The sequence below is a fragment of the Lepidochelys kempii genome, chromosome 1, assembly GCF_965140265.1.
Source record: "Lepidochelys kempii isolate rLepKem1 chromosome 1, rLepKem1.hap2, whole genome shotgun sequence".
NCBI lineage: Eukaryota > Metazoa > Chordata > Testudines > Cheloniidae > Lepidochelys > Lepidochelys kempii.
The window spans coordinates 136,712,149-137,288,864 of record NC_133256.1 but is presented as its reverse complement, the minus strand read 5'-3'; the positions used below and the strand labels follow the sequence as shown (position 1 = coordinate 137,288,864).

The window sequence follows — 576,716 nt, the reverse complement described above, 5'->3', positions numbered from 1 at the left end:
CAACCTGGTAAGTTGAAGAAAAAAGGGTCTTCAGCTTTTTCCCCCTCTTCCCCCTCATTCTTTCACTAATAAATATTTTCCATAGTGGAAGGATATGTTTTTTCCCCCTTTTTCTTTTACAAGTATGTTAAAAACATTAATTTAAATTTGGGGAGCCAAACTAGAATCACATTAAGGCTCCCCAGAATATCATAGAAACATAAAAATTAATGAATGGAAGAATCATCTAAATCCATCCTGTTGTCAATGCATAATTGCTCCCTACAGTATATTCACAAGTTCTTAGTGCCTTGGCTTTATTCCTCACACACACCAGAGACATATTTGTGGGCTAATAAAGCATCCCTTGTCACTCCTTAATGCTGTAAGAATTTATTTGCAACTCATCACTAATTATTTCTTCTTTTTAAACCCCATTCTTTGGATAGCAGTGAAGTTAAGCAATACAAATCACAGTAGCCAAGATATGGAAATAATCCATTAGTCCATCTAATCTCTCTCTCTGCCAATGAAAGACTGTTCCTCAAATACATATTGGATAGTGATTTGTCCAGTCTGATTTTTATTGTCTCAAGTGATGGGGCACCCAGCACTTTCTTACAGTCTTATAGGAGAATTCACCGCTAGGTTGAATGAGAGAAAACACTGTGGTTAATTTACTTATTTGCTTATCATTTCATCCCATTACTCCTGCTTATGCACCCTCAAGACCACCTTAATACAATTATTCTTCCTTACTGGTGTTTATACTATTCACATTCTTAAAAGTTAAAACTGGTTTCATTTAGTTTACTTTGTGGCAAGGTGAACTTTTGCAAAGTAAGGGTGAGGTCCTGTCTCCACTGCGGTCAACAGCGCCAGGATTTCACTCTAAACTTTTCAATAGTATCTCTCTGTGACAGGGTGCTAAGCAGAAAACTGCTTAGCCAACCCTCTGTCACTCCAGCTCCAATTAAGAGAGGTGAATTGGAGCTGGGTAGATCACCTGGCCCTGATTGGGAAAGCTGGAACAGCTGCTGTCTCATCAGGCTGGGGCTGGAAGCCGGGGAGGAGCTGGACGGGCTGTAAGCTGCACTAGAGGAAAGGCAGTGAGCAGAAGCAGAGAGAGATAGATTGTCCCCTCTCTCCTGCTGGTGGACTGTAAGAAGGGGACTATGTGTATGGTGGAAAGGTGGTGGGAACACAACCTGTAAATAAAAGAACCAGGTGAGCACTGCTTCAAGGTCTGTGCGACTTTCTCAGCCCAGCGGGCAGCAGGAGCCAGGAGGGCCCTGCAGGGACCCTGTTATACTCTGTCTCTCACACATACACATGCTGCTTGGCGTATGTGTTTGCAAATTAAATACTCAAACATCAGCCATTTCAACACACCATCTTTCCATGCCAAAAGTTTCTCTTTTCATACCATCTGTACAAATGACATCCTCAACAAAACAAGTAGCAAGACAATCTGAAACTATTGTAGCTTTTTATTTTAACATAGCACCCAGTTTCATACCATATACATTTTCCAAAATTGGATGTGCATAGTGTAGAATGTTATATATCTTGCAATCTACCACACTAACATTTCTGTAGCTGTGAAAACAAGTCTTCTGGAATATGGTTATCAACTACACTGTATAAGTAAATATACAAATATATAGTAACCTGAGGGGAACTTTTTTTTAAATTTTAGATTAACAATAAGGTTCCCAATACCAATTTTATATCAAATGATCAATAGCAGACAAAGATGTAATACATAGTTTCATGAAGATAATTGAATAAAGAAAAGCTTCAAAATATATATTTCTTCTCATTTGGGATAGTCATATCTTGAAAAAATAATTTTTCACTCTAGTTGCTAAAATATGTGGGTTTATTATCCCTCTTTCCCATCCTGACTTTTAGAACAACAACTACTTCTTGTCAGTTAAGGTGTTTATGTGCTGAAGGCTAAAGGACTGGCAGTGCTGGAGAAGTGAAGCTCCTCCCTTTCAGACTGGAAGCTTTCACAAACTCTCTTTGTCATGAAATGGGATTTAAACTTGGCAGAAGCAGCTTCTAAAACAGGGAGAGATAATTGCCATATTAAGCTTATCCTAAAGCTTCTTGTGAAGAGTTCCAAATCACAACCACCCCACAGGGTAGTTCAGTAATGCAAATAGTTGTCCTCCAAGTCTGGGTAGGTATGAAGTAAGGTTTGAGATATGGAAAACTCAGTCGCTAACCTCCCTCATTGCTTTCTCAAGATTATTTCTAATTTTAGGCCAGACCAGGCCAGGCCACCACCTAAATAAAATTGTCTAACCTGCTTGCATGCGCAAGCGCAGTATGTGAAATGACAAGATATGCTCTGAGACCCTGAGTACAATATGAAGCTTGAAATATTTAGAAGAAAGCTGAAAAAGTTCCTCTCGCTGAAGTGACCATCTCCCATCCTATAAAACTGTACTTGGAAATAACGTTTCAAGTTAAAACTGACATTTCTGAACCTAATAGGGCTGAACTTGCTAATGATTGATATTTTTTAATCCAGCAATATGGGAGCCATAAAAAAAAGATATTATATAAATGTCCATGGTGTCCTAATACTAGTTTAATAACCAGAACAGTAATCTTTAATATTTAATATCTTTAAACAATGTTCCGTGATTGTCTAGTTTGACTGTTCTATCTTTAAACAGGTCCCCACAACTTGTTCATAGTGTCTGATGTTGAGCCATTATATACATTTAGAATGGAAATAAAATGGCCTGATTTTCAAACAGTTCTTAGCACTTCGTTCCCATTGACTTCAATGGGATTTATGGATGTTCAGCACTTCTGAAAATCAGGCCATTACAAGTGCTTAATTTTAGGCACCCATGTTTGAAAAGTTTAGCCTAAGTCTACAATTTTGAAATTGCCTATGTGACATAGGAGCCAAAATCACATTTTCAAAAGTGACTTAGGAGCTTGGGAGCCTATGTCTCATTGAAAGTCCTAAGTCACTTAAGCACTTTTGACATTTTTTCCTTATGTCTCATTGAAAGTTAATGGGACTTATGCTTCTAAAGGCCTAGGTTACTTTTGAAAATGGCACTTAGGCACTTCTGAAAATGTTAGCCATATGCACCTAAATAAATGGCCTGATTTTCAAAGGGGCTGAGCACCTGTAACTCCCATTACAATTTTTTTTTTAACCAAATAACAGCAGGAGCAGATTTTACATCTTCTGTAGGCTATGAGAACTGTTGAAGTACTAGGAAGATACTCCAGGTAACTTACTTCCTGACTTTGTGCTTCAGAGATAAAACATGTCTTAACTCTTCCCTTGCTATTTTGCTTTCCACACTGTGTAAAGTGGTATACCATCATCAATAATATAATAAACTACACATAAAATGTCTGAATTAGGATGGCCCCTTGAGCTCAGTAGAACATTGGAATGCACCTCTAAAAGCTCAGCATCAGAAATGGTATAAACCCTTTTATGTCTTAACCCCTATGATTCAGGATGACTAAGGGCCTGTCTGCACTTAAAAGGCTGCAGAGGCACAGCTACACCGATGCAGCTGTGCTGCTGTAGCACTTCAGTAAAGACACTACCTATCCTGACAGGAGGCCTTCTCCCATCAGCGTAGGTACTCCATCTCCCCAGAAGGTGGCAGCTATGCTGACAGGAGAAGCCCTCCCATCAACATAAGGTTGTCTACACCAGGAGTTAGGTCAGAATAACTGCCTTGCTCAGGGTAGTGGACTTTCCATACCCCTGAGCGACATAATTATATCAACATAAGTTGCTAGTGTAGACCAAGCCCAAGTAACATGTTCCATTGATGGTCATCCAGGTATCCTGATTCATAGTATAAGAAATAATTATAATAGTACTTTGCATGACAGATCTTTGAAAAAGCCCTATGGACTACTTTCCTCCACCCTTACTCACCCAAAGAGCTTAATAAAACATTTGTACATTTCTTAAGAATTGAAAAGCTTCTTCCAAACATTCTGGATCACAAATATGGAAAGTGCCACCCAACTCTGTCCTTTAAAATTGTCATTTTGTTACTTAATAAAACGACAAAACAAGAATTAAAAAAAATTAAACTCACTCAAATCTAACAATTCAATTTTATAAATGAAAAGAATGACTCGTGTATGCAGTGTTGGTCCCAGGATATTAGAGAGACAAGGTGGATGAGGTAATGTCTTTTATTGGAACAACTTCCGCTGGTGACAGAGACAAACTTTTGAGCTACAAAACTTGTCCTCTCACCAACAGAAGTAGGTCCAATAACGGATATTACCTCATCCGCCTTATCTCTCTAAGAACGACTGGTGTAAGTTCTGAACATTGTCACTAATAGGGAAGATGATGGCAGATTTCTTCTGCAGCTCACTAGGAGAAGCTGTGATTCTAACTTCATTTAGTCACAAGCCATGGTCATTTCTCTGATTCCAACTGCAGAGCATTAACACAGAAGAAGTCAGAAAACCAAAAATTCAGTTCGTTGTCATAGACACAAACAGTGGTTAGCTAGCTAAGGAGTGACGTATTACCAAACAAACTTTCAGTTAATATAGTTTTACAAATGTGAGGACTGCCCTCCCAACACTGGAGTAATGTTTTATAAACTCTGAATCCATCTAAACTTCAGCCAAGGGAGTCTGTGCAGTCACCATGTCAACTTTAAACATTTACATATATGTCATTCTTGTTTTACATCTCGATAAAACTTCTGGCTACTCTGCTATTCCGCTGCAGCTTTTTCACATTTATCCATTTTGCACTGTATCCTGACAGGAGACTGGCTAGTTATTTCTAATCCACCCTTGGGGAGCATTCCAAAACAAGATGGATAAAACATCAAAAATAATAGAAGAAAATGTATGCAGAGCTTTTGCAAACTTAATGCAGATGCTTAGTTTACATCACTGAACAATGGACTATACAATGCATCTCATGTGGGGCTGCGAGGGGGGAAGGAAAGAAAGAGGACAGCATGCATGCTATGTTTTCATCAATGCGGCATACGTCAAAGGGGACAGGCTGATTTCATTACTTCTAAAACTACCTGTTATATGAGGATTGGCCCAAAAACTAAAAGGTTCATTAGAAAGAAGACTTAATCCAATGCCCATTGACTTCAACTGGCCCTAGATCAGACCCAGATAGAGTACTATAGCCTTTGACTCTCCCTTTAGAGAAGGGAAAGGTCCTGGGAGCCTCATTCTGTAAGGAGCATCTCCTGTGTGATATTAAGGCCACTCAACAGACAACCCCATGTAGGATTCATTTCTTCACACCATAGTCATTAAAAATCCTACCTAGAGCATATACATACATTTATTTCATTTGGAATCAAACATCGAGTTCAGGTCCTTTAAAAAACGCAATAGCTAGTTTAACAGGAATGCTGACCAATGCACACAAACATGAAATAAAACCCATGTCTCCAAAGACAAGCACAATATATGCTTCATTTTAACTTCCATTGGTAAAATTACAATGCTGTTGTTTTAACAAGCACACATTAATTACATACAGAGAAACATGCCCATTTCTAACTTTCCCTGTGGGGTATAGCTTTAAAAAAAAGTTTCTAAAAATCAGCACGTTTCAACACTTTTTAGTTCTCAGAACTCCATTTTCACATGATTTAACTTATAAAACACAAACCCTGAAATATTTATAAGACATAAATGACCAATAATCATAAATGGCACTAAAAAGACAATGAAGTGACGTGATTGTGAATATAGACTATCTGTACAATTATTTTTATTCTCTTTTGTGTTTTAAAACCACAGACACTACCCCCAGTATAAACCTATGTGAAATCAGAAACGTAGAAGAAACCACCTTAGAATAGAAACTTTAAATATAAAGAAGAATTTTGAATGCATGTAACTTTTAATAATTGGCTTTCAAGAAAGTACATAAATCAGGAATTCTTTAAATAAATAAACCACTAATAATTTCAGAGTTATATGGCTGATTTTGGTGGTTAACTGCATTTTGTAATATCCTGAAGGACAAGTAGGAAACAACTTTCGTTTCTTAGACGTAACCTATGGTTTGACATTTATCTCATCTACCCTCTTCATCCACAAGAGAAAATGTGGACAGTGGTGCGCAAAAAAACAACCACCCCAACTCACATTCCACTTTCCCAGTGCCATTGCCTCAGTGAAAACTTTACATAGATTTTACATTGCTGTGCTAACCGAGTCAAAAAGTCTTGGCACAAATGTCCATTTATTGCCATTGAATAATGTACTGAAGGTCACAAGACAGTTACAGGACGAAGCTGTTCCAACTGAGTCTCCAATGCAATTCGCTCTTTGTGAACTTCCTGGAGCACAGAGAAAAAAGAAATGCTATAACTTTTCTGGTACCCACACATACAAAGCTGCATTATTAAAGAGTAGTCTAGTAACAGCTGGCATTTACAGATCTCAAGTTCATACCACTTACATCACACTTTATAGTTTCAAGGCACCATACAAACGTTAGGTAATTAACCCTCACAACAACCTACTGAGATAAGTTGAATTATTCCCTTTTTACAGATGGGGAAACAAGCACAGAGAGGCCAGGGACTTGCCCAACCTGGCCGATGAGAGGAAGGATGACCCAGTGGTGAGTGCACAGACTTGAGACACCCGGGTTCAATTCCCTGCTCCAAAACAGACTTTGTGTGTGACCCTGGCCTGCCACTGTCTCTCTCTGTTCCCTGCCTGTGAACTGGGGATAATAGCACGGCCTGACCTCACTGGAGTCTACATTAAAGATTGTAAGGTGCTCAGGTGTGAAAATGGGAGGCATATAAATACCAGAGAGAGAGAGAGAGACTACAAAAAGGTAATGGTGACAGAGTGTTTGCTATTAAAACTTACAAGTGTGACATCCTTCCCCAAGGTCAGTCCACTGGGCCATACTGCCTTTTTACCTTGCTATTAAAGGCCGCATGCTCAGCCCTGGCAGGGAGAGTCTGCCTTGCACTGTTCCTGAGAGCTCTTTCTAGACAATTCAGGAATAGTGGTAATGATAAGTTCCTATGTGGAATCATACGTCAGTCCGGATCCAAGGAAGGTGGTTGTAACACCGGATGTTGAGTGAGCGGGGTGGGATGTGAAGCTAGGAAAAATATAGCATGGGGATTTCTCAGGACTCTGACAGAGCTGCAGAGGAATGCTAAAGGAGGAAAGAAGGTCAGGCAGGCCAACTCAGGGGCAGCCCACTGTGCTACTAGGTAGGACATCAGGGTTCAGATTCTGGTCCTGGTCTCACATTTCCAGACCAGTAAAGAGCTGGAAGTGCTGCAGAAGGTGGCACTTTCAACCCGCGAGGGAAGAGCAACAGTAGTCTCCTCTGACTGACGGGCAACCAGTGTTGATGGTCTCTGAAAGGATTCCTAGTATGTTCAGACCTTCTTACGTAGAAGTATGATAGTCTATGTAAGTGACATGAAGCTTCAGCAGAAGAAAAATTTAGGAATATATTGACTTCATGATTGGACAATTAAAAAGAAAAGAATTTATTTTGATCAGGAACTTACCAATTTAAATGCTCCAAAAAGTTCTCAAATACAAGCTAATGGATAGTGTTTTACAATCACTCTTAGAGGCTCATCTAAGGCAACAGTTCAGCCAATACTTTGTATACTGAATGTCTGAACGTAAGAAGTTAAATAACTGATCAGGACAAAGAAAGCTGTGTCTGAGTTCCTCTCATGCCTGAGGAGACAGCATTAAATGCTCTAGAAGCATTCAAAACACAAGAATCATCATTTAAACTCAATTCAATCGACACCACAACCCTTTGCATTTAGGTTTCACATTTTCTTATATAGGCCACTCACCCTAAAGGTACAACGTAGCCACTCTTTCAAGAGAGAGTCTGGAAACAAAGCAGTAGGTTTCATCTATAAAGAGGAACTAGATCCTTCGCCAGTGGTGAAAAACAACCGATTGCATCAAGCCTTGTAACTGTGATATTCAAGGTGTTCCTTACCTTCAGTTGCTGCTGGAGTTCGCTATTCAACCTGGCTAGCACCGCATTGGCTTCTTTGTTTTTACGAATAGCAGTCTGAATAGCCCTCTTCTGCTTGGAAGACTGTCTGCTGGAGATAAATACAAAACATTTCAATGAAAAGAGCCTCAACAGTGACTGTCCCCAGGAGACCAGACATCCCCTTTATGTACTTGTGTACTGAACCTTGATCAAAAGAAAAAGATACCAATTTACAAGAAAAGGTAGTAAATAAGTGTTGATGACTGAATCAGATGGGTGATTCAAAAGCAAAATGGTCTCATTTGTTAATCTGAACCATCAACCTATTTTAGGCCCATTTCAACTATTTTATTTTCAATATATTTGTATTTACTGCAATATCCTTGCCAGTATTGTTTTCAAACACTTAATGGGGTTTAAAATCTCACTAATGCCTAATGGAAAATGTACAGAACATTCTACTTAGAAACAATTTTACTTATTTTTAGTATCTTTTAATTATTTATTATTAAGGACATCTGCATGAAAATAAAATCTTTGCTTTTTCAAGAATTTAGCTGCTTCTGCTGTTTCTTTCTACACTTGAAATACTTATCTTCCATTTTTATACCAGTCATTTCCACCACATCTGACTGTGATGTCACACACAGAAATGGAACTTCAGATAGATGAATTATGGACATTATTCATCTGCTCATGACTCTTAAACAAAGATTTGTTTAAATGCAAATGTTGCTAGTAATAACAAAACAACAAGGAAAGGGAAATATGATAAATATAGGTTAGATAAGCAGAACTGTTTCTAAATAGGCATTTTAAAGTTGTACATGAGGCATCAGCAGCTCTTTAATGACAACGTACTCTAAGACAGATGCATATTTAAACAGAGCGCATAGTGGCAAGCAGTTGGAAAAAGCCCAAGTTAGCTCTTTCTCTGAACAGAAAGAAAAGGAGTACTTGTGGCACCTTAGAGACTAACCAATTTATTTGAGCATGAGCTTTCGTGAGCTACAGCTCACTTCTGTGATTTTTGCAATAGAACCTGTGCCTGTTTCTTATAATAGGTGGTCCTTTTGCTATTGTTTTTCACCTTTCCACCAACCTGTTTATCTACATTTTTCCCTCTAATCAATCTTTATAATAAAATGTAAAAAGAAAAGAAAAGAAATCAAAGCGTACACGTATCACTATGTGGTCATTTAAATGTTCTGGAGAAAATACAAACATCTGCATCAGATAGGGCTGATTAGGGATGTTAGCAGGTGTTGCAATTTTCCTATATAACTGGGGCTCCAAAAGCATGTACTAGCATTCTCAGGCCATCTCAGGAGCACTATTTTCTCTTTTAATCTTCCAGGTTATGTAGCACTAGGGATGTAAATATTGTTTAAAAAGTTAACCAGTTAAACAATTAAAATTATATTGTTTAACTGAGGCAGCCGGGGCTGGGTTCCCTCCGAGTGCAGGGCCACCAGGGCTGGGGCTGCTCTGGCCGGCAAGCAGAGGATTAATGGTTAAGGTTGGTTAACAGTAAACCTAATGCTTACTGGTTAACCTTTTACATCCCTATGTAGCACAGATTCAGGCCCTCAACAGCTTGATTGTATACTTATTGTGAAGAACTGATTGGATGACTCAGCTGGCCTGGTTTTGGCTCAGATTACCTGATCCAGAATCATAGGGTTAGAAGGGACCAAGGGTCATCTAATCTACTCCTCTGCCAAGATGCAGAATTTGTTGTGTCTAACCATCAAGACAGATGGTTAGCCAGCCTTCTTTTGAAAAGCTCCAGTGAAGGAGCTTCCACAACATCCCTAGACAATCTGCTGATGAGACATGGAGGATTTGGGCTAAGCACAGCCTTGGTTTTTGCATACAACTTCAGCTGCAGGAGATGTGCAAACCCAAAGAAAGATTCAACTGCACTCACCTTGCATATGAATCCTGGGATAAAATAAATTAGACTGAATACAGCCCTTTTCCCACCCCATCACCTGCGCCTGCATTCCTGTTATTGGACTTGTTATTGGAGTCACTAAGACTCTCTGGTCTCGGTGATTTCAATATCTATGCTTTCAATATGCACACTGGTAATAGCTGTAGCATGCTGACTCTAGATCCCATAGCCATCATGGCAATCTAAGATTATCTCAAGTGGTTTGTGGCTCAACTCACACTGGTGTGATACTCTTTTCTTTGGGATGGATCTAGAAATAAGCATTAAACATGTACTGTAATCATTTTCTGATCAACATCTCCCCTAGGCTGAGGGCAAAGCCTTTCTTGACTCCTGTCAGCTTGGTCGACTTGTTTCTACAGTTCATGCTCCGAAACTGTTGGACCCAATGAGGTTCCAGAATAGATGGGGGGAAGTATTGCTTTTCAGTGTTTAGGCCTCTCTTTGATGGAGTGGAACGTTACAACTATCTATTGCTCAACATCAGTGAAGACACTTGGACACCTTCTACCCTCAAGTTAAGTCGTAGCAAAGGCGGTGTCTTAGAATGCTTGGGACTGAAGAGAAGCGCTTAGTCTGACCAGTTGTGTCAGAGAATTTTGGCACTCCTACACTATGGCTGAAGTGGTGGTGAAACCAGTGTTGCTCTCCTCAGTCACAGCATTTGCAAACACCTGACCATAGGGTTGTTCAGTGTTGTGAATGCCCATGTAACTGAGACTGTATTGAAGTTTAGTTCCTTGCTGTGGAGAACCGTCATCTTATTATGATGACAAGATTGAAGGGATTTGGAGCCGTTCCCCGCATGCTCATCTCCTGGTTGGTTAACAAGCCACAACTGCCAGAATGAGTGAGGACAACTTCAGCAGCATTATGCAGGCTTCAAACACCTGCTAACAGGGTCAGCACAAGATCCCTGCCACCTTGTTACAGGGGGTAGTTGAGTGGTAGCTTTTGTGATGTAGACACATATTTGTTGACTGAAACCATCAAGTGCATTTCAAAGAGGCCATTGTTCAGCTATCACATGTTAACAATTTTTGGTCACTATGACCTGGCCTGCATTTGAACTGGCAATCAAGAGTTGAGGTCTGTATCTCATTACCAATGCCCTGAGTCATTCAATCATTAAATATGAGAATGAGGCAAAAAAACCAAACACAGTCAAGTCATAGCTCATGGTGCAGCTTGGTGTAGTTTTTAGGTGTGTGTTTTACTTTTGGGCAGGAAGATGGGGTTTGGCTGCAGGCAAAGAAGAGGTCACACTGCTAGTGGGAGTAAGCTCCTGGTTTTCCAACATCTGATTTTCGGAGCGGAATTTCCTACGGATTGGTTTGGATGGTGGCTGAGTAAGCAGAATCTCCTTTGGAGGACAAAAAAACAAAGATTAAGTTAGTCCTTAAATAAGTCAGCATCCAAAGACATGCTACAATGATGACATGGTGAAAGAAAAGACTATGATGAGTGAATGCTTTTGACACACAAACTGCTGAAGTATGGCCTAAGGTTTGTGCTGTTTCAATTTTAATTAAATTCAGTAATAACCTGCTTTTTAAAAACTGCATTCTGTCATTTTAATATTAATTTTCTATATTTGCAGGTTGGCTATTTTTGTTGGTGTGTCTTGCCCTCCCTCCCTTCAATTGTCTTGCATGAACGACTTCTGTCTTATCTGAATTTGGACTGTATGCTGTTCAGGGCATACACGCGTGTGTACATGCATATGTGTACATGTAGCACACTGGGGCTTCTGGACATTACCGGAATATAATTAAAAAATTATGCTCTGTGTAATATGAGGATTTTGCCTGCATATGCTGCCATCATGATCAACCCAGGACATTTCCCAGGAGTGACCAATATCGATTGCCAGTTAAGGATTATAAAGTATCTATCCATTATATGGCCTCAACTCATTCCCATAGAATCTGAGTGCCTCACAAACATATGAATTTATCCTCATGACACCTCTGAGAGGTAGAGAACTACCACCAACCTCACAGTACAGCTGAGGTACAGTGTCTGAGAGAGACTGATTTGCCCAAGGTCACACAGAAAAGCTGTGGTACAGCTAGAAATTGAACCAGATCTCCTGTGTCCCAGGCAAATGCTTCAAACACAAGACAGGCTTCCTCTATCCTACGATGTCGGTCCCAGAAATACTTTCCCTTTTAGAGGCAGCTCGGAAACTGGCTTACAAAGACATACATGTAAACTATCATTGCAGAATGAGTGCACGTAAGGCTAATGATTTGTCATGGAGAAGTACATGAAAAGACGTGGGCAGGCTCAGGTAGAAAACACAAAATACATTATTTTTTAATAAAAAATGCCAGAAGTGCTTTCATTATTTTAATTAAAATATCCTCTATTTTGCCCAAAACTTTACCACCACTGCAGTATCAGGCTGTTATAATAATAATGTATTATTATAATAAAGCTTAGCTTTCATAGCACATTTCATCTGTAGATCTCAAAGTGCTTTAACAAAGAGAGGCCAGTAGTATCATCATCCTCATTTCACAAAGCAAGAAGCTGAGGCGAAAAACAGTAAAGTGACTTGCCAAAGGTTACACAGTGAAATAGTGGCAGAGCCAGGACTAGAACCCAGCTTTCATTATACGATCTAGTGGTGTATTCACTGGACCAGGCTACCTTCCTTTCTATGTCTGAGGAACCAAGTAATACAATATAAATAAATTAAACAAAGTAATACACCTTTAAATGACCCAGTGAAGTGCCCAAAAGGCTGCAATATGTAATCTGAGTCAGCAGAGGGCTATTGTGGGTGTTTTGCAATAAAAAGTAATTTAAGGCCAGGAAGAGAGTTAGCGTTATGAGGAGGTAGAGTCTCTAACATTCCAAAATCCCACAGGGTTCCATGACTACTTTAAAAATATTTAAAAGAACCAACCCAAAAAAAAAAACCAAACAAACAAACAAAAAACCAGGATCTGTTGCACACAACCCAACATGGAAAGCCACTTGCGTTAAATATGTGGAATACCACACTCAAAATAAACACATGGCAAAGTATAATTAATGTATTTGCTTACTGCTTTTTAAAAAAAATGTATACCCAGGCTGAGAGAGATTACATCTACGTACCAGATTTTCACAAGATATTTGTTGCTGAAAACAGCAGACATTTTCAGACTATACACTGTTCTGCTTGTTTTCACAATGGAGATGTAGTGTTTGTTAATTAAAGTGAGTGAATGAGGTCCTTATGTAAGTTGCTGGTTTAATAGTCTTAGTGGCAGAGTCCCCCACTTACACAGAGAATGGCTGCAGTGTGAGTCATTGCAATGTAAGCTCCCCTACCCTGTCTCATCAGCATGCCCAAATCTAGAAAGGGTAGGACCACCACTTGGGGCAGAGGATAGTTCAGCCTCTATCCGTATTCAGTCCTGGGCCTCCTATGTGGCTGCCAATAGTGATGCTGGTTTTATGAATGTGGACACCAGGCTGCTAGAATATGAAATGAGACCAAGAGTTCATTTCCAGGACTTCATTGAACAGCCATCAAATGGTAATACCTGTCCGTCACTATTGCTGGCGTGAGCTGGATTTCCACCACTGACCTTTAGGAGAAAGGCTCAGAATCTCATTTCCAAAACTCAGTCCTCTGGTTCCCCTTTGGTTTTTTTTAAATAATTGAATAGTATCTATGTTTACTACTTAATTGAATAGGGTAGCAGAAGAGTGTAACTATTGTATGGTTATAGATCTGGGGTAAGATTGTGCTTTGTGGCCTCACGCTTGGCAAGGTTGAATAACTCTCTCTGAAAATGTCATGCGAGACGACTAGGGAACTTGTATGTGATTTCTACATGCTTGAATGGGTGAGAGCTGGGGAAATGCAAAATACACAATCTCTGTTTATATTAGTATTGCAAAAAACAGCCAAACCTGGAGGTCAAAAAGCCCCATTTTCCTGAGTGCTATTTGAGGGGCTGGTACATTGCTAAAGCCAGACAAACAGAAAACACAGAGAACCTTACTTGGCAGGATAATAGGGAAGTCAGTCCTTTTGAGAACAAAAGAAATTTGAGTTGCACAAACTGACCTGAAAGCAGTTCTACATCCTGTAGTTTGTTTTGGGCTGAGACAATACCACTAGTGCTAACTGAACTTGGAAACTAACCTATGAGACGATTGTTGGTTAAAGACAGACACACTGAGCCTGCCAGAAGATGCCAGGCAGAGAAGTTGTTAGCATCTGGTTAAAAACGCAGTTGGGTAAGACATCTTAAAATGCTAGCTTTGTCATCAGTGTGAGTTAGATGGACTTTTCAGCTAAGAATCCTAGACAACATCCCATAATTGTAATTCAGCTTCTCGCCCTCCTACTGACTAGGGGGAAGAGTCTCAGGGGTCTCTCTCAAACTGCTGGTTCTCTTTATTGTGTTTTTCTAATAAATTTGCTTTCACTTAAAAACTATCAGCATGTAGTTTGGGGAAACTGTTGTGCTGGTTTGGAGAAAGATGAGCACTGCTGGTTGTTCTAGGAGAAAGGAAGCTGTCTTCTGAGCAGTAGTCACTGGTGCTCAGTGCAAGTGATACATTTGTTAGTGCCAGAGTCCCTTATTCAGTACATTTGTCCCTTCCTCAGTAAAAAAGCAACACCCAAAGGGAGTTCAAAGGAAGGGTGTGTGTGTGGAGAGAGGATGTGGGGGAACCTGAGTGAAGCATCAGGAAGATGCACATGGGAGAGGGTCCAACCCCATAAAAAAGTTGGGGAATGAGGAAGAAAATTAAAGAGATTCATTCCCTGGTAAATTCTGGAAGAGCAGCTGTAAGTTCCTGCATTTTAGGAGATGATGACATTTCAAAACAAGCGTTTTATGCTCTAGAAGTCAGCTTTTTTATATGGAATGCTCTGTTATAAAAAACTTCCTAATGACAAGTTAAGTTCTATTGATAAAATAGTTCCTGAACCAGACAAGTCAACGCACCATAACCACTGGGCTCTCCTCAAACTTACAGTTCCCAGAGGCTCACTTTGCCCTGCTGCCCCCCTACTCCCATCCGAAACTCTCGCCATCTGTGCCTTGCGGGGTGAAGGAGGGCTGAAGTTCTGCAGAACAACTCTGATAGATACTCCTGCCTCCTCTTTCATTGTATTGAGGAGGCGGCTCTTCAGGCCACTGCTGCAGATCTCCTGCAGGCCTGTGCCCTGGGCATACACTCCAGGAAGCTGGGGTGGGTGGGGATAGTGGCTATTTAAGGCTGCCAGTTTCAGGTGCCCAGCATCATGTGGTCAGCTCTATAGTGGGCTGGGCTGGCTATAGCTATCCTCTCTCTGGCTTCTTCTCTGCAAAGCTGCCTCTGGTGGCTAGCGGTCATATGGGTGACTGAACAGCAGGAGCAGCTGCAGCATATGGCACAGGAGCTACCAGCCAAACAAACAGGTCGTGGTGCTCATTTGGGGAAGAAACATCACTGGGCAGGGAGAGGCAGGGAGTACAGAAGGAAATCAGAAGAAAGCCCACTTTATCACCTGTGGGGGTGTTTTAACAGTTCCTTCTCCCACCAGACATCACCCAAACTCTCCCGACTCTTCTACAGGCCACGTGTGCAGACTCTCACCTCCACCCAGGCATCATCACATCCCTTTCTCATGGGCAGAGCAGGTCCGTCCCTTTCAAGAACACCCCTCTGTGGCAGCATCTGGCACCACACTGTGCCGTACATCAGTACTAAATAGACACTACGGAATGTCTGCGCTGCATTAGTACCTGGTGGAGTATCATTGGAGATCCTAGGTCTCTAACTGCTAATTAACAACTGCCCCTGCTACTGATCTTAGACGGAAAAGACAGAAGTGGCATCCAGACAAAGCAAGGGCACAAAGGGTTATTACCCCAAAAGGCACTAGGAGGAAAATGACATAAGCTGGTCCTTTGGAGTTACAGCATATCTATTTTATATGCCTGCAAGCATATAAAACCTGTAATTCATGTTTTAAACAAATTCCTGAAATCCTATGCATATTATAGAAGAGATCCTGAGCTCTAATAAACTGGTGTACTTATGTTGGATCCTTAATATCAGATTTTTAAAATGTTTCATGTTGGAAGGGCTGGAAGGAAATGAGGACCAGACACCATTGATCTCTTTCTCCCCACTTCTTTAAGGGCCCGTGTGTTTATACTGTAAACAAATGGCAAGTTGTTTTTCTTAATGCACATGTACTGACGTGTGGATTGAAAACTTTCTTAATGATTTATCTGAGCTGATGGTGAATGTCACGTGAGTCCAATTCCCCCTGGTGTCCTGACCTCCAGAAAAAGTAAACATGTAAAAATGTAATCCTAAACCTCAGTTTAATTGCTTTAAAACTTAAAACAACTAAGGTCAGTTGATGAAGGCAAAAAGATAAAGGCAGATCATTCAACAACAGCATTAGACATATTGGCCTTACCTTTCTCGTTGGGCTGCTTTCTTCTGTCTGTGATGGGGCTCTATTCATCTGAGGATGTAATTCAATCTCAGATACTTGTTCTGTCTGTAACAACAAATCAGTCACCGCTACACCCAGAAAATGTCTAGCAATCATGTACAATAAAGACAATGAAAGCAAACACTAGACACAAAAGAAAAGTTACTTTAGCAATTTAACTCTGAGGGGGAAGTTATGGTGACAGCTAAGTGAATGACACACATCTTTTGTATATTTTTAATTAAACCATTTCCCCCCTTTATTGTGATAAGAAAACAAGAGAAAACTTTTTGTGAAAAGCTAGAAATGGTAACTTCTCTGAACATAAATGGCCTGCTACCCAGGAGTCTTTTCTAGGGTTTGGTTCCTACAATATAACACACAGAGCTCTTCCATTATGAGAAAAGAAAAGCCACAGCAACAACTACCAAGGTCAGGGGTGCAAACTGTCACTGGATCCTGAAGACTCCAGTTGAAAAACTGAATAGTAATATGAATATATAATGAGATCAAATGATATTCAGTGGGAGGGAGGGGTTTACAGGGGAGCCTCTGACTGTGGGTGCTAAGGCCTAGAACAAGAAAATGGGAACTACTGCAAAAGTTGTGATGATGTCACTTTATATACAAGGTATAGAAGGAGACAAATCTACCACCTTCCTGCCCTAATCCAGCTCCAAATAGAAAATAATTGCAACAGCCAAAGCACTTCCAAAGAAAAGTCCTTAAATGTATCAGGCTAAAAATTCTAAAAATTCAAACCGGGGGTTACTGTACTACAGCATGCTCACTTCTCCAAAACAGTTAGTTTCTGTGAGGTTAAATTTAAAGGGTTAAGTCCTGGCTCCTCAGGCGTCAATGGCAAAACTCCCACTAACTTCAGTGGTGCCAGGATTTCACCTAAAGCCTCATACCAATAATTTATCAAGTACGGAATAACCTATTCTGCTATTGCTGACAGACTCTTGCTGAGAGACTTTGGAAGCAATAACAGTCCCTGCATTATCACGATCTAGTGCAGTCAAAGTTACTTCAATGCCTCTGGTTCAGCACAACCCATAAATCAAACAATGTCAGAATTATATATAGATTATAAAGTATTTGAAGAGGGACTTCATCATACCACTTCTACTCCCTTCACAACAGAAGCACGATGGAAGCTCTGTCAGGTTTGCTAGTGCTTTACAACTGTAAGGGGTAGAACTAATGCTAGGAGAGGGATTTGTGATCCTCCTTTAAATGCATATGTAATTCCTCAAGACAGAAGGGAAAATAAATGCCATGGCTGACAAGATTTCCCTTTTCCTCCTTCAAGTATGGTACATTTGAACAGCAAAGCAATGCTAAAAAGAATTTGCCAGGGGGCCAATATTTGGTACTACCATTTTGACTCAGAAAACCTTCCAGGTATTGCTAGGCTGAGATTTTAACTGAAGGCTCCTGACATACAGAGGAATGAAAGGGGGAAAGGCCACTCTTTGCTGAATCACTAAAATAAACGATTTAATTATTTTTTTAATACAACATGTCTCTTTGTTATCCAGTGAAACAAACAATCGATTCCCTACTTTCCAGAACCATTTCTTATGTAACTGAAAGAAATTCAGAACCAAAACACAGACTTCAGTGGCTTGGCAACAGCATATCGGGCAGGCACTTCAGGCATATAAATTCTAATGAATGATCTTGGGACAGCAGAGCTCAAATGCATCACGGAAGCAATGAATTTGGACACTGGTGAAATGAAAATCTCCGCCCTCACCCACATTCCTTTGATAAAGGGTTGATTCACAGAGAAAAACCAATGATGATGGCCCCAGAGGGAACTATGTGGTATGTCCTCCTGCTCAGAAGAAATGTACAGAAGGGGACCACATGTAACTGAGTGAGAAAGGAAGCAGGAAAACAGAGTAAAAGATGCTCGGAGGATCGTTTGAGATAGAAGGAAGAGATAACCAGAGAAGCACCATTTGGCTCTGTCTACCGATTAGATTTTGGCAGGTGCAAAAAGGATCATACTTCAGTTGCAAAGCTACAGAGCTTTATTCTCCTCATCCCCCTGCCACTGACTGCCTTCAAATACGAACACACACACACACACAGGTTGGGATCTGCAAAAGTGCTCAGCTCCCAATGAAGTCTCACTGAAGTTAATAATGGGAGTAGAGTTAGACTTCCTTTGAGCATCGCAACCTACAACTAAACTGATCAAAACAGAAAGACCTCACAGCAGAACAATGTTACTTAAAATAAAATTTGTAAAAAGAAAGAAAAAAGTACCAGGTTTGGACACCATCAGATGCAGATATCAAATCAAGTGTTGATGCCAATACTAAAGGATAAGATTTCAGGATGTCCTGCCAATCTGATGCCACAGCATTTTTTATGTTTATTGGCTATTTGAGTGCCTTGGGCATAGGGCACCCATTAAAACAACAGCTTCAGTGATTGCAGGGCTACATTTCTATTGTACTATTCGCTGCTGTCAAAAGCCATCGGTGTTGGTACTGCCCTGCCTATTCATTTGTGATCATGACGATCATACCCCAGTGTGGAATGCGAATCTGACAATATAACTGGGCACGACTAACTAGAGAGGTCAGATGGTTAAATACACAGATTTTATAAAAGAAAGGAATCAGTTCTGGTACAGGAGCTGATGTAAAATGAATACAAACCACTGGCTGTCATGTCCTTAAAGTGCCACCTAGTGGCATTTAGAACAGGTCATTACTGTGTTTCTCAGATCACAGGACGCACAAGAGATGCATGCATATTCATTGGCTTGGGACTGATCTGGTGGTTCTGAATTCATTCACAAGGCAGGCAGATAACAGGCTACACTGGAGACAGCATGTATGAACTCTTCTGAACTTTCCATTTCCTCTTATAAAAAGGAAGCCTAGTCTATACCTAAATGTTTTCCTAACGTAGCTACATTAGGTGTATGAAAAAAAAATCAGCCCCCTAACCAACATAGCTATGCCAGCAAAAGACCTAGGATAGAAGCAGTTATACCAGTAATAAAGTCCTTTTACCAGTATTGCTTATTTTGTTCGGAGAACTGGTATAAGCTACAGCAGCAAAAGCATTCCCCCTCACTAGTCCCACTCAGATTTTAAAGGAATAGTCGTACAGCCAACGGGTGTGTTACTTTTTCATGAGCTGCCTCTGTTGGGGATTTCTCCTTTGAGGAAGATCCAGAGAAGAGGTACCAGTCAGGAGGGCCTGGGCAACACCAGAGACACAATGTACCTCAGGGGATTCATGGGATTTAGGAGCCAGACCTCTTTCCTCATGGAGGGGCAATCTCTCTCTCCCCAGTAAAAGAATGCAGAGGATACTCCGCAAGAAGCAGCTACAGGTATTCGTCCATGGGCATGACCTGGTCTAAAGCTATTTCAGAAACGGTGTGCCATTTATAATGGCAACTTTTTTCTTTTGGCTGGGGATTTTCCCCCCATTCATTTCAGTGCCTTCACCTTTGGGCCCTACATACCAGCACCTGTCCTGCTTCCTGTGGGCTGAGTGCAAGTTGCTCCAGAATATGCCACAACGCCACTCTGAGCAGCTGCTACAGAGTATGGGGAGAAGGTGATCACTGACGAGCAATGTGAGGTGTGCTCCCTCTATTCTATTCCATTCTCTAGCTCTTTTATCAAGCTCATCAGGAAATACCTGGGCACCCCTCCTTCTTCATTCCGGAGCTGAGCAACACGCTGTGATTTTACAACTCTATGGTATGAGGAATTCTTCCTTGGTGCTAAAGACTTCACTCTTTTACTGTGGAGTCTGAAAGTCTTCAGCATGTAAGCACCACCGTACAACTTAAATGCAAAGCCTTGTTTACACATGAAAGTAGCATCACTTTAACGACATTGGTATAATTAAAGCACTGCAACCTACTGAATGCGGATGCAATTAGACCAGGGGCGGGCAAACATTTTGGCCTGAGGGCCACATCGAGTTTCAGAGATGGTATGGAGGGCAGGCTGTGCCTCCCCAAACAGCCAGGCGTGGCCCAGGACCCCCCCCCCGCACTTCTCACCCCCTGACACCCCACCCCCCGGGACCCCTACCCCATCCAACCACCCCTTCTCCCTGTCTGCCCCCGGTGCCCCATCCACCCCCCCCGACTGGCCCCCCAGGACCCCTACCCCCATTCAACCCCCCTGTTCCCCACCCTCTGACTGCCCTGCCCCCTATCCACACCCCCGCCCTCTGACCACCACCCTGAACTCCCCTGCCCTCTGTCCAACACCCCCCTGTTCCCTGCCCCTTATCGTGTTGCCTGGAGCACCGGTGGCTGGCTGCACCGCCGCGCAGCACAGAGCACCGGGTCAGGCCAGGCCCTGCAACGGCGCTGCCCCAGGAGCTCGCAGCCCCACGGCCCAGAGCACTGTGCCGGCGGCGCAGTGAGCGGAGGCTGCACGGGAAGGGGGACAGCAGGGGAGGGGCCAGTAGCGAGCCTCCTGGGCCAGGAGCTCAGGGGCTGGGCAGGAGGGTCCCACGGGTCAGTTTGCCCACCTCTGAGTCAGACGGATAGATAAGCTATACTTGTATAAGGCATCTTTAGACTGTTATAATTGCGTCCACACAAGGGGTTGTACCAGTATAGCTATTTTGGTTTAAAAAAAAAAAATCACATCCCTAACTGACACAGTTATAATGGTTCAAAACCTGTGTGTATACCAGGCCTAAGACTATACTGTTTTGGGAAAGAGCAACAAAAGACTAAACAAAAGACTAACAGCACCGTACTCTTCTATTTCAAAATTCTTCAGAAGCCTCACTGCTCACACAGACCAATGTACAGCAGTTCATATTCCAAAGAGATATTCCTCCTATGTTCCTCAGCTGCACATCATATTCATATTTTCTGGGGATACTCTTACCCTCAAAGCAGGGGTTTAAATCTGACTAAGAAGCTTCCATTCTAGAGGAATGTACTAGCAAGGCTCAGATCTCAATCTCCTACTGAGCAATCATACTTGTAGCTCAGCACCTAATAATAAGTTTTCCCTAATGGACAGAGAAGAGGACAGTGTCAAGGCCCCTGCTTTTTATTCAGACATTCTGTGACCCTGGGCCAGTCAGCCATAACCTCTCTATTGTTATCAGTAACAACATCTATCTGATGGGTTGTTGGAAGGCTTGCTTAATTGTTTAGTACTTTGAAGTCCTCAGATGGCAGGTTTAGATAAATGCAAAAATTACATTATTTTACATTTCATTTTTGTTTTTAGGTTCCGGTCCTCACTCCTCAAGCAAAGCAGGATTATACACAGATTCCACCCTCACTTTGCTAGAAGGAAGTGCATGATTGACCTTCCAGAGCAAAACAGATAACACACTTCATATTTCTGTTATATTGAAACATTTCTGCTGGAGAGAAATACATATGGAGGGCCTGATCTTGCCAACACTTACAGGAGTGCTGGAACAATTTGTATAGTGAGTGTGCTGAGAGCTATTGAACCAAACTATAAACCCTGTATATGATGGAAACCACTTCAAGCCAAGGGGTGTGGCAGCACCCCTCATTCCAGCACCTATTAACACTTATGCACAAGAGAAACTTTGCACATATTAACAGGTTTCAGAGCAACAGCCGTGTTTGTCTGTATTCGCAAAAAGAAAAGGAGGACTTGTGGCACCTTAGAGACTAACACATTTATTTGAGCATAAGTTTTCGTGAGCTACAGCTCACTTATGCTCAGATAAATTGGTTAGTCTTTAAGGTGCCACAAGTCTTCCTTTTTTTTTTTGCGAATACAGACTAACACGGTTGCTACTCTGAAACACTATGCATCCGATGAAGGGAGCTGTAGCTCACGAAAGCTTATGCGCTAATCAACTGGTTAGTCTCTAAGGTGCCACAAGTCCTCCTGTTCTTTTTGCACATATTAGTAGCCCAACTGAAGTCAACAGGACTATTCAAGTGAAAAAAGCTACCCATATGTGCAAAAGTGTTCACAGGATCACCAGATGCTTATCACCTGTAGTGCCACTTCTTTAATTTACAAAGAGGAGAGCGCAGAAGAGCTTATCTGTAAGGTGAAGTGGACTCTTAAACATGCATTATACTCTATCGGATACTAATTATACCTTCTGTCAATTATAAGTAGGTTAATTTTGAGGGACAGCTTTTTCTCCTTTCTATATGTTCACATTTTTGTGTTTCAAATCAATTTTTCTGTTTAAAGGCTATTCCCAAAAAACCCAAGCCTTGTCCCTTCAGTTTCGGTGACCCTGGTATATACCACATTGAACTGTCAATTCTTTCTACAGCTTGTTACAAAAACTGTAAGCAATAAGGCAGAAATAAAACAGATAGGGATGCAAATGCAACAAGTTGCCAAGATCTTAGAGTGCTGACGGCTTTCTCAGCACTGTGCAATCCTGAAATTTTGAAAAGCGCTTTTTTAAAAAAGCTATCTGAGAGTTGGTGATAAGGTTTGGGGAAAAGGCAGTAAATATACACAAAGTTGCCACAATGTTCAACCAACTGCAATAATGCATGGGCCCAGATGGAAACATTAACAATCTGCTTTAATACTCCACTTTCACAGAACCATATTAATGTAAGCTGGAAGGGGGCATTTGCGCTCTGTTAGAGACACAGGCATATGATTCTCATTTTTAAAAAACTTCAGCAAAATACAAAATTGGTTTTTTTTTAATAATTTAAGATATTTGTCTCCCTATGGTAACCACTTTAGAAAAGGTTTCACTGCATTTGTCACTGAACCCCAAAATAACTTATTAGATGTGCTGGTCACTATCATTTTAAACCCTTTTTATTTTTTTTGGTCTGGCTATTCTGGATTTAAGATATAATTTTCCCTGATAGAGGAGGATAATCCACTTGTATTGTATTCAAAGTGACAGATGGCAGAATATTTCATACTACAGACGATTTATAGTTTTATTATAGTCACAGCCTTCTTTAGCATCTAACACATTGATTATACACCATATGTTAATCCACAGCACATAGGGTGGACTATATCAATCCTTTATAAAACAATTACTTTTTTCTCATACAATGTTTGTATATACAGGCTAAAAAGGGGTTTACCATGACTTAATAACGTAAGAAAAGATTGGCTCTACCTGTACCACTCTGTATGCAGGTACTAGGTTGCCATAACCTCAATACATCCTTTTGATTTCTAAAACAAAATTGTACCCGTCTAGCGCTCTAGATGTCCTGCCAGCACTTACAATCACATTCACAAATGTCAGCAAGGTTCAACACAAAAAAGCACACCAATTAGTCTAATGTTTAAACAAAAATACAGCCACAATAGAATAATAGAAACAAATCAACATATTCTGTCCCATTCACTCAATACCTTTACTTTCCCTGAATGCCTGAGCAAACAGATAGGTCATGCTAGGTGCCCTAAAGGTCAGCAGACTTGGACTATTTGGAACCAAAGGGGTGGGAGGAGAGAATTCCACATTCAAGGGACCCTCACAGAGATTATCCTGTTGACAGCTCTTTTTTAAATTCTGGTAATATTAAAATGGAATGAATTTTTTTATTCATCACACATGAAGGAGCCTGGTTCCAAAGACCATTACCTTCAGCAGAATGACTTATTGATTTCAATGGTAATTGGATAGTTGATTAATAATTATTTAGACTCTGATTCAAGGATAGGGTTAGATAGCAGATATCATTGCTAACATTTAAAAAAGGAATAGTGTGAAAACTTTAAGGCATTATCCAGTACCAGATTACATTTTCAGATCTAAACATACTAACAGTTGTAAAAATAATAATGTCTCAATTTTCAAATGAAATAATTGCAAATCTATTTTTTTTTTTTTTTTACTGACTGTTCCTGACAAGCCTTTTGTTCAGGATTCATTTTTGCACTACAACAGCTGATGTTATCACAGCTACTGAGAAAAGATCTGCACGGATTTAGGGTTTGTAATGTTATGAGCAGTTCCAACAGATACCTGGCATCCTGATCTCAGCAGTAAAATTAGAAAGAAATATCTTTTCAACTATTTTGCTTTTAAAAATTACAAATACAAGATTGTACGCTCTCTTTGTCTATGTCGGGGTGGGCAAACTATGGCCCAGGGGCCACATTCGGCCCTCCAGACATTTTAATCTGGCTCTCGAGCTCCCACTGGGGAGCAGAGTCCAGAGCTTACCCCACTCCAGCCGGGGAGCGGGGGTGGGGGCTTGCCCCTCTCTGCACAGCTCCTGGAAGCAGCAGCATGTCCCTCCTCCAGCTCCTATGCATAGGGGCAGCCGGGGGCTCTGCCTGCCAGCCCCGCAGCTCCCATTGGCTGGGAACCATTTTGCTTAGTTGATTTTTAATTTCATCCCTACTCTCCATTATTATTAGCATGGATCCCTGCTGCCACTAAATAACATGTATTTTGTTTGTATACACTGGCCAGATTGTCTCCCTAACCTTCTGTTATTATTAACTGTTTGTATTATTGTAGCGCCTAAGAGCCCTAGTCCTGGACCTGGACATCATTGTACTTGGAACTGTACAAACACAGAACAAAGAGATAGTCCCAGGCCCAAAGAGCATAGAGCAGCAGGTACTGGACAGTCTAGTTAGACTGATTCTATCCCTCCTTAATAACTGATCCTTTGAGCTACCAGTTATAGACACAAGAAGGAGGAAAATTTGCAAAACACGTTTATTCCTATATCTAAGAAAATAGTGCAGGAGGAGTATGTACAAAAACCACCACTGGATTTTATACAAGATAGCAGTGGAACTACATATACCCAATATTAGAAGGAAACACACTAGATCTGTAGATGGAAAATACTTCAAAATAATTTATTAGCCAAAACAGAAGACTAGCCTTTGTCTAAATCTGAAAAAGTCTTTCCAGCAAACTTTCACAGTGACTTGGGAAAACCTGGATTGCCTTTAAAAAATACAGAAACACAATATTAGTGAATGAAGGTAATGCAGCTGATGTAATATATTTGGATTTTAATAAAGCATTTGATACGGTGTTTCACAAAATCTTACAGGAAAAATTAATTCAAATTGGCTTACAGAGGAAAAAGGAGATGTGGACTGTAAACTGGATAAAGAGACCATAAACAATAGCTTAGATACCTCTCTATGCTACAGTATCTAAGCACTGATGAAAGGCAAATTTATTTATTGCAGTTACCACAGGAACACTGAGATTAATTTCATAGCATTAGGAAAATTTTTCGTGAAAACTATATTGAAACAGGGGTCCATTGTGTGAACTGGTACAGATGAGGATTTGGACTCAGTGCAGACTGTGACAACAGATAAGATCACAGAGGATATGGGTTACAGTAGTTCCTCAGGGAATGTCAAGAAGAAGTAAATGCATGGTTAATCAACCAAATCCTCAAGTTCTATAGATAGATGACAAGGATGCATGCACACCCACAAATGTATCTATGGGGCTACGAGTCCGGAGGAACAAACCCAGCTGCCATTTCCCCCATTACTGGCTCACCCGAAGACAACATTCCCAACTCCTTAGGCCCAGGAGAGGGCCTGGGAAACAGAGCCGGTTTAAGGCAATCCAGTGCCCTAAACGACAGCTCTGGGAAGCACCTCCAGAGCTCTGCCCCCATGGCTCTGTGCCCAGCCACACCCCTCCCCATATGAAGTGATGATAACAGAAACCTCTTTCCCCTCCCAGGCAGCGACAGTGGTATGATGATCCTTTCTACACCACAGGAGAAGCAAGATGGGCCCCCCTGCCTCCTAAGAGGCAGGAGTGGCAGCTGACCCCCTCCCCCACCACTGATATTTACCCCAATAACCAGGATATATCTGCTTTGGTTGGTGGGCAAGGCCTGCTGCATTCTTCTCCTTCTGCTACATGCAGAGTCCTCTGCTGGGTTGGCCTTGTCGGGGGCACACAGAGCAGCAAGCCTTGGAGTCAACAGCCTATTTTGATGCATGGGACAGTGCACATCACTTAGAGCTGTTGTTTCAAGCTGTCTGCAGATTCAGGCAAACATCTCTGTATCGGTTACATTTGGGGGGCATACAATTTCAAAATTTTCTTCCCAACTATGAAAGCAACTTTCCTTTTTAAAAAAGATAAGAACTGAGATTCAGATGTAATCACAAGACTCCAGGGGCAGAGGTCTTTGGCATAGGCCTATGGTGCCTTTGTAGGGTGGCCAACTTTCTAATTTGTGAAAACTGGACACTGAGTGCCGGAACTTCCCCTGCCCCCTGCTCCGCCTCTTCCCCCGAGGCCCCGCCCCCCAGTCCTCTTTCCATCCGACCATCACTCGCTGCTCTCTCCATCACCCTCTCCCTGCCAGCTGAGCAGGGCTCTAGGGGTAGAAGTGTGACTGGGGCAGGACATTGGAGAGAAAGCCGGGCTCTGGGGGTGAGTAACTGGGCAAGATGGGGGAGGCAGAGCCAGGCTCTGGAGGTGGCGGGGTGACTGGGGCAGGGTGGGGGAAGGAAAGGCATGATCTTGGGGTGGAGGAGTGAGTGGGGCAGGATGGGACAGGGAGAGCAACTCTCGGGGCAGGACCAGGGAGCCGCCAGTACCTCTCTCTGTGGGAGCTGTTGCTAAGTGCTCCTCCAGGCTCCAGCGGCAGTAGCTGCTCTTCCCCCCGCCCCCAGTGGCGGAGGCAATTACTACAAGTAACTGGACTTTTAGTGTCCGGTCAGCACTGCTGACTGAACACTGCCAGGTTCCCTTTTCGACCGGACTTTCTGGTCGAAAACTGGGCACTTGGCAACCCTATGCCTAAATCCAGCCATGATGGGTTTCATTTAATAGGAAACAGGGTACTTTGCCTGGAAAGCAGGACCAGGGTTGAGGATACCTGTGTCAGCCACACATTTTATTAAGTGTACTATAACCGACCAATGGCCCAATCCTGCTTATCCACCATTTAGCTAAGGTGAACTATAAGTCAATAAATAACGTGGTGGGTTGGATGTGGGCAGAGTGTGATGAATTTGTGACATAACTAGAAGTGTTTAGTGCTATAAATTACTGTGTTGTTTCAATAATATAGTGAGGTTGACTGCCTAGGAAGTACTGGCAGGAAGAGGGAAGTCTAACAAAAAAGCTGAAACAATTTCTGAAAACTACAAAAGTATGGGACAAAAGTTAAAGCTCCATTTCTACATTGTTATTGATTACTCTCACACAGGAGCTTCTTTCCAATTAAAATATAATTACTAAACTTCTATCCTACCATAACTTGCTGATACACAACAGTGCCTGGAGTCCAGTGAACCCCTTAATTTCATTCTATTAGTATGTCTTAACTGCACAGTTAAACTGGGCTCTTACTAGGCTTTAGCCCACACTCCCCTACCATCTACACAGGAAAACCTCTGACCCAGTCTGGAGAGTCTTTAAGTCTGGGCTAGTTTACACAACTGTGAGGTGGATTAGAACTTGAGCTCCACTTTCACTTGGGTTGGAACCCTCTCACTTTGCAGTGAGAATACCAGCTAACTCACTCAAGTACTGATAGTCCTCAAACCTTTTCTACAATTCCCCCTGAAGGTCAAAGTTCTCCCACGACTGACTGGGAAAGAATCCTAGAAAGTCTCAACACAAGGAACCATGGACTATGCCCCCAGAGCCACATGGGTGAATGCAGAAACAGCGAGGATGCAGTAACGCGGATTGGGTTTTCCTGTGAGGACTCTCACCCTGGACTAGGCTAAGGTGGGTGCCAATCACCCAGGTTAACTGTGCAGGGAACACATACCCTAAACACCTAACCAATCCTAGCTACCTCCCAGTCATCCATGGAAAACTCCAGTTTCAGAATAAATTGTTTCCATCTTCCTACACTCCAATTGATTTCCAAAATAATGTCAAAATAATCACACCATAAGTATGCACAAGTAGTGCAGGGCAGCCTAAAAAATACTTGGGATATTTCATTCCCAAGCTACATCTGTGAATCAGGGTACTTAGCTATATATGGATATTGAAATGTTAAGGCAATAAAAAGGATTTCCAATAACACTGTAGAAAATTAGTTGAAACAGAAATTTAAGAAGAGCAAGATAAGTCCTAAAACAGGTAAAAGCTGAATATGTCACGCTGGTTTCAATGTTTTACTTCAGTTCTTCCTGATCCTGCCTCTATTTTGAAAACAGATTGGCTTCGCTTGAATTTATTCATGCTCTTTAAGTCAAGGGCCCCATTTGGGTAATGTAATCCATATGTTTGTTATAGCTGTACTTGCAATGATTAAGGATCAGAGAAGTTGAATTATGAACCCCATCCTCTATATACAATCTTGACCATTTAAAGGCACATTTTGATGACTAGGCACAGAAGATGTGAGCAAGGATGCAACTGACATGGTCTAAAATATTATTAAAATTATTTTTCAATTCAAAGTCAAAACAACAGTATTCTGAGAAGGCAGAAATATCTTTTTTAAAAAATCCTGCTGTAACGCCTTCCCACCCCTGATAATTTTTACAAGTGTCAGATGTTTCTCCAACACTACATATTTTGCAAGGAATAGCATATTGTACTGGGAGAGAAGAAAGCATCAGGAACTTTACATTGGAATCACTGTTTACAATTTTAGAGCGTACCTGTTCTTTTAGTCTGAACTCTGCATAGCTGGATTTGGCCTGTGCAACAGGCTCGGTATTTGTGACATGGTGAGGACCCTGCTGGATATGGAAATACATATATGAGTGGCTCCCCGTTGCATGGTCAGAGAGAATAAAATCTATCACATGCTGAAAAAATAAGCAATTAGCAAAAGTATTACCTGTAGCACTGGTTTGATCCTCAAGAAAAGGGTTCTGTTTTGCTCATTTGTTTATTTTCCAGACGGGGTGACAGTAAGACTTTTGAGTGTGAAAGGGTACAGTGGAGATGGAGATGCAGCTGATGATGGAAGTGATATGAGGGAGGCAGGAAGCAATAATTCAGAGTAGAAGGGGGTGCGATGAATAGACACTACTTACAGGATATTAGGCAAAGCAAAGCTTTGATGGATGCACTAAGGTGCACGGCTAAGGTTGTAGTTGGATCAAAGAAGGCCTAAGGAAGCAATCTATATAATCCTCCAAACAAAGGATTTAGCAAACTCCAAAGATAATTTAGAGGAGAAGGGGATGGAGAGAGAATTGTTGTTTATGACCCAGCAAGTGGAAACCTTCCCTTTACAGAATAAATGCCCCCAGCCTACCATTAGGGGGCACTATGCTGCTGGAGATTCTGACTTTTATTTGAGACCTAAAACTGAAGTCCTGACTGCTGATGGTCGACTCAAAGATGCCAATGCACTTTTTATGTGGAGTAGGAATGTTAGCTCTACAGTGGTCAGGGACTCAGTTCTACATCTCAGCTGAAAGATTAACATATAAAATAAATTGCCATGTAAGGCCAACTGGAGCCAATGGTATAAATGAATAAAACAGATAGACATTTTTATAGAAGAGGATTCAGAGAGGTAACAAACAAGGAAGTGAGGAAGCAATCACTATGATGGGTCTTGTTGAGCTAAATGGCCTTTCCTTATCCATCATTCCTTATGAACTAAAGAACCTACACATAGTACATTCCTTGGGATGACTGCTCATGATTAGATCCATTTGCTTTACACAATGGTTGTGTGACATTGATGAACCAAAAGTAAGTAAATCACAGCATGCCACTAAATAATGTAGCTAATGTGGGAGTTATTTCTTTTTAGCATGACTTTTCACACTGATATGTAATATATCATAATGTGATATGCATTTGCTCCCTGCACTGCCGCCTTGACAGCGTTTGCACCTTGAAAAGCAAGAAATAGGCTAGGAATCAAACCTGTGCCTTCCAGATAGCAAACACTACCATCAGACTAGCCTTATGGCACAGCTTGTAAATTACAATGTTTTCTACTGGACATACACAGCTCCACAATGATGAGCTGGAAGGAGTCCATAGTACGACATCATGGCATACTGGATAGACAGACCAAACAAAGATAACATTATCCATACACAAAAAGCCTGACATTGCAAAGCATTCTACAGATGAGTATTAGCTTTATAATGAGAATGGTTAGATATCCAAGCTTGCATGTATTTATTACCACAGTATAAAAACAACCACCATCACCCACCACTGTACACCAATTATCCACATACTGAAATTCTGTACATACCTGTGATACAAAAGGCCTAGGGGGCAGGGCAGGTGGTGGTGGTAACCAACCTGACTTCACAGCTGAAATGAGAGAGAAACAAATAAAATTAACTAATAAAACTAAAAACTAGACCAGTGGTTTGCAAACTTTTTGAACTGAGCCCCTTCTTTGAGTTACAATTTTTGGATGCACCCCCAAGCCAGACAAAAATAGACACATGCAAAAGTATGCTTGATAGCCTACTCGTAAACCTAACAGAGACCTTGACACAACTTTAATTAAATTACCTACACCTGTAAGTTTCAAATACACAGACACTTACCAATTGCACAGCCAAGGCTTCCTCAGCAGCAGGCTGCTTATACCTTGCAGCCAGGCTGCACCAGTAGGGCAGAGCCGATACCTGTCTCTCTGCCCCTCCCCACCGGGTTTTCCAGGTGTGGGAAAGCATGTGCCACTGTGTCTCAGGGTGGAGCCAGCGCTGGGCACAGAAATCAGCATGGTCGCAGCAAATGTTTACACTGACCCATAGTCTGGGTAGCCTGCTGAGGTAAGTCAGGAGGGGCCCCTGTGAGAGCTGGCCTGGGCCCCACCATGTGGTGCTGGCATGAGCCACCTGGCATCGCCGCTCACCCCCCAACCCTGAACATTCCTCCATTCTCTGTGGCATGCCTCCCTGACAATTTGAAAACCTCAGAACTAGACTATTTTCTCTGATGACTGTCAGCGAACAGGTGGTTTTCCACATTTTTAATGATGAAAATCAAACTGGGTCTCAACTGAACACAAATCTTTGCAAACACTGTTTGAAACCTCTTCCTGCTACAGCACACCCTCTGAAAAAGACCAGAGATTTAAATGCTATAAAAAGCTTACTGTTAAAGTAAAAGGTAAAGATATATTCAGTCAGCCACAAAGATATATACAGTCAGCTGAATGCAGCTAAAACAATTTGACTGTAGTTAAAGTATAGAGCTGGGGTGAAAGTCTACTTATTCTTAGGACTCTGTTCTTTGTCATTAACATTATTGCCTTTTTAAAGAACTAATGCAGTGTACTAATGTAGACATTAGGGTTTGCTCGAGACAAAATACACTGACAAGTCACAACGCCCAGTCAGAGAAGAAAATATCCCCCATGGAATTAGAATGGGTGCTTAAACGAAGCATACAGAGATCAGTTTTAGCTTTGATTTGGTTTCTTTATTTTGGGGGGGGGGGGGCTTTGAGAGGAAAAAAGGATTTTAACAGTCAATTTTGGGCCCCTTTGGTAATGTAACAAAGCAACATCGTGCAATCTTTCATTCTGAGCCAGTGAACGGAGTTGGTAAGAACTATGCGGGCCATCCATTGTAATTCTCAATCTGGCTCTCGTTAAATCCCTAAAACCCATCTCAGGGCAGAACTGCAGGGAATATGAGGCTTTGTAAAGGCAGCTGTGATGAGAAGGACTAGATTAACCCATAGATATCAAGCGAGTTTCATCAAAGTCTTGAGTGATTTTCCCTTCTTGAGGCCCCTATGTTGTGTAGCCTTCCCACCACTTGCCTTTGAAAAAATACGAGTCAGCCTATCTCAGATTTGTGTTTATTTGTAAAGCCTAAAATGTAGCACTAAACCAACAATAAAAATAAAACAGCCCTTTTACTATAATAGTGCTAAACAAGGGGTTATATATATACACACACATCTATTTTTAGTTTTATCCATATTCTAAAAGACTACACAGACCATTACAAGTTACAGCATAGCCATTTAACTTATTAAAATGTATTCCATCTAAAATTTTCCAGAAGTTTTCCCTAATGCAAACCTGTTCATTTCCTTAAAAAAAAACAAAAAAACAAAGATCTGAAGCACTAAGGCCCAGATTTTTAAAGTTATTTAGGCGTTGTTACACTCAGTGTCGCAATAATGGGACCTACACTCCTAAGTGCCTAAATCCCTTTTGAAAATGAGATTTAAGTCCCTAAATCAGTTAGGTATTGCAATGCTGAGTGCAGCGACGCCACAGTCGCTTTAAAATCTGGACCCAAGTACACAGAGATGTTAGTGTAAAAATGCAAGGGTAAAACATTGAATACAGTTGTATTGGCTAACTACAGCTCAAAAGAGGTGTGTGACACACAAGATGGAAAAAACAAAGAAGTGCCAAACAGGGATGCAGAACTATTGAATCCTAATTTAGGTTACCTATGGAAAATGCTTATATACTGAAGGTATAAAAGACTAACCAAAGTCACAAAGTATCCAAACAGGCAGAGATTAAGTTACTAGGACCCTTCACCCCATTTAGTCAGCTACCCCACCTCCCCACCCCAGCGTCTCCCACCCGCTGGCGGCCCTGCCAATCAACTCCTCCCCCTACCTCCCAGCACCTCCTGCCCACCGCAATTAGCTGTTCCACGGCGTGCAGGAGGCACTGGGAGGAGAGGGAGGAGTGGGAATGGGGGGCACTTGGGGGAGGGGACACAACTGGGCAGGAAGAAGTGGGGCAGAGGCAGGGCCTTGGGGAAAAGGGTGGAGTGGGGACAGGGCGTGGGGCTGAGCAGGGGTTGAGCACCCCCAGGGAAAGGAGGAAGCCAGCACCTGTGCTGTCTTTAACCTCAACATTGCTCCAGAGAATACAGCATCTAATATATATTCTGTATCGCCCAACACCCATCACTCTATCCCAGTGATACGCTTGATCCTCAGAGAAATGATGATATTCTATACCAAGGAAATTAGTTTGCCTAACAGGGAAAGCATGTTCTGAAGTTGCTCCCAAGCTCAGAACTTGTACTTGGTACCCCACAACACTGCCAGAATGGTCCACACAACCTTCCTTATTAAAATTACTTCACACTGAAGTGGTCAAGTAGAGCACAGAGCATCTTATTTCAGCTTTTAAAATATGCCACATTTGAGAGTTTAGTATTTTAAGCTAGTGAGATACTTAACCATGCGAATTTGACCCAGTTTCCTCTTTTTTTAATCCTACAAATTCTAACTTAAGCTATTCATGAAATATTCATAAAATCCCTGCTGTTTCAGAACATCTATGGCCTGTCGTTAGAAGGAAATCATGCTTATGTTAGCACAATTGCCAGAGAAGATTTGGAGTCAGCTGACTTTTGAAAAGTAATAACTTCTTATAAAAAACATGCATTGTTTTTTCCCAAAGAGGCAATGAAAAGTGTGTTAATGACACACTTAGGTGTCATTCCCCTAAAAAACGAGCATGCTATAAAACAAATACATTTTTGCACATTTCAGCAGCTGTCCCGTAATTGTAGATGACTCTGGAAGGACAGCCTTTCTTGGAAACCAGTCTACACAGGGTTTGTCAGTGTTGGGTTCTGTCTGTTAAAGATGGAATTGTTGTGTGTTCTTTGGAAGTATCAGCTAGCACAGCAAACAGTTCTTTCCAAGGTGAACACAAATATCAGGCTTCTTTCATAGAAAACGGCAGCAAGTAACTGGAAAAGAAGAGGTTACTTACCATAACTGGATGTTCTTTGAGCTATGTGATCCCTATCTGTATTCCACTGGGGTTACAGATGCGCATCATATGCCCTGAGAAGGAGAATTTGAAAGTAGTGTCCACTGATTCATACATGCACCCTGACTCACCTTGTGCTTCCGTCTGAGGCGACAAAGGGTGAGGCGAATTGACCACGTCTCCAGTTCCTTTTCCACAGTGAATCTGACAGATCCAAAGCAGAGGAGAAGGAGGGCGGGAAGTGGAATACAGATAGGGACCACACATCTCAAAGACCCTCAGTTACAGATAAGTACCTCCTCTTCTTCTTTGAGTGATCCTCCCTATGATATTCCACTGGGGGTGACTGACAAGCAGGACCTAAGTTGGAGGAGGGTGCAAGGATGGGGATGGAAGGGTCATGCGGAGAACCACCGTGCCAAAGGAGACATGCACTGCTGAGTCCTGTAACAAGGCATACTGTGTTGCAGATGTATGGACAGAACTCCATGGGGCTGCTCTATGTATGTCTATGAGAGGAACATGCCGTGGTCATTGCTTCAGGTCTAGTGGAGTGAAGCTGTACCCCTGTGGTGGGAGGTATGTTCGACAGCTGGTAGCAGAGTTTAATGCAGCCAGAAATCCATTTGGAGATTCTCCAGGTGGATATGGCCTGTCCCAATTCTCTCTGCTACCACAACAAACAGTCTAGGGGACTTCCTGATTGTTTGTGTTCTCTGCAGGTAAAAGGCCTGACCTCATCGGACATTGAGGGAATGGAGTCTACATTCTTCTGCAGACACATGCAGTTTCTGGAAGAAAACAGTAAGTGAATGGATTGGTTAATATGAAACTGGGAGATCACCTTTGGTAAAATTTTGGGTGTAAGCATAAAAAGACCTTATCCTCGTGAAATACTGTAAATGGCATGTCCACCATTAGAGCTCTGAGTTCCCCAACTCTTCTCACTGAAGTGATAGCAACAAAAAAGGCAACCTTCATGGAGAGGAGGGACATGGATCAAGACATCATTGGTTCAAAAGGGGAGGTTGTTAATCCCAATCCTTGTTGTAATAAGGCGTTCAGTTCTTGGGTGAAAAAACTGTCATGAGAGTGGTCCCCAAAAGGGGATGGGGCAAAGGGTCTTGGAGCATTACAAACTCAATCATATCTCCAAGGCGGATGATATTCAGCACTCATTTGTCCCTTGTTATTGCACTCCAAGTGTGAAAAAAAAGTGCTAAATAACCCCCGAAAGGAGTCAAAGGGTCGTGAGGTGTTAGGCTCACGTGGTTGGCAGCTCTTGAGCTCACATCAAGAAGTTACATCAAAAATACCTCTTGGTTTGGGTTGGGTTTGAGACTGAAGCCTGAGGGAGGTCCCAGAGAAACGAGACCTTTGGACCTTTTGTCGCTTGCATGGAGGTTCATAGGGTCTATGTTGGTAAAACTGTGGAGACCTGTACCTCTGTGTGGATGACAGGCAGTGGGACTTTCATTTCGAGGCAGAAGTGTAGATGTCCAATGAGCAAAGAGTAGCCTTAGAGTCTTTTAGTGTATGCAAACACTCATTTGTCTTCTGGTTAAAGAGATGGGATTCATCAAAAGGGAGATCCTCTATTGTGTTCTGGACCTCCCTAGAAAAACCAAAAGCAAGAAGCCAAGACTCGACACAACACGATGGTTGTAGCCATGGCCCTGGAAGAAGCATCAGCTGCATCCACTGTGGATTGTAGGGCAGTTCTGGCTATGAGTTTCCCTTCCTTGCCAAGGGCCTGAAAACGGGCATGGTCTTAGCAAATTCCTCTAATTTAGCATAATTCAGGAAGTCATACTGAGCCAACGCCGCTTGATAATTGGCTGTCCTGAATTGTAAACTGGAGGAAAAGATTACTTTTCTCCCCAGTAGATCCAGACACTTCCCTTCCTTGTCCGCAGGTGTGGATTGAGTGTGTTTGTTGTTTAGCCATTTCTGCAGTAGCCTGAACTACCAGTGAGTTTGGAGCTGGGTGGGAGAAGAGGAATTCTGAGCCTTTGGCCAGGACATAGTAGCATCTCTCTATTCCTTTAAGGGTGGTGGTACATGTGTCAGAAGTGTGTCAGACTGTCCTGGCTGGCTCCAGTATGGCTCCATTGATTGGTAGTGCTAATCTTGTCAGTCCCAAAGCGTGAAGAACGTCCAGAAGCTTATGCTGAGTGCCTTGGATCTCTTCCAGAGGAATGTGGAGTTCCCCCCACAATACCCTGTAAAAGATTTTGAAATTGAAGTCATCCAGTAGGGAAAGGGATGATGTAGTCACAGCTTCGTTCAGCGATGAGGATGGGAATCTAGCTGGCTCCAGCAGAACTGCCAGAATTGGGGTATAAAATTCTTCCCCTGTTATTGGATCCATGGGCATGCCTGATGGATCCCTCAGAGGAGGGGTGGGGGAGAAACAGGTGGCGACTCTTGAAGACTGGGTGGGCTCCAAAGGAGGATACTGTGCTCAGGGTCGCCAATAAGGAGGATCAACAGGAGGTTGCAGGAGTCCTCATGGCGTGGGGCACCAGTGGCTTCTGGGAAGGTGAGGAGGTAGTTGCTCCCATGGATGTCAGTCTACGTGATGGAGTGGTGTGGTAGAGACGGTTCTTCCCCCAGTTCCAATTCATCAGAAGAGGAAAAGGCGGACTCCGGTACCAATAGCAGTACCATTGGTCAAAGAGCGCATGACACATGTGAGGAGGCCATACCGTAGGCATATCCAGTGGCAGGGACTTGAGTTCTCTGTAAGTGGGAGGACCAAATGGAGGAAGAGACTCTGGATCCAGTAAGGTGAAGCCATCTTGGGGTGCAGTCACATCGGGATCTCCCTAGTTTAGCGGGCACTCTCTCTTTTCCAGTTGCCAGTAGCAGCGCTGAAGTCTTTCCTCGTGCAGGAGGGTCTCACGTTGTGTGAAGTGCCAGAGATGGCAGTATGACAGTTCACCGCCCGGAACCCGCGGATCCCATTGTTCATGGGTCTTCATCTCATGCCTGTGGGACTCGGAACATGCTGTGTTCCCTTGGGCTGAGCTGGTGGAGGGAATGTCCAGTTTCTCTGATTTGGAGGAAGACCTAGTTCCATGCTTATTGGAGTGCTTCCTAATCTCCCGACTAGGCTCTGCCATTGGGCCTTTGGGGGTGGGTCCATCAGCACCGGAGTCAGACATAACAGCAGGAGGCACACTCCTTGCTGAATCAAGCTAAATGTACAGGGGGGGTTCCCCGACTTGGGTCTGAATGTGGTCTCATGGCCACCTCCATTTGATGCCTCCAGAGACAAAGTGCTTAGCCTTCTTGGGTGCAGCTGGGAAAGGACTGGTAAATACCGCACATAGCCGCGGTGTGAGCTTCTCCCAGGAAGTAGAGGCAGCATTGGTGTTTGTCAGTTACAGAGAAGGATTGCGGGCAAGAAGCACAGAGTTTGAAGCCCGGAGTTCTGCAGGGGGCAGGGGCAGGTAAATCCCCCAAGTCTGCTCTAGTCTAACTGTTAAAACTAGTAACTACTAAAACTAGGAAAGAAATAAACCCACTAAAACTACAGCTAAAACTGATAAAACTATTTGTAACTGTAATTATTAAAATTGCGTCAGAGACCATTACACTGAAGGCTCCGACCCGGACCATGTGGCGCTGAGAAAGAGCTGGAGATATGGTCAGTCCGCCCCGTCCTTTTTTCCCTCAGACAGAAGCACGCAGCGAGTCAGGGCGCATATGTGGACCAACGGACACTACTTTCAAATTCTCCAACTCCAGGCACGTGGTGCGCATGACTAACGCGCAGTGGAATGCAATATGGACCATTTCTCGAAGAAGCAGTAATCCTTCCCTCAGGCTGCTCAATCACACCTTAAGGGTGCAGCAGCCCCCAAGACTGCTGCACTCTCTTCTCCCCATTCCACAGGTTGTGGTGAGGTAGAAATGGCCACTGGATCCATTAGTCCTATCCTAACCCACCTACCTTCTAGCCCACTCCCATGTCCTCCTTCCTCCTCACGCCAGAAAAGCCTCTGTACATTAAAGCACAGTGAGCTAATATGGAGCACAATTATGAGGTATGCGAGAGATGCAGAGCGATCCTGGAATTATGCCTGACGAGTTCTGCTGCATCCAGAGCTGCTGGAGTCCACAGATTTTCTTCACACAGGAAGGAGGAGTAAATTCTGGAGGATTGGGGCCTTGGTGTCCAAGTCCTAAAAAGCTATTTCTACCACAGTTTGCATAGAGTTTGCCTCACTATTCAGTGACTTCGCAACATTGATATTAGAATGAGCAGCATACTTTAAATCTTAAAAAAAAAAATATATCATGGTCAAAGTAGCTTGTGTGTACCAGTGAAAGAAGCTATTAAGGATCTACAACCTATCCTAAAGGATGACCCAACACTCTCACAAATCTTGGGAGACAGGCCAGTCCTTGCCTACAGACAGCCCCGCAACCTGAAGCAAATACTCACCAACAACCACATACCACACAACAGAACCACTAACCCAGGAACTTATCCTTGCAACAAAGCCCGTTGCCAACTGTGCCCACATATCTATTCAGGGGACACCATCACAGGGCCTAATAACATCAGCCACACTATCAGAGGCTCGTTCACCTGCACATCCACCAATGTGATATATGCCATCATGTGCCAGCAATGCCCCTCTGCCATGTACATTGGTCAAACTGGACAGTCTCTACGTAAAAGAATAAATGGACACAAATCAGATGTCAAGAATTATAACATTCATAAACCAGTCGGAGAACACTTCAATCTCTCTGGTCACGCGATCACAGACATGAAGGTCGCTATCTTAAAACAAAAAAACTTCAAATCCAGACTCCAGCGAGAAACTGCTGAATTGGAATTCATTTGCAAATTGGATACTATTAATTTAGGCTTAAATAGAGACTTGGAGTGGCTAAGTCATTATGCAAGGTAGCCTGTTTCCTCTTGTTTTTTCCTACCCCCCCCCCCAGATGTTCTGGTTTAACTTGGATTTTAACTTGAAGAGTGGTCAGTTTGGATGAGCTATTACCAGCAGGAGAGTGAGTCTGTGTGTGTATGGGGGTGGGGGGGATGTGAGAACCAGGATTTATGCAGGAAATAGCCCAGCTTGATTGTCATGCACATTGTGTAAAGAGTTGTCACTTTGGATGGGCTATCACCAGCAGGAGAGTGAATTTGTGTGGGGGGATGGAGGGTGAGAAAACCTGGATTTGTGCTGGAAATCACTTTAGATAAGCTATTACCAGCAGGACAGTGGGGTGGGAATAGGTATTGTTTCATATTCTCTGTGTATATATAAAGCCTGCTGCAGTTTCCACGATATGCATCTGAGGAAGTGAGCTGTAGCTCACGAAAGCTTATGCTCTAATAAATTGGTTAGTCTCTAAGGTGCCACAAGTACTCCTTTTCTTTTTGCGAATACAGACTAACACGGCTGTTACTCTGAAACCTGTCCTTAAGTGCATCAAGTATCTATATAAAATACTATATTCAGGGTGAATGTATTTTCCCACACAGAGAACGATAGTGCTTTCACTACTAAAATCATCACTCTGCACTTAGCATATCTGTACTTCATGGTGAACTATCAGCATGGCAGGTGTCCAGGCCATTTCTCAGCCTTATTCTGGCAATCAGAAAGGTCTATTAATCCCAACAGGACATTAAGTGAGATAAAACAGGTTCTCCAACCTGAAAACTAGATTAAGGCTTAAAAATAAACTTCAGAATTTAATTCTACATCCTGAGACTTGGCCACTACATAAGTACTGTATGGGCTCTTATCTCTCTGGCCTTCCCAGGGATAACACTATACCACATAACAGAGGGAATTCAAAATTATGCAATCACAGCACTTTCATTACTCGCAGCCAAAACCAACACACACAAATCCCATCCCTGATTTTATTTTCCACTTGTCAACAAGTAATCAGGGCACTCATTCTGACATTTCCTACTCAGAGATTGTTTTCCATGTCATCATTTCTATGTTAACAACTATGGTAGCGAACCAACAGGCTCACCAGAGGCATTCTCCCGGATCCGGATGGACGCAAAGTTATTCAGTAGGATGATAAGGGAATAAGATGCAAAGGTCCAGGCCAATCACAACTGACAGCCCAAGACCCAGCTCTCTTACTTGGCTTGTCTGGTCTAAGAGAAGTGGCAAGGAGTCCAGAGGAGGAGGTGGCTACCACTGTAGCCTCATCTAACCCAGGAAAATTGGGGCCCTTAGTTCTCCACCAATCCTAGCAACAGCGGAAGCTGGAGTGTAGATGGGGCTGGTTTTACCAGATTCTGGGAGACTAGAGGAAAACAGAGATTGTGGCCCAGGTTATTTTTAAGCATTATAAAGATTCATCCAATGAAGTGAGCTGTAGCTCACGAAAGCTTAAGCTCAAATAAATTGGTTAGTCTCTAAGGTGCCACAAGTACTCCTTTTCTTTTTGCGAATACGAACTAACATGGCTGTTACTCTGAAACTTATCGCTACCAGTATCTCATCTAAGAATCGTACCCCAAAGCTTCATATTGCAAAGCTAACAGATATAGACAAAGCAACATGGCATGAACCACTGTATTTTCTAACTGACAAAAAAACTGTAACTGAAACTTCCAGTAACCTAAGCGGGAGATGCATGCTAAAACCCCACTTAATTATTTTTAAAATGTAGAAGTAAAAGTCCTATCTCACTTTGGCACATAAGTCTAAACCACTATAACTATGAAAGAAAAAACACTTATCTTGATTTTTCACACCACTCCCAAAAATGTGTACACACACACAGCTCAAAACATTTTGTAGTACTGCACCAGGTCAGTCACAGAGTACTCCTTTATTCCCAGATACATGGGGATATAGCAATTTTACACAGCAGACCTGAGGAAATAACTAATTTAAAATAAATCATTTAAAAGCTTTCATTAACAACAGCTCCCTTTTTCAAATTTAAATAAAATTACTTAAGACAAAAATCATAAGGAAAATGGGAGTAGGACAGGAGTTCTCAAACTGGGGGTCTGGAGGTTATTACATGGGGGGTTGTGAGCTGTCAACCTCTACCCCAAACCCCACTTTGCTTCCAGCATTTATAATGGTGTTAAATATATAAAAAACTGTTTTTAATTTATAAGGGGGGGGTCACACTCAGAGGGGGTCACCAGTAAAAAAGTTTGAGAGCCACTGGAGTAGGGGGGAAAGGTGAATATAATCATTATCCCAAATTATTTCTACAATAAAGTCTGCTTTAATTTTATTTGTACTGTGTCAAGGAATCAAGCCAGCATAAACTTTTACATTCAGAAGGATGGAACAGAGTAAGATGATATCCTAGATATCATTCATGGCGAAGAGTTGAAATGCCTAAGTAGGGATGGGGTGGGAGGGGTCTTCTTTTTAAAAGAATTGTGATATTTAAAATCAGAATGGAGGTTGCACTACTGTAGACAACAAATGTTGATAAATGAAAAGTAATGCTCATTGGAAAACAATCCCAACTATATAAAACAATTGGTATTAAATTAGCTGTTACCACTCAAAAAAGAGTTCTTGGATTCATTGTGGATAGTTCTCTGAAAAACTTCTGCTCAAAAAAGCTAACAGAATGTTAGGAACTATTAAGAAAGGAATAGATAAAAGACAGAAAATACCATAATGCCATTATACAAAGCTATGGCATGCCCACACCTTTAATACTGCATGCAGTTCCAGTCACCCCTTCTCAATACAGTTATATCAGAATTGGAAAAGATACAGAGAAGGGCAAGAAAAATTAATAGGGGTATGGAACTGCTCCCGTATGAGGGATTAAAAAAGACTAGGACTCTTCAGCTTGGAAAAGAGATGACAAAGGGGGGATATGATAGAGGTCTATAAAATCATGACTGGTGTGGGGAAAGTGAATAAAGTAGTATTATTTACTCCTTCAGGTAACACAAGAACCAGGAATCACCCAATTAAATTAATAGGCAGCAGTTTTAAAACAAACAAAAGGAAGTACTTCTTCACACAACACACAGTCAAACTGTGGAACTCATTGGCAGGGGATGTTATGAAGGCCAAAACTATAACAGGTTTCAAAAAAGAACCAGGCAAGTTCACAGAGGATAGATCCATCAACATCAATGGCTGTTAGCCAGGACGAGCAGGGATGCAACCCCATGCTCTTGGGTGTCCCTAGCCTCTGATTGCCAGAAGCTGGGTGTGGACGACAGGGGATGGCTCACTTGATGACTGCCTGTTCTGTTCATTCTCTCTGAAGCACCTGGCATTGGCCACTGCTGGAAGACAGGCTATTGAGCTAGATGGACCATTGGTACGTAAGTACAGATTTGCGTAAGTCAGGTCTTGCGTAACCCGGGGAGCGTCTGTAGGATGAAATTCAATACACACAAATGCAAAGTACTCCACTAAGGAAGGAACATTCAGTTGCACACATACAAAATGGGAAATGACTGCCTAGGAAGGAGTACTGCAGAAAGGGATCTGGGGGTCATGGTGGATCACAAACTAAATATGAGTCAACAGTGTAATGCTGTTGCAAAAAAAGCAATCATCATTCTGGGATGTATTAGCAGGGGTGTTGTTAGCAAGACACAAGATGTAATTCTTCCGCTCTACTCCACACTGATTAGGCCTCAACTGGAGTACTGTGTCCCGTTCTGGGCACTACCTTCCAGGAAAGATGTGGATAAATTGGGGAACAGCAACACAAACGATTAAAGGTCTAGAAAACATGACCTATGAGGGAAGATGGAAAAAACTGGGTTTGTTTTGTCTGGAGAAGAGAAAACGGAGGGAGCCATGATAACAGTTTTCAAGTACCTAAAAGGTTGTTACAAGGAGGAAGGAGAAAAATTGTTCTTCTTAACATCTGAGGACAGGACAAGAAGAAATGGGCTTAAATTGCAGCAAGGGCGGTTTAGGTTGGATATTAGGAAGAACTTCCTAACTGTCAGGGTGGTTAAGCACTGGAATAAATTGCCTGGGGAAGTTGTGAAATCTCCATCATTACAGATTTTTAATCTGTAATTTTTTTACAGTATTATCTAGACCAGTGGTTCTCAAACTAGGGCTGCCGCTTGTTCAGGGAAAGCCCCTGGCAGGCCAGGCTGGTTTGTTTGCCTGCCGTGTCCGCAAGTTCGGCCAATCGCGGCTCCCAGTGGCCACGGTTCGCTGCTCCAGGCCAACAGGGGCTGCAGGAAGGGCAGTCAGCACATCCCTTGGCCCGTGCCACTTCCCACAGCCCACATTGGCCTGGAGTGGTGAACCGCGGCCAGTGGGAGCCGCGATTGGCCGAACCTGCGGACATGGCAGGTAAACAAACTGGCCCAGCCTGCCAGGGGCTTTCCCTGAACAAGCGGCGGCCCTAGTTTGAGAACCACTGGTCTAGATAATACTTAGTCCTGCCATGAGTGCAGGGGACTGGACTAGATGTCCTCTAAAGTCCCTTTCAGTCCTACGATTCTGTGATTATTGCCCTGGCTTGTTTTATATTAAGCTTCATCCTTTATCCCCCCACATGGAGGCACACTCCCTCCACCTTGCAGCATGGCTCTTACAGCATTCCCAAGCTGCTGGTGGCACCCAGAGTTTCACAGTATGAATCATAGAATCATAGAATATCAAGGTTGGAAGGGACCCCAGAAGGTCATCTAGTCCAACCCCCTGCTCAAAGCAGGACCAATTCCCAGTTAAATCATCCCAGCCAGGGCTTTGTCAAGCCTGACCTTAAAAACCTCTAAGGAAGGAGATTCTACCACCTCCCTAGGTAACGCATTCCAGTGTTTCACCACCCTCTTAGTGAAAATTTTTTTCCTAATATCCAATCTAAACCTCCCCCACTGCAACTTGAGACCATTACTCCTCGTTCTGTCATCTGCTACCATTGAGAACAGTCTAGCCATCCTCTTTGGAACCCCCTTTCAGGTAGTTGAAAGCAGCTATCAAATCCCCCCTCATTCTTCTCTTCTGCAGGCTAAACAATCCCAGCTCCCTCAGCCTCTCCTCATAACTCATGTGTTCCAGTCCCCTAATCATTTTTGTTGCCCTTCGCTGGACTCTCTCCAATTTATCCACATCCTTCTTGAAGTGTGGGGCCCAAAACTGGACACAGTACTCCAGATGAGGCCTCACCAATGTCGAATAGTGGGGAACGATCACGTCCCTCGATCTGCTCGCTATGCCCCTACTTATACATCCCAAAATGCCATTGGCCTTCTTGGCAACAAGGGCACACTGCTGACTCATATCCAGCTTCTCATCCACTGTCACCCCTAGGTCCTTTTCCACAGAACTGCTGCCTAGCCATTCGGTCCCTAGTCTGTAGCTGTGCATTGGGTTCTTCTGTCCTAAGTGCAGGACCCTGCACTTATCCTTATTGAACCTCATCAGATTTCTTTTGGCCCAATCCTCCAAATTGTCTAGGTCTTTCTGTATCCTATCCCTCCCCTCCAGCGTATCTACCACTCCTCCCAGTTTAGTATCATCCGCAAATTTGCTGAGAGTGCAATCCACACCATCCTCCAGATCATTTATGAAGATATTGAACAAAACTGGCCCCAGGACCGACCCTTGGGGTACTCCACTTGATACCAGCTGCCAACTAGATATGGAGCCATTGATCACTACCCGTTGAGCCCGACAATCTAGCCAGCTTTCTACCCACCTTGTAGTGCATTCATCCAGCCCATACTTCCTTAACTTGCTGACAAGAATACTGTGGGAGACTGTGTCAAAAGCTTTGCTAAAGTCAAGAAACAATACATCCACTGCTTTCCCTTCATCCACAGAACCAGTAATCTCATCATAAAAGGCGATTAGATTAGTCAGGCATGACCTTCCCTTGGTGAATCCATGCTGGCTGTTCCTGATCACTTTCCTCTCATGCAAGTGCTTCAGGATTGATTCTTTGAGGACCTGCTCCATGATTTTTCCAGGGACTGAAGTGAGGCTGACTGGCCTGTAGTTCCCAGGATCCTCCTTCTTCCCTTTTTTAAAGATTGGCACTACATTAGCCTTTTTCCAGTCATCCGGGAGTTTCCCCCGTTCGCCATGAGTTTTCAAAGATAATGGCCAATGGCTCTGCAATCACAGCCGCCAATTCCTTCAGCACTCTCGGATGCAACTCGTCCGGCCCCATGGACTTGTGCACGTCCAGCTTTTCTAAATAGTCCCTAACCACCTCTATCTCCACAGAGGGCTGGCCATCTCTTCCCCATTTTGTGATGCCCAGCGCAGCAGTCTGGGAGCTGACCTTGTTAGTGAAAACAGAGGCAAAAAAAGCATTGAGTACATTAGCTTTTTCCACATCCTCTGTCACTAGGTTGCCTCCCTCATTCAGTAAGGGGCCCACACATTCCTTGGCTTTCTTCTTGTTGCCAACATACCTGAAGAAACCCTTCTTGTTACTCTTGACATCTCTGGCTAGCTGCAGCTCCAGGTGCGATTTGGCCCTCCTGATAACATTCCTACATGCCCGAGCAATATTTTTATACTCTTCCCTGGTCATATGTCCAAACTTCCACTTCTTGTAAGCTTCTTTTTTATGTTTAAGATCTGCTAGGATTTCACCATTAAGCCAAGCTGGTCGCCTGCCATATTTACTATTCTTTCGACTCATCGGGATGGTTTGTCCCTGTAACCTCAACAGGAATTCCTTGAAATACAGCCAGCTCTCCTGGACTCCTTTCCCCTTCAAGTTAGTCCCCCAGGGGATCCTGGCCATCCGTTCCCTGAGGGAGTCGAAGTCTGCTTTCCTGAAGTCCAGGGTCCGTATGGATGGTGGTAAATCTCAAATCCACAGAAATGTGGCAAATACATTTTCTGGTTGTATTAGTTTTCTGTGAGGAACTCTTAAGGGCATGCTGGTGCGGGGGAACAAAGAGCAACCCCATGTACGTCCCTGCTCTTGCCCCAATCATACTCCCCCAGCCCTAGCCACTGCCCATCTCTTCCTTTCCGTGGATTGCCAGAGCCTCAGAAGTCTCTGCAGAAAGCCACTGACCCTCTTTTCCATATGGGGAAGGGAAGATCCATGCTTAAAGGGTCTCCTCCACAAAAGAATTATTTTACTTAGATTGTACACTGTTTGGAGGAGACAACATTTCATTGTGTGTGCCTAGAGCCTAGCAAGATGGAGCCCCAAGATATTACTGCAATCGAAGGAGGATGTCAATAACACATACAGAAGTTATTACAGAAGTGGTGGGAGAGGTTCTGTGGCTTGCGATGTGAAGGTGGTCAGCTAAATGATCATGAGGCTCCCTTCTGGCCTTAAAGTCTACGAGTAATTAGAATTGGTCAAGAATTTTTGAAATTTGAACATTTTCATGGAATAAGGGGACATTTTTTGCAAACACTTTCATGAAAATTTTTTCCATTTTTTGCCCAGCAATAATAAAATAAATAGTAGGTTGTGATCTGGCCCTCAAACCTACATAAGCTAAGATAAAATAATAAAATAAAAATAAAAGCTAAAAAACCTTGACCAATTCTTACTAAGAAAACATGGTATTTAATTTACACAGACTGAGGTAGAGCAACCAAAATGCTGGCCCTGAGTTACTGACTACTATGGCTGAAACCAACATCCAATAGTAGTTTTGGAAGAAGTGAGTCCACTGACTGTTTGCTTACACACCCATGAAAGAAATGGTGCCTGCTTTCCACGTATCTTGTACCGCAAGAATATTCTCAGTGGGACTTGAGTTCCAAAAGCAAATCAGCAACGAAGCTGCCAGTCACAAATTCATTTGTAAATACTTATGTGGCTGTTTTGATAGATGATACAACATACATTTAATCTGTAATTATATTTTCTCCTGCTTCCACCTACTCAGGAATCTTATTGATGATTGCAACTACAGTACTTGGCCAAAGCTGCTTGTCTTCCCAAAACAAATAAACTTTATGTCACACAGGCATTAATTAAAGAACTGTAATGAAGAATTGAAATTAAACAGCGAATAAAATGCATTCCAGACTATACTATACAAAAGCACTACATTTCAAAGATAACTGCATTGCTGTAACATGGACTCCGATCATTGCCAAAAACACAGAAGTTAGCCCAGACTGCAGTCCAGAAGAAAACTCTTCAATGGATTTGACAGGCAGAAAATGTTGTGAGCAGCTGGACAGCAGATAGCCAATGCAGACTGTTTTTAAAGCCACAACACCTGCCAAAATTCAGAGGAATACTTCACCCATTGCTGGCCCGTGCTATTCTCCATATATTATTTCCAAATTCAAGTCCACAGGAAGAATCTGAAGGCAGACTCCCAACACATGCAATGACACAAGAGGGAAAGCACATTGTACCCACAGAGAACACTCACCAACACCATCAGCTGTATGCCTCCTGTGGCTTGTTTCAGGAGCCCAAACAGCAGTGTGTCAGAGACTTTTGAAAGTGTGAGGTCAATCCTGGTGAATGACACATTTTTCAAACCCATTCCTTTCCCAGCTTTCCCCAAACAGGGACTGTTGCTGCTTCAGGATGCAACCATTAACAGGAACACCAACATTCCTCACTGCACCATCACCTAGCCTGCAAAACTGCTCTTTTTATCAGTGATCAGAAAGCAGGAAAATCTCTCATTCAGAGCCTCTTACCCAAACTGGGAAATGAAGGCCACTACAAAAAGAGTCCAAAAATAGCCCAAAGGCAAGAATATCCCTTCCATGATGTTCCCCCCCTCCACGTGACAGAGCAACAGGTCACCCCTGGAACACCCTTTCTCCAGGACCATATTATGTACAGCCTTGGAGAAAAAATGGGCATGTTTCTTATCTAAGTGAGGCCATAAAGAAGAGAGAAAGATGTTGCCAATTCATGTAAGTATTTAAGTGACATTTTTGCTTGTACTTGAAACATACCATGATGTTTCCAGGAATGAATAAAGCTCAACAATACATATAAGTGGGCACACGTAAACCAACATGCTGTGTGCCAAGGGCAGCAAAAATAATACACGGTGAACCTAGCAAAGAGGATTAATTTTGTCAGGTTGCTAAACCAAAGACAATGTGGTAAGAAAGGAGCTAGTAATCTCATTTAAAAAAAACCCCAAGTCTTATATTGGTATTATTGAACCAAAGCAAGATCCTTTTATGTACAAACCTATGCGGAAATGCACCTATTTTCCCCTGAGTAAATATACTAATGGCCTGTACAACTGATGTTGGGCAGAAAACCGTACCTAAGGATATCTTGCTCAATCAGTTTTGGAAAACTTCTGCTTCAAGACACTAAAGCTGTTCCAGCTGCTTTCTTTCATTGCAAAAACTGCTGGGCTATGTTTGAAAAATGTGTTATCTTGAAAGCTTAGTCATCAGTGAACAGTTTTATAAGAAGAAAAGATCAGATTGTATGCACCAGCATTGTATAATTTTACTACTTGCTGACACCAATACTAAACTTTTTGTGTTGTTTAATAACATTAAATAATGTTGTGCTACCATACATGTTTTCTAACAACAATATTTTAGCTATTAAACTATGTGCTTAAGTGCCTCCTATTTAGGAAAAGCACTTAAGGATGTGCTTAAATCCCATTTGCTTCCATGGGACTTTCTGCTTTCCCGAAAAGAAATCCTTTCCTGAATCATAGCCTCAGTGAACAACAAAGAAAAAAAATTATCTATCTATAGAGATATATATAAAGATAATAGTCTCAACATCTGACGCATATCTCTCTCTCTCTCTCTGTGTGTATATATATATATATATATCTCATCTGATGCAGAAATATATTGATAACATTAACAGTTGTGTATGTAAATATTTATTAAAGATAGCTAGCTATTTAGAATAGATGTATTTCTGAAGCACCTATCACAGTACTACCTGAGTGATAAGCAATAAGAATGTTTACCTTGTGTGTTTTGCTGGAAGATTTTATTTAGGTCCAAGGAAGAGGCTCTGGAATGTGATTTCTGGGGCCTTGGTGGAGGTGTAGGGGGCTCTTCCCCTTTTTTCATTGTATCTTCAATAGATGTGCTAGAATAGGACCTAAAGGAAAATATAAGAATCTCAAAGGAAAATAAAATCAACTGATATTTTTAGACTATTCATTTATACAAATGTAGTGAATATTGACTGGAGTTGAGCTTTACAGTGGAAAATCATTGCCTCATGGATTGAAAGGGCAGCTGATGGCGGTGGGATATAATATTAGATGGCACAGACAGAGGGTATTATTGCTCTTAAGAGAGGGAGGGTTACTTTTCAAGCCACAGAATTAGTACAAGTGTTAAAAATGCCTTTTAGCCTCAATGTTTTAGTTTTATAGTTTCAGGCTCCACTCCTTTAACTTGGAGGGTCATGTGACCTCAGCCAACAGCAGAATAATTGTAGTAACTATCTTGAATACACCTGAGTGAAAATTTCTTTCCTTTCTACTGACTTTCTTCCTCTCCTTCTCCATAAACTTTAATTTGAACTCTCAACATGTTGGGCTCTGGCTGCCACTAGGAGTATATTAAAAGTGCTAACTTGCTTCTGAAGCATTTTTGCTATGATATTTATTTCCTACAATATGGCTGAATTCTGAAAAGCACAAAAATAAAGAAATGTAGCCAAAATGTTGCATTTAACTGTAACATAAGTTATAGTACTTCAAACAACAAGGTATCCTGGCAGGAGACCACTTGCAGCCTGCAGTTTTGATGGATTCTGCCAGCATAACCCACCAGGGCACAGGGCTGCTGGCAATGCAAAATCCCCCTGAGAGGATCTGTAACAGTGCAATATGCCTACACCCCATCTCCTTTCCAGGGTCTGCAGCTGAGCAGGATGGCCAAAACGGGGCCCAGTCTTATTCAGTTCACCCTCACAGCACCTGTTTATGGGGTTCCAACAGACCATTGGGGAAATTAAAAAGCTGTCCTCCTCTAATGGAATTCCTGGGGGAGGGCAGTATTAGAAACACTGCCTGCCCTCACTGGCTCAGGGAGGAGAAATCTGTACCTCCTTGAGCAAGCAGCCTAGACAAGCTCAGGTTTTTTTTGCCCTAAATGTGTTGCAGCAGAGACAATCTGAACTGTCTGGTTCAGGTCACATGAGTGTCCTTCAGCCCATGAGCTAGCTAGTTGGTAATTTGGGGGTCTAAACTAATAATTAAGTGGTAGGACAACAGGGCAAAACTATCTGCACTCACATTACCATGCCTTAAACTGGAATGTGACTGTCTATTCTTAGGAGCAATGATCCATTTTCGTGATACTGTCTGTGCACTATCCAATGTATTTTCTAAACACTTGTAACAAGTTTCATTATCTTGAGTGGAGCCCAATATTTTTCTGCTGTTGGAGTCACAAGTTTTCTCTGCAAGGCTGCAGACTTTACTCAAATCAGGACTGACAACATGAAGTGTTATACTTACTGTAACACATTATGCATGGCAGGCAAGACAAAAAAACAGTTGTCTACAACCAGCAAAAACTCCAACCAACGGGTAAAGGGATCAGCAGCTTTTGCCAAATCGGCAGCAGTTAGTAGACAATTCTTTGTTAACAGGTTGGACGCCGGCAACTTCAATCTTATATTTTTGATGAAACCAATAAACATATGAGGTAAAACCCAACTTGTTTCAGAGTTCACATGCAACACGTTGCCTTTGCTTCCACTGCATTTTTCAGCCCAGGGTTTAGAATCCTCCAACCCTACTCCTTTAAAACCTGATCCAAAATCCATTAAAGCCAGAGGGCTTTGGATTAGGCCCTTAAAATATTGTACTTCAAATATATACAATAAACAATGGAAGGGGAGATATATTGGGGGGGGGGGATAGGCAGCTTTATACTTTATCATTCATGCAGTAAAGAACTGTAAAGTAGTACCTAGGAGACAAAAATGCATCTGGCCTTGCAGAGTTAATACAATGCTACAGTACTTGAAGGCCACCATATTGACTGACACCAGGGATTGAACCGGGGACCTCCAGAACTAAAAGCATGAATCTCTATAGATTGAACTAGGCTAAGAGTTAGAACTCCTATCTAGAGTTGGTCTTATAAACTTCAAGGGAACCATATTCTGTCACAATATGAAGTTCTATCAAAATCGAAATACAGTCTATTTTGCAGGAATTTTAGTTTTAAAATAGTCAATATCCTCTTGCAACATTATTTGAATGAAACATTTCCATTTTTCGTTTCCAAATTTTTTACATTTGTTGTAATAGAATACAAAATCAAAAAGGAGGGGAGGGAAATTTTTGAATTTTCATCTGCAGAGAATTTCAAAATGTTCAGGTTTTGTTCCTAATTGAAACAGCCAAATTCTGAAACCTCGAAATCCTTTGCAAAATGGAACTTCTGTCCTTTACACAGCTTTACTCATATCCTCTGTGGATCAGGCACAGTGGGGAACATGCAAACACATACAGGCCTGTGGGTTTTATGCAATACATGCTAGACAGGGGTTCTGAGGTTAAAAATGAACTTACTTCATACTTTTGAAGTATTCCATTGAAGACCCTTAGTCACGTGATTTTCTTTTCAAAGTAATTTAAGATTTTTTTCCCATTTTATGATTTTAAAACACAATTAAGTGAATTTTAAGACAATAAAAGCTCCAGTTTGAGTTAGGCACAAAGCGTGCAGGTGTTGTGCAATCTTCCTGGACACAGACTCTGCCAGCCATGTCTCTCAACCCTCCCCTGCCATTCTATTCCAATGTACAACTCATGACCAAAAAACTCTCTCTGTGTCTAGTTACATGGTGGTTCTGCCATGTGCTAAACAGCTAGTAGGGACTGAGAACACACACACACACACACACGAAATCACATTTTCTTATGCAAGGTAAACTCAGCTCTCCAGAAGTAAAAATTTCCTTATCACATCACATCAACCTTGCGTTCCTCTTCTCCGACTAATTCATTTCCAGTTTTTGCGTACCCATCCCAAGTGCATTTTTCCTTGTTTTAATTTTCTACTACTCACTTTACTATCTGATTAGACATAAATTCATATTCTTCCCCTCTCAATACTTTTTTCCAACCCTGAAGTATATCAAACTTCTGCTCTGCAAATACTATCTGTCTGCAGCACCAGTGTACTGCTTTGCTGTAGTAGACCAGTCAAATTCCTTTCCCTCCCTCCCCTCAGTTTACTGTCATTTTGGGAGCAAAAATACATCTGCTGCAGAGAAGTCTGCTTAGTACTTCTACAACTTCTGGCGTAAGAGGCTACATCTACAACCCTTGAAACAAACTCTAAACAGTCAAGCATATAATTTTGTTCTCTACAGTCTTTAGTTTAATTTCAAAGCGTTTATTTCTTTTAGTTTCTCCTACTCTTTGGTATATCCTCCTCCTCTGCCAGGCTACTTTTTTCTCCTCCTCCTCCTCCTTTTTGTTCAATTAATTATAAGCTTTATGAGGAAGAGACTCATGATTACACATTCAATACATTAGAGAAAGAAATGAAGCACTAAAGTACTTAATCTCACCGACTGAAATAGACAACCTAAAGTAGAATATAAGATGTGGGCATACCAGAATGTTGATCAGCCAAAAACAATGCTTAACCCAGTTATTGTATTTTTGGATTACACAATATTTTCAGACATGAGTTGCCTTTTTCATTCCCTGCAAGTAACCAACATTAGCAGCTTTCATTTTTAATCCACATTCTTATATGAACCATACACTATGTTCTTCTACACACCAACCGGTTACTGTTAGATGTGATAGTACACAATTCAAAAGACAGGACACAGTCAGCCGCATCAGATGCTGCCATTATTGGTGCTCTCTAGATTGTCCAATGTTGCTATCCATATGTAGCATGCAACTTTTAATTAGATGAAGTCTTGAGACTGTTCCTGAAATGGGATGATGACCGATCTCCCTACATGACATTAGGCTGGCGTCTATTTCCACCACAGTTAATAAAATGCAACACCAACACCTTCATTCCTAAACAGTTTGATGTTTAAATAATACACTGTTGAAGGTCTCTTCAGATGGGAATATTTCTTTGACAGAAATAGAAACAAGTACCTGGATCTTGGTCTTGCCTTGAGTGTGTTCGATTCCTGAACAACTGAAACCAACAGATTACTTGTTAAAAACATTTTTTTTTTAAAAAAGAAGAGGTTTCTTTATCTGCAGAATGATAGATAGTTAGAATTAATTACAAACAAATGGAGGATGTCAGAGTGATGTTTATCCCTGCATAATAATGAGGATTCAATTGTTTTCACACCTCACTCCCCATCTGTAAAAGTGGATGTTCTCATTACCCACATAAATCCTCTAGTTCTTTTTTTAGTCCCATTGAGACTGGCTATTCCAACTCTTGGCTTCAGTTATATCTTGCAGCAATAAGTTCCACAGTTTCAGAGTTGTTTAAAAAGTATTTCCTTTATTGATTTTAAATTTGTTGCCTTTAGTCAGTTTTACTTTTCTTGTTTTATGAGACATGAAAAACAGCAGTGAATGATTTACCTTCTTGGAACCATTCCCTATATATGTACATCCCTTTCTATTAGTCTCCTCTCTAAACAAAAAGTAATTTTGAGAAATGTCACTTTGTGCTTGCTTTCAAATCTACTTCCCCAAAAGAAAGATTCTTGGGGTATTACACCAGTGTAAACAATTTTAAAAGTCTAAGATAGGTAAGTTCCTTTTTTAAAAAAATTGTTATACTAGATAGAATGCTAAAGAGAACCCAGAGGGATGGTACTAGGGAGAAACTTTCAGTGCTATTTGTTACCTTCAGAAAAATCAGTATTTTGCAGACAATTACCACACTCCAATATCTATCTGATTTTACCATAGATTTTCCTACACAGGCTCTATCTGTGGTAGCAGTTGGCAAATGTTGACTTTTTAATGGCTTGTATTATTCTTTTGTATGCACATACCAATTGGGGGGTTTACAGACATGCAGAACAAATAAGATAGCAGGCAACATAATGTAGATCCACAAACATGCACTTTTTCCTCACAAGAGAAGTTGTTTGAATGGCTTGTACACTATTGACTGAGGCTCTGCGTGGAGGATATACAGATGCAACTGGTAGTGATTAATGCTCAATAAGAAAACCACTTATGAACGAATCTCTCAGTAGATTAATGTCATCAACAAACTGACTCAGTGTAACCAACTCTTACTAGCAACTAAAAGAAGAGAGGAGAAGGAATTACCATTAACAATGAACAATAATGAATATCTTTTTTTAGGTTTGAAACACCCATAGAATACAATTTTAGCAACAGATTTCTACAATCATATGACCCAATTTTAACAGTATTAATGATAACTATTGAATTATATGTATAATTTTTGAAAGATTTGCCTTCTCATTTTATATCCTTCAAGGTGAACCATATTTTTAGAATATTTATATTTTCTTCAGATCCCCCCCACAAAACTTTATGGAAGGTTGACATCAGAGTCCTCAAATGATGTTTTGTTGAGGTGAACATGAGGACATAGAGAGAAGACAGAATCCTATTTTGAACTGATTATTTATTGTATTAAATAAAGAACTACATCAATGCAGTGTTATGGTCGAGGCCTTTTTTTAAGCAAGTGAAAGTCGGGAAATTCAAGACTAAGATTCCATGACACCCAGCCTGGAGAGAGAGGGGGGAGAACTATTTGGGTTTTTTCTCCTAAATAAGAAAAACAGTTTATTTGTATGTGCAATCATTAGTTGCACAGATACCTCCAGAAAACGTAACACTGCCTCAATGCACATAAGCCTGCATCTCACATGAAAAACACAAAAGAAAGGTCAGGGACACTAGCAATTCCCAATTCCATTTTTTTTTTTTTTTTTTTGGAACCTTAGAATGCAGATTCTGGACCTTTGGCCTGTAACCTAATGTCTTGGAGTTTGTTCAGTTTTGGAAAATTAACGAGTGTGGTCTGCTTTAGAGGCTGAAGACTGAACTGAAAGCCATGCAGTAAATGGAGCTAATATGTTAAAGTGGTTGAAAAGAGAAAGGAAGAAACAAGTATTTCTTGACAGGTTTCAGAGTAGCAGCCGTGTTAGTCTGTATTCGCAAAAAGAAAAGGAGTACTAGTGGCACCTTAGAGACTAACACATTTATTTGAGCATAAGCTTTCGTGAGCTATAGCTCACTTCATCGGATGCATTCAGTGGAAAATACAGTGAGGAGATTTATATACACACAGAACATGAAAAAATGGGTGTTATCGTACCCACTATAAGGAGAGTGATCACAGAATGCCACTAGCCATCACCTTCAGCCCCCAACTAAAACCTCTCCAACGCATCATCAAGGATCTACAACCTATTCTGAAGGACAACCCATCACTCTCACAAATCTTGGGAGACAGGCCAGTCCTTGCCTACAGACAGCCCCGCAACCTGAAGCAAATACTCACTGGCAACCACACACCACACAACAGAACCACTAACCCAGGAACCTATCCTTGCAACAAAGCCCGTTGCCAACTGTGTCTACATATCTATTCAGGGGACACCATCATAGGGCCTAATCACATCAGCCACACTATCAGAGGCTCGTTCACCTGCACATCTACCAATGTGATATATGCCATCATGTGCCCGCAATGCCCCTCTGCCATGTACATTGGTCAAACTGGACAGCCTCTACATAAAAGAATAAATGGACACAAATCAGATGTCAAGAATTATAACATTCAAAAACCAGTCGGAGAACACTTCAATCTCTCTGGTCACTCGATTTCAGACCTAAAGGTTGCAATATTAGAACAAAAAGACTTCAAAAACAGACTCCAATGAGATACTGCTGAATTGGAATTAATTTGCAAACTGGATACAAATAACTTAGGCTTGAATAGAGACTGGGAGTGGATGTGTCATTACATAAAGTAAAACTATTTCCCCGTGTTTATTTCCCCCACCCACCACTGCTCCTCAGACGTTCCTGTTAACTGCTGGAAATGGCCAACCTTGATTATCGCTACAAAAGGTTTTCTCCCCCCGCCTCTCCTGCTGGTAATAGCTCATCTTAAGTGATCACTCTCCTTACAGTGTGTATAACACCCATTTTTTCATGTTCTGTGTGTATATAAATCTCCTCACTGTATTTTCCACTGAATGCATCCGATGAAGTGAGCGGTAGCTCACGAAAGCTTATGCTCAAATAAATTGGTTAGTCTCTAAGGTGCCACTAGTACTCCTTTTCTTTTTGCAAGTATTTCTTGACTATCCTAAAACACTCGTACACAGTCTGCAACACACTGAGCTGCTTCTTGCTTGGCTTAAGCAACAAGAGCAGAATTTAAACTGTCATTTGGAAATGATTAAAGACCAAATTTTTTAAAGGTGGGTGCCCACATTCAATAATGTAATTTCACAGGGGCACCTAAATAAGTGGCCCGATTTGCAAAGGTGCTGAATCAAACAGTTTGCATTGGCTTCAAATTACTAATCTTTATGATGGTGAAGAAAACCTTCCAAATGTGAACCAATGAAATGCTGTCCTTCCTGAGTTTATAACACAGGCAGACAGCCTGAATCAACAACTCCAAGAGAGAACTGAACTTTCCCTATTTATCTCAATTAGAGCCCTGCACGCAGGGCCGGTGTAACCACTAGGTGAACCAGGCGGCCGCCTAGGGCGCCAAGATTTGGGGGCACCAAAAAGCTGTGCCCCAATTTTTTTTTTTTACACTATTGCTTGGGGCAGGTACCTGTCAGTCTCTAGCGCTCAGGCAGCGCCAGGGCCAGCAGCCTCTTCATCTCTGAGTCGCCCCTCTTAGGTTCCTGGCCGCTGCCACCGCGGCCACCCTTGAGGACGTGGGCGGGGGGCGCCACCGCGGAGGAGATGCAAGGGGCTGGGCTTGGCTGGGGCCCCGCACCTGCTGGCCAAGAGCAGCAGGAACCGGGTGCCACTCGGGGGGAGCTGGGTGGCCCGAGCCCAAGGCAGCGGCAGCCTCTGTAGCCGGGAAGCCTAAGAGGGGCGACTCAGAGATGAAGAGGCTGCTGGCCCTGGTGTGGCCCGAGTGCTGGAGACTGACAGGTACCTGCCCCTAAGCAATAGCTGTATTGCCAGGAGTCCTGCTAAAATGAAATTCAGAAATCCCTGCGGGAGTACAAAGAGAGAAAGATGAACATTCTGCCACTAACTCTTCCTCCCTAGAGGGAAGTATGTATGCAGGAGACCAAGCAATCAGTCAAGAACATGAGCTCAAGATAGGAAATCTGGCAGTTACCAAGTGTTTGGGAAGGAGCCAGGAAAACAGAGTCGGAAATGAGGCACGCAGCTATTGAGGGGCCATTAATAAACTTGAATTTTAAGGCACAACTGCTAAGACAGGCCCTTGGGGTCAGTTTGCTTAATCAAGGATATCTTCATGATTAAAAGGATGAGAAACTTCAATTTTTTTTAAAAGGGCAAACCCAGATTTGCACTAATACCTAAATGGTTAACCACTGAGATTTATAAGCTCTACTGAGACCTGATAAAGTTTTCAAATATTCAGAGTTCTGCAAGGAATAGTTTTAGGAAGGCTGGGTGGTTAATTTTAAAGGCACCAGTTCTCACTGAGGTTAAATGAAATGAAGTTTCTGGACCAAGCAAGCGATTTTTGACATATGCCATTCCAGAAATAAAACTTTCTCAGATGATAGGGGTGGGAAAGAGAAGGAAGCTACTGGAAAGGAAAGCTACTTCCAGCCTGAACTGTGGAGCCAGTCCTATAGCATCATAATTCCTGTCACAAGGTCTAGTTTTCAAAATTGCTGAGCACTCATTGACTTCTCTGAGCATTATGGGTACTCAGCTCTTGTGAAAATGAAGACTGTTCAGAATCATTACCGGCAAGATATAATGTTTACTTTGAGTTTGGGAAGGATTTCCATCAACAGTTATATTATTACCAACTTCTACCAATCTAATGTACAGAAAAAAATAGAACTTTACAATATGCTATATTACAGAATGTCCTTTGTGCTTAAGAAATTAATAAAAGATTTTTTAATTCTATTAAAAAATAAAAATCAGAAGAAAGGTACAGTAGATGAACCTTTTTGACAAGTTCAAATCCTAATTTGGATGAATTTTGCAAATAATGGTCATTAACCCATGCGATCATTTTTTAAAAGTAATTTTATTATAAAAAATTATCACTAGAGTGAAAGGAACATTACCAGTGAAATGAAATAATAAAACAAATTTAGGCTTATTTTGGTAAGAAAATTGTTTAGCTGACAAGTTCTTTAAAAAATATATATATACATATATATATAATTTTAATTTTTTTATAAAACATGAAAATTTTCTCCTCTTACCTGTTTTGACAGACAAGTGTTGAGATGGTTTAAAATCCTTTGGTATTGTTTTGGCAGTAGTGCTTATGTTCAGAGCTTAATTAAAAATAAATTGAAAGTTATTTTAAATTAATTATGTACTTGAAAACAAAAGTCAATAGCTCTCAACATTGATGAAGGCCCTATTAATAATATTTCATACATGCTGAAAAGAAATGTACACACATTAGGTAAATTATTCCTCAAACCAACAGTGTGAAGTCACTATTATCTTTATTTAATTATGATGATGATAATAATAATAATAATAAATAATAATAATAAAAAAGTGAGGCATAGAGAGCTCTAGGCCCAAGCTGCCAACCGATCACAAATTTTCGGTGCCTCAGCTTTTGGGTGTTTAACTTGAGAGACCGAGTACACAATTTTCAAAGGTGCTGAGCACTTGCAACTCCAGTTAATGGAACTGAGCATGTTCAGTGGTCAGTAACTCTGAAAGTTAGGACCTAAGCATCTCATGCTAGAAACCTAAAAACTGAGGCATTCAAAATCTTTTGATAACTTGGGTCTAAGTGACTTGCCCAAAGGCACACAGTGAGTCAGCAACCAAGCCAGGATCAGAACCCAGGAGCTCCCGGTCCTCTGGGCTTACTCCTCTAGCAAAGGTTTAGATCACAATATCCCTTTTCCACCAACACCTAAAACATCCCACATCAAGGACGTGAGCAAAACAAAAACCAACCAAAAAAGCTGTACTCGTTTTGCTGAGAACTGTATTATACGGGATCACTATGGATGAAACTCACTTCATTGCAATATGTCCTGAGTAAAAGGAATTTATGTGGACGTAGTCTGCTACCTCATTCCCATCTCTATTTCTACTACTATATACGTTTAAATATACAATTAAGTGACAATGCAGAATTGATTTATCTGTGAGATGATGGAAATGAATGAGAATTTGTTTCGCTTAAAACATCCTGAGCTACAGAATTCTGACTCCTCAAAGTAAAGCTAAGCAAATAATTGATTTTTCAGTTCAGAGGCCAAACCGAAAAATTTCGGGGGGGGGGGGGGGGGGAGGGGGATCTGTTTCCATTTTAACAAAACATTGCGTTAGACCTCAACAAAATGCAAAACTGAAAAAAAAAAAACCCCACTTTTTCAGCTTTTCATTTTGTTCCGGTTGAACAAAATGTTTAGTTTACCAAAATGAATTTTTTGTTCCGAATCATTTTGGGGTGTTTTAAAATAACAATCTCAAAATGAAATGCCATTTCAAAATGAAAAATCAAAACATTTCAAAACCAAAAAGCAGAAATAAAACATTTTAATTTTCCCCCTTGAAACAGTTAGGCAAATTCGCAAAAAGTTTCAGTGCCTCAAAAGTGCATTTTTGGCAAATTTACTATTTGACAAAAAAATCATCCGGTTCTATCTGGGAGTTCTCCTTCCGGGCAGCACCCTGAAGGAATATTCCCTTTTCTTTTGAATCCCATTTATAGTAATAACTTAAAGAATAAGACCAAGTGTACCTTCCATGCCTGCAACTGTGCCTTGGCTAAGAAAAAGAGGTAGATTTCCATAATCATATAGAAAACAATTTGTAAATATGCATAAAGCAAAACTTCATCCTTATGGGACCATTACATACCTAAAGGCTTTCCTTGTTACCTAAGTATGTCAGCTACAGAGAATGAGGCAGATCTGAGGCAGGCCTAAAAGAAATCATCATTTGTCGTTTTATTACCTTTAAGGTCGAGATCCTGCACTCTTTACTCAAGCAAAATTCTTGTTGAAGTCTTAGGCAAAAAGTATGACATTAGGCCCATTTGGACCAACATACATTTAGAAGGTATATTTGGGTTTTAAAGGTTATGCAAATATGAGGGGTTCATTTTAAAATAACTGACCATCATTTTGTTTTTCTTCAGCTCTGTTGCTGTCAGTACGTCCTCTCTTTGGTTACTGTTACAAACCTTTCTTTCAGATTTACATAAATGCATAACTGACTGAGAAGCTAGATTTGCACAGATTCTGTTAGCAAAGGGAATTGTATAAAGCGCTTATTTACACCTAAAACCTAATGAATGAAGCAAAAAGACAAGACACTTTGCTCTCATACCTTGACTGTCACCACTATCTGCATCTTGTGTCAGGGCAGATTTATCAGGCATCTCCTCAACCGATGTCTTCTCACAGAAGAAAAAAAGATTGATTTATTATACAGATTGCTGTATCAAATATGCACAAACACTTCCATAGTCAAATGTTTAAGCACGCGGACTAACAGAAATACAGCCCAATATTCTCTCCTGCACCAGATACACTCGAAGAAGTGGGGAGGGTCATTATGAAGACAATTATAGCCTCCTGCTTCTCAAGCTGCCTCAGTTGCAGTCCTGACATTAGAAAGGGCAGCCTGGGGCAGCTATAACTTGCAACAGCTGGCTATAGTGCCTAAGGGACCGTAAGCCAGCTGAGAATTCTCATATTGGAGCAGAATTCTGCTCTGTCCTCTTCTTTCTGATGATGTGCCCCCTGTGCAAGGTGTGGGGAGCCAGCTCTATCAGCTTTACACTAGTTGAAAATTCCCCTCCACCAGAAACAGTACAATGATCAGAATAGCCTCTTTAGTCAAAGTTGGGGCCAGACTTCTCTGTCCTGTGCCTCTTGTGCGTGAGGAAATCTTCCTGATGAGTTAACTGACCTCTGGCCTACTCTTTCCTCTCACTGAATACTTCTGAAGTGGGGAAAGCTGGGGTCCATAGGGCACAACTTCCATGATCCCAATTCAGGCCTCCGTGGCAGAGACCAGGAACTTTAACCCAGTTCTGACAAATGAGGTCAACTTCTTTGATTACAGTAATACCCCATAATGTGGACATTTGCTACTCCTATAATCTCTGCTCGTTACCTCACCAAAAAGGGAGCTGTTCTGCTACTTATCTCAGTAACAGCAGTACTTGGGATTCAGTGGGCAAGGCAATGCCAGAACCCAAAATTCTTCACATGCTTACTGATGCTGTCATAGGTGCCGACTTCTGCTCCCACCAGTGGGTGCTCGACCCCTCTCTGCCCCCAGCCCTGCCCCCAATCCACCTCTTCCCCCAAGTCCCCACCCCTGCTCTACCTCCACTCCGCCGCCATTCCACCCCGCCTCTTTCCCGCCTCCTCCCTTGAGTGCGCTGTGCCCCCGCTCCTCCCCCTCCCTACCGGAGAGCCGGCAAACAGCTGTTTGACAGCAGGCAGAAGTGCTGGGAGGGAGAGGGAGGAGCAGGAACGCGGTGCAATCAAGGGAGGAGGCGGGGGGAGCTTGGCTGCCGGTGGGTGTGGAGCACCTGCTAATTTTTCCCTGTGGGTGCTCCAGCCTTGCAGCATCCACGCAGTCGACGCCTGTGGATGCTGTTATTGACAGCCAGGCCCATGAGACCAGGTTTCAATCCATTAGGCCCATAACAGTGGGTACAGAAATGTGGACTGAATTCATGGTTAGGAATTAGAGATCTATTTTATGAAGTAGCATGTGGATTTTTCGCAGCACAGTTCCTGTAGATTTCAGTGGAAGTAACATGCAAATCCATTGTGTAGGTGCTTTGAAAAAATATGGACAAATGTCAATCTCTATATTAACCATGATTGTGACTATAATACTTTCTAGTGCACATAGACAATAATATGGTAGAATAAAAAAAAAAATTGGTCACCGACTGGCTCAACAATAGAGATCGCCACATCAAAGAGAATCAACGGCTCTGAGTTGGTTGGACCTTCATGGACAGTTTAAAGTTGATTTTTTTTTTTTCAAAGGCGAAAACATTGGGGAGGAAAAGAGAAAAATCTATTACAGTTCAATAGCTTCAGTTTTCACCATCATCAAAATCTACAATGAATTTCAGATTCATGTTGGGATGCTAGAGATAAATGTTTTGAGAGCCTAAATATCCAACCATAGTGGTCTAGCTGCAATGTACTAGAGGCCCAAACTCCAGATTGGCTTTTCCCCCACCTTCTGAGTCAAGAAATCATAAAGGTTGAGGAAAAGGCTAAGGACCTGAAGCAATGCCCATTGAAGTGAATGGAAACACTTCCGTTGATTTCAATGGACTTTGGGTCAGGTGCTGTTTCAAAGAGGAGCTTAAAGCAACTGCTGGCAGTTTCATCGACCTCATGAGAAATCTGTCTTGTCTCCCAAGCTATTTGCTGCAAGGAAGTAGCACTGATGTGTGTGGAGGAGAGGGGATACAAAGGGAGAAAGTATGTAAGAGGAAAATATAGCAGACCAGAAAGAAAGTGCTGAGAGTCTCAGAAAACCAAAGAGAGAAAATATGGGCAGATAGTACTTCTTAATGTTAAAAATGAAAATGAATTGCTCCTTTACAAAACATACCGAAACTGTTAATTGATATTTCAAGTTTATTAAAACTCTCTGCCTTTGAAAGAGTCTGTTATCCACATGACCCATCTCCTGTCATAACCCTCTTCATACATAAATCCAAGAAATCATTTCTGTTGTACTGTATTTCAGCAATTACAAATAAGGATGCTCTTTAAACTACCTGAATTTATCATGGATGGAAAGGGAAGACGACAGGAAGAAAACACATAATTGATTGCATTGGTAATAAAATATGTTCAGTCTCTTGTGATCACATGTATGAACTCTATTTCCTGAATAGCTGAACCACAAATTAAATTATGAAAGTGAATCACTGCACTCCCCAGAGACAATGATGAATTACTCTCTTTCTGAATCACATTTACACAGTGTATTATTTTTCAAAATAAAAACATCAGTCAGGAAAAAATCAGAACACTTCAGTCAAAATCATTTCGAGTCAGTTTTGAGGCAAGGTTTTACAATTCATTAATCATGGATAATTGGGCACATCTAAGCCTAGAGAGCACTGGCTGCTACAGCTCAACAGAAATACTGTAGGTCACAGATTGGCGGGTGGGGGGTGGGAAGGTGGGAGAGATAGAGACAAGAAGAAAAGAGCTGATCCTGTTGATTGTCAAATGGTCTAATCAACTGCAATATGGTCAGATGACACTATCTCACCCAATAGCTAGACCTCCATAAATTCAATTTTTTTTTCAAATGAACCAGCTAATAGAGAAAAAGTATTTCTTGGCACGTTTCCAGGCAGCACTGTACACCCTCACACCAGAGAAATGAGGAAGAGAGAAGCAGAATACCCAGCTCCTCGTGAATGTGGGACCTAATTACCAAAGAAACAGCTCATAGGTTGGGGAGAGTGGAGTTATTTGGTGGTTATGTTAAGCAGGTTGTTTTACAGGGCAAGACAGAGCCTGGTGAGTTACAGACAGGGGTGCTCAAAAGCTTATCTTGAAAATTAAATTAAAAATTAACTTACAATATGGCATTTTGAAAATCTTCTGCTGTATCCCCCACTGCTAACAACTGCCCAGTGGAGGATTTCATCTTACCACTAGATAACAGATATTTTATCACTACTATTCTACTCTTAGTATTACTGCTGTGATGCTGGCAGACCCAGTCAGATCAGGGCAACAGACCAATAGACTTTTGTATTAGTATAGATCAAAATGAGTGTAAATGTATGAGTGTACTCAGGTGTTTGAACTTCATGAAAATTAGAGGAATGTTACTTGTATTATTTTCATTCATTTGTTCCTGTTCTAATGTAATAGCAAACATTTTCATTGTGTACACCCCTGTAACTAAATAGCCCAACAAAGAAATCTTGTGAAATGCCAGTGAAGGACTTAAACAGAAAATGTTAATTTCAAAGCAAGTGGCCATTATGTATGATGGCTCTTCACTCCCTGTCATCAAAAGAAAAGCCACTGTGGGTAGAGAGACTGTCAGCTTGCTCTCGGAGTGAAGAAACTACAAATATGGACTCATGGAAAGATCCTTCATCTCTGGACTGTTTGGACTTTTACAGGGAACTGTACCAGATGCAAAGCAGAGATCCCCAGAGACAATCTGGGTACCCTAAAAAGACTTTTGGGAGACTGGCAGTTTATTACATCACTGCCACCACTTAGAATTACAAACAGTGACTCACCTGTTATATTTTACCTGCTTTTAGCTCTCAATTACTCTCATTTCCTTTTCTTAGCTAATAAACCTACAGTTAGTTTACTACAGAATTGGCTGCCAGCATTGTCTTTGGTGTAACCTCTGCAGTACCAACTGATCTGGGGTAAGCAGTTGATCACTTGGGATTGGGAGCAACCTGATGTGGTGTGATTTTTGGTTTAAGTGACCGTTTCATCACAAAGTCCAGTCTGTGACTACATGGTAGAGTGGTAGAGTGATTCGGGAGTTCACATTTGTTACTGGCTTGGTGAAATCTAGTTATAGAACATACCACCAGCTTGGGATATATGCCCTGTTTTTTGACACTCTGCCCCGAGGTAGGCACTTAGGGTTATGAGCCACTGCAGACAGTGTGACAACGACTACCGCTTCTACTATACTAGGAATTTCTAAAAACATGCGATTTCATTGTACAGCAAATCTACTCATTAGAACATGGGTCTCAAAGTCCCGGCCTGCGGGCCATCTGTGGCCCGAGAACCTCCCCACTGCGGCCCGTGGAGGAGAGATGCAGGCAGACACGCTGCTGGCAATGTCTGCTGCAGGCCCAGCCCCCCGGAGTTCCCATTGGCTGGGGGAAAGGGACCATGACTAGTCGCTGCGCAGAGTCATCATCATTAGTTGCTGGGCAGAGTCAGCCATGGAGGCAGCATCACTCTTTTCCACAATGAATATAAACAAGTCAAAATATTGAACACAACCATCTGATGCCCACCTTGCTGCAATCCTGAAGGTTTCAACCGCTCAGTCACTGAGGTCAAACATCAACAGACTGACAGAACTGAAGCATTGCCAGGTGTCTGGCAAACACTAAAAACTCTGGCTGGCGAAGAACTATATAAAGTTGTAGGACAGTTTTATTATTTCTAAGAAATTTGAAATAAAAAAAATACAATATAAACGTTTTCTTTTCTGAAAACCATCTTCAGTGACATTATTGGCCCGCTGGGAGAAGTTGAGGACTGGCACTGGCCCTAAGGTAAATTGAGTTTGAGACCCCTGCTTATAGGTTTACTCCTTTATTGTGTAAACATTCAAATCCACAAACATAAATGTCACTTTCTATGGATCAGCTAAATTGGCTTATGGAATTTTATTGAGTCAGGTTATTAGGATAATATTTTTAATATTAGGAAATTTAAGAAGAATATGAAAGGAGAAACCCTGAGCTTTCTGAAGTATAAAATGAATATCTATATATGTCCCAGCATTTACACTAGCAGGGAGCAAATTTCATCACCACTCTGCAGAATTAGGAGAAGTTGCTTTGGACATCTGGGTAATAATTTGTGAAGTTAATACCTTAAAAATAATAATCTCACAGAAATGAAGGCGGATCCTGAAATCAAAGAGTTATATGAGCTAGAGCTTTTTTTTTTTTTTTTGGGGTGAGAGTTAAAATGTGTCAGCTGGGAGATATGGGGACAAACAGGGGACCTGCCCACTGACAAAACTGGTGCATCAGAATGGACCAATCATCAGGCTAGTCTGGTAGCCTGCCTCCTACTGCAACTAGCATCACAGTTATACATAATATGCATAATTGTACAGTTGTGAAAGGAAGCTTCGCCTGACCCCAGCTGCTGATTAGCTTTATACCCTGAAGCATAAGGGCTAATAACCTTCCTTTTGTTTTTCTAGCTAGTTTAATTGCAGTATTGCCCTTCATAAAAATCTAATCTTTTATTTTTATGTGAACACTTACTAAGCTATTTGCCTCAGTAAATCAATGCAGCAGCAAGTTCCACATGATCCTGGATGATAAAAGTACTGTAGAGTAAGGGCTCATCCAAAGCTCACTGAAGTCAGTGGAAAGACTCCCACTGACTTCAGTGGGACTGGATGAGGCATTACACCCTCCTAGAAATATAATAAGCCTACTGTAAGTAGAAGCTCACAGCATGCTCTGAATAAAGTGTGCGCATATTAAATACAGTCCAAACTTACAATAAAACAAACCGCAGAAAGGGGGTAAGTTAACCATAAAGACACACGCATCTCTGCCTAAACTTTTTCCTCAAGTATGGTTCTTGCTAAGGCTTTTCCCTGCATGACCTCCCCTGTCCCAGCCTCTACTTCCCTCTGCATCAGAATAAGACACTCAAATCCCTCTTATATCCTGTCTGGAGTTAAAGTGATCCATCTGCTAGCAGAAGCCAGCAATAGTTACATCTTCATATAGGGTTCTAGCACCTGAGTTTAGGGGGAATTTAGCATAATTCAGCATTCCTGTGCAGTGCCTTAGAAAGTGACACCTTGTCTCACACATATATACATTTTGAAAAAAAAAATATTTACGAGATAGTTTTTATCTTCAAAAAGCACTATACAAACATTAATCGACAACAACCCTGTGTGGCAGGGAAGCAATAGTATCCTCAGTTTATAGACCCGGAGACTAAGGGTATGTCCACACTGGCAGAGTTACAGCACCGGCTGTTACAGTGCTGCTCAGAAGGCACTGAAGGGAAACCGCTGTTGTGTATTCACACTGCCAGCTGACTGCACAATAGCGTGTTCACACTTGCGGCACTTGCAGTGGTATTCGGAGTGGTGCACTCTGGGCAGCTATCCCACAGAACGTCTCTTCCTCTTCTGCCATTAAGAGTTGTGGGAAGGCGGAGGGAGTTGCAGGGCTTCCTGGGTCCTGTCTCAATGCCCCGTGATACATTGCTTCGCATCCCAGCAATCCCTGTGCTTCCGTCCACATTTGGCACCATCTGCGCGCCCTGCCTCTTCGATCTGCAGAAATGGATCCCGCACTGTTGACCAATATGTTGCTCGCTCTCACTAACACATCACGAGTGGCAGTGGAGTTATTTCTTAAACTAAACTACAAAAGCAAGAGGAGTTTCACATCGATCTCGTCACGCGTAATAGCTACGACACGAGATTGCTTGTGGCATTCACGGAGATGCTGACCACAGTGGAACGCCACTTCTGGGGGTCAGTGAAACAACCACTGAGTGGTGGGATCGCATTGTCATGCATGTCTGAGATGACGAGCAGAGGCTGCAGAACTTTCGGATGACGAAAACCACACTCATGGGACTGTGTGATGAGCTCGCCCCAGCCCTGCGGCGTAAAGACATGAGAATGAGAGCTGCTCTGTTGCTGGAGAAGTGTGTGGTGATTGCACTGTGGAAGCGGGCTACTCCAGACTGCTACCGATCGGTTGCTAACTGGTTTGGAGTGGGAAAGTCGACCATTGGACGAGTGTTGACAGAAGTGTGCAGGACCTCTAATTGCATCCTGCTCCAAAAGACCCTGACTCTGGGCAACATGCGTGACATTGTGGATGACTTTGCACAAATGGGCTTCCCTAACTGCGGAGTCGACAGATGGCATGCATATTCCAATTCTGGTACCAGACCACCTAGCCTCCAAGTACATTAATCAGAAGGGGCATTTCTCTAGGGTTCTCCTGGCGCTTGTGGATCACTGTGGGCGTTTCACAGACATTAACGCAGGCTGGTCTGGAAAGGTGCATCATGCACGCATCTTTTGGAACACTGGCCTGTTCAGGAAGCTGCAAGCAGGGGCTTTCTTTTCAGACCAGAAAATCACTGTAGGGCAAATCAAAATGCCCATTGCGATCCTGGGAGACCCTGGCTACCCCTTAATGCTGTGGCTTATGAAGCCATACATGGGGCACCTTGACAGCAGCAAGGAGCTGTTCAATGATAGGCTGAGCAAGTGCAGAATGACTTTTGAGTGTGCTTTTGGCCATTTAAAGGCCCACTGGTGCTGCCTACATGGGAGGCTGGACCTGTCCGATAACAATATTCCTATGCCTACAGCTGCATGCTGTACACTCCATAATATTTGTGAAGGGAAGGGAGAAAGCTTAACTCAAGGCTGGACTGCTGAGGCTCAGCGCCTGGAGGCTGAATTTGAACAGGCAGAGACTAGGGCTATTAGAGGGGCGCAGAGAAGGGCCAAAAGGATCAGGGATGCCTTGAGGCAGCAATTTTATGCTGAAAGCCACTAATATTTGTTGCTATGCTCAGGAGTGCAGTGCTTGTAATGCTAGGAGGTGATTGTGATTGATGCAGACGATGCACTATGAAGGTTTAAGAAAATTGCCTGTTACTTTGCAGGGCTCTGTTTGCTTTCAATTAATGGAATAAAGATTGCTTTCAAACCAACACAATTCTTTTATTAAAAACAACAACTGGAAGAGAGAGACTGTCAGGGTTCCTTCCCCACTCTGAACTCTAGGGTACAGATGTGGGGACCCACATGAAAGACCCCCTACACTTATTTTTAATCAGCTTAGGTTAAAAACTTTCCCAAGGCACAAATTTCGCCTTGTCCTTGAACAGTATGCTGCCACCACCAAGTGATTTAGACAAAGAACAGGGAAAGGACCACTTGGAGTTCCTATTTCCCCAAAATATCCCCCCAAGCTCTTACACCCCTTTTCCTGGGGAGGCTTGAGAATAAACAAGATGAGCACAATCCAGCCTTGGATTTTTAAGACCCAAAAAACCCAATCAGATTCTTAAAAAACAGATCTTTATTAGGAGAACAAAAAAAAGATAAGAGAACAACTCTGTAAGATCAGAATGGAAGATAATCTTACAGGCAGTCAGATTCAAAACACAGAGAATCCCTCTAGGCAAAACCTTAAGCTACAAAAAGACACAAAAACAGGAATACACATATTCTCCAGCACAGCGAATATCACAAGCCAAAACATTTCTAGCTAGATTATTTACTAACTTTACAGGAGTTGGAGGGCTTGTATCCTTGATCTGTTCCTGGCAAAGGTATCACACAGACAGACAGAAGCCTTTTCCCTCCCCCTCCAGATTTGAAAGTATCTTGTCTTCTCATTGGTCATTTTGGGTCAGGTGCCAGCCAGGTTACCTGAGCTTCTTAACTCTTTACAGGCAAAAGGACTTTGCCTCTGGCCAGGAGGGATTTTATAGCACTATATACAGAAAGGTGGTTACCCTTCCCTTTATACTTATGACAGAGACAAACAAAAAAACCACATCAATACTGTGGGGGATGGGGGAATGGAGGGTCCCAGGAGGAGGTGCGGCCCCAGGATGGTTAAAGATTTGTGTATGTCCAGGTATCACATGGAACCTTCTCCTTTGGAGTACAGTGCAGCGGGTACTGTACTTCAGCAGGGCTAAACTGCAGAGAGATGGGTGTTGAGTGCAGTGGGTACTGGGAGTCCGCAGGGCTGGACTGTGACGGGGCAGGCATGGAATACCATGGGTACAGACTGGAGCCAGGAGGTTAATAAGAGTGTGTTGGTGGTGTCTGGGGGGGCGCATGGGAAAGAGTTTTGTGACAGCAGCTGCAGGACAGGGCAGGCACGGAGCTGCTCTGTTTGCAGTGGCAGTAGCGCCTGGAGATTGTCCGCTTGGTGCTCCATAACTTTTAAGAGTCGCTTCGTGGCTTCATTCTGGCACACTGCGTTCTCCTTTCGGTCCCTATTCTCGTTATTCCGGCACTCCTTCGATTCTTGTTTTTCGACAGCGGAGTGCATCATAATCTCACGCCGAAAGTCCTCCTTACTTCTTCTTGGCCGCTTTCTAATTCTGTGCAGCCGTTCAGCCGGCGATAACAAAGAGGGAGGGCTGGACTCCCAAGGTCATATCTGTGAAGTCGAAATGCCACAGTTTACAGAAGCAGTATTGTTTGCAACACACAACACTGATTCAGTGACTTAAAACACAGACACTATTCACATACCTGTCATTAACTGGCTGACCGAGGCAAGCACACATGAGCCACAAGACCCCCAAAGTGGTGAGTAACTGCAGAGGCAGGGGAAATCAGTGTTCCAGGACCATAATACTGTACACTGGGAACGTGGCTCTTGGGACAGCCAGCACTGTAGGGGGGGCCTGGTAATCATTCCTGTCCCCACATTTTCCACAGGCTGTGTTCATTATGGAAGATATCTCGCTTTTGATGGTGAGCAGGGAATCAAGGGAGGATCTTCTCCAAGACTGCTGCTTCTGCCCTGGCCCTTATGTGGCACATCTGTGGAGAGCAATGGTGTGTCCCCCCAGTGACACCAGAGTAGTGCAGGAAAGTTACCCTTAATGGGGCAAGAAACAAAGCAGCTCTGCCAAAGAATCTGCGGCAGAAGATTGCCCAGTATCTCCATGAGAGTTTCCTGGAGATCTCCGAGGCAGATTCCTGTGTTGTGAGGGAGTCAATCAAGAACCTGTTCTGCTGCTCAGATTAGGCATGTGGTGGTATCATACAGACACAAACCTGCTTTCTGCAACCCTCCTGCCCCCAACAACTCGCCTCAGCGATTCCCAAAATCAAAGCCACTTGCCAGGGGCCTCCTATCCTGTTTGTTCTTCGCCAAGTTCTGACAACTGTGACTGGCTAGCCTCCTCCGGGGCAAAGAAGAGCTCCTGGTTGCATGCATCTCTGACCTCTGAGTCATCCTCTGTCTCTGGGTCACCCTCCCGTGCCACATCCTCGTCCAATATTTCCTCCTCCTGGCTCGGTCCACCCTCGACTGGCAGGCAAGCCACAGAAGTATCCACAGCGGCCTTTGCTGTGGAGGTGGGGTCATCACAGAGTATCGCGTCCAGCTCTTCATAGAACTGGCAGCTCACGGGCACAGCTCCGGAGCAGCCGTTTGCCTTCCACGCCTTGTGGTAGGCGTTCTGTAGATCCGTCACTTTGACCCTGCACTGCAGTGTGTCCCGGTCTTGGCCCCTTTCTGTCATGCATCATGAAATCTGTCCGTAGATATCATAATTCCTATGTCTGGAGCACAGCTGGAACTGGACAGTCTCCTCTCCCCAAATGCTGATGAGGTCCAGCAGCTCAGCGTTGCTCCAAGCAGGGGATCGCCTGGTGCATGGAGCAAGCATGGCCACCTGGAAAGATGTGCTGAGACCACTGCACGCATCACTGAGCAAACAGGAAGGGGACTTTCAAAATTCCCACACAATTTAAAGGGTGGGGCTCACGGTTGGTCACCTGAGGGCAGGGCAGTAGAGTTCAAACCGATGACCAGAGAGGTGAGAAAAGGCATTGTGGGACACCGCCCGGAGGCCAATCGCAGTGCTGTAATCGACCAGGGTGCCTACACTGTGCAGGAAATGGCCCAACTTTATTATCATGCACATTGTGTAAAGAGTTGTCACTTTGGATGGGCTATCACCAGCAGGAGAGTGAATTTGTGTGGGGGCGTGGAGGGTGAGAAAACCTGGATTTGTGCTGGAAATGGCCCACCTGATGATCACTTTAGATAAGTTATTACCAGCAGGACAGTGGGGTGGGAGGAGGTATTTTTTCATATTCTCTGTGTATAAATAAAGTCTGCTGCAGTTTCCACGGCATGCATCCGATGAAGTGAGCTGTAGCTCACGAAAGCTCATGCTCAAATAAATTGGTTAGTCTCTAAGGTGCCACAAGTACTCCTTTTCTTTTTACACTGTCACTGCAGCACTGTACCCCCAGTGCAGAAAACTGGGTGATTTTTTTTTACAGTGCTGCAACTGTGCAGTTTCTGCTCACTAAGTGACTTGTCAGCCTGTACACCTCGGGAGTTACTGCGCAGGGAGCTGCTTTACTGTGCAGAAACTTGCCAGTGTAGACAAGGCCTGAGGTAAAAAAGTTGAACTGCCTGAGGACACATAGGAATTAAGTGGCAGGGCCAGAAAAAGAGCTCAGAAGTTCCTGACTCCAGCTGCTGTGCTTATTCCTTTTGGCCAAACTGTTTCATCTCTCATATGAGCAAAACCAGAGATGGTGGGAGCAAAGAAAAGTCACACACACAATTGGTCACAAAAATTATAATTGTCTAGATAAATCTATAAAGATCAATGTGGAAAATCATACAAAATACTTTAGTAAATAAAAGCAAAGACAAAAAATACTCTGTGGCAAAGAAGATTTTAAATGTATTGTGCTGATACAGTACTAATATGCAGTTAATATTTTATTAAACTCTGGTAGAGGAGCAGCAAGTATGTGTTTTCAGCATGACTTCTGCTTAAGCTGCAAATTAATAAACATATATGCTAATAAGTCAAACTGTCAAGGGACTGATTAGTTTTCCAACACTAAAACACAGTGAAAAAGTTCTAGTGAAGTGTTGGTCTGTGGCAGAATCTGGCACCCCACTGTTAATCAACCTCACAGCATGTGAACATATTAATAGGACCAGAAATCTGTGCTTCAGTAAAAGACCTACCTGCACTTCTAAAATAAAAGCACCATTTTCAAAAACCGATAGCAATGCTATTCTGAATCAAGCTGATGTACCCAGAACATTGCCCTGTGAGCAGAAAGGGCACTGGTAAGATCATATATAAGTAGTCCCACGAGATAAACATGATGATCACACCATGCAAAGTGAGACTAAAACTCAGCAATATTATGAAACATTGCCTATTGCCTGATGGTGATATTGCACAGTTGCATTTGCTAAGAGAAGAGCTGTGTTTTGACCATGGAGTTTTCCCCATAACAAGGGGGAGGATGAAGTGACTGGAGAACAGCCTTACACCAGCCCTGGGACTGAGCTGGTATAACGTACCATTATTATTTTATTTGGATGCAGAGTTTGAAGGGACTTCCGCAACAGCAATGCATGCCAATTTTCAGAGGCCTAACAATTCTGAGCCATAGCCCTGTCCACAAATTGTCACTTGATTCACTACCCTAACAAGCTAAGACCTTCAAATGCCACAGCTTACAAACTCTGAATTGACATACCCAGGTGCAATGGGATGGCAACAACCATGAGGCGGGTAAGGTTATTCCAGGTTTTAGGCCTTTAAACCTCTCAAGTTTACAAATTTCATGAGATTACTTACTTTTCTAAAGTTCTTCTGACTGAATTATTGTCCCCTTAACTCAGTTATTTGGCCTGTACTTATATTGATATAAAAATACCACTCTCTTTTTAGGCAGTCCATCAGGCCTGGATTAGTCCAGGGCTGGGTCCTGAACCTAGGGAGGTGCCAGGATCATTCAAAAGTTAGATGTGCTGATCCACTACTGGTACCTAGATAGACTGTGGCATTATGACCGGCAGTGGAGGCAGGTAGCATGGACTGGGGTGCAGCGGCCCACCACCTCACAGCCGACTGGGTGGCGATATCTCCATTGGTGGCACTAGCAGGACCATGGATGAGATATATTTCACAGGGAAGCCAGAAGGAACTTGGGACCAAGATTTTTGGAAGCACTCTGTACCCAGCAGCTCCCATTGCTCTCTTCTTCTCCATGGGAGCTGCTAGGTGTGGAGAAATTTTCAAGTGCTGCCCGCTTCATTTAGATACCTGAATGGGGGCTGAGCGTTTTTAAAAATCTGTCCACTGAAGTGAAAAAGGGCAGAGCATCAATTCCCGCTGTTCCAGGTCACGACAGAACAAAGTCAAGCAGGGGAAGGAGGATGCAGCAGGCAGCACATGCTTACTTAGACCTGTAGACCCAAACTGTTGCTACATATTGCACCAAATCTGGGGTCTCCAGAGACTGGGGGGGGCAAAGACCAGAACAGCTGAGAAAGGTACATTTTATTCCCTTTCAAAGGGATTTCTGGGGACAAAATGGGAGTTGGGGCTCTGAAATAGGAAGAAAGCATCTTTGAGGAGGAGTGTGCTGCCAAGGTGACAAGGCAGAAGGGTTTGTAAGGAGATCCTGACTAGAACTAAGCTTGTCCCTGACAAAGGCCAACATTTTGGCCAATACAATCCCCAATAGCATTAATATACCCCAGTCTATCTGGAGTCCTCTGATCAATTGCCTTCCACAGCAGCACAGATCTTCTTTCCCATTGTTTGTTCCAACCTCAGCAAGGCAAGAGCTTGAGAAGAAAAGAATATGCAACTTTCTCCCTGCATTTGACCCACAGACTTCCAACTTGTCACAGCATAGAGTCCTCAGGAGGAGGATGTAGACTGTGTCGCTCAGGCACACCTGTTGAAAGGAGGCCGGTCTACCCCCTCCAGTCACTGAATGAATTGCTGAAAGAAGAACAGTAAGATGGACAAAAGGCAATCTTAAAAACAGATAGCCCACTTGAAAATTCCACAGATATGTATGATGTAATAATTGCTAGGTGGTCTACTAATGTAAATTCCTTAATGTAACTATAGTCCTCGGGTAATTTTCTTACCTCAGTTCGATTAAAGTCCCTGGTCTGTTGACTAACTGGCAATGAGTCAGAATAAGAATCCAATAATGCGCAGTCACGTTTAGGCTTAAGGGAAGCTGGAGGGAAAGCAAAGATACATGTCTTTGTTTAATAACACACATATTTTACATGTATTAGATTATTATTTTTCTTCCCCACCCCTTCATACTGCATCTGATCTGGATAACAAGGTGATAAGTACTGTACAGAAAATCATTTTCTCTTGTATTATTTTTAAGTAACAGCATGTAGTGATGTATAAGTCTAATACATTGTAGAAACAATTGGGTGAAATTGAGGACAGATTTTGATACTATTCAGCCACCCAAAAACAACGGTGACTGAAGTTTTATTTGTGCCTTTTCTTCAACTGATCTAGAGTCAATACAGTTGGCATTACAGACTGGAGTGTTAGAACTATAAAACCTATTTGACAGGCCTGCAACTTCCTGTTTGTGTTATCTAGAATGGAAAATGTATTAGAACCCACACTACGCAATATAACTAAATGTCAGCGAAAAGCACGAAGACTAATCACAACACTTGCTTCAGTCTGTATCATCTTTAATAGTTTTCAATCAGGTAAATACTGGGAGCAGGAGAAACCTTAACAAATTGCAGGGTTGTAACATTTGCAACACCCATGTTTTTGTTCTATATACACAGGCCCTTCTGCTAACACTCCTCATGGATTAGTCCCTTTAAACCATGAAGCATCTTGGTAGCTAGAAAACTATTTTTCTTAAGATTAATATGTTGAGTAGCAGAATAACCAATTCACAAGTCCAGTTTCTGATTAGCATCTGGTCCCTCCAAACAAACTAAGCTTTTACAAATCTGTATTAATTTAAAATACAGTTAGGTTACTAGACAGGGCAATCAGCTTTATGTTTTTTTATTTTAATTCAAGAAAAGCTTTCAAAGCAAAACACAGTGGGTCAAGTTCTTAATGGGAGTTACCCCAGCACAGAATTTAGCCCTGAACTTGTAGTTCACAAAACAAGCCATGTAAGTAGCAAAATTCATTCATCCTTAAATGCTTCTTTTGCAAGTCATTTTTTTATTTTAAACTTTTAACATTTCGATCAAATGCAGAAAATTCTGCTTGAGCCATATGAGTAAAGGACTCAGTCTACCCCATACTGGACTTAATACAACAGGCTAATGAGAACTGCTATCAAATAGACTTACATTCCTAAATGGCCAAGCAAAACCTTGATTTCATAGACATTAAACTATGGTACAGGACTTCTCCCATAAAAAATGTTTCATACCGAGTTGTCATAAATTCTAGCGTTGTACTTGGAAGTGGGTATAAAAAGGGTCCATAACATATATGGGGAAGCACACCCTACTGCTTTATTTATTTATTTATATTTGTATTCCAAAAGTTGTTGGTTCAGAAGCCTGTACTGAGTGTGATTCACTGTGCAAGGTTTTTTTTTTTCTATACACACTTCTCCTTTCAAAAATCTCTATCTTTATCTGTGAATCTTGTCTAAGTAGAGCTGTATTAGCTAAATGTCAAATCCCTCAACTACTCTGCCAATATCACTGCTAGAATTAATGGTTAGCCCTTGAAAAGCTTTGCTGCTTAAAAGAAACAAAACAGAGCTCATTTAGGAAGATAGAAGGCCACAGTGCAAACAGGGGAGCTCAGAACAAAAACTAGGTGCAAAGAAGAGGAAAAAATATATGGGAAAAAACCTCCCAGGCAACTGTCTGCCCTACTTTTTAAAATGTAATGTTTGGAGTTACATAGAAGATGCTTACAGAGGCATGCTGATTTCAGTTATTATTAATTGTATGTATTATAGTACTGCCTGGAAGCCAGCACCCCATTGTTCTAGGCACTGTACAAATATGTAATAATGGGACAGTCCCTGCCACAAAGAGCTTACAATCTAAATATATAAGACTATAGACAACAGGTGGCTACAACAAGCAGATCAGGAAGCACAAGGACACAGCGAGACACCATCGGCCAGGACGATAAGCAGCCATGATCTTCTCCCTTTTTTTCTCCTCATGTATTTTTTTTCATTAAAATTAAGTAGATATTAGAAGTGCCAAACTGACATAATGAAAACTGAGGTCCTCTATCAACAGATCAGATATTAGATGGACAGCAACAATGCAAGCTTCCCCCCACCATCCTGCCAAAGGGTCTCAACTATGACCTGGAGGAAACGCCTCAAAGGGTAGAGAAACGCAGACACACTATCCGTGCTCATTCAGTCCTTGCTCTGTGCTCAAACTGTCAGTAAAAGGTGCTAACTAGTGCAAACTGTGGTGATGACTTTTCTTTTTAATATTGGAACCTTTCTTCTAGCCAGGAACGAGACAGAGACAACCAAATACGCTTCATGTAGGTCACCAGACTACTCTCAGGCCAGGTCTACACTACAGACCTAGAGCGACATAATTATACCGCTAAAGGTGGTGAAAAATTCACCCCTCTGAGCGACATAGTTATACCGACCTAACCCCCCATATAGACAGTGCTATGTCAGCAGGAAAGCTTCTCCTGCTGACATAGCTACCCCCTCTCAGAGAGGTGGATTAACTACGCTGACAGAAGAAGCTCTCCTGGCAGCATAGGAGTGTCTTCACTAAAGTGCTACAGTGAAAAAGGGCAGCTGAAGACAAACCCTCGGTCATTAGCAGCACAAACTAGCTTCTAGCTAGTGACCTAGACGTGTCAGACGTATTCCAGTATTGTCTTCCTGAGCTATCCATTTTCAGTTGTCCCTTCTAGAAAAGTCCCAAACTATGTAATAGGGACAAAACCATTAGTCTCCACTGAAATTTTCTACTGAAAAGATTCTAAAACCCTTTAATTTTACAGAAAATTGTACTAACTCTAGAGGATTTTGATATTTTTAAACTATCCTATAAAGTTCTCTTGTAAGGATATGTAATTGCCTATTAAATTCTGTGAGATGGCTTAAAGAGCCTAGAGAAAAGTTATCTATTAAATACTATAATACTTTTTGATAAGATTTTTTAAATATTCTTTATTCGTAGGATGACAAACATTCTGCAATAGCTAGAAACAAACCTGTTTGCAATTTAGCCTTTTGTTCTCAAATTTGCAGTGGAAATGCCTTTAGTTAATAAAAGCTTGGTGGATATTTATGAACAGCTGGATGCACTTCAAGTATTTGGTTTTAATTCAAGACAATAGGAGGAAGCCAAGAGAAAAACTGAAGACATGGAGATGAGGAAGGCTAGCTTAGAAAACACACAACCTGATTCATGCCAAGTGAGAGGTTCACAGTGCGGTCAGAGAAATGCCCTATTACTACTACTAATTCTTTCTATTACAGTAGCACCCAGAGGCCCTAATCATGACATGCTCAAGGTTCCACAGTGAAAGGCACTGTATAGAAAGACAAGATCCCTGTCTTGAACAGCTTACAGTCTAATTTAAAATGAGACTAGAAGCGAGCATAACAAACAGGAAGGAGATCCTGAGGGACAGAAGATGGAGGCAATAGTGATAATGACACACGATTATGCAGACTAATCATGAGAATATCTTGAAGGCTGATGTTTCATAAACAGTTTATACCACGGGTGGCCAACCTGTGGCTCTGGAGTCACATGCAGCTCTTCAGAGGTTAATATGCGGCTCCTTGCGTAGGTGCTGACTCCGGGGCTGGAGCTACAGACGCTAACTTTCCAATGTGCCGGGGGGTGCTCAATGCTCAACCCCCTGCTCTGTCCCAGGCTCTGCCCCCACTCCACCCCTTCCCCCAAGGCCTCTGCCCCTTCCCCCAAGCTTGCCATGCCCTTGCTCACCCCCCCCCCGAGACTCCTGCGCACCGCAAAACAGCTGATCACAGCAGATGGGAGGCGTGGGGAAGGAGGGGGAGGCACCGATTGGTAGGGCTGTCGGCTGGAGCTGGGGAAGCTTATGGGGGCCTGCTGACGTATTACTGTGGCTCTTTGGCAATGTACATTGGTAAATTCTGGCTCCTTCTAAGGCTCAGGTTGGCCACCTCTGGTTTATACCCGTGGATATGAAGATGGTGGATTGTAGAGAACAGGAATCTGACAGAAATTACTTCAGTGAATTGATACATGGGGGACATTTAGTTTTTTTAACTACAACTTGATTTGCTCTTTTCCTCTCCTTTAATAGTGCCAGCAAATTTAATGGAGATTTTATTAGCTCTTATATATTATCCCTTAGCACTGTAACTATTATCAGTAATTAATCCTCCTCACCCGAGAAAGCTGTGCACATTTTTTAATGGAAGGGTATGCACTTCAGTGTTAATGTGTAATGAAAATTGACAACATATGTCAATATCGCTCAACTGTACCTCAGTAGTGAGGTATACTACACATTGTAGACTCATTTATCCCCATCCCACACAAACTGGTGAAATCTCACTGTTAATTATAAAATATTAACAATAGGAATGGCAGATCAGGAAAATGAGTTATAGAAAAATTTGAGCTCTGCTAAAACCAGTAAACATATACAGCATTCAAGATAACCTGTAAAGCAGGTCAGTAATATTCCATCATTTCAAACATGCCTCCAAGAGTCATTAGGGCAAGACAACACATAAGCTAAAAGTCACCTACTTCATATGTGAAGTCTTGTGACATCCAGATTTGCCACAGATCTACTGACATCTGCCACTCCTAGCTATGCCTCAGGTTAGTAGAATCTAGACAGTAGAATTCTAGTAGACTCTAGTATTTCAACAGAACATGGAGACAGCCTATAGGGAACAGAGACTTTGGGGGTGGAGGGGGTCCCCTCAAGTTCCCTTCAGACCCCACTTCAAATCCTCGTACTGTCTTTCTCTCCCCTCAGCCGATGCCCAAGGGGATCTTGGAGCAAACAAACAAACGAAGAAAAGTCCTCTCCCCTCTTTCTTCCCTTATAGGGGAGAGGAGACTATAGAAAATTGAAAAGACACAAGGGTGACCTGGAACTTAGGCAGTCTTCCTGGGTCAGCCCTTAGATCTTAATCTACCCGAGGTCCACCTCCAGCCCCTCCTCAAAAGGTGTGCTGCTCTGAGGCTGGGCCGTGCAGCTTCAGAGAAGTGAGACTTATTGCTGTTTCCCTTTGGGCAGCATGACAAAGTTCCTCCTCTACCTTGGTGGGTCTTGCGCTTATTGGCGGATTTGCTTGCCTTGGAGCTTCACGGCAGCCCTCAGCTTGGCCATTTTTCTGAACCCACAGTCCAGTTCGACGACTCCTGTGTCTGACCACGAGTTGGGAGGTTTGTGGGGAATCCGAGCCCGCCCTCTACTCCGGGTTCCAGCCCAGGGCCCTGTGGAATGCAGCTATCTAGAGTGGTCCTGGAATAGGCTGTGCAAAAGCTACAACTCCCTGGGCTACTTCCCCATGGCCTCCTCCCAACACCTTCTTTATTTTCACCATAGGACCTTCCTCCTGGTGTCTGATAATGCTTGTACTCCTCAGTCCTCCAACAGTCCGCATTCTCACTCTCAGCTTCTAGTGCCTCTTGCTCCCAGCTCCTCTCACGTGCACCACAAACTGAAGTGAGCTCCTTTTTAAACTCAGGTGCCCTGATTAGCCTGCCTTAATTGATTCTAGCAGCTTCTTGATTGGCTGCAGGTGTTCTAATCAGCCTGTCTGTCTCAATTGTCTCCAGAAGGTTCCTGATTGTTCTGGAACCTTCCCTGTTACCTTACCCAGGGAAAAGGGACCTACTTAACCTGGGGTTAACATATCTGCCTTCTATTACTCTCCTGTAGCCATCCGGCCCAACCCTGTCACAGCAGGCTTGTCTCAGCTGTCTGGGCCGGGGCAACCTTCTCCCTGTTCACATCCCCCGCCCTCTTTCCTGTGGCAGGTTTTTCCTTTTGAACATCCACGCCCCCAATCAGCTCCAGAACAAGCCTTGCAGGTGTGCCTCATTGGTGCTGAACAGGCCCAGAGGAGCTTATTACTCCCCTCTTTGTCAGTGTACAGGTGTGCTCCTTCACAGAGATATGCTGCTGCTCCTTTTTTAAAAAAAAAAATTATTTTTTGGTTCTTCTTTAGCATTTTCCCTTTAAGCATAACTAAAAATGAATATTTTATCAAGCTACATTGAGAGGTACTACTCAGCTTCTAGCTAAATCTTTGTCTCTTACTAAAAAAGGCTGTTCTGGGTGACTGATGAGTTTCTGAAATGGTACAGGAATATCACAGCCTCACCTGGGTGAAGGTAATCTGGCAGTAAGGTCTCCGGCAGCGTATCTGGCAATGGATAACCATTCTTCCTAGCAACAATGAGGTGAAATGCAGCACAGAATTCTGGCAGCGTCAGCGCTCCATCACAGTCTACATCACTCAGCTCCCTGTGAACATGGTATTCACATTTTTTGAGCCACTGCAGGAATGAAGCATATACATACACACACACACAGTATATCCTTTATGTAAAAAGGTAACAATTCCCAAGTAAGTGGAATTTTTTTTAAAAATACTGTTTATTTTTTTTAAACATTTCCCTTTGAGAAGTGGAACAACCTGACTTTCCAATACTAGGAAGATTTTATATGGGAAAAAAGTGCTTTCTCTTTATGCCACATCATCCAATATTTTCTATCTGGTATTTCAAAAGCTGAAATTTGTCAAGAAATTACATTTGAGTATCCAAATTCAATCTCTCTTTCCGAAATGGTGTTGACAACAGTTCGGTTGGTCTATGCTAGCACTTAAACCCTATTCGGTAATGTTTCAGGCAGACCGATCAATGCAAACAGTTTTCAGAAAGTGCTTAATTACCAGGTGTAGACTGGCCTTAAAAGCTGCACAGCCGGATTGACTAATGCTGGTGGCAGTTTGGAATGTTAGCATTAAACAGCCCGTTAGCATTGCTGTCAGTTTAGTTTTAGGGCATGGCTACACTTGCAGATGTAGAGCGCTTCGAGTTAAACCAGCCTTCAGAGAGCGCAGTACGGAAAGCGCTGCAGTCTGTCCACACGGACAGCTTCAAGCGCGCTGGCGTGGGCACATTTGCAGCACTTGCAGCGACATTGGGAGCGGTGCATTATGGGCAGCTATCCCAGCATGCAAGTGACTGCAACATGCTTTTCAAATGGGGGGGGTGGAGTGTGACAGGGAGTGTGTTGTGTGTATGTGGGGGGAGAGAGACTGGGTTTTTGGGGGGCTGAGAGCATGTCAGTATGCTGTCTTGTAAGTTCAGACAGCAGCAGACCTCCCCCCTCCCCCCCCCTCTCTCTCTCTCACACACAGCATTCCACACTAATGGCTTGGTTTGTCTCGAAGCAGATAAGCAAGCCAGCTGTCAGAAATGGAGCTTTCAAAGGGCATATCCGCATTCCTGCAGCAATTCAAAAATAATGACAAGACTGGCCACTTGACTTAAGGGAATTATGGGACATGTAGAACTGATCAGTGAAATTGTTTTTAATTGTTCACTTTATTACTGTAACTTCTTAAGCAAAGTTTTATGAATGAAACAACAACTCGCTAATTGAGTTTCACCCTTTAATCCAATTGCTGCTTAAATCACTGAAATTTGCACTGTTTCAACCTTGTAACTTCTGCTCACTGTTTGCCATTCCTTACACTTGTCCATATTATAACTCAAACTCCATTTTAAAATGCTCACTCCATTTTTGCAAAACCCTGCTGTAATCTGATTAGTTTAGTTTAGACGTGTGAATGAGGTATGTATGGATGATGGAATCAACCTCCAGCCCCAGCCTGTCCTAATGAAATAAAGTGTAAACACCCAACAGCTGAAGATGCAGACAACAGCCCTGACAAAGTAGGAGGAGTCCACCCTCAAAAGAAAAGAACAAAAGTACAATTGAAGAAACATCAAAGCCAGGTCCTAGGCTGAAAGTCATGTCTGCAATTGATGGGTAATCAATCACACCGAACCCAGAGGCAGTGTGACACAGCAAGACCTATAGACTCTGGATTCAAACTAAAGCCTACATAAAGGATGGATGAGATGAAAGACTTTGGAGGGTAACATTCTGCTGCCAACATGGAAGGGCATCGGTGCATGCCCAACAGAGACCCAGCTCTTCCTTGTGCCCAGCTTTCCTGACCAGTTAGCCGCCACAAGCTACAAACCCAAGCCACGAACTCAAGCTACATTCAGGACTGGTAACTATACAGCAGCTGCAGAACATGAGGGTGGGGGGGGTGTATACACATCGGTATTGGATATTAGTTAGTGGTCATAAATCAAATTGTGTTGTAATAAGCATGACATCTTGTCTTGTCCCCTGAAACAATCCTGTGTAGTTTTGTCTGCATAACAGACGTTTTCAGAGGCTGATCAGAACGCAGTAATGCAACACCTCGTTCACACTGGTGGCGCAGCGCTCCAGCGGGGCCGCAGCAAACGTTAGTCCACTCGCCAAGGTGGAGTACCAGCAGCGCTGTAGCCGCGGAGTCAGAGCCATTATGTGCCTTGCCAGTGAGCTAATGTGCCCGGGGGCTCCTTCATTGCGCTGTAACTCGCAACTGTAACCAAGCCCTTAGTTTAAGCGTCAAACAACAGCAGAGGAATTCAGAAGCACAGGAATACAGTTTCATAGCATACACCTTCTGGAAAATATTAGAATTCATTTAGTATTACTATAATGACTAAAATAGAGCAATAGTTACTTCATCACTGTTTGAAAGTGAAGGGACAATGTTTCAAGCAGTCAAGGTTACAGTGAATAAGATTGAAATGCTTCTCAATTTTAGCAAAGGAGTTTTTGCCTGATGAATTATATCATGCAAGATTTCAAATTGCTCCTAGAAAGGAACATTTTATTTTGTTATGCTATACAGAGCACAATTAATGTTAGTAACATAAATAAAATGTTTTTGGTTATCATAGTGGGTTAACCAGTTTTTCTTAAATAACTTTTAAATTAAATTCCAGTGCTTATTCTTCTCCAGAGAATGTTTCTTTAGCCCTTTTTTTTTTCATGATTCACAACTAGCTTTGAAACTATTCCAGGCAAATTCTCTGAACCCAACAGATGTTTGGGCTCTTGCAAGCTTTTCTTAAAATCTGTCTTCATAAAAGTATATAGATAAAGTGAAATAAAAGTTCTCTTTATCAGCATTTTTGGTGAATGTTTAGAAAAGTTTGTTCCTCATGTCAAGATAGGATGACGATACAAGAACCATTATGCTTATGGAAATACAACAAGATCCTTATAAACTGTATTGTATACAATGCCATCTGCAATGGTCTCTAAACAAACTCATTAAAAGCAAGAGTGCTGGCTTGTTAATAAAGCACTGATGAATTATGCAGATGTATTATTAAAAATTAGGTATTAATTAGGCCTCATCTGACAAATCACAGCCAGATACATAAAGCTAACTGAACACATCTAAAATATTCCAAATATGTTTTTCTTCTAAAGCATTTCATGAAATATGTCTGTTCATTGAGCTAATGATGTTTCTTATAACATTCTTAAGAACAGCTATCATTTATATTGCTATTGAAATATCTGCAGTCCTGCTGAGTAGAAGAGTAGCTCTAAAAAGGTAACAAGCATGCCAGGAGGATCAACACACACCCCGCTGCTTGGACCTGAAAGTGATTTTGATAAGAGCAATAATTATAATTACTCAAAGCTTACGCTCTAATAAATTTGTTAGTCTCTAAAGTGTCACAAGTACTCCTGTTTGGGGGTTTTTTTGGGGTGGGTTTTTTTTTTGGAATTACTCTAAAGACACTATTTTAATCTAACAAGAACTCTTGAGCTAAAATGTCTTTTAAAACCAGCATCTATATTCTCAGTTACACTACAGTACTCACCATATGTGAGAAAGCTCTGGGATGGGAAGCTTCGATTTTGTGAAGAAATTCTTAGCCACGGAACCTGTCAAGAACAGTGAAACAGGCATTTGAAAGGTTTCAGAGGGGTAGCCGTGTTAGTCCATATAAGCAAAAACAATTAAAAGAATGGAAACCTTGTGGAACCTTAGAGACTAACAAATTTATTTGGGTATAAGCTTCCGTGGGCCCACAAAAGTTTATGCCCAAATAAATTTTTTAGTCTCTAAGGTGCCACAAGGATTGCTTGGCATTTGATATTCATCTTCCAATCTGATTTTGCTTGTGTTTCTATAAAGCTGCAACAGCATCAGCAGCTGGTTATTTCACATTCAACAGACACTTTGATTGTTGGGAATGAGTATAGCTGCTTGGCCATTTGTCTCTTGGTGAGTAACTAACATGGGACAGGCCAGGCAGAGCGGTTGACCTCATTTCTCCACTTCTCTCCATGTGGGAAAAATATTAATGGATGAAAACATGCCTCAGTATTACCATTATCATCATCAGTATGCCATTATGAATACAAAGAAAGGAAAATGGAGATAAATGGCTTCCTTTCCAGAGAAAAGGATGCTTCTAATCACATGCCAAGTATATGGCAGCAAATGGCCCTCTGCCATCTGTGCTACTCCCACAGTGACTTTCTCTGCTTTCAGGCCTGCTGCAGCCCTACCATCATGAAAGAAAAATAAGAGGAACCAGCTAAGCATCCTGCTACAATATTCACTACCAGTTGTGAACATCCTCCATAGCCCTCCCATAATAAGCAATCTGATTTCCCTCCCAGCCAACAAACCCCTGCTGAGCCCTTTGCAGTGATAAGAAGTTCACTACACATCCCACACAGCCAGCTGCCCAACACTGTCTCATGCAAATAGGCTACAGGGGTAGCAAAAGTCTGCCGTAGATCCTTGCACATTTTACTTCACATAAGCCTGAAAAACGTAAGGCCAACCCCATTCAGAGCCATTATATACAGATCTATAATTCTGCCTCCCACTACAGTTAATAGTAAATCTGGGTGTGCATGAAATGCAATGTCTGGCCCTATGAGGCTCTCTCTCGGAATAGATAGAGCAAACATCTTGCATATTTTAAAGACTGCATTCTATTATAAACAAAGTTGACTATATGCAGCTTTGTGGGAAATCCTCTATGTGTTGAACTTCCATTTTCTTTTCCCTTCTACTAGGAAGATCAGTTGGAGAAGATTTAACCAAGGGGAAAAAAACTGATGAAGTGCTAATTTCTGCCAAGATCAAGCAATTATTTTAAAACTTTTGTCTGGGGTCAGAATTCCTGAATCCCAAAGTACTGAATTGCAATAATATAACCTCAGAGGACATAGTCAAAATGCCTGTAGTTAAAATCTGTGTTTTTTCCTTGCCAGACTAACTGTCAGTACCTAGAATAACTCCTCTCACAAGCAGTCTGGCCAGAATGAAAATCTGATTTTTAAGATCAGTTACAACACTGTTACCATGTGTGTGCTATGCAGGGTTTACATTTAACCGCTTAAGGGCCAACAACTCAATCTTACATAGTGCTGAGCATCCTGATATGATCCTGTAGAACAGTTAAACAGATACTTAACTTTAAGCACCTAAGCAGTCCCACTGACTTTAATAGGAAAGTAGTTAAGTATATTCTTGTGTTTTTATGGATCAGGCCAGAGCTTCGCACTTTGCAGGACTGAGCCCCAAATACTGTCTTCAGATTCAAACAATTTATTTTAACTTTTTGTCCTGTAACTGCAGATGCTTTCCTGAAGTTCACACTGAATTTTTAAACTGTGTGTTTCAACTCTGAAAAATTAGTGTGCAAAACTCACACATTCTTCCTCAAAAGATCTACTCCCAGTGTGTGTTTAGAATCATATCAATTAATTTTAGTGACAAATATATATTTCTTTTATTTTTGTATTTCTCTTAGCCCTGCAGCCACCACAGCTGAGAGAAATAGTTGGACTCTAGTCCTCCTTGTGCATCATAAAAAGATTTTTTTGTTGTTGCTAAATTCCAATCAACGACACTTGTATAAACTCTCTGAAGACAGTTGGGTTGCAAAGTTGTAAGTGAGGACAGCATTTGTCCTGCAGAACATTTATTTCTGATGATGACACACAAGAAAGAATTAACTCAGCTTGGCTCTCAGATCCCAGGGTGAGTTTGCAGGGCTAGCAATTAAGAAAAAATATTTTACCTGTAAACAGAGAGCATGTGGTATTAAAATACACATATAACCTGTAACCCATTTTAGAGTCATCTTTAACAGTAGAACCACGAATTTTTAAAAATTCTTCAAAGAAACTATTTGTTACCCACTGTATTATTTTAATGCTTTAATTCAGTGATTCAGTGGGTCACAGGAAGATTGTAGATGGGTTGCGGGCCTAGGGTTGCAGGCCCTGGGAGAGAGAAAGAGGATTTGGAGGGCGAGACAGTTTGAGTATATGGCGTTGTGACCTGGGTTAGGGTTGCAGTGCTGGGTGAGCGGGTGCTGGATGCAGGTAGTTACTGCCCCCTCAGTGGGGCAAGGAGAAGGCAGCAGAGGAGAAGAGGGTTGCTGGCCTATATTTTTGGGCACCCCCAAGAATTTGAACACTGGGTGGGTAGCAAAAAAGAGACAAAATGCAGTGGGTAGGATGGTAATTTTTAAAAAAGTTTCAGAGGAACAGCCGTGTTAGTCTGTATTCGCAAAAAGAAAAGGAGTACTTGTGGCACCTTAGAGACTAACCAATTTATTTGAGCATGAGCTTTCGTGAGCTACAGCTCACTTCATCAGATGTTTACCGTGGAAACTGCAGCAGACTTTATATACACACAGAAATCATGAAACAATACCTCCTCCCACCCCACTGTCCTGCTGGTAATAGCTTATCTAAAGTGATCAACAGGTGGGCCATTTCCAGCACAAATCCAGGTTTTCTCACCCTCCACCCCCCCACACAAATTCACTCTCCTGCTGGTGCTAGCCCATCCAAAGTGACAACTCTTTACATAATCAAGTCGGGCTATTTCCTGCATAGATCAAGGTTTTCTCACATCCCCCCCACCCCCATACACACACAAACTCACTCTCCTGCTGGTAATAGCTCATCTAAACTGACCATTCTCCAGGTTTAAATCCAAGTTAAACCAGAACATCTGGGGGGGGGGGGTAGGAAAAAACAAGAGGAAACAGGCTACCTTGCATAATGACTTAGCCACTCCCAGTCTCTATTTAAGCCTAAATTAATAGTATCCAATTTGCAAATGAATTCCAATTCAGCAGTTTCTCGCTGGAGTCTGGATTTGAAGTTTTTTTGTTTTAAGATAGCGACCTTCATGTCTGTGATTGCGTGACCAGAGAGATTGAAGTGTTCTCCGACTGGTTTATGAATGTTATAATTCTTGACATCTGATTTTTGTCCATTTATTCTTTTACGTAGAGACTGTCCAGTTTGACCAATGTACATGGCAGAGGGGCATTGCTGCAAATTGGATACTATTAATTTAGGCTTAAATAGAGACTGGGAGTGGCTAAGTCATTATGCAAGGTAGCCTGTTTCCTCTTGTTTTTTCCTACCCCCCCCCCCCCCCCAGATGTTCTGGTTTAACTTGGATTTAAACCTGGAGAATGGTCAGTTTAGATGAGCTATTACCAGCAGGAGAGTGAGTTTGTGTGTGTATGGGGGTGGGGGGGATGTGAGAAAACCTTGATCTATGCAGGAAATAGCCCGACTTGATTATGTAAAGAGTTGTCACTTTGGATGGGCTAGCACCAGCAGGAGAGTGAATTTGTGTGGGGGGGTGGAGGGTGAGAAAACCTGGATTTGTGCTGGAAATGGCCCACCTGTTGATCACTTTAGATAAGCTATTACCAGCAGGACAGTGGGGTGGGAGGAGGTATTGTTTCATGATTTCTGTGTGTATATAAAGTCTGCTGCAGTTTCCACGGTAAACATCTGATGAAGTGAGCTGTAGCTCACGAAAGCTCATGCTCAAATAAATTGGTTAGTCTCTAAGGTGCCACAAGTACTCCTTTTCTTTTTAAAAAAGTTGTTACTCTAAAAAACAAATAAATAAATAAATAAATAAATCGACCCTGTCTGGAGCACAAACCTGATCTAAAGATAACTCAAGAAGCTCTCCCTTTATCTACTGTACTTTGCTTTAATTTTCAGGCCTTTCATCCTGGTTGTTTTGCTGCACATATATATTATTTAGTAAATGTTACCTGAAATGAAAGAGTTCAGATCAGACTGTAGGGATTTGAACTGGTTGATGTAATATTCTCGCTGTTCCTCAGTTATCCTCCAGGGGTCATCTGGGCAATTACTGCTGTCCTGTGGCTCCCTCTCTACTGAAAGAGACTTCAAAGACAGGGAAAAAAGTCACTTGCAAAACTGCGTGAAAAAGCAGCATACACAGACATTTTAAGAAGTAAGGGTCAGTCTGCACATCTAGCAGGCCCATTTTTTAAAGAAATGGGAGCAGAAAGGCTCAAGTTGATTAATAGCTCTTATAGTTAGGGCTTATTATACATGTCCATTTGCTCAGAGAACTACAGGAAGTTTCACATGAATGAAGCTAAAATAAAAAACAAACCCAACTACTGTTGAAGGCAGAAAGATCACTCCATCTAGTCATGCATTAAGATCTATCGCCTCATATTGGTGTTTTATATTGCACCCATCACCAAAGCATCTGAATGCCTTCCACATAAAATAGATAGCAACAGTGAAGTCCCGAGTGAACTCAATTTGGTCACTGGAATGTCTCCATTGGGGGGACACTGATTAGATAAGTTTTTTTTTTTAAACTGTATTTATTTACTTTTTTTTAAGATTGATTTGTATAAGGTTGTGTTTGTTTGTTTGCATTGAATGTTGTGAGCATCACTCTTATGGTGGAAAGAAGCAAACATTTAAAATGCGTTGACTTGCGTGTCAAAATATTTTAGCGACAGAATGTAGGAAAGAATAAGCTACATGCTCCAGCAAAGTTTAAAACCACTCCTCTGGCCAGACTGTCAACGTGCTCAAACTCAAATATGTGACTTTGTTTTAAAAATGTGTTAAAAGATCCTCAAAACAGGAAATATCACAAAATAGTACTTTGTGCTGGTTTGAAATTATGTGAGATTTATTGGTTTAAAAGACATGATGTTTTAGATACATGTTTCCCATGAATCAGCTGAGGTTTTCCTATGTCAAAAAAAAAAGTTAACCATTGATTTTAAAAAAATTAAATTCCTGAGGTTATATTATTTCAAGCCAAAGTCTACAGTTCAATAAACATTTTAAAACTGTTTAATATTAACGAGACCATAGTTTAGAACAGCTTAAAAACCTAGGTTTCAAAGTAGCAGCCGTGTTAGTCTGTATTCGCAACAAGAAAAGGAGTACTTGCGGCACCTTAGAGGCTAACAAATTTTATTTTTTTTACTCCATACGGCTAATTTGTTAGTCTCTAAGGTGCCGCAAGTACTCCTTTTCTTTTTAAAAACCTAGGTCACTCTTCCATAGAGCAAAGTTTGTAAAAATTCATGGAGAAGTTTTGCTCTGTAGTAGACGGACACGGGGAACAAAAAAACGTGACTGGTGATTAAAAAGCAACCCTAATAGTCATGTGGCTTTATTCTCATTTGTACTAAGATCCTTTTACAAAGTGCTGATGTGTAAACGTGTAATTCATACCCACTGTGAGGCACCTTTACACTCCAGAGCAGTGTAACAGGGCCTTGGTATAAATGAGAATCAGGCTCATAGTCTTATTCATGAAACCAGTGGCAATTCACAATGGCTTTGTCTACACTAGGCTTTTTTTTCCTTAAAATTATTATCCACCATTGCTGCCATTGGTGAGGTAGTATGGACAGGCCACTGGTAACATTTGGCATTTCAACCACCATGTCATCTAGATTTGCTCTTAGCACGATTAGACAACTCGGTGACTAAAAATGCCAGTGGTCAATCTGGCCTATACAAATTCCCCCACAGTTGGTTCTACTGGTGAAGCTGCACCATTGGTTACCATGGTGAGAAATCTGAAGAAATATATCTAATGTATATCTTACGCAGCCAACAAGATAAACAGAGTGTGCAAAATCCAACTAAAAAAATACTCAGAAGAACCTGGACTCTGGGCTTGTAACTCAAGTATGCGGTATCTTATCAAAAACATTTTTGTGGTCATGAAATTTTCATCAAAGTTGGACTCAACATTCAGTACACTATTTGGATTCTTGAGAAGCTTGAAGTATTTTTTATCAAAAAGCCTCTTTTTTTTTTTAAATCAAAAAGCCATTTTGCATTGAAGAGTTTTGATTAAAAACATTTGACTAGATCTAGTAATTAATCTTCCTAAAGCTCTTTAAGATCCAACATGGAAAGACTTTAGAAAAATATCATCATCATCAAGGCCGATGACAGGCCACAAAGTTATTTTACTTTACTCCTACACGTTTGGCCTGAATTCTCCATACACACCAGGCAGGATTTCCTTATGGTGTGCTGCTTCCTTTTTTATTTTCTGCAGCAGCTGAGTTGTGGAAAAAGGGTAATTGCCTTAAACTGAAGCAGAGCAACCGGTCGAACAAAGGAGGCAGAGGAGGAAGAGAAGCTGATAGGTCAAAGGCCAACCCCGTCTGTCTTCATTAGTGTCTTTGATCCCCATAATGCTACATTCTACAATTCTCCCATGCATACTACTTTAGTTGAACAGCTATGTTATTTTGTGTAATTTCTACATAATCCTAGAAAAAATGGTGTCAGTACTGAAACAATGAAAATTATTGACCTTATTCAAACCAGCTGATCAAGCAATCATAGTCCCAGTTCTTCAAGGCAGTTTAAAATAGAATGCAAGTAGCAGAACAAAGAAGAAATAGAATATTACAGGTCAACCTACTCTGCTCCAGTTTAGAGTGCATTGTTTTCATAACTTCTGTCTACAAAAATATAGATATAGTTGGCAAGCTTTAAACAAAAGGAAGCATTCAAAATTATCCCTGGCTACTATGTGATGGAGCTCTAGATAGCCTTGTAGAATTCTTTTGGTGCAGAATTATTGAAATGCATAAATGGAACACTGACAAATAGGTTTTACAGTGCACCATATTTGCCTGTACAGGTAAAAAACATGAATACAACCTAATCAATATGGCAAGATATAAAAGATGAATAATTCTTGTAGGAGCTGCAGTCCATTGCGTACTAAGTAGACATGGGCTGGAGGGAGGGGGAAACTGACTCTGCTCGAAAAACTCGTTCCATCCCAAATCATCTATCCATGCCTCATGTTGTTCTTATGTTATGGGGTAGAGGGAGTGAGAGCACAGCCAAAAAATGGCCACTTACATTTAAAAGCAGTTCTGCTAGTAAGCATGGCAATATTTTACCTAAGGCCAAAAATCTGTGGCCGTAATAGGGAATTTACAATAGACAAATTAGAAAGTTTGCAGAGTTACGGTTTTGAAGCCAACAGGGAAACACTGGACCAGTTTAAGTAAAGCAAACAAAACATCCCACCTAAACTTCTTTATCAGGATTGGGATGATTGAGACAGTAAACTGGGTTTACAAATTTGAATGATTTCCTACAGAGAAGCTGGATATCAGGTCATGGCAGTGTGAGGGTGTCAGGGATAACGCACTAGATCAAGACAAAAAAAATCTCAATTAAATTCATATATATTAAAGATGTTTTTCTTGCATTATTAATAACTTACAATTCTTTCACTTCTGATCTAAGAATCTCAGTCTAATTTTCCAATATTTATGTTGTTTGCTTACATTTGAATTTCACTCAGCTTAAACAATGAAAATGAACTAGTCATTTTCAATTTGCTTTCCAGTCAGTTTTGCTTTATATTTCTCCTACACTAGAAGGATGCACCAATCAATGAGCTGCAAATACCAGAGGGGAGTGTTGTTATTTAAACAAACAAAACAAAAAAATCCAATGGAAGAATTTTTGTATTTAAATTTCTGAAAACATTTGTATTCATGTTAAACTTTGTAAAATATAGTTTTTACAAAACCTAAATTTGGGCTTAGCTGAACCCCCCAGTCTTCCTTTCTGTTCTTACTTGCAAAATAAAGACCATATTTGCCTGGCAGTAGAGACTAGGAGGAAACCTTTGCAGAAGAGAAACAAAATGAAGATTATATAAAGTGAAAATAACGAAGAATACTTTACTCAACTAAAACTGCAGGGAGATTTTGGTCCAGGTTTATTCAAAATGGAACCTGTCTAGGTTACTGGGACTAATATCCCCACTTATTTCAAAAAGCACCACTATTAGGTGACAAGAACTAGAACTTCATGCATTTCTTTTTTTTGTTTTATTCATTTATTTAATCACCATGCAATTCATTACCCGACTAAGAGAGGAATGTACAAGTGCAGATTTGGATGCATAATTTCCCGTTGCTGGTCCATCTTGTTGTTGTGTAGAATGTCTAGCTTCATAAGGAACTATGAAAGTTTAAAGAAATATATATATATGTATTATCAGACGAATCAATAAGGTTCCACAAGTTCAAACTGGAAATTAAGCATTACAACACAGAGGTTCATTAAGCTTAATACTATTGTACTACAGGCCATTCTGTCCCCTTACCCAAAGCCCTAACTACATGCTCTACTCCTATATCATAGTTTCTCTTCTTTAATATTTAGGCATTAACAATAGAAGTTGTCATTTCATCCTACCAGACTGGCATTAATTGCTTTAACGGTTGTTGAAATGCATATTTGCATGACAACCTGCAGCAGCCCTAAAATAAACTATTACAGTAAATCAGCTAACTAATGAATATAGTGAATTCTCAACTGTCATTTTCAAGAGATTTAGGTTTTTCAACTTTTTTATTTAAATCTAATTTGTTTAAAGAGGACATTGTCAAGGAAGAGCATTAGACATTGATTTGATCTGTACAAAACTGTTGATTTGACTGTGGAAAATTCTCTGGATCCTAAATACCTGGGTTTTATGGTTGTTGATCATTCAATTGCCAGAACACTGAAAACAAAAACAATAAGCTTCCTACTTTTAGACCCCTTTAAACCCCAAAGTTTTTTGCTTCCTACCCTGTATATAGCAATCACACCCTTTTCTAGGAGATGTGCTGACATCAATAATGATTTTCTTATTCAAAAACAGATGCTTTCCAGAGAAAAGTTACTACAGGCCAAAGTTACTTTTTAACAAAATAGTCCCATACATTTCAAGTAAATTCAGCATTTCCGGAGTGGAAACAGAAAAGGGCTCTAATGGGCGATATTTCCAGGGTCCTAAGTATGTACTGCAAATACAGATAAGAAAATAATAGTTAAACTGAGCTATAAAAATTATGCACTTGTCAATGTCTAAATGTTCCACCCTTTAGCTTTGTCTTGTGCACATTAAGAGGCAGAAGAGTAACTAGAATGCAAATACAGCAACAGTATAATATGACAAACAACTGAAATGGCTGGTATTAGAACTGTTAATTTCCTCAGAAACACACACACACACACACACACACACAATCATCACTTCTTGATTTGAGACATATCTGATTGACAAGCAAATTCCAAACCTGATTTTTTTTGCAGGTCATCAATAGGCCACTAACCTTGAATATATCTTTTATTTTTAAAACCCAAATTTACATTTCAAAACAGAGAAGGCCTGATCCTGATGGGGTTGCAGGTGCTCAGCACTGCTCAGAATCTGGACTAGAGTTAGCAAAGAAAAGCAACAATAATTTCAATTTTCCTAAGGTGAGAAGACTTCCATTCCATCTGCATAATTTAAGAACAATCCTGTTTTTAATAAAGATAAATAACTAGACATAGAAGCAGGGCACATTGGAGCTCTCTTTCAAATCGTTCTTTTGAAATCCAACTTCTTCTGCTGGAGTGTTCAAACTGTAGCACTGTCCTAATGCTATTCAGCATCATTTACACAAAATTTTAGAGTCTCCTGAAAAATGAAAATCAAGAAAACTCAAAATCTTACTATCGTTACAAAGCAGCTTGCTTTTTAAAGTTATGTTTCTAACTCCGATTGTTATCTATTCTTGTCCTGTGCTGGTATCTAGTTTTTTCCCTTACAAATGTGTTTCAATGTCAGAAAGAAGACAGGAAGGAAGTTGTGAAATATACTGCAGTACTTGGAGGCTGAGTATGGGGTTCTGTTGCTATGTGGTTACCAGCAACAGAACTTTCAAAAGCTAGCAAGAAAATAAAATGCATGAATGCCCAGCTAAAGTTCTACTTTAGAGGGGTGGGCAAAAATTGAATGTTCAATGACCCTGGATTACTACTTTCTGAACACCACATAGAGTATAAACAGTACAAAAAAAAGGTTAACACCACACACGCATACACAAACCCAATGCTCTGTAGGCCCCTCCAGAATGGTATTCAGTGTCCTCAGTGCAATGGTTTCAATGAAACTGGAATGTTAACAGATTTTTTTTTTTCTAGGCCAGAATGGACCAATTATTCATCTAGTCTGACATCCTGCATAACCCGGGCCATAGAATTTTATCTACTCACCCTTGTATTGAGACCAATAACTTGTGTTTGACTAAAGCATACCTTCCAGAAAGGCAACCAGTCTTGATCTGAAGACATTAAGAGTCTTCACATTCAGACTGGATGCCTTTCTGGAGGCCATGTTTTAGTGCTCAGTGGGCTCACGGCCTCACAGGATTTTATCATCTTAACGTTTAGCTGCTTGTATTAATTTTCAGAAGAATGACACTCATGTTAGCCTTGATTCTACAACCCTTGCTCACTTTGAATAGCACCTTGCTGGAAGTATAAACTGGAGTATAAACTACTGTTCAAAGCAAGGTAAGCCAATAGAATGTGGGACATTCAGCACTCATTACAAGAACCTGTGATCTGACTGGGGCAGGAGGGTAAGGGGGGAGTACGTGAATATAATGGATTGTGCCATAGAAAACAGAATCACTATTTCTCGTAATCTTACAGTTCCTGCTAACATTAATTCCTAGTGCACTGCATTATAATTGCAATCCAGGATGTGTCCTTCCTGTCCTGTGGCTGATAGATTTGGACAGGGCACGTGTCGGTACAGTGGAAGGGAATTCCACCTGCAGTGCTTATTCTGAACATCAGAAATCACTGCTTTGTTAGGACTTACATGTGGATAACTAACATATCAATGTGGATGACAGTCTACTTTCTAACAAGTGACTATCAGTCAGTACTAACATGAACCTTTAACTAGAAGTCCATTTGATTGTGTTAGACCACTGATATTTACCACCAGCACAAAATTTTACTTAATTAAAAAATTTTGTAAGAGCTCAGTTTAGTCAGTCACTTATAACTGAGGACAACAGCTGAAGAACCAAGACATCCCATTCATCATTCACAGAGAGCATGTTAACTCATGGTACCGACACTTAAGAGTTGGATGAGAAATGGTTTTCCTGTCCCACAAACATTTCCAAGATTTAGAAAATTCTCCCATTTCATATCAGGACTAAACCAAGATTTTTAATTTTTTTTTTTAATGAAAATGAGAAAATGAGAAAGGGAGCCACCCACCCACCCCAGAAATGCCAAATGGTTAAGGGACTATCCTGGGGCGCGAGCGAGCCTGCCTGATTCGGAGCAGACACGTGAATGTGCGTCTGCCACATCACAGGAGAATGACGTGGCTACTGGTCTATTGGCTATTTTGGGATGGGTCTCGCTCAATCTCTTCTGTTGGAGAGATTATTATTAAATAGCCACTGGGCCAGTGACAGAGACTGACTCTAGAGCCTGTTTAGTAGGGCACTCATCGAGGATGTGGCAGACCCTGATTCAAGTTCCTACCCTGAAACAGCCAGAGCAGCAACTTGAACCTGGGTCATCCACATTGCAGGTGAGTGCCCCAACCAACTGGGTCTTCTGGGGTGGGTAGCATTCTCTTTGCTTTTGTTCCGAAATTCTATCCTGGACCTCATAAATCTTTTTAGCCTAACTGGATACCCATCCAATGTTTCAGTTTCAACAAACTGGAATTTTCCAACAAAAAATAGTTTTGGCGGAAGATTCCCAACCAGCTCTACCCACATCAGCTGTCCAGTCCCTTTGATGAAATGATGAAAGATTTTATGCTTTATCTGTGAGAGAGCGTCTATTGGACACTCACCATCATTCTTAATTATCATTTTATATTACAACAGTTGTTACAAGCCCCAGTCAAGTCTGGCACCCTATTCTGTTATAACCTGTTAAAACCTATATCCTCCAAGTACACCTCTACCCAGATATAATGCAGTCCTCAGGAGCCAAAAAATCTTACCACGTTATAGGTGAAACCACGTTATATTGAACTTGCTTTGGCCTCAAGCATTTCCATTATTAATAGTCACTTCCCACCCCCTGACTGACCCGTCAGAACCACCAACCCATCCAACACCCCTCCCACTCCCTGTCCCCTGACTTCCCCAACCCCTATCCACACCCCTGCCCCCTGACAGGCCCCCCCATCATTCCCACACCCTATCCCAACACCCCTGTTCCCCGTCCTCTGACTGCCCCGCCCCCAGAATCTCCAACCCATCCAACCCCCCCCGCTGCCTGTCCTCTGACTGTCCCAACCCCTATCCACACTCCTGCCCCCCTGATGGGCCCCCCATGACTCCCACGCCCTATCCAACACCCCTGTTCCCTGTCCCCTGACCGCCCCCAGAACCTCCAAACCATCCAACCCCCCCCCCCCCCGTTCCCTGTCCCCTGACCGCACCCCCAAGACCCTCTGACCCTTATCCAACCCCTCAACACTGGCCCGGCCCCCTTAACATGAGCAGTGTGTCGGAGCCAGACATGCTGACGCGCTGATCCACCGGAACGCACAGCCCCCCCCCCCCCCCCCCAGAGCACTGCTTTACCGCGTTATATCCGAATTCGTGTTATATCAGGTCACGTTATATCGGGGTAGAGGTGTACTCAGATCAATGAGAGTTATGCTACTGACTTTAATGGCAGCATGATCAACCCCAAAGCATCTAAATTGTGGTGATTTGTTTTCTTCTGGGTTCCCATTACACTGGGTTTTTACATTTACACCTTACTGTTATTTTTGTTATGTAACCAGGAAGACCATTGTTCTTCCTTGCAAACAAATCCCCACTGTAAATCTGAAAACTAGTACAGCAGTTATTGAAATCAGGAATGTTTTTTTTTCTTAATATTAAAAAACATGCTTATGCACTGAAACATTCACAGTACTCAATCACTAACATATACTGCACATAGGCTTGCCAAAAATGTGGTAATCAGCATTAATTTGTGAACAGTTGCACACAAATCTACACATGATCATTAATTTACTGGAAAGAAAATAGGAAGAGAGGACTAAATCAGAAAGCAGAGCTTCTGCATAAAATAAAAAAAGATGGTCAGATCATTTACTAAAAGACAGAGGTAATTAAGTCCAGGCATTATTAGGCTGATTCCTTAATTGCATTTGAGATTTGAAGGCACTGAACGGAAAAAAACAACAGTGTATGACTTGTGCATCCCAGATTTTATCCTACCTCCGTGTGGCTGTTCAAGCCCACTCCTTGACCTGCCATAGCCATAACTCAAGGGTATTCTCTGGTAATTAGATGGAGAAGCAGGAGGTGAACACATCGGTGACATGGGGGGAGACTTGGTTTCCTGCTTCAGAAACAACAAAATGGAATTCTGAGGTGACTACAGAAATAGGTGGAGTAATTCTGCATACCAGTTCAATCACATACAGCATGATGTGCAAGGCATAGTAATAACTGACAGATTCTCATGCCCCTATTTCCAAAAGAATTGTGACTATAAATGGAAGATGGCAAAGTGATGCTTTGATGTTGAGCCTTGTTCTGGGGGTAAAATACAAGAGTCATCCCAAGGGGTTAGAATGAACTCTAAGACATTTTACTTGCACGTGTGTCTGGATCAATATTTTTGTTAAATCTTATTATTACTGGGTATCTTTGGATTTACATATTGTATTTAGGTGCTTGAATGCATTCTCCATTTAAGAAAATACTTTTAATTTCAGAAGAAGGCAAAAAATGAAAAATAACTAAAAGCACCAATTCAAAGATTTATTTTAAATATTCTGGGAACTGCCTTTGTGAGAAGCAGATTTGTAGATATTGTCAGATCTAACTTGGAGTTTGTTTCCTTTTTCCTTGAGGATTGAGCTTTGGTAGAGGACACGGTCCTGAAATAAATTTACTATATAAACAGAAAAAATATTACTTCACAGTGCAACACCACGGCAATAAAAGTCACCTAGGAAGAGTTATAGGTTTGGTGGCAATGCTCTACTAGAATGAAATTATTTAGAGAAAACAGATATTTGCAACCTTATTTCCAATTTCATTATTCTACATGTGCATACCCTATTGACTCATTAATAATGGTTAGTCTCAGGCAAAGTTTGTTATTCATAGAATCATAGAATCTCAGGGTTGGAAGGGACCTCAGGAGGTCATCTAGTCCAACCCTCTGCTCAAAGCAGGACCGATCCCCAACTAAATCATCCTAAAACATCCCACATCTGATCATCCCCAACTAAATCATCCCGTGTGTGCATGTGCTCTACAGATAATATACACTGCCTGCCCCAAGTAGCTTACTGCACAAAACATGATACAAGATGAGAAGATGTCAGGCAAGGGAAAGGGTCATGCAAACAACAGAAGCTGTGAGATTGCTTGGTTTTATAAACATGTAAGCATCACACATTCTCAGTTTTTATAGATTCAGACAATATGGATCTCTTTATGATACAGCTATTTTTAATTAGGAATTCAGAAGGCCAGAGTGGCAGCAGGATTTGTTACTGGAAGAATATTTCACTGAGGGTGAATTTCCAGAACACTAGCCTGGTATCACCTCAAAGGAGATTAGAGGGGAAAAAATATGGTAGGTTTCCTCAGTCCAAAAACAAGGAGTTGTGATGATAGCAGACCAGTTGCCAGCTCATGCCAAAGCCCTAGGCCTCAACTGGAGGCTGACAAATACGTAACTGGAACCGGTCTGGCTCATCCATGTGTTAGTATTGTTAAAATAGGTAGTAGAGTTATAAATATGTGGTTTGTGTTTAGACTTCACAGAACACTTGTAAACTGCTGCATCCATTAATCTCACTTGTTATATCTGTATCCAATGTCATAAGGTAATATTTAACTGTAAATCACCAGTCACAGTACACGGGAGAGAAGCATTACCAAGTGTGAAATACTACAGGTGGTGTTATCTCCTGCCAACAAAAGAAGGCTCATAATCACCAAACTAACCATAGGAAACGTCAGAAGACAAAAGATTTTGTTGATTGCTCCCCTCCCCACATGAATAGTAGCTATGCAACTGAATTCCTCCAAGCTGAACTTGGAACTTGACAGGCTAAGGAATAAAAGGCCCTAACAAGGAGAAACTGTGGGTATGTCTACACTATGAAATTAGGTCGAATTTATAGAAGTCGATTTTTTAGGAAGCGATTTTATACAGTCGATTGTGTGTGTCCCCACTAAGCGCATTAAGTCGGTGGAGTACATCCACAGTATCGAGGCTAGCTTCGACTTTTGGAGCGTTGCACTGTGGGTAGCTATCCCACAGTTCCCGCAGTCTCCGCCACCCATTGGAATTCTGGGTTGAGCTCTCAATGCCTGATGGGGCAAAAACATTGTCACGGATGGTTTTGGGTACATGTCGTCAGTTGCCCATCAGTCCATGAGAGCAACGGCAGACAATCGTTTCGCACCTTTTTCCCCGCGCAGACGCCATACCACGGCAAGCGTGCAGCCCACTCAGCTTAGCCGCTGCCGTTGTGTCCTGGGTGCTACTGGCAGCAGACGGTGCAGTAGGGCAGCAAACCATTGTCATGGAACCACCAAACGACCGCTTCCGCAGCCACTCTGCTCTCCTGCAGACTCCATACCACGGCAAGCATGGAACCTGCTCAGATCACCGCAGCAGTTATGAGCGCTGTAAACTCCTCACACATTATCCTGCAGTATATGCAGAACCAGAAACTGCAGAAGCAGGTGAGGAGGTACAGCAGCATGGTGACGAGAGTGATGAGGACATGGACACAGACTTCTGTCAAAGCACAGGCCCCGGCAATTTGGGCATCATGGTGGTAATGGGGCAGGTTCATGCCATTGAACACCGATTCTGGGCCAGAGAAACAAGCACAGACTGGTGGGACCGCATAGTGTTGCAGGTCTGGGATGATTCCCAGTGGCTGCGAAACTTTCGCATGTGTAAGAGCACTTTCATGGAACTTTGTGACTTGCTTTCCCCTGCCCTGAAGAGCAAGAATACCAAGATGAGAGCAGCCCTCATGGTTCACAAGCGAGTGGTGATAGCCCTGTGGAAGCTTGCAACGCCAGACAGCTACTGGTCAGTTGGGAATCAATTTGGAGTGGGCAAATCTACTATGGGGGCTGCTGTGATCCAAGTAGTCAACGCAATCACTGAGCTGCTGCTATCAAGGGTAGTGACTCTGGGAAATGTGCAGGTCATAGTGGATGGCTTTGCTGCAATGGGATTCCCTAACTGTGGTGGAGTGATAAACCGAACACATATCCCTATCTTGGGACCGGAGCACTAAGGCAGCCAGTACATAAACCACAAGGGGTACTTTTCAGTGGTGCTGCAAGCACTGGTGGATCACAAGGGACGTTTCACCAACATCAACGTGGGATGGCTGGGAAAGGTACATGACGCTCGCATCTTCAGGAACTCTGGTCTGTCTGAACGGCTGCAGCAAGGGACTTACTTTCCAGACCAGAAAATAACCATTGGGGATGTTGAAATGCCTATAGTTATCCTTGGGGACCCAGCCTACCCCTTAATGCCATGGTTCATGAAGCCATACGCAGGCACCCTGGACAGTAGTCAGGAGCTGTTCAACTATAGATTCATAGATATTAAGGTCAGAAGGGACCATTATGATCATCTAATCTGACCTCCTTCACAATGCAGGCCACCAAATCTCACCCACCCACTCCCGCAATAAACCTCTCACCTATGTCTGAGCTATTGAAGTCCTCAAATCATCGTTTAAAGACCTCAAGGTGCAGAGAATCCTCCAGCAAGTGACCCGGGCCCCATGTTGCAGAGGAAGGCAAAAAAAACCCAGGGCCTCTTCCAATCTGCCCCAGAGGAAAATTCCTACCTGACACCAAATATGGCTAGCAGCTGAACCCTGAGCATGTGGGCAAGATTCACCATCCAGATACCTAGGAAAGAATTCTCTGTAGTAACTCAGATCCCACCCCATCTAACATTCCATCACAGGCAATTGGGCTTATTTACCATGAATATTTAAAGATCAATTAATTGCCAAAATCATGTTATCCCATCATACCTTCTCCTCTATAAACTTACTGAGTTTAATCTTGAAGCCAGATAGATCTTTTGCCCCCCACTGCTTCCCTTGGAAGGCTGTTCCAGAACTTCACTCCTCTGATGGTTAGAAACCTTCGTCTAATTTCAAGTCTAAACTTCCTGATGGCCAGTTTATATCCATTTGTTCTTGTGTCCACATTGGTACTGTGCTTAAATAATTCCTCTCCCTCTGTAGTATTTATTCCTCCGATATATTTATAGAGAGCAATTATATCTCCCCTCAGCCTTCTTTTGGTTAGACTAAACAAGCCAAGCTCCACTATAGGCTGAGCAAGTGCAGAATGGTGGTAGAGTTGTGCATTTGGACATTTAAAAGCGCGCTGGCGCAGTTTACTGACTCGGTTAGACCTCAGCAAAACCAATATTCCCACTGTTATTACTGCTTGCTGTGTGCTCCTCAATATCTGTGAGAGTAAGGGGGAGACGTTTATGGCGGGGTGGGAGGTTAAGGCAAATCGCCTGGCTGCTGATTACGTGCAGCCCGACACCAGGGCAGTTAGAAGAGTACAGCAGGGCGCACTGCACACCAGAGAAGCTTTGAAAACCAGTCTCATGACTGGCCAGGCTACAGTGTGAAAGTTCTGTTTGTTTCTCCTTGATGAAAACCCACCCCCTTGGTTCACTCTACTTCCCTGTAAGCCAATGGCCCTCCCCCTACCCCCTTCGATCACCGCTTGCAGAGGCAATAAAGTCATTGTTGTTTCAAATTCATGCATTCTTTATTAATTTGTCACACAAATAGGGGGATAACTGCCAAGGTAGCCCGGGAGGGGTGCGGAAGGAGGGAAGCACCGGGTGCGGTGGGGGAGGAGAAAAGGACGAGGACGCACTGCTCTTCAAAACTTATTGAATGCCAGCCTTCTGTTGCTTGGGCAGTCCTCTGGGGGGGAGTGGTTGGGTGCCCGGAACCCCCTCCGCCACCCGCGTTCTTGGGCGTCTGGGTGAGCAGGCTATGGAACTTGGGGAGGAGGGCGGTTAGTTACACAGGGGCTGCAGTGGCGGTCTGTGCTCCTGCTGCCTTCCCTGCACCTCAACCATACGCCGGAGCATATCAGTTTGATCCTCCAGTAGCCTCAACATTGCTTCCTGCCTCCTCTCATCGTGCTGCCGCCACCTCTCATCTTGCTCCTGCCACCTCTCATCTCGCTCGTCCCTTCTGTCCTCACGTTCATTTTCTGCTTTCCTGTACTCTGATATTGTTTGCCTCCATGCATTCTGCTGAGCTCTTTCAGTGCGGGAGGACTGCATGAGCTCAGAGAACATTTCATCGCGAGTGCTGTTTTTTCGCCTTCTTATCTGCGCTAGCCTCTGGGACGGAGATGATAGGAGGAGTGTTGAAACATTTGCAGCTGCAGGAGGAAAAAAAGGGAGAGTAGTATTTAAAAAGACACATTTTAGAGAACAATGGGTAGACTCTTTCACGGTGAACCAAGCTGTTAACATTACATAGCACATGTGCTTTCTTTACAAGGTCACATTTTTCCTCTTATATTGAGGGCCTGCCGGTTTGGTCTGAGAGACCACACACGCAGGGCTGGGCGCCAGACTTCGGCTTGCAGGCAGCCATGGTAAGCCACCATGTTAACCTTCATAACATGTGGGAATGGTTTCAAACAGCAGTGCCCTCATTTCCCATACCAACCAACCGCTGGGTTGGCCATTTAAAATGGGTTGGCCATTAAAAAAGAGGGGCTGCGGTTTTCGGGTTAACATGCAGCACAAACCCAACTAACCCCCCCCCACAGCCAATTCTCTGGGATGATCGCTTCACCACTCCCCTCACCGTGTGGCTAACAGTGGGGATGATTTCTTTTCAGCCACAGGCAAACAGCCCAGCAGGAATGGCCACCTCTGAATATCCCCTTAATAAAATTCCCCTATTTCAATCAGGTGACCACGAATGATATCACTCTCCTGAGGATAACAGAGAGATAAAGAACGGATGTTGCTTGAATGCCAGCAAACACCGGGATCATACGTTGCCACGCTTTCTTATGCAATGATTCCAGACTACATGTCACTGGCCTGGCATGGTAAACTGTCCTACCATGGAGGATGCAATAAGGCTGCCCTCCCCAGAAACCTTTTGCAAAGGCTTTAGGAGTACCTCCAGGACAGCTTCATGCAGATGTCCCTGGAGGATTTCCGCTCCATCCCCAAACACGTTAACAGACTTTTCCTGTAGCTGTACTGGCCACAAGTGCATCCCAAGTCTTCAGGGCAAATTAATAATTAAACATGCTTGCTTTTAAACTATGTATTATATTTACAATGATACACTCACCAGAGGTGCCTTCTCCGCCTTCAAGGTCCGGGAGCTCGGGTTGGGAGGGTATTGTCCCCAGGGTGATAAACAGTTCCTGGTTGTTGGGAAGAACGGTTTCTCCACTTGCCTGCTGTGTGCTATCTTCAACCTCCCCCTCCTGGTCCCCCAAATCTTCATCCCTATTGCGTGAGACTCCCTTGCAGGAGTCCATGTACAGGGGTGGGGCGGTTGTAGGGGCACCCCCTAGAATTGCATGCAGCTCATCATAGAAGCAGCATGTCTGGGGGTCTGACCCGAAGCGGCCATCTGACTCTTTGGTAGGCTTGCCTGAGCTCCTTAAGTTTCATGCGGCACTGCTGCGGGTCCCTGTTATAGCCTCTGTCCTTCATGTCCTTGGAGATTTTTTCAAATATTTTGCCATTTAGTCTTTTGGAACAGAGTTCTGATAACACGGATTCATCTCCCCATACAGCGATCAGATCCAGTACCTCCCGTTCGGTCCATGCCAGAGCTCTTTTGCAATTCTGGGACTCCATGGTCACCTGTGCTGATCAGCTTGCCACACTGGCCAAACAGGAAATGAAATTCAAAAGTTCGCAGGGATTTTCTTGTCTACCTGGCCAGGGCATATGAGCTGAGAGTGCTGTCCAGAGCAGTCACAATGGAGCTATCTGGGATAGCTCTCGGAGGCCAATACCGTCGAATTGCTCTCACACTACCCCCAAATTCGACCCGGCGATGTTGATTTTAGCGCTAATCCCCTCATCGGGGAGGAGTACAGAAATCAATTTTAAGAGCCCTTTAAGTTGACATAAATGGCTTCGTCGGGTGGACGGGTGCAGGGTTAAATCGATCTAATGCTGCAAAATTCGACTTAAACTCGTAGTGTAGAACAGGGCTGTATCTCTATGTTGCTAGGAATTTAGGAGGGCAAGATTTCCAAGCATATGTCAGGGATCCCAGTTGCTTAGCCTGGGTTAGCCCTAAAGGACATACAGAGTTTGTACATTACAGCAGCTTCTATCACCTTTTGGAACCTAAGACTGTATGTTTATCTGATGTTAACCTTGTAAATAACTCTTATTTCCTTTTCCCAGTTAATGATTCTTTAGATAGTTGATCATAGGATTGGCTAAAAGCATTGCCATTGGTGTGAGATCTAAGGTGCAATTGACCAAGGGTAAGCAACTGGTCCTTTGGAAAGGGAACTAATTTGAATAGTGCTGTGATCTTTGGTGTTAGGGACCATCTATCACTATCTGGGTAGCCAGATTATCGGAGTATCCAAGGGGACTGTCTAACTCCATGTTAAGGCTGTTATAGTGCCTAAGGAGTTCACACTTGATAATTAGTTGTTGAAATCTAAATATAGAACTCACAACCAATCTAGGGGCCATGAATAAGCATTCACCTCACATTTCCCATCAGCACGCATACCGGGACAGGGAAGCTAATGATCCAACCAATGGACCAATTTCAGGGATGAATTCTGGTCATGTGCCACCTGGAGCACGTTGCACATACACGAAGAACACAACCAATCTGGGGTTTGTATCCTGCTTAACAGTCTGCCCTGATGTTGGTACTCACGCTCTTGAGCCACTCCAGACAGCTTGACAGGAGTCATGAAGGGCTGTCTGTTCTCTTAGCCTTCCAGCATCACTCTTTTCATTAATTATGTCATCACTAGGGATTGTGCTTATGATAGAGACTCATTAGTTTGGTTGTTTTTTAAACCAAGGCAGTTTTCTACTTTGCCTCTCTGCATCCTTCTCTCCCCTCCCTAAAAAACAACAATCTTGAACTACATAAGCAAAGTCTCTGAAAAACAACATTCGAACAGGAACCTTTGCAAAGAATATTACAGCTCTAACAAAAGATGACCCACAGGAATGACTTTATGGTAAATATGGGTGGGGGGAGAAAGAATATGTGCATTTTGCTGGGTGTAACGAAGTGGGGGATTTTCTTAGTGTTTTGCATGAATACTCTGTGGGTCTCAGTTTCCTTGTGCGCTGTGCATTTAACGAGGTGGTGGAAGAGGGTTTGTTGTTACAGAGGACCAGGTGTGACCTCGCCTAGCAGCCAGGACCCCAGACAACTGCCTGGAGATGGGGGACCCTAGCGACCGGTGACCTGGTGACCAGGAGGTCCACCCCAGCTTAGCTGTCAACCAGTTCTGGGCAGTGGGAGGACAAAGGGCTGGGGAGAGAGTACCCCAGTGACCTGACCAGCCGGTTCCAGACAGTGGGGAACAAAGGATGGAAGAAAGAGGGCCCAAGCAACCTGTTTACTGGGACCAAAGATAAAAGGACGGGGAGGAGCTGTTGGGGGAGATGATATTGGACGATCAGCTGGAAGGAGGGGACTTCTAGGCTGGGGAGGGGGAGCAGCAGAGCCCATCTGGATGCAGGAGAGACCTAGATGTACTGTGCTGAGGGTTGCTAGGCCCAAGGGCCCAGAAAGTTTTCTGTGCTGGGTTCAGATGCTCAATAAACCCTCCTGTTTTATGCTGGCTGAGAGTCACTGCAATCTAGAAATCAGGGTTGCACTATTCCCTCTGGGAGTGGAGGTCCCTGGGGTCCACACCGAGTGGACTCCCTGAAGGGGTCCAGGGGGAGACAGGCGTGCTGAAGCCTCAGAGAAGTGAGGTTCCAGGATGTGGAGGGGCCTATGGCTTAACCCCAGAGAGAGAGTAAACCACCGAGAAGGGCTGTCATACTGAAGGGGGTTCCTCCCAGGGACCATACAGAGCCGAGAGAGAGCACGAGTCCTCTGAGTTTGTGACACAGGGCAAGTTGTGTTGATTTGTGCGTGAGCTGAACTGCAACACTTGAACCAAGTGATCTATCATCTGTACAGTCTCCCTCACACAACCAATAAAACTGTTGCATGCAAATTTGCTGTAGAGTAAGGGTAGTGATTGATTGAGTTACTTCTGATATCACAATGGTCTAGGATTCTTGGCATGACAGACACATGCCTTACTATAGCTGAAAACCTGTGTCACAATTAATGTAATTTGTTAAAATGGCTGAGAATTTAAAAACTGGATGGTAACATACCCTGAATCCCAGTGATGATTGAACCTGGTGATATTCTAAACAAAAAGAGCTCTTGAACATGCTTGTAGCCATTTCCATCACATTACACTGATTTTACAGACATGTTACGCTTCAGATTGACAGACAGAGTTACAATCCTGGAATTTTATAGATAGATAATAGGCATATACATAATTCTATAAAATACATAATTCTATAAAAGTTCTTGCAAACAAAATCCTCTTGGGATACAGTTGGTACAAGAGAATATCAAAATAAGAGCAAAATCCTGCCAATAATTATTCACATATATAGAGTTAACCTTGCATGAAGTCCCACTGAACTAATGGAATAAGCATGCGTGAGTGTAACTATTTGCAGGATGGGACCTTAAAGTTGCGCTATTCACTAATATATTTGCCTTAAATAGAGCCTTGTTACCTTTTTATCCCCTTCATCTGATCTTTTGAAGGAATTTTTTTCTAAGGTTGCATGTGGAATCTGAAATTTAACTCCATGTATTTCTGCTGCATTTCCATATCTCATTTCAATGTCATTTTTCAGTGCCATAAACCGAGGAAGAGGCAATTCTTTATTAAAAGAAAGAAAGAGAAGTTCAAATGAGACTACAGCATATTAAAATTCTTTGAAGCAGTACCGCAGTGCAAACCCAATTAAAAGTTAAACTATAAAATAAGAAATAGCACTAAGAATTTTAAAAAAACCACCTATGGAACTTCTGGAATTACTTTTGTGTCTTAATAGCAAATATTATGATGATCCAAAGGTATATTCACTAGATATTTTATTACTGTAAAAAGAGAGAGGTGCCTCATTCACAGTACGAAGCCAAGTCTCAAACTCATTTCTGGTCTGAACCCTAGCCAGCACCATTACATATGTTGTTCATTGTTGTTTACAAGTAGTTTCCAGAAGAAATTATGGGAGCAATCAATTTATTAGGGCAAGATCACTGTATGCTCCATGCTGTCACTAGAACAGAAAAAAAGCGCACCAAGTTAAACAGACTGATTCAAAGCCTAGTAAGACTGTGGTATCAGAAATGCTACCATTTACCATAGCTCAGAAGAACTGAAGAGTGACACTTATAACCTCATGCATCATCCAATAATCAAATACTGTTCTAAGGAAATTTATCATCCTATTGTTGCAAACTTCCACTTCTCCACATAGTAAGTTATAAGATCAATACAACAAAACAAACAGAATAAAGGCTCCTGGAATCAAGTAAAACACAATAGCATCTTTACAATCACTTATACATACAGCTGTTGCTATGAAATCAATCTACTTTTGCTGTACATCACTCATCCATTCCAACAGCTCTACTGTGTTTCTGAGGACAATGTAGTTAGTGCTTTTGAAACCTGGAAACATTTCAGCAAGTCAGTGGGATATCAATCCAAAGACCGTTGTTCATTCAAATCTATGCAGTATTTGTGAAACATACACATTGAATCTCACTTGATTCAGATTGCCGAAGTAGCCAATTTCTCCTCAAATTAACCTTATTGTCCGAAAAAGATGCTTAGGATAGACAGAGCAGGAATCTGACCGAAAGTCACCCCAAAATTTCTATTTAATAATGTCCCCTTGACAGATTTATGGTTTACTTGTTGGTTTGGATTTTTTTGTTGTTTGTTCTTTTTTTAAATGTAACCTTCAAAACAAAGGCAGAAGTAATGTGAAAATCCCAGCTCTCAGGCTTGATGATCAAACAACATATTTAGGAGCCTAGTCTTAGAAGTTCTTTAGATAAGATTCTTGACCATTTAATTTTCACTCCCCTGCTGGCTCACAATGATGCAATAGCAAAGATAGCAGGAAGAATAGGGTCCAATATGCATAGACACAACAGCAGTCTCAACAAATGCAGTGGTCTGGATTTACTGGTGGAAGATCACAAAGGCTTGGAACTGGAATCTCTATCAAACGCAGTTTTGAAGGTATAATGGCAAATTAAAACACACACCCACACATGGGGATAGTTTTAAAAAATTAAAGTTTCAATTGGAAGTAAAAAAGGCATCAAAATCTGTGATCCTGCTACAAAGCACACACAGTAAGGTTTTCAAATATGGCACTGCCATGTTGTATGTTTCCTAGGCTAAAGCTTATTTCTGCAAGATCAATATAAATACCTTGATAACTCTAGTTCAACTGAAAACCTATCCTAATTAATAATGCCTTGATTCTGATTGACACCCAAGTGAGTTCTTTTCAAGGATTTCAAGAATAATATTTCAGTCAAAGAGAAAGATCAAGAATGACAAAATGGCACAAGATAGCTATGGAAGTGAGAGCTTGGAATTCCTATTCTACCTGAAGCAGTTTACATTTTAGTACTAAAATCACTTCATTACATCAGATGCCTTTGGATGGATCCCTAGTTAGTGGGAGTTCAGCAAAAGCTGTGCTAAACTGGATTGTCACTACATAGTTTCTATGTCAAACAGACATAACAGGCCCAGAAGAGGATCAAAATTTGAGGCGCCCACTTTAAAGTTTAAATCCTTTGCTTCTGGGCTGGCAGTGCAGGTGGCACCATGGATCTAATTATTTCCATTTTTTAGGATCTCACCAGTAAAAATGTTCTTCCAGCCTATCCACTTGGGATTTTTAAAAAGTTTCTTTTAAAAAATATTTTTTTTGCAGACAGGGTGTACTTAACATCAAGTTACAATAGAATCTGAACAGAAAATATGTTTGAAATAATCTCCAATGGACACTCTTACACCGTGGTTCTCAAACTGTGGGTCGGGACCCCAAAGTGGGTCGCCACCCTATATTACTGGGGTCGCCAGGGCTGGCATTAGACTTGCTGGAGTCTGGGGCAAAAGCTAAAGCCCAAGCCCCACCACTCAGGGCCAAAGCCAAAACCAAAACCCCACGGCTTCAGCCCTGGGTGGCAGGGCCCCCTGACTGGGGCTGAAGATCTTGGGCTTTGGCTTTCCTTCCCCTCCCCCCACCCCACCCCACCCCACCCAGGGTGGTGGGGCGCAGGCCGGCTCAGGTTTTGGTCCCCGGTCCTGGAGTAATTTTTGTTGTCAGAAGGGGGTTATAGTGCAGTTAAGTTTGAGAACTCCTGATGTAACATTTACTGACAAAGGGAGTGATTTTGCTACCTGTACCCATTCATTTCAACAGGTCTACTTGCAAAGAACGGCCCCATTCTGGCAAGGTGTTCTGCACAGACAGACCTCTGACTTCCCAAGGAGCCCCAACTTCAATAGACTCCATGTAGTTGCAGAGATCAGCCGGAGCAGAACTTTTAAGTCTAAAGTACCACACAGCATGAGTGAGGGTGGCAAAAATGGACCCACAATGATGACTGTCAACTGTCCTGTTATTTCTATAATGCTTTTATGGATGCAGAAGCAATTTGTACTTTTCTATCCATGTAACAACTCTGCACATAGAACCCAAGAATTTCATTGTAAATTTCTACCCATAACTGATGGATTATAAAACTACCTTCACCTCTTCCCTTCCTCCCCCTAAAATATTATTATATATTATATATTTATAACATAAATAGGATTTTGCTTTACAAACAGGTTGGAAGAAAAACTAACTGAAGCAAATAATGTACAATGAATGTTAAAGAAATTAAAGAACAAGTTCATAGCTCACTAAGCAAAGTGAGCTACTTACCACTCTTAATGCTCTCTATCCGTACTGGAAGGCCAGACTGCGCTGCAGCAATTAGTTTCAAAGCAACATAAAACTGAGCCGGACCAAAATAACCCACACGTTTTGCCCCACAAAGTTCTGTGACCTAAAGGAGAAAAAATACACACTTTGTAAAATACTTCTCGCTCTTTCCTCTTAGGAAACTTGCATTGCGTATTGAAGTAGAGAAGTCTTCTAGAACTAAAAACTCACAAGTCTGTTTGCAGCGCTTTATTAAAAGTGAGCAATTCAGTTCAGGTCACTCTGTATACCTGAATACTGCTGAATTTAAAATAGAATCATAGAATATCAGGGTTGGAAGGGACCTCAGGAGGTCATCTAGTCCAACCCCCTGCTCAAAGCAGGACCAATCCCCAATTTTTGCCCCAGATCCCTAAATGGCCCCCTCAAGGATTGAACTCACAACCCTGGGTTTAGCAGGCCAACGCTCAAACCACTGAGCTATCCCTCCCCCCCAAATAGATAAGTAGTTATTTATTACTCCTTCAAAAAACACTGCAGTGTAGCTTTGCTGCTATAAAATAGTTAACATGTTTCCACCCAAGAGGTGACTACATTTCATTAGTAGGTGAAACGATCCCTGTGAGCATACAGTCTATGAAAGCTTTTTGGGGTGAAAGCTGCACTATAAATAGGAGGTATTAATTATCACTATCTCTGTCCAACAATAATTCAGATAATCATTCTAACTACAAAATAAAAAGCATAAATACCCTAAAACTATTGCAGCAAAATATTTTTGTGAAACATTAGACAGGCTTGAAATTAAACTCCTCTCTCAAACACATGCACAAGTTAGCAACTATTTGTGCAAATTCACCTACTCTGTTTATTAGACCTCAACATCCTTGTCTACGGAGAAGACAAATTTACTTTTTGTTCATTCAGTTCACCTGGCCTTCAGGTAAATAAACATTCTCTATGGGCAAGTTTGAAATGCAGACCAAAACTAAGCGTATGTCCACCCAGCAAAACAAAACAAAAAACAACCCCACAGCAGCAAGTCTCAGAGCCTGGACTGATTGACTCAGGCTCATGCTGTGGGGATAAACATAGCAGTGTTGATCTTCGGGCCCCCCACAGTGCTGGCTCCAAGAGTCACGGGCCCCGTGTACAGTATGGTCCTGGAACTTTGATTTCCCCAGCCCCAGGGGTAACTCACCATTTTGGGGGTCTTGTGGCTCATGTGTGCTTGCCTGGGTCAGTCAGTTAGCGACAGATATGTGACTAGTGGCTGTGTTTTAAATCACTGAATCAGTGGTCTGTGTGTTGCAAATAATACTGCTTCTGTAAAATGTTGCATTTTGGCTTCACAGATATAATCTTGGGAGCCCAGACTCCCTCTTGGTTATCGTCAGCTGAACAGCTGTGCAGAATTAGAAAGTGGCCACGAAGAACTAAAGAGGACTTTCTGTGTGAGGTCATGATGCACTCCATGGCCAAAAAACAAGAGGAGTGGTGGGACAGTGAAAAAGAGGAAACGAAAGGAGAACACAGTGCGCCAGAATGAAGCCACGGAGCGGCTCTTAAACATTATAGAGCGGACACGCGCCAGGTGATACTAGCACTGCAAACTGAGCAGCTCTGCACCCGCCCTCCCCTGCAGCCGCTGTTGCAAGACTCTTTCCCATGCGCCCCCAGACACCGCCAACACACTCTTATCAACCTCCTGGCTCCAGTCTATACCCATGGCATTCCACTCCTCCCCTGTCACAGTCCAGCCCTGTGGACTCCCAGTACTCAACACCCGTCTCTCTGCAGTTTAGCCCTGCTGAAGTACAGTACACGCCGCAGTAAATACTCCAAAGGAGAAGGCTGCATATGATACTTGGACATATACAAATCTTTAACCGTCTCGGGATCCCACCTCCTCCTGGGATCCTCCCTTCTCCCTTCCCCCATAGTGCTGATGTGTTTTTTGTTTGTCTCTCTCCTCTGGTGGTTGTTTTTTAATCAAATAATTGTGTTGGTTTGAAAGCAATCTTTATCCTATTAATTGAAAGCAAACACAGCTCTGCAAAGCAACAGGCAATTTTTTAAAACTTCAGAAATAATCATCTGCACCAATCACAATAATCTCCTAGCATTACAAGCACTGCACTCCCAAGCATAGCAACAAATATTAGTGGCTTTCAGCTTCAAATTTCTGCTTCAAGGCATCCCTAATCCTTATGGCCCCACACTGTGCCCCTCTAATAGCCCTGGTCTCTGCCTGTTCAAATTCAGCCTCCAGGCACTGAGCCTCAACAGTCCAGCTCTGAATGAAGCTTTCACCCTTCCCTTCACAAATATTATGGAGTGTACAGCATGTGGCTATAGGCATAGGAATATTGTTATCGGACAGGTCCAGCCTCCCAAAGAGGCAGCACCAGCGGGCCTTTAAATGGCCAAAAGCACACTCAAAAGTCATTCTGCACTTGCTCAGCCTATTGTTGAACAGCTCCTTGCTGCTGTCAAAGTGCCCCGTGTATGGCTTCATAAGCCACGGCATTAAGGGGTAGCCAGGGTCTCCCAGGATCGCAATGGGCATTTTGACTTCCCCTACAGTGATCTTCTGGTCTGAGAAGAAAGCCCCTGCTTGCAGCTTCCTGAACAGGCCAGTGTTCCAAAAGATGCGTGCATGATGCACCTTTCCAGACCAGCCTGCGTTAATGTCTGTGAAACGCCCACAGTGATCCACAAGCGCCTGGAGAACCATAGAGAAATACCCCTTCTGATTAATGTACTTGGTGGCTAGGTGGTCTGGTACCAGAATTGGAATATGCATGCCATCTATTACCCCTCCGCAGTGAGGGAAGCCCATTTGTACAAAGCCATCCACAATGTCACGCACGTTGCCCAGAGTCAGGGTCTTTTGGAGCAGGATGCAATTAGTGGCCCTGCACACTTCCATCAACATGAGTTCAATGGTCGACTTTCCCACTCCAAACTGGTTAGCGACCGATTGGTAGCAGTCTGGAGTAACCAGCTTCCACAGTGCAATCGCCACACGTTTCTCCAACGACAGGGCAGCTCTCATTCTCGTGTCCTTACGCTGCAGGGCTGGGGCCAGCTCATCACACAGTCCCATGAGTGTGGCTTTCCTCATCTGAAAGTTCCGCAGCCTCTGCTCGTCATCCCAGACGTGCATCCCACCACTCAGTGCTGGTTTCCCAACTCCAAAAGCGGCGGTCCATTGTGATCAGCACCTCCATGAATGCCACAAGCAATCTCATGTCAGAGCTACTACGTGTGGTGAGATCAATGTTGCACTCCTCTTGCCTTTGTAGTTTAAGGAACAACTCCACTGCCACTTGTGATGTGTTAGTCAGAGTGAGCAGCGTATTGATCCACAACAGCGGTTTCCCTTCAGCGCTCTCTGAATGGCGCTGTAACTCTGCCAGTATAGACATACCCTGAGGCTTGTTTCCTAGAAGGAGAGCAGCAGGTGAAAGTGCAGGAGCAGGTGGAATCAGAGATATTTATTGAATGGCATTGGGTTGACTGGCTGGGCAGAGAACTGATGAGAGAGTCACCATTTGGACTTTCACTGGTTAAGCAAGTAGGAAGCTGTGGTTTCTCCTGTTTTGCTCTACTCTATTCATTTTGTTGTCTCATACTCCCACATCCAGCTTGTCTGTTTTGCCCACCTGTCACCTACCTCAAACTCACTGAAACAGGCTCACCTTACCTGATCACTCTCGTTACAGTGTGTATGGTAACACCTATTGTTTCATGTTCCCTGTGTATATAAAATCTCCCCACTGGATTTTCCACTGCATGCATTCGATGAAGTGAGCTGTAGCTCATGAAAGCTTATGCTCAGATAAATTTGTTAGTCTCTAAGGTGCCACAAGTACTCCTGTTCTTTTTGTGGATACAGACTAATACGGCTGCTACTCTGAAACCTCCTTTACTTTGCCCACCACAATGGAGCCCAGACTGGGATTCCTAGTTGCTAATGTAATACACATAATTAATGAGTGGCAACAGCTTTGTTGTACATGGGTACTGTGCTATATAATTGGTTATGTTTTGGCTATATACAGTATACATTTTATAGGAACCTTAAATAGCTTAAAACAAATGGCAAAATAGAAAAACATAGAGGATGATGTTATAACATAGGTAAGGAATTGCATTTGGTGTGCACAAAATAAAGCACAACCCCCTCACTGGCAACCCATGATGCAACAGTGGAGGCTTGGGCCCTGGCAGAGGGTTCAGATTAATTTTATTAACAAATTGCCAAAAAGTAAAAAAGAATTTCAGTGCTTGTTAGTAATAATTAATTCCTTTTCAAAATGGGTAAAAGTATTTCCCACTAAAACTAACAGCACCAATAACAGATCCCGATAATGGTCGGGGGGGGGAGGGGCCTTTGCGGAAAAAGTTTTTGCATCAATGTTACAAGCTTTAGGAATTAAACAAAAATTCCATATATCACACCCAGCTCCCCGCTGCAACCAATCTGGCTAGCCACTAAATTAATCCAGACTCTAAACTGGTAACTATAAACATCAACTAGCAAAACTGTGTGCATAGTATATATGTATGTAACTAAAAAGCATATGCTAATTGCTGTATTCTGAATAACTGTGGCGTGTTGCCTTTTCCCCTATAAAAAAAAAATTGTGTGCTCTGTTTAAGCATAACAGCTGTTTTGTCTTTACATTAGAAGGTGAACTAACCCATTTTGAAAAGTTAAGAGACAGAAAACATCCACTTGTTCTCAGGTCAAATTAATATTTTCTATCTTCCCCATCCATCTGAATACACCTTGGTGGGGGTGATTAACTTTAGTACAGGTTTGCCCTTGCCCAGCAGGCCATCAGATGAAAGAAAAACAAATCATTTGCTTTAGAAATCGTCACATCAGCCCACATCATTATTTTAATAAAGTTTTTGCATAACATTTAAATGGATTTCTAAAAAGCTCTGGAGTTTTATTTGTAAGGATGGAAATGGGGGGGGAGGAGGAATGGTGGTGTGTGAGTGAGAGAGATGTTAAGACTTTAGCTAGTTATTCAGCTGCCTCCAGGGGACCCAGTGGAAGGATGGAGATAAACCATCTCGAAAGTCTGGTTTTTCTGGTTCCATTTTTGACTGAGGTTAACTGTATGGTATACAGCAGCACAACACTATGTGCATTGCTGTCAATGCACTGGGTGCACAAAAGTATCCATTGCCTAAATCATCTAAAAATGGCTAAAATTCAGGAATAACTGAAATTTATCAAGCATAGGTATTTCATTACAAAAGAGGGAGTGTGAAATGTTCTCCCAGTTCAAAAAATTACTCCCGAGTTTAGGGATCATGTTAGACAGTTCCTGCCATCTCCAGGATACAGACATGAAAATAAAAAAAAAGTGTAACAGCACACTATTACTGACAAATTGCTTACTTTCTCAATTTTACCATATAATCATAAAATAAATTGATTGGAATATAAATATTATACTTAAATTTCAGTGTATAATATACAGAGCAGTATACACAAGTCATTGCTAGTATGAAATTTTAGTTTGTACTGACTTCACTAGTGCTTTTATATAGCTTATTGTAAAACTAAAACATCTAGATGAGTTGATGTACCCCCAGAAGATCTCTATGTACCCCTGGTTGAGAACCACTGGTTTATACAATTCCTTCTGAACTGTAGAACACCCACCAGTAAAAAGGCATGAGAAACCAGTCCTTTCATTAAGTCAAAACCAATCTCCTACTAAAAGTGATCATAGCACAGGTAAGAATTTTTTCATAATATTCTCTAGTGTAGACATGACCTGAGAATGAGGGTCATGTATAAATGAGGCTGCTTCACATCACCTCTATGTCTCAGGAAGAAAAGTACTCCTCCACAATCTTATTTTATCGTTTTGTGGCCAAATGAGTACAACTGCTTTATTTTTTAAAAAGTTCAAAAAGTTCTGAACAGTGTAAAAAGATGCCAATACTGAATATTATTACATCTGCAATTTAACATATCCCAGAAAGGATCTCACATATTTATGAAGGTTTTCAAGGATTTTTTTAAAAGAATATTGTAGAGTTAGATTTAAAAGAAGAAGGAAATATTGTGCATACTGTAGTTTCATAGATACAATCTCTGAACATAGGCAGAACACTGTTAGCAATAAACAGACAATGAAAAGATTCTTACAGCTGGGGTAACAGAAAACAGATTGTGCAAAAATATTATAAAAAGAAGTTACAAAGAATGGTAAGTTAGGATGTGTGGCTAGGGTGACCAGATGTCCTGATTTTATAGGGACAGTCACGATTTTTGGGTCTTTTTCTTATATAGGCTCCTATTACCCCCCACCCCCGTCCTGATTTTTCACATTTGCTGTCTGGTCACCCTACGTGTGGCCAGCATGGTTAGACAAAAGATTTCAAATATTTTGAGCCAGGGCTGGTTATGAACATTACATTGATTTACACTAATGAATTAGTGACGGAAGAACTTGCAAGATTGCAGATACACTTGCTATATTTAAAACGGTTTTCACAGAGCTATGTTGGTGAAAAGAATCCAGTTCCTCTGTGCTTAGCCCTTCCTATTTCAGATAGGACAACTGTACAAACAAATCCCCTATCTTCCCTCTCTGCATGTTTTGCTGAAGACGTGACTGGATCATCCAATGAGAAGCACGTTGGAAAATTCAGAAGGCCTCTGTCCTGAAAGATATTCAAAAGTCTCTAAACACAGGCAACAGGAAATTGTTTTCAGGAAAACAGGGGTTCCACATTTCTGATGGCTCCTAACAACTCAATTTGTTGATGTTTGATTCTACCTTTCCTTTAAAAAGGAAACCCAAGTGTCTTCACTAAACTAAATTTTCTAACACGTATTTAAGATAGTGTAATAAGTCCTTGCAGATAAAAGAGAGGAAGCTGTAATATATTTTGAAACCTCCTTCCATTCTTTTTCTTCCTATTTGGCCAATGACCTGACAAAAAACATTCATCAATTTGGAATTATTTGAGGTATTTCTTTCTCACATGAACTAGTTTGTATCAAATTTATACAAAAACGGTCAATTCAACTTGTGTGAGCAAATACAGCATTAGGTAGTGAGATTTTAATACACAGGTATAGCTCATTAGACTGGGAATGTAGCAATAAAAAGCATGTCAACATTTTTACCCTTAATTTAAAAGGCTTCCTAAAAAGCTATATTTGAAAATTAACATCCTTTATAAATCCATTGTTTTCTTATCTGCTTAACTGCTTCATATATTTTCCCAGAGTATCAGCTCACCTGCATTTGGATATTAAGACTTGTCACCCTCTGAAACACAGCTGTACATGGGCCATCCTAATTTTATTATTCAGGTGCCTAATCTGATTGAAATCAATAGAATTAAAGTACCTGATTGAGACAAGCAGGACTTAGTCCACAATGTTATTTATTTTTTTCCACTTTTGCCTCTTAGGACTAGTCTACACTAGAAGCACTACATTGGTGCAGCTGTGCCGCTGTAGCACATCTGGTGAAAACACTTTATGCTAACAGGAAAGAGCTCTCCCATTGGCATAATAAATCCACCTCCACAGGAGGTGATAGCTATGATGGCAGGAACAGATCTCCCACCAACATAGCCCTGTCCACTCAGGCGCTTAGGTTCTGCAACTTATGTCACTCCAGAGAGTGGTGTATTCACACCCCTGAGCGATGTAAGTTATACCAAAGTGGTAGTGTAGACCTGGCCCTACAGTCAAGCAAATGAGAAAACATATCAACTTCTCAAGTAACATGAGGTTCACCTAGCACTCAAAGGCAGTCATGTGTGTCTGTCAGTCTTCCCACACAAGTGTGGGAAAGCTTCCACAGAGTCTGTCTTCTGTTTGGTGCAAATCAGTATCTTGGTAATAATATCAATTTAATGAACATTAGGATTCCTTTTTTTTTTTTTAATATATTTCTTTTTCAAAAGTCACGTTTCTTTAAATGCATTAAATATCAATCTAAATATCTCTGCTCATTTGTCCATTATCTTCTACTTTCAACATATCTATGAAAAATTTTAGAAAATGTCTGTGGCATAGCTGTCAGTATAACCCAGATGCTCTGACCCTCAGTTTTGTATCGAGCCACTACAATATCCTTCCTTTCCAATATGCAATTGAAATTAAAAGAAGAGTTTTATATAGACAGAACATAATTATCCAAGTTGGAATCTGGCGAGGACTCTGAGATCAGATCAACTCAAGTATTCATCCACTTGTAAAAGTCTAATTTTCTAGAGGTTGAACTGAAAAGAGAATATAAATCTTTGTAGTACTGACAGTTAATTGAGATTTCTGCTTTAGCTCAAGTGCTAAAGCCATGTGTTTTGCAGCAGCACAGAAGTTGGAGTGTTCTATCTCTATTGTATGCAGCCATGCACTGTTACCTTAGTTCAGTAGGTTACAATATTTGTATCATGGAGACCAAAAACTGCAGATTGATAGGCAGCAGAACTGTTAAAAAGTGTGGACAAAAATATATTAACTCTCATTAAATCTCAGTGAATCAGGCAAGGCACATGACATTAAATGCCCCAATTCACCTATAGCCTCTCTTGATGGTACACAACAGGGGAAAGGTTTTCCTGTAACAGAAATTGCAAGTGTATCTGAATCTTTCTGTGTCAGAGCCAACACATACTCTGAAAATCAAAACTGAAGGTGGAGCATATCAACTATAATGTATTATGTTATTAAAGAAATTATTAATCTTTTATTATACAAAATGTTTTTAAATGTTGGTTATCCCAATATAGATTAGTATTTTAATACAGTTCAGAAATGGATTTGCACTTACTTTCATTAAACCTTCCCTCCTAACTTTTTACACCAAAATAAAATATGTAATAGGTAGTAAAATTATGTGGATCCTGGCTACAATAAAATGGTTCTGCTGCATAAAAAACACAATAAATTTATATGAACCATGGCTCTTGTGACAAAGTCTCCCTTAACTCTATGTAAATGCACAATCATCCAAGCATGAACTTTTAGTGTCCAGAGTTTAAAAAGACAATAAAATATTTATCAAAATTAATCTCAGCTGCTTACATGACAAACTAAATTCTGGAAATTAAAAGCAACAAGTAATATGATAGAATAAATTTATTCTAATTTCCAGGAGGGAAAGACTTGAAGATCCCCACTACTGATTAATTTTAAATTTTATTAGAATTTTGTGCTCATTTAAAATGGCTACAGATCTTTGCAAGCCTGGTAACTCTAAGCTGAGGTTCTAACAACAAGTTTCACTTGACCCAGCATCCCCTCACTTTGTCCATACTGTGCTACTATGGCTCTAGGGACAGTTTTGAGTTGAGTGGATGGGGTTAAGGTGCATGCTGGAAAGGAAAAACTCTCTAGAGTTCCCAGCTCTTTCACAGACGATGTCCTCCACCTGGCACATGTCATTTAGCCTTTCTTAGCTTCAGCTTCTCTATCTTTAAAATGAGGGTGGTTATAACTTCCCACCTCAGGGGCTAAATTTATAGTGAGAAAGTGCTTTGAGATTCTTGGATTGAAACCATTATAGAAGTACGTTTATTATAACAAATCTCTATGTAGACTGTGGAGTCTTTGAGCCTTATGAGGAGGATAAAGGGAATAGAAACTATTAGATTTCTAGTCATTACACAGAGGGTGAGTAAAACTGATGGCTAAGATTTTCAAAGCAGAGTAGGGCAAGTAGCCTCACAACTTCCATTCAAATTACAGAGGTATCTGTCTCAATCAGCTTTGAAAATCTTGACTAATGTTCTCTGATTCAAGCACGGAACAGCAGACAGGGAAGGATACCGTACAGGGATTTGGGGAAAGATGCTTCTGTATTTCACTGTGAACAGCTTGGTGAACCAAAGGAGGGTCCCATGGCTGATATGAGATGGGTGTTTTTAGCTCTGTATGTGCACTATGGCAGGGAGGATTGCGGGAAATGTAGGTGAGTTGTGCTGTTTGATAGCGCGGGGAGGGGTGGGGGGAGTCATAAGATGACCTGGGTCAACATTTCTCTATTTTTGAACAATGTCATTGATTTTTTTTAAAAGGAAAATTTTCCAACAAATTATTTTTTAAAAACCCAGCTGTAATCACAAGGGAGGTGCTTTTTCCTATCAAGATCAATAAATACAGAATCACTTTGCTTTTTTACCTTAGTCAAATGATGGCCATTCTGTTTCCACTTTAGGATTCCATAAGCAAAATAATTTAAGAATATTATAGTAATCTTCTGTGATACATGTTCCATTTTACAGCAAAATACCTACGCAAATGCTTAACTTTAACCCCTAGTTAGTCCTACTGAAATAAATGGAACTCCCATGGGTTTAAAGTCACACAAGCTTAGATACTTTGCTGACTCAGGGCCATAAAGTTGTATTTGTCTTAGGAGGACTATAGTCTGGTACTCTTTATGAAAAACTTGCCATGACATGGATAATATTTACTATCAGCTTCAATAGCCACATAAAAACAAATGTTCCACACTGTTCCATCACCAAGGCAAAGAGCTCAGCAAAGCACACAAAAGGTTCCACTCACTGCTACTTCTTACAGAGAGAGTCCTGTAGAACAGGCCAAAACAAGCCATCATATAAAAACATGTTATCAAGGTTCCTCCCCCACTCTGAACTCTAGGGTACAGATGTGGGGACCTGCATGAAAAACCTCCTAAGCTTATCTTTACCAGCTTAGGTCAAAACTTCCCCAAGGTACAAAATATTACACCTGTTATCCTTGGACTGGCCGCTACCACCACCAAACTAATACTGGTTACTGGGGAAGAGCTGTTTGGACGCGTCCTTCCCCCCCAAAATACTTCCCAAAACCTTGCACCCCACTTCCTGGACAAGGTTTGGTAAAAAGCCTCACCAATTTGCCTAGGTGACTACAGACCCAGACCCTTGGATCTTAAGAACAATGAACAATCCTCCCAATACTTGCACCCCCCCTTTCCTGGGAAATGTTGGATAAAAAGCCTCACCAATTTGCATAGGTGACCACAGACCCAAACCCTTGGATCTGAGAACAATGAAAAAGCATTCAGTGTTTTACAAGAAGACTTTTAATAAAAAATAGAAGTAAATAGAAATAAAGAAATCCCCCCTGTAAAATCAGGATGGTAGATATCTTACAGGGTAATTAGATTCAAAAACATAGAGAACCCCTCTAGGCAAAACCTTAAGTTACAAAAAAGATACACAGACAGAAATAGTTATTCTATTCAGCACAATTCTTTTCTCAGCCATTTAAAGAAATCATAATCTAACACATACCTAGCTAGATTACTTACTAAAAGTTCTAAGGCTCCATTCCTGGTCTATCCCTGGCAGAAACCAGCATACAGACAGACACAGACCCTTTGTTTCTCTCCCTCCTCCCAGCTTTTGAAAGTATCTTGTCTCCTCATTGGTCATTTTGGTCAGGTGCCAGCGAGGTTACCTTTAGCTTCTTAACCCTTTACAGGTGAGAGGAGCTTTCCCCTGGCCAGGAGGGATTTCAAAGGGGTTTACCCTTCCCTTTATATTTATGACACATGTCAATGCTGAACCTTGTATGTGCAGGTGGAGCTCAGGAAACATTTTCTAAGGCCTGGTCTACACTAAAAAGTTAGGTCAAAGAAAGCCGCCTTAAGTCAACTTGTTAATGTATGTGTCTACACTACCAGGTCCTTTACTCCAACCTAAGTTGCCTCTAACGTCAACTTCTGTAATCCACCTCTGCGAGAGGTGTAGCACTTAATTCCATTTAAATGGGTCAACTGTGAGGTAGTGCAGACACAGCATTGTGTAATTAGACTTAATTGGCCTTCAGGGTGGTGTCCCACAATGCTCATCTGTGATCGCTCTGGAGATCATTCTCAACTCTGCTGCACTGTACCCAGGTACACAGGAAACAGCCCCTCCCCTGATAAAGCCCTGGGAATTTTTGATTTCCCATTTCCCGTTTGATCAGCACTGGGAGCATGCCAGCTTGAGCACAGCTGATCATGGAGACTACATGCTCCAAACACGCTCAAGCCTGGTCTGCACAGGAGTTAGTGGATCTCATCGCTGTGTGGGAAGAAGAGTCTGTGCAGACAGAGCTCCAATCCAGCAGAAGAAACGCTGACATCTATGCAAAGAACACTCGTGGAATGGGGGAGAAGGGCTACACGAGGGACACACAGCAGTGCCATGTGAAAATAAAAGAATTTCACCAAACGTAGCAGAAGGCAAGGAAGGCAAGCAGTTGTTCTGGTGCTGAACCCCACACATGCCAGTTCTACAACAAGCTGCATGCGATTCTCCGGGGTGATCCTACCAGCACCCCCACAAGCAACAGGTGTGAGAGTCTAGGGACAACAAGAAGGATGATATGGTGGATGCAGAAGAGGAGAATGGGAGACAGGCGAGCAGTGGATCCATTCAGCCTGAGAGCCAGGAAATATTTTTAACCCTGGAGCCCTGTGGGTCGCAGGACATCACAGTGGCCAGCCGTGATACTGGGGAAGACACCTCTGGTGAGTATACAGTTACAATCAAAGTCCAGTTAAACTTTAGCGGGCGCACACATTTGGCGGTATTGAATGTTTACTGTGAAGAACAAGTGAGGTGCTGTGGTTCTCTGCTTACAAGAGGCTGCTCCAGTTATGCAGAGAGTGACCCTCGGAAAAGACTGTTTACGTGGACTGGGATAGCCCGGGAATCCTCCATTGATATCTCTAGGAAACTTTCATGGATGTACTCTGCGATCCTTTGTAGAAGGTTTCTGGGCAGGGCAGTCTTATTTCTTCCACCATGGTAGCACACTTTCCCATGCAACTCCTGAATCAATTCTGCTGGCATCATTGCGGTACACAACATAACAGCAGAAGGACCAGGTCTATACCCAGACGCTTGCAGCGTCTCCTTCCTTTCCGTCACTGTTATCCCCAGGAGATGGACATCACATAGGGTCACTTAGGGGAAATGGGGGAAGTTCTCATTAAAAGTGCTCCTACAAGAAAAAAATAAAAGAGGGCATGTAGACCCCCCCCAAACACACATTCCGGATCGCCAAACCATGCAGCCATTAATCTGCCTTTACTGTGCTCGGCATTGGTTGGCAAGTAGTTTAAAGTAGCTGATAGGGGACTGGGGCCCCACATGAGAGCATCCACAATTTGGGAGTGAAAACGGCTTCCCGTGGTGCTATGGGGAAGGGCCATTGTTCGACTAGCTATCTCTTTTCCCAACATGAGCCTGCCATAAACTTCATTAAAAGTGCGGTCACCCATGACCGGGGTGGGGGGGGCACATTCACCATGGCTGGAACAGCAAAATGGCACAGTGAACAGTTACAGATTCTGATTATGTTATGGCTTGCACCTAGTGTAATAAGGGTTTGGGGTTTTTTATGAAAATGGCCTTGCTATGGAAACATTTTATTCATGTACAATGGCTCCTTTATTTTTTCCCATGACTGACAGCTGGAAATGTGTCCTTCAGCATGTCATCAATACCTGAAAGCAGACTTTCACTGATTAGGAGGAGGAGAAAGAGAACGCAGGAGGACATGTTCACTGAGATAATGAACACCTCCTAGACAGCTGACACAGAGCTGAGAGCATGGAGGATTTCACTGTCTGAGAAGTTCAGACATGGACATGGAGAACAGGTAAGTCTCCAATAAGGAAGAATGTGCAGCAGAGGATGAGATGCTTTGGATTATGAGGGACAAAGCAGACATGTTGAGGTGTCTGGTTGAACTGCAGGAACAAAAGCAGGCGGGTAAAGTCCCTCTGAAGATCCTGGTGGACAGCCAGCCAGCATCACCTGGTTCAGAGTCACCCTCCTCCAAGCGTTCCATGAGGCATGGGCGAAACGTCCATTATCCCTTTCACTTAACTCAGGGGGAGGGTACAAGGAACAGAAGGCTCCCATTCACAGATCTTTGATGGTCTGGAATGCGGTGTTATGTTACACAGCTGAAAATGTTTCTCCCATTCCAACTTTACAACCCCTTTTCCCCCACAATTACCTTTTTTTTCCCTGTTCTCCCTCGTTACTTATGTTTGTTAAATAAAGTAAATGGATTCGAGAAATAAACTTTATTGAGTAGAAGCAGTGGGCTTGGGTGGGGGGGTTGGCTTTAAAGGGACAGTGATACATAGCAGGTGAAGGTTTGGAAAAGCACAATGCAGACAAGCAGCTCATTATTGAAACGGCTTTTCAAAGCCTCGCAGATATGCAGCACCCTTTGCTGTGCTCTTCTTATTCCCCTAGTGTCTGGCTGTTCAAAAATGGCTGCCATGCGATCTGTCTCAACTGCTCACCCCTGTGAAAAATTCCCCCTGTTTTTTTCCCCACAGACATTATGGAGCACACAGCAGGTAGCTATAGCCATAGGGATGTTCTCTTCACTAAGGTCCAACCTTGTTAGTAAACTTCTCCAGCGCCCTTTCAAATGACCAAAAGGGCATTCAACCACCATTCTGCACTTGCTGAGCCTGTAGTTGAACCGTTCCTTACTGCTGTCCAGACAACTGGTGTATGGCTTCATGAGCCATGGGACGAAGGGGTAGGCTGGGTCCCCCAGGATAACTATAGGCATTTCAATGTCATCAATGTTCATTTTGTGGTCTGGAAAGAAAGTCCCCAAGTTCAGCTTTTTGAACAGACCAGAGTTTCTAAAGATGTGCGCGTCATGAGCCTTTCCTGACCATCCTACGCTGATGTTGGTGAAATGCTCCCTGTGATCCACCAGTGCTTGCAACACCATTGACAATTATATCTCTTTTGGTTTATGTATTCTTTGGCAAGAAGGTCTGGTGCCAGGATGGGGATGTGTGTGACATCTAGCGCCCCACTGCAATTAGGAAACCCCATCACGGCAAAACCATCCACTACGTCCTGCACATTTCCCAGCCTCACTACCCTTCGTAGCAGAAACTGATTAATGGCCCTGCACAGTTGGAGCACAGCAGCTCCCACGGTTGATTTACCTACTCCAAATTGATTCCCCACTGACCTGTAACTATCTGGTGTTGCAAGCTTCCAAATAGCGATCACCACTCGCTTCTCCATTGTCAAAGGAGCTCTCATTTTTGTGTTGCTGAACTACAGGGCATGGGAAAGTTCTGCACAAAGTTCCTGGAAGGTGGCCTTCCACATTTGAAAGTTCTGCAGCCACTGCTCGTCATCCCATACCTGCAAAACGATGCAGTCCCACCAGTCAGCGCTTGTTTCACAGGACCAGAAACGGCACTCAATAGAGTGCAGCTCCTCTGTGACTGCCAGCAGCAACTGTGAATTGTTTTTTTCAATGGCTTGCAGCAGGGCTGCTTGCAGGACATGACTATGTTCTGCAAGGCGGACCCTACTTCGGATATGGAAATACTGCAGGAGAAGGAGCAAGGCGTTTGAGATGCTCACAGCAAGAGTGCACAACTGAGCAGGCTCCATGCTTCTGGGGTTATGGCGTATGTGCGGCGGTTTTAAGGCGCGAAAACCACTGGGTTGTTTGCCGTTGAGCACAGTGCATCATTGGATACTGACACAATGTTACCATTCTCCCCTGTGACAATGTTTTGGTCCCAGGAGGCATTGCACAAAACTTCCCAAAACACACTGCAGCAAACTGCACTTTGGGATAGTGTAGCAAGGCGAGACTCATAGTGCGGTGCCTCCTGCTGGTTATCCTGGGAATTATCTCATTTTCAGCCCAGATCGCCCTTTCCAGGCTGGTGGATCACCTGCCTCAAGCCCCGTGTCCCGCCCGGATCCTGGGACAAAGTGTAAAAGCAGGTAGGGTATTTTAAAACTGTATGTGAAGTTTATTAGTCCTTTTAATAGTGACAACTTTCAGGAATAAAACAGATGGGCTAAAAACCCAACAAGAGACATTTGTATATGTTGTTATAAATAATATAAATAAACAAGGTACATAGAGACTAGCAGCTTTTCCTGTTCTGTAATGAATTTTGCATTGAAACAAAAAAAATGAATTTGATTTTTAACATTACACTCACACACTTGAACAGATGAATGATTGCTATGTAGTTCATTAACCATTTTTCTTTTCCCTCAATTTTTTTTCTTATTTTTTAACTTTAGTGAACCTTGACTTTTAAACAACAATCACTAGGACACTTGGATGACAGGTCACTAAGAATCTAGAGACAATGGATGCTGGATATTAAGCATGGAAACAATTAATAGGTACATTTTCTGAATGAAACTAAGACCACTAATCCTATCATATAGATATATATTTTATATAAAAACATTTTTTTCCTAACTTTGCTGTCGTATGAAAACTCTGTTCAACCTCTGAATGTTTAAGACCTAGTATCCTGACTACATAAATTGCTCTATATTCTCAAAAACATTCAGTAAAAATACCAGTCAAGAAGTGTAATAGTTCAGGACAGTCAAAATTATGTTTGGAAACACCCACAGTCAAAGCACTGGCATCTCCTCAACTATGTCAGAGTTTGTGCCAGAGATCATAGTGACGTGCTTCTCACAAGAGCAACGACAAGTGCTGATGACTGTTGGACTGACCATCGCCTTATTCGATCCACAATGAAAATTAAGATCGCTCCCAAATGGAGGCTGCAAAAGAAGCAGGTCAGGCGCAAGCTGAAGGTTCAAGATTTGAAGGACCCTATTAAGCGTGACCATTTCCAAGCAGTCTTAGAAGAAAAGCTCCCAACAGAGTTTCCGGAAGAAACTAAGGAACATTGGAGCCAGTTGAAAACAGTAATCATCAATGCCTGTGAGGCAACCATAGGCTACCAAACCAGAAAACATCAGGACTGTTTTGACAAGAATGATGCTGAAATTGAGCAACTCACCAATGAGAAGAGAATGGCATTTCATGCTTGGCAGAACAACATAAAGTGTAATATAAAGAGAGAAGCCCATGCCAAGGCGAGGGCGGAAGTCCAACATAAAACCAGAGAACTCAAGAACAAATGGAGGACTGATAAAACGCAAGAACTCCAACATTTCACAGATATCCACAATACATGTGGTTTCTTTAGTGCCACCAAGGCTATTTATGAGCCTATTTGCCACGGTATGGACCCTCTTCACTCTAGGGATGGAACCACACTTCTGAAGGACAACGAAGCCATTAATTCTCACTGGAAAGGAAATTTTAAAGACCTCCTTAACTGTAATTCTATGGTTGCAGATGAAGTCCTTGAGCAAATCCCTCAACGACCATTTATGGATGAGCTCAGAGACCCTCCCAATCTGTATGAGGTACACAATGCCACCAAACAGATGAACAACAAGGTAGCAGATGGGATCCCCGCTGAAATCTTTAAAGACGGTGGACCAGAGCTAATTTGGCAGCTTTACCTGCTTATCCTTAAAATCTGGATGAAGGAGGAGATATCCAGTGAAATGAGGAATTCCCTGATTATCTCCTTTCTTGAAGAGGTGACAAAGTGGACTGTGGAAATTATGATGGTATCTCCCTCCTAGCCATTGAAGGCAAAGTTCTGGCGTGGATCCTTGCAATCTGCCTTCTCCCCCTGTCAGAAGAAATTATATGGGAATCACAGAGTGGTGTCCGACCATGTCGTGGAACTGTGGATATGATCTTCACAGCATGGCAGCTGCAACAAAAGTGTCAGGAGCAAAACCGACCACTGTACATGGCTTTTATTGATCTAACTAAAGCCTTTGATTCAGTGAATTGCTGTGCCCTCTGGACTATATGTTCTAAGACTGTTGTATTTATCAGGACATCCAGTGTCCTAAAATTGCTTCATGATAACATGAAAGCGACTATTCTGAGCAACACTGGCTCCCAAAGCGAACCTTTCAAAGTACAAACAGGAGTCAAACAGGGCTGTATCATCGCTCCAGCCACGTTTGCATTTTTTATTGCAGTCATTCTTTACCTAATTGCTAGAAAGTTTACAGCTGGGGTTGAAATCATTTACAGAATGGACGGAAAGCTGTTCAGACTTAGCAGGCTGAAAGCCAAGAGTAAGATCTCCACAACATCTATTGTGGAACTTCAGTATGCTGGTGACAATGCAATCTTTGCCCACTCTGAGAAAGATCTTCAAACTATCTTGAATGTGTTTGTCAATGCTTACGCACGTCTTAGAGCACTTTAGTCTTCTTGATATTAAGAGTGAAACCATAAGCCCTCTCCAAATATGGTATTACCTGCTCCGTCTATCAAAATCAATGGACTGGCACAGGAAAATGTCGATCATTTCCTCTACCTTGGAAGTCATCTTTCATCCAAGGCAGATATTGATGCAGAAATTCAACACTGCCTGAACTGTGCCAGTGTAGCTTTTTCTCGTTTGCAGCACAGGGTTTTTGAAGATCAAAACATTCGAACAGACACCAAGCTTCTTGTTTATCAAGCCATTATTCTCCCAGCACTATGGTACAGGTCCGAAACTTGGACAACCTATAAACACCACTTGAAAGTCCTTGGGAGGCACCATCAATGCTGCCTTCATAAGATTCTGAAGATCAAGTGGGAAGACAGGTGCACCAATATTAGTGTTCTGGAAGAGGCAAAGACCACCAGTATCGAGGCAACGATCATCCATCAGCAATTCCACTGGACTGGTCACGTTGTCCAGATGCCAGACCATGGCCTCCCAAAACAGATCCTGTTCTCTCAGCTGAAAGAAGGGCACCATAACATGGGTGGACAACAGAAGTGTTATAAGGACTTGCTGAAGGACAACCTAAAAATGTGTAATATTGACATTGACATTTGGGAGAAACTTGCCCAGGATCACTTAAAATGGAGTGAAGTCCTACGTGATGGTCGGCAGCATTTTGAACTTGCTCACAGACAAGCTGAAGAGGACAAGAGGCGCAGGAGGAAGGAGAGACTGGCTTCCAGTCATGGTCAACAGCCTCCTGCTGAGCCTGAAAACATCTGCCCTCATTGTAATAGAATTTGTGATTCAAGGATTGGCCTTATTAGCCACCTGAGGACCCATAACTCCCATGGAAGATGATCATACTCGGTAACGAGTGATCACCCATCATCACGTTTGGGGTATATTCGCTCCTTGATACACACATGCTTCTACACATGTGGTTAGGATGCTTTTCCATATCATTACCTGATTACAACCTATCATATTTTGTTTGAGTCTCTGCACTGTAATTATTTTATTAACATGAAGAGAGTTATGTGACATCCTTGATTAAGGTATAATTATAAAAAAGATAATGCTACATGTATAGTGATTTCCCACTGATGTGTATACAAAACCAGGATTGTTTTAGTTCTACCAAACCAAAGTAAAGTTTGTTTCCATTTTCTGTGGAAAATATTCCTCTGAGGAATATGGAAATTATTATTTGCTTGTAGCTTCCTAGGGAAATAGGCCTGGAAATAGTTGCGACAATTATAAACATTCCCCTGAGGAGCAAAACATGCAAAATTCCACAAAATAATACAGAAGAGCTTGATACCAAAAATGACTTGTCAGAAAATGTTTCATGAATCCCAAAATAACTTTGTAAAAATTTGAAGTCATTGGTTTATTTATGGTCTCATTATTGCTCAATTAAGTAACTGAAGAAACACCTTAGGTCTAAAACGAACAAGTGAAGGATATCCAAAATAAATAAATACAATTTTTAATAGAAGATACTTGTATTTTCCACCCCCTTTACAATCTCTGTCATAATCTCTCCAATATTTGGGCACCGTATTTCAGCTCCTAATTATTTTTAAATCGCTTATGATTGCTTTCATAACAATATGTCTCGCAACACTCAATCCTTGGCTCCATCAGATATGGATAATGTCAAGAGAAAGTAATTAAAATAAAGGAATTCATACATTCCCCCCCCTCACATTTTTACAGAAAATAAAATAGTAATGAGATACTACACTCATGATGATTATAGGTCAGTAGTACAAGAACAATTAATAATTTGTATTGCATAACAATACAAGACTTTTTAACCGGTTAAATAAATTGGGAGTATATCCAGATAGTACTGACCTCAGAAATCTTAACACCGTGCAGAGGAAGTTCATTTTCTACAAGAGCTATGAAAAGGATTAGACTCAGATTTAGGCCAGAATGAGATTTACATTCCATATGGACCCAAATCTATAATATGACACACAGATGGGAGCACAGAGTATACAAAAGCTTATTCAAAAAACTGGAGGACAGAGTAAAATCAAGTTTTCATAGGAACAGACTGGAAAATAACAAAGCAAAACATTTAAGATTTTAACAAGTTTCTGTTTAAAAAAAAGTCTATTAAACATTGCATAACAAAACCATTTTCACAGTAATTGTCTGTCTTCCATAGTATAAATCTGGATAGGCATGAAAAACAGTAATCGTCTAAATTATTTTTCCCCCAATAAGTTTTAGCTTGTGGCTCATTTTTCAAAGAGTGCCCAAGAGGGCTGCAGTTCAACAATGGATGAAAATTTATTATTACTTCACTCAATGAAAGAAAAGCTAGCTTTGCAAAATAGTGTCAACATTTTCAGCCATAATCCTTTGAAAGTTGGCCTGTGATAAAGTCAAGTATATTTGCCCTGGATTGTAACCAAGGTTAGTTTTAGGGGCAAACAGCATATGTGACTACATGAGAGAAACTGTCAGAAACTGATGTAATCCTTTATTTTTTTTTAACTGGAATAAAAAAAATACAATCTGGCAAAATTTACCAGATGTTCCATTGTTTTACCAGATTTGTGTGACCTACAAGTTAAAATCTGCATATGTGGAAATTAAAAGGCTTTCATGAACACAAGATCAGCCCTTTTTGATCAAAGACATAGGCTCAATTCTGCAAAGACTTATGCACATGCTTATCTTTATACACAGTGGATGAAATCCTCGCTTAGTTGATGTCAACAGCAAAACTCCCATTGACTTCAATGGTGCCAGAATTTCACTCACAATGTTTAAAGCTGTGCATAAGCTTTTGCAGGATCCTGGTCATAGTTTGTAGGATTCGAGTGTGATGTTTCATAAATTGAAACCAGGATAATTTCTTACCCACAAATGCAATTTCATGTTTCTTGTAAGCAAGATTCTCTTTTAAATTACTTTAGTAAGATTCATTGCCAAAATAACCAAAAATGTAGGACATGAACTGACAGGTCCCAACATTAACATCAGTGAAAAGCAGACAATGTGCTTCAAATGCTCCATAAATGAGAGACTAATTTTAATGCCTCTCTTGAAACACACTCCATGTTGCATTGAATAGGAAAGCATTTTTCTTCAAAATAACTTTAGCTGTACCACTGAAAAACACACACACACACCCCACAAAATCCTTGCCTACCTTACTAGCTTTGTTGTAAACAAATAATGTGATGGCACATATGTACCAGTTTATTCACTATTTAATACTGAGACCACATTGGAGGGGAAGTTTGAGATGGAAGGGGCAATTTCTGATCTAATTACTGCACAATTCAGAAAATAAGGCACAAAAGCCATTCAAGATTCCAGTGCTACTTTAACGTCTTCCATATCCTTACATATTGTAAACACAAGCAATAGCTTAACTTCCATTGTTCAAAAAGCAGTTCTGGCCACACCAAATAAACTGACATATTTTATCAGTTATTAAACACTATGAACATTCAAGGCACCAACATATCAAACACTGATGGAGTGTGGATCAGAGAAGGAAGAGGATTACAAAAAGAGCTAGTCAATTTCATTTGTTCCTAAGGGAGTATCTTCACTGCAGAGTTAACTTGAGTGCTGCCTCTAACTTAAGTCCCATCCACACACAAAATCCCTTAACTACAGCGTGGTGCTGCTTTGAACTCAAGTTGGCTTGTCTGTCAGGAGGCATAGGCCATAGCTTGAATTAGCTAACACAACCACTCTGTGCAGTTTGAGTGTTACTTCTCAGTGTGGCTGTTCTCACCCCAGCTAGGCTAACCTGAGCATAAATAACTGAGTTAACTGCAGCCAATGGGCGCTGCGGGGGTGGGGCCTGCAGGCACAGGCAGTGCAGAGCCCCCTGGCCCCTATGCCACCTAGGAGCTGCAGGGCCATGCCGGGGAGTCCCCCACCCCAAGGTAAACCCCCCCCCACATGCCCCAACCCCATGCCCCTAGCCCTGAGCCCCCTCCCACACACTCAAACTGCTGCTGCTGGCCCAGGGCAGCCCAGCTCAGGCAGCCCCTGAGCCAGAACCAGCCTCTGTACAAGTCACGGAGGTCACAGAAAATCACGGAATCCGTGACCTCTGTGACAGACTAGCAGTCTTAACTATGACTGGGGCACAAAGGATATCTGCTACCACAAGTTAAAAACAAATAAATACATCAGTGTATTTCCCACTCCCCTAAAAGTCATTTTTCTCAGTAAAAATTGTTTCTTTCTTCACTATTTACCCTCATGGCATTTCCAAGTTGTGAACTCTAGATCTCAAATATTCCCTACATCCATCCTATTTATCATATTTGGCTTATTTCCTACAATTAGTTTCCTAATAGTCTCCTTGTATGGCAGGTTGCTGTTCAACAAAGTATTTATGAAAGCAATCCAGCAATGCCTCTAATATATTTGCCTCCTTCAGTTTTGCATGGTTATCTTAATCAATATCCAAGTAATTAAAGTCTCCTTTGTTGAGAGTTCTGGATTTCCTTCCAGACTGAAGGAGCTGTCAAAATGTTTCTTAAATGAAAACAAGCAGTTCCAATGCAATAACTTTATTTCACACAGATTTGTGCAGGAGATACTTAGCTTTTCCCCTTCCTTGACCTTCTACAGTATTAGCGTTGGTTTTAACCAATATATTACCTTGAGAAGCAGCTCTCTCCTAAATTCTTCTCTTCCCCATCACTAAACTAAAATCCAGCAATGTCATTTTCATATCACCCAATCTATTTGCTCTTGTTGTGTGGAAATGCATCCCTTTGACATCCAAACAGTGGTTCCATTGACTAAAGAAATCATTTATTCACTCTAAACCCCTCTTATGAAAAACATGACTTAAGGCAAAAACCTAAGAAAGAATAATACTTTGACTCAATTTCCATTCAAGGAATATGATTCTTTTATACTATATCTAATAGCCCATCTAGAATGTGTCTTTACCTAATCACTTATTGATAGATGAAGGTGACTGAATACTATGCTTTGATAGCAATATTAATTACAAGGACCATGACAAATATTCTTCTCAAGGCAAGAGATAATGTAATGTATTTAGAACTGATCAAAAAGGGGGGAAATTCTGTCAAAAGTCTGTCAAAGTTTTTCCTCCATTTATCAAGTTTAAAATTATAAACATTTCTAGCAGCTCTAAACATGTTATTCTAAATTGGGGTGAACTGGTGATTGTTTCTGTTAACCTATGTCATACTTTATATCCACATTCCTGCCTTAAGTTACGTATAAACTTGATTTTACAGAACCAACATCATGAATATAATCTTCTTCACCAGAAAAGCCAAAGATTCAATGAAAACTAAACTAATATCTCCAAAAGTGTTCACTCTATATCAGCTTTGAGGCAAATTACAGGGGTAGTACGGAGAGCTTACATTGCCATTTCCTATATGGAACATTTCCTGAGGATAGATACATTATTTCAGTCTCAAAGACTGTCAATTTAGCACCTTTCAAAGAAGTCAAGTAATATGTCTGTAAACAAGTAAGTAATGTATTAAAAGTTAAATGAAACCAATAGCTGGGGCTCATTAGATAAGAAAACTTTTTTTCCCTCTAGTAAATGTTTTCTGTGGCGGAATGAGATTAGAGAAAGAGATTTTCATAGAACTGAATCTGAAGGGTTTATTACGACACAAGTGATTTGAGACTCATCATTTACAGCCTGTCCCTATAAACATTTTTGACGTAGTGCAGAGCTTAGAATCATGACTAGTCATAGTAGTAAGCCCTGCATCTGGTAGCGTTTGCAAGACTAGGTCCTTACCATTACCTGAAGGAGAAGACAACCACCTAAGTCACACAGATCATAGGATGATATAAAATGAAAACTCAAGAGTTACTGGAAACAGAAATAGTAAGGAAAGGATATTTTCAGTGAATAAGTTTGTTCCTGTGGCCTATTCAGAAAGAGGAGATTGTTCATGGAAGTGAGGAAGCTGTGGAGATAGCGAATAAAGAGACTTAAGTAGGTGACTGAATAATGTGCTATGACAGCCACATAATTTACAACGTCAAAGCTCTCAAGACGGATGTTTTTCTGAAGACAGCAGTTATGGTATTATTTTAAATTGGAATTGAACTTGCTGCAGTTGTGTTTGCTAGCTTCTATGAAATAGGAACAATAATGAGTACATCAACCAGTTACACACTGTCCACTTACCAGCCATGAAATAACTTAATTAGTACTAAACTGGACTCAAGCTGGACCAGCAACACCAAGCTAAAAGGATTCATCTCCCTTTGCCTGTCTCTGAGCCATTTAGTCTCTGGTCAGACTAACCTAAACACAATCGTCGTCTTTTTTTAATTACCCAGTAGCTGACTAGTAGTGTATGTGGGCCAAGGCAAATCTTATTAAAACATTTTCCAGTTTCATTCTAGAACACAACACAACACTCATGCTACAGCCAAGAGCATGGCAAGATGCTTCACAATAAGAAGTTAAGGTTAAAATAATTGGAGCAAGCATGCTGAGGACTCATAGACCTAAATGAGATAATGCATCCACAGCATTTCGCCATACTACCACAGTAAAATATTTCCTATGTTATTTGCCAAATATTTCACTTAGTAAAGTATAAAACAAATTCATGGATAAAGAACAGGTCTTTACTTTTGTTCTTTATCACAAATCCAATTTGTCCAATCTTTTGCAAATAAATTCTTTGCATGTAGTTAATCCTTTGTGCTCAGCTCACATCATCAAATTGTACACATTCCCTCTCATGGGTCTTTATGGACTAAATGCACCTAGCAGACTGAACTTTTACACACATCATCTCCCTTAGGAAACAGGCTATGAGCAGCTTTAATATGAACACCACTGATCAAACCAGAGAATAGTTTTAGAATAATTATACACAAAAGTGTTTGCATGGCATTGTACACAAACACAGAGTTGTTTGCACAATTACATACTGAATACACTAGATTTATCTAAATATAACTAGGACAAGAACACTCATAATGAAAAAGGTTACAGAAATACTTCGCTCTCCTAAATCATGCTAGAGCCCCCTCTCGAAGAATCTGAGTTGCTCCCTGTCCAAAATGAAAAGGGACGGGTAAACCCCTTTAAAATCCCTCCTGCCCAGAGGAAAAATCCTCTCACCTGTAAAGGGTTAAGAAGCTAAAGGTAACCTCGCTGGCACCTGACCAAAATGACCAATGAGGAGACAAGATACTTTCAAAAGCTGGGAGGAGGGAGAGAAACAAAGGGTCTGTGTCTGTCTGTTGGTATGCTGCTTTGCTGGGGATAGAACAGGAATGAGTCTTAGAACTTTAAGTAATCTAGCTAGGTATGCGTTAGATTAGGATTTCTTTAAATGGCTGAGAAAAGAATTGTGCTGAATAGAATGACTATTTCTGTCTGTCTGTCTTTTTTTGTAACTTAAGGTTTTGCCTAGAGGGGTTCTCTATGTTTTGAATCTAATTACCCTCTAAGGTACCTACCATCCTGATTTTACAGGGGTGATTCCTTTACTCCTATTTACTTCTATTTCTATTAAAAGTCTTCTTGTAAGAAAACTGAATGCTTTTACATTGTTCTCGGATCCAAGGGTTTGGGTCTGTGGTCACCTATGCAAATTGGTGACGATTTTTACCAAACCTTTCCCAGGAAGTGGGGTGCAAGGGTTGGGAGGATTTTGGGGGGAAAGACGTGTCCAAACTATGTTTCCCAGTAAACCCAGTTAGAGTTTGGTGGTGGCAGTGGTTATTCCAAGGATAAAGGATAAAATTAATTTGTACCTTGGGGAAGTTTTAACCTAAGCTGATAAAAGTAAGCTTAGGAGGTTTTCATGCAGGTCCCCACATCTGTACCCTAGAGTTCAGAGTGGGGGAGGAACCTTGACACTCCCTTATGCACATCCCAATGGATCTGTGCCTCTCTCTTGCTCAAGTAGCTATTTAAATCCCTGACATCCCCCCAACCAGGAAAGGAAAGCCAGTAGGAAGTGGTTGGCCTGATTATGCCAATTCTCACTGCCATTTATGGAAATACATTGGCCTAATTTTTAAAGTGACTAGTGGTTTTGGATACTTCAATTTTGGGGTACCCAACTTGAGACACCATCAAGGAGCCAGAGTTTTTAGAGAGTGGATGCTTACCAATTTCTGCAAATCAATTCCCTTTAAGTTATCTCATATTGGTTACCCAAAAACTGCGGTACCCAAAACCACTAGTCCCTTTTGAAAGCATAGGCCCTATGTCTATGTTAGTTTAAGATGCACTAAAGCCTTTCAATTACCATTTATATAGTACACCTCATGAAACTTGCTCTAATTAGTTTAAATTAAATTTTTAGAGTTCAGATATATAATTTCCTTGGATCTATATTTGCATCTCCTTCTGTTTGTACAAAGCAAAGCACACTGCTGATGAACAAATAGCAATAATAACGTAATTTTTCCTCAAATATACTAATGTCTGCCTTCCTTAATTGCTCTTTCGACCCTATGTCGTTCTGATATTTAAAAAGGCCAGAATGACATCAGTTAGGTCTATCCATACATTAAATGGATAGTAGACCTCTACTTCCTATGCACAAAATATCTCACTTGTTTTATGAGAAAGACAATGGTAATATCTTTTATTGGACCAACTTCTGTTGCTGAAGGAGACAAGCTTCCAAGTTTACACAAAGGTTGTCTCTTTCACAAATAGAAGGTGATTCAATAAAAAGATATTACTTCACCTATCTTGTCTCTCTCATGTCCTGAACCAATACAGCTACAACAACACTGCAAGCAATCATTTGTTTTATGACAAACAGGATGCTTACTTTACACAGGCACATAAAACTAACAGATTTCTCATGACAAATATCTCTCCTCCAAATTATAGGCATCTGCTTCCTGCAGACAGAGCCAGGCAGGTCCCCGCATCACAACATGCACATTGTTAGAGTCCAACATTTACTCCAAGCCAGTTAACTAAGTTATATTTTCAAGACCAAGAAAACTTTAGAGCTAAATTCTGTTCATCGATGCACACATTTAGCTCATGCTTAAGTAATTGGGCAAAACTTAGCACTAAGAGAGAGATGCATTTATCTGTTTAAGAGAAATGGTAAGCCGTGACTTTCCCCAGTCAGAAATCTCATAATCCTTACATTCTTGCTGCCTCAACTCTCATTCTTCTGTATCTTGGGAAGTTGCCTTAAGACTGACATTCATTCCACTCTTCCCACTTAACTGTTGTTCGGCAGAGCTCGAACACTTGTCTCTTTCACAAACAGAAGTTCGTCCAATAAACGATATTACCTCACCCACCTTATCTCTCTACTTAACAGTTCTGCAGTTTAAATTTAAGAACCAACTAAATTACTGCCATTTTTTCCACCCAGAATGTCAGACTTAGAGATTTTTTTTTAATCTATTTATACTTCTGTTTTTAACACAACACCACTGTGGTCGAACAACTCATGGTAACCATAGTAACACGTCACCATAAAGATAGATTAACCTACTAGGCATGTAAAAGAAAAGCAATATAATTTGTCTGAATACTTTGTTTACACAGAAATACAAGGACAGTTCCGGCTTAGAAATGCAGTATTTGTGCAGCTACAGTACCATCATACAACTAGTGTTTGTAATCTGTGGAGCTCAAAATAATACAGGTTGTTGATTCAAAAGTTGAAAGAATGCACTTTTCTTTATAAAATATTAGCTATGTGCTTGTAAACTATTTTAAGTGAGCTGTAGCTCATGAAAGCTTATGCTCAAATAAATTGGTTAGTCTCTAAGGTGCCATTAGTACTCCTTTTCTTTTTATTTTAAGTCTGTAACCCTAAAATCACTCATACATTTACAAAGGTTTAGTTTACAAATAAGGTTTCCTGTACATCATAACGATTTAGCAGAAATAAAATATAAAGTGAAAATTACAGTATGGTGTAAGACTAAAGCATATCATGTAGCTAGTATGTCTGTATTGTGAATCTTACTAGCTATTCTGAGTAGCTATAGCCGTGTCAGTCCCATCTCTCTAGCTACTCTGAGTCACACATTACAGAAATTACAAATCTTACAAACATTTGATTCCTATCTTCCTGTCCCCCAGATTCTCTGCTCAATCAATGTCTTCAATAAAACAGATTAATACTGATTATTAAAGCTAGCCAAAACACACCTTCTCATTGTGAAACACAGAGTAATACTTCGTAAAATACACCATCCAAATACAAATTCTGTTAGTACTTTATTTGTCCAACTAAATGAATTTCTCATCGTGCAGTGGTACAGCAGTTGCTGTATTCACTGCTTGCTTGCAATGCTTCTAAAAAATAGGTCACACTTGACTGTCTAGAAAGAAAGAAATGCTGCAGAACAGTCATAACAGCCACCTGTTACACAGCAATTAATATGTGTAGTATCAATATTTCAATACACTCAGGAAGCATAAACCTGATGAAATATCACTGACACTTTGGTACATCCACTGCTTATGTCTACACCTTCAGAAAACTACACCATTCAACTTTTCTGGAAAGGGTAACTGTCTTTCCAAATCAGAATAGCAGTCTATCTAATCTAGTCTCCTGTTTCCAATGGTGCCCAGAACCAGCTACGTCAGAGGAAGGTGCAAGAAACCCCATTGTGGACAATGATGGAATATTCTACACATAAAGTAACTATCTTCCAAACAATTATCAATTAGTGGTTGGCTTTTGCCCTCAAACTGCAGAAATGGTCTGAAGTAAGTAAGATGAAATTCAATAAGGAAAAATGCAAAGTACTCCACTTACGAAGTAACAATCAGTTGCACACATACAAAATGGGAAATAACTACCGATGAAGGAATACTGAGGAAAGGGATGTGGGGGTCATAGTGGAACACATGCTAAATATGAGTCAACAGTGTAATACTGTTGCAAAAAAAGAAAACATCATTCTGGGATGTAGTAGCAGCATAAGTTTGTGTGCAAGACACAAGAGGCAATTCTTCCACTCTAATCCATGCTGATTAGGCCTCAACTGGAGTATTGTGTCCAGCTCTAGGAGCCACATTTCAGGAAAGATGTGGACAAATTGGAGAAAGTCCAAAGAAGAGCAACAAAAATTATTAGAAATCTAGAAAACATGACTTATGAATGAAGATTGATAAAATTGGATTTGTTTAGTCTGGAGAAGAGAAAACTGAGGGGAACACGGTAACAGTTTTCAAGTACATAAAAGGTTGTTACAAGGAGGAGGGAGAAAAATTGTTCTTCTTAACCTCTGAGGATAGGACAAGAAGCAATGGGCTTAAATTGCAGCAAGAGCGGTTTAAGTTGGACATTAGGAAAAACTTCCTGTCAGGATGGTTAACCACTGAAATAAATTGCCTAGGAAGGTAGTAGAATCTCCATCTTTTTAAGAGCAGGTTAGACAAACACCTGTCAGAGATGGTCTAGATAATACTTAGTCCTGCCTTGAGTGCAGGGGACTGGACTAGAAGACCTCTCAAGGTCCCTTCCAGTCCTGCACTTCTATGAAGCATAAGGATTTTTCTCTCAATCCCTCCCCCTTTCAAAAAAATTTTTTTTCTGATAATAGATATTCTCAATATCCTTATAAATGGCAAGCCTTCTTTAATTATACTAAGCACTTGGCCTGATTGATATCTTGTGGCAATGAGTTCCACAATTAATAATTACCTGTTGCATAACAATTTACTTTTATCAGGTTTAAATTTACTGCCTTTCAGTTTCATTTATATCCCTTTGGTTTTGTATTATGAGAAATGACAAGTAGGAGAACCGAGATAAGTTACCATTCATTATTTTGTATAACCCTCTCTCTTCTCTATGTTAAGCTGTTCCAGTTTTTTCAATTTCTCCTCATACAGGAGTGTGTCTCTGCCTCGCTAGAGACCTTCTATTTCTTTTTTTGAGACAGGATGATCAGAAATGAACACAGCGTTCAATCCTAACAGTTTTCAGAGTAACAGCCGTGTTACTAACAGTCTATTTGCTTTTTTGGACCTACACATTGAGCAAATGTTTTCAGGGAGTTACACACAATATTTCCCCAAGTGGTTACAATTAAATTAGAGCTCAGTAATGTGCATGTGTAGCACTAACTATTCCTTCCAGTGTACATTACTTTGTATTTGTAAACACTGAATTTCTTCCATGTGGCCACTGTGTTGCCAAATCACTTCGCTTTGTTAGATTTGTCTGATGATGTTCAGTTTCCTCTACTCCTGATTAACCTAAATAAATTCTGTCACTTCACTGTCCTCTTCCTTTTCCAGATAACTAACAAACAGACAGGACACTGGTCCTAGTACAAACCTTAGGGGCACCAGACATTTTACAACGTTACCTTAAGAGCCTCCTGGGAGGGATTTTATCTAAGGCTTTTTGAAACTCTAAATAAATAACATCAATAATCTCCTTTATGCAAATGTTGCAGTCACATTCAAGGATTTCTAGTAAACGAGAGAGGCATGAGCAGATAGAAACCAGAATGGTAAACTCCCTTTTATATCCTGTTCATCTAGGTGATTTATAATTCTATTTTAATCCTCATTTCAACCACTTTTCTACTACTGAAGTGAGGCTTACTATTATAATTCACAAAACTGCCTCTAACACCATTTAAAAAAAATGCAACAATTTCCCCAGACTGTAGCGGATTTTAATGAGACTGCATGTTTGTTAGCAATTCACTTTTTCCCCACCATTTCCTCTTTTAGCATTTCACTCTCCGATAATATCAATTTACCTCATCAACATTACCTGATGGATTCCTGTGGCCAACATCCCTGTATGCATCCGATGAAGTGAGCTGTAGCTCACGAAAGCTCATGCTCAAATAAATTGGTTAGTCTCTAAGGTGCCACAAGTACTCCTTTTCTTTTTGCGAATACAGACTAACACGGCTGTTCCTCTGAAACCTTTTTTTCTCCTGTTATACAAGCCATAGCACTACAGGCAAGAAAGGAGGGAAGAGACTTCCCTTCAAGCTCATAATGTTATGCTGTGATCCACCAGAAAAGTAATGGCTGTATAAAGGCATCTTTCAGAGGCTCGTTCACCTGCACATCCACCAATGTGATATACGCCATCATGTGCCAGCAATGCCCCTCTGCCATATACGTTGGTCAAACTGGACAGTCTCTACGTAAAAGAATAAATGGACACAAATCAGATGTCAAGAATTATAACATTCATAAACCAGTCGGAGAACACTTCAATCTCTCTGGTCACGCAATCACAGACATGAAGGTCGCTATCTTAAAACAAAAAAACTTCAAATCCAGACTCCAGCGAGAAACTGCTGAATTGGAATTCATTTGCAAATTGGATACTATTAATTTAGGCTTAAATAGAGACTGGGAGTGGCTAAGTCATTATGCAAGGTAGCCTGTTTCCTCTTGTTTTTTCCTACCCCCCCCCCCCGATGTTCTGGTTTAACTTGGATTTAAACTTGAAGAGTGGTCAGTTTGGATGAGCTATTACCAGCAGGAGAGTGAGTTTGTGTGTGTATGGGGGGGGGGGGGGGGATGTGAGAAAACCTGGATTTGTGCAGGAAATAGCCCAACTTGATTGTCATGTTTCCACGGTAAACATCTGATGAAGTGAGCTGTAGCTCACGAAAGCTCATGCTCAAATAAATTGGTTAGTCTCTAAGGTGCCACAAGTACTCCTTTTCTTTTTGTGAATACAGACTAACACGGCTGTTCCTCTGAAACCTGTGTAAAGAGTTGTCACTTTGGATGGGCTATCACCAGCAGGAGAGTGAATTTGTGTGGGGGGGTGGAGGGTGAGAAAACCTGGATTTGTGCTGGAAATGGCCCACCTGATGATCACTTTAGATAAGCTATTACCAGCAGGACAGTGGGGTGGGAGTAGGTATTGTTTCATATTCTTTGTGTATATATAAAGCCTGCTGCAGTTTCCATGATATGCATCTGAGGAAGTGAGCTGTAGCTCACGAAAGCTTATGCTCTAATAAATTGGTTAGTCTCTAAGGTGCCACAAGTACTCCTTTTCTTTTTGCAAATACAGACTAACAGGGCTGTTACTCTGAAACCTTCAAAGGATTATCACACCTTTTCCACAACTACAAACCCTGGAAAGCCAGCAATTTAGAGACAAGAGATTAGAGCACAGGTTCTAGCCTCTGCTGTGGCCCCTGTATGCCAGCTCTACAGGCAAAAGAAACCACAACACCATTTTAAAACAAACCCCATTGAATATACCTCCAGCATAAGGAAGATTTCTAAGTGGCATAGAATTATCAAAATGGCCCTAATGCTGAGTCTCTCCACAGTCCACACAGCACAGTGGCCTTCTGAGAGGAGGGAGAAGGAAGCAGACCAGGATATATTGCCTTCTAGCTGTTAAGAACTACCTGATGCTTCCTGAGGTTGCCATAGCAGTACAATATAAATTAGAGCAATCCCTATGGCTACTCTAGCTCAAGCTGGGGACTTCTCCATTCCCTATCTGTAGAGCCCTGAGAAATTCTTTTATTTATTATAATGTATTATTAAATTTTGTTTTATCATAGGAGGCCCAGGGGACCGGGGGTGGGGAGGGGTCAGGTCCTGCCCTTGGGGAAGGGGAGGAGACCTGGAGAAGGGGAGCAGTTGCACAGTGAGCCCATCCCGTACTCACTCTGCAACAACAGCTCCTGTCCCACAGGGCTGGGCCCCTAGCTCCATGCTTCAAGTGATGCAACAGGATGCGGGGTGGAGGGGTGTCAAATTTGAGAGAGTGATGCTGCAAACCCATGCTCCAGGGTTTGCCACTCACTCAGATTTGGCCTGGCTGCCCCCCCCCCAGTCATGACAAAGGGTTGGATGGGCCAAATTAGAGCACGGAGCCAGGCCCAGGCCCACAGGACAGGAGCCGCTGCTGCAGAGTACATTTCCCCCCATTTTATCTTATCAATTGTTTTTCGTTTTAATTTTGTGTTACTTCACATTTGTGAAAAACATGGGGCTCTACTGAGCTTTCTACAGAGTCTGAGGATCGCAAACATTACATAAAGTACCTTCCCCTTCTGGCCTGTGCAGAGCTCAGTTCAACTGCAATCCAGACTGGTGCATTGGATTCCAATCTATGTCTCCTACATGGCAACGACCACCAGTACCACTAACTCCATGAGGCAGCATAAAAGCTTGCATACTAAGCACGAAAACTTCCTTTAAATAAAAAAAAAGTAAAAGTCCCGTTGTCAAACAACTATTTCTAAACGAGTTATCTATTAACACAAGCTAGCCACTTCTTCCTAAAATGGCTGCAACCTTTATCAGTGGCAACCACATATTATACACCGCTGCTTTATTTTATGTTTCCAGCATTGTACTCTCTGTGGATAAAAACTGATCAGATTGTTTTTTATCATTCTTAAAGCATGCAAAGTGAAAAATAATTCAGAAAACCAACTATAAATTTTTTCTTGCAACAATTTTCCAAAGTTTTTCTTTGTTAGATTATTTTTTCTGCAGTTTCAACATGTTAGCTAATACTTTTGATGGGGGTGGTTGCTAGCATGACCAACAGAGAGAATTCAGAGTAAGATTAGAGGACTGAAGTAGTATTCTGTGTACAGAAGTTTAAGAATCTGAACTTGAGAATTTCTTTATTTTCATTAACTGTAAATAAAACCTGAGGACAAAAATCTCTGAGAAACTAGATTTTAAAACATGATAAACTATAGTTAAGCTTTGAACTATAGCCAATTAAGAAGTTCAGTGCTGTGAAAAGACTTACAAAACTGTAATTTGGGGCTGATCATATTTTGATTTTGTGAATTAATGAAGATGGTCTTGTTACTACTCATGATATAGAAAGACAGAATATTTGACTTAACTAATTATTTTTATCTGAATGTGACACAGAAAGCAATTTTACTTTTTCAGTTCTCTTTTTTATGAAGTTCTTGGTTATTGGGTTTTTTTTTAAATCCATCTTCATAAACTCCCCAGAAAGTCCATTTCTATGGAAAACTTTGGAACACTTTTACAAAGCCTGTAGTTATAACAGTCTGCTAATTTAGGGTTTCATCCTACAAGCACAAAGGGCAGATCCTGCTACTGGACCCATTCAGGCACAAGGATTCACTTGCATAGATGCCTCACTGAAGTCACTGGAGCAGAGCACGTGTGCAGGGGTTCACTTGTGTGGAACCAGTTGCAGGATGCAAGTTTATTCACACACGTAGTACTACTGAAGTCAATTATAAACCAGTTTATGAATAAGCCTCTCTGTACATCATAAGAACCTGGAAGGAATTCTAAAATAAACAAGTAAAAATCACAAACCGTTGCCAGCTGAAGTCACATCCCAGAGCAAGAAAATGCACACAATACTATAATAAATCACACTCAAATGATACAGTACTAATATACTATGCTAAAATAAGAGCCATGGAATAAAACCATATTAAGAAAAATCACTAATAGATTTGATTTATATAAGTAACTTCAAGATTATCAATTCAGTTTTTTCTTTTAAAAATAAGTTCCTTAAGCCTTCTTTCTCGTTTTAAATTATTTTTCCTCTTTCCCAAATGTTAGTAAATTTAAGGTCCGAACTCTGCAATTAGATCCAGGTGGGTGAATTCCTGCAAGGATTCATAAGGAGCCCCACCAACTCATGGCAGATCCAAACACACTTTGTCCTTGTCTACACTGGTAGCAGTGTGTAGGATACTTGTAGCTACACACTGCAGCAAAACGCAAGCTGCGTGCATGCTGCGGTGCGTAGCTACACATAGCAGTAAAAGGCTCTGGCAGTGGAGAAAGTTCCGGCAGTGGAAAGGCAGCAGGAGGCAATGCTGCTAAAAAAATATCCGTGCAGATTGGGGGGCACTGCTTGGATGCACAGAGAGCCATGTAGGGTATGCACCTACAGTTCTGGTGTGTCTGTCCTCTCCTCACCTAAGCAGAGCCTCACCCTCTACACTTTTCAGAGTAACAGCCGTGTTAGTCTGTATTCGCAAAAAGAAAAGGAGGACTTGTGGCACCTTAGAGACTAACCAATTTATTAGAGCATAAGCTTTTGTGAGCTACAGCTCACTTCCTCAGATGCATATCGTGGAAACTGCAGCAGGCTTTATATATACACAGAGAATATGAAACAATACCTATTCCCACCCCACTGTCCTGCTGGTAATAGCTTATCTAAAGTGATTTCCAGCACAAATCCAGGTTTTCTCACCCTCCACCCCCCCACACAAATTCACTCTCCTGCTGGTGATAGCCCATCCAAAGTGACAACTCTTTACACAATGTGCATGACAATCAAGCTGGGCTATTTCCTGCACAAATCCAGGTTCTCACATCCCCCCACCCCCATACACACACAAACTCACTCTCCTGCTGGTAATAGCTCATCCAAACTGACCACTCTTCAAGTTTAAATCCAAGTTAAACCAGAACATCTGGGGGGGGGGGGGGGGTTAGGAAAAAACAAGAGGAAACAGGCTACCTTGCATAATGACTTAGCCACTCCAAGTCTCTATTTAAGCCTAAATTAATAGTATCCAATTTGCAAATGAATTCCAATTCAGCAGTTTCTCGCTGGAGTCTGGATTTGAAGTTTTTTTGTTTTAAGATAGCGACCTTCATGTCTGTGATCGCGTGACCAGAGAGATTGAAGTGTTCTCCGACTGGTTTATGAATGTTATAATTCTTGACATCTGATTTGTGTCCATTTATTCTTTTACGTAGAGACTGTCCAGTTTGACCAATGTACATGGCAGAGGGGCATTGCTGGCACATGATGGCATATATCACATTGGTGGATGTGCAGGTGAACGAGCCTCTGATAGTGTGGCTGATGTTATTAGGCCCTGTGATGGTGTCCCCTGAATAGATATGTGGGCACAGTTGGCAACGGGCTTTGTTGCAAGGATAAGTTCCTGGGTTAGTGGTTCTGTTGTGTGGTATGTGGTTGTTGGTGAGTATTTGCTTCAGGTTGCGGGGCTGTCTGTAGGCAAGGACTGGCCTGTCTCCCAAGATTTGTGAGAGTGTTGGGTCATCCTTTAGGATAGGTTGTAGATCCTTAATAATGCGTTGGAGGGGTTTTAGTTGGGGGCTGAAGGTGACGGCTAGTGGCGTTCTGTTATTTTCTTTGTTAGGCCTGTCCTGTAGTAGGTAACTTCTGGGAACTCTTCTGGCTCTATCAATCTGTTTCTTTACTTCTGCAGGTGGGTATTGTAGTTGTAAGAAAGCTTGACAGAGATCTTGTAGGTGTTTGTCTCTGTCTGAGGGGTTGGAGCAAATGCGGTTGTATCGCAGAGCTTGGCTGTAGACGATGGATCGTGTGGTGTGGTCAGGGTGAAAGCTGGAGGCATGCAGGTAGGAATAGCGGTCAGTAGGTTTCCGGTATAGGGTGGTGTTTATGTGACCATTGTTTATTAGCACTGTAGTGTCCAGGAAGTGGATCTCTTGTGTGGACTGGACCAGGCTGAGGTTGGTGGTGGGATGGAAATTGTTGAAATCATGGTGGAATTCCTCAAGGGCTTCTTTTCCATGGGTCCAGATGATGAAGATGTCATCAATATAGCGCAAGTAGAGTAGGGGCTTTAGGGGACGAGAGCTGAGGAAGCGTTGTTCTAAATCAGCCATAAAAATGTTGGCATACTGTGGGGCCATGCGGGTACCCATAGCAGTGCCGCTGATCTGACCCTCTACACTGCTGTTTATACCCATGCCAGAGGGGCATGCAATGTATGTACTCTACACACCACTGTGAGTGTGCAGTGTAGACGTACCCTTTGACTTCCAACAGTGGTACTGGCAACATTTTTTCCTCTGGATATTATTAAGTAAGCAGCACCTGGAACAGTGGAGGGCATCTGGTCATGGAAGTAACTTCTCCTATTGTACTTCAGCATATCCTGGACATTATGTAAATCCAAATCAAATGCTCATTAAGAGAAGGCCTGACTGTTTCCAGGGAAACGACACAGTTTAGTCCCTGCAGGCCATGGCCAGTTATACCTGTTAGTCAACTTAGTCTAGACATTCCTTGTTAAATATCAAACAGAAACAAATATTTCTGAACAACAGCATTTCTTAAACTCCTGACAACAAAATACAAGTTTGGTGTTTTTCTTCCTATGTTTAGTTTATTACTAACCAGAATGTGCTACTGGACTGAGTTAATCAAATTACTATTCCACAGGAGGAAGAGAAGAATTAAGACCTGCTTAGTATACATAAGGTAATTTCATCATTTGTAAGCATACGTAATATAATTGTCTACTCTTTGTATTTACATACATTTTAAATGTTGTATTGTTAAGATTTTTTGTGACAATCCCAGAATAAAATATACTGAGTATGATTCATAAACCTGGGAATACACAACATTATTATATATTTATTTTGGTAATCAAAGCTGATCTAGGAATGTGTCTAATGAAATTTATGATAATACTTAGTTTAAAGTCACAGTCTATGTAAAAAAAAAAATATGCATATATACCCCGAAAGGATAACAAATAATCTTGCATTCATCCCAAGGGATCCCGAATGACTGTTCATGTACACTGATGCGCAAATCACCCACTACTAATATGTAAACACCTAGAGCATGAAACAACAGATACTGAACAATTATTGCAATATTACAAGATAGTTTAGGGCAGATTTAAAAAAAAAGTTAGGATTACATATTTGTGTTCCCAAAAACATTTCAAATACAAAGCTGTCTCAAAAAACACTACGTACAATTGGGATAGTACAAAGTTTACTGCTACAATATTTTTAGAGCTGGTAGCAGAGAATTATATAGCAAACAATAAACAGTCTTCAGCTGAATATATACCTTCAACAGTTAGAGGTATACTCATTTGTTTCAGACTCTCTAGACTATTGAAAGAGTAAAGGAAGAGGGGCTAAACTAGCTAAAGTTGCCAAATACTCCATTCCAGTTCAAAATCTCTGAATCCTAATACTAATAATAAATATTCAGAATACTTAGCACTTACAATGCATTAAACATTAGCTGGTTAAAGAGCACATATGGATTCAATGGAATACAATACTCTGAGTAGTGTTTAACTTTCCTGGATAGCTAAATTCAGAACTTAAACATTTTTAAAAGCAATAACACACCGCATATAGTCTTACCAACAATACTCATCAAAAACTTAAACCCTCTTTTCCTTCTTTTTTTTTTTTTTAAAAAAAACCATTGGATCACGACCAGAAAAAAAAAAGTTTGTTTTTTCGTCACACAACTATAATCCCAAATCCAGCACTCCGGGCAGTTTCACCGTGTGATAGGATTTTAATGCATAGCACAGGGAAGTTCTACACATATTTTTTCAACTTTCTTGAGAGGTGTCACTTGTCTGCTTAAACCCACGGGCTTATCTGTTTCGTATTAAAACACAGTATCACTAGGGGGCCGCGGGGGGTCGAGGGAGAGAAGACAGAGGAGCGTGTGAGTGACAACAGACAAACAAGAACAAAAGGCAGAGGAAACTTTCTCCTCAAGGTGCAGCTCACCCCCCCCCCCGCATTCCCCCTACCCCGAGCAGGCTGAGCCAGGGCAGGAGAATCAGCTGAGAGGGAAATACGTCCTCCCACTCCCGCCAACCCTTCCCCTTTAGTGGGGCACAAGTGCCCCCCACCCCCCGTGGGGCAGAAGCAGTGCAAGCCAGCCGAGCGCCCCCGCCCTCCGGCTCACCCACCTGGTGCAGCGTGTCCGCAGGGAGCTGCGACGCCCTGAACAAGTCGCCCACTTTGCTCCCCCCGGCGGCTGGGGCCGGCGCCGAGCCCCCCTCGGGCGCGGGCGAGCAGCAGAGCGAGAAGAGCTCGGCGTAGCGCTGCTGCTCCGCGTCGCTGAGGGGCAGAAGCAGCCCCGCTCCCCCCGCGGCTGCCCCGCCGGCTCCCTGCTCCATGGGCGCCGCGGCGGAGACGAGGGGCAGCGGGAGCGGCAGGGAGGAGGAGGAGGCGGCGGCGCCGCCAAGGGAGAAGGCGCCGTCCCCGTCCCCCCGCCTCCGCGGTGCAGCTCTGCAGTGCTCCGGCTGCCGGCCGGCCGGCGAGCCGCTCGCTCAGCACCTTTCCCCCCAGCCCCGCCCGTCGCAGGCGGCAGCCAGACAGCGGCCCCCGCAGGAGCAGAGCGGGACGTGCCCAGCCGGCCCGCCGCGGAGCCCGCAGTGCCACGGCCGGGGCTGGCCAGCGGGAACGCGGCGCGGGGAAGGGGAAGGGGGCGCCGGATGCGGCACCCCCGAGCGGGGCAGCGCGGCCGCGGCGGTGCCGGGAAGCGCGCAGCGGCCCCAGGGGCGGCGGCGGAGGGGAAGGAACTGCAGCCACCCGCGCTGGGATGGGACGGGACGGGAAGGGGGGGGAAGAGAGAGGCGACCCCCAGAGGGAAAAGGCTCTGCCGGCCTGGAGAGGTTTGGGGAGCTTTGCACAAGCCCTTCCGGTCACTCGGGAAAGACCGGGGTCAGTGAAGGGTTCCCGGGTCAGAGCTAAAGGGGCAGCCTTTTGTGTATGATACAGGCTGTAACCACCTGATCCTAGGCCAGTCCCCAAACCTCCCTCTCTCCTCCCTATAGTCTTAGCTATTCCAATTGCATTGTCAAAAATGTTCAGGATCGCTTTCGTGACTGAGGGCCTAGCTGTGGACTGCTGACATGGCCCCCTTTGATGGAGTGGCTGAAGGCCTGCCAGGCTTCAGTGTGTTTATCCTCACAACACTCCTGTTAGATAGGGAAGTGCCATTATCCCCACTGTACAGCTGGGGAACCCAGGCACAGAGAGGCCAGGTTACAGAGGAAGTTTGTGGCAAAGCAGGGAACTGAAAACAGACCTCCCAAGGTAACACCATAACCATAATGCATCCAATGAAGTGAGCTGTAGCTCACCAAAGCTTATGCTCAAATAAATTGGTTAGTCTCTAAGGTGCCACAAGTCCTCCTTTTCTTTTTGCGAATACAGACTAACACGGCTGCTACTCTGAAACCATAACCACAAGACTATCTTTGCTCATTTTCTGAGGTACTAGACACCCACACAACCTGTCGGCTTCACTGGAAGATGGGGCGGGATGTTCAGCATTGCTGAAAATCAAACTAGGCTAGCTTAACTTAGTTAACAATTTGACTTGTCACACTCCCACTGCTGCCACTCTAATGCTGGCAGTGGTTTTGTGTGTGCATTTGGCTGCAGTGCTTCAGCCAGCCACCCTTACCAGAGCTGCCCACCTTCCCTATGAAGTCAAACCAAGGGGAGTTCCTGATAAAAAAAGCTAATATGCATTCTCTGTATATTATTTCTGGTTTGGAGACAGCATTCATATGTTTCTATTTTAGTTGTTTTTTTTAAGACAGTTTCTTTTATTGGATATGTGTTACAGTCAAAATCCTTTTTAAATAGTACCACCCATTGTCAAAAATGCCACTTGAGTGCTGTGTATAAGATCATTCAATAAACTAAAATAAGGCTTAATGAACCAACAGTGAATGGTTAGTAGAAAAACAGTCCACAGTGTGGTGTTTTGTGTAGGTAACACAGGTAAAAGGCCCCATTCATTCTGCACTCTTCATTCAGACAAAATTCCGACTATTTCAACAGGGATCTAGAGCAAGCAATATGGGGTCTTCCCTAAGGGGCCTGGTTGTGCAAATATTTATGCATGTGCTTAACTTTGTTTCCTACCATGAGTAGTCCCAGTAACACTTGCAGTAATAAAGTTAAGCATGTGCATGTTTGCAGAATCAGGGCCTTAATTAGAAGTATGGGACTGAACCCAACAGAGACGATATTTTTAGACCTTAGACTTTTTTAAGTCAGCAACCATGAATTGTATTTTCTTTTCAGCCAGCAATACATTCTTCTTAGGTGCAATTTAAGGGATGAGGCAATTAACTATGAAACTAATTTAGCTATCAGTTTAGGTGTCCTCAGCAGCTTCTGGTGAGGGTACAATGTCTGGCCCAAGACAATTCTGGACACCTGGTATCCACCTCCACTTACTTACAGTACAAATACTAGGCAGGAGGCTGTTGCTAGTCATTCCACCCACTCACCCCCAACGTATAAGTAGTTTAGGTAGAGAGATGCGAGAGATGGATGGGGGTTTTCTTGGTATTCTGGCAAAAGCATAACATTTAAATTTAATTAATTTCCATCAAACAAAATATATTGTTGAAAAAATATTAAGGTTGCTCAAGTACATCTGCCACCAAAAAACTCATAAAAAGCTAGAACATCATCAGTTAATCACTCACCCAACTCTTGCAACCAACAACCATCATTTTATTTCCAAACTGCCCTACTTACCCCACATCATATATAACTACTCCCTCCACCTTTGCACAAAACATACAACCTTTAACTCCTATAATATACAGTGGATGTTTTCTAAATGTTTGGAATGTTGAATTAGAATTGAAATGGTTGGTTGGTGGGTATGGGGTAGGTTTTTAGTTAATGGTTATATTTAAGTGGATAGCATTGGATGACTATTAATGGAGGGAAATCTTTGTTCAATAAGGAAAGAGGTTTGCAGTGGCATTTATCAGTTTTAGAATTTATTGTTTAAAGCTCAGCTCAAAAAGTCTGAAAACTGCTCAGGGTGCAGGGAGGGGGCAGCTAGGAGCTGTGCGCTGAAAGGGTGTAGCTCAGGATGCAGGGAGGGAGGGTCTGTGTGTGGATGGCAGGCAGCTCAGGGGGCAGGCACGTAGTAGCTAGGGGCTGTGTGTAGGCAGGGGGTAGCTCAGGGTGCAAGGAGGGGGTAGCTAGGGGCTTTGTGCAGGCAGGGGGTAGCTCAGAATGCAAGCAGGGATGTAGGTCAGGGTGCAGTGTGCTGGGAGGGTTGCTGCTCCCTGAGTGCTGTGCCAGCCCCGGAGCCAGGTCCCCCTGCCCAGGCAGTTCTTACCAGCTGCATGACCAGTCAAAGGGTGCTGGGAGCTGAGGAGCAGCCGCAGCCCCGAGCACCAGCAGCAGGAGGAGGAGACTGGATGGGAGTGGGGGAATGCCACAGCAGCTGCCCACTCCCTGGCACCAGCCAGAGCAGCAGCAGCTGCTCTGCACTGCCCTGCTCTGGCTTCCTGACTCCGACCTGGCCAGGGAGGGGGACCTCAGGGGTAAGGGAGAGGAGGAGGTGGGGAATGTGAGTGGAGCTAACCAGAATGGGGCAATCCCAAGGGCAAGGCACTGCAGTTGGGGAAGGGGTGTTTGGCAACACCTCCCCTGTGTCTCCCCCCCCCCCAACTCCACCCATATGGGACACTGGGTTTGTAAACCCCCTGAAACTGGCTCATGGCCCCCTGGTTGAGAACCGCTGGGCTAGGAAACACCATCCCATCTGATGAATGATTACTTGGCCTCTGTTATTCATGCCTCACCATCTCTTAGCTGCATTACTACAGTTATGCAATATTCCTGGGAAAGAAACCTTCAATGTTTAGGAAACCCTAACTAGTTTACTTGGTCCTGCCTCAGCACAGGAGGCTGGACTTGATGACTTCTCAAAGTCCCTCTCAGCTCTACATTTCTACGATTCTAGTACAGAACTCTCAGTGCATCTACTCAGTCATACTGGCTACCACCATGAGCACACCAGACTTGTCCTCCACACTCTATACTGGCTTTCCATACGCATAGAATATCAAATCCAAGTTCAAGGTCTCGGCCCTTATCTTCAAGGCACTCAATGGCCTTGGGCTGAGGGTATCTAAAAGCTCAACTAAAGCTATGGAATGAAGTCCCTGGCCAACATTTTTGCTTCTCTGCCACATGGAACTTTCTACAGTAAGTAAAGCTCACCTGGGCAGGAGACAGCACTTTCTCAGAGGCTGGTCCAAGACTGTGGAATGAATTCCCATAGGAACCATGGATTATCACAAACTTCACCACCTTCTGTTCCAAGGGCAAGGCACATTCTTTGACCTTGCCTTCTCTCACACAAATATCTAGAAATGTATGCGCACATGCACATGTGCATAACATTTAAAACAAAACACTTCACTACCCACACCTCTGCCCTGGGGAGATGATAAGAGAAGAAACACATGACATATATTAGTCATATCACTTAATGCACTACTGGAAGCTGATCAGATACAGTGCTGATTAGCATAGTATAAGAACCTATATAGAAAAGAAGGTTGCATGTTTTACGCAGAGGTAGAGGGAGGAGACCTGTGTGGTATGGATGGGGAATGTGGGTGTGGAGGGAATATGTTGTAGAAGATGAAATCATAGTTATAGGTTGCAAGGGTTGTGTGAGGAGTTAACTAGTGATTTCCTGGCTCTGTTGGTGGAATATGCACTTGAGCAAACTTAACAGGTTTTTATTAAAGATTTGTTTTGTTTAGTGGAATTTCCCGTTTTTTAAAGATGTCTATATGAACATTGAAAGCGATTATGCCTTGGATAGCTATCAAAGCTGATATATAATACCATCTCAAAGACCTGTTGTAGACTTATACTTCGACATTCCTCTTACATTGCTCCCATGTTCCTTCTGCCCTCACCCCCAGTCCTGATTCCCTTTATGTTCCCTCCACTCACATGTTTGATACCCACCATGTCCCAATATGCCCCTACCAAATTCACCTTTTAAACACTGGTTAACATTTAAAAGCTGAATGTGGGGTGAACTAGGAGTGTGGAGGGAAAGGGGGGAGAAGCATGATGTGAAATAGGGCTGTCGGGTGGGGCTGAGTCAATACATATGTGGGTAAAGAGAGGGAGGCGATACTTTGTGGAATGGCAGATAATGATGGAAACAGGTCAGTTATACATAAGCCCTTTCATTTTCAGTTTTAACCGATTTTTATAGAAAAAATCTCAGGTTTTACAAAAAGTATGATTTTTTCCCCAATTTTTATCCTACTTTTGTATCATTCAAATATATAAAAAAATTGTTTTATTAGGAAAATATAATAGATTTCATGAGATATATGTATTATATATAATACATTAGCCTGTGTGTATATGCAAAGCTCCCTGATGAAGTAAGGCTATTTATTAATCTAGAACAGTGGGAGCCACGATCAGCCAAACCTGCGGATGCGGCAGGTAAACAAAGTGGCCCAGCCCCGCACGGGCTTTCCCCACACAAGCGGTGGAACAAGTTTGGGAACCACTGGTATAGAAGATACACACTATAAACAAACAGGCACTCATGCAAGCTCTGAAGTGTGTGTGCATCTAAACGTACTGATGAATCTCATGCCCACCGCATATACCTTTCAAGCTGTTAGCAGATAACAGTTTAAAGATCTGACACACTAAAATGGGAAGAAAACGAAAATCTGTATGAGAATACATTTCAGAACACAAAGAAATATTCAAAAGTTTTAAAAACAAACAAACAGGAGAAAAGGATGAAGTTGAGTCTGTGCACTTAGATGGTGTGGCACAATTATTAAAGGTAAATATTTATAAGCTAATAGTTCTAAGTCTGCAACAGTAAACTGTTTATTCAAATGAAAAGTTTTATTTGGGGATTATTTGGGGATTAGAGATATATTGTTTTCTTAAACTTAGAGGTGGCATTGTGTTCTCTTTTAGTTCTGCAACAAACTACATTGAATTTAACTGGGAATTGGTCCTGCTTCGAGCAGGGGGTTGGACTAGATGACCTTCTGGGGTCCCTTCCAACCCTGATATTCTATGATTCTATGAATTCTATTAATCAAAGTTTTAATCTACTGAATACTTTTCCCCCCATCCTTCCGTCCACCAAAATAAACCCCGATATTTACCCAGAAAAATTAATAGTTTTTTCCACCAATTTTCACCTCTTTTTGTTCTTGTAGTAATAAACACCGATACAATCCTGGGGAAAATTAAATAAAGTAAAAACTGAAAACGAAGTGCCCTAGTTATACAGAACAACGGGGATTGTTTGGTAATGTGGAGTCATGTAAACAGCATGTGTTTTAACAGCGCCAAATACCAGGTCATAAACCTAGGAACAAAGAACATAAGTCATACTTCTAAGGAGAGGAACTGTGTCGTGGGGCAGGGAAAGGGTTGGTGTCCATGCCTGGCAGTACCACCTAGTACCAATACTCTGGCTGTGTCACCAGTGGCGGGAGTCTGCAGCTGCATCACCCGGAGATAGGTTCCAACCCAGGACCCAATAAAACAATAATTCAAAATATAGAGCCTGTGGGTGGGCACCCCAAGCCTGCTCCCTGGGCCACTTCTTAGTCTGGCTTCAGTTCCTCTGCTCATGCCTCTGGTTTCCTTGTGAGTTCCCCTGGAATCCTCTCAGAGAGTCTTCCTTTTTCAGTCGGGGTTCATTGTTGCTGTCCTCTGCAGTTGAAGGGCCTGCAGCAGCTTAGCGGTGTGGCCTGGTGGCAGAAGCCTGCACCACATATCTGCTCTCCTGCTCAGTCCATGTAAACTGAGCCAAGCTGCTCCCTTTTGAGTTCGGCCTCTATTGTGAGCATTCCCAAAACAGAAGTTGTATATAGACAACTGTACACCTATAAGTCAAAATGGTGTTTAGTATTCTATTGTTCCCTTTTTCTGATTAAAATAATATTAATTAGGTAAGTAGGCCTAAAATGTAACCTATCAAAGCTCCTTTAATATGTGTCTACCTCCCTTGTTCCCAAAAATAAAGAATTCAATGCCTTCTTCTAAAAACAAACAAAAAGTGCTAACAGCTGCCCTCCAAATCCATGTATGATTAAGGGGGAAAAGCATCAGTAAAAAACAGATTCTGTTTCACAGGAACAATAATAACATGATTGAATGTATCTATATATTTTTTGCTTTTTAGTTTTAAAAATTGTCGGTATAGAAATAATTCACTTTGCAGCAGAACTTAATGGTTCCTAAAGAATATTCCTTTACTTTTGTACAGTACAGTCTAATCAATAAAACTTTTCCATTTTTTAAACAATCTACCTGTGTTTTTATATGGGCCTCGTAGCATGGCTGTTCTAGCACTAAAAACATATAAGACCAACATAGATTTAAAGAAAAGGAGGACTTGTGGCACCTTAGAGACTAACCAATTTATTAGAGCATAAGCTTTCGTGAGCTACAGCTCACTTCCTCAGATGCATATCGTGGAAACTGCAGCAGGCTTTATATATACACAGAGAATATGAAACAATACCTATTCCCACCCCACTGTCCTGCTGGTAATAGCTTATCTAAAGTGATTTCCAGCACAAATCCAGGTTTTCTCACCCTCCACCCCCCACACAAATTCACTCTCCTGCTGGTGATAGCCCATCCAAAGTGACAACTCTTTACACAATGTGCATGACAATCAAGCTGGGCTATTTCCTGCACAAATCCAGGTTCTCACATCCCCCCCACCCCCATACACACACAAACTCACTCTCCTGCTGGTAATAGCTCATCCAAACTGACCACTCTTCAAGTTAAAATCCAAGTTAAACCAGAACATCTGGGGGGGGGGGGTAGGAAAAAACAAGAGGAAACAGGCTACCTTGCATAATGACTTAGCCACTCCAAGTCTCTATTTAAGCCTAAATTAATAGTATCCAATTTGCAAATGAATTCCAATTCAGCAGTTTCTCGCTGGAGTCTGGATTTGAAGTTTTTTTGTTTTAAGATAGCGACCTTCATGTCTGTGATCGCGTGACCAGAGAGATTGAAGTGTTCTCCGACTGGTCCTAAAGGATGACCCAACACTCTCACAAATCTTGGGAGACAGGCCAGTCCTTGCCTACAGACAGCCCCGCAACCTGAAGCAAATACTCACCAACAACCACATACCACACAACAGAACCACTAACCCAGGAACTTATCCTTGCAACAAAGCCCGTTGCCAACTGTGCCCACATATCTATTCAGGGGACACCATCACAGGGCCTAATAACATCAGCCACACTATCAGAGGCTCGTTCACCTGCACATCCACCAATGTGATATATGCCATCATGTGCCAGCAATGCCCCTCTGCCATGTACATTGGTCAAACTGGACAGTCTCTACGTAAAAGAATAAATGGACACAAATCAGATGTCAAGAATTATAACATTCATAAACCAGTCGGAGAACACTTCAATCTCTCTGGTCACGCGATCACAGACATGAAGGTCGCTATCTTAAAACAAAAAAACTTCAAAGCCAGACTCCAGCGAGAAACTGCTGAATTGGAATTCATTTGCAAATTGGATACTATTAATTTAGGCTTAAATAGAGACTTGGAGTGGCTAAGTCATTATGCAAGGTAGCCTGTTTCCTCTTGTTTTTTCCTACCCCCCCCCCCCCAGATGTTCTGGTTTAACTTGGATTTTAACTTGAAGAGTGGTCAGTTTGGATGAGCTATTACCAGCAGGAGAGTGAGTTTGTGTGTGTATGGGGGTGGGGGGGATGTGAGAACCTGGATTTGTGCAGGAAATAGCCCAGCTTGATTGTCATGCACATTGTGTAAAGAGTTGTCACTTTGGATGGGCTATCACCAGCAGGAGAGTGAATTTGTGTGGGGGGTGGAGGGTGAGAAAACCTGGATTTGTGCTGGAAATCACTTTAGATAAGCTATTACCAGCAGGACAGTGGGGTGGGAATAGGTATTGTTTCATATTCTCTGTGTATATATAAAGCCTGCTGCAGTTTCCACGATATGCATCTGAGGAAGTGAGCTGTAGCTCACGAAAGCTTATGCTCTAATAAATTGGTTAGTTTCTAAGGTGCCACAAGTCCTCCTTTTCTTTTTATAGATTTAAAGCAGTGCAGGCTAGGGCAGGAGTACTAAAAAACTGTTTTTCCATGGCAGAAAATCCCAAGTGAAGGTGGTCATGAAAACACCACCTTTCCTACTCCTGGGTGTATCCTCTGAGGGGCAAGGGAATTAACTGGGGAAATGTAATTTACATCTTGCACCACTTTGAGTGAATCTGGCCCATTGTTCATAATGATAGCTCTTCTATCTGCTTTCTTATGCTGAAGAAAAGAAGACAGTCATGAGAGAATTAAGCAGATGAACAAGCTTTATATCCATTATATCAGGCATGCTTGGAATGTAATTGACAAGCTTGTTGCTTTACATATTAATTCAGTGAGTCAACACTTCATACAGGGTGTAACAGATCCTTTATTAGTCTTTTCATTGTTTCGTATTTTGAGATGTTTCAGTTTTAAACAAAACATGGAAAATGTTAATGAGCTATAGAATTAGGTTCCCAGCTTGCTTGTTAAATACAACTAAAACATGAAAAATGCCTAAAAACAAGCTATTTTCCAACACTGACTTTTTCCTTGTCTTGAAAAATTAGGTAACAAATTATGAAAAATCCCTCTTTTGAAGGGACCAAGGAAAATGTAGTTAATGTCAGTTTCCCTGTGAGTAAACATTTTCATTTGTCACTCTCCAGTATGTAGCAACATAAAATTAATACTGCATGTTCTCATATTTGACAAATTTTGATTTATGTGGTACATTTTTTCTAGCTCTATGCAAACTAAGGTCCTGATCCTGCAAAGACTTATTAATGTGCTTAATTTTACACATTGAGTGTATATCTACATGAAAGTTTGCTTGTGTATGTCTCCACAAGCTACAATCACACCTGTGTGTAGACATACTGTGTGGGCAGTGAATAGGACTATTCACAGTGCAAACAGTTAAGCACATGCTTACTTCTTTGCAGCATCAGGCCTGAGATATTGTCATGATTTTGATAACCTTCTGTGGGTTAGACTTCCAGGAAAGTATGTCCTCATCTGTGTACTGTCATTATTTTCCCCAAGGCCTGTGAGTTTATTCTTTTACAATAGTTTTATAGGAGATTCAAAGAACAACATGTTTAGTGTTTTGTTTTAAATTCTGAAATATTATTTACTTATATTTACTTTTTCCATGTAGACAAAAAAGTCAATCGCTTAATAGCCTAAGCGACTCAGACAGATGCTTCTGTGGTACCACTGCTTATAGCACATGAAACTGCACAGAACCCTATTCCCTTCTCCCAACCCACGCAGCCTGCAGGCTGGGAGAAAAGATGGACCTTGCAACATGTGTGGAAAGTTAATAAATTGCATTCTGGTGGACCAAGGGGGAAGTAATTCCAGACCAAAGGGGCCTTTATAGAGAACTCCCTGCCAGCAACTCCTTCTCATTTATGATTTGATTATAATGGAGTTAAATTTCTCAGTGAGATGAACAGACTAATGTTCTATAGCTTGTTCCTTGTAATGGGCAATTAGTAACAACAAAACAGTTAATTACAAAATAATCACACACAAATGCAGATGCATTAATCATTACAATGAAGGCATTAAAGCAAAGTAGAACACACATTTTCCATTAAAAGCAATAACAGCTCAAACACAAAGCACTGCATGTTCACTCTGCTATACCTTGTACAGCTGGCTTGCCCCTCAAATTTTTTCTTTCAGACTTTAAAATATTCTGTAGTATTATTCAGCACTGAGATATATACAAATCAGAAGGGGGGTCATCTAGAAAGACAATGAATTCTAATAGCTTTACTTAATTTTGTCAATATTAAATTCGCTGGTTCCATACATAAGTAATGACTTTTCGTAGGAGATTGGCAATCCTTAAAAATAACATAGATAGTTCTCACATTTCACACACAGTTTTGCAACAAGTGAGTTCCTCTAAGGCAGAGGTGGCCAACCTTAGCCTGAAAAGGAGCCAGAATTTACCAATGAACATTGCCAAAGAGCCACAGTAATATATCAGCATCCCCCTATCCGCTACCCCCCTCCAGTCCCCAGCACCTCCTGTTCACCAGCAGCCCCGCCAGTCAGCACCTCTTCACACCTCCCGCCCACCGCAATCAGCTGTTTTGAAGTGCGTAGGAGGCTCTGGTGGGGAGGGGGGAGGAGCGAGGGCATGGCAGGCTCAGGGGAAAGGGCAGGGGTCTTGGGGGAAGGGGTGGAGTGGTGGCAGGACCTGGGGCAGAGCAGGGGGTTGAGCAGTGAGCACCCCACAGCATTTTGGAAAGTTATCATCTGTAGCTCCAGCCTCAGAGTCAGCGGCTATGGAAGGAGCCGCATAGTAACCTCTGAAGAGCCGCATGTGGCTCCGGAGCCTCAGGTTGGCCACCCCTGCTCTAAGGAAAATACCGTGCATCTATGCCATTTCTAGATTTGTATTCATTAACCTGAGCAAAATCCTCAGTCTGTCCCACATTGATTTTTGGATTCATTTACAGCGTGTCTAATTTAGCAAATTGCACCATACTATAACTTCTACTGTTGCTACCACCAGTGGTGAATCACAGGCCTGAATTTTATCAGCAATTGAATTAGTGCTGGCAACACTTGTGTGTAGCTGCACTTTTGTGTGTGAACATGAAGTGTATTTCGAGTATGGTAGACCCTTCTAATGGTGCTTGCAACAAGATCCACTAATATAGTCCGAACTTAAGAGTGAATGCATTGTGATATTGGACTCTGCATATACAAAGTTAAAGAACTAAACGATGTATTAGAGAAAACTGTCAATTTGTAGTGTACTGATGCAAGAGCTGCTATGACTATCCTGTGCATACTGCATTTGAAACCACACTAGCAATAATTATGTTCAGACACGGTTATTGTTAGCAAGGTTCTAGCATGGTTTCCCTGAGCAGTGTAGGCAAAGGGCTTCCTTTTCCCTCTCTCTGTAATGGAGCTACACTACCAGGAATACCCCTGCCCTGAGCATGGCTGCACTTTACATCACAGGGAGGAGGTGCCACAGAAAAAAAATTACAGACTGAGATTGAAATTTAATCTCTGTGAGGATGGAGAGGTTACACCTCATCTAATACCACCTCTAGCCCACCCATTCCCCCTCCCATCCACCGAGTCCTTTACCTCCTGACCTCTGTACTGACACTTGGGCCCACAGGGAGGCCTCTCCAGAGTTCAGTGATGGGGAGGAGATGATGCCACAGAGGTTGCTGAGGACAGTATTCCACACAGAATTGGAGAGATCCAAACACAAAGGGTTCCTGCAAGTATCTACAGAGCATGATCAGGGCCAGAGTAGTGCCAGGGCACAAAATACTGGTGTCCATACAAGCTATTACTCCAGGGAGGCTACTCTTACATTTATGGTCAAGATGACTTTCCAATGGCCCTGTTCAAGCCTTAAGAAGACACTTGTCTCTCCTGCTAATAGAATACAGGGAGGAATATAACTAGCACATTAAAAAGTAGTGTGGGCCTGATTCACCTCTAATATACCAGCTTTATACATCAGTGTAACAACATTAAGTTGCTGAAATTGCTCCTGATTTACACTAGTGAAGTTGGAAGAGAATCATAGGACTGGATGGGACCTCGAAAGGTCACCTGGTCCAGTCCCCTGCACTCATGGCAGGGCTAAGTATTATCTAGACCATCCCTGACAGGTGTTTGTCTAACCTGCTCTTAAGAATCTCTAATGCTGGAGATTCCACAACCTCCCTAGACAATTTATTCCAGTGCTTAACCACCCATGACAGTTAGGAAGTTTTTCCTAATGTCCAACCTAAACTGCCCTTGTTGCAATTTAAGCCCATTGCTTCTTCTCCTATCATCAGAGGTTAAGAACAACAATTTTTCTCCCTCCTCCTTGCAACAACCTTTTATGTACTTGAAAACTGTTATCATGTCCCCCCTCAGTCTTCTCTTCTCCAGACTAAACAAACCCAATTTTTTCAATCTTCCCTCATAGGTCATGTTTTCTAGACCTTTAATCATTTTTCTTGCTCTTCTCTGGACTTTCTCCAGTTTGTCCACATCTTTCCTGAAATGTGGCTCCCAGAACTGGATACAATACTCCAGCTGAGGTCTAATCAGCACAGAGTACAGCGGAAGAATAACTTCTCGTGTCTTACTTACAACACTCCTGCTAATACATCCCAGAAGGATGTTTGCTTTTTTTGCAACAGTGTTCTACGGTTGATTCATATTTAGCTTGTAGTCCTCTGGGACCCCCAGATCTCTTTCCACAGTACTCCTTCCTAGGCAGTCATTTCCCATTTTGTATGTGTGCAACTGATTGTTACTTCATAAGTGGAGTACTTTGCATTTGTCCTTATTGAATTTCATCCTATTTACTTCAGACCATTTCTCCAGTTTGTCCAGATCATTTTGAACTTTAATCCTATCCTCCAAAGCACTTGCAACCCCTCCCAGCTTGGTATCATCTACAAATTTTATAAGTGTACTCTCTATGCCATTATCTAAATCATTGATGAAGATATTGAACAGAACCAGACCCAGAACTGATCCCTGTAGGACCCCACTTGTTATGCCATTCCAGCATGACTGTGAACCATTGATAACTACTCTCTGGGAACAGTTTTCCAACCAATTATGCACCCACCTTATAGTAGCTCCATCTAGGTTGTATTTCCCTAGTTTGTTTATGAGACGGTCATGCGAGACAATATCAAAAACCTTACTAAAGTCAAGATATACCACATCTACAACTTCCCCTTACCCAGAAGGCTTGTTACCCTGTCAAAGAAAGTTATCAGGTTGGTTTGACATGATTTGTGCTTCACAAATCCATCCTGACGGTTACTTATCACCTTATTATCTTCTAGATGTTTGTAAATTGATTGCTTAATTATTTGCTCCATAATCTTTCTGGGTGTAGAAGTTAAGATGACTGGTCTGTAATTCCCCAAGTTGTTCTTATTTCCCTTTTTATAGATTGGTATTGTATTTGCCCTTTTCCAGTCTTATGGAATCTCTCCCATCTTCCATGACTTTTCAAGGATAATGACTAATGGCTCGGATATCTCCTCAGTCAGCTCCTTGAGTATTCTAGGATGTATTTCATCAGGCCCTGGGGATTTGAAGACCTCTAACTTGTCTAAGTAATTTTTAACTTGTTTTTTCCCCTATTTTAGCCTCTGAATCAGCGCCTATATTTCAGATAACTTTCCAATGCCTTTCTTTCCTCTGTTTACATGTTGAACCTCCTTTATATTTTTATTTCCATTCAGGATACATAACATCAGCATTTAAAGCAGGAATATGATCTGTCCAAAATTTTGAATAGGTGCTTGTATTTGTAGTTATAAATTTTAGATTAAGGGATCAATATCAGATTGAAAAATTATTTACTTGTATTATTAATATCACTCATATTACTAATATCACTAAAGGTTTACAAACTCTCAATTTACTTGTCACTATTTATATTGCTAGTTTTTCTGTCTGAGGTGAGAATTTGTGGAAGCTGACAGAAAAGCAGCATTATTATATCCAGTAGAGTTTAGCTATTAAAGCTCACTGTGGTAGGGAAGGAAGTTTCTGACAGTACATATGAGAAAGATGATCTTGTGGCTAAGGCACTTGACTAGGAAATGTAGGTTGAATTCCCAGATTTGCTATACTTCCTGTGTGACCTTACATAAATCACTTAATCTGTGCTTCAGTTCTTTTTCGGTAAAATGAAGATAATATTGCCCTGCCTCACAGGGGTCTTGTGATACTTAGCAAATATTTGTCAGTGCTCAAATCCTATGGCGATAGGGTTCAAATAAATACATTCAGTGCAGGCTGTGGAGTTAGGAGATATAGATTTTATTCTTGACATTGATTTCCTGTGAACTTGAATACAGGATTAATAATGACTAAGAGGAAATTTGTTGGTGAAATCTTTTTCTACGGAATTATACCAATTTAATGTAATTTGGTTGCTCTTTGTTGCTCTTATAGGAGCAATGTGGAGCCACTCCACCCTGCAGAGGAGCTCTTAGAGGGACTACATTATACTTTTTAGAATGAGATAGCACCTTCTTTTAGTGCACCTTTGCTCAGTTCAGCTATACTTTGCATTCACCATCAGCAGGTGACTAGATTTGCAACACTGGAGGTTAGCTGGGGACCTGACTCAGTCTGCAGTTGTCTCTCTCACTCATTACTACAGAACAAGGGCAGTAGATGCCACACTCTGTTTGCCTTTCAAGGTGTGCTGAAACATCCCACCCCAGATATTAGGAAAACAACAACAATTAGTCCACTCCATTTGCAACAGACTTCTTTACAAACATTTCCTACAACAGAGCCCCAGCTCTAGTTATCAGTAATTTTGTACCTCAAATCTTCCTGGTGCAAGTGCACTATAATAAAACTCACTATTATTCTGCACAGAGTCTGGCCATAGACAGGTTTACATAATATTTCCATCCCAAATTAAGAATCCTAGGAAGCTGTGGTGTTTTACTTCCATATATCAATTATTTTAGGAATCCTCAACTTCCATATCTTATAATCTTGTGGGAAAGAAAATAAAATATTGTGGAACTAAATCAAAAGTGAGGCTGTCATTATTGGCATTCCATGGTTCATAGTTATAGTAGTATTTTTAGTTTGCTGATAGGTATTTTTGAACAACGAACATTGTTGTGCTTTCACTATAATTTAAATAGTACAGACAGACTCTATATATTTGGCAAGTTTTCCTTTCTTGAAGGCTGTAGATGGATTACAAACAAGGATACTTAGTGTATCAGTTATAGTTTAATGGACCTTTAATAAAAGTAAACTGATTTGAAAGAATATATTAGCTTGTTTTGGTTTGGCTGAGTTTTTCTTTTTTAGGGGGGTTTTTTTGTTTGTTTTTGTTTGTTTTTTTTACTCTGGAGTATTCAAGGTATGCAAGAAAATCCTTTCCAAAGGCTGTTCAATAATGCTGCTGCAAAAGTGTCAATGTATTTCTCATATATACTATACTGCAGTTTAGGTCAATATGACATTTTACTGGTAAATAATAATAATGAGAAAATAAGATGTAGAAGTTTGTTAACCATGAAGATACACGGTGTAGCTGAAAATGGAGCAGAGTTCTATTGTGTAGGTTTTCATTTTTGTGATTGATTATTTATTTAGCTTAGCCCGGATACACAAAGACAATCCTTGCACTCCAAAGCCCTAATCCTGCAAACACTTATGCACATGCTTAATTTTACTACCATGAGTAGTGCCATTAATTTCATTGGAACTACTCATAGTTTGTGCATGTATTTTGCAGGATTAGGGTTTAAGAATTTACAATCAAATGTAAAGTAGATAACAGTTCAGATTTATAATCCTCCATTGCACCAGATAAGAACCTCTCCCAGAATTATGCAGCTTCCCTTTTTAAAAATAGAATTTCCTTATTTAATGGATGATCATAGAAAGCTTGATAGAAAAAGTGCATGTTGAGTAGGGATGAGGATGAATTAAGAGTAGTGCATTACTCCCCTAGGAAAAGGGAGCTTTTCCAGGTACAAGGAGTGCTATGGAAAAGAGTTCAAATACAAGGACAAGAGAAAGCTACAAAGAAAGCCGTTAAGAGGGATGCTCAGTTGTGAGGACTGCTAAATCCATCAAGATTTTTTTTAAAAAGTGTATCTTTTGGATGTGATTTATATATATTTCTTCTAATTTATCTATATAGGAAAAATCTTGCTCCAGAAAACATAAAAGTAAAAGTGCTGGATAGCAAAGTTTAGACAACTGAAACCTGCAACAAAAACCAATTCCTTTCTGACATAGTGAAAGGCAACATAGAGGTAAGCCACTAGCTGGAGTACTTATAAAATAATGACCATAGCAGAAATGGTGGTGATGGTGTGCTTAGGGAAGATTAAGTTATAATATCTTTTTTAGACCTTTTTAATATCAACTATGTTAAGTCTTGATGTGGCACTGGATCCTACAGACATGGGAGGAACTTATTAAATTATCAACAAATACACAGGTGAAAAATGTAAACAGTCCTAACTGAAGAGACTATTGCCTGCACAATCAAAGGCATCAGGTCTGATTTATCACTACTTTGTACCTTATGCAGTTATTTACTCCTGTGCTAAGTGGATGTAAAACTCTACCAAGTCTGAATTCTCCACTAACTCTGGAAGAAGCATCACTTTGCATGCATTCACTTTGCCCAGGGTATTACCCAAGGTACTAGCAGTGCCTTGGAGAATCAAGTCCATTGACTGAAAATGTAATTATCAACTCTCCCCCTCCCATAGAGAAGTTCTGCCATGCAATATAGGCAAAAAGACTTTGCACAACTTAAGAAACCATATTTCTGATGTCTCTATTTGACATCCACTGAACCTTAAAACCACACGTAACTGGAAAAACACACATTTACTAGGATCAGTCAGCATAGCAGCTGGTAGTCAAATCCCATGTTGTTAGTCACATTAAAAGTGGGGAACAAATTTCTTGACGGTCATCAGCAAAAAGAAAACTAGCTTCCAGTTTGCAAGAGACATTTGAGGCCAGATACTGATCTCGACTGCATCAGTATAATTAGGAGTAACTCCAGTCTAGTCTTGGCTCTAAGATATTAGGTTTTGTCATTACATATTTTCTTATCTTCATGTTTGACCCTTTCAGAAGATACAACCATTTGAAAATATTAGTTAAGCTTGATAACTGAAATTAATGTTTGTATGAATACTGTTGTTTTCTGAATATTCCTGGAGCAGCCAGTCTGTCTGTGTTTCTCCTGCATCTGGAGTGGTCCAGGAGCATCAGTGAGATTGCGTACATATAGTGCAGTCTAACTTCTCATGAATGTTGACTTTTTGAACTGCAGAGATTGTTTATTTGTAACTGACTTTTTAAAAATGTAAACAGGTGATAGAACATATATGATCATAATCATTGTCATAATTATAAAGGGAAGGGTAACCACCTTTCTGCATACAGTGCTATAAAATCCCTCCTGGCCAAAGGCAAAGTCCTTTTACCTGTAAAGGGTTAAGAAGCTAAGATAACCTCGCTGGCACCTGACCAAAATGATCAATGAGGAGACAAGATACTTTAAAATCTGGAGGTGGGGGGAAACAAAGGGTGGGTCTGTGTGTGTGATCCTTTTGCCGGGAACAGAAAAGGAATGGAGTCTTAGAACTTAGTAAGTAATCTAGCTAGATATGCGATAGATTTCCGTTTTGTTTAAATGGCTGGTAAATAACTTGTGCGGAATGGGATGTATATTCCTGTTTTTGTGTCTTTTTGTAACTTAAGGTTTTGCCTAGAGGGAATCTCTATGTTTTGAATCTAAATTACCCTGTAAGGTATTCACCATCCTGATTACAGAGATGATTCTTTTACCTTTTCTTTAAATTAAAATTCTTCTGTTAAGAACCTGATTGATTTTTCATCGTTCTTAAGATCCAAGGGTTTGGGTCTGTGTTCACCTATACAAATTGGTAAGGATTTTTAATCAAGCTTTCCCCAGGAAAGGGGGTGTAGGGCTTGGGGGGGGGAAGATGTTTCCAAGTGGGCTCTCTCCCTGTTCTTTGTGTAACACTTTGGTGGTGGCAGCATAAGGTCCAAGGACAAACGGTAAAAGTTTGTACCTTGGGGAAGTTTTAACCTAAGCTGGTAAAGATAAGCTTAGGCAGTCTTTCATGCAGGTCCCCACATCTATACCCTAGAGTTCAGAGTGGGGAAGGAACCTTGACAATCATAAATCAGTTCTGATATGGTAGTATTTGACAACCACTTTGCTCAGGCTTATAAATGACTGTAAAAGGCAGAAGGCAGTGCAGAATCATATACATGGTCCCTGACATGAAGAATGATACCCTAAGGCCCCCCATCCTGCACCTGGATCTGTGTAGATATGCCCCTGTGGCCACGTGGGTCTGAGGTTATAACATTCCAGAGTGCAATCCAGATTAGAGTGGGGTTGTGTCACCACATGCCCTGCAACCTCGGATGCCTCACAATGATTGTTGCTGCAGCTCCCAACCTGGGCCACTCACAACCAGCCAAACAGCATGCAGGTCACACCCTGAGTGTCTGTGTATAACTGCAGCCTGCCAGCTATACACAGCCACACTATAGCTTCCAGCAGCCTTGATTACTACTTGCAGGGTGACCCCAACCCACTCCCAGATTTTCCGGTGTTGTGCACTTATCCAGCCCTCTCCTGGACAGTGTGGATATTTTAAATCAGTTTGCTACTTTAATTGGAGTTACCACACACCCCAGTTTAACCACAACACTGGATTAGTTTTGATTAAAGAATAAAAGGAGTTTATTTAACTATAGAGATGTAGATTTTAGGCAAGTACAAGCACAATGCATTAAAGTCAGAAATAGTTACAAGAGAAATAACGATAAAACACTTCCTAGTAGCCGAGACTTAAACTAGACTTGATTCAAAGTAAAATCCCCCACCACAGGTTCCAGCCACATTGCTAACCAAATTCTCAAGTCAGGATATGACCTCAACGTCCAAAAGGCTGGTTCCTTTGTCGTCTTAGGGCTTGGCTACACTTGCGAGTTACAGCGCATTAAAGGAGCCCCGGGCGCACTAGCTCACTTACTGTCCACACTGGCAAGGCACATAGAGCGCTGTGACTCCGCAGCTGGTCCGCTTCCACCTCAGCAAGCGGAATAACGTTTTGTTCGCCCCTGCTGGAGCGGTGCAGCGCCAGTGTGGACGCCCTGGTCTGTTAGTGCACTCTGGCCACCAGAAGTGTCCCACAATGCCTGTTCTAGCCACTCTGGTCATCGCTTTGAACTTACTGCCCTGCCCTCAGGTGACCAACCATCAGACCCGCCCTTTAAATTCTCTGGAAATTTTGAAAATCCCCTTCCTGTTTGCTCAGCCAGGCGTGGAGTATTCGCAGCGAATCTTTCCAGGTGACCATGCCTCTGCGCACCAGGCGAGCCCCAGTATGGAGCGATGGCAAGGTGTTGGACCTCATCAGTGTTTGGGGGGAGGAAGCTGTCCAGTCCCATCTGTGCTCCAGCCATAGGAATTACGATACCTTTGGGCAGATATCAAGGGAAATGATGTAAAGGGGCCATGACCAGGACGCACTGCAGTGCAGGATTAAAGTGAAGGAGCTGCAGAACGCCGACCGCAAAGCCCGTCAGGCAAACAGCCACTCCAGTGCTGCCCCTGAGACCTGCCATTTCTGCAAAGAGCTGGATGCAATACTTGGGGGCGACCCCACCTCCACTCTGAGTACCACAGTGGACACTTCAGAGCCCAGTTCAACAAGGCAGGAAGAGGAGGAGCAGCAGCGAAGCAGGAGCAAGGGTGCCTAGGCAGATGAAGACACCCCAGAATCCCTAGATGCATGCAGCCAGGAGCTGTTCTCAAGCTAGGAGGAAGGTAACCAGTTGCGGCAGCTGGTGCTTGGGGAAGGATGAACACCAGAGGAGGTTCCCAGTAAGCGGCTTTTATTTTGGGAAGGAAGTTATTCGGTTCAGGCTCTTTGGGTGAGGAGGGTTAGGGCTGTATGCATGCCTAGATGCGGAATAGGGCATTGATGTGCTCTCTCACATTGTGGTTATCGGCCTCAGTGATCTCTTCAAAGGTCTCATCCAGAACTTGGGCAATGTGCTTGTGCAGGTTTCTCGGGAGAGCCACTGTGTTCTTTGTCCCAGTAAGGCTAACTTGTCCATGCCACTATGCCATGAGGGGCGGGGGGACTACTGCTGCACACAGGCAAGTTGCCTATGGACCAGGCCAGAATCCGCATTGCAGTAGAAGACCCTCCCTTGCTTCCCAGCTCACCCTCAGCAGCAAGATATCATCCAGGATGAACTCCTGTGGAAAATGTGGGGACAGAGTTCAGTATAGGGGCCCGCTGCCACTGTTGGCTCTCCCCAAGGCACAGAAACCCAGAAGACAGTACAGCTGTGAAACAATCAGTCATGCTTGACCCTGTGCTTACTCACCATTTTGGGGCTCCCATGGGTTATGTGCGCTCGCTTTGGGACGGGCAACTTATGCTATTGGGTAGACTGTGCTTGCCCTTAAGTACGGGGGAATCATTGCTCTGTCTGGTGTGAACAATGCTGCCTCTGTTAAGTGTTGCATTTTACCTTTACAGATGCAACCTTGAGATCTCAGCCGTCCGTATTATCACTGGCCGAAAGACTCCAAAGAATCAGAAAGAGGCCACGTAGAAGCAAGGAAGATATGTTGCATGAAGTAATGCAGCATTCAAGTAATTAAAATCGAAAAGTGCAGGAGTGGTGGGACAGTGAAAGGTGGATCTGCCAGGAGAATGAGAAGCACCGGCACAAAAGCGCAGTGCTCCGGAAGCAAAGCATGGATTGGCTGATAAGCATAATGGAGCGCCAAGAGGACTCGATCCAGGTGCTCATAGCCATGCAAGCGGAGCACTACCATGCCCAACCCGCCTGCCACAGCCCTTGTCCCAAAACTCGTTCCCTTGTGCCCCCATGTCACCTCCAACCCACTTTCCCCAACATCCGGGTTCTTACCACCACCAGCTGCCTCCAATACCTGTGGCTTCACCACCCAGCCCTGAAAACTACAACCCTTACCCACTGCACTCACCCCCCATCACCATGCAGTATAGCCATCCTGAAGTGCAGCACTCATTGCACAGCACTCCAGACAGGAAGGCTGAGTATGATAACAGGACATATGCAAATCTGTGATTGTACTGTTTCCCACCCCACCCCGTTGCCCCTTCTGTGTCCCAAGCAGTTGTGTTTCTTTTCAATAAATGAATTTTTTGGTGAAAGCATTCTTTATTATTGCATAAAGTAAAATATACCTTAGCCTAGGAAAGAAACAGGCACTGCAAGTCAGCGTAGCAAACACAGATTCCTACTAGCATTGGAACCGCTGCACTTCACTCCCATGCAGGGCACCAGACATTACTGGTGGCTTTCAGCCTCAAATTGCTCCCTCAAGGCATCCCTAATCCTTGCAGCCCCACGCTGAGCCCCTCTAATAGCCCTGCTCCTGGCTGTTCAAATTCAGCCTCCAGGTGTTGAGCCTCCAAGTTCCATGCCTGAGTGAATCATTCACCCTTCCCTTCACAAATGTTATGAAGGGTACAGCACGTGGATATAACTGTGGGGATGCGGTCATCAGCCAGGTCCAGCTTCCCATACAGAGAGTGCCATCGGCCCTTTAAATGGCCAAAAGCACACTCCAGTCATTCAGCACCAGCTCAGCCTGTTGTTGAACCGCTCCTTCTTGCGATCAAGGCTCCCTGTGTAGGGTTTCATGAGCCAAAGCATTAAAGGGTAAGCAGGGTCTCCAAGGATCACAATCCCCTTCCGATTAATGTACTCGGAGGTTAGGTGAGCTGGTGCCAGAATTGTAATAGCTGTGCCATCTATCGCCCCTCTGCAATTAGGGAAACCCATTTGTGCAAAGCCATCCACAAGGTCACACACATTACCCAGAGTAACAGTTCTTCTGAGCAGGATGTGATTAATGGCCCTGCAAACTTGCATCAACACGATTCCAACAGTCGACTTTCCCACTCCAAACTGGTTAGTGACCTATCGCTAGCTGTCTGGAGTTGCCAGCTTCCAGATTGCAATAGCCACCCGCTTCTCCACCATCAGGGCATCTCTCAATCTCATGCCCTTGCGCCACAGGGTGCGGGCGAGCTCCTCACACAGTCCCATGAAAGTGGCTTTTCTCATCCGAAAGTTCTGCAGCCACTGTTCGCCATCCCAGACTTGCATGACGATGTGATCCCACCGCTCAGTGCTCGTTTCCCGAGCCCAAAAGCAGCGTTCCACGGTGGCGAGCATGTCCGTGAGTGCCACAAGCAAACTTGTGTCATATGCGTTACTTGAGTCGATATCATCGTCTGAGCCCTCACTGTCACTTTGGATCATAAGGAATAACTCGACTGCCAAACGTGACGTGCTGGCGAGACTCGTCAGCATACTCCTCAGCAGTTCAGGCTCCATTCCCACAGACCGAAAGGGAAGACAGAGCTCGCAGTACAAAAACGTTGAAAGATGGCACCAAATGTGGACGGAAGCATAGGGATTGCTGGGATGCGAACCCATGCATCACAGGGCATTGGGACAGGACCCAGAATGCCCCGTACCCCCCACCCCCTTCCCACAAGCCATAGCACCAGAATGGGAAGAGGTGCTCTGTGGGATAGTTGCCCATAATGCACCGCTCCCAATGCCGCTGCAAGTGCTGCAAATGTGGCCACACGAGCGCGCTTGTTCCTGTCAGCGTGGACAGACTGCAGCACTTTCCCTACTGCGCTCTCTGAAGGCTGGTTTAACTCAAAGCACTCTACATCTGCAAGTGTAGCCATGCCCTTAGATGAAAGGGCAAGTGATTGGGAGAAAGATGAAAGAGACTTTAGGTATTTCTGCCCCTTATTTTCTAGTCCAATCCATCCTTTGAGATGCATTTTCCCAATGGTTACCCCTAGATAAAGTTCCTTCCCACTTCTTGGAGCAATAGAGATTAAAATGCAAATCAATCTGTTCCTGCCCCCTGTAGCAGGGTGGTCACCCACTTCTGCCTTAAAAGGCTTAAAACAGCCTGGGGAGAGGGCTGTGGCAGGGAAGGAAAAGCGGGGCTGATTGGGAGAAGCAGCCGGGGTCCACGCCCCAATCAGGGCTTGGCTTAATCAGGGCTCAGCTGGCCCTTATAAGAGGGCAGTGGGCCAGGAGTACACAGAGTCTCCTCTAGCTGTGGAGGGAGATGGGCCTGGCTGCTGGGGAGTATACCAGGGTACCTGAGGTGAAGCAGGGCTGGGGAAGGCCAGATGAGCTGGGAGGCTCCAGAGTGGAAAAGCCTCAGGCTGCAGGCCTGGCAGATGGCCTAAGATAGGGTACTGGGGTTGCAACAGGCTGGCCCATGGGTAGGCAGAGGCTGCAGGTCCAAACCCCCCTTGCCTATGGTGACTGGCTTATACAGACTGCAGTCAGCCTCAGTGAAAGGGAGCTAGATGGTGATAGGCTGAGGCAAGGTGGGGATAGAAAGTGGGGGGTTCCCCAGGGAGGGGAGACCAGATCTGTGGGGTATTGCCTGGAGGGGCAGCACCCCAGGTAAAAGGGCACTAGAGTCCAGGAGGGACACTGGGGCCAGCAACAGTGAGACACCGGCAAAGGGTGCTCCAGAGCTGGTAAAAAGAGTTAATTCCCAGACAGCCAGCAGGAGGTGCCGCTGGCTGAGTCTATGCCCTGTTACACCCCCCTTCACTGCCAAAGAATGGCTACTTGACCAGTGATTGCCAATTAATTTTGATGACACCTGGTTAGAGGCATCAGCTTGTCCTTTGATTTTGAGGAACAGGTTTATCCACTCCCCAGACTTGGCTGGTAAACACATTCTGGTCATAATTTCAGTTTGCATTGCTCCATATATTTAACCAGGATATTGTTGAATAGGGAGTTATGAGTTTTCAAATGATACCCCACAAGGCATATTTTGTACAAAGATTACAATAGCACATATGGTGTGAATACAGGGGGCATTCAGTCACAAAGGTCCAGTCCTCTAATTGGATTCATGTATGTGGACCTTTGGCATATTGATTTTCACACAGTATTGTATATCAGACTTTGTAATATGAAAAGCAGACTTACCTGTTTCTCACTAATGAGAAGTATCTAATCACTACGCTGCATTGTTGTTTTGCAGTTGCTACAGCTAGTGACTGCCAGCAGTAGTTGAGGATGTTATTCTCTTGTAATGTTATTTGGCAAACAGATGCTTTTCAAAGCAACAGCTGCATTTTAATAAAAGAATTACATTTTGTTTTTACCATTTTCAATGAGATAAAAGCAGCTGGTACCACTTGAGAGAAAGGGGCTCATGAATTATGCACTTCATACTGAAGTACTGGTTTCTTCATTAAATACAACTGCCTCCTGTCAGGGGCTGAGAGAACCCTCAAGGAGGAAAACAATATCACTTCTGCTCACAGCACTAGAAGATGACAGTTAGTGGCATGAAAGAAATTAATGCACCATGACTGAATTTATGGCACATCAGCCTCACTCTTGCCATTGCACCAATATGAAGGATGCAGGTTAATGTCATCTTGCAACTTTTTATTACTACCCTTTGGTTATTTTAAAATATGAAGAGCATTTGGGTTCAATACAGTGGGGAGAAATACTAACTCAAGGACTCGTCATTTTTACTGATTTCAGTAAGGCTCAGAGGTACACCCATGTGGAGCAGCTTGCAGGACCAGGACCATAGTTACATCCCAACCACACCAGTGCCGCAATTGTAATCTAAAAGATTTCATAACAAGGCAGCAAAGTGAAGTATACATGGCATCTTCACCTGTATTAGTACTTACCTGTTGTGATGATTGATTACCTACTGTTTGCACCTGAAAGATAAAAATAGTTACATAAGTGCAAAGAAGAGCAGGGGAAATAGTGAGAAATTATTCAGGTACCTTTCATCAAGTTCTAAATACATTTTTGCATTCATTCGAGCCAAGTTTTATTTGTATGCATATTTAATAAAAGTGAGTTTCAGGTGTCTAAAGAAAACTTGGATGATATTACACTTGAAAAATCATATGACTATCACCTTCTATGGATGCATTTATTACATAGTTAAGGCTGTGTTTGTGATCTTAGATTTCATATTTGCCGACTTGAGTACTTTTGTAGCCTTAACATCCTTTAAACATAGCTTTCTGTTTGCGATGGTGATTTGCAGTAACATCTAAGCCTAGCTGCAGAGTTATGTTATGAATATTCATTAGCGCCACATAACGTATAATAGGTACAGTTTCTGCTAAGCCAACTTATTTTATAATAAAACAAATAAGCACACCTTTACTCAAGCTGAAAATTAACAGCTGCAAATAATTCTTTCCGCATATATCTGGCACGGTGATGCAAGATGTGCCGCATGCACATCTAGAAGGTGATTTCACCCCCACCACTGAAACACACATTGGTAACAGAGTTTTTCTTGTCTGTGTTTGAAGCAAGTATAGTTTACTAAGATTACCTATGATTCAAGTGATTGTGCTTCACAAATTTAAAATCAGTTTAAAATTCATCTGCTACAGTGAAATCAGATGCCAAATTCATACACTACATGATGAACAATGGCCTTGTATAATTATTTGTTACGTAAATCTGGGAATCAAAGGATATGTTTAACTTGTGGCCACAGATATAACCACACTGAATTGTAAATAGCCTGCCATACTGTAGTATGCTGCCCCTCTTAGCATTCTTAAATAACTGTACTGTTCAAAAATAAGATGTCATATTTTCATTATAGCAGGATTGCCAAGGCAAGGACAGTAGAGATACTTTGGATTTACACCTAAATTCCTTCTAAACTGTGCAGCCGCGCAGCAGCCTATTAAGCACCGCGCAGGCAGGTCAGGCCAGGGCCAGATTAACTCTCCTGTGGTCCTGGGGCTATTAGATTTTGAGTGGCCCCTGTATACAAGTTTTTTTCCTAATTTAAAACAAAAAATGATCACAATTGTGGCAACGAGGCTATTAATGCTATACTAAACTTGCCTTTTAATTCACAGAATGGTTTTATGTTGTTACATTTCAGTCTTAAAACATATAGAATATAGTTAAGTTAATTCAAACTAGCCTACTTCTTACCTTACAACAGCTGTTATATCAGTTTCTTTCTGGGAGGGAGTTTGGGTGCAGGAGAGGGCTCCAGGCTGGGGCAGAGTGTTGGAGTGCAGAAGAGGGTGAGGGTAGGAGGGGATTCTGACCTGGGAAGGGGGTGCGAGGTACAGGAGGGGGTGCGAGGTGCAGGCTCCAGCCTCGAGGTGCTTACCAAAGGCGGCTGTCAGCCAGTGGCGCAGCAGGGCTCAGGCAGGCTGCCTGCCTGCCTCCCTAGCTTTCAGAAGCAGCTGGCTGCTCTCTGTGTGCCCTTGTCCCAATGTCTCCAGCCAATGGGAGCTGCGAGGATGGTGCTGGGAGTGAGGGCGGCTCACTGAGCCACCTCCCCCACCACCTGGGGCCACAGAGACATGCCAGAAGCTGTCTTCTTCTGGGAGCGGTGTGGGGCCACAGCATGCAGGCAGCCTGCCTAAGCCCTGCTGCATTGCCAGACTTTTAGCATCCCAGAGATCACAATCAACTGGCAGAGGCTCCAGGATCGACCAGTTGATCGCTATCAACGGGTTGGTGACCACTGAATTGTGTATAATTATGGATTTATTTTTGTGGGTCCCCCCCTTAGCCTGAGGCCCTGAGCTGCAGTCCCTAAAGCCCCTGCGTTAATCTAGCCCTGGGCGGGGCGAGATGCCTAACGTCTGGCACTGGACCTGCCATGGCAGGAAAAGGCCCCCCTCCCATGGCCCCAATCCAGGTCCGGCCTGGACCTGCTGTGGCTAGGGGAGAGGCGCCCCTCCTGCGGCCCCAGTCCCAGCGCTGCCTTGGTGGGGAGAGGTGCCTCTTCTCACCCCCTGCCCAGGTGCTGCTGCGGGGAGAGAGAGCTGTGGGAAGTCCTCTCTCCCCACCGTAGCCCTGGGGCAGCCTGCACCCCAAACCTCTCCTCCCTGGCCCCCACCCCTCTTCCCCAACCCACACCCCCAACCAGAGCTTTCACCCCCCCTGCACCCCAACCCCAAACCGCTTGTCCCCACCCTCGCCACGTGAATATTGCTATGTGCACCAATATAGAGGTCATGTATCACACATCACCTCCATATTGGTGCACATAATAATTCCACAAATGTATGGGAAAAATTAGAGGGAATACTGATTTACACTGGTGTACTTAAATGTATTTGACAGCAGAATTTATCTGTGCAAGTGAATACAAGTATAACTTGGCAGAAGGGAAGAGAATGGAATTGCACAGGCATCACTTGGGGTGTAATTTGATCCAGAATTGTAAGGAATGGCAGAATTTGGCCTGCAAAAGTGTTCTTACTAATAATGCTTGAGCCAGTAAGAACCCAGGTTGACTCTGAAGTTGAGTTTGCAAGACTAGCATTTAGGGTGAACAATCCAACTTTTAATTTATAAATTAGGCAAGCTTTGTAGGACATCACTGAGAGACAACAAAACAGAATCTCACAATGCCAATTTTAGCCATTTCAGAAATAAACTGCACTTAAATAATCACATCTCAGATAAGCAATCTGGAAAAAAAAAATCTGCTCCTACATACAGTAAAATGGTGCATCCAGCTTTCCTCACACCCATACCCTGCCCCCATACACAACTGTTCACATATGACTTGATTCTGCACGGGGCCCTTGACTTGACCTTAATGGGAGTTGAGGGAGCTCACAATTTTCTGGCAAGTGCTCAGCACTTTGTACGATCAGGCCTATATTTGGCAGCTGCAGGCATCTACACAACTAATAAATGCCATAGTTGGAAAATAGAGTGGGAAAATGTATCACGATCAAGGCCCCATGTATGTCGTAGCAAGCTTTACTTAAATTCTGTGATAAGACCCCTGCATTTAGTGCACTCCAGTGTAGCGGACTAGATAGTACACAACTTATAAAAAAATTTAAAACAGAAGGCTTTATTGAATTAAGTATGAAATGCATAATTTTAGTTTCTAATTTCTTCAGCGGTAGGGGAGAATAAAAATACTTATTGGCTTCTTCACCATAACAATTTTATCTTTCAACACCACAGCCAATATTGCAATGTTCACTACAGAGGATTTCCCCTCTCAAAAGCTGGCTGCCTACCCCTCCTGGCCTGTCTTTCTCCTTGGCAGGGCTGGATTAACCTTTTGGGGGCCCAGTGCCAAACACATTTGTGGGACAGCCCCTAGAGGGAACAATTGTAAAAGATAGGGAGCTCAGTTCCCAGAATGAGGCAGGGGCCAGGGTCAAGCACAGCAGGGGTGATGGACAGGCTTCCCGCACTCCCCAAGGGCAGCACAGAGCCGGTACCTACTTCTCTCCGGAGAGGAATCCTTGGGTCTCTCTCTCCAGCTGAACTGCAGCGTCTCCAGGCAGCAACAGCTGCTGCTGTTCCCACCCTCCTGCTGGGGAGACTAACTGCTGTTACTCCTGTAACCGGACTTTGTGTCCAATCAGCACTGGTCCACTTTTCAACCAGACTTTCCAGTACCTGGAGTTTCCAGTCAAAAACCGGATACCTGGAACTGGGGGAGAGGGGTTGGGGGGAGGGAGGAGAGGGGCAGGTGGGCCATTGCCCCATCCTTTTTTTTCCTGCCTTAAGAGTGAGTTGGGGGGGAGGAAAGAGGGCAGAGACGAGCGAGCAGCAAGAGGCAGAGCGGGGGCGGGAAGGGGTGGAGCAAGGGCAGGGTTGGGGGTGGGGGGAAGAGACCGAGCAGAGACTCCTCAAGATGGAGCGGGGGGAGCATGGTCCAGATGCCAGTGGCCCTCCCACTTCTAGGGAGCTTCCAGTGCTCCTGCCTAGCAACCATAATGGGGCCCTTTTGAACATGGGCCCAGTGCGATGGCACCATTGGCGCCATTGTAAAACCCGGTACTGCTTCTTGGTTCCCATACTACAACTTTTGGTAGCTTCTAGTTGCCTCTGTGCCTTCCCTCTCCTCACCCCCCGCCTCTCCTGGTATGGGCTCCAGTCTGCTGAACCACAGAAAGTCCATTAGATAGCGAATCTAGAATCCAGAGCAAGTTCCGGTTCTCAGACAATTTGGCTGCACATCCCCCTCTCCCCTCTAACCTTGTCCTAGCCCCAATTCTAGCAAGGATTAAGCAACATCACTACAGACTTAGGGCAGGTCTACACTTAAAATGCTGCAGCAGCACTTCAGTGAAGATGCTACCTATGCCGACAGGAGGGCTTCTCCCACTGATATAGGTACTACTCCACCTTTGTGAGAGGCAGTAACTATGTCAACAGGAGAAGCCCTCCCATCAATATAGTACTGTCTACACTGGATTTTTCACACCCCTGAGAGACATCGTTTATAGTGCAGACCTGGCCTTAATTTAGCCATCACTCAAACCTCCTGTGAGGCTCAGTTTGATGAATCTTAGCAAGCTGGTGACTCTTATTGCTCAAACTTAGCAAGTTTCAGTGAGGCACTGGAGCAAGAACTGTTCTGAGAAAGTGTCATGTGATCAGAAAACCAATGAAATTCAGAGACTGGTACTGAGAAATGTCCAATACGAGGCAGAATAATCCTCTGATCTGTCAGGAGCATTCCATTAGTCTATCATCATGTCCGTCCTAGATGTCTTTGTTTGCATTATTATGTTAATGAATGCCATCAATTACTGACTTGGTTAAAGCTGATCAATGTTCAGTTCTGGGAAACAGGACTTTGTACATTCTTTGTAAATAAACAAGGTAGCACCAAAGAAATCCTGACTCTTTTAATCAATTTCTCCTCCTAATGAAAACAGCCCAGCATGGCCCCAAATATCAGCTAACTGCTCAGGCCAAAAAGGGGCAATAATATATTTTATTTACTGGCTACGTTAGCCTGTGGTGGTTATAATTTATTTGGTTAGTGTTAGGTTTCATTTGCATTGATTTTTTAAAAAAAGTAAGATACAACAATAACTACAGGAGTCAATGAATGTTACTGACCGTGCTATCTGACAGGGGCATATTATACTTTTTGTAAACCTGACCCATATCATGTAACTGGGGCCAAGGAATGAAGTTCAGACTTTTACTAACATTCCTGTGTGACAGCTTTATTACTCTAACACACCATTCCAACAGTTATTTCAGTGCAGGAAAACTGATATTTTCCAATACCTCTGTTGGAAAATGTTAACTTTTTAACAGTGACCACTCTAATCTTTTACCAGTTTCCATACTTGAAAAGTGGGTCTAATATTTATTTTTGGAAAGTAATTTTGAGCTTACTGATTGCTGCATACATGCAAAGCATTATTTCTTTTTGTCAAACAAAAGGTGGTTTCAACTGCAGAGAAACTGTCCAACTGAATTTTGATCTCCCAGGACTCTGCTTCAGTCCCAAAGCCAAAATGTTTCATTTTCTACAAACATTATATTGGAGACAGCCCACATCAGCACGGGCTATAGTGGGATGAAAAAGAGACAAGTTATTCCCCTTCATACTGTGCATCTTTCACAAGTAATTGAGAAGAGAATTCTCCTTACTTCTTTGATCCTCTTAGGTGCTGCTCGGGCTGTCTCATCAGTGCCAGAGTGCTACCACCTACAGGCCAGAGTCCTAAATTGCACAAGATTGCAGTCCTTCCCTCTACATCTCCCATCCCCCTTTCCCTTTTTGTTGCCAGTCCTACTACACTTTCTCAATTTAATTAACTCAGTTTAGTAACACTTATAGCATGCTAATATCTATTTCTCATTCCGTGAGAGATTACTAAACAGCATGTTGCTCTGCTATCTTTTTCCTCTCTCCAAGCTTTTCCTCATGACTTTTTAAATGGGAAATCTAGTACTATTTCTGATCATTGGAGGGAATATCTTTCTTGCATTTCCTTGTGTTTTGGACATTGCTGTAGGAAGTATCCTTTTGTTTTAATTTATCCTGTAATTGATGATATAGTTCCTCCTCTCTGTGTTTACACTGAGATCTACAGCTGAAAAGGGCTATATAAGAGTTAGATATTATTATATTACTTTTGGATTTTTTCTACTTTGAGTTGATGGTTGACAATTCTGTATTTGTTAAGTTTGCCTTATATCTGTGCATTTTACTAATGTGATGATTTTACACAGGGATCTATAACACTGTAATTTGTTGTTTTTCCCCTCTGTCCTTCTAAGTGACTAGAACAGTTTTTGGGGTAGTTGTGTATTCCAGTAGTATGTACATTTGACATAGTAGAGGCACAATCCAGACTAGTGGGGGGCTGTGTCACCCCAGCTCTGCAACCTTGGGGGTCTTACAATGCCTTGCTGTGTTAGCTCCCACCCTGGGCCAGTCAAACAGCTTTCCAGCATACAAGCCACACCCTGAGTGCCTGTGTATAACTGCAGCCTGCCACCTGTACCTGAACTTTCACCAGCCTTTGTAATACTGCAGGGTGACCCCAACACACACACCCATCCCAGATCTTCCCCCAGAAATGTATGTCTTGTACTGCCCAGCCCTCTCCTAGGCAGAGCAAATATATTAAGTCCATTATTCCTTTAAGGGAATAATATGCCAGTTTATAACCTAATTTAAACATACTGGATTAAGTAAAACAAATTTGTTAACTACAAACAGATAATTTTAAGGTATACAAGTAATAAGCCATGAAAGTCAGAAATGGTTACAAGAAGAATAAAACACTTACTAACATTTAAGAACTTATCTTAGTTGCAAAGCAAACTATCTCACCACATACTCCAACAGGTTACTGATCACACTCTCAGGTCAGAACCCCTCCCCTATGGTCCAATGACTGTTCCTTTTATCTTCTCAGGTACAAAGATTGAGGTGGGCAGGGAGAGAGGAGGAGGCTCCTTTGGGGTGTTTGCCCCTCCTATTTATAGTTTCAGTCCCCCTCTTGTCCCCCACATTTCGAACTGAAACCTAGGAGACAAAGAGTCTCTGTATAAGGATAGTCTCTGCTGGGTTTTTTCCCACCTGTTTGAACTTCGTTTTCTCTCCTACTTGATGACTCTGTTTACTGCTTAAATGCAAATTAAAGCAAGCAGAGATTCCTTCCTTTGTTTAGAACAGATCTGATTTCTGCCTAGGCAGAGCTGTAGGGTTTGGAACATGTGTTAAAAATATCATAAAGAGGAACTGTGTAACTTCTCATGCAATGTTACCACACATATTTTACCAGGAAAATACTAACCAGCAAATTATGAGTTTTCAAATGATAACTTATGAGACATACTTTGTACAAAGATTATTACAGTAGTGTGTATGATGTGGATGTAGGGTTATATTCCATTATAGAAAATTAGTATAATTAATATCTGGGGAAAATGTTATATGTGAGTGGATGTGTTTTGGAACTGTGCCTGGAACTTGTAGACAGTGTAGTGTTTGAGAACTGTAGCCGTATACATTCCTGTTGGTGCTTTGTCTAATTGGAGTAGCGGATTATTAAAACAGGACCCTAGATTTTGCTTATATTGTAGAATGATTTGAACTATACTGGCTTCTTTGTAGCAGAAAAGAGGAGGTTTTTTTGCCAAACTTAAAATTCCTGATAAACGTATGAGGACGCTCACATCTCTCCATTTTAGAGAATGTTCAGTGGGTGTCGCTGAGATATGAATCAAGCTGGTTTTACTTGTTGCAGGCCCTGTCTGAACAACCCTGAGTGCTGGTATTGGCAGGCTGACCTGTAATGCTGATATACACCGTTGCCAACTCTCCCTGAATGCATCCGCTGAAGTGAGCTGTAGCTCAGGAAAGCTCATGCTCAAATAAATTGGTTAGTCTCTAAGGTGCCACAAGGACTCCTGTTCTTTTTGCGGATACAGACTAACACGGCTGCTATTGTGAAACCTCTCCCTAAAACTAGTGAGTCTCACCCCTGTGGTTCACTGGCAGCCCCCCTGGGCAGAGTCTTTGAGGCTCTTTGCGCTCTGGGCTTGAGTGCCTGGTTTGAAAGAGACGTTTCTCTTTCAGGGCGGGGATAAAAACCTTTATCGGCCAGGCCTGAAGAGTCACAAACCAGGGAGTCAAGCAAAATACGCCCCCCCCAGCCCCCCTTGTCTCTGTTTAAGGAAACGGATGATTTTTACGCCAACCTCCCGCTCTGCGGGGGGCGGGGCGCTGGCCCATGAGCACGTGGCATGGGGAACGGCTACTGCGGGGGGAGGGGGGGAAGCAGCCGCCTGGGCATTCCGGCCTCACAGCCGCCCTGGGACCCGAAGAGCGCTGACGTCACTGCTAATGGCCTGGGTGGGGGCACGTGGTTTATTTTGTCGCGTCAGGCGGGGGGAGGGGCTTGCTGGGCCGCTTGGCACCGCCCCACCCGTCCTTTGCCCCGCCCCCCGCTGTTCGGCGCTCTCCTCCTGCGCATGCGCTCATCTGCCCGGCTGCCTGAGCGAGCCCCGGAAGAGGTGGTGGCCGGGGGCCGGGCTTGTTGAGCTGCGGCCCGCCTCAGCCTCGCCGCCCCCGTTCATTGGGCGCTGCCTCGGGGTCGTGGCGGTCTGGCCCGGGAGCGCAGCCGGGTCGCTGCGCACGCGCTCTGGCGGCGGCGCGGGTTGGCGAGTCTCTCGGAGTCCAAGCCAACGGTTTGAAGGGAGAACGAGGCCGTCTGGAACCCCCAGGGCCGGCGCGCGAGCGGCCGCTTCATCCGCGGCGGAGACGGCGGCGCCAGCTCCGCCGGGGGGAGGGGAGCGCAGCGCGGGAGGGAGCCCCACGCACAAAATGGCGAATAAAGAGAGTAAGAGACGGCGGGGCCCGGCCGGTGCCTGTTCGGGCTGGAGGGTCGGGGGTCGGCGGGTTTCTTCTCCCTGGGCAAGGCGAGGTGGGGGCGTCTCTCGGCTCCGGGTCTCTCGGGGCGGGCGGCGGGGCGGGGCGATCCCGGTGCCGCGGGGCTGAGCGGCCCGCAGCTCGCGAGGAGGGGAGCGCGTGGCCGGGCGGAGCCGCCGCTGGGTCTCGCCGCGAGCGGGCGTCGGCTTAGGGGGGGGGAAAATAAACCGCGAGGCCGCGGGTGTTTCCGCCTCCCCCACCCGCCCCGGCTCCTGGGAGCCGCCCGCCTAGCGCGCCTCTGCCTGTCTGTCTGTCCGCCCGCCCGTCCGTGCAGTGTTCGAGGACACGGTGGAGGAGCGTGTCATCAACGAAGAGTACAAAATCTGGAAGAAGAACACCCCGTTCCTGTATGACCTGGTGATGACCCACGCCCTCGAGTGGCCCAGCCTCACGGTGCAGTGGCTGCCTGATGTGACGAGGTGAGACTGCTGCCTGCACTCCCATTACCTGCGTAAACCCTCCTGTGCCGTGTTGGGGATAAACTTTTAGGGTGCCAGTAAAAGTAGAAGCTGGCAAGAGGGACATAATCTCTATTTAAGCAGTCAGTCCTGTCTTCAGTATCTGAACTATTCCTCTTGCTTCACCGCAGAATAAAGAGCTCACTGCTTGGAGTACCAAAACTGGAAAATCTGTTCAATGTCAAAAGCCTTTACCTCCATTAACATGGGTTTACCATAGCAGGGGCTGATGTCAAAATGCCTCCACTTAAAGTATGTGCGCATAGAAGTCTTATTTATACTATTCAAGCAATAGTGACAAACGCTCTAAAAGACGGATGTCAGTTTTGTTAAAGATGTTCTTGTCAGATTTACTGATGTCAAGAACACCTGGAGTTCAACTTGTAAACATATATGTTGATATGCCTAATATGGTAGGGAAAAGTGTTTTCCCCAATTAATCTGTAGTCTCCCATAGAAACTGGGATGATAGAGAAGAACTTTGCCTCTAAAAAATATTTACAAGTATAGTATAACTGTGTTCAACTTTTTGTAACACCGTCTGTTTTATTGAACAGGCCTGAAGGAAAGGATTATGCCCTTCATTGGCTAGTGTTGGGAACACATACCTCCGATGAACAAAACCATTTGGTTGTTGCAAGGGTCCAGATTCCTAATGATGATGCTCAGTTTGATGCTTCTCACTATGATAGTGAGAAGGGAGGTGAGTATTGCAGGGATTTTTAGATTGTGGTGTTCTAGCAGCAGTGTTAAACAGTACATATCTTGTTCAATTGCGTTCTAACTTTAACTTTAAAAATATTTTTCTTAAGAGTCTATTTGTATACTAAACTTGTTTATTGTATATAACAGTGACTCTCAACCTTTCCAGACTACTGTATGCCTTTCAGGAGACTGATTTGTCTTGCATAACCCAAATTTCACCTCCCTTAAAAGACTACTTGCTTACAAAATCAGACGTAAAAATACAAAAGTATCACAGAACACTGTAACTGAAAAATTGATTATTTTCTTATCTTTACCATATAATTTATAAAGTAAATCTATTGGAGTATAAATATTTTACTTACCTTTCCGTCTCTAGTATATAGAGCGGTATACACAAGTCAATGTCTGTATTTTAGTTTGTACTAACCTCGCTAGTGCATTTTATGTAGCCTGTTATAAAACTAGGCAAATATCTAGATGAGTTGATGTACCCCCTGGAAGACCTCTGCATACCCCCATGGATACGAGTGCCACTGGTAGTTCTAGAGCTGGGGTGCACACACCCCCTAAGGGGTGTGTGATTCCCTTTCTGGGGGTGTGAGACATGCCAGCTTTTTTTAGAAGGTAAATCGTCGAAAACACAAATTAAGCACAGGCACATAAGTACAACTACTTTGTTTCATCAAATCTATGTATTTATTAACAGCATACGTTTTTTAACCGTTACTGTAATATACAAACAACAAATATGTCTAGGTTTAAAGAACTGACCTACTTCAACGATTTTTGATAAGGGGTGCAAGGACATATTTTGAGAACCAAAGGGGTGCAGACTGCAGTAAAAGTTAAGAACCACTATTCTAGAGCCTTAATATATTTTACACTGACCCTTTTTAAAAAAATCTGAAAGCTGATAACAATTCACGTTAAGTCAGTATTGGAGAACCTCCTGCAAAAGTCTTCTATGGTAACTCCTCACTTAACATTGTAGTTATCTTCCTGAAAAAAAGCAATTTTAAGTGAAACGACGTTAAATGAATCCAATTTCCCCATAAGATTAAATGTAAATGTGGGGGGGTTAGGTTCCAAGGACATTTTTGGGGGGCAGACAAAAGGCATTATGTACTGTACCGTACTGTGGTTGGGAGGTGCCCCTGGCTTACCCACTCAGGCACATCCCGCTGCTGGCGAGGACACTAGGAAGTACCTTGCACAGCAACAGCGACAGCTTTCCCCCAGAAGAACAGGTGCCGACTTTGCCAGGGGATGCTCCAGGCCTGCCTCTTCCCACCCCCACTCCACCTCCTCTCTGGAGCATGCCACGTCCCTGCTCCTCCCCCTCTTTCCCAGCACTTCCCTGCCACCAAACAGCTGTTTGACTGCGCTTAGGACTTTCTTGGAGGGAGAGGGAGGAGGTGGAGAAGAGGAACTTGTTCAATGCTCCCTTGCAAAGTCGCTGCTCTTTGACAGAATCTTACAAGCAGTGGACAGAGCAGGCAGCCAAGTGATGTTCTAAGGGAGCATTGCACAACTTTAAACAAGCATGTTCCCTAATGGAGCAGTGACGTAACTTCGAAACAACATTAAGCGGGAGGACGTTAAGTGAAGAGTTACTGTATTGGACATAAATGTTGACTTCATTAGCTCTTTCATTTGTGACACTAAAGCAAACTGGTAGACTAGCTTGAGCAAGAGATGTACCCCTCTGAGGGTGTTACGGCTGGTCACTACTTATTGTGATGACCTGTTCAGTTTAAGAATACTTCGCTGCTATCAAGATAAGATCACTTTTAAGATTTTATATTAAAGGGGTGTAATGTATTTAATCTTCCATGTGACTTGTATTACTACATTAAACAACTTGCGATTATGAAAAGCCTGAGAACACTGGCTTAACACACTTGAAATAGTTCACTTGATTTTAACCAAAAACTTTTTTTTATATGTATTTAAAAAAAAATCTAGAATTTGGTGGCTTTGGATCTGTAACTGGTAAAATTGAAACTGAAATTAAAATTAACCATGAAGGTGAAGTAAATCGTGCTCGCTACATGCCCCAGAACCCGTGCATCATTGCTACAAAAACACCTTCCTCTGATGTGCTGGTTTTTGATTACACCAAACATCCATCTAAACCAGGTGGGTCAAACTGCTTGAATTTGTATACAGTATCTTCTCTAGTATAACACATGTAGTCTAGAAACAAAGTGTAATAACATGAGTCTGACAGTAGTCTGGTTTATTGTATTGTGATGCAAAAGCACTACGTGTCTGAAGGTACCTTAACTCCCGTGCTAGTTAAAAACCATTTGGATTAGTTAGAATATGCTTGGGGTAATTAAGCTCAGGAATTTTGTCTAGGTATTTCAGACTTGAGGTGATAGAGCAGGAGGACCCTCTGTGGCTATCTTTGGCTATCATCAAGTGTCTTGTAACCTACTCTGAACACGAAATTGAAAAGCAAATCCTGTTTCTCCTTGTAGTAAGCATATGCAGACAATTTTGCAGTTTTATTTTATTTTGCAATGCAAAAAATAAAAATTCGATCAATTATAATCCATCATATTCATATTGTTTAAAGGAGCTCTAAGAGCTAAACAATGGTTTGGTTCTTTTTCAGACCCAAGTGGAGAATGTAATCCTGACCTTAGGCTAAGAGGACACCAAAAAGAAGGCTACGGTTTATCATGGAATTCCAATTTGAGTGGACACCTTCTCAGTGCATCTGATGATCATGTAAGAAACTAACTTCCTCCTTTGTTAATACAAAACAAAAGGAAGAGTTGCTGATTCACATGGCCTAATAGTATTTTTCTCCATAAAATCTCTTCCACTGGTCTTCTCCATCCAGCGTGCATCAAAATGTCTTCATATTTTAAATTGTAGATGTTCATGTTTCTGTCCTTTATACCCTGAAAGCCCGCTTACCATGACACATCATCCTTAACAGAAGGAGGTTGCGACACCTCTACAGCTAGTTAATGCCTATCCTGTAATAGCTACTCCTGGGGGAATGCTTCACACACAAAAATTTAAAAATTCTGCTTTTAAAAATTCTGCATATTTTATCTATCAAAATAGTGTAATATAATCACACCAGTTTCAATTGTTTTGGTAATTTATTTAAACTACAATACAGAAAAAAGTCACTAAACTATTCAGCATTTCCTAAAACATGAAAGTTGCAAACACTGTAGCTAATACCCTGCATTCCAGTTAAATTACATTACAGAACACCAAACAGCCAAAAAAAAAAAAAAAAGTAGCATTTCATTTTAAATTGCTCAGATTTTCACACACAAGTCATACAGTTTTGCTAATCATTGTCCTGGACCTGGCTGGGTACTTTGGGAAGTGCTTGGTTCTGATTGTGCTGACATTTTATTGACTGCTTGGTAAATGTTTTATTTGCCCTCAGTCTTTTTTTAATGGGTAAGTCAAATAAATCCTGAGCTGTAATCTAACTCTATTGTGCCACTTTGGCACAGGAAAAAAAATAAGAAAGTACATAGATCTTCTTAGCTGATTCCCTGACTGTCATTTATAAGGCTTTACATCATTCCGGCAATGTAGGGGCCTTAAAACTTTTACAGGTTTTATGCTCCTGGGGGAATTGACTGAGAATGTTAATGTTCCTATTGTTAGTTAACTGTTCCCAATGTGTGTTGGTTTTTGTGGTTTGTTTTTTTAATACTGGAAAAATACACCAAGCCTTTAATTTCAGAGTAATCTTACAGAAGAAAGGAAGGAAGAAAAAGCAAATAATTATGTGAGGGTGTTATTCTTGGGATTAGACACTTGCATCAAGATACTCCACAGCCATGGTTGCATATATGCCAATTCTCACAGATGACTTAAAAGCTGAAGCGGCATTCCAGACCTTGACTTTCACTCGGAGACTTGCAGAAAAGTAGCTCGCTCCTGTAGCTTTGGTAAAGGGATGTACCTGGTGGGGCTATGAAATATTCCTCAGCTGTTTCTCTGGCATTTCGCAGAAGCTCCTCAGTGCAATTGCCTTCTGTGATGTTATCTTCTCTGAGATACAGACATCTGTCCTCTAGCACTGAATCCATTGGTTCTACCCCTTCTGTGTTAACAGCATGAAGTTGATAGTTACTAGGAAGGCAGGCTGCTGCTACGTTGCTGCCTCAGAGAATGAGATCAATTTAACCATCAACAGCAACATTAACAATGGTTGCTTTTTCTTTTAATTTAAGTCTTTATTTTCAAAAATTGTTATGCTTTAAACCGTTAAATTACTCCATTTAAAAACAGTGTACTATCTCATTTGCTTAGCTGTGCGATCTTCTGATGAAAGAACAATAGTGGGAAGTAAATTTGAAGGATTTTGGTTTGAGTAGAATCTTACACAGCTCCATGCAAATACAGTGACAGAAACTTCTTGAATGTGTCGGGTCAATATCCATATATTCCAGGACGAAACTTGACAACTCTCTTCCTGATTATTGAAAGATACTGGATGTAGTCATACATGTACTGATCAGAATCAATCCAGATGAAGTTTTTAAAACTATCACTAGAGGCGAAGTCTGTTTTATTTAACTGGAACACCATGAACTGGGAAATACAGCCCTCTGTACTACTACTGGGTGCTCTAAAACTTTGGGATCATCCCCATACAGAATCTTGGCCTTTTTCTAGGCAGGCAGGCTGCTACATTTCTGCCGCAGGGACAGAGCCTGCCTTGTGCATAATAAAAAGCCCTACCCCTCCACACCGGTCTCTTGCTTGTTGGCATGAACGCACATCCAACCCTGCCCCCTGACAGTGATCAATGTCTCCCACACAGGCACGCACGCCAGCCCTCCTCCCCCTGCAGTGTTTTGTGTCTCTGAGGCTGGTCAAAGTATTTGGTGGACTACAAAAACTACATTCTAATAAAGTCTGGGCAGAGACCCCAGTAGGAATATCATAGACTTCTTTTGGCTTCAGTAAGTTTTCTTTTTATAGGCAGTTATGATGGTGGTGTTTAAGGGTATAACTTCATTAAATGAGGCTTTTTAAAAGACAAGAATGATGGTCTCAAGTTACAGAAAACACATGAATGCCAGCAGTGTGGCATAACTATGATAACAGTTCTAAAACCTCTGAATATTGAACTTGTATTCTGATATCAGACAACATAATTGGAATACAACTAAATTACTATCCATGTACTGAAGGATTTACACCAGGAAAGCAAGTCTGAACAATAAATTACATTGTATTAAAATGTGACTTTTGTCTGCAGACTGTTTGTCTGTGGGATATAAGTGGAGGACCAAAAGAAGGCAAAGTTGTTGATGCTAAAGCAATCTTTACGGGACATTCTGCAGTAGTAGAAGATGTGGCATGGCATCTGCTTCATGAATCTTTATTTGGATCAGTTGCTGATGATCAGAAGCTTATGATGTAAGTTTGGGAGGAGAGTTGGGGGTGGGGAGAAGCTGAGCAGTTCTCTGGAACTTATAATTATTTGCCTGCTTGTCAATGCAACAGTCTAGACAAGCACTGCACACTGCCTAATTAAAGAAAGATATCTATTCAGGCTATGAGGTGGCCTGCAATCCTAAAATACTCTAGCCTTCTGTTGCATTAAAGTGAAGTTAAATAACCTAGATTTTACAGCATTACTTGTATTTCTAGGAATCTGGATAGGAATAATCCTAAATGTGCATTTCGTTCTATTTGTCTTACTGTTCAATGTTACTATATGTTCCATTCTGTGCATTCGATGAAGTGGGCTGTAGCCCACAAAAGCTTATGCTCAAATACATTTGTTCATCTCCAAGGTGCCACAAATACTCCTGTTCTTTTTGTGGATACAGACTAAGATGGCTGCTGCTCTGAAACCTGTTCAGTGTTGTTTTTCTTACTAAGACTACATTGTAAATCTAGATCTGTGGTTAAACAAATGGTGAATGGGAATCCTGATTCTACAGTTTCTCTTGTGACCTACAGATTTTGGGTTCTTTTATGGTCCCATCGTTGTAGGTGCAAAGCCATGTTGCTGTGATCCATAGAACCCCTGCTCAGCTGCCATGTAATCTTGTGGGTGTCTAAAATCACTAGATGCCTAAATTTCTGCTGTAAAAAGTTCTTTAGCACCTAAGTTTCTACCTCCAAATATGTGCATTGCTGCCTTAGGTAGGCATCCGGACACCTAAGCCCCAGTGCAATTCTCAAACCAGGTGAAGATCTGTGTTGCCCTCCCTATCTCTCCTGTGGGCCGGATCTGGCACATGTGTGATCTGAACACAAAACAGCCACTTGGTTATGGCATATACTGAGGGGTAGGGAGAGAGTGTTTCTCAGTCGCGCCTGTTGAAGCTGTTCCACTTTAGTCCAATGAATGTTTGTCATATAGAGACAGTGAGGATGACTCTGTAGTCCAGTGATAGGGCACTTGCTTGAGAATTGGGAAACCCTGCTCAAATCCATTCTCCATAATCATGCGGAAGGAGGAATTTAACCTGGGTCTTCCATATTCCAGGTGAGTAACCTAACCAACAGAGGCTAAAAGTTATAAGGGAGGCTGTCACTGCTGTTCCCTCCTCAAATCCTTTTGTTTAGCTAAGGCTATGTGCCTCAATCTTAATGTATTTATCCTCACAATACCCAGGAATTACAGTAGAAGGGGCACAGAGGGGCTAAGTAACTTAACGAAGGTCACACATGGAGTCTGCAGTGGAGCAGAAAATTGAACCTAGGCCTCACCAAGTCTTATGCTAGTGCCCTAACCCCTGGATCACCCTTCCCCTTGATTGACCTGATAATTCTATTTAAAAGCAAGCTGCAAATACCATCAGGTCAGGTGGACTGACTAAATATTAATCTAGTTGCTCTGAACTTTTTCAGAGATGTGAGGAATCCAATCATAACTGTTTACTCTAACAAATTACTTGACAGACTAATCATTCCCCTTGGTAAAAGGGAAAACTCTTGAGGTTGTACAGTGAATGCTTTGTTTTTACCAAAAAGTGAAATACCTGACTGCTATAAATCTTCTAACTGATTAGTATGTTATAAAGCAGATGGGATTGTACCAGTATGGAATGACAAATGACTCTCGATCCCCACCCCCGCTTTTTTTTTTTTTTTTTTTTTTAAATGTTGAAACTTGTATACCAGGCTTTTCAGCCTGGAAGGAATGTTTTAGTCCCAGAGTAACGTTTGTTAACTTTGTACAGATATTTAATGTGTACGGTTTTTATGTAGTATGAAATGAGTGCTAACTTTGTGACCAGTGTTCATTCCACTATGGCCTGTTTAGATGAAGAGTTAGTGCGCAGCATACTAGTGTGCTGTAGATCCACACACCCTAGCTTGCTGGATGCAAACTGTTCATTTAGGCAAGTCTTCAGACTGGGTTGTTTCAAGAACAGAACTCTTGCTGCAAAAGTCAGTGCTGAACAGGGTTTAGTGTGTGAGAACTGGTTCTCCCTTCTAGCACCTTTGACTGGCATATTTTTTTTTTTGTGTTCTTCCTTTTTCCCACCCCTTCATCCAAAAAAGTTGGGACACGAGGTCCAATACTACATCCAAGCCAAGTCATTCTGTAGATGCCCATACAGCCGAGGTCAACTGCCTGTCCTTCAATCCCTACAGCGAGTTCATTCTAGCAACTGGTTCTGCTGACAAGGTGTTTTACTTATGTATATTTTTAACATGCTATACAAATTGAATGTATATGCTCCTAAAAGTGTGCTTAGACACTATTCACAAATGCCAATAAAACAAGTGCAAAGGGTAGCTAAAATGTATTAATTGAAAATTGTGTAACTTCAGAGGCTTTTGGAGTAAAAGTATCTTTTTTTTCCCCCCCTTTCCCTCACAGACTGTGGCTTTGTGGGATCTGCGAAACCTTAAATTAAAACTTCATTCTTTTGAGTCTCATAAGGATGAAATCTTTCAGGTGGGCACAAGAAAAATGGATAACTTGAAGGTTTTAGAATAAGGTTGTGCATATTGCTGAGAGCTCCGGATCAGGTGGGAATATGGTTTGGTTTGGAATTCTGATATTGTGATCAATTGAAATATATCTGATCACTGAGATCTGTTTCAAGAACTAATAGCTGAACTAATGCCACTATTAAGCCTTAGTTTAAGCAACATAGGTAATGTGAGTAGACTTTTTTCCTCTTCTCTCCCAAAGTATATTCACAAGTCTGCCGGCTTTCTAACTTGCTGCTTTAACAGCAGCACACAAACTGGCGTTTTATGGGAAATGCTTCATTAGATGCTCTCTCACTAGGGTTAAAATAAAATTTATAGGGCAAGTATAAAAGCCCAGCAGCTTTTTCTCAGTAGAATTTAAAATAATTCTTGTCTATGTATCTGTGCCTCCCCCAAATCCTTCAGTGTGCCCTGAAAGATAACAGATTTGGGCTATTTCAGATGGGTAAAGAATAGATTCTGAAGTTGAGGACCCCTCTCAAAGAAATCCTGGGCACCAGTTTCCTCTCAGAGGGTTCTCCAGCTTTGAGCACTCTGCACTAGTTGTAGCACGACATGCGGGGAGAGATGGTTGTTAACAGTAGCAGATCACAAGCCATTTATGGATTTATAGATGACAGTCAGCTCTCCAAAACCAACTGGTAACTAATCAGCCAGTGTAGATCCAGAAGATTGCTTTCATGTGCACCTGAGAAGATATGCATAGGGAAGCTGTCTTTTTGTTTGAGTCAAAAAAATCTCCTAAGATATGTATGATAGAGGTCTGGAGTATAAGACTTAGCTTGACCCAGACTCATGTTCCTAAAATATGTATTTCCAAAAAAAAATTCACAAACAGAAGGCAATTCTAATTCCAAATATTCCCTTAAAGCTGTGAGACTTTATTCAATTACTATTCATTTTATGTATGATTAGGCAGGTTTAAAAGTGACTTGCGGACACACTTGACCATTGTAGAAAATGGAATAAATAATACTGACCCTTTATGGTAGTATAACAGTTTTTAATGGTATATTTCTTGTGGTTGGATTTCTTCCATGAGGAAACTTAAGATCCTCTGAATTGAAAGAAAGCCTTGATACTGAGGTACATGAAGTGAGAAGTAGTCTATATATTTTTGAGTCTAACTTCTCTAAACTTTGTCCTTTTTTATTAAAAATGTCGGTCAGTTATGGCCGTAGCAGTTCAAGCACTGATAGTTAAAATTGGCAATGTTGGTCACATCTAAAGTTACTAGTTCAGAATACATGCAAAGTCAGTAACTTCATACTCCTATTTTTGAGAGATGTTCTCTTCTTACAGGTTCACTGGTCTCCTCATAATGAAACCATTCTTGCTTCAAGTGGTACTGATCGTCGGCTAAACGTATGGGATCTAAGGTAAAGAGTGATTCTATTCCTTTATTTAAAACCTATGTGTAGGTAGCAGACAAGTATCCAATATATGCAGTAGACTTTGCATTTGTACTTAAATTGTAGGCTTAATTATTTTTAGGGATAAGCTTTTTTTCTATTTAAAAACTAGCAAACTTCAGTGTAGGAATACTATGCTGTCTTTTTACTGATCTTTGCCAGTTATGTTGGGTGGGGGGGGGGAGAAGGTGGGGGGGGAAAAGCTTCTGAACAACTCTGCATGTCTTTCCCCCTCATCTTTTTAGTAATAAGTGATCTCTGCCCCAAGGGTCCTTTATTGATCTAATCTGCAGAATCTGATTTTTTCAGCAACCAGTTGTGATGACCCATGTTTGAGGATTAAAACTTCTGGTGAAGAATAAGCAGCAAGAGTAGGAATTGAAAACAAAGATATTTTCTCAGCGCGAGTGCCCCTGATAGGAGAAGGGCATAACCCTCCATTAGCTATTACTTTTTTTTTAAACCTTAATTCACAAATTGGCTTCTTGCCTGCTTCAGTGAGATTAACTACTTCAAGATTAAGGGTTTAAATCTACTTCCTTTAAACAGCATTGTTTTCTTTACAGTAAAATTGGAGAAGAGCAATCTGCAGAGGATGCAGAAGATGGGCCTCCTGAACTTTTGGTACGTATTTGCTGTCTTTAACTTGAAGACCTGTTGATGCCTCATAAGAACTTATATCTTTATTCTTATACTAAAGAACTGCAATAGCAGACCAGACCAATAATCTGTCTAATCCAGGATTTTACTTCAGGCAAATTCTTCAACGCCCCACTATCTCTCGGTACTTGATTGTGGCTCTCAACTGCTAAGTGAGTTTTAAGGCAGTGGTTCTTAATGCTCCTTTGTATAAGTGGTACGCAGAGTGCCATTGCTGCAGTAGGTCTGCAATGTTGCCTATATCCAAGGTCAGGTAGCGTCTAGAAAACACAGCTGTAGGTTATACTTTTAACTATGTAGAAACCAAAACTAAACTACTACCTCAAGTTATCATTGAAACAAAGTATAGTGTTTAATGTTTCCTAGGTAGATAGTCATTTAGAGGTCTTGGCAACTTAATGCTGCTATAAATGGCTGTGTTGCTAATAGCAACCTTACAGGAGGAAAGGAAATACTGTGAAATAGCTTCTTTAGTTCATGTAAGGCTCTCCATCAAATGATTTACAAGCACACTATATTTTGTGTGCAACTATGTGGGAAAACAGTTGCTATTGGTTAACTTCCACATCCAGTAAGAACTCTTCATCTTGCTTCTGAGTAAAATAACCTAATATAGAGCTTTATGAAAAGGCAGGAGGGTGCTGTGCCAAGTAACACAGGTAGCAACTATGCTTTTTAAAATGGTGTTTCCTGCCTTCTCCTCAACAGTCCTGATCAGAAGTGTGTGTGTGTGGGCGGCATTTACATGTTGTTTGTGGAGTATGTGTTAAGGCAGCTTCTTTAAAACTGCACCTCAGATCTCCACTTACAGTAGAACCTCAGAGTTATGAACACCAGAGTTAAGAACTGACTAGTCAGCCCCACACACCTCATTTGGTATAGGCAGCAGCAGAGACACGGGGGAGGGGGGAGAAAGGCAAATACAGGACAGTACCATGTTAAACGTAAACTACTAAATAATAAAGGGAAAGCAGCATTTTTCTACTGCATAGTAAAGTTTCAAAGCTGTATTAAGTCAGTGTTCAGTTGTAAATTTTTGAAAGAACAACCATAACGTTTTGTTCAGAGTTTCAAACAACCTCCATTCCCTAGGTGTTTGTAACTCTGAGGTTCTACTGTACATAGTAAAACCTTCGTTTTACTTTGTTAGCTAATGAGAATAGTAAATTAAAATATTCCACTACTTCAGTAATTGTCTAGAGATGTCTTGGGTCATTAAATTTGATCTTCTTAACAGTTTATTCATGGAGGACACACTGCAAAGATTTCAGATTTTAGTTGGAACCCTAACGAACCCTGGGTAATCTGCTCTGTATCTGAGGACAACATAATGCAAATATGGCAAATGGTGAGTGTCAAACTTAATTTCTGTATTGCTTTCTGCTTCATTATATAAATGAAAAAGGAGGTTATCCTTCTCTTAAAAAAATCTGTAAAAAAGACAGACCATGTCTCATGTAGGCAATCTTTTTCTTCTAACTAAATGGATTTAACTTATGACCTGAACATTAAGACTAATATTCATACAAAAAAAGTTATCTGTTATGACTTGTATATCATTTTGAATTTTATTAAGAATATGTTGAACTAGAAATGGCTAATTTCTAATATATACCAAAAATATCCATTTCAACAGATGAGTTAACTGGAGCTAAGTTGATATTTTAATATCTTCAAAAGAAGGAAAAATAGATCTTCAGAGTGAGTTTGCAGATATTGCAGGTTTATGTTATGCTGTGCTATCCAGAATCTAAGCTTTTGTTTTACAAATGGCTTCTAGAACTCCTAATTGCAAAGTTAACTGCATTTTTAAGACTTCTGGGAGTCATGTTGGCAGTCGTTAATCCTAGTTAGTTATAGGATCTTAGTATTAAAAGAGGAAGCCCTACATTATGATAGAAATTGACACCACATGAGTTTAGCCAGAAAACCACAGCTACTTAAATAACATCAACTAAATGTATATACAGATGTACCTCCCCTTCTATCAACTTGAGTTTTTTCCTTGTAAATTGAAGGATGTGTGTTTTTTGGAAGCAAATTACTACTGGGATAGTAGTTTTAAAGTAAGACTGAAACTGGATATGAGATAGGGACAAAATGTTTTGGGTAAAGAGCTAAATGGATTACGATTAGCCTAAAGTGCATCAATTTCAAATATCGTATACATACTTTTAATATTAGTGTTGATTAGTCTAGCCATTTTACGTAATCTTAAAACTGACTTCCCTCTTTAAAGTCAGGGAAAGGGATACTTCTTTGAGAGCAGGATTATTTTCTCAGTGTCTATTCCTCAGTTCTGCAATCATATGACATCTAAGATTTGAAAAAATACTGTTAATCAAATGTGCCTACCACTTTTTGATACTTGTAATACAATAACTTGTGTCTCTAGGCTGAAAACATTTACAATGATGAAGAACCAGATATAGCAGCATCAGAACTGGAGGGTCAAGGAACATAACTTTCTCCTTAGGAATAGGAAGACAAGAATGTTGGGTGTTTGTGAAGTGGCTGACATTCATATAAATTATGTTATTGTTGGTTTTTGGTTGTTTTTTTTTTTGACTACTATATACATTCAAAATATTCTCAGTTGAATGTAATGCTTATACCAATGCTTGATTTTTATCAAGCACAAAGCTTGTATAGTTGAATTTAATGGGATATCCCTGATTTATTTGTTTTTTTTGGGGTGGGGGGGGCACCTTGAAGTGAGCTATAGCAAACTGTACAGCATTTAGATATTGGGAAAAATAAGTGATTGAATACCAATGTCTATTTTTAAAACAAGCTTGCAGATTCCTGTAAATGATTAGACAACTCAAAATCCTCACTTTTCCTAGACTAAATGCATAAATGTTTTTATCATATGTAAAATGAGCTTTTCACTTTTACAGAACGCTTCCTTATTGGCTTTGCATAAATAAATTTTTTTGAAGAAAATGTTTGGTGTATTAATTGAAGAAGAAAATCTTAACTACTGCCTAGTGGCAGTGCTCTCCAAAGAATAGGGTGGGTACCTTTCCATGTTTGTCTGCATAGATGTAGAAGGTTGTGTGGAGGGGCATGGGAGTTACCTGCTGCCTGATGTTAAAGCTTAATACTTAAACAGCTGTCCCCATTGTTCCCTCTCTTAGTATTTCTAATGATATTTAGTTATAGGGCTAAAGTATAAATGAGATCTGGATGGAGAGACAGATTCTGATCACAGAGGCACTTTAATGAAAGTCAAAACAAGTTACCTGTAGATATCTTCTTGGAAAAAGACACCTTTTCTTGTACTTGAACTTTATAAAGGACATCTTGCTCTGTGGCTAGATGGTCAACTTTCATATCCTTGTGTAAGTCTTCAGCAATGCTGTCTGTGAGGTTACTTTAAACCCAAAATCTTCATATTAAAAACAGTTGGTATTTAGGTATCATGGGCGAGGCCCCATACAAATATTATAAACTGCTATGTAGGAAGACCTCATTATTATAATAATCATTCACATACTTGTGGCCACAGTGCATGCTATATTATCTGGCTAGTGAAATACCTTTTTGTAGGATCCTCACTTTGTGGAGTGAAATACAAAAATAGACCTAGGAAAGGAGAGCAAATGATTCACTCAGCATGTATCTGAAATGGCATCTAACTGTTGGAGTAAACAATGTATTTTAGCTAACTAAATTGGATACAGCATACATCTAGACACTTCTATTGAATTTGGCTGCATCAGCCTTTGAGGCAAGTGTCTCCTTAGCTATAGAGGAGTTACATAATCTAGTCCTGTCTTTTAAATTAGAGTTACCTGCAAGCTCTTTAATTTCACTGTTCTAATAGAGAAAAGATACCTATCCTCACTGCATGTATGAGTTCCTGTGAAGAGAAAGGATCTCTGCTTTTGGTGGGCCCATATCTCACACACAAGAATGACCACACTGAGTCAGACTAGTGGTCCATCTAGACCAGGGTCCTGTTTTCTGATAGTGGCCGATGCCAGATGCTTCAGAGGGAATGAACAGAATAAGGCAATTGAGTGATCAATCCCCTATCATCCAGTCCCAGTATCTGGCAGTCAGTTGCATCCCTGACCATCTTGGCCAATAGCCTTGATGGCCCTATCCTCCATGAACTTACCTAATTCTTTTTTGAACCCAGTTATGCTTTTGGCCTTCACAACATCCCTGGGCAATGAACTCCATAGGATGATTGCACTATGTGAAGTACTTGCTTTTGTTTGTTTTAAACCTGCTGCCTATTAATTTTGTTAGGTGACCCCCTGCTTTTTGTGTTTGTGAAGGGGTAAATAACACTTCCTCCACACTATTCATGATTTTATAAACCTCTGTCATATAGCCCATCAGTCTTCTCTTTTCCGAGATGAACAGTCCCACTCTTTTTAATCTCTCCTCCTGTGGAACTTATTCAATTTCCCTAATCATTTTTGTTGCCCTTCTCTGTACCTTTTCCAATTCTAAGTATTGAGAGATGGCAACTAGAACCACATGCAGTATTCAAGATGTGGATGTGCTGTGGATTTATATAGTGGCATTTTAATACTTACTATCCCTTTCCTACTGGTTCCTAACAGTGTTAGCTTTTTTGACTGCTGCTGTACACTGAGTGGATGGTTTCAGAGAACTGTCCATGACTCCAAGATCTTTCTTCAGTTGTAATAGCTAATTTAGACCCTGTCATTTTGTATATATATATTTCAGATTGTTTTCCAGTGTGCATTACTTTGCATTTATCAATATTGAATTTCATCTACTGTATTCTTGTCCAGTCACCCAGGGTGGCACTTTTTGGACCCCTTTACTAATTTCTTTTAACATGGCGTATACATTTTATTTGAACCTCTATTGTGTTTTTAAAAAGTTAGCTTGCAGGCATTTCACTCTTGACTGTTCCTTTTAATTTCTATTTAACTAGTTTCCTCATTTTTTGTGTAGTTCCCCTTTTTGAAGTAAAATGCTCCTGTGGTGGGCTTCTTTGTTATTAGCTACATCATGGTCACCGTTAACAAGTGGTTCGGCCACATTCACTTCTTGGACTAGAGCTTGTGTGCCACTTAAGACTAAATCAAGAATTACCTCTTGTGGGTACTAGATGTAACTGCTTCAAGAAGCAGTCATTCATGGTGTCTAGAAATTTTATCTCGTCGTCATGTCCTGAGGTGACATGTATCCAGTCACTATGGGAATAATTGAAATCACCTCCTATGAGTTTTCTGTTTTTATAAAAAGAACAGGAGTACTTGTGGCACCTTAGAGACTAACCAATTTATTTGAGCATAAGCTTTCGTGAGCTACAGCTCACGAAAGCTTATGCTCAAATTGGTTAGTCTCTAAGGTGCCACTAGTACTCCTTTTCTTTTTGCGAATTCAGACTAACATGGCTGTTACTCTGAAACCTGTTTTTGTAGCCTCTCTAATCACCAAGTATTTAACATCTCACAAATGTTAAACCCAGTTGATGCACCATAACTCTCACATCTTCCTCTTGTAGCCCAATGCTAATCCTAAATACTATGAAATATTCTTCTTTACTGTTTATTAATAAACATAGTTGTTACACATTGCCTCTTGAGGGTCAGGAGAGGCAGCAGTAGCTATGGAATTGACCCTCTGAGAAGTTGTAATATGTGAGCTTAGTGGTCATGCACCATAATGTTTTCTTACATTAAAGATTTTTTTCCCCACTAATGGTTGAAAGTCTTACATTCATCAAGTAAAAATCTAAAACCATGTGATATTAAAAACTAATTTTTCCATTTGAAGACATTTTAATAAACAGTAAAGTCTGAAATATTTTTGGTTCCATAGTTCCAATATTTCACTTCCCATCAGTGGAGTGTAATGTGCCCTTCCTCTGTGTGTGTGTGTGTGTGTGTGTGTGTGTGTTTTTGTTTGTTTTTATTTATTTATTAAAGCAGTATTGTTGGGGACTGCATGTGCATTAGAGCCAGTAATGGGTGTGGGCCCAACCATCATTCAGTTCCTCCTCCTCTCTACATTTAAGAGAACTGCTTAGTGTCTGTCTCAATACAGTCTTTCTACAGTCCTTGTGTAAAACTTGTGTCTATACTGGTACCGTTTAGACAGAATAGTTTGCCCACAGGTAAGTTTTTGGTAGTTTACCTTAAATTTTTTTTTCATTGGTCAAGAACTGCCTGCTGGTACCAGGTCTTAGGGATATCCCATACTAAATCATAAATTTTAGGCATTGCCACTCCTGTAATAATCCTCCAATAATCAGGAAACAATACTGATTAACAATGGTATTTTAATACCACTTTTTGTCTTGGGAAGCTCCTTTCCTTGATACATACTCCGTGTACAAGTCCTTTCCCTTTGAAGGGAAGGAAGCTATGTCCTTAATGTCTTTATAGGACTGCTCCACGCAGTTCGCTGGCCACTGCTCTGCACAAGGCAGATTCCCCCCAGTTACTTTCACCTTAGCCTCAGACTTCCAGATCCATTAGCTCTCAGGCTCTATCTTCAAAGATTCAGAACCTCAGAGAAAAGAAGCATCTCTCCTCTGAGAAGAGCAGGGGCAAATGCCCACTGGGAATTCCTAGTTAAAAGTGGTCCTGATTCAAGAAGACTCCAAAGCCTGATCTGTCTACTGCTGAAGCCCTGAGGGAGCATGGTCTTAAACCTTTGCACTGTCTTAGCAATCAGAATCAGTTGCCTCTAGTACAGAGACCTGAGTATGGGCAGCTGCTATTTCACTCCCCATCTTTGGTCCTTTTTCAGCACAGTGTGGCAGCAAGGTGGGCAAGAGCTTTTATGATCTCAGATGTGTAGCTGATTCCCTCAATATACCCTGGAGGAGGTACAAAAGACCTCATGAGCTCTTGGATATTCTTCCTGCCTCTGTGCCTGGCCATTTAGCATTTCCCACCTACAAATACGGAGATTTGCCTAAATATATGGCAAACACCAGTGATGGTAATTTCAACCTTATAAAACAGATAAGAGCTATCAGCTGCCTTCCACTGGAGCAAAGTATACATGCAGCCGGTACCTGGACTGCTAGTGGCTGTGGTAGCTAATGGAAAGAGCACAAAGCAGCCACAGATGACTCAATCTAAGTGGCTCAGTTTATTTGGATGGTTGAGTTATCCATCTATAAGCTCACAATTCTAGATTGCAAATTATCAGGCATTAGGGGTAGAATATGACTTTAAATTACAATAAATATTTTGGACATGGACAAATTCCCACAAGAGAACAGAGGAGTTTTAAATCTTTGCTATTAACTCTCCATCAAATCAAAGATGTCCATCCAGGCAGCTCCAGCTGTTGCCTCTTGACCCATAGTAAAGGCCATTGTTTTAAGGAGAGTATCCTGACTCCACAGTTCTGGAATCCTGCGAGAGGTGCAGCCAATGACCATGGAGGATCTTCCTTTTGAGGGCCTGGACTTCTAGTTCAAAAAACAGTCAAGGCTGTTTACTTATTGAAGGACTCCAGGGCTACACTTTACGAAACAACTGGAAAGACCACACACATGTATGTTAAAGACCAGCACCTGGTACCTTATTCCACCAGAATGCTTCAGAGCTTCTAAGAAAAAGACCTTTCATTTCTGCTACAACTTTATCATTTATTTAACTTTATTTTGTATCTCAAGTTATGCCTACATTTCAAGCTGGGAGTGTGATTCCCAGTATGCAGAGACTTACCTGCACTCACTCGGATTGAGCTAGCACACTAAAAATAGTTTAGTCACAGCAGAGTGAGTGGTAGGAGGGGCTAGCCTCCCAAAGTACATTCCTGTCCAAGATGCTAGGAGCATACTCAAGGTGACACGCCTGTCCCCAGTAATGAGCTGCCAAAATCTTAACAACTGGTTCCCTCCTCACCCCACAAAGGGGTCCTAGCCTGCCCCCGCCTCCCAGGACTCCTGCCCCATCCAACTCCCAACGTTCCTTGATGCCCGCCCTGGGACCTCTGCCCCATCCACCCCCTCCCCTGTCCCCTGACTGCCTTGGAACCGGGCAGGAGGGTCTCGTGGGCCACCATAGTGGGTGTCCATCCCACCCCTAAGAGCCAGAGGGACCTGCTGGGGGACGAGGTGGGGAGTCCCGGGTGTGCTTACCTGGGGCAGCTCCCAGGAAGCATCCGGCAGGTCCCTCTGGCTCCTAGGGGCGGGGGAGCAGCTGCTCCCCCCACTGATCACATCAAAAGCGTCGCCTTAGGCACTAACTCCATGGGTGCTCCGGGGCTGGAGCACCTATGGGGAAAATTTGGTGGGTGCAGAGCACCCACCGGCAGCTCCCCACCCGCACCCAGCCCCAGCTCACCTCACCTCCGCCCCTGAACGCCCCGCTCTGCTTCGCCGCCCCTGCCCCAGCTTCCCATGAATCAGCTGTTTGGCGGGAAGCCTGGGAGGGCTGAGAAGCAGGCGGCGGCTTCGCGCTCAGGCCCCAGGAGGCAGAGGCGAGCTGGGGCCGGGAGCGGTTCCTCTGGACTGCCCGCCCCTCCTCCCCTCACAGGTTACCTGCTGTGTCATGGGCGGCCCTCCTCGCGCCCCACCCCCCCGCCCCAGCTCACCTCCACTCCCCCTCTGCTTCCCTGAGCCTGAGCGCGAAGCCACCGCTTGCGTCTCAACCCTCCCAGGCTTCCTGTGCAATCAGCTGATTCGCAGGAAGCCGGGGGGGGGGGGGCGGAGAAGCAAAGCAGGGCGGAGCATAACTCAAGGGCGGGGGCGGAGGCAGAGCGGTAGTGAACTGGGGCCAGGGGCGGGGAGGGGAGCTGCTGGTGGGTGCTCCTGCCCTGGAGCACCCACAGTGTTGGTGCCTAAAGTGCCACTTTTGGCTGGTTGGTTGTTAAATTTTTAGAAGCCCTTTTAGAACCGGTTGTCCCAACTGGTTCTAAAAGAGCTTCTAAATTTAACAACCGGTTCCAGCCCCGGCTCAAGACTGCCTGTCCCACCACTCACACTGCCATGGCTAGGCTATTTTAGCACACTAGCTCCATCTCCATGAGCTAGGAATTACACCTGCAGATCAAAGTATAGATCATAGAATCATAGAATATCAGAGTTGGAAGGGACCTCTGGAGGCCATCTAGTCCAACCCCCTGCCCAGAGCAGGACCAATCCCAACTAAATCATCCCAGCCAGGGCTTTGTCAAGCCTGAACTTAAAAACTTCTAAGGAAGAGGATTCCACCACCTCCCTAGGTAACGCATTCCAGTGTTACACCACCCTCCTAGTGAAAAAGTTTTTCCTAATATCCAACCTAAACCTCCCCCACTGCAACTTGAGACCATTACTCCTTGTCCTGTCATCTGCTATCACTGAGAATAGTCTAGATCCATCCTCTTTGGATCCACCTTTCAGGTAGTTAAAAGCAGCTATCAAATCCCCCCTCATTCTTTTCTTCCGTAGACTAAACAATCCCAGTTCCCTCAGCCTCTCCTCATCAGTCATGTGTTCCAGTCCCCTAATCATTTTTGTTGCCTTTCGCTGGACTCTCTCCAATTTCTCCACATCCTTCTTGTAGTGTGGGGCCCAAAACTGGACACAGTACTCCAGATGAGGCCTTACCAATGTCGAATAGAGGGGGATGATCATGTCCCTCGATCTGCTGGCAATGCCCCTACTTATACATCCCAAAATGCCATTGGCCTTCTTGGCAACAAGGGCACACTGTTGACTCCTTTCCAGCTTCTCATCCACTGTAACCCCTAGGTCCTTCTCTGCAGAACTGCTGCCGAGCCATTCGGTCCCTAGTCTGTAGCAGTGCATTGGATTCTTCCGTCCTAAGTGCAGGACTCTGCACTTCTCCTTGTTGAACCTCATCAGATTTCTTTTGGCCCAATCCTCCAATTTGTCTAGGTCCCTCTGTATCCTATCCCTACCATCCAGCGTAATTACCTCTCCTCCCAGTTTAGTGTCATCTGCAAACTTGCTGAGGGTGCAATCCACACCATCCTCCAGATCATTAATGTACCATGTATCATCATTCTGAAAGGGTGATCAAGAGTTGCTCTGTTGTCAGTTTGCTGGATATATACCCTTCCTCCCCACCAATTGGGAATGGCATTTAATTTTTCCAGGAATCATAGAATATGACGGGTGGCCTACCTGTGCCTGAGAAAGAGCCAAAATTTACCTATGGACATTGCCAAAGAGCCACAGTAATACGTCAGTAGCCCCCACATCAGCTCCCCCCTGCCTGCCAGCAGCCCTGCTGATCCGCGTCTCCCCCTCCTTTCCCATGCCTCCTGCGCCATGCAGGAGGCTCTGGTGGGAGGAGCGAGGGCATGGCAGGCTCAGGAAGGAGTGGGGGCCTTGGGGAAAGGGGTGAAGTAGGGGGAGGGCCTGTGGCAGAGCAGCGAGCACCCCCCAGCACATTGGAAAGTTGGCACCTGTAGCTCCAACCCCGGACTTGGTGCCTATACAAGGAGCCGCATATTAACTTCTAAAGAGCTGCCTGCAGCTCTGGAGCCACAGGTTAGCCATCCCTGGAATATGATATCAGACTGCTGGGTCCTAGAGTCTGTCAGATACTCTCTAGTATTCTGTACTATGCCTCACCCCCTATTCCCATCCCTTTTCCCTGTTGCATCAGGAGGTGAAGTCCCTTCTGTCTCCCGGAGCTATAGAAGGGGCTGTGTGGGGGTTGGTTTGTTTTACTTCATTTATTTCCTAATACCAAATCAAAAGCGAGTAAGGATGGTGCCAGTTTCTGGATTTGAGGGGACTCCGCACTTTCGTTTGCTTCTTCAAATTCAGAATGGTAACCGTTGCCTGCATAATTCTGTTGCTGGATCCACAAGATTGGTTTGCGACTCTTGACCTGCATGATGCCTACCTTTCACATCTCCCTGTATCCCGGGACGCAGGAAGTATAAAATTTCATGGGGGACAGAATCATTATTAGTTCTGGGTACTGTCCTTCCATCTCTCTCCAGTGCCAAGGGTGTTTATCAAAGTTTTAGGAGGTGTTGCTGCCCACCTTGGAAGACATGTTTATCTACATGAGTGGCTCCAAGGGAAATCTCAACAAGTGGAAAGGTCCATTAATTAGATTCTTCAACTTTTTCTTTCCCTCAGCTTGAAGATCAACAGAGAAGTTCCTATTAATACCTATACAGAGGAAAGCATTCATAGGGGCAGCCTTAGACTTAACAGCCAGAGCTTATCTGCTCCAAGACAGATTCAAAGCCATGTCTACCCCCATCATTCGTCTTCTAAACATCCTCATACTATTGCACTTGTCTAAGTCTGCTCAGGCATGTGGTCTCCTTAGTGTTTGTCACAACAGCATACCAGACTGTCTCTACAAACTGTAGACAAAGTTGGCTAGAGTCAGTATATGTATCAAGCAGATACCATGCTGACATGCCTCTAATCCTTTGACATTTGTACATCACTAAATTGATGGAAAGAAACCAGCTATTCCAGTCCACCCAATAAGACTTTAATGATGGATGCATCCCTGTGAAAGACAGTTACGCAAAGATTAATTAGAGCTCAGAACAGTTCACAGAGCCTGCGTTGCATTTCTGCCAGGGATCTGCGGTCTGACAATTAAGTTCTGACTGACAACACAATGGCCACTTTATATATAAACAGCCAAGGGGGGGGGGTGATCATCTTACGTAAGGAAGCAGTTTGACTATGGAACTGGTATATTCAGCACTAAGTATCTCTCAGGGCAATACATCACACATGTCTACAGAATACACCTAAGTAGATAATTTTAATCAGCCCATGTTTAGGTCATCAAGCATTCTGTCATCCATTGCATTTTCCAGGATTGGGGTCATCCATCAATAGACCTGCTTGCAATACTCAAGAACAAAAAATGTCTCAGTTTCTGCTCCAAGGGAGATCTAAAGTCAGATCCCCACCATACACATTCCTTATGCAGTGATCCCCACAGGTGATGTGCTTACCCTCTGATTCCCAAGGTGCTCAGGAAAATTGGAGAAGATGCTGCAAGGTCCTGTCTGGCTGAGGAAGTTTTGGTACCCAAAGGTGATGCTTCTACCAGTATGTCTACCAAAACTATTACGTTCTTTACCAGACTTACTATCACAGAACAACAGGAACACCTTACTTCTTTGAGTTATTCCACATGTCCATTCTATGGTAGGTGTTTATGCACTTCAGTGCACAGTTGTCTGAGACTTTTTACCCTTTCCAGTACCTGTCAAGGTGGGTTGAATGCCCTCTGCTGTCTCACAGGGATAAAGGACCGAGCCACCTCAGATCCCCTCCCCTCTCAGTTTTTTCCTGCTGCCTGAGACAATTGGTGGAGCTCCCTGTCCTTGCTTCTGCAAGTCTCTCGTTATCAGTGTACAGTTTCCATGTAGAGTTTAAAAAAAGTTTTTTGTTTTGTCTGTATAGGTTCTGTCACCCAGTTTGGGTTACCAGCTCTGGTAATGGAGGTATGCTACACCATCCAGGTTTCAAGCCCTGTTGCTTTCATGGCAAGGCCATACCAAATAGCAACTCTCACCTCACCTGCCTTATGTGTTTGGGAAGGCTTGAGAGTGAGAAGTGAGGCATTTGTAAGGGCTTTAAGACTTGTTCAAAAAAAGACAAGGCAAACAGTTTAAAATATCTGCTCTTGGAGTCTGTCCTGCAGCCTCCATCTGAGCACTTCAGCATTGGTCAGTAGCACACCTCCAGCGGTACCTGGTCCCGAAGAAGAGGCATTGGAAAGTGGATCCAGTTCTGGGGCTGTCGAGGGATTAAAAGAGGATGGGCTGTGCTAGGGACACAGGAGAGCATTCTAAGAGAAAGCACTCCCCAGGGTACACATCTAAACTGGAGTTCGGTGACTCTGGAGGGCAGCGTTGGCCTGTCAAGACCAGCTCCCGAAGCATGTGCATTGACATCTCCTCGCACCACAGTACCAGAGTATCTTCCTGGTGCCTTACACTCCCGTGTTGTTTGAGTGTGCAAGAGAGTTGTTAAACCTCTTGGTTCAACAGTGGTTCAAGAGTCTCACCTGCCACCAGTATCTGGGGTACCGCCTCCGGCACCTTCACCTCTGCACCAAGCATGCACCTCCAGAGGTGGCCATCAGGGTATCTGTGAGGCTGGTGCCATCTAGGGGAAAGCCCCAGATTATATCCCCAGCTCCCCTTTCTTCAGAGTATGAGCCTTCTCTGGTACCAACAGGTACGGCACCATCTTGGTCTTAAGGAGCAGCAGCATCCTCCTCAGACTTGGAGGTGGGTTCCTACATATTCCAAAGTTTCTAAGATTCACTGTGGCTGGCTACCCATATCAGTGCAGTGTCTTTCCCTTTGGTCGCTCAGCTGCCCCTTGTGTTTTTACAAAGTGTGAATGTAATTTGTATGTGAAATAACATAAAAAAGGCCAAGGTTTTCTGATGTCTAAATCCATATTCAGATGCTAAGTGGTTTGATCTTTAAAAGGACCGTGAAGTCCCAGTACCTCCCACTGTAGGTGTACTGCGTTTAGTTTTAAATGAAGTTGATGTTATAACTGAAGGCAACACACAAACTATTGGACCTGCTGGTGCTCATCACTTTTAAAGATCCAACCGCTCATTGTTTAGGCTTCTCAGTAGGAATTCCAGACACTAACTTTAGATCCCTCCCCCCCTTTAAAAAAAGTAAAAACTGAATGGATTCAAACTTAGTCTTTCAGGATTTAAGTCAAACAAATAGCATTGGGTTCAAAACACCACATGCAACAAGGCATATTTAAATCAAGAGGTTTGTATATGCATTACGGCAGTGTTTTAGTGCAGTATAATTTAAAATGCATTTACACATTGGTTAGTAAATGTACCTGGTTAAATCAATTCTGCTACTCCTGCAGGTTACTACCCAAGGTGAAGACAGAGAAAAAGTGATACAGCTACCCATTCATTCCCTCTTATTTTCAAGGGAGCTGGGTGTAGAGTTTTTGGACCTCTCTCTCTGCTACATTAAACTATTTCCAGAAGAACCTCAGACACTCCTGGGGAGAGACGATAATAGTAATCAGCAGGCCTTTGAAATGGCAGATTTCAGAGTTGGGGTGATTTCCCCATTGGCCTGACATCGGTATTGATACCACATAAGGTTGCATGTTCAAATTTATAATTAGCTTAAGGGCTGAATTATGTTCATTGAAGTCTTATAGGAAGCCTGTACAATCCCTTGAGCTGCAGAAATGCACACCTGTAAACTGACAATGTAACACCACTTTGTTTTTTTAAACTGAAAGAAACAGCAGCAGGTAATTATGGATAAATTGGAGAAAAAAAAATTTAGCTATCTGAAAACTATATTTAAAACCTGCAGACCAGCCTTTCAAGAAAATTGAGAGAGCTCTGTGTAAGCGCAAAAGCTTCTCTCTCTCACCAACAGCATTTGGTCCAATATATTACCTTCCCCACCTTGTCTCCCTAATATCCTGGGACCAACATGGCTACACCACCACTGCATACAGTTCATGACCAGCCACACTGCCTAATTATGTTAATTGGATGCTTCAGGAACAATGGTCAGTAATTTACAAGGAGAGAAGACAGTGACTGTACATGCCTCCCCACTTGTGTGTCTCAACACCTTGCCTTGGGAGTTTAGCCTCCTTTTTGTGAATTGTTAGGATCAAAGCTTAAAAATTTACCTGATGCTTAAACCCAAGGATTAAGTCACTAGCCAAGAATCTAGGCGATCAAGCCCCCTGAAAATGTAAAGGAATAAGAAGTTGTGCACTGTATTTCAATTGAAACATTGTAACTGATGAAAATCTAGAGTGATGCAAGTGAATTATGTCATAGCTTTTCCTGCCTTGGCTTCATTCCCCTCTTTCCTGCGTGGATCATAATATATGTTGCCTTTAGGCATCTTTTCCTTTGCTTTGTCGGCTCCCTTATCTCCTTTCCCTATATTGTGTCAGTCTCCTCCTGTCCCCCACTCCAAAAAAATAAATCTATCAGTACTATCCTTCCTAATGTATCCCAGCTGTTGGAGTTCCCTCCAAGACCTTTTCCATTCAGCTTATCCAGAACACTTTGTTCAGTTCTGGGAGAACACTTCTTCCAGTTCTCTGGGATCCAAAACACTTCAGTTTGACTCTAGATTTCATCACGCAGGTTCTTTTATTTGGCATACAAGCAAAGCTACACTGTTGATCAGACTCAAGCACAGGGGGTGAGTATAAGGCATACCACACATCCAAAGTTACACAGACAACCTCTTCCTTTATATACATTTACACATTACATTGCATTTGCTATACATTACAACACACATTTTTTGGCTTGTCTTGCTTTGCAGGAATCAATACCTGTCTAGTATGCTTTGTCTATGTGCTGTTCAGTGGAACCTGATCTTTACATTCCAGGTTTATCTCGTCCATAGTCCCTACCATCAAGGTGTTGCTGCTTATCTTATCTAGCACAGACATCCTGACTCCAGAATACGTTTGTCCAGTCCCTATTTACAACTTAACCTTCCATTCACTTTCCCAATTACGCCCACTAAGAAATGAGGCAAGTTACTTATGTCAAACCAGGCCTACACCATCTGTCCCTCACAATAAAATGTAGAAATACCTAAAGCTAGAGGACTATTTAGCCAAAGACTGAAAAAACATGTCCAAAGGCAAAGTCCAGATAAGAAGCCAACCTCCCACCCCAGCTGCTGGAAGAAGGGACAGTGCTGGATTTCCTACCTCTTTGCTGTCCCTGAATCCTACTCAGGGACTGCATGTTTCATACAGACATTCAACTAGTAGAGGTCTAACGTTTGAATCCTCTCTCACCTTGCTCTGGCTGTGGAAAGGGCAGTTTCTTGACATTCCAGGCCTACAAGAAAGAGGGGTTTCCAGAAGCACAGACTTATAGCTGCTGAGAAATCCCATGAGCCTCTATTAATTTTTCTACTAACTTTTTCAAACGAGGAAAGTATCTGAAGAATCTTCTGAATGCTATGAGAGATCAAGTACTCTGAAGTCAAGACATTCCAAATCTTAAGGTGGTTTTGGCAATGTTAACCAAGATCCACACATTTACATTAGGCAAAAAACCCACAAAAATCTTAAAAAGTCTTAAGGTATAACTCACAAGGTTTGCAATGTGCCAGTTCACATAACAAATGGTTATTCATCTTGTGCAGTAACTGTGGTTCTTCGAGATATGTAGCCCTATGTGGCCTAAACTCTAGGTGTGTTATCACCCCGTGTCTTTGATTGGAGATTTCTCATAGCAACATCCATTCGGCCCCCCACGCGTGCTAGTCAGCCTCATGCCCCATGCTGTTATGTAGAACTGCATGGGTGAACCACGCTCAGTTCCTTGTCTATTGTGAAGCCCCATAGCAGAGAACACCAAACAGAGGGGAAGGAAGGTGGGTAGTGGAGTGTTGGATCATATTAAAGAAGTTCTGTAATAAAATCACAAATGAGTTTGACTCCCCATAGTTTAAGTTCCAGGGTATTACTAATTAAGAGGTCTCTTGGTTTTTGGTCTCTTGTTTTTACTATTTCTCTCCCTCTGTGCGAAACTTGCAAGCTGCTAATTGTGTTAGCACATCCTAAGACAGAGTCTATTCTCAAAGCAATACTTTGTAACAACTACTCACAGAGAGACTCAAAGTGATACTTTGTAACAACAAACAGCAGAGAGACTCCCCGCCCTTTTGTTGTATTTATCTCAATTTGTTAACAATTCTGATTAAAATAGATAGAGGATGTATGTGGATGGATGCTTGGTGTGGATAATAAATGAATGACCAGGAAGGTGCCAGCCTAAGAATCCAGGGTTGATCAGCCGAAGAAGGCATCAAGTGGAAACAACCAGAGGACCCCTGGAGGGCAGACTGGAATCCACCCAACAGCCTCAAGAATGGGAGAACCGAAGAACAAGATAACATCTAGCAGCACGGAGCCGTCAGGAATGTGCCATCTGCTGATTGATTCATTAACAGCATGATGAAGCAATTCCCATATAGACTGGCATAGGAATAAATTCCTATAAAAATGGGCTCTAGAAAGTGAGAACTTTGGGGTCTGATTCTGCAAACCAACTTCCAGGAGCATCAGATGAGCACCTGACAAGGCCCTGCTCCCTCCTTGTATCCAGGCCACTTGGCCAGTGGCTTGGCATGAGCAACTCTAAGGCTGGTAACTATGATAACCTTGCAGAACCTCTGTGTGTGAATATGAATGAATGTGTGAATAAATATGAAATTGAATGGAATGTTATAGCTATAACTAACTGCTTACTATGATTCTTTCTCTATTCACAATGAATGTGAAATTTTGCCTCTTCCCCTTTAATAAGATCCTGCTGGTTTTTATTTTATTGATATAACAGGAGCACCCAGAGGGACATACATCTCAAAGAACCACAGTTACTGCACAGGGTGAGTAATTATTTCTTCTAAGTAGTGTCCCTATGGGTCTAGGCAACTATCGAGCAGTACCCTCTAAGGTGGAGGGGGCTTCAGAGTAGAGTCCAGTATGAAAAAAAGTACAGCCATGCGGAACACAACATTGGAAGCACAGTCGTGAGCTATTGCATAGTGTTCAACGAATGCATGTACAGAAGCTTAAGTAGCAGCCTTACATATTTCAATAATGGGCATGTTTTTGAGAAATACCATAGAGGTGGAAATGGACCTTGTAGAGAGTATGTATGTCTGAAGCTGCTTGAATATTACAAGAGTCGTAGCAAGAATTAATGTACTCCGATATCCACTTGGAAAGTCTTCGATTAGAGATTGCAGATCCTTTTGATCTATCTGCGAGCAAGACAAACGCTTTGGGGATCTTTCTGAAGGGTTTAGTCCTATCCAGATAGAAAGCCAGGACTCTCCTGACAAGGGTGTGCAACAGTGCCTCTTGAGTATCTAGGTGAAATTCAGTGTGGAAGACTGGCAAGTGAATGGGTTGGCTAATACAAAACCCAGAAGAAGATTTAAGTACAAATTTGTGATGGAGTCACAACATGACCTTGTCCTTTAAAAATACTGTGAAAGGGGGGAATGCCATAAGGGCCACCATTTCCCCAACCCATCTTGCCAACATGACAGCTATGAGGACTTTTGTTTTCATTGATAAATGGAGCAGTGAGCAGGTAGCCACTGGTTCCAATGGTGGTCTTGTCAGGCATTTAGGAACCAGATTGAGGTCCCAAACAGGAGGACGATGCTTGATTGGTGGATAGACATTTCCAAATGCCCTGAGAAACTTCACTATCCTTTGGGTGGACAAAAATGGAATAATCCTCTAGTGGAGAATGGAAAGCCATGATGACTGCCAGGTGGACTGTAATGGAGCTCAGCGATAGCCCTGAACTTTACAGTGTTAGGATATAGTCCAGTATATCTGGCAGCAATGAGGTCATCAGTAGAATATGTCTGAGGTCACACCAACAGACAAATCTTGTCCATTTGAGAGTATGTGTAGTGAATATAACAGTATGCTCTTTACCTTCTCTGAGCTGGTTATCTTTAGTCCTGTGAACCATCCACCAACCATGCATTGAAACAAAGTACTGAGAGATTGGGGTGAAGGATCCTCCTGCCTTGCTGAGAAGTGAGGAGGTGTAATGGGGAGAGAGATTGGTGAGCAAATGACCAACTGTATTAGGTAAAGAAACTGCATTTGTCTGGGTCAGGTCAGAACTATTAGGATGACTGGCTTTGTCCTTTTTTATTTTGAGCTGAACTTTGGCTATTAGAGTCGGTGGGGAATACATCCAGTAGATCCAAAAACCAACGCAGGTGAAAGGCATCCCCAGGGATCAGTAACCCAGTCCCCCTCTGGAGCAAAACTGGGCAAACTTCTTGTATATCACTATGGAAAACAAGTCGATCTGGGGGGTGCCCGAGTGCTGGAATATGTGATGTAATATGCTGGAATCTGTTTCCCCACTCGTGGTCTTTGAAGAAGTGCCTTCTGACTGTATCCACGGTCACATTCTGAACCCCTGGAAGATAGTCATCACAGCAGCCTGATTGCGTATGCACCAATTCCAAAGCTCGTCTGTCTCAGCGCACAGTGAAGGGGAATCTTGCTTCTCCTTGCTGGTAGATATAAAGCATGCATGATATGTTGTCCATCATGACCTTTATGTGCTTGCCCCTGATTAATGATAGAAACTGGAGACACGAGTATCTGACTGCTCTGAGTTCCAGCAAGTTAATGTGTAGTGTGGTCTCTTGCGATGTCCACTTGCCCTGGGCCATGAGTTTCCAGATGTGCTGCCCACCCTAGCAGGGAAGCATCTCATTGTGACAACTGTTGGGGAAGGACATGCAAATGGGACTCCTGCACACATGTTGTGATAGTCTTTCCAGCTACTGAGGGATTGTTTTATGCAGGTTGGTATGGAAAGAAGCATATTTAAGCTGTGTCTGTTTGGTGAATAACCAGTACTGAGCCACCCTTGAAAGCAGCGCATTCAGAGTCTTGTCTGGTCTATGACAAAAGTACTGGCTGCCATGTGCCCCAATAACTGGAGTTTGAGGGCTGAGCTGCATTGTACTGGCTGTGTTGGAAAGGGCCACAAACTTGTGCAGAGGAAGGTAAGCTCTTGCTGTTACTGAATCGAAATGAGCTATGAATTCTAAGTTTTGCACAGGGGTCAAAGTGGGTTTTTGAATGTTTAATTGTAGACCCAAGCTGAAGAAGAGATTTATGGATTTGGAAGCTGCCCATGATATGAGTTCCAGGGAGTGACCTTTCAGCAGCCAATTGTCCAGTAAGGGAACACTAAAAACACCCTTCTTACTGAGTTGGGCTGCTACCACTGACATGACTTTTTAAAATATGCATCCTGAAGGTTGAGGGCTGAGAACCAATCTCCTTGATCTCATGAGGGAATTATCACTGCAAGTGTCACCATTTTGAATGTGGGTGCCTTCACATAAATGTTGAGTAGCCTCAAATCTAGGATGGGTCTCCCACTGCTATTCTTTTTTGGTGCCAGGAAATAGCTGGACTAAAACCCCTTTCTTCTGTGCTGCATGGGAACTGGTTCTATAGCACCAAGTGTAGGAGAGAGACTATTTCTTGATGAAGCAAGCTCTCTGAAGAGGAAGGAGGGTGGATGGCAGAAGAGAAGTAAAATGGATGGTGTTCCCTTTGGAGATAATCTCCAAAACCCATTTGTCTGTGGAGATAGACTCCCAAGCCCACCTGAAGTGGTAAAGGCAGTCACAGAAGGGAGGCAGGTGAATTGGTGCAGCTGGTAAGGATGAGGATGGTAATTCAGACTGTTGACTACCCCATCAAAATTGCTCCTTGGAGGTGGAAGGGTGCGAGGTTGACTGTTTCCTTCTCTGGAATTTCTCTCTTTTGATATGGTTCACATAGCCTCTGGGAGGTCAGGTATTGGGCAGGACAGGATCTCTGAGCCACCTGGGACTTGCTAAACATTCTCTTGTGTATAAATCCCAACAGAATGAAAAGTAGCCCTAGAGTCATTTAACGTGCACAGAGATTCATCTATGCTGTCGGCAAACAGTTTAGACCCATCAAAAGAAAGGTGTTCCATCATATTCTGGACCGCTGTTGGAAATCTGGAGACTTGGAGCCAGAAAGCCCTTCTCATAACTACTGCTGTAGAGATTGAACAAGCAGCACTATCAGCAGCGTTGAGGGAGGCTTGTAGATGTTCTGGCAAGTATCTGGCCCTCCACAATAATCGCCTGGAATTGATCGCTGTGCTCCTTTGGTAGGTGGTCAAAGAGAGAGTTCAGTTTTGTGCAAGTTACATGATTATATTTTGCCATAAATGCCTGTTGGCAATTCTAAATTGTAAGGCGGCTGATAAGATTTTCACTTACGATCTTTTTCATGGGGCGTGGATTTAGCGTGGTACTGCCTTCCACCTTCATTAATTGTTTCAACCAAAGAATTAGGAAAGGGATGAGAAAATAAAAACAAACAGTCTTTTGCTAGAACATATTTCTTATTCACTCTCTTGCATGTAGGTGGAATGGCAGCTGGAGTAGCTGACGATCTTCAGTTGGTCCAGAATGGCCTCATTGACCAGCAAAGCTATGCAGGCAGCTGAGGGTGAACGAAGGATATCAAGTAGCTTATGATGAGGTTCTTCGGGAGAGATCTGCAAGGACTCAGCAACTCTCTTGGCCAGATCCTTAAACTGCTTAAAATCACCCGCCAAGGATGGAGGAGGCGGCACAACAACTTCATCTGGAGATAAAGACGAGATGTTGGCTAGAGGAGAGACCACTTCATTGGCTCTAGCTTCCAGCTCAAAGGTTTCTTCTTGAGGATCAGTCTCCTAGAGATAGCAGGCAACCATCATTGCTTATCTCTGCAATGGGTGATGCTCAAAGCCCTAGAAAATAGCTGATGATAAGCTGCCAAAAGGTCCCAGTATAGCCAAGGAAGTGATGAATGAGGCATAGGAGGGGGCACACATAGGTGCTCATACCAGCAAGATGGTGGTTGCAACTTTGTGTCACAAGTGGTCAGACTCAGAGACTTCTAGAAAGGGGCCTCTATAGGGGTGAGGAGAGCCCTGGTACAATAATTGGGAAACGGAAGCAAATTCTTCATCAGAATCCCTTTACTCAAACTCACTATGGAACGGTGGCAGGCCTGGAGAAATTTGAGGTGAAACTTCTTGGTACCAGGTGAACTTCTGGCAATCTCAATGTCCTTGGTACTGAAAATATGTCAGAGCCAAGCAGCAGTGAATCAGCTGTCACAGATACAGCCAGGTCCCAGGGAAAATGAAACTCCCATGATTCTGAGCATGCTGTCAGTACCGAGTCCATGGTCTGCACCAAGGTAATAGTGGCTGAGGGCACTGAAGGGTACCAGAGTCTCATCTGCTCCAAGGGAAGTACAGTCACAGCCAGAGTGGGCTTCTTTGGTACTGAGGAAGGAAAGGATGAGCTCTTCTTGCTATCTCAGTCTGCTATTGATACCAATCATTTCTCCAAGTCCAAGACTTTGCAATCTTTCGGTCTAGCAGTACTCTCAGCGGGTACCTGATTGGAGAGTGGATGGTGCTGAAGTGGCTGAAAACACTGACAACCTTGGCTTTTTTGAGGTAGATTTCCTGCCTTGTGAGCATGGGGCACAGTCTTTTGGAGGACTGATGAGAGGAGTCGAGTCTTCCTCTTAGGTGGAGGAGTGCAGCTCAGATACAGTGGAGGCAGCAGAGACCAGCATACAGAGGGTCCCTTTGCCTGTGTCAGAAGCTGGGTGTAGGGAGATCTCCGTTCATTAGGAGATGAAGTTTGATCACCCTGTTTTTTTCTAGCTCTAGATTTCAGTGCCAGACAGAAGTTGCATATTACCCAGAAGTGAGATTCCCAAAAGTAACGGATGGACCAGGACTGCCTGTCGCTTACTGGGATTTCCTTCTGGCATGACAGATGACGTTTGAAACCAGAACTGGGCATAAACTCCCAGTGAACGCTATGTACTAATATCTAATGATTTAAATATATTTATTTTAAAACTAGGAAGCTAAAATTACTACTACGTACTATTTACACTTACAACTACCTACTACAATAAGAAACCAGGACACAGTTGAAGTAATCTCAACAGGGACAACTACCAGAGCTCTGCCTCAGGCCGAGGCAGTTGAGAAGGAACAGAGGACCGTTGCCCGCCCAATGCTGTATAGCAATAGAAGGGGACATGAGGCTAATTAGCATGTGTGGGCCGAACAGACACTACTATAAGTAATCTCTGATCAAAGGCACAGGGGGTGCTAGCACACCTAGAGTAAAGCACCCATAGGGACACTACTCAAAAAAACAGCTTTCATTTACAGAATTTCCTCCCTTAAATGCCACATCTAGCAATTTAACTTTGTAAAAACCCAATACATATATGTAATACTTTACAAACTCAAAGAATTCAGTGCTCTAAACTGATCCCTGATAAAGTCCTCAGTTGAAACATGGCATATGTACCAGTTCAGCAACAGTAGCATAAGCCTCCCTTCTAAATTGCCTCGTCAACATGCTGCAGCCCTCACCTGGTAATGATGACTAAGCTGAGTTCTTTCCACATCCAATCAATGTTCAGCTTTTAACTCCTTTACAAGAAAGGAGTAGCAACTTTGATCACCAACATAGACTAGATTTGAGCCAGCACCTTAAACACATAAGACCTTCTATCCTATTACTATACCTCACCCATAAAGCTCTGGATTTACACTGAAATATTTCTGAAGATGCAGGGACCAACAAAACAGAATTTTAAGGTAGCAGTTAATTTATAAAATAGTGGAGTTTAATTTTAAAGCTATATTATTCCTTAATCCATTTTGCATCCTAGGGAAACAGGTATTGACTTGATTCACACTATTTTGTTGTTGTGTGAGAGTGCCTGAGTACTGCTTGTCTGATCAAGAGAGCATTTTTGATACCACGTGACAGGATTGAATCAAATTGTTTCAGAACTTCACTAACTTCTCAGAGTAACAGCAGTGATCACTTTAGATAAGCTATTACCAGCAGGAGAGTGGGGTGGGGGGAGAAAACCTCTTGTAATGGTAAACACCCATTTTTTCATGGTTTGTATATATAAGAACATCTTCTGTATTTTCCACAGTATGCATCCGATGAAGTGAGCTGTAGCTCACGAAAGCTTATGCTCAAATAAATTGGTTAGTCTCTAAGGTGCCACAAGTACTCCTTTTCTTTTTACTAACACTTCTGTACCTTTTACAAGTTTCACCCAAATGTAGACATATCTGAAAAGTATTACCTGGTCCCTTTGCAAGCCTTTCCATAGAGACCCCAGTAGCCTAGCATGAGACTTCCTGAGTGTAGAGAGGTTGGGAATTTTGAAGGTACACTTCCTTGGATCCTCAAGAGTTAGCAGTCTTATTCGCACTAGAACAGTATCCAAGCAGCTTCTTGCTCCAGGAAAATCACTAAGCAAGACTTACACATTTTATTACACCATTCAGTTGGACACTGCACACTACTGTGTCTGGAAAGCATTACGGACACTTTGGGTGCTATTACAATGTAATAGTCTTATTGTGCAGGAACATTCCTCTATGTAGAGGTTGATTAAGTTTGCATAGCTTGTTATGAAAACAAACTGTTAAAAACACCACCCAATCTGGGGGGCCTAAAATCCTGTTTTCTTTTAGCTGGCACAAGGTGACAAGACACACAATCACGCCAACCCACTCCCACAAGCAACAGAATAGCATATAACTATGACCATTAAAAATAATGCAATTTAGCGAAGTAATGAAAAAGGTAACTGATGTTTGTAGTGAAGAGATTCAAAACCTCAAAAGTTCTCCACTTCACATTCCAAGCCTCTAATTTATTAGAAACTCAGCCCATTTGTGTTCAGTGTTGAACATAACTAAGATTTCCATCAAAGAAACAGCAATTCTGTGCTTTAAAAAGCTCAAACTTCAAGACTGCTGTTTGAAATTAGCAGTTGCCATTTAACCTGAATACATTTAGGACTGGTCTACACCTAAAACATAGGTCGACCTAGATACATCACTCAGGGCTGTGAAAAATTTAGCTCCCTGTTTGACAGAGTTAGGTCAACCTAACCTCCAACTGTAAATGCAGCTACTGCCTCTCAGAGAAGTGGATTATCTGCATCAGTGGAAACACCTGTTCTGTCAATGTAGGAAGAATTTATGTTACAACAGCATAGCTACAGTGCTGTTTGTGCCACTGTAGCATAGATATACCTTTAGTAATTTCAAACTTCACACCTCTAAATTCTCTCCTGAAGCTCCTAATAAGTGTAGCAAGAATGCCAGACAGCCCAAGTTAGGAATGAATATGTTCCAAGAATAAAAGAAAAACACAGAGTCTGATATATTAAGCATACATATTTACTTAATCTATACAGAATCGAGTAGATAAAATTTCAGATTCACATTAGTGAAAAATCCCTACAAAATGTTTTTGAAAAGCAAAACAAGACTGCCTGTTCATTTCTCAATTTTTTTTTTCTCATGAAAGCAGACATGGTTGTAAAAATAAAGCAGTGTGTTTAGCACAAACTAGATTTCTGCATCACTTTTTTCACAGTTATTTCCATCTACAGTCTGAAGAGGTAGATTTTCTGCAACACCTGAGAATTAAACTGTAATATAACCAGGTGTAAGTGGAATAAAGGAAGGACAAAACAGATTTGAGAGATACAGCCCTAACATAGTTGTGTACACTACTACACGTATTTGGGTCTTGCATCACACACAATTTAGCTTTTATTTTTTTGCACCCTAATCATGGGCCCAATTAACAAGTGTACACGTCAGAGGCTACATAAATTTACAGCCCAGATTAAACAGTTGTGGTAGTGGAAGATACACAATACAAGTTTCCATAAAAACCCTACTGGAACCAATTTGGCTGAACAGTGGCAGTGTAACAGCCTGCTGTATGGCAGATCAGTGAGAGCGCTGGGCTTATCCCTTGCACTCTTTATAGCAACACCCCTTTGGTCAGTGCATGGAATGACATTAACTGCTTTCAGAAAGCCACGTCCAGCCCACCTTTGCTAGAGGGAAGGTTGGTGTGATGTGGTTCAGGGTCACACAGAGATAGGAAGAAAATCCCAGATTCCTTAAAACCCTTTACTGGAGGCATTCCGCTTCATTTACACATGCAAGCCAGTAACTACGTATCATCTGCACTGCCCTTCCATTTGTCTCTCATATCTTTACAGCCCTTGCGGCAGGGACCAAAGTTCACTCCTGACTACACACAGAACACACATTATAAAAAGAAATGTGGTTATAGATACAGGAGAACAAATAATACATTTTAAAAAAAGAGAAAACTGCACTTTCCACTTCACTTGCAAAATGTGTACCTTTTGCCAAGGGTATGTTGTGCTGTAATTGATACATTAAGATCTTCACTTGCCCTCAGGAAAACGATTTCACGCTCACTTAATTTATTAGCTGAAGACCAGTTTTGGCAGAAATTTAAAAACTTACTTCCGTTAGTTTTTTGATTCCATGACAACACACAAAGTCAGACAAATCATTTGATGAAGCAACTTTGGAAGGATGTTTCTTCTTTCCAGTATTTTTGTTGCCATGCGGTTAACGTGATTAGTGTTTCAAAGCTGAGTCCAACCTCTCTGACTGCTCACCTCTACCTTCTCATTACTCACCATGCATGGACCACAAATACAAAACAGACTGTGCAAATTGAAGAGAAAAAACTGGCCAGTTCCCAATTTATGTCACTCATTTGCTACACAATTTAAGAAATGTCAGTTTGATACAGTTTTGTTCAGTGGTATGAGCTAAAACACATTTATCAGGCTTTATACAACCTTATTCTCTTTATAAGACATCTACATTATTTCAATGTACACCATTACATCAGGGAAGGGATCAAGAGCTCAGTGCAGCCTGAACATTCAAGTAATTTAGCCACTGAACTGCCAAAAAGAACAAAGGGGACGGGGAGGGAAGCTCATTGAAAGTTATGTGCTTGGTTCAGAAATCCCCCACTGAAGTTAAGTGCAAAGAACATTAAGTACCAGAAAAAGCTAACGTTTGTATCTCTTAAAATAAAAGTGATAACAACTGAAACTAGAAAGCGAAATATGTGGGCTAAAGTTAACAGTAGCTTGTTACTTAGCACATGACCTGCCTACATTACCTGCCTTGCTAAAAATAAATGTTGGTCCCAGCGAACAGTTCCCTTAAAAATTTGATATCCAAGTTTTCAAAGTGAAACACTGTAAGGCTCACAACTGCAGTCCATTACATTTTTTTAAATGTAATTTTTTCTTATTTATGGCATATTAGTTTAACATGAAACCTCTGAATTACCAATTTTACCAGGCAAGCAGTAGGTACCAGGAAGGCACTCTGTCTACTGATCAGTGTCTTTTCAGGTTAGGTGTGTGACAAGTTAAATGTTTTACTTTGGGAATATATTTGAATCCACATGATCAAATATTAACTGTGTTCTTTACAGATCCTTAAATATATTGCATACAGTGCTAAGTAAAGAACATCCAAACCAAAAATTGGTGTCTTAAGCACTGCATGCAGTAAGCATCTACAGTATCAACAAATCTACAAGAACTTGTTTGAAAATAACCAGATTATTTAATGCAACTTCTCTAATCAGAAATAATCATTTTATGAATTTTTGCAGTGCTGAGGCTTCATGTTAAGGGACATAACATGACTAACACTTCTGCAGTTGTGTATATTCCATTACAGATAACTTCACTCCATAAACACTCATTCCTGTATGCTTTCTTTGCAAGTTAAATTTAACACATTCACAGGGAGGGCAAATATAGTCTGTCTGTGAGTTAACCTTAGAGCACAACCCTGAGAAGTTTGCAAGAAAGTTGTACACCCTGTTTTACCAGCTGAAAATTAAAGTATGCATATTTGAAAGCTGTTTTTGTCATACCACAACTACACTAAAACCCTGTAAAATATTCTTGATCATATTCTGGACCCTTATTTTCATATATAATCAGGTGAGATAGTTGAAGTTTCTACTGGCCATTAGATGAATGGATGTAGAGAATTGACTGAAGAGTTTGGTAATTACATTAGTATACCAAACCTTACTTCAGTTAACAGAAGCAAAATGTTATTTTCAAACCAATGAAGTGACACTCCTGTCACTTTTCCCCATGAAATGTTAAATCTTTATACAAGTCTTAACTGATATGGTGAGATTTGTGTTTAGGGGAGAGGAAATGCACATGCATTCTTTATGGAAAAATATTTTTTTAAAATGAGGCAGATGTGCAACACAGTTGTGGAAAATGTACAGATTACACTATTCAAAGCTGCTATGCAGCTTCCTGTACCACATAAGTCCAGTAGTTCTAAGAAAATACATATATGGTAGAAAAAGTAAGAAAATTTTCACCACAAAACCAATAGTTACCACCAACAGAGAAAGTTATACACAAAATATATCTCTCAATACAGTGTTTACACTTCATTTTAGTCAACAGGAACAGGACTGGTGGAGACAGTCTTTTCAGAGCCATTTCCTTCATTTGCTGCATTTGATTCAGCATCTGATTGGATTCCTGGTTCTGTGTCAGTGGAAGTTCCCAGCTCCTCATGGGAATTGAGAGTGCATGACTGCAACACCTGCACTGCTAGATCCACATCTGCTTCTTTTACAGAAACCTGTTCCTTAAGGACTTCCACCTTCTCATTCAGCTCATTCCTCTCCGTCTGAAGAGCCCTGCACAGCTTCTCCAAACGCTCCAGTTTTATTTGAAAGCCTTTGTATTCTTTGTCTCTAACTGTTTTCTGTAAGGGATAAAAATAAACAGAGACTAACCCAATAAAGTGATCGGGGGGGGGGGGGGGGGAGAGCTGGGAATATTTATTTCTTTTAAAAAGGCACTACTTTGACAGGCAGAGAGATTAAAGTTGTCCCTTTAATCCCTCAAAAAGGCACAGCATATATAGCGTTGGTGCAAATTCTCAGGCTGCCTCCAATGTTCTAAACCAAAGGGTGACCACATATAAGAGGTTGACAGGCCAGTCTGCTGAGATGCAACACAGGGTACTACATACTGCCATCTGTGAACAAGTGTTTTCTAATGTGAACAAGAGCCCACTAGGAACTCACGGAGACTAAATCACACAAACCAAACAGCTTGTTACTGTTCAAGACTACAGTTATGGGGATATTACTTATGGAACTCAGCCAACTTTAGTGAATGGGTACCAAATATTTCTGATTTCAAGCAGTTTGTACACAAACATATATACCAGATTTCATGGCAGAAATGGAACAGAAAGAATACTAACAGACATGGCAGAACTACACTGACCCCTAGTTGTAGCTAAGTGAGTTTTACAACTCCAAGGATTCTGCAGGCTTCTCAATCTAGCACCTGTCCCAGCATTTAATAGACATAAATAGTTTGTACCATTTTGCCATAAGATCCTACCTAGTAAGCAATAGGTTAGGGACAGCAATTCCTATGCTATGCTTTTGACTGACTAGACATATGAAGATCAAATGTCATGGATAGCAATTACAAAAAACAAAATTCATTTTGTGCCTTGAGAAGGATGGTAAATTTACCTGGGAAAAGTTATTTAAAGAAGCAGCACAAACTGTTAGTAATTAAAAAACAAAAATTAGTTGTATAGTTTGAACAGCTACAGAGCATTTCTTGACAATCTCCAGCTATCTAGAAATGAAGGGCCATGTAGAGGCAAGCCCTGCTTGAATGTTACTACACAGTTCCTTAAACTATGAAGATTGTTACCCACCTCTTCAGCCATTTGCAAAAGAGCTTTGTTGTTGTTTTCCCATTTTGTACGCCACACTATTGTCTCTTTTTCCAGTTTTTTTATCTTCTTGGTCATCTAAAAATATAGTAAAGCTAGTTTTATGACTAGGATCAAAATAGAGGTAACCACATATTAAAATGTTTTAGTAAGTTGCTCGAACTGTAGTTTTCAAAGTAATCTTATAAAATAAATGTACAGGAAAGGGTTTCAAGTCAGTCCTATGAAAAATTATTAAAATCTTAAACATTTAAAAATATTACTTTTAAGATTATGGTGATTATAAAGATATTTCCATCCTCCCCCAAAAGCGTCTACAATCAACTTCTCCATTTACAAACAAAAGTAGTTCGTAACTGAAGTACTGCACATGACAATTTTTTTTTAAAAAGCTGTTTTCTGCTTTTAATATTAGCTTTTGGAATCAGAACTTGGCATGCAGTTATGCAAGTTTTCAGAAGAATGGATTGCATCATGTTCTTCCACAGCTATGCTGATTTTTTTCCTCTCTCAGTAATCAGACTGGAATCAGAGGGAGAACTAGTTCTAACGTGCCATTTTACAGTTTTTCCAGCTACAACTACTTTTAAAATTGCATTCAAGTCTATATCCTCTTCAGGGATTTTAAGGCCTAATAAGAAGCCAAATTTTTTTTCCCCTAATATTTTTTTCCCCTAATTTTCATTAAATTCTAACATAATTATATAAAAGTACCTTTTCCATTTCTTGTCTGAAGGTTGTAAAAAGTTCATTGCTCTTTGCCATGGTGGTCTGGAATTCTTCAAACTTATCCATGTAAAGAGAAAGCTTTGGGAAAAAAATAATTGGAAATATTTAATCTTTAAACTGTAGCGATATTATCACACGAGCAATCTTTATTAAGGTACTTCAGAAATTTCAGCTAGTAGTAATTCAACAAAGGTAAGAGAACAATATTTATGTTCCCCCTCTAATCTATCAGGTAAATTTTCACCTAAAGCATGTATACATGACTATAAAAATAGATGATTACTCAAATTGTGCATGGATGCTGAGCTAGGGTTATCTTTATAAAGCAACAGAATATATTCTAACAAAAGTTAGGCATTAAGACATGGTTGTTATCTCAGTTAAATGGAAGTTTGAAAGAGATGCATTTCTAACTATGTACAAATAAAGGTAACAGCTAAAATTTGAAAAATTAAGCACAAGTTTAGGTGTAAATATGTAATTTAAAAACTAATTAAGATACAAAATATTGAACAAGGGAAGGATTAAAACACCAAAGCAAATTAGGATCAGATGAATAATAAAAGTTGAAGTAGTCATAGGTGTGAGATTTAGTAACAAACTGCAAATTCTACATGTGTAACAGTGAGATTGGATTTGAAGTGACATCCTCCTCCGAGGCTCTCAACCACATAGTCTTGTTCCTAAAGATATGGTTAAGAAACAATGAAGGTTCTGATCCTACAAACATGAATCGAAGTGGGGACTTGTTTGGGGCTTAAGTTATCCTAACAAATTTTCACTATAAGTAGAAACTCCAAGGAAGTGAGATTGGATAGGGAATAAACAAGCCTTTTAATATCCTTGTTTACACATCTTATAAAAGACAAACTGGGCAAGGGAACTAACCATTATTTGGTAAGGACAATGAAGTAGCCTCATTCGTGGAATTTCTAGTAAATACAACATTCTATCCAGAGGACAGATTTTGAATCTGCTGTTATCGGAATAAGCAAATTAGGAGTCCCACAGCCATTATTAGCAGCTTCCCACGTAACCTGAAAAAACTTCAAAGCAGCAAATAGAACTCCCTCTCAGTTCTCTTGCAGTCAAATCTTATCACAGCTGGGGCATATTTTGCAAATTTTAGGTTGGTAGAGGCATGATCATATAATTTCAGCACAGGGACTGAATACACAAAACACTTTCCCTCTCCAATTTGGCAGAAGAGTCAATCAGGAATTCATCCAGATCAGCATTTCTTAACAGGTGAGCGGTCACCGGGAGGGAAAAATCACCCACAGGGAAAAAAAAAAAAAAAAAAGAGGTGTTGTGAAATAACCAGCGGGGTGGAAGCCACAGATAGGACAGGTCCTTAGAATATCTGAAAGTCTAGTCTTAGCACAATGGATGCAGTGTTCTTTTCAATTAATGAAACAATCTTAGCAGTTCAGCATCTACACTTTCCAGTAATGTGGAGGGAACTAGGAGCCCCAAATAGCAATTTAAAGAAAACCTTATTTTAAAAAAACAGTATCTCCAATGTACATATAGCGAGAAGTGTTCATTGAACAGACAATTGCTACCAATTTAAGTTTCCATAAAAATTCAATATTTCCATTAATGAAAGTTTAATTTGCAATTTTTTGTACTTCCTCAAAATGTCAGGTTTGAGTCAAAACCATAAGGATCTCTTGATATTTTCATTGTGGAGCATCTGTATTGAACAGTACATTTACAATTTTTATTAAGTTACCTGCTGTTTTAGTTGGGCTTCCTGCTGCTTCATCTGCTCACATTTGTGTCTGGACTCAGTAGCTTCTTTTAATAGCTAAAAAGTGGAGAAAATGGCACTGTATTATTGAACATTATATCGAAGGGCAAAATTTTAAGGATAATGTAAACGGGAATAAACAGTTACTCACCTTCTTGTAGCTGTTGTTCTTTGAGATGTGGTGCATATGTCTATTAAATTAGGGGTGTGTGCCTCGTGCATCAGTGCTGGAAAGTTTTCCCTAGTGGCACCCACAGGGATGGCCATGTCTGCACCCAGGCATCCCTTGAGCTGCAAGCACAAAGTACATAAACGGAAGAACTGCACCACCCACCCTTCAGTTTCTTTGTACCAGAATCTTGGATGATAGACTCCAATGCGTTGGAGAAGGAGGGTGGGTTGCATAAAGGACATATGCAGCACATCTCGAAGAAAAGTTACGAGAAGGTGATTAACCATTTCTTCTTTGAGTGATTGCACATGTCCATCACACTAGATGACTCCCAAGCTGTTTTCAATGGAAGTGTGGCTAGGAGTCTGATCAGAAGATGGACTACAAGACTCTTTTCCTCCCATTCACATATTTCCTTGATGCAACAGTAACTGTGTAATGTTTAGCAAATGAGTGGACTAAAGACAACTTTGTCCCTACTGTAGACATCTGCGAAGCGACAATTTCCCAGAAATGCAGTGTGCTTAGTGTGCTCTGGTTGAATGCACAGACAGCTTCTCTGGGGGCGTCCTGGGCAACGCAGCTGGTGATCCACTTAGAAAGCCACTGCACTGTTACAGAATGCCCTCTCATTTGTTCTTGATAGAAAACAAGCAGCTGGGAAACAGACCTGAAAGGGCTTCCTAGCAATTGGTACCATTTTATGACGTGGAGCCATTACCAGTGGTCTTGGAACAGACATTGAGAAAAACAATACAGGACCTGAAATCACAGGCATCACAACATACCCCAAAGTGTGCACCATGTTTGTTGGTTCTGGAAGGACACTGTCAAACTGGATGATCAGCGAGGGTGATACTGAGAGGGTCAACAGATCTCTTGCAAACTTCATATGCCTCTGAAGTGGTCTGTATTGAAAGCGGTCTTTGCCCCGCTGCAAGCAGGGGCAATGGTTCCACTACATGTGTCAATAAAGTAGCCAATATTGACAGTCCTGGACATGGTTCTACAGCTCTACTTTATAAGAGCCAAACACTGCAGTACTGGGGAGTGGTGGGCTGAAGGGCACGCTCTACCTACGGTACCAGAGTGGCTTAAACTTTGAAACTAAGGCGTTCTATATGGAGGATTTGACAAAGACAAAACAGTCCTCTTAGGATGCTCTGAGCACTTGTTTGAGGACAGCCAGGTGAGCAAGATTTTCTCTTGTCTCGGTCCACAGGTATGGCTGGGGGAGCACATGTGGAGAGAGTGGTCAAGGAACTCCCTCGGTCAGATTCTGATGCTGGGCAAAGAGCAGCCCCCATGAGGATGTATAAGAGAGAATCTTCTCTTTGCTTCATTGTTCTGGTCTTGAAGCCTTGGAAGACTATTTACCTGTCACCTAAACACTTCAAACAGCGAGAGTGAGGATCACTCACAGGAATTGGTGTGTGACACCCAGAGCAAGGCTTGAAGCCAGGGGACCTTAGCACAGTCTCCCCTGGTACCAAGCAGAGCCTGGAGCTGAATACTGACAATAAGGAAGAGAAAAAAGAAGAGGGGTTTCAAAGGACCAAAATGAGTATTACTGTTAACTACAGTTGGGAAACTATTAGCTATAAAGGGACGTTCCCAGGAGGAATGAGCTGTCAGCATGCTTCAACCATGGACAGTAAGTAGGAACAAAAGAACGGGCCGGGCAGCTCTGCCCTTTATACCCTCAGCTCAGAACATGAGGGACACCATAGAACTGGCATGGCTGCCCCTATGGGTAGGTACTGGTAGGGAAAACTCTCCAGCATCCATTCACAAGGCATGCATGCACCCTAGTGTAATAGATCTATGTAATCATTTGAAGAACCATGGCTTGATACAATGTAATATAAATGAGAAAGTTTGATTTACAGTGAAACTTCATACAGTTGAACATGTTCTTGCCTACTCTTGCATTAAATGGTTAAAAAGTTAATTTGTTAAAGAACAAAACAGGTAAAAATTGTGCCAGATTACTTAAGAAACCTAAACAACTCACGGTGTTCTCCTTTCTGTCACAAACTAATAGTACTCAGCTGATATTTTAAAACCGTTTATGGTATACTGGAATTGATTTTATTATATGGAAAAAAATCTTAACAGTTGGGAAAATTCAGTTTATGTCTGCATTCTGGTAAAATGCCTTAAGTATTAAATGATATGCAGAAGTACAATAAAAAGCTATTCTACTACAAAAATACATGAATGCCCAAGCATAGAAAAAAAATTATGTAGTACAATTAGCTTCACACTTGTGATGTTCTCCTGTCACCTATGTTAAAGAAGTTATTTGCAAAGACTGAACTGGACTACTTCGATGACTTGTCTTATATGAAACAAAACTATGCCAGTAACATTAACAACTCCTGTACGTAAAGCAGCAAGGCTGAGGAGAGAAAGCGTAGTGATGTCAAAGTGGGAGAGTTTGTGTCAGACTTAGCTAAAATTTAAACTTTTTAAAAATCTACTTTGTCTAATTTAAAATCAGGAGATTATCAGTATGTCTTAGCTTTTAGACAACAGAAGATTCAAATACTTACACACCTGTAAATCTAAGCAAGAATTCTTCACAAAAACAGCTTGGTATCCTCTATCTTTAAATCACAGTCTTCAAAGATTAGTCAACATGGCCAGAAGTTACTTGATTTTTGACCCCTCCATCCCAAATCACACAAGTACTCATTCTCAGTGAGGACTATATTCATGCCAATTTTGAAACTTCAAGTTTTTTTTCTATACCCTATCTATAAATACGTAATAAAAACAAATAGAAGACATAGGCCTCTCTCCAACACCTTCTAAGATTTTGTTCAAATTCTGGAAACAAAATCACTACTTTGGGTGGAGGGGGGTGAATATTTAGGGCCTGATCCAAAGACTCTAATGGACTTTAAAAAGGCTTTGGATCAGCCCTAAAATGTCTAAAGCCATTTCATCACCAGGAGGGCACGTTTTCAATTGAAGAGTTCAACTGAAGACTTCAGTCTTATGTAGTTTCCAGCCAAGCTGCTAAAATTCCTAGTTTTACACTCTCTCAAATGCTCAGAAAACACTGGGCACACACTTCCTGGTAACAGCAAGTGCTCTTAAAGGTGCTTACATTATTTCTGCTTTCACCCTCTTTCCACCTCACACTTCTTAGAGCATAGCTGACCAAATTCAGGCATCAGAAGAACAAGGAAGCGTGCCGCAAAAGCTGCACTATGTGGAATAATCTCCAAGCCTAACAGAAGTACCTAAATTGTGTTCGGAGAATGCATTTATATACACAAACACACACACACCCCTCAAACAGATAATGGTTCTTGCCAAAAAAACCTGCAGCTGCATGCACATTATTTGTTTGCACCTATATAGATGTATATTGCAGGTACAATTCAGGTTCCTTTTAATTTAAACCATTTGGATCTTAGTATCTTGTAGAAAAGGTATTTTAGCCCTAAATATGCTGCCCCTTCAGTTGCTGTGTTTTTTGTTTTTTAAAAGTAAGCTTAGAAGCAACTTACGAACTCCCTCTCTCTCTGATGTTTTTCCTCAGCTTCTTTTATAAGTTGTGTGGTTTGCTGAAGTTTGGCATCCACTAGTTGTTGTTGTAATTCTTTATGCTTGAACACTTTGTCAATATGCTAAGGAAAAAGTAAAACCTGACAGTGTAATATGAGCAGTACACAGTTAAGCCAACATAAAAGATTTTTCTTAATGAAAAAAAAAGTTTTGAACAGTTTTAGTATTCAGTCCTAGTGATCCAATGGTCAGGGTTGCCGGACCATTGGATCACAATATATGTGGTATTTTTCTTTAAGCTCCAGCCTCCAGAATCAAGTGATTACAGGAGAATTTGAACTTTTATTTAAAAAAGTTTCTGCCTCTCACAGTTGATGAGAGAAGCGTGAAAACATGACTCAAGTGCATCTTAAAAACCAGAAAGTAAATGCAAAGGTTTGCAAACCGTGGCCTAAAAACAGCTGACTGGTCACATCTCATTTCCAGCTGTTAAACAGCACTAAATTACATTAACTTCCTTGTATTACTTTTCCACATAAACAATTGCTCTGGTTGCCACAGGATGTGATCATGAATGAGAGGGGAGAGAAGTGGTTGATGACAACCTCAGTATTAGAAAGCAATCCACACTATGAAAAAAAAATATCAGAGAACACTTATTCTACAACTGCGTGCCTTAGCTGCTGGTTGGGAACCAAAGAAAGCTGTAGTACTCTATGAAAGTGAACTGATTTTAATCATTATCACTTCTCTTTAGAAAGCCACCACTTAAAGTAGTAAGGAAACTAATTTGAGTGCTTATGGAAGCATAAATTTAAATTACCTCTTCCCGTAAAGCATACTGTTCAATTAGTTTCTTCAGCTTCTCCCCCAATTCAATATTTTCTTGGCGGAGCTTGGCATTGTGTATATCATGCTGTTCCAGCTGGGCCTGAATTTCATTCAGTGTAATCTGGAAATGTGCAGTGGCTTCTTTACGTCTCTCCTCTTCTTCACGTGCTTGCTGCATGTTTTCTTCCTTTTATCCAAAAGGATTTGTTAATGGTGTGCAAGTCAAAAGTGACGTAATATGCCCGTATAATAATCTTTAAGATAGAGATGGGTCAAAATAAATACTTCAGGTCTGAATACTTCCACAACATTGGTGTGTTCAAAAACCAAAACCAAAGTTTTGCCCAAACTGACAATTAAATCCTTACCAATTCAGTGTGCTATCGGGATGCTTCTTTAGGGAAGCTGGTTCCTGGTCTTGCAACCACTCTGGCGTTAGCTGGGTGTTTTAATGTAGGTATTTTAATATACATTCAGCAGTCTATTACCATGCTCTATATATTTTGGTATTGGCAAGTGAAGCTCTAGCGTGTTTTGTTTTTACTTTTCAATTGATCTAAAATGGATATGGTTTATAATTGTATGCTTGAAGAGCATTCGTCTTTATGGCTTGAGAAAGAGTTTAACTGATGTTAGTATGGTTTGGTAAGGCCAGCAACGATTATCCAGGAGGCAAAAAAATCCTGCATTGATACATTTGAAATAGAAAACTGAATGGTGTGTGTTCACCTCCTCACCAAGGTTTTTGTACTTCAATTTAAAAGCTACCCTAAAGTTAATAAAACAGTTTTTTGGTGAAGCAATTCCCTACAATAACAACACAGGGAAATGAATGGAATCTCAACCCCCCTTTCCCTTACTCCTGCCAATTCAAGCTTTGTTTATATCTTGTCATTTTACGCTGTTTTGATTTCATTCATGTTATTTTACTAGCAGCCAACACCACAGCTCTCAGTAACTAGTACGGCAAGACTAGACACTACAGCAGTCTAAACTAAGTATGATTCATGGACCAGTTTGAGAAGGAAACTGACTAAAGTAAACACACCAATTCCCACAATCCCAATACTCAAAAGGGTTGTTATTCTCTATTGATCTGGGTATTGGACATGAAACAGTGCAAATACCAGCTAGCTAGCAGCAAGTATGAATTTTAAATAGCAATCAGAAATAGGGTTTACTTTAAAACAATTTACACAAATAAACTAACCTTTAAAGTCTTGTTATGACGCTGAAGCTCCCGGCACAGAGATTCCAGTTTGCTGCGTGCTAGAATGGCCTTGCTATGCTCACTCTGCAAATGGACTTTCTCTTTCACAACCTGTGCTTGTTTCTTCTGCAGTATCTTCATCTGCTTTTGAACATTCCGGCTCTCCTCCAACTAAAGTTAGAGAGCATAATTAAGAAAATGGAGATGAGTGTGCCATCTTTTTCAACCTAGTCAGAACAACTTAAACTAAGATTGAATGAACTTTAAGTAGCTTCAGAAGCGAATGGTGAAGGTCTATACATTTCACTAAGACCAGTGTAGACTACAACAACTGTTTGGGTTTGTTTTTTTTTTGGTCCCGGGGAAAAGTTAATCCCAAATGTGTGAATGGACAGTCTTGGAATATAAAGCTAAGAAAACCTATTCTGATTTACCAAAAATTTCCTCCGAGTTACAAGGTCTGTAGAACTGTTAACCAACAGCCTCTCAGCCTGCATGCAGCTACGCAAGCAGAACCAGACCTATCAATCACAGATATGTGAGGCACTCTGAAAAACCTACCAATTTAAACAGCTTTCACAGCTAAAGGTAACACCCCGTGGACTGAAACTTGTTAGTAAATTTCTATATGCTATAGTAATAAGTTGTGAATTTCTTCTGTAGAGCATCTCTCAAGAACCAACAAGGATTTTTAATCCTACACACCAAAGAAATTCTCCAAAGATGGGAGAATTGAATCAGTGTACCTTTTAACTCAGAAAAAGGAAGTTTTTGGTAATTCAGAATAAGTTTTCCTATTCTTTCATCTACAAGGTCCACAGATGCATTAACCCAGTGGTTCTTAACCTGGGGTGCACGCACTCCCTGGGGGTGCGAGATGCCCTTTCTGGGGGTGCGAAAGTTCCTTGTTTCTCGAACACCACTGAACAACAGCAACAACAGAAGAGTCACTGAGACGGTAAATTTAAGAAAGTGTAATTTTTCATGTATTCTTAATTTTACTGTGAAATTAAAATACATAATTCTCTTTCACATTCTGTAGTTATGATATATGTAGGTTTAAAGAACTGACCTACTTCAAAGATTTTTATAAGGGGTGCGTGAACATATTTTGAGAACCAAAGGGGTGCAGGCTGCAGTAAAGGTTAAGAACCACTGCATTAACCAATGGGATTGCAATAGGAATGTTAGGTTTAACAAGTTGATCTGACTGGTCAACTGACAGCCTACTATTTAACCATGGTCAAATATCATCTGATATTCCAGCAACAATGCGCAGATGTAGGTGGTGGCCTAGCTTTTTTATTGCAACACGGTGACATCTGTTAGCAAACTTACCGAAATGTCTTGATTACTCACTTTACTACATGCTAATGCCATCTGCTGGGGAAAAGGTGAACTAACTTAAAGTTGATCATCTTAATGGCTGTAATCTTCCAGAACAAACATTATACATATATCTATTTGTATTCCAGGCCATCATTGTTCATGGTGGTCTACAAAGCGCATCAAACAAGTTAAAAGACATGGTCCCTGGTCCTGGTCAATCTAAACTGCCAAGACAAACCTACAGAAATAAATTCAGAAGGGGGTGGAGACGGGAAAGGAGGGTTCAGTCATTAAACTTTCTCCCCGAACACAAAGACAAAAGATGCACAGCCATCAAACCTGCTCCCTATTAACACCACTATCCTTAACACAAACAACCTGTTATAGGCCTATGTAAATAAATCCCCACTTCTCTCCCTCAAACACCCCCTCCATCAATTCCCCCACACACTTATCCCCAACAAAACCTTCCTGAGAAATATGGAAAGTTCTATGTTAATGGGGGTTTGTGACATCACATCTTTGTAGAGCCCCTCCCGTTCCTGCTGCTTATGAGTCTGTGTGTTTGCTGTAGGAAGAAGGAGCGGCCTGCCCCCCTCTCCCTTCCTGTGATCTGGGAGTCTTTAAAGGTTCTGGGAGGGAGGGGACAATATGCCCAAAAACATTTTGACAGGATGGAATCTTCCAATCAGCAGCGCTTAGAAAGACTGAATAGCTACTGGTTGATTAAAATTCAACTGAGACAGAAATCCAGAAGTAGTGAGACATTAACAGTAACATAATAAATTATGCAGAGTTGAGGAAAGCCAAAATAATTTGTATGTTTTTTTTTTTTTAAACACTAGACATGAACATGGAAACACTGTTAAAGCTAAGTGCAAGTTATGTTCTCTTGAGTATGAGACAAAGGTAGATAGAAAGGAGAACGCTCACTTGAGGAATTCTTGTGATGTGTCCAGCTACTGTCAAAAGATTATTACAGGCAAACAGCAAAGAATAGTAAACTGGTCGACATCAAAATTTGTTTTCTTCTATGTACTCTTTTTCTACTTTGTCTTTGACAGTAGTATCATGAAGCCTAGTGTCTTTTGATGAATACAGGGATATAAGTGGCAATGAAAATGATGCTAATTCAATTTCTTCATCTTCAAATAAGAATTTTGTTACTTTATCTGCTTCGGCATCAAAAACTCCTACTCCTGAAAGTCTTCAGATGTTCATCAAATCATTATCAAGATTTGATGTGTGGACTTGCAAAAGGGTTTGGTGCGCTCCAAATAGAACGCCAGCGCTCTACGCACATCCAAGGTGTGCAAGCTGCGGTGACTCGGGACCGTATGAGGTTTCAGGAAGAACATTGGCAGACAAATGTCCTGGCCCAGATGGAATTGGGACATCACTTTAGGGAGGAACTTGGGGTGCGACCAGAGCTGCACCTTGTCCTTGTGAAATACTGTGTACGATGGCTTAGAGGTGAGGGCCCTCAGTTCGGAAACCCTTCTGGCTGAGTAACGGCAACCAGAAATGCCAGCTTCCTGGAAAGGGAGGAGGAGAGAACAGGTAGCGAGGGGCTCGAAAGGGGGTCCCATGAGTTTAGAAAGGACCAGGTTAAGGTTCCATGGAGGAACTGGGGGGCGGGAGTATGGGAACACCTGCTGAGGGAGTCCGCCAGCTCGTTCCGCACTCCCGGGAGATAGGACGCTTTGAGGTGAATCACATGGGCTATGCAAAGGTCCCAGAGGAGGAGAGTCGCGAGGAACGAGTCCCGCCCTGCTTGTTTCTATAAAACATGGCACTAGTGTTGTCTGTCAGAACTGTCACGCTGTGACCACTCAGAGTGGCATGAAAGGTCTGGCAGGCGAGACGAAGCGCCCTGAGCTGCTTCACTTAGATATGGAGCGACCGCTTTGCTCCGGACCACAAACCCTGCGTCATGAGGTCCCCTAGGTGAGCCTCCCATCTGTGGTCTGACGTGTCCGTCACCAGCATCAGGTGCGGAAGTGGGGCGGCAAAGGGGATGTCTTTGCTAACCACAGGCTGGGATTGCCACAACAGCAGGAAGTCCAGGGGGTCCCTGCCTGGGCGGTACACCCGAGCGAGCCACGCCTGCCAAGTCCCGAGTCTCAGTCTGGCATACCTGACCACGTGCATGCATGCTGCTATATGGCCCAGCAGCCACAGGCAGCACATGGCCATTGTTGGAAACTGGCGCAGGGAAGCCACTACTTGTTGGATAGCCCGGAATTGGGATACCGGAAGGCTTGCCCTGGCCTGCCCCGCATCCAGGACCGCCCCTATGAATTTCACTCTCTGCTTGGGTACGAGTGTGGACTTGGGGACGTTGACCGGGAGCCCCAGCTCGTGGAACAATCTCAGGACCACCTCCACATAGCCTCACACCTCTGCCTTGGATCGGCCCGCCAGGAGCCAGTCGTTGAGGTACGGGAGAACCGCAAACTGATAATGTTCTCGGCTCATGGTCAAGTGTAGGAACCGCCAATGTGCTGGGAAAATGGTGATATGAAAGTACTCATCCTTCATATTGAGGGCGGCGTACCAGTCCCCTGGATCCAGGGAAGGGATGATGGTGCCCAGAGAAACCATGCAGAACCGGGCCTTGACCAGAAACTTGTTGAGCCCGCGCAGGTCTAGGATTCGGCGAAGGCCCCCTTTGGCCTTGGGGATGAGAAAGTACCAGGAGTAGAACCCTTTTCCCCTTAGGCCGTGAGGCACCGCCTCTACTGCCCCCGCCTGTAGCAGCGAGCGGACTTCCTCCTCTAGGAGATACTTGTGAGATGGGTCCCTGAAGAGGGACAGGGAAGGGGGTTGGAAGGGAGGCGAACTGCAGCAAGCACCCGTTCCGCACTGTGCGTAAGACCCAATGGTCTGATGTAATGGTGGACCATGCATGGGAGAAACGGGACAGGCTCTTCAGAAAACAAAGGGACAGATCTGGTGGCTGGTCTGGTACGCTGTCCTCAAGCGAACCTTCAAAAGCCTGGCTTAGTGCCCGGCTAGGGTTTGTGCTGGCCTTGGCCCGGTGCATTATTGTTATTGTTGCGCCATCGCCTGTTATCCCTGCCTCGCCTATGGTAAGGCTCATGCCTATGGCGAGGCTGGCACTGGCGTTGCGGGGGAGGCTGCAACTTAAAGGGCTTCCTCTGGGTCTCCAGGATGTGCATACCCAGCGACTTGAGCGTAGCCCGCGAGTCCTTGAGGCCATGCAGCCTTGCGTCTGTCTGGTCTGAGAAGAGCCCAGACCCTTCGAAGGGGAGGTCCTGGAGCATATTCTGGACCTCAGGGGGGCAGGCCTGACTTTCCTGGAGCCACGCCGAGAGCCTCATGATCACCCCTGACATGATTGTTCTAGCTGCCGTGTCTGCTGAATCCATGGAGGCCTGGAGAGAGGTCTTGGCTACTACCTTGCCCTCGTCCACCAGGGCCGTGAACTCCTGTTGGGAACCTTGCGGGACGTTGTCCTTAAACTTCCCCACCGCTGCCCAGGAGTTGAAATTGTGCCTGTTCAGGATGGTTAGCAATCCTCAACTGAAGACCCCCAGATGAGTACACCTTTCTACCAAAAAGGTCCAGGCGTTTCGCCTCCTTGGCCTTAGGGGCCAGGGCCTGCTGTCCATGGCGTTCCCTTTCGTTCACTGCCGAAAGCACTAGGGAGCATGGACTCAGGTGGCAGAATAGGAACTCATAGCCCTTAGATGGGGCAAAGTATTTACACTCCACTCCTTTAGCCATTGGAGCGCTGGAGGCCGGGATCTGCCATAAAGTCTTATAGTTAGACTGAACAGTCTTAATGAGCGGGAGCGCTATTCTGGATGGCCCTTCAGGGCTCAAAATGTCCACCATGGGGTCCTCCTGCTCAACCGTCTCCTTGGCCTGCAACCCCGAATTTTGGGCAACTCTGCGCAGCAGTTCCTGGTGGGCTCTATGGTCTATTGATGGAGGGCCGGATACCTCTGTACCCGCCACCGGCTCATCGAGGGAAGACGAGGAGGTTAGCTGCTGCTTGACCCTCTCTGGTTGGTCCTCCTGCTCCCCATCTCCCGTGGTAAGGGCCCCCGGCTCAGGCCGGGGTGGGAGTCCATGGGACAGCACCGGGCTCGGTGCCGGACTCTCCGGTCTATGCTGGAGGACTGGATACTGTTGCCTCTGGCACCATCTGGCGTCGGTGCGGGGAGCGGGTCTGCTACACCGAGTAACTTGTCCTGGACAGGGCCCCTTGGTGCTCCTGATAGGCCCAGGGGGTCCAGAAGGGCCAATGGCCTGGTGTCCCCCATTGAGGTTGCCAGTTCCCCTGAGGGTCCCTGCTGTCCAGGCCCCAGTGCGGGTAGCTATAGTGGCCGGAGCCGGCACCAGACTGCAGCAGCGCTGATCGCGAAGGCCATGGCGGTGCCAACAATCTGCGCCGGCGGGAGAATGAGTGGCTCCTGGCTGAGCAGGACTGGGAACAGTACTGGTACCCCTGGGACCGGGACCTGGACCGGTGCTGGTGTTCCCTGGACCGGGACCGCCTGCGGGAGACCTCTGGTGAGGGCCGTCTCGACTCCCAGTGCCAGTCTCTGGGCGGTGCCGGAGAGTGGTGTGCCCTTTCTGGTGCTTCTTTGTGTTGACCTGCTGCTGGTGCTGCAACCTCCTTCTGGGCCACTGGCAAGTGCGAGTCTGCGGAGTTGGAGCTTGACCCGGACCAACTCCGGGAGTGGAGCTGGGATGGTGTCTTTGAGCGGCACAACATTGCTGGCTTACCCCTCAACGGTGCCCGAGGCATGGGTGCTCGAGAGTTCTCCCCATGTGGGAGGGGGCTCACTGCCGACAGCTCGATGGGGTCCTTTGCGACATCAAAGGTGTCAGGCATAGAAGGCTGATCTGTTATGCCCTTGAGCCCATCGTCCGCACTGAGTTCACTTAAATCTGGGCTCGGTGAAGCTTGTGCCGCTGGGACTGCCTGTGTCAGCACCGGTATCGTGGCCTTCCAGCTCTTGTCTGTGCCTTGGGAGGCGCCAGCCTCCTGTGTGGGGAATGACCAAGCCTTCCTTTAGGCTGCGCCGGGGACCGAACCAGGGAGGACGATTGGTGCTGGGGCCTAGCCTGGCGCTCCGGGGCTGACAGTTTACAGTGCTTTGCCGGTGCCGGGTCTCCCGATGGCTCTGGGGCATTATGCACCGATGAAGCCTGAGCCGGCGTTGGGTGCTCCGGGCCCAGTGGCTGCAATGCGGCCTCCATCAACAGTTGCTTTAGGCGAAAGTCTTTCCTTGTCCTTGGCTGGAACGCCTTGCAAATCCTACACCTTTCAGCTTGATGTCCGTCCCCCAGGCAACGTAGACACGAGTCGTGGGGGTCACTAACTGGCATAGGTTTGCGGCTCGCGGTGCAAACCTTGAAGCCATGGGCCTGCGGCATGCCCCGCGGCTGGTGCTGGAGGCCTCCAAGCACCTACTCACTTAAGTGTTCACAATCTATATGTAAGCAAACGAATAACAGCTACTCTAAAGGCTAAGGGACTGCTCTTCTATGAGAGAGAGAGAGAGAGAGAGAGAGAGAGAAAGGTTGTTCCAACGCCGCCACAGACTGTAAGAAGGAACTGGAGGGGGTTGGGCCGGCAGGGGTATATATGTGGGGCGCAGTGGTGCCACTCGGGGGGGCCTGCCGGGAGCTGCTAAGGGAAAAAGTTTCCGACGCTCGTGCACGCAGCGTGCACACATCTAATGTGGAATGGACGTGAACAAGCACTTGAAAAAGAAAATATAATTAGTGAATTGGGTCCACAGAAGATTATTTTGGTTGTGAACAACAACATGGCTAACATGAACACTACTTGGGGTTTTGCTGATGAGTATCCACAACTTCTGTGTTATGGATATGCTGCCCATATGTAGGGGCAAGGTTCCGGAAGATTGGCGAGGAGCTAAGTGGTGGACTGAGTATGTGACTGGATGTAAGCGGAGGACGCAGGCAGTTTCAATGAACTTTGTCCGACAGACCCTGCCAAAAGATATTGTAGCATAGCTCACCATATTTTTGCCTGTAAACGAGTTAGTTTATGTAATAAGCATAAATTATATATGTAAGAATGTAACCAGCTGTTGACCCCATGTATCCCCGAGATAAACGCAGAGAATATAGCGCTGCAGAGGATTTTCCCCCCGTGGAGTCCTGCCTGGTCAGCTGTCCCAAACAGCCAGAGTCCCCTGTAGGCCCTCCGCGCGTCCTAGGGGCTCCCCGCGTAGTTTACTATTCTTAGGCCTAAGTGTCCTCCTTTCGCTGGTATCTCCCACCCCAGCCCTTGCGGGCACACCATATTATGCAGTTTTTCCACTTGCGATGTTGAAGATCTGACAACTTTGCACCACCTGCTACAAGTGAAAAGCGCGGTCAAAATTTTCAAAAGCAACAAGTACCAGCAAACATTTTTCAGCATCAGTTAGTATAGCACTCAATTTCATTCACACTGAGTAGCCTAGTCTTACTTGATGGGCATCTTCTATTAAATGTCTCAAACTTCAAATATGCAAAAAGACTTCATACAGCTGCTCTTGAAGAAGAGGTGGCTGGGTGTGCTCTCTGAGTAGTCTGCACTAACATTTTTGATGATGATGTGTCAAGGTTCCTTCCCCACTCTGAACTCTAGGGTACAGATGGGGGGGACCTGCATGAAAAACCCCCTAAGCTTATTTTTACCAGCTTAGGGTAAAACTTCCAAGGTACAAACTATTTTACCTTTTGTCCCTGGACCTTATTGCTTCTACCACCAAGCGTCTAACAAATATAACAGGGAAAGAGCCCACTTGGAAACGTCTTTCCCCCCAAAATCCCAACAAGCCCTACACCCCCTTTCCTGGGGAAGGCTTGATAAAAAATCCTCACCAATTTGCATAGGTGAACACAGACCCAAACCCTTGGATCTTAAGAACAATGAAAAAGCAATCAGGTTCTTAAAAGAAGAATTTTAATTGAAGAAAAAGAATCACCTCCGTAAAATCATGATGGTAAATACCTTATAAGGTAATCAGATTCAAAACAGAGAATCCCTCTAGGCAAAACCTTAAGTTACAAAAAGACACAAAAACAGGAATATACATTCCATTCAGCACAACTTATTTTATCAGCCATTTAAACAAAACAGAATCTAACGCATATCTAATTAGATTGCTTATTAACCCTTACAGGAGTTCTGACCTGCATTCCTGCTCTGGTTCCGGCAAAAGACAACACAGACAGAGAGAACCCTTTGTTTTCCCCCCTCCAGCTTTGAAAGTATCTTGTCTCCTCAATGTTCATTTTGGTCAGGTGCCAGTGAGGTTGTCTTAGCTTCTTAACCCTTTACAGGTGAAAGGGTTTTTTCTCTGGCCAGGAGGGATTTAAAGAGGTTTACCCTTCCCTTTATATTTATGACATGATGTCTTTTGGATGTGAAAAGACAAATTCATTTAACTGCTTCATACTGTAGTTAAGTCAGACTATGAAAAATAATAGTTCTACACGGTCTGATGCCAAGAACGAGTTTCTCAATGTTAAGAAACCTGTAAGAATACTGAATACAGTCTATTTACAAAAGCAGAAAAGAAAGAGAAGATAATATCACAAAAAAAAAAAAAAAAAAAAAAATCAAGTGATCACTCTCGCACATGCTTCCAGGGCCAAAATCTGACCATGAATCTGATTCAGCTTGTGATCTCACAGTGACTGTTGTAAATTTTAAAGGAAGTACAAACAAACAAGCAATGATGATGGAGATAGCAAAATATAAGCAAAAAAAGAAGCCCAGTCAGTTGTAAAACAATGCAAAGTGCAGTCCCAGCAGCTGAACATAAAAACAACATGCTCCATCATGGTGGAAAGGGTTGTGTACTCCTCATGTTCTTGCTACAGTGGCAGATATTCTTTTAACACTTGTGCACTCTATTTCATGTGAGGAACAAAACTGGTTGGTTTGGGGAATCATCATTCAAGAAACAGAAATAGATTGAAGACCTCCACTGCTGGGAAGCTGGTGATCATGTATCAAAATATGATTAAAGAAAGGACAGATGAAAAGTTCATCTGAAGAATATTAAGTTAAGAGGGAGAACGAGTTACTGATGAATTTGATAAAGATATAGATGAAACAGTTGATCCTTAATGATGAAAAGATAATGAACAGCATGATTCTTGAAGAGCTAACCTGTTGCTAACCTAGCATAACTGCATTTAAAATTGACTTTTTCCTTTATAGTTGCCATGTTTGTTTTATTTCATTTTTCTTTTGCAATTATGAACCTTATTCAAGATTGAACATTTAAACATTAACCTAAGATTGCTAAAAAAGGTAATAAATTTTTTTTGGTGTGATATTCACCATTTCACATTTCTCTGAATTAAAATAACTAATTGTTTTTTGGACACAGGCATAAGTATCTAAGACTAAACCTACTGCAGACTATAACGTCTTACTCTTGTTCGGTATTGCTGTATTAACTAAGGTCCCAAAATTAGCAGTTGTTACTATTTAAGAATTGCCCAGGTATCAAAGCCTTTAAGAAAGACAGAACAGACAGCTAACAGAATAAAAACCCAAGGTCAAACAGCTAGATTTTTTTCATAATTAAGAAATTAGAGTTGCTGCATCCTTTCACAAAACTGAGACTTCCCTTTTTCCCTGTCTGTGAATAAGTAAATGAATTAAAATATTAATATCAAACACTGATATTATATGTGCCATATACAGTAGTTAAACAGTGTCAACTCCTGCTGTGAATGATAACTGAGCTGTAAGCTGAGCAAAGATCTTGTGATAAGTAATATACAGATTTTCTCCTAGGTGATTATCCAAATCAGTCAATTGACCAGTTCCTGAAACTCAGTAATTAGTAAAGAAAGTGCACATGCTTATGTGTATGTTTTAAAGACTGTCGGAGAGCTATAGTGTCTGTCCTTGTTTTGTAACATGTTTAAATCAAAGATTGCTGTAAAGTAGTTTTAAAACTGAACAAGTTACTGTTATTAACTGGTTTCAGAGTAGCAGCCGTGTTAGTCTGTATCCGCAAAAAGAAAAGGAGTACTTGTGGCACCTTAGAGACTAACCAATTTATTTGAACATAGGCTTTCGTGAGCTACAGCTCACTTCGTCGGATGCATTCAGTGGAAAATACAGTGGAGAGATTTATATACATAGAGAACATGAAACAATGGGTGTTACCATACACACTGTAACGAGAGTGATCACTTAAGGTGAGCTACTACCAGCAGGAGAGCGGTGGGAAAAAAACCATGATAGCTCACCTTAAGTGATCACTCTCTTGTTACAGTGTGTATGGTAACACCCATTGTTTCATGTTCTCCATGTATATAAATCTCCCCACTGTATTTTCCACTGAATGCATCCGACGAAGTGAGCTGTAGCTCACGAAAGCCTATGCTCAAATAAATTGGTTGGTCTCTAAGGTGCCACAAGTACTCTTTTTTTTTTATATTAACTAACATGACAGAGCACTGTATATGTCTATCACAGTATTTCATACTGCCTTTCAAGTTCTAGCTGTATGCAGACATAAAATGAGACCAAATGTGCAAGCTTTTCGAACTGCAGAGTCTGTCATAAATGTAGGAGTTTATGTTAGATAGTTAGTGATCCTAGGGCTAATTTCATTAATTGGAAAAACAGGTAATGTGGACTGGATAGCGTAGATCAGTGTTTCTCAAACAAGGAGTCCGCTGGTCCCACTGATCAACTCCCCCCGTTCCCTTCCAGTACCTCCTGCACACTGAGGAACAGCTGTTCAGCAGCGTGCTGGAGGCACTGGGAGGGCGGGGGAGGAGCGGGGACATGGCAGGCTTGGAGGAGGGTGTGGAATTATGTCTGGGTCCATCGGCCCCGCTGATCAACTCCTCTCCCTCCCTCCCAGTGCCTCCTGTGTGTTTCAGAAATGCCTTTTCACTGACTGCCCACCTTGGCAAGCACACTTATCTGACCACCCTCGTTGTGTGCAACTGCCCAACCAACTACACACTAGCACTCCTACCAGGAGCAGAGAGGAATTATTGGATCTCCTGGGCTCATGGGGAGAGGAGGTTGTGCAAACACAATTATGGACTAGATGTAGAAATATGAACATCTATGAGAAGATTACACAGGAGATGTATGCAGAGGGGTACGGCAGGGATCAGCAACAGTGCCATGTGATAGAGAGGGAATTTTGCCAGGAATACCACAAGGTCAGTGAGCGTAATAAGATCTGGTGCTGCCCCACAGACCTGCTGCTTTTACAACAAATTGCATGCCATACTTGGCAGAGACTCCCATGAACACCCTGCAGACCACTGTGGGTACCTCAGAGGAGCCTGTGACAGACACTCCTGATGTGAGCAGCCAATAGGAAGGAGGAGGAGCAGGTGGTGGGGGTTGTTATATGGGAAGGGACTCCAGCCATGCCACAAGCCAGGAGCTGTTTGAGATTCTGCTGCAGTCGAGCCAGTCCTGTCTGGTGAGCATAGATGAGCCTGATGTAGAGGGAGGAAGCTCAGCTAAGTGTGTGCACACACTTTTCCTTAGAATGTTTACATTTAAAAATGGCCCCTAGACCACCCCTAAGTTAAGACAAAGGTATAGACTTTTCACTGTTTACTTGCACAAAAAGAGATAAAAAGGTACAGAGGCAGAGTTGGAATCTGCTTTTCATTCTGCTGTTCGATTATGCAGCCGGGGCCATGCAGTGCACTTTGTTTATGTTAGTAGGGATGTCCCTTTTATTTTCCCGAGAGACCTCAATGAAACTTTCATGGAGATACTCTGCAATCCTCTCCCAAAGGTTTCTGGGGATTGCAGCACTTTTTCTTCTTCTGCTGTAGGACACTTTCCCATACCACTCAGTCATGAGTTTAGTTGGCACCACTGCAGCATATGGGCTACAGGCACAGGCAGCTTCAGGACTCCAGCAGCAGCTGTGTTCTCTGTGCCTTTGCGAACCTCAGGAGTGAGATATCAACTAAAACCACTGCTCCCTGTGGAAAACAGTGCCAGTAATCAGTCACTGCCCTATACTCATGGAACAGGGCCTGAAGTTTTATAGCTTCATGCAACAGAAAATCCTTCCTACCGCTCACCCTTTGCTCTGCCATACTTCCTGGGGCTGGAGAGCATTGCAGTGCTGAGGGAGTCCAAAGCTGAAGTGTCAATAAGCATTTCTTATTAAAAGTGTTTATGGGAATAAGGGAAGGGATATTTTAAAGTTATCTATCCCTTTCCATGGTGATTGTTAATTCAATGGTACATATGTCTGTTATTAATCAGCAGCTTCTGGCATGGCAAATTTGAGGGGTGCCCCATCCATGCCCGCAGAATGCCTCGCACTCATGAGGAGAAAGAAGAGGGCTGGAGAGGACACGTTCAGCAAAATTACACAAACTACTGCTGCACTGGACTGTGAACAAAGGGCTTGGAAGGCCGACATGACTGACAGCATGGAGAAAGAGGACAGGAAAAAGGCCCAGGAGTCCCAGCATGACAAGGGGATGGAAACGCACCTGCACATAATGGGTCTTCTCCAGCAGCAAACCAAATGCTGCAGACCATGGTTGACCTACAAGTCCCAAAATTCAAGAGTCCCCACCCTTTGCTGTCCTTGGAAAACTCTATGGTGGCCACTCCCTACACCTCCCCGTCCCACAACATACCATATCCCATCACAGGCGAATCCTTACCCCTACACCACTCTATGCCAGGGGACAGCAAGGAAAACCTCAACTTCACATAACCTGACCTGTGAGAACCACACAGTTGGTGTATGTCTAGCAACAATCAACTACATTTGTGCACTTAAATAGACAAATGTTTACTCCCTTTCTAATTTTAAATGTTCACCCTTTTAATCTAGGTTAACAGTTTGTATATCATTGCCACCCCCATATTGATTTTCTGCACCGTTTTTCCCCCCACTCAATGCAGTTCTAATTTTTGGAGAATTGAATTTTCTGTTGGTTCACAACAAATATTTCAGAGTGCCTAGCAGCAGACAAAGCAAACAGTATATGAAAGATACAAACCAAACACCACATAAAATTTATAGATTCAGGAAAAACCTGGACACTTATAAATGCACATCAAACACGACAATTCTTAGCAGCACCCAAAGCTCCAGGCCCAGTGAACACTCCAGCACAGAGTACTACTGTGACTAACTGTTGAAGTGCTCTTTCAAAGCCTTCCTCAAATGCATAGTTCCACGCTGGGCTCTTATAATAGCTTTGGCATCTAGCTGTTCAAGGCCAGGAGACATGCTCCACTTCCACCCGGGTGGCAGCTTTTCCTCCTTTACCTCACATATATTATGCAGGATGTGACAGACAGCTATAACCACAGCAATATTTTTCTCACTGAGATCCAATCTAGTGAGTAAACTCCACCAGTGTTCCTTCAATCTAGAAAAAGCACATTCAATGTCATTGTACACCTGTTGAGGTGGTAACTGAATCTTCCCTGGTGCTGTCAAGGTGGCCAGCGTATGGCTTCATGAGCTAGGGGAATAAGGGGTAAGCTGGTCTCCCAGAATCACTTCTGGCATTCCAATATTCGCAATGGTAATCCACCAGCTGGGAAAGAATGTTCCTGCTTGTAGCTTTCTGAAGAGTCCTGTGTTCTTAAAGATGCGAGGGTCATCCAGCTTCCCTGACCAAACCACATTGATAGGGAAGCAATATTGGTTATCCATCAAGACTTGCATAACCATAGAAAAGTAGCCCTTTCTGTTGATGTACTCCGTAGCAAGGCAAAATAGGGATATGCTTGCCATTTATTGTCCCATTGAGGTTTGGGAACCCCATTGCTGCAAATCCATCCATTATGTCCTTCTGCACGCTGCCGAGAGGCACAGTCCTACATAGCAGATGATTAATGGTCCTAAACACTTGCATAACAATGGCTCCTACTGTGAATTTTCTAACTCCAAAATTATTTTACACTGCCTAATGGCAATCTGGCATTGCAAGGCTAGAGTGCAAACTCACTCATTTCTCCACTGTCAATGCAGCTCTCGTTCTGGTGCCCCTGCACCGGGGGGCTACAGTGAGCTCAGCACACAGATCCAGGAATGCAGCCTCTCTCATCCCAAAGTTCTGCGGCTTCTGCTGGTTGTTCAAATCCTACATTACAATGCCATCTCGCCAATCAGTGCTCATTTCTCGTGCCCAGAACTGGAGCTCCATCTGAAGCTGCTCTGTGAATGCCACCCAACAAACTTGAATTTCCCTCAATCTGTTGGGGACATGATGATTTCTTCAACCTTTGCTGAGATACTCCTCTGGGTCTGCAAATGCAGCAAAATTGTGCATCCTGTATTTGCAATGTTCATTCATGAGATAATGCAGAGCTCCGCGGACTCCATGCTTCTGTCAAAGACAGCAGGCACCAAAAAGTGCCAAGCAGGCTGGTAAGATATTTTCTAAAAGGCACAAAAAAAATTGGTTTTGGATGGAGAAAGTTGCATGCTGGGACCTTGATCACTAGGTCCCAGAGATACCTGGGCTAGCCTTTGTATCCCACAAAACATGAAAATTTCCCGAAAGACAACACACAATATGGTGGTGTGACACACTGGTATACTTACTCTGACTGCACTGCACTTAACAACAACAAAAGCACTCATGGTGAGTATGTGTTACAACAATGCAAGCAGCCAAGTGTGCATGCGCCTGAGTGATTTATGTGGCTGTATGCCAACATAGCTTGCGTTGACCACAGTTTGTATTGCAGACATGGCCTTATTAAAAAAATCTAAAAAGAGTTATCTTCTCAAGATAGTAATTGAGTATAAATGTTATTTTCTATTGAGGTTATGTAATTTAATTCTGAAAACCTGAATGGCTAAAACTAGAAAATTTTTTATAACCAATTATAGTCCAAATACTATTTTTGTCTTCTCATACCTTCTATTATTATTTGCAGTTAAGGATAGTTAATAAAACTTTATAAAACTAAATTTAGCTTTCACGCCCCTTTTATATAGTTATGCAACTGAAACTAAAAACCTTAAGAGAGGTGGTACAGGTAATCAGTTACTTAAATAAGGTTAATTCTACATCTTATCTTTCTTACACTGTTCTAAAAAATTAGTGCTTTAAAATATACATGACTTTTTTCACATTTCACAGTATTTGACCAATGTTTGACTGTCATTTGACTATTACTGTAGTCAAATGTCCAACCCTAAAATGGTTTCCTGCCTTCAAGTCAGGTTCAAAGAGAACTATATACCCAGGGTTTTAAACTCACTCTCTACTACTGAAGACTAGTCTACACTAGAAGTGCTACAGAAGCTGCATCCCTGTGGTGGATCTGGTGAAGAAGCTGTAAGCCGACAAGAGAGCTTTTCTGCCAATTTAATTACTCCACCTCCATAAGAGGCGGCAGCTATGTCAGCAGGAGCAGCTGTCTGACCGACACAGCGCTGTCTACACCGGCGCAGGTCAGTGTTATTTACGTTGCTCAGGGGTAGAGAATATTCACACCTTTGAGCTACATAAATTATACCAAACTAAGTGGTAGTGTAGAGAAGCCCAAAGAGACCACCGTATGGCGCATGCTCCTATTGAAGGCAACATCAGCTGATGCCTGAATATCCAGCTTGTAAAGTTTTAAAAGATGTGAATAGATGTGACCAGATAGCTATTCTAGAGATCTTTTCATATGGTGTATAAAAATCGCTGTGCCCATGAGATTGCTACTGCCCTTTATGCTGGTTACGGGAAAAGGACTGACCTATAGGGCTGGGTGGATTGATTTAAATAAATTTTCATCTTGATTTGCATTTATACTTTTTAGTTTCCTAAAGAAAGGCAGACTCTCATTGGTTGGTAAACATGTTGATCTGTAGCTAAATAGATCCTTAAAACCTAATCTTGTACTACTATTTGCTAACTACGAGGATACATTATATCTATATACTACAGCTGTCAAGCGATTAAAACAATTAATCACAATTAATCGTGCAATTAAGAACATTAATAGTTAATTGCACTGTTAACAGAATACCATTTATTTAAATATTTTTGGATGTTTTCTACATTTTCAAATATATTGATGTCAATTATGATACAGAATAAAAAGTGTACACTGCTCACTTTATATTTCGGATTGCAAATATTTACACCGAAAAAACCAAAAATAGTATTTTTCAATTCCCCTAATACAAGTACTGTAGTGCAATCTCATGAAAGTTGAACTTATAAACGTAGAATTATGCACAAAAAGTAACTGCAGTCAAAAACAATTCAAAACATTAAAGCCTACAAGTCCACTCAGTCCTATTTCTTGTTCAGCCAATCGCTCAGACAAACAAGTTGTTTACATTTATGGGAGATAATGCTGCCCGCTTTTTGTTTACAATGTCACCAGAAAATGAGAACAGGCATTTGCATGGCACTGTTGTAGCTGGGGTAGCAAGATATCTACATGCCAGATGAGCTAAAGATTCATATGTCCCTTCACACTTCAACCACCATTCCAGAGGACACGCGTCCATCCTGATGACGGTTTCTGCTTGGCAACAATACAAAGCAGTGTGGACCGACACATGTTCATTTTCATCATTTGAGTCAGATGCCACCAGCAGAAGGTTGATTTTCTTTTTTGGTGGTTCGTGTTCTGTAGTTTCCGCATTGGAGTGTTGCTCTTTTAAGACTTCTGAAAGCATACTCCACACCTTATCCTTCTCAGTTTTTGGAAGGCACTTCAGATTCTTAAAGCTTGGATTGAGTGCTGTAGCTGTCTTTAGAAATCTCACATTGGTACCTTCTTTGAGTTTTGTCAAATATGCAGCGAAAGTGTTCTTAAACGAACATGTGCTGAGTCATCATCCGAGACTACTATAACATGAAATATTGGCAGAATGCAGGTAAAATAGAGCCGGAGACATACAATTCTCCCCCAAGGAGTTCAGTCACAAATTTAATTAATGCATTATTTTTTAACGAGCATCATCTGTATAAAAGCATATCCTCTAGAATGGTGGCCAAAGCATGAAGGTGCATTTGAATGTTTAGCATATCTGGCATGTAAACACTTTGCAATGCCAGCTACAAAAGTTCCATGAGAATGCCTGTTCTCACTTTCTGGTGACATTGTAAACAAGTGGGCACCACGATCTCCCGTAAATGTAAACAAACTTGTTTGTCTTAATGATTGGCTGAATGATAAATAGGACTGAGTGGATTTTTAGGCTTTAAAGTTTTGCAGTGTTTTGTTTTTGAGTGCAGTTATGCAACAAAAAAATAATTCTACATTTGTAAGTTCAACTTTCATGATAAAGAGATTGCACTACAGTACTTGTATGAGGTGAATTGAAAATACTGTTTCTTTTATCATTTTTACAGTGCATATATTTGTAATACAAAATATAAAGTGAGCAGTGTACACTTTAAAAAATATAGAAAAACCATCCAAAGTATTTAATAAATTTCAATTGGTATTCTATTGTTTAACAATGGGATTAAAACTGCGATCAACCAAGATTAATTTTTTTAATCACATCACGAGTTAACTGCAATTAACCGACAGTCCTACTATACACATTTATTTAAGCAATTATATATCTTAGCAGATTTATGCTGATTCTTAATTTTTACAGTTAGAAATAATGAATGATGCATTTCTTATTTACTAGATAAGGATTCATTTTTTACTCTTGATTTGTGTAAAGCTGCATTTGTATGAAAACTGGAATTCATTTAAAATGCACAGCATTTTAATTTTTATTAGTAAAATAAAACTACCTTACAGGTTTGGATACCTAAGAAAAAAGTAGGTTATCAAAACATGTTTTGCATTTAAAATGGATACATTAAACAAAGGAAGAATTATCTGTAGTTAGTGATTTGAACTGATTGTTTCTGGTCACTTGGTCCTTAAAGATTTTAAAACTAAGACCTTATTGTCTCACATTTTGTTTCTATTTGTATATTGGAAAAAAAATAAAACAAGTTCTTTTTGCTCAATTACCAATTGGATTCTCAAATTTGAATAAGCTAGTCATTGAATTGATGAAGAAACTGAAATAAAGAAAATATGCTCTTTGCACCTGCAGAAGAAGCTAGCGTTGTCAAAGTTGATCTACCACTACAACAAACTTTGATTTCAGATGTTTAATGCTCAACACCATTTCAATGGCGTAACTTTCTTTAAAATTTGACAGTAAATATATACCTCTTGAATGTTTCTTTTTAACTTACATGATATTAATATATTATAGTAAAAAGAAAATTAAATATGATTTTTATCCACCTTGCTTATAGGATTAATGGATGCACCATCTCAACAATCTTGAAATAGGAGATTTGACTTCTTTCCTTTCCCAATGGCAGAAAATAAATACAGCATTAGAACCGATGTGTGATGGAGACAGATACTCAGGGCTCTAAGAAGATCTAACCTTTACCAGAGCTCCTCTCTTGGGTGAGATGGTTTTAGACAAGTGGGGAGCATGATTTCGAGGGCTCTTAAAAACTGTGTTAATTTTTGGGATAAGGGTCAATTTGTTTGGGGAATAAAACCTTATTGTGGAATATGTAGTCCTGTTCTCAATATCAGAGCCCAAGCTCTGACACCCCTTGGGTGGAGGTGATGGTAGACAGGAAGGCCACCTTGATTGACAGGAAATACAAGGATAGCTTTCCGATGGATTCAGAGAGGTTCTAAGTCAGATTAACCAAACTGAGATCCCATAGCGGTGCTCGATGAATCCTAAGAGGATGATAGAGAAAATTTTCTCTGAGGAAATGCTTCATATTCCACTGTAAAGAGATCCTCTTTCTGCCTGTGGAAGAAAATATGCTAGAAAATGCAGCCACTTGATATTTTAACATTGAAGCTGTGAAGCTCTTTATTAGATCCTACTGGAAGAATTCGAAGGTCTGTGATATAGATGGTGACGGAGACATACTATGTTTCTTGCATCACAGCTTGAACTTCTGCCAGGTTCCAGAATTGAAAAAAATAGTGGAAACTTTTCTAGATACCAGCCGAGTGGAGACCATGTCTTCAAAGTAGCCTCTTGCTTTCATGTGTGACGGCTCAAAAGCCAGGCAGTTATTAGATACTTTGGCTCTGGGTTACAAAATCAGTCCCTGAGAAAACAGATCCTGTCTTAAAGGGTGGACAACAGGGATGGACTCCCCACTGGGATCAGAAACATTTGGCCTAACTCACCCAATACAGAGCCACTAATACTATCTGTGTTTATTCCCTCCTGATCTTCGCCTATTGCTCTTGGATATCACTTTTAAAGAAAAGGAGACACCTCACGGCTTGTTCACGATGCAAATAGATCTCTCTCTGGTACTCCAAATTTCCTCATTAGAAACTGAAAGATTTCTGGAAGGAGAAACAATTTTGCATGATCTAGCTGTTCCCTGCTTCGCCAGTTGGCTGTGATGTATTTCTTTCCTTGAATATGTAGAAATCTGCTGGATTGGAGATTTTGCTTCATTCAGGAAGCATCAGAACGTGGACTACCCTTTGCAAGAATGACCACCCCTTCCCACCCTCCTTATTGACGGAAGCCACTGAACTGGTGATTTCTGTCATGATTACAGGGAGTTGTTCACTCATAGGAGAAAGCCAAGTCAGAGCAAATTGCACAAATTCTAATCAATTTTTATCATTTCCTCTCCTGCAATATTCAAATTCCCTGTATTTAATTAATCTCTGCGTGAGCTCCCTATCCCCAGAGGCTGGCATCTATGTTGGTTTAGAAACTGTAAGAAAATCCCTTCTTGAAACAAGGTGTGCTGAGCCACCATCTTAGAGTGACTATTAGTCTAAGAAACTGGGCTCTCCAGATGGGACGAATTAAGATGTGAAGGAGATAGACTGGACCACTAATGGATCACATGTACAGACTAAAGGTTTTAAGATCCAGATCTGACCTAAAAAATGGGGTGTAAAGCATCTTTCTAGATTGCTTTTACAAAAACTGCAAAAATAATGATTTAAAACTAAAGCATTTTTACTTTATCTGCTCACTTTCCAGCCTCAGCTAACAAGTCATTTCCAGAGCTGTGCTGTCAATAATCCTGGTGCAGGAATAAAGTTGTTGTTACAGAATGTTATGACTAGGATTGGACGAAGATTTTTGAATAAGGCTGGTTACAAATGGATTAGCAAATTAATAATAAAAAAGTCTTGTTGATTTAAGGATATTTCCTTTGTATATTTTGACACTGGTGTATATATTTTGGTGTGGTTTGTGTTTTCCAGATTAACAAGATTTAGGTGGGAAGGCTATGACAGATACAGAGGCAGCAGTGGGAGTGACCCATGTAGTGGAAGACACAAGGAAGATGACTGGATGTGGAAGCTGCGGTATGTACATGATCATGGAGGGGGTACCTGGTAAGACTTTTGTCTGCACGAAATGCTGTCTGATTAGAGCTGATGGAGGAAAAGATCCGAGGTTTGGAGATGCAGGTGGAAAGTTTGGTTGAGTTTAGGAAGGGGTTCGAGCAGATTATGGAGCAAAGACATGAGGTATCTGAAGGGAAAAGCTCAGACTTGCAGATGGAAGCAGGACTGAGGAATTCTGAGCGGAGACTGGGTGAGAAAAGTAGTCGGTGGAAGCATGTGACTAAAAGAACCAGGCAGAGGAAAAGACGGGCTAGTGAAGGAAAAACAGAGCTCAAGAATAGGTTTGCAGAGTTGGAAAATGAAGAAGGGGCTCAGCAGGAAGTCACTGAAGGTGGAAGGGCAAGGAAGAAGAGAAGAGCGATTAGTCCTACAGGAAAAGGGGAAGAGTCAATGGAGACTACACCAAATATGAGCCCCAGGAGGATACAGGATGGGCTGAAGAGGATTACAAGGGAGAATAGGAATGGAAAGAACTTGCAGCCAGAGGGAACAGGGGATAGACTGGAGAATAGCACTGTTACCAAGAAAAGGCAGGTCTATGTGATCGGGGACTCTCTACTGAGAAGAATAGACAGGCCTGTAACCAGAGATGATCCAGAGAATAGAAGGGTGTGCTGTCTTCCAGGTGCTAAGATACGGGATGTAGACCTGAGGTTAAAAAGGATCCTAAAGGCAGCAGGAAAGAATCCCCTAATTAGCCTTCATGTGGGAACAAATTATACAGACAGATTCTCGTTGGAAAGTATTAAGGGAGACTATGCTAGGCTGGGGAAGATGCTTAAGGAAATCGAGGCTCCGGTGATCTTTAGTGGGATTCTGCCTTTTCCTAGAGAAGGGCAACAAAGGTGTGAGAAGATTATGACTATGAACAGATGGCTTAGGCAGTGGTGCTATAAGGAGGGCTTTGGGATGTATGGCCACTGGGAGGCATTCATGGACAGGGGACAGTTCTCTCGGGATGAACTTCATCTGAGTAGAGAAGGAAACAGACTTCTAGGATGGAGGCTGGCAAAACTGATTAAGAGAGCTTTAAACTAGGAATTTGGGAGAGAAGGTTGGGAGATGTCCAGGTAATCTCCATGCTGGATTTTAGCATTGAGGGGGAAGAAAACAAGTAAGAAAGGATACAGCCGTGGGTAGGAGAATGTATATAAGGAGGAAGGGCAGGGTGGATACCAGTCTAATAGGTTATACTGGCTGTAGAATGACTGTGCCTAATATGGTACAGAATGTGAGCGAGGCCAACCAGCAAAAATTAAGATGTTTGTACACCACTGTGAGGAGCCTAAATAACAAAATGGAGGAACTAGAGCTACTGGTGCAGGAAGTGAAACCAGATATTATAGGGATAACAGAAACATGGTGGAATAGTCGTCATGACTGGACTACAGGTATTGAAAGGTATGTGCTGCTTAGGAAAGACAGAAATAAAGGTAAAGGTGATGGAGTAGCACTGTATATCAATGATGAGGTAGAATGTAAAGAAATAAGAAGCGATGGAATGGATAAGACAGTCCGTCTGGGCAAAAATTACATTGGGGAAGAAAACTACTAGAGCCTCCCCTGGGACAGTGCTTGGGGTATGCTATAGATCACCGGGATCTAATTTGGATATGGATAGAGCCCTCTTTAATGAAGTAAATATTAATGGAAACTGCGTGATCATGGGAGACTAACTTCCCAGATATAGACTGGAGGATGAGTGCTAGTAATAATAATAGGGCTCAGATTTTCCTAGATGCGATAGCTGATGGATTCCTTCATCAAGCAGTTGCTGAACTGACTAGAGGGGATGCCATTTTAGATTTGGTTTTGGTGAGTAGTGAGGGCCTCATAGAAGAAATGGTTGTAGGGGACAATCTTGGTTCAAGTGATCATGAGCTAATTCAGTTCAAACTGAACGGAAGGATTAACAAAAATAAATCTGCAACTAAGGTTTTTGATTTCAAAAGGGCTGACTTTCAAAAATTAAGGAAATTAGTTAGGGAAGTGGATTGGACTGAAGAATTTATGGACCTAAAGGCAGAGGAGGCCTGAGATTACTTCAAGTCAAAGCTGCAGAAGCTATCGGAAGCCTGCATCCCAAGAAAGGGGAAAAAATGTATAGGCAGGAGTTGTAGACCAAGCTGGATGAGCAAGCATCTCAGAGAGGTGATTAAGAAAAAGCAGAAAGCATACAGAGAGTGGAAGATGGGAGGGATCAGTAAGGAAAGCTATCTTATTGAGGTCAGAACATGTAGGGATAAAGTGAGACAGGCTAAAAGTCAAATAGAATTGGACCTTACAAAGGGAATTAAAACCAATAGTAAAAGGTTCTATAGCCATATAAATAATAAGAAGACAAAGAAAGAAGAAGTGGGACCGCTAAACACTGAGGATGGAGTGGAGGTCAAGGATAATCTAGGCATGGCCCAATATCTAAACAAATACTTTGCCTCAGTCTTTAATAAGGCTAAAGAGGATCTTAGGGATAATGGTAGCATGACAAATGGGAATGAGGATATGGAGGTAAATATTACCATATCTGAGGTAGAAGCGAAACTCGAACAGCTTAATGGGACTAAATCGGGGGGCCCAGATAATCTTCATCCAAGAATATTAAAGGAATTGGCACCCGAAATTGCAAGTCCATTAGCAAGAATTTTTAATGAATCTGTAAACTCAGGGGTTGTACCGTATGATTGGAGAATTGCTAACATAGTTCCTATTTTTAAGAAAGGAAAAAAAAAAGTGATACGGGTAACTACAGGCCTGTTAGTTTGATATCTGTAGTATGCAAGATCTTGGAAAAACTTCTGAAGGAGAAAGTAGTTAAGGACATTGACGTCAATAGTACATGGGACAAAATACAACATGGTTTTACAAAAGGTAGATCGTGCCAAACCAACCTGATCTTCTTCTTTGAGAAAGTAACAGATTTTTTAGACAAAGGAAATGCAGTGGATCTAATTTACCTAGATTTCAGTAAGGCGTTTGATACCGTGCCACTTGGGGAATTATTAGTTAAATTGGAAAAGATGGGGCTCAATATGAAAATTGAAAGGTGGATAAGGAATTGGTTAACAGGGAGACTACAGCGGGTCCTACTGAAAGGTGAACTGTCAGGCTGGAGGGAGGTTATCAGTGGAGTTCCTCAGGAATCAGTTTTGGGACCAATCTTTTTATTACTGACCTCGACACAAAAAGTGGGAGTGTGCTAATAAAGTTTGCGGATGATACAAAGCTGGGAGGTATTGCCAATTTAGAGAAGGACCAGGAAATCATCCAGGAAGATTTGGATTACCTTGTAAACTGGAATAATACTAATAGAATGAAATTTAATAGTGAGAAGTGTAAAGTTATGCATTTAGGGATTAATAACAAGAATTTTAGTTATAAGCTGAGGACGCATCAATTAGAAGTAACGGAGGAGGAGGAGGAGGAGAAGGACCTTGGAGTATTGGTTGATCATAGGACGACTATGAGCCGCCAATGTGATATGGCCCTGAAAAAAGCTAATGCGGTCTTGGGATGCATCAGACGAGGTATTTCCAGTAGGGATAAGGAGGTTTTAGTACCGTTATACAAGGCACTGGTGAGACCTCACCTGGAATACTGTGTGCAGTTCTGGTCTCCCATGTTTAAGAAGGATGAATTCAAACTGGAACAGGTACAGAGAAGGGCTACTACGATGATCCGAGGAATGGAAAACTTGTCTTATGAAAGGAGACTCAAGGAGCTTAGCTTGTTTAGTCTAACGAAAAGAAGGTTGAGGGGAGATGATATTGCTCTCTATAAATATATCCGACGGATAAATACCGGAGAGGGAGAGGAATTATTTCAGCTCAGTACCAATGTGGACACAAGAACAAATGGATATAAACTGGTCATTGGGAAGTTTAGACTTGAAATTAGATGAAGGTTTCTAACCATCAGAGGAGTGAAGTTTTGGAATAGCCTTCCAAGGGAAGCAGTGCGGGCAAAAGACCTATCTGGCTTTAAGATTAAACTCGGTAAGTTTATGGAGGAGATGGTATGATGGGACAACATGATTTTGCATAATTAATTGATCTTTAACTATTCATGGTAAATAGGCCCAATGGCCTGTGATGGGATGTTAGATGGGGTGGAATATGAGTTACTGGCTGGTGAATCTTGCCCATATGATCAGGATTTAGCTGATCGCCATATTTGAGGTTGGGAAGGGCAGATAGGAAGAGGCCCTGGAGGTTTTTCGCCTTCCTCTGTAGCATGGAGCATGGGTCACCTGCTGGAGGATTCTCTGCTCCTTGAAGTCTTTAAACCACGATTTGAGGACTTCAATAGCTCAGACATAGGTGAGAGGTTTTTCGCAGGAGTGGGTGGGTGGCCTGCATTGTGCAGGAGGTCGGACTGGGTGATCATAATGATCCCTTCTGACCTTAATATCTATGAATGCAGTTTTATTTTGTACATAAATTCTACATCTGTAAGGTCAACTTTCATGATAAAGAGATTGCACTACAGTTCTCGTATCAGGTCAATTGAAAAATACTATTTTTTTGTTTTTTTACAGTGCAAATATTTGTAATCAGAAAAATATAAAATGAGCAGTGTACACTTTGTATTCTGTGTTGTAACTGAAATCAATATATTTGAAAATGTAGAAAACATCCGAGATTTAAATAATTGGCACTCTATTATTGTTTATTAGTGCGATTAATTGCACAATTAATTGCAATTAAGTTTTTTAATGGCTTGACAGGCCTTGTTGAAACTCATCCAAATAGAAACCTTGCTAGCCAGTTTTATTCCTTCTCTAAGTACCAAATTATGTCAGAATACATTGTTCTATAATAACAAATTTATTTGAGCATAAACTTTCGTGAGCTACAGCTCACTTCATCGGATGCATTCAGTGGAAAATACAGTGGGGAGATTTATAATACGATTTATAAATAATTTATAATAAGAATACTATACATTAGAATTTATTTATAATTGTAATTTATAAGATTTATAAATCTCCCTACTGTATTTTCCACTGAATGCATCTGATGAAGTGAGCTGTAGCTCACAAAAGCTTATGCTCAAATAAACTGGTTAGTCTCTAAGGTGCCACAAGTACTCCTTTTCTTTTTGCGAATACAGATTAACACGGCTGCTACTCTGAAACCTGTTCTATAATAAACACCTGTTCTCAATCACCAGTGTAGTATCCTCCCCAAATAAAAAACTATGATAGTGAACTGGCAACGTTTTCTTTTTTTGGGGCTGGTTCTGAAAAAAAGACCATATGCTTCCATTGCGATTTACAGTCATTAGAATAACAAACATTCACTTGAGGCAATGTTCTAAAACCAAGGAAGAAACTAAATCTTCAGAAGACATACTGGAGAAGAACAGAAGGTCCACCTACATTGTTCCCAATTTCCAAAAATTTTACTAGGTCGTCATTTTCTATCACTAATGGCTGAACTACATTGTATGGTCTTGGAAAGTTATAGTATGCTGAGCACATTAGAGCATGCTGCCTTGCCTCACATACAATCCAGACACTATTTTTGTGGGATTATTTTTGTGGAAAAGATTAATCATATTCACAACTAGCTGATGTGTTCAGCAATGGAAAGTTATAATCTTCCAGCATGAGACAAGTAGATATTGACAAGCTTATAAAAAATTAGAAATATTGCAGAATAGGGGCACAATGTTCTCTTAGCCCATTAGAAAAACTTTAATTACCACTGGACTACAGATGTTGATTTTATTGCTAGTAGCACTGAAATCTGTTCTATCATTGTATGTTGCAGTACTTCATTATCAGAATACTATTATAATGAAATTCTTCTTTAGATTTATAGAGCAGTTGTGGAGACATAGATAAAAGTGAAAATGACTTCCAGTGTTAAATTTTTATTTTGACTGCAACAATTTCCATCAGAAACCTGGATGTTGCAACCAATACATTCTGCTAATGCAAGGACATAGCTGAATCAGTTAAAAACATCTTTGAATTAAAATAAATAAATAAATCTGCTGTTCTTCCATAGTTAATATGTATTTTCACATTCTTAAGGAGATGAATAACTTTCTCCAAAACCATTTTACAAGAAATAGAAATTTAGATGTACTCTTGGTATCTGTTAACTATAGATAATACTTACAAGATCAGCATATTTCTTGCAGAGAGCTGCCAACTTTTCTTCTGGAGTAGAAAGTGTGTTCAAGGCTTGCATCAATAACAGTACTTCTTTTCCTATGGATGAAAAAAAATTAAATACTGAAAACATGCTATGAAAGCTTTTCCTCTGAAAAGAGTTCTGTATTAATGATGAGCTAGAATGTTTTTAATGGCATGCTAGTTTAATAGCTGTATATTGTTTTACTAGAGAATGACAACACAAGTCCCTACAAAACAATGAATTCATATAATTATCTTGCTGTTTGTAGAATTGTATAACATGTAGGGTGGAAGTATATTTAACCCAACTGCAGTATGCACAGAGCCTTAGACCACAAGAATGTTTTGACTTTCATAATTTCTCTTTCAGAAGATACAAACCAAGAAATACACTTTTGAAACCCGAGACCTAAAATTCAGATTTTGTTATGAAATACAGAAAAATATTCATGAGTAAAAAGTAAAAAAGTGGTCTGATATACAGTCATCTTCAGTGTATGTAACCCAAGTAATGCAGCATCATAATTTTTAAAAACCAGAAGTTAAACCGATTAGTCTATTTCCATTGATCATACTGAGTGAAATGCAAGAAGTAAAACAACTTGTGACAAGTGGATTAGATTTTAACATATTAACAGGTGAGGGACTTTTTAATATTAATTTTAACCAGTGACCTTTTAAAACATATCTTCCCACTTCCCCCAACACACATCATGATAAGGAGGACAAAATGCCATTTAGCAACAAAACTAAAGCTCCTGAGAATAACTCAGAGATTGCAAGGGTAAAATGTGAAGCCCATTTTTAAGGAAACATTAAAACTGCCATCTTTTTCAAAACATAAAACTTGCTGTAATTTAGAAGACAAACCCTAAAACAGTGCATACCTAAGGTTTTCTCTTTGTTTTTTTCAGTCTCCGGATCTTGTTCGCCATCAGGTGGCTCAGTACGGGCTTCTTCTCTCCCAGGAGTCTCCTCACGTGATTCTTGAGTACAGTCCATTGAATCCATAGGCTTTCTATTTTTTGAGATATAATTTTCATCTTCCAATGCAGCTGTACTTTCTATGCCATCACAATTGGACTGCAGATGTTGCAAAGTTGTGCCAGATTCAACGCATTTGCTGTTCATCAACTGATCCTGAGTATTCATTCCGATCTCACAAATTCCAGCTTCATCGGTTGTACCAATCATAAACTAGAAAAGGGGAAGAAGTAATTAGATCAGCTACCAAGACAAATTGACTTGAAAATTTCTCTACTCTATTTTCAGTATGCTTAAACAAGAATCCAAAAAGCTACTGTATCATTAAGTTGAACTGCAAACTATAGTCAATATTTTTAGAAAAACTAATATTGTGTATATGTATGTGTATACACACACACACAAGCAATTTTGCTTTTCACTGAAAGCAACATCTAAAGATGACCAACTTACCCCCAAATATTTAAGGAGTAATGCAGGCACTACACTTGACAATTTTCTCATAAGAAAGTAACCTGAAAAATGCAGGTACACAGGACTCCAGCTTTTTTTTTTTTTTTTTTTTTAAAACTCATGGAGCAGGTGAAGTAGTTACTACCTGGAGACACTCCCCAAACACACAGAGTATGCCACTGAAACATCACCGTGTTAAGAATGAATCAAGCTAAGAATTATCTTCCATGGCTTGTCATTCCAAAAGTGGAGTATTAGAAGAGTTACATACTAAAATTATATTTCCATGTTAACTTTTTATTTGTGAGAAAGCTATAGTGTTCTAGCAGCTTTGACTACAGTATTAAAATAAGGACACATTGGTCTAAGTATTTGGAATCAAATGAAAAACACTGTCAGACACAGGAAGCAGGAGTATTAAGTTAATTTTCAAGTAACAACACTCAAATATGACCCTCAAGAAATTTAATAAATCATGAACCAGCCTACACCCTATATTCAAAATGTGACACAATCTAAAGATTACTGAAAAATCAGAAAGCCACATATATTTAACAATTTCAAAAATATGTACACCCGCATTAAAAACACAGACTTTCTGACTTTTCAGAGTAACAGTCGTGTTAGTCTGTATTCGCAAAAAGAAAAGGAGTACTTGTGGCACCTTAGAGACTAACCAATTTATTTGAACATAAGCTTTCATGAGTTACAGCTCCAATGAAGTGAGCTGTAGCTCACAAAAGCTTATGCTCAAATAAATTGGTTAGTCTCTAAGGTGCCACAAGTCCTCCTTTTCTTTTTTCTGACCTTTGCATCCCCAGCGTCAGTTTGAGAAGCTGTTTTTCCTAATTTAGTAAAACAAATCACAATACATAGACTCAGATGCAAGATTGCTGAACCCACACCTAGATGGTCCTTGATTACAGGCGAGACTAAACTACAACACATGTCGACGCCATCCTGTATACTCCGCAGCACCAATAAATGCCAGCAGCAGAAATTTAATGAAGTCTGACAGCTACTTTATGACTCAATTTCAAAGATTAAAGATATTAACATTTCAAACAATAGTTCAAAAATGGAACAAGGACACTTACAGGAGGGAGAGGGGAAAGAGGAGGAAGAAACAGGACATTTTAATAATTTGAAGTGTTTAAAAATCCTCCTGGAAAATACATGGTGGAAAACGAATGTTTTGTTTTTTGCAAAATAAAAGTAATAGAGTTTGCAAGACACACTACTAAGCTGATTAAATTAAAAAGAAATTGATATTAAAACTTATGCTACAAAAAACAGTTAAAAATATGGAGAAGGAACAAGAGTATGTGCCATTTCATCTTCAGTCACATTTCACCTTTCTGAAAATATTACAGTAGCAAAAAAAAAAAATAAAAAAATCACTTATACCAATTGGCTCTGGGTTTAGAATATTAAGACACGTTATCTGTAATTCTGTGGGTAGACAATGACATCTTTGTAATATTCATAAAAATCTGCCTCAAACAGATATGAAGTCAGAAGAATGTCAGCACCTAACTGGAAGGTAAGCTGTAGTTCTCTCTGGTGACTGGTCTATGCTTAAATCCACACTTGTGGGACATAGTTCTCTTGGTGCCATACTGAAACCCACCGTGGACCTCTGGAATTGAACAGATGGTGGCCACAATTGTAAGTCTAAATGCAACTATTACCAGTGAATCCTCTCATCCATGAAAAAACCACACATAATCAGTCACTATAATCATTTAAGGATAGACAATATCAGAGCCTGAATATTCTAATCTGTATGCTTTAATCAAGAGCCAGGCCAATACCTCGGCAAATGAATAGCTGAGACAAAATTCCTGCTTTTCATGATCATGCCATTACAACATGTATAACATAATGGCTATTCAAGGGAATCATGATTGTAAAAGTAAATCTTCTTCCAAAAACCCTTTAAAACGTTTAAGTGAATTTTAGTGATGGAAAGCAAGAGTTTGACAGTAATGAAGTCTATTCTTCACAGCACAGGTACATCATGGGTAGTAGCAATACAAGTTTTCCCAAACTGTCTCAAACCTAACTTGACTACCAATTTTAGGGGTGAGAAATAAGCCATGGGGTACAATATGATACAGACTAACCAGCATGACATTTGCAAGGGTAAATGTATCTCCAAGTTATTATAAGGATATGTCTACATACAGTGTTGCACTGGTATAAACTTAAGGTGTGACTTTAAACCGATTTTAAAAGGTTTAGAAGTTGCAAAATGGGTTGTGTGCTACTCATTTTGGTTTTAAATCAGACTTATTCCAGACTAATTTGATAAGGAACAAGTTTTAAGACAAGTGTCTACACATGGGTTTGCACTGGTTTAAATTATCTGGTGCAAATTTTTCTGTAGAAAAGGCCATTTTCTTTTTTCACAAAAATGACTAGAGTTGTTCAAAGAAACATAAGCTATCATTAACAGTATGAGTCCACATATAATTCAACCTTTGCTTCCTCCTATGTCTTAAGAAAAAAATATAACCTTTGGTTTAATGATATAAATTCTGTCACTGTAATTTTATGGTAAAGAGCCCTGAAAATGCCTATAATAAAAAAAAAACTCCTCACAGGTCCAATCAGCTATAAAAACTAGTTAAACCTCAACCACACTTCTCATAGGCTGCATATAGGCATGTTTATTAATAGGATGCAGTATACCGTAATATAAACCCTTTAACAATTAAGAACATAGTTATCTCATCTATGCACAATAAACCAAATCAGTTTAATCCATTTCTCGTCTCAGGGTAAACAGACTGACAACGTCAGATCTACAAAATATCCTGTCAGTGGCACCTTTGACTTTGTAATGTCTAATACATTTCCGGACCACTATACAGCTCCTGTGTTCTCCGGGGCTGGGCCAGTGGCAGCTCTTGCGTCCCACAGGGCTGGGCTCAGCTCCCCACGCTGGGTGTTGTGACCTGGGCATCAGGGTTGCAATGCCACTCCAGTTTGGCCCTCCACACCGCTGACCATGATAGAGGGGTGGCTGGGCCAAACCTGAGTACCGCTGCAATCCAGCACACCTGGTCACATCTGTCTTGTCATCTTAGAACCAGGCTGTAAACCGAACTTCTATCTTGAATAGCTTTTAAAATATTTCTTGCCCAAAGAAATGGTGGGTGACAGACACTAGTCGAAATCAAGCCTGAAAAGGTGATGTATTTGGGGGAAGATCCGAGCCATAGTTTGAGCCCCAGGTCTGTGCAAAAACGTTAAAATAACATTTTGATGTCACATGACTTTTTTTTTTTTTTTTTTTTTTAAAAAAAGACCACTGCATCTTGGGGAATCCCTTGTTCAAATGGCCTCAAATTTTTGGACCACTAACCCTATCTAAGGCATAAGAAATCAAGACAATCAGAGTAAGTCTGTGGATTTCAGAACACTTAGAAAAATTAACTCATAAATGGTAATGTAGTCTCAGTCTTAATTGTAGTGATGCTTCTACCCCCCAATAATTGTAGACATTCACTGAGTGTGTTCTTCAACATGATCGAAGTAGTATAGACCACAGTGTGCACATATCAAACTGCAGGGCAGACACACAACTTGGGCAATTGTAAGTAAGGCTACAAATTTGTCATGGCGGGGGGAAAAGTCATGCATAACATGATTTTCCTTTTGCCCGCGGTTTACCCCACAGCAGCAGCAGCTCTTATCCTGAAGGGATGGGCCTGGATCTCCACTAAATCACATGCACACGTGCAGCAGGACTGGGATTCTATTGCAAGCCAGAGTATTTGCATGCAGCCTGATGTGTGAGTAAGAGGGTAATTCAACATGAAACGCTGTGACTGTTGACCTGCGCACCACCTATGCACTATAAATCTAAGTCCTGGCCTCAGCAGCTCTTTCCGAATATATGTTATGCACATTAATTGCTCTCTGCCTGCATTCTACAGGGGATCCTTTTTGAAGTTTTGCCTTGAAAGTGAGACTGAGTGTGATCAAAGAAAATAAGTAGTTGCAACTCTCATGAATACCAGCATGATCAAAGAGCATCAGGAAACACATCCAGAGACCCCCTATTCTAAGAACTGGCATTTGTTCATATGGATTTATCATGAAAGACAGTGAACAGTTTCAGCTTTCTATGTTTGTTCAATCTACATAAACCAAGCATCTACACTTTTATTCACCCCTCAAAGTGCTGCAATTTTTGTGAAGAAGGAAATCTCTTTTGCAGAAGCCTGCATGTGACTAGAAGGTGATGACCTTTTCATTCAGTAATCCATGCCTGTCTCAACTCGAGAATGGATTACTGAACAGTCTTCTACATGGGTATTCCCCAAAGGTGATTCGGAAATGTTCCTAAATGCAGAATATGGCAAATGAGCTGTTTATCTCACAGAAAACACATTATCCAGTTATTTACACTGGCTTTCCGAGGATGGCCCTGCAGATCTGAAGTCTTCCTCACTGTTGGTCCAACAGAGCCAGAATCCAAATACATTTAGGACATACTTCTTTCAAGTTTTATTATCCCAGTCTTCTGGGCGGGTGACAGATTAAGAAAGGGATGCAGAAGATATTTGTTAGCAAAATCTTAGATGAAGTTCACGATTAACCTGCAAGATCTGCAAAAGTTGTTGTTGTATGTTTGTCTATGTCATAAAAATAAAGGGGAGGGTAACCACCTGTCTGTATACAGTGCTATAAAATCTCTCCTGGCCAGAGGCAAAACCCTTTCACCTGTAAAGGGTTAAGAAGCTAAAGATAACCTCCCTGGCACCTGACCAAAATGACCAATGAGGAGACAAGATACTTTCAAAGTTTGGGGTGGGTGAGGAGGGAAAAAGGGTTCATCTGTCTGTGTGATGCTTTTGCTGGGAACAGATCAGGAATGCAGTCTCAGAACTTCTGTTAGTAAGTAATCTAGGTAGAAATGCGTTAGATTTCCTTTTGTTTAATGGCTGGTAAAATAAGCTGTGCTGGAGGGAATGTATATTCCTGTTTTTGTGTCTTTTTGTAATTTAAGGTTTTGCCTAGAGGGATTCTCTATGTTTTGAATCTGATTACCCTGTAAGGTATTCACCATCCTGATATTAAAGAGGTGATTCTTTTACCTTTTCTTTAATTAAAATTCTTCTTTTAAGAACCTGATTGATTTTTCATTGTTCTTAAGATCCAAGGGTTTGGGTTTGTGTTCACCTGTACTAATTGGTGAGGATTTTTATCAAGCCTTCCCCAGGAAAGGGGGTGTAGGGCTTGGGGGAAGATGTCTCCAAGTCGGCTCTTTCCCTGTTCTCTGTTTAACACGCTTGGTGGTGACAGCATACGGTTCAAGGACAAGGCAAAGTTTGTACCTTGGGGAAGTTTTTAACCTAAGCTGGTAAGAATAAGCTTAGGGGGTCTTTCATGCAGGTCCCCGCATCTGTACCCTAGAGTTCAGAGTGGGAAAGGAACCTTGACAGTCTAGAGCAATGACTACCCACCTATTTAAAAATAAAAATAAGTAAAAATGAAAAAGAGTGAAATTGGTTCGTTTGCTCAACAGCTTAGCACTCAAAGCAACAAAAAGTAAAAGAGTCCTTCATCTTAAAGTGCTTTGCAAGCTCTCTACACACAATCATTTCAGATACCTGATATGCAACATTTCCAACAGCATGTTGTCTAATAAATGCTAATTCAGTATTAAGGCAAAGTACCATCTACTGAAATCTCATCACCAGCTTCAAACTAGATTTGATGCTTCTAGGCTTAAGATCTGACATTTGTTCATATGGTGTAGTGTAGATGCCATGGTGGCATGTTTACATGGATTAAGAAAGTTTTCAATAAGAGAAGATACATAAAACGAATAGTAAGGAGAAGGCAAATCAGACACCTTTTTACTCTACCCCATAATACAAGAGCAAAAGGGAACTGATGAAGTTAAAAGTCAAAAGTTTAAGAAAGAATAGGAGGAAATCTGTTTCCACACTAAGCTGTGAAACTCACTACTGTCAAGACAAACAGCTTAGTGTTTAAAAAAACTGACTTTTTTTAAAATAAGACTTATCTCCAGGTTAATTGGCCAGGATAAAGAGATACAAAGTTCAAACGTTATGCTTAAAGACATATGATAATCACTGGTTGGAGTCAGAAAGCAACTTCCCTTCTGCTCACCCCAAAGCTTCCAGGCACAGTCTTTCACACTGCTCTCTGAACTTCTGAATTGACCAGGGAAAGGGTATGTATCAGATGATGAAAATTAGCCTTCAGAGTGCACTTCCCCACTTTCCTCAGAGTTATCATTTCAGGCTACCTACAAGCTTATGCTGGCATCACTGCTACTCACATTGTAAAAGGTTCTTAGAAAAGAGAAGGTTCAGAAACTTAAGATTCTCAAACACAACTTAATAGGCAATTAAGCAGGCATCTGTTCAGTGCCAGAGTCCAAAGGACTCTCCATGTAAGAAATTATACAGAAACCATATAGAACAGAAGGATGTCTGAAAGCTTAGGACTGATTACTGGACAGAATACAGTTTGCAGCAACTACATTGTTTATAGTCAAACTAAAATCTGATCTACCCTACAATGTAACACAAGTCACAGGACATGGCTATGATACTGCTTATCATCTGACGAGATTATAACGTACCTAAAAGTTATAGTTTAGTCAGGACCTACCTGTATCTTTGCACTTAGTTTAACATCACAGACTGCCCCAAAACACTGACACCCCAAAAAAAATCTCTTTACAGTCAAGAGCTTGTCAATTACCAATCCACTCTCAAATCAAGTCTTTTTGGGGAAGGAGACTGAAGTTGCACAGCACACAGACAACCTGGTCTTTGATAACCAACAGAGATTGATAGTTCCTCTGCAACTGCTCTCAAAACCCAGGAGACTAATTTATCAAAACTTGACAAATGCAGTCTCAACCCCAGAGGAAAGGCCAGAACCCATACTGGAACTTACTCAAGATGTCCATGTCCAAAAATGAGGCAGTGTCATATTTAGACAATAGCAGTCAGTGAGCTGTAATGGTTATAATTCATCATCACAGAAGAGTCTGAAGCATGTGCCAAAGACTGAACCTCTTGTATTGTTCAATGTATACAGAATCATTTCTGAATACCTTTATGCTGATACACCAGTCAAAAAGCAAGTGTACTATACTATTTCAGCCACTTTTTTGAAAGAATATTTCAATTATACTGCTCACTTGTCTTTAATCCTGCCACACATGCATTACTTTATGACTATACAAGAGCCTGGTCTTCATTAGGAAAAAAAGGTGTTTTTATCATGTGTCAGCCAATGCATTAAAATTCTAGACAGTTCAGTTTTCACACATTAGTTGGTTGAGGTAAACTCTTGGCATCCCTTGCCCCCCGACCCCACCATATTTACCTCATCCTGATAACATGTGAAAACTATGCTTTGTCCCAGGGGTGGGCAAACTGTGTGGAGGGCTGGGTAGGGAAGGCTGTATCCCCCAAACAGCCTGGCCCCTGCCCCTTTCCCGCCCCCCTCAGAACCCCTGCCCCATGTCCCCTGACTGCCCCTACTGGGACCCCCTGCCCCAAACCACCCCCTGGGACTCCACCCCCACCTTCAAGGCCTGCTTCTTGAGCTTTGTTCCGACAAGTATGTGCACTCACACATCTCTTGTGTTTAAGGATCCTACTATTCCCTCAAAAGCCTACTAAACAGCATGAGTTTTTTCTGTGATGTGCCCTGTAGTACGAAACTCAGCTGAAACTGAACATCTAATTTTTATTCACTCTCTTAAAAACACATCTTCAACAGGATTTGCAAAAAGGGGATGGGCTAAATTGCTTCTTTATGTTGCATAAAGAAGGCCTGAAAGGTGGTTCCTCCTACCCGCACCCCATTGTTCTCAGGGTTTTTACATTACAAATATCAGCAATATCAATTGTTCGCAGAAGATTTCTTTGGAGGACCCAGAGGGCTTCAACTGGAACTCTCTCAGACCTTAACTGAACTAAAGACAAAGTGTTGAATGTTTAACAAACCAATCTTCTAGCTGTTTAACTCAAAAGTCTGTGAGAGGTGTTAACAAAAAAGCTGAAACACTTTTAAACTGTGACTCACTTTCCCTCAATCAGGTTTCACGTCCTTAATGCCATAATCCTACTAGTTCTCCGGTCATCCACAGAATCTCTCTCGAAGACAGGGTACACAAGACTTGAGCTTCTAATGTAAAAAAGTAACAGCCTATGAAAAAACCCTTTAAGGCCTTCTTTACACAAAAAAGATCATATAAAGTTTTTCCCCAATTGCTTGTCACATTTGGAGTTTTGCTTTCCAACCGTTGTTTAAAACTACTGTTTGCCCAATATCTCTTGCTCTACCTTTCAGTTCTTTAATCAAATTTGACTCCTTTGTTTGGCTGTATGCTCTTATTTTAAGAGAAAGGAAATATTATGAAGCAAGTTGCTTTTTAAAATTGTTATTAAAATTCTGAATGCTTTGGTAACGGGCACTATATAAAAATAAAGTTAACCATAAGACACAGTGTTCACTGGGATAGTAAAAACTAGTATGCTGCAGAAAAGATAGCTTGTGATTCTGGGGAGGAACAGTTTCATGGCCTCTTGAGAACTTTCCACCGGATAAAACAGAAAACTTTGCACCTTGGAAAGTTACATTTCCTACTACAGGTAACATGACATGACAGCCACCAGAAAACCTATATGAGTATGACATGAGATACTGGAGCAGAAAAGAAGAAGTGATAATATACCTAGATCAACAGTTGTATTACACTCAATATGTATATACAAATAGCATCAGGACAGATTTTAAGACAGTACTCTATCTTTAGAGTACTCTGTCCTCAAACAAGTGTGTTTTTATAAGTCCATACAAGAGAAGCATTATGGTTTTCTTACAAGAAATTGAAAGAAGGAATACTGTAAATTCACTGGTTTCAGAGTAGCAGCCCTGTTAGTCTGTATTCGCAAAAAGAAAAGGAGTACTTGTGGCACCTTAGAGACTAACCAATTTATTTGAGCATAAGCTTTCGTGAGCTACAGCTCACTTCATCGGATGCATTTCGATGAAGTGAGCTGTAGCTCATGAAAGCTTATGCTCAAATAAATTGGTTAGTCTCTAAGGTGCCACAAGTACTCCTTTTCTTTCCTTTTCGTAAATTCACTGAGCTACAGTATCATTCTTAGTAAGATTTTATTAAGAATGTTGCCTTTTTTGCTTTAGAAGATGTGGAAAATTAAGCTAGTAGCATTCCCTTTGATTCATATTTTATATAAAAGTCTACTTTCCCTGGACAAACAGAAATAGGATCAGGAAACACAACCTTTGCTCATACACTTCAATGGGACTACTCACACAAGTTAGAAACACTTTATATTGGATCAATTCTACTACTATATTGAGAAACAATTAAAACAAATGGTACAAAAATGAGAAATGGGCAAAGTCCATCCTACCCGGTAACAGTTAACACGCACAAGTATTCTACAACTACAATACAGATCCCCCCACACCCACCCTCTGGCTGAAATGACCGCGTGACCCATTAGATGACAATACTGGCTCCTATTAAAGCTTGCCCAGCTATTCCCCGGGCCGGGGGCGGGCCTCCTTCCCACAGGAGAAAGTGCCAGGAACTAATGGGGCCGCCACGCGGATGAGTGACCAGCCTCAGCCGACAGGCCCACGGGCTCTCGGCGGTGCCGGGCGTGGAGCCCTACGAGCGGGACCCCAGTTGGGCAGCCGGCTCGGCAGGCCTGTATCGCGTGCGGAGCGGGCTCAGGGTCGTGCCGCAGCCCCCTAGGAGCCACTCCAGAGCCCGCCTCAGCCACCCAGCTGAGCCGGTCACACGCGCAGCTGCCGCGCTCGACCCTTCCCCACCGTGGGAGCCGGGCCCCCCAGAGGCTGTGCCCGGGGCCGGCCCCCCCCCCCCGTCTCTTACGCTTTGCGGCGCCACCGGCCCCACGCGGACCGGGCGGGCTCGAGCCGTAGACTGGGGGCAGTTGCCTCCCCCACCTCGAGAGCGGAGCCCATCGCCAGGCCGGGGCTGAGGCGCTGCCTCGCACACCGGAGCCGCCCGCACCAGCCGCTGTCCCGACGCGCGGACGCCGCGTGGGGCGGTGGACGCGCTCGCTGGTGGGGAGAGCCCGACGGCGCGCGCGGCCGGCCGTTACCTCAGGGCTGCCTCGCGCTGCCGCCGCCGCCGCCACCTCCTCCTCCTCCCCCCCCCGCTGCCCCGGACTATGGCGCCGGCTCCCTCTGGACCCTACAGGGCTGTTGTTACTGCCTCCTGCGCGCGCGGCTTGAGCTCCGCGCGTCGCCATGATGTGACGGCAGCATCCAAACAAGCAGCCAGCCGCCGCCGTCCGCACCAGAGACACCGGAAGCGCTTGTGCCGGCCCCGCCCGCAGCCAATCACCGCGCAGCTCTCCCGGCCACGTGATGTACACTCTCTCTCTCTCTCTCTCTCTCCCCCCCCACCCTGGGACCCGGGCGCCCTCAGCGCGGCTCCCGCCAGCCCAGAGAGGGGGACTGCTGTTCCCAGCATGCCGTGCGGCTCGCGGGTCCCATCAGGCTCTCTCACTTTGGACCACGCCAGAGCAGAGCATGCTGGGAGCTGTCGTGCAATTCCCCCGCCCCACCCGCGCGGGGCAGCGGGCGGTGGAGTCTCCGCGCGACTCTGGCGGGAGAACTTCCCGGCGCGCGGGATGCGGCCCCGCACGGGGCGACGGCGGGGTCCGCTGCGCTCTGGCAACGCCGCGACGCTGGAGGGCGGGGGGAGCGGCGGGCGCTCAGGCGGAGGCTCCGCGGGGCTCAGGCCCCTGTTACCGGCCCGCGAACCCGCAGCGCTGGAGGTGACTGGGCAGGGGGCGCTAGGGGACCTTACAGGCGCGGGTCGGCCGGCCCCCCTCCAGCGGCCGGGGACGGGGTGGGGGGGTCCTTGCCCGACGGCGTGTGTGAGGGCTGCGCCAAGCCGGCGACCGCCCTTGCGCCCAAGGCCAGAGCAGCGGCTGCGCCCAGGGTACGTGGCCGTCTGGCCCGAGCAGCAGCAGCAGCACTTCTCTTCTTTGTGCAAAGTGAGCGCTAGAAGGGGAGAGGAAGGCTGCAGCTGCCCGGACGGGCGGAGCCGAGAGGCGCCGTTGCCAGTGAAAACTGATATTTGTTCTTGAAGTAGAAACATGGGGCCGACCTGCAGCCGAAGCAGCAAAACTTTTAATTAAAAGTACAACGCAGGGATTTAGGCCAGAGGTGGATGATGCGGGCATAGCTATGGCGCCGTAACCCCCTCGTATAGAGACAACCGACAGCAGTTACAAACGTCTTTGGTGGAGGATCCCCGCCTCCCCCTGAACGATGGCCCCTACAGTGATCACACTTAACTAAACGTGTGACGTTGCGCTAATTTAAAGTGCTGCAACTTTTAGTAGGCACTTAAAAGTGATTTAAATTGAGTTTACAGCAGAGTGGACACAAGGACAAGCTAAACTGTTGTACGCTGATTTTAAACTGATGAAAGTTTCCACAGATAGGCTATGTCCACACTGTAGCTTTCTCATTTTTCCATATTATAAAGTAAATCAATTGGAATATAAATACTGTATTTGCATTTCAGTGTATACTATACAGAGCAGTACAAACAAGTCATGGTATGAAATTTTAGCTTATACTGACTTTGCTAGTGCTTTTTATGTAGCCTGTTGCAAAACTATGCAAATATCTAGTTGAATTGATGTACCCCCTGGAAGACTTCTACGTTCCTTAAGGGATACATGTAGCCCTGGTCGAGAATTATGGCTCTAAGCTGAGGGGAGAAAACTCTCCCATCAACTTAATTACACCAGCCCCTGCAAGCTGTAGGTATGTCAGCAGGAGAAGCTCTCCTGCTGACATAGTGCTGTCCACACAGGTGCTAAGGTCAGTGTAACTGACATCACGGGGTGTGTGTGTGTGTGGCTTATTTAAATTCCTGAGCAACATAACATATACTGACCTAAGCTACAGTGTGGACATAGCCTGTCTGTGGAAACTTTCATCAGTTTAAAATGAGCATACAGCAGTTTAGCTTGTCCTTGTGTCCACTCTGCTGTAAACCCAATTTAAATCACTTTTAAGTGCCCACTAAAAGTTGCAGCACTTTAAATTAGTGCAACGTCACACCTTTAGTTAAAGTAATACAACTTTACAAGTAGGACAAACGAGTGAAGGTAACAGGCCTCAGCTAAGAATGAATGTGTGACTTACCTTCTGCCTACAAGCAGACATTACTACTTGTTTAGGTGAGCTGTGGCTAACTGAGGATGCTACAATTCCTGCTCAGCAGAATGGCAATTCTAGTACTAATAGAGTACACTGGCCTAATAGATGCAGGAGTTTCAAGTAAGGTAGAAAATACTTCAGCAAGAAGCTCTCAAGAGCCAGCTCTATATAAAGATTTGATTATTGGTGGGAAATTATGCCCCATTCATATGCCCCCCCCCCCTTTTTTGCCCTGTTTGTATTTGTGTATATTAACTTTCTTTTAAGTATTTTATTTGCTCTTGCTCAAGAGCATCACTTTGAAAACTAAGACTAAGCTAACTCTGCTGTTTGGTTTGCAACACGTATGAAAAATATGTGGCAACACTTCTAAAAGTCACCACATCCCACTGCAATATTTGTGGTTAGAGTGACCTGATTTTCATAGAGAAAAAACTATGACATCTATCACAAGGATGAGGCTATGTAGGGCAATTTTTCTGGGAATGACACTTCAGTGTATTTGGCAAGATTAGAAGGCTGCTTTCATCTCAGTCAAACAATCCCCTTCTCTGCTGCTTTGTGCCCCATGATTAATCTAGCCCTCTTGTAAGTAGAGTTGAACTTAGAGATTAGTGGGAAGGAAGACTAATAAGTTGGATGAAGGAGGCAAACATGAATTCTTTGAAAGTCATCAATTTCACCACCTCAGGTGGCCAGTCTGGAGGGGGTTATAATTTATTTATTTTTTTTAACTGACAAATGCCTGCACAGGCCTTGAAAATATAAACATTGGTGTTTCACAAGGAAATATGCTCACCCTATTCATACTACACAAAATCATATGTTACTAAAGGACATAATGTCTAATACAGGGTGGCTGCTTATCTTTGTAGAAGTTATTTGTAGAGGGTAGCATCTACTTAGAAGCATGGGATAAAATCCTAAAAGGTATCTGAATGTGTTATAGGGACTCTGTTGTGGAGGGGAGAGAAAAAAGCATGCTCAGATCTCTGAGACAGTAAAGGGACAGAGGCTTCTGTGGTGTGATAGCAGCAGAGGTAAAGATACAAAACAAGTTCTCACTTGTGGCTAGGTGAGAAGGCCTGTGGGAGGCAGAAAGGATCCAAAAGATCCTGACCCTACACTGAAGAGGAGAGGACAGGCAACAGTTTTCCCTGCCACAGGAATGGAACACAGTTTGTATGTTAATTTTTACCAGTGTTTATATTACTACTATGCCCTTCTATAAAGCATCTCAATGCTTACAGCAATATATTAAACATCACTCCTTACCCATGGAATAGGGAAGTATTATCCCTGTTTAACACATGAGGAGACTCAAGTACAGAGAGGGTAAATAACTTCTACTACCAGAGCTAGGAAGAGAAATCCCACATCCAGTCAGGTGCTCTGGCCATCAGATTTTCTCTCCCCAGCTACTTTACACTTGTAAAGATGATCTATGCTGAGAGAAAGTAAGTGGGCTTTGAACTGCTTTCAGTAATGTTAAGGCTTGGGTCCATAAGAAAGCTATTTGTTAGCCTTAATGGCTAATTTAAAGGCTTTTAAAAACTGTTCTGGATAGTCATAAAAATCATAATCGTGACTTGACTTAATATCAACTTTCTTTCAGACAAAGGGGTCTAGTTCTTCTACCAGTGTATGCACAACTTAACAGTTGTACATTGATGGAAAAATAGGCCTCTTCCCCAGCTGGTTCTGAATTTCAATGCTCCAGGTGGGCTCATGCTGCCAGCCCTTCTCTGGAACAGGAAGTTCTCCCTCCATTTTCTGCTGCCACGTCAAGTGTGGGACAGAGCCATGGGGAACCCTCATTTTGTGGTGTGCCAGGGCCCTAGATTCCATTAATCTGGCCCTGGCACTATGTTAACAAATACACAACAATTAAGAATCGATCTTGCACTCTCCCCCCATACCATAATAAAAATGAACAGGTTCTTTCTGAAGGGGAGGGAATAACCAATCCAACTCTGAACTACGGGGCGGGGAGCCTTTTCCCCTATGGTTGGTTCTTTTATTTTTATTAAAGTAAAAGCTTAACCATGAGACCAATTGCATTGTGTTAGGGTGCCAGAAACAGATTAGTACTTACCAGTGCAGTAGGAGTCTGATGACGCCATTCTAGCAACAGAAACAGAATTTTCCTCAGGCAACAACATATTTAAAAATATATTTTAAACTGCATTGATTTTTACACTTCTGGCACTCTACTTTTTGCTAATGCCAGTGGTAAGGACCAGCAATAATTACTATAAATATTTCTTGGTAATAACTCATGCAAAAGATTAGTGCTTGTGAGGAAGGCTGAGGCAGGCATAATGAGAACAGGTACCATCAGTTTCCACAGTCAGTCATAGGCCTCGTGTGCAAAGGCCACCTACCTGCCATACCACATTTCACAGTTCTCTGAAGTGTACAAATTTGAACTAGGATGAGAAAACTACCATTAATATTTCACTTGAAATCATATCTCCAGCAGAAAAAGCTATTCTTTTACCTCCCATTCCACTCTCTTTTTGTAAGCTATTTTCCTTTAAAAATGAGTGTGCCTGCAAAGAGCCTTATTGACAGTACTGGAAACTGAAATGCCGTTTATGTGAGTAGGTCTGAGCACATGCAGTATAAATGCAAATTTGCATTTGAAAATTATACCTGAATGGTAATATGCAGTCACAAACTTCTGCTAAGGTGGCCTTTGGCTGATGGGTTATGTAACAATAGACTAGGAATAGTCAACTTGGCACTAGATAAACCACCATTTCACTTAACTTGGGTCTAAAAGGTGTTGGGAAGGAAAGAATGATGCGAGAACTTTCAGTCACTATCTATTCAATTCATATAACTGATTTAAAGGTGAAAGTCTCCATAACCTCTTGTGCATTTCTTAAGTTTACCTTATTTCTTTCTTTCAACCTACACCAGTTTCTCAGACACTTTTGCTTTCCACTGGTAAGAAGTGTCATGGAAAAAGAGCAAAGTTTGTCACAGATTAACAGAAATGCCGAACTGACCAAGTTAGTTAAAGCTTAATGACTTTCAAAGGTTACTGTTTCAGTGAAGAAAAAAAATGAACTAAATCTAAAACTAGATATTCTCGGCTGCAGCATTAGGTAGAGGTGTTCTCTGAAAACTTAGCTACTCTATGGAGTTGTGGAGCTCTCAGATCTAAGCCAAGTTCTGCAATGCGAAATTATAACAGGAATAGATAAAGATTGAATACTGGAGGAAGACAGTGGGGTGATGCCAGATGGAGCAGAAATCAATGGGAGTCTTGCTTCAAAATAAAGGGATGTTCTCTCTTGCAATGGTTTGTTTTAACTAGCATTGTATAATGTGCACTTTCTCATTCCTTTTGTGCATTCAAAGTCTGCTAAAATGTCTAGTGTGAGGTTTTAATTAGTAGAAACAATAGCCAATTTAAAAAAACGTATTTAAATCTTGATTTCCTAATTCCATATTTAGGCACCTAAATTAATGGTCTGATTTTCATTTGATACCCATCAAATCCCATGGAAATCATTACTTGATACCAGAAAAACAGCCCTGCACATCTTTTAAGAGCCACAAAGCGGAGAGAGTATTGGGGCTGGGATTCCTGCACAACTTGATGTAAATGGAGTTGCTTCAGTAAGTTTTCACACATCATTCAGAGTGCTACGGTTGTATTTAAAACAAGGTACGAAAAAATTCAAGACAACCACCATTTGAAAGCTATATAATATTTCTTTTACATATAACCACCTAATTGCAAGGCAGTCTGGAAATACTTAGTTAAGGCTTAACACAAATCTTAGTTTTGTCCTTTTGTGATCACCATCTCTGTCCTCGCTTTCATCTAAAAGCCACAGACATCCTTCATTCCAAAGAAAATGACATGTGACTCCTCCCCTAGCTGAAGATCAGACCCTTTTATTGTCCACAGGGCACAGACCAGAGATCATAACTTTTCATATATTACCTTCCACATATTGACCACTCAATTTATACTGCTCATGACACTTTACAGGGTTTTAAATTAACTGTATCAACTCAAGAAAGTGACCTGATGTCTTCATGGACAGTTCAATGAACACACCGGGAAGCTGCAATCAGAAAAGCAAACAAGATGTTAGAACACATAAGGAATGGGATGGAGGGATGGGATGCAGAACACACTATCTGATTATCTAAAGCAATTGTGTGGCCTCCCCCAGAGTACTGGCAGCAATATTGGTCATCCCGTATCAAAAAAGATATTGCAGAATTAGATGGAGTTTAGAGAAGGGTTATGAAAATGATTAGGGGCATGGGAAAACTCTCCTATGAAGAGTGAAGACTGGGACTGTTTAGCTTAGAAAGCTGATAAATTTGAGGGATATGATACAAGTGTATAAAATGATACAGAGAAGGCAGATTGGGAGCTTCTGGTTCCTTGTTTGATGATAACATAATTAAACTCTGAAACTCGTCAAAGGATGTCGTTGAGGTCACAAACAATATTCAAAAAGGGATTGAACATTTTTATGGACAAGAATATCCAGAATGATATGTTAATGCTAACAAATTTTGGAAGAACTGTTAAACCTCGTGCTTCAGGATCTAAACCAATCTAACTATTAGTGATTAGGGAGACACCTAATCTAGGAAGCAGATTATACCACATCTGCGTAATTTAAGATTTTTATTGCATCTTCTTCTGAAGAGTTGGCCACTGTTGGAGACAGGATGCTAGGCTAGATGGACCAGAAATCTGATCCAGTTCCAATATTATTAATGCTTTGCACCAGTGCTTCACCCCACTATATGACTGATAATCAGCTCTCTCTCATTCACTTTTCTAGTATTACCTAGACTCCACTTTCCAGCTACAGAGGTAAATCAATTTTTTCCACATCCACTCCAAATGTATATATAACAGGGTCTTCTCCCCCACTCCTAATAATAAATAATGCTCAACATCCACATCTATATTTGATGGACCTGAAAGTCTTGTTATACCTCATATAGGCTGGATGCCAGTTATGATTTTATAAAAAAAGACAAAACTGCTGTTTGAAATTTAAATGGTAGGTGTGTCAGTTATGAATTGACATGTGGCCCGCATAAGAAAACTCATCAGATGCAAGTTTCTAAACATTTCCAATGGATAAGAAGATAAAGAAGTGTTGGGTGGATAGGAATCAGTTCAGGTGAGGACAATCTTTTGCATTAAAAGAAAGGAAAAAATCTCAGATTTGTCTAACAGATGGAATGTTAAGTAAATTAGGCTCAGTTGCCCTTTTCAGGGAGCAAATAAAAGTCAAGATAGGAAACTTATCCAGCTGTAAAAACTGAGTTTGGGAGTAAGAGAACCCTGATTTAAGAATGCAGCTGGGGACAATGTATGACTACAGAGCTTTGGTTTGGAACATGCATCCAGACGCTCACACACAAGGTTGATTCTTAAACTAACTTATTTTAAGCTTACATCAAGATATTTCCTCTAATTTTGTATATAACCCGTTGATTAAACTATCTTTTTTCTGCTTCCCCCTCCTTTGTGAGGAATACTTTATCTAAAACAGAAATAAGATACTACTAAGGGGAAAGAGTTAAACATGGCTCCCCAAAATAAGTGCAAAGACTCATTGGGGAGATATTCCATGGTCCTGTGAAACCCCAAATTAGTAAATGTGAATGTTTAAAATCAGTTATTTTGGGAATAGGTAAAACAAGTTGTTTTTCCCTCTACTGAAAGATCTACTAAATTGCATCCTGCAGCCGGCTGTTCAGATAGTGATCATCAGAACAACGAAGACATTTTTCAGAGTAGCAGCCATGTTAGTCTGTATTCGCAAAAAGAAAAGGAGTACTTGTGGCACCTTAGAGACTAACCAATTTAGTTAGGAAGACATTCTTTCACATGGCTAGTAATAAATTTCTCCCACCTCTGAAGGCAACATAGAGGGGACAGAGTTAATGGCATAAAAAATGGTTACTTGCTTCTTATAACTGTTCTTCGAGATGTGGTGTTCATGTCCATTCCAATCAAGTGTGTGCACGCACATGAACAAGCACTCAAAGAACCACCATAATTATTTGCAAACTCTTTTGCACTTAGTAGTTGAAGGAAGTCTATTTTCCAGTGTTTGTTTTAAACTTTAATTAAATTTTCTTACTTCCATGGTTTATCTTTTGTACTAATTTTCTGTTAAATTAATATATTTATTTACAGCCTGTACTTTGGAAATTTAGTTTGTTTCAGTGCTGATGAATGCATGTACAGAAAACAGTTCACCTGTTTCTAATTTTCCTCTGCCTACCTCAGTATTGTTACAATCTTTTCAATAGCAATAACTTCATGAGATGAAGCAGGGAATTAATTTTTCCGAAGAGTTTCTATACATAATCTCTCTGAATTAAAAATGATGAATATATTTAAAGAGGATATTTTTCTTAGTTGCTCCTCCATTTGCAACAGTGTTCAGTTAAAGCTAACAATGAGCATGAATGATGATTTCTGTATATGAAAAGCAAAGACCAATAAATCTTGGGCTACACTGCAAAGATAAGCAGTTACATAGCACTCAGTTTTAATTTCCATTATTTTACAAAAATTGCATTAGTCTTACCTTCCGTGTAGTAATTTTTAAAGAAGTTACATGTATCTCAATCTTTTAATAAAATTCAAAGAAAATGTAGCAACAATTAGCTCATCATCTGGTGATAGCCTTATTTCAAAATCGCTTTATACATTTTTACCAGTTAGTTTAAAAAATGTGAACTTGTGTTTTATATCTTAAACAGGAAAGTCATTTGTGTTTAAAACTAAATGTTTCATGACCAAAATATCACCCACTACTGGGTAATCATTATTACTGTTCACTTACTGGGAGTACAGCTATTGTAGTACAGTTATCAGCCAGTCACTCCCCGTGCTATATATTGTAAAGATCAGTTCAGATAGTATACCTGTCTTCCCATTGAAGTTAAACCCAGGTCCAATTTTTGAAGCTCTTACATCTTATCCGTGTTTTTTTCCAGGTTGTAATTCTACAGCTGGAATCTAGATACTTGTATGAAATCAGGGTCTGCAGTTTTTGCATGCTCCGACTCCTACTGAAGTCCATTCACTTGTGCATAACAACTGTCATGAGGGAGAAGTCAACAACAGTTGAGGGCTCAACAGTTCAAGGATCCAGCACACAGTCAGACCATAGATGCTGGTACAATTTATGCAGTGTTATTCTGCGAGTCCATGGGGCTAAAGTTGTTATGCAGTGGTATTTTTACTACAAAAAAAAGCAGCTTTATGATCTTATGTAAGTGACAAAGCAAAGAAAAAAAAGATAGGCTAGCTTTCAGTCTGAGTTGTCAGTTAAAGACATTCTTACAGCTAAACTGTATGTGTTTAAATCTCCTATGCCTCTGAAGATAAATTTAGGGGAATATTTTGTTTGGAAAATTATTTTGTATTTAAAGCATTTGTAAACCCTTCCCCCCCAAGATTTAACACTAGATCAGGAGCACAGAACAGCTTTATTACTTAAATATAGTGTTTGGCTGTACAAAACGCATAGGGAAATTAAAATTTAATCAGAAAAATGTTAGTTTCACTGGACACCTTGTGCTAAAATAAATTATATGTAGGTAACTATATCCATACATTTCTCAAAGGTTAATGCCCAATGTAGCAACTTTAACTCCCTCTGAGAAAACTAGCAATTTTATATATTTTGGTTTCTTTTTCTTGATGGTTTTAGGTATCTTGGGTCTCCAGATTGCTGTCTATTGTATTTATATTCATTTCCAAATTTGTGTTGTTTTCTTACAGATGTTTGAATCCAGCAGTCTAAAAAAACCAAAGAAGTTGTAGGTAATTTAAGAATTAATGCCTACACACTTTTTTGTGCATATAAAATACAGTGCAGTACACTTTACATCTATATAATGAGTTAATGCTCAATGGAAGTTTAATTTCCAAGGCCCCCGTCCTGCAAAGGGTGGCCTGGAGGTAGACACTTGGGCCAACACAGTGCTCCACTGAAGTCAGTGAAGGTCTACATGAGTGGAGGTGTGTACTTACATACATTTGTTTACAAAATCAGAGCCTTAGTGCTTTTCCTCCTCCCAAACGTAACTAGCTAGATATGCTATACACTAGTGACTTGGCACGTTGATCCTTTTAAATGGAAGACATTGAATGTTCCATAAAAAAAACAGAGGAGCATCCGAAACAACTTTTGCTTCAGTCTTCCACGTTAAAATCAACTAAGCAGATTTTACAATATTACCAGATTTTTTTTTGCCAGTGGGCAAAGACCTTATATATCAGATTTCAGTCAGATAATGATCTTTGTTAGTTTATATACTCCCAGAAAATATGTTTTTTTAATTATAAAAACTACTTGTTGTACTTTATAGTGAGAAGCAGTAACTTTCCATGAGAGTTGGGCACCCAATTGGCATTTGAGCCCTTGGAAATCTCCCCCACTGTTATAGTCACATAGGAACAAACTGAATAATGGAAGTATGATGGCGCATTTTAGACAGAGTATTCATCTGTAAGCAGTTATATATTTGCCAAACAAATAGAATTTACATACATCAATACAAATATTAAGCCTTGACAAATTCACAAAAGCAATTAATTCAGATTTAAAGTTCCCTTTTTGCCCTTTAATTCATCCCTGCCTACAAAAGGTCTGTAAAGAATATCTTCCATGATACTACATGACCTCTGATATATCAGTAAAATAGAGGGGGAGCATGAATTATAGATTAAATGACCCTTAAAGATGAACCTGTAACATTAAAATTGAAGTTGTGCAAAAGGGAGAAAAATTGTGAGAGAAACAGTGCATACGGAAATACAGACCTTATCTAAATGTTAATTATTTTTATTTCTTAAAGGTATCACTTTAGTAGGTTTTAAAGTAACTTCTCTACTGAGTGAAAAATTCAGAGGGATAAGCTGTTTGATTTATGTCCCAGTTGCTAAATATAAAGTTTACTGGAAATTGTTGTCTTTGTGAAAAGAATGACGGTGCTTGTTCTGCTCATTTTTAATGTTGCTGATGGATGAGTGTTGAGTGGCTGGTTGTTGCTAGGATCTTTTCAATGTTATATCTGTAATATTTTTGGTTTGAACTTCCCCAAAATTGGTAACATAATGTCATGAAGATTTTTTCACCCAGACAAAGGCACCTCAAGCTTCCTCAAAAGTGGCCTTACATTCTGCATTTTTGGAGGGTCACAAGCTTATAGTCCTCTGTGGTATGCAAACACCAGATATTTTAAAATTTCTGGCTCAAGTGGGACCTTTCTTAGTTGACACTAGTGAATGATGACTTAATTTAAACCTGATTGGACCAAGCTGCATGGTTCCAAAACAAGCCTTACACCTGATTTGTCTGAAGGCCTTGGGGAGGGAGGCACTGCAAGGTGGAGTGAACGAAGCTTGCAAACCATAATCATTCAAGAGTAAGGCCTGAGAAGCTTTGCTTTTCTTGTCAACAAACTACCTGAGGGAAGACTAATATTCCAGTGTCCTTAAGACCGATCACCTGGGGAAAAGGAAGTCACATCAACAACAACTAGGGCATTCCACCCTTTGACCAGTCTCTCCCTGCACCTGAAGGAGGCCCACTAGCAAGAACTACTGTGCCAGTGGAACATCACTGTCTGGCTCTTTGCAGTTCCAGCTCCTGCCCTGCAAGAGCCCAGAACCTGATGAGAACTAAAGAGCACGCTGACCTACTGTTATCTTAAGTATCTTGTTTCCCCCTTTTTTTTATTTTTGTCCTTTGTTATCATTAGTCAAGAGACATGCCTGCCTTTTTATTCTGTAATTTTAGGGTGTGAAAGCATGGTGTATATGAAAACTTGTAGTGCAGGGATCAGCAACCTTTGGCACACGGCCCGTCAGGGAAATCCGCTGGCGGGCTGGGACAGTTTGTTTACTTGCAGCATCCGCAGGTTTGGCTGATCGCAGCTCCCAGTGGCCACAGTTCACTGTTCCAGGTCAATGGAGGCTGCAGGAAGTGGCGGCCAGCACATCCCTCAGCCCGTGCCGCTTCCCTCAGCCCCCATTGGCCTGGAGCGGTGAACTGCGGCCAGTGGGAGCTGCGATGGGCTGAACCTGCAGACGCTGCTGGTAAACAAACTGTCCCCAGCTCGCCAGCGGATTTCTGTGATGGGCCACATGCCAAAGGTTGCCGATCCCTGCTATAGTGTCTACATAGGGAAAGGGCTAGAAAGTAAGTTCCCCTGATGTAAACAGCAGTAAACATACACTCTCAAGTATACTCATTAAAGCGTACCATAAGTATTTAAAAGTCCTAAGTAACTTTAAGTCGTCAGTTGTAAACTGAAACATTTGATGTCCATGAATGTGAAAGCACCTGTATTTCTTCTTTATAGCCTCTTAAATGCAGCAATAGCTAAGAATCTAGGTGGGAAGCCACACACTGTACATTAATCAAGCTGCTGTAAATAGAAGCACCTGTGGTTACTGACACCAAAGGCACTAAGTGTTCAACCTTTATGAATCCACTTAATTTGAGCTTCACTCTAATACACTGAACAAACTGGTTTTGATGCATGATCACAAGGAAGTCATGCACTTTGTTCTTACAGATGTGGAGTTGCCAAGTGTAACTCGTGTAATGTTAGTCAATGGGTACATTTTATTGATAAATCTAACTCTGGCACACCAGGATTCTGAATTCTACCGAACTATGCAACTGATTTTCAGCTGTGAGAACTGACAAACAGCCAGGCAGGAATTCAAAACCAATGATTAAAGAAGGGGCTATCTGGTACAATAAATTCACTTTGTTCTATATTTTTCTATCTGTTCTTATGTTCCCCATTTCCATGGTATCTAAGCATCTACAAACACCAACAAATTTATCCTTCCAACATTCTTATATTATTCCCATTTTACACATGGGGAAATGACACACACACACTAACAAATGTTACAGTTGGGGATATAAAGCACAGAGATTTGGGGCCCCAAATCAGCAAGGCATTTAAGATCATGCTTAAGTGATTTTCTGAATCAGGTAAGCCAGTTAGGTCCTATGCAGAAAAAACAGAAGTATACAATAAGTATCTCTGTTCTGTACTTGGAAAGAGGCAGACTCATTTATTCCTACAGTCAGAAGGAAATATATTCTAATCCATAAGTAACCAGGAAGGATATTAAACAGCAATTATTAAAATTAAACAGCACCAGATAACTTGCACCGGAGTGTCATAAAATAATTGGCCAAGGAACTCTCTGAAATATTAGTGTCGATTTTTAATGAGTCTTAGAACAAAGAAAGTCATGGAATTAACATGACACTTGGTTGCCACCATCATCATTCACTCTGTGTGTTCTGTCCTTTTCCACCCTGTGTCTGTCCAGTCTATTTAGATTGTAAACTCTTTGCTTCTCTCTATTCATATGGTGCCTAGCACAATGAAGCCCCATTCTTGGTTGGTCCATGAAATAAACATGATTAACAACAAGAAAAAGAACAGGAAAAGTTTCAGAGAACTGCCAAAAAGCTAAGGTTATGCCACTATTTAAAAAGGGTAAATGGGATGACCCAGGTAACCGCAGGCCAGTTGATCCAATATCAATCCCAGGCAAAAACATGGTAAAGATGATATGTAACTCAGTCAGTAAAGCATTAAAGAATGGTAGCAGAATTAACGCCAGTCAACACTGTTTAATGGAAAATTGGTCTTGTAAAACAAACTGCTGCTTATCAGGGTGTTCTTTTAAAGCCCGTTTTATAATATCCGTTGGAGTAAGGCAAGGAAAGGATTAGCCACTACACAAGAACTGACTGAAATCTATGGAAGATTTGAAATTGGCTCTGAAGCTGTGGTTCATACTTTAGATAATAATTGTTTCAGTAGCAAAATCTTTAACCAGCTCCCAGTTATAGATTTGATTTGGGTAAAATTCTTTAAATTAGGGTTTATAAGTAAGGCATGGGTATTTTAATTAACAGTCACGGACAGGACGTGGGCAATGAACAATAAATCATGAATTTATTGAGAAGCCTGAGCCCTTCCACTGCCTGGGGCTGAAGCCTAAACTCTGATGCCAACCAGGGCTCAATTATTGGAATTTTTAAGAAGTCACAGAGGTCTTGTAAAATTACAGAATCTGTGACAGATTCATAGCCTTATTTATAAGAGATCTCCTGAGATCCCTTCTTAGAATGTATAAGGATAATTTGTTGTATTAATCTGATGATTTAATTTTAAAATGTAATTGCAATCCAGTATTGAGACTAATTTGTTGATTTATTGATCTGATAGTTGTATTGCTTTCCTCTTAATTTAGTTTAATATTAACAATATTCTGGCTTTGGTTGTATGTTTCCTTGATTTTGTTTAATAATTTTTTAGAACATTTATAAAACTGATATTAAAGCACATTTTTTTCAATAAGCAACATAGATCCAGAACATTTGAGGACCTAAAAGCCTGCCCATCTCTCCCGAATTAGCTGTTTGTTCTCTCACAGTCAACTTAATCCCATTTCTCACTGAAAAATTTTTATCTGTTACTGTTATTATTCTGTCTTAGAGCAAAAATATTCCTCTATTTTTTTTCTGTTTACTTTGTGCATTTGACAGCACTTTTTGCACAGTCAGTACTTTGTGTATTCACTATCTTCCTAGTAAACTTGCAGGCCCCAATCCTGCAAGGAGCAATCTACACAGGAAATGGGAGGCAGATAATTTTTTTCCCCATTAGCTGGTTTTTCTGCTAAAATAATCAGCATATAATTAATGCTGATATTTAAATTGTTTTTAGGACACAGAGGTAACATCCCATTGAGATGAATGGGCAGTTCACACCTCTGAGTTAATATTAGGACAAAAACACTATACCAATTTATGCTTTGCAAAAAAAAACCTTTGAAAATGTGAACACACAAGGACTAGAAACAATTTAAAAATGAATTATTAGATTTTGGAACAATTCTGCAGAGCAAGGAGTGGATTCCAGGATGTTGGAATATACTGGGGCCTGTTCATGTTACAGCCTGGTTAGTGAGTGCATTCAGTACATACTATATTTCTGGGCTCAACTCAGTTTTCATGTTAGATTTGTAATATACCCTTCTAGAAAAGTGTTTTCCTCTAGCGAGTTTGTTATGTTAATGCGGTTCTTTGTATTTAAGAGGTCATCGTCTTCCTTATTTTTTGAAATAACTTTTATCAAAGTTGTTAGTAATTTAGAAATTTAGGCCCCAGGCTGAAAACATTTATGGATGTGCATAACCCGACTGAAATCAGTCAGACTACTTACTCAGATGAAGAGCTGAGCAAATAATTAATATTTTAGTCATATTCCCAAAACTTTTTTTCAGTTTTTTTCCCAGCCAAAATGATTTGCTGAATTCAACCAAAATTCATGAATAGTTACCCAGTCCTGAAAATTTTGCTGAAAAAATTTCACCACTTCAACTCACATACATGTTTGAAGGAACAGAGCCTTGAAGTTTACATTTTGCAATCACATTTCTCCTTTTATACAACTTTTTAGGTTGGAATCTATGAAAATGCAAGCTTTTTGATGGCATTTTAGTTGTTATATTCCCATATATCAGCATGGTTCACCTATTTTTGTACAGCTCTGAAAGGCCATGTGACAGTTTTTACCTTCATAGATAAGAATATTAAATGTAATGAAATTATGTTAACTGTATTATGTAAATATAAAGAAAACATTAGAACTCGGACAGTAGAATTAAAACAATTTTTAAAAAAGGTACTGTTCATGCCCCATGAAATTTTGGCCATCTTCCATCCAAGTCCCTCTACTTCTTCTTTAAATCTAGCCTGCCACTTGCATTTTCTGATTTCCCTCAATCTGGATTTCACTCTGCATCTACTATTTACCACCTTGCAAACCCAAGGTCAGATCTACTTCACCCTCTATCTGGACCACAAAAAGCTCCCCATTTCTGATTCTGCAAATCTAGATTTCCACTGTCAACTTACCTCCCATTAACAGAAATATCTTTGGGGGAGCCGCTGAGAGTCAGATCTTCATAATTGCAGGACTGGAAAACACGGGTCATCAGGTCTTTTCTATAATCTGCAGGATCACCTGGGAAAGCAATGCTATCAACCGAAAAATAATGTGAGTCTGAACCCAGCATTCTGATAGCAGCAGCAGAATCTTAACAGGATGAGCCCAGGCCAGGTCCCCATTACTAGTGGTGTGATATTCTAGTCTCAGTCTTCCATTTGGGAAGGGCTCCATGAATCAAATCCCACACCCTACTCGACTTAAAAATTTAAAACTTAATGACAAAATGTAAGCTATCGGAGAATTCTGGAGTTACCCGTGGCATGAATGTTTAAGAAAAGGCAGCATAATACCACATTTTAAAAGACAAGACACCTTGTACAACAGTTACTTTCAAAGTAGGCAACAAATTGAATATTATTTTCTTATTTATGTAAACAGGATACTGGGTTTAAGAGAAAAACCATAATTGAGACACAAGTGCCTAGCAATAGGAAAGAATCTGGAACCTCAGTTCTTAAAAAGAAACTTCTTTCAGGGGGTCCTAATCATTAAATGCAATCAGCAAGAAAGTAAAGTACATTTTGGAAATCTGCAGAAGGTTTGAAGTATCCAACCATGATCAGTCATATTCCAATAGTCACGCTAAAAAAAAAGTAAATTTTATAAATATCTACAGTATTTAATAAAGTTGTCCAAATCAAGACACTTGTCTACATATTTAAGTTCAGCACTTAAAATAAAGAAAAAGTGAATAAGTACTGTACAAATATTTAATTTGTTCTCATCCAGAAAACAGAATTAAGTTCTTCTCTTTTAAAGTCTTTGCAATTCTCTCAGTGACATGAAATTTAGTTATCCATTGAAGACACAAGACTATCAAACCATTTCTGTCTGTGGGGAAAGGAGATACTGTAACACAATGGTTTAAAGAAACATGTTAGATCAAGGCAAGTAAGAATTATCTTCTTATTATTTAACCATTTAAATGTTAAGTGACTTGTACCCCATCACTATAAATTGGTGCTTCTTTTAGAGTCTGGATTAGTAAAGGTTTTTAAAAAACAAACTGGTATCAGGAAATTATTCTCATAAGATTTCCTGTAAATTCTTTGGCGCCATATGCTCTTAGGAAGTAAAGTATAAAGGAAAGCTAATGGTTACAAGTAACTTAATAAATGGTACACAGATAAATATCATACAGAGATTAAAAAGCAAACATGATGAAACGCAGTTACTTGCATGCATAAAGTTAGTCACAACATCCCATTTTTACCTCACCGTAGAAGACTGTAGACTAAAACTTCAGATTTTCTTAGATTTACAAGTATTCTACTACATCCTAGTAGCACTTCTTGGCCCTCTAAAGAAAGAGTACAAACTAAACGTATTAAAATAAAATAACATTGTCATATGAAATTACTGGTATCACTTTTGATTATTACATATCACCTGCAATCATATTTTAAGAAGAGTGATCACATTCATAAACTGTTCATACAAAGAACAGCAAGGCTGGCTGTACCATCCCTATATGGAATTTTAATGATTTTAAGTTAGTGTCTCTCGAAGATATTTTGGAAGCAAGTATGAAAGCAGATATTCATGTCAGTTTTCAGAAATTGTTTATGGGTTGCAGTGATTTCAGGAAAATGGTTAATTTTCTTCCTGCAGCATTTTCTCTATTTCCTTGTCCCAGTTATCATCACGTTTTTCTGATTCTGTCACCACTTCATACTCTTGAAGCTCTTGCTGTAATTCCTTCTCCCAATCAGCAGTCTCTTCTACAAGGAAGATAAATGATATGTAATACCTACTTTGACGGTACAGAATGTTGTTTATGTATAACTAGATTATTTTCATTGAGGCTACCTGTCTTGCATTCCAGAGTTCTGGAAGCTCAAGAATTTCATCTTTGGAACAACTGTGGATGAAAAACTAATATACAGAGGGGTGCCCCCAGTATATATTATTATAAAGTATTGATGTAATAACAATGGACAAATATTTATTATATTTGATGTTTTTTCCACCTCAGTGTAACCCAAAATGTCTACCTGTACCAAAGACAAGCTGATTTTTCAAACTATAAACAGTGTGAATTCAAGTCTCTCTCTCTGCTGTCAACCCCTCCCCACCTTTTCTTACAGAAAAAGAAATAAAAAGAGCTATGCTACATGAAAAATGCTACACACCTTACAGTTAATGATGATCCATTATCAAGTGTTACCAGCTTGTGGAATTCATTGGTTTCAAAGATAAAAATTCAATACTATGGGTAATTGAAGGAGGGATGGACAATTTTATTTCCACTAAGATACGTAGCTAGGCAAGCTAATATAATAAGGGATAAAAATAATGAACTTGCATACTTCAGGGCAAAAGAGGAGTCAGAAGGCATTTCTGTGTTGCCACCCTTCCTTCAAATTGACGAGGTCAGTAATGAGAAGGTGGCTGGGGTAGAGGCTGGCATTTGAAGGATTAGGTATTGGCCAAAGCTGGAGTCTTGATATCATAGGAGGTAATTCCATAGTCTCATCCAGTATTGTGAGTTAACAGTTCTGCTAAATACACTATATATTGACAGCTTTATTAAAACCACTCAGCAAGAATTTCAATCAATTCAGGAAAATGCATATGAGTGTATTTTTAAGGTTAAACCTACAAACTATTAAATTTGGGGTTGCAACATCTTGCAAATAACTGATTTCAGACTAATATTCTCAGCATCTGAACATCTGGACTACAATTCTACTCTAAAAAGTGATTATGTAAAAAATGTCAGATTATTTTATTGTGGTATATTCAGTCACATATACTAAGACTAAACTTTCTGCTTTTTTACTTCTGTTAACTCGACAGAGCCATGCTAAGACAATTGAATTATATTTCTTCTTGTTCATCGTCTTCAAAATTATTTAGTAATTTCTGATTTGTTAAATTTATGTAACTCCATTTAAGGTACAGGTATCACTGAAACCATAATCTGGATTGTAAAATCTTTACTGTTGATGATGATGTACAATAAGGAAAATGCAGCTTGACTTTCAGATCCCACATTGAGTTTGCAAGGATTGCAGTTACACAAAAAACCTTTTACTTACAATCAAGTATGTGAGATGGGAATTAAGAAAAAATGAGAATCCCTGTCATTTTCAGTCATTTTTTCATAGCAGAACTTCTTGTAAAGTTGATTGTTTCTTCAGAACATTTTTTTTTGTTACTAGTATTCCATGCAAGAGACTGCTTGAATAGTGATTAGTCCTTTCTGCAGTGAGGCATTCCAGAAATAGTCAAGCAAAACATGTAATCTTCTATGATGACATGATGATTTTTTGACTTGGTTGTCAAAAAGTTACTTGCTTAGTAAGAGTAGAATTTTACAAGGCTCAGTCAAATTATTCTGTTATTCCAAGTCTAGCAAACCCTTACTACTATCTTTTGAAATTCAGAAAACATTACAGTTTTTTTTTAAATTGCCGAGAATGAATGTAATCAAATGTATAAAAAGCTATTTACTTTATTAGCTTTAATTTTTGTTTTACCTTCTACTATGGAGGTCTCCTTTTCCTTTTTGCCAAGCACCAATTGTTCCATTTCCTTCCTTAGGTCTTCCTGATTCAGGTTACATTCATCAAAAGCATCACTAACAAATTCTGATACACCTGGACTAGTAGAAATCTCTTCCTCGTCCTTGAATAAAATAAATTTTGATCATTCGAAAAGGAAAACACACTTGACAATCATTACTCTATGTGAACTTCTCTTCCATAGCTTAATGTAGTCAAATACAAATAAAAAAAATCTATTTTGTCAGTTACCATATCTTCCTGTACAGAAAAAAACCATTTGATATACATTTTGAAGAAGGGACTAATTTCCATGTTACGTTTTTTTATTTTTCTACTAAGAATTGTAATTCAGTTTAGTAATCTCCAAAAACAGTGAAAAGATTAAAGTAATTTAATCGTAATAAGAATGTTTATATTAATTGTGGAGGCAGTTAAAAAATTAAACACTGTCCATAAGAGGATGAGAGTTATAGTAGGATTGATCTCTGGAAACCTCTCCCCTGGTTTTAGTTAACAGAATAGAATTCATTGGTCTCATTTCTCTAATGTTCTGTACTGCCATAAAGAAAAAGCTGTAGCTAGACTGCAGAATTAGATGTTGAACACTGAACTTTTTGGATATTCAGTTGTAAAGTAAGTTCTACTAGTATTAAGATATATGACAATATCGGCAAAACCACCAATCTACATTTAAAATAAGTATTACTCATGGTGTATTAAATGTTATTACTGCTTAGTAAATTTATAGCTCCAACTCTGTCTGAAAGAGTTTCCTGGCACCAATATTGCAATCCAAGATTAAGAATAATGTCTTTAGTTCTCTTTATGATTTCTGCAGTGGCAAGCAAAATTGTTTTCAGTGTCATAATGACATAATATTAAATCTTAGCAGAAGTCTCCAGAAATATCAATATTGTACAGATAAATATTTTATTATGAAGCAAACCTGCTATCTCTAAATATAACAAAAAACCTCAAACTCACAGTTTGTGTGATCATACATTAAATGTAAATTTCATACACTGAACTTCAGATGTAGTATACAACCACTGTTACCTCTTGAGGTTTTAGCTGAGATTTGATTCCAACCGGTGGTGTTTTGGGCCGTACTGTTTCTAGGAAGAGAAAAAACCAGAAATTTGATATATTTTACTATTCTTAAATATCTCCAGAACTAATTTAAACTATGTAAGTATTAACTATGCAAGGAAATTTTCTATTAAAGGAGATACATTATATTTAAAGGTTGAGTTATGGGTGAAATATTTATCAAATAAGAATGAATTAACCAGAGAATGTTTTTTTCTACATTGATTCTATTTTTAAAATGAAATTTAAGATAAAATTCTGTAAACAGTTGTACACTTATTATTTCAGACTAAGGGTAAGTCTACAGTAAGAACTTATTTCAAAATTATTCTTTTTATACATTCGGTCTTCTATGTCCCCACTAAAGAGCGTGAATTCAGCAGATTGCGTCCACAGTACCAAGGCGAGCATCGAATGTCGGAGCGGTGCACTGTGGGTAGTTATCCCACAGTTCCCGCTGCCCATTGGAATTCTGGATTAAGCTCCCAGTGCATGATGGGGCAAAAACATTCTCGCGGGTGTTTCTGGGTGTGTGTCGTCAGAAAGCTACGGCAGACAATCGTTTCGCACCTTCTTGGTGTGCAGATGCCATACTGCTTTAAGCAGACAGTGCACAGCTGCTCTCCTGCTACTATGAATCCACCCCCCCAACTCAACTCTGCTCGGCCATCGTGAACTGAGCAGCACAGTTTCCGCTTCCAACTCTGCTCTCCCACTATTGCCATGCTTCCAAGCTTCTCCATGTTGTCTGTCCCGGGCTCCCTCCTCCGTGAAAGCCACAGAAGACAACCATTTTCAGCCTTTGTTTGGCTACCGTGAACCAAACAGCACAGCTTCTGCTGCCACTCTGCTCTCCTACATTTCGCGCCCTTTTTCCAGGATTACCTGTGCAGGCGCCATAGCCATGGAGCCTGATCAGATCTCCGCTGTAGTTTTGACCATTGTAAATACCTCGCGCATTATCCAGCAGTATGTGGGGTACCTGCAAAACTGGGTGAGGAAGCGATGACAGCGCAATTACTATAGTGATGAGGACATGGACACAGACGGCACAGCATGTGGCAATTGGTAGATCATGGTGCTGTTGGGCCAGGTTCATGCTGTGGAACGCCGATTCTGGGCCCAGGAAACACGCACAGACTGGTGGGACCGCATAGTGTTGCGGGTATGGGATGATTCCCAGTGGCTGAGAAACTTTCGTATGCGTAGGGCCACTTTCATGGAACTTTGTGACTTGCTGTCCCCTGCCCTGAAGTGCAAAGACACCAAAATGAGAGCAGCCCTCACAGTTGAGAAGCGAGTGGCCATAGCCCTGTGGAAGCTTGCAATGCTCGACAGCTACCTGTCAGTTGGGAATCAGTTTGGAGTGGGGAAATCTACTATGGGGGCTGCTGTGCTGCAAGTAGCCAACGCAATCATTGACCAGCTGCTATCAAGGGTAGTGACTCTGGGAAACGTGCAGGTCATAGTGGATGGCTTTAATGCGCTGGGGTTCCCTAACTGCAGCGGGGAGATAGACGGAACACATATCCCTATCTTGGCCCCGAAACACTGGGGCGGCCAGTACATAAACCGCAAGGAGTACTTTTCCATGGTGCTGCAAGCACTGGTGGATCACAAGGGATGTTTCACCAACATCAGCGTGGGATGGCCGGGAAAGGTGCATGACGCTTGCATCTTCAGGAAGGAACTTACTTCCCAGACAAGCAAATTACTGTTGGGGATGTTGAAATGCCTATAGTTATCCTTGGGGACCCAGTCTACCCCTTAATGCCATGGCTCATGAAGCCATACACAGGCACCCTGGACAGTAGTAAGGAGCAGTTCAACTATAGGCTTAGCAAGTGCAGAATGGTGGTAGAATGTGCATTTGGATGTTTGAAAGTGCGCTGGCGCAGTTTACTGACTCAGTTAGATCTCAGCACAACCAATATTCCAATTGTAATTGCTATTTGTTGTGTGCTCAACAATATCTGTGAGAGTAAGGGGGAGACGTTTATGGCAGGGTGAGAGGTTGAGGCAACTCGCCTGGTGACCAGTTTCACACAGCCAGACAACAGGGCGATTAGAAGAGTGCAGCGGGGCGCACTGCACATCAGAGAAGCTTTGAAAGCCAGTTTCACGACTGGCCAGGGCGGTGTGAGAGTTGTGTTTGTTTCTCTTAAAGTTACCCGCCCCCTATATAAATATATATATATATTAAAGGAAATAAAGTCACAATTGTTTAGAAACCATTCTTTATTATTTGTTGCACAAAACACTGAGAGAAATCAGAAGCTAGATGGGAGTGGGAGGGGGATATTGGGTTATGGGGGTGGAGGAGGAGGGAAGGACAAGACCAGAAACCAAATCAAAATTTAGCATATGCCAGCTTTCTGCTGCTTGTGCAATCCTCTGGGGTTGACTTGTGTGGGTCCCCGTAGCCTACCTGCTGTGTTCTTGGGCGTCTGGGTGAGGAGGCTATGGAACTTGGGGAGGAGAGAGGGCAGTTGTTCAGGGGCTGCAGCGGCAGTCTGTGGTCTTGCTGCCTTTCCCGCATTAGATCCACCACACAGTGAAGCACGTCAATTTGCTGCCCCATGAGCTTAACCACAGCATCGCATGCGTCCCTCCTCTCTTCGTATTCATGTAACGCTTTACGCGACTCCACAATTGTTTGCCTCCACACATTCAACTGGGCCCTATCAGTGTGGGAGGACTGCACGAGCTCGGCAAACATGTAGTCCAGAGTTTGTTTTTTCCGCCTTCTAATCTGGACCAGCCTCTGGGACGGAGTAGATAGGGGCCACATTGAAACATTTTCACCTGCTGCAGGAGGAGAAAAAGGAAGGGTAGTATTTTAAAAGATACATTTTAGAGAACAAAGGGCACACTGTTTCTCAGTGAAACAGGCAATTCACAGTATACAGCACATGTTCTTTCTGTACAAGGTCTCATTTTGCCTCTTATACTGAAGTGCCTGCCACTTTGGTATGAGTAAGACATCACATGCGGCCAGGCAACAGAATTCAGCTTGCAGGCAGCGGCCAGGCAAAGAATTCAGCTTGGAGGCAGCCTGTGGGCTCTCTGGGATGATCACTTCACACAACATCCCATCCCCCACCACAAACACTGCAGGGCTCTGATGAGGCTCTGAGCAGGGATGAGCCCTTTAAACTAAACACGAACAGCCAAGCGTGGCTGGGTTTCCCCCACCCTCCCACTGCATTGCTCTGATCAAGCTCTCACTCACCAGAAGTGCCTTCTCCAGAGTCATGGTCCGGGAGCACGCTTTGGGAGTAGGGGGAGGCTATTGGCTTCAGCATTAAGAATAGTTCCTGGCTAGGGGGGAAAACAGATTCCCCACTTGCCGCCTGTGCACTGTCCTCCTCCTCCTCTTCGTCCTCCAAAAACTCATCCTCCTCGCTCCATGCTACTCCCCCCTTGCAGGTGTCCATGGACAGTGGTGGGGTAGTAGTGTCGTCACCCCCCAAAATTGCATGCAGCTCACGGTAGAAGCGGCATGTATGGGGCTGTGACCTAGAGCGCCTGTTCGCCTCCCTGGCTTTTTGGTACGCTTGCCCAAGCTCCTTGATTTTTGTACGACACTGTTTTGTGTCCCTTGAGTAGCCTCTTTCCGTCATGGCCCTGGAGACTTTAGCATACGTATTTGCGTTCTTTTTTTGGAACGTAGTTCTGCCATAACAGATTCGTCTCCCCAACATGCAATGAGATCCAGTACCTCCCGTTTGGAACATGCTGGAGCTCGTCTGTGAATCTGGGGCTGCGTGGTTGCCTGTGATGGTGGACTCTGCATGGTCGCCTGTGATAGTGGACTGTGCTGATGGTGACCAAACAAGAAATTCAAAAGTTCCCGGGGCTTTTACTGCCTACATGGCTAGTGCATCGGAGTTCAGAGTGTTGTCCAGAGCGGTCACAAGGGAGCATTCTGGGGTAGCTCCCGGAGGCCAATATCGTCAAATTGCATCCACAGTACCTGTAACCTGAAACTGCAGTCTCGATTTTAGCGCTACTCCACTTGCCGAGGTGGGGTACAGAAATCAGAGTAAAGAGCCCTTTAAATCGAAGAAACTGGTTTGGTCGTGTGGACGGAACCAGTTTTATTTCGAGGTAACTCAGCTAATTCCGAAATAACAGCTTACTGTAGACCAGGCCTAAGGAAACATTGGCTAAATCAAATTGAAAAAACTCCCTACCAAGAAATAAGTCAACTAAATAGATCAGTATCTGGGTGAGGCTTCCAGGCTTGTGATCTTCCTCACAAAGTCAATTAGAAGGTAAGATCCAAAATCTCCCTTTCTGAGAGGATTTTAGCAGTCTGGAATCTAGGCTATGCTAGAACTCCAGGTCAACCTCGGACAGGCTTACTGAAACAGAACGATTGGGAAGGGAAAAACATTTTGGATCACAGCCCTTAGTATTTTGCATTCCAAGTTGCATCCAATCATATCAGTTTGGTAATGTCAAGTAAAGATGTAGACTGGCCCCTGCAACCCAGTTATTGCCTAGCACGCCACCACCACAAAGGGAGACACTTTTAGCCCATGAAATGACCTAGTTTCTAAGGTAGGGGGCCCTCATGCTTAAAAGGCAAGGATACCCAACCATTGTGCGACATAAGGCTCTATTAATTCAGGTAAACAGCTTCTTTGTTATGAGCAAAATTTAATCTGAGAAAATCCTGGGTTCTGGACTAATAAAATATGAAGTGGTTTTGAGCCACAGCAGGTCCTAAGGAGAGAGAGAACAGATGGGGACAAAATGAGAGGCGATGCAGTGATCTCTATAAAAATGAGAGTTGACTTTGTGCAGAAACTTTTGCCTGTGAAATATCAGGAAGAGCGATTTACAAGAAAGTGCTACTAGTTATTCCAGCCTCCTAGTGCAGAAACAGCCTCAGAAAAGGTCAACTTAATTGAAAATCGAAATGGGAAAAGCAGACTCTGAAAACTCAAATTTATATTCCAACAAGCTGTGGTCTAGCAGCAATATTCTTAGCCATACTGAGAAACCTGGTTACTAGGACTGGGATCCAACTAGAAAACCCTCTGTGTAATACCTAATGTTCTCCAGAGTGTTGCCTGACCACTGAAAGGCCATTGAGCAGCCCCTTTATTTAACCTTAGCTAGAAGAACTCCAGCACATAGGAGACAGAGCAGAAGATGGCCCTCTCCACTTTGCTGAAAGGTAATGGGATATTCCTCCTGACCCCTCCCACTTGTGGTGTTATTTTGTTTGCAGAAGTCTTTTTAGATTTCAGCAAGTTGCAGAGTACCCTATCTCCTATAGCCTTGTGAATTAAGGATTCTCTTTCAAATGCAAATGTAAAAGCCTAGACTTAGAAAGTGGGCAGAACTCCTGCAACAATGTCATGAGAAGTTGCAGTGCAAATTTAGGAGTTAGGGTTCCTTACAGAACAAAATTTTACACTGATACAGAAGATCAAGATTTTAAATCAGCAATTACTATTTCTATTGCATACTTTGAGCCTCCAGTCAAGTGTGTTAAGCACTGAATGAACAAATAAACGACCCAGACACTCCACCAAAGAGCTTATGATCTAAGGCACTTTGTGTAAATTTGTTAAATGTCACAATTTCTTTCATTTCAGTTCCCAATTAATTAGCCATAACATTAGCAGTAACTCCTCATTTGCTGAAGCTAGCTTTATGAAGCAGCAGGATATAGAAACAAAAATTAAATTAGAGACTTTTAGTAGTAACACGAAAAGTGGAACCCAATAACCAGAGAATACATTTTTGCTGAACCAGGGAAACTTTAAAAATCCAAACTTTATACTATGTACAAGTTTAAAAAGTCAGTAGCAGGATTACAGTAGCATCTACAGTGGTAGGCAATATAAAAAACACACAAAACAGAAGACTCTCTCTGCTTCCAAAGAGTTCATAATATAATTTAAGACAAATTGTAACAGGTGAATGTAATGAACAGTCAGAAGGAAAAGGAAACAGAGAACAAGGGAAACAATAGAAAGAATGCATATTTACAGAGCCAGCAAGGTACGTAGCTAGATGTTTGAAATGTCTTAAAAATAAAATAACCTGAAAAAAAATCAACAAAATATTGGAAGTGTCTACCAGACTATCTTCCCAGCTGTTATCAGTTGGCAGTTTCTCACAGGCATGATGGCAGGAGGGAGACTTGAAGAGGGATATAAAGGAATACTGTAGCTTCACAGAGTAGTTCAAGGGCGTATGCCATGCATAAAAGGTACTGTGGAAGAACTCACAAAGGTTTTTGTGAGAGAAACAGATAACTGAGGTTAGTCTTCTTGGTGAAATGGAGAAGTGATGTGATAAGAGGTAAGAGCAAGTAAGCAGGGGGGCGCTTACACATAAAGGGTGTTAAAAGATAAAGAGAAAAATCATTTGATGTGGCGGTGATGGAGTTAGTGGAGGGACATGTTCAAAGAGATCAACCAGGAAGATGATTTTAGTAACTGCATCTGAATGGACCTGAAAGGAGTGAAGATGGGAGATGAAGAGGCCCTAAGATCTGGTCATGGCCTGGATGTATAGGGCTAGATGGAGGGGAGAGTCAGTAATACCACCCAGTTTACAAGTATTATTAACTGGGTAGATCATGATGTTGTTAGTAAAGGAGAAAAAAGGAAGTAGGGAGGAATGTGGTACACGGTTTTGGCCATGCTAAATTTAAGTTGATGACAAGACATCCAGCCTCATGCAGAGATACAGAACTGGATGGAGGGAGACAGGTTTGTATTGGAGAGGTAGATTTGTGAGTCATTGGCAGAGAAGACAGTTGAAACCATTTGAGAAGATGAGATCGCACTGAGAGTGAGCGTGGATGGACAAGAGGAGGAAGTCAAGGGCAGATCTCTCAGGACCACCATGAAAAGTGGAAGAGAAGAGAAGGACCCACTGAAAGAGACACCGAAGAAGTGGTCACACATCCGAGAGAAGAACAGAGCTGTGAAAGCCAAAAGAGGATGAAGTTTCAAGGAGGAAATCATCATAAATGATTTTAAAAAGTAGGTTGAGAGGTTAAGGAGGATGAGTATGGTGTATAGATCCTGAGAACTGGCCAAGAGGGGGCAGAGACCTTGGTGAGAGCAGTTTCAGCAAAGTGAAGAGGGTGGAAAACAGATTAGAGGGGATTCAAGGTTGGAGATGGAGGCGTTGAACTTCAGGCAATGGTTGTAGGTAGTGCACTCAGCGAATTCAGAGGTGAATGGGAGATGATGAGACAGTAGTTGGAGAAGAAGGTGGGGTCAAGGGTATCCTTTTTAAAGGATACATATCATATATAGAAAAATCAGCACCTATATTAGAAGTTTAGCTAAACTGAACGCAACATTCAAAACAGAAAACAAAAGCTGTTTTCAAAAACAAAGCTGAAGAGAAATTAAACATCTTAATCAAATTATCTGAAAACAAACAAAAACTAAAATACAAAAGTATTTCCTGAAAAAAAGCTATTAAAGGGATACTGCCAACTTAAAAAAACCCACTTGTCTGATTTAAAAAAAAACAACTTTACTTGTTACAGCCAAGATTACTGTGTTTATAAAACACCAAATTTAACAGAAGAACTAGGTGGAATGTGTAGTAATACCTCAAACTAACTTTTTTTTTTTAAATAAACTGAGTACATTTTAACGATGTATCTATACCTGAATCAACTTCAGCACTCTTTTGATGAAAACAGCCTCTCTTTAATTATACATAGAAAAGAGGGCAATATTTACAGTGAATCAGTAGATTAAAAAAACCAAAACCCTCTAAGTTTATCTTAAGAGGGATCTGTTTTTGAAACAACACTTTTTCAAGAAGCCTCCTGTATATGGTACAAGCAAGTTGCAAGCTAAAAAACGTATAGGTCATCTGATGCATATAGATACTAAGAAATGTGACAGAGTGGATTGTTCATAGTGAGCTGCTTATTCAAAACAAATACTTTCTGTACCTGTCAGCTGTATATCCTCTTTCCTGCCATTGTTCTCCTCCTTTCCTACAACTTGCTGTTGAGCAGCCAGTGCAGTGAGCTGTGCAGACTGTTTAATTAGGGAGACCCGGTAGAAATAATTTCTCCAAAACACCTCCTCCTTTACACTAAAGAAAAACACAAATATAGGTTTTTATGACTACATAGCTTTAACGATTACATTTGATTTGTGGAAAGTTTACAGTTCGTCGCAAGCAAGGTAGAAAAAACGGAGACACTGAAAGCTACTGTAGTCAAAGCTAGTGTCATGGCTTACAGGAGTAAGGGCAGAGTTTTGTTTCCACCTTCTCAAGTGTCTGGAGTACTCGGAAGTGTAACCAAAGCTTTGAATTCCCTGACATATGGATACACAGTTTAAAAAAACCACCACTACAAGAGTCTCCCGCCTCTTAAGTTACTGTTGCATATTTACCACTTAAAATGGAGTTAACAGTGTATTTTCTTAGGAAAAAAGATTAGCATAATAAACAAGCTGATGTACATTAATTATCTTCAAAAGACCATACTACCAACTCCTACTTTTCAGTGAGGCAAAACAAAACCACATGAATCCCAGCTCTAGTCTTGGCTTATCTCCCCTCTCCAAAGTCTCATCCCCTTTGATAAGGTACAACCACTTTGCCTGGGCTGGGCTACTAGTGGGATCAGAGCTCTACTAGCTTGGTGGAGAGCAGCAGATCTAGGATAAAAGGAGTACTATTTGCTCCCTCTGTACAGCACTGCTCTCTCATGGTGTTGCACCAACAGACATGGTGTCTTACATTTTTTTCTTGCTTGTTGAATTTATATTACAAAGTTTAAAACCGTTTTCAAGGTATGCTTTAGTTACACCTAAAGTAGCTGCAACATGCAATATTCTCTGTGCATCAGCTGCGTAAAGCAGTCCTTAACTAAAGGTCCAAACCTACATACATCACTAAAGTCAATGGAATGTCTCATAAAAAGCAAGCACTTACAAAATTGTGTCCCTATGATACTAAATGCCCTAGAGTGAGCTGGATGTAACCAATGTTCCCTCTAATTTTTTCCATCCATGTGCGGAATTAATTTTATGTGCACCAATATCAAGGTAATATGTGGATGTGCGCCACCAGTAGAAACAAAAAACCTAGATATAAAATCACCCTCACATATTATATAGTATAGTTTAACCCAACTGTATTTTTCATTAATGGTAAGGTAGCAATTTAAACAAGGGCCAAAGTTTGGGCTCCTCACTTAAGCAGAAAGCCCATGGGAGTTTTGGTTAACTAACAATGGCAGAATTTGGCCCTAGAAGAGTTGAATACTTTCAAAAATCTACAATCAGCAGCATATTTAAACCTGGAGTGTCACCTTCAAGTTCAACACATTTAAAAATTCAGTCCACCTGCTGTTTGGCAACATCAAATGTTCACTGTCAGTTTGAAAACAAAATATCTGGAGTATAATTGTGCAGTGAAGTATTGGTACACAGTATTCTATTAACGTGAAATCTGCAAACAAAATCCAAATCTTTATGTACAAGCTTCATAGCCGAGACTGCTAGAAAAGCATAAAATCTGAAAATTTGAATCACTTCTTTAAAGTGAAAAAGAAACCACGGAGTACTTAAGGCGCCACAAGTACTCCGCCTTTTAATTTTTTTTTTTTTTTTTTTGCTGATACAGACTAACACAGCTACTATTCTGAAACCTGTTCTTTAAAGTGAGTTACACACAGAGGCATATATTTGAAAGGAAATTACTCCAGTACTAACAGCAGAACATACACCGTTAAAGTGTTCTCCTCATATTAAAAAATACATAGTACATTTATATTCAAAAGGAGAAAATTACCTGATTCTAACACAGTGGATTGTGAAACTATATGGATCTTACAGAAATGCAGTATTGATTGTTACATTACCTCAGTGGGTTGCTATTTCTACACATTGAACTGATGGTCAGCATTTGCCAACTTATTCAGCACCTCAAAATTCATGGAAGTTTTTGCAACAGGAGTTAGCATACAATGAAGGATCAAAATAGATTAATAACAAATCCCTTTATTTAGGAAGTGTTTTCCGCAAAGTTTAAGGATTCAAAATCAAACAACGTACGTACCCACAAAGATCAGGCTTTCCCTGCAAAAATTCATAAGAAATCACTTTCTTTGGATTTCTTTTATCTAGACTCTTGAAGATTATCTACAGGTAGCCTTTAATTAGTTTCCAAGTAAAAACTTGCAACTGGGGCATCTTCAGTTTTTTTTTTCTTTTAATTCTTCATCTTTTTTTTTTTTTTTTAAAAAAACCCTAATTACATGATTTTAAAGAAGCACAGACTTGTGCCTCTAAAATCTACACAGAAAATAACTGCTGTTTTTTTGGAGACACAACAGTTGATTAATCATTTCTTTTTTACGCTATGTTGCAGCCAAACTCCTGATAGAGTGGTCTGATTGATTTATAGCAACATTTTTTTTAAAAGGACTGATAACAACTTGGATGTCTCGCTAAGGAATTGCATGAGCTTTCCAACAACAACAACAAAAAAAGGGAAGGAAGGGGGTTGAAGGAACAATGCAGTGTCCAGAGTTGAAGTGTAATTAAAATTTTGCTTTAAAAAAATCATCCCTAGGTATTTCAGCGCCCTCCCTCCACTTCTGCAGAGTGCATACAGCATCGGTAGCCCAGATTCAGACCCATGCCTTTGTGCCCAGAGAAGCTGCCCCTTCTCTCCCCAGCCCCAATATTCCTGAGCCCAGGTTTCACAGTGCGGATTCCCTCGTGTGCCAATCACACCCTTGCCTGGTGTGTTGAAACAGAACCAGAAGTTGCTGGTGCTACTCACTTGCGGTTGCAGCTGCACTAAGCACAGCCCAGGCAGCTCAGCTGCTTGTCTCCAGGGCCCTTGGTTACCGCCCTGAACTCCCAACCACTTCGCAGCCATTCACAACACCAAGCCTCTGCTCTTGTCGGTTCCTTCCGTGCGAGGGGTGGGGAGAGCAGGAGAGAAGATCATCCCCATCCTGGCAATGCAGCACTGCCCAGGGGAGCAGGATGGGGAGGGTGTTATGCAATAATCAGAGGGCAGGGTGCTGTGCAACGGCCCTGCAAGTACTGGGGCAGGGCGGGTATGGGTGCCCGCCTGGTACTGAGCCTACCTGCTGCAGGGAGAGGTGCGCCACCGCTGCTCCCTCCCCATCAGCCAGGGTGGCTGGCACTGCCCGGTTCCCCTCCAGCTGCCCGGCCCCGGCCACCCCCCACTCGACAGCAACCCCTGCCGCTGTTCTTCAGTCCTGCCCCGCTCCCTCCCTCCGTCACTGAGGATGTGCGCCCCTGCCCGGCACTTGATGGAGTGCTGCACGGCCACACAGCTTAGAGGGAACACAGGATGTAACACAATAATAGGCAAAGTATTCCACATGAGATGCTCCTTTAAAAAAAGGGAGGAGGAAGGGGAACTTGAGTGGGAAAAACAACTGAGAATGTTTGTGTATTATAGGCAAAGCTGGCTGCATTACGGATAAAATTGTCCAACACTACCCATTGTAAGACCCTGTTTCAATTACATATAACTTTGCCAAACTAACTGTTTCGACTGAAATTTTCCACTGAGAAGATTTCCACTGAGAAGCTCTAGAGTCCCCCATGTTTTGCAGCAGGGACTTAAAATATGGTAGGGGATGGCATTTGTGTCAGGGATGTGCCTTTTGCTGTTCCTCTAAAAATCCATCTGAATTTGGCAAAGTTACAAGCCTTTGAAAACTGTCATTTTGCACATGCTAAGTACAGACTTGTTAGCGCTTCAGAGCTAAAACCTTCAACCAATCCATCTGCATTGACCATGCTCCAGCTATGTGTGACCAGACTGGAAATGTGCTCTCCCCCACAGAGCAACTCAGTATACTCCAGCCCCGGGATGGAAGGGTTCAGCAAGACTTCCCTTGAAATTGTAGCTCTGGCTTCTGCATGCCATGCACTGGAATGGAGAGCAGGGAGATTCTCTCCTGTGTCTCAAGGACACCTCTCACCCCCACCCACAGCACTGAAGAGGAAGGTACCTGGCTTGAACGCAGAGAGGACAAGAGCCAGACAATGTGGGGTGGGGTGGAGTGGAGATAAGATTGGGACTTTTTAGGCATGGAGACTGGGAATTGGAGCCAGGGAGATAAATGGCGTACAGAGATTGGAAAAGGGAGCTGAAGAGACTGGAACTGATTGGGCAAGATTAGGACTGGGAACCAGTATGGTGTGGGAGAACAGGAAGATGGAGAACAGATCTGATGAGGAACTAGGGTGCCCTGGACAAGCAGCTAGGGGATGCGTGTGCTGAGGGGATAAGGGAGGGAAGGGGGGGCTGAAATTGGATCAGGAGCCTGAGAGCTGCGTGGGAGCTGAGCTGGGCTTGACAATAAGACTGGGAATATGGGTGGAGAGACTGGGACTCAGATGCAGAGTATCCAGTGGGAGACTTGCTGGGAAAGACAATCAGAACTGGGATGAAAAAAGTGTGAGGAGGAGACCGGAACAAGGAGCTGGGGTAGAAAAGAGACAGGACTGGAACAAGTTGGAGGGGATGGGACAGAAGGGGTTAAGCTTAGGGGAAACAAACCAAAGGGTCTGTAACCCCTAGAGGACATTCCCTCCTTCATTCCTCCAGGAATGAAATCCAAGATTTTAGAGTCTTGCTATTCTTCACACTCAGCAAATATCTGTGAAATCCACTGGCAAAGTGTCTCATCTCCAGGTAGTGCTGGTCCACATAGGGGATGACAACTTACTACTGCTATCAGTTACTTTGTTAACTCAAGTGGCAGAGGTCTGTGTGGTACATCTAAAGGTTCCAACCTGCTGATGAATCATTGGGATGTCAATATGGTGCCACTTCTATTTTTTCAGTTTGCTTTTATGAAAACTAAGAAATTACACACAATCCCTTCACCCCATGTTAAAAGAACATAAAGGTTACTAAATCAAGCCCTCAAAAATTAGGAAATGCCAGAATTAAAGTGCCTGTGAAACCTTAATTTGCCTCCCCTTGTGCATATAAAATGAGATACATTTTTCAATTACATGATCATATACTACTTTCCCCCACAGGAATTCTGCCTCAGTCAGTGGACAGGATGGATGGTGCTGTGTGGATAATCAGATTTGTGTAGTAAAGACAACTGTTGTCTGTAAGACCCCTGCCTCGTATATACCAGAAGTTGGAAAGTGTGTAGTGAATGAGGCAGGGAACTGCAGGAAGATAAAGTATGGTCTCACACTTAAGGAAGTTGAATGCTGCCCTGAAGAACTTGGATTCTATCTCTGCCTCCACCAAAGAGCTGAGCACTCAGAGCTGCAATTTAAGTAAATGGGAGCTGTGCTTTGAACATATTCAGTGCTAAGTAATACTAAGTATTCTGAAAAATCAGATCATAGATGTCTCAAATTGGGAACCCTGAATTAGTGGATACATTTGATGTTTATCTCTATGCCTCGGCCCTATTTTACAGATGGGGATAATAGGCACTAACCACATAGAGGTGTTGTGAAAAATAAATGAATTAATGTTTGTGAAACACTCTGATACTATAGTGAAGAGCACCATAGAAAAGTCTATCAGGAAATTAATAATTCTGTCATCAGAGCAGGGTTTGAATAGTGTGCAATAAATAAATCGTAAGACCATACCACTGAGGAGACAATGAGGAGAAAGCAAAATAATGAATAGCTAGCTGCTCATTAATTGAGCGTTGCTCATCCTGTGCACTGAATGATGCAGGGGTCTCTGTGGGGGAGGGAAATATAGTCTTTAATTACACGATCACAAACTATTGTAATGTATTCGTACAAGGGGGCTCTTCCCCGTGCTGATTAGGCCTCAACAGGAGTATTGTGTCCAGTTCTGAGCACCACATTTCAGGAAAGATGTGGACAAATTGGAGAAAGTCCAGAGAGGAGCAACAAAAATGATTAAAGATCTAGAAAACATAACCTACGAGCCAAGATTGAAAAAAAATGGGTTTAGTCTAGAAAAGAGAAGACTGACAGGGGACATAACAGTTTTCAAGTACATAAAAGGTTATTATAAGGAGGGGGGAGAAAAATTGTTCTTAATCGCTGAGGATAGGACAAGAAGCAATGGGCTTAAATTGCAGCAAGAGAGATTTAGGTTGGACATTAGGAAAAACTTCTTAACTGTTAGGCTGGTTAAGCACTGGAATAAATTGCCTAGGGAGGTTGTGAAATCTCCATCACTGGAGATTTTTAAGAGCAGGTTGGACAAACACCTGTCAGGGATGGTCTAGATAATACTTAGTCCTGCCATGACTGCAGGGGACTGGACTAGATGACCTCTCAAGGTCCCTTCCAGTCCGATGATTCTATAAATGTAGGTTGCACAAGCAACCTTAATTCTGGCATTTCCTATCTTTTGAGTCCTTGACTTTACAATCTTAATAATGTTATTTTAATGTACTTTGTGCATGTGTGTAATTATAAAGAATTCAAGCACAAGAACAAAACAAGCACAAGAACAATAACAAAAGTTTCCGCAATCTGGAATAACAAATCTTTCTATAAAATGAACTTTGGCTTTTGCTATTTTTATTAATTTTATTAATTTGGAGCTGGTCACATTCAAAGTAGTAAATTGATTGGAAGTTGTAGTAGAGCCTTAATCTGGTGTAACCAGGAAAAACTGGTGCTTAAATTGAGAGAAATAAGTATTTCACATTCTGCATGGTTCTAAGCAAACAATGTAAAACAAAGCTGGTTGTTAAAAAACAAAAGCAAACAATAAGACAACACATGGAATGAGAGAGAGAATACCAAGAGCTATTCTGAAAGAGCAAGGGAATCTTGACCACCTATACTTTAAAGGGCCTATGCCAAGTTATCTCACCTCTGTGGAAATAACTCAAAACATTAAGGAGAGTCAAGAGCCTAAAGCACCTAATAAATCAGGAAAAGAAGAACTACACAAAAGAGAACTTCTAACTATTTGTTTATAACAATCTATAACTGCGTGAGTATTTTTTATTCTCAAAGAAAAAAGTTTTGAACAATTCAAATTTTATACTAAAGTAATAAATAACAGTCTAAGATGATAAAAGCCAGAGATGGAAATGTAACGTGAAAGAGTCTCTCTCTTTAATATAGTAGGTGCTTAAATTGAAGAAATGGCTACAATTAAAAATACCTTGGTAAAAATAGGAATATTTGCATTGTATTGACTGGATATTTTCTTTAAAAAGTTTTAATACCAGTATTCCTTATTTATGGACCAACATAAAATGCATGCTTATATTTCATTCACAAAATTCCATGTATGCAAGACAAGCTATGTATAACTTATATTTATTAAAAACAACATGTGCAGCAAAAGGAATCAAAAGGGAAAGCTGAGGGAGGTGGAGAGGGAAGATGAATAATTTAGGGAAGTTAAGGTTAGAAATTAAAAGACAAATTAAGAGAGTGACAGTACACAAATATAATCAGAAATTGCTTACTGTTTAGGGACAAGATCAAATCTCATCCTGTTCAGGAGCTCATCTTCTTGTAGCATTACCATAGCGATGGGGTACATCTGGTCAAAGTCAAAGTTAAACTGAACACCTGCTGGTGGGTCACGCAGAAAGTTTCGCCTGTCCTTTGAAGAACATGCTACAGTTATTAACTGACATCAGAGGAACTATATCACATTTGACATACCAGACCATCTCACATTTCTTTAGCATCACAGCCATGTAACTTTCTGTTAAAGACAGACAAAAGTGTAAATAGGAGGATACATTTTTCCATCTCTGTTTTGGCCCAGAAGTTGCTTCAGGCATGTGACTGGTAACCAGACAAACATCATGCTGTATCTAAATTTTGTATGCATATACACAATGTAGTCTAATTTTTTGATAAGTGATGAAATTACTGAAGGTACAGTAACTCCTCGCTTAATGTTGTAGTTATGTTCCTGAAAAATGTGACTTTAAGTGAAATGATAATAAGCGAATTCAATTTCCCCATAAGAATTAATGTAAATGGGGGGGGTTAGGTTCCAGTGAAATTTTTTTTCACCAGACAAAAAAAACTATATATATATATAAAAATAAAATACACACACACAAAGTTTTAAACAAACAATTGAATACTGTACACAGCAATGATGATTGTGAAGCTTGGTTGAGGTGGTGAAGTTAGAGGGTGGAAGAGGGTGGGATATTTCCCAGGGAATGCCTTACTGCTAAATGATGAACTAGCATTCGGCTGAGCCCTCAAGGGTTAAACACATTGTTGTTAATGTAGCCTCACACTCTACAAGGCAGCACGAATGCAGGGAGGGGAGACAGCATGGCAGACAGACACACACACACACATACTGTGTGAGTGTGTGAGAGAGAGAGAGAGAGATGCGCATTGCCCTTCAAGTACACTGACACCACACTAAGTACATTGCCTTTAAAAAGAGTAGGACGTTGAGACAGCAGCTGCGGCCAGCTCTCTGTCCTGAGCCCTGTTGTGCCTCCTCCCTGTTCTATATGGAGAATGGGTAAGCAGGGAGCAGGAGTCGGGGGGAGGGGGACACCCTGACATTAGTCCCCCTCTTACTCCCTCCCCTGCACAGCAAGCAGGAGGCTCCCGGGAGCAGCTCCAAGGCAGAGGGCAGGAGCAGCACATGGCAGTGGGGGGAGGGACAGCTGTACTGCCAGCATTTGATAGCCTTCTGGGTGGCTGCTGCACAGGTAACTGAGGGGAGCGGGGAGCTGATGGGGGGCTGCAGGTCCACCCTGGTTCCAAGCCCCCACCAGCTAGCTGCAACGGGCTGCTCTTCCTGCAAGCAGTGGACAAAGCAAGCGGCTGCCAAACAATGTTATAAGGGAGCATTGCACAACTTTAAATGAGCATGTTCCCCAATTGATCAGCAATGTAACAACGAAACAACGTTAACTGGGACGACTTTAAGTGAGGAATTACTGAATATGTTTTAATCAAAATAAAAGACAGCTTTAACAACAAACAAGAAACTTACTGCTGATAAGGCCAAGATTTGTTGTTGAATTGTTTCTTCTTCATTGCTATCTACCCAAGGAGGCACTGCTGCTTCTGTCATTAAAGAGGAAAAAATAATTCAAGTTTTATTATATTTAAATACAAAAATATTTATACTAAGACAGAGCAACACACAATGCCAGAAAGATAGCTGAGCCCCTGGAGTCCCTGTGTTGCTGTCACCCAGCTGAAAAATTAAACGGAAACAGGACATCTTTAAAACAAATTGTTTCAGAACTGTTTCAGAGTAACAGCCGTGTTAGTCTGTATTCGCAAAAAGAAAAGGAGTACTTGTGGCACCTTAGAGACTAACCAATTTATTTGAGCATGAGCTTTCGTGAGCTACAGCTCACTGCAAAAAGAAAAGGAGTACTTGTGGCACCTTAGAGACTAACCAATTTATTTGAGCATGAGCTTTCGTGAGCTTTTTTTCGTGAGCTTTTTTTTTTTTTTCGTGAGCTTTTTTGCTCACGAAAGCTCATGCTCAAATAAATTGGTTAGTCTCTAAGGTGCCACAAGTACTCCTTTTCTTTTTGCAGTGAGCTGTAGCTCACGAAAGCTCATGCTCAAATAAATTGGTTAGTCTCTAAGGTGCCACAAGTACTCCTTTTCTTTTTTCAGAACTGTGCTCACTTTAGTATATTAGTTTAATTTCTGGTTTTTTTACAACAGATCTCAAGGTATAGCGGATGAGTTATGGGAATGAGTCTGCTTATTAGAGCTGGTCAAAAAAAGAAAACAATTCAGCAAGAATTATTTTCAATCAACATTTTATTACTTCTTCAAAAATGTTCTAGGCCAGGACTACTGCTAATAGCTCGATCAATATAGCACTGTGGTGCATAATTGGCTGAACTGTACAACAGTCCTTTTGATAAAGAATGCTTTCTGTCAGTTTCCCACTGGAAAAAAGTATATTGTACAACCTATTCTCTGTTGAAAATAATTGATGCACAATTATATGACAATATACATTGTAAAATACATGTTATAAGATTAATTTGACAAAAATATTTTAGAAGAGATTTAAAAGATTATAGTTAAAATAGAAATGGTTATGGTTAGCATTCATGAATACAAATTGTGCTGATATACTTTAACAATAGCCCATATTTCTGTTTTTGGAATAATACATAAATGAATCGATTTCCAAATGCCCAACCTTCACTTTTTTTGGGCACCGGGGGGGGAGTGGGGGTGGGCAGGGGAAGGAATACAAAAAAATTAGATTCACCAAAATAAGAGGGTGTATTTTATAATGCTTAATGCTAATTTATAGATTTACTTTAAAATGTTCAGAGAAGTTCAAAGGGTAGTCCAAAAGCGAGTGTAAGTTTGGGGAGGATACACTGTACTACTCATACATAAAGTAAAGATTAAATCTCTAGGTGTGAATATAAATGCATACTTAACATAGTATCTAATAATATACATTAATAACGGCAAACAGTATGACAAACTTCAGCATGATCCATTTGAAACCATCAACGTATTCAAGGTTAAAAAGAGATCTATGTCAAAATGCAATACACTTTTCTATCCAGCCTAACCAATGACCTAACCAATGCAGGGACAAATTCTGCCTGTCTTATTCGCATAAGCAGACCCAGTGATCTCACTCTTTAATAGGCAGCAGGTTTAAAATAAACATAAGGAAGTAATTCATACAATGCACAATCAATCTGTTGAACTTGTTGCCATGGAACATTGTAAACACCAAAAGCATAACCATGTCCAAAAAGAATTACAGAAGTTCATGAAAGACTTAGCCAAGATGGTCAGGGATGCAACCCCATGCTCTGGGTGTCCTTGAATCTCTGACTGACAGAAACTGTGACTGGCCGACAAGGGATGGCTCACTCAATAATAACACTGTTCTTTTTATTCCCTCTGAAGCATCTGGTACTGACCACTATTAGAAAACAGGATACTGGGCTAGATGGACCACTACTCTAACCCGATATGGCCATTCTTATCTAACCATACATAGATGCATAACCCAAGAAGGATTTGGATCACAGATAATTTACAAACCTTAGAGAAAGCAATTTTCCCCAGAACAATAAGTAGAGCACATCCCACAGAGAAACTAATGAAATGCTAGAGTGGCACCCACACCGTATGTTATTCATTCCATCTAGTAACGTGTTTCAGGGCTAGTAGAGAGCTCAAGTGACAGGCAATCAGAATGCCTGCCTCCTCACAAAATATAACAACCTGAGGTTCAAAATAAGTCATAAGAGATCAATCCCATTGATTTTCAATTATTATAGTTAAATATGTTTGCTGAATTTAGTAGAAAATGCTGGATTAGCTGTATAGTTAACTTGTTTTAGCTAAGTTTCAACTAGTGATCCCTTATCTCTTCCCAAAAATGCACTTACTGAAATCCTGATATACAACTATTGTGCATTATACAAAATTTCCATGGGTCATCTTTTTTTGTCACAAGGATTAGGTTTAATCCTACTGAGACTGAGCTGATCTATGTAGCTTTCATCAAAATTTAGTGAAACGTGTTAGTTATCTTTAGTCAAAGACCTACATTTAATAATAAATATTCAATACCTGACTTTTTTGTGTGCTTTTCTTGAACAAATTTCTCTTGTTCCTTCTGAAAGTCTCCAATAATTGTCTATAAGAAAAGGTAAATTCACTTAAAGAATGAAAAGAAATGGAATATGTTACAGAGTTGTCTAATAACATTCAGAGAGTAAATAATTTGAAATACATTTCAACTTAACATGACATTTTAGTTATACTTGAGGCCTTACTCTTTTGCAAGTTAGCTAAGCGAGAAGACATCATACTAATTGTTCAGTCTCTTACCCCTTAACTGCACCCAAAACTCAGTTTTCTCTTTAAGAGCTGAAACTCGTGTGTATGGTCCTCCAAAGCGATATGCATATTTTACCAACTTTGAAAAATAAATTTCATGAAAGTGTACTGTGCACATGCAATATGTTATTTTCTTATCCACTTAAGTATACACAATGCATAGATTCCCTGAACATCTGCATATTTAAATAAAATATTTTAAAGTGCTTTAAAAAGTATTACCCATTCAAACACACCCGGATCATATTTTAAAAGAAGAGAGGGGAAATTAAATGCAGGGAATAAAAAAATCAAACACAATGTTGCAGTTAAGATTTTACAAGTCACCAAATTCAAAACGTACGGTTCCCAAAGCAAACACTAGAATTTGGCAGAGAAACTGTGCTTACCTAATAGAGTCATACTTCCACTCTGTGACATTTAATAATTTTCAGTAATCAAGGAATTATTCAATGTCCTGCATTAAATCTAGATTATCAAGAATTTACTGTATTGTAAATTAATGTTAAAACTGAAAAAAAACCCTGAGAAGTCTCATAGTAGAGCTAGGAGCATGATTCATGCTCTGTGAAATGAACCTTACTATGAAAGTCTTAAGGATTTCAATCTATTTAATTTAGTCAAGAGAAAGTTAAGAGGCAACTTGATCACAGTCTAAGTACCAACACAGAGAGAAGATATCCAACCCTAGCAGGCTGTTTAAGTCTACCAGACAAAGGCATAAAAAGTTCTAATGTCAGGAAGCTGAAGTCAGAAAAATATGAACTGCTAATAAGATGCAAATTTTAATATTCAGGTTCTTAACTAATGGAACATATTACCAAGGGATGAGGTAATTTTTCCATCATTTGGAGTCTTTAAATCATGCCTTTCTAAAAGATATGTTCTTGCTCGTTCACCAATATTTGGGCTTGATGCAGATACCAATGGTAGAAATTCTATGGGCTGTGTTATATAGATGGATCACAATGGACCCTTCTGGCCTTAAAATCTATTGGTTTATGAATCTATTAACACCAGTAAATACATAGTACTTCATATGCTCAGTGGGCAAAGTTCTGGATACTGAGAACTATAACTGGATTTCCTGGTTTTTCTGTGTAAAATTTCAGCCATAATTGGGAATTAATGTAATTGATTTAATGTAGCCTCACAAGAGAATGGCATATTAGGCCTAAGAAACCAGCTTCTGAAACCATCTATGGATAGATAATTTTCTAGGAAAGTTACAATCTACAAAGTTCTGATTCTCAACTCCCAGTGGCATTTAAAAGGCAGGTTGGATAGCTGTTTTCCCTCTTCCCAGTCAATTAAGTTCAAGATTACAGTCAGGTCCCCAGACAGTGATTCTCAGCTAAATTCCCCAAAAGGCCTCCATCCCTCAAAACACTCCAGCCTTGGGGCCAGAGTGAATCTTGCTGACTGTTTGAGGCGTGACTCAATCTTTAAATTAAGGAAGCAAGTAACTTTAGTTGTTTTTAATCTTGAAATGTGAATGCAAAGAAGTATAAGGAGCAGGGAGGGTTATCATAAAAGATGTATGATTTCATTTTTACTGGCAGAGAAGAGGTCAGGGAATTTCATCCTTTAGTCATAACATCTTCAAGTGGGGTAAGAAAGAAATCTAAGGTTTTAAAGGGAAGATTTTTTTTTTCAGTGTAATTGTTATCAATAAACCCACCATTAATTACACTGCTTCTTGACGCCATCTCCCCCCAAAATGAAGTAATTCACTATTGTATTTCTCAGTCTCTCTCTTCATTTGTATTTTTAGAGTTTTTTCCTCTTCCTCCATCATTCCTTTATTTCTGTAGAATCTGTGTTTTTACTGAGAGGGTTACACAAGTTCTTTCTGCATCTCTTACTCTCAGTTATCCAGGCCCTGCACCGTATCATACCTCCTTGTGGGCCAGAGTTGGATGCTGCTCTATTAGTGAATCCAGTGGAGAAGCAAGGCATCAGGCTACAATGCGAGACCTTTCTTGCCAACCCAAAACACCACACAGACCAAAGTATGCACTGCTTCAAATCATTCAGAGCAGTACCTTCCTCCTTTTGCTAGTCTCTCCATTTTCCCATTTGAATGCATCTTTTCCCTTTCTAACACCCTTCTTCTCTTACTGCCCACTCCCCAACCCCATACATGCCTGTGCCATTCTTATATATCCTGCTTTCCAGATGATACTTCCAAATACAGTACACATTTTTTTCCTTTTTATTTGAAAAAGTTTTATGACTTTAAGTTCATGAATAGTAAACTATGTCCCAGACAGTTCTCCTGACATACCCAAGGCCTAGCTTAATAGTTACTTTTGCATGCAGTTCTACAGTTACTGAAATTTCCTTCATGGTATCTATGGTATCATCACAAAAGAGTGAATCAATATGTCCAGCATCATAGTGACAACATATTTTTCAAAGGACAGAAACTCACAAGAAGCCATTGGCAGACTACAATTAAAATAAAAACATTTCACAAAATAATTATGGAAGTTGTGTAAGAACACAATCAAGCTTACAGGTACAGTACTGTAAGAAATGCAAGAAAATGGTAGTATTCTCATTTACACTATAACAATACGTTACACAAATAAAATGACAGAAGCACTGAAATAAACAAGAGATATGAATGGAAGTCTGTACTTCTCATGCCCAGAAGACAAGATACAGCAATAGAAAACATATTATAAAATTCTCATCATAGACAGTAATAAATAACGAAAAACTCTAGTTAAAAATTTCAGAACAACCCTTGCATACACAGATCAGAGGATAATTTAAAAGAAAATCCTAAATCATATAAATGTCAGAAAACAGACACAGATATTCATGCCACCTGAAGTTTATGATCACAGAAAGGCTTGAAAAACAGATAAGAGATTATGGTGTATATTTTCCTATGTTGTAATCAGAGTCTATTTTCTTTGTTTCCTTCCATTGTTTTCTCCACCCTCTTCTATAGTTCCTGTCCCTTTGTTACTCTGTTACTACAAAGAGTTCACCACATACACCCACTTATATGCAACCATTCACAAAACTCAGTCTCACTTACCCTTTTTCCCAGGATTTGAAAAGTTTACCAGATGAATAATAATATAGGTTGGGCTGGTATCACAGCCTATTATTAAGGCTGCCCAATACTGTTTCAGTTGCTTATAATGTTGCCAAAATGTAGTCGTTCAGACTGTAATTTTCATGATGGGTGTCTATCCCAGATTCAATTTTTGTGGAAAATTTCAACCGATATGGTCTAGCCATTTCCAACAATAAGGCTAAGGAAAAATATATTGTTGTGCCCTTGTTAAAAAATTCTGACAACCTTTTCTTTGAAAAGTTCTAGGGTCTTCGTGCTTTGGAACAGGGACTTAAAATTGGGCATTGGGTGGCCGTTGTGTCAGGGATGTACCTTTCGCCATCCGTCCGAAAAGCTACTCAAATTTGGCCAACTTATAAACCTCTGAAAAATCTTAGTTTGCACATGCTCAAAAGAGATTTACATTATAGCTTCTTAATTCCCCAAAGATTCTATCTGCACTGAGCTGGACTTTTCCTGAAATTGCAGCTCTGAGCTGCTAAGGACCATGCCAGATCCAGGAACCTGAACTGAAAACAAGAAGTCCGTTTGTTCTGTGCTCTCAATGATACACACACATACATATACACACACACTGCCTAAGTAGTGTGGAGGAGGAAGCAGCCCAATTCAAATGCAGAGGGGACAAGAACCAGACATCCAGAGAAGGAAAAGGGAACAGATTGAGACAAGGAGTCTGGGGAAGCAGAGGGAAGACAGAAACTGAGATTGGGGGCAGTTGAAAGGAAGGATGAGGGGAGACAGCTCTGATGCAAAGCTGGGATGCAAGTGGAGAACTAGAATTGGCTGGACAAAGACAGGTACAAGGAGCTGGGACACAGACTGGATGAGAAGCCCAGGGAGGGAGATTGTAGCTGGGAGACAACTAGAGGGCGGGTTATGGGAGAAAGATTGGATGATGAGCTGGTAGGGGGTTGGAACTGGTTGGGCTAGGATACTGGCGACAAGGAGCCAGGAGGATGAGGCTAGGACTTGTTGGGCAAGAAGATTGGAATGAGAAACCTGAGGAGCAGAGACTGGGATTGGCTAGGTGAGGAGACTGGGATAGGGATGAAATGTCAAGGGTGGAGAAAAGACAGGACTGGAACACAAACAGGATGGAGGTGATGCGACAGTAGGTATCAGGGCTGCGGGAATGGGCAGAAGAGTGTGCCTCCTGAACCTGGAGCAGAACCCAAGATTTGAGTCTCACCATTCCCTCTGGAGACAGCAAATATCTATAAAACCCACTAGAAAAGTGTCCCATCCCATTCCCTTGTAATGCACAGAGAACAACACCTACTATTGCTATCAGCTACTCTGTTAGCTCAAATGGAAGAGGTCTATGTGGTGGATCTAGAGCAGGGGTTGGCAACCTTTCCGAAGTGGCGTGCTGAGTCTTCATTTATTCACTTTAATTTAAGGTTTCGCGTGCCAGTAATACATTTTTAACATTTTTCAGAAGGTCTCTCTCTCTATAAGTCTATAGATTATATAACTAAACTATTGTTGTATGTAAAGTAAACAAGGTTTTCAAAATGTTTAAGAAGTTTCATTTAAAATTAAATTAAAATGTTGATCTTACGCCGCTGGCCTGCTCAGCTGGCTGCCAGCCTGGGGTTCCGTTCACCTAAGTCGGCAGCAGGCTGAGCGGGGCCTGTGGCCAGGACCCTGGCTGGCAAGGGGCTGGCGGCCAGAAACCCAGACCGGCAGCAGGCTGAGCAGGACTGGCAGCCGGGACCCCAGACTGGCAGGGCGCTGAGCGGCTCAGCCCGCTGCCACTCAGCCCGCTGCCAGTCTGGGATCCCGGCCCTGCCCACATAGAGTGGGTACCTACCTTCTCCCTGGTTCTAGCCTATTCTCTTCCTCTCTCTCTGCACTGAGCTGAGGGTGGGATTGCACTGAGCACAGAGCTGGGGTGTAGGGTCTGGCCAGGAGCTAGAATGAGGGAGGGGGGCTCAGGGTTGGGGGTGGAGTGCTTACCTGGGCAGCTCCCATTTGGTGCAAGGGGTGCAGATGGGAATGTGGGGTGGTGGTGCAGGAGCTCCCGTTTGGTGCTCAGGGTGGGGGTGGGAATGTGGGTGGTGCAAGAGTCAGGACATGGGGTGTGTGAGGAGGGTGCAGGAGTCAGGGAAAGGGGTGTGGGGGGGCTGGGTATGCGTGGGGGTGCTGGAGTTAGGGCTGGGGTCATGGGGGGTGCAGGAGTCAGGGCAGAGGGCTGGGGTGTGTATGAGGGGGGGTGCAGGGGTCAGGGCAGAGGGCTGGGAGGGTATGTGGGGAGGTGCAGGGGTCAGGGCAGAGGCAGCAGGGAGGGGCAGGAACTCAGTATGCTGGGGGAAGAGGTGGGGGAGGAGGGAGCTTGTCTGCTTTGCAGCAGCAGCTGCCAGGACCAAGCTTCTTCACCCTGCGGGGGTGAGGGGGGGGGGGGAGGAGAGGGGAAGAAGAGCAGGCCGGGGCAGGCAGGAGTTTTAACGGCACGCTGCTGCCTGCCAGGGTCTTGGCCTGGGTTCGGCAGCAGGCTGAGCGGGGCCAGTGGCTGGGACTCGGCAGGTAGCTGCGTGCCATTAAAAATTGGCTCGTGTGCCATCTTTGGCAAGCGTGCCATAGGTTGCTGAGCCCGATCTAGAGGTTCCAACCCTGCTGGTGAACCATTAGATGGCAATATGATGCCACAGGATGGAATCTGTTTTTCAGTTTACTTTTTTAAAATAAAAATAAACTAGCTATATTAAAAGAATATTAAGATTGCAAAGTCCAGCACTCAAGAGTTAAGAAATGTCAGAATTAAAGTTGCTTGTGTGCAGTAAATAAAACCTAGGGCCACACACTGAACAATGAGGAGAAAACAAAAGATTGAGTAGCTGCTTATTAAGTGAGCATCACCCAATAATGTAACAGTGTTTTGTAATACTTATATAAATTAACCGGTCATGTTTATATTGTAATGCTTTGATAGTTAATACATAAATAAAAAATATTAAAACAATCTTACAGTTAAGATTGCTATAGTGATAACATTTTTGTGAGAGAGATTTTCATTAATAGCGTTCCTTGAAATGCCCATTCTGTATAAACACTTCAGTCAGATAAAACAAATTTTGTTTAGCTATTTATTCAAGAAATATATGAAATCAGCCCTAAAAATCTGCAATTTTAAAAACCAGTTTTGGGGGTTTGTCTAAGGCAGACCATTTTGCAGGCCCAGACACTCTATACAGATGCTTAGAATCATAGAATATCAGAGTTGGAAGGGACCTCAGGAGGTCATCTAGTCCAACCCCCTGCTCAAAGCAGGACCAATCCCCAATTTTTGGCCCAGATCCCTAAATGGCCCCCTCAAGGATTGAACTCACAACCCTGGGTTTAACAGGCCAATGCTCAAACCACTGAGCTATCCCTCTGATGAACAGTATTTGAAATAAAGCAGATACTAGGAGTACATTACAGATCAGTTTCACATAATGCAGAAAAAATACCTTATCAATGATGGTATCAATTTTCCCTTCTTCTACAGACTTCTTTATATTTTGTGCTGTTTCAGCAACCGATTCAGATATCTTTTTTGTAGCAGCAGTCGCAAAATTGAAGAGATAATCTTTCACAAATGAAGAGATTAGAGTTGTAAATATTTTGTTATATCGAATTCTTTAGTTATATTTTCTTCTTTGCTTGTACATTTTTAGACACCTAATCTGAAAGTCATGTTTATAACAAAAGTTCTAAAACAGAATTGCTTAAACTGGCTTCTTAGTACTCTAGAAGGCCTTTTTGCAGGTGAACTATATATTTCTATCCTTTTTTAAATTCTTCTCCCTTAGGGATGGAACTGTATGTTTGGCCAAAACTTTTTTTTTTTTAAAACTGATAAGCTATTACACATCTGAAGCTCTTTTTCATTTAATGAGACATTCATCTTGTTCTTTGGGCTTCTAGACACTACCACAATTTAAATAATATTCAGACAAACCATGAAGAAGCCACTAGCCTTTAAACGTGTGACAAACAACAACTTAATATCGAGGTATCTTGAAATGATGTGGGATTAGTTTATTTTTTCAGATACTATGTGTATGGTACCATGTAAATATCTAGAGACATAGATTTAGTAGGTGTAAAGTTTTCTGTAGTCTTCCTAGTGATTCAGTATATCTGATGCCAATAAATTGGTACAATTTAACACTGATAATACTCAGATTTTATGCAGAAGTCATTTTAAATCTAAGTTAAGTGGTGCATATCAAAAGAGGAATAATTGAGAATATGATTTAGAATCCAGGGGACATCAGAAGAGAGGAGTGAAACATTTCAATCATTCCAGGAAGGTCAAGCTGAAACTTTAAAAACTGTTGACTTTCAGAAACAACTGGCACTTCAGGTATTGCCACTCTTTCTGCCAAAAAGAATACCTAAGCTTTTTTTCCTTTCTAGAACTTCAGGTCTACAAGTCAATCTGAATTTCATGAATATTAACTTAATACTTTTTTTTTAAAAAGCTATAACTTTTATCCTCACTATCATATACAAAACAGTGGGTTGTTCTTCTTAACTTTTTGTGTCAGGGTAAACAGAACAGGAAGAGTGAGCTGGAATCGGAAACAGATGATACTGACTAACCCAGATGTTTGGCTCGACCACACATAAATTGCTAAAAGTTTTTAGGAATACTGTGAAACAGATCCTTGCCCTTTTTTGCTGGTGAAAACCACCAAAGACCGATGTCTGCTACTAATGGACATCATCAACTCCTTCTGAGAAATGACACTGCTAATGCTCCTGAAATATTCAATAGTCCATCCAATCTTTAAAAAAACACACTCAATGAAGATGACTTCTCCAAACACTTTCCTATGTCTAACCTCTATTCCTAAGAAAAGCCACCGAGAAAACAGCGACAACAAAGCTCTAGCACATGGTATCTGTTACCCTGGATGATTTACAATTAGGATTCAAACTGTGATGTGTACAGGAACAAAATGGGACTTTCCTCATGACAATGGATGTAAAAATAAACTCATGTGACAGTTGTTAATCATGTCATTTATGCATCCCAGGAAGGATGCTTAGATACCATGGCTATCAATGCAGTATAAGAGCCTAATTAGATAGGACATACGATTGCTATCTATTTAACATTATTGAACCTCTCCACAAGTTATGACGTAATCTATCAAAATGTACTACTGATCCACCACTTACATATGTAGCAACATCAAACAGGTGTCAACGCCTAGTGATAATCAACTAAAATTCATTTTGGCCAAGACAAATAATTCTAGTCAGAATTTATACACCAGAATTAGCTGGGTCACCGACCTCCCCTTTCCATCAAAGGCAACTGCCCCTCCAACTGTCAAAGTAGTACAAAACCTCAAGTTTTTTATAATAGCTGAGAAGGCCACACAGAATCAGATGAAAAATGTCTTTTATTCCACTTTCAGATTACTATGCAACATTGCTCTCAATGATCTGGTTTGCTCTCATTGAATTATTATATTCACTAAATCTGGGTCTAACGGTGGCAGCAGTAGAGAGGCTACAGCTCTTTTAGAAAATGTGATAATTCATTTCTGCAATAGGACAGGCCATCACAAGAACATCAGCCCATATTTGTCCTTCCACTGGCTACCAATTTTCTTCCATTGAAAATTCAAAGCCACCTATGCTTTAGGACCCAGCTATATCAGAACAACCAATCAAGACATCTACACTACTCTAGCACAATGCAGTTCACAAAGCCCACAGCAAAACATGAAATTTAGGAACAAATCATTCTTGTTAAATGGGGGTTGGCTGCAGAAATGGGTTCTGAAAGAGAGCAGACGAATTCCAAAGTTTCAGAGGATACTGTAAACCCTGCTCTTTGATAATGCTTCCCCACCACAACCAAGTTAATGGGGAATAGAGCCTTCTGTGTTTTATCCATTCAGAGTGTACAGGAAAGCAAACCTCCCAAATGTTATCTGATTATAGCTTTACTTATTCAGAGGAGACATCAATAAAATAAAATGCCATAGTTTGGTGTACTATACAAAACTTTTCATGCAAAAATTTTATTGCACTTCATAAACTACACTATATTATTTTCTATGCACACATCACTTCTCCCACCAACTGACACGAATACAACAGGTGTTTAAAGGAACACTATCAATCTAGCCACGCCTCTGTCTGATGAAAACAGCTTACTTAAAGCTCACTATAACTGAAAGATTAGCGAGAATACTTGAAAAAAATATTTTCAGTTTATTTTTACTTCAGAGAGCAGTTCATATAGTCAGTCTCTCATAGGAACAGTGGAAATAACCACACTGAAAAAGTAGAGAAATGTGCCACTGGAACTTTGGGGTAAGGTTCGTATCCAAAACTACTTTTTTTAAAAAAATTTGTGCCATGATTTCAAATTTTGTGGTGTCCCTTGAACAGTGCACAGTGACATTACAGAATTGTTAAGAACACCTCCATCCCATACATTCTATTGTTATTGTTTTGATAACTAAATTATTGACATCAGAAACACAGAAACTTGGAGCTGAGACAATAGAATGACACCTAATTTTCAGCTTCTAACTTTATTTGCATGAATGTCTCTTGAAAGTCCTGGTTAGGGTGAAAGAGATACAGAAGAGGTCCAAATTTGTAAAATGCAGAACAATACATGTCAACTGGGTACATATCATAAACCTATGCCACAATTATATCACAGAATGTAATTCATATATGATTTGCAAAGCCTAGGCAAGTGAAAGAGATGACTAGAGTCTCTCGAGAGGTAAAGCCTGAGGATTGAAGAGCTTTAGCCCTGTCTTCACTTGGGCAGGTGGGGAATGGGGAGATATTTTTAATTAAGTCAGCTAAGACGACCTGAAACACCACTCAGCAGCTAACATAGACAATGTGACACCTTTAAAATTGTTTGCTGGTGATATTGTAAACCATGCTCCTTCCTTAAACAATTATCAAACAGTGTCTACATTAGATGTTATGGTGTCTTGACTAGGAAAAAGATGTTTTTTCACCGGAGTTAACACAGAGAAGGCACTTCAACTGAACTGAAACCCCACTTAATGCCAATGTAGACACAATTTAACAGCTTTAGCTGATTTTAGCAGGTCAAGTTATAGGTCCCATTTACGCTATAACTTGACCTGCTAAAATCAAGTTAAAGGTATTAAACTGGGCCTACTTGGTGTTGAGTGGTTTTCAACAGCTACATTACCTGGATTTTAAAAAAGGGCACCTTTTCCTATAGTCTAACTAGAGCCTAAGGGATAACATGATTTTTAAGAAGCACCTTTTTGCCAGGCCTACACCCATGTATTGTACTGGTATAACTATTTCAGTTAAGGCAGTGGGTTTTTTTAACTGAATTAGTCATATTGGTAAAACTCACTTTAGTTATACTACTGAACAGGTGACTTACTGCTATAGCTTACTCTGCTTTCCAAATAGTAATAAGCTAGTCAAGAATAAGAGACCTTTATATCTGTATTACTGCATCAACACTTAGAGGGAATTGCATCACTTTAGTTAAAGTGAGACAATTTTTCTGTGCAGATAAACCCTAAGAGACACCGATCAGCTGACCGTATTTCTTTATTAAGATATTTCTATTTCCACAACCCCTGTAGGAAGTTCTCCCACCCTCAGTGTGTTATAATATGGTGTAAAGAGCATGTGTATTGTTTTCCCCAAGCTCCTTTTTAGAGCTTTAACCTGTGCTGTGAGGCTCTGGCTGAGACTCAGGGAGGGTGTGAAGGCAGGAGGGCAAGTCCCATGGGGATGAGTAATAAACTATGTGGTGGGGTGGGGATAGAGGGAGTCAGTGGGTGGGTGGAGAGGAGATAGGATTTCGCGTTGCAGGGCCAGATTAACGGGGCGGGGGGGGGGGAATAGATCAGCATCTGTGGGGAGAGCAGCTGTCAGAGCTGGTCAGTATGGGCGTGTGTGCGCGTGGGGGGGGGGAGAGGGCAGACAGGGATAAGGGGGCCTGTCAATGCGTGGGGGATGCAGACCGGGGTGTCGCACGGGATCTCTGGGGGGATGCAGCGTGAAGTCTGTGGGGGGACGGGAATGGGGGAGGGGAAGTGCCAGCAGCGGGGGAGTAAATGGGGACGAGAGGTCTGTTGGCTGGGGGCTGCCGGGCCGGGCTGTGCGCGGAGTCCCCGCAGAGCAGCAGCCCCGCGACCGGGGCAAGAGACGGCTCCCCCTGCCGGCCGCGGGCCGGACACTCACTGCCGAGTCCTTTGGCCTGGCTGAGGAGCGGATCCGGATCCACCTGCTCCTGGCTCCGCACGGCCGGGTCCCCGCCCGCCGCCGCCTCCCCCTCGGCGCCCCCGGCTTCGCTCCGCTCCCCGAGGCTGCCGCTCTCTTCGGGCGGCGGCTTCTGCTCCTCGCCCGCCCGCTCCAGCCCGAACCAGCTGCCCAGACCCCGCAGCATCCCGCAAGAGGCGGCCTCGGCCGCTCGCGGTGCCGGACTCCGGCGGTTCCTGGTCCCCGCCGCCGCTCCCAACGGCTCTAACGGAAGCGCCCACGGCCCGAGAGCGGCACAACGCTACCACCGGACGCCGGAGTCTCCCCTCCTCCGATCCGGGTTACGTCACTTCCGTAGGTCACGGGGCCGAGACGCTCCGTAGGTCCTTCTCTCTGTTCCTCCCCTGGGGAGGGGGGAAGGAAGAGGCGGGCGAGGGGCGGAGCGGTGGGCCGGGGGAAAGGGGGGCTAGCGATGGGGAAGTAAAGGAGAGGGGGCAGCCAGTGGGGTACGGGAGAGGTGGGGATTTGCGTGCAGGCGCTTCCTCCTCTCCCGCAAGTTCTCGCACGTTGGGATTGTTCATTGAAGTCAATGGCAAGTGCGTGTGCGAAAAGATTGCAGCCTCGCTGTTCCTGGAAGGCAAAGGCGGGGGGGGGGATCCACTATGTTCTCCCATCGCTGCCGAAGGCACGGTTTGGGGTTTTGTTTAGTTTTTACATACACACGCTATTTTGTACATAAATACATTTCCCCACCATGATGCAGCGCTTTTGTCACCTCAACCCACTGATCTTATACATGCAAACTTAGGCCCTGATCATGCATGCGTGTACTTAATTTTACATACTAATGAATAATCACATGAAGTCATATAGGACTTCCCACGTGTGTAAAATTCAGCATGTGGATAATCGGGACCATACATTGCATGCTGCTTTGGGCAGGGTGCTGTCATTTGTGTTTGTCCATAAAGCACTATGGCTCTGTAAAAATAAGTGTTAAACCCGACAATGCTTTTTTAAGATAATGTCTTCCAAGTTTTGGTGGCTTTCTCCCTATGGACATATTATAATGGAAGACCAAAAAATTCCAAAGTGTATGTATCAAGGAGTGCAGCTACACAACTGGTGATCATGTGGGTGCCAAAAGCTTCAGTGGTGCAATAAGATTGCTGGTGATGGAATATACAGCCAAACCACCTTAAGCATATAGCCAGAGATGATCCAGGTGGCCCTGAATCTGCAAGAAGGCTAGATCCCTTTAGGATTTGCCATGATGATGGTGTCTCTACGTAGTGGTCAAGTGAAGTTAGGAAAGGTGAAATAGGATGAGACCCTTTTGAGAATTGAGAGGTAAGCATAAAGGAAAGAGACACTCACAGAATCAGATGTGTATATAATGTCTTCTGCAGTTTCCACAGTATGCATCCGATGAAGTGAGCTGTAGTTCACGAAAGCTTATGCTCAAATAAATTGGTTAGTCTCTAAGGTGCCACAAGTACTCCTTTTCTTTTTGAGAATCAGATCAGTGAATGATGCAGGAGAATGTTTAAAATAAATCAAAAGCATCTCCATTATATATAAAATTACATTAACAAAATAAAACTACTGAACAATCAACAAAGCTGGAGAGAAATTTATCATGCTCTGTCTTTTAAAGCTCAATTCTGCATTGTGTTTGGAGCGCCCGTTTAAATCAATATGAGTTCTGTGTTCACAGTGGCTGCAAAATCAGCCCTGAAAGATGACCTTTAGAAAAAGTTTGCTTTCCCTTTCAGTAGTGAAATAAAGCATCTTCTTATCTGATCTCCATGTTGCTGTTGTAAGTCTCCATAATTCTGAAGTTACTTATAAATCTTGAGTCAATAGCTTGCACCAGAATATGTGACGGTAGCATTTGACCAAACATTTTATTTCCTATTTTCCAGTCCCTCAAACCAGGAACAGTTGCACCATGTCTCTAATAACTCTTCTTCTTAATCGCTTTTCACCCTTATATTTAAATTTCATTCCTTTTCAGAGTGAGATTCCAATCAATTAAGTCAACTGGACTCTGCACAGATGCAAGGGTTCAACTATGTGAATTTAACTGCATGATCAGGACCTAAATCCCGATGCAGAGAGATGGACTTTGTGTGCGAACATCATTTACATCCATTGTCTGCGTCACTCACATTCTTCAGCAGAAATTCCCAAGGGATTGGAAAAATCAAGAAAAAATAAGATCTATTAGTAATTTAAATATTGTGGAGACTTGAAAGCAGTAGCAGTAGTATGGTGAGAACAGTGGGCTATTCCAAGCTACACCCAGGGGAGATTTTCAAGGTCAATATTCAAAAAAATATAGCTAGTGGCCTCATCACAGAAAATGCTCATTCAAAAAAGTGCTCCATGGCTTTATAGGGAGATGAGATAAATGCATGTGCATGCCAAAAAGTGCCCCAGGCTGGGGCAGGCAGATCATTGTAAAAATGCCTGAGCAAAAGTGCCCGCGGGGCAGAGCGGGTAAGTTTGTATGGAGGGCACGGTTTGCACGGGGCATTCACCCAGGGACCTCAGGCCTCTCTGACTGCCTGCCCGGGTCCCTTCTCCTCCCCTCGAGAGCCCCCCTCCCACCTACGGGCCAGTTGGGGCCGGGCTCGGCGCTGGCTGCAGCGCGGGCTCCCCCTGGCGGCCGCCCGGAGACTCCCTCTCTGCCTCCCGCCTTCGGCACCTGGGCCCAGGGAGGAGGAACCTGCAACCGCCTCCGCCGCTACGACGCGGCGCGCGCCCAGGTAACTGCCGCCTGCCTGGCCTCTGTCGGCCCGCGCGCCCGCCGGCCTTGGGCAAGGGGGACCGGCCGCGGCCCCGGCCCCGGTTCCCCTCTCTCCCCGGGCCGGGCAAGTTCCCCCGCGGGGCGGCGCTGCTTCAGGCGCCCCGGTGACAGAGCAGCAGCAGCAGCGGCGGGTTTGGGCTCCTTCCCCCCCGCTGGCAGGGCCGTGCGGGCCCATAACCGCGCTCGGGCTCCCCCACTAGGTGGCCCTGGGCGGGCTGAAGCCCCGGAGTACTCTGGGGTTACAGGAAGGGGGGTTTAGCTCCTGCCCCCTCCAACCAAGCAGCACCACCGTGGTGCTTGCACACGTGGGTAGTCAGGGCCGTACACTGAGCCGTGCCAGTCACTGCCCCCCTCTTCTGTAAACACATAGGAGCCACACCAGCTCTGCCTGAGACAGGGTGACAGCCCGGGGCAAACACTTCACCATTTCCTAGTCCTTCCCCCCCGTGCATGTTAGGACACTAGGAAAATAACCCATTGCTGAAGCAGTTTAACTGGTAGTGTGGATGGAGGAGGAAGCTGATTCACCATCATGATTAAAAACATGATAGAGATAATGTTTCCCTATCTCTGATAGGGTTGAAAAGGATTTGAGTCCATCTACATGGGCAGGTGAACTCTTTTCAGCACTAATTGAAGCCAGGCAAGGTGTTGCTGTTAGCAACATGTATTTTCCTAGAGTAGATGGGGCCTTTATTCCTCCTTGCACTCTTCCTAATATTTTTTTCATATTTAGACATCTTTAAGTCATACACTAGAGCCTCTTCCTGTCTAATGATTGGATATATTACAATAATTGTAGAAATTATTTCTATTAATGGACTTCATCCTCATAGATTAGTTTTAGCAAATTTATCAACAAAAATGGGAGGCTTGTAGCTTTCCTGTGCAGAGATCCTCCTGCTTTCCTCCTGACACTCAGGTCACAGATCAAATCTTAGTGCCAAATAACTTTCTAGTCATGGACATGACTTATCTAGTATATGAGCCATTCTGCTGAGGGCTATTTGCAGTTCTCAACTCAATAACAATACCAACAGAAATGTGGAAAGTAAATAAAAAATTCACCAGTTATGCTAATTAATTTTCAATACAATGCTGCAGGTTTGAGGTACAATCCTGCAAACACTTAACCATGAAAATAACTTGTGTTAGTAGAAGCAATTAATCGTGTGAGTAAAGTTATTCACGTGTATTTGGATGAGTCTGCTCATTAAGAGCATATGGCAACCTAATACCCTTAGTGTTTTTTGTTTTGTTTCCCTTTCCTAGCTAACTTTGCCAGATTCTTTCTCTGCTCATCTACAAGTTATGGGATCTTTGGAAATAATACTTTCATTTATACAACTGAAACCATGACCTACTAAATGCTTCTAATTTGGCTTTTAAAAGTGAAAGTAAAAGACTGCTGTCCACAGAGCACTTCTTAGCCATGTCAACCATGCGAGTCAAAGGAGAAAATAGAAAAGGAGTACTTGTGGCACCTTAGAGACTAACCAATTTATTTGAGCATAAGCTTTCGTGAGCTACAGCTTACTTCATCGGATGCATTCAGTGGAAAATACAGTGGGGAGATTTATATACACAGAGAACATGAAACAATGGGTGTTATCATACACACTGTAAGGAGAGTGATCACTTAAGATAAGCTAATACGGGGGAGGGAGTGGGGAGAAAACCTTTTGTAGTGATAATCAAGGTGGGCCATTTTCAGCAGTTGTCAAGAGCGTCTGAGGGAGGGGGGAATAAACATGGGGAAATAGTTTTACTTTGTGTAATGATCCATCCACTCCCAGTCTCTATTCAAGCCTAAATTGATTGTATCCAGTTTGCAAATTAATTCCAATTCAGCAGTCTCTCGTTGGAGTCTGTTTTTGAAGTCCTTTTGTTGTAATATTGCGACTTTTAGGTCTGTAATCGAGTGACCAGAGAGATTGAAGTGTTCTGCGACTGGTTAATGAATGTTATAATTCTTGACATCTGATTTGTGTCTATTTGAGACTGCTTGAACAGCTCTCTAGAGAGGTTTGGCTGCCACTTTCAACAGCGTTTGTGGCCTGTCAGGCCCCTTTGAATTCTTTCATTCTATTGCAAAATAATGGGTTGTTTTTGTGAGCCCTTGCAACCTGAAGTCCCACTAAAGTTAATTTGAGTTTTTTTAATTGACTTCATTAGGAGAAGGATTAGTCCTAAGACCGTGACCCTGTAAATACTCAGGAAAGTGAGTAGTCCTGTTGAATTAAATAGGACTACTCATTTGTGTATTGTTATTGACGTGCATAAGTGTCTGTTTAACATTTCCAATTCAGTATTTTTTTTTCCCAGAAAGAGTGATGAAAATTGCTTGGTTGGACACAAAGTGCTGTTGACAACAGCAGTTGAGGAGAAGTCCAAAACACAAGTGGATGGGGCCAAAAATCTTAAAAATAAATAAAATAAACCCCCTCAAAGTAGCATAGAAAAGTTAGTTATTAATAACATGGATTATTTTCCCTTTCCTGTATGGAAAACTTATAAGTTCTACAAGTCTACTGAAAAAAAAAAAGAGAGAGAGAAAGGTTAAATAAAAGATTTGACAAGGTAAATAAACTGTTCTTGTTTCATTTAAATTAAGATGGTTAAAAACAGAATATTTCTTCTGCATAATAAAGTTTCAAAGCTGTATTAAGTCATTGTTCATTTGTAAACTTTTGAAAGAACAAGCATAACGTTTTGTTCAGTGTTACAAACATTTCAGAGTTACAAACAACTTCCGTTCCTGAGATGTTCGTAACTCTGAGGTACTACTATATTATTGTTGCCGGCACCCAGTGCCGAGAGGCTGAACAACAGCTTGAGTGGTTCGTTACCCGGTTTGCTACACCCAATAGTTACAACGGGGTGGAGAAGCAGAAAAGTTTATTTGAAGCTTTAAATAGGTACAGGGAGATTTGAATTTCATATTCTGTACACAGAGCAGGAAGTTACACAGGCTTTTATACATTTTTTTTTTTTAGCATACTTATTTAATAGCAAGCTGCCCCAAGTATCCATATAGCCAGCCAATCCAGTTTCCAGCTAGTTTTTTTTTTTTTTGTATTATTTATTAAACTATACATAAAGCTGCTTTATTTAGCATTGTTTTTTTATATTTGCCCTGCGTGGCCTTGCTTAGTTTTAGGCAGTTTGACTCTGCAACATATTGTTGCAGATTCTCAGCATAACTGCTGTGTGTGCCTCCAGGCGGGGGGGCAAGGACACTTGGGCCTAGTACGCAGAGCTGCTGCGAGTGCCTCCAGGCGGGAGCGGGGGCCAAGGACACCTGGGCCTAGTGAGAGGGGGCTTCATTGACACTTGTGGTCTTCCATTCCCTTGAGTTACCTAGTAGCCATGCCCCAGTGTCCCCAACATTATGAATAACGGAGTCCCCAGATTTGCTGGCAGGAATCCTAGCACCCTTCCTCTTCTCAGTTATAAGAGTGGCTTTACTGGCCAGGATGTTTTCCCTGCAGCTCACTGGTTGAGGGAGAATTTTGTGTCAGCCTCTGGCAGTAGGCGTCAGTTAATTTTTTCAAGCCCTTGTTTTAATATTGCTACAATAATGACATTTTATCTGATGGAGTGGCTTTTCTGGGCTTGTGCATAAACTTTGTGATCAGGTATACATCCCACTGTGTGTACTATATTTAAAGTATTCATAATGTTATAAAATATTATCTATATGTATATATTCACATAGGTTAAAATATGTAACATTCTTTTAAAATATTTTGTGCAATTTAAAATTGCCACATATGAGGCAGTTTTTGTGGTCTACATAACAGCCAGGTATTATTATTATTATTATTGATATTTATTTATTTACCTTGTTGCACTTTGTTGGTTGGCCATCTCTGAAACATTAGGAGGGACATTGCTTAGCAATAAACCTGTTCCCCTTGTGGTGATCAGCATCTGTGGAATGATGTATGTTTTGGCTAAGGGGGGAACCTAGGCAGAAGTAGAAGGACAAAGAGAAGGTGACCTGAAAAGAGAAGATTTATTTGAAGTCTGTCTGTCTGTCTAAAAATTAATGTATAAAGTAAAATTGATTTCACTTATTTTTCAAATGAGTGAAAATTTTGAAATTTAAGCCCCAGTCTTGCAATTTACTCTATTTTGATAGACCCTGAAGCAGTGAAGAATACTATTGATGTCAGCGGGGCTCTGAATGGAAGTAGAGGTCAGTTTTTGTGTACCACATTGCAGACTTAGAGCTTTGTTATTAGTACTATTTTAAAGTTTTACACTGTTTCTTTTGTATGCAGTACTGCAGTTGTGTACACCGCAAGTGAGATTGCCTCTAAGCCACTAAAAAGGAGATTTAAAAAAATGCAAATTGTTAAGAACCAGAGAATGACAATCACATAATGACTTCCCTTCTATGGTTCATACCAGTTTTATACACCTTTTGTAAGTATTTTCACCAGAGTTCCAATAAATAGTTCTGCCTATCAGCAGAACTGTTACTGGTACAAGCATTAGATTTGGTTTCTTGTGTGTCTTTCAGGCCAGTTTTTTTGTGGAATTATCTCAGAAAAACAGAACTGATACAAGAACCATGTAGAGCAATAAGAGTAGAAGTTTGCTTTTAATACTTTCTGAGTTCGCTTGGGTTGTATATTTTCATGTACTCCACTCTTCTAAATTTTTCATTTCTGTATTTGTCTTTTGTCCTTCTTGGCTTCTGTAGTTAACATTTTTGCTTAAAACAAATGTGAATGTAAAGGAACTCTTTTTTCCCCCCACTAGTGTTTGCTCTGTACCAAATCATTACCAGGCCTGCATTGATCCTGTGGGAACTTCTTTTTTTGCCCCACATGTGAGTCTGGGTTCAGAGCGATAAAGTGACAACCGGTTCTTCTTCCCATTCCTCAGCCAGAAGCTAAAATATCTTCAGCCAGAGGAGGAAGCTGGGAGAGGGTTTTGAATTTATCAGACATCCACAACTAACAGATCTATGGAACATCCAGCAGGATGAGCTCCCGCCACCCTGGTTCTTTCCAGCAGTGAAGCTGGGGATTAGGGTTGGAGTTAGTAGTCAGAGTAGTCAGGGTAGTTCTACTACAGGATGGTAAACTTTGCTGCTGGACTCCTCATTTCATTTTTTGTATCCACCCCTGGCTAGTAGGTATCTGGTAATATTTTAAACCGGGTTCTAATTACTAGATTTTTTTTAAAGCACTATTTGTTGTTAGGCTCTCTCTGATCAGAGTGGGCAGTATTTCCTTAATCTGCTGAATGCTTGCTGACTGTATAGCTTTATCTTGTGAACACACACTCCCTCCCAAAGTTTTAAGAGCATTAATAATTAGATGCAAAACTTTGACTTGTGTTAACGAGCGCTTTATACCTCTGTCTTTCCTGGGAACCATCTGAAAATGCATCTCACTGTTTTTTAAACAGCTTGTGCCTTGGACTTGGATAAATACTAGTGCCTGTTGTTGTCTATTTTGCAGGCCTATTTGTGACATTGTATAATGTTGGGAAGGTCTGCACTGCTTACAGCTGTACATGGAAGAAGGTAGAGTTCTGAAGATATTTTAGTTTCTTGTATATTTTTGATCACTATCTCATATTCTAATGTCTTTGGACTTATTTGATGTTTAATTTGGAAATATTACAAATACAGTAGTCTTCATCTTTTCACTGTAATATGTCCTCGAACTCTGTATTATTTTTATAGCTTAGAAGATAGGAGGTTTCTGAACACGACACATCTACCTACTGTGTAGCATGTGTTCTGAATGACAGTCTGGTACTTGTTAACTCAGGGGTGGCCAACCTGAGCCTGAGAAGGAGCTAGAATTTACCAATGGACATTGCCAAAGAGCCACAGTAATATGTCAGCAGCCCCCCATCAGCCCTCACCCCCCCTCCCAGCGCCTCCCACCCACCAGCAGCCCCGCTGATCAGCTGTTTCGTGGCGTGCAGGAGGCTCTGGGGGAGAGGGGGGAGGAGCGAGGAGTGAGGACAGGCTCAGGGGAGGGGGGCGGGAAGGGGTGGAGTGGGGACAGGGCCTGTGGCAGAGCCAGGAGTTGAGCAGTGAGCACCCTCTGGCACATTGGAAAGTTGGCGCCTGTAGCTCCAGCCCCGGACTTGGTGCCTATACAAGGAGCCGCATATTAACTTCTGAAGAGCCTCATGTGACTCCGGAGCCACAGGTTGGCTACCCTTGTGTTAACACATCTGTGACATCTTAATAAAAGGATGAATCCATTTCATTTGTGTCTTGTCCAGTACATTAGCCTTGTTGCACTTCCTGTGTCAAGTCTCCTGTGAAGTACTGGGCAGAGTAATCAAACCAGATCTTTGATTCTTAGACAGGAGAAGTAAAGAAAATGCACTGAAAATAATGTTTATTTTTTTAAACTTAAAACAAAGATACTTCAAAATTGTAAATTATAAAATCATATAAATTAGAGATGAAGTTGGAGAACTCCTGGGAGAAAGCAGGGAAGTCCTGGAAGCAGTGCAGAGACAGAGAGCCTTTATGCGTCGATCCCTCTGGCAAATGCAGACATTCACAGGTTTTTGAGTTTGGGCCGTCAGCCCCGTCTGTAGGAGCATGTGTCCCTGCTAGATGGAAGAAGGTTGAGGAGATTCTGAGTTCAGTCCCAAAAAGTTTCTTTGTCCTTATAGGGGAATAACCAACATAGCAGACAGTGTGGCCCATAGTTTTTAAGCTGACTGTCCTTTAAGACTTAACTTTGAATTGACTTTTCCTTAGCAACACAAAGTTTGTATATTGAATCTATAGTCACACTGTCATTCAAAGCAAAGGGCTCTGTTGGTCAATGTTTTTTGTATTTGTGCTTTTCTTCAGTTTAATGCAATTTCTCTGTGATCCTAAGTGTGTGTTGTTTGCACAGTATTAACAAATAAGAAGATTACTGTATGCATACTGATTTCTAGGCAGAGGGTTGACCAAGCTGTGTACTTGAGAGAAAATATAAATTATTTTATTGGGCACCTATCACTCATGGAATTCTAGGATTCTTATATAAAACAAAATAGCATTGCATTAAAAACAAAAATAACCCTTAGTAAATGTAATTTGATACAATAGATTTAAAGTGTAATATGTTAATTTAAGTACCAATCATGTGCCTAAAGATTTTTGCTGGTCACATCTAAATTCAAATAAAGAAAAAAAATGAAAATAATTTCATTTCAGTTTCAGATAAATGTCAGTACTGCTTATTTGGGGGAGGGATAGCTCAGTGGTTTGAGCATTGGCCTGCTAAACCCAGGGTTGTGAGTTCAATCCTTGAGGGTGCCATTTAGGGATCTGGGGCAAAAATTGGGGCTTGGTCCTGCTTTGAGCAGGGGGTTAGACTAGATGACCTCCTAAGGTCCCTTCCAACCCTGATATTCTATGATTGTTATGATAACAAAACCAAAAAATCTTAGCACTTATATAGCACTTTCACTTCATGAAAGTACTAAAGTTTAACACAACCTGTATTGATATAAAGAGCTGTAATGGTCTAAGTTAAGTCAAAGAAATAAAAAGCTAAGCCATGCAAGATGGTTTAATTGTGCTATATAGCGTTTCTTTGCTTTTGTTTCATAGAATCATAGAATTGTAGGACTGGAAGGGAACTTGAGGGTCATCTAGTCCAGTCCCGTGCACTCACGGCAGGACTAAATATTATCTAGATCATCCTTGACAGGTGTTTGTCTAACCTTCTCTTAAAAATCTCCAATGATGGAGATTCTGCAACTTCCTTAGGCAATTTATTCCAGTGCTTCACTACACTGACAGGAAGTTTTTCCTAATGTCCAACCTAAACTGCCCTTTCTGCAATTTAAGCCCATTGCTTCTTGTCCTATCCTGAGGGGTTGAGGAAAACAGTTTTTCTCCCTCCTCCTTATAACAACTTTTTATGTACTTGAAAAATGTTATCATGTTCCCTCTCAGTCTTCTCTTCTCCAGACTAAACAAACCCAATTTTTTCAATCTTCCCTCATAGGTCATGTTTTCTAGATCATTAATCATTTTTGTTGCTCTTCTCTGGACTTTCTCCAGTTTGTCCACATCTTTCCTGAAATGTGGTGCCTGGAACTGGACACAGTACTCCAGTTGAGGCCTAATCAGAGTGGAGTAGAGCGGAAGAATTACTTCTTGTGTCTTGCCTTACAACACTCCTGCTAATACATCCCAGAATGATGATTACTTTTTTTGCAACAGTGTTACACTGTTCACTCATATTTAGCTTGTTTGTTTATGTCTAAACTTTACTGTCATACAGCATTCAGTGTACGGTAATTTTAGCCCTATCAGTCCCAGGATAAGAGAGGGACAGGGTTGGTGAGGTAATATCTTTTATTGGACCAACCTCTGTTGGTGACAGAGGCAAGCTTTTGAACCCCACAGAGGTCTTCTTTTTTGAATTTGTTAGTTGATGGTGGTAGGGAGTTCTCTGAAAATGTAGCTAGGAAAGCTACTAATCAAAAAGCCTACTTTTCAAGAGGTAAGTTAAATAGGAATTAGGCTATGTCTACACTTAAAATGCTACAGCAGCACAGCTGAAGACTTCAGTGTAAGACATTCACTACAGTTGCCGGAGGGGCTCTCCCATCACAGTAGTTAATTCACCTCCCCTAGAGGCAGTAGATAGGTCAGTGGAAGAATTTTTACTTCGACCAAGTGCTATCTACACCGGGGGTTAGGTCAGCTTAACTACATCTCTCAGGAGTGTGGATTTTTCACACCCCTGAGTGACATAGCTGGGTCAATCTAACTTTTTAGTGAAGACCAGGCTTTAGATATGTATTGTTTATGAATCTCAATTATTGTGTATGCATGATGATACACTAGTCTCATGATGATTCACTAGTACTAAAATAAACTGTAGAAAACTCTTAAATGTGGGAGTCTACCTCTTCTACTAATCAAGATATGATCATCATAATAAGCATTTACCTGGCACATTAATTTTCAAAGTATGGTATAAATATAAATTAATTCTTTCAATGTCTTTTGAGAGAGAAATGTTTGTGTTATCCCCAGTTTTACTCATGGGGAAACTGAGACATGTTCAGGTTAAGGGTATATCTATACTGCAGAAAAAAACTGTGTAATTGAGTTTCAGAGCTTGGGTCAATTGACTTGAGCTCACGGGGCTAAAAATAGAAGAGTAGATGTTTCCACTCAGGCTGGAGCCTGGGCTCTGAGACCCACCCTGCTTGCTGGGTTTCAAAGCCTGGGCTCCAGCCTGAGCAGGAACATTTACACTGCTATTTATAGCCCCATAGCAAGAGCTCTGTGAGCCCAAGTCAGTTGACCCGGACTCTGAGATCTGCTACCATGGGGCTATTTTTTGCAGCGTAGACATGCCCTGTATGACTTGTTCAAGGCCATTAGTGTCAGAGTCAGTCAGGCTTAGAGCTCAAGTTCCTGGCTCTGAGCCCAATGCACAACCCACTAGACTATGCTATGTCTCGAGGTTGTGGCAGAATGCCAACCTAGACAAATGGGTGTCAGGACACTAAGGGTATGTCTGTACTACAGTGAAAGTCTGGACTCAGGCTTGAGCCCAACTCCCCCATCTATCTATACACAAACCTATCTGACTTGGGCCAGTAAGCCCTCAGGACCCACACCCAAAGAACCAGCTAGGGGGTTGGGTCGAGCCCAAAGTCTAACTGAGACATGAGTCCACAATACATCATTTCGCATTGTGGGCGCAGCTCTGGCCCCAGGTGCCCCAGACTCATGTTCTGAGAGTCTGCCATCGCTAGTCAACAGTCCCACGGGCCAGTGTTTCTATCCTTTGGCTAGTCTTGGGATAGAATCAACATCCAGGAAACTGAAGCAACCCCCTGATGCAAGTACAGTTGCCCAGCATTACATTATCATTATATTTATGATGTCGTTTTAAATCTGAGACTTTGCTTTTCCATCACTACACTGTCTTTTTACTTTGCAGCAGAATGGAAGTCTTCAAATTATTGATTTTCTGTTTTCTCTCATGCAGTATCTATTAATGGGGTAAACATGTAAGAAAAAGGTTCTGGGCTGGTGATCAGTGGTGCCATGCATTGTTCTGTGGAAGATCTGGTTCCATTTCCCTTTTTCAGTCTGTTGCTTCCTGGCTTAGCAGGGACAGCAAGCCCTCTGGAAGAATAGTGGCTACATGATAGGCTCTGGGGGCAGAAGGGGGAATGAAAAACAGCTGGAAAACAGGGCGACAGGATCCTTTGGTTTGGACAGTCCTTCAAAGGTTCAGTCTCTTCCTCTAAAGATAGAACTGTCAGACAAAGATAAAATTTATTGTGGTTAATGTAGTTGGAATGAAAAATCCTTGAACTAAAGTTAGCAGAATATGTATGAAGTGATTAAAAAACTTTAAATTTAAAAAGATTTAAAGTCCAAAATTGTGACTATATTTAATTTTGATATTTTGGTTTCTGAAGCTCATTTTGGGTTTCCTTTTCTGCATGCTGATTTAGTGTGATTTCTAAGGATAAATGTGTGTTTACCAAATGTGCTTTTTGTCACTGTTAGATTTCCAGCTCGAGACCTATGTGCTGCTACTCATTTTCCAATGAAGTACATCCTGGTAACTGGTGGTGTCATCTCAGGCATTGGCAAAGGAATCATTGCAAGCAGCATTGGCACCATACTGAAATCATGTGGTCTACGAGTCACTGCAATCAAAATTGATCCTTATATTAACATAGATGCTGGAACTTTCTCACCATATGAGCATGGTATGAAGGGTGATCCTTTTCTTTCTGCATGCATAAGTTCAATTACCTTTTGTTTTCATAAACAGAATTTAAGTGTATCATGTGAATGCATTATAGACTGCATCTAGTGAAAACTAGATAACAAAAGGAAATGACACGTAATATGGGGATATAGAGGTATGGACTGCTGAAGATATTGGTGTTAAATGAGGTTTTATTTAATGCCATCAGCAGTGAATGCTACATGGTAAGATAAAGCAACAATTAGTTCAGTTCAGGTTATACCTAATTCGAACATTGTGTGAACACTCGTAAAGACAGAGAAATAACACAAAGAGGTCTAAAGAGCCTGGAAATAACAACATGAGAATCAGCTTGGAAATACAAACTATGATACAATGAGAACAACAAATCTGAACATAGATATTTAGGGGGAGGGAACCACTTGGAAAGCAGTGATGCCATAAGCTCAGTTAGATATGATCGTATAATGCAGTATAGTGATGAAAAGTGGGTAATGGAATTTTGGGCTGCTCTGCCAGAGGCATCAAGTCATAGAGTTAATAAGGACTCTCTAACACAGGATAGATGAGATAGTATCTAGAATGTGAAATCAAAATCAGTGGGATTGCACAGATGTAACGGGTCAGAATTTGACCCACTGTGCCCAGGCACCTCCTCTGTCTCAGTGGGCTTAGCACTTCCCCCTCTGGCAGTGGCGGGGCCTGGAGTAAATCAGCCCCGCTCTGGATATAGTTTGTCTTCCCACACTGTGTTTATTTATCAATATTTTCAAGGTAGGCCTTGGGGCAGGCCCAAGGAGTGCTCCTTCACCAAACAAAAGAGATAAATTAACAAACACAAAATAAAGGGGGATACCTTTTTCTGCTGCCTCCCTCATTAGGGGCATTGGGGTGTTTTCCTTTTATTGGCCCTGGGATGTCAGTCCTTCCCCTAAACAGGCACTCATATTTGGTTGTTTCCCCTGTACCGGGGGGTTCTACCAATTTTGCCGTCCCAAGCAGTCACTGCTGAATTGCCGCCACCGCAACAGCGGCGGAGCTGCCACCCAAAAGCTGCCGCGGTGGGAAGAGCAGCGGAGCTGCCACCGAATTGCTGCCACAGGACACGGACTGCTGCCCCATTCTAAATGCCGCCCCAAGCACCTGCTTGGAAAGCTGGTGCCTGGAGCCAGCCCTGCCCCTGTAGGGAGGAGAACAGCCTCTCAACCTGGAGAAGCTTCTCTCCCTGTTGCCCCTAGCCTTGCAGCAGCTTGTCTCTCCTCCTCCTCCTCCTCTCTCACCACAGGAAGAGTTTTTAAAGGTCTCAGGTCTCAGGTAACCCCTTATCAGATTATAAGAAAAAGGGCCTTTATCATTCTAGGGCTAACATACCTGCCTTCCACCACTCTCTTGCAAATGTCCAGCCTGACTTTGTCAAGCCACTCATTTTGTTCTCAGCACCTCAGCACCAAATATCTGTCAACAAATTGGAAGGTATTCAAAGAGCAACATAAATAACTAAGGGGTCATAAGGCTTACAAGAAGAGATGTAAATAATTAAATATGTATAATTTGACTTTAATGACAAAGTTGGGTCTGTTGACATTTTAAATGCCAGTCCTGTGTAGAGAAGGACTGTCAGAAAGAGATTTGGGTTAAATGATGTCAATTGGATTGAAAACAAGGCAAAAAAGTTCGAACAAGGGCAAATGTGTATATTATTGGCTAGTGGCTTGGTAAAGACAGCATTATGGGATCTACCAACATGTCTTGGTCAAACTCTTAGACAAAACTCCCATATCCTTTTGATATCCTAAAACACCTAGGAGAGTGAGGTTGAACCTGACACCTCAGACTTTAATTAAATAATCCAAATTAGAATAGATTGGCTGGGACAAATTCATCTAGGTGTCAAAAGCATGTGGCTATGCTGCTAACGAGCCAGCTTTGGAAAACATCCCACAAGCCACTAGCATTAGTTGAAAGTGTACATTTTAGTCTCTCTCAGAAAACTGGAGTACTGTAAATGTTTAGGAGTTGAAGTTTTAAAGCTTGTTTGATTACATACAGTTCTCCATACTTGTTGTACGAAGTTGATCATGATGGCTGAAAAAAAATTGCTGATGAGTTATCCAAATCTTATGTGGTCATGGTCCAGATTTATAAAGGAAAACATTACTTGCATCCTCTGCCACATTATTGATTTGCTCATCACAAAATAAGTTGTGCACATCATTCAAACATGTACCTCCTGCCAATAGTAGTGTTTTAAATTATGTTTCTTAGGCAAATTCTGACTGTGGGTCTTTAGTCTACCCCGCAGCTTTTGGAGGCAGAGACAAACTTGTTGACTTTGGATGCAGGCGTAGCTTCTCCCATTGAAGCTAAGCTACTCCAGTTCTTTTTGTCTCCAGAGCTTCAAGGACTGAAAATGAACCCAAACTATTTAAATTGTATATGTTAAAACAGAGATGGGCAAACTACGGCCCGCAGGCCACATCTGGCCCACGGGCCCGTCCTGTCCAGCCCCTGAGCTCCTGGCCTGGGAGGCTAGCTCCCTGCCCCTCCCCTTCTGTTCCCACTCCCCTGCAGCCTCAGCTGACTGCACTGTTGGCGTAATACTCTGCGTGGTGGGGCTGCAGAGCCGCAGCCTGACCCGGTGCTCTGTGCTGCATGGTGGTGTGGATGTCTCCAGCCAGGCAGCATGGCTGCCTGTCCTGGTGCTCTGGGTGGCACTGCCAGCCACTGGTGCTCCAGGCAGCTCGGTAAGGGGGCAGGGAACAGAGGGGTTGGATAGAGGGCAGAGGAGTGGGGGTGTGGGTAGGGGTCGGGGCGGTCAGAGGGCGGGGAACAGGGGGGTTGAATGGGGTCAGGGATCCTGGGGGGGCAGTCAGGAAGGAGAGGAAGGGTTGGATGGGGTGGCGGGGGGCAGTCAGGGGTGGGGGATCTGGAGGTGGTCAGGGGACAGGGAGAGGTGGATGGGGCATGGGTTCTGGGGGGGCCATCAGGGGACAGGGAACGGGGGGGTTGGATGGGGCAGGAGTCCCGAGAGGGCCGTCAGGGGGCGAGAAGCCGGGGGGGTTAGATAGGTGAGGGCTGGGCCATACTTGGCTGTTTGGGGAGGCACAGCCTCCTCTAACTGGCCCTCCATACAATTTCGGAAACCCGATGTGGCGTTCAGGCCAAAAAGTTTACCCACCCCTGTGCTAAAACGTGATATGTTAATATGATCTACAAAACCTCGTTGCAAAGATTTTCCCCTTTTGCAGGCGAGTCACCCTTGCTATGGCAGAATAAATGCCAAAAGAGCCCAGAAGTAAAATGTGCCTCAATTGTTTCTCTTTGGTCCTAAAGTGAAGTGTTTGAGGGGGTGTAAAGAGGTGTATTTTTGTGTCAGAAAAGATGGCTCTATACTTGGGAGACAGATCTGAGGCCAGAAAAGACTCTTGAACTCCCTTCCTGACCAGCATCTGGTAAAAGGGAAATCTATGATGTAAAGAGATAAGGGTCACCTTGCTCCCAAAGTGAAGCAGGAGCAGTGCACCAAACAACCTCCTAAAAAACCAAATGTAGCCCACCCAAGGGACCTTAGGCCTCCAAAATGGCCACAATGGGTATGTCAGAGGAGAATGATAGAACTCTCCATCAGAATCATGGTCAGCTGCACAAGCAATGCTGGGTATGTCTACACTGCAGCTGGGAGTGTGTCTCCCATCCTGGCTAGACAGACAAACACTATCTCTGCTGGAGTTAGCACACTAAAACTAGCAGCATGGACGTTGTGACGTGGGCAGCGACATGGGCTAGGCATCTGAGTACAATCCCGCATGACCCCCCTGGGTCCATACTTGAGTGTCTAGCCTGTGCCATCACCTGAGCAGCAATGTTTACACTGCTATGTTTAGTGTGCTAGCTTAAGTAGAGCAGGCATGTATCTGTCTACCTAGGCTAGGAGGCATGCTTCCAGCTGCAGTGTAGACATACCCAGCATTGCTTGTGCAGCTGACCGTGGTCCTGATGGAGGGTGGTTCTCTGTGGCAGCAGAGGGAACAGAGCTTCTGCGAGGAGTCAGATTCATCAGAGACTGCATCCATTCCCTGAATCAGCCAATGTACAAAGAGGAGACATTTTCAAAGGGACCAAGGGGAGTTAGGTGACCAACTCCCATTGACAATCAGTAGGAAATGGGTACCTAACTCTCATTTGTGCCTTTGAAAAATCTTCCTCAAGGATTACACTAGCTCCTACAAGACCTCTAACCCCCTCATAGTCAGACTGTGCAAGTCTTTTGCAAAAATTGTAGAGTATGCCAAGAGCTAATGGAGTTCTCAGACACATCAGCCTTTGAGGATTCCATTAGCTGCTGGAAATCTTTAAAAATATTTGCTAAATGTCTGCATAGTTTCACACAGAGAGGGCTGTAGGTCCTGCATCTGATCTAGTTTTGAGTATCTTGGTTGATCAATACAAACTCTAGAATGAAATAACCAGACTTCCAGAAAATACTGAAAGTCATACTATTTCATTGTCTGGAAGATGGACTGGGTGATCTAATAGGCTTTTTTAATCGCTAACTTCTATGATACTATGAATAAATTTAATGTTACTAGGCCAACCTATATTTGAGATACAACATTTTTAAAAGATGATAGACCTTTCCAAGAGCTCATTTTTCAAAGAGTTTCCTATAAAGTTTTCTGGCAGGAGGCCACATATAATAAATTTCAGACAGAAAGGAGTCTTTCTGAGGAAGGTAGAAGTGAAGGTCAAAATTAGTTTTATAATGGAAAACTCGTTATAGTCTTAACTATAAAGTCACTTTCTCGGTTCCATGAAAAGTCAAATCTTTGGCAGTTTCATTCTTGTCAGTTTGACAGCTTCAGAAGTTATAGCCTGTGGTGTGAATGTCCTGTGGGTGGTTAGTGTAGTGGAGAACTGGAGAAAACCCCCTTGATTACTAAAATATTTCCAGCTGTGCTTGGAGTTGAAGTGTACTTTGGTATCTATTTAAAATGAAAAGGGGCTTATTCACCACAGGAATCAAATTCAGAACTGGGTCCTGTAATTTCAAGTCCAGAAGGCAGGTGCTTTGAAGAACTGAACTGTTGCTTTTCAAGTCAGAGGGAGATATGACTTACAGAGTAGCAGAGCAGCACTTGAAAGGGGTTAACTCAGATCTCGATGCTGAAGCAGCCTAGTCCAATACATAGGCACAGGACTGGGACTTAAGGAGAACTGGATTCTATTCCTGGCTCTGCCATTTGCCTTACTGGGTGACCTTAGGTATGTTGCCTTATCTACTGATTGTGTGTTCATTATATTGATCAATTAGAAATCCCAATAACATTCTGTGGGTTACGAGGGTCCTGGCTCCTGATGAGACCCAGAAGTATTAGAGTTATCACAGTGATGAGAACCCTGGTGTGCACAGCAGAGATGCTCATACTTAGGAAAGGCCTTCTGTCTTGGTAATATTTTTTAGCACGGTTAGCAATATCACAAACACTTCAACTCCGCAAAGAGGGTAGAAATAATATAAAACGAGTGTCTGAGCATCCATATACTTACACTATTTCTTGCAGAACAACCCAAAAGGTTAGTCATCATCTTCATTGTCATCCTTACTAGCAGTCATTGTCCTGGCCTCTTCCAAGGCATATTGGCCGAAATGCACTTTTACTGTGCCTAGCGCATAGTCAGTAGGGGTCTCAGCCCCTTTTCCTTGTCTGTATTTCCTCACCCTACTAAAGTTGGGGTGCTCTTCTCCCATAAGTTACTAGGCCTTTTACCTCAAGTTTATTAGCATATTCGTCAATTAGTGTCTATGGCATTCTTGTGGTTGGATATCTTCTGATGTTCCTAACTTAAAATATCTAAAGCTGGTATTAACTGACATCTTGTGGTTACCTGTCAGAAGTTGAGTCATACTCATTTATTAAAGCATTCTGTCTTGTGATATCTTATGATCTAGGGTTACTCCTGGTTATCTTATGAGGCCTTAGGCCTTGATTAGTTTAGCTAAACCAGTGGTTCTCACAAGACATTTTTTGGTGGTCTCAGTGTGTGGCCACCAACTCTTGCTGGTGGCTGCTCTGACAATTTTTCCTAAAATACTTAATTAACTTTAGAAAAAAAAACAAATAAATATGCACACATACATGTCCAAATCGTTGTCATTTATTTATGTAGTTGGAAGGCAGTAGGAAGTAGAGCTCTCCATTCAGTGCACCCAGACTTTGTTCCTATTCTAGTGCTTGGAGGGTGTCATAAAGTGGGAGCCCCTCACCCTGTTGGGAAGCTGCCAAGCCCTGAAGCAGCCCTGAGCCACTGAGCTACTGCGATAACTACAGCATCTGTAAACAGTGTGTGCGGCCCCAGGCAGGGGAAGCACTGACCAGTCTCTCTGTCCCTGCCTCCCATGGCCCTTCAGTGAGACCCCGCCCCAGGTAAGGTGGGTCAGGAACTCCCTGGCCACCTGGGGAGTCCTAGGCTCCGTGCCCAGATCGGGCGGGAGCAGGAGAGCGCCCCAGCAATCGAATGCTGCAGCCACCTCCACTGACAAGAGCCATCTCCAGTGCCATGTACACCAGCCCCATGTGTTTCCAGAGGCGCTGCCAAGCACTCATGAGGAGGAGGTTGCGTGGTGTAGGTCACCAGTCCCTGGTGGTGCATCTCACTGCCCTTGGTAACAGCTATTCTGGAGCAACAGCTGGGCGCTGCAGGGAGGGGCCACTGCGTTGTCTCCTCCAATTTCCACCCATGCTTTGGAGGCTGTTGTGGCTGCAAAAAATTCTACTGGTGGCTGCATGTGGCCATGGTGCCCGCATTTGAAAAATGCTGAGCTAAGCTATTGTCTTACAGGCCTTGAGGCTTTTAGGTGCATTGCATTACTGCCTTAGCTTATACCTATGTCTTACCTATCAATACCTATAGGCTACAGGTAAATTGTTTAGGCCATACTTTTCAAATATTGGTATCTCAAGTTAATCTGAACTTAAGTCACTATTTCTCATAAATGTCAAGTTGTGCTGCTTTTTTATATATAAAAAGAAAAGGAGTACTTGTGACACCTTAGAGACTGACACATTTATTTGAGCATAAGCTTTTGTGAGCTACAGCTCACTTAATCGGATGTGTAATTGGAAATTATCACTAGAGATATTCATTTAAATGAAAAAGTAAGTAAATAAGTGCATTTATTATAAAGGAAAAGAAAATGCTGTTTCAGATATAAAAAGCTATATCTAGAACAAGCAGTTTAGTGAAATTTTTACTAAAGGTGATAAAGCAAAGTTCCTTTGACTGCTGTATGCAAACTAGTATATTTTTAATAAATATTTAATTGTGTGCCTAAGTGCATACCAATCCTTTAACAATAGGTTATAATAGCTCATACTATCAAATAAAAGTTAACAAGTCTATTTATATACTTGTTGCTGATAATAATAATATAATAGCACTCATAATCTTCAAAATGCTTTTACAAATATTAATTAAACCTGTTTGCATTATTGAAACAGTTCTGGGAGCTATTGTAAATTTTTAGTAGGTAACTTTTTAAATCAGAGGGCCAAATTTTGCACTAGATTATGTTCATGTAATTCTGTGTTCTGCACTGAGGTTGTGCAGTTTAACTGAAGGCAGACTTTTGCCCTCATTTTTATAAAGATATAAATACTATTAGATTTTTATTCATTAATAATTTAAAAAGAATATCAGCAATTATTATTTTTATGGATCAATCTCTTGCCATATGTATTTTAAACCATATTAATATTTGAATTAAACAGATGACAGAAAGAATCCACATAAAATGAACTCCGTGATTTTTAAAAAACCTGTGAAATATAAAAGGATCTAATTAAAAAAGGAGAAAAGAAAAAGAAATAAAAAGGAAAAAATCCTGCTCCAGGGCTAAGCCTTTGTAGGCTATACTTTAGCCTGGCCTATGCCATGGAGCTGCCTGTCTCCACTCACTCCACTCATTCTCCTAAACCTTGGGACAGTGTCCATCAGGTTTGACTTCCTGCAACTCACATTAGTGAAGAAAATGGGGCGTTAAGTCAAAACTGGATGTAAAAAACAAGGTTTAAATCTATCTATATGTAAATAGAGAAAACAGTTACATAGCGTCTTGTTTCCCATCTTGTCTGTGTCCAGGTTAATTTAAGTATGGCATTTCAGTTGCAGTAAATGTTTAGACTTTTTCAGGTGATTGAAATATAGAAATCTGTCCTCTGCCCTTGCCCCAATATCATCTAATGGGAGACAGAACGTCATATTTTAGATCATATCATCAGTTATTTTTTATAATCCCAAAACATTTCCTCTTCTTTAAGGGTCTGATCCTGTGCCCATTGAAATCAATGGAAAAACTCTCACTGATTGACTGGGTATCAGGTCATGCTCTAAAAGAGTCGGCCGTGCAGTCTGAAAATATGCCAGCTTTCCCCCATTACTACAAAATACCAGGTTCTAAGTCTTCCTCAAAGTTTGCAAAGTACCCTTCTGTATCAATAGTCTTACAAGTAATCAATACAGCTCTGTGTGTAACACTCACGTTTGCTTGTCAGTAACCTCCTAGCAGACACCAGGCTGACTGGTCCCTTTGATCAAAATGCTACCAGCAATGTAACTTTAGCTAGCTGAACCCATAGTTCAGAGTTCCCAGGTTAATCTTTTCCTGATTTCAAATTAGCCAAAGTTTCCTCATTCTTTATTCTCAAGGAGCCTGCTCTTGAGAGGTGGTGGGTGTACTCAGCCCCCGTGACTTAAATGGGAAATTAATAGCACACTGGAGGAATGTAGCATCTCACAGATTGTAAATCATCTACCCTCTTGTGCAGTGCATTTTCTTTCATTATTTGTTTAAAGAGAGTGTGATATCCTGATGGACACATTTTTACATTGCAACTGTGTATTTACATATTCTAGAGCTTACCTTCGAAAGATTTTATCTTTGTTTGTATAATATGAATCCAGCAAATTATCTAGTCATTGATGCTTAAGAGCAGTACTTCTTGCTGAAGTACTTTTCAGTTCTCCAAAGCACTTTCCCATCTGATTTCATATGGAGCCATATTGGAGGCAACAGGTGTGGTTCCCTCACAGGCTGATGAAGGTCACTGTTTAAAAGAGGCATCTTTAGAGATCGAAAAAAGTCTCTGGGCTTGATCCAAAGCTCTTTGAAGTCAATGGAAAGATTTCACTGCCTTCAGTGGTCACTGGATAAGTCCCTAGCTGTGGGTATGACAAACCAGATATTTATGCTGAAACAACTGAATCAAAACTAGGGGTAACATTTTCAAAACTTGCTAAGTCACTCATGCAGATTTTATCCCAAATCTGAGCCTAAAATAATTAACATAATTGAAATAAAGCACTGCACTTCATTGCACTTATTTATACAGCACCTTTACTAAAATGTATTTATTATGTTTGCAGAATTCCTGCCATTTATTTAGTAATTTGTAATCATTACATTGTTTTCCTATGTGTTAATGTAGGAGGAAAACCCAGGGCAATTTATTTTGTACCTTTTCATTTTCTTTTTCAGGTGAAGTTTTTGTACTAAATGATGGTGGAGAAGTTGACTTAGACTTGGGAAATTATGAAAGATTCTTGGACATCAACCTATATAAAGATAATAACATCACCACTGGAAAGATCTATCAACATGTAATCAATAAAGAAAGACATGGAGATTACTTGGGAAAGACAGTTCAAGGTACTTTCCGTGATGGGTTCGGTCACAGAGACCCCCTTGGGACTGTCACCTGATGTGCTGTGACTACCTCTAAGCCGGTTTTCTCTGCCAGTTTGGGCCTACAGGACCCTAATTTGTTGAGCCAGACATGCCAGTCTGCTCCAACACAGACCCAGGGTCTGAACCACGCGCTCCAAAGCTGCAGACTTAAATGAAAACAGCTTAAGAAGTGCTCCTGTCTCTAGCACTCACACACCCAGCTCCCAATGGGATCAAACCCCAAATAAATCCGTTTTACTCTGTATAAAGCGTATACAGGGTAAACTAATAAACTGTCCACCCTCTATAACACTGATAGAGAGATATACATGGTGTTTGGTCCCCCAGGTATTAATTGCTTACTCCGGGTTAATTAATAAGCAAAAGTGATTTTGTTAAGTATAAAAAGTAGGATTTAAGTGGTTCCAAGTAATAATAGACAGAACAAAGTTAGTTATCAAGCAAAATAAAACAAAACACACAAGTATAAGCCTAATATATTAAGAACTGATTACAGATAAAATCTCACCCTGAGATGTTCCAATAAGCTTCTTTTACAGACTGGACTCCTTCCTAGTCTGGGCCCAGTCCTTTCCCCCGGTACAGTTCTTGTTAGCTCCAGCTCAGGTAGTAACTAGGGGATTTCTCATGATTGGAACCTCCTTTGTTCTGTTCCACCCCCTTATATAGCTTTGGCACAAGGCGGGAATCTTTTGCCTCTGTGGGTCCCCACCCCTCCTTCTAAATGGAAAAGCACCAGGTTTAAGATGGATTCCAGTACCAGGTGAAATGGTCACATGTCCTGTGAGACCCCAAGCCTTCATTCTTCCTGGCCTGACTCACAGGAAGGTTTGCAAGTAAACAGAGCCATTTACAACCAACTGTCCTAGTTGATGGGAGCCATCAAGATTCCAAACCACCATTAATGACCCACATGTTGCATAATTACAATAGGACCTCAGAGTTATAGTTCATATTTCTAGTTTCAGATACAAGAATGATACATGTATACAAATAGGATGATCACATTCAGTAGATTATAAGCTTTGTAATGATACCTTACAAGAGACCTTTTGCATGAATCATATTCCAGTTACATTATATTCACACTCATTAGCATATTTTCATAAAATCATATGGAGTGCAACGTCACACTTTCCATGTAGGTTAAAGTCATGCAGATTATTTGAGTTTCTAATAAAGACTGTTTAGAACAATTACTTGGGTAACTTTTATTTACTCAGAGGGATACTGACATATTTGCATTACTGGATTAATGTGAATGAAGTGCTCACTTCAAATACTTTCCTGGATTTATGCTAATTTTGTTGATAAATTGGGCAACTGAAATTGTAAGTTAATTTAGATCAAGGACAGTTTGAGTGCAGTAGGTAAGTGTGCTGAAGCTGCCTATTTTTCTAGTTGAGCACATTGCTCTGTCCTCCAGATGGTCCAGGAGGAGTTTGCTTCCCATGTGCATTCCAGTAATCAAGCTTTACTTGCATATATGTTTTCAAAGAGCAAATTTCAGTTGCATCTGTAAATATTCAGGAACATCCTTTTCAATTTGCATGCAGTCATTCACACCGGAAGTGCTGGCATGCTCATCCATTCGGGTTTCAGAGGGTGCATACTGCATAGAGCAGCTGCTCTTTGCTGCCTTGACTAAACCCTTCCTCCTTGCCAACAAGATTTGGCCATACTTCAGTCTTCTGGAGGGACTTCTGCAGGCTCAAAGAAAGGAGGAACATGCCATGGGGCTGCTGCTTCCCCCTTTCATCTTCCCAGCTCACTGTGTTTTTCTCTCCTCTCTAAGTGGGAAGCAATATGTGGTCCTACATTAGGAAGTGCTTCCTTTTCTCATTTGCCTTGCAGTTGTTCCACACATTACTGATGCTGTTCAAGAATGGGTGATGAATCAGGCAAAGGTTCCTGTGGACAGTGACAAGAAAGAGCCACAAATATGTGTCATTGAGGCAAGTATGAAACTTCCCATCTTGGCAGATGTAATCCATGGGGTTGGTTATGTGTGATGAATAAACAGAACTTTCGTTTCCTCCCTTGTTTTGTGCTGTGTATATATGTCAGGCTGAGTTGATATGGATAGCAACAACAAAGACACACAAATACTGTATGGCCCTTGGCGTTGATTCTGAGTATGTTATGTACAGATTCCTCCCTGTGACTTCCATTAATGTGATTAAATCCCCATGCAGAGCATTGAAACTTGCTGAAGAGTGGCTCCTTAGGTACTGATACTCTCTTAAAGCAGCCAGTCAGTGTAATTAAGTTCCGGTGTATTTATTTTCACAAGCCATATACAATGGATTCCAGCTACGTACACTGGGTTAACAATATTAAGGAGCAGGACTTAATTTCCTTGATGATCTCAGAAATCATGACATCATAGTCAGTAGAAGAACTCTTCAAATCATAGTTTGCAATCTTCAAACCAAGGATCCTTTCAGGTTGTTCATGATCATGCTTTCAAGAATGTATCTAAGAACTTATGGATTGAGGTCACATTTTAGCTATTTTATTTTTAAGGTCTTGCAAAACAGTATAGTCCCTCCTGTATAAAGCACTTTGAGATGTAAGGACAAAAAGCACTACGTAAGGGCTAGGTAGTACTATTTATTATCATTCAAGTTTCAATGAAATTTTTGAAGAAGACATGTCTGGGAATTCGAAGAAAGAGTATTTAATGGATTTTAAGGCCAGGAAGGACTATTATTATCATCTAGTCTGAACTCCAGCATAACGCAGGCCATAGACACTTATTTATTTCTGTATGAAGCTCATAGTTTCTTTTTGAACTATAGCATATCTTTTGGAAAAACAATCCAGCCTTGATTTTAGCCTCAGGTTTCGGCTTGATTAGAAAGATTCCACTATATTTATGAAGTGTACAATATAGATCCAACATTTCCTTTAAGCTTAGACAGAGCAATAAACAGAAAAGTGCACAGGAACTTCCTTATATTAGATAGGGGTGAGGCTGTCAGTGATTCTTTTTTCCAAATCAGGAAACTTTCTATAGAGACCAAGACACACTCAAATACGGTTTCAAGGCTTTCAGGATACAAATATAATTTATCAATTGCAAATTGTTGCAGTAAGTAGGTTTATTATATATGTCAAATACAGTGAAGTCTTTGTGTGTGTGTGTGTGTGTGTGTTTTAATTTTAGTTGAACAAAAATGTGCAATGATTCCAGAGACCACAAGAGGGCACATCAGACCACATTCTGAGATAATTTTGCTTTTAACGATCTTGTTGGAAGACTGCTTATGCAGCTCCAGTCTTTCTATCTGTTTATGCAGCTCCAATCTAGCTATTGACAGGTTTCAGAGTAACAGCCGTGTTAGTCTGTATTCGCAAAAAGAAAAGGAGTACTTGTGGCACCTTAGAGACTAACCAATTTATTTGAGCATGAGCTTTTGTGAGTTACATCCGATGAAGTGAGCTGTAGCTCACGAAAGCTCATGCTCAAATAAATTGGTTAGTCTCTAAGGTGCCACAAGTACTCCTTTTATTTTTGTGAATCTAGCTATTGCTGAATACCTTTCTTTATTAATTTAATTTATTCCTTACTTCTATCTTGTTCTGGCATAAAATGTTTCTAATTATTTCTGCTTTTACTAGGATGCCAAACTGGTGATGTGCAGTTTATCCCATTGTAGAGCTATGATAATAGCATTAGATGCCCTTTTCATATTTACCTCAGTTATTATTAATTCAGCAAACAGGAAACTAAAAAACATTTTCATTCTCAATTACCAAATTGCAGTTTACTGTATTGATAACTTGTTCCTTACTACTTGATTCAAGAATACAGATGTCTCTAAGATACTGAAAATTGTATATAAAGCATATAGTTTTCGGTGTTAACAGACTTATTCTTGTGAAAAACTGTGCCCTCAGCATTGAAAGTGAATAAAATCAGCATTGAAAATGAGTAAAGTTTTCCACATGAAGTAGCCCATGTAATGATGCAAAGGCTCCTTACAAGATGTGCCTTCAGAACCATACTTCATTCATTCTCACTCTTACAACATGCACAACTGAGATGAGCAATTGAAATTTTCAGGGCTGACAAAGTAGAAATTAATTTTTTTAATTGACAGAGCAGTAGTAAATTCTAAGCCTTCTTTTTCAGCTGGGTGGAACTATTGGAGACATTGAAGGAATGCCATTTGTTGAGGCATTCAGACAGTTCCAGTTTAAGGCAAAAAGAGAAAACTTCTGCAATATCCACGTTAGCCTTGTACCACAGGTAAGTTAGTAAGATAATATATTTTCATTTTCAGTTAAGTTTTTCCCTGTACTGCATTCTATATCATTTTTTAGGGGTTGTAGTGGAGGGAGTCAGTGTTTTAAAGCTTAAAGAGACAATGGGTGAAATCCTTGCTCCTCTGAAGCCAGTGGGAGTTTTGCCATTGTTTTTACTGTAGCCAGGATTTCACCCAATATTCTTTAATTGTCTCCCTTTTAGTATTCCAGGTAATGTAACTGAAGACTAATAAAACTAACTCATCTGTGAGTTTACATCTGCTTTATACTGGTGAAAATTTTTTGTTCTATCTAACCATGACTTTTATGCCAATAAATAGATTAAAAGTTTTTTTTTAAAGTTGTAAATATTTATAGGCAAGTTTTTGGAAAGTAGACGTGGGGGACTGACAATACCACCATATTTTCCAGAATTTCTTTTGGATTATCCATATAGATAAAAAGGAGCCTATTCTGTCCTGATTTATATTAATCCATTTACAATTAATTTCAATGGTAGTGGAATGTGTATATTTGAGGACAGAGTTGTGTACTAAATTCCAATCAGTTCCACTTGTGGAAGGTCACTGAAGGCATGGCACTGTTTTGTGGAGTTTCCGAGCTATTACAGAAGGTCCAGTTTTGGATGTTTCTCCTCCACAGTTCTGAGCCCTATACTCTCTATAGACTGGTCTAAAAGAGACAGTTGGCCTGAATTAGTGCTGTTAGGCTAGAAATTCCAAAGGGTTTCTAATGCATAAAATAATACAGTGTTAGTATTCTCCATGCTAACATATTGTGCTTTGCTTTGATGTAGACCTTTTTCTCTTTATCAATATCCTTACTTTCACTGACATTTCTTTGTTTTTAACTATTGTCCTGATACTATAACTGAGTTACTGTTTCAGCCTTTAAAATATGTTTCCAGCCTAATGCTACTGGAGAACAGAAAACAAAACCTACACAGAATAGTGTTCGAGCGCTGAGAGGCCTAGGTTTGTCTCCGGATCTGGTGAGTTCATAAGGCTATGATAAAATCTGTGTTTATCGGTCATCTAGATATATTGGTGCATGTAAATAATTCAAAGCATAAGACTGCAGTTCTTTCTACTCGGAAAGGGGATCTGTCTTAGGCCTGCTCTGCACTAGAAAATTAAGTTGATTTAATTGTGTCACGCAGGAGTATGAAAAACCCACATCCCTGAGCGCTGTAGTTCGCTGACCTAACCCCTAGAATAGGCAGTGCTATGTCAATGGAAGAATTCTTCTGTTGACCTAGCTACCACCTATAGGGGAGGTGGATTATCTATGCCAATGAGAGAATCCTTCCCATTGTCAGAGGTAGTGTCTAAATTGAAGTGCTATAGCAGCGCAGCTGCAGTCTTGCAGCTATGCTGCTGTAGTATTTCAAGTGTAGACAAGCCCTTATGAGGGAGGGGAAGAAAGCAACTTGGACCATACCAGTGTACTAAAAAACCAAAGAAATTAAACTACAAAAATGTACTGAATGTCAATACACTTTAATCCCTAAAATATCCCTAGCTGTGCACTTCCCCTTAAAGAGTCTTATAGCCAAATCTCCATACGTGGCTTTAAAAGTCTAGGGTTAAGGTTGAATCTATTCTGAGAGGAATTCTTGGGATGTGAGGCTGTATCATCAGTTTTACTAATGAGTTCAGAAAAATAATCCATCGTTTGAAAATGTGTGTCCAATTAAAATATTGATGTTCAGACCAACAATTTAATTATAAAATGTGTGAATGATGTGCAAAGGTGTCGCATTATTTCCTCAACCTGGCCTGTATCACAGGGGAAGCGGGGTGGGGGGGTGGGGGCGGGGGCAGAAAGCAGGCTCCAAAGAGCCACTGTGTCCTTCCTCATGCAGGAGAGGCCAGCACACTACCTAGCAAAGATATGCTTGTTCTCCGAATAAAATATGCTGGACTGTGTAGAAGCTTGTCATGGGGAACTTTGTCTTCGGAGCAGAGGGGAGACAGATTGCGATGATCTGAGCCAGAATCTGCTTCCTGGTCTGCTCTAGTAGCAGCCCTCTGCTTGGGTTCTGGGCAAAACCATAATAAAGTTCTAAGGGCTCAGCTCTGCAAGGTGTTGGGCATTCCCTTAATGTCCTGAGCTTCCTCCTGCTCCCACTGACTCTGTTGGGAGTTGAAGCTGCTTAGCACTTCATAGAAGTGTGTAGTATCTTACAATATCAAGCCTCTAGTAAGATACATAACTCTGCTGTTTGGTATAATTATGTTGTTATACAATGGCAACATACACAAGTAAAGATTGTGTTCTCCCTTTTTTTTGGTAAATTTTCTCTTTCCTGAACCTTTCCAAGAGAGAGAACTGTTTAGTTCATATGTTATTCTGGATAAATGTTACTGTTTCAGTCATAAAGTACATCCTCGTGTTTGGAATACCAATTAAGTGTAATTTGGTAGAACAAAGTTATTGAATTTTGTTCCTTTCACAGGTAAATCAATAATCTCAGTAATGAACACTGCAAAATTAATCAATCTGCCAGCACTTTGAAAGCCTGGCCCTTTGTGCCTTTCCCAGACAGAACTCCCATGGAGCGTTTGGGCTATCTACATTGTACTTGTGGCAGACTTGTTAAACTTTGCCAATTTTCTTTTCTAAAATCCAATAAATAAAAATGGACTTTCCGATTACCTTAATTTCTACAAATTGGAAGCCTCCTATCCAGCAGAGATCATAAAATAAATGAATATGTTTTTTATAACTCATTAAACTAAATATGTTTTTGTGGTTCATTATAAAAATGTTAATGTTTGTATGTGTGGGGGGAATGTTCCAGAATCAGTTGTCCATACTAACTATAACAAATTTTAAAATGATATCTCATAAATCACCTGAATGGTTTAAGTGTGGTAAGACGGAATACTGTTTGTTAAAGAACATTCAAATCCTGTCCGTTTATTTTCTGATACAAAGGAAGAAATGTAAGATGCAAAAAAACCCCCAAACAAACAAGCAAATACAAACCAAAGAAAACACACACTGGCAAATTCCAAAACTTAAAAGTAATCTTTAAAAACAACAGTTGAGATTGTTAAGTCACAGTGAATTCACCTCTTTGTATAATAAACAAACACATTAGTGTTATCAAGAATAAAAGAACTATTTAATTATCACCCAACAACCCTAATGCTTACTCAAAATAAATACTATTCTGTCATTAGGAAACTCGAAAAATAAACAGTATGATGCAGTTATGAAAAGGAAACAATTCTATATGTACACTTCAATGATCAATATCAATAAGCCTGTAATGCAAGACTACCTACTTAATTTTATCATACATTAATAACATTACATAATTTTCCTATTAAACTATGTACATATTACTATCAAGGAAAAACAATTATAGGCACTGTACCAGTTTTTTTACTGTTAATGGATAAATATATTAACCAATATTTCCCATTTAAAAATATCTATTTAAAGAAAATATTTAGCTATTGAAATCAAGCTAATAAAAAATACGTAAAGTCAAACAATCCATAGATTGGCATTAAGGTTGTTTCATTGTGATGCATTTTCTGTCATCTGATAATGATAATGTCTACAGTTATATGTAGGGTAGGTAAGATTTATTATCTTAGCTTCTCATTTCTTTGCTTTATTTCAGTTTTCACTGTTTAAAAAACAGTGCCTATATTTTCATTCTAGGCTGTCTTAACATCCATTAGAATACAGTTATCAAAATCCCTTAATCGTAACTGCAACATCATCAGTTTGGTAAAGGACATGATAGGTAACCACACTGTTGTTGAGACTAAATTTGTTAGTCTCTAAGGTGCCACAAGTCCTCCTTTTCTTTTTGCGGATGCAGACTAACACGGCTGCTACTCTGAAACCTGTTGTGACTTAGTAACTTTAACTGGTTTTGATGCAAAGTTTTCACTCATACCCAATATTTCAGGATTTAGGGCCTAAATTTCAAACTCTGTTGCATGCAATTAACTTCAGACACAAAATGGGCACCTGATTTCTGGAGATAGTTAAAGTAATTGCCTGTGCCTTATTGTGAAAATTAGACTTTTAAAAACTGTTAATTTTTGAGTGTGGAATGAAAGGAAAACAGATTAATGTAGTCACTTTCCCATATCCTGAATTCAGGCATAAGAACAATAATGTTCCTACTATCTGTAGCTGTTGACCACTAAAACAGAGTGGAGTAGTCTTCTTCTAAGCTAAAGAGCTTTGAAAATAGAGCACAATCTCTATACATCCAAGGGACTCCCTCATGACATCTTGAAAAATTATATCTTGTCTGGTTGCCAATGCTGCCTTCTTGAATTATATAATTCCTACTGTGAACCTGTATTTTATTGCTTTGGGAAATATAAACCAGCAGTTTTTTATTTCCTGCTATTGCTGATGCATTTAATTTTATGACTCCATTAGCAATAATTTTACCGCATCATGCAGACAACTCTTACCTCCTGGTGTCACCCTCTTGGAAGCTGTGTGTTAAGAATTGTAGACTTCTCTGTAATATCTTGAACACACATTGTCATGGTTGATAAAGCCTTTCTCCAAGACAGAAGTCAATTTTTAAGTGTAACTGAATATTCATCCACATTTAGGTAAAGGGAATTTAAAAATTACTTACATAATTCTTCTTTAACGATTAGAACTTGCACTAGTTCTTTCTTTATGGTTTGCATTACATTTTTCCATACTGGAGTACCTGTTTTAAGGGTAGGCAAAATAAAATTCAGTTGGCATGTATTTTACTTAGCAAAGTGATCAAGGAGTAAGAGCAAGTTTACTGAACAAAAAGGCTTTTTAAAAATATAATCAGCACTTGCACATAAACAAATCATAAATAGGGGAGAAAGGCATTCTGTGTTTATACAGTGCCTGACATCATGGGGACTAAGGCTCCTACATGCTATGGTAACATAAATAATAATTGAGAAATTAATCACTTAACATCTGTCCTGGGAAAAAAATTCCTTGTTGGTAAAAATTGCAAATATTTCCACAAATTCGCAAATGTCCTGCTTTCAGCACAAAGGATTCACAGATATAAATACATCAGAAAAAGGGAATTGGAAAGTTAGAAAAGAAAAGAAACTCCTCTCTTTGGTCTGTTGATCTTCTCTTTCAGGGACACAGAGCAGCTCCCAGGTCCACTGGGCAGCAGTCAGGTGAATTACAAACAAACCAAAATGTACTGTTAAGGTACTGGAAGGATAAAGAAAGTCATGTAAATAAACAAAGGATAACTGACAAAAACACAACAAACTTGGTGATAATGTATCACACTTTTGACTCTCCTTATTCTTTGCTATTTTGTGTGTTACTCAAATGATACCTGAAGAGTAAACTAGTAAAGCATGAAAGAATAAAGAGTAGGGTCAGGAAGAAGGGGAGAATTGAGGAGGATGATAGAGAGGTAGCGTTGGAAACAGAGGAAGCAATGGAAATATAAAAAGTAGAAAACAAGAAAGTAGGTGAATAAAGGTATGGATATGTTGGTGGAGATCTGATGTAGCTATCTCTTGTTAAATGGTATTTATGTGTGTTATGATATATTGTAGAACTAACAGAAAAAACTTATTTGTCCAGGCTGTTGTTTCTTGAGAGGTCAATCTTTTCCATATTTAATGTTGAGGAGCTTCCATTTACTTAGAGTCTTTTCCTATCTTATTTTTCCATGCCTCTTATTTATGATGTATTTTGACAGATAGTCTGCAGAAGTACAAAGCCTATAGAAATGGCGGTGAAGGAAAAGATTTCCATGTTTTGCCATGTGGAACCTGAACAGGTTTGTACTTTCAGACTTCCTTGGCCATCATCTTTCTTTTTCTCAAACTATACAATTATGATTTTTCTAGTTTTATACACCTTAAATATCTGAATATATTTCTGTTTTTAATCTCCAGGAAATACTTGTTTCAATAATCCACTGATTTTTAAATTGCAAGCAATTATATGATGAAATATAAAATAATCAATATATAAAATATAAACTACTCAAAAGTATTGGTTATTGTTTACATGTTAATTTTGGTATGTCAAATAGCCTTTAATAATTTTGTCACGCTTACTACAAAGGATCCAATTACAGATTGTTTATAAAGGGTTAAGAATTAGATTTTGAATACATGTTTAATCAGTTGTTATAAATTGTTAGAACAATACTTCAGAAGGTTGCTTGAAACCATGGTTTATAATAACCTATAACAGCTTTTACTGATGCATCTATAACCATATAGCATCCTATTTATGTCTTTAATGTGCATATAACATTTACATCAGTTATTAATCCTTTGTAAACTTTTTATAACATCACCATTAGCAGTGACTAAATTGTCAATGGCTCTTCAGTACCCCAAAATAAACATGCAAATACTATCCAATATTTCTGGAGTATTAAAGCTTTTACATGTTAACAAGCATAATAGATTCATACGTGGCTCGTGTAGACACTACAGTTCTTCTCTGAGTGTGTCAGTGTGGCTCCCATTGTAGGTGCACATGCACTTGATGCATATGAGACTGGAGTTTGTTTGAATAGCAGTGTTGGTCGGAGCCATGCATGCACCCAGTGCTGCCTCATGCTCCTGAATGAGAGCATAAGGGCCTGAATGGCCACAACCCTCCCTCAGTTCCTTCTTACCACCTATGGCCCAGACTTCTTCTCTAGAAGGGTGGGGGTCAGCCAAGGCTCATTACTAGACACCTTGATTCTTCAATGGCCTTGAGGACCTCTTTCTGCCTTTCTGCCGATTCTTCTGATTCCCAGGGGAATATCCACGATTAGATGTGACAAGGCTGCGATCATCCCGATAGCCTCTTACTGGATGAGACAGTTCTGGTGTCAGATCTATTGTAGGTGTCTGAGGTGGCCTCTTAGCCAGCTCCTAACCTGCCCACACATATCTTAGAGCAAAGGTCAGATACTGCACCCAGACTCACAAGTCATAGCACCTGATAGCTTGGTGGTCGGCTGATTGAACACTACTTGCAGAGACTGCTCCCTACAGATTCAAGAAATTCTCAGACAGAGCTAGAAACTTTCCACCAGGAAGACCTGTGTCCCGAAATGGAAAAGATTTTCTGTGTGGGAAGTCCAAAACAATAGGGACCCATTAGAGGACCTGGCACTGAAGATTCTCAACTACATGTTGCTCCTGAAGCATGCAGGACAAGCATTTTACATTCTCAGGATTCACCTTGCAGCAATATTGGTCTGCCATAATCTAGTACAGTCATACTATAACTTCTTTCATCTGACGGTATTGAAATTCCTCCAGGGCCTCCTTTATACTTAAACTCTGGTTAGACACCGACGACTATGTGGGACCTCAGCATTATTCGCCTAAAAACTCATGGAGCCTCCTTTTAAACTACTGTGGGATTGCTCATTATACCACCCACTGTCAAGATGGTGTCTCTGGTGGCCATCCCTCAGCACAGAGGATCAGTGAGTTCTAAGCCCTCATAGCTGGGCTGCCTTTCACATCCTTCCATAGCGATAAAGTGATGTTGAAATCACACCCCAGGTTCATCCCTAAAGGAGTCTTAGAATTTCACCTGAACCAGTCAGTCACCCTACCAGTCTTCTTCTCAAAGCTGCATTTGACTCTGGGATAAAAGAAGCTGTATACTAGGATGTATCCAGAGCTTTGCTCAATGATCTTAACAGGACCAAGCCTTTCAGGCTGAATCCAAACTTCTTTGTGGATATTTCTGGTCCATCAAAAGGCCAAGCCATCTTGTCACAGAGACTGTAAGTGGATCACAAAGTTCATTTTCCGCCTGCTATCAGATGGCTGATGAGTCTCTCCCTCCGAACTTCAAGACACACTTCACTGGGGCAAAGGCAGCAAGTGTCCAGTGCCTATTTCAGGAATGTTTCAGTCTTTGAGATCTTGCAGCCTGCAGCAACCCACTGACTTTTGTTTAAATATTATATCCTTGACATGGCAGCCAGATCCCAACTTTTGGAAAGGAGTGCTTCAATTGCTGTTTGACTGATGCAGCTGGAACTTCTCACTCCTATCATCCAGAGAGGTTACCGCTTGCCAGTCACCTACAGCAGGATCCACTCTGACACATAGTCGCAGGAGAAAGAATGGTTATTTACCTTACAGTAACAAGAACAGGAGTACTTGTGGCACCTTAGAGACTAACAAATTTATTAGAGCATAAGCTTTCGTGAGCTACAGCTCACTTCATCGGATGCATAGAATGGAACGTATAGTAAGATATGTGTATGTGTATATATATATATATATATATATATATATATATATATATATATATTGTGTATATATATACACATACAGATAAGTTGGAAGTTACCGTACAAACTATAAGAGGCTAGTTAGTTAAGATGAGCTATTATCAGCAGGAGAAAAAAAAACTTTTGTAGTGATTATCACAAAAGTTTTTTTTCTCCTGCTGATAATAGCTCATCTTAACTAATTTGCCTCTCACAGTTTGTATGGTAATATTTAACTTATCTGCATGTATATGTGTGTGTGTGTGTATATATCTATATCTATCTATATCTTACTATATGTTCCATTCTATGCATCCAATGAAGTGAGCTGTAGCTCACGAAAGCTTATGCTCAAATAAATTTGTTAGTCTCTAAGGTGCCACAAGTACTCCTGTTCTTTTTGTGAATACAGACTAACATGGCTGCTACTCTGAAACCTTACAGTAACAGTAGTTCTTTGAGATGTCATCAATGTGGATGCCACGACCTGTCCTCCATCCCTCCTTTTTGGAGTCCCTGGCTAACACGAGCTTTGAATTGTGAGGGAACTGAGGGAGGGTTGCAGTTACCCCAACCTTTGGGTCCTTCTATGGGTGCACTAGAGAGAACAGAGTGCAGGCGCAGCCCTAATAACACAGTTAGTCAAAAAACTCCGCTATTCCGTGCATGAGACACATGCCCACCTACAGTGGGATCTACACTGACTACAACATCTTGAAGAACTGCAGTTACTGTGGGGGTAACTAGCCATTCCAAGCAGATCTCCATACATGACATCAAGAGAGGGCATATAGATTCATACTTAGGACTTTAGATTCCACAATTTCCTGCAGGCTAAATATAGTGAGCTTAATTATTGACAATTTGGTCACACTTTATATTGAGGGTACATTTATAAATATATTTTTGAATTGGAACGTCTACCATTTGGCTGCATAATATAGTGTGGTTAAGAAAACCCTCCATTATTGAAAACACCATTAACTCTTTAGGCCCCAGTAGAGAGCTTTTCTTTGCAAATAGGAAGCAGGCTCCATTCATGTTCTTTCTTCAGGCAATAAATATACTGCAATGTATGTATGTTTGTTTGTTTATTTGTTAAAAAGGAAAACCAACTTGATCTCTAACTTTTTGTGGGGCCTCACATATAAACAGATCTTAGTATTAATATTTTAAAACACACTAGATATGTTTACATCTGGAACACACACTATGCATCCAGATTCTGCAAACACACGTGGGTAGCCAACATTGACCTCAATGGCGTTACTCGCATGTATGTTCATAGGACTGAGGCCTTTGTCACAGTGAAGCATTTTCTTCAGTGCCTAGCACAGTCCTGGTCCATGATTAGGTCTCCTAGGTGTTATGGTAATACAAATAATAATAATAATACATAGCTTGTCCACTACTTTGGTGGGGTAAAGAAGGGAAACGTTGAGGGAATCCTCATCTTTATACTTCAAATAGCTTTTCTTTACAGATAAGTGATTGAGAGGGACATTAAACATTGATTATGTTGCTTTATCTAATTTTAGTATATGGGCAAAGTATATGTATTGAATTACATTTGTTCTGTAGGTATGAATCTCCTTAGCTTTTATGTTTCGTATGCAAGTATTTAGAAGACCAATTTTCGTTTATAATCGCAATTTATTTACTAGGTGATATTTATCCATGATGTTTCTTCCACTTACCGAGTGCCGATCCTGTTGGAAGAACAAGGCATTATTAAATATTTTAAACAGAGATTAAACCTACCTATTGATGACCAACCAAGTGATCTTCTTTTCAAATGGAAGAAAATGGCAGGCAGGTATTGTAACTCTTATTACGTTTTCTCAAAGTTTTTAAATCATTATGAATATAAGACTCTGGGTCAGGTCCTGAATTGGCATAAAGTGATATAGTTCCACTGTAGTCAGTGTAGCAATGCTGACTTATGCCTGCTGAAGCTATGGCCTTCTAAGTTTAAAAATTTTTATGTTTTTTTAAAATGGGGTATTTTATGATCTTATTTATAGAAAAGAAACATTTGTTAGAATTAGGGCTGTCAAACAATTAAAAAATTAATCATGATTAAACGCATGATTCAAAAAATTAATTGTGATTAATCGCACTGTTAAACAATAATAGAATACCATTTATTTAAATATTTTGGATGCTTTCTACATTTTCAAATATATTGATTTCAATTACAACACAGAATACAAAGTATACAGTGCTCACTTTATATTTATTTTTGATTACAAGTATTTGCACTGTAAAACAACAAAAGAAATAGTATTTTTCGATTCACCTAATACAAGTACTGTAGAGGAATCTCTTTATCATGAAAGTTGAACTTACAAATGTAGAATCATGTAAAAAAAACCTGCATTAAAAAATAAAACAATGTTAAACTTTGCATGTCCTGCAAGTCCACTCAGTCCTAGTTCTTGTTCAGCCAATCGCTCAGACAAACAAGTTTGTTTAAATTTGCAGGAGATAATGCTACCTGCTTCTTGTTTACAATGTCACCTGAAAGTGAGAAAAGGTGTTCTCATAGTATTGTTGTAGCCGGCGTTGCAAGATATTTATAAGCCAGATGCGCTAAAGATTCATATGTCCCTTCATGTTTCAACCACCATTCCAGGGGACATGCATCCATGCTGATGATGGGTTCTGTTCAATAATGATCCAAAGCAGTGCGGACCAACGCATGTTCATTTTCATTATCTGAGTCAGATGCCACCAGCAGAAGGTTGATTTCCTTTTTTGGTGGTTCAGGTTCTGTAGTTTCTGCATTGGAGTGTTGCTCTTTGAAGACTTCTGACAGCATGCTCCACACCTCATCCCTCTCAAATTTTGGAAGGCACTTCAGATCCTTAAACCTTCGGTTGAGTGCTGTAGCTATCTTTAGAAATCTCACATTGGTGCCTTCTTTGTGTTTTGTCTAATCTGCAGTGAAAGTGTTCTTAAACTGAACAACATTTGCTGGGTCGTCATCTGAGACTGCTGTAACATGAAATACATGGCAGAATGCGGATAAAACACAGAGCCAGAGACATACAATTCTCTCCCAAGGAGTTTAGCCACAAATATAATTAACGCCTTATTTTTTTTAATGAGCGTCTTCAGCATGGAAGCATGTCCTCTGAAATGGTGGCTGAAGCATGAAGAGGCATACGAATGTTTAGCATATCTGACACGTAAGTACCTTGCAATTCTGGCTACAAAAGTGCCTTGCAAATGCTTGTTCTCACTTTCTGGTCACACTGTAAATAAAAATAGGGTAGCATTATCTCCCATAAATGTAAACAAACTTGCTTGTCTTAGCGGTTGGCTGAACAGGAAATAGGACTGAGTGGACTTGTAGGTTTTAAAATTTTATATTGTTTTATTTTTGAGTGCAGTTATGTAACAAAAAAAAATCTACATTTTTAAGTTGCACTTTCATGACAAAGAGATTGCACTACTTTGAGGTGAATTGAAAAATACTATTTCTTTTATCATTTTTACAGTGCAATATTTGTAATAAAAATAATATATGCTTTGATTTCAATTACAACATAGAATACAATATATATTACTCCTGAGGGCATTCTGCACCAAAAAAATTTAAAATTCTGCGCACAATATTTTAAAATTCTGCAAATTTTATTTGTCAAATAAATGTGGAGGCTCCAGCATGGCATTGGGGAGCACAGGCCACTGGCTGCACAGAGGTGGGAGATCACTGTGCAGCTCCCCCCTCCCAGAAAACAAACTCAGTGGTGAGGCTGCACCCAACCTTGACACAGTGCAAGGATCAGGCCTGCCCCAGAGACACCCCAGAGCCCTGCCCCTCCGTGCCAGGTGCACCAGGTGTGGGCAGGCAGGCTCAGCAAGGCAGATCCAAGTGTGGAGGAGCTTAGTGTGGGGAGAATCCAGGTGTGGGTTGACAGATTCTATGTGGGGCAATCTGGGTGCAGGTGGCTCAGTGGGGGATTGAGGTGCAGGCGGATCTGGATGCACAGGGGCTTGTTGGGGGGTTCTGGGTTCAATGGTACTGGGACTCTGCAGGAGGGTCCTGGTGAAGGTGGTTGGGGCTCAGCATGGGGGGTTTGAGTGTGGATGGGGATAGAGCTCAGTTGGGGGGTCTGGGTGTGGGGGGCTCAGTGGGGTTGGGATCCAGGTACAGCTGGTTGGGGCTTGGTAAATGGGGATCTGGGTGTGGGTTGCTCATTGTGGTGGGCCAGGTGCAGGGGGAGTGGGGCTCGTCAGGAGGGTTCTGGGTGCAGAGGGGGTGAGGCTCAGCAGGAGCGTCTGGGTATGGGAATGTCTGGATGCATGGGGGTTGTATGGATTGGGGAGAAGCTCCTTGTACAATGATCCCTTCCCCTGCAACTGAAGACTGATGGGTGCAGGAAGTGCGTGTGTGTGTGTGGGGGCGAGTTTGCAGAGCTTCCTATAGCCGAGGGAGAAATCTGGGAGTGGGTCTGACCCAGCCCTGAATGCCATGCAGGGAAAGAGGAAGTCCCGTCCTCCCCAGCCCAGCCAGGACTAGTAGCTGAGCCCGGCGCAGGGTAGGAGCCACCAGCCACATCTTCCCCAGTCCCACCCCCACCCCACAGTGATTTACCTCTCTGCCAGCTGTTTTGGTCACTCAAAACATACTGCTGGGAAGGGTCGCATGACCGCTTTTGTGGTTTCCCTTTGCTTCCCCATCAGAAAGTCATTTTTCTGCAGGGAAACAAAGAAATCTGCTGGGGACATAAATTCTGCGCAAGTGCAGTGGTGCATAATTCCCCCAGGAGTAAGATATGAAAATGTAGAAAAACATTCAAAATATATAATAAATTTCAATTGTTATTGTATTGTTTCACAGTGTGATAAAAATTGCAATTAATCACAACAATTAATTTTTTTGAGTTAATCACATGAGTTAACTGCGATTAATCAACTGCCTTAGTTAGAATGCATAATATGAGCATAATAATTAGAAACCTTGCTTTTGTCAGATATGAAAGGTTGCTGAAGATATGCTCCATAGCTCTGGTTGGCAAGTATACGAAACTAAGTGACTGCTACGCATCTGTTTTCAAGGCCTTGGAACATTCAGCTTTGGCAATTAATCACAAACTGAATTTAATGGTGAGGATCAATCTCTTTCAGTTTCAGGAATGCTTTAACATGTAATGGTTAGCTTCCATCACTTAGGCAAATGTAATATTAAAATGTATCTTAATTAGGACTTACAGGTGTACACAAAATGACTGGATTTGGGTTTTTAAGGAGTATGAAAGATTTCTTTTTTATTTTATTTTACACTAAATGTATCTGAAAGGGGCACTGCAATAATGGCCCTACTTGGATTTGCTTTACAAACAAAGGACATTAATCTGCAAGAGCTTTCTACCAAAGGAAGTGCTTGTTGATTTTAATAAGACTACATGCAGCATCAAGCATTACCCTTTGCAGTAAGCATTTGCAGAACGGAGCTCAAAAGTGGAAAAACATTATACTCTTTGAAAAAAAATAAAAATGACCTTGGCAAATTGGAGAATTAGCCTGAAACCAACAAAATGAAATTCAATAAAGACAAATGCAAAGTACTACATTTTAGAAAGGAAAAATCAAATGCACAAATAAAAAATGGGGATAACTACTGCTGAAAAGCATCTGGGGCTTATAGTGGATCACAAATTGAACATGAGCCAACAATGTTATGTAACTGCAAAAAAGGCTAATACTGACAGGAATTTCATATATAAGGCACGGATGGTAATTGTCCTGCTCAGGGACAATAACAATCTCATCCATCTGTTTTCTGATGTGATATCATCACCATGATATTAGAGCATCTTTCCAATAGTAAATAACAATAGTAGATGTCCCGATATAACAACCTCCACCTCTTAAAGTAAGTCTGCATTCCGCATCCAGTTTCCCATTTCAGGTAGATCCCTCCACTGTTTTCAGGAAGAATTCCCTTCTCACCAAGTTCCATAGATTCTAAGCCCAGAAGGGGCCACTGTAGTCATCTAGTTTGTCCTCCTCTATAAAACAGGCCCTAGGACTTCTCTGAATTAGTTCCTGTTTAAATGAGAGCATCTCTTAGAAAAACATCCAATCTTGATTTAAAAATTGCCTGTGATGGAGAATACATCACAATCCTTGGCAAATTATTTCAATGGTTAATTACCCTCCTATTAAAAATTTGCACCTTATTTCCTGTCTGAATTTGTCTAACTTCAGATTCCAGCCATTGGATTTTATTATAATCTTGTCCATGGTATGCCCACAACTTGAATACTGCGTGCAGATGTGGTCATTCCATCTTGAAGGAGATATATTGGAATTGGAAAACGTAAAGAAAAGGGCAACAAAAATGGTTAGGGGTATGGAACAGCTTCTATATGAGGAGAGACTGGGATTTTTCAGCTTGGAAAAGAGGCAACTGCGGGGTATGATAGAGGTCTATAAAATCATGATTTGTGTGGAGAAAGTAAATAAGGAAGTGTTATTTACTCCTTCTCATAACACAAGAACTAGGGGTCACCAAAAGAAATTAATCGGCAGCAGGTTTAAACAAACAAAAGGAAGTATTTCTTCACACAGCACACAGTCAACCTGGGGAACTCTTTGTCAGAGGATATTGTGAAGGCTAAAAGTATAACAGGGTTCAAAAAAGAACTGAATAAATTCATGGAGGATAGGTCCATCAATGGCTATTATCCAGGATGGGCAGGGATGGTGTCCCTAGCCTCTGTTTGCCAGAAACTGGGAATGGGCAACAGGGGATGGATCACTTGATAATTATCTGGTTCATTCCCTCTGGGGCACCTGGCATTGGCCATTGTCAGAAGACAGGTTATTGGGCTAGGTGGACCTTTGGTCTGACCCAGTATGGCTGTTCTTAATCTTCTCCTTGTTAAGGTAAATAAATTGAGCTCCTTAAGTCTATCACTACAAGGCACATCTCCTCCTTCCCAGAACATTGTTCGCCTTTCTCCTCACAACAGGCAGGACACCACTCTTAAATACTGATAATAATAATGCCCAGTTCTTTTCATCAGTAGGTCTCAAAGTGCTTGACAAAGAATGTGAGTATCATCATCCCCATTTTACAGACAGGGAAACTGAGGCACAGAGAGGTGAAATCACCCTAGGTCACTCAGCAGACTAATAGTAGACTCAGGAATGGAACCTATGTCTTCTGAGCTCTAGTCCAGTGCTCTGTCCACTAGGCTATGCTGATGAATTCAACTTCCTGGCACCTATTTGAGTACAATAAAAGTAGGGATTATGATGTAGTCTCTTCAAAGAGAAGGTGATCAGCAGATCTGTCAGAAATAAGAAAACTTTTTTTTTTAAATTATGCCCACCCAGGCAAAATACAGGCCATATACCACATGTTAGAACCAGGAACAGAACCGTGAACTCCTGACTTTAACTGCTCTAGCTCCCACACAGTGTTTTTGTAGGATACCAGGCATAATCAAACCAGCTGTTTTAGTACAAGAAGCCAGTAACTACTCTTGGTCAAAATTATAAGTGGGGCACTGTAATTTGCCTTAGATCTACATCTGTTTGTTATTTGCCCATCAGTGCTGTTCCTTGGCTGCCAGTCTAAGTCTTGCTGTGGTTTTGGAACCCCTGCTTGAAATACGAATTTGTTAATTATACAGTCGGGGGCATCAGAGCAATTGCACCATATAGACCCTTCATCTGGGAAGAGATGTAAATTGACAAGGAATGGTATATGGCATTAGGATTGAGGTACATTCATTGATATGCTCTGCCTTTATTTTCTCATTTTATTGAGTGGAGCACTACCACCCCAATAGTGGAGGCTCCCATGACTTGGTCTTATCGGACAGCAGTTGCCTTAAGACACCTCCCCGCTACCCCGCTCTTCAAATTAGTTTGGGAGAGGCTGAGCAAGCAGCCTTAGTGAGAGAGAACATTCTGATAGACACCACAGAGATAAGAAATTCCATCTCTGAAACAGACTGCACAGCTTGCTCTACTTTGGTTCCAAAGTTTTGCTGGAACAATGCAAGATTCATTTATCATTATTTAAGTGTTGTCATCATCATGCCAGATACAACTTTGCTGCCCAAGTTGTTTTCCTTCCTGGAAAGTTCTTCAGACTCTTTGTGTGCACTTGCTGTTCAGTTGCTGTGGGCACTGTCCCTTCTGCCAAAAGACCCTGAAAATGGTGGGGCAAATAATGTTAGAGCCCATTACGAACTGTGAAAGCACTGTCTTCTCAATGATAGGTGAAAGCTGAGACTTGAGTGAGTCTGTATAAATAAATTCTCTCCCAGTTGAGACACTGAGATTTGAATCCTATTTCATTTGCATTGAGAGAAATTCCTCCCCGCCCCCCATGTAAAGAGCCAGTGCAAGACCTACACACCATTTAAGTCCCACTTAATTCCTATTTTGATGGTTTAATTGGTGCTCTAAGTCTTGTACTGGCTTCCTGCATAGGGGTGAATGGTATTATCTATTATTTAAACAAGCCCTGTTCACCTTGAAAAAAGATGACTAAGACCCCAATCCTTCCAAACATGTTTAACTTTACATGCACAAGGAGGCTTACAGGGATTCAGTGGTGCTACTTGCATGTATAAAGTTAAGCATGCACGTAGGTAGGCCAAAGCATGCACCTAGGTTGCACAAGGTAGGCCAAAATCAGTGACAAAGCTTCCCCAGATCCAGTTCCACTTTCAGAGCTCTTGTGAAACACCTGAGTTCCAGCCTTTTTGCCAGCAGCTCCTCTGTCTAATCCTGTGTTCTGAAGCAGTTCTTTAATGTAACATAGTGATACCGAATTTATAACACATCATTTGAATATTTGAGTGATGAAACCTGTAATGTTTAAATAGTTATAAATGTGCTGACTAGGTGTGTTTGACAGTGAAAGCAGAACTAATTTTAAATGTACCATTAGCTAGCTTCCCTTTTCAATCATGTAAAACAATAAAGCATGCTATTTGTACATAATAAAAATATGCAGTTATATTCGCTATTGTATATTTTGGGAAAGAAGAAAATGTTGGATAGAAGGTAATTCTCACACCTTAAAACTACCATTCAAACAAACCTCAAACAATCTTGTCATTCACCAATGGTATGTTTTTCATAGATAAAGGGAAAACGCGTAATTTCAGAGTGGATGATTTTTATTTTAGATTAAAGAAAATGCCAAAGAACAAACAAAGAGTATGGACCAGATCGTCAGATGGTGTAAATTGGTGTATTATTTATTATTATTTGTATAAATAATTGAAATTGGGACCCCATGGTGCTAGGCACTATATATACATACAGAATGTACAATCTTTGCCCTGAAGAATTTAAAATAGAATTTTTTATAGAGCGGGAATTGAGACACAGTTTAGGTGACTTGCCCAAGGTCACAGAAGAAGTCTGTGGCAGAGCCAGGAACTGAACCAAGATCTTTTGAGTCCCAGTCCAATGCCATGACTGCCCCGCTATCCTTCTTTTCTTTTTCGACTTCGGTGGAGCCACACTCATTTACATCAGCTGAGGATCTGATCCAGAATCTCTGAGAGAGAACACTGTGTGACTCAATCCAGAATAGTTGCCATCTTGAACTAATTCAGAGGGAGGAAAGTATATAGAAGAAAGACTTACAGTTAGAAAACTACACACACCATAACAATAGACGCAACCCTACAAAGAATTCCTTATGGGCTGACCTCTGCAGCTAAACAGAGGTCCAGGGGTTCTGGAACAATTTTTATAGTGGGGGTGCTGATGATGGAAACCATGTATTTGGTGTTTGTTGTTACTAATTCAAGCCAGGGGGTGTGGCAGCACCCCTAGTTCCACCACCACTGCAGAGGTCCTTGCAGGATTGGATCTTTAGCTAGTATTTTTTATGTGCAGATTTATTGTGAGAATCATTGAAAAGTCCTGCAGGCTTTTTTTATGTTATAAATGTTTGTTTTACAGTATAACATTATAATGCTTTTTTGGTGGAATGAAATACTGTTTTGTCCTATATTTTTCTTTCTTAGTATATAGATTCAATAGAGCTTGAGCATTCTACAGAAGTTGAGAACCCAGTGAAATACCACCAGGCGTGGCAAAAATTATGCAAAGCAGAGTAAGTGCCATCAAGTATTCTATATACAAAGTAGAAGAGTTTAATGATTTGTTGTTTTGTTTAATGTACATTTTTTCCTAACTGATTTTTCCAGTGTCTCGTATAATTTCAGTATCCAATATCATCTTATCTTTTTTCTCCTTAACTCAGTACTTTGCAATGTAAAAGCTATCATGGAAAAGATTTTTGATTTTATGTAAAAATATCACACTAATTCTAACATACATCTCAAATGGCAAATCATATATTACTCAAAAGATTTTGAACCATTCACTATATGAAGTAGACTTGTTTAGGAATTTGGTTTGGTTGCTGACAGGAAGAAATAGCTTCATGATAGTTTATGACAAGAATGAGTTATACCGGAGGAAATAACACGTTAAAAAATATTGGGCCAGAATTCAGCCCCTGTTCTGGCCTCTTTGGGTGGGGTTTTTAAATGTGCCTGAGTGCTTAGGTACATTTGAAGAGTTGGGCATTTTCAAAAATTCTACCCTTTCTGATGTGACTAAAGGATCAATAGTTTATTTTTGTCATCAAACATCATAGTAAAAAGTGAATAAGTCAGTATTGTGCCCGGGCTACTAAATGTTTTTCATGACATTTTTGTAAGGCTGTTTTTATAAGCATCAATCTACTTGGCAAAATTATTAAACTGTGAGTGGCCCCATTGAAATCAACAGAAGTTTTGCGATGGATGGCACTGGGACCAGCAGTTCACCCTGTATAATTAAAGGGAACATTTTACTTCATCCACTACCATAAGGCATCTCTTTAGTATTACTCAGCAGTTATTGTCAAGGCACCAGAAGTACCATCCAACAGTGCAGTGTCAAGAAGTGAAGAAGAATTCTGTAGCTTGTTAAGGAAATAGGAATTTCACTGGAGAGGATGTAATTACTTTATTTGAATTTGGCTAGAACACTGATGCAGATGTTCCAAAACTTGAAATAAATCCAATGGATTTTTCATGTTGATGAGGTGTATTTCTCATTAAAGATCACAGAGAATTGGCATCTTGAAGTATACAAAATGTGGTGTCCCTTAACACCACGTTTATTTAATTTTAACCTGGCAAGTCTATCATTTAAGTGACACATGGAGACTTTTTTTTTTTATCCTTATTTTACATCCCAATCATTTTATGTATGGATTTTATTACAGTGGCATTTTGGTCCCAGGTGGGTTTGGATTTAGGGGAACAGAAGGCAAACTCCAAGCAATCTCTTGGGCAAGAAAAAAGAAAAAACCTTTTCTTGGTAAGATCTTTCAACTAACGAAATATCACTGAGTGTTGAAGATATGTAGAGAAAGGTGGTTAATTTTTTATAAAACTAAAGTAGTTGTTAAAATAGGACCTAAAATCTACCTGGCAAAGTTGCGTGGGCCTCATTAAAATGTAAAAAGAAAACAGAACCACTAACCCAGGAACCTATCCTTGCAACAAAACCCATTGTCAGCTGTGTCCACATATCCGGGGACACCATCATAGGGCCTAATCACATCAGCCACACTATCAGAGGCTCATTCACCTGCACATCTACCAATGTGATATATGCCATCATGTGCCAGCAGTGCCCCTCTGCCATGTACATTGGTCAAACTGGATAGTTTCTATGTAAAAGAATAAACGGACACAAATCAGACGTCAAGAATTATAACATTCAAAAACCAGTCGGAGAACACTTCAGTCTCTTTGGTCACTCGATTACAGACCTAAAAGTGGCAATTCTTCAACAAAAAAACTTCAGAAACAGACTCCAACGAGAGACTGCTGAATTGGAATTAATTTGCAAACTGGACACAATTAACTTGGGCTTGAATAAAGACTGGGAGTGGATGTGTCATTACACAAAGTAGAACTATTTCCCCATGTTTATTCCCTCCTTCACTCCCCCCCACTGTTCCTCAGACGTTCTTGTCAACTGCTGGAAATGGCCCACCTTGATTATCACTACAAAAGGGTCCCCCCCCACCCCGCTCTCCTGCTGGTAATAGCTCACCTTACCTGATCACTCTTGTTACCGTGCGTATGGTAACAGCCATTGTTTCATGTTCTCTGTGTATATAAATCTCCCCACTGTATTTTCCACTGCATGCATCTGATGAAGTGAGCTGTAGCTCACGAAAGCTTATGCTCAAATAAATTGGTTAGTCTCTAAGGTGCCACAAGTACTCCTTTTCTTTTTGTGGATACAGGCTAACATGGCTGCTACTCTGAAACCTATTAAAATGTAAGTGGTTTCTGACTCGAGTCAGCATTCAAGTTCTATGTGAGGGATGCTGACTCTGTTATTTGTTTTTGTTTTGTGATATCACATAAGAGCCCCAGTCATGGACCAGGACCCCATTGTGCTAGGTGCTGTATAAACACAGAACAAAAAGACAGTCCCTGCCTCAAAGACCTTAGAATCACTTTAGTTAGTTCAAAGATTTTACATTTGATTTGGAGTATCAGTCTTTTTCAGAGTAACAAATCCACAACATTATAATTTTAGCTCAATATATCTGAAGAAAATATCCCTTTCAACATGTTTGTTATGTCTGATCATTTCTGTATTGCTTACTCCTTTTAATTACACTTTTCTATTATAGTAGTGTCCAATTAGGATCTTGGCCAGGTGCTATGCAGACACTTAAGAAGATATGGTCCTTGCTTTGAGTTGCTTACAATCTAAGATGCATGATGAATTCTTTGACTAGATACTAGGGATGGGCCCAGCCAAAGTTTTGGGTCTGAACATACCCAAACTTTCAGCTGTAGCCTATCCCTACTAGGCACATAACATTTAAAATGAAAAAAGATTATTTAGTAGGACTCTAAGGACGTTGTTATTCTGAATAGTCTAGAGTGACCTTTACGTTTCTTGCCTACAATTAGTCAACCAGTCTTCAGGATTTCCAGAATGTATGGGTTTGTACATACAAACTGGGTAGCCAGAAATCAAAACTGTGGGTATTCTGATAGCTGACTTGAGACTACTTTCCAAATTCTACTTTCTATTGTGTGAAACTCGGTTCTCTTCTCTTCTTTGCAGGAGTTTGCTTGGGGATGCAGCTGGCAGCGGTGGAGTTTGCAAGAAACTGTTTAAACTGGAAAGGTAAGTTCAGTATCCTAGTATGGATTTGGTTCACTTAGAAGAAAGCTTATTCTTTATATGAACTTTATATTATTCAGATCATAGTATTATGTGTTTAGATCAATGTGAAAAAATTCGAAGAGCTAGATTGTGAATTGGATTATATGCCTATGAAAGGGAGTAAGAACTCTCTTTCTACCCCTGTGCAGGCTACTCAGATCTTGGTTTCAGGAGCATAGGAATACACTGGGCAGCTCACCTCTATAGTCTGTCCCTCAAGCAAGTGGGTAGGTAGTGGTGGGGAATGGGAGGAACGTTGGCTCCATCCCACTACTTATTGAGCAGAGTAGCCAAATAAGTGCAGGGTGGGTAGTAATTTAGTGCTGGTTTAGGCCAGCAGTAAATTGTTGCCCTCAGGAACAAGTCGGTAGTAGGGGAGGAAGTGAGACTCTGGTGAGTCTCTGTGAGTATGTCTGCACTTCAAGCTAGAGGTGTAATTCCCAGCTCGTGAAGATGTACCCACTCTAGCTCTGATCTCACTGGCACACTGAAAACAGAGTGTAGTTGCAAAAGTATGAGCAGGAAGAGGGGCTAGCCACACTGACTACATACCTGTCTGAGACACTGGTGCAGACACTACCCTGTCCCACTGCTCATGCTGCCGCAGCTACACTATTCTTAATGTGCTAGCTCAATCAGAGCTAGCACAGATGTTTCCTTGAGTTGGGAATCACACCCCCTTCTTGACGTTTCGACTTACCCGGAGGCATTGTGCTTCCTGATGCTGCTGCTGGGGTGTTGTACCTTACACACACACCTTTACGAGGCTGTGCCTAAGGGCACAATATAGTCCTACAAGCCAACAAAGATGATGATCTAGGATGATGAAAATGTATGGTGGTTATTCTGAATTTTTTGTGTTCCAGATGCAAATTCTACAGAATTTGACCCAAACACAAAATACCCTGTTGTAAGTACTGATTTGTTTCTTCTGTGTGTTTTCTTAATACCCCTTTTTTGCCTTGGTTAGATGAAAGGCTATGTATCTTTTTCATGTGTTGTGACATGAAGAGATGTCTGCTGTCCATATTCAGTATATTTATTGTTTAAATGGGAACTCAGCACTATAATGAAGATGTAAGAGTAATGAAGATATAATGTTGATTTTTATATCAGAGTAATTTGCATGGCCACAGATTGATATAAGCAGAGGATAAGGATTGTAACGAGGTTACCATAGAGTAAAACATAACAAGAAGCTATAAGGAAGGAAAGATCTCTTATCAAAACACAAATTTTTGCAATAAAATTGCAGGGAAAATAAAGAAAAGGACTGGTATAATTTTTTTTTATGTGATAGGTTTTTTTTTTCCAAATTTGTTCTAGTGTCACAAAGAGAAAGTCCTTCTTTAGGACAGTTTTCTATGCTGTATGTTTGATGGGACTGTCCCAAAGCAGAGGAAAATTGGTCAAGCACTTAAAAACATCATAGTGGATTTAATAAAAGTGAAAGTACAAATGGTTCCAATCATAGTGATTTTGGATCTTCCAGATAGAAAGTCCTCTTGACTCAGTAATATAAAGTTGCACTCACATCATCCATGTGTGCTCTGGCAAAATCTTGGAAGGGAGCCCCCTGATAATATCTCATAGTTGAGGAGAGGATGTAATATTCTCATAACAGGAAAGCTCACAGACTATCTGAAAAATGGAGATTTCTAGAATATGAAAAAGATAAGACAAGAGAAATGTTTTAGATATATATTGAATTAACAGACTGCTAAATGTTAAACTGCTGCTCCAGTGTCAGCTTGCTCCAGAAGTGTTAGGTTGTAATCTGAAATGTAAAAATGGATTTTTTGCTTAGTCTTCAAAAGACTGCATGCTTACAGACTGCATGCTTCTTTTGCATCTAAGAAAAATTGACCCCTGATGAATTCCATAAATCAATGTACTCTTGAAACCCTGAACATTATCAAGGTTATCTTAAGCCTGTTTGGTGGGCAGGAAGTTTAGATGCAGAAGGGCCGGGCTACAGGGAAGACTGATCTTAGGATGCACTGAATGCATGTCCTTGGGAAGGGGGCATCAGCAGAATTTCTTCCTATCATGCCGTTACAGTTTATTCCCTTTCCGGGTCTCACCTACTAAACCTTGTTGCAGGTGACATTTAGCCCCCTCAAAATGTTCTTGTCAGTAATCTCATTTTACTTATCCTGATGTTGCCATGTTTCTTTATTGTTAAGTAGATGGTCTTTGTAACATGCCATTGAAGTGCTATGGATTATTTGTATCCTTTGAAAATCCCTTAATCCTCACTAAAGATGGACCTGAACCAATACCCCAGGTCTGAATGTCCCACGCTTTGAGTTAATTTTGGTCTGGATCTGAATCAAGATTTAAACTTGTCAGCATGAGCTCATTGCTGGCTTTTACTTTACATGCTGTATTCTTTTATCAATTATTACAGAGAACTACTGTTTATTACAGTGTAATAGCAATCAGTCCACAGTACAATATTTTTTAGCCTGTTCAAATCCATACTTCAACTCTCACAGCAATTTTCTGTGTTAAAGTGCAATAATAGTACTAAATGTTAGAACAATAGCAAGTGGACATCTGTGTTGATGACCATGGTTTGAAGATAAACACGAAGAAACCTGAAGTTTTGCAAGTGAAGAGGGTGGAAAAAGAGCTGTTGATTGAAGCTTCAGAAGAGACACTCAAGGAGAAGAAAGAATCTGTGTACTTGGTGTGACAAAGCTCTGTCCTTGCCTCCGTGGGTCCCGTGTTTCCTGGCAGATTTCACTAGCCTCAGAGGCTCACTATAACCCTCCACGTAACCCTTCTTTCTCTCAAGAAAAGGGTCACAGTCTGCTGAGCCATTTTCATCATAAGCCAGCAAGGGAGGTGAAGAGAAGTTATCCTTTCTTGCACAGTCTCTGTTGTCTCCCAGTCTCAGTGATTAATCAAGGGGCAAAGGTGGGGGGGGAAGCCCGGTCCCACCCTCTACTCTGGGCTCCAGCCCAGGGACCCTAATAGTATCAGCTATGGTAGCTGACCATTTAGAAACATGACGTATACAATTCCCTGGGCTACTTCCCCCATAGCAGCACCCACTTCCTCAAGCTCCACTTCACCTTTACCTCAGGGCCTCCTTCCTTGTGCCTGATATGGTGTGTACTGCTCAGTCTCTCCAACAGCACAACTTCCTCCTACAGCTCCTGACATGCACACCCACCTGACTGACTGGGCAGCTTTTAACTACTTTCAGCCAGCCCCTGATTGGCTTCAGGTGTCCCAATCAACCTAGCCTTCTCCCTGCCTTCTGGAAAGTTCTTAATTGGCCCCAGGTGTCTTAATTGACCTGGAGCAGCTTCCATTTCACTTAACCTGGTACCAGGGATTTGTTTAGCCTGGAGCTAATATATCTATCGCCCACTACTTTTCTATAGCCATCTGGCCTTGCCCAGTCACATTGGGAAGTACACTGAAGGTATAAACTGCAGTTAAAAACATTCACCTGGCCCGTGCCAGCTGACTCACGGGGCTTGAGCTATGGGGCAGTTTAATTGTGGTTCAGACGAGCCCAAGCCCAGGGTCTAGGACCCCGCAAGAGGGGAGGATCCCAGAGCTCTGACTGCAACCCAAACCCGAATGTCTACGCCACAATTAAACAGCCGCTTATCCCGAGTCAGCTGGCACAGGCCGACTGCGGGTGTCTTTTTGGAGTGTAAACATACCCTTCGTGCTATCAGAGAGAGATCTGGAGAATTGAAAAGAAGAGCCCACTGTGCGTGAGTGACAGTGAAAAAGATAGAAGTACTGTAGGACCTCAGTTAAGTAACAAACTGACAGGAAAAGTATATGTTGCATGTGTTTTTCTCTGCCTGCTCTGTGGTTTAGAAATGGTGGGGTCTTTTGCACATGGAAGAAAAAAGTTTTTCTGTGGTTCTAAGATACAGGTAGTAGCACATAATATATTGAGAATGGCAGCCAAGTGGAGGGAAGACAGTGTGTGCATGGAAGAAATTAGGGGAAAGATGAATGTGGGACTCCCAGTAATAAATAGGCTGGAGAGTGCACATTTGAAGTGGGTGGACAAGTGATACTAATGAGAGAAGAATGATTTGCAAAGAAAGCATGGGAGGAAAAGGATAGCAAGAAAGGATGTGAAGACAGAAGATACGATGAAAAGACTGTCAAGAGAAGATTGAAGAGAAAAGGACTGGAACTCTAAGACCTATGAACCCCTGCAATGGACCAGAAGGAATAGCAAAGACTTGTGGGCACCTCTGACCCCATACAAAAGGGAAAAGGTGTTGAGAAGTGAATTGAAGCTCATATCTATGACAACATATTGCTGTTGTACAGAAATATCATGAATCATTGGGAGATCTGCAGCGTTTTGATAGTATTGAAGGAGAAGCAAGACATACATTCAAGTACAATTTATATGAAGAAAATAATGGAATAAATGTAAAATCTGAAAGTCACAAAAGATTAATGTAATGAATGGAGTTTAAACAGTTTGTGTGTGATGTGCATAACAGCTACTCTGCAAAGCTTGTTTCTGAATCTTAATCTGTATAGCGGAAATGCTGATATTTCACAGCTGAACTCTGAGTGAGGCAAAGAGAACCTTCAGTTGTTTCAACTGGGCATCTTACCATATTAATACCTGTAGCCCTAAAGGCTTCAGTTTAGCAGAGCCTGTATTGTATTAAAATATTTGGATATTGTTTATAGTAATGGACAGAAATAATTTAAGGGGTATCAGGTTAGTGAGGTTTGTGAATTATTGAGGCCATAGAGATGATTTCATGCAACGTGAGAGCTGATGAGGGAACACCACGTCATTCCCGTGGTAACACCCTCAGCAACTCAGTAAGGCTTGAATCAGAAGTAGAGCACTTACTGTACTACTCTTCCTTGTGTTGGCTACTCCTCCTCTGGAAGTTGCTCCTTGAGAATGGGAGTGGAGAAACACTGGTCCAGTAACAGTTGTGTTTTGCTTGTTTTGTTTTGTTTTTAAATAAAAAAAAATAGGACCATGTGATTGCTGAACCATGCCAATAAGCAAGGATTCTCAGGGGAAGGTGTAGAACTTAGAATTTCTTGTAACTCTTTTTAATTTACTACACATAGTATTGCCAACCTCAAGTGTTCATAAATCATGAGCTGAACCCCAGAAATCACGAGATTGGCTTAACACTCATGAGATTTCTAAAAATAATTAATAAATTTGGGGTTCTTTTTATTTGTCTTCTTGGATTTGAGCTTGTAAGAGTCTGTTTTACAGCTTTTCTCTGCAACCATGAAGGCTAGGAACTTATTTAAATAAAAACAAAAAATAAAAGCTAAGATTTTCACACAATCACCTGACTCAAGGAGCTGCAGCTAAGAAAAACAGCAAAATATCACAAGAATCATGATAAAAATCGCAAGAATTGGCAACACTATTAATTGACTGTGTCCTTGGAACTGTAATGGCCCAAGTGATACTGCTGTAATAGAATGCACAGAAACTGTTTTGATCAAAAGTTTTTAGCACTGTGAAGATTTTCTTTTTGAGATATTTGCTTCTCATTCTAAAGTTGAAGAGGTAAATGTTGTGACTTGACTTGTTTGAAGAATAACTAAGGCATACTTAAGCTGTAAGGGAGTTTCCTACCGTGTTGTTGATCTATATCAGCTCAACTATTATTCATCTATTTCATCTTGTTCCATGGTTCAGTATGATTACAAAAGCATTACTTGGCATTGATCTTGCTGACACACCCAGGAGAAACTTTATGCACATGAGTACTCCTGCTGAGCTTCATGGGTAGTCAGAGGGGCTACACGCAGGAGTTAAGCCAGTCTGTACGTGTTGGAGGACTGGAACCATAGTGTGCAGTTGATATTTCAGTGCTGAGAAACTATTTGATAGTTTCTGCATACAAAACACTGGTTTATGAGTTTCTTTTGTGACTTGCACATTATAAAGTTTATCTACAAAGTTTGTTTTAAACAAAATTTTACCATTTTTCCTTCCCACATGGTGAAAACCATTATAAAATGTGTCTAGAGGATTTAAATTAAAGTGGACATGTCTGAGTTTCCTGTTACAGTTATTAGCATTTATGCATTTATCCATCCTTGCTTTAGCTCTAGAAATAGTCTTGAACGAAAATCTTTTATCTGAATGTCACAAAATAATAATCAATAGTTCTTTTAATCTGTAGAACTCCAAGTACATTGCACAGATGGAAAGTTTCATCTATAGATGGGGGAAGCAGTAGCACAGAGAGGTGAAGTGACTTTCCCAAGGTCAACCAGTCCGTCAGTTGCAGAACCAGGCATAGAACCCAGCTTGTCTGACTCCCAGCCCAGTGCTGTATCCATCATATCGTGCATGTTAGAATTCCATATCCAGATTCTGAAGCTTGGGCCCAGCTCTGTTTAATATAGATTTGATTTCACAAAGGGAATGTCGGCTAGATGAATGATGGCTGGTCAGGCCCAGAAACTCATGCTATCTAATTCCAGCTGTGTTGATAACTTGCTGCATGTGTTCTATGGTAAGGCCTTTAATCTTTTTGCCTCTGTTTTCTGACCTGTAAAATTGGAATGATAATACCTACTGACCTTGCCTGGCTGTTGTGAGGATTAATGTACTTCATGTTTTTTCAACACTTTGAAATACTAATGCTCCAAGTTGTATTATTATTCTGTGGAATAATTTTATACTGCAAATAATACATTTAGGGATAAATTCTGCACTGTTTTCTTTGTACATTCCTTGCAGCCCTTTGCAGTAAATGTGTTTACACAGCGTGTTAGGGCAGAATTTGATCCAAATGGTCAAAGGCATTTTGTTTTTATTCCCCCTCTTTCCCCACAATATTAAATCAGGTTGTAATCTTTTCTGATGAGCTCTTGCGTTGTGGTCTCAGTCTTTTATCTGCTGATGCCTCTAATATAACTTTTGTAAAAATGGCTCTGTCAGTACTAGCCTTGAAAATGCTGATTTTATTTTTAAAACTTTATTTTCCATGATATTTCTGATATTACATATGGTACGAAGTGCTCCTGACATTTTGGAATAAGTAAAATGTAAGCATTTTTCATAACCCGGAGCCTTGGATTAGAAGTGGGCTTTGGGAGGAAGTGACACTTTTATAACACTATTTAATGTTTACTTCCCGTTGCCTGCTTTTCCTATAACTTACAAGAGGTGTTAGCAACACAGTCAAAGTCAGAAATTTCTCCTATTGTATAACAGAGATAAAAAGAAAAGAAATATAGATCCCAGACCTGCAAATGCTTACACACATGAGTAATCCCATTTAGTTCAGTGTGATTACTTGCATGCATAAAGTTGCTCACATACAGAAGTATTTGCAGGGTTGGGCTCATAGCCAAAATTGGAGTAAAAACAAGGTGTATGAAAATAGTTTATATTTGGCCAAAAATAGACTATTTGAAAAATAATTTTTCTCCAAGAAACACTAGCTACTTAAGGACTGAAGTGTACACAGTAGTCTATTTTAGGTACCTTATTTTATCTCACAATCTTTAATATTATCCTCTCAACACCCCTGTGAGGTAGGAAAGTGTTCTTATCCCTATTTTACAGATGGGGAACTGAGGTACAGAGAGGCTAAGTGACTTGCCCAAGGTTACAAAGGACATCTGTGGTAGAGCAGGGACTTGAACCCAAGTCTCCCAAGTTCTAAGCTAGTGGTCTATCCTCCTTCTTACAGGGATGCCTTATTTTTAATTTCATTTCCTTGTGTTTTATTAGTTTCTTCTCAATAAGGTAACTAATAATACCGATAGCAATTACTATGATGCTGGAATTTTCTGATGTAGGCTATGTGCTGAAAGGATTAAAAAGAGAATCTAAAAAAAATTGTAAATGTTTTAATGTGCAAAAATAACTTCATCTGATGTGGACCTGATCATACTCCTCCCAAAGATGACTAAATCTGTAGGGGACAATGGAGAGGACTGATGTTGCAAGGCTAATTGGGCTTGTGTTGAAAAGAGGAATGAATATGCTAAATATTTATTAAGAGATTGAATCCTACACTCCCGTGAAGTCAGTGTCTAAATTCCTATTCATTGAAAGAGGTTAAGTGTTATTTCTATGCATAAATTTTATTTTGTATTTATAACAAATACAAAAAAGCAAACTTCAGAAGTTGTTAATGTATAGTGTGACAGGGTCGGGCCAGATGGCTACAGGAGAGTGATAGAAGGCAGATATATTAGCCCCAGGTTAAGTAGGTCCCTATTCCCTGGGTAAGGTAACAGGGAAGGTTCCAGAACAATCAGGAATTTTCTGGAAACAATTAAGGCAGACAGGCTGATTAGAACACCTGCAGCTAATCAAGAAGCTGCTAGACTCAATTAAGGCAGGCTAATCAGGGCACCTGAGTTTAAAAAGGAGCTCACTTCAGTTTGTGGTGCGTGTGAGGAGCTGAGAGTGAAAAGGCGTACTACTGGAAGACTGAGAAGTATAAGCATTATCAGACATCAGGAGGAAGGTCCTGAGTTGAGCATAAAGAAGGTGTTGGGAGGAGGGCCATGGGGAAGTAGCCCAGGGAGTTGTAGCTGTCATGCAGCTGTTACGGGAGCCACTGTAGACAGCTGCAATCCACAGGGCCCTGGGCTGGAACCTGGAGTAGAGGGTGGGCCCGGGTTCCCCCCATCCCTCCATCCCCCCAACTCCCTACTTGATACCGGAGGAGTTGAACTGGACTGTGGGTTCCACCAGAGGGGAAGATCTCTGGCCTGTTCCCTGATCCACTAGGTGGATCAGCAGAGACTGCGGGGATTGTTCTTCTTCCTTTCCCCATGCTGGCCATTGATGAGGCTAACTGAGTGAACGGCAGATTTGAGCGACGAAAGTGGCCAAACTGAGGGCTGCTGTGAACCTCTGAGGAAGCAAATCCACCAATAAGCGCAGGACCCACCAAGGCAGAGGAGGAACTTTGTCACGATAGCCAAACCAGAAAAATGTCTTACCACTTTTGTGAAAGAGTGAAATCTCCCTTCCTTTAGAGTATTCCCACTCTGAATATTTTTCAGGGCCACCTCAAATCCATTAAAAAAAATGCATATAAGATGTCCCCTCTATGAGACTGACAGGAATTAGGATCTGAACCAATAGAAATATGTCTCATCTACTCTCTGCAGCTATGTAGCCATGTACTGTAAGTTGTTCCCAATTTAGGGCCTGATTCAGAAACATGTTTGGTGTTTCCTATGAAGTGCTGAGCACTTTCAACATCCCCTTTCTTCAGTGGGAGTTGAAGATACTTAGCACCTTTCAGGACTGGACCCTTAAAGGGTAAAGGGTCAGATCTCCCTTAAAGAACAGGTGTTTGGAAGTTTCATTGTAGCAAAGAGATCTGCTCTCGAATTGGAACAGCTAGCTGTATTGGTGAAAGGATTTTCACAATAATACAAACATCATCCCACCCAACTGCAATCCAGACCTGTCTCTCATAGTTGCGGTGAATGTTGCTTGCTATAAGGTTCCCAGAAGGAGCAAAACGTTACTTTAAAAATGTAAACAGTGAAGTATATTTTTGGAACATTTTTTCTTTGTACTGTCTGTCATAAGGCAGAACATGATGCCAGCAGAGAGAATGGTGGATGCTCTGCTTGTAGCCATGTACTGTAATGTACTGACCATCCGTCTAATTCATCATCAAATGTTTTTTTCTGGGTCCTGTGGAAAATAAATAGAACGTAATCATGAAATTAAATGCTGTACCATAATGCATATGCAGAAGCAGGACAAATGAAGGATGCATAAACAACTTTAATTCTGACATTTCCTAACTTTGTGTCCTTGACTTTCTAACCCTAATAATGTTTTTTTTAAATTAGTTCTTAACTGTAACTTAAAGTTGTTAAAGTAAACGAATATCAAAGATATTTTATTATTATATTGTCAATAGCAAGAATATGTGAAAGAAGGAATTGAAACCTTTAGTGTCAGAATGGTTTAATGAATATATCCTGTTAGAACATAGGCCATCAGAGCAGAGGTCACAGACACATTTGTGATACAGTAGAACCTCAAAGTTACGAACACCAGAGTTATGAACTGACTGGTCAACCACACACCACATTTGGAACTGGAAGTATGCAATCAGGCAGCAGCAGAGACCAAAAAAAAATTAAAAATGCAAATACTGTATAGTACTTTGTTGAACGTAAACTACTAAAAAAATAAAGGGAAAGTTAAAAGAAAAAGATTTGACAAGGTAAAGAAACTGTTTCTGTGCTCATTTTGTTCGGGTGGGGAGGGATAGCTCAGTGGTTTGAGCATTAGCCTGCTAAACCCAGGGTTGTGAGTTTAATCCTTGAGGGGGGGCTGTTTAGGGATCTGGGGCAAAAATTGGGGTTTGGTCCTACTTTGAGGAGGGGGTTGGACTAGATGACCTCCTGAGGTCCCTTCCAACCCTGTGATTTAAATTAAGATGATTAAAAGCAGCATTTTTCTTCTGCACAGTAAAGTTTCAAAGCTGTATTAAGTCAACGTTCAGTTGTGAACTTTTGAAAGAACAACCATAATGCTTTGTTCAGAGTTATGAACATTTCAGAGTTACAAACAGCCTCCGTTCCTGAGGTGTTTGTAACTCTCAGGTTCTACTGTAATATGCAGGCCATATTTGATCTTAGATTTTATATAATTAATTTTGTATGTATACAGTTATGATATTCCTTACAGATTTTTACTTGATTCACCTAAGTACAGCTATTTTTGTTAGGTATATTTTGTGCATGTTATTGAGGAAAATATTTTTTTTAAATAGTAAATAGAATATGGGTAAGTTTGTATTTAACATACAAATCTTAAATATATCTAATTCAGATATTTGACTATATTGAGATGTGTGTCCTGACTTAAATTGAATTGACTAGTATATACTGTAGTGAACAATCCTTGCTGGGAGTGATAGACCGACCTTAATGTATATGGCCATATATTCCTTCCAAAACCATGAATTTAAACTAGAGGTGGGCAAGCTATGGCCCACGGGCCACGTCTGGCCCGCAGGATCGTCCTGCCTGGCCCTTGAGCTCCCTGCCAGGGAGGCTCGCCCGCAGCCCCTCCCGCACAGCCTCAGCTCATGTGCCATCAGCGCTCTGGGCGGCACGGCTGTGAGTTCCTGCCGGGCCACGCGGCTGTGAGAGCCACTACCAGGTTAAATTGCTCCCCGTAGGAATGTGCTACTTTCAGAGCACCAGGACTGGCAGCCGTAAGTAGTACACTGTAAGTAGCACATTCCTACGGGGAGCAATTTAATATACTACACCTGGGTAGGAAAGGCTGTGCCTCCCAAAACAGCCTGGCTCCTGCCCCCTATCCACCACTTCCCGCCCCCTGACTGCCCCCTCAGACCTATCCAACCCCCCCTGCTCCTTGTCCCCTGACTGCCCCCTCCCGGGACCCCCCGCCTCTAGCCCCCCCCATCCCCCAGAACCCCAGCCCCTATCCAATCCTCCCTGTCCCCGACTGCCCTGACCCCTATCCACACCCCACCCCCTGACAGGCTCTCCAGGACTCCCACATCTATCCAACCACCCCCTGCTCCCTGTCCCCTTACTGCCCGCCGGGACCTCCTGCCCCTTATCCAACCCCCCCACTCCTCGCCCCCTTACCAGGCCGCTCAGAGCACCAGCAGCCGTAAGTAGTACACCGTAAGTAGCACATTCCTATGAGGAGCAATTTAGTACACTACACCCAGCCCTCCATACAGTTTTGGAACCCTGATGTGGCCCTTGGGCCAAAAAGTTTGCCCACCCCGATTTAAACTGTACCATGTGTCAAAGTACTACCCCCACATAAAGCTGGAGCTATATAAAGGCCATTTCCTCACATCATGTTTTTGTAGCATGAAATAAAAATGTTAATTCTAAAATAACTGGGAAGTGGACCTGCTTAGTGTGTGTTGATAACCAGTATATAGGAAATACAGTACAAGGAGACCAATCCTTTTACAATAAAGAACATCTTTATTATCTGCTGATAATGTTATCACAATAAGTAAATCTGTAAATACATATATATAATATATACTTTTTATGAATGCCAAGTTTTTTCTCTCTTCTTTTGCCAGTGGTAGTGGTCCTCCTTTTGTCTTACTGGCCTGTGCCAGTTACACGTTTTATAATGGACACAAATTCTTCAAAGCTGACTTTCCCATCATTATTTTTGTCCAACGATTTAATTATGTTATCGAGAGAGAATGCACCCTGTTTTTATGGAAAAATAATTTAACTAGTTAAGTAAAAAAATTAATGGTCACAGATCCTTCCTGATAAGAAACATAGCCCATAAAGTAGGCTAACTATCAATGTTACTATGGAGGTGTTGCTACTACTATGGGATCTATCAGTAAGTACATGTCGTGTGTGTGTGTGTGAGATTGTTATATTGACTAACCAAGAAATGCAATGTCCACAGTCTGCTAAAGTTGTTATCAATGATGTACCAGTCCTCTGAACAGTGTGAGCAATCATCTGCCGTTCACTATAGAAGAGCATTCCTAAGAAATAGTTAAAATTCTCACAGACTATCAAGAAATCAAAATGTCCCCATGTGCAAGAGCCAGTGGACTCAGTGCAACCAAACACGCCAGAGGTTCTTGAACAAATCTCTACAGCAAGGCTTCATTATGACTAGGCTTTCATTCTGATGTAGGTAAATTGAGTTCAGACTATATAACAAAGATGGGGAAAGAATGATAGGAGCAGTAGCATAGACTCACTGAGCTACAGTGGCCACCATTAAAAGTCAACATCTACCACACAGTGCTATCTCAGGGTCTAACCCAGAGCCCACTTACATCAGTTGAAAGAATCCCATTGACTTCACTGGACTTTGGATCAGGCCCTGAGACAGGACTGTTCCCCCCGTATTTAGAATACTCTGTATTGTATTAGCAAAATTGTTCAAATGTGGAAAATCTAGCTAAGAGCATCAACTGCTTTTAGTCCAGTCCGTATTATGAAAGTGCACATGACATTCTGGTGCCGTGAATTTTCTGAAAACATTCTTGTTAATAAGTCAAATTTATAAAGCGGGATAAACCTAATTTTGATTGTGATTTAAGCTGCTTTTTTTTGTTGTGTCATACTTTATATCTATTTCAGTGTCAAACAAGTTGCACATTTCTTCAAAAAGGGAAAATGCTACAAAAATCTACTATCCAAATTGCAAATAGAAATCATTGATAAGACAGGTGAAATGTGAGTGTTCAGTCAAATCTGGATTTATTTTCCTCCAAGGCTGAACCAGCTATGACTGATATAAAAAAGTTTTAGTAAGAAAGCACCTGAGCAGACTTACAGGTTTGTTTCCAATTAACTAAATTATGACTATAAATTATGATAATTGTTTGATAAGGAAGCACTTTTTTATACTTTATGGTTTTTCCACTAGGCTTAATTGCATATACTGGATCATGTAACAGATTTTTCTCCATCCAACAAATTGTAGCAAAATGAATAAAGTGGATTTTTGTTATTTACAAAATTCTGGAATTTCCACTGAGTTCAGGCCTTTGACAAAATGTACCAACATTGATTCAACACACCCACATTTAACATCTAAATGTCCACTCCAGCAAAGGAAACTGTTTGGAGTCCTACTGAAGTCAGAATCCAACTCCAGTTAATCTTCCAAAATCTGATCATTCTTGAAACCCCCAAATGGTGTCATATGGACATTTCTGCAGATCAAGTGGTGGTGGTGATTTTTTGCCTTTGCACTTTTCTTGAAATCACAGAGAATTATTATCTCCATTTCCATTACAGCAGGATCTTCAACTATTTACCAGCTTCTTCAGACTTCTCACCTAAGTTCTGATACTTCTGTTTTCAGAATTGAATAATTACCAGTCAAAGTCTACCTAGTATTAAAAGTCTAAAGATCCTCTGAGATTAATCAAGATACAGTTGGGATGACCAGATGTCCTGATTTTATAGGGATCAGTCCCGATTTTTGGGCCTTTTTCTTATATAGGCGCCTATAACCGCCACCCCGTGTCCTGATTTTTCACACTTGCTGTCTGGTCACCCTAGATACAGTATATAGACTGTGGGGAATCTTTTATATGATCCAGTTGGTGCAACTTTGCCTTCAGAACACCTTATAAAATACATTAAAAGTATTTCTTTCATAGTGCCAAGTTGTGAACTCCGTACTCACATAGTTGTCCATTGTGAGTAACTGCTCACTAAGGCGAGTGGTGGATTCACATACTGACCCTTTGACAATGATCATTAAAGTCAATGGGGGCATAAGGCTCTGCCTTGCAGGATCAGGGCCTATATTTACATTTTTCCACCCATTCCACAGAGTACAATTGATGCTGCTTGGGCTACACTTACCTGCAGATATTGTGCAAATTGATTTTGAAGCAGGTTTTTCAGTCCATCAATGGACAGCGCGCTGGTACTACCCTCCATCAACGCATATTGGGTGAAATATTTTAAAAGGTTACCATCAAGTAAATTTTCCATATTTCTGTTTATATTCTTGAAGAATAACTGTGAAAACAAAACCAAAACCCGACATTTGAATGTTTAAAGAGAAGGAAAAAATCAGTGATGGATTTCATTCCAGGTAGCATGTGTCTGTTTTGGATGAAGAGGGCAAGTAGTTAGTATAAGCAACAATTGTTTATTATAAGTGCAGTTTTTGGATTGGAAATGATTATGTTAACCAAGCAGTTATCAACAGGTGAAAATGTAAATCTCCTCTAATATATTGAAACTATCGACTAGGTATACAGGTTTGTTTGATTTTTTTTTCCTATTGGGCCAATAATTCTCTTCCCACTAACATCTCAGCAGTGAATATGTTATCCTTAACTGTTAACCCACAGGTACAGTGGGCTTTTTCTTCAATATGATGGGTTCAACCCACTTCCAAAAGAAAACGGCAAATTAATATAAGAGATTTTAAACGTGTAATAAATTCAGATCGTACTTACCTGACTCACGAAACCCAGAACAACTAACAGAATTCAGCAGGAGTGAGAATTGTGGGGTTGGGACAGCCTTTATAGTCTGTATGCTTTCACTCCACCCTGATTATGAAATTTTTCTTTTGTCATTAAAAACAGTACACTAATTTTAATCCTATAGCTCCAATGATCAAAGGTTTTGCATACTTTAGAAAAAAGACTTAATGAAAACAATTTTACAACTGAAGGGACACCATAAACCCCTATCCATGCATTTAGATGAGATTTCATGAAGGCCTTTCTGTGGGTATTTCCCCCCTACAAACTGTGTTTTAGTTTTTAAGCTCTGCCACACCCGCTTCAGAGTTAGCCTGGGGAAATCTTCTACAGAGAGAGGCTTTTCTGTACATGCATAAAACTTTGTTGTTTCCAAAATGTATGTTGCCTGATCCTTTTTAAGGGTTAATAATAATTGTATTGATTGCCTGTTGATCCTGATTAGTGAGCTGGGTGTAAGAGGGTTCTTGTCCCAGAATCAGACTACAGAGAACTAAAACCAATACATTCAGTATCTCGTTGGGAGCCTCGGGATCTATGGCAAGGACACTCACACTGAGGGCAAAGCCAAGCCTTGGTAATTTTTATTAAAACCAGTACTAGAGACAGAAAAGCTCCAAACCACATACACAGACAGGAATAATACAGTATTGGGGATATCTGTGGTATCATTCCCTTGCATATGCTCTTAGACTTATATACTTACACCCTTCCTTGAGGACCGGTGGTAAGAGACAAAGGACCAGCCCTGCCTCTGGCATGCTGAGTGAGTCCAATAGTCCAGGTTCCCCAATGCCCAAGATTGGTGGCAGATAAGAATATAGCTAAAGGGTCAAATGATGGAAAGCTAACCTCATCCACATGGTGGTTTGGCCTATTACAAGGCCTGAACACTATCACAAATATTCATTCTAATGCCGAGCTTTCCAAGTCCAAATCTAACTTCCTCACCCTTATAATATTGGAGTGCATTTAAATATCCTATAAGTTAACTTATTAATGCAATTTAATTAATTATCATATATGCCACCTATGGCTCAAGCAAGTTTGAGGTTAGACATCTGCCAACATTTCTGTCCTAAAATATCCAAGTCCAGTATCACTTCAGTATTCCTGCGGTTGCCTGATATCGTTATATTCCAACTCCTGCTATTGAGCAAGCTATTCCTAGTTCCCCAAAACCTAAGGGTAACTGTCAGGTCATTCATCTATGCCAAGGGTCACAGGTCTACTGTGCTTGGCTATACTTATGCTAACCTGCTTAAGCTAATGTCTTACAGGGTACAGGCCTGTAGGTTCCTTTTGTTACTGATGAATATAATAAAAAACTAAGCTAGTTATGGGCTACACTTAGCATACAGCATTTTATCATAAAACATATTCATTGACCTTCTGGGCTAGAAGAATGTAAAAGAAATGTAATATAGGAGTGGATGGCTAACCGTTACAGTACAGTCCAAGAACCTGCCTATATTTAAAATACAGACCTAATTTTTAATAGTTATTTATTTTGAGTTTTCATTTATAATTCTCCAAAGTACACAGTTTTCATTTATAATTCTCTCAAAAAATGTTACACGCACAAAACTCTAAAAGCATTTCAGCTAAAAGCTGATTAGGTAAAAATTAACTCTAAGGTGCTGAAGGTCCAGTATACTCCTTATTTGTGCTGATGACTTTTGTCTTTATTTGTTGTTATGGTCTAGCTCTCACGGTCGTACTTTAAACTGCTCACTTCCTGGAGATCCAGGTGTGGTGCTTGTAACCCAGGCTTAGAGTATGAGGGGTAATGGATGCAGTTCACCATGGGTCAGTCATGTCTACCCTGTGGCAGAGAAACCATTTTATCAAGAGTCACGGAGTCTAAGTATTCCTCTGACAATGACATTTTTTTGGTAGCATAAAATGGGCATTAAACACACTAGAGCTGGGCAAATAATGTGCTTGATAGTATGGAGATTCATTCCAAGCTCTCACAGATGTCCCTGTAAGTGCTACAAGCACCGTGTCACTTTCCATGATCATGTTTACAAAGTCAAGCTGCTAATTTTAAGGGAATTTTATGTGACTGTTCACCCCTGTAAACTTGTTTGGTAAAATATTTACAAACACAAAAAGTGGGGAGAACAATCAAAATGAACTGGATTATAAATTTGAATAAATGTTTGTGAATACTTTTTATTTTTTTTTGCAGAATTCACTTATTTTTATTTGTATGCAACTTGTGTATAATCAGTAGCTTCCAGAGCATCAGGGATCTAGTCAGTTGGTAAAATCTCTCTTTAACTCTGCATGATCTGATGCAGAGGGAAAAATTATAGAGCAGACCAGGTTTCTCAGACTAGATGGCATAAACTAGGATCCTGTGTTTCTGTGACATACAGGACACACATACCGCAAATATCTGGAATGATCTGTTGTTTTAGTGAATAAGCATAATGGAGGGAAGTGTAAAATCTTAGTCTGAACTGGAAAAATCTACAGCCTGTGAAATATTTGCTATGCTGTGTGCAGATCATGCCTAATGCAGCATCTGGGGTAAAATAAAGGGACGTGTTATAGCTACAGGTCAGCAAGAGTGCAGTACAGCTTTGAATCAGGTTGTAGGATATAGTAGCCAGGATATAGTAACCAGCAAATGAGATAAGTGCCTGTTGTGGGGACACAGGTGGCAAAAGGTAGAATGAAAGCTGGGCTGGAGTGCCTTTCCTCTAACTGCACAGGAATCTGTCACAGCTCATGAAGTACAGCAATACCTATATCCCGTGGGTTGCAATCAGTATTAGTCGTTCCCTCACTATTGTGCATGAGTGTGCCGCCAGCAACAACTGTACACTGTCACCATGCTGTGGGTCAGCACTAAGTCTTCCTGACGAATGAAAATACCATTTTGGTCCTCTGGTCACAAGGAGAGATGTGTCTGATAGGCAAATCTGTTTTGTTGCAGGCAAACAACCTGAAATACGTGTGTGTGTGCGTGCGTGTGTGTGTGTGTCACACAAACTGCCGTGTGGTGTGCAGATCAAAGGGATGCGCAGATGGTGCTTGGTGTCTCCAAATCCAGCAGCCCTTAGGATGTGGTGCTCTGCAAAACGGAAAAAGAATTAAAGGTGAGAGTGCATTGATAGTCAGCCTGGTGGTACATGGCCTTTTTCAAGGCATGTGTTGCTGGATGTGGAAAATTAACTCTCAACCAGAAATGGAAGATGTGGGACAAAATAACTACCTGTGTCACTGCCCTTGAATTTATGAGATCAGGAGGATACAAAGTATAAATGGGGCAATAGGGAGCATCCAGAGAGGAGCAGATTGCTCGAAAATCATCAGATAACCTTTGCTACGGGTGGGGACCTCACTCAGAGAATTGTACTTAAAGCCACTAAAGAGAAGGTAGTATCACTCCTGGATGTGGATCTGATATGGTGGCAGTGTGGGGAGATGAGAGCAACTTGTTGCATTTAGTCCATAAATAAAGTAGGGATGTGCTTTGGTTGTTACAACTACTAGTGTCTGTAAAATCTCTACTGATGTGCAAAGGTTCTTTGTCTCATCTTGCAGAATACAGGTTGGCTGTCCTAATCTTCAGACTCAGTTTCTTCTAGGCACTCCTTCGTTATGCTGTGACGCTTACATAATGGTATGTACAAGGTGTCTCCCTCACAGAATCAGGTGTGGTTGCTACAGTAATGAACAATTCAGTAGAAGCATTATTGGGGCAGACTTTATGCTGTGATATGCTGCCTAGTGTGCGCATCTGAGTCAGTTGCCCATGAAGTATACACACTTAACAGTCAGATTGTTACGACAATAAAGCTCTCTAAACTGAGTATGCACCCGTACTACGTGAGGCACAGGCTTGGGGAGGAGAATGTACCGAAAAGTGGTTATCTCATAGCGCTTCCTGAAACCATGATCCTGCAGCAATACAATAAAGCTGCTACCCTACAGCTGCTATTTATAACTGGCTAAAAATTTAAACACTTTGTTCTCAAACCTATTTTATAGAACCCTTACAAAGAATTACCTGTCTAAAGAACTGGAGACCCTCATTAATCTGCATTTCAGTAAGACACAGACTCACAAATCTACAGTAGAAGGTACAGAACAGTGAGGTTTTGCTGCTCAGCTGGGATGATGCCAGTGTGGGTAATGTTAAGCTTCATAGGGGATGTTAGGGTGTTGTTGCCATATTACACCGTGGCTATGCCTCTGTTGCTGGGTAAACCTTAACACAGAGCCTGCCATATTTCCTCCTCCCAGAGGCTGATGCTTGTGAGAGTGGGATTGGTGGGGAGAGACTGAGTTAGACTCTCAAGCCCATTGACTTTCAATGAAAATTAGGCACCTAAGTGCCTAAAATCACTTTTGAACATGGGACGTGGCCATCTGAGTTACTTAGGCCTTGCAACACTGAGCAGAGCAACGATTAAGTACCATTCAAAATCTGGGCCCCAGTGCTCCCAGCTGTGCTGTATTTGCTGCAGGGGTAAGGAGGAATCCAGGAGATGATGTCACAGCGTACGTTAATGGGCTTGTGCGGAGGAGATTATAAAGCACCACCTCCTCTCTCCTCAGCAGCAGCTGGGCTCTGAGCTGTAGAAAGCACAGAGGCAACAGCAGCCTTGAGAGCTGCTATTAAGGAAAAATGATGATATTCTTTTTAAGGGTCTGCAGGACTCCATCAGCAGCTGCTAAAGCCACCTGCTTTGGCTTCTTTTCCATATCCCTGGCAGCTTCACTGCATCTGCTATGACACCAGCCAGAGCCTAGCCTGGCCCCCCTGATGTTGTCAGACTCAGCAGCAGGAAGAGCCCTGTCACAGAGAAAGAAAAGAAGAAGGAGAAATAAATTATCCTGCCTTGGAGATTAGATAGTTCCAAGAGCGAGGCAGGGGTTACCTGGGGCTCCCTTTTGGCTAATAGGAAGCATGGCATCATTCTCAGTAGTCACACTGGTGCACTTGCTAATCCTTAGTCCCCGTTAGTCCATGCCTGGGCTGCCCCACATTAATGCAGATTGTTAAGGTTCTCATGTAACACTTTTGGGTATTTCCATTACCCATGTGAAACAAAGAATAAAAGAAATTATAAGCACAGAAGTCATGGCCTTACCTTTCACACCCAAAACCATGTCTGTTAGCAGCTATATATTAATTTTTAAATATGATCTATATCTCTAGCAGTGGTCCCCAAACAATAGGGTGTGCCCCCCAGAGGGCACAGAGGAATGTTCAGGGGGGCCTGGGCCAGTCCCCATGGTAGGTGGGGAGGGAGCATCACCCAGCTCCGCTATGCCCCCAGCTCCGCTCTGGCCCCAGTCAAGGCCCTGGCTTCGGCTCCCTGGCCCCAACCAAGGCCCAGCTCCCGGCCACGGTTCCCAGTCCTGGCTTTCAGCCCCACTCCCGGCTGTGACTTCTGCTCCCACCCTCAGGTCCAGCCTCCGGCCCTGGCTCCCGGGGTGTTATGAACAGATTGCATTACAGTTAAGGGGGGGGTGACAAAAAGTTTGGGGACCACTGACCTATAGATATCCATTGATCTGTCTCCAGAGGAGTGTTTTAACATGTTCAGTAAATAATTTGATATTAGTCATTTTAACCATTACAGTCTGCTGGAAGCAAAACAAATAGAAGTTGCAAGAGGTGGTTGTTGCTGTGTTCTGAGCCAAGCTAATTAGGCTCCTAAATGGACCAGCTGGTACTATAAGTGCTGATTTACTCAGATTCTGGGGTGGCCCTTGACCCCTGCTCCACCCCAGGCCCTGCCCCCACTCCACCCTTTCCTCTCACCCCCACCCATTCCTGCCCCGGCCCTGCCTCTTTCCACCCGCTGCTCCTGCTCCTCCCCCTCTCCCCCAGCACGCCACGGAACAGCTGATCTGTGGAAGGCGCTGGAGGGAGGAGCCAATTGGTGCAGCTGCCGGTGGGCAGGAGGCATAGAGTGGGAGGGGGAGGTACTGACCTGTAGGGCTGCCAGTGGATGCAGAGCACCCACAATTTTTTTTCCTTGGGTGCTCAAGCCCTGGAGCACCCATGGAGTCAGCGCCTATGGCTGGTACTCACTTAGATTCTAAATGGTTCTGGCCCATGTTACTTATTGAAAGAAATATGACTCAGTGTGCTTTTATTAACTGTATTAAAGTTAATAAGGAAACAAATAAAATCAAGCAGGCAGATCGCTAAAATGAATCTACTTATAACATGACTGAATTAAGAATTAAGCAATATAGTGATCGAATCAAAATCAAATTAGGTCAAATCAACAAGGTCCCAGCTTGAAATTTCAGGGGAGACCAGACAGAAGATCTTAAACAAAGGACTTGAAAATGGTTAAAAACAGCAGCCTGTTGTAGGGAGGCAGAGAGACAAAGGGTCTGCAGAGAAACAGACTGTAACATGGTCCCCAGATTCTGGGTCTTTGGGGATAAGTGGGAGCTTGTGATTCTTCCCATGGGTACCCCAGGTTGTGAGGCACCTTACCACCACCTGCCCTTCATGTGAAGGAGTCTTGTGTTTTTGTCTTCCAGTTAGACTTTTTTCTCTGAAGTCTTGACAATCTTTTCATTTGTATTCAGTTCAGACTGGTGATAGGTGAAACCATACTCAATTTACATGTAAACGGATAGATGGATAAACATCTCTTGTCTGACAGAAGACCCATTTTTCACCTCTGCTGATGACTAATATCTTGATACAGATTTTAAGAACATATTCTCATTATACATATATATTACCTTGCATAGCATCTGTCCATAGTTTCACGATGATATTAATGACCAGTGTGACACCGGCTTTCATTTAAGACCTCACATGACACTCTTTGGGGAACCAGAATGTACATACCAGAACCAAGAGATTCCTATAACCCCCTTTCCAGTTGGCATGAAGAGGTTCTTGGGTTACAGGACCTACCTAAACTTTCAAGGAATGGCCAGGGTTAACCCTTCTCCATCTCTGTTTGTGATGATAGTAAGGATAAATAAATGCAGTGACAGAGAATAGCTCCTAGGCAGGGGTGCCACGGGGCTCTGTGTGCTGCCCCCGGCCAATGGGAGCTGGGCGGGGTGGTGCCTGCAGGCGAGAGCAGCGTGCACCGAGGAGCTTCCTGCCCCCCATCCCGCCTAGGAGCCAGACCTGCTGTCCGCTTCTGGGGTGCAGCGCAGTGACACAGGACAGGCAGACAGCCTGCCTTAGTCCCACCACTGTGCCGCTGACCAGGAGCCGCGCACCCCACACCCCAACTCCGAGCCCCAACCCTCTGCCCCAGCCCTGAGCCCCCCCAAACCCACAGCCCCGTCCTGCACCCCAGAGTCCACACCCCCAGCCCAGAGCCCTCACCCCTCCCACATCCAAACCCCCTCCTTCAACCCACAGCCCCTTCCCACATTCTGAATCCCTCGGCCCCACCCCCAACCTGGAGCCCCCTCCTGCACCCAAGCCCCACCCCAGAGCCTGCACCCCCAGACGGAACCATCATCCCCTCCCACACCCCAACTCCCTGACCCAGCCTGGAGCCCTGTCCCGCACCCTCAACCACTCATTTCTGGCTCCACCCTGGAGCCTGCACCCGCATTTAGAACCCTCACCTTCTCCCGCACCCAACTCCCTGTCCCAGCCCAGTGAAAGTGAGTGAGGATCAGGAGAGTGAGCCACTGAGGAAGGGGGAAATGTAGTGAGTTAGGGGCAGGGCCTCATGGAAGGGACAGGGCCTCAGAGAAGGGGCAGGGCTAGTGTGTTCGGTTTTGTGCCAATAGAAAGTTGGCAACCCTATTCCTTGTGCATCATCAACAGAATTATTTAATACATTCTAATTATCTCGCAAACCTATTGAAGGCCCTGGAGTTGTGTAGGATTGAACAGGTGTCACTCAAGATTTAATTTAGCTGGTAGTACCTTTATTATGGATGATGTTGAGTTAGAAGAAAAGAACCCAGCTTGACTCTGAGCCCAAGATGAGCTTGCAGAATTGGTTGTTTAAGAAACAGTTTCTTGTAAACTGAGCACATTTACTATGGCATGGCATAATCTTGTAGCTGAACTGTGCTTTTTACAATGTCACTTCTGAGAGTGGAACTGCACTTTAAACCTTCAGCAAGCCTTTGATCTTCCTTGGTAGGGTAAATTACTACATTAGGATCGCACAATTTGTGTGGACAATTATAAACCAAGTGTTGATTAACTCTTATTCAGTGCTTGTAACAGTTTATTGAACAGGTTGGGCCAAGCCAAGCATGTGTCAGCTACTGATCTAATAAATAGGTACTGGTAGGTGTATTTGGCAACATATAGTACTACTAAATCTGCTTTTGTAACATCATCTGCTTTTGCTGAATTCTTGATGTTTCTTTTGAGTCTGAGGAACACACCTACATTCCAAAGGGTGGTAAATATAATGCTGATAAAGCATAGATGCATATGGGCCGCTTGCAACATATAGACAGCATTTGCCAGGCTTTTGCAAGCAGGCCTGCTTGCTAGGGCAGAACACTATCACACTTGTCATGGCCTAGGTGTTGAATTTAGGACACAGAATGGAGTGTGGTTTAAACTGAAGCCAGCCAAAGTGGATGCTCCAAGATTGGCCCACACCCATTACAAAGGGCTTTCTTGGGGACTGTAGGTTTTGTCATAAACAATTATGGCTGTGTCTGCCTGATCTAAGAGGAAACTATGACAAACTGACAAGGCCAGACCTAAAGAAGAGCTCTGTGTAAGCTCGAAAGCATCTCTCTCTCACTAACAGAAACTGGTCTAATAAAAGATATCACTTCACCCACCTTGTGAAGCTGATGTAGAGAAACAAGAGTGAACAACTTTCATAACTTCTAAGAGCAAGCTCTGCAGGTTATCAGTATTCAGTAAACCAAATTGCACTCAGAAGTGTGTGGTGCATAAGACACTGAATTTTGGTTTGCAGCAGGTATTCCGGCAAGTGTATGACAAAGGGGAAGAATGTCCTGTGGGATACATTTACAGGAAATTACTTCCTCAAAAGATAGCCTAAGTCCTGGTAGAGAAGTCATGGCTTGCTAATGTGTGGTTCTATTAAAGTTCTAACCATGCCTGTATGGCTGAGAATTTGAGATGGTGACTGACCACTGTCCCCTACCTGGTTACACAGAGACCCATCAAAACTCCTGTGGTGGATTACAGTTAGTCACACCAACCGTATTTCCAGATATCAAGTCAAAAATGAAAATGCCGATGAATGATACAAAAGAAATATTGGAGGCATTTGCTATAACATTATGGTTGTAGCATATGAAAACTAGAACATAAAAAACAAGTAAGGAGGAGTGATGGAGTTCGGAGTGTTAGCTGCGTGCTGAGGAATGTATGGGGAAAACTTAATGAATTCACACTGGAAATCAGGAATTCCAGTTCCATTTTTTCCCTACATTTGGGAATTTGACATCAATTCTAGGGGCTGATCCAACTCGGTTAGGAGTCTGTTTTCAAGCCAGCTAAATGAGGATATTTAAAGGGCTATTGTAGATGCAACATGGCCTAGTAAATACAGGGCACAGGACTGGGGATTAAGCATCCTAAAATCTATTCCCAACTGTATCGCTGACTGTCATATAACCTCGGCAAATCACTTAACCTGTCTGTGACTTAATTTTCTCATCTCTAGACAGGAGATAATTACAACAGTCGTTATGTTCCAAGGGCTTTGATATCTGCAGAGGAGAGGCTCTGTCTATTCATTGAGTCTGTTCATCATTTTTTTATTTCAGCCTTGCAAGCCTCAAGTAAAAGAAAATTGGAATTATGAGCTGCACAGGTTCCTAATAGCACATAGGAGAGAAAGGATGATCATTAGGAAGTCCAGATCATCTATGTAATCCCGCTGGATTGAGGGACAATTTAGAGTGATCTAAATCATCTGAGATTTGACCCCCTTTATACAATGGAGTTTTAAATGACAACCAGTAAGTGTTTATTTAGAATGCTAGTTTTCATAAGTTTTTTTTTTAATATTACAAGTATTTTCCTTCCATGAGAGCCTATGGTTCCTTTGTACTGCACTATGCATTATAGGCATAGTTATCTGTTAATCATGCCCTTTGTAAAGTACTTTGAGATCCTTGTATGAAAATGTTCATGTAGGTGCAAATGGTTATTGTCTGTCTATTTCCCTTCCCTGACTTGTGTGATACCATATCCCATGCTGTCCAGGAATGCACCTACCGGTGGATCTGCACCTACTGTCTACCCACAGTGAATTACTGGCCTATGATTGTTAAATTAAAACTATTACTTATGACTGTTGTTCTTACATTTAGGCAGCAGCAACAACTCTTAACCTGTTTCAGAGTAACAGCCATGTTAGTCTGTATTCGCAAAAAGAAAAGGAGTACTTGTGACACCTTAGAGACTAACCAATTTATTTGAGCATAAGCTCAAATAGCTCACGAAAGCTTATGCTCAAATAAATTGGTTAGTCTGTAAGGTGCCACAAGTACTCATTTTCTTTTTGCGAGCTCTTAACCTGGTGTTTCGGTATCTGTCATTATGGGAGAAATAACGCTAACGATGCATATTTGTGAACTGCTGTCTGCTGGAGACTGTTGAAAGCACACTAGGAATATTAGGTTTATATGGTGGGAATGTTATATCCTGTTGTATACTTCGGAAAACTGATATTGGTTGCATGAACTAACTCAAACTCTTCACTTTCCTCACATCCCATCACCATTTTCAGCTCCTCCACTAATGGTGGCTCAAAGTTACTATGATCTGGATACATTTACAGCATTTATTTCATATGGATTTCTTTGTTCTACAAAGTATGCCAATCTGCTGGTTATGTCAAATCATTGTTGCTCCGATTTACATGATGACCACGCTTGTAAGCACCTTCACACACACAACACCATGTGCATGGCAGAGTGTGTGCTCGTGCACAGCAAACATATGTATATGGTAGTCCTGATAAGTGTGTACTCTTATAAAGGATTTAAGCTTGGAAAAAAATATTGTTTGGACCTTGTCATACTTTTGTCTGTGTGTGGCCTAAATCAACTTGGGCTTGTTACATTGATGTTGATACAAATATGACCTAGTGCATTGATTCCCAATCTTCTTAGGTTTGTGACACTTATCACAAATATAACCATTGTGTGACACAGTGATATGTCAACATATACTGCAACACTTCCACTGTAATGAATATATACAGAATAGTATAACCTCTTGTAGCCACATTACTACAGAATAATTAAATAATACTTAGCGCTCCGTCAGGCTCCCATTTAAGCAATGTGAGTATTGTCAATGATGTAAACAGTCCCTTAATGTGAAACCTTAAACTGATAATATGACTAAACTGCTTATATAAGAATGTCCATACTGGCCGTTACCAAGTTATATGTAGGACACATAATTTCATCTGTATGGAGCAGAATCCCCAAGCGTTTCCCAACAAATGTCAGTAGCAGGAAAAGCTCAGAGCAGCAGAGGATCAACACTAGAGATCCTTGGGCTTTCCCTGCATGTCTCTCCTTCACCATCAATCTTGTGTTCTCTATTCTTTCCCCATAGCTCACCACCACTTCTGGATGCCTCATGGTGGATCAAGCAGGGCAACCTCCCACAAACTGAATCTTACTGTGTTGTCAGTTCTCATGGCAGTGTAACACTCAAGCTTACATTGTGGGTGTGAAGAGAATTACAGACAAGTAATGGCCAAAAGGATTTTGCATGGACAACATTAAGAATATGTTATTTTGCCTTTGCCAACCCATAACAGCTCTGCTTTACTGAACTCAAGGACCAACTGTTGTGTTAGCTACAGGTTATTGATGACATTGTTAAATGCTGACACATAACCTGTGTTTATTTGTATTGTGGAGATAGCCTCAGTCTTTGTTGTTGGTTGCCTAGCATACATTTCTCCATATGCTGATGAGTGCATCATCACACAATCCATTTAGCTTATCTTCTGCATCCAATCGCCCACTCATTTCACAGAGAGAGAGAGAGTGTAAATTATACTGGGTGTGGGCATTTGAGGTAAGTAACATTAATTAATTGGCATGCAGCCGATGAAGTGAGCTGTAGCTCACGAAAGCTTATGCTCAAATAAATTTGTTAGTTTCTAAGGTGCCACAAGTACTCCTTTTCTTTTTGTGGATACAGACTAACACGGCTGCTACTCTGAATCCTGTCATTAATTAGTACTTGTCAGATGATTTGAAGGTGGTTTGATTGTGAAGCTATTACTAGCTTCCTTCATTTCCTGCAGATTTCTTCCTGGTTAATGAACAGTGAGATATGATCTGAAGATATTTCTTTTCTGCTCTATCCTATTTGTTAACATTGTCCTTGCAAGAGGCAGAGAAGTGAGAGTGTGAGCATGCATCTACACTTTTCCCCAATAGGCTATCATATATGATCGGACTTGATATATTTTATATTATAGTCTCACAATAGTGAGACCATAGTTAAGATTGGGTCAGAATTTTCTGTACCTCAGTATCTAATCTTTCACTAGGAATTTTTTTTGTCAACATGCCATAGGGAATTTGAACCAGATTTTAGCTGCTAATTAATGTGTGTGCAACAATCTCCAGTATGTATTTTGTGTTTGTATGTTGTTGACTTTAGGAAATTTAGGAAAACTGGAAAAACCTGATTTTGTCGACATAGTGCAAATTTGTCGCCTTCTACTGCCCGAGCGGTAATATTAAGAAGATAAGAATGTCCATACTGGGTCATACCAAAGGTCCATCTAGCCCAGTATCCTGTCTTCCAACAATGGCCAAAGCCAGGTGCCCCAGAGGGAATGAACAGAACAGGTAATCATCAAGTGATTCATTCCCTGTCGCCCATTCCCAGCTTCTGGCAAACAGAGGCTAGGGATAACATCCCTGCCAATCTTGGCTAATAGCCATTGATGGACCTATCCAGTTCTTTTTTGAACCCTGTTATAGTCTTGGCCTTCACAACATCCTCTGGCAAGGAGTTCCACAGGTTGACTGTGTGTTGTGTGAAAAAAATACTTCCCTTTGCTTGTTTTAAATGGCTGCCTATTAATTTCATTTGGTGATCCCTAGTTTGTGTGTTATGAGAAGGAGTAAATAACACTTCCTTATTTACTTTCTCCACACCAGTCATGATTTTATAGATCTCCATCATATCCCCCCTTAGTCGTCTCTTTTCCAAGCTGAAAAGTCCATATTAAATGGCAGCCCTTCTCATATGGCAGCCCTTCCATACCCCTAATCATTTTTGTTGCCCTTTTCTGAACCTTTTCCAATATATCTTTTTTGAGATGGGGCAACCACATCTGCACGCAGTATTCAAGATGTGCGTGTACCATAGATTTGTATAGAAACAATATGATATTTTCTGTCTTATTATCTACCCCTTTCTTAATGATTCCCAACATTCTGTTTGCTTTTTTGACTGCCGCCGCACATTGAGTGGATATTTTCAGAGACCCATTCACAGTGACTCCAAAATCTCTTTTTTGAGTGGTAACAGCTAATTTAGACCCTATCATTTTATATGTATAGTTGGGATGTGTTTTCCAATGTGCATTACTTTGCATTTGTCAGCATTGAATTTCATCTGCCATTTTGTTGCCCAGTCACCCAGGTTTGTGAGATCCTTTTGTAGCTCTTCTCAGTCTCCTTGGGACTTAACTATCTCGTGTAGTTTTGTGTCATCTGCAAATTTTGCCACGTCACTGTTTACCCCTTTTTCCTGATCATTTATGAATATGTTGAATAGGACTGGTCTCTGTACAGACCCCTGGGCGACACCATTTACATCACTCCATTCTGAAAACTGACCATTTATTTCTGTCCTTTATGTCTTATCTTTTAACCAGTTACCAATCCATGAGAGGACCTTCCCTCTTATCCCATGACAGCTTACTTTGCTTAAGAGCCTTTTGTGGGGGACCTTGTATTGTGACATCTGAGATATTGTGACATCCGAGAATATCAGCCATTTATCCCTCACTCCTTCCAGTTCATTTGCATACTTTGGGAGAATCACTTGTGCCCTGGTTGTCATGGCAACAGCTGTCTTCGATAACTGATTTCTGTCAGCTAAACATAACATTATTACATGATAAGATTTCAGGAAGAGCTGTAATGAAAGCAGATTGGGTTTGGATCAGCTCCTGCTCTGCTTCTTTGGGTTTGTACTAGGGTAAGTTATATTGTTTCTATTCAAAGGGTAATTGTTACTGTCCTCAGCAAGGGCTGCATGAAAATAAGATTCAAAACTGCAATTTCTTTTTCACAAATATTGTTTAGATGCTGCTTGGAAATTGCGGGGCTATAGCTTTCTGAATATTTACCTTTCACAAAAAGAGAGAACTTATAGACACGAGTTCCTCCTGTTTTCTGTTTTTAAAAAAAAAATTCTTTTTTTCCCCCCTATGATGTGAAAACTTAACATCTTAAACAAATCTGTAAATGCTTTATTATTTAAAATAGCACACATTATAAAACTAAGGAAATTTATAAACAAAAAGCTTTGTTAAATGTTAGGTAAAGTTGCTCTCATCGATAAACTAAACCATAAAAAAATTAGGAAATATGAAGTTAAAGATTAAAAAGGATAAAAAGATCCCAATGTCAAACACTCTCACGTTAGGAAATGCCAGAATAAAATGTTGCCCATGCTACCTAAATTAACTCCTCTTGTGTAGTGACCAGGAACTGCTAACAGGGAGTTTCGAGATGGAGTTCTCCAGATGAAGGAGGAGCAAATATGGGACCCTTGGAGTAAGTGGCTGTCTGTAGTGTGTGTTTGTGTTTAGGGGTCACTTGCGGTGTGCTGAGCTTGTCTTTGTCTGTCTGAAGGACTGTGTGCTGTGGCCGGCAGTTGGAAGCTGTGAGCTCCTAAACAAGGTTTGAAATCTAGAAGCGTCTGTTCATTGGCTGAGCCTTAGTCAGGGGGCCAGGGATTTATAAAGCAGTGAGCAAGCAACCAGGGACTGCTAAGAGGGAGTTTTGAGAGGAAGTTTGGAAGGGGAGTGAGAAGGGGGCGAGGTACACTTGCCATTCTTTAAAACCTTTAAACTAAACTATAATCAAAACTTCTTGATTTAAACAAAAACCCTATCATTAACCTAAGTAGCTGTAGGAGAGAATTCAGGGAGAAGCCCAGCAGCAGAGTGGGGGCAGAACTGGAGGAGCTAAGGGAAGTAGAGAGGTATGTTGTTGAGGCTTTCCGGGACACTGTAGTCTTGTTCCACCTCCGGTCAGACAGTGCCTGCGCTGTTAAGGAGGATGAAAGGCCCAGAGAAGGAGAGCAGTCAACAGGAGCAGAGGGAAATCTTTCCATAGTTGGGACCCTCCTTTCAGATGGTGTTGGGGTATCCTCTCACACTGAAGTTACTTCTCCGAGGGAGGGAACTCCAGTCATTAGGAAAAGGCAGATGTTAGTAATGGGAGATTCAATCATTAGAAACACACATAGCTGGGTTTGTGATGACCGGGAGAACCGTATGGTGACTTGCCTGTCTGGAGCGAAGGTTGCGGATTTCTTGAGGCATCTAGATAGGCTTATGTGTAGTGCTGGGGAGGAGCCGGTGGTCGTGGTACATGTAGGTACCAATGACATAGGGAAGGATAGGAGAGATGTCCTGGAGGCCAAATTTAGGCTGCTAGGAAAGAGCCTGAAATCCAGGACCTCTATGGTGGCATTCTCAGAAATGCTTCCAGTTCCACACGCAGGGCCAGGTAGGCAGGCAGAGCTTCAGAGTCTCAATGCGTGGATGAGACAATGGTGTAGAGAGGAGGGGTTTAGATTTATTAGGAACTGGGGAAACTTTGGGGATAGGGGGAGCCTATACAAGAAGGATGGGTTCCACCTAAACCAAAGTGGATCCAGACTGCTGGCACTTAACTTTAAAAATGTTGCAGAGCAGTTTTTAAACTAAGATGGGGGAAAGCTGATTACTGCAGAGGCGCACGTGGATCGGACAGAGACATCTCTTAGAGGCCAGTCTATTGATAGAGATTCTCTAGGTTTTAGTCAAGAGGAGAGGATGGAAGAGGATGAAGTATGGGCCAGATCAGACAAGAAACATTCACATAAAGAATCGGACACATCAGAAAAGGGCAGACAAATAAACAGTGACAAGTTTTTAAAGTGCTTGTACACAAATGCTAGAAGTCTAAATAATAAGATGGGTGAACTAGAGTGCCTCATGTTAAAGGAGGATATTGATATAATAGGCATCACAGAAACCTGGTGGAGTGAGGACAATCAACAGGACACAATCATTCCGGGGTACAAAATATATCAGAAGGACAGAACAGGTCGTGCAGGGGAGAGGGAGTGACATTATATGAAAGAAAATGTAGAATCAAATGAAATAAAAATCTTAAATGAATCCACATGTTCCATTGCATCTCTATGGATAGTAATTCCATGCTCTAATAAGAATATAACAGTAGGGATCTATTATCGACCACCTGACCAGGACAGTGATAGTGATGATGAAATGCTAAGGGAGATTAAAGAGGCTATCAAAATAAAGAACTCAATAATAGCAGGGGATTTCAATTATCCCCATATTGACTGGGTACAGGTCACCTCAGGACAAAATGCAGAGGCAAAATTTCTCAATACTTTAAATGACTGCTTTTTGGAGCAGCTGGTACAGGAACCCACAAGGGGAGAGGCAACTCTCCATCTAGTCCTGAGTGGAACTCAGGATCTGGTCCAAGAGGTAACTATAACAGGACTGCTTGGAAATAGTGACCATAATATAATAACATAATAATTTAACATTCCTGTGGTGGGAAGAACATCTCAACAGCGCAACACTGTGGCATTTAATTTCAGAAAGGGGAACTATGCAAAAATGAGGAGGTTAGTTAAACAGAAATTAAAAGGTACAGTAACAAGAGTGAAATCCCTGCAAGCTGCATGGACACTTTTCAAAGACACCATAATAGAGGCTCAACTTAAATGTATACCCCAAATTAAAAAACACAGTAAAAGAACTAAAAAAGAGCCACCATGGTTTAACCACCATGTAAAAGAAGCAGTGAGATAAAAAGACATCTTTTAAAAAGTGGAGGTCAAATCCTAGTGAGGTAAGTAGAAAGGAGCATAAACACTGCCAAATTAAATGTAAAAATGTAATAAGAAAAGCCAAAAAGGAGTTTGAAGAACAGCTAGTCAAAAACTCAAAAGGTAATGTGGCAAATTTCCAGCACTACAATGACAGGTCTCATGCTTTCTCCTCTTGGGGGTGGGGGGAGGTTCAGGGCACCATTTCTTGCCCCTGAACTGGGGTATTAACTGCCCCACGAGTGTCCTAGAGGAGGGGAGTGGCGAGGGAGGGACCCAGGCCCACCCTCTACTCCATGTCCCAGCCCAGGGGCCATAGGGATAGCAGTAAACCACTAGAACTAGCAATTCCTTCCCCTGGCTACTTCCCTCTCCTGCCCTTCAGCTTGTAGGGCTTCCTGCCCTCCCTCTGCACAAACCAGGTGTCTCTTTACCTACGGTCTTGGTCTTCTTAGCCCACCACAGCACTTCTCCAAACTCTCCTCTTCTCCAACACCAATCCACTCTGTTTCAACTCCTCCACTTATCTGATTGAAGCAGGGGTTTTTTATAATGTGACTGGCTTGAGGTGCTCTAATTGGCTTCAGGTGCTCTAATTAATTTATAGCAAACTTTGTTCCCTCTACAAGGAGCAAGGCTCCAAAAAACAGTCTTTTGCTGCCCTCTGGCCATGCTGTATCACAGTAATAACAAAATGTTTTTTAAGTACATCAGAAGCAGGAAGCCTGCTAAACAACCAGTGGGGCCCTTGATGATCGAGATACAAAAGGAGCACTTAAAGTCATTGCGGAGAAACTAAATGAATTCTTTGCTTCAGTCTTCATGGCTGAGGATGTTAGGGAGATTCCCAAACCTGAGCCGTCCTTTGTAGGTGACAAATCTGAGGAATTGTCACAGATTGAAGTGTCACTAGAGGAGGTTTTGGAATTAATTGAGAAACTTAACAGTAACAAGTCACCAAGACCAGATGGCATTCACCCAAGAGTTCTGAAAGAACTCAAATGCGAAATAGCAGAACTATTAACTACGGTTTGTAACCTGTCCTTTAAATCAGCTACTGTATCCAGTGACTGGAAGATAGCTAATGTAATGCCAATATTTAAGAAGGGCTCTAGAGGTGATCCTGGCAATTACAGACCAGTAAGTCTAACATCAGTACCGGGCAAATTAGTTGAAACAGTAGTAAAGAATAAAATTGTCAGACACATAGAAGAACATAAATTGTTGCGCAAAAGTCAACGTGATTTCTGTAAAGGGAGATCATGTCTTACTAATCTATTAGAGTTCTTTGAGGGGGTCAACAAACATGTGGAGAAGGGGGATCTAGTGCACATAGTGTACTTAGATTTCCAGAAAGCCTTTGCCAAGGTCCCTCACCAAAGGCTCTTACGTAAATTAAGTTGTCATGGGATAAGAAGAGAGAAGACCCTTTCATGGATTGAGAACTGGTTAAAAGTCAGGGAACAAAGGGTAGCAATAAATGGTAAATTTTCAGAATGGAGAGGGGTAACTCGTGATGTTCCCCAAGGGTTAGTCCTAGGACCAATCCTATTCAACTTATTCATAAATGATCTGGAGAAAGGGGTAAACAGTGAGGTGGCAAAGTTTGCAGATGATACTAAAGTGCTCAAGATAGTTAAGACCAAAGCAGACTGTGAAGAACTTCAAAAAGATCTCACAAAACTAAGTGATTGGGCAACAAAATGGCAAATGAAATTTAATGTGGATAAATGTAAAGTAATGCACATTGGAAAAAATAACCCCAACTTTACATACAATATGATGGGGGCTAATTTAGCTACAGCTAATCAGGAGAAAGATCTTGTAGTCATCGTGGATAGTTCTCTGAAGACGTCCATGCAGTGTGCAGCGGCAGTCAAAAAAGAAAATGGGATGTTAGGAATCATTAAAAAAGGGATAGAGAATAAGACGGAGAATATCTTATTACCCTTATATAAATCCATGGTGCTCCAACATCTTGAATACTGCGTACAGTGGTCCCCTCATCTCAAAAAAGATATACTGGCATTAGAAAAGGTTCAGAGAAGGGCAACTAAAATGATTAGGGGTTTGGAACGGGTCCCATATGAGGAGAGATTAAAGAGGCTAGGACTTTTCAGCGCGGAAAAGAGGAGACTAAGGAGGGATATGATAGAGGTATATAAAATCATGAGTGGTGTGGAGAAAGTGAATAAGAAAAAGTTATTTACTTGTTCCCATAATATAAGAACTAGGGGCCACCAAATGAAATTAATGGGTAGCAACTTTAAAACAAATAAAAGGAAGTTCTTCACTCAGTGCACAGTCAACCTGTGGAACTCCTTGCCTGAGGAGGTTGGGAAGGCTAGGACTATAACAGTGTTTAAAAGAGAACTGGATAAATTCATGGCGGTTAAGTCCATTAATGGCTGTTAGCCAGGATGGGTAAGGAATGTTGTCCCTAGCCTCTGTTTGTCAGAGGGTGGAGATGGATGGCAGGAGAGAGATCACTTGATCATTACCTGTTAGGTTCACGGCCTCTGGGGCACATGGCATTGGCCATTGTTCCCCCACCCCGCTGGCTGGGGGGGCTCCCCCAGAATCTGAGGGGGTGAGGGACGTGGCAGCAGCAGAGGTCACCCCAGTGGCATTGGCCACTGTTGGTAGACAGGATACTGGGCTGGATAGACCTTTGGTCTGACCCGGAATGGCCATTCTTATGTTGTTTATATGCATTATTTATAATACAGCCTTTAATTCCATGATCCCATATTACTTTTTACACAGGACATTCATTGAGTGCACAGAATGGATCTGATCTGGGGATGAATAAGGATTGTGTAATGAAGGAGGCTATTGTCTGTAGGAAGCTGGAAGATGGGTAGTGAATGAGGCAGGGGACTGCAGGAAGAGACAGAATGGTCTAATGGTTAGACCAGATGAATGCCACTCTGGAGGCTTGAATTTTATCCCAGCCTCTGTCACCAAGTTTCTGTGTGACACTGGACAAGTCATGTATGCCAAATTTTTCACAGTCACTTCTGCATGTAACTAAAGACTGTATCATAGTGTATATGCATGTGGGGTGGGGGTAAATTAATGTTGCAAGGGCAATGTTCATTTTGGCATTTCCTGACTTGAAAGTACTTGATTTTGCAACCTTTTAATCCTTTTTAATCATTAATTTTGTATTCCTAATTTATTATGAACACTTAGGCCACGTCTACACTACAAACTTTATAAACACATGTTAAAGTTAAGCTGGCGTACAGCTGCCACAGTTAGTATGTCACTTGTGAGCACACACTTGGCCGCTTGCATTGGATTTTCATGTACTCACTAGTAGAGTTTGTGTCAATGCAAAGTGCTGCACACAATGGGTAGGTATCCCAGTCTGGCAAAATGCCTTCTGGGAAGTTTTCACAATGTATTGTTGGGCAGAAATGAGTCACACAGTGAACTCTGGGAGTGAGGGATCAAATTCCCCTCTCACAACTTTCTCCATCCCAGAATGCATCCGTATCCCATAATTTTTGCACCTTTCTTTATGATCCCACAAACCCATGTAGCACTGTTTGGTGTCCACCCTCTGTGATAGAAGCATAGAGTTGGCACAGCTCTGTACTATTGTCATGAATGTTGCAAATACAGGATGCATGATTTTCTGATATTATCAGAACCTCAGGAAGAACTGCAACAGTGCGGGACATGACAGTTTCTTTGAGGGCAGATTGCTGAGGGGCATGACGAAAAACACTTCCAGGTTGTTGTTGGCATTCATGGAGCAGCTTTATTCACACTGTGAACAATAATAAAATACCATTTATTTAAATATTTTTGGATGTTTTCTACATTTTCAAATATATTGATTTCAATTACAACACAGAATACAAAGTGTACAGTGCTCACTTTATAGTTATTTTTGATTACAAGTATTTGCACTGTAAAAAAAATAGTATTTTTCAATTCACCTAATAAAAGTACTGTAGTGCAATCTCTTTATCATGAAAGTTTAACTTACAAATGTAGAATTATGTACAAATAACAGCATTCAAAAATAAAACAATGTAAAATTTTAGAGCCTGCAAGTCCACTCAGTCTTACTCCTTGTTCAGCCAATTGCTCAAGCAAACAAGTTTGTTTACATTTGCAGGAGCTAATACTGCCCACTTCTTCTTTACAATGTCACCTGAAAGTGAGAACAGACGTTTGCATGGCACTGTTGTAGCCAGCGTCGCAAGATATTTATGTTCCAGATGCGCTAAAGATTCATATGTCCCTTCATGCTTCAACCACCGTTCCAGGGGACATACTGATGATGGGTTCTGCTTGATAACAATCCAAAGCAGTGCAGATCAATGCATGTTCATTTTCATTATCTGAGTCAGATGCTACCAGCAGAAGTTATCTATGCAGTTATATAACAAAAAAAAAATCTACATTTGTAAGTTGGACTTTCACGACAAAGAGATTACACTACAGTACTTGTATGAGGTGAATTGAAAGATACTATTTCTTTTGTTTATCATTTTTACAGTGCAAATATTTGGAATAAAAAATAATAAATATAAATAATAATAAAAAAATAAATAAAAATATATACTTTGGTGTCAATTACAACACAAAATACAATATATATGAATATGTAGAAAAAAATCCAAAATATTTAATACATTTCAATTGGTATTCTATTAAAACTGTGATTAATCCCAGTTAATTTCTTTAATCACAGTTAATTTTTTTTGAGTTAATCGCATGAGTTAACTGTGATTAATTGACAGACTGGATTGCTAGACTGGATCTCAGTGAGAAAAATATCTGAATAATTATAGCTCTATGTTGTGTCCTGCATAACATATGTGAGAGAAAGGGGGGAAAGTTGCCGCCACGGTGGAGCGGCTGTCTGCTGAGTTTGAACAGCCAGACACATGGGCCGTTATAAGAGCCCATTATAGAGCTATGCAGTTGCAGGAGGCTTTGAAAAAACACTGTAATAGTCAGCCACATTAATGTGCTGTGCTTGACTATGCCCTGGCCCTGTAGGTTTGCAGGCTGTTAGGCATTGTGCAGTGCTTGATGTGCATGTATACATACGACACCGTGTATTATAATAAACCTTTGAATTACTATGATTTCCTGTGCATTTATAACTGTTACATGGTCTTTCACTGAAACTGAATTATGCAGTGCTTGCTGTATGTGTACAGATATTACTTGGTGGTTTCTTGAACTTATGAATTTTGTGGTGCTGTGCATTTACAAGTGCTGGGTGCTTTGAATCCTGCCATACACTCTGCAGTGTGCTTGGTGAACTAATAAAGATTAATTTATTTACAAAAAATAGAATTTTATTGTCTGACAAAAATAGTGGGGAAAAGACAGTGTACAAATAAAAAAGGACAATACAATACAAACATGAATTAACTGAACAGAATTTTAACTAGAAAGCACACAGATCTGTCCATTCAAGTGCAGAAATGCAGTCTGCTTTGGCTACTCTGACAGTAGCCGTGCCTCTCCCAGGTCAGTGTATGTGGAGTAATAGGGAGTGGAGTAATAGGGATAGGGATTTGCCTGTGTGGAGTAATAGGGATAGGGATTTGACCCGTGGTACCAAGTAGATCGTTGCGGGGTGTCCTACTGCCAAGGAAAAAATAAGGTGGCCATCCTAGAAACCTTTGGGAGAGGATTGCAGAGTATCTCCATGAAAGGTTCATTGAGATCTCTCAGGAGGATACAAGGGACATCCCTATATAAATCAACAGGGTGCTCTATATGCCCTCCTTCGTCCTCCTAATCCTACAGGGGAATGAAAAGCAGATAACTCTAGCTCTGTTTGTTGTACTGTTACCTCTTCCTGTATGAGTAAGACAGTTAAATATTGATACATGTGGCCTTTGGTAATTTGGGATGGGCCAGGTGCCACAATTGTTTTTAAACACTGTAAGGGAAAAAGCACTTACCCGAGGAGGGTTCTCTGGATCGGGCTTGTCCGTGTTTGGCTGGTGGGACTAGCCGGACCACAGCGGAGTCTCAAACTGGTCCTGGTTTGTGGCATAGCTGGATCCTCTACATCACCCCCACCCCAATATGTGTCCCTCTCCTCCTCCTCTTCACTTATGGCAGGGGTCTGTGTCTTGGGCTCCACTGAGGTATCCATGGTAGTCTGCGGGGTGCTGGTGCATACTTGCATGTCTGCCAGATCTGACATGCAACTCATCGTAAAACCAGCAGGTCTGCAGCTCATCACCAGATCAACTGTTGGCCTCCCAGATCTTGTGGCATATGCATACCGCAGTTCCTTTGCTTTCATGTGGCACTGCTGCTGGTCCCTGTCGTCCTCCTTCGCCTGAATCCCCTGTGCAATTTTTTTATAGATGTCCACATGTCTACAACTGGTCCATAGGTGTGCCTGCATAGACTCTCCTCCCCACAGTCCCAGGAGATCCAGTACCTCCTGTCTTCTCCAGGTACATCTGGATCATGTAGCTGGTCTAGTCAGTTGGGCAGCTGCACATGACAGTGGAGAGCTGGGAGATGTGCTCCCAAGCTGGGCGCTCAGGGAAAGACATGTCAAAAATATACCAAGTGTTTTAAGAGAGTGGAGTGGGGCATGACCCCTAGGCAGTGGAGGTCACAATTGTGACCAGAGTGATCAGTGTTGGGCATTGTGGGACAGCTGCTGGAGGACTATTAGGGTCAACATAGGTCATGCAGCATCTACACTCACACTGCATTGACCACAGTACAGGGACCGCAGCTCAACGCCGTTCAGGGAGGTGGTTTTGCTATATTGCTGTAATGGGGTGCTTCTGTTGGCAGGAGACCTAACTTTGTAGTGTTGACCAGGCTAGTTCATGGCTTGCTGCACACTAGTGTCTGTGTGAATCCTATTGACCCATGCTAACAATTCCATCGTGTGCTTTGAAACAGGAATAGATCAAAGTGCACTATGGAAGTGTGGCAGCTCCCTGCAGGTGCTGCCCAAACTGGCCACAGTTCCCAGCCAATGGGAGCTGTGAAGCCAGCGCTCAGGGCGGGGCAGGGGCAGCATGAAGAGCCACTGCGCCGCGCCTCCGCTTAGGAGCAGCAGGAACATGTCGCCACTTGTGGGAAGCTGCCCGAAGTTAGCGCCAACCGGATCTGGCACCCTGCTCTCCACCCATGCCCCAGGCCCCTGCCCCGAGACCCGTCCCACACCCAAACTCCCTCCCAGAGCCTGCACCGTGCACCTCCTCCCGTGCCCCAACCCCCAGTTCTACACCCCCTCCCGCACACTGAACCCCTTGTGGTCATTCCTCCACTTATGAGCAGCAGGGACATGTCGCCGCTTCCGGGGAGCCAAGCGGAGCCAGATAGGGAGACTGCTGGCCCCACACCGACTGGAGTATAAACCGGACTTTCAATGAAGATCAGAAATGCCAGTTTATAGAGCTTTCCAGTTGGTAATGTGCCAGATAATACAAATTTTACTGTAGTTAACTTTCAATAACAAAAGTATTGACTTTTTAAGAATTAATTTATACTGACTTTTGAAGATCAGGTCATTTTAATAGCCTCACTGCTTTCCCCCCAAGTTCAGTTCTATCATGGGGTATAGTATTCTCAGGAACTCCTAGAATTAGAGGTCAGTGCTTTATGTCATTTCAGAAAAGCTTTTGGATGGCATGGAGCATTAACTGTGGTTCTAATGTTCTCAGGGAGGGGGAGGCATGAGGATCATCTCAATAATGATATTGTAAGGTCTACTATCTCAGTTCACAAGGGCTGGAAAATCTTAGTGCACATCACTGAAATACTTTCCAGTCGTGTAGTTTCCATCCCTGATGGCTCATGAGATGTCACACATTGGAATGGCTCTCTGTACTTTGGGTAAAATACAGGCCAAAGACCATTTAGCAGACAGGCCACTTCCAGCATCGTACGTGTCTCTTGAGCTAAGCTTGAGACTGTCCCTGCAAGAGAGTAAAAGTAATTACAAGCTCTAGTGACTGCACTACAGACAAACCGTCTATAGATTCCCACAATTCTTTACAACCAGCCCTTAAGAAGATCCTTGTTAGATCCACACCCCACACAACAAAAACACTAACCCAGGAACCTATCCTTGCAACAAAGCCCGTTGCCAACTCTGTCCACATATCTATTCAAGGGACACCATCGTAGGACCTAATCACATCAGCCACACTATTAGAGGCTCGTTCACCTGTGCATCTACCAATGTGATATATACCATCATGTGCCAGCAATGCCCCTCTGCCATATACATTGGCCAAACTGTACAGTCTCTGCACAAAAGAATAAATGGACACAAATCAGATGTCAAGAATTATAACATTCAAAACCAGTCGGAGAACACTTCAACCTACCAATTACAGACCTAAAAGTCACAATTATTCAACAAAAAATCTTCAAAAACAGACTCCAACGAGAAACAGCAGAACTGGAATTAATCTGCAAACTGGACACCATTAAATTAGGCTTGAATAAAGACTGGGAGTGAATGAGTCATTACACTAACTAAAAACTATTTCCCCATGCTAATTTTCCCCCTAGTGTTACTCACACCTTCTTGTCAACTGTTTGAAATGGGCCATCATGATTATCACTACAAAAGGTTTTTTTCTCCTGCTGATAACAGCCCACCTTAATCGATTGGTCTCATTAAGAGTTGGTATGGCAACGCACATTTTTTCATGTTCTCTGTATATATATATCTTCCTACTGTATTTTCCACTCCATGCATCTGATGAATTGGGCTTTAGCCCACGAAAGCTTATGCCCAAATAAATGTGTTAGTCTCTAAGGTGCCACAAGTCCTCCTCATTCTTTCTGCTGATACAGACTAACACGGCTACCACTCTGAAACTTGTTAGATCTCTTTATGCTGGTAATTCGCTAAGTAATATTGCCATCCAGTGGTGGAACTGGCCAGTTGCAATTACACAGTTTTATTTCAACTTTGTATGCTTTTAAATGGAGGGTGGGTACTAATACTGGTGAATTGAGGTAGAGTATGTAGTAGGCAAGAAACTAAACCAAACCATACCAAAATTGGGAGGAGGGAGGAAAGGAAGAAAATAAATAAACAATACCCTAAAAATATCTTGCATGGTGGGTATTTAAAGAGTGCTCTGTTAAGAAACCAGTGAAGTGGTCCTGCTGCCCTACCAAAACGTTCCTGGTGAAAGTTGTTACTGTGGTCTTTTGGAAGGCAAAAAGCTAACGAAAGGAAGGAACGTGGTCCAGGATGAATAGGGATGAGAATTACCGTAGCTTTGCTGAGCCTTTGGGTCATCCAGGAGTGGGTGGGGGAGGTTCTGTGGCCTGCAATGTGCAGGAGGTCAGACTCGATGATCTTACTAGTCCCTTTGGACCTTAAAGTCTATGAGTCTATCTTTGGAAAGTCAGACTGTTGTATTTTGGCAACAAGTATTAAATATTAAAGAGGAATGGCAGGGAAGTAGGCTCATTCATTAGAATAAATTGTAGTAATCAATATTTTAACTGTTACAATTAGTTTGAATTGGTTACTCTTTGTAGTTCTCACAGCATGGACTGACAGCTGAGCAGCTCGTGAAACAAATAGGATTGCGTGCAGCATGGCTTGGCAACAGGACTGAGTGTGCTGTTTACCTTTGCGATTACCTGTGTGGTCTTCTGTATCTTCGGACTCAGATCTTTGTGGGATATGATAATGGCCTTAATGTGTCAAGTCAACACAAATTACACCACAATTTTAACTTGTGTGTTCACTTTGTAGTATCTTTGCACTACTTTGTGTTATGTTTACCTTTTCCTTTTCCACCCCGTCTTGGTGAACATTTGTGCCACACATCTCATGGTACATTGACTCATGGTGGTGATCGTGTTTGTACTGTCTGAATGTTTTGTATATGTTGTGGGTTACACAAGCCACACTAGGATAATGCATTTTTGTCTTCCTATCCTGGCTGATCTGCATAAGAGACTAAGATTTTACCACAGCTTCTAGCTAACGAAGACAGTCTCTTAGCTCAAGTACTAGTGGTTCTATCTGAAGGTCTAGGGTTCAAGCCCACCTTCACAACTACAAGAAAGGAGAGAAACAACATGGGCCTCATCAAAAATAAGTCCCTAAAGCCACAGATTTATGGGTTTTTTTTTTAATTGTGAGAAAAGTGAGTATGAGCTAATAGGTGGGGTTGTTATTTTTATGCAGTGCCTACTCATTGTTTGCCCTTTGTAAACTTGTGCATCTTGGGCAGGTCATTGAGGCTGGCCTTGTTAGTGGAGTGGGTGAGTTGGGGTGGGGATGTGCCTCAAAGAAAGTTTCCTGGACACTTGGCTTAGCTTGTGCAGTAGAACTTCCTCTTCCATCTAGGTTGGTTCATTTGCTCCAAGTTATAAATCAGACATTCTCGTGGGATCATCTTAAGCAGTAAAGTGGTATGATTTTCTCTTCAGTTTGGAATCTCAAGTTAGCTGAATATAAAACATAACCAACAATATCTCACAGTGATCAGCAAATTCACTTTAAAATTATTAAATCTGCCCATCTCAGCTGAATAGTTTTTGTTACATAAAAATAAAATGAGTTCTTTGACCTTGAGTCACAGACAGAATAGGGTTTTTTTTTTCCCCTCATGCAGAATTCAAACCAAGATAAGTAAATATTTTTGGTATGTGCCCTTCTAATGGAAAGGAATGGAATGGAATGTAACTGCAAGCTCAGACACTCTGTATTGCCTCTTAATACCAGAGGTTTCGCTTGAAATCCAGTAAACTTTATCTGTCTCAGTTTCAGTATCTGAATACAGTTCCATTTTCCTGTCCTTCATTCTAGTCAAATAAATTGGGGAGGGAGAAAGAAAAAGACATTTAGAGACTAACTATTTGAAGGGGGAAAAAAGTTCATAATTCTAACTTCTTCCCATGAGAGGAGTACTTCCAGGTCCTTCAAAGCATACTGAAGCAAGGTAACAACAAACCTCTAGCTGGTATCCCTTTCTACCACCCTGCCCTTATAGAAAATATTGTGAAATATGTAAAGCAGTGATTATATAAGAACAACGCATCAAAACATTGGTAGGATTTGGGGGGGCAGTGGAAAGACATATTTGTGTTTCTCTTCCTTGACGCTAAATCAGTTGTGACTAAGTACCTTGCATTTTATTAAGAAAGCACCAGGTGGACTGTCCAAGATCAAATTTTCCATTGATTTTTCCATTAAGTTAGTTAAGGTATAATTAAAATCTTTAATCATTGCTTGTAAAATGAATACCCTTCTTACCTATTTTTCAAGATTTACACCTACTAGATCTTTATAAAGATCCCCCCCCATTCTAGTATTTGGGAAGAGAAATAAATAATACTGAATAAAGGAATAGACAGAGCTCAGATTGGAGGCAGGAGCACCTGGGGGTTTGAAGATCAAATCTTTTACCCCTTTGCGATGTGCAGTTATATATCAGGGAGCACAGGAGTAATGGCTGCATCTCTGAGACTGGCCATGCAGTAGCACAGATAGTAATCTGTGGCTGGAGAAGAAGACTTCTGTCCTCCACCAGTCCCACACCGAGAACTCCAGCCTGGGCAAAGCTCCCCTCGAGTGGGGAGTTTGGCCAATGGAGCCACATTATCACGGTTACCCTCCCCAAGCTTGGCTAGTCCCATGAAACCTCCTCTTCTTTTTGGTCCTCTGAATAGCCTCCCAATCCTAATATAGTTCAGCTGTATTTAGCTCGCTTCAGAGGGAGCAGGAGTTTATCCTAACAAAGATATAAAAGGCTAGGAACACCCTAATAGCTTGAGTTGGAGAAGTCTCCCAGGGGGACTGTGATGAGGTTAACAGCATGAGTAGATGCGAGTGGAGGGATGTGAAGTGATTATGGCTGGATTCTTGTTAAGTCATAAATAGTCCAATCCTGTGCTACTGAAGTTTGACCATTTATTCTAATGGGAATTGGATCAGGCCCAAAGTGCAGGAAGTTTGTTCCACTCACTTCTAGTTAAATTCAAGCCCTTAGCAAAGATTACCCACATCGACACAAGACCCCAGCTCACCTGTACTTTTGCATATCCGTTCCATGCACAGCACTGTCTGAGTTCAGCCACTTTGCCTGCACTTAGCTTCAATAAGTCTCAAGTTTCAGTTCTCTCTGGGACAGCTGGCCAGGATTGCCCCCTTTCTGCAGCATAACGGTTCAAAATACATCTAAGTTCTTTGTGGGATTTGTTTGATGTCTTTCTGCGCTTCTGGTAAAGCCTGAAAGGAAATGTTCCTATGATATCTACCTGAAAAATTAAAGTAATCAGTTTGATATGTTCGGTTTTAAAATATTTATTTATGGATTGCATTTTATATGCAATGATTATGTATTTGGAAAAAAATGTATAGTTGGCTTTAGTAGAGATTGTGCATACAGACATGGTTATAAAGGATTTTATCAATAAAGCAGTAATACTCTCACAGGGCAAAATTGATGGAAGCAGTTGGTCAAGAAAACAGGTTTAGAATTTTTTATGAGTTTGTTTACATGGGATTTTGGACTCCAAAAATGTTGGATTTTCAGGAGACTGATGAACATCTGCAGCGAGGCAGGTGAAAACCTGCAAAGTGTTTTTCACTTGACATTTTGCCAAGGCATGATGCAAAAATTCATGGTAGAAGTCTTCCCCAACAGCCAGGGGATCAACTGGATGAAAGACCAAGTTTGGTGCCTGAAGGGACTGAGTTCTGTTCTGACCACCGGCCTTGATAATATATTGCATTTTATTTCATAACTAAAAAAATGCCTGTAGATATACTTTCAACAAATGGAAGTGCTGTGAAGTTAAGTGACTTGCCCAAGGTCTCAGCAAGTTTTTATCAGAACCAAGGTTAGAAAGGCCTCCTGACTTTTAGGCAGTGCCCCTCAACCAAATCATTTAACCTCTTTTACACTAAGTTTCCCCACCACTAAAATGGGGACAATATGTTCAGTTTGCAAAGCTCTGAGTGGAAAGTATTGTTAAGGACAGTGAGGGAACTCAACACGTCCTAGTTCCTAGGCCAGCACTTCTTTCACTAGATACAAGTTGAGAGGGGCAGGTCAGAACTCATGAGAGAAGGGGTGAATAACATAGTATGACTCCACCTATCCCAGCACTGCAAGCATGCTTCTGTGGCTGTGGAGAAAGTAGCAAGTAGGTCCCTGGAAGTCGACTGCCTTACTGTGCTGTTCCAGAAGTGGCTTCTAATGTAGCCAGCTATGGGGAAACTTCTGGCACAGTCTTCTCTTCTCTTTTTGCTCCTGTAGCATAGAGCTGAGCTGCAAGAACACTATAAAGGCTACTGGAACTACCAGTTGGCTCCCAGACCCCTACCTTGAGCAGCATGGAGCCTTCTGGTGAGTAAAGAAATGGGAGATGCAGGCCACAAAATAAAAAAAGAGCAAAGAAAACGGAGAAGAAAAAACAAGAGAGACAGCAAAGAGTATTTTATACGACTGAGTTCTCAGCCTGTCTTTATCAGTTCATGGAACTTCCATGCTCTGCAAGCCCAGTAATTCCAGACAGGGAGGGTGAGCAGCAAATCTACTTGGGCATATGTGAGAGGCTACAAAGAAGGGGATGGTGTGTATCCAGCCTCTAGTCCAGTGGTGGGCAAACTTTTTGGCCCGAGGGCCACATCAGGGTGTGAAACTGTATGGAGGGCCGGGGAGGGAAGGCTGTGCCTCCCCAAACAGCCTGGCCTCCGCCCCTTCCCGCCCCCTGACTGCCCCCCCACAGAACCCCCGATCCATCCAACCCCCCCTGCTCCTTGTCCCCTGACTGCCCCCTCCTGGGACCCCCTGCTCCTAACTGCCCCAGGACCCCACCCCCTATTTAACCCCCCTGTTCCCCCCCTGCCCCCCTCAAAACCTCTGCCCTATCCAACTACCCCGTTCCCCGTCCCCTGCTCCCCCTCCCCTCGAGCCTCTGCCCCATCCAACCGCCCTCTGCTCCCTGTCCCCTGACTGTCCCCCGGGACCCCCGCCCCTTATCCAACCCCTCAGCACTGGCACCGGCCCCCTTACCATGCTGCTCAGAGCAGCATGTCTGGCAGCTGTGCCGCCCGGCCAGAGCCAGACACGCTGCTGCACTGCCCTACAGGAGTGTGCAGCCCCGCTGCCCAGAGCTCCGCCCATGCGATGGCGTGGCTGCGGGGAGGGACCGGGGGCTAGCCTCCCCGGCGGGGAGCTCAGGGGCTGGGTAGGACAGTCGGCCCGCGGGCTGTAGTTTGCCCACCTCTGCTCTAGTCTGTCACGCAGTAGAGCAAGATGACTCCTTCTCTTTCTCCTCCAGCAGCTTTTTCAGAGTTCACAAGTGTGGGTCTGAATCAGTTCCAAAAGGAAATGCTAAGTATGAGAGATTGAAATTTTAGATAGTGTATAACAAAACCGGAATTGCTAAAAGATTCATACGAGCTTGAGGACCGTGGATTGGGACAACTCTTTGAAGTTTTTCCGGGCTGCCACACCAACTTGATTATGAAAGATTTTCCGTTGTCAGTCCATATAAATAACAGTTTTAATTTGTTGATGATCTTGCTCCAGATTCTTTGGGGCACACTTCCAAACGATTTATGTCAGACATTTCTACCAGAATGGACTGTGATCTTTTTAATTTATCAAGGTTCAGTTCCTTGCTGTACTTTCTATGATCTCTTGCTATGTGCAATCAGTTATACTACAGAAAGTATCTACAGAGAAGATTTTTTCTAAAGGTATACCTGCAAGGATTTGTTTTCCAAATCTAGGAAGGCACCACCCTCACCCAAATGGAATCATCTAAGAAAAACTCCTCTAAAGGACTCGCCTCTAACCCTACAAGAGATTTCTTTAGAGTAGGATGATCTGGCCCCATGTGAATCAGAAGTGGTATCATGTTAACTTCATTGTTAATTCTGTCTACTCTCAGCTTTTTGTGAAATTCTCCCTCTGTTGCTCTATATAGCTCCAGTGCAGCTCCTCCAGGGCCAGCAATAAGTGGAAGTGCTAGAGCAGACTGGTTGCTGGTTGCCATTTTAGCCACCAGGTCATCTAGCTCTATTCAGAGGAAATCAAAATGATGGTGAAAGTCTGATATTGCTCTCACCAATGCTACACTCTAAGGAAAAAAAATCAGTATAAACAAGACCTAAGGGTAATTGAGTCAGAGTCTCAAGGGTTATGCTAACCTCCTCCACTAGCTAACTGGGTTCACATATGTATTCGTATTGGCCATGATTCAGGAAAGCACTCCTGTTCAGAACAGCATGTATCAATGGATAAACTTAAGCACACGGTTAAGTGTTTCCCAGAATCAGGGCCATAGGTCATGTTAAACTAGAAATCAGCCCAAGCTATAAAATTTAGACTGTAAGTTTGAGATTCTCCCTCCAAAGTTTTGGTGTGTTAGGATCCAGGGTTTTGGTTTAACCCACTAGTGAGTCAGAGGCTAGCTGCAAAAGTTCAGATTTTGAACCCCTCTGAAGTCCAGGGGTATTTGGATGCAGAGTTTTGATTAAGATCCTTTGTGTAACTCTACAAATAAACTGTATCCAGTTTTTATTACAATTATAAAATTAAAGACAAATTGCAAGTGGCTGTCAGCTCATGCCATATCTTGTCAATAGGAGTTTGTTAACTCTAGTTTTAGGGAGGATTTGAGCTTTCAAGTGTCTAATCTCATTTGTACTAGTGATTTTTTTCTGTTTTATGTGAGAATTTTATTTGCTGTATTTGTTTGATTTTATTAATCTATTGAAATGGCCAGCAGCTATCAAGTATCATGATCTTCATATCAATGCCAAAAATATCATGCATGAAATACTAGAAATATTCTGAAATCAAGTGGAAGTAATGCTAAATAGCCAAACAGAAAACAAAGAAGATTTTGGTGCAATATGAATTGTGACAAGATGGCCAATCTTCATATGGTGGGTCCTGTGCTTTTCTTGGGGGGCAAGGGGACTAAGACGAGAAGGGGTGACAGTGGACGAGAAGCTGGATATGAGTCAGCAGTGTGCCCTTGTTGCCAAGAAGGCCAATGGCATTTTGGGATGTATAAGTAGGGGCATAGCGAGCAGATCGAGGGACGTGATCGTTCCCCTCTATTCGACATTGGTGAGGCCTCATCTGGAGTACTGTGTCCAGTTTTGGGCCCCACACTTCAAGAAGGATGTGGATAAATTGGAGAGAGTCCAGCGAAGGGCAACAAAAATGATTAGGGGACTGGAACACATGAGTTATGAGGAGAGGCTGAGGGAGCTGGGATTGTTTAGCCTGCAGAAGAGAAGAATGAGGGGGGATTTGATAGCTGCTTTCAACTACCTGAAAGGGGGTTCCAAAGAGGATGGCTCTAGACTGTTCTCAATGGTAGCAGATGACAGAACGAGGAGTAATGGTCTCAAGTTGCAGTGGGGGAGGTTTAGATTGGATATTAGGAAAAACTTTTTCACTAAGAGGGTGGTGAAACACTGGAATGCGTTACCTAGGGAGGTGGTAGAATCTCCTTCCTTAGAGCTTTTTAAGGTCAGGCTTGACAAAGCCCTGGCTGGGATGATTTAACTGGGAATTGGTCCTGCTTTGAGCAGGGGGTTGGACTAGATGACCTTCTGGGGTCCCTTCCAACCCTGAGATTCTATGATTCTAAGACACCACCCCTTGCCCCTGCTCTTAGGCACCAAGGGCCCCGCTAGTGGCCCAGGAAGGTGATAGAGGAGGGAAGCAAGGGAGGGGTCTGGGTTTGCTCCTCACTCTGAGTCCCAGCCCCTCTCAACCCCTGCGGGTTTCTTACCCTCATCCCCCTTAGGTGGGGTTATCCTCAGTCCTTAGATGCTGGGGGATGGAGTCTCCCTTACTTCAGTTCTCTGGTCTCCCAGATCTCACAACACACCTCCAAGCTCTGGTATAACAGCCGCCACCACCACCACCCAACTGCCTGAAGCCGGGGGTTTTATTAGGTTCCTGACAGGGTCTTAATTGACAACAGGTGCTCCAATTAACCTGTAGCAACCCTTTCTAGTCTACAGGGAACCACACCTTAATTAGTTTAGGGTTTATATAGTTCCCCTCTAAACACTCTACCACTGCTTCCTGGCCCTCCTGTATCACAGAATATTGAGGAAAATTTGGATAGATTTAAACTAGCTCTAAAATGTAGTAAATAATGCCTTTGTGGGCTTCCCACATCAGCATCCCTATTATCTTTACAATTTCAGTGAGTAGTTATGAATGAGAAATCATTGTTTTAAAAAGGAACATCCTTTTTATGCGCTTTGTAAGATTATTTTCAGGTAAAATTATATGTACTAAAATTTCTGCTTTTTCAAGTGGAATTCTTCTCAGAGGGCTTAGACCTTGATTAAATAAATCTACCAGGGCAATGACTTAATTCAAAATAAGGAAATGATAAAACTCAGATAGGAGGAGTGTTGAAAATGGGAACTGGCTGAAGTTATCTTACCACAGGAGTGTAGATAAGAATTTGCAAGGATTTAAATAATGTCAAAAATCTCAGAAAGAACCCAACAATTTTCAGCCTGAAGTCATGTGGTTCAGTTAGCTAGATTAGGCCATGGAGGGATTTTTGGGTACTATAGTACAATCCAGTGAAGACAAATAATGAGCCCCATCTTTCAAAGTGATTACTAATGTAAGTAAGGGATGTATGATTGGGCCATTGATAATTTTAAATTTCCAAGTTTACAGATGGCAGTCATCTTTTTGCAAGAAATGGATGTAATTTGAGACAAACTAGATGAACCCAGTGGTTGACTGGCAGATCCTGTGGTGATAAGTGTTTTAGATGTGTGTAATAATAATTTTGCTTGCTTGGAATTCAGTGTTCTTTGGGCAAAAATATATTTTGTTGCGTTTAATGTTTTCATTTGCTTAGTACTGGCCATAGAAGTTTTGTAGTCTGTGCATCTTCTGCCAATAAATAAGATTTGAAAAGTATGGGAAGAAATTTTCTGTATTCATGTTCACACTTGGAAGGCTTCAGTGCCAATTTTTCAACTATAGCTTGTTGATTCTCACTTCAAATGGACTTCCTTCGTTTGTAATTTTTAAAAAATTTCCAAAGTATTAGTTCAACATTACTGCTTTCTGATTGGTTGGGCCTGCTGAACAATATACTTATCTTCATTGAAACAGATCAATCTAAATCTAGCAAATATTGATTACTCCTGGACAGCAATAAATGAAAGGGTGCCTGGGCATTTTAAGGGGAGTTTTTGTTGGTTTTCATTGCTGGGATTTTCCTAACCATGCCAATAGGTATTAGTATTCAGCAACACCTGCCGCTTCATTTCATGAAACCATCTGCTTTCCCCTCTGCACACCTATGTTACTGTTAGCATTATCCTTTGAGCTCTCAGTGTGTAGCTAATCTCTATAGTCATTCCTTCTCCTGGCAATTTGATCAGCACTTATATTAATATTGAGTGCTTTCCGCAGTGACAAATAATTTGTTCCCTAAACAGGAGAGGATTAAAATGGCAGACAAAACTGAAGTTCTTACTGATTTTCTGAAAAGAGTCTTTAAAATGAAATTATATCAATTCAAGGATATGACATAGCATATTGTGGATGTGGAGCTAACTGTACAAATCCTAAAGTAGCATAGCGAGTTTATTTGGTTTGCTTTGTGAGTACTTCCACTTTCTATGGGTATGTCTACACTACGAAATTAGGTCGATATTATAGAAGTCTATTTTTAGAAATCGATTTTATACAGTCGATTGCGTATGTCCACACCAAGCGCATTAAGTTGGTGGAATGCATCCTCACTACTGTGGCTAGCATAGACTTACGGAGTGGTGCACTGAGGGTAACTATCCCACAGTTCCCACAGTCTCTGCCACCCATCGGAATTCTAGGTTAAGCTCCCAATGCCTGATGGGGCAAAAACATTGTTGTACGTGGTTTTGGGTTCATGTTGTCAGTCGCCCCTCCCTCCGTGAAAGCAATGGCAGACAATCGTTTTGCGCCTTTTTTCCACGCAGATGCCATACCACAGCAAGCATGCAGCCCGCTCAGCTCAGCTCACCGACACCGCTGCTGTTGTGTCCTGGGTGCTGCTGGCAGAAGATGGTGCAGTAGGACTGCTAACTGTCGTCATATACCGTTTCCGCTGCAACTCTGCTGCTATTGTCTCAATAGCGAATTTCTCCATGTTGTCTATCATGGGCTCCCGGGTACGTGTGTTCTTCCTTGGGAAATGTGTGCAGTGCTGACCATCGTCCTCCACCGCTTCTGCTGCAACTGTGCTTTCCTGCTCTCATGAATCCACCTTTCAGGTCCTCTTGTCGTTCTCTATAAATATCTATTCTCGTGGCATCCGTCGTCAGCCACCGCTTCCGCTGCAACTCTGCTTTCCTGCAGATGCCATACCACGGCAAGCTTGGAGCCCGCTCAGATCACCGTGGCAGTTATGAGCATTGTAAACATCTCGCACATTATCCTGCAGTATGTGCAGAACCAGAAACTGCAGAAGCAGGCGAGGAGGCGACGTCAGCGTGGTGACGAGAGTGATGAGGACATGGACACAGACTTCTCTCAAAGCACGGGCCCTGGCAATTTGGACATCCTGGTGGCAATGGGGCAGGCTCATGCTGTGGAACGCCGATTCTGGGCCCGGGAAACAAGCACAGACTGGTGGGACCGCATAGCGTTCCAGGTCTGGGATGATTCCCAGTGGCTGAGAAACTTTCGCAATCGTTCGGGCACTTTCATGGAACTTTGTGACTTGCTTTCCCCTTCCCTGAAGTGCAAGAATACCAAGATGAGAGCAGCCCTCACAGTTAACAAGTGAGTGGAGATAGCCCTCTGTAAGCTTGCAATGCCAGACAGCTACCGGTCATTCGGGAATCAATTTGGAGTGAGCAAATCTACTGTGGGGGCTACTGTGATCCAAGTAGCCAACGCAATCACTGAGCTGCTGCTATCAAGATTAGTGACTCTGGGAAATGTGCAGGTCATAATGGATGGCTTTGCTGCAATGGGATTCCCTAACTGTGGTGGGGCGACAGACAGAACGCATATCCCTATCTTGGGACCAGATCACCAAGGCAGCCAGTACATAAACCGCAAGGGGTACTTTTCCATGGTGCTGCAAGCACTGGTGGATCACAAGGGACATTTCACTGACATCAACGTGGAATGGCCGGGAAAGGTACATGACACTCGCATCTTCAGGAACTCTGGTCTGTTTGAACAGCTGCAGGAAGGGACTTACTTCCCAGACCAGAAAATAACTGTTGGGGATGTTGAAATTCCTGTAGTTATCCTTGGAGACCCAGCCTATCCCTTAATGCCATGGCTCATGAAACCATCATACACAGGCACCCTGGACAGTTGTCAGGAGCTGTTCAACTATAGGCTGAGCAAGTGCAGAATAGTGGTAGAGTGTGCGTTTGGATGTTTAAAAGCGTGCTGGCGCAGTTTACTGACTCGGTTAGACCTCAGCGAAACCAATATTCCCATTGTTATTGCTGCTTGCTGTGTGCTCCACAATATCTGTGAGAGTAAGGGGGAGACGTTTATGGCAGGGTGGGAGGTTGAGGCAAATGGCCTGGTCACTGATTATGCGCAGTAGACACCAGAACGATTAGAAAAGCACAGCAGGCGTGCTGCGCATCAGAGAAGCTTTGAAAACCAGTTTCATGGCTGGCCAGGCTACAGTGTAAAAGTTCTGTTTGTTTCTCCTTGATGAAAACCCACCCCCTTGCTTCACTCTACTTCTCTGTAAGCCAACCAACCTCCCCCCTTCGATCACCGCTTGCAGAGGCAATAAAGTCATTGTTGTTTCAAAATCATGCATTCTTTATTAATTCATCGCACAAATAGGGGGATAACTGCCAAGATAGCCCGAGAGGGGTGGAGGAGGAGGGAAGCACCAGGTGGAGTGGTGGATGAGGGGAGGAGGGAAGGGCAAGGCCACACTGCTCTTCAAAACTTATTGAATGCCAGCCTTCTGTTGCTTGGGCAATCCTCTGGGGTGGAGTGGTTGGGTGCCTGGAGCCCCACCTCCCCCACGTTCTTGGGCATCTGGGTGAGGAGGCTATGGAACTTGGGGAGGATGGCGGGCGGTTACACAGGGGCTGCAGCGGCGGTCTGTGCTCCTGCTGCCTTACCTGCAGCTCCACCAGACGCCGGAGCATATCAGTTTGATCCCCCAGTAGCCTCAGCATTGCATCCTGCCTCCTCTCATCGTGCTGCCACCACCTCTCATCTTGCTCCTGCCACCTCTTATCTCGCTTGTCCCTCCTGTCCTCGCGTTCATCTGCTTTCCTGGACTCTGATATTGTTTGCCTCCACGCATTCTGCTGAGCTCTTTCAGTGCGGGAGGACTGCATGAGCTCAGAGAACGAGTGCTCATCACGAGTGCTTTTTTTCCACTTTCTTATCTGCGCTAGCCTCTGGGACGGAGATGATAGGGGGAGCGTTGAAACATTTGCAGCTGTGGGAGGAAAAAAGGGGAGAGTAGTATTTAAAAAGACACATTTTAGAGAACAATGGGTAGACTCTTCCATGGTGAACCAAGCTGTTAACATTACATAGCACATGTGCTTTCGGTACAAAGTCGTGTTTTACCTCTTATATTGAGGGCCTGCCGGTTCGGTGTGAAAGATCACACATGCAGGGCTGGGCAACAGAATTCAGCTTGCAGGGAGCCATGGTAAGCCACAGTCTTTTGGCTTCTTCAACCTTCATAACATGTGGGAATGGTTTCAAACAGCAGCGCCCTCTTTTCCCATACCAAGCCCCCATTGGGTTAGCTATTTAAAAGGAGGGGCTGTCGTTTTCGGGTTAATGTGCAGCACAAACCCAACTAAACCCCCTCCCCCCCAGTTCTCTGGGATGATCACTCTCCTGAGGATAACACTGAGAGATAAACAACAGATGTTGCTTGAATGCCAGCAAACACTGGGACCATACGCTGCCATGCTTTGTTATGCAATGATTCCAGACTATGTGCTACTGGCCTGGCAGGGTAAAGTGTCTGCAATAAGGCTGCCCTCCCCAGAAACCTTTTGCAAAGGCTTTGGGAGTACCTCCAGGAGAGCTTCATGGAGAAGTCCCTGGAGGATTTCCGCTCCATCCCCAGACACCTTAACAGACTTTTCCAGTAGCTGTACTGACCACGAATGCATCCCAAGTCTTCAGGGCAAATTAATCATTAAACATGCTTGCTTTTAAACCATGTATTATATTTACAAAGGTACACTCACCAGAGGTGCCTTCTCCAGCTTCATGGTCCGGAAGCCCGCCTTGGGAGGGTACTGTCTGCAGGGTGATAAACAGTTCCTGGCTGTCAGGGAGAACGGTTTCTCCGCTTGCCTGCTGTGCGCTATCCTCCTCCTCATCCCCCAAATCCTCTTCCCTGTTGCATGAGACTCCCCCCTTGCAGGTGTCCACGGACTGGGGTGGGGTAATGGTAGGGCCCCCCCCTAGAATTGCATGCAGCTCATCATGGAAGCTGCATGTCTGGGGCTCTGACCCGGAGCGGCTGTTTGCATCTTTGGGTTTTTGGTAGGCTTGCCTGATCTCCTTAATTTTCATGCAGCACTGCTGCGGGTCCCTGTTGTAGCCTCTGTCCATCATGCCCTTGGAGATTTTTGCAAATATTTTGGCATTTTGTCTTTTGGAACGGAGTTCTGATAGCACGGATTCATCTCCCCATACAGCGATCAGATCCAGTACCTCCTGTTCAGTCCATGCTGGAACTCTTTTGCGATTCTGGGACTGCACGGTCACCTGTGCTGATGAGGTCGCCACGCTGGCCAAACAGAAATGAAATTCAAAAGTTCCTGGGGCTTTTCCTGTGTACCTGGCTAGTACATCTGAATTGAAAGTGCTGTCCAGAGTGGTCACAATGGAGCACTGTGGGATAGCTCCTGGAGGCCAATACCGTCGAATTGCGTCCACACTACCCCAAATTCGACCTGGTGATGTCGATTTCAGCGCTAATCCCGTCGTCGAGGAGGAGTGTAGAAATCGATTTTAAGAGCCCTTTAAGTCAACAAAAATGGCTTCATCGTGTGGACGGGTGCAGGGTTAAGTCGATCTAATGCTGCTAAATTCGACCTAAACTCGTAGTGTAGACCAGGGCTATGTATTTTAGAGTATAACACAGAATTCTGGATGTAAATGGAATGTTGTGATTTGTTGTTAAATGAGATTCTCCCCACGTCGGCTGTTTGCAGTTGCAGAGTTCTAAAGTGGCCACATTTACAGATGGCAGCCTGAAACAAAAAAGAAAGGTTTGGGGGTTTAAAAAAATTGATTTATTGCATTCTCCCAGTTGGTATTGCAGGATGTGAGACAATCTCTTCCAAATCCTGATGGTCCTGGGAAAATTAGGCTAGTTGCTAATTTGTTCCACCAGTAAAGACTTGTGCCAGAAGGCAAATACTTAACATGATAAGTGGTGCAGCTTCCACAGGTTGAGGCTTTTGCACTAAATATCTGAGCCTGACAGTTTTCTCATTTGCATTTATACATTTCCTAATAGCAATGAAATACTCCAAACAGAAAATTACTAGCAAATATTGAGCTCTAAAGGTGTTTTAAAGTCATTCATCATTGTGATTTAACACCAGTGAGACCATACTGTTATTACCTAAACATATACTTTGTTATGTCATGTTCATCCATTATCAGTGTTTCATTGGGGCTGCCTAGCCCAAAATACATGTGATCTCTGCAACATCCTCATCTGACTGTTCCCCCTTTTAAAGATCTATACTATGTTTGCCCTTCTCTAGCCCTCTGGGACCCCACCCATCCTCCATGAGTTCTCAAAGACAAATGCTAAAGGTTCTGAGATTGTTTCAGCTAGTTCCTTAAGTACCCCAGGATGAATTCAATCAGGTCATGATGACATATCTAAATATACTTTAATCTGTTCTTTCATTATTTTGGCTTGTGTTCCTTCCCCCCTTTTGTTAATATTAATGGTGTTGTATATCTGATCACCATTAACCTTTTCAGTGAAGAATGTAGCAAAGTAAGCATTAAACACTTCAACCTTCTTGATTATAAGCTCCTTCCCTGCTAAGTAAAAGACCTACACTTTCCTTTGTCTTTCTCTTGCTCCTAATGTATTTATAGAACAGCTTTGTATTGCCTTCTGTGCCCTTTGCTAGATATAACTCATTTTGTGCCTTAGCCTTTCTGATTTCATCTCTGCATAACCATAATTGCTGTAGTGGGGCTTGGGAGAAGATGTGGTTTCATAGACTGGCTATTTTTAGTGCTTTAGAGATACTCATCAGCACTTTGCTTTCTACCTGGACGCAAAAATAGAAGTTCACATCCCAGAGCAAAATTGTAACATGTTCCAACTGAAGTTCCCCATTTAGTAAATAGGAAGGCACATTATGTGCTAGCTGATGCTTTTGATTCTTCATCAAGATCAGCCCCAAGTTCTGAAATCTCACGTGGAGGTAACTAAGGGGTGGATAAGTATATGGACAGGCCCAGATTAGAATGGCAAAGTCACAGAATCCAAGAATCTGGCATAGTCTCAAAGGATGAAGTTGCCATCTCTCTCATTTTCTCCAGAGGCTTCCATCTGCCTGCCAGCATTACTTTCAGGATATTTTGAATGAAAGTTCATGGAAAATCCTATGTTGGTCGGGTATTGGGAAGGCAAAGAGATTATAAAGTCTAGATTTGAAGTGGGGAATAAAAAGTACAGATGAGTATAATCATCAGCATTCAGGTAACAATAGATGAAAACCTCTCAGACCTAATTTTTAAAAACAGGAGCCTAAAGTTGACTTTGTAGAATGCTATTTCGGTGCTCAGCACTTTTGAAATTCAAGCAGGTAACTAAATATGGATTTAGGAGCTTCCAATTTTAACAACCTTGACCCTCATGATCTTCTTCAGTAACCTGAAATACACATTAAACAGCAAATGCATGGAGCCTGCACAATCCTATTGGGGGTAATCATTAGTGAGGATGAATGACTTTCATCACCACCACCCCATATTATCTGCAAGAACCAGTATACCCACTGAAAGGCCCTTCCCTTCCTATGTTCTAGAGGCAAGCAAGCAACTCCCCATTGGAGTTTTGCCTTTGACTTCAGTAAGTATTTCACCCTGTGTGTTTTGTACATTCTGTTTCTGATATTATATGTTTTGATTATGTAACTGTGCCCAGTGTACTGCAAATAAAATGGTAAGTAGAATTCAGAAAAGTATAATTGATTTAAAAAATATGTGGACTGGAGTAGTGATACTTTGGCTGAAGAAGCTGCATAATCCCCACATTCATGTTCTTTGGGAAGTAATTACAGGGTTTGTAATCTTCAACCAATTTGATCACAGCTTTTATTCCTGGTACTTTACAACAAGTATATAGATCATAAATAACATTTGAAAGATATGAGGTTATGCAGAGATAATTGCACATCTGAATTACATTGGCACAATGCCCCAAGCACCTTCCACCATCCCTTCTGAATTGTATAGCTTCACTTTATGAAATGCATTATTGCTCTCATAGGATGTTTTTATTGTTCCAGAAGGGCAAACTAACGTTAATAAAATGCAGCTCCTGATTACCACTCAGGGTGACTATTTTTTATTTTCTGAACCGTTCTTGGCCACTCTCATTCCTTGGTGTGTTTTTACATATATGGATACATAAATTTGGTGACTCTACCATTTTGAAAGTTTTTACCACTGTGAGACGGATTTCCCATAGATATAATGGCTAGTACCAGTAGAACCAGGCAAACAGGGCAAAATTTTAAACTGTAATCCCTGTATCATTCTTTGCAACTAATCTCACTCATCGCAAAAAAGATATTCAATTGAATAGCGTGTTCAGGTTACAAAGACTACCAGAAATAATGGTATGTTTTGTGCAGCAGCATCAGAATACTGTTCCTGCTGTAGGCAAAATGCAGTTTCAGCTGCTTCTGGTTCTTCAGGTGACAGTCAGCATTAGAGAGCAGAATTCATTATGTTAATGGGAAGATAAGAGTTATCTTAAAGTACTTCTTTCAGAGGTCTTGCTGCAACAGGGGAAGAGATGATATCGTCCCAAGGTCTGCCCACAAACCAAGCTCCACCCATTCATGATAGCTATATGAGATGCCACTCACAGTAGTTTGTGCAGAACTTCCTACTCCTCCTTCGTAATGTTTTTCTGTTATCTGTAGTAAAGCTGTTAACAAAGTTGATATTATTTATGATTCAGAATCACCACCCCATTAATATGACTAGGGCAGTTCACACCTCTTGCAGCTAATGTGTCAGGATGCCTACAGACTCAGGAAGTCAGGGCTACCTCAGGGTATGTCTAGTTCACATTCCAAAGGTAATTTTTGAAATCAAGGGTGTCTACATTTGAAAATCTTATTGTAGTCAAACATCTTTGTGAAGAGTTGAGTTAACTTAAATGACAGTGCATACGACTGACCGGTCAGCGTAAACCAGGGCAAATCATGTTCAGCAGCATGTGAGCTAGCTGTGATCAAATTATGGTTCCAAAGCATTACACATTTAAAGAGTGGTACATAAGATTGGAGAGTTGAAGTGATATTGTGACACCTTTCTTGCCCCAAAAATGTCTTGCTGTCCTTGATGGTATCCTAATGTGGGTTGCATATATCATCATCACCATCATCATCATGGGAAATCCCAAAAGGCTGTAGACTCCTTGCAGATTGAGTGCCAGATCAGTCTTTATTTAGGTCCTTAAGGTGGTCTGGCTGGATATTAGGTTTATATCCATCATTGCAATCTGATTACACTACCAAAACTTTTGGCAATGATGTGATTGCCAACTGTGTAGCGGCATTCTTTGGTAAACATGCTTTGGAATTCATTGGTCTTCCAGCCTAATAATATGTATGAAATATTGTAAATATAATAACGTTAATATTTTAATGTCACAGACTTCTATATAATATTTTTCTCAACTAAAGAAAGAAATCATGAAACACTACTTCAATATTTTCTCTCGCAAGGTCATTGACATGCCTGAACACAATCCTGGAGATATGGGAGGAACAATGAGACTGGGAAAAAGGAGGACTATTTTCAAAACAGAAGACTCTGTCCTAAGTAAGTTACTTCTTGGCTGTTTCATTTTCTCTCATGATAAAAATACTGTCTGTCTCATATTTAAAGGCCTACATGAATTGTGCCAAACATGTTCTTGTGGTCACATTCATTGCCTCTCCTTACACACCATGCAGTCCACATTTAAAATGTTTCCTACCCTGAAAAGCAACTACACAAATAGCATTTTTTATTCGTCTGATTAGTTCCTGGGGTGAATCTTTTTATTATCTGTAAACACCATCTACTAAAGACAGATTAACAGCCCTCTCTCTTCCCTCTCTCCCTGTTTGAAGTGCATGCAGATGAATCACCCACTATCAGAGAGGCACTGGAGGGGGAAAATACACAGCTTCACTCTCTCTCTGTCCCACTTTCACTTCTCTCCTCCAAGCACCAGATAAAATGGTCACTGTGAAGGGAGCTGGCACAGACTGGTGGCTCTGAAGGCAGCAGTGGGAGGATAGGAAGCTCAGCACACCAGGCTGGCTTCAACATGTTAGCTCCCCAGCAGTGCTCGTCTCTACAGAAGGATGGGCTACCCATGATGGCCCCATGTTGCCAGATTCTTTACAAGGGCACAAGCATTCCTCACTGTACAGTACAGGCTGCTGCCTCTCTCTTTCTTGATGACACACCAGTATACGCAGCAGGATCCAGGAGTTCCAGCAAGACGAGTGAGTGGGTCAGTCAAGAAGGACATGAAGCCTCCCTGGTATAAAATATTGCAGTTTTATTTTTTAAATTAAGTTTGGTTATTTATGCAGTGTGAGCCTCAGTTTTTCAGAATGCGACATCGGTGGTTCCAGCCACTTTTTAAACTGTACGCTGATGATCGTCCTTGCCTCTTTGGTAATAACCCTCTCTATTTTTGTATTCAGCTTACAAGGAGCACAGAGAGGAAAACAAATATTGAGCCCAAATCTACCCTTGGATGCTCACATGCAGCTTCCACTGAAGCCAGTGGGAGTGATGAATGAAATTCTAAGGGTAGAGCTTGAGCCATATTGAACAGAGATATTTGTCAGATATACTCCTGCCCAGAGGGTGTGCCAGAAAAAAGGTCACATGGGAACATTTGTGTCATTATTCCCATAAACTAAACATTAGTAATTCATAAATTCAATGTAATCCATTGTTGCCCATCATGGAATAATAGTCCATTTTTATTCTAACCAATTTTCTAATTTTTTCACCATCAAGATCCCTGGCATTAGGGTTCTTTGAGCTCCAGTAATGCTTAGCAAATGTTATTGGTCCAGCCTGGCATGTCACAGCAAATGCCAAACCTACTATTTTTACTGCCTTGGAAGCTGAAGCACACTTGGATGATATGATAGCCAGTGTGCTCCACATCCGTTCCCAATGCTCCGAGTGTGGATTTAATCCAGTCATGTTCATTCTAGCCAGAATTCTAGGGCAAACAGACACTGCTTACCTTCTCTCATCTGATATGTTTCTTCTGATTAACTTAAAGGATGCCTGTCTGCATGAACTTCCACAGTCCACTGCTAGAGGACTCAGCCAAAGCCTCCTCCTTTCTTACTTTTACATATCAGGTGAAAAAATAGAGGAAGTGAATAAATGCCCAAACTACATCGGGAATTCGGATTCTTATCTAAGTGCTTCATTCCATTTAGTAGACAGGAACTTCAGCTATCTCTTAATGTGTCTGTCACACAAAGAAATTACCCATTAATTAACTAATGGACCATTTTTTTCAGAATGATAAATATTCTATGCTATGAGTGACATTCCATTCAGACAATACAGAAAAATACTTCATTCTTTTCCCCCAACTAATTTTTTACCCAAATACGTTACAAAGTCCTCAATAATATACATGAGATTACCTGTTGATAAAGTGGGATTAGTCAGGAACAAAAGAATGCTACAAAATAGAAATCTTTATTTATGATGAGTAGTTCAGATCCCATTATTTCTGGAGATGCATTTTTGGCCCGGGCAGTTATGTTACAAAGGGTCATTTTATACTGCCCCTTGAAGCCATCCCTTTAATGAAACCTTCCTGAGCTGAATGTGCTAACTGAAGTGTAACATTTTCTCCTCTATTTTAGAATATATTTATAAAATATACATCAGTGGAAGACACTAGCTCGTAATTAAGATATAACTGAGTGTCCGGGGTTTTTTTTCTGGGAACCTGTGATGGGGTGGACTAGGCCCAGAAGTCCCCTGTTGGAGGCCTTGGGGTCCTGCCACACTCCGTCCCAGAGAGGAGCAGATGAGAAGTCCTCCAAGCATCCTAGAGTGGCTGCAGGGGATGCAGCCAATCCAAAGGGCTGCAGGAGGGGCCAGGAGGGCCACATAAAAAGGAGCTGCAGAGCCAGAGGCAATCAGTTGCTGCCTGGATCTAGAAGAGAAAAGACTGTGTTCCTGGATGGCTGAAAGAACATCAGGACTATGGACAGCTCAGTGTGGGCAGGGACCAAGGGAGCTAAGAAGTAGCTCCTGGCTGGCTGCTGGGACAGAGTAAGGACTGAGCCTGGGGAGGGCTGCAGCCTGGCAGTGTCTCTAGGTGGGAAGCCCTGGGGTATGGCACCATACCAGGGCCGGGAGAAGGTAAAGGCTGTATACCCCAGAAGAGTTTTGTTCTGTTGCGCCTACAGACAGTGTGTATGACTTGACCGGAGGGCTGAGTGAGTCACTGAAGACCCACCAAAGAAACCATCAACCAAGGGTGGGGGGTGCTCCTGAAAAGCAGGTGCCGACCCCATAACAAAACCAGATATAGTTGAATTAAGATTTTTAGAGAATTCACCTTCCTGCCCTGTACTATAAACTTCCAGTACAGCTGAAGAGGTCAGAGTATCATTTGTAACCTCCTGGAAATGTATCTTCTCCAGGTGATCACTCATTATTCAGTGGATTAGTGAGTTCCTCCTAAGAGAAGCATGTGCTACTAGCTATATAAGAGTGATGGAGATACCTTCATCTTAAATTAAAAGACAGTACTTTACTTCACAAAGACTATTTGACTGATTTTTAATATGAATTTAAGTAATCCGGCATTTCTTTCCTTCACTTACCCTTTTTTAAATACTACTGATGACATTTCTAGAAGGCAACGTAACATAAGAATTCGTATGACAATCAAATGAAAACAGTGTTTTCTATAAAGTCTTTAACCATAAAGACAAAATCTCAAAAAAGAAATTGAGCCTCTTGGCCAGACTTGAACCTTAGCTTGGGGGCTATGGTAAGGGCTGGGGCCAGCAGGAGGTTTCTGGGCTAAGGCTGGGGCTGGCAGAAAGCTAGGGTTAGGGTTTGGGCTGGCTGGATTGGGATCCCTCTGTTGGGGTTGGGGCCAGAGCCAGCAGAAGCCTTCAGTTTAGGATGAGGGTTAGAGCAAGCAGGAGACCCTGGGGAAGGATGATGGTTGGGATTGGCAGAGCTTCCAGGACTAGAGTTAGGGTTGGGGCCAGCAGAAGCCAACGGGCTAAGGATAAAGTTGGGATTTGCAGAGGCTGTGGCCAACAGAGGCTAGGGCTATGGTTGGGGCCACCATGCAGCCCCCGGGTTACATTTGAGTCTGGTAGATAACCCTAGGCTAGTGTCAGGATTTGGGGCGGCAGGCAGCCTCAATGCTAGGGTTCAGGTTGAGACTAAGAGAGACTTTCAGGTAAGAGTTAGGGTTCAGATCAGTGGAGGCCTTCAGGCCAGGGTTAGGGCTGTTGGTGGAAGGCAGCCGCATGGTAGGCGAGTAGACAGCCCTGGGCTAGGATTGGGGCTGGCAGATGCCCTGGGGCCAGGGTTAGGGCTGTTGGTGGAAGGCAGCCTCATGGTAGGCGAGTAGACAGCCCTGGGCTAGGATTGGGGCTGGCAGATGCCCTGGGGCCAGGGTTAGGGCTGTTGGTGGAAGGCAGCCTCATGGTAGGCGAGTAGACAGCCCTGGGCTTGGATTGGGGCTGGCAGATGCCCTGAGTCCAAGGTTAGGATTTTGTTCAGCAGAGGCATCTGGGCTAGGGATAGAGTTGGGGTTGGCAGGCAGCCCTGGGATACTGATATGGTTGGGAAGAGCGGTGGGTTCTGGGCTAGGATTGGTGTTGAGGCCAGCAAGAGTGTCTATACTGCAGCTAGGAGTGAGACTACCAGCTCGGGTAGACAGACTCACACTACTGGGACTCGAGCTAGCGTGCTAAAGTAGCAGTGTGGGCGTTAAATCTCTGGTGGAGACTCAGACAGCCACCTGAGTGAGACCCAAAAGGTAGGTGATCTTAAGATCCCAAGCTGCAATGTCTGCACTGCTATTTTTAGTGCACTAACTTGAGCCCCACTAGTGTGAATCTGTCGACATGGGCTGGGAGGCCCTCTCCCCACTGCAGCGTGGACATACGCCAATGGGCCCTGCGTTTGGGTTAGGGGTGAGGTGCTAACTATGACCCTAGCTCTGATTAATCTCCTGACTCCAAACTTCACCCCAGCCCAGAACCTCTGCCAGTCCTACTTACAACACTATCAGGAGAGCTTCTGCTGGCCTGAATGCTAACCCTAGCCTGGGGCCACATGCTGGCCCTAGCCTTAACACCAGCATTGGGCAACCTGCCACACAGAAACCAAATTTTAGCCCAGAAACCCTTGCTAGTCCCAACCCTCATCCTAGCCCCAACCTGAGGCCCCCTCCTGGTATGAACCATAATCCAGGTTGCAGAACACCTGTCGGCCCCAATCATAGCCACAGTCCTGGGTGACCTGCCAAATCCAAACATAAATTTAGCCTAGAATTTCTGGCTGACCCGAACCCTATCTGTAGCACAGGGCTGTCTCCTGGTCCAAAGTTTAATACTAGCCTGGGATAGCCTGTTGGCCACAGCCCTAATCTTCGTACTGAAGCCTCTGCTAACCCTAACCTTAGCCAGAAGGCCTTTGCCCAGCTGTAAATCTAATCAAAGTCCAGGGGCCTCTGCTGACCCAAAAGCTAACCCCAACCTGGAGCCCTCTGTGAGCCCTCTTAGCCCTAGTCCAGAACCCTCAGCCAGCTCGAACCATAACCCAAGCCTAGCATGCACTGCCAGCCCAACCTGTACCACAAGAGTACCTGCTAGCCCCATCCTTACCCCCTACCCATGGGCCATCTGCCAGCCCCAGTGCCAACCTAGCCTGGGGCTCACTGATCACCCCAAACCTGTTTGGCTGGGGAAGGTCAAGCAGCCTATATTTCCCTGAATAATGAGCAGGCCAGAGACTATGAGGGGGTCCAGGCAGCTATCCTACATCTAGTCAGCCTCCACTTAGAAATGGCCACAAAAATTCTGAGGCGCAAGGATTATGAGGCAGCGAGGCCCCAGTCATTTGCCCAAAAATTGGTGGATTGGGCCACCTGTTGGCTGAGGCCAGACATCCAAACAGTGGGGAAGATAATGAATGCTCTGGTGTTGGAACAGTTCCTTCAGGGCCTCCCCAGGAACATACAGGTGTGGGTTAGATGGCATCTATCTGGCATTTTGGATGCACTGGTAAAATTGACAGAGGGGTTCACAGAGGTGGACCTCTCCAGGGCAGAGGGCCAACTCCACAGGGGATCAGCAAGAGCAAATTAGAAATCCCTAGGGAACAGAGCCTAACGCAGGTGAAAGGGGAGGAAAGCAGAGTCCTACAAGAGACTGAGCGGGAGGGGATAGGAATTCAGGAAGTAGGAACGATGGAGAAAGACAAGCAGAGCTCCTTAGTAGAGGTTGAGGGGCCCAGGAGGTACCCCATGGTGCACCCCAAGGAGAAGCAGCTCAGGCACAGTTTGGAGGGCTGGGAGAGCCCAAGGCCCTGACTAACCAGGGGAATGAGGGGCATGCCCTCGATCCACTGCCAGATGTAAAGTGATAGAGTAGGGAGAGCAACCCCTAGGGATGCACATTGTATGACGACTTGTGGGCTGAAATGGAGCTGTGGGGACATCCTCCCCCCACCAAGCACGGGTTCTGTGGATGGAAAATGGGTGGACACCACAAGAACAACCTTGATGATCACCCTAGGGACTAAGAGTGACCCCCACGGCATGACACCTCTGCTATGCAAGGGAAAGCACAGGGAAAGAAAAATCTGATTCTGAGGTAACGGGGGTGGGGGATATGGATGTTAGAGTGCAGGGGCAAGAGTGGCTGAGCCAGCACTCTGATCACTGCAATGCCAGTTAGTTGTCCCACAGCACCCTGAATATGGGCATTGTGCCCAGTTGATAGGTTGGGATGGGATGGAGAGAGTTAAAAGGCTAATTAACTCATTAGCCCAGAAGGTACAAAAGGTGCAGGAAGGAACTATGAAAGGGGAAAGAGGGTGGGGGAGGGGCAGCCCCAGCCTCAGGCCAGCTGCCTTGTCGCATGAGTCACAAGATATCTCTCTTCTCCTTGGCACAGGAGCTGAGGGCTCCATGGGACTGTTGATATGTTGCAGCACAGTCTGTAAAGGCTCTAGAAAAGAACCCTGTAAATGAACCACGAGGTGTTTTACTAGAAGAAGGTCTCTGAGCCGTTAATGGGCTAGAAAGGAGGCCGGAGCAAGTCTGCCCTTCCATAGGCTGGCAGAGATCCTCTAGCTATGGTTACAGTTAGTTACTGGTGGTCCCTGTTTAAAGTTGGGGCCAGCAGTGCTTGCCAGGCTAGAGTTAGAGTTAGGGTTGGGGCTGGTATTCATCCTTGGGCTTGTGTTACAGTCTGTGCTGGCAAGGAGTCCTGGGCTATTGCTAAGGTTTGTGTCAGCAGGCAGCCCACTGCTAGGGTTAGGGTTAGGTCCAAAAGGGCTCTGGGCTGTGAATAGGGCTCTAATCTTAGTCCTGGACCTCCCACGGCCCCCACAAACCGTAGTCTAGGGCCCTAATCTTAGTCCTGGACCTACCACCCAGCCCCACAAACTAATATATTAGTGTTGTGGTTTTTGTTTTTGTGGGGTCAAAATGGAGAAGTGGTATAAATTAAGTTACTACTTATAGCTGGTAGGCAAAAAGAAATACCACATTCAATTTCAGCCACATGTTTCAAAAGTTGCAATAATGCTTAATGTAGGTCACCTATTAGCATGTCTCACTTATAAAGGAAATTAGGTGATGATAAAACATTGATACAATACAATTCTTTGTCCATCAGCAGATTCAGACGTACTTGCTACATTATCATCCTATTCATCTTTTCAGCTTGTGGCATTCATCTGGGATATGAAAAAATATTTTGCATTCTCAGATTTGTAGACAGTAGCTTTTTGAGTTTTTAAGCTAATATGTAATTTGGCAGGTTTCAGAGTAACAGCCGTGTTAGTCTGTATTCGCAAAAAGAAAAGGAGTACTTGTGGCACCTTAGAGACTAACCAATTTATTTGAGCATGAGCTTTCGTGAGCTGTCTCTAAGGTGCCACAAGTACTCCTTTTCTTTATGTAATTTGGCAGGAAATGAAAGTGCAGTCTATATACCCATTTAAAAGAAAAAGTGCTTTTAGAGATAATGGCTTTTTGACAATCAGCTATGTGGCCTGGGTAACACTAGAGAGGATATGGATACACGCTTCATCATGTATAATCTTTTCCTGTTGCTATACTACAGTTATTATGTGGTCCTTATCTGCTGCTAGAAAGGTTAATGTGAAGGTGCAGCAATATGTTGTAAATCTGTGCCATTATTTTGAGTAACTTGGATGGCCATATGTGTCAGAGAAATGCGTAGAGCTTTGATACTCTGTATTGGAGAAGGAAATCCTGCTCCCACTCCTCATAAATCACAACTAGAATGGGAATATGAGGGATTCTAAAGGTTTCCCTAGGATTAACTTTTGTAACCCCCCTCAGTAAGACCTTTATTTCCACACTGCAATTTTTGGAGATGTCCTCCCGCAGTTCAGTCCTGCAATAACAATTTGGGCCAGATTCTAATCTTAGTTACAGCAGTGTAACAGAGAGCAGAATTTAGTCCATTACCTTTAATTAGAACTACGATTAGACTTTCATCACTTTCTAGCTGGGAAAAGGAGAAAACAGGGAGGTGGCAACATTTTCAGATGATACAAAACTACTCAGGATAGTTAAGTCCAAAGCAGACTGTGAAGAGTTACAAGGGACCTCACAAAACTGGGTAATTAGGGAACAAAATGGCAGATGAAATTCAATGTTGATAAATGCAAAGTAATGCACATTGGAAAACATAATCCCAGTTATACATATAAAATGATGAGGTCTAAATTAGCTGTTACCACTCTAAAAAGAGATCTTGGTGTCGTGGATAGTTTTCTGAAAACATCCATTCAGTGTGCAGCGGCAGTCAAAAAAGCAAACAGAATGTTGGGAATCATTAGGAAAGAGATAGATAATAAGACAGAAAATATCAATTTGCCTCTATATAAATCCATGGTACATCCATGTCTTGAATACTGTGTGCAGATGTGTTTGCCCCATCTCAAAAAGATATAGTAAAAGCTGTTTTATCAGGCATGTTGGGCAATGGGGTGTGCTGGTAAGTGAAAAATGCCAGTTAACTAAGAGGGAGGGAGTTTGGGTGTAGGAGGGGGTACGGGGTTGGGGCTTAGGCTCTGGGAGGGAATTTGGGTGTGGGAGGGGGCTCAAGGTGCCCGATCTGGGGGGCGCTCACCTTGGGCAGCTCTCTGCAAGTGGCAACGTGTCCCTACTCCTCGTAGGTGGAGGCGTGACTAGAAGGCTCTGCATGTCACCCCCGCTGCTCCCATTGGCCGGGAACCACGGCCAATGGGAGCTGTGGGTGGAGACAGTGTGCAGAGCTGCCTGCCGTACCTCCGTCTAGGACAGCTGGGACAGGTCGCCATGTGCGAGGAGCCACCAGAGGTGAGTGCCCCCCAGATCCGGCACCCTGAGCCCCCTCCTGTGCCCTAACCCTTTTCCCCACGTGCCCTCCCGCACCCAATCTCCCTCTGAGAGCCTGCCCCCCAGCCCTGCACTTCCTCCCGCAGTCTGAAGCCCTCATGGCCATTCCTCCTCCTCCTAGGAGCAGCAGAGACATGTCACTGCTTCCGGGAAGCCATGTGAAACCAGGTAGGGAGCCTGCCGGCCCCACGCCAACCAGACTATAAACCAGACTTTCGATGAAGATTAGAAATGCCAGTTTATAGAGCTTTCTGGTTTGTGCTGGGCCGGTTAACACAGTTTTCACTGTATTTTGGAATTGGAAAAGATACAGAAAAGGGCAACAAAAATGTTTGTGGGTATGGAAAAGCTTCCCTTTGTGGGGAGATTAATAAGACTGGGACTTTTCAGCTTGGAAAAGAGATGACCAAGTGGGGTTATGTAAAGGTCTATAAAATCATGACTGGTGTAGAGAAAGCAAATAAGAATGTGTTATGTACTCCTCATAACACAAGGACTAGGGGGTCACCAAATGAAATTAATAAGCAGCAGGTTTAAAACAAACAAAAGAAAGTACTTCTTCACACAATGCACAGTAATCTGTGGAACAAATTGCTAGGCGATGTTGTGAAGGCCAAAAGTATAACAGTTCAAAAAGAATTAGATAAATTAATGGAGGATAGGTCCATCAATAGCTGTTAGTAGGAATGCAACCCCATGCTCTGGGTGTCCCTATCCCTCTGACTGCCAGAATCTGGGACTGGATGACAACGGGTGGATCACTCAATAATTGCCCTGTTCTGTTAGTTCCCTCTGAAGAATCTGGCACTGGCCACTGTCAGAAGACAGGATACTAGGCTATATAGACCATTGGTCTGACCCGGCGTGGCCATTCTTATGATCTTAGCTTAGGCTGATGGGCTTTAGGAGTCATTAGATGGAAGAAGCCGGGGAAGCAGAAAGAAAAGGAAAAAAGAACAGAGAGGGAATGTCTTTGTGTTGTTGCAGGTTTTATGTCAACTGCAGGGTTTGGTCCTTTAAAATGGAACAGAACCCTAGTCAAAGGTTTGGGCAGCAGGCTCAGCTTAGTCTGCACTCTCTTGCAGATGCCTGTTGTGAATGCATCAGAGGTGCTGAGTATCCCTATAAGGGTTTCATACAGGTTGATTCACTAGCCCATCTCCTGTGTGGAGGCTTTATGAAATCATGCAAAGCCATTCAGGGTTGGTGTCAAAGCTCTACAGTCTACAAAAGTTATTCATAATCTTACTTGCAGAAGTTGATAGTGACTGGTAAGTTAGAGAGACCAGATGGGTAAGGTAGTATTTTTATTGGACCAAGTTCTGTTCTTCTTCTGAAGAAGAGCTTTGTTTAAGCTCGAAAGCTTGTCTCTCTCACCAACAGAAGTTGGTCCAATAAAAGATATGACCTCACCCATCTTGTCTCTCTAATATCCTGGGACCAACGTGGCTACAACGACACTGCATACAACTGGATAAGTAGTGAGACAGGAAAGCACAAGCAAAGATTGTGTTAGGGTCATAGTGAATACAATTGGGTTGTTTGTTTTGAGTATAAGAAATTTCTTGGAATTTAGATTTCATGGAGCATGTGCAGGACATCATGAACTAAAAGAACACCACTAGAAACATTATGGCACATTGTAAGAGCGGTGTCTTTGGGTTTCTAGAAATGTTTGTTAGAAGCAATACTTTACTGTTAATCATTTCCCTTGTGCTATTTTCAGGGAAACTTTATGGTGATGAAGATTTTGTGGAGGAACGACACAGGCATCGATATGAGGTAAGGCATTGCTAATATAATTTATATTGTTGAGAATGTATAGCATTGGCAAACCATGAAGAATTTATTTAATCTGAAGTCAATGGGAGTTTTCCTGAATAAGGGTTAAGCAAGGCCTTAGGGGTTTGGTGTAATAGTAGGTACTATTTAGATGTAATCCAAAGAGTTCTGTGGTTTGCAGACAGTGTTGCATTTTAGGAGGAGACCTAGCTTGAAGAGTGATACTGGACTTGATCCTTCTCCCAGTGAAGTTAATGGTAAAATTCCCATTGATTTAATTGGGAGCAGGATTAGGTGTATTGCTTCTCAGGCTGGTTGAGCTCAGATAATTCACATAGGTAACGAGGTAACTGCAGTTTATTATATGAGCCCCTCCTGTGAGCAGACTTCCAGAATGATATTAGGGGAAGTCACACTTATGCTGCGCAGACTAGAAGAGAAGCATCACAAGAGGAGATGGCTTTTGAGAAATGATTTGATTGGTTACCTGAATAAAGGTGTAGGGGACGGTTAGGCCTCCATCTATATCAGTGAAGATAGGCACAATAGGGGAGGTAATCACATTTGTGTGACTCCGAGTAGCAACTACTAATGACAAAATAAAAAAAGAAGAATATTGCCTCCTGGCTGCATTGCTCAGATAGCACTCCTATTCTGCAAATCATTTGCAGTTCATGCTGCATGCCCTGCAAAAACTACACATTTATTGTACTTCTCTGTGATGGGATATACAAACCCCACCCTGGGCCCGAAGGGGTTAAAAAGCAATACTGGGCCCTGGCTGCCCTATGCCTCCAGAGCTGCCAAGCATGCTCCGCCTGGAGGATTCGGTTAAGAGGAGCTCAGCCAAAGGGTGGTGAACAGACTGTAGGAGAGAGAAATCCTTCTCTGGAAAGCCAGACAGAAGAGTGAGCCTGAGAGGGGGCCACAGAGTGGGAAAGGTCCACAGGCAGAGCCTTTGCCAACCACCACTTTCTTGAAGAACCAGCAGGTCTGGCAGAGCCCTGCTCCTTTGGATTCTTCTGGTGTAAGGGGATTGACTGTTCATAGGGGCATATCCCAAACCGAAGGGGTCTATATGTAGGAAGTGCCTCAGGAGAGCAACTTAGACGCACTGCAGGGAGGACTCTGCTGGTGTCACTTTCCCACAAGTCTCCCTACAATATCCTCTTAAGGGCCTACACATTGACGTGGGTGGGAAGCCAAAGATCCCTGGCGTAAGGTCAGGAAAAGATACTTCTGCTGCCCTGATAGAGAGGCAAAGGGCTGGAATTTAGGTACACTAGCTACGAGGCTGCCCAGCCCACTGAGCCCCCTAGTACTCTCCCTTGCCTAATGATCAATAACTTTTATTCTACCAACCACGCAATGTAGTAACGCTCCTTATTAATAGCAAAATAATAAACATGATGTAGTTCACAAATACAAAAACCCCACCCCCAAACAACAACAACCTGCACTTCCAAACCTCACTTAAAATTGCACAGCTCCTTAGGGCAAATAATGCTGAAATCAAGTATAGGGGATGAATTACAGGAACACTGACAACAAGCCACAGAGGGCAGAGTTAAGATTGGGTGGGTGCAGCTTGGTGGCTGAGGTTGATGAATGTTAATTTGCTTGGGATAGGAATATCATATATTTGTGAGTATCTGTGGATATGTATGTGTGAGAAGGTGCTGTATGAAGTTGTTGATTCTAGGTTTCATGGGTTTTATTTGGGCATTATTTTCCTTTAGGACTTCAAGTGTTCAACTTCTTTTTTTTAAGGTTGACTATATTAAAGAAACATACTTGTTTATTAGTGACATCATACATGCTCTAGAATATCAACCATGCTTGATACAAATATAGTATACTCGTAGGAGCCCTTTTAGTATTTTGGATGCATTTCACATTTTAAAAAAATATTGCTTAATTTCATATTACATAAGAACCACCAATTTTACAAATTTCCACTGCACAATTTTTAAACAAGGAATAATTCCCAGCCCCCCACTTTCCTACATATAAATTTAAAAAGTTAAAAACTTATCTACCTTTGTTAAATATGTAAATTCTACAATAATTACTACCCGTATTTTTCAATTTTCCAGGTAAATCCAGAACTGACTGGCTGCTTTGAAGAGAAAGGTTTGAAATTTGTTGGCCGTGACACAGAAGGGAGTAGAATGGAGATCATTGAACTGGAAAGTAAGTAGCTCAGTTTTTTTGTAACACCTTTGGCATGTATTAAATAAGTGAAGACATTATCATAGTGAACTGTATATAAAAAGAAAAGGAGTACTTGTGGCACCTTAGAGACTAACCAATTTATCTGAGCATAAGCTTTCGTGAGCTACAGCTCACTTCATCGGATGCATACTGTGGAAAGTACAGAAGATCTTTTTATACACACAAACCATGAAAAAGTGGGTGTTTACCACTACAAAAGGTTTTCTCTCCCCCCACCCCACTCTCCTGCTGGTAATAGCTTATCTAAAGTGATCACTCTCCTTACAATATGTATGATAATCAAGTTGGGCCATTTCCAGCACAAATCCAGGGTTTAACAAGAATGTCTGGTGGGGGGGGGGGGAGGGAGAGGAAAAAACAAGGGGAAATAGGTTACCTTGCATAATGACTTAGCCACTCCCAGTCTCTATTCAAGCCTAAGTTAATAGTATCCAATTTGCAAATGAATTTCAATTCAACAGTCGCTCGCTGGAGTCTGGTTTTGAAGTTTTTCTGTTGTAATATCGCAATTTTCATGTCTGTAATCGCGTGACCAGAGAGATTGAAGTGTTCTCCGACTGGTTTATGAATGTTATAATTCTTGACATCTGATTTGTGTCCATTTATTCTTTTATGTAGAGACTATCCAGTTTGACCAATGTACATGGCAGAGGGACATTGCTGGCACATGATGGCATATATCACATTGGTGGATGTGCAGGTGAACGAGCCTCTGATAGTGTGGCTGATGTTATTAGGCCCTGTGATGGTGTCCCCTGAATAGATATGTGGGCACAGTTGGCAACGGGCTTTGTTGCAAGGATAGGTTCCTGAGTTAGTGGTTCTGTTGTGTGGTATGTGGTTGCTGGTGAGTATTTGCTTCAGGTTGGGGGGCTGTCTATAGGCAAGGACCGGTCTGTCTCCCAAGATTTGTGAGAGTGTTGGGTCTTCCTTCAGGATAGGTTGTAGATCCTTAATAATGCATTGGAGGGGTTTTAGTTGGGGGGCTGAAGGTGACGGCTAGTGGCGTTCTGTTATTTTCTTTGTTAGGCCTGTCCTGTAGTAGGTGACTTCTGGGAACTCTTCTGGCTCTATCAATCTGTTTCTTCACTTCCGCAGGTGGGTATTGTAGTTGTAAGAATGCTTGATAGAGATCTTGTAGGTGTTTGTCTCTGTCTGAGGGGTTGGAGCAAATGCGGTTGTATCGCAGAGCTTGGCTGTAGACAAAGGATCGTGTGGTGTGGTCAGGGTGAAAGCTGGAGGCATGTAGGTAGGAATAGCGATCAGTAGGTTTCCAGTATAGGGTGGTGTTTATGTGACCATCGTTTATTAGGCACTGTAGTGTCCAGGATGTGGATCTCTTGTGTGGACTGGACCATGCTGAGGTTGATTGTGGAATGGAAATTGTTGATATCATGGTGGAATTCCTCAAGGACTTCTTTTCCATGGGTCCAGATGATGAAGATGTCATCAATATAGCGCAAGTAGAGTAGGGGCATTAGGGGACGAGAGCTGAGGAAGCGTTGTTCTAAGTCAGCCATAAAAATGTTGGCATACTGTAGGGCCATGCGGGTAGCCATAGCAGTGCTGCTGATTTGAAGGTATACATTGTCCCCAAATGTAAAATAGTTATGGGTAAGGACAAAGTCACAAAGTTCAGCCACCAGGTTAGCCGTGACATTATCGGGGATAGTGTTCTTGACGGCTTGTAGTCCACCTTTGTGTAGAATGTTGGTGTAGAGGGCTTCTACATTCATAGTGGCCAGGATGGTGTTTTCAGGAAGATCACCGATGGATTGTAGTTTCCTCAGGAAGTCAGTGGTGTCTCGAAGGTAGCTGGGAGTGCTGGTAGCGTAGGGTCTGAGGAGGGAGTCTACATAGCCAGACAATCCTGCTGTCAGGGTGCCAATGCCTGAGATGATGGGGCGCCCAGGATTTCCAGGTTTATGGATCTTGGGTAGTAGATAGAATATCCCAGGTTGGGGTTCCAGGGGTGTGTCTGTGCGGATTTGATCTTGTGCTATTTTAGGGAGTTTCTTGAGCAAATGCTGTAGTTTCTTTTGGTAACTCTCAGTGGGATCAGAGGGTAATGGCTTGTAGAAAGTGGTGTTGGAGAGCTGCCGAGCAGCCTCTTGTTCATATTCCAATCTATTCATGATGACAACAGCACCTCCTTTGTCAGCCTTTTTGATTATGATGTCAGAGTTGTTTCTGAGGCTGTGGATGATATTGTGTTCTGCACGGCTGAGGTTGTGTATGGCCACTATGAATGTAGAAGCCCTCTACACGAACATTCCACACAAAGATGGACTACACGCCGTCAAAAACACTATCCCCGATAATGTCACGGCTAACCTGGTGGCTGAAATTTGTGACTTTGTCCTTACCCATAACTATTTTACATTTGGGGACAATGTATACCTTGAAATCAGCGGCACTGCTATGGCTACCCGCATGGCCCCACAGTATGCCAACATTTTTATGGCTGACTTAGAACAACGCTTCCTCAGCTCTCGTCCCCTAATGCCCCTACTCTACTTGCGCTACATTGATGACATCTTCATCATTTGGACCCATGGAAAAGAAGCCCTTGAGGAATTCCACCATGATTTCAACAATTTCCATCCCACCATCAACCTCAGCCTGGACCAGTCCACACAAGAGATCCACTTCCTGGACACTACGGTGCTAATAAGCGATGGTCACATTAACACCACCCTATACTGGAAACCTACTGACCTCTATGCTTACCTACATGCCTCCAGCTTTCACCCAGACCACACCACACGATCCATTGTCTACAGCCAAGCTCTGCGATACAACCGCATTTGCTCCAACCCCTCAGACAGAGACAAACACCTACAAGATCTCTATCAAGCATTCTTACAATACCCACCTGCTGAAGTGAAGAAACAGATAGACAGAGCCAGAAGAGTTCCCAGAAGTCACCTACTACAGGACAGGCCCAACAAAGAAAATAACAGAATGCCACTAGCCATCACCTTCAGCCCCCAACTAAAACCCCTCCAACTCATCATCAAGGATCTACAACCTATCCTGAAGGACAACCCATCACTCTCACAGATCTTGGGAGACAGCCCCCAAACCTGAAGGAAATACTCACCAGCAACCACACACCACACAACAGAACCATTAACCCAGGAACTTATCCTTGCAACAAAGCCTGTTGCCAACTGTGTCCACATATCTATTCAGGGGACACCATCACGGGGCCTAATCACATCAGCCACACTATCAGAGGCTCGTTCACCTGCGCATCTACCAATGTGATATATGCCATCATGTGCCAGCAATGCCCCTCTGCCATGTACATTGGCCAAACTGGACAGTCTCTACTTAAAAGAATAATTGGACAGAAATCAGATGTCAAGAATTATAACATTCAAAAACCAATCAGAGAACACTTCAATCTCTTTGGTCACTCAATTACAGACCTAAAAGTGGCAATTCAACAAAAAAAAAACTTCAAAAACAGAGTCCAATGAGAAACTGCTGAATTGGAATTAATTTGCAAACTGAACACAATTAACTTGGGCTTGAATAAAGACTGGGAGTGGATGTGTCATTACACAAAGTAAAACTATTTCCCCATGTTTATTTCCCCCCTCCTCACTGTTCCTCACACGTTCTTGTGAGCTGCTGGAAATGGCCCACCTTGATTATCACTACAAAAGGTCCCCCCCGCTCTCCTGCTGGTAATAGCTCACCTTATCTGATCACTCTTGTTACAGTGTGTATGGTAACACTCATTGTTTCATGTTCTCTCTGTATATAGATCTCCCCACTGTATTTTCCACTGCATGCATCCGATGAAGTGAGCTGTAGCTCACGAAAGCTTATGCTCAAATAAATTTGTTTGTCTCTAAGGTGCCACAAGTACTCCTTTTCTTTTTGTGGATACAGACTAACACGGCTGCTACTCTGAAAGGAGTCATGTGGCTCTCTTCCAAAAGGCTGACATCCTAGCTCAACAACTCCTGACCACATGAGAATACTGAGGTGGCAAGGTGTTTGCCAAACCAATGGATAAGGTAGTGGCTGAGGCATCAGAAAAGCCGAAGAACTTCTTCCCCTCAAACAAGTAGTCTGGAAGGGATTATTGCCCTTACTGAAGAGCAGATGGCCTTTTTGCAGCTATTAATTATCCAAATAACTCTGAGTAGACTCAATAAAGGGAGTGCCAGATGGGATTCTTGCTACCATTCTACCTTTAACCCACAACAAAAACACAACTCCTTTATGTGTCTCTTCCCTGAAACAAGGAGAACCACCGTCTAGAAAGTAATCTCCGTTCCTTCACAAAGAAATTAACTATTTTTACTTCAAACAGGTGGGTTTTAGCAATGTGGATACTCAGTAGATTTGGATTACTACGCCAAATAAGATATACCTTCTCCCCAATGGCCAAGGACCTCCAGAAGACACAAAACAAAGGAGAAGTTATTCTGCAGATTGACTTGACTTTACTTTGTTGAATTTTAACTTTGTACTGCCAGCAGAGATAATAGCTCTCTTCTTCTTCTGAGTCCCTTGCTAATTCATCCCTCTTTTAAGTTACTTTGTCTAATAAATATTAACTGTTAGCTAAAATTTCAGCCATTATATACAGAATCAAAGTTAAAGGCAAATTGTTATTGGACAGAATACTTTCTGAAAGGATTCTCTGGAGACAATTAATTTTACACACCATAATGTGTTATTCAGGCTTCCAAAGTACCTTGCAAGTGGGATATTATAAACTGCTAAAACACAAGGTTATGTTTCTGTTGCTATCATTTTTGTCAAAGAAAGCTTAAATTCTGAACCAGAGTTTGAATGAAGATGTATTTCTATCATGTCAACCATCTGCAGTGTAGATTACCACTAAAGAGTACATCAGATTTCATAATCAGAGAACTCTCATGGTAGTTTTTGTTTAGTTTGTTCCTACTACACCTCCTGATAATTGGTATTTGCTTTGCATGAAAGGATTTATGTAGGGAGCAAATGATATAGGGCAGGGTTTTTAAATCATGTGTTACTACAAGAGGAATAAGAACAGCAGTAAAACCTGGAATTATTTCACAATGGTTTGCAAGGGGACTCTGATCATGGAAGGGGAAAAACAGTCCCCTCAGGGGAGTTAGAGATTGGGGACAGAAATATATTCTACCAAATAGGGTAGGCAAAGTATTTCAGAAGAATACTCCTACAGATACAATTTTGATGTCTTGCAATCATCTTGTTTTACTGCTTTAGGGAAATATGCTATATGGTAAAAAGGAACAAACAATGGAACCAGATTCCTTTAAAAACATAAAAATACCAGATTTTCATTGTTATAGGAAAACATGCTTTTCCTGTAACCACCTTGTCAACTGGTGCAAGTCTCAGCTGAGAATGCCAAATTCAGGACAGACTGATAAAAATAGGGCAGACACACCCAAAACTGGTGGCTATTCTAACATTAGATTCACCAAACCAGTAAAAGAATGAGGTTCTGTAGCACCACACTGGTTAAAAAGAAGCTAACAACACAGCCCCCTTTGTAAACCAGCCCTTATCACCACCCAGACATCTGGTCTTTATGAGGAGACGTTACTGAAAACCATGTTCATCATATATAAAGTTCTTCCAATCCCAAAGTATCCACCAACTCCCCAGTCAATATACAACTCAGATCTTACCCAAACGTCAAGCTGATGCCAGTCCATTAGTAGCTAAAAATTAAAGGTTTAATAACATAAAAAGAAAAGAGTTCTTAAATGGTTAAGAGAATCAAATACATTACAAGTGATTTTCCAAATCTGTAGATCAGGATCATAGCAGTGCTGTTAAATCTACTAGCTTGTAAAAAAATCTCTCTGGTTCACCCAAGCAGGTCAGGGGTCATTCAGTCCTATGTTCAACGCTTCCTTAGAAAATCACAGTGCAGAGATGAGAAGCAGGAATGAAGACAAAGCAGTGATGTCACAGATTGCACTTTATAGCTCAATTCGTGCATGGAAAGTTACTGGCCAATATGGAGTCCTGGGTCATATGAACATGGAAAGTTACTTGTAAAAGATGGAGTCTTAGTTTACATGTCCGTACATGCTTTGCTGATTCATACGGGTAGCCATTGGCTCCACACTGTCTGTGGCGTCTTCAGGAGGGCTCACTGAAGAGCTGATTCCCATCAATCGCCCATTCACCATATGGCTGGCCCATCAATCAGCTATGGCTAGTCTGAATGTAAATTTGTCTTTGGGGTGTCAGTCAGGAACACAACCCATGTTTGAGATACAAATACATAACAAATATTCATGACTTCAGATACAAAGATGATACATGCATATAAACAGGATAATCATATTTAGCAGATTACAACTTTTCCATTGATACCTTACATGATATACTTTGCAGTAAATCTGGTACAATTAGTGATTGTAACAGTAGTGTACACCTGGTTTTCATTGTCATAGGAAAATATGTTTTTCCTGTAACCACCTACTCTATGAGAATGCAGCGGAACTCACTGGAACTGGAAACTGTTTTGGAAATTGTCATACCAGAAGAGAGCAATGGTCAATGTAGTCCAATGTCCCATCTCTGATAATGGTCAAAGTTAACTGCTTTAGGGCTTTAATAGCAGCATCCTTATGGGAGAAATAGGTGTATGGAACAGGAATGTCCTAAAACATTTCCCCTTACTTTCTTTCAAATAGAAACCTTACCTAAATGCTCAGATTTAAACTAGAGAGACCAGGTGAGCGAGGGAATATATTTTTTTGGACTAGCTTCTGTTGATGAGGACAAGCTTTCGAGTTTCCCAGACCTGAAGAAGAGCTTTGTGTAAGCTTGTCTCTCTCACCTACAGAAGTTGGTCCAATAAAAGATATTATCTCACCCACCTCATCTCTCTAATATCCTAGGATCAGTACGGCTACACCAACACTGCATACAACAATGGGAGATACAAACTAGACGTATCTTGCTTCAACATAAACGCACTATTCTATTTTTAAGAGAAACATACACCTACTCTATTTTTATGTTGTCTTCAGAAAGTCAGTGCTGCTACTCTGTTACTTTCAGTGTTTGTATTGAATGTGATAAACTACTATTTATAATATATGTTCATGGTTTTCTCTTTCGCACACAAGCTATAGTAAGGGTCATTATAGTGTAAAGCTGCCCAGCGTTAGAGTAGATGTGGCTATTTGTGCCATCATCAGCAGGGCACTTGTGTACCTTTGACCATTTTCCTTGCTACAGTCCAACAAATAGACCTGGTGTCCTCAGGTGATCTTAAGCTCTCCAGATGTTTTTCTAACATGACCACTTCATGTTCTTTAATTACATGTTCACATACTAGTTTTTCCACAGGACCCCTGCCTAATTCAGTGAACAGAATGGACAGTGCTTACTGAATCGGCATATTTTGTTTGCTCTTCATTGTTCATGGATCAGACCTTACTTACTGCACACTATCCAAACCCTGCTCTGAAGACAGAAGTATTAATTTCCTCAAGGACTTCTCTATGGTGCTCATCGCTGTAATATCAGAGTGATTCACAAATTTTAATGCATCTTCCCTCACCTCACAGGAGCGTCATGGTGGCATTTCCATTTTGCAAATGGGGAGCTGAGGCACAAAGTTAATCAAGTATATCCACTAACCAATCTGAGACACGTAGAACTTGATTTTTCAGAATAATTTAGCATTAAATAGTACTTGCTCAAAGCACAGCTCCATTGACTTCAGTTGCAGCTGTGAGTGGCAACTATGTTGGCAACAAGAAGAAAGCCAAGGAAAGTGTGGGCCCCTTAATGAATGAGGGAGGCAACCTAGTGACAGAGGATGTGGAAAAAGCTAATGTACTCAATGCTTTTTTTGCCTCTGTCTTCACTAACAAGGTCAGCTCCCAGACTGCTGCGCTGGGCATCACAACATGGGGAAGAGATGGCCAGCCCTCTGTGGAGAAAGAGGTGGTTAGGGACTATTTAGAAAAGCTGGACGTGCACAAGTCCATGGGGCCGGACGAGTTGCATCCGAGAGTGCTAAAGGAATTGGCGGCTGTGATTGCACAGCCATTGGCCATTATCTTTGAAAACTTGTGGCGAACGGGGGAAGTCCCAGGTGACTGGAAAAAGGCTAATGTAATGCCAATCTTTAAAAAAGGGAAGAAGGAGGATCCTGGGAACTACAGGCCAGTCAGCCTCACCTCAGTCCCCGGAAAAATCATGGAGCAGGTCCTCAAAGAATCAATCCTGAAGCACTTACATGAGAGGAAAGTGATCAGGAACAGTCAGCATGGATTACCAAGGGAAGGTCATGCCTGACTAATCTAATCGCCTTCTATGATGAGATTATTGGTTCTGTGGATGAAGGGAAAGCAGTGGATGTATTGTTTCTTGACTTTAGCAAAGCTTTTGACACGGTCTCCCACAGTATTCTTGTCAGCAGGTTAAAGAAGTATGGGCTGGATGAATGCACTATAAGGTGGGTAGAAAGTTGGCTAGATTGTTGGGCTCAACGGGTAGTGATCAATGGCTCCATGTCTAGTTGGCAGCCGGTGTCAAGTGGAGTGCCCCAGGGGTCGGTCCTGGGGCCGGTTTTGTTCAATATCTTCATAAATGATCTGGAGGATGGTGTGGATTGCACTCTCAGCAAATTTGCGGATGATACTAAACTGGGAGGAGTGGTAGATACGCTGGAGGGCAGGGATAGGATACAGAGGGACCTAGACAAATTGGAGGATTGGGCCAAAAGAAATCTGATGAGGTTCAATAAGGATAAGTGCAGGGTCCTGCACTTAGGACGGAAGAACCCAATGCACAGCTACAGACTAGGGACCGAATGGCTAGGCAGCAGTTCTGCGGAAAAGGACCTAGGGGTGACAGTGGACGAGAAGCTGGATATGAGTCAGCAGTGTGCCCTTGTTGCCAAGAAGGCCAATGGCATTTTGGGATGTATAAGTAGGGGCATAGCGAGCAGATCGAGGGACGTGATCGTCCCCCTCTATTTGACATTGGTGAGGCCTCATCTGGAGTACTGTGTCTAGTTTTGGGCCCCACACTACAAGAAGGATGTGGACAAATTGGAGAGAGTCCAGCGAAGGGCAACAAAAATGATTAGGGGTCTGGAACACATGACTTATGAGGAGAGGCTGAGGGAACTGGGATTATTTAGTCTGCAGAAGAGAAGAATGAGGGGGGATTTGATAGCTGCTTTCAACTACCTGAGAGGTGGTTCCAGAGAGGATGGTTCTAGACTATTCTCAGTGGTAGAAGAGGACAGGACAAGGAGTAATGGTGTCAAGTTGCAGTGGGGGAGGTTTAGGTTGGATATTAGGAAAAACTTTTTCACTAGGAGGGTGGTGAAAGACTGGAATGCGTTACCTAGGGAGGTGGTGGAATCTCCTTCCTTAGAAGTTTTTAAGGTCAGGCTTGACAAAGCCCTGGCTGGGATGATTTAATTGGGAATTGGTCCTGCTTTGAGCAGGGGGTTGGACTAGATGACCTCCTGAGGTCCCTTCCAACCCTGATATTCTATGATTCTATGATTCTATGCTCATCACTTCTGCAAATCAGACTGTACAGTTTCAGGTCAGGAACCCAGGAAATAACGAACATACAATTAGTGACCAGCTGTGAAAAGTTTGGTTTAAGTGACTTGTCCAGCAAGCCATGGAAACTCTGTGGCAGAGGCAGAGATAGAATCCGGTTCCTAAGGGCAGCATTCAGCTGTCCTACCCATGAGACCAATGAAGCAGGGATCCTATAGACAACAGCCTCCTTCACTACACAACCATGATTCATTCCCAGAGCAGGTCCATCCCTTCATTGAATGAGGCAGGGGTCTTGTGAAAAAAAAAAGTATGTGGTCATGTAATTAAAAACTGTATCATAATGCATACACATAGGATGAATGAATTAAGGTTGCAAAATTCCCATTCACCAATCAGAATTCCCCATCAGGAAAAAACAGAGTTCTCCTTAGAGGGAAAAAAAAAGTAGTCTTCTCCCTTAGTAGTCACCATATTTATTGCAATTAATCCTTATATTTCTATTCCACAGTATTTTATACCAAACGTTGCAGGTCAGTAGTACACACAGCTGGGACGTCTGATCAGCTCCTTTGTGCTACTTGAAAAGATTAGTAAATATATTCTCTGGAGCTGGTCAGGAAAATTCCAACAAAACATTGTCAGAATTTGCTCTTTTGTTGAAATCAAACCATTTCACAGAGATGGTTTCCTGCCAGCTTGTCCACCTGACTCCACAGCAGGCTAATGGGGAGCCAAGAACCAGGGAACCCTGGCTCTGAGGTTTGCAGCTTCTCAGTAGCCCGGGCTCCCAGGGTCTCCATGGCTTTGGGGCAGCCCATCACACAGTCTGCCTTGGAGTCAGGGACTGCAGGGCTTCTAAGTTCTGCAGCAGCCTACCATGCAGACTACACCAGAGCCAGAGCTCCATTCCCTTGTGTGGATAATTACAGTATTTTGGGGTTGTGTTCCGAGTCAGAATGAAACCAAATATCAAAATCCTTCACAAAATGGGATCACTGTTCTCTTCCTGTTTCCAGCCGGTGGGCCTTTTCTTGCCAAGTGACTTTGACGCTTACTTATTTCAGTGGGAGTTGAAGGCACTCAGCAGCTTGCAGGATCTGACAGTTTATTATGCACACTGTGCTTACATTTATGTGTATCTGTACATACACACAAAAAATGTAGAGACTAAACTACAGTGTAAATACGAGAGAGAAGCCTAAGCACACTTTGGTGCATTCTAGTGATTTCATTGTAAATATGGGAATGAAATCTGAGTCGCTTGTGCTATTATTGGCCCTCAGCTTCGCACATTACAGCCTGGATAGCCTTAGTCAGTTTTCCTTTGTTGTATTTAATCAAAGAATATTAAGATCTTTTCCCCCATTAAATTCATATGAAATTATAAGATTGAGAGTTATTTAGTGCCCTGTGTTAAATCTTTTTCCTTATAAAGTAGCTTTATTAAGAACTGTCTTCTATTTCCTAGCTTCTACCATTTTCTTTATGCCCTTTGGATTTTAGATCACCCATATTTTGTTGGTGTCCAGTTTCATCCAGAGTTTTCCTCAAGACCTATGAAGCCCTCACCTCCATACCTTGGTCTCTTGCTTGCAGCAACTGGGACACTCAGTGCATACTTGCAACGTGGATGTAAATTGTCTCCAAGGTAACGTTATTATTTGCTTGTTTTCCTAGTTTCAGCGGGACTATCCTTTACTGATACAATAAATGAGGAAGGGAAGGGGGCTTTTTTATATTGATTTTTATTACATTTATGAGGAAAAACCCTGGCTGAAAACAGTCATTATAGAGATATGGCTCTTCAATTTTTCCTTCTCAGAGACTAACCATAGTAGGATCAGAAACAATAAAGTACTACTGTAATGAAATGCAAATAAGTAAATCCTGACTGGCTGCAATCAGTTCCAGGAAAATTATTTTTCACCTCACAGGAGGTGTCTGGCCCTCTAACTTCACCTGTGTTAATGGTTATTTTACCAGGAAAAAGGTCTGCTGGCAACTCATGCAGTTAAGTTCTTACCTATCTGTATGTGAATGATCATAACAATGAAACAGTGAATGTCAAGGTTATTTTGTTGCAGCAAGGTAATAATATTGAGCAAGTAGAAAAGGGCCCAAAGCAAAACCCAAGTTTGGGTAAGATTTGAACCTAGGTCAGAATTTTGTGGCTGAGCCAAACAAAGATCTCTGATCCCAACAGCCCCAGACCTGTCTGTGTATCCAAGGTAAAGTTCCTGGGACATTTCTGTTTTTATAGCAATACTTTTCAGCCTGTGTTAATTAATTCATATTTGTAAAATGTTTTAATAATCAAAGATGCCATGTTAATAGTAATAATTATAAAGAGCATGTGAGGCCAGGGGGAACTTAGGGTAAAATGGCAATGCTTCTCAAAATATAGACCACCATAAGATAACCTACTCAGATTCAACTTTGAAGTGCAGAACTTACCAGTTTTGCTTTTTTCCCCCATGCATTGCTTTTAAATATTTCTGAAATGGATTCTCTTACTTAAGAGCAAAGGGGAAGAATTTTTCTGAAGACTCAATAGGAACATAATTATCAAGCCAAATCAAACTGCTGGAATCCTGGTTCTTACAGTTTACCGCAGATCTTTCAGATGCAAGTGAACCTCAACTCTAATGGTCCTGGCTATTGTATAATGATGTACATATAGTCTCTAAGGTCCCACAAGTACTCCTTTTCTTTTTGCGAATACAGACTAACACGGCTGTTACTCTGAAACCTGTCAATATGTGGAAAAACTCCTTCCTGACTTCAGCAGGCCATCTCTTGTAATTCATAGTATTCAAATATTACCTTGTTGTTAACCATTGCTACAAATGTTATTAGAGGTGTGGTCATAACATTATCTATCCCGTTTTCAAATCCAGAGTTTCATTTGATGGCCTCCTGTAGTAGTGCATTATACAGGTTATCCATAAATTGGAAAGGGAAGTACAGTTTTATTGGTTCTAAATGAAATGTCCTTTCATTTCTTTAAGTACCTCTTTGTTCTCAGTGCATAAAGGAATGTGGTGTATGTCTCTGGCATGGTAAAAGAACATTTAAAAAAATTCAAAATCTACTGATCAGCCATTCCAACTATTGGTCATCCTAGGGGGTATTAAGTATACTAGTAAATGAATGGGTGTTTCTGAAAAAGTACAGACTATTGGGGAGATACCAGAGAAAAACAAACAGAGAATTCTGAAAATAGAAAACAAATGTGATTCTTGACAATTGCCATCCTATACATATATTTGCTCTCCTTAGTAAAGTAATGAAACAAAGATTAAGTAAAAGAAATCACTAAACATCTAGGGCCAGATCCTCAGCTGGTATAAATTGGTATATATCCATTGGCTTCAGTGCAGCGATGCCAGTTTACAGTAGCTCTGATCCCTAAATTCAAAAGGGACCATGAGCAATAAGCATCATGGGTTTATAAAGAATAAATATTGCCAGACAAAAATATTTGATTATAAAGCTCATGGATGAAGAGAGAACTTCAGAAGTAATATATTTGGATTTTAGTAAAGAATTTGGTACTGGGTCTTGTGAAATCTTGCTTGAAAAAGTAGTAGAAATTAGCTAATATCATGTTGGTTGTAAAACCATTGAAGTGCAATAAATTAAGTAGGGAAAAAAACAGCACCATGTGAAGTTGAAAGAAGGTCTCCTGGGAAAACACAGGAATCATTAGGCCTGGTCTTTTCTAATAACTTCATTAATGGGTCTGGAGTAGGGGGGTAACAATAAATTAATGACATTTGCAAACAATAATAATTTAGGAGGAGTTGGAAACATGAGTCAGGGCACAGGAATGATACAAAAGGACTTGGACAGTTTAGAAACATGAATTGAAAAGAATGAAATGAGATTCCACTTGGGAAAATGCAGAGCAGGGAAGTAACCATCCTTCTCTCCCTAATTCTGAAGTATTCCATTAAATTCTGAGCACCGCATTAATAGAAGAATATTGACAAGTTAAGGGGATTGAGAGAAGAGAAGAGTAAAAGAACTAAACATATGTAGTTTAGCTAAATGACACTTAAGGAAGGGATACAATATCCAAATACCTGAAGGGTGGAAATATGAATGGGCCAGAGACCCCTCCACCCTTCCAAAAGAAATGACCACTGAGGGGAGACCTGGTGGGGGGTTGTTGGAGAGTGAGCCTACCCCACAGAAGGAGCTCCTGTTCCATGGGGCTGGGCCCAGCTCCCCACTCCAGGCATTGTGACTTGGCATGTGGGATCACAGCACCATTCAGTTTGGGGGCCCTCTCAAACAGGGGACCCAGGGCAAACTGCCCCTTTTGCCTCCTTCCTGCCCTGGGCAGCCTTGTAAATGGAGAGGAAGTACTTACCAGCTACCACTAGGAGTAATGGAATGAAATTAAGAAAGGGATATTGAGGCTGAATATCAGGAAGAACTCTGATGACAAGATGTATCTGGCTCTGCAATAGTCTCCCTAGCAAAGTGGTGGAAGCTCCTTACTTTGCACACTGTAGTAGGCAATACACCAGACAATGTAAAGTAGGAAACAACCCAGCATTGGCAGGGAAAATAGTAGAATAGGAACTGCATCACAGGGAGACTGGCCTCTATAAGGGGAAAGTGGCTGGTCTCAGCTGTGCCATAATTAACTATATCCCAGCCTCAGGGGGGTGGAGCTAATGGGGCTAGGTGTTAGTATGATGAATATGTGGGCCTCATAACAAGGCTTGAGAGAGAATATTTAGGAGGAGGAAGCCATGTGAAAGACTCTGAGGTAAAGTCTGCAAGAAGCAGGGAGGTCCCTGGGAGAAACTGCCAAAGCCACTGTACAGGGAAAACAGTGGGAAACCTGCTAGGAGGAAACAAACCACTAGAGAGAAAGCTGTGGAGACAGTGCTCAGTTTAAGGTGCAAAGAGGAACTTTGCAGAGCCTGGGAGTAGGATTGAAGAGCAGGGAATGTCAGAGTAACCCAAGAGAGACAGAATCATTTGTTTGGATGTTTATTTGAATTTTCAGTTGGAATTTTGTAACACCGGAAAGGGACTGGACTGGCTGGAGGGTTGGGCCAAGGAAGCCACAGACCACTGCAGAACCAGAATGGCAGACACTAGAGGGTGCCAGAGGGGAACTATCCTTGTAATGCCAAGTCCTGGTTTCAAGGGATGCTCTTGTGGTGCTCTCCCCCACACCAATTATAAACTACTATATCAGTTCAGATCAATGGTCTGTCTGATCTAGTACCCTGCCTCTACCAGTGACCAGCACCAGATGCTTCACAGGAAGATTCAAGAGACCCTGAAGTGGACAATTACAGGAAAACCTATAGGAGAAGTTCCTTCCTAATCCTAATGAGGTAGGGATAGATTCTCAAAGAGGACATAAGTATTGCAACACTAACTCCTAGGTGTCCTGCAGTCTGCTAGAATTTTCAACCCTGACTTAGCATGCAGGCTCCCTGTGCATTGAATGGGGAGTGTTAGGTGTCTAAGAGAGCCATTCTCTGAAGCCTGCAAGCTGAGTGGGGAGCTGCTTAAGATAGCCAGGCGTGAGATGTAGAGGAAAGGGGTGGGAATTAGGGCCCATATGCTTAAAGGGATTTTGGTACCTAACTTCTATTGAGCTGTGCCTTAGGCACTTGTCTCTTCTTTAGATTCTCAGCCATGAACTTGGAGCTAGGTGTCTAAGCCGAGTCAGCCATTTCTTACAAAAAACAGAGACTCCACCCTATTATAGTCAGTAGTCAGCACACTCACCCAGGATGTGGGAGAGCCAGATTCCAGTCCTTGTTTCAATGAATATTTAAGTACTTAAGCAAAGAGGAACCGCTTAAACAGAAGCGACTGAATGAGTCCTACTGCAGAACAGCCCATAGCCCAATGGTCAGGACACTCACCTGGGATGTCAGAGAGCTGGATTCAAGTCCTTGCTCCAAATCAGGCAGAGTGGGTCTCCTCCATCCCAGATAAGCACCCTCACTATTGGATATTCTAGACCTACAGCTGCATACCCCAACCAGTTTGAAAAATTCCTGGCCTGCTGGCTCCCCTCCATCCCCGGCTGCCTTTTGTAGAGGATAGGTGTGCTCTGAGCATGCCTAATGGATCAGGCCTGGCAGATGATATAGTCAGGGGAATACCTAATTTGAGAATCTTTCTGGGGATTAGATGTCAGCAAGAGCTCCAATCAGCTCATTAGCTGGAAGATGGCATCAGGAGTTAGGCAGCTTTGCAGGTGCTGACTTATGGAAAGGGAGCCTTACAGGGTTAGGTAGCAGTTTTGTGAATGTTAGTGGTACTTAAATGTTGGTAGTCAGGCACCTAAGTCCATTTGTGAATCGAACCCTGAGGGATTGATTTAGCAGTGTGCTTAGTTAGTTAGTGGTTGACTGAAGTCTGAGGTGCTATCCTTTCTAAATGTGTTTTGACCATCTAATTTAACTGGATGTTTTCATTACCCAGATAACAGTCTAATGCTTTTTTGAATCCTAGCTTCAGTAGTAGTATTACTAGGCAGTTTGCCTCAAAGGCATCCGAAAACCCAGAAGCAAATCACAACCGTCCCTGCTTCCTCCTTGCTCTGGGAAGGAATTTTGCCTCAAAGGTGTGTCTCTGAGTCATACTGCCTCTCAGAGCTACTCCTGGTGTGGTCTCCTTTGCTCAGGGCTGTGCCCAAAGGCAATGTCTAGCCCTGTGGAAACAGTGACACCATTGGTATAATTCCTGGTGTCTGAGGAGTTCTGGGCAAAATAGGACACAAAAGGATTGATTTTTTTCTGCTGTGTAGTGGAGAGAGGGGAACAGCCCATGGCTCCCTGATTTTCAGCTGCCCAGCCCTGGTGTAAGTTAAAGGGGGCAGCTTTAATTTCTGTCATTGACATAAGGTCCCTCAGAGACCTCTCACCATTGGAGAACGGGGCACAGTAGAACCTTTCTTCCACACCTCCTCTCCACTCCTACCTTCCCTTATGCCAAGAGTGGAGATTTCAGCGGTGCCTCCCCCACCAGTGGAAATTCCTGCTACACATGGGGAATTCTCTAGGGGACTCTCCAGCTGGTTTAAATTTGGTCTGCACCACAGCAGATTATGTATTGTTTAGACATGATCTTAACTCCCTGCCCCTGTAGGAGCTGAGATACATCAATGGGGTGACACGCTGCAGCTTACATTCATGCCCCATCACCACATGAACACATCAGATGATTTCCATAGTAACATGAACAGGAAATCCTCTCCTCTTAGCTGCACCTAGGCACAACATTGACTGATACATGATGGCGTGTGAGGGGAAAACAGAGGTACAGTAACTCGAATAAACAGATAGGGCTCTAAATATAGGTGAATTTGGTGCTAATGGAACTCTTGCTTCAGTGCTGGGGGAGGAGGATGAGGCTGGATCCATCCTGAAAAAGTATGTATAAAAAACCTGCTCCTACATAAGAGTGTTTCTGCTTGCTATCGTTTGGGAATATCTGTCCCCGAGCTCTTGCCCCAAGTGGTATTTCATTTTATTGTAATTCACTGATTTTTTTAAAGTCAAATTTTTCCCTAAATTACTTCCTGTTCAATCAATCCCAAAAGATAATTTGAACCTTAATGTTCACATCCAACAGTCAGGATAAGATGGAGTTGTTAAACGTAACAAGTAGGCGTTAGGGTCAAAAGGGCTCTGAGGAAATGTTCTTGGGCAAAGCTAATGGCATCATTTTGTTCCAAGAAGTCTTTACTTTTTTAACAATTACTTAAAGCCACAAAAGGCCTGATCCAACTCTCACTGAGTCCATTAAAACAGTGGTTCTCAAAGCCGGTCCGCCGCTTGTTCAGGGAAAGCCCCTGGCAGGCCAGGCCAGTTTGTTTACCTGCCGCGTCCACAGGTTCCGCGGATCGCAGCTCCCACTGGCCGCTTTTTAAAATTAACAGTATATATGCTGGGTGGAGAAACGAAAGGTAGGGCATGTTTCCTGAAACTAATAAAAGTCCCAATATTTGCAAGTGCTAATAGAAAACTTAAAGGCTAAGTGTTACCATAACATGGCAAAACACTGCAATTAATTACTGTACTTGAAAATGTTCTGTATTATACTGTACTGTATTATACACATAACTGTTTTAATAATACAAAGTTTTTATTCCATGCTTCCTTGGGCACATTCAGAAAGAAGTAAGTACAATGGCAACGATGCTCTGATGAAACTGTGTGTGTCTGTGTGCATTTGGCATGCTTGATCATATTGTTAGCAACACTTTTCTTCACTTTAGCTGGTGCATGTTGGTAATGTAATTGTTTCCCACATATTAAAATCCTCAGATTGATCATTTAGTTAGTCCTATATGACCCACTCTTTTAACAAGGTTAATCAACCACATACATATAACACAAAGGAAGTACAGAAAGTTATAGGTTAAGACTTAGGGCATGTCTACACAGTGGAAAAAGGCCCTTTTTTGTGCAAAAACCATGGGAGCGTCTACACTTGCCAATGACTTTTTGCAGTGAAACTCAGAAGTTCCACTGCAAAAAGAAAACCACTTCCACGAGAGGCGTACAGCTCTTACCGGTGATGCTTTTGTGGTGATGTGCAAGTGAAGGCATGTTCTTCCTGTTTACAGAGCTTTTCGCTTCCGGAGGATATCCCACATTGCCTAGGTGACCACTCTGGCCAGCAGCTCTGCTGCTCTGATGCCAGGTAAACAGACATCCAGCCCTCCCCCTGTAAAGCTCTGGGAAATTTGAAACTCCCCTTCCTGTTTTCTTGGCAAGTGCTCAGTGATCATCTGGCCAGGTGACAATGGCTGCTCCACGGAGCAAAGGATCCCCTGCTTGGAGCAATGCTGAGCTACTGGAGCTGACCGGTGTTTGGGGAGAGGAGGCTGTGCAGGGACCCAGGGTGCCCCCCGATCACCCCCCCGCCCACAAGACCCATCGTCAAAATGGAGAGAGCTGCCCTAGAGCGCTGCTCTCATTGGCAATGGAAGTGCTGCTAATGTAAACGCTCTCTGACACCTGAGGAATTAAGCGTGTACGCAAACCAGCTCTTTACTTTCACCAATTCTCTATCACTGGTGAAACTTACAGTGCAAAAACTCTGCAAGTATAGACATACCCTTAGTAAATGTGAAAGCAACTGAGGCTTGGTCTACACTTAAAACATATAAAGGTGTCGCTATATCTCTCAAGAATATGAAAAAAACACAACCCCAAGCGACAGAGCTATGCTGACAAAACCCACAATGTAGCTGCAGCTATGCTGAAAGAAGAATGCTTCTGTTGGCATAGCTAATATCATTCGGGGAGGCAGTGTCCCTACATCAGCAAAAAACCCTCATTCTGACAGCATAGTCTGTGTCTGCACTAGGGGGCTATGCTGCCATAGGCTCCTCTCTCCTCTGGGGACATAATGAGTTACGTTGTTGCAGATTTCCCCTAGCAGTGAAAGTCTGAAATTAAATAAGACAACTTTGCTGTCATATACCCTATTCTACTCTTCTACAATTTTTGTGTTTTAGTTAGGTAATATATATATAACATGAACAAGATGAGATTAAGGTCAAATCCAGCACCCTAGGCAAACTGCATTGAGCCCAAGCATAATTTAGTGCAGTTTAATGACTTTTCTAAATTATCTGAACTGCAGTATATCATCTCCCTTCCAACTAGGCTGCCAGTCAGTTCACTAGCTCAGTAGCTGTCAAAGGGGGCTACCAACTCCCTGGTTTTCACAGCACCCCTGTGATCACAGGGAGGTAAAACAGCTGGGGGATACACTGGAGGAGAGTGCCAGGGATCCACCTGGAGTGTTATCTTCTGAACAGGTTTAATTTGGGCATGCAGAAGAGCTGTGATTGAGCCCAAGAGCTCGCCAACCCAGATACACATCCACTGCCATAGGCTGTGCAAGGAGCTGTTCAGCTGAACTCTTCTGAAGAACGTGCAGTCTGTCTGATCAAGACCGCTGTGGCCTGTTTGAAGTTCCTTCAGCTGATCACTGTGCTGCTTTACATTCTTCACCATTTCCTTGTTCTGTTCACTGATAAAATGATCACTAGCACACTAGTTTCTCTCCTGTATAAAACAATGTATTTATAGGAAACAGGAGATGAAGGGGGAAGCTGTTAGGATGTTAGTAGTGCATTGGTAAGGATCTTGTTCTGATGTGATTTTGAAATAGCAGGATTTTAATTTAAATATAAATTAAGTTTTTTGGTCAAGTTAAATAAATAAAAGTGGGCCTTTAATTAGAGCTGGCTAGAAAATGGAAATTCCTTCTCATGAAAAATATGTCCAGACTGCGATAAAAGACTCACAGCATGGCCATGGCTGGCCTGGGGCAGCTGACTCAAGCTCGCTGGACTTGGGCTGCAAGGCCATAAAACTGTAGTACCCTGAGACCCCACATGAGGGGAGGGTCTGAGAGCTCGGGCTCCACCCCAAGCAATCTACTCTACTATTTTTAGCCCTTAGCATGAGCCCTGCAAGCCTGAGTCAGTTGACCTGGACTGTGAGGCTCACTGACCTTTTTTTGCTGTGTGGACATACCCTTAGCCTTCCCCTATTTCTGGAGGCAGAGAGCCCTGGGTGCTCAGTCTCTTCAGCTCCAGATCTAGGAGGAGGCAGGAAGGCTGAGTGCCTGAGCTCTTTGCCTCTCTGGTGCTTGGGGTGAAGGCAGGGAGCCCTGAGATCCAGAAAGGCAGGTTCCGGGCTCTCAGCCGTGGCAGTCCTTTTGGAAGGCTTTTGTCAATTTGACTTTCTGCCAACAGGCAGAAGAGTCTTCTAGGAGACAGCTGGGAAGCCATCATTTTGATATGCCCGACAGAAAATCAGATTTTTCTGGCTATATTGAAATTTCCTCCTGGAACATGTGTTTTTTGAAAAGGGCATTTTTTGTTGGTAAATCCTTCGATGGAAAATTCCCAACTCACTCTACTTTAAATTTTTCTCAATTTAAACTCCTTCTTCTCTATTGTAAATTAGAACATTCCTTTTCTAATCTTATGTTGAGAACTTGCTACTCTCAGTGACATCAGTGGTGCTTGCAGTCACTCAGCACTCTTCAGCATCAAGCTGTTAAGTGTTAAGACATAGTAACCAAACAGAAGAATAATATACTGTCAGTATGGAGTACTGGTTCTCATCAGTTACTTAGAACTCAGTTTAGAAAAGCACTTAAGCAGACGCTTAAGTCCATTCCTATTAAGGAAACCATGTTACAATGGCAGTACAGTCAAGCCTGTGCTTACGTCTTTCCTGAGAAAGCAGCACCTTAGTGTGGGTCATTGGGGTTGGAGGGCTTCAGATGAAGCAATTGTTTCTTCTACACCACTCACACAATCTATTCTTTTTTGCTAGTGATAGCTACAGTGACCTCAGTGATGACAGTTCCCCAGAAAAAGAACCTCCTGATTCAGAAACAAGCTGAACCCCCTGCATGAGAGCAGAGAATTGGAGAATGCTACTGAGGTGAACAGGGCCCTTTTGATGCTTCTTTACAACCTTTATTTCTTCTTGACTTTAAGAGACAAAGTTATCTTGGGTCTCCCTGTCACTCCAAATTCCCTCTGAAAACTTGTCTTTTCTCCCTTGCCTGCAGCATTTAATTTCTCTCCCCTTTTGTTGTTTAACTTTTTAATTGTATTATTAAAGTCTGCAGTGTGTTTTGGGTGCAGTTTGTGTGAAAGGTGCTTGACAAAATCAAGTTCTGATAGTGTTTGAAAAGCTATGCTTTATAATTATACTTTTGTAATCTTTCCAAATATTGTTTTCTTTACTTGTTTGTTACTTTAGCATGCAATTCAAAATGAGTTTGATTCCACTGTGTTGACCTGATTTGGTTTTTGCCCCTCTTTGAACCATTTCTTTGTGTTTTATTTTCTGTTGTCATATTTCTTCCAGAGATGGACACTCAGCCTTAGGACAGTGTAGACACTTCATGATAAATCTCGGGGTTCAGCCAGTGTAGGGATGTGAATTTAGCAAGCTAATATTTTTAAATTGGCGGTTTGTTTGCTTGTATACTCTTGCTAAAGTCCTGTTACTTCTAGTTGTTTGCTTCTTTAACAATAACAGTAATGGTCTCCACAACTATCTGAACTTTTATTTCCCTTGAGGCACCTGACCTTGGCTAAGTCATGGACTGAACTGCAATCTTACTTTAACCATTGAGACTTAACCTGCACACAAGACCTTCAAGATCATAGCCAGTGTGATAATCTCATTCATCCCTTCATTCCGAACCATGGCGCAGTGTTCTTCAGTACCGTTGTATGCAGTTCATTTTAGGTTTCCATTTCCCCAGTTTAATCCTCTCCATTTGCATGGCATAACTGCTGACTGCTGTGCCACATTGGTGATTAAGGCTGCATATAAATAAGGTAGACTGAGGCTCAGGAAATGTGAGTTCTGTTCTTAGCTCAACCACATATTTCTTCTGTGCTCTTGAGCAAGTCACTTTGGGTGGGATTCACAAGGTAGAATTAGGTGCCTAAGGCCAATATTTAGACACCATTGCAATCCACAAAGCCCTTGCTTAGCTGTTGCCTAACCTTGTAGGTACCTAAAGTCCCTTGTGCCTAAGTTTCCAACTGTGAAAGTCCTCCAGGTGCCTAAATTTCAGCAGTTGAACGTGTCTAGAGTGGTGTAAGTCCTGACACTGCTTGGCACCTAACTCACACTTAAGTCCCATAAAGATTAATGAACTTCTTCTATCTTGCCTGCAGAGCATGAGTGGGTAGTGTGCTTGGAGCACAAATAAACACACCCAAAACAGGAGGAGGTGGTAGAGTGCCCCTCTCTCTTACAACTTTTAGTCCAGTAGTTAAAGCACTTACACAGGTTCAATTCCCACTTCTTCCTGAGGTGGAGAAAGGATTTGAACTTGCGTCGCCTACCTCTTAGAGGACTGCCTTAGCCAAGGGACTATGGCATATGCCTGCATAGCTGTTTCTCCAGCTCTCCTGTTGAAACTGTTCCACTGTGTTTAAATAATTAAATAGTCATTGGCGTAGGCAGACTGAAACCTGGGTGTCCCACCTCCCAAGTGGGTGGTCTGTATAATCACCGGGCTATGGTTATTCTGACTCTGTCTTTGGCTCATGTCATAAATATAAAGGGAAGGGTAAACCCCTTTGAAATCCCTCCTGGCCAGGGGAAAGCTCCTCTCACCTGTAAAGGGTTAAGAAGCTAAAGGTAACCTCGCTGGCACCTGACCAAAATGACCAATGAGGAGACAAGATACTTTCAAAAGCTGGGAGGAGGGAGAGAAACAAAGGGTCTGTGTCTGTCTATATGCTGGGTCTTTGCCGGGGATAGACCAGGAATGGAGTCTTAGAACTTTTAGTAAGTAATCTAGCTAGGTATGTGTTAGATTATGATTTCTTTAAATGGCTGAGAAAAGAATTGTGCTGAATAGAATAACTATTTCTGTCTGTGTATCTTTTTTGTAACTTAAGGTTTTGCCTAGAGGGGTTCTCTATGTTTTTGAATCTAATTACCCTGTAAGATATCTACCATCCTGATTTTACAGGGGGGATTTCTTTATTTCTATTTACTTCTATTTTTTATTAAAAGTCTTCTTGTAAAAAACTGAATGCTTTTTCATTGTTCTCAGATCCAAGGGTTTGGGTCTGTGGTCACCTATGCAAATTGGTGAGGCTTTTTATCCAACATTTCCCAGGAAAGGGGGGGTGCAAGTGTTGGGAGGATTGTTCATTGTTCTTAAGATCCAAGGGTCTGGGTCTGTAGTCACCTAGGCAAATTGGTGAGGCTTTTTACCAAACCTTGTCCAGGAAGTGGGGTGCAAGGTTTTGGGAAGTATTTTGGGGGGAAGGACGCGTCCAAACAGCTCTTCCCCAGTAACCAGTATTAGTTTGGTGGTGGTAGCGGCCAGTCCAAGGACAACGGGTGGAATATTTTGTACCTTGGGGAAGTTTTGACCTAAGCTGGTAAAGATAAGCTTAGGAGGTTTTTCATGCAGGTCCCCACATCTGTACCCTAGAGTTCAGAGTGGGGGAGGAACCTTGACAGCTCAGTGCATATTTAAGTATTTATACACAGTGGGACAGCATCACTGGGAGAGATTGAGAGAGTCCTGATCCTAAATGTCCTAGTGCTCAGTAGCTAGGGCTCTTTCCTGGGAGGTAGAAGATCCATGTTCAAATCCTTTTGCCACATTAGGCAGGGGAGGGGGGATTGAACCTGGGTTTCCCCTATGCTAGGCGTGTGCTCTAACCAGTGGTATAAAACCTGTCCCTTTTTGGCTATCTTAGAAAACTCCCTGCTCAGTATGATGGCTTTTGTTAATTCTATTCTTAGGTGCCAGTGTCCACCATGCATTGTATAGGGAGCTTGGGCACCTAACTCAGGGCAGGTGCCTAAGCCCCCTTGTGAATCCCACCCTTCATCTTGCTGTACCTCAGTTCCCCAGCTGTAAAATAGGGATAATGATAATTCCCTACCTCACATTGCTAAGGAGGATTAATCTGTATGAGGATCTCAAATACGATGGTGATGAGCAGCTTAAACAAGTCAGTAAAGAAATAAAACACGTCTCACCCCGCCGACTGCCTGGGCTGCAAAAGCAACACTGTGACACTGTGTGTGTCTATAACTGACTTTATGAGATCTGCTTTAGCTTTGACTATGGGTTTCCCAACAGAGTGCATGATGGCAAATCCGAACATGCCATTAATCTAGTTACAGAATTGTGACTCTTCAGATGCAAATTGCTTGCATTAATGTATTTCTGTGATGCTTTAAGCTACTTTGTCAGCAGAGTTTCAGACTGAAGAATCTACATTTCTATTTTGATTTCTCACCAGTAGGTACTAATTACATTGTAGAATTACACTAGATGAGCAAATAGCACACAGCTTTACTTATAGGCATAATCAAATTACAAAAGTGATCATCACCTCAGTTATCTTCATTACAATATTAAGATTTTAAGAGGGGCATGATTTCCACTAATCAAGGGTGGATGCACATGGAGACTATATTTGCTTTGGTTTGTTAGCACTCTGCTGAATCTAAGTAAATTTGCAGTTTCTACTGTAAAATTATTTTTACGTCCATCATCAGTTCCACTGGGTACACGGACATTACGGGATTGCCAGCTACAAAAATGTTAAATGGATATGCAGAGAAGGCTTGTACACACACTAATATCTTGCTTCTTTTTTTTTAGAAAGACAAAACAAAATCGAATGGAAGGAAATTCACATTAATTGGTTGCACCATTTTTGTACAGTCTTATTTTTCCATATATGATTGATATAGACTTTAAAGCTATTCCAGAAACTTAACTTCCTCACAAAAGCATTTCCCTCCCTGCTATAGATGTGTATTGTTTTCCAGTTGACATTTTCCACATGATATTTTCTCCAGATAATTGCTGTTTGTTTAAAAATGAGACAAAGGACCATCAAATGTTAGCTGTGAGTCACAATAATTGGTCTTGTCCTATGATTTCTGAATGATCTCAGGTGAATCTGCCGTAGTTCTTTATCTGTAGCAATCTTGATTTGCATGAAGATTTGGGGTTGTTTTTTAAATAAAATGAAACACAGGGAAAAATGCTTTTGCCTTGAACAGTAAAATGTATTTTTGTGTGTGTGCTGTCTGTGTGCTCAAAGGTGGGAATGAACTAAAAAACAAAGTTGATCTTATATGTGAGCAGTGGAGAATCATTTCAGTGTTAAGATTATTGAATAAATGTTTAATCCTTTGCGGTTAACATGAACAAGGCGTTATGTTGGTCTATTGTAGTCTTCACGGAGTTTAATAACCGATGCTGAATATGCATGCCTTTTCAATTTGCCTCTTCAAATGCAGTGTCACCATACAGCTGCTAAAATTTGTCTGCTTCTTGCTTTCACCTGAACAGTAATATTTTTGAAAAGCTGATAATACTGAACATAATGCTAGCCTACTAAATTCTAAATGGGATAGTAGAAGGCTTGAATTTATTAGATGCCTAAGGGTATTTAAACACATGGGTACACAATAAAATGTAATCTAGTCAGCTGTAAACAAAACATAAATGCACAGAATTTAAGAAGGGAAGATCCTGGGATCCAGCTGAATTGCACATAGCATATGTCCAGGAAATGGGTACAAAGATGGATTAAAACTCATATTTACACTCCTCTGATCCAGGGGCCACTCTGTACAGAGCTGGTCCCCTTGTGCCCCATTAGAGCAGCCTATGGACTATTCTAACTTATGACAGATGCAAACACCCAGAACTACTGAAACTGCAGCCAGTAATCAGTGTCTTTTAGGGGTATCTTGGCCACATCCTACCTTGCCTACTATCTGAGCAGCACAAGGGCAACAGATGATTCCGTAGTGAGTCTGCCAAGGGCCAGTTAGGACCAGATTCCACCAGTTGTGTGACCATCCAAGGATCTGGCCCATAGTGTGGATCAGCACCCTAAAGCTAGCGTAGCCCAAATGTCTGAAATGAGGTCCTCAAGCGTCACATTTTAATTTTATAAATTAAAAGATTATTTTTTACCCAGGCACACTGGCAAGTGGTATCCGGTGCCTGGACAGTCATCTAAAAAAAGTGATTTGCTTTTTAAATAACTTAGTAATATTTAATTTGTAAGTATGAGCTTTTTAAAAATTGCTTTAGAAAGCCCCAGTTTCTGTTCATTAAGAGAAACCATGATGATGAAATAAGCTTCTAATATGTCATTGTTTTGGGGTGGTTTGCAGATGTTTGCCTTGGAAATAACAGGTATTGTCAAAGTTGATATTACTATATGTCTCTGTGATCTAGAACATGTTGGACGTTTAAGAATGTCTATAACTTTAAAATGTATTTTCAAATACATTAAATTATGTTATATGAAAATGTTTATACACTGTGTTGTAATTTGTCCAGAATATAGCATATGTTGTTTGTGTCTCATGAAAGCATTAAGATAGGCAATATGTACAGTCTGCCTGAATGCAATATTGTCTATCAATGCAGCCATCTCCTGTTAATCTATAAACATATTCATAAAAAAAATGACTTATGAGAGTACCCCAGGAGCTAGTTTCCCCACTCAGAAACTTGGTAGAATACCTAAGGCACAGAGGAGTTGTGATTTATTATTTTTTTAAAAAAGTTAAGGAAGCTAGTGACAGAGTTCAGAATAGCAGCTTGATCACTCAGCTCGCTTACCATGTCCTCTCCCGCTCCAAACTGTGTTGGGGAGCTGCCCCCAGGACATTGGATCCTGGAGGTCTGCCCCACAATATCCATGAGGAACCCCTCCCTTGTCACAAGCAGCAGCAGGAGGACACATCCAAGGGTGACTTTTAAAGAACCCTACTCCCTGGGAAAGGGCCAGAGAGCAGGTAGGTGTGCTTCATGGTGTCCAGCAGCAGCCTCTTCCAATTTAACTGGCCTGCTGATGTCATTCTTTCATGCAGAACCACCCTGAAACGAAGGTCCCATGTGCTGGATCCACTTCTCCAGGGACTGATAAGCCTCCTCACCCCCCACATTGCCTCACTTCACCTGCTTTTCACACATCAGCACTGCAAGGTTTGAGGCAGGTCTGCACACCCTGTCCTCATCATAGAGGCCCTGTCCTTCCTCATTCACTTCAGGATTCCAGGTTCCAACACTGTAAACTAAAATAGCTGCCATCCGCTTCATGTAACATGTGTCTGTTACCTCCATTTCCTTTTCCTTGCCGCACATGCCACCTCTGCTCACATTCCTGACCCTTATCTCTACCCTTCCGTCCCCTTGCTGGTACCAAGCCCACCGTTCCTTACTGTCTTCCTGTCCTTCCCTTGATGCTCTCCTATGCCCACATTCTCTGCCTTCTTCCATCTCACCTCTCCCACTCAATCCACAGTCGCCTGTAAATTTAATGGAACCCTTTAAACCATGAAGATGCTCTAAGAACCTACTGTAGCGGGGTGGTCACTCTGCTCCAGCCCTGATGGGGTTAAAACAGCCCTGAAGGGGGCTGTAGCTGGGGTAAGCAGCAAATAGGCTGATTGGGGAAGCAGCCCCAATCAGGCCTCAGTTGGCCCTATAAAAAGGCTGCTAGGCAGACACTGGTTGACACTCTCTCTCTAGCTTTTGAGAGGGAAGGACCTGGCTGCCTGGAAGCTGAGCAGGAACCTGAGTTAAGGCAGCACTGGGGGAAAGGCAAGAGGGGCTGGGGAGCTCCAGCCTGACAACCTCCCAGGCTGCAGGGCTTTGTGTGAAGCCTAAACCAGGTGCTGGGGCTGTAAAGGGGAAGCTCAGAGATAGGCAGAGGCAGCAGGTCCTATTCCCTCTCCCCTTGCCAATGATGAGTGGCCATTACAGGCTGCAGTTGGCCGCAGTGAGTGGGGGCTAAATGATGATTGGCAGTAGGCACTGAGGCAAGGTGGGATTATGGGGTTGGGGGTTCCCTAGGGAAGGGAGACCCAGAGACTGAGGGGATACTGCTGGGGAAGAACCCCCAGACAAAGGGGCACCAGGGTCTGGAAGGGACATGGGCCAGCCGTGATGACACTGGCCTGCAGAGGGTTCTCTGGAGCTGGAAAATGAGCTAATTCCCAGACAGACAGCAGGAGGTGCTGCAGAGGTGAGTCCTGCATCATTACACACACTTACTGTAACCCTTGTCCTCCCTTCTTCCCTAGCCTCATAGATAGTAAGGCCAGAAGGGATTGTTGTGATCATCTAGTCTGACCTCCTGTGTAACACAGGCCAGGGAACTTCCCCAGAATAATTGCTAGAGCTTATCTTTTAGAAGAACATCTAATCTTGATTTAAAAATTGTCAGTGATGGAGATCCCACCAGGCCTTGTGCTTCATAAGCACTTGTACATAATGTCTGAAAGTGGATAAGTTCTTCAGGCAAGGGCCATTTCTCTTATGTATTCAGTGAGACACCTACCACATGTTTGAGCATTTTATAAATATTCATCTCATTGCTATGCATATTGCATACAAGAATTAAGTGCTCCCTGCTAAATTGTATTTAACCTTATTCTAGCTATTCTCTTCTACCTAGTGTGATATTTGAAGAGATTAATATATTACAGCATGGACTAATGCAAACAGTTAAATCCCTTGGGTCCAATTCGTATCAAGATATATCCACAAGACATTTTCTTTAACACTTATTCCCTGCTATTGTCAGAGAGTCTATGTCATTTTAAAAAAAAAATCCAATTTCTGACTGTCCAGTATTTGAAATTGCTGTATGTTACCTCTACCTCATCCATCTCCTTTGGGTCATGAGCTCACACCCATCAGTACTTTCAAACTAAATGTAATTGCTACTGCCAGATGACAGGCATATCTCTATCTTTCCCTGAGGAAAGAGAAGGGAAACATACATGTGAGAATTCAAATTGTACACCAGACTGATCCATGAACTGCCACAAACACAGAGGCTTTGAGTCAGAAGAAATTGACTCTTCAGCCTTTACACATTGCGCAGTCTTGTAGGAGCAGGATTTTATAATTGTATTATAAGAATAGAGTTACTAATGCATGTCTTGATTTCATTTTACCAGCCACCCTTTTTGAATAGCAGAAAGGAATGACCCTCTGGGACATTTGTAGGAATGCATCTGACAGACTGCCACTGTATCTGACAGACTGTCTGTACTGATAAGGCAGGGAGGAACAGACCAGAACAATCCTTATGACTTATTATGGTCACCCTTTCCTTTTAGGATAAGTTATAATGTCTGATATGGCTTCCTATATGTATTACAAATTAGGCACTCTAGTTAAATATACATTTCATTGTTTTTAAGGGTTGGTAAGTAAGACAGTTTATTTTGAATTTCATTAACATAGACACAATACAAGATCCTGACACTGTTTGTATTCTCAAAGGTCTCTGTAAAAAGACTGTTGTGTGAATGAGGAATGTATGCATCAGGAAAAGATAAGGTGTGAAGGCTATTGTTGTAGCCAGATAGTCAAGGAAAAAGGAGTAAAGAGACTTAAGGACACCAGAAAATCATCAACGCACATCCATAATGAAGGAAGGGCAAATTGATGACCCTGAGGTGCAGGCTTGCACCCCTAAAGACAGGACAATTGATTAAATCAGAACCAGGACAAGATAACCCTCTTGGAGGTGTTTTGGAATACTTACATCAAAAGATACACCAATTAAGGAGTAACCTATCACAATCTGACACAGCAAAATCCATAGACTTCAACAGAGATAAAGAACTATAAGAACAGAGTGCCATGGGATTTTGGGTTTGTCTTGCCACTACTCCAGGAGCATCGGATTGTGACCAACAAAGCCTGGCTCCCCTCTGCGACCAATCTGGTTGGCCACTAGATCGATCCAGACTGGTAACTATAAAATCATCAATTGGCAGGACTGTGTGTGTGTGTGTGTGTGTGTGTGACTGAAAAGGGGGCATATGCTAACTGTTGTATTTTCAATAAATATGGCATATTTGCCTTCTCTCTTCTAAAAGATCCTATGTGCTTTGTATAGCATAACAGTCTATCCCTTTGAGAGGAAAGGTGAGTCATTATTTATTAAATGCTCTATTGCTGTATCTTCAGACTGACCATCCCATTCCAAGAGGGAGAAGGAGAATTTATTTTATTTACATTTTTATGTTCCTATTCAATACTTTCAGGGAAACATTTAATTATCACTGTGGCAAGACGGAGAAGACAGTCTACAAAGAAAGAAACACACAACCAAGCTTATAGATGGTTGCTTATCTGATTTGAGTTTTGGGGTGTATGTCAGAATAAAAGATAACTTGGGCTCTTGGATGGGGTTACTGTGAAGCAAAGCAATTTGTTTAATGTATTTGTCATAATTCAAAATCTTAATGAAAGAGACAGAAAGGGGATTTTGTTATTTACTAAACTCTAAAGCCTTGCTCTTTCCAACTTGTTCTCTTTGGCTTCATATAGATGGCAGCTGTGAAGTGGGGAGCTGGCAAGCTAATGAGCTAAGCTGTGTCTTGTTTAACTTGGCCATGTAAGCATTTACTAGCCATTTGTTACTTGGTTGCATTGCTATTATATCTTTACAAGCAGGTCTGAACTATTTCCTGTCCAACTTTATGATCTAAAACACTTCACATGTAAAAGACACACTGTAATAACTTGAAAGGTGACACATGCCTTTAGGGCCTGTTCTGCATGTTGCCAAATGCCTCCAGAGAGTTGCTAAGCTCCTCAGTTCCTACTGAAGTCAGTTGAAGTTTGAGGATAGTCAGCACCTTGTGCCGTCATCCCCTGGGCATGTATTTCTCTTGGAAATATCTGATTTCACAGCTGGTCTCATAAAGTTAAAGCAAGCCAGAGAATTTGATGTAGCATCCAGTACCTCTGCCATAAGAAAGAATACACAGTGAAGGGCAATAAAACAAGCTTTTAGATAAGGGAAACAACTGACAAAATCTGAACAATAAGAGGGGCCCATTTTTTTTTTCTTCTGTAACTGTTTTGAATGCTATTACAGTGGAACTGGGTTAAGTTGCTAGTTTACCAATCTGGCAGGTCAAGCAAACACAAATGGAATGTATGCAATGGCCAACCCAGAATGGCTGTGAATTGATAAAGAATTAGAATGTTCTTGTTAGATATAAGAAAGCCTTTAGTGAAATCCTAGTTCCACTGAAGTAGATGAGAGTTGTGCCATAACTTCCCTGAAGCCACAATTTTTACCCCTTGTTTACATACAGCACTTAGGAGAGGTCTATACCACAATCAGGGGGTGCGATTGCTGTACACAGACATACCCCAGCTAGCTCAGGTACGAATAACAGTGAAGCAGCAGACTGTACAAGCTACGTAGGACCTCAGGCAGCTAGCCTGCATGGAAGCCCGTGCTTCTGTGGCTTCACTACTATGGTGATCGCACTAGCTAGATCAAAGCTAACTCCCATGTCTACAAGTTCTGCATTCACACCTCTGTTTACAGTGCAGACATAGCCTTAGTTCATTTACCAGCCTGGAGATAAAAAGAAAAGGAGGACTTGTGGCACCTTAGAGACTAACCAATTTATTTGAGCATGAGCTTTCGTGAGCTACAGCTCACTTCATCACTTTTTGCGAATACAGACTAACAGGGCTGCTACTCTGAAACCTGCAGCCTGGAGATGTAACCTCTTTGGGCTAGTGTAATTCCTGGGAACAGGCTGAGCATGGTAACTGATAGAGTGGCAAAAAGGTGAGTTTGCCTGGAGACTGAGGGGTTAATCCAAGCCTGCTGCAGTTCCTGGAAAGACTCCCATTGAAATCAGTGGGATTTGGATCAGGCGCTAAGAGCTGCTTTGCTAGTCTTACTGCTCATTGCTAGAGAGCACTTCTCTGTGTAGACAAGAGTGGGTCAAATCCTGCACTGACTTACACCTTGTGCAACATGCCTGAAGCCAATAGGGGTTGTACTGGATATACAGTAAGTCAAAGCAGGATTTGCTCCATCAAGAGTGTGGCACTGAATAGGAATGACTTCTGGATATAGTTAGTACAGAGGTTCCCAAACTGTGGTCTATGGTCCTATGCTGCTGAATCTCCTTCTAAGTGTCCAGGCTTTTAACTGCAAAGAAGAAATCTGAGGTTTCAAAAGCAGCTTGAAATGAGGAGGTGGAGGCAGGCTGTCTCCATGGGTGGCCATTTCCATATGAAAGGAGGAGAGGAAGCAAAAGGTCAGGAGAGAAGGGAGTGAGGCAGCCGGGGCAGTACATCCAGAGGAACAGGAAAGTTAGGGGCCAATAGGATGGAGGTATGGAGTTGGGGTGAGAAGAGTCAAGCAGCAGGGAATCGTGTGCTGGGGCAGAAAGAAGAGGAACATATACTTTCTTAACATAACTTTAATGTGGAAGGTTTCAGAGTAATAGCCGTGTTAGTCTGTATTCGCAAAAAGAAAAGGAGTACTTGTGGCACCTTAGAGACTAACCAATTTATTTGAGCATGAGCTTTCGTGAGCTACAGCTCACTTCATCGGATGCATGCTTTTCATGTGGAAGCAATTGCTGTAGTTGCCCCAGGGATATTATCAGATCACAGATGGGAGAGGAGGCATGAACAAAACACTCTCTTCATTACGATGTGGTCAGTGCTATGGCCAACATGATGAGAACCCTGGTGTAACTAGACTGACCTGATCTGAGTGAGGGCCCATCTGTTGCCTCAGTTACCCCTCATCTCTGAGGAGTCTCGTGCCATCAGCACAGTTCAGTTACTAAAGTGACTAAGTCACATAAAAGCTTCCTGCTTCCAGAATGACAGGTTTCAGAGTAACAGCCGTGTTAGTCTGTATTCGCAAAAAGAAAAGGAGTACTTGTGGCACCTTAGAGACTCTAATAAATTGTTTAGTCTCTAAGGTGCCACAAGTACTCCTTTTCTTTATGCTTCCAGAATAGCAGCCCAGTTCAAACAAATGTAGCCAATCTTCCATCCCAGTCTCACTAGGCACAGTCCTTTCCCCACAAGTGTCCGTCTTCTCTTCCAACACTAACCCTTCCCCTGGGCTCAGCTCTAGCCTCGCCTAGGCTCCAATCAGCTTCTCCATCCCACTCCTTGTTTACAGGGGTCACTGCATCACCTTGCTAGGTGGCAGCACAAACAGCCTCTCAGACCTTCCCTTAATAGCAGAGGGAAGCATAGGCACAGGCTGGCAGCATAGGAAGAACCCTTGCCCACCATCCTTTATGACATGCCTGGGGACTCAGTGAAGAATGAGGAAATAAATGAGGAAATAAAAAGAATCTACATTATATGCAAGGGACTGGGGTAATTCCTTTATAATTATTCAGAGGCTGTCTTCACAAACATCTATCACTTATCTGAAGCAAACTCGACTATTCCCTCCTTTTGAAGTTAATTGTCAGTAGTAATTCAAAGGGTACTGAATTTTCAGTCTCTTTACTGAGTCTATATCATTAGTTTTAATGCAATTTTTTTTAATACCAATTAATTTTTATGTAGCTCCTCCAACACAGCCCAAAACTCTCCCATTGATGGAAGAATTAATCCAACACTGCTGTTCCTTATCTTGCACAAGTGGATCATCTCTGATATAAGCACTGTCTGGTTTCTTAAGATTAAAGCATTGCATACTTACATAAGGAGTGAACCACAAACTGCACTAATGATTGTTTAAATGGCTCTGTTAAAATGGCTCAAATGCTGCAGGGTCTAATGGCAAAACTTTGCCTAGCCTGGGGGAACTTTCTGAAAGAATAAAATTTGTTGAGCAAGCTGCCTTGCCGCATGCCTTTGTACTTGTGCTTTTCAGTTTTGTTTGTACACATGGTGCTTTATCTCAGAATACGTTCTCAGTACTGTGCGGCAGATTGATTGCCTTACGAGGCCGCTGCGTACATCCTGTCACACCTTTGGAATCACATCCTAGAAAAATAGTCTTGCCTGCATTGTCAACAGCATTCGGTGCTGCAGGAGTTCAAGTGTCAGGTTAGATTTCTGCCATTTGTACCTGAATGGGCTGCACTGAAGGGTGATTACAGCAAAATGGTTTGGATAACATGAGAACTGACTCAAATCTTGGCCTAAAACTTGATTCATACCCAGACTAATCTTTTCATCATTTGAAGGTGATTGTCTAGTGTGACCACCTGTGTACCACAACTCCTAGAACCTCACCCGATAATTCCTGCATTTGGCCCATGCTGTCTAGAAGTAACTTAGCCGTTAAAACGGTTCAGTCGCCTCTTTAGTCTGAGCGATCATGAGATAGGTCTGAATATTGTGGGTTCTACACTGAGAACCAAAGTACATGTTTTGGGGTTTGAGTGCCAATGTTTTCAAGGGATGGATAGCTGGCCTCATTTCCCCTTCTTGGTCTTAACTAGCTAGATTGCTCTTCTAATTATCTATGGGCTGCTGGCAGGTCTGTCCTCAAACCCATCAGGTACCTTCAAGTAAGCAGATGGCCTACCCTCATTTTTCAGCAGTAGGATTAACATTCCCTTTGGTGTACTGGGCTATGAGATGAGGTTTTTGGAGAGATGTTTTCTCTTAATAGATGATGCTTGCTGCATCACTTCTTCTGTCCAGTCATTTTCCCCGCTGGTTCATTATAGGCTGTGCCAAATTCTGTATTTATAGAGTAGGGCATTCATTGGTGCATGCCATAAAAAAGATGGAGAAAAATTGTTCTCTCTTGCCACAGAGGGCAGGACAAGAGGCAATGGGTTCAAGCTACAACATAACTGATTTAGATTAAATCTCAGGAAAAACTTCCTAACTGTCAGAGCAGTAGGACAATGGAACAGCCAAGGTCATTGTAGGAACTCCTTTACTGGAGGTTTTCAAAAGGAGGCTGGATAGCCATCTGTGTTGGATAGTTTAAACACAACGAATCCTGTATCTTGGTGGGGGTTAGATATCCTTGTGCTCCCTTCTAATGCTATGGTTCTATGACTTCTGAAGATGAATGATTAATTCCTGGATTGCATAAGTATATGCTGGTTAATTTTATCTGTGGTTATCATCAAGCCTGAGATGGTCAGGATTCAGGACAGCCATGGAAAGTGATTCTTGTGCTAAGGGGCAAATCCGGCTCCCATCTCTGTGACTGAGCCATTTTCCCTGGCAATGAAATTGGTGTGGGTTTTTGTGTGTTCACAGGCTGGATTTTGGGGAGCTGTGAAGGGATGTGTCTCCTTTCTCCCCCATGGAATGTAAAGCCCAACTTTGAGAGTTTCCTGTGCAGCAGAGGCAGAGTGGGGCCAGAGAAACTGCCTCCATATGGATTGCCCAGTTCCCCTCTGGCTCCCCACAGCAAGGGCGCACTGGTGCGGTACAAAGCTACTTCTGCTGTTGGGCTGAAACAGACTCCCCACGTGGCTCAGCAGCTGCTCCCCAGCCAGTGGGGAGGATCTCTGTGTTAGTAGTTTGGTTCTGTTGTGTCCTCTGGCCAGTTGTCTGTGTGTTTTAGATTGGTAGGGATTCTGACACCTGACTCAGCTTCAATGGCATCCAGCTGAGTTTGGTTCTTCAGCTCACAATCCTGGACAGGATAGAGGAGATGGTGCCTGCAGACGCTGGTGACAGGCATGCAGATTCAATTACTTCCCACAGATGTTTAAATTTGCTTTTTTTAAGAAGCCAGTTTGCACCAGATTTTATTTTTCTTATTTATAACAGGCACCCTGTAGATCTGCCAGGCCCCTGTCTTGCTTCCCTGTGGCAGGCCAGTTCTTTTAGCAAGGGCTCTTTCCTTGGCCTCACCTGCATGAACCTTCCCTGTGTACTCAGCGGCGTGGTGGGAGGATGAGGGTGGAAGGTACCATTGCTCAAAATAACATTCATGCCTGAACAGCTCATTCATTCCTGAACAGCTTTCACCTTGGAAAATCTTTGGCTTGCTCAAAGCAGCACAACATGGAGAGCAGGAAAGATTTTACCTCACTAATTTATGCTGAGAACTGGAAGAGATTCAGAAATTGGTGTGAATGACAGTTGCGACCTGTTGGCTCTCAGCTCCCTCCCATCTTGGACTACTAGTTCTTGCTAAAAAACTTGGGACTGTCTGTTGGCTCAGTTGGAGTGCATCTTGCAGTCATTTGCTCATCTCACCCTCCCATTGAGTTTTTCCTCACCCAACTATGATTTAATTCCTTAACAGTCTTATTCATGTTTTTCTGACAATAGGAAAACCTCCCCCTCCTGGGACCTTACTGAAGTTTTGGCAGGTTTAATGAGAGCCCTCATTTGTACCCCTGGCAACCTGATCCCCATTGCACTGATCTATGAAAACTTCCCTTTTGGTAGCAATTACAACAGCAAGAAGAATTGGAGAAATACTGGCTTTTTTGGCAGGGCCTCCGTTTATTGTATTCCATAGGGATAAGGTATCATGCAGGACCCATTCAAAGTCCTTACCTAAAATAGTAACAGATTTCCATTTGAATCAAATGATTCATTTACCAACATTCTTCAATAAATCATATATAATGTAATCAAAGAGACACTGGGCCGCATGCCTTAGATGTTATCAGGGCGCCAGCTTTTTATTTGCCAGGGATCAAAACCTTCAGGACGTCTCAAAACTTTTTACAGCATTTGCTGAGAGAATGGAGGGTCAAGTGATATCAGCCCAGAGATTCCCCAAGTGAGTGTCAAGATATATTGAGCTAGCTGGTTTAGATTCCCCCTCCCTGCTCAAATTAGCACACACACTCCATTAGGGATCAGGCAGCTCCTGCAACTTCTTTGCAAAACATTCCCTTTCAAACAGTTGCAGGGAAGCTCCATGGGGTTCAGTCCAGCATTTTACTGAACTTTAATACCTGCTTGAAGCATCTAGTCCAGCCTGCTGTGCTAAGGCAGGACCAAGTAAACCTAGATCATCCCTGACATATGTTTGTTGAACCTGTTCTTAAAACCTTCAGTGATGGGGATTCCATGATCTCCTTTGGAAGCCTATTCCAGAACTTAACTACCCTTATAGTTAGAAAGTTTTTCCTAATATCTAACCTCAATCTGCCTTTGTCAAGGTTCCTTCCCCGCTCTGAACTCTAGGGTACAGATGTGGGGACCTGCATGAAACCCCCCCCCAAGCTTACTTTTACCAGCTTAGGTTAAAACTTCCCCAAGGTACAAACTATTTATTTATTTTACCCTTTGCCCTTGGACTTCCACTGCCACCACCAAACGTTTTATCTGGGTTTATTGGGAAAACGTTGTTTGGAAACGTCTTTCCCCCCCCAAATCCTCCCCAAAACCTTGCACCCCATTTCCTGGGGAAGGTTTGGTAAAAATCCTCATCAATTTGCATAGGTGACCACAGACCCAAACCCTTGGATCTTAGAACAATGAAAAAGCCTTCAGTTTTCTTACAAGAAGACTTTTAATAGAAGTAACAAGTAAAAAAAGAATCACCTCTGTAAAATCAGGATGGTAAATACCATGCAGGGTAATTAGATTCAAAACATAGAGTATCCCTCTATGCACAACCTTAAGTTACAAAAAAGACACACAGACAGGAATATTCTGATTCTATTCAGCTCAGCTTAATTTTCTCAGCCATTTAAAGAAATCATAATCTAACGCATATCTAGCTAGATTACTTGCTAAAAGTTCTAAGACTCCATTCCTGTTCTGTCCCCGGCAAAAGCATCACACAGACAGACACAGACCCTTTGTTTTTCTCCCTCCTCCCAGCTTTTGAAAGTATCTTGTCTCCTCATTGGTCATTTTGGTCAGGTGCCAGCGAGGTTATCCTAGCTTCTTAACCCTTTACAGGTGAAAGGATTTTTCCTCTGGCCAGGAGGGATTTTAAAGGTGTTTACCCTTCCCTTTATATTTATGACTGCCTTGCTACAGAATTTTTGTCCAGTCCTGTCAGATGCTGAGCCCTTTATGTCTCTTTAAAGTCAATGGGAGAAATCCTGGCCCTGTTACAGTCAATGAAACTTTTGCCATTGACTCTACTGGGGGCAGGATTTCACCCAGGGCATACTCCAGTTTTTCTTCAGAGCAGTGCTGCCTGGTGGACAGAACATTGGACTGGGAGACATAGGTTCTATTCCTGGCTTTGCCCTGCTGGGTCACCTCCCTGTGCCTCTGTTTCCCCATCTGTAAAATGGGGATAATGCTGCTGACCTTGTAAGTAAAACACTTTTAGATCTACTGATGAAAAGTGCTGTAAAGGATCTAAGTATCATTATTCATTCATTCTTGATAAAAAGAATGAGAACAAAAGATCCTGATGGCAGGAGGGCCCTCTGTGGCTTATTAGCATAACCAGGTACATAGTTCTGATACTTCTGGCAAAGAATAAGTTTATTTAATACCATGTCTTGTGAAAACATAGTGGGAATAGAGAAAGTAAAAATCGGGGGACTCTATATTAATACATTCTCTTCTGTTTAAGTGGGAAATATGTCTAATGAACAACATGTACTGTATGTCCCATTGTTTTATTATTTTTGCTAGTCCCAAGTGATATGTCCTGGATGAATATCAAATGTCTGTGCTTTCAAGGGAGCAGCATAGTGTAGACGCAAGAATCTATAAGAAAGCATTTTCATTACCTCCCTTTAGACACTGTGGGTGTGGAAGCCTAGAGTTAGCCCCATGCATCTGGCTTTATTGCAACATTAAGTTTAATCTTCTTTCTTGTAAATTTCAGTGCTAAACAAGGAATAAATAATAATACTGAGAACTCTCAACTCCCAGTAACATGAGATCAGCTTGTGATCGATTTATTTTGCTCACAAGAATAGCTGGATGAAGAAGCAACAAAAAGGAACATAAATAATTATCTCTTCCAGCAATATCTGTAAATTAATTGGGACTTGTTGTTCAGAACTACAAAAATGAATAATGGATACTTCAGACAATGATTGCTTTTATCCTTTCTTGCAATGTACTTAAAAGAATATATGTGAGTAATACAACCTCACTACCTGTGTATATTAGATGTTATATTAGATGGTGTATATTAGTCCATTAGATGATCAGCATGTTCTGTATTGAACCTTGAACAAAGAACTTTTTCCAGAAAGCTGATAATTTTCAGCTAAATTTAGTGGATTTTAGATGTGTGGCTTTAAAACAAAACATCTTCTGGCTTTGGATAAGAGTTGAATTGGAAGCATGATGAGATATGGAGAAACTCAAAGTCTGACACTGAACTGGATCAGACGTAACAATGCTGGTTGGTTTTTGATTATTAATATTTTATAGCACCCAAGATCCCCACTCAGAATCAGGACGGTGTCTGTACAAGTGGACTTCACTCTGCTATGGACTGCTGGTTTAATGTTTAGCTGTTCCTGCTTTCTGATCCTGATTCTTGATCTTGACCCTCCAGTTTGTCTTTCAATTCTGCTCTCCTGGTGTTCCAACCTGGCCTGATTCCCGGTAATTGGGAATCTTGGCCTCTACCAGATACTAACCCCTAGGCTAGACTGCCCAAAACCCAGCCCTGACACCTTCTGCATTAGGCACTGTACAGACATGACTCAGTCCCTGCCTCAAAGAGTTTATAATCTAATTAGGCAAGATAGATAAATGGCTTCTGTCCATTGACTGTAATGCTGCAAAAAATTCTAGTACAGTGCTTCAAAATAACACAAACAACCTTATTTTCAATTTCCATTTGGCATGTTAGCATAGAGAGAGTTCCCTTTTAATTGCCTAATTACAGATCTGGGCATTTTATTTGAGGAAATGGGGCACATTTGACAGTTGGACCATTAGTGCTATATCTACTATTTATAAAACACTCCCATGCAGGCCAAATTACACTATTACCTTAGTTAAGAATGAGCCTTAAAATAGTCTTATGTTGCTAAGACTAATAATTTGCCCGTAAGATTATTCGTACTGCAAAAATGTTGTTTTGTTGTGTTATGTGGCTTTCTTCAGCATGCTGCTTATCACAACCAATTCTGACTTGTGTGGGGAGGGACAGTAGAATAATCATTCTAAATGATGCATATTAATTGCCGTCCTTAGTGAAAACAATATTGAATGGATGTTCTAGTGTCTTTATTGTCTGGAAGATACAGAAGTATAGGATTTCATCAAGCTATCTCTCTAACTCTCATTATAATATGTCTGTTAAGAGGCCAACTGTATGCTGCTTGCATATGGGTCAAGGTTTTCAAAAGAGCTTAGTACACTGTGAAACTCTGGTTATAAGTGTCACCAGGGGGATACTGGGTGCGGAGCTCTTTGGAAAATCCAGTTCTTAATGCAGGCTGGGGTTGGCAGTGAAAGAAAAGGAAGCATAAGTGTGGTTGGTAAAATAGTCTTAAGCTGAAGTGGTCTGAGACCTTAGGCATAAGGAAGTCAGTGCTTTAGGGTTGAAACTCCTCTAGTATTTCTAGAGTTTGAGGTTAAAGAGCTAGTGGCTACTTAAATATCTTACTACTAGCACCAGTTCCACTTGCCATCTTTCATTGGATCATGTTGAAGAGCATATTATTCCCATTTCACTGTCAAGCTCTGCCCTCTGGAGGGAATTGGTATCAACAGGTATTTCAGGAAGAAGCCTCTCTGACACCATCAGTTGTGAAATTGGCTAAAATGACAGAGGAGACTGGTACTAGAAAGAACAGAGAAATGAGACCCATGGGGCTGGTTGGTATGATCATCTGTTTTGATGGTTTTAAGAGATGCTAGTGTGTTCAGTGCTGTATATGACACACAGAAAAAGTTGGAGCAAAATTCGGGGAGTTGTAACAGGATGCTGCAGGGCCCTCTTGGCTCCTGCCCCGTTGGGCTAATAAAGTCACTCAGAGACCCTGGGTTCAGTAACCACTGGTGTAGTTTATTTACAGGTTGTGGTCCCACCACCTTTTCTCCATACAGGTAGCCCTTTACCACCCGCGGGAGGGAGGAGCTACCTTCCTGCTTCCATTCCCTGTCTTTTCCCTTTCTTCTTGCTCCCCCTCCGGCTTCCTTCTGCTGAGGCTTTTATACAGCCCCAATCTAATTAGGCAGCAGCTTTCTCTGCTTCCCCAGTCAGGGCCAGGTGGTCTAACCAGCTCCAGTTCACCTCCCTTAATTGGAGCTGGAGTGACAGAGGGCTGGCTAAGCAGTTCCTGCTCAGCGCCCTGTCACAGGTGTGTTTTGAAAACAAGGAGAGTGGGGTTTTGAACTGGATCCTGGCATGAATGAGCGTTGTTTGAGGATGGAAGCATGGGAAGGCTGGCAGTGGCAAGATGCAGTAGGGCTGGTTGGAAAATGCTGAATCTTTCTGCAATTTTTAGGTAGTTTTTTGTCAACATTTTTGGAACTTTTGGCTTAGTGCTGACATACACATCCTGGGTTCGGGTGAGCTGGAGCCAGAGGAAGCCATAAAGAAGCACATGCTGAAGTAGTCAAGGTAAGAGACAATGAAAACAAGGAAGAGGATTTCAGCACCAGAGATAGTCTGGGCAGCGGGATGCATAGTGGAATGTACTAATTGCCGCCTTATTAGGCAGTTTGAACAGTTTCTTGTGGTTGGCGTAACAAGTAATTGTTGAATACTCTCAGGGATAGTGTTCTGCTTGATCGTTATTTAACACTAATTGCTGTAGTATGTCAGATCCATGATTGGCAACAACTCCATAGCACACTAACCCAGAGCAAGGATAGTCAAAGTAATTTAAAACTATTGTTACAAAGTTTTCCCACTGAAGGCCATACACCTACACCTGGGTGAGTGGAAGTTTGTCAATGGGATGCACATGCATAATTTGATCTGCCTGCACCTTTCCCTGGATGGAACTTCTTCCCATGTGGGGAGTTACGAGCCAAACCTGTTATCTGTCGTTGTTGCCTAAGGAGGATGTAGGGAAGGAATGGTCCCTCTTCTGTCCCTGTCAGACGACTTGCCTGAAACTGAGCTAGCTCCTTCACCGTGCCTGACACCACAGTGGCAGCTTTGGAAGCGGAGGGAGTCGGTGGCATTGCTACCGGCACCCTGTGTGTCTCCTGCAACATACGGATCAGTTAGGAGGCTGCCCACAAAAAGGGGGACACCCAGTGCCCGGAGCAGATTGACGTTGTGACGTTGCACTCCGTTTGTTTTTGGAAATATGCTTATGAGTGTAACTATAGCATAACTGGCATATGCTTTATGCTAGATATGCCATGTGACATATCTTTGCAAAGGTTATGATCTACTGAATCTATTCATCCTATTTGTGTGCATGTATCGTTTTTAGATCTGAAGGTATGAGCGTTGGCTCTATGCTTGATTGAAAGCGTTTGCTGTAGGAAGCACATAAAGCAGATTTGGTCAACACAGTGTGAAGGGGTTATTCAAGTAATTGGGAGTACTTAACTAACAATGGACTTTGGAAGATGCCAATCCACATCTGAGCTTTTCTGAGAATGTTAAACAATGGCATCGGCCTGCAAAAAGCTGAATCATTCATGGACATGTGACTTGTCCAGGTGGCTAAAAACTCCATCTTGTTGCTGTGATTTTGCACGGAAGAACAAAGGGGTTGCCACCCACAAGACAGAGAATATAAAAGGCCCTGAAAGCCTCTCCATTTGGTCTTCAGCTGGCTCAAGAGATGGTCTCTCCACCCCAAAGAGATGTCTGAAAGAAACTGGAACAAAGGTCTGTACCTACAGAGGTGTGAGTGATTGCTGGACCCAGGTCATAAACTACAACTTTGGTCTGAAAAGGATTGGACCCAGACTAGGAAGGAGTCTAGTTTGTGAAAGAAGCTTATTGGAACATCTCTGAGTGTGAGATTTACCCGTATTCAGTTTCCTACTGTATTAGGCTTAGACTTGCGTGTTTTGTTTTATTTTGTTTGGTAACTTACTTTGTTCTGTCTGTTATTACTTGGAACCACTTAAATCCTACTTTTTATACTTAATAAAATCACTTTTGCTTCTTACTGAATCCAGAGGAAGTGACTAATACCTGGGGGAGCAAAGAGCTGTGCATATCTCTCTATCAGTGTTATAGAGGGTGGAGAATTTAAGTTTTTTATCCTGTATAAGCTTTATACAGAGTAAAACAGATTCATTGGGGGTTCAGGCTCCCAGAATGACTGAATACTGGGTGCTGGGAAAGTCCCTGTTAACTGAGAAGCCCCTGGGCTAGGTGAATCTTAATTTCTGTGAACTGAAGGGAGGCGTGGCCCAACTTCTTGGTCTGTGCTGGAGCCAGTTCGTGTGTCTAGCTCAGCAAGATGGGAGTGGAGGCACTGTGATGGGTTGGGTCACAGACGTAGCTTTCCCATTTTTTTTGACTACCTCTGTGAGGAAGAAATTAAAGCCCTACATGTGAAGGGGGTGTCTAAATGTTTCAGAACTCCTTTTACACCAACATGGAAAGACAAGCTCACAAGGGGTGATGTGTAAATGTTGCGAATGCATTTCTCAACAAATGTGCTGCTAGAGAACTAACCAAAATGCTTGTTAGCGTCTATGGAGAGACGTCTGGCTGGACTGCTCTCTGCTTTCCAACTTTTAGCTGGTCACAGCCTCCGCACACCTGGCGATAGAATACTGCATAATGGAATTCGTTTGTTAGTAAATGTTGTGGCCAACTTGTTCGTGGGTGTAACTGAAAGATAGTTATCCCCTAATAATTACTGTTGGCCTAAGGAACTCAGAGCACTTCCCCTGATCATTCTGTTCTCTTGTCCTGCCATTTTTAGTCACAACCTTGCAATTTAACGCAAATATATATATTTTTTAAAGAACACGTATATTAGATTTATAACACATTTGAGTTTTTCTTTGTTTAATTTTGTGCATGTTTGGCTGTTTTTCAGCTTTCAGGCTCACAGCTGGAGGAACATAGGTACCAGAACAGCCTCCCTACTCACCTGAGTAGCCCAAGCTCAGATATGTGGCCCTATTAGTAGCAATGCAAATATACATCTGAGGGGGGAATCCTGTGGGTAAGCGTTGTAGAATCAGACCCTGAATTACTCTACTCAACTACAGGTACAGGTATATGTCTCTGGCGATGATTACAGCCTTCACAACCCAATGCTTTGTAAGATTATTCCAGAATTCAGCATCTGGGCAATCCTGCTCTTTCCTTCTACAGTTACCTGGCCTGAATCCTGGCAATTGGTAGGTAGTAGCTTAGGGGCATGAAGCTTGGACTAAATCAGTGCTTGGCATAAACTCAGATGGCACTAAGCTGAGGTATACAAGTAGTGGGCAACAAGTGGGCTAAATTAGGTCAGATTCAATATTTTGTTTTCTCAGCGTTCAAGGTACAGCCCCAAAGCCTGTTGAAGACAATGGACATTCAAGGTACTAACATTCTTAGATGAAAAATGACAAAAGTTACAGTAAACCGAATGCAGTAAGTTCTACTTTTGCCCAACTGGACCAAAGGGATGATAGCACACACAGTCAAATGCACTCCTATATGTTTTCCCAAACTCATGGGGAGTTATGCTGATTAGTAAAATATTCTCCTAAAGGCTCACAGAGGGAGTGAGTAATGAATTCATTCAGCAGTAGAATAATGGCCACATACTATTAGATCATGCCTGGGAGACCAGTGATAGCCAGCAAATCTATTGCAAGGGCAATAAGATTAATAAATTTTAGCCACAACTCTTTTCTCATGATGACTTAATATGTTTTTCTAGGCACTTCTGCACATTTGTTTTGTTCTCAGGAATATTCCATTATTATCGTATAAGAGGACTGATTTTGTCTTAGTTGATTTACAACAATGTTTGGAATTAGATTTGAGAAGACCCACAAGAGCTGAAGTAATAGTGATGTATTGTTAGAAGTGTGGCTGGAAAATTTCTGGTGATTAATTCCAACAGATGCTTTTGTTTGTTCTATTTTTCACTTATATTGAATGCTCTCAAGAGCGTGAAAGTCGTGACTCTTGCTTTTATTACAAAATGGGTAACTTATAGTCATCAGGGTCCTAGCTTCAGTTCCAGGAAAGTAAATGTGTATGTGTCTGGATGTAAAAAATTATACACACACAAAGGTACCTTCAAATGACATTATTAAGGATGAAAAGTCAAGCTCTCAGAAGCTATTAAAGTTGCTTGTGTAACCTTCATTTCTCACCCTTGCGCAGATGCATTATAATACAGTCCTTAACTACATGTAACTACATATCACATAGTGTTTCTTCTGCAGGACTCCTATCTCCATCAGTACTCATTTAATGAGCTGCAGGATGGACAGTGCTCACTTAATTCAATATTTTGTTTTCTCAGAGTTCAAGATACAGCCCCATGCCTTATGTACCACATATGATTCAAACCCTGCCCTGAAGGTGGATTATTAATTTTCTCATGGGCTTTTGTATAGTGCTCATTGTTATAGTACTTGAGTAACTGATAGAGGATTATACCCTACTACTGCTATGTGGACCAGCACTAAAGAGGGAAGAGACACACACACTTTGCCTGTGGGTTTCATAGATACTTGCTGACAGCTGTGGAATGATGAGACTCAAGAATCTTGGGTTCCACTCCAGGTTCTGGAGGGGAATGTGCTCTAGTTGACACAGACTTTTCCCATTCCCCCACCAAATGAGAACCTTTCTGCCCCATCCCCTCTAACCTGTCTGGGTTCTGCTTCTTCCATAACCCTGGCTCCTTGTCCCAGTCCCATTCTCCTTGCCTATTCACTCCTGCTCTCTACTCCTCAGGTGTCTTATCTCACTCCCAGTCTCCTTGCACAGCCAGCCCTGGTCTCCCCTGCCAGGCTCCTCATCCAATCTGTCTCTGCCCAATCTCCCCCTACACTGGTTCCCTATCCTAGTCTCCCTCCTTTGGCTCCTCATCCAATCTCAGTTATCTTCCTACTCTCTCCAAAGCTCCTTACCCCAGTGTCTCCTCTCACTGGCTCCTTGTATCCATGTCTTTAGCTAGCCAGTCCCAGTCTTCCCCCTTGTCAGATCTTCTCTCCCTGTTTCCCCCTTTCTACTGGTTCCAAGTCCAAGTTTTCTCCCATTCTCCCAGCTCCTTGTCTGAAATCAATGTGTATCTCCCCTCCCCTGCTCTCCCCCACCGCCAACTGGCTTCCAGTTCTCCTCACCAGCTCCCAGCCCCAATCTCCTTATCCAGCAAATCAGTTTCTCATCTTCCCTGCTCCTGAGTCCCAGTCTACCAGCACCATCTATAATAACTTATAAATTGTTTGTAGTTGTTACTTAAGTTAATCAGTGTCAAAGATTATCTTGGATGGGCAGCCAAATTACCTTTCTACACCCATTGGAAATGAATGTTAATCAACTAGCCAAGGTGAATATGCCATCTGTCAGGACTTCTGCATAGATGTCTACAATAGTATTTCCATGCACAGCCTTGTGCTTCTCCACATGCCTTTTAACCATGGAATTAAAGTTCCCACAAACTGGGCCTGTCTTCTTATAGCTTGATGGTATTTGTGTTGTGTGCCTAAGCCAATGTTTAAGTAGTGTACTGTACTATTTCCAAGATTGCTGGTGGGAATTACTTGCAAAGATATATTTATTCTCTTGCAGGCACATGCCAACATGATCCTATTATGATATTTTGCACATTGTATTCAGAGTGCCTGGAGGTCATATGATACTAGGCATGCTTTTTAACAAGCCAGGAGATCACAAAGGCTGTTTAAATCAGTTTAATGAGGCAAAGGATACATAAATGCTAGAGCAAACAAAATGGATGGGGTTTAAGTTTTATAACCTATTCACATTGCATAGGAATTTAAGATCTGAACAAGCTTCAGCTCTAATACAGTAGTTCAGACTGATAGTGCGTACTGTCTCCTCCCTCTTTAGTGCTGGTCCACATCATTTTGCTGCAGCTATCGAACAGGTTTTTTGTCACTCGTGACTGCTGTCTTTTTTTGAGTTCGGGAGGCACTGGACTAGATTCATTCCTTTGTATAGTGTATAATGCTGCACCCACACAGAGGTTGGCAGGAAAGTGGTTCACTGAGGGGCTTTTTAGGGCAGAGATAGAATAAGACCTAAGAGGAAGTTATGGGTGTGCATGTGCATCCATCTGTCTCTCTCTTCGCCCCTTCATGAGGAATGAGGAATATTTTGCCCAGGCCTGGAATCAAGGAGGAACTGGAAACTTCCTGTGTTGCTCACAAAGGACAATAATGATTAGGAGAGACTTTGTCAATTAAACCCTGTTTTCTAGGAGAAGCCATAGGGGATGTGGAGGGGGAGTATACAGAGGAACAGGAGCAGTAGGGCCTGGGGGTCGGTGTTGCCGTAAGTACTGATAAAAAGCTTTTAAGGGCCAAGTACATTATGACCGAAGTACTCATAAGTACAATAGAAGTATGCTGTGGAAATAGTACATATGTATTTAAAAGTAAAAATACAAGAATAAAAACGCAAGTACTTTCCACTCCCACATTCCCTTCAATGGTCTGCTCAATGTATGGACAATTACCTAAATAATATGAGCATAGAAAAAAGATGCAGTTACCAGGCTTGTTCGCTCAGTGCAGGACACAGAGGTATGTGTCTGCCTGTTCTGTACCACTTAAGAGTGACCAGATGTCCCAATTTTATAGGGACAGTCCCGATAGTCAGGGCTCTTTCTTATATGGGCACCTATTTCCCCCCCCCCCCCATCTCAATTTTTTATATTTGCTGTCTGGTCACCCTAGTACCACTCCACCTGACTCACCCCTTGGCTAGGCTGAGAAGCAAGTTTACCCACTGCTGACTTCTAGTGACCAATCAGGAGTGAAGATGGTGGGGCCACTACCCTTCCTGGCTGGTGCAACAGCAGGGCCAACAGAAAAAAAAAAAAGCCCTCTTAGCTGGACATCAGGGCCTGACGCTCCCAAGCTGGGACAGTGGGTTCTGGGGCCAACCAGAAATTGGGACACTTTGGGGAAGGCAGGGCATGATAAATTTTTTTAAAAAGTACTTGCAGATAAAATTATTCTTGCTTTAAGTATCTTTAAAATGTACTTAAATATTCTGTGCCCAATATTCTACATACTTGTACTAAAGTGCTTTAATTGCAAGTATATCAAAATACTAATTATGTACTTAAATACAAATAAGAACCTAAGAGCAGCGCTACTGGATCATACCAATGGTCTGTCTAGCCCTGTCTTCCAACAATGGCCAGTACCAAATGCATGAGAGGGAATGAACAGAACAGGGAAATTTTCAAGTGATCCATCCCCTGTTGTTCAGTTCCAGCTTCTGGCAGAGGTTTAGGGACACTCAGAGTATGGGGTTGTGTCCCTGACCATCTTGGCTAAAAAGGCCATTGCTGGACTTATCTTCTGTGAACTTCTCTAATTCTTTTTGGAACCCCGTTATACTTTTGGCTTTCTCAATATCCAGTGCATTGAGTTCCACAGGTTGATTGTGCATTGTGGGAAGAAGTACTTCCTTATGTATGTTTTAAATCTGCTGTCTATTAATTTCAAAGGGTGGCCCCTGCTGCTTGTTTTGTGAAGGGGTGAATGACACTTCCCTATTCACTCACTTAAGTACTTGGGCACACCATGTGGGGTTGAAATGGAGTGGTGATATGGAATCATGTTCCTTGACTTGGAATGAAGGACTCTGGGGGAGACTGGAATAGAGGATGCATGGGGTAGGTGCAGGAGATTGGTGTGGTTACAGGGGACTAAGAGCATCATGGGAGACGAAGGACACTGTGGGGCATGCAGAAACTCGGGCTCCATGGAAGGAAAGTCTATTTCAGTGGGCCTGACAAGATATGTCAAAGCAGAGCTGCTGTCTTGTGCACCATAAATGCCTCCTTTGAATATGAAATATTATGTAATCTCCTACTGATTTGTTGTTTTGACCTTTTCATATATTTGGGGCAAAGTTAAGTTTGGAGTGTGATATAAATCAGGTAGATTACATGGCAATGGGGAAGTGGGTTGATCCTATAACTGTTCATTTTTAAAGTTTTGGTTTATTAAAGCTATAATTTTTGTAAAGAGTAGTTTTTTGATGGGAGGGATATTAACTGGACTCTGTTCAAATACATTCATCCTTACCTCTTTTTTTAAAATGAAACTTCTGTTTATGAATATAACCCTTTATAAAGGAAGGGATTACTTTCAGCCTAGGAAACTGAGAGGCTAAATGGCTTGGCTGAGGTAACACACTGAATCTTTGGAAAAGCCTGCAATGGAATTCATTTTTCGGCCTCCCATTACCATGCCTTATCCGCTGGGCCACAAAGCTGACTTTGTCCCTCTGTGGCTGCAGGGTGGGAACTGTGGGTTTTAGACTCTCAGCTGGGTTTAGCAAGGAAGGATAGAAGTCAGTCCAGAGTCCATGATATATAAAAGTAGGCAATCTTCACATTTAAAGTCCTGTAAAAAGTGAATTAAATCTTTTTCCAAACGTTCAGGTAACACCTGTTCGGGCAATGACTACTCCCTACCAGGGCCCATTTGTTTATTGAAGCAAAGTCAGGCTCTGTCCTGAACTTCATTACCTAGCTCTCAGAGACCACCTTTACACACCCTTGGCTCCACCCACTTTGGCTTCATTAAAACAGCATTGCCTCCCATCCATGCTGTCCTTTAAATCTTTTGATTTAATGGCTAGAAGTAACCTGTCATCTTAGGTACACAACCTATAGGTAAGTGTCTAGCAAACCAGCCACCCATGACAAGACAAAATGACAGAACAAGAGATTGCCTGATCGAACAAACAAACAGACTAACTAGTAGTTGGATGTTTTTGCACTGGACTCTATACTACATTTCTGACACTGTGTGGACTGTGTGTGAAGCTGTAAGTTTTCAGCACTCAGAGGACCACTCAGACAATTCTAAGGGGGCATAACTCACCAGTAATGTCTATTCAAGCCCATAACTTCTGTTCAAGCGGTAGCAATCTTAGAAAGACATCCAGTCTTGCTGTATAGGCTGCAAGTGATGGAGAATCTGGAGATCAGTGGAGAATCGGTCATCTCTCACATTATCTTGCCTGAGAAAAGGGGAAATATTGCAAATGTTAAAGGTATAAAAAATCCTACATACAAGCATTGTAATTTATTCTTAAATATTTTCAAATTGGAATGTAATCAGAGTATGATTTGTGTGAAATGTAATTTTCAAGCAACAAAGTAATAGTTATGGGTAATGTTTGTTCTTTATTACTGTATTCACGTAACATAGCAAGGAGCTTAATGGACTTTTAATTTAGCAAAACTAAACATATTCTGTAACATGGCTGGAGCTGTCTAAATACCCACCATGCATTCTAGGAAATCCTGAGCTGTGTACGTTGCCCAATGGGATGAAAAGTTGACACCTGTTTGTTTTTGTGATGCCATTTTTTGTTGGCATGCATATTTGCCATAGCAATGATTGTAAAAGGATGAAGCTCTATAATAGGAAGTACATCTTAACAATTCAGTTGGAGAACACGAATGGACCAGTGGGACCCACTTCATAAGCAAAATGGTGGTGAGCATACAAAAGGGTTGCTTAATTGCTGAAAAGAATTATGGTGGTTTTTCAAAACAGCAGCAGGATGCAATAGCAATGTTGCGATTGCTGCTCAGTACTTGGCAAAAGCGCCGTGAAAACCAGCTTGTTTCTGAAACTGCCACTTTTTCTTGAAAGGTCGCTTGTGAACAGTTGTATCGTTTACAAAATGAAATATTGGCACAAGGAAAGGAAACGACTTTTTATTTATTAAGTGTTTTTGATGGCATTGGCTCCTATTAGGTGCCTGGTGTTGCTGCAGTCCCTAAGCACTCAGCAAGATGTTTTGTGTCATTTCTGCCATGGGTTTCGGATCACAGACAAAAGCTGCATTAAGGAAACCTTACTTAATAGTTACAGTGACAGGAAATAAACACAAAAAGGCAAACAACCCACACTTAAAGTAGACAATTATTGCAAAATTGCATTCCTCTAGATTTTTATATTATAGCCACATGAATCTCAAGAAGACTTTATGAGTAGATATTAGTCTACATTGAACAACAAAGGAATTAATTATACTTCGGGGAACTATATTTAATAGAGCTGTCTCAGAATTTTTCCATGTGAATGATCATATGTACTGGTAATTACTCTTCTTGTAGTATTTGGAGCAAAAAAATCCTAAATCAGACTTTTGTTTGATAATGAATGTGTTACTTTTCTTAATCTCTGAGTAAAGTGTTCCCAAGGAAACTAGAGCAGGCTGTAGAATTATCAGGAATAATACATGGATTAAGAAAGTTCAGCCATTTAAAACTAAGCATTAAAGTGTGAAAGCATTTCTAACTCTCCTTTTAGCCATGTATGCATGTCTGAATCAGAAACTTTAACCAGACTGTACCTGATAATTCAAAATTTTACTCATGGCAGGAGTTCCAAAGACTTGGTGTGTGGATTCAAAAGAATCTGTGCCTCTGGCATGTCTTTGTGCAAAAAGAAATGATCACAACAGACAATGCTCTCATCAAGTATCATATTATTTTTAAATTTAAGAAAAATAAAATCAATTTTTATAGCACCTTATACAAGAAATAAGATTAGTGCTCTGATTTCAGTTCATAATATGACAGGTTCCAGTTCCTTTCTATTTGAATATTACATTCACAATGAGACCTGACTTAATCTAAGTAGTCTTTCTTCCGCATGATAGAGTTCATAGATTCCAAGTGTGGAAGGGACTATTGTGATCGTCTAGTCTGAGCTCCTGTATAACACAGGCCTTAGAACATCACTGAATTAATTCCTGTTTGAGCTAGAGGACAGTAGACCCTCAGAGTTATGAACTGACCGGTCAACCACACACCTCATTTGGAACCGGAAGTACACAGTCAGGCAGCTGCAGAGACCCCTCCCGCGCCACCCCCCCGGCCAAAAGCAGATACTGTACAGTACTACTACTCAAAAAAATAAAGGGAAAGTTTAAAAAAAGATTTGACCAGGTAAGGAAACTGTTTTTGTGCTTGTTTCATTTAAATTAAGATAATTAAAAGCAGCATTCTTCTTCTGCATAGTAAAGTTTCAAAGTTATATTAAGTCAATGTTCAGTTGTAAACTTTTGAAAGAACACCCGTAACATTTTGCTGAGAGTTATGAACATTTCAGAGTGACAAACAACTTCATAACTCTGAGGTTCTACTGTATATCTTTTTAAAAAGCATCCAATTTTGTTTTAAAAATTGCCAGTGATGGAGAATACAGCAGAACCATTGGTAATATTACCCTCACTTTTAAAAATGTATGAACCAACCAAAAAAGTTCACAAATCAGTCAAATAAAACAGTGTGCATTTTGCTTCAAACATATCCTCCAGCACAATGACTTGTTCTGTCAGTTGATCCAAACTCACACATGGAAAGAAAGTAAATCTTGGCTTAACTGGAATCTGAAATTCTGTTTAAGATACATATGTGAATATGAAATAGATTTAAAGACCCAAAGTGGCTGCACCTTCTAGAGCAAAGTTTTCACAGAAACAAATGAAAGGACAATACAATAAAAATAAGATCCCAAAAGACTTTAGTGGTCTGAGGCAGCTGGAACAGAAATAAATTGAGTGGAAAAGCAGGAGAAGACAAAACTTCAGACAAAGTCTGGGCAATGCAGTCTTCATTCAACAGCTCTCCTCTGACGAAGCCCTTTGGAGGTAGCTTGAAGTTTCATTACATTACGTCTTGAAGTTTCTCTGATACTTATTTCTTAGGGTTAACTTAAACTCAGTGAGGCTTGAGGGAGTGCACCTTCCATGACACAACATAGAAACTTATTGGAAAGATAAACCCTTGCATTAGCAAGGTCAAGCTTGGTGCCTGAGACAATAGCGGAGCCACAAACTCTGGGATCCCCTTGATCTTAACAATCTTCTTGTTGGAGGGTAGACATTCCAGGTTAGCTGTCTCCCCTCCTGCTGGGGTCACACATTGTGCATGCTCATTTGTGTCAATTTCTCTCTCTTGAATAATCTTCGGGGAGTGCTGGGTGTTATCTCCCTTCTTTCAAGGTTTTGGGTTTTGCCAGTGGGTTGTGGAGCAATGTGTATGGGCCACTGCTCCTTCAATCTCTGAAGGTCTTCTGAAGGGTAAGATGTGGTCTGTTGTCCCCATAAGTCAACAAGAGCAAGGAAGAGTTCCCCCTGATCCAAGGGAGCAAATATTAAGGTGACTGTTTTCAGTGAGGGGGAGAAAAAGGCAAACAGCAAATATAATGTAGTGTCCCAGGCAGGAACCAAAACCTGCAGGAATTAGGCCACTGCCAGCCTCTGAGATTCAAACGTACAGGGTTCTCACAGCCCTAATAGAAATGCTTTATACAGAATAAATCAGTGTAAGGTGAAAAAGATGCACAGATACAGAGCACATAAAGAGAATTGAAAATTAAACATTTTTATAGTCAGAAAATTACCTGATAGTAACTACCCAAGAACAAGTCTGAACAGCATTAAGTGCAATAATAAAGCTTGTCTAGCAAACTAAAGATGGAGATGCTACTTATCTTTGGTGTATAGGATGTGAACTGAACAGAAGAGTTAGCTTAAATTTAGTTGTCTTGGTCTGAAATAGACCAAATTTGGTGACCACCTGGGAATGCTGGAAAGCCATCTGTGTGAGAAGGTTTCTGGAGAGGTTTCTTCTCCCCAGAAGAAGGTGTGAAACAAGCTTTTTTGTAGATGGTGGGCTAATCTACTTGTTTATTTTTTATTACTGTAGTGCCTCCCAGTCCCAGTCACAGACCAGGACCCAATTGTGATAGGCACCATATAAACACAGAACAAAAAGACAGTTCCTGCGTCAAAGACCTTGCAGTCTATGTATAAGCCAAGAGACAACAGGTGGATATGACGGACAGATGAGGGAGCACAACGAAACAATATGACAAGATTGGCCAGGATGATGGACACTGTTCATAGCAAACCAGCAACCATGGTCAGGTTTTTTTGTAGCCATCAAGGCAAGAGTTTGAAGGAGGGATTGGAAGGAGGACAATGTGGGAGCTGATGGGGTTTTATTGTAGTATTAATTATATGTCAGGTGCCTAGTGTAGAAATTCCAACAACACAGATTTTTGTTGGAATTTACCAATTTTTTCAAATGGAAAAGTTCTGCGGAGATGGTTCAATTACGACTAAGTTCCTCCAGAAGGTAGACAGAGTTCCGATGAAAACTGCCTGCCACACAGGCTGTCCTGGGGCCAGGACCTCAAGCCTTCTAGGGTCTAGGGCTCAAGGCCAGCCAGCCAGGTTGGGAGGCTGTCCTGGAGTCATGGACCCCAAGCTCTCTCTTCTTCAGAGGACTGAAAAATAGTTGGGTTTTGTCCATAATTGGGGGAAAAAAATCAAAATACTGTAATCCTCCATGAAATGGGATTTTCTCTGCACAGCTTCAACCTAAACTTTATATTGGCATGTATTTTCTTATTTAACTCAAAATAAATAGACACTTAGGAGTCCATTGACCAGCAGTTCCACTCAGGAACGGTCTGACAGAAAACATTCATCTTGCAAGCCATTCTTCCGAACTGCCTCATGAGTGAGATAAGCTGCTAACAATATTTTTTAAGTTTTGTATATGAAAAAACTATACCTTTTGTTCCCTGTAAATTACATTACACTTTACATCGATTTTTCAGAAAGAACTAAATACAAATTACAAACTAAAAAATAGCACCTCTCTGGTTGATTTTTTTTGGGGGGGGAAAGTGGAAGGATGGGGGGGTGGTAGGCAAAAAGTAATTACAACAAAAAAGAAACCCTGGTGGAGGGAATGAAGGAAGACAAATGGAAATGAAAAGATAATTGCTGGTAAGATTGCAATAGTAAATAAATTGAAAATGTCCCATAGGGAGCTAGCTCCCATCTCATCTATTGTGTCAGTCTTCTTATAATTCTGTATCTTTTATTTTGTTCCCTTTTTATATACATCAGCATGATGAGGTGACTTTTCAATGTAATGCGTAAGGAGATAGATGAGCAATTTTTTTTAGAGTAGCTGTGTCTAATTCCAAGCTGAAAGGCATGAGTCTCCTCTTGCTTACACCAATTTTACACTATTCTCACTCTTCTGAGCTAAATCTAGCTACTCCTGAGTGTCTCAGTTGTAAGTAAGGAATCAGACCCTTTGCATCTCCATTTGAATCTTATTGCAATGGTCTGGGTTGGTTGTAGGACTTGATAACTAATTGTGTCTTTCTGGTGCATGTATCTTACCAAAAGATAGTCAAATAAACCATTTTAGATCTAGTTGTGTACATTTTGAAAGGCTTTGTCCACTCTGGAAAGTGTCCCTGAAAGCTGATATTTAAAATTAAATAAACTTATTTACATCAGGGATTAGAAATATTTTCATTGCATGGACCGTATGTAATAGACCATCTTTTGGACCTACCTTCTCTTCCATTCACTGTCAAGCAAACCACTTCCTCTGTCCACACTCCTCTCATGGCAGGCCGTAGCAGCCCTTTGGAGCTTGCTTCTCTCCCACCTGGTATCCAGGGCAGGGATCTGGCAGGCTGTAAAAGGACTTGGTGTCCGCCTCACATCCCTTGTGTGGTTATGCTATGGTAAGTCATAGCCTTGTCCTCAAGGAAGATGTCTGTGAATATCTCCAAAATACAGGTCCGTCTTCTGACCTGACTATGCTGTAATGTCATTCATTAGGAAGACACCTTCCTAGAAGGGACACTTCTGCCCCACTTCTTTTGTACTTGCTGGGTAGGTCTTTAAAGTCAGAGCAAAGGTTTTCCATCAAGAATGGAATGGTCAGTGTAGATTCTACAGTATTCAAGAGTAAATGGAAACCAGGAGCCAGATCATCAGCTGGTGTAAGTCAGTGTAGCTCCATTGCCTTCAATAACTGATTTACACCAGCTGACAATCTAACACAAGATACCTAACTTTATTAAAGCTAAATATTCAATAGGGAACCCTTAAAAATCCTACCAATCATAGGGATATAGTTCTTCTATCAGATCCTTTGCTTCTTGCCATTGTGCATTATCAGATATCTATAGTTGGGGACACAGCATTTGTCTACCAGCTGATCATTATCTTAGGTTCTGTTAGTGATCACTCCTTCCCCCTCCTCCTCTCCTTCCCTTCCTCCTGCTCTGTTTAGTCTTACAGCTGAAACTCTTTCCAACATCTTTTCCAGGATTCCCATGGCCAGTTCTCAAGCTCAGCATGGCAAAGCCTGTACTCCTCATCTAATTTAAAGATTTTAATTCCTAGGAGAGTACATCTCATCTCTCATCACTCCCCCACTTTCTCTCTGCCCACTGCTCTTTTCTTGTCTTTATCCCCCCAGAGGCCTCTGCACTATCTCCCACACTATGCACTGTGCCTACAATGAACTCTCTGATCCTGTGTCTGATGCAGCCTCCTGTTCTTCAAAACCTATGGTGCGGTTATTTTAATAAACAGGACCACAGATGGGTACTTTCAAATAATTCTTGACCTTCATACTGTGTAAATGTTCTCATTCCCCCACATCACGTTCTCTTTGCTGCATATTACTTCAGTTGTACGTTCTTAAAGGGCGAAAATATTGCTGTATTTGTCCAAAGCACCATGCATACCTATGGCACTGTATAAATAACATTTGCTGCAATAATAAAATCATAATACTAAATTTCACTACAGCCTCAGGAATAACATCATAATCAAAAAGGCTGACAAAGGAGGTGCTGTCATCATCATGAATAGGTCGGAATATGAACAAGAGGCTGCTAGGCAGCTCTCCAACACCACATTCTACAGGCCATTACCCTCTGATCCCACTGAGGGTTACCAAAAGAAACTACACCAGCTACTCAAGAAACTTCCTTAAAAAGCACAAGAACAAATCTGCACAGACACACCCCTGGAACCTAGACCTGGGGTATTCTATCTGCTACCCAAGATCCATAAAGCTGGATGCCCCATCATCTCAGGCATTGGCACCCTGACAGCAGGATTGTCTGGCTATGTAGACTCCCTCCTCAGGCCCTACGCTACCAGCATTCCTAGCTATCTTTGAGACACCACTGACTTCCTGAGGAAACTGTAATCCATTGGTGATCTTCCAGAAAACACCATCCTGGCCACCATAGGCATATGCAGCACATTTCATTAGGGTGTGCACCCAGGGAATTTTATTTATTTATTTTTTTTAAAGGCAAACATTTATTGAATACTCAATTATAAAGGACATTATTTTTATTCATCAAACAAACTAAAGAAACTAAAACTTAACTAAACTTAACATTTTTTAAATTAACAACTAAACTTTACTTAAATACAAACTTTAAAAAATGAGACACAAAATACCAAATTTTTGCTGTAGTGATAACCAGATGTATACAAAGATACAGTCAATTTTCATGATCTTTATCTTTAACAAGATAATGAGCTAACCCAAATTGACCAAAACAGATTAAGGTTTCATCATCTTCCTGTCCTAGAGAATGAGACATCGCTCACCAGGTGTTATGGACTTAAATTCCTCAATCACATCATTGTAATTAACTGATGAAGCCAATTCTTGTTCAATGTACAAAATCATGAGTGAGTCGAGCGCTGTTGGGACATTGTACTTCTTAGTTTGTTTTTTACATGGGCTAGTTTCAAAAAGGCTCTTTCACATGAACAGCTTGTAACAGGTAAAACTGCAAAGCATTGAATAGATTTGTAAAAGGCCTGGAACATGGAAGAGCAATCCCATTCCTTTAGCCAATCAAGCCACTCTCTGGTGGTGTTCATAGTGCTACCTTTAGGAACAGATCTGTCATAATCCCAAAGCAGTCCGACTTCAGCTTCCAACTCATCCAAGGACACTTTAAATTTGTTGGCAATGATTCTCATATCATCCTTGCCAATGTCTAAGCTCAGCAGTTTTCCATTTGCAGTCACAATTTTACAAGTCTCCTGTTCAAATCGCTGGTCAATGCCGGTAATCATTGAGTCTTCTAGGAGTGGGTAAAATGAAGTTATTCTCTCCTGCTCCTCTTTTGTATCAAAGTGATGCTGGGACTCAAACACATCATCAATACAAGTAGACATTTTTCTTTTCTTAACTGGAGGAATTGATATATCGTTCTCTACACACATTTTCACACTGCCATTGAAAATAGATTGAAAATATTCTGGGCCACTTCTCATCGCAGCCAAAGAGTTACACAAGCTTTTCACCCCTGTCATTGCAGTAAGTAAGTTGAGATCTGGAGCTTGAAGAGCCTTACTCACTTTTACCACCATCTGGAGAATAGGGTGCATCATGTGAAGGGCAAAGATGAACTTGAATGAATTTAGCTCATGGATAAGGCCCCTAGCTTTTATTTTAGCGTCAGCAAGGTGAGTTGTTTCAATAATCTCTTGTAAAGCTTATAAAATGGAGTAGTTTTGTTTTATAGCAGCCACTGCTTCTGCTCTGCATGCCCATCTTGTGTTTGACAGGGACTTCAAAGTCTTCAACTGGGATCCTACTTCTTGTGAAATCTTCTTCATTACTGAATGTTGCACAGGACTCCCCTCCATGAAGGCATAAAGAGTCTGAATAACACGAAAAAAATCAGACAGTTCTGTTTTGTTTACTTGCAATGCGTGCATCTTCTAGCCTGAGGTTAGCCGGGTACCCGCATGGCCCCACAGTATGCCAACATTTTTATGGCTGACTTAGAACAACGCTTCCTCAGCTCTCGTCCCCTAATGCCCCTACTCTACTTGCGCTACATTGATGACTTCTTCATCATCTGGACCCATGGAAAAGAAGCCCTTGAGGAATTCCACCATGATTTCAACAATTTCCATCCCACCATCAACCTTAGCCTGGACCAGTCCACACAAGAGATCTACTTCCTGGACACTACAGTGCTAATAAGTGATGGTCACATAAACACCACCCTATACTGGAAACCTACTGACTGCTATGCTTACCTACATGCCTCCAGCTTTCATCCAGACCACATCAAACGATCCTTAGCCAAGCCCTAAGATACAACCACATTTGCTCCAATCCCTCAGACAGAGACAAACACCTACAAGATCTCAATCCAGCATTCTTAAAACTATAATACCCACCTGCTGAAGTGAAGAAACAGACTGACAGAGCCAGAAGAGTACCCAGAAGTCACCTTCTACAGGACAGGCCCAACAAAGAAAGTAACAGAACGCCACTAGCCATCACCTTCAGCCCCCAACTAAAACCTCTCCAGCACAACATCAAGGATCTACAACCTATCCTGAAGGCCGATCCCTCACTCTCACAGGCCCTGGGAGACAGGCCAGTCCTCGCTTACAGACAGCCCCCCACCCTGAAGCAAATACCAGCAACCACACAACAACAACACTAACCCAGGAACCTATCCTTGCAACAAAGCTCGTTGCCAACTCTGTCCACATATCTATTCAAGGGACACCATCATAGGACTGAATTACATCAGCCACATTATCAGAGGCTCGTTCACCTGCGCATCTAGCAATGTGATATATGCCACCATGTGCCAGCAATGCCCCTCTGCCGTGTACATTGGCCAGACTGGACAGTCTCTACACAAAAGAATAAATGGACACAAATCAGACATCAAGAATTATAACATTCAAAAACCAGTCGGAGAACACTTCAACCTACCTGGACACTCAATTACAGACCTAAAAGTGGCAATTCTTCAACAAAGAAACTTCAAAAACAGACTCCAAAGAGAAACTGCAGAACTGGAATTAATTTGCAAACTGGACACCATTAAATTAGGCTTGAATAAAGACTGGGAGTGGATGGGTCATTACACAAACTAAAAACTATTTCCCCATTCTAATTTTCCCCCCTACTGTTACTCACACCTTCTTGTGAACTGTTTGAAATGGGCCATCCTGATTATCACTACAAAAGTTTTTTTTTTCTCCTGCTGATAATAGCCCACCTTAATTGATTTGTCTCATTAGAGTTGGTATGGCAACCCCCATCTTTTCATGTTCTCTGTATGTATATGTGTGTGTGTATATATATATATATATATTCCTACTGTATTTTCCACTCCATGCATCTGATGAAGTGGGTTCTAGCCCATGAAAGCTTATGCCCAAATAAATTTGTTAGTCTCACAAAGACTTCTCGTTCTTTTTGTATAATATAACAAGCAAAGGAGTATCACCTCACTGCAGGAGAAAGCAGAAGCTGGTCTATGAGGGAGACCACTTAATCAAACATGGGAATTCAACAAACTAGTGGCAGAGAAAATTGCTTTTTAAGAAAGAGATTTTTTTTTCATATTTGCTGTAGTTTAAAAGTTCCTCTTCAAGACACATTCAGGACTCAACGTTTGTCATTCTTTGCTCTTTTACAGTATCTAGATGTTCTACACTAAAAAGAACCCATAAAAGTTACCAACAAAAAGTAGGATAATGTATATTTTCATGAAGAACTTACAATTTGCCAGAGATATAATTTTTGTTAGTAACTTTTGTGCAGTGTTCACCTGTCCATTAAGAAATAGATTGAGAATAAGCAAAAAATAAAATTACTGGATGACACAATTTACAAAGAAAGATTAACAGAGTTTAACCTCTTAAAAATGGGATGAATGGGTAATTGTTTACTTTAAAGGAAATCCAAGAGAGGGATGATAAGGACAAAGTAGGCGAACACAGAAAAGTAAAAATTTAAATGAGATATTAGGGAAAGATCGAGTTAGATAATAGAAAAACTTGGTACAGCAAGTCATTTAGAGGCACTGGCCAACATTTTGCCACTTGGGTATCTAATTTAATATTTAGGCACCTAGATAAAGTTGATTTTCAGAAACGTTGAGCACTTGCTTCTCCCGTTGACGTTAGTGGGAGTTGTGGGCTCTTAGCACCTCTGAAAATCAGACCTCCCACCTTTGAAAATGGCTCTGGAGATGGTATTATTTAGCATAATTAACTTTTTACTCTTATGGGATTAATGTAGGATGGGGAATAGACCAAGGAGTTTCTCCACTCCCCTCTCCATGAGTCTCTTCTCATTTGTGATATACCAACCAATTCATTTGCCCTCTGACAGAATAAAGACACTTAAGGTTATATTAACTTTATTTTATCTGTTTACTGTATCAGGGTTCTTTATTGTGGCCACATTTACTAAGGGTCCTTCAGCTGCTATTACCCTTCTGAGATTCAGCTGGAATCTCAGATGTGCATTTGTCCATTGATCTTCAGCCTTATTCTCTGTCATCAGGCACATATTTGTTTTCTTTACTGAGAGCATCATTTGGGAGAGTGCTTGAGTCTAAATGTGATTCTCACCTTGAGCCCACACAATTTATGAATGAAATCTCAGTTTTATTTAGCTGCTGCTTGTAAAACAGCATTCAGTTGGGAACTTGCAGCCTGCTTGAAATGTTGAAGTGGATACTCTTCTGGCAATGACAGTCTCAGAAGGAGAGAACTGGGGGAAGGTACTTGAAGAATCAGAATGAGAACAAAAACCTGTGTTGGGAAGTCAAATAGCTTGGGATTTTTTGTTTTTAAACCATTGTGTTTGCTAAGGCTTATTGGGTTAAAGTTAATGGAATATTGTAAAGTGGAAAAAGCCAGGGGAAAAATATCATACAAGTATGTAGCTGAAGCCAGACTGGAAAGTGACAACTGAATCTGTTTCCTGGTGTGGCACCTCCCAAGGATGTAGAATGTCAAGTGGAACTACAGTACAGTAAGGCAACCTTGGTCAACTGACATCATTAGATTTTTCTTGTTCAGGTACGTGAAGTACACTATAATGAGGAATGAAATGAAATATATTGAATGCCATTTACTGAGATAGTAGTTTGCTGTCTATGTAGTGGCCTTTAAAATGATAACTCCTACCCTTTCTAAGTCAAACCAATACAAATTCCTCATAGTCTTTTGCGACTGCACCTGTCGTAAAGTTTCACGCTCTGTGAAATGTCTCAGGCAAGCATGTTCATTGCTTCAGGGTAGCTTATTAGCAGTTTATTTGCCAGTGTTTTGCAAGTGAAATCATATTAACTTCATCTCTCTCTCTGAACTTTGGTTATGATCTTCCAAGAATGTGAATTAAGAATCATGTCAGACAGAAACAAGTAATGAAAGGTGTCAGGAGTTGTTTGTGTTTGGGCACGTTAATGATGCCTGCATAACAACAGCCATTTACCTCAGCTAGACTAAAGAGGAAGTGAAGAAGCTGAGCTCCTGTGATCTCCTGCTCACTATGAGCACAATGACTAGTCATATATATCGACTGACATTTGCATTAACTTTTCCAGCAAGTAGGTTATGAAACCTGGTTATCTTCCTACAATTGTTCAAAACAGCTGCCATAGCCAACTCCCAAGTTGCTGCCCCTTTAATGTCCTTGTGATCTTGTTCTGCTCATGTACACACTGTAGGGGTGAATCAAGGAACATTCTCCAGACTTTCATATGTCAACAGCAAAAGGACCAATTTTAGTTTTATTCTTGATGGTTGTGAATATATCTTCCAAAAGTTGCTTGTACAGTGGAGCCGTAAGGCAGACACTGTTTCAAAAAGATGGAACATTGCTCTGCACCTGATTAATCCTGTGGGGTACAATAAGTTGGATATGTCAGAACTTGGGCAAAACTGGAGTCCAGGAATTTCCTTCCTTGTTGTTTGTTTAAAAGAAGAATATTCACATACTAAGGTCTTAGGACAGCAAAGACAGCCATGCTGAAAAACATGGGGTAAGGGTGTAAAGAAAACATATAAATACCAATTTGATTTGATGATGTTATTACTAGGTGCTGATGAGAGGCAGGAAGCTTATGATATTGTGAATTTGGAGTCCTGAATTGTTTTTGAATGGCAATCCTTCCCATAACAGCTGTAGCAAATCCAACTGCTGTGTAATCTGTCAATCAAGGTACTTCCACTGTGCCCACCTGCTTTGCATATGAACACTTTAGCAATTCCATAAAAGCAGCAGAGCTCCTGTCTTATGATTCTTTATTAATATTTGTTCATAAAAGAAAAAATGACAGCAGAATTCTTTGCTATAATTTAGGGAGAGGATCTGGCAAAATTAATGAGGTGCCATCACCAAGGGAATATGGGCTGGTTTATGCGTAATTATTACTTTTTATATAACCCACACATTCAATTTATTATTCTCACAGGCTAGAAGCAACAAAAGGGGTGCTTTGTGTTGGTATGCATGCATAATATATTTCAGGGGTCAGACACCCTGCTGGATGTGAATGGAGGCTAGTTTAAAGTCACAGAACAGCTATCTACTGGTGTTCCTGGGAGTGCAGTGCAGAAGTAAACAGGATGCAATCTAGCAAGCTCAGTTTTATCATTTTGTGTTAATCAACCACAGCTATTGTGGGGAGATATGAGACACTCATTTCTAGAATGAGGCTGCTTAGAGTGCATTGCACATCTAGCACCACTGAAGGTGAGAGCAGGGACAATGTGCCATCCAGGAGAAAATCTCACAGTACTCACTTAGCAGAGAATAGTTGCGTTTTTTAGGTTTTATATTACATCTGAATTACCCATCTTACATTTAAATCTCTATAGTACGTTGTGTACTGACGCAATCTGAGCAGAATTGCTTATAGCCCTGAAGGGCAAGGGATTCTCAAGTGTGGCTTAAGGTCAGTTCCAGGGGTGAGTAGGTAGGCAGTGGGGTGGGGGATGGCAGGAAGTTGTAGGTGTAAAGAGTCTCTTATCTAAAGTATACTTCACTTTTAATAATAAATCTCTGTACCAGCCGCTGTCAGATTTCTCATTGCTCTGATTTATGCAGTCATTTTTAAAAAATAAACTCTTTTTAGAGAGCCTGGAATTACTGTGCTGGCCCATGTGATCCATGTTCTTCACCCTTTGAGGTTAATGCCAAACACTGTCGCTGCCAGCTATGTTAATTCTGCCAGTGGCAGAGAGAAATAATGGCATCTGTCAAAGGACAAGTAACAACAATGGGCTGTATTGTCACCTCCACCTGTGTGGGTTCACAATGGGGAGAGTACCAGAGTCTTGCAACCCTTTGAAGGGAGCCAGACCCAACTGACATCAATAGATGTGAGCTGAGATTAAGGAATATGGGCCTGAAATCCCAGCGGAATAAAACCTCCCATCGACTTCAGTGGGTTTTAGACTGGGCGTAAGTGAGGCTATGGTGCATGTGACACTAGCCACCGCAAAACAGGTAGGTCTGGGAGAAGGGGGAGCCATGGTCCAGTCTTTTGTCTGCACTGGCCCTGACAGAACTGAGCGGCTGTGGAGGGTGCCACTTGCAGTACATTCCTAAAAGATGTAGCAATGTCTCTGCCCCTGCAGCTCTAGGAGCTCCAGGAAGCCCTGTGCACAGCTCTGCACTGCCCTCAACACAGGGCTTTTCCTACAAGGCACAATCCTGCCCTAAGCTAGCAAAGTATCCACCTCTGATGGCCCCACTTTTGTTCAGATCTGCCAGAGTCCCTGAAGGTGGAAATCTGGACTAACGCCATTAACTTTACTTTGGCCCTGGGGTGATTTTTAAATGGTGCAGACACACGGCTTATCCTCCGTCCTCTCCCTGGCAGCTGCCTGTTCCATTCCACTACCAAATAGAATGAGAGCTGTAGGGCTGTTCCTAAATCTGGGGCAGCCAGAGCACTGTGGCCAGGTCATTAGGAAAACTTACTGTAAAAGAAAAATGCACATTTACTCGGTCTGGCCAATAGGCAGATATGGTAGAAATTAAATAATGAGCATTTGATTATCTATTATTTATGTATAAAATGGATAATGTACCTCTAACAACTCATGAGACTGTATCCAGAATTCAACTTGAGGGATGAAAGGACCTCAAAAATACCAGTCTGCAGTTGTGAGAGGGGTTGGAAATAGCTCCATGCTAACTAAACTCTGTAGCTCCACAACCCAGAGGAACCTAGGGGAGGCAAACACATGTAGGGGTGTCTAGATTAAGGCAATGTATAAAAATGATTAGCTAACATGCCTTTAAACATGACGTATAGCAGGGCCTTGCTTTATAAACAAGGAGTGACCTTGTTTTACCTCTTAGGTCATTAAAGAGTGAAAGCTACTCCTATTATTCTAAAACATGTTCTATAACAGCAGATGCAAAGCATACTTGCAAATTTGATGTTGTGGGCTGTCAGGGGAGTTATATAAGGTTTGGCTGGATGTCCTCCCCCTCACACCCAGAGACAGGAGTGGGGAGGGGTTGGCCAGAGATTACTTGTGACCATGGCTACAGTGGTATGACTGAACCTCTAATGGCCCACCCCAAAACTCCTTCCATACTCTAGTGGAAAGTCTTTGTGGAGCACAGCACACAAGAAATGGAGACCCTCTATGAACAGGGTGCGTATCTGACCCCTCCCATCCACAGGCAGCGCACACAGACACATCCATATGGAAATAGGGAGAGGACAAGATTTGGACCTTAGGCATTAGAAGTCACTCCACAGTTTGCACAAGTGTAGCAGATTCCTGATGTGATTTACTAGAACTATTTTTGAATTGTTTTAAGGGATTTTTTGGTACACCCAAATGTTTCTCTTTCTATGAAATGCCAGGAGCCTACTGCATTTGGGGTTTTTATTTTTGTGTGGAAAATCAGATTTTACTTTGTGCCAGTTTTGAGGAAAAATGGTCCAATTTTTTTTTGCTGGTTTAAATAGAAATTGTTAAAAAAAGCGAATTTGTGATACGCAGAAAGCAGGCACACATTGTGTAGCAATGTCCAGCTACAAATGGTTGGGCTTGATGCAGAAGTCACTTGATGTAATTGTACGGCCTGGGCTAAATGGGAGTCAGATTAGATGATCCCAGTGGTCATTGTTGGCCTTAAATCTATGAAGTCTGTGAGATCCTGTTGTTTGAGGCCATCATGTGAGGAAGGGTTTGATTGCTCAAACGCTCAGCACTCCCTGAACAGATGTCTGTTATATATGTGGTGGGTTTTAGAAAAACCTGGATGTGCAGCTGTAACTTCTGGCTGGATGCTGATGCTGCAATCCTGATCTCCATTTCTCCCTCCTTCAGCATTGACTTTGTTTGGCATGCTCACCACACACCGTACTGGTGCTTTGACAACCGATCCGCACATCTGTTGTGATTTTGAAATGAACCATCTTTCCCGCCCTAGCATCCCATGATGGCATGCAAAGACAGCCACTAGACTGATTGTGTCATCATTTTTGTCATCTTGGCGTTAAACAGGAGAGGGAGGGGGAGTATTCTGGAATGCCAGGCCTGGCTGGCAGGCAGGACACAGAGACAAGACTGCAGCCAGCCAGCTGTATTCTGCAGTGAACACCCTCTGGAGCGGGAGCAATAGAGCAGGTAGAGTTTAGATGAGAATGTATAAACATATGTTAGCTTCACATACAAAATAACTACAGGAGCTGCAATTGGGGGCTAGCGGTAGGTGTTTCAGCTTAGTCCCCAAGGAGGATAACACTGCTTTTAATACCAGCATTATTGAATCTTACCTGTGTGCTGAACACACTCAGACTGAAGGCTGAAGACGAGCGTGCCTCTACTCCCCCTTTTAAATGGAGTGAGTGAAGATGAATGAGAGGAGAAATCAGAATGAGAGCAACAGCTGTGACATTCATAGCAGCTGTCTGATGTGCATGATATTGTTGCTCTGCATTCTGAGCAACCTTGAGCTTGTTCTGGCAGAGTCCACGGAGAAGAGCTGGATTCCTGTGGCAGGTTGTCCAGAGCCTTTGGGGCAGTGGGACCCATTGGGGAGCTGACAGACAGGAACAAAGTGTCAGGGCTTTCTGGCTGCTTAGGGGCTGTAGGGACACTAGAATCAGCCACAATCTCCACTCGCAGCCACTACTCTAACCTCTCACTGCAGACTGACCAGATTTTCAAACGGAGAGGGTCATGGGGAGGATTTCGATGGGGGATGCGGCAGGTGTATGGGAAGCGAGAAGAAAAGAGGCTCTCTTTCTTCTCCCACCATCCTCCCCTTTATAGAATGAAAAGCTGGGAGACTTTACAGCACAGAATGCCGGGGGGCGGGAGGGAGGTTGGGAGAATGGAGTATTTATCACTTTGTGTCTATTCATTTATATGGTCCCCCTCACCATAGTATCAGAGTATGTTCCAAGTATTTAAAAATAGAAATAATAATAATAATTGTTCACATTCTTTCTCTTCCCAGCCTTTAGGAGTAGTAACGTGGTTAGCTTCTACGTTTTGGTTTTGTTTGGTGTTCGTGGGCAAATGGGTCGGTCGGTCCCTGGGGAAAACAGTCCATTACACAGAACTTGCTGCTGTAATAGTGCCTCCGTTGTAACCCCAACCCATCTAGTCCATAAGTGATGGCTGACAAAAACCAACCTATCCCCAGATGTGGATGGCTGACAGGTCGACCAAACAAATACGGAGGAAAGAAAGGTGAAAATGTTGGAAAGAAGCCTCCAAAAGGTGGCTCTGCAGCTCACTCACCAAAAATAATAAATATCAACCTCTGTTCGATAAGCCAAGAGAATCTTTTTTTGTTCTCTTTCTTGGTATATAAGCTTCACAGCTGGAACAACATAAATAATATCTTAAGCTGTTGAAAATCAGTGTCTCCAAAAATTACTAACCATAAAATATTTTAAAGAGTAATTCAGGACTATCAGTAGTTCATTACTCAGTAGAGAAAATTATAAATAATTGATAACAGTTATTTATTCACTAACTGGTTCACAAAGTCGATAAGCAATAATTCATCCCAAACTTCTGTGACACTTCATTAAAAAATCATCAGTCCAGTGTAGAGGTGTGTGGTCCAGAGGGGCTTGTGCCAAGAAATTCTGCAGTGCTGTGCTTGCCAATTACAAAGCAACATTTGTAGCTAAATCCATTTCCCTTGCTCTTCGTAAATTAATGTGTTTGTGTTAACAAGCTTTGGTGATTAAATATGAATAGAATAAAGGACACCTTTAAAATGCAGAAAATAATTCAAATTCTGTATTTTCCTGGAATTAGTTATATGTATTAACAGTTCATGTATTCCATTTACCTGAAGAGGTGTGTGGTGGGGCAGCTGCCCCACTCCGATACGCAGGAGTTAAAATCAGCCAAGCTAGGCTGATTGGGGAAGCAGCCACAGGTGTGGCCAGCTCAATTAGTGCCCAGCTAGCCCTGATAGGAGGGCTGGGGGCCAGGAGCTGAGAAAGGCTTACTCTAGTCCTGGAGTGGGAAGGGCTAGCTGCCTGGGAGCAGTGCTGGGGAATAGGGCAAGGGAGCTGGGGAGCTCCAGCCTGGTAAAACCCTAGCTGCAGGCCTTGTTGAAAGCCTATAGTGTACTGGGGCTGCAGAGATACAGCCTGTGAATAGGCAGAGGCAGCAGGTCCTAACCCCCTTGCCAATGATGAGTGACCATTACAGACTGCAGTCTGCCCCAGTGAGTGGGGGCTAGGTGACGACTGGCAGTAGCCACTGAGGGAAGGTGGGTTTAGAGGGTGGGGGGTTCCCCTGGGAGGGGAAACCCAGAGTAAAGGGGAACTGCTGGGGGCCTAAGGCAGGCAAGACACCGGCCAGAAGAAGGTGCGCTGGAGTTGAGCTAATTCCCAAGGCGCCCAGCAGGAGGCACCACGCCGGTGAGGCTTCGCTTCGCTACAGGGTGACAAAAAATTTAGTTGAGAAAACCACTGCTTGGTTCTCTTGCCCAAATTGTTTTGGGAATCCGGCATAGCATTAGTTTTTGAATATTAATACATGGGTATAAAGCTCAGATATCTTTACTCTTTACATATTTGAAATTTTGATGTATATAAATTCCCTTTAGAAAATCCTAGACAATTGAATAGAAAACTATAACCTTTAGAAAGCAACATCATAGAAAATTCTCTCTGCTATAGAATTCTGTAGGACGATTTTAAAAAGTTAGAGGAAGGACACAATTCTCTATTAAGTTCTGTGTGGTTTTTAAAGCAATTTCTAAACAACACCTCTGCATGTCTATAGAATTCTTTTTGTTTCACTCTTTTTAAAACCCCATCAGACTTTTCTCTAAAGGTGGCTGTTTTACCACCATAAAACAGGTGGTTCTCAATTTTTTCTTAGTTTGGACCACATGTTGTTAAAGAAATTATCTCCCGTCCCATTTGTGATCACTTGGGCCTCCTCCTTTGCCAACTGTGGGTCATGTAACATTGAAGTGAACAGCTAGAGCAATTGTTTTACATAGAAAAGGATTAACTAAACATGTCTAAAATACTTTCCTATCTCTTAACACAATTTGGCAGCCAGAGACCAGGAGAACAGCAGGCCGTGATTAGCCAGATTTCTACAGACGATCAGCAAGTACTCCTTGTTAGAGCTCCCCTGTAATACTGCTTAAATATACAGTACTATAGGAAATTAAAATAATTAATTCACACTACTGGGTCTCTTTTGGGTAATATTGATTGCTGATGTGGCTCCTCAGCTACTGAGGTCTGATTATTACTGTGCTAAACTAAGTTCTATAAGGCAGTGGAATCAGAGTCAAGCCTGAGCCCTTGTCTCCAAACTGGAATATTTTAGACAGGTGTATCTGCCCCAGCACAACCCTCTATACAGTTCTCGGCACCAGTGCAGTTTACCCTGGTTTGAAGCTGCTACACATTACATTTTACACAGCTGCAGACCTTCTCCAGAAGGGGTTTACACCAGTGCAGCTACATTGATGAAGACACAGTGATGCAAATCAGTGCTTAAAGTGCTCTGAAAAAAAGTGTGTGCAGGATGTCTCATTTTGTACAGAAATGGCTGAGACATCACTTCTGCCCCATATCTGTTCTTCCCCGTGCTCTTCATTAGTTCTGCCCCCACAGCTGTTCTGATCCTTCTGCAGCTCGAGGCGTTCTTCATCCCACCTCTCCCGGGCCTGGAAGGGCTGCAGTGGGTTCCCCTCTCCCATTCTCAAGCTGGGTATTGCAGGGAGGGAGAGGACAGTGGGGGACGAGCAGAGGAGCCATCCCCATTGCTCACAGGAAGGGTGGAAGAAGTGGAGCCACCCTGTGCTGCTGGGATCTTTCCGCTCCCTTCTCCTCCTCCCCTCCTGGTGTAATCCCCTGATGGGAGAAGTGGAGTCCTGATTGGCTGCTCTGCCCAGGAGGTGGGTAAGTGGGGAAAGCAGGCAATCAAAGGGGAGTTCCCCAGGCAGGGCTGACATGTGCACCCTACAGCAGCCCAGAACCAGCTAGAGACACTTCATTTGTTGGATCTGTGACCTCTTTTGACAAGGCACCCTTCAAGCACCGGTGCAAATAACCCAGTGAAGATGAGGCCTTACTTGTGGTGTGATCTGAAGTGAACTATAACAAGGAATCTTTACACATAAAAGAGGGGAAACATAGCCCTCTGTGTTTCCCTCTGCCTGGACCTGAAGGGCTGCTCACTTGAAAGTTCCAACCTTTTCGGTGGGTCAAGCATGCATTCTCTCTGTCTCTGTCCAACTTCCTGGTATACATGTGAGGACACCTATAAACCACTTTCATCTCTGAGAGGGAGACCATTCTAAATACTGTCTTCTGAAGCAGGAGGTAAAGCAGCGTTAACATTAATGCGAAAGATGTGGGGACAGCGCCGCTGTTGTTAGTTCAGATATCTTCTGTCCACTGACTCAAACAGTAGGAATTTGAAGAGGTATGAAATGTAAAGGAAGAAACCCTCCTGCAAGGGTGTGTGGGGTGGGGAGAGTTATGCATGAAAAGAGAGTATTAAAGCTAAGCTCAGAAATCTTGGCTCTTGCATGCTTAGAGCTAAATGGAGAAGGCAGTAAATGGGGATCCAGGGGGAAGTTGTGAGGTGAAACATATTTGTGCCAAAGAGCTGTTTGAGTAACTGATGTATTCCTGGTGTCAGCTGTTAGGTTTTTTTGTTTCCCAAATGTGAGCGAGTGTGACTTTTTCCTCAGACCTGTGTAGAAAGGACAGTAGAAGGGAAGTCTAGTCTGGTTCAGGTGGGGCATGGTGTCTCTGGGTGGCATAATTTAAAACACCAAGGCCCACTGGGCCAGCTAGGGATTAGAGAGTGCCCTGCCCTTCCCCTTGAGACACCCCTTCCCTTTCCTGCCCCTGGCTCTACACCACCCAAGCATTCCCCTTTGTCAGGGGACTCACTGGATGACCCCTTTAGGCAGGCAGACTCAAAACCAAAGATCTAGTCCACACTTGTTTCCATCACCTTTCTTATCGATAACAAATAATCTTCATGCAGGTCTTAAATTACAGTAGGTGATGAGGAATTCACTTTAGACAACAAATATTATAGCTACACGATAAACCTGAATCTAAAAATTATATTCAGCCTTGTCGCTCTTGATGTCTTAAGAAGTACCAGAGTAACGTTAATTATTTGCAAGGATAACAGTGACCACTGTCTATCCACTAGCGTGCCTTACACTAGCATATACCATGGAATGCAAGTACTGAAATATCTTGGCTCGTTTACTATAATATACTGACCAGAATATGTGCCCCACTGATTGATGTCAGACCTGCCCCAGTATGTGCACATGTTCCCCATAGAGGTTGGCATATAAGAGATGAGCCCAGCATAACTATGGCTGGCAGATTTTCTTTTGCCAGTGACTGATACACCTTATTACTATTCTCCTCATTGTTGCCTGCTCTGCTTAACCGCAGAGGGGAAAAGAATCCCTGCCAGCTAGCTTCTTTATCATGCAGTCTGTGCTCAGACCACAATACACAAAAGGCCTTCAAAATAAAGTGAAGTAAAAAGTACTAGAAATATTGACTAAGGGGATGTCTAACTAGAAAATTTCTGTGAGTTTGTTTCCAGCACTTATTTGTATTTGGACATTCAAAGAGACTATATGAGGAATAGTCTCCTTCAGTTGATAACCACTGCAATGCTGTGAACTAGAAATAAGGTCTACTAGTATTCAAAGGGATTTAGATAGCTGCTGCATTTTATTATGCACAGAGCTGAGTGGTAACTTGGGATTGATATACTCAGAAAAGACTAGATATGCTTTAAGATGGAGGTTCTGTATGAATTTTTAAAACTACAAATTAAACAGCAAAAATTCTCCATTTCAGAACTTGACTCTGGTATTCTGCTCCTCTAACATTGTAAAAACTTTCGTGTGTACAGGGTGAACTGAATTTTCAAGTTGAAATCACTGATGAAGATTGGAGAGGGCAATTTTTATCTTGCCCTATACATTTACATAGTGTGGAATTTATGTCGGGTTAAATTGTGTCCCAAGGACATAGGGGTAGTGAGTTGCTGTGCTGCTCCAAGAGCATTTCAGGTAAGGCACTGACTCAAAGTGCCTCCATTCCCTCCCTGCTCCCCACTTGCTCCAGGGGGACAGTAATTTGTTGGCCTATCACAGGAGCAAATAACGTACTATTTTTTTATTTTTTTTTTACTTTTAATTTACACCCACACAATAGTAAGTAATGTTGTTTTGTTGCACCCATGGGGGGGGGGGGGGTTCAGCTCACTTCACCTGTGTTTATTCCAGTAATATTGTGGTGTTTATAGTCTGCAAAAATATTTCCAAAATGTACAGGAATTGGTGAACACATCTCAGGAAACCATGACAACTAGAATAAAGCACTGTATTATAAACATTTCAACAGCTCTGATTTCTACCCTGTTAGCTGTCCTGTTTATAGGTTACTTAATCCCGATACAAATTTTGTTATGAAGTCTTTTGCTCCAAGAGAAATTTAGAGGTTTTAAATGTTACCTAGTGACTTGACTTTTCAAATGCCTTCAAACAATCAATATTTCCTTACATATGGCATGACAGTACAATTTTTACATCATTGTGTGTTTTATATGGTATATCAGTTTGCATGGTGTCGTGTGATGTCTGTCTGTTTATAGAGTCCTCATCACTATGGTATCTCAGGCAATTCAAATGACAAACAATGGTAATAATTTCTCTCTCTGTTTTGGTTCCTTCCCAGCCTGTAGGAAAAACAGCTTGATTAGTCTGTATTTATGGTGTATGTATTGTGTGTCTGTTTCAAAGAATTTAATGTGGGAAAGTAAGACAAAGCGATGGTTTTGCATTCTGTTCCAGATGGGGTGAGGTTAATGGTCATTTTTATTATCTCAGTTCATAAGCCAACATTCTGAGTTATTGTCGTGTGTTGTGGCAGCAGATATATGTACCCATTTGTAGTTAGGGATGAAAGAAAACTGGATTGTGATTTAGAAATGGTACTTGCAGACAGAAATAATACCACTGTGACCTTGGGAGCCCCTCTATGCCCAGTGCTAGAGGGCCCACTATACTGTAACTCAGATCAGACACGACACACAAAAAAGTGTCATATAAAAACTGGTAAACCGGTGTCACATATGTAAACTGGTGTCACAATGGCCCCGAAAACCATTGCGTGAGGTATGTACAGGTTGTGTACATAAAGTACAGATGTGTGCTGGAAGTATGTTCTTAAAGTGAGTTTGGCAGGCACTAAGCCTGCCCTAGAGAAAGGAACGTGGACTCCACTGTTGGACTGGCTTGATTACTGGCAGAGGACAATGGAACTACATTTACACATATGGTAAACAAAGCTAACAAGTAACTGAGGCAGGAGCTTAGTGAGCTCACTGGTGTGTGTGTGTGCAGGGGGGGGAGAGGGAGAGCCATGTCTGCACCGCAGGAAGCCTTCCTGGCTCTTGAGGCAGAAACAGTGGACTTTTAGTAATATAAGGGAGCAAAAAGACATTCTCATGATCTATCATATAGGGGGCATAGGGAACAGCACCTTTTGATCCTGTGAATGGTGGGTCCTCCTGGCCTGATGTAAGTGAGAAACGGTTTTAGGCAAAGATATAACTTGCTTGAATTAAGTTTTAGGCACTAGAAAGTGTATTTTAGTTTGTTTAGTTTGTAACCATACCTGGCTCTTTATCTCTTGCTTAGTATCACTTAAATCCCTGTTCTTTATTCATAAATGTATTCTTGTTTTATTACAAAACTATCTCAGGGCTGTTGTGATGGGGTGACTGCCCCACACTGGCCTGTAAGGGAGAGTGTCTGAGCGGCTGCGGAGGTGGACAGGATTATTCTGCTGCCTCTCTCTGTGGGGGAGGGCACTGGTGCTCAACCAGCTAGTCATTATGTTGGATCATATTAAAGAAGTTCTGTATTAAAATCACAAATGAGTTTGATTCCCCATAGTTTAAATTCCAGGGTTTTACTAATTAAGAGGTCTCTTGGTTTTTGGTACTGTTTCTCTCCCTCTCTGTGTGAAACTTGCAAGCTGCTAATTGTGTTAGTACATCCTAAGACAGAGTCTGTTCTCAAAGCAATTCTTTGTAACAACAACTACTCACAGAGAGAGAGACAAAGCAATACTCTGTAACAACAGAAACAGCACCCAGAGGCTCCCCGCCCTTTTGTTGTATTCATCTCGCTTTGTTAACAATTGTGATTAAAATAGAGATAGAGGATGTATGTGGATGGATGCTTGGTGTGGATAATAACTGAATGATCAGGGAGGTGCCAGCCTAAGAATCCAGTGTCCATCGGCTGAAGAAGGCGTCAAGTGGAAATAACCAGAGGACCCCCAGAGGGCATACCGGAATCCACCCAACAGCGTCAAGGATGGGAGAACCGAAGAACAAGATAACCTCTGGCAGCATGGAGCCATCAGGAATTTGCCATCTGCTGCTTGATTCAGCAACAGCATGATGAAGCAATTCCCATAGACTGGCATAGGAAGAAATTCCTATAAAAATGGACTCTAGAAAGTGAGAACTTTGGGGTCTGATTCTGCAAACCAACTTCCAGGAGCATCAGATGTGCATCTGATAAGGCCCTGCTCCCTCCTTGTGTCCAGGCCACCTGGCCAGTGGCTTGGCATGAGCAACTCTAAGGCTAGTAACTATGATAACAACCTTGCAGAACCTGTGTGTGTGTGTGTGAGTGTGTGTATGAATGAATGTGTGAATAAATATGAAATTGAATGGAATGTTATAGCTATAACTAACTGCATACTGAAAAGGAGTACTTGTGGCACCTTAGAGACTATGATTCTTTCTGTATTCACAATAAATGTGACATTTTGCCTTTTCCCCTTTAATAAGATCCTGCTGGTTTTTGTTTTATTGGTATAAGACTGTCCATGCTTTGGCACGGACTCAACACCCTGGTCCCAGCCCCGGGTTTCCTGGTTAATATCCAGAAGCTGGTTCTGGAGTTCTTCTGGCCAGGGCTGCACTGGGTCTCTGCGGGGGTTCTACATCTCCCCCTGGAGGAGGGAGGACAGGGCCTGACATGCTTGCACACTCAAGTCCATGTCTTCTGCCTCTGAGCCCTGCAGAGACTCCTCTAAGGTGCAGGTAGCTCGGTGTGGAGCACGTTGGCACATGCCTTCCTGAGCCACTTCCGAGGGCTCCGATATAACCGGCAGTTCCTTTATCTCCATCCCAAGAGGTCTTACATGAGACCTCTCTGGGCTGCTGGTCTTCTACCAGGACCTCCTCTGGACCTGGAAGCTGGTTTCGGTGACCAGGTCAGTGGCAGCTTGCGGAGCCAGCTTGGCACCTTGCAGAGCCCCTGCTACACAACCCCCAGCTCCATGTGCAGGTGGGGCATTCCCCCTCAGTACACCAGAGGTTGGTCCTGGCAGAAGTCACCAGAGTCGGAGACCTCCTGGACTACGACCGGGGAGACTGGGTGGATCCCCTGATGCTTGCTCACCGCATGGGGCTCTCCACCCTTCGTACTCCCCGGCACATACTTCAGGAGGTGAGGGAAGCCTTACTGCCCACTGCTCGGGTTTACCTCAAACAGGTCCTGTGGGAGGGTTCTCCCTGCCCACCCTGCACCCCAGGCCCTCCGGACCTTTTCATTGGGACCCTGCCCCGTGAGTCCCCATGGCTGTCCCACCCGTACACCATGAGCCGGCTGCGCAATTTGCAGCCGGTTCGCTTCCAGACTGCGCCGAGGAAACATCTGTATGTGCTCATGCTCCACATCCTTCATTTCCTCACCCTTGTGTCCCTCCCCGATAAGAAGTGCCAGGACCTGTTGAGGGTGAGGAACCACAGTGGGCTAGCCTATATTCCGCCCTAGTCCCAAGGCCCGCTGGGGATATTAGTTGGCAGCTCCTCCACGGAGCCGTGAGCATGGGTGTGTACTTGGCGCAGTTTACCCGTCTCTGATTTCTGTCCTTTTTGTGGCGTGAGGGAGACCCTGGTGCATGTATACCTGGAATGTGCCAGGTTGCAGCCCCTGTTCCGGCTCCTCCTGACCATCCTTTTACATTTTTGGCTGCACTTTTCCCCTCACCTTTTCATATACTCACACCCTATCTGTGGCCCCACAAAGTCACGGGACCTCCTTGTCAGCCTCCTCCTAGCTCTGGCCAAAGTGGCCATCTATAAGACCAGGGAGAGGAGATTGGTTGAGGGGGTTTCCTGTGACTGTGGGGCCTATTTCCAATCCTTACTTCACTCATGTATCTGGGCAGAGCATCCGCTGGTTCCCTTGACACCTTCGGGGAGCAGTCGGTGCTGTCCGGGGTTCTCTGCTGTCCGGGGTTCTCTGCTCGGTGTCCCCTTCAGGTTCTCTTTGTGTGGCCCTTTGACCTTCACATCTGCCCCTGTTACATTTTGGTTGTCCCCTGTAATTATTTGAGTTTCTGGACCTTGTGGATCCTCCCCTAAGGCTGGGGGAGGGTCCTTTAGCAGTGGGTAGGCTTGTGCCCACCCACTTCCCAGAACCCAATAGGACTGACCTGTAAGGGGTAATGGAGCCCTAGGAAGGCTATGCGAAAAGCAGCCAATCAAGGCATGGCAGGCCCATATACGAAGAGCTGCAGGGCAGAGCATGATCAGTTGCTCCCTGGAACTCAAGGAGGGAGAACTGGCTGCCTTGCAGGTGGAAGAAAGCTAGCACCTTGGACAGAGCAGTGCTGGGCAGGATCAGGGGAATGAGAGAGAGCTCCTGGCTGGCTGCTAAGACTGGTATGCTGAGGCCCTGAGGTAAGGGTGAAGACGGTGCTGGGGCTGCGGGGAAGTGGCCCAGGGAAATGTACTGAGAGGTTGGAGGGGATGCAGCATCTAGCTGCCATCTACAGAATTCCTGGGCTGGGACCCAGAGTAGTGGGTGGGTCTGGATCCCCCTCTCCTCCCACTTGTCACTGAGGAAGTGGCTGGACAGTTGGACTGCAGTAATGGCCCCCCAGAAGGGGAGTGCAGATCGTGGCACAGCTAGCTGGAGGGCTGTGTCATGAAGAGGGTGCTGTGGTCCTTGGAGTGACGTGCATCTGGGAGCGCTAGTGTAAGCGGGGGAATAGTCCCGCTATTGTGGGGAACTTTCCTGGCTTCTGCACTATCCCGGTGAAGTGGGCTAGTGAAAGGATCTGAGTTCTCGCTCCCACTTCCTTTACCCAGTGGCCTCCCTGCCCTTGAGGACTCCCCTTCCACTCTCCTGTCTGGCAAAGTCCTCATAACCCCAACAAGGCTGGGCCCAGGATTCCTGGGGGGCTCGATCCCCAACCCTGCTGTGGTCACCTAGGACAGGGGCTAGGGTGTCCCCAATCTGGGGTACTCTCTCTGCACTGGGCACTTCTCTGACCCACTGACCATTACATACAAGTTAAAGCAAATGCAAGTTATTTAATCAACAATTAATTTAAAAAAGAATAAGGAAAAATGGGAAAGGTTCAAGGAAACACATCACCCCGCTCTGTGGCAGGGAACATCACAAACAGTGTGTCTGCAATGTCAAGGCAGGTCACAGTCTGTTCCTTGTAAGTCCCAGGCCTCCCTCTCAGGCCCTGGTGGTGCTGCAGGGATGCTATGGGTCGGACACTTGCTCTGGTGGTGGCCACACGCTCTCAGGCTCTAGGTGGTAGGACCCTTCCTCCCAGTGTCACCCCCACCCTGTCGGGGTTATGATCCAAGCCTGGCCTGCAGAGCCTCTTGGCTGAGGCGTCTCCCTGTCCTGGGCCCGCTGCCCAGGGTCCCCCTCGCTCTCCCCAGCTGCTCACCACACCCAGCTCCGGACTGCTCCAGCCCCAGCTCCACCACTCGGTCTCTGCACTGCAGCTGCTCTGCCTCCAGCTCCCTGGGCTGCTTCTTTGGCCCGTCTGGCTCTGGTTGCTGCAGCTCTGCTCCCAGGACAGGTCTGCTCTGCAGGCTGCTTCTGTGACTGCTCCCAGCACTGACCTGCTTCGTGGGCTGCTTTTCTGGCCCCTCTGGCTCTGGTTACTGCAGCTCTGCTCCCAGGGCAAGTCTGCTCTCTCTGGGCTGTGCCTCTGGCTTTGGGGCTGCAGCTCTGCTCCCAGGACAGGGTCTGGTCCCTCTGGATTTGGCACAGCTCTGCTCCCCAGCTCAGCTTGCACCCTGCTTTTTCTTTAGCTTGGCCCCACTCTGTCTGACCCAGGCAATTTCAGATCACATGGAGGACGGGACCTCCCTGGCCTCCTGACTCTCTGATTAGCCTGCCCGCCCTGTCATTCAGGCAGACCTGGAGCATTGGCCTCTCCCCATTGATCCTAGGGACTATCAGTCTCAGGGTCCTGATTTCCCATAGACCCTTCCCCTTTTAGTACTGGGAGCTAGCCAACCAAAACACCCCCACTGAATGTAAGTAAGGGGGCAACAGTCCCCTTACACTAGCATGGTGAGTGGAGCCCATCACAGCTGTGTATTAAAGTGACGTTTAAGTGTTCAGCTAATCTAAAAGGCAGGTGTGTAATCTTCTCTTTGGAGGCAACAAAAAATTTCTGTGAGTTCAGTGCGAGGGACAGGACATTGCAGATAGATGTCTCTGGGAAACTAGGGTTCACTGATTGTTACCTGCAAGATAAAGCTTAGACTGGCAGAGTCTTGAAGAGTTTGCTGACCAGGCAGACAGGCTGGTGTGTCAGGGAGCTGACACACAGCTGAGAGGCATCGAAGCTCTCACTTGGTGAGGCTGAGGGGTAACCAGGGGCTCATGGTTCTGGGTGTGCTGAACAGGACATCACAAACACAAATCAACATATTTATGTATTTTGCTCAAAGTTTGCAGTGCAGATGTCTTATATTACATGGACTTTTTTTTATCTATGGTGAAATGAAGACTAAAAGATATATTAATAGCCACTTCATTTTCTCCAGCAACAAAATGTCTTTAATAGAAAGCCTTTTAGAGCACCCAAGTTTGCCTTCTAGTCCCTGGAACACCTGAAGTATTTGTTCTTAATGGATGGGCACAGCTGAGTATGGAGACTGATTCCTCCTTCAGAAAAACATTGCAGCTGTAAGAGAGAAAAGCCACATTAACAGGCTGTCCTTTCTTGTATTTTTAAAGCTTAACATTTATGAATAATTGGTTGGCTTTGTTTTGGATTACACATGCTAACTGTGTCCACCCACACATCTCCACTTCAGGATGTCAAAGTAATGATCAATTATAGGAATCTCTGCAGAATGCAGCAGTATGAGCCTCTGGGCCTCTTACCATGGTTTCTAGACACAGGAAATAGGTCTATGAACACCCACCACTCATTTTACCAGTTCTGTTCTCAGTGGAAATATATAAAAACACAAACATGCAACAGAAGTTGGCATGAAAATTAGTACTTTTACTGCCAGAAGAACTTAGTAGACCAAATGCTACAAACAAGGTGCGAATGCAGTGATGCAGGGTCTGATTCTCCATTACATTGTATGGTTGCACTGGTGTAAATGATTGCACAAGCATGTGCAAAATTCTACCAAATCAGAATGGTAGTTTTACACTCATTTTGCACAGGTGTAAATTACTTCACAAAGGGTTGAATCCTAGCCCCAGTGAAGCCAGTGGCAAACCTCCCATCAACTTCAGTGGGGCCAGAATTTTATTCAAGGTTCAGGGCAATGGAGAATCAAGTCTCTGCAGACCAGGACTCTGAGACTTGCTGACACTAGCTGTGTAGATGAACCCTAAATATTATGAGGTCCTAGTTTTATGTGCGTATACCTCCTACCTGAGTCTCCCTGGGCTCATGCTGAACAAAGCATTTGAGTGGAACAATGCATAGCCCACACAGATTCGGCAGAGTTACCAAGTCAGGCCTCAATGCAAACGTAGTCAGATACCTCACCCACATAATGTACAGTGATGGTCTTAATAGTGATGAACTGTGTTTAAACACTGTTAGCCAAAAGTTCAGTTCTCTGCTCAACACTGGCTGTTATCTTAAAGCTGTAGGAGAGACCATAGAATCATAGAATAGAATAATAGAATATCAGGGTTGGAAGGGACCCCTGAAGATCATCTAGTCCAACCCCCTGCTCGAAGCAGGACCAATTCCCAGTTAAATCATCCCAGCCAGGGCTTTGTCAAGCCTGACCTTAAAAACCTCTAAGGAAGGAGATTCCACCACCTCCCTAGGTAACGCATTCCAGTGTTTCACCACCCTCTTAGTGAAAAAGTTTTTCCTAATATCCAATCTAAACCTCCCCCACTGCAACTTGAGACCATTACTCCTTGTTCTGTCATCTGCTACCATTGAGAACAGTCTAGATCCATCCTCTTTGGAACCCCTTTCAGGTAGTTGAAAGCAGCTATCAAATCCCCCCTCATTCTTCTCTTCTGCAGGCTAAACAATCCCAGCTCCCTCAGCCTCTCCTCATAAGTCATGTGTTCTAGACCCCTAATCATTTTTGTTGCCCTTCGCTGGACTCTCTCCAATTTATCCACATCCTTCTTGTAGTGTGGGGCCCAAAACTGGACACAGTACTCCAGATGAGGCCTCACCAATGTCGAATAGAGGGGAACGATCACGTCCCTCGATCTGCTCGCTATGCCCCTACTTATACATCGCAAAATGCCATTGGCCTTCTTGGCAACAAGGGCACACTGCTGACTCATATCCAGCTTCTCGTCCACTGTCACCCCTAGGTCCTTTTCCACAGAACTGCTGCCTAGCCATTCGGTCCCTAGTCTGTAGCGGTGCATTGGATTCTTCCATCCTAAGTGCAGGACCCTGCACTTATCCTTATTGAACCTCATCAGATTTCTTTTGGCCCAATCCTCCAATTTGTCTAGGTCCTTCTGTATCCTATCCCTTCCCTCCAGCGTATCTACCACTCCTCCCAGTTTAGTATCATCCGCAAATTTGCTGAGAGTGCAATCCACACAATCCTCCAGATCATTTATGAAGATATTGAACAAAACCGGCCCCAGGACCGACCCTTGGGGCACTCCACTTGATACCGGCTGCCAACTAGACATGGAGCCATTGATCACTACCCGTTGAGCCCGACAATCTAGCCAGCTTTCTACCCACCTTATAGTGCATTCATCCAGCCCATACTTCCTTAACTTGCTGACAAGAATACTGTGGGAGACCGTGTCAAAAGCTTTGCTAAAGTCAAGAAACAATACATCCACTGCTTTCCCTTCATCCACAGAACCAGTAATCTCATCATAAAAGGCAATTAGATTAGTCAGGCATGACCTTCCCTTGGTGAATCCATGCTGGCTGTTCCTGATCACTTTCCTCTCATGCAAGTGCTTCAGGATTGATTCTTTGAGGACCTGCTCCATGATTTTTCCAGGGACTGAGGTGAGGCTGACTGGCCTGTAGTTCCCTGGATCCTCCTTCTTCCCTTTTTTAAAGATTGGCACTACATTAGCCTTTTTCCAGTCATCCGGGACTTCCCCGGTTCGCCATGAGTTTTCAAAGATAATGGCCAATGGCTCTGCAATCACAGCCGCCAATTCCTTCAGCACTCTCGGATGCAACTCGTCCGGCCCCATGGACTTGTGCACGTCCAGCTTTTTTAAATAGTCCCTAACCACCTCTATCTCCACAGAGGGCTGGCCATCTCTTCCCCATTTTGTATGCCCAGCACAGCAGTCTGGGAGCTGACCTTGTTAGTGAAGACAGAGGCAAAAAAAGCATTGAGTACATTAGCTTTTTCCACATCCTCTGTCACTAGGTTGCCTCCCTCATTCAGTAAGGGGCCCACACTTTCCTTGGCTTTCTTCTTGTTGCCAACATACCCGAAAAAGCCCTTCTTGTTACTCTTGACATCTCTTGCTAGCTGCAGCTCCAGGTGCGATTTGGCCCTCCTGATATCATTCCTACATGCCCGAGCAATATTTTTATACTCTTCCCTAGTCATATGTCCAACCTTCCACTTCTTGTAAGCTTCTTTTTTATGTTTAAGATCCACTAGGATTTCACCATTAAGCCAAGCTGGTCGCCTGCCATATTTACTATTCTTTCGACTCATCGGGATGGTTTGTCCCTGTAACCTCAACAGGGATTCCTTGAAATACAGCCAGCTCTCCTGGACTCCTTTCCCCTTCAAGTTAGTCCCCCAGGGGATCCTACCCATCCGTTCCCTGAGGGAGTCGAAGTCTGCTTTCCTGAAGTCCAGGGTCCGTATCCTGCTGCTTACCTTTGTTCCCTGCGTCAGGATCCTGAACTCAACCAACTCATGGTCACTGCCTCCCAGATTCCCATCCACTTTTGCTTCCCCCACTAATTCTACCCGGTTTGTGAGCAGCAGGTCAAGAAAAGCGCCCCCCCTAGTTGGCTCCTCTAGCACTTGCGCCAGGAAATTGTCCCCTACGCTTTCCAAAAACTTCCTGGATTGTCTATGCACCGCTGTATTGCTCTCCCAGCAGATATCAGGAAAATTAAAGTCACCCATGAGAATCAGTGGGATTAACCAATGGGATAATAGTATGGCTTGCAAAGAAAAATTCACCTATATTTCCAAACCACTCACAATGCAGATCAGTTTTCCACCTCAGAACCGTTTACCCTCCAAGTCCTCCATATCTCCAGCATTTGGCAATGCTACATCACCCTCTCTGCCACTTGAACTACTAAACCACATGTCACCTTTCAGAAAAATGTTTGCAGCAGTGCCAGTTTTAATTAAAAGCTGTAATTTTTACACACTACAGTTCCTGCATATTGACAAGTACTTCTCACCACAGGGACTTCTAGTTTAGAAGTGTGTGCAACAAGAGTGATGTAGTGGTGGGAGTCTGCTATAGACCACCGGACCAGGGGGATGAGGTGGATGAGGCTTTCTTCCGGCAGCTCACGGAAACTACTAGATCGCATGCCCTGATTCTCATGGGTGACTTTAATTTTCCTGATATCTGCTGGGAGAGCAATACAGCGGTGCATAGACAATCCAGGAAGTTTTTGGAAAGCGTAGGGGATAATTTCCTGGCGCAAGTGCTAGAGGAGCCAACTAGGGGGGGTGCTTTTCTTGACCTGCTGCTCACAAACCGGGTAGAATTAGTGGGGGAAGCAAAAGTGGATGGGAATCTGGGAGGCAGTGACCATGAGTTGGTTGAGTTCAGGATCCTGACGCAGGGAACAAAGGTAAGCAGCAGGATACGGACCCTGGACTTCAGGAAAGCAGACTTCGACTCCCTCAGGGAACGGATGGCCAGGATCCCCTGGGGGACTAACTTGAAGGGGAAAGGAGTCCAGGAGAGCTGGCTGTATTTCAAGGAATCCCTGTTGAGGTTACAGGGACAAACCATCCCGATGAGTCGAAAGAATAGTAAATATGGCAGGCGACCAACTTGGCTTAATGGTGAAATCCTAGCGGATCTTAAACATAAAAAAGAAGCTTACAAGAAGTGGAAGGTTGGACATATGACCAGGGAAGAGTATAAAAATATTGCTCGGGCATGTAGGAATGTTATCAGGAGGGCCAAATCGCACCTGGAGCTGCAGCTAGCCAGAGATGTCAAGAGTAACAAGAAGGGTTTCTTCAGGTATGTTGGCAACAAGAAGAAAGCCAAGGAATGTGTGGGCCCCTTACTGAATGAGGGAGGCAACCTAGTGACAGAGGATGTGGAAAAAGCTAATGTACTCAATGCTTTTTTTGCCTCTGTTTTCACTAACAAGGTCAGCTCCCAGACTGCTGCGCTGGGCATCACAAAATGCGGAAGAGATGGCCAGCCCTCTGTGGAGATAGAGGCGGTTAGGGACTATTTAGAAAAGCTGGACGTGCACAAGTCCCTGGGGCCGGACGAGTTGCATCCGAGAGTGCTGAAGGAATTGGCGGCTGTGATTGCAGAGCCACTGGCCATTATCTTTGAAAACTCGTGGCGAACCGGGGAAGTCCCGGATGACTGGAAAAAGGCTAATGTAGTGCCAATCTTTAAAAAAGGGAAGAAGGAAGATCCTGGGAACTACAGGCCAGTCAGCCTCACCTCAGTCCCTGGAAAAATCATGGAGCAGGTCCTCAAAGAATCAATCCTGAAGCACTTGCATGAGAGGAAAGTGATCAGGAACAGCCAGCATGGATTCACCAAGGGAAGGTCATGCCTGACTAATCTAATTGCCTTTTATGATGAGATTACTGGTTCTGTGGATGAAGGGAAAGCAGTGGATGTATTGTTTCTTGACTTTAGCAAAGCTTTTGACACGGTCTCCCATAGTATTCTTGTCAGCAAGTTAAGGAAGTATGGGCTGGATGAATGCACTATAAGGTGGGTAGAAAGCTGGCTAGATTGTCGGGCTCAACGGGTAGTGATCAATGGCTCCATGTCTAGTTGGCAGCCGGTATCAAGTGGAGTGCCCCAAGGGTCGGTCCTGGGGCCGGTTTTATTCAATATCTTCATAAATGATCTGGAAGATGGTGTGGATTGCACTCTCAGCAAATTTGCGGATGATACTAAACTGGGAGGAGTGGTAGATACGCTGGAAGGGAGGGATAGGATACAGAAGGACCTAGACCAATTGGAAGATTGGGCCAAAAGGAATCTGATGAGGTTCAATAAGGATAAGTGCAGGGTCCTGCACTTAGGACGGAAGAACCCAATGCACAGCTACAGACTAGGGACCGAATGGCTAGGCAGCAGTTCTGCAGAAAAGGACCTAGGGGTGACAGTGGACGAGAAGCTGGATATGAGTCAGCAGTGTGCCCTTGTTGCCAAGAAGGCCAATGGCATTTTGGGATGTATAAGTAGGGGCATAGCGAGCAGATCGAGGGACGTGATCGTTCCCCTCTATTCGACATTGGTGAGGCCTCATCTGGAGTACTGTGTCCAGTTTTGGGCCCCACACTTCAAGAAGGATGTGGATAAATTGGAGAGAGTCCAGCGAAGGGCAACAAAAATGATTAGGGGACTGGAACACATGAGTTATGAGGAGAGGCTGAGGGAGCTGGGATTGTTTAGCCTGCAGAAGAGAAGAATGAGGGGGGATTTGATAGCTGCTTTCAACTACCTGAAAGGGGGTTCCAAAGAGGATGGCTCTAGACTGTTCTCAATGGTAGCAGATGACAGAACGAGGAGTAATGGTCTCAAGTTGCAGTGGGGGAGGTTTAGATTGGATATTAGGAAAAACTTTTTCACTAAGAGGGTGGTGAAACACTGGAATGCGTTACCTAGGGAGGTGGTAGAATCTCCTTCCTTAGAGGTTTTTAAGGTCAGGCTTGACAAAGCCCTGGCTGGGATGATTTAACTGGGAATTGGTCCTGCTTTGAGCAGGGGGTTGGACTAGATGACCTTCTGGGGTCCCTTCCAACCCTGATATTCTATGATTCTATGATTCTATGACTGCCAGAAACATTTAGGATGACTTGCTGAATAAAATGGTTCAGTTTTTCTTTAAAGGCAAAACATGGTATGTTAGCTGGTTCAAGAAGGTTTGCCCCTACTAGCACCCACTCTGAAAAGTCCTTCAGTTAGGCCCCAGCTTCTCTGGTTGAGAACCACTGTGTACAGTTCTCTCTCCTGCACCTGCCCCTAAGCCCTGTATTCTCTGGGGGGGGGGGGTGTTTGTGTGGAGAGAGAGAATAGCTAGTGCGCCTGATTCTTGAGTCTGACTGAGCTGCATTTAGCACAGAATCGAAGCAGAAGGCCCCATCGCTTTTGTGGGTCAGCCTACCCCAGAGTTGTGAAGGGTCAACTTGGTTCATAGTGTAAATTAGTTCAGCTTCAGCACTCCAGTAACTCGTGCCCAGTTGATATGACCCCAAGCGGCCATTCTAGCACCAGAGGAATTTAGAGTGTAGATATACTCTGACAGTGCTCCTTTCCTGCCCGCTGCCTCAGGGGCTGTGATTGGCAGATGGCACCGTTAAAGTTGGATTGAAATCTGTCTGGATTATACCTGGAGGCACAGATGATAGTTCTGCTTAGCTCCAAGGGCTAAGTCCTGAAGCTCTCACTTAGTTTTCACTCAGTCCTCACTCAGGTAAAAGTGAGGATTTTGTATTTAGCTTTCAGTGTGATAAACTGCATTTCAAATTTCATAGGATGAATTAGCAAGAAAAAAGATATCTGGGTCAGAAGGGCACTCACAGATGTGAATATACAGGACAGCAGCTACTACAGCTATTGCTCAAACAGTGATGTCATTGTTTCCTCTATTGAGTTAATATCAAGCTCCGCTGTAAGTGTGCTGGTATTATAAACCCCAACACTTGCATATATGACTCCTCAGCTGGTGTAAATCCTGCAAATAACATAGCTCTGAGGATCTGGCCTGCAGTGGCTTAGGATATTCTGTGCATTATTCAGTTCTACTCCCTGTCACTGCCAAGTTACATTGAAGCAATATTTCAGTTTCCTAAGTGTGGCCTATATGTTGCCATTGCTAATATGTGGAAAGCCAAATGCAAACAAAGGGGTGTGTGTGACGTATAAAATACATGACAGGATGGCCCACAGGTATATTGTTGTTTTGATTCTAAAGCTCAGGGGGTTTAATGGAAGGTGGTTGAAAGCAATATCTTTCTATATAGGGGATATTTTTGTAAGAGGGAAGTTATTAAGCAATTTTAACCTTTGGAATGTTGGCCTTTTTCAAATGATAGCTAAGGAGCCCATATAGAAATAATTCTGTAAGAGCTGCAGGTTCCAAAGGATTAGAGGAAATTCCATTGTTTATTCCCTCTCATGCAGTAGCATGGCATGTAAGCAATCTGAGCAGTTTAGCTTGGCAATGCGTCTTCTCCAAGTTCTAACATTTTAAATAGATTTTGAATGGCTTTTACTGAAATACTGTATACATTTCTATACAGGGTTGGCTTGATGAGCAATTTCTTACCAACTAGGAAGTGATAAAAGAGCTTTATTAATTTAGTCCTTCAATCCTTAAGAGCTGACTTCTTTAACTTTAAAAGAAAGGTTTCATGGCTATGGCAGAGCAGGTACATAGGTTTATGGGATATGATATTTAAAATCAAATAAATAAAAGAATATTAATAAAATACTGCACCTGTACATAAATGGCTTCTAGAATGTGTTGGGTGATGTGTACCGAATACAGATATCACACATGCAAAATAAATTCCCTTTTTAATCACTCTATATAGAACACTGAATATTTGAATGCACAATGTATGCTTCACAGAACATTTTACTACAGAGACTCAGTCTGCTGCTGTGACTAATGCATAGAACTACTAGGGAAAAGGAAATGCCACATCCATATTCCATCTACTCCATAGGTGTTAAAATAGGTGGTCACCTTTGATGCCTGAATTTATGTTTAGCATGTGTACTCTTGGGAAATCCGACACAGTCTGGAACTATACATGCCAGGATGAAAGAAATCAAATTTCCCTACCCCCTGCAAAAATTAACTACCCATGTAGAAGAGTTGCAAACATTGCCAGCTGCTTGGAGACAGTGAAGGCTTAAAGGGAGATTGTGAAACAAATCCCTGGACTTCACCATAAGCCTGTAAATAAAGAAAAGGGAGATTGAAGCTTAAAGTGGGATTTTTTCATTTTGATGTGGCTCGAAAGGTTCTTTGTTGTATCTGCAAGAGATATTTGTTAAAGAATCAATGGAATGAAAGCAAAGACATGGAGCACTGATGGTTGAAACATGTCTGTGCTTAACTTGTTGGAAAAAATCTCTCAAGAACAATTTGCCTATGTGAAAATTACAACTATGTAATACAGCTAAGGTCAGTGACCACTTTATAAAAATCTGAGGTACACTAATAAACCACCTGAGATACAATGGGAATAACCAGGTACAGAAAGTGCCTTTAATATCCTTTGTAATCTTAGCTGTGTTCTCAGATTATGAGGCAACACAAGGTTAAATGACTAAAAGGTGCCAGAGTTATGAAGGCACCTTTTGTTCCTTCAGTTCTTGGTTATAGATCTTTCTTTATTTACTGAGACATTCTCTTCTTGTAAGAAAAATCTACCATGATACAATTCCATTATTTCTCTAAGCTGTTACTGCGTTAGTCTTCTACTGCTGGTGGGCTGGTTAACTGATGCTTCTTATCGGGCAAAGTTCTGATAGAAGTGTGACTTCACTAAATCTAATAGTACTGAAACTGAAGTTTCTCTTATTTCCTACCAATCTCGACTTCTATCATATTGTAAACCATGAAGCATCTAATTTTCCTTCTGAAAATTACAGTTTGAATTAACACAACCTGTACCGTACATAAAGAAGACATACTCTCTCGTTCTTTCCCAACTGACTTGTGCTAGGATAAAATACACACTTATATCATATAGGAAGCTTTGGATTTTGGTTCAAGTTAAATGCCCGATGCATTTTAATTGGAGTACTTTGCCTCCCTTGAACTTCAGCTAGAGTGCATGAGCATTTATTTTCAGTGCACCCAATATCCAGTTTAGAAATATTTTGATTTTTAAAAGAATATTGATTTACTGAGTGTGTTCACACGATTTTTAAATTTCAGAATATTAAAACTAAATCTCTTGCAACTTGGCTTAATTTTTGTTTCCGTAAGGAAGACCGTCATCACAACATTGAGTTTGCATGACTGCAGCTTTATCTACAGCTTCTGCTATTCTCTTTTTAATTCTTACAAAAACTGTTGTACATCTGGATAGGCTGTTTTGACAGGGCTCAGTTGAAATCTGTGATGTGCTGCCAATATTGTAATAAGGGGTTCTGACAAATATCCCTCTCCCCTTTATCCTGTATATACCAGAGGAGATACTGAGGAGATTATTCAAATGGGGCCTGATCCACAGCCTACAGAAGTCAACAGACTTCCATTTCTTCTATCAGCCCTGAATCAGGCCCTTGTTTTCTCATTTCACTAGAAACATTTTCTCATATCTATAACCAGGAAGCTATTTGGCAAACAAACCTGTATTAAATGCACTTACTGGACATGTTCATACTTTTCAGAAACAAAGTATGAACTATATATATTGATATTGCAATATTTGGCACAGCATTCAGCTTGAGTGTAGTTGATTGAGTGTGTGTGTGTGAGATATTCTTTCAGGAATTCTCTTCTAGAATTTTTTTTTTAAAAGACCTGCTATTTCATGCAATCTGATGCATTCCAGCAGCCAAAAAATTGCACTTCACTTCAGTGAGTCCCCAAGAATGTATCATCTCTACAGTATTGCCTAAGTACTGATAAAAAGGACTTACTTCTGTGATGGTGTGTTTGGCACGTGTATGTATTTATAGGCACAAGTATGCTGTGGAAATAATGCTATGTATTTATAAGTAAAAGTACAACTACAAGTATAAATGTAAGTACTTTCAATTCCCATATTATGAGAATTAGATTATCTATTTTTTCTTTGGACACTGGTCCACCACAGAGTTGTTACTGCAGTAAAGTTTCCAAACAGGGAGCCTTGTACTTTGTGATTTCCCCCAGATGCTATGAACAAGTCTCCCAATGGCTGCTAGGCTGGGACAGGAAGCAACTCTTGAGTAGGGCCCTACCAAATTCATGGTCCATTTTGGTCTATTACACAGACATAGGATTTTAAAAATCGCCAACTTCACAGTTTCAGATAATTACATCTGAAATTTAATGATGTTCTAATCATGGGATCCCAACCCAAAAGAGGGTTGTGTGGGGGGGAATGGCAATGCTATTGTAGGGTGGTCATGGTATTGCCACCCTTACTTCTGTGCTGCAGCTGACGGAGGTGCTGACTTCAGACCTGGACAGTCAGAGAGCAGTGGGCAGCTCAGACATGAGGGTCACATGGTATGCGATGAGACTTTCCGGGACATAGTAGAATGGTCCCACCCCCAGTCTGACAGCCTTTGTGCTGTTGAGGAGGATGAAAGTCTCAAGGACGGAGGACATCCAACTGGAGCAGAGGGAAACGATCCCATTGTTCGGACCCTCCTTCCAGATGATGTTGGGGTATCCTCTTGCACTGAGGATACCTCTCTGGGGGAGGGAAGTTCAGTTATTAGGATGAGACAGGCAATAATTATGGGGGATTCGATCATTAGAAACATAGACAGCTGGGTTTGTGATGAGTGGGAGAACAACATGGTGACTTGCCTGCCTGATGCGAAGGTTGCGGATCTCTTGAGACATCTACATAGACTTATGTGTAGTGCTGGGGAGGAGCCGGTGGTTGTGGTACATGTAGGTACCAGTGGTATAGGAAAGGATAGGCAAGAGGTCCTGGAGGCCAAATTTAGGCTAGTAGGTCAGAGATTGAAGTCCAGGACCTCTATGGTGGCATTCTCTGAAATGCTTCCAGTTCCACGCGCAGGGCCAGATAGGCAGGCAGAACTGCAGGGTCTCAATGCGTGGATGAGACGATGGTGTAGGGTTTCGATTTATTAGGAACTGGGGAAACTTTTGGGAAAAGGGGGAGCCTATACAGGAAGGATGGGCTCCACCTAAACCCAGAGGAGAAACTAAGCCGGTACGGCATACCAACAAGAGCTGGTACATAGCTGACAGTACCAGCAGGGGGCAGCTTCACCAGGCGGGCAATTTAAAAGTGTCCTGGGCTCCCAGCAGTGGCTGGAGCACCTGGCCCTTTGAATGGTAGTGGCCCTGCTGCAGTTGCCACTACCATGGGGCTCCGGCAGCGATTTAAACAGCCCAGGGCTCCTGGCCACCGCTACTGCAGTGAGAGCGCCGGGCCCTTTAAAACATTGCCAGAGCCCTGGGGTAGAGGCAGCGATTTAAAGGCCTCCCCGCATCCCCCCGCTCAGGACCCCAGCCCTGCATACTGGTAAGTCCCTTAAATTACTTTCCCCCCTCCCTAAACCAAAATGGAACCAGATTGATGGCATTAAAATTAAAATGGTCATTAGACCATTGGAGCAGTTTTTAAACTAATGGCTGGGGGAAAGCTGACAGAATGTGGAGGAGCATGTGTTTCAGACAGAGACATCCCTTAGGGGAGGATCTATTAATGGAGATTCTCTATGTCCTAGTAAGGAGGAGAGGATGGAAGATACTAAAATACAGGTAGGATCTGATGAAAAACAGTCAAATGAAAAAAAGACCTGTTCAATTACATCATGTAATGGCAGACAGCTAAAAAATGACAAGTTTTTAAAGTGTTTTTGTACCAATGCAAAAGTCTAAATAAAAAGATGGGCAAACTAGAGTGCCTCATATTAAATTAAGATATTGATATGATAGGCATCACAGAAACTTGGTGAAATGAGGATAATCAATGGGACACAGTAATACCAGGGTAGAAAATATACTGGAAGGACAGAACAGGTCATGCTGGTGGGAGAGTGGCACTATATGTGAAAAAAGCGTAGAATCAAATGAAATAAAAATCTTAAATGAACCAAACTGTACCATAGAATCATAGAACAGTAATTCCATGCTTGAATAATAAGAATATAGCTATAGGGATATATTACTGACAACCTGACCAAGATGGTGATAGTGACTGTGAAACACTCAGAGATTAGAGAGACTATTAAAATAAAAAGCTCAATAATAATGGGGGATTTCAACTATCCCCATATTGATGCAGAGATAAAGTTTCTTGACACCTTAAATGACGGCTTCTTGGAGCAGCTAGTCCTGGAACCCACAAGAGGAGAGACAATTCTTGATTTAATTCTAAGTGGAGCACAGGATCTGGTCCAAGAGGTGAATATAGCTGGACTGCTTGGTAATAGTGACCATAATATAATTAAATTTAACATCCCTGTGGCGGATGTTAATTAAATTTACATTTACGAATATAATTAAATTTAACATCCTAATATCCAACCACAGCGGCCCAACAGTGCAGCATTTAATTTCAGAAACAGGGACTACACAAAAATGAGGAGGTTAGTTAAACAGAAATTTAAAAGGTAGAGCGCCAAAAATGAAATCCCTGCAAAGCTGCATGGAAATTTTTTAAAGACACCATAATAGAGGCTCAACTTAAATGTATACCCCAAATTAAAAAACATAGTAAGAGTGTGACGGGTTGGAATCCCCCATCTGGGATGCCAGCTGATGTGCTGGGGTCCCACTGCATCTGCCCGTTCCCCCAGCCTGGGCTTCCTCAGCCTGTCCTTGCTGCGCCATAGGGCCTTCTCCAGTACACACACAGGTCAGGCCACAGAGATAGCAAACAGAACAAAGCAGATTACCTAGCAAATAAAACAAAACATGCAAACTAAGCTTAATACACTCAAGAAACAGGTTACAAAATGTAATTTCTCACCCTCTATGTTTTAGGCAAGTTGCAGAGTTTCTCTTTATAGACTGGACCGCTGTCTCAGCCTGGACTGAACCCTGCTTTCCCCTTCAGGTGTTTTTAGCAGTCTTCCTTCTTGGCAGGCAAATGGAGGAGAGCCCTGAATGCCTTCCTTCCCAGCCTTAAATAGAATTTACATAAGGCAGGAAGCCTTTGTTTCCAGTGGAAAAGTACCAGCAGTGTCCAAGGTGGTATTTTGTACCAGGTGACCTTATCACCTGACCTTGCAGTGTCAAAGCAACCATGAAACAAGATTTATTTGCAATGTCCACAGCAAGGAACTCTAGGGAAGATGGGAGATCCACATCTTCAAAGACTCATTGTCTTTTCCTAATGGCCCACTAAGGCTGATTGCTTACTGTCTGGTGGGTGTTTTCCAAGTACACACACAGTTGTAATTGTTATATAGACCTTATTCCTAACTTCAGATACAGAAATGATATATGCATACAAATTGGATAAACACATTCAGTAAATCATAACCTTTCCAATGATACCTCACATGATTCATCTTGCATAAAGCATATCTTAGTTATGCCATATTCATCTCACATCCCATATTCTTCATAGAAATATTGTTATAATGTCACAAAGAGAACCAAAAAAGTGCCACCATGGCTAAACAACAAAGTAAAAGAAGCAGTGAGAGGCAAAAAGGGATCCTTTAAAAAGTGGAAGTTAAATCTTAGTGAGGAAAATAGAAAGGAGCATAAACTCTGGCATATTAAGTGTAAAAATATGATTAGGAAGGCTGAAAAAGAATCTGAAGAACAGCTAGCCAAAGACTCAAAAAGTAATAGCAAAAATTTTTTTAAGTACATCAGAAGCAGGAAGCCTGCTAAACAACCAGTGGGGCAACTGGACAATCGAGATGCTAAAGGAGCACTCAAGGGCGATAAGGCGATTGCGGAGAAACTAAATGAATTCTTTGCATCAGTCTTCACAGCTGAGGATGTGAGGGAGATTCTCAAACCTGAGCCATTCTTTTTAGGTGACAAATTTGAGGAACTGTCCCAGAGTGAGGTGTTATTAGAGGAGGTTTTGGAACAAATTGATAAACTAAACAGTAATAAGTGACCAGGACCAGATGGTATTCACCCAAGAGTTCTGAAGGAGCTCAAATGTGAAATTGCAGAACTACTATCCTGTAGTCTGTAACCTACCATTTAAATCAGCTTCTGTACCAATGACTGGAGGATAGCTAATGTAACACCAATTTTTAAAAAGGGCTCCAGAGATGATCCTGGCAATTACAGGCCAGTAAGCCTGACTTCAGGACTGGGCAAACTGGTTGATACAATAGTAAAAAACAACATTGTCAGACACATAGATGAACATGATTTGTTGGGGAAGAGTCAACATGGTTTTTGTAAAGGGAAATCATGCCTCACCAATTTAGTAGAATTCTCTGAGGGGGTCAACAAGCATGTGGCCCAGGGGGATACAGTGGATGTAGTGTACTTAGATTTTTCAGAAAGCCTTTGATAATGTCCCTCACCGAAGCCTCTTAAGCAAAGCTGTCATGGGATAAGAGGGAAGGTCCTCTCATCGACTGGTAACTGATTAAAAGGTAGGAAACAAAGGGTAAGAATAAATGGTCAGTTTTCAGAATGGAAAGAATCATAGAATATCAGGGTTGGAAGGGACCTCAGGAGGTCATCTAGTCCAACCCCATGCTCAAAGCAGGACTGATCCCCAATTAAATCATCCCAGCCAGGGCTTTGTCAAGCCTGACCTTAAAAACTTCTAAGGAAGGAGATTCCACCACCTCCCTAGGTAACGCATTCCAGTGTTTCACCACCCTCTTAGTGAAAAAGTTTTTCCTAATATCCAACCTAAATCTCCCCCACTGCAACTTGAGACCATTACTCCTTGTCTGTCATCCGCTACCACTGAAAATAGTCTAGATCCATCCTCTTTGGAATCACCTTTCAGGTAGTTGAAAGCAGCTATCAAATCCCCCCTCATTCTTCTCTTCTGTAGACTAAACAATCCCAATTCCCTCAGCCTCTCCACATAAGTCATGTGTTCCAGTCCCCTAATCATTTTTGTTGCCCTCCGCTGGACTCTTTCCAATTTTTCCACATCCTTCTTGTAGTGTGGGGCCCAAAATTGGACACAGTACTACAGATGAGGCCTCACCAATGTCGAATAGAGGGGAACGATCACGTCCCTCAATCTGCTGGCAATGCCCCTACTTATACATCCCAAATTGCCATTGGCCTTCTTGGCAACAAGGACACACTGACTCATATCCAGCTTCTCGTCCACTGTCACCCCTAAGTCCTTTTCTGCAGAACTGCTGCCTAGCCGTTCGGTCCCTAGTCTGTAGCGGTGCATTGGATTCTTCCGTCCTAAGTGCAGGAGTCTGCACTTGTCCTTGTTGAACCTCATCAGATTTCTTTTGGCCCAATCCTCCAATTTGTCTAAGTCCCTCTGTATCCTATCCCTACCCTCCAGCGTATCTACCTCTCCTCCCAGTTTAGTGTCATCTGCAAACTTGCTGAGGGTGCAATCCACGCCATCCTCCAGATCATTAATGAAGATATTGGACAAAACTGGCCCCAGGACTGACCCTTGGGGCACTCCACTTGATACCGGCTGCCAACTAGACATGGAGCCATTGATCACTACCTGTTGAGCCCAATGATCTAGCCAGCTTTCTAGCCACCTTCTAGTCCATTCATCCAGCCCATACTTCTTTAACTTGCTGGCAAGGATACTGTGGGAGACTGTATCAAAAGCTTTGCTAAAGTCAAGGAATAACATGTCCCCTGCTTTCCCCGCATCCACAGAGCCAGTTATCTCATCATAAAAGGCAATTAGGTTTCTTAGGCATGACTTGCCCTTCGTGAATCCATGCTGACTGTTCCTGATCACTTTCCTTTCATCTAAGTGCTTCAGAATTGATTCCTTGAGGACCTGCTCCATGATTTTTCCAGGGGACTGAGGTGAGGCTGACTGGCCTGTAGTTCCCAGGATCCTCCTTCTTCCCTTTTTTAAAGATGGGCACTACATTAGCCTTTTTCCAGTCGTCCGGGACTTCCCCCGATTGCCATGAGTTTTCAAAGATAATGGACAATGGCTCCGCAATCACACCCGCCAACTCCTTTAGCACTCTCGGATGCAACGCATCCAGCCCCATGGACTTGTGCACATCCAGCTTTTCTAAATAGTCCCGAACCACTTCATTCTCCACAGAGGGCTGGTCACCTCCTCCCCATGCTGTGCTGCCCAGTGCAGTAGTCTGGGAGCTGACCTTGTTTGTGAAGACAGAGGCAAAAAAAGTATTGAGTACATTAGCTTTTTCCACATCCTCTGTCACTAGGTTGCCTCCCTCATCCAGTAAGGGGCCCAGACTTTCCTTGACTTTCTTCTTGTTGCCAGCATACCTGAAGAAACCCTTCTTGTTACTCTTAACATCTCTTGCTAGCTGCAACTCCAGATGTGATTTGGCCTTCCTGATTTCACTCCTGCATGCCCGAGCAATATTTTTATACTCATCCCTGGTCATTTGTCCAATCTTCCACTTCTTGTAAGCTTCTTTTTTGTATTTAAGATCAGCAAGGATTTCACTGTTAAGCCAAGCTGGTCGCCTGCCATATTTACTATTCTTTCTACACATCAGGATGGTTTGTCCCTGTAACCTCAATAAGGATTCTTTAAAATAAAGTCAGCTCTCCTGGACTCCTTTCCCCGCTCATGTTATTCTCCCCGGGGATCTTGCCCATCAGTTCCCTGCGGGAGTCAAAGTCTGCTTTTCTAAAGTCCAGGGTCCGTATTCTGCTGCTTTCCTTTCCTCCTTGTGTCAGGATCCTGAACTCGACCATCTCATGGTCACGGCCTCCCAGGTTCCCATCCACTTTTGCTTCCCCTACTAATTCTTCCCGGTTTGTGAGCAGCAGGTCAAGAAGAGCTCTGCCCCTAGTTGGTTCCTCCAGCACTTGCACCACGAAATTGTCCCCTACATTTTCCAAAAACTTCCTGGATTGTCTGTGCACTGCTGTATTGCTCTCCCAGCAGATGAAGCAGGGTGATTGAAGTCTCCCATGAGAAACAGGGTGTGCGATCTATTAGCTTCTGCAAGTTGCCGGAAGAAAGCCTCGTCCATCTCATCCCCCTGGTCCGGTGGTCTATAGCAGACTCCCACAACGACATCACCCTTGGTGCTCACACTTCTAAACTTAATCCAGAGGTAAATAGTGGTGTCCCCCAGGGGTCTGTACTGGGCCCAGTTCTATTCAACATATTCATAAATGATCTGGAAAAAGGGGTAAACAGTGAGGTGGCAAAATTTGCAGATGGTACAAAACTACTCAAGATAGTTAAGTCCTAGGCAGACTGTGAAGAGCTACAAAAGGATCTCTCAAAACTGGGTGACTGGGCAACAAAATGGCAGATGAAATTCAATGTTGATAAATGCAAAGTAATGCAGATTGGAAAACATAATCCCAACTATACATATAAAATGATGGGGTGTAAATTAAGTGTTACCACTCAAGAAAGAGATCTTGGAGTCATTGTGGATAGTTCTCTGAAAACATCCACTCAATGTGCAGCGGCAGTCAAAAAACCGAACAGAATGTTGGGAATCATTAAGAAAGGGATAGATAATAAGACAGAAAATATCCTATTGCCTCTATATAAATCCATGGTTCGCCCACATCTTGAATACTGTGTGCAGATGTGGTCACCCCATCTCAAAAAAGATATATTGGAATTGAAAAAGGTTCAGAAAAGGGCAACACAAAAGAGTAGGGGTATGGAACGGCTTCCATATGAGGAGAGATTAATAAGACTAGGACTTTTCATCTTGGAAAAGAGACGACTAAGGGGGGATATGATTGAGGTCTATAAAATTATGACTGGTGTGGAGAAAGTAAATAAGGAAGTGTTATTTATTCCTTCTCATAACACAATTAATAGGCAGCAGGTTTAAAACAAACAAAAGGAAGTATTTCTTCACACAACACACAGTCAACCTCTGGAACTCCTTGGCAGAGGTTGTTGTGAAGGCCAAGACTATAACAGCATTCAAAAAAGAATTAGATAAGTTCATGGAGGATAGGTCCATCAATGGCTATTAGCCAGGATGGGCAGGGATGGTGTCCCTAGCCTCTTTGCCAGAAGCTGGGAATGGGCGGCAGGGAATGGATCACCTGATGATGCCCTGTTCTGTTTATCCCTCTGGGGCACCTGACATTGGCCACTGTCGGAAGAAAGGATACTGGGCTAGATGGACCTTTGGTCTGATCCAGCACGGCCTTATGTTCTTATGGGGGTGTAGTTCATCACTATTAGGGGGGTACTAGTAGCGTTGGCCTTATGGATGAGCAACCTCCCAGGGCCCTGTGGTCACAACCCAAGGCCCCTTTAACCTCCTGAGCACTGGGCCTGGAGCTGGGGAGCAGCAGGGCTGGGGCCAAGGGTGCTGGAACCTTTGTAGATGTGTGTGTGTGTGTCCCCCACCATGAAGCATAGCCCCTGCCGGTGCCGCTCTGTGCCTGCCCAAGACTTGCAGTTTTGGAGGGGCAATGCCACCCTCTGCTCCCCCAAACTATACCCATGTTTAAAAAGTGGGGGGGCATGGCTCCCTGGCCTCTCCAGTTTCGGCACCATTGGCTGGGGATGCCCCAGCTGGGTGCTCCTATTGTGTGCCATGCTCCAGCTGCTAGTCCTGGCAGGGCTGGGGAGGAACAGAACTTCCTCTTCTCCTGCAGGGGCTGATCCCTGGGCCGGGTCAGACCCACCTTCAGGAACTTTCTCCTGCTGCAAGAAACTCTGTGGCTGCTCCCTGTACAGTGACCACTCCCCCCATGGCTGGGGAGTGATGGGGGCAGGAAGTGGGGCAAGGTGTAGAGCTTCCTGAAGCTACGAGAGATTCCTGGAGGTGGGCCCTAACCAGCCCAGGGAGCAGCTTCTGCAGGAGAACAGGAAGTCCTATCCCTCCCCAGCCTAGCCGGGACTAGTAGCTGGAGCCTGGTGCATTGTAGGAGCCCTGGCTCGGGCACTCCCAGTTCTGCCACTCACCAGCAGGTTTCAGGGGGAGACTAGATTTCACAGTCTGTGTTGTGTTTTTCATTGCCATGAATTTGATAGGGCCCTATTCATGAGTATCTCTGCATTGGTTGTGGTGACCAATCAGGAGGGAAGCGGGTGGGGCCATTACCCTCTCTGGATAGCACAACAGCAGGGCCAACAGAAAAAAGCCCTGTCATCCAGAAGTCAGAGCCTGGAGCTCCCAAGCTGGGACAGTGGGTTCTGGGGCCAACCAGAATCCAGGACAGTTGGGAGGGATGTGATTGTTTCAGAAAAGCAATTTTGAAAAAGCATTTCCAAATAAAAAAGTTACTTACACTTGAAGTATATTTAAAATGTACTTAGATACAAGTACTAAGTACAGAATATTTAAAATACTTAGATACAGGTAAGTAGGGTACTTCAAAATCCATATATACAAATGTACTTAAGTACACTGGGACACTGCATCTCTTCAAGGAATGGTTTAACAGAATTTAGACTCCTTCAGAGACTAGCCCCAAAGCCCCCTTCAGTCTGATGATGGGATTTTAACAAGAGGCTCATGTGAGCCTCCAAGAGCCCCCTCCATCGTGGCACTGATTGAAATGTGTGTGCTAAGTTTCAGTGTTACAAAGGCTGTAAGCATATTCTGCAATCTTGGGCTTCGAGTTGTCCTTTTATTTTATTTTTTTTTACTTTACAGCAGGCCTGTTTTCTTGCACGTCTAGCACTGCTGTCATTATAATGACAACCCAGTAAATCAAATACCTAATTAAAATGTACAGCCGTTCTGGACAGGAGGTGCCACATGGCAGTATTAATTCACACAGCATGAAAAAAATCTCAACCTCTAGAATCTTAGAGGAAAAAAAACAAAAGCTTAGTAAAAAAGTAGGCGAAGAAGTTTTCTCTTAAAGTAGAGATGGGTCTGAGTTATACAGCTGAAGCCTGAATTTCCCCAAGTTCAGAGGTATTAAGCATCAGAGTTTGTCTGGTAGCTGTTCTAAAGGACTGCTAATACTGAACTCTGAAGTCTTTTATTTATGTGCTGTCAAGAGCAATGTGCATGGGTCATACATCACTCTGGAACAAATTACAGACCAAAGCTTGAGTGTTGCCCCAGAATTATCTTTGAGTGCCAAGTAAATGACCTAGTTTCTTACATTGAGCGATGGCTCTTGCTTCTCTATCTGGCAGAGACAAGGAACATCATGGATCTGGCATATGTTCAGGAAGATAATTTGTTTTGTATTGTTCTGTAGTGGCTGATAAAACGCAGAACTTCCTGAACAGAAGAGCTACATAGGAAGAATGAAGTAGGTACAATCATGAAAAACAATCAGATCCCCCAGCTAATTGGTTCCTAGAAGCACATGTAGAAGGAAAATAATGATTATACAAGGTGGACAAGAAGACCTTCATGAAGATCATAGAGTTTAAGGCCAGAAGTGACCACCAGATCATCTAATCTGACCTCCAATATATCACAGGCCACAAGCACCCGCATGCGAAACCCAACAACTGAAATTAGATCACAGGAGACTATTATGTGCCACAGTCAGAGAATAGGAAGAACCAAGGTGCACCAGTGTCTGAGGCACCTTAACAGCGGAGAAATGATTAAGTGAGAGAGAGCCAGATAATACTGGCAAGTGACCCACATGCTGCAGAGGAAGGCAAAAAACCCTCCAGTGTCATTGCCAATATGATCTGAGGGAAAATTCCTTTCTTCAAGACGCCACATATGGTGATGCTGAGCATGTGAGCAAGAACCAGCCAGCCAAGCACCTGAGAGGGAAACCCTGCTCAGTACCAACTCAGAGCCCTGGCCCTCACCCTCCACTGTCCCATCTCCAGGGATGGCCATCTCTGATGCTTCAGAGGAAGGAGATGATAAACAACCCCAGAATACATTTTCTCTGTGGGTGTGAATCCCTTCTTGACCTCTGCAGATAGCCAGCTGAAACCCTGAAGCATATAGTTTTAAGAACATAAGACATAAACTGGAAGTGAGCCCCAGGGCTGTTGTGCCCTGTCCCCTACCATCACAAGCAACCCTGTCATAAAATTGCACTCGTAAATAAGTCCAGCTCTCTCTGAAAACTAATTAAGGTGTTTGCCCCCACAACACCTACACGGAGGTTGTTCCAGATCCTCACACCCTCTGATGGTTAGAAACTTTCTTCTTAGTTCCAGCCTGAATTTGTTCATGGCCAGTTTATATCCATTTGTTCTTGTGCCAGCATTGTCCTTTAGCTGAAATAGCTCTTCATCCTCCCTGGTATTTACCTCCTAATGTATTTATAGAGAGCAATCCTTGCCCCTCTCAGCCGTCTTTTTTTGTGAGACTAAACAAGCCAAGCTCTTCCAGTCTCCTCTCATAAGCTAAGTCCTCTATTCCTCTGATCATCCCAGTAGCTCTTCTTTGAATCTGTTGCAGTTTAAATTAATCTTTCGTGGACACAGGTGACTAGAATTGTACGTAGTATTCCAAATGAGGGCTTATCGGTGCCTTGTCCAATGGCATTAATACTTCTCTATCTCTACTGCAAATGGCTCGCCTGATACATCCTAGGATGGCATTTGCCTCTTTCATGGCCCCCTCACATTGGTGGCTCCATAGTCATCCTGTGATCGACCCGCACAACCAGGTTGCCAACTGCTGAGCCTCAAACTTGTTGCGGAAATTGTTATTTAGTCTCAGGTGTATGATCTTGCACTTGGTACTACTGAATTTCATCCCATTTCTGTCACTCCAGTCTTCAAGGTCATCCAGATCTTCCTGTGTAACATTCCCACCCTCCTCTGCATTGATGCCTACCAACTTTGTATCATCAGCAAATTTCATTAGTGCACTCCTGCTTTTTGTGCCAAGGTCATTAATAAAGAATATTGAATAAAATTGGTTCCAAGACCAATCCTTGAGGAACTCCACTAGTAACCTCTATCCAGCCAAATGTTGGATAATTCATTGCCTTCTTCCCTTTAGCGAGTTCATGCTCCCTAAATATTACTGTTCAGTCTGGTTGCTCCTGTTGGAGGGTCCTGGTACGTGACGAGTTGTACCAAAGGGTTTTCAGCCTCTAAAGATGACTTGTGCTGATTTCTTCTTTTTTCTTCATGTAACACATTCGGTTTACCTCCCATTACAGAGTTTGTCACTGTGACACTTCTCCCCTTGAGTTCAGTGTAGAATCATACCGTACCTACACATGGTCCAGTTTTATAAACAGCACACTAAGTCATACTCATAATCATCAACTACTTTGTTATTCAAATACAGCCATATAAAATGTGTATTGAACCTAGTCATAGATCAGAAATCTGGAGGTGCCATACCTATTTGTAACTGTACTTAAATGCAACCTCCTCAAAGCTTCTCAGTCACAGCCAGCCTGGTGAATCCAGGGGAGATTTTCAAAGGCATGTTGAAAGGCAATAGGAGTTGGGTGTCTAACTGCCTTTTAATGCCTTTGAAAAACTCTCCTTAAATTCAGCGAGGCCCCAGTCCTGCCAAAGGATCTGCACTGCTGGTAATTTCCAGCACCCACAGTCCGCAGCTCACCCACACAGCTTCAGTGGGCCAGCCTGCTGGTTTACAGCTCCACCTGTGCTCTCTTTGCAGAATAGAGACCTGACACCCCACTGTCTTGCAGAATGATCCTTTCCTGCTCTGTTAGCTACTAGTCTAACTTTCTACTTCAAGACACAGAAAATTCCTGAGGAAAATTTAAATGCAAAGCTTAAAGGGAAGGATATACTTTATTTAATTCTGAGACTCAGGGGATCTCAGTCAAAACAGAGGAACATCAAAGCAGAAGCTTCACTAATTAGCACTTTTTAAAAGTGCTAATTTCTCCCTTAGTTCAAATTTTATTAACTACATCATTTTTGCTCAATTTTATTTCCCATACGTCAGATTAAATTGCCCATTGTTACTGAAATGTGATGATGCTTTGATCTTGAATTTGCTAGTATAATGGAACACTGGGCTGAAATGTTAAGGAATCTTATTTTCTATATTTCTCTGTAGGACAAAAAATTATGCTCTGTAATACTCTTCTTTCACTAATCTGAGAAAGAGAGTCTTTTGGCTTCAAACAAACATACTCCAGAGGTTAAAAAACATCAAAGGCAAATGGGCTATATTATAAAATATTGAGAGGGCCACTCTGAAGCAAGATTGTCTTAAGATCATGGTACTTGAGAGAGAGCTATAGACAAGAGATGATTCTCTTTAAAATAGATTTTTGTTTTGCTTTATTTTTTTGCAGTTTAATGAATTCCCCTTTAAACATGCTTAAGTGATGGTCCCCACTTCCTGTAATGTAAATTAGCTTTAGATAAAGTGGCTCTGAAACATAGTAGAAGGTGCAGAATAGACAAAAGGTCAATTTGTTGCTTTGCCAAGTGGCCTCCCAAGAAAGAAGTCCATGTAGTGGAGACGTCTGTGGTTTAATATAATATTAGGTATCTTTTTTATTCATTACTAGGTAGCTTCCAAAAATGATGGAAGCGTGGGCTGCAGCTGACTGACTGCAGCATAAAGAATATCAGAAAATGTATGCCAAGCTTGTGCAGAAAGTTAAATAAGGTTTCTTCACCTCCACTGAAACAGCACCAAAGTCAGAAAAATTGCCCTGTGGGATGAACGACTTTGTTAATCCATGTTTGCATCTGGTAGGAGTTGAGCTTTTTTGCCTATGAGGAACATTCATATAATTTGGTAAATAAAGTTGTTTGGATCTAGACCAAGCAGGACCTGCAAATCCGCCCCCCCATTTCTTTAGACTTAATCTCTGCTGCAAAAGCCAGACATGGAGACTGTAAACGGAGCAATTATGTCCAGACTACTTTGTCCTACCAGGAATAACTTGGCTTAACCCTCCTATCTTACTCCCAACATGCATAACAATGTAACTACAATTTTTCTTGCCAGACCTGTGCCTCCTCATACATAAGTGTTCTCAGACTAGGATGAGGTCAGTCTTTCTGCAGTGGTTTTATCATTCTACCAGTTGTGGTTTTTGTGTAGCAAAAAAGTCACTAAAAAGGTAATGGGCTCAGTAGACACTTCAATGTTAGTGCAGAAAAAGAAAGTACTACATTTCCAAGGTGTTTGGGGGTCTCTTGGACCCCAAACTTATATCAAAATGTAAATAAAACATTATAAGCAAACCATAGCTGCTTCTTTCTTTAAGTCTTCTCAAACTATGAAGAGGACAATTTGTTAGCATTGGTTTCGTCTGCATACCTGTTGTGGTTTTGGTATAATGAAAAAAGTCACTGAAAAGGTATTGGGGTCAATTGGACCCCAAATTAATGATGCAGGCATTCCAGCATCAGATTGTTTATTTTTATTTTGAGGCAGCAGTTGTGATAAAATTATATGAATCTTTCAGCATTGTTATTATCATCATAGTTCCAGTGCTTTTGTTTTAGAAAAAAATGCACCAAAAGTGTCTTGGAGATTACAGTTGCCCCATGTATCATCATAACATGTTGCAAATGAAAGACAGGATAGCCCAAGTCACTCCCCTTGTGCGCGAACACCTGGAGAAGGCCCAAGGGGCCCAACAGACATACTACAATTCCCAAGCAACCACCCGGAAGTAACAGGTAGGAGACCGGGTAATGGTGCTCATACCCACGGCAGAGAGCAATCTCCTGGACAGGTGGCAGGGGCCATATGAGATAATAGAAGCCAGAGGAGAAGTCGACTATAAGGTCCGACAGCTGGGTCGCCAGAAGCTGGAGCAGATCTACCATATAAATCTGCTGAAACCATGGCAGGATAGAGAATCGCATGTGGTCGCGCTAGGGGCACCACCCCCTAAAAGCAACCAGCCCGACCAAGTGGGAATATCCCCGGAGTTGAGTCCAGAGCAACAATCTGAAGTGATCAGCCTGATTAAACACAACCAGGATGTGTTCTCAGAAAAGCCAGGCAGGACAACTGAGGTTCACCATCACATCCTCACAGAGCTTGGAGTGAAGGTGAACATCAAGCCATACCAGATCCTGGAGGCCAAAAGAGAGGATATCAGGTCAGAGGTCAGGAAAATGCTGGCCTTAGGAGTCATTGAAGAATCTCATAGCCAATGGTCAAGTCCAGTGGTTTTAGTGCCTAAGCCAGATGGCAGCGTGAGGTTCTGCAACGACTTCCAAAAGCTGAATGAGGTGTCCCAGTTTGATGCGTACCCTATACCCCGGATAGATGAGCTAATTGACAGATTGGGAAAAGCACGGTTTATGTCTACCCTTGATCTGACCAAGGGCTATTGGCAGATCCCCCTGGCCAAGGCTGACAAAAAGAAGACTGCCTTTGCAACTCCAGAGGGACTATATCAGTACACCATCCTCCCCTTTGGGCTGCATGGTGCGCCCACTACTTTCCAAAGGCTCATGGACAAACTGTTGTGACCACATGGCAAGTACGCAGCAGCCGACCTTGACGACATCATCATATATAGCCCAACTGGGGGACACACTTGGAGAAGGTGGAGGCAGTGCTGGATACCCTGCGGAAGGCAGGGCTGTCAGCAAACCCTTCCAAATGTTCACTCGGGCTAGCTGAAGCCAAATACCTCAGGTATATAGTGGAGAAGAGTGCGGGGAGGCCCCAACTCAACAAGTTAGAAGCTATACAGAAGTGGCCCTGACCACTCCAAAAAAAAAACAGGTCAGGGCATTCCTGGGACTAGTGGGGTACTATAGATGGTTCATTCCCCACTTTGCCACCAGGGCATGCCCATTAACGGACCTAACGAAAGCTCAGGGCCCAAATATAGTAAGATGGACGACCGCGGCTGAAGACGCTTTTTCAGATCTACAGACAGCCTTCTGCACTGACCCCATACTCGTGGCCCCAGACTGGGGGAAGGAGTTTATCCTACAAACCAACCCCTCTGATGTAGGGTTGGAGACGGTACTTTCACAAATTTTTACAAAAATATTTTCTTTTCATCTGCTTCCAGTGATCTAAGCAAGAGTTTGACTTACACTAGAATATATTGGCATTCGATAGCATAAAGTCATGTGGACTGTAATGGCATTCTTGCACAGACACAAGTTTAGAGTTACATCAATATTTTTATCACCTGTATAGAAACCATTGCCAAGGTTTTTGCTTTGGCTAACATTCTGGCTCCCTGCATTAGTGGATGTAAAAATTAAGGGCAAATTTCTCAGATTATTAGTTAGAAACTCCCATTTCATCAAGTTATATAATTTAGCCTTAAAATTTTTTAGCTGAAATTCAGCATACAAGGTCAGCATTTTAAAAGATCAGTAAACTATGTTAAATTAGGCAAGTGAAAAAGAGAGAATCTTTTTTTTTGTACTTCAAGAATTCAAGTGTGTGGGTGAATTGTACAGCTGAGGTTTTCAAGCCACCTATCTGATATGGATACCCAGTTCCCAGCAATTTAAATGGGAACGGGGTGTCCAATTCCCTTTAGGCTGACATTTTTAAAGCCATGTATCTCCTATATGGAGGTGATATCTATGTAATAAATTGCAGAGCAATGTGGTAAATGATATTATCATGCACCTTTGATCATCTCACTTCCTTTTTGCCCACTAATCCATCTCATCCAGGATTTAACAGAAAAACATCTTGGGTAGTGTAAACAGCTAGTATTATAGGGTGGGGAAAATCAACCTTCTTCAGAAATTACACTTGTTCAAGACTGAAGCCTTTACATTATTGATGGGCTGATATTACTAGTGGTATCTTAAACCACAGTAACCTGGGTCAAAGGTTCATGCTCACTAAAGGCTACAGTATTAGTATTATCCGAGTAAGAACTCCCACTAGAAATGTGATTTGGTCTGGAAATTCTAGGAGCACACGAGGAATGACAGCAGAGACCACAACAGCATTCACAAGTTATCAAGCTTCCCTTTATTAAAAACCTTACTACACAGATAATCAATGCCACAGGTACATAGATATAAATGAAGAAGGAGCAATATCATGAGATGTCCAGCATCAGCGTTCTCATACCCAAACCCCCATCAAGATGGGCATCTCACACAATAGGTGATTATCTGTGGAGGGTCTCCTGTTGGATTCTTCCTCCCTGTTCGTGCTGGGGGACACCTTTATGCTGTATTACTCACACCCATAATCTGTGTTTATTTGCCTGAAGGTTCCAACCCCTTTCCCCTTATTGGGTCTTCTAGATCCCATAAAATTTGGAGTGCCCCATGTGACCAGGTACCAGGGATGGGCCACACTAAGAATGCCACACTCAGAGAGACTGCAAGAAACAGGGAAGGCAATCCCCCAAACCAGGTGGGGTTTATTCTATAATTAGATTCACCAAGCCAGTAACAAAAGAGCTTCTGCAGTACCGCTCTGGTTAACAAAGAGCCAAACTCAGTTCCACTTAGGCATTCCAGCCCTTGTCTCCCATCCAGAGAAACAGGCCTAATATAGTCACAGGTTACTGAAAATCCAGTTCACCATATGTGAAGTTCTACTAATCCCAAAGGATCAGACCAGCAGTTCTCAACCCGTGGGCCATGTGTGGCCCAATTAGCACACAGCTGTGGCCTAGATCAGTTAGGCAGCCTCCCGGCCCCACGAGCTCCGGTGTCTGTGTCTGGGGCAGCCAGCCTGCCCCACATGGCGTGGTTTAGGGCAGCCACCCAGCCCACATGGCAGTGGTTGAGGCAGCTGCCAGGCCCCGCAAGCTCCGGGGTCTGGGTCTGGGACAGCCAGCTGGCTTCTTGTAGTGGGTGTCCGTGTCCGGGGCAGCTGGCCCGCCCCACATGGCAGGGTCCAGGGCTGCTAGCCAGCCCCACATGGTCCAGGGCAGGCAGCTGGCCACCCCACGTGGCAAGGATTGGGGTTGGGGCTGCCCGGCCCTTGGGGCCCAGGTAACACATTGTGGGTCGCATATGTGGCCCACAATGTGTAATCAGTTGAGAACCAGTGGATCAGACACTTACCTCCAGGTCAATATGTATCTCAGATCTCACCCAGATATCACGCTGTCAGGCAATCCTTAGTAAACTTTTCTTTTATTAATAAATCTTTAGTTAGAAGAGAGTTATAAATGGTTAATAGATCATATACATACAAACTATTGCAAAGTCCCTATATCAGGGTTGTGGCAGTGATGGAATAGGCTGCTGGCTTGGAAAAGTTTCTCTGGTAACTTCCAAAAGATTGGAAGGTCCTCAGTCCATTGTTCAAAATACTCCTTTTAGTTGTAAATCCACAGTCGAGAGAATTCAAGCAGGAAAGAGGCAAAGCAGAGATGTCACAATCTGAAATTTATATCCTCTGCCATTGCATGGAAAATTACTGACCTAAGATGGAGTCCAGTGTCACATGAGCATGGCAAGTTACTGGTAAAGGAGGGCGTCTTAGGTCATATGTCCTCATCACATGTCCTTACATGGTTTACTGAATCACAGGGCGGCCATTGGAACCTTGCTGTCTGAAGCATCCGCAGGAAGGGCTGCTGGCTGGGATGAGTTTCTTCAATGACCCATTGTGAGGACTGAGTGTCTTTAATGGGCCATAAACCCATAGTTGTCTAGTCCTGATGTAAATCTATCCGGGGTGCGTCACCCAGGCATACTACACATGTTTGAGAAACAGGTACATAGCCAATATTCATAACTTCAGCAGAGATTTAACTGAGAAGAGAATTTGAAGACAGAGGAGTCGCATGAAATGAGGACAAAGTTTGGTCTTGGCACCTTTATTTACTGGAATGATGCATGAATCAGAAATAAGATATATTGACTTTCAGAGCTCAGATTGAGTTTGCAGGGTGGACATTGAAAAAACATTTCTTTAATTGTCAGCTGAGCAAATATGATTCGGATGTTAACAAGCTGTAACAAACAGGTAAGCTAGTGATGCCTTTTCTACTTTTCAGGGTTATCATGGCACTTCACTGAGCTGATTTAAACACTCAAATACTAAGAAACAAAATGCTGAGGTTAAACTTCACTCTGCACTCACCTTGTGCACTGCTGTTACAGGGATTGGCAGACAGTGAATGCTCTTCCTACCCACCATATGCCAATTTTGGCTGCTGATGTGACTAGGCACACTGCCAGTAGAACGATGTTTCTGTAGGAACCTTGTAATGTGCATCACAAGGGAAGATAAAGGGCACATAGTATTGGGAGAAAAGGCAATGTAGTTTATGTTTATACACATATGCTCCCTATCCTGGTATTAGCCCATATTTATACCCCTCCCTCCAGGCCAAGCATTCCTGTCTTTATTAAGAATAAAAGGACAGATCCTCAGCTGTTGTAAATTGGCATAACCTCATGGACTTCAGCAGAGTTATGCCAATTTACACCAGCAGAGGATTTGGCTCAGAATGTGCAAGAGAGCTGCATTGGGCGGATCTCAGTCAAAATGCACATACAAGTTAGCACTGCTTTGCTTCATGTACGTACATTCATGTGTTAGAATTTGGCCCCACACATGTTACAGTTAAACCTGTTCCAATCAGCCATTCAGTGTTATTAAGTACGTTTTCTCTGTAGTTTCCAATAGGCACATTTTTTTAAATGAGTAAAAGTTTTGCTGCTATGAGACATCTCTCATCTGAGCTTGTGACATGAACACATTATTTTGATGTTAAGAACAAGGGACTACTTTTCTTTGCCAGAGAGAGAATTCCACAACAGGACACTGCTATTACTTTACTCCCTTGCAGCTTGTTGGCCAATTTACAAATGAAAACATATCTGTTGTTGTTCAAGAAGAGAGATTCAAAAGAACAACATTTATGAAATTATTGAATTATTTCTGCTTTCTATATAATTGTGAGCAATAACTGCATTCAAAAGCTAGAGCCAATGGGAGGAAAATACTTCAGGGGATAGTATGTAGCCTTGTACAGTGTAGTATGAAACAAAAGTTTTGTCCTCACAAACTTTTCACCAGTCATATAAAATTCTGAGATAAGCAAAGAATTCAGTCAGATAAGCAAAAAATTCAGCATGTGTGTTTTGTAAGACTATAAGGCAAACACATATAGGGCAAAATCCTGCACTCTGTTAAGAGAGGGAGGAAGGAGCCCCTGCAGACAGTAGCGCATGTTATCAACTGAGAACTAGGGGACCTGGATAAGAACATAAGAATAGCCATACTGGGTCAGGCCAGTGGTCCATCCAATCCAGCATCCTGTCTTCTGACAGTGCCTAGGGCCAGATGCTTCAGAAGGAATGAACAGGACAATTTATCGAGCGATCCATGCCCATCATCCAGTCCCAGCTTCTAGCAGGCAGATGTTTAGGGACATCCAGAGAATGAGGTTGCACCCCTGATCATCTTGGCTAATAGCCATGGATGGACCTATCCTCCATGATCTTATCTAATTCTTTTTTGAACCAAGTTATACTTTTGACCTTCATAACATCCATGGCAATGAGTTCAACTGGTTGACTGTGCATTGTGTGAAGAAGTACTTCTTTATGTTAGTTTTAAATCTCCTGCCTATTAATTTCCTTGGGTGATCCCTGGTTCATGTGTGTTGTGAAGGGGTAAATAACACTTCCCTCACACCATTCATGATTTTATAGACTGTTATCATATTCTTCCTAAGTCATCTCTCTTCCAAGCTGAACAGTCAAAGTCTTATTAATCTCTCCTCATATGGAATCTGTTCCATTCCCCCAATCATTTTTGTTGCCCTTCTCTGTACTTTTTCCAATTCTGATATATCTTTTTTTTTGAGATGGGGCAATCAGAACAGCGCACAGTATTCAAGGTGTGGGCAAACCATGGATTTATAGAGAGGGATTATTATATTTCCTGTCTTGTTATCTATCCCTTTCCTAATGGTTCCTAACATTCTGTTCGCTTTTTTTTACTGCTGTTGCACATTGAACAGATGTGTTCAGAGGACTATCCATGATGACACCAAGATCTCTTTCCTGAGTGGTATCAGCTAATATAGGCCCCATGATTTTGTATGTATAGTTGGGATTATGTTTTCCAATATGTGTTACTTTGCATTTATCAACAGTGAATTTCTCCCATTTTGTTGCCAACTCACTCAGTTTTTTGAGATCCCTTTGTAACTCTTTGGAGTCTGCTTTGAACTTAACTATTTTGAGTAATTTTGCCACCTCACTCTTTACCCTGTTTTCCAGGTCATTTATGACTATATTGAACAGCATTGGTCCCAGTACAGATCCCTGGGGAACCCCGCTATTTACCTCTCTCCATTGTGAAAGCTGACCATTTATTCCTACCCTTTGTTTCCTACCAGTTACTGATCCATAATGACAATGCAACAGCAAGTCCACCATGTTCTCCAGGGGTTATGGTCAGCACATTAGAGGACATGCCAGCTTTCAACTCCACAGGAAGCTTAGCACATATGCTGGAGTCAGAAATAAATTCTAGCAGGGTTGCATACTGCTTGTGGTCAAAGGAGAAGAAAGGTACATGATTGTATGCCAGGACAATGGATTGTTCCTAGAAGTTGGGGAGGGGGCATGAGGCCCTGCCCCCTCTGTGGCCCCCAGAGGCCTACCCTTACCTGCCCAGGCCAAGCTGGAAACTGGAGCTGGGCCAGGGGGCCTGGGCCCCTTCACTTGCCCAGGGTGGGAGGGCTTGAGAGCATCCCCTAGGCCAGGTCCCCACCTCTGGCCCCCCCAGGCCAGATGGAGGGTCCATGGCTCCTCACAGCTACCCAGGCGGCTCTTACCCTGATCCAGCTCCAGCTTCTGGCCTGGCCACAGGGCCTTGGGGACTGAAAAGCTACAGCCGGGTCGGAGTGAGAGCCACCTGGGCAGCTGTGGGGAGCCGCAGACCCTCCATCTGCCTTGGGCAGGGAGCCAGGGTGCTGGGATATGGGCAAGTGGCTGCTCTCAGCCCCCCTCCCTGGGCAGGTGGAGGGTCTGCCGCTCCCCACAGATGCCCAGACACCGTGGGCTGCTCTTACCTGGGCCGGGCTCCAGCTTCCAGCCTGGCCAGGACGTGGGGTATTGGTGGGAAGAGGTGGGGCAGGGGGCTAGGCCCATGGCAAAAAGTGGGCATAGTGCCACCCCCACTTTCTCGTGCCCCTGTCATGTGCGGCAGCCCTCTGCATTCTGGGGAATCTTGCCTTGGATGACAGGATCCCTAATGGAGAGGATGACTAGCATCTCTGCTTCCCCTTCACTGTGTTGGCCAGGGCAGGATTTAGCCCTCAGGTTGGAACAATGGTAAACTTTGAGGAATGATGTTTTAAACCAAACTGTAAAGATTAACAATAATTTGCACATATATAGTATCTTTCATTCAAGTATCTCAAAGTGGTTTGTCAATGTTAATGAGGCCTCACAAACTATGAAATAAATATTATAACCATTTTATGGATGGGTAAACTGAATTTTTGGGCAGCTCTACTTATAATAGAAGGCAAATGTTATATTAATTCCTTGGTATATTATTCCTTAACAGTCTGAATTTAAGTTTTTCTAGCTTCCTGTTGCATAATATAGTCAAGTTCTTAGAATGTATGCTCCATAAATTCTATATTCATACCATTATGTTTTGTATTCTTCCAGTCACGTTGTTATAAAAGTGACTCAAAGCTATATCTGAATAAAAACTTTGTAAGATACCAATTTAATACCGAAGAGAAGTTCATTGTTAGTTAGAAATATCTGTCAATCAATCTGTCAAGCTGTCAATATCTGTCAATCAAATCCTCTGTTACTTCTTTCCAATACTCAAGTTGAGGATTCTGTGTTTTAGCTGAAAGTTTTGATAGACTAATACTTGAAACTCGGCCAGGATATGCAGGAAAATACTCTGATGTATTTATAAAACAAACAAGTATCTCTAGGGAGATGATAAAAAGGGATCTCCTTTTTTATCTAGATGTGGTTCTGCTTCCATGTCTGCTCCAAGTTGACAATATAAGGGCATTTGAAAACTAACATGGAAATGGTGTCTTACCAATATTAGCCTCAGCATTTGCACTGAATGGCTGTGACAGGATGCAGTCTTTAGTTACAACGTTGCTAACAAGTACATGCTGTCATTTGATCCCTGAGAATTAAGGCTGTCATCATCTCAGAAAAGGAAATGTATTCAATTTGCTGGTGGTTGGAGCAACACTCTAGCCTTATGAGATTTGTATGCAAGAGGCAAAGTGGATTATGGAGAACAGTTTCATACATAAAGAGACTAACAGCACCAACTAAAATGTATTCTGAAGGTGGGTATAGCACCTAAATTGAATCAAATGTCTCTATTTAACCAAAAGCATGGTGAGGTATTTTATCCTCTGAGGAATGAAACAAAAGGTAAGCTCATATACACAATTTTATTAATATTGTTCATCAGACCCTTGCACTACTCATTCTTCCTAAATATAATCTAAAAACAATGTTTGCTATAAAGAACATATGCAACCTTTTCCAAGACACAGTGACTGTCACTGTTCGGGGTGCAATTCAGACCAGCAAGGGGTTGTGCCACCACTTGCCCGGGAATCCTGGGTGCCTTACAATGCTTTGCTGCTATAGCTCCCAGTCTGGGATGCTCACAGCCAGCCTACAGGCATGAAGATCACACCCTGAAGTTTGTGTATAACTGCAGACTTCGTCCAGCAACTCTGACCCCAGCACCTTGTCTATAATCTTTCTCTGGCTTCCACCAGCCTTGGTTACAACCAACAAGGTGACCACAACACACTCCCAGTCCTGAAGTTCCCACAAAATGAGTGTCATGAAGTATCCAGCTCTCTCCTGGACAGCTCTGAGAAATAAGGCTCATTGCTCCTTTAAAGAGACAAAAGCACATTACAGCTTATTAACTTAACTTAATACACCCAATTCTTCAAACACAGGACTGAGTTGGTTTATAGTAAAAATAAAACAAAACTGATGTCCTATTGTTAATAGATAAAAGAAAAGGAGTACTTGTGGCACCTTAGAGACTAACCAATTTATTTGAGCATAAGCTTTCGTGAGCTACAGCTCACTTCGTCGGATGCATACTGTGGAAAGTTTAGAAGATCTTATTATATACACACAAAGCATGAAAAAATACCTCCTCCCACCCCACTCTCCTGCTGGTAATAGCTTATCTAAAGTGACCACTCTCCTTACAATGTGTATGATAATCAAGGTGGGCCATTTCCAACACAAATCCAGGTTTTCTCACCCGCCCCCCCCCACAAACTCACTCTCCTGCTGGTAATAGCTTATCCAAAGTGACCACTCTCCTTACATTGTGTATGATAATCAAGGTGGGCCATTTCCAGCACAAATCCAGGGTTTAACAAGAACGTCTGGGGAGGGGGGGTAGGAAAAAACAAGGGGAAATAGGCTACCTTGCATAATGACTAAGCCACTCCCAGTTTCTGTTCAACCCTAAGTTAATTGTATCCAATTTGGAAATGAATTCCAATTCAGCAGTTTCTCACTGGAGTGATTTGAAGTTTTTTTGTTGTAAAATAGCGACTTTCATGTCTGTAATCGCGTGACCAGAGAGATTGAAATGTTCTCCGACTGGTTTATGAATGTTATAATTCTTGACATCTGATTTGTGTCCATTTACTCTTTTACGTAGAGACTGTCCAGTTTGACCAATGTACATGGCAGAGGGGCATTGCTGGCACCTGATGGCATATATCACACTGGTGGATGTGCAGGTGAATGAGCCTCTGATAGTGTGGCTGATGTTATTAGGCCCTGTGATGGTGTTCCCTGAATAGATATGTGGGCACAGTTGGCAACGGGCTTTGTTGCAAGGATATGTTCCTGGGTTAGTGATTCTGTTGTGTGGTATGTGGTTGCTGGTGAGAATTTGCTTCAGGTTCAGGGGCTGTTTGTAGGTAAGGACTGGCCTGTCTCCCAAGATTTGTGAGTGTTGGGTCATCCTTCAGGATAGGTTGTAGATCCTTAGTAATGCGTTGGAGGGGTTTTAGTTGGGGGCTGAAGGTGACGGCTAGTGGCGTTCTGTTATTTTCTTTGTTAGGCCTGTCCTGTAGTAGGTGACTTCTGGGAACTCTTCTGGCTCTATCAATCTGTTTCTTCACTTCCGCAGGGGGGTATTGTAGTTGTAAGAATGCTTAATAGAGATCTTGTAGGTGTCTGTCTCTGTCTGAGGGGTTGGAGCAAATGCGGTTGTATCGCAGAGCTTGGCTGTAGACGATGGATCGTGTGGTGTGGTCAGGGTGAAAGCTGGAGGCATGACCTACTGACCGCTATTCCTACCTACATGCCTCCAGCTTTCACCTGACCACACCACATTTGCTCCAATCCCTCAGACAGAGACAAACACCTACAAGATCTCAATCCAGCATTCTTAAAACTATAATACCCACCTGCTGAAGTGAAGAAACAGATTGACAGAGCCAGAAGAGTACCCAGAAGTCACCTTCTACAGGACAGGCCCAACAAAGAAAGTAACAGAACGCCACTAGCCAGCACCTTCAGCCCCCAACTAAAACCTCTCCAGCACATCATCAAGGATCTACAACCTATCCTGAAGGCCGATCCCTCACTCTCACAGACCCTGGGAGACAGGCCAGTCCTCGCTTACAGACAGCCCCCCACCCTGAAGCAAATACCAGCAACCACACAACAACAACACTAACCCAGGAACCTATCCTTGCAACAAAGCCCGTTGCCAACTCTGTCCACATATCTATTCAAGGGACACCATCATAGGACTGAATTACATCAGCCACACTATCAGAGGCTCATTCACCTGCACATCCACCAATGTGATATATGCCATCATGTGCCAGCAATGCCCCTCTGCCATGTACATTGATCAAACTGGACAGTCTCTACGTAAAAGAGTAAATGGACACAAATCAGATGTCAAGAATTATAACATTCATAAACCAGTCGGAGAACACTTCAATCTCTCTGGTCACGCGATTACAGACATGAAAGTCGCTATTTTACAACAAAAAAACTTCAAATCCAGACTCCAGTGAGAAACTGCTGAATTGGAATTCATTTCCAAATTGGATACAATTAACTTAGGGTTGAACAGAAACTGGGAGTGGCTTAGTCATTATGCAAGGTAGCCTATTTCCCCTTGTTTTTTCCTACTCCCCTCCCCCCCAGACGTTCTTGTTAAACCCTGGATTTGTGCTGGAAATGGCCCACCTTGATTATCATACACAATGTAAGGAGAGTGGTCACTTTGGATAAGCTATTACCAGCAGGAGAGTGAGGTGGGAGGAGGTATTTTTTTCATGCTTTGTGTGTATATAATAAGATCTTCTAAACTTTCCACAGTATGCATCCGATGAAGTGAGCTGTAGCTCACAAAAGCTAATGCTCAAATAAATTGGTTAGTCTCTAAGGTGCCACAAGTACTCCTTTTCTTTTTGCGAATACAGACTAATATGGCTGTTACTCTGAAACCTGTTAATAGATAAGTGATGCCAAGTACAAGAAATAAAGTTAGAAATGATTACAAGCAAATACAACTGAAAATGCATCTAAAAGTCTAAAACTTAATCTAGCAAGGTACAGACTGTGTTCAAGATGGTTTCCTTTCATATACCTTCCTTCTTCCCAGCCACGGCTGACTTTCCCTCAATCAGGATCTTCTGCAGAAGTACAAGGTGCTGGCTTTCCTTTTCTTCCTGGGTGAAAGATCTTTGCTTCAGCAGGTTTTTCACGCATATTCAGTTCCCAGAGACTTCAACCGCTCCCCTTTCATTGAAGGACCCAGTTTTCTCAGCTTTCAAGAGCTCTGGTCCCTTGTGTCTGTCTAGTGATGGATGCCAAAGATGGCTTCTGTCCTTGCTTATATCTTCCAAAGTTCAATGACATTGTTTCAAATGGCACGATGCCCTTGTACTGTTCTTCCCTTCCTGTGGACTTCCCATCCCCCTGCTGATTTCTGTGTAAATGGGCTTCCATTGTTTTGATTCCACCATGCTTAATTTACATAGAAGACAGGTAAATAGATCTGACATTCCCACCTATCTGGGAGAGACCTCTTTCTCCCTTTGTTTGGACACAAATTGTAAAGCCTGATGTAAGCAGAGTCTGACTGAGCTCTTCCCTGACATCTAGTGGTGAGCTGTGGAAAAGGACTTCAGGAGCTGATCTAATTTGCATGGACGCACCACCCTGCCTAGGTGCTCAGCATGATGGGATTGCTTGCCCAAATGATCACTTGTGGCTGGTGTTGGATTCCCAGTTTCTTTGTTATTGGGGCAGGAGTAATAAAGGGTTGTTATCCTTGTTGTGTGAATCGAGGGCAGCAGAACTGTACCTAGCATATCCTGATGAAGGGACTCACTCCCAACTGAACGGTACTTGCTAGGCAGGGGACATGGGTTCCAAAGCCCAATGAGTTGAGAAAGGGTGGGGATAGGTACTTGTACCTAGTGGTGTGGGCCCTGTTTAAAGGGTCTAGATGCTATTTGACTCTTCCTCTCTCCATGGTATAATGAAAGAGCCAATTTACACCCAATGGAGAGTACTGTTACATGCTGCAGAGCTGAAATCACTGATGTCTAGGTCTAAGTATTAGATCTACTCTGGGACAGTGTCTCTGATGTAAGAGACTGCCCAGTGTGCACCAGCAGTGAGGCTCTCCTACTAAACAGCTGAAATCACTGAGAGCTATGTTAAGTGGTGGGGGCGGAGGGGCATGGCCAGCAGGGTGGCTGGCAGAGAGGGCCAGAGCAGAGCCCCGCAGAGAGGTGTGGCAATCGGTTGGCAGGGTGGCAAGTGAGTGCCTGAGCAGCGGAGCACGTAAGGTGCCTCCTTAGCCCCCCTTCCACCCAGGGTGGGAGATGAACTCAGATGATGAACCTCTGAACTCTGGGGCTGCACTGACCAAGGACAGCAACTATGAGTGGGGTGCAGAGAAGGGACGGGCATGTTAAAGGGACTTTTGGGTTGCTGGACTTAAGAACCTGAGGGGAAAAGGACACTGCCCAACTTACTTAGGGGTGGGTATTTTGCTCATAGTTTATGTTTATGAATCGAGTTGCAATGTTTTCCCAAATTAATGCTGAGTCACTCCCCTCCTTTTATTAAAAGTTTTTGCTACACTCAGACTCTCTGCTTGCGAGTGGGGAAGTATTGCCTCTTAGAGGTGCCCAGGGGTTGGTGTGTAATTGTCCCAGGTCACTGGGTGGGCGCTCGAGCCCGTTTAGTGTTGTTGAGAACTAAATTTTCTAAGCATCTCGATCTAGTGCCTGTAATCTACCATTTCTATGAATTTCTAGCACACTGAAAATCATGGCATGTAAGTATGAACAATGTTACTTGATGTGAAAATTTGTCTAATTTCTTCTTTCTTAAATTATCTTCCTTCTTTTAAACATCCGGAATTTAAGCTTGGAAGAATTGGAATATCTTGTCAACCCCCCACCCCTATTTTTCTATTTACTTTAAAATTTTAGATTAAAATTTCCATTGTAATCTAAGTTGCCAAGAAACAGAAAAATACATCATCAAGAAATGCAGTGTATGTATATGCTATGTCTCGATAATACAACGTGATGCTGTTATACCAAAACTAAAGTAAAGGGGGTCAGTAGCAAGGAACATAAATGAAATGATGTTTACAAAAACATCCTCTCACGGCCACTCTCTCTCCACCAACAAATTGAAAAAATATAACCAAGCAGGAGCTTGCTCAAGAAGGAAAACACTCGCTGAAGAGCCCTGGAACATGTTAAATAAGATATTGAAACTTCTGGGAACACTTTATTAAACTTTATCTTCTTCTAATATAAACAGACTACAAGAGACATATCTAAAAGAAACTATCATTTTCCCATCAAAATAGTATTTTATTATTACCACAAGCTGGCACTAACTGGTATGCAAAACTGCCTGCTCCAAAGGACACCAATTCAGAAAATAAAACATTGCAGTCTTTCTTTCTACACTGATATTATTGCTGAAACATTCTTCTTAAAGGAAAAGTATTTATTTGCAGTGTGACAGCAACACAGCTGGTATTGTGGTGTTATGTAGAGAATAAGACACTTTTCCTCCCCAGGTTAGGTTTGTTGCTGAAACTCATCAGGTATTTACTTTGCTGGGATTTTCAGAGAGGGTTGGGTTTCTAAATCTCTTGGGCCTCTTTGAAAATTCCAGCCTTTATGTATATCCAGCAACAAACTGATGGCTGTCTATTAGAATATATTGGGGACTGTGGCATTGTACAAACTCCCTTTGAAGTCAACTGAAAGATGCCCATTGACTTCAGTTGGAGCTGGATCAGACCCTGTAGACTACAGTATATGAGTATTAACTGTGATAAACAGGGAGAGAGGTCCAATGTGAGAGTACTTTGGGTCATGATATGTCTTATCTCTTACTCTAATCATTGTTTCATTACCCATAGAAAACAGGCACTCATTAGATACTTTTAATATACAGCTCCCTCTGGGCTCACTCCTTAATTTCTAAGCATCATGACAAGTATTCACTCAATTAAAATCACCATTTAACATTTTGAAATCAGCTGAGGTCTGTCTAAATAGTTGTGTTGTCAATACCATATTCATATTACCATTCTCGGAATGATTTGTTTTTGTGACTGTGTTCTTAATCTGCATAGGATATTTTCTGCCTCTGTGCGGAAAGCAGGTCTAATGAGTTACTTCTTTGCTGTTAGACAAAAACAAAAGTTCTGGACATGTGTGAATGGTCTTCTACTGAAGGCTGAAATTCAGTTAGAACAACTAATTAGAGCAACTTTTAGAGAGGGTGGGTTGCACTATAGGGGTTTGAACACAATACCAAACTTAATCTCTGGGGTAACTCCTCTGAAACTAGTGGAGTTACTGCAAGGATTAAATTCATCCCATCCATCTGCTCATCAGCAATGCTACTCAGGATAGATTTAAGAAATTTGCATTCTGTGGCCTGCTAGTAGTTTCATAACTGATTAAAATACTCTTGAGTGATGGAAAACAACTGTAAATCAGATCCAAATTTATAAGACATGGGTGACCCAGTTACATATAAGGAGTCCCATGACCAGCCTATGAATTCTTTGTAATGAGAGGAAAAACTCTGAAGCTGATGTTTTGACCACCTATGGAATTTGTAAAATGCTTCCACAGCCCAAGCAGGATGACACATTGGAAAGAGGAAGTAGAGCTTTAACATCATGATGAAATGGCTGTATAAATGCAGAGCTATTTATTACTAATCATTACTACTATTTAATAAACACACTGTCTATATTAGATGTTTGGCTCTATGGTTAAGTGGTTAATGACGCTCTAAATATTTTATTAGCTCATATATTAAAAAAAAATTCTCAACACTCTGCTTCCCTTTCTGTGATTAAAAATAGGAATGCAAAAGTTACAACTTATTTGGGGAGTTTCTTACTTGCAAGTGGAGTTCAGCTGCACACCATCTTCTGCTTTGGTTTCCTGCAAACTGTTTTTAGTGCTGTGCTACTATTTCAGAAAAAAAAAAATTCATTATCTCTGTACATAATACAGCTTTCATGTCTATCCAAAATGCCGTTCACAATTAAGCAGCAGGGTTTTAAAGTTAAAAGGTCTTTCTTTCATGGTTCATTTTCCTTGGGTATCCAGAGTACTATTTCTAGTTGACTTTTTCAGATTTCCTCATGGATAAAAGCCAATTCCCTGAAACTTAATACGATCAAGACAGAAGTTCCCCTCTCCTCACCTCTTTCTTTCCCATTTTTTTTTTCACCAGCAAGGGCATTTCCCTTATGCTGCTTGTCAGGAACCTTGGCATGTTCTTCAACCAGCAGCTTTGTTCATATATTTCTCACGTTGCTAAACCATGCACGTATCTTCTACACTAATTTATTTTCAAATTGCTCATTCGCAACACAGAAAAATAGAACCAGGGCTGTGACCTTCTGATCTTATGCCTTGATTACTTGAACACTGCCAGTTTCTTGATTTCTGCAATAATGTCTATTCCTGTCTTCTAAAATCTTTTCTTCAATTAGTTTGGTTGGTTGAAAACCAAGCCAAATTGGTTCAAAACCTTTGCCTCATTGTTCACATCTCCCCATTCTCTTCACTGGCTTCTCATCCATCTATGCTGTCAACCTAAAATTCTCTTTCTAACATTTAAACCATCACCTGACCTGGCCCTTCTTGCCTTTCTCCTCTTATTATTTCCTACCATCCCATTAACCTTAGCTTTTTCATTTAACTTCTCATTATCTTACTGCAATTCATTCTTCTGTTGCCAAGTTAAAATATGCTTTTAATCTGCAAGCCTCAGCTCTTTGGAACTATCTTCATCTTGCTGTTTTCGTTCTCCTCCACAGTATGCCATTTTTGTTCTCCACAATATGCCAACTCAGAACCTCCACTTGACTCTGAATTTATATCCTTTCTCTTTATTGTCTTCTAAGTATGTTGTTTTCACTTGTGACCACCAGTTGTTGGCTATTGCTATTTTTAATGCAATTGTGTCCTTCTGTTACCCCTACCTAGCACTTTGAATCCAAGGTGTTATGCCGAAGCCTGCTCCCGCTCCCATTGAAGGTAAACGGTTTTTGAAAACCTCACCCTTGTAGCACTGAGCACAGGAATAGCTAACACTCTTTGGGGCAGGGACTATCTTTTTTGTTCTGTGTTCGTACAGTACCAAGCTCAGTGGGATCCTGATCTATGACTGGTTCATAGCTGCTACTGACATACAAAGAAATAACAACAACAACAACACATAACTCAGTTTAGCATTCACATTTCTTACTTTATACTTTGAAACATCTCTTAATTAAAAGTCAACTAATAGGCAACTTTCTTTTGCATTCAAATATAAAGCATCAATTTTCCTGTTGTGTGTTATCCAAAATATACAATCTTAACAAGATAAAGTTACAGGAAAAACAACAAACCCACACTATGTGTCCCTTCAGAGTAATAACAGTTTATTGGTGCACTCTCCCCGTGTTAGTGGCCTGAAGTTATTGCAACGGTTGTATACTGATCAAATCATTTTCTGGTACCGCTCGGGTGACCAGATGGCCCTATTTTATAGGGACAGTCCCAATGTTTGGGGCTTTTTCTGATATAGGAACCTATTATCCCTCACCCCCATCCTGATTTTTCACACTTGCTGTCTGGTCACCCTAGGTACCACTCTAACGGGAACCCTCCTGTCAATAGCTACCAGGGTAGCTCTCTCTGAAAAATAATATCTGTCTTGCTGGTGATGTACTATAACCTTAGATTCTGTGTCAAGAATGATAAGAAGGAATGCAGTTTGCAACAGGATTTATGATATTCCACATATTTTAAGGTAATTTTATTTCAATTCTGTCCAACTGAGCTTTTCTTTTTTAAAAAAAAGCTAAGTGACATTTAAGGCTTGTGAAAGGGGATGGACTGATGTTTCCAGTAAATGAAGTCCTTTCATTATTCACAGAACAAGTATAGCATGACCGTGGCAGTTTGACCTGTCTGGTGGGAGGGGGAACAATACAGGAACAAGGAGCAAAGGCGAAAATGTGTAGTTACAACAGTGGTAAGCACTTTATTAATAACAATGTGGAATCATACCAATAATCAGCACTGCTTCTGGGTGTCGTAAGACCTGCTGTATTAACTCTTTCAGTGCCTTCCAGCACTCAAGCTCCCATACACTGATCCTCACCAATATTCCCCAACCATGCCCTAGGGTGGTCCACGCTGGCTGGGTTCCAACAAACGTGGACAAGGGTGATCCAGTGGATATTGACAGGAAAAATAGGGTAGGAATAAATGTTCGATTTTCACAAAGGAGAGAGGCAAATATTGTCTGTTAACAGACAGTGTTAGGAGTATGACTCAGTGGCAGAAACAGCATTATAGTCACAAAGCAGAGCAGAAGACGCTGATCTTAGGCTGGGAAACAGTTACAATGAGGCCTGGAAGAGGCTGATTCTGTGTTTGTGCTTCTGCCTTTAGCTTGGGACCATTGGAATGGAGAGGATAGGGGTCTGGGGAAGTGAAATCTCTCTTTGGCTCTCCCGCATAATTACTCTCTTTGTGCTCAGCAGCCATAAAATATTTAAACATAAAAATAATTACATTATTGTTGCTGCAATGTGCAGAGACATGCATGTAAATCATAGAGGGTGCACCAACAGCTGCACGAGTGAAAGTTGCGTAACTGTTTCCATGTTACAAGGTGATCATGACTTTCTAAAATTTTCACTATCTATTGCACTGAATATTTCCAGGCCAAGTCTGCCTGAAGGTAAATTTATTTTTAAAATGTTTGCGTTAAACCCGTTTCACCTTTTTTGAGTAGCAGGAAATGGCAAAAAATATACTTTTGCCATGATGATTGTCTTTTAAACAGCTCTCATCCCTAACAGGAAGCTGAAATTTGGCAAAAAAAATAGTTCTCTGTGACAAAAAGTGCCTTTGCGGAAAACTGATGTTGATTTAACCAAGTTGCGAGCCTTTGAAAATTGTACTGAGTTTATTCAGTATAACTGATACAATCTTAGCACTTTTAAACAATGTCAAAGGCCAGAGTAGGCTGCATTGCCCTCTCAGATGTACTTTATAAAGTGCCTGGGGAAGAATTAGCTCAGGTGGCTAATTTTGGGTGATAATTTCCTTTGTGTTCAGTAAACAGTCATGAAATATTTTGTAAGAGAAAGGGGAAAAGCTTCAGGCCTGGTTTTAGGTGGGAGGGTGGACAGAGGGAAACATGCCATTTGCAAACTGAAGCAGATAAGAGAAGGGAAGAACTGGCCCATTTTGCTCTGTTTCCCTGTGTTTAAATGCTTTGCTGAAAGCTCTGAGAAAGTATGAAACAGTTTGAGCAAGTGAATGGAACAAATGAGAGCAGTTGGTGAGATGGGCTGAGAGAAAGAATAAACCAGGCTGTTGCTTTTAGTTCATCCTGGTTTGGATTTGGAACTGATTAGAACTATTATCATCCCATTCATATTATTCTTCACCTCAACGCTATTTGGTTCCAGAGAAGACTAAAAGGGTACATTTTGATACACTGCAGGAAAAACTGTTTTCGTGGTATTTTCAAACCATATGGAAATAGGAAGTATTGGAAATCTTGCAAGGAAAGTTAATTCCCACAAGATTTCCAGGTGAATTATAATGAGCCAAAAGACTTGGATTCTTCAGAATATGTTAGGAAAAGTATCTGAACTGTGGTTGGAGGGATACTTTTACGAGTGTATATGATACTGGACTCATTCTGAAATAGATCCATTCTTTACCAAGCTAAAGCTCCTTTTGACATGCCTGAGAGAGCATAGATAATCATATTTTTAAGTTTGCAAAGTGTATGGACTTTACAGGATAACAATAAAATGTAAACCATTAACAATGGAATCCGAGCAAATTAGATTTTATACTTAACTATAGAAGTGTCTGACTTTGAGTATTAAATTGGGTTTTATTGAGTATATTGGAGAAGGCTAATATCAACACGCTATTTACTTAATGTTCCCATGGAAATATTTTATTAGAGGGGCAAAAAGGAGCTTAAACTGAAACACTATCAAATCCACTATAGGGCAAGATGTATTAAAGAAAAATGTCAGTGTAATTTAGGAGTAAGGCAGCTTAATAGATTTTGCTCATTATTAGTCCACCTGCATTACATTTGTTTAATAATACACTGCTCTTTTCCTTTGCTAATAAATATTCATTCTATTTGCTGCATAATGAAATAACTTGAATTTTCCCCACCGCCTGCTCTCTCATTTATTTTGTGTTAAACGATGAATTCCTGTTTTTACTCCATACAGTTCACTTCCATGCCTGTCTTTAATTGAATGTTTTTATCATGCCCTAGATTTGATTTTTAAAATACTGACAGTTTTGAATATGTCAAAAATGATTTTTTCCATTAGTCAGGTAACTTGTGATGCATTATTTGATCAATTATATAGGGCTCAATTGTGCTTGGAGCTGCCTCATCCTCAGAGGAGTACAGAGAGGCATGTGGTGCTGAGAGCAGGCCTCTCTGATTTCCCCCAGGGGAGTATGCCTGATACTGTCCCCTTTAATTGTGTGCAGTATACTCTTCTCTGCGTGTGGGTCGTGCTCAGTTTGCTAGAGCAATTGAGCAGGACCGTCACACAGAGAGGAGTATAATTGGGAGTATGATGGAGGGGGCAGGCTATGACCCAGCCACTGTGTTGACCTCAGTTAGAAATGAGCCGGTTCGAAACTTGGATTGTTCTGAAGTAAAGTCACTGGGATATTTTCTTGGAAACAACGTTCTGAACCCTGGTAAGAGGCAGTTGGGGAGAAAATTACAGCTACTCTGGGACACGAGAGTGGCCACCCCCTCAGAAGTGCCACCCAGCCACTGACTATGGCCCTAGGGGCAGAGAGAAATTGCATTGGCCATGAAGTCTGACAGGAATAGGGAACCAATGGCTACGGCACCTCCCCAAAGACCTACCAGATTTATCTAACAAGGTTTGTTTCTTATATAGCCACCTAGATTAGTGCTCTTCTCTACTTGCATTTATTTCTGATCTCTTACTCTTTCAAACCCCAGCTATCTCCAGAAACCCCTCCCAGAAATAATGAACACAATGCAGCCTTCAGAGGAATTACAGGGATTCACATCAGCATAACGGAGCACAATTTTACCCTCTGACTACAGATTTGTTCTGCCTTGAAGCATTTATTATTTAGCAACGGAAATTCATTAGCGAACCTGAAATCCCAGCACTGTTTGCAAAGAGCTCCAAAAGTGTGCAAGGACTGGAAAGGTCACTGTGACAGAGTTTTCATTTTCAATCTTATTTTAGACATTACCGGTGATAAACACTGTGGTTGTCTTAGTATCTCCTGAATGTGTGTTACAGGGTGCGGGGGAAAGTTACTGACATGGAAAAACCTAAAAACCAAATCAGTCCAATTCCCAGCATGCCCAGGTGTTCATGTCACTAAAGCTGCCACTGTAATTGTGCTAATTCACATCCTCATTGCAAGTCTCAGCAGGGAGTTCTAAGGTGGAATGGACTTGAAGATGATTGCTGGTGAGAAAATTGTGACTTTTTTTGTTGTTGTTGTTGCAAAAACCCCATGTTGACAAACTCTAATGGCATTTGACCCGTAACCTCAAAGGGGCGTCTAATCCAGGTCAGGGCTCTGGCATGCTGGTAGGGCTGCACAGGATAGTTTGCGCTGTTAAGTCTCCAGGCTGGACCTATCTGTCTAGGCCTCAACTGCCATAGTCTGAGCATCTCACAAACAGTATTGAACGTATCATTGTAACAGCCCTGACAGGTAGGTAGGGATTGTTATCTCGATTTTAGAGATGGGGATTTGAAGCATGAGCAGATTAGGTGTTTTTTTGTTTCCATGATCATACAAGTAGGGTGAGGAACTGAACCCAGAACTCCTGAGACCTACTCTATTGCTTTACCCACAGTCTCCAGATCAGAGAACTGGCAAACTTCCCTAGAAGTAAGTTCACACACAAAATTGAAAAGAAAAGAAAAGAATGAAAACCAACAACAAGAACATCATGTTAACAAATTAGCCTCTGTGACCAGCTTGCACCTCTCACGGTACATTTGCATGTGGATTTTCCCACTGACAACAGCAGGTGTTCCATGCGCAAAAAGAGTGCAGACTCGGCAACAGAGATTTGCAGAATAATGTGGGATTGTACATTGTAGTCATATGTCATTAACATATTAATTAACACTCATTAGCAAGTTGCATGCCCCGTTAATGCTACACTAGAAATGATTCTTTTAATTTTTAATGCTATTACCATCATTTATTATCCATTTGTTGTAAACTGATGCTGCCTGCTCCGTAACCGTGGTTAAAGTTCTTATTTAATTAAGATTCTAAAGGCAGGGAATAGCTTTAAGAGTACTGCCCCCATCCTTCCCTGTGAAGAGTGAGAGAGAGCTCTCTCTTCCTGGATGACAGGGATGGGAACAAGAGAAAGAGCAGCAGGAGCTGCACTATATGCTCAGGAAAGGTATCAGCCGCTTGTCCTGTAGACGTTCTGCTTCTCTGTAACATCAGGCACTATTTGACTGGCTGGTACGTTTTTTCCTCCCCTATACAGTGCCTGATTCAACTCTGTTGGATACGCAGGATGGAAGAGAGACTTGAGGGCAGCTGTGGCGGAAAAACTGACTGTGGCATCAGGGAAGACTGAAATGATGGCAGTGATGGGGATGGTTTGGGGAAATTAAAAAAAAACAAACCAACACCCACATTGATGAGATGTACCTTTGGCATTTTATTCTATATTACCTTTCTCTTGCTGTTTGTTTTCCCCAGCAAGCAGATCCAAGTAAACAGATCCCTGTGCCCACATACAGCCCCGTTGTCAGCTAGCAGGACCAAGGCCTTGTAAGTATTCCTAGATTGTAAGCACTCCTGGGGGGCGCAGTGCTGTGTACAATGGGGCTTTGTTCCTGACTGGAGCCTTTGGGTGCTCTTGCAGTGTCAAAGTTAAATGATTACAAATCATATGCACAGTAACATTTTAATATTCTACTGACTCTGTAGCATTTTTAAATGTATTGTTCTATAGTGAAGCTTCATCAAAATATTGACATTAAGTTCATATTCCATGTAACTTCAATATGTGAAACAATTAAACATTTGAGGAACCAAACACATATGTACATTTTACTGCCTGCTTTTTACTGTCCTCCTAAAAAGTATTGTTCTCCAAATAGTCCATTCTTGTGGCAAAGATGGCTGAAATCAGAAATGGGTAAATTTAATTAAAAACGTTTAATGTTAACTTTCTGATGTCTGTTATTGTTAGCTTATAATGCCCATGCTTATTAAGAGTTAGGTATTTTTAATTCTTATATTTCTAGTATTTGTCTAATCTTTGTTACCTACTATAACAATCATATTGTACAGATCTCTCTGATGAGGTCAATGGGGATGCTTTAAAATAAATGGATGGCGTGATAGGGCTGCTTAACTTTAAGTTAATAGAATTTTTTTCTTGGAGATAATAGCAAGTGAAATATTGATTAGCCTCTTTGTAAAAAATGTCTTAGTCTGAGACGGAAGCACCTTGGGACATTCCAGGAATCATTAAGGACCAGAAAAATCCTGCAACACTGGTGTTCTCAATCATTATACCCACTTCGGGGGACTGAAAGGGGAAGAAAGGTTATATAACAAGAGTACTACGGTAGTAACATATGATATGCAGATTTTGAAAAGCATTCAGAAGTTCAGATGCTTGTTCAGACTTATTTGAGTACTTTGGCTGAAAGTAGATCTTAAGGCAACCCCCCTCCTCCCACAAAGTTGTTGTTTAATATAAAGAAAGATACAGCAGTGTATTCATTTCTCCTTGCCTCAGATAGGCTTTGTTCTTATATTGTCCTTTTTTTTTCTCCCCAGAAGGTAGATGAGTGAGATATATTGATTTAATGATGCTTTCCCACACTGCTGTCTGTCCTTATATTGCCACTATTACCATAGTATCTGAGCATCTCACTACTGTGAGTAGTCCCGATGACTTCAATGGGAAGCCGTAAGGGCTTAGAGTTAGACAAATACTTAACTGCTTTGCTGTATCAGAATCTAATGGAAGTGGCGCACATTCATTGGGCAGAATGAAAACCAACCCCTTCCCCATATTTTTTATGTATAGCATTACTTAAACTTGTATTTACACAGTTGACTATATAACAGATAACAGAGAAACACCTCGACAGTAGTAGAAAATGCTAATCAACATTCCTCCCAGGCCCAGAGCTAACACCGGCAGCAAAAATAATACATGGAAAGGGAAAATAGAGAAATCACCTCCCTCAGTCGAACCTTAAAGGAAACACCTCTCATGTGTTGCTTACTCTCAAGCAAATGTGTGAGTGAAGAGATAGGCTTGTGATTCAATAAATTCACCCTCTTGCAAATTAATAACTTCCTGGCCACAACCAAATTGAGCTTGCATGCTGGCTAATTACAGGCCAACGTGGAGACCAGTTGCACACAATGCACAGAGGGTGCTCTACTGCTGGGTAATCTCTCTGCACAGTCTCTGTTCTGCGGTGAAGTGTTGTAGAGGGCCCTGCACAAGTCTACACCACCAGGAGTCAATTTTCTCCTGAAAGCATATGTCATCTAGCCTTTGATGCCATTGTACAGGGTAATGTCGAAGGATGCATTCTTTGCAAGTGCACTTTCATAGCTGCCTCCTCCTCCAAAATGAATAAATCATGACTACCTAACCACTTTGATTTGAGTGCTTTTCAAGTGCAGGGTATCAGCACTGATCAGGGGCAATTCTAATTTGAAAGGGACTCAGTGCTGAAATTGTAAAGAGAAATCAGTTATTCCTAAACATAATGGAATTGATTTAAATGAGAATTAAATACTGGAGTTGACATAAACTGCTTGCATTTGACTTACAGTTCATTAACGGAATTTGTTTGTTTCTCCAGTTCTTTAGACAAGGTGAAAAAATATAAGATGAAGGATTATTTTTAAAGGGTCATGGCAGACGTGCAGACTACTTGGCAAAAGGTTTTTGGAAGAGACTTACCCAAACTGCCTGACATTCAGAGAATGTATTCTGTGTGTGGGAGAAAGGGTCTAAAATGCTGGAAGGAAGGAATCATTCAAGTTGTCCTGGACTCTGCTGCTTTATGTTTCGATCCTATTATCTTATTCTATAGCCTTATGCTTTCCTCTCTCCTTGTGAACAATACCTAGTCTGCCAACAATACCAACAATCCCACTTTAAAACTGCTTTGCACTACCAGAGTGGTAGAAAAATGGGGCCGTGGTGTACATGAGAATCAGGCCTTAGAACATTAAAAAAGACTTACGGCATTAAAAGAAGAACATTATAGAGTTTATCTGGCAACCTACTCAGAATAAGGAATGAATTCCAAGCAGTTTGAAATTGAGCTGGTTATGACAAGATTTCTACATTAATTTGACTTGTTTGAAGTACTTTTTATTATTTAAAGAGGGGTGAATAACTTAATTAGTTGGTTAGTAAGGCCAGGAAACAGCATAATACAAACAATAAAAGAAGTTTATTTGCCCAAAGTGAGGGAGTAGACTTATGCAGGTGTAATATAAATCCTTCTTTCGTAATGTTAAGTGTTCATTAATGAAGTCCTGTAATCTTTCTTCTGTTCTGTATCAGCAATAAAATGTCTAACCCTGGACTTACGCCAACCTGGCAAGCCCTCTTTAACTGATCATTTGTCATATTTATAATTCAGTTATCCCACTAACCACTTATTCAATCCCTCAGCATCAATTAAGAAACATTTTTGTTGATGAATTTGGGCTCAATGAGGAGTAAACAAATCAAATGACTTTTTTTCTATTCTGATAGGTTTCAGTATCTTGGTGAAATTCCCACTGAATTTGATGGGTCCCACATTTCACCTCAAGTGCTTAAACCTTTGGGCCTGATTCTTTTACACAGACTCATGTAGAGTCATTTTTTTCTGCAAGTAGCTCAATAGGGAGAAACTGAAAATTTAGATAACTTTTATATGATAGGCCTGTCAACATCTAGGTTTGAATATCATCTTCACAAGCGGGTGTTCTAGGTTTATGGGTGTTGAAAAAAGTATTCAAGGAAGCAGGCCTGAACACAGACTTGTCACAAAATCAGTGGGATTATAGACCATGAATTTTTCCTCCCGACAGAGCAATTTGGATCAGAGTATGAGTATCAAAAGAACCATGTGCATGAGGGAACAAGTTTTGGATGTACAGAAACAATGGGATTAGACTTGTGCACCTGTTAGATCAGTACCCTCACCATCAATTTGCCCATTCTTGCTCCCACTGAATTCAATGGCAGAAATCCCATTTCCTGCTCTGATCAAAGACAACTGCAAAGCTTTCATTGATATCACTGTCTTCAAGGAAAGCAGAACTGGGCCCTCAGGAAGTAGCTAAGACCAAGATTTTCAAAAATTAGCACTGCTAGTTAAGCTCCTAAACAAAGGACCTGATCTAGGGATTTCTGTGGGAGCTGCTAGGTGCTGATTTCTGAACATCAAGTCATTTAGCAAAGAGGTTAAATAAGGATTTAGCAGCTTAACATTAGGCTCCTATTCTTGAAAATCTTGCCCTAATTTCAAGGCATCTAGCCAGTAAGATACTTAGTTTTAAAATTTGTTTATTATTTATCTTGGATAATATGGTTGTGCCTATAGTCTCCAATAATGTGTGAACATATGACAAGATGTATCTAGTTCCTATCCCAGAGAGCTTATGCCATCAGTATGGATAAAGAGTTGAAAAGATTTTCAGCTAGTCCTATTTCAATCCCCTGTAATTTACATTGTATTATTGGAAAGATTTCAATAGACAAGAAGTTAATATTTGCCTCAACACTGTTTGTCTAGAAGTTGGATATAAAGAGATTTTGGTGGATTGACAAGCATATCAAAAATGGTATTCATTCTCTGGCTATTTTAAGCATCTTAAGATTTTATTAGGTTTCAGCTGATTTTGAGTTTCTGTTAACTTCTTTATATCGTGTTTATTCCCTCAAACTTTTAGAGTTTTGGGCCCAAAGATTTACAAGTCTTTGCAGGATGAGGGCCTTGACTATTGTCTTTACAGTCATTTGTTTCATATCATTGTCATCTACTAAAATATTCTTGTTTCTGTGCATTATGTTTCTGTCTTAAAATAGGGGGAAGAAAATGCAAAAATATATAATATTTTAAAAATCATTGTACAATAGTCCTTAAATTATTATTTTTAGACCTACAGAGGAGTTATCACAAACATTGCTGATCCATAATTGTATCTTTTCACTCAGTCAAATGCAGTAGAAGAAATCTGAATCATTAGATCTTTGAATATAACATTAATCCAAAAGACTGATAACAGATCAATTACTGTATTGTACCACCCACGCACTGGATGTTATGTGCTATTGGACTTGCATTTACTTCTTGAATTACTGGCTTCTAATACACACTAAGAAATCAGCAGGACTCCTCACAGCAGTGAAGTTAAGCATTTGCAGAATTGGGCCTAATTTTGCTCTCATTGCAGAAGCAAAATATAACATACCTAGCAATCAAATAATTCTTAAAATCAGTACTTTAATAAAATCCAAAGGAACTATATTAAAGAGCGAGCTAAAAATATCGAGCAACTCAGGGAACAGATAATAAGATGGGTTCTTTCCTTTGATAGTGAACCCTTTAAAAACAGGTATCCTATCTGATGCAGCTGTGTACATTTAATTACCAACTATTATACACTATTAAAAATGACACATTTTAACAGATAGAAAATACTGTACATTTTGAATGTAGTTGCTGAGCTGCACTCATTTAAAGCCACGTTTATTCATGGTAGTATTTTTCCAGTAGCCTTTTTTATTAATTATAATTTACTAGACCTATCCTATCTAGAGGAAAAGTATGTTTTAAAGAGTAAAGTGGGAGTTGGATGGTTTGGGATTGGTAAGTGGATATAGAGCACTTACACCACTGAGAGTTCAAAACTAGAGCTGATCAAAGTTTTTGAATGCAGAGTTGTTGGGGGTTTTGGGGAAGGGGGGTGGTTTGGTCAAGAAACGTCCTTTTAAAAAATGACACTTTTTGCAACACATTGAAACTATACAATCTGGATTTTGAGAAATATTCCATGCTTTTTTATATTTTATCAATGTTAAAAAATTGTATCAAGGACATTATTGAAAATATTCCAATTGTTATAAATGTTTTTCATTGGCCAAAACTCTACCTTGAATGGTCCCTTACAATATGTGCTAATTACTTATGCTAAACAATCTTCCACCTTACATTTTGCTGTGCCGCGGGGAGTATCTTTCCCAGACGTGAAGAAGAGCTCTGTGGGGCTTGAAAGCTTGTCTCGTTCACCAACAGAAGTTGGATCAATAAAAGATATTAGTTCAAGCTGAGGCATGCTGGCAGGGCCTACTGGGTAAGCCAGCACTGCTGCTACTGTCCTGTACCAGCTCTGAGCTCCAGCCATTAAGGTGCTGAGCGCTTCGGCCCTGATCCACCACAGCATTTAAGCATATGCTCAGCTTTAAGCTGGGGAACAGTTCTATTGGAAGCTTTGGGATGACTCATGGGTGTAAAGTTAAGCACATGTTTATGCTTTGCAGGATCATCGCTAGTGTGCTCAGTACTTTGCAAGACTGATGCCCCTATGAATCAGTTGAGGACTTCATTTGCTAGAGACCTCCATCTTTAGGATGACCATATTTCCCAAAGGGAAAACAGGACACCACATAGGGCTATCCCGAGCCCCCTGGCACAGGGGGCAGGCAGGGCTTGAGTGAGCAGAGACTCACACACTAGGTAGGGTGACCATACTTCCCAAAGGGAAAATGGGACACCACGCAGGGTTGGCCCACGGCCCCCCAGCCTGGCACGGGAGGCAGGGCTTGGGTGAGCAGTGACACAGATAGGCTGACCATATTTCCAAAAGGCTTGCTCTGCCTGTCCCACATCCCCCCTGCATGCAGGCGGCCCCCTGCACATTCCTCTGCACATCACTTTTTTGACAAAAGTGGACATTTGTCCCCTTTGCTTTTGCTAAAAAAATCGGGACAGCCAGGTGAGGCCTTAAAAAAGGGGACTGTCCCGGTCAAAATGGAATGTATGGTCACCTTATCCATCTTCTACCATTCATGAGCAATAAATTCACATCAAGCCTCTAAGAAAACCAAAATAGTACATTAAAGTAGATACAAAATTCCCCATTGCCTGTCAAAAGCAAAAATCCAGCAAACAAATTACGATGTATTAGAACTACAGATTAAAAGAGCCAGTGACTA

General features: G+C 42.1%; 5 protein-coding genes and 1 long non-coding RNA gene across 43 annotated transcripts; 3 read left to right on the top strand and 3 right to left on the bottom strand.

Annotated features, from left to right (window-relative positions):
- Positions 1-5,428: 5,428 nt before the first annotated feature.
- Positions 5,429-149,852, bottom strand: REPS2 (RALBP1 associated Eps domain containing 2). Of its 8 annotated transcripts, none has more exons than XM_073356118.1 (20): positions 149,476-149,852; positions 110,666-110,789; positions 107,432-107,580; positions 97,816-97,942; positions 92,643-92,740; positions 88,498-88,633; positions 84,259-84,322; positions 80,664-80,806; positions 74,455-74,549; positions 60,369-60,435; positions 58,265-58,339; positions 53,010-53,052; positions 50,385-50,540; positions 48,876-49,012; positions 30,539-30,600; positions 28,971-29,051; positions 16,369-16,452; positions 11,159-11,304; positions 7,985-8,093; positions 5,429-6,323 (listed from the first exon to the last, which is right to left on the bottom strand). In XM_073356118.1, the coding sequence occupies exons 1-20, from the start codon at positions 149,683-149,685 to the stop codon at positions 6,255-6,257; spliced, it is 2,175 nt and encodes a 724-aa protein (XP_073212219.1). In that variant the 5' UTR covers positions 149,686-149,852; the 3' UTR covers positions 5,429-6,254. The 8 variants fall into 8 exon arrangements, with proteins under 8 accessions (XP_073212219.1, XP_073212241.1, XP_073212252.1 ...); XM_073356140.1 differs by having other exon boundaries at positions 7,985-8,090; XM_073356151.1 differs by having other exon boundaries at positions 28,971-29,048.
- A 33,592-nt stretch (positions 149,853-183,444) lies between these two features.
- On the top strand, positions 183,445-197,949 carry RBBP7 (RB binding protein 7, chromatin remodeling factor). 2 transcript variants are annotated; one of them, XM_073356104.1, is made up of 12 exons: positions 183,445-183,720; positions 184,399-184,519; positions 184,825-184,970; positions 186,941-187,114; positions 187,596-187,711; positions 190,227-190,387; positions 192,491-192,617; positions 192,813-192,890; positions 194,234-194,310; positions 194,910-194,967; positions 196,241-196,351; positions 197,399-197,949. In XM_073356104.1, the coding sequence occupies exons 2-12, from the start codon at positions 184,497-184,499 to the stop codon at positions 197,465-197,467; spliced, it is 1,140 nt and encodes a 379-aa protein (XP_073212205.1). In that variant the 5' UTR covers positions 183,445-183,720; positions 184,399-184,496; the 3' UTR covers positions 197,468-197,949. The 2 variants fall into 2 exon arrangements, with proteins under 2 accessions (XP_073212205.1, XP_073212196.1); XM_073356095.1 differs by lacking the exon at positions 184,399-184,519 and adding an exon at positions 184,084-184,228.
- Positions 197,950-219,781: 21,832 nt separating this feature from the next.
- On the bottom strand, positions 219,782-271,102 carry TXLNG (taxilin gamma). 4 transcript variants are annotated; one of them, XM_073356054.1, is made up of 10 exons: positions 270,982-271,102; positions 260,173-260,482; positions 259,269-259,360; positions 232,434-232,604; positions 231,216-231,410; positions 230,395-230,514; positions 226,684-226,758; positions 224,934-225,026; positions 224,202-224,297; positions 219,782-223,223 (listed from the first exon to the last, which is right to left on the bottom strand). In XM_073356054.1, exons 1-10 carry the CDS (start codon positions 271,033-271,035, stop codon positions 222,906-222,908), a joined length of 1,524 nt encoding a protein of 507 aa, XP_073212155.1. In that variant the 5' UTR covers positions 271,036-271,102; the 3' UTR covers positions 219,782-222,905. The 4 variants fall into 4 exon arrangements, with proteins under 4 accessions (XP_073212155.1, XP_073212165.1, XP_073212182.1 ...); XM_073356064.1 differs by lacking the exon at positions 270,982-271,102 and adding an exon at positions 270,886-270,956; XM_073356081.1 differs by lacking the exon at positions 270,982-271,102 and adding an exon at positions 270,654-270,843.
- A 194-nt stretch (positions 271,103-271,296) lies between these two features.
- On the top strand, positions 271,297-279,637 carry LOC140915772 (uncharacterized). Its single transcript, XR_012160280.1, has 2 exons — positions 271,297-271,566; positions 274,044-279,637. It is a non-coding gene; the product is annotated as an uncharacterized lncRNA (long non-coding RNA).
- On the bottom strand, positions 279,134-323,139 carry SYAP1 (synapse associated protein 1). 5 transcript variants are annotated; one of them, XR_012160276.1, is made up of 10 exons: positions 322,768-323,138; positions 318,012-318,130; positions 311,193-311,259; positions 308,605-308,678; positions 307,091-307,230; positions 299,588-299,733; positions 291,607-291,665; positions 290,524-290,671; positions 286,948-288,762; positions 279,134-280,781 (listed from the first exon to the last, which is right to left on the bottom strand). XR_012160276.1 is itself a non-coding variant. In XM_073356017.1 (9 exons), the coding sequence occupies exons 1-9, from the start codon at positions 322,970-322,972 to the stop codon at positions 288,635-288,637; spliced, it is 1,086 nt and encodes a 361-aa protein (XP_073212118.1). In that variant the 5' UTR covers positions 322,973-323,138; the 3' UTR covers positions 279,134-288,634. The 5 variants fall into 5 exon arrangements, 3 of the variants coding, with proteins under 3 accessions (XP_073212118.1, XP_073212109.1, XP_073212135.1); XR_012160278.1 differs by having other exon boundaries at positions 279,134-280,076; XM_073356017.1 differs by having other exon boundaries at positions 279,134-288,762.
- A 2,307-nt stretch (positions 323,140-325,446) lies between these two features.
- Positions 325,447-470,164, top strand: CTPS2 (CTP synthase 2). 23 transcript variants are annotated; one of them, XM_073355841.1, is made up of 21 exons: positions 325,452-325,556; positions 329,742-329,798; positions 331,075-331,139; positions 336,129-336,334; positions 345,872-346,042; positions 347,936-348,036; positions 350,220-350,336; positions 351,261-351,344; positions 356,058-356,138; positions 360,266-360,417; positions 363,584-363,716; positions 368,618-368,706; positions 369,871-369,965; positions 371,745-371,807; positions 372,713-372,756; positions 430,825-430,921; positions 441,478-441,533; positions 443,630-443,726; positions 454,805-454,949; positions 464,653-464,763; positions 468,485-470,164. In XM_073355841.1, the coding sequence occupies exons 3-20, from the start codon at positions 331,096-331,098 to the stop codon at positions 464,720-464,722; spliced, it is 1,845 nt and encodes a 614-aa protein (XP_073211942.1). In that variant the 5' UTR covers positions 325,452-325,556; positions 329,742-329,798; positions 331,075-331,095; the 3' UTR covers positions 464,723-464,763; positions 468,485-470,164. The 23 variants fall into 23 exon arrangements, 18 of the variants coding, with proteins under 18 accessions (XP_073212067.1, XP_073212059.1, XP_073212046.1 ...); XM_073355832.1 differs by having other exon boundaries at positions 331,022-331,139; XM_073355869.1 differs by lacking the exon at positions 325,452-325,556 and adding an exon at positions 327,255-328,177.
- Positions 470,165-576,716: the final 106,552 nt, after the last annotated feature.

What these genes read in the sequence shown, in the direction of transcription:
- REPS2 (XM_073356118.1), bottom strand. Translation starts at nt 149,685, where the DNA reads ATGGAGCAGGGAGCCGGCGGGGCAGCCGCGGGGGGAGCGGGGCTGCTT. An exon ending in AGATAGTGGTGACAGTCAAG is followed by an intron (nt 58,340 to 60,368) that starts GTATGAGAGCAA and finishes TTTTTAATTAAG; the next exon opens with CTCTGAACATAAGCACTACT. An exon ending in AGTTCAGACTAAAAGAACAG is followed by an intron (nt 16,453 to 28,970) that starts GTACGCTCTAAA and finishes TTGTTGTTACAG; the next exon opens with ACAGAACAAGTATCTGAGAT.
- RBBP7 (XM_073356095.1), top strand. An exon ending in CAAACATCCATCTAAACCAG is followed by an intron (nt 187,115 to 187,595) that starts GTGGGTCAAACT and finishes GTTCTTTTTCAG; the next exon opens with ACCCAAGTGGAGAATGTAAT. An exon ending in ATGGGCCTCCTGAACTTTTG is followed by an intron (nt 194,968 to 196,240) that starts GTACGTATTTGC and finishes TCTTCTTAACAG; the next exon opens with TTTATTCATGGAGGACACAC.
- TXLNG (XM_073356054.1), bottom strand. Translation starts at nt 271,035, where the DNA reads ATGGCGACGCGCGGAGCTCAAGCCGCGCGCGCAGGAGGCAGTAACAAC. An exon ending in AAACAAAGAGAAAACCTTAG is followed by an intron (nt 259,361 to 260,172) that starts GTATGCACTGTT and finishes TTTCATCCATAG; the next exon opens with GAAAAGAAGTACTGTTATTG. An exon ending in AAGCCCAACTAAAACAGCAG is followed by an intron (nt 225,027 to 226,683) that starts GTAACTTAATAA and finishes TTTTTCCCAAAG; the next exon opens with CTTTCTCTTTACATGGATAA.
- SYAP1 (XM_073356008.1), bottom strand. Translation starts at nt 322,972, where the DNA reads ATGCTGCGGGGTCTGGGCAGCTGGTTCGGGCTGGAGCGGGCGGGCGAG. An exon ending in TTGATACCATCATTGATAAG is followed by an intron (nt 311,260 to 318,011) that starts GTATTTTTTCTG and finishes CTTTTCTTATAG; the next exon opens with ACAATTATTGGAGACTTTCA. An exon ending in AGAGGATATACAGCTGACAG is followed by an intron (nt 294,448 to 299,587) that starts GTACAGAAAGTA and finishes CTCCTCCTGCAG; the next exon opens with CAGGTGAAAATGTTTCAATG.
- CTPS2 (XM_073355817.1), top strand. Translation starts at nt 327,143, where the DNA reads ATGCATTCAGTGGAAAATACAGTGGGGAGATTTATATACACAGAGAAC. An exon ending in AAACTGTTTAAACTGGAAAG is followed by an intron (nt 371,808 to 372,712) that starts GTAAGTTCAGTA and finishes TTTGTGTTCCAG; the next exon opens with ATGCAAATTCTACAGAATTT. An exon ending in GACACAGGCATCGATATGAG is followed by an intron (nt 441,534 to 443,629) that starts GTAAGGCATTGC and finishes TCAATTTTCCAG; the next exon opens with GTAAATCCAGAACTGACTGG.